Source organism: Peromyscus maniculatus, chromosome 4, assembly GCF_049852395.1.
Source record: "Peromyscus maniculatus bairdii isolate BWxNUB_F1_BW_parent chromosome 4, HU_Pman_BW_mat_3.1, whole genome shotgun sequence".
NCBI classification, from domain to species: domain Eukaryota; kingdom Metazoa; phylum Chordata; class Mammalia; order Rodentia; family Cricetidae; genus Peromyscus; species Peromyscus maniculatus.
The window spans coordinates 49,685,296-50,262,011 of record NC_134855.1 but is presented as its reverse complement, the minus strand read 5'-3'; the positions used below and the strand labels follow the sequence as shown (position 1 = coordinate 50,262,011).

The window sequence follows — 576,716 nt, the reverse complement described above, 5'->3', positions numbered from 1 at the left end:
TTTCAGGAAAGATAAACATTGTGAATTCTGCCCATTTAAGGAAGCAGTCTTCCTGGAATCTTAAGGGAAGGTTCCTGCCTTGGGGGAAAAAAAAAAATGTAGACTTCAATTGCACCACTTTTTAAAAAAATCAGCCGTGCCAAAAAAAAAGCCCTGTTGTATTGGACTTGGGGCCTCTGAGTATGGCTGTACAGTTTATGTCCTGAAAATATCTTGGGGAAATTCTCAAATAGACTTCAGTGCGCGGTGTGGCCTACAGTGTGGGGGCATGTCGCTTGATGAGGCCAAGGCCAATGAAGGTGCATTGTGGAACATTGGTATCCTGAATCTACGCCCACTTGCACGTGGTAACTCAGGGAACACAGCAGTGTCCGGCTTGCACGTGGCTGTCCTTTGTGTGTGCTGTGCCCCAAAGCTCCTCTATCACTAAAGAAGGACGTGAGGGACTTTGCATGGCCACGTAGCGAGAAGCTTTCCATTGTACCCCTCCATAATAACAAGTTTCCGTGTCTTAAATTTCTACTATGAATCAGGGTCTGACACACAGTATTATTTAGTCTCTCACTCCCTAAGGTAAACTGACCTACAGACAAGCTCGGGTCTGCCTGAGCCCAGGAACCGCCACTCCTAGCCAGGCTCTCTGATTTTCATTCCGTTCCCAGGGACTCTGATCTTTGGCTGTTTTTTTTCTATCTTAACTGTTCAATATGCATGTGACTCATGCCTGACCTCTGTGTGTGCATGATTGTGTGTGTGTGTGTGTGTGTGTGTGTGTGTGTGTGTGTGTGTGTACAATATTTCAGGTGTCATTCCTCAGACACTTTTTTTTATTGGTTTTGGTTTTTTTGAGACAGGGTTTCTCTGTGTAGCCCTGGCTGCCCTGGAACTTAGGTCCTCATATTTACAAGACAAGCATTTTGAACGATTGAACTGTCTCCCCAACCTGGCAGCTCCTCCTTTGAGTTCTCCAACTAGGCTAGACACCCCACCCCCATTCTGTTCCCCTTCTTGCTATGGCCCTGGGCCTTGTGTCATGCATGTCCTAGTTCAACATCCCCCTGAAGCACCGTGAGCCTTACAGAGGCAGAGCTGTGCCGGTCCCATGGATCACTGGTTACCTATCGCCTAGCAAATAGTTGAGCTTCTCAGTGTCCGATTGAATGAAGGACCAAGTGAAGGAGTGACTGGTGAGGGCCTCCGTAAGGTGACTGCAGTTTCATTGTACTGCCTTGAAATGGCTTCTTGCCTAACCCTTGGGACTCTAACTGTAAAGCAAACTCGCAATCAGCATTTGAGCCCTCCTCAGGATGATTTTCTATGTGCCTGTTAGGGTTCGAATACCTCGGTCAGCACGCCAAGGCGCCTCCAGCCTCCTTCCCGAACTGCTCGCCCTGGGACTGCCCTCAGTAAGCCGCCTCCTCGTCTACTGCCAAGAGAGCTCCTTGACCTTTTCTGAGTGGTGGGAGTCAGGCCTCTCATCCCACAGGGTACACATCTTCCCAAGCTACTCTGGGTAAAATGGAGGGCTGCTCACTGCTTTTCAAGTTCCTGTGACTCAGTCCCACCACTAAGTACAATATTACTCATTAGTTTCATGTACAATGATCATATTATAGTGATATAATACACTGTGACAATCTTGATACTTTCGTCTGACAAGCCAACAAACCTGACAATCTCATTTTAAGGCATCTGCAATTTAAAGGAAAAAAAATGTACACTCTAATGTCATTGTGCCCTCCCCAAAAGAGGAGGGGTTGGACCCACTCGGAGTACGACATGCTGAAATGCTGTCAGAATTCTTAAAATTAAACAAAAACCCTCTCGGTGTTACAAGTGAGCAGACAATAGCAGCCAGTACCTGAATAGATAGCTGTCATTCTAGAAGACAGCCTGCCGGCAATTCAGAGACATTGCTTCTGAGAGGCTGGCTGCTGAAGCGGGCGTTAAAGAAGGTGTTTTCCTGGGTACCACATTCTGGGTGGGAGATCTTCACCTGGCATGGGGGAGGCAGGCCGTCACCATCTCAGGCCACCTTTCTGTGCCCAGAAAACAAAAACTGCCCAGGATGAACTGACAAGAGGCAGGTCATATGGTAAGAGCACATTAATCCAGAAAACAGCACACCAAAGCTGTGTATATTCACCCCTCCCTAAGATTTTACAATTCCACTGTAAAACATGCCTGCCCTGATTTCGGTCTAGTTTTTTGTTTGTTTTGTTTTTTTGTTTTTTTCCTGTTTGTTTGTTTTGTTTTTTTACCCCCTATCCCGTTTCTTAACATGTAGATTCTCAATCAAAATCAATTACTTACATTCTTAAGGAACTTAGCTCATGCTATAAATGAAAGAGAAGAATTCTAGCCAGTACTGATCCTCCAGAAGAGGAAGAGTTCCAAGGAGCTTAATGGGGGGGAGAAAAAGAAAGAAAATAGAAACCCCTCCACTGGCTTGCATTTGTGCCTGCGCCATGCTCCACAGCTGGCTTTGAAAGAGCAGGGCAGAACTCACACCTCAGCGGTCAGAGTCAAGGCCTTACACTCGCGGGACTGCGTGTGTCTGGAATCACGTCCCGGGCTTAATCAGAAGCTCTGTCCTTCTCAGGCGGCAGATGTGTGCCCCTCTGTGACCCCAGCACGCGGCAACGCGGCGCTGCTCCGAGGATGCTCACCTTCGGGAAAAAGGAGGCTCTAATCTTGATCCTGTTCCTACCGCTGCAAGAATGGCCCTGGTTGTGTGGCCGCACTCTTTTTTCTTGCCTGGCTACTCTGATCCTTTCTTGCCCTGGGTGGAAGAGAAAATGGCGCGGCCGCGGGGCTCCCTCCCTCCATCCTCATCTGGGTAGCAGGCTTTTTCAACCCCCAGTCCTTCCTCACAGGTAGGAAGCACATCACAACTCATTAGTAATTTACTGCTACAGTAATTTTTATAATTACTGCCAGGAGGCCTCATTAAATTTGATCTAATGAATAAATATTGTATTTTTCAACGTGATTACCAGAACAGCTTAAGCTGAGTGCCATAAACAATTATTTTCCTCAGTACTCAGGATGTTGGTGACTATTGATTTTTATTTCATAAAGAATTTACTGTAGTAATATACCAATATAAATGATTTCAGAAATAGGCACCATCCCTGTGTCAATGCACAAGCAACTCTGAGCCCTAGAAACAGTGGTTTGAAAGGACTACAAGGTAGATGAATAGGAAAATATGGCAGAAGAGAGAAAACCCAGTGTCTGTGGGTCCGGTCGCTGTGTATGGACAGCCAGGTGCCACCAATTTCAGTCCCTGGAGGGCTGGTGAGCACTTGGGCTGAACACAGAGCTGGAAGCTAATTCCTTTTATTTAAAAAAAAAATAGAATCAATAAATTTGCCTCATTTGAAAATTTCCAAAGTAAAAAATTAACACCAGAGCATAATGGTGTTAATCACACCAAACGCTCATTATTTATATTTATATGCTTCTTTCTCCCAGAGACTATTTTGTGCTTTCTATTTGTTTTGTTTTGTTTTATTTTGTTTTTCAAGACAGGGTTTTCCGTGTAGCCCTGGCTGTCCTGGAACTTGCTTTGTAGATCAGGCTGGCCTCGAACTCAGAGATCCGCCTCCTCTCTTTCCTTGGTGCTGGGATTAAAGGCGTGCACAACCACACCCAGCTATTTTGTGCTTTCTGCTCTGTTTCTTCCTTAGTTCCTTTCTTTTTCTTTTCTAATGTTATGGAATTTCACATTTTATCTCCTGGAATCTGTATTTTCCTACCTCTTTTAATGTCTATCCCACTTAACACCATTCTTTAAATATAACCACTGTCAGGTGTGCTGGGATTCTCCGGGTTTCTATTTCTCATCCTCTAAGCACAGCAGAGATTTTCTACTGCAGATGGCCATTGCTCTCCTGCCCTTTAAAGACATAATTAAGGGAAAATGAAGTCTTATGGGTAGACTCCAATTGACAGGACTGATGTTTTTTTTTTGTTGTTGTTTTGTTTTGTTTTTTTGTTTTTGTTTTTGTTTTTTTTTTTGTAGTTTTTCGAGACAGGGTTTCTCTGTGTAGCTTTGCGCCTTTCCTGGAACTCACTTGGTAGCCCAGGCTGGCCTTGAACTCACAGAGATCCGCCTGCCTCTGCCTCCCGAGTGCTGGGATTAAAGGCGTGTGCCACCACCGCCTGGCTAAACTTCGTATATTTTAACTGACACATAATTGTACATTGATATATGTGTGTTTTAAGCAGTGATAAAAATTAGGGTCATCACAGATGCCCCAGGAAACTAGTCCAACAGTCTTCACAGACTGGACAGAAGAGCCCAGGGGCTAAGAGCAGAGTCTGGAAGAAGACAACCCGGGGTCTGTATAATCATCAGATTCTCTCAGAACACAGGGGCATAAAGCAAGTTTTCTCACATCTGTGAGTGCTGTAGGGCAGGCACTGAGACAGGGATTGGACCATCGTCTCTATTCTACAGTGTCTTAGACCTCATCTAGAAGCAGAAAGGCCGAGGGGAGTCCAGCAGCTAAGGTCCAGAATCATCAGAAGGCTTGTCCTCTCCCGTTTTTTTTACGTGTGGCCAGCCGTGGGCTGGAATAAATTAGTGGCTATTAATACAAAGTCTCTTCGTGGAGTACGGGTTCCCTAACTACATGGTGGCTGGGTTCTGAGAGCAAGGAGAGAATGAGACACCACTCAACCTTTTTGAACCCAACCTTGCAAATCAAATGCTGACATTTCCTCAATGCTCTATTGATCAACACTGTGCCCACTTTGCTGGTTAGTTTTAATAGTCAACTGGACACAACCCAGGCTCATCGAGGAAGAGAGTGTCAGTGAGGAATGGTCTGGATCAGATCAGCCTGTGGACATACCTGGGGAGATTATTTATTTATTTATTTATTTATTTATTTATTTATTTATTTTAACTTTTTTGAGACAGGGTCTCATTTTGTGGCTCGATCTGTCCTGGAACTCACTCTGTAGACCAGGCTGGCCTTGAACTCACAGAGATCTTCCTGCCTTGGCCTCCCTAAGTGCTGGGATTAAAGAGGTGCGCCACCACACCTGGTTGTTTCCTTGTTCTTGAAGCGGGGATAGTGCAGACTCACCTGCATGGTTGCGTGGACCTCGTGATGACCACTGCCAGTTGACAAACTTCCAGCATCCCGGCATTGCAGATCACAGCTCTCCATCACCTTTACTTTCCTGGTTAAGGATTCTCTCCCGTGTTATGGGAATTCCCTTATGCCTCTTCCCTTGGGAAATTTGTGTGGGCTTTGGTGAAGGATGAAAATGTATACAACGGCAGTCTCTTTAAACAAAGTAATTCATTGGGAAAAAAAAATCCCCGCCACTATGGAACCACATAACTCTGCCTATTCCCTGTACAGGACTCCCATTGTGCCCCCCCCCCAACCCCTGCCTGATCACACCAATAACAGAGAAGTGAGAGATTTACTAACGGGGCACGCCTGGTCCCAGGGATGAAAAACACCCAATCGGGGGAACAATGGGCCCAGATTTAAAGCCTGAGAGCATTTAGGGCAAGAGTTCAGTTAATGAGTATAAAAGACTGCCCAGGGTTGGTGGCTTACTGGATGAAGGGTAAGATCTGGTCTGCCCCACGGGGAGCAGATTCTGTTAAGAGGTTAGACTGGCTTGCTCCCCCTCTGCCATATACAGGAGCATACACTGAAGGAACCAGAGCGGTATGGTATAATGGGAAAAGATGTCAGGACCTTCCCTTTGGGAGCTTACAAGGAGAACAAATCCTAAGACTGAGGCACATAGAGATGCAATTAGGAAAGGGCTCAATGCTTGTGCTACACGGTACAAACACTATGTCATGCCCCCTTGAGGAATGAAAATTACTCTTAGGGGCTTGTTTCTCAGGACTCAGTGTCTGAGACCTCCTGACCACAAGGGCTGAGACCATGCAGGAGGAAGTGTAAGAAGGTGCCTAGTGGTGGTGGGGGTGGGGGTGCTGAACCTTGGAGGACAACAGGCATTTAGATTATTGCTAAACTTGCTGCTTTTTGCTGCAAGAAAAACCCTGTAATGCCATTGATGACTGCTTTCACCCCAGAATCATTAAGTCTGCTTTCACTATTGCTTGTGGTTAAACTATGATGCAATTACAGAGTATGTAAGGTGTAGCCTATGTTCAATAAATGGGCAGCCACCCTGCTCCACCCTCAGATCATGTCGATCTTCTTCCCTGGCTGATGCTATACCCTCTCTTTGGGACCTGAACCCCCCTGGAGCTGGACTCTGGCATTTGGGAAAATGTTGTTGAAAGGGTTAAAGTAACAGTTCCAGAGCATGGTACCCAGCAGGGGCTTAGGAAACCCAGTTACTCTTATTATTTGGGACCAAGTTCTTTATTCTAGACAAGCCTAGAGGGATGATCACAAGCCTGAGGCTGGTCCCACCTACCCAGAATCATAACATCCCCTTTATCTCTTCCCTTCTCCTGGCACATCCAGTTCCTCCATGTTCAAAACCCTGCCTTCTCCATCTCTCAGAACCCAAGTGTCTCCACAAGAGTCATCCAGAAATGGGAATGGGGGACTCAGTCACCATTAATTAACTCAGTTCTCTCGCCTGAGCCCTCTCAAGGGTATTTGCTTGTGCAAAAGAGAAAATTGATGATGTTTGGGCAAAAACCTAATTTGAAAAAGTGCATTGCCAAGCAGTATCTCCATTATTTTGTTAAGCGAATGAATGAATGAATGAATGAATGAATGAATGAAATGCACATATATACCCAAATTCAGAAATTTTTAAATGTTGAATCTTAAGAATGTTTATCTCTGCTAGACGGTGGTGGTGGTGGTGGTGGTGGTGGTGGTGGTGGTGGTGGTGGTGGTGGTGGTGGTGGTGGTGCACTCCTTTAATCCCAGCACTCAGGAGCCAGAGGCAGGTGGATCTCTATGAGTTCGAAGCCAGGCTGTTCAGAGCTAGTTCCAGAACAGCCAGGGTTGTTACACAGAGAAACTCTGTTTCGAGGGGGGAAAAAAGAATGTTTATCTCAGGGTGAGGAGAACCTAGTTCTCAGGTGTGCTTTAGCGTTCCCACAGTGCTTACACTAAATACAGATTACCTTTGTAGTCATCACCACCTCCACCACCATCTCGTCGACCACCACCTCCACCTCCACCACCACCTCCACCACTACCTCCACCACCTCCACCTCCACCACCTCCACCACCACCTCCACCACAACAACAACAACAGTGATGCTTTATTCTTTTTTTAAAAAATTTATTTATTTTATTTATTTATTTATTATCTATGCAGTGTTCTGTCTGCACACATCCCTGCAGGCCAGAAGAAGGCACCAGATCTCATTATTGATGGTCACGAGCCACCATGTGGTTGCTGGGAAGTGAACTCAGGACCTCTGGAAGAACAGTCAGTGCTCTTAACCTCTGAGCCATCTCTCCAGCCCTGATGCTTTATTCTTAAAGGATGATCACTTCTAAACAGCAATGGCTGACGCTGTGGTGCAGGGAGACCTCTCAAGGTCTCTGCTTCTCCTCTGCAAGGGACTTAAGATCCCCGACTTATCATGTTACCTCCTCAGTGTTTGAAGACAAAATCTTGAAAAAGTTCTCACTCTTTTACACAGTTGAACACTTGGTATACACTTCTCACGCTGGAGCATGGTGTGTTCTGTGCATGTATTTGCTTCCACACCACTAGCAGGGCATCCTCCAGGATGGTCCAGTTTGAAGTAGATCAGGGAAAGGGATTTAGTATGTGATTTGCTGGGACCCAGAAAGACAGGGCAAAGCCCTTGGGAGGTAGGAGCATGTCTCCAAACTGTGTGTGACACATAAGGCAGCCTGGAAGTCTCCCACAGACAGACTGGAGGCTTGTTTGGTTACCCCTGAGAAGTAGAAATGAACTGCCCATGGAGAAGTAAATGAATTAACGTGTGTACTGGGCCCTCCTGGGAAAGCCCACCTCAAGCTAGGATATGGAGGTTGAGTCTCTTAGAGACAGACTCAGTGCCCAGCCTTTAGCCTGAAGTCATGCCCTCCCCATAGAAGACCTGGCTCAGGTAGCCGGGGTCAGCCTCCTGGGTCAGCCTTCCGATGGCCCCGTTTCTAAAGACATGTGACCGACTCTGAGAAACCCGCAGATGCTGAGAGAAACCTGCAGTTGGGAACAGGATAAAAATGAACTGAACTGAAGGAGCCAAAATAAAAGAGTGTTCTTCAAGAAATTTGAAATAAATTCTATGCCCAAAAAATGATGATATGAAAAATGAATAATCACAGTACAGGAATGGATTCTTGGAAGCTAAAAATATGGCTAAAAACAAAACTGTTATTTGAACTGTACAAAATTGCTGATATTTGACCATGTTGTTGTACATATAGCAATTCTACATGACTGGACCCAGGTTAAGTAAGTATTTGCAGCCTTACTAGGTGTGGACAGACACAGACTCCAGGAACAAAAAAAAAGATGAAAACACAGAGGATCCGCTCAGAGGATCGGGCACAAAACAAAGAAGAATTCCAGAAAATCCACACACACAAGAGTAACAACAAAATTGAGGGAAGTAAATTATATTTAATATGAAAACAGTTTCCCCTAGCAGAATAGGATCATTTTAATTAAGAGTGTCAGTCAGAACAAATGAGGCGGTAGGGGAGAATCAAAGCCAAAGTCACCAAGATGCATCGTCGTGAAATTTCAGTACCCAGAAAAATCAAACCTCTAAAGCTTCCAGAGAGAAGAATACAAGCTCCCACTAGAAACTCCCTTCATTGGTACAATAGATGCTGGGCAGCAAAGGAGCCAAGAGGGCAAACTGAGAGAGACAATTTGACGTCAAATCCTCTTCCCATCCAAGCTACACAACAGGTCTGCAAACAAAATCATTTTCAATGCATGCAAGGATGTCCCGCCTACTCCTTCCGGGGAAATCGCCAGAGGATGTGCTCAGTAAACTGAGGGAAAACTAACAGAGGGGGGAAATGCAAGTTAGGCAATGACAGACTCACCTGGTATGTTTAGTTACTTTTCCTGTTGCTATGATTAAAAAAAAAAAAAAAAAAGACCCTAGGAAAAGCAGCTTGAGGAAACTCACAGCTCCAGCTCCAGGGTACAGTCCATTGTGTCAAGGACTCATGGCCAGAAACCTGAGGCACCTGATTATATCGGTCAGTGTTCAATTTTTTTTCTCCTTTTCTTTCTTTTCTTTTCCTTTCCTCTCCTCTCCCCTCCACTCCTCTCTCTCTCTCTCTCTCTTCTCTCTCTCTCTCTCTCTCTCTCTCTCTCTCTCTCTCTCTCTCTCTCTCTCTCTCTCTCTCTGTTTCTTTCTTTCTTGTTTTTGTTTTTCAAGACATGGTTTCTCTGTGTAACAGTCCTGGCTGTCCTGGAACTGCCTCCCGAGTGCTGGGATTAAAGGCTTGTGCCACCACTGCCCGGCTTCTTTCTCCTTTTCATTCAGTCCAAAAGTGGTGTCATCCCCTGAGGACCTAATCTAGATAATCCCTCACAGGCATGGCCAGAGTCTTGTCCTTATCTCCTAGGTGATCCTAGATCCCATCAGGTTAACAATGAATATTAACCATCACATCACCCTGGGCGCTCAGCACCAAAGAGGGAGGACTGAGTGAATTCTAATGGAGAGGATTTCATGCAAGGTAAAATGAGAAAGAAGAGATGAACAGATGAGAGAGCAGGATGGAAGGACAAGGGGGGAATAGCAAAAAAAAGGTGATTTTTTTAAACCCAGGAGAAATGTTGACGTTTCTAAGATGGGAGAAGAAAATTTAAATTCTCAAGTTGCGGGTGTAGTTCAGTGGGAAAACACTTGCCTCGCTTCTGTCAGACACTAGGCTTGGTCCCTACTACTACACACACATAAAATGATACAAACTTTACAACTTTGAATGATCACTGCAGTGTACAAGTAGAAGAGTCAGTGAGATGCCTCTGTGGGGAAAGACACTTGCCACAAAGCTGGGGACCCATGTGGAGAAGGAGAGAACCAAGTCCCACAGGACGTCCTCTGGCCCTCCCTACCCATGCTGTACATGTACACACATGTATGTAGACACACATACAGTAAAGGATACTCTAAAAACATAGAATAGAGCTGGAGATATGGCTGGGGGGGGCTGTTAAGAGCACTTGCTGCTCTTCCAGGGACCTGGGGTTCAGTTCCCAGCACCCACAAGGTGGCTCCAGCCATCTGTAACTCCAGTTCTGGGGGCTCCTATGCCCTCTTCTCATTTCTGAGAGCACTGTATGGACATGGTACACTTACATACAGGAAAACCACTCAAACACAACAGAATATAAACATTTTTTTTTTTAATAGAGAATTCAATAGACGGTGACACTCTCCTTTGAGGCCAAAGGCTGTGATGGCTGACTGAAGGAGGGCCAATGTAATCATGTCACTTAGGACAGCAGTAAACATCATCCTATTACTGTGTGTCATTTGGTCCCGGTCTTTATAACTACCCTAGCAATGGCGCCCCAAAGGCTACTTTTATAGATCCAAATTGCATCACCACTGATTACAGAAAAACTAAAGATGAGGTGCCAGAAGTTGGTCACAGAATTGAGAGGTCAAGAGGTCAACATATAGTATCTCAAGGTAATAAACCAAAGCATATTTGGGAAGAAATATGATTTGAAATACAGGGATTATTGCTCAAAAGTCATAGAAAACTAAAGTTTGAAAAACTGGGCATGATGGTGCACGCCTTTAATCCCAGCATTCTGGAGGCAGAGGCAGGCAGGTCTCTGAGTTTGAGCATAGACTGGAATACATGAGTGTCTGTCAAAAAAAATTAATTAATTAAACAAACAATAAAACACCTAAAGTTGAAAGTGGATTCCAGATCCTGAGTTTCATCTCTGGCAAAGAAAAAAAAGTATTCACTCTTTGAAGAACAGGGTTGGGGGTTCAGAAATATTTGATTATTTTAACCAAGTGCATACCTTTCTTTAGTTACAAAAAGAAAAGGAAAGAAAAGAAAAGAAAAGAAAAGGAATAATCCAGGAAAATACAAATAAATTACAGTTGCCTCTTATGTGATAGCATATCTCAAACGATGTTTCCTAACAATGTGTGTGAGTGTTGCTGGAAACTGAACTTAGGACCTGGGGCGTGAGAGGTAAGTGCTCCACACAGAGCTTCAGCATCGGCCCTTTTAAAATCTAAAGGATTCAGGGTCAGTCTCTGGAGTAGTGGGGTACTACAGGGTTATGGTCTCACCCAGGAGTGAATCTTTACTACATACTTTAGTTATTTTTAAATTTAAAAAAAAAATAGGAAAAAGTAAAATTATGTACACATCTTCAGCCCCAGAAACCGAACTCTAACTGTAGCAACTTTTAAGTGGTGGGATTATGGGTAATTTCAGTTATGGACTTCCAATTTTCTACAATAAGGAATTAAAAGACATTTATAGCCTTCAAAATATATGGAACCAAAAATTGAAAGTATAAAACATAACTTACATATGAGGATAGGCTTATGCCCTAATTAGGTTTTATGAACATTGTACATACATGTAGGCAAACACTCATACATAAAATTAAAAAATCTCAGAAAAATATTTTTTTAAAAATGAAGTAGACGTCATTAAAATTAAGATTTCCAGCTGGAGACATTGCTCAGTGATCAAGTGCCTGCCAACCACATGTAAAAGCCTGAGTTGTAGCCACAGCAACACACATAAACACACACATACAAAGGAACACTACAAGCCTGTGAAAAAGACAATTTAGTGCCATGGTCCTCAACCTTCCTAAAGCTGCGACTCTTTAATACAGTTCCTCACGTTGTGCTGACCCCCATCATAAAATTATTTTTGTTGCTACTTCATAACTGTAACTTTGCTACTGTTATGAGTCATAATGTAAAGAGCTGTGCTTTCTGATGGTCTTAGGTGACCCCTGTGAAAGGGGTCGAGCCCGGGGGTCACGACCCACAGGTTGAGAACCAGTGACATAGTGACTCCTCAAATGATTTTAAAGAGTCACCAAATGACCTGGCAACCCTACTTTTATATCCCAAGAGAAGTGACATCAGGTGTTTAAGCAAACGCTCCAGCAGTCCTATCCATACCAGCCCCAAAGTGAAAACAACCAAAATATCCACCAACTGAAGTGTGTATGAATTGTGATGTCTCCATATAACAGAATATCATTTTTTTTTTTTTTTAAATGAGACAAGGTCTCACTATGTAGCTCTGGCTGCCCTGGAACTCACTATCTAGACCAGATTGGCATCGCACTCAGAAATCTGCCTGCCTCTGCCTCCCGGAGTGCTGGGATAAAAGGCGTGCGCCACCACACCCAGCTGAGAACGTCATTTAAGCAGAAGTAGGAAATGTGTACTGATACACACTACAAGCCTGGCAAGCCTGAGAAACGTGACGCCAGGCGAAAGAGGCAAACACGACCCACCTTGTGCTGGTTCGGGTCAACTTGACATAAGGCAGAGGCATCTGGGAATTCCACCTGAGGAATTGCTCCCACCAGATTGGCTTGTGAGCAGGTCTGCAGGGCATTTTCTGATTAATGATTGATGTGGGAGGGCCCCGCCCGGGAGGGGGAGGGCCCCGCCCCTCGCCCCGCCCCGCCCCGGCCCACCGGAGGCAGTGCCACCCGAGCAGGTATTCCTGGGGTTTGTAAGAAAGCCGAGTCAGCCACTGGAGGCAAGCCAGCAAGCATCGCTTCCTTCGCCACGGTTCCTGCCTCTATTTCCCTCAATAAACCCTTCCTGCCCCAAGGCGCCCCGTGTTTATCCCAGCAACAGAAACAGAAGTGGAACACTACATCCTGTGCATTCCAAACGTCCCAAGTAGGCAATTCTAGAGAAAGGGGGAAAAAGTGGGGCGGGGGCGGGGGGGGGGGGGGGAGTGTTGTCTTTAGATCAGTAGTTCTCAACCTGTGGGTCGTGACCCCACAGCTCTCTGATATCTACGATTCATGACAGTAGCAAAATTGCAGTAATGAAGTAGCAATGAAGCAATCTTACCGTTTGGGGTGGTCACCGCATGAGGACCGGTATTAAAGGGTTTTAAGCATCAGGAAGGTTGGGAACCGCTGCCTTAGAATAAGAGACTTGTAGGAGGGACATGAGACTGTTCTGCAGTTAGAGCTCTGTGAATGTGCTGGAAGTCAATAAATTCTACATTTTGAAATGGTAAATTTTATTTCAATTTTTTTTCAAGTTAAGGAAAAAAGAGTAACAAAATGCTAAACACCAACCAGAGACCCAGTAAGCTTGATGCTAGATTTCTTCCGAAGCCTGCCTGGCCCTATGGTAAAACCAACTAAATTGCTTCCACAGAAGCTCTGCCTTTCGGGGCTAGCTCTCCAATGGCTTAGTCCCCTCATTGTGCCTGCTGAAATCAATTAATAGACGTCGTGGTGTCTGCCTTAATCATCATGCAGGCAGAGAAAATTTAGTTAATATCTTTTTCTCCCTCCCCAACACTGAAAAATAAGATAAATAGACTCTATCTCCATAATTTCACTTAGTCATTTAGTTCAGTAGCATCTGTTTATCATGATTTACAAGAATTGGGCTGGCAATGAGACTCGCTGGAATCATTTGCATAAAGGAATTTTATTTACATATTTCCCTCCTTAAGCACCAGAGTGCTCAAAATGGTCATGTCCTGGGAGCCCAGGCGAACTCCGGCAGTGGCTTCTGCTTTCTGAAAGCCGTACCGATGGCCATTAGGAGGCAAGAGAAGAGTTCCAGCTACTCAGCTGGGAAGAAAAACTCGAGGACCACTCTATTAAAATATGGACAACCAAACATGTCGGAGCCAGTTTTCCGGTTCCTCGTGGCTTTACCCAGCAGGTCTGCATAGAGGATGATTAGGACCACGGGCCTGAGTGCAGGTGTCTGAGATGGCCTGCACTTGGCTGTGCTGGGGGAGGAGGTCTTTTGCTCCACCCCTTGGCGTCTCTATAAAAACCCTGGACCAGAGACAGTCGGGGCCCGTTGGAATAGGTTCCAGGCCTTCTCGAGGTTATCCTTTATTTTCTGTTTATCTCCGCCACATAAATCCTTCTAATATTTCCTGCTGCTCACACTCAAAACTCTGGGGAGCAGTGGGGTTGGTGGGTAAACGCCCCACACAAACAAAAACAAGAGAAAGCAGAAATATGGATTCCTGTCATTGTAAGTGGTCTCGGAAGCGAGCGAGGAAAGGGAACTTGGTTTGTTTATCATGAACTCACACAACAGCCTTGGACGTGGCCAAGGAAAGCATTTTCCAGATTCTATTTCTCTGGAACTATCTACTTAACTCCATGTTCATACACTACTTGAGTATTACTTCAGGATTCTTTTTTTTTTTTTTTTTTTTTGGTTTTTCGAGACAGGGTTTCTCTGCGTAGCTTTGCGCCTTTCCTGGGGCTCACTTGGTAGCCCAGGCTGGCCTCGAATTCACAGAGATCCACCTGGCTCTGCCTCCCGAGTGTTGGGATTAAAGGCGTGTGCCACCACCGCCCGGCAGGATTCTTTCTTTAGTATTTTTTTTTTAAATTAATTTGTGTGTGTGTGTGGTGTGTGAATGTTTGCTACAGCACATGTATGGGGGTTCAGAGGACAACTTGGAGTCTGTCTTTCCACTATATGGGTTCTGGGGCTCAAACTGAGGTTGTCAGCTTTGTTGGCAAGCAGCTTTGCCTGCTAAGCCATCTTTTCAGCTCCCTATCATAGTCTTTGAATACTAGAAATTCCACTCATCTCACCCACACATAGTGTTAAACTATGATAGGAAGGCACGGTGAGGGACATGGTGAGTACATACTGCCATGTATCTGGCAGGCAAGAGGTTACAGAAACACATGTAGATCTAGGCAGGCACAGTACTGAACATATGTAATCCTAGGACGGAGAAGGAGGATCAGGCATTCAAGACCAACCTGGTTTAACAGCAAAGCAAAACAAAACAAACCAACCACACACAGTAGTTGACTTACTACTTCTAGGAACCAAAACACAATTACATTGTTTTGCCACATATTCATTGTTTAGTAATCATTATTCTGAAAGGATATGAAGCAATATCAGTTATTAATATATCTAAGTACTAGCATAGAAATATATTCATGACTATTTACATGCACATGTTATCTACATTTCATTATTTGCTGTGATAAAAATATTCTGGCGAAGGCAACTTAGAGGAGAAAAGGTTTCTCCTTTTCTATTTCACAGTCCCGGGGTACAGTCCACTGTTGGGGGGAAGGTCCTCTAGAAGAGCAGCAAGTGCTCTTAGCTGCTGAGCCATTTCTCCAGACTCCCCCCCCCCAAAAAAAAATTTATTTTTCGAGACAGGATTTCTCTGTGTAGCCCTAGCCGTCCCGGAAACTCACTCTGTAGACCAGGCTGATCTCACAGAGATCCGCCTGCTTCTGCCTCCCAAGCATTGGGATTAAAGGCGTGCATCTTCACTGCCCAGCAAAATTAAGACTCCTTAATGTGTGTCCTTGAGAACAGCTAGACAATAAACCATTTCCAGCAATGTGACTATTGTTTACCCCAAAGTATAAGAATGCCTGCAGTGGGACTGGGAAGCTGGACCCTGGAAACTCATCCGTGGATAGAAAGCTCAATAGGGAATCCCAGCTGCCTGTCTCAACTTCCCCAGTCGGTGTCTGCTGGATGTCTGTAAACCCTCAATTGTCACCCCAGTATTGCAAAATCCAAAACTTCTGAGGAGACTGAGTAAAAGTCAAGGATGAGTGGCTTTTTGTTTATGCTCCTTGCTCTTTCCCCACAATGTCTTAACGGATAAAATGATACTACATGGATAAAAGTCTATCCCTGAAGCCCGTCAATTTCTCTGCACATCCTGCCCATTCCCACATCCCTACTGTCTCTAAAGCACACAATCCTTTGACTCACAGGCAGTAACTGTGCCTTCGGCTTCCTCTTTCCTGAGTCTTCTACTTACAGGGTTTTCATCCATGCAGCTAAAGCTTCTGGTTTCTGACACTGATGCAAATAACCCATCACTCTGGGTCTCCATCACTCCACGCCCTCATTCCCCCAAGCCTTTACCTCCCAGAAGCCCCTGGTCCTAAGGAGCCTCCACCTCCACCCAGCATTTTCTCAGCTGGGTTTGACTGGGGACCCAGCCTTCCTCTCCAGACTGAACCTAACCATCTTCCTAAGCTTTCTCTTTCCCGTTACAGCAAGCTCAGCTTAAATAAAATGTCAAGTCCTTTCCTGGAGTTTAGGGCCAGCCTGGGCAACATACCAAGTTCCTACCTCAAAAAACGGAAGGGAAGCATCTATGGTTGAAATTGCCTGGTAAGGAGAAAACACTACTGCTTCATTATCACAAGAGACATTATGTGTAGGTTTTTTTCAGTAGTTCCTCTGGTAGACTGCATAGTTCCTTGGATAAGGTGTCACAATGAACAGTCGTAGTTAATTATTTTAAAGGAAAACAGTATCACTTGCACTAATGAGGTGGTATTGTGTTCCCTGAAATATTGTGCACCCTAATAAACTTATCTGGGGTCAGAGACAGAACAGCCACAATATTAAACATAGGATAGTGGTAGCACACGCCTTTAATCCTAGCATTCCAGAGGCAGAAATCCATGTGTTCAAGGATACAGCCAAGCATGGTGACTCACACTTTTAATCCCAGGGAGTGAGGCAGAAAGCAGAAAGATATATAAGGCGTGAGGACCAGAAACTAGAAGCTTTTGGCTGATTAAGCTTTCAGGCTTTCAAGCAGCAGTTCAGCTGAGAGCCATTGGGATGAGGACACAGAAGCTTCCAGTCTGAGGAAACAGGATCAGCTGAGGAACTGGTGAGGTGAGATAGCTGTAGCTTGTTTTGCTTCTCTGATCTTCCAGCATTCACCCCAATAACTGGCCTCAGGTTTGATTTTATTAATAAGACTCTCCAAGAGTGACTTCTTTTGGATCCATGTACCATACCAGGTGAACAACTTTCAGCCTGGTCCTCCCTAAGTGTGTATGAGGTAATCATGGCTTCCCACTGAAGGTATATCTAGGACATGGCTTTTTTTTTCCCCTATGAAGTGCCAGGCTTGACAGGTGAAGAGGGCATTGTATCCCCGGAACTGGGGTTGTGGATGGTTGTGAACTGCCATGTGGGAGTGGATGGTTGTGAATTGCCATGTGGGTGTGGATTGTTGTGAATTGCCATGTGGGAGTGGATGGTTGTGAATTGCCATGTGGGTGTGCATGGTTGTGAACTACCATGTGGGTATGGATGGTTGTTAATTGCCATGTGGGTGTGGATGGTTGTGAACTACCTTGTGGGTGCTGGGTCCTCCCAAGAGCAACAAGTACTCTCTAATCACCGAGCCATCAAAAACAAAAACCTCCTTTACAAATGTAAAAAGGCGCATGCAGTTAGATGCGAAATGCAGACTGTAATGTGCTAATCCTGGTCAGCAACTTAGTTACATTATGAGCTTTGTATAGGAGTCTGGACGGCTCAGCAATTAGGAGTACTTGCTCATCTCTATGGACTCAGTTCAGTCCCCAGCACCCAGATCTGGTGGGTCGCAACTGTCCGTAACTCAAGCTCCATGGGTCAACACCCTCTTCTGGCCTCCCGAGGGTACCTGCACACACATGCAGAAGAAATCCATGCAAATATATAAATTAAAATCTTTAAAGTAAATAATAAAGTGATTTTTTGAGGCTTGCCTCAATTTGCAATCCTCCCGCTTCAGTGTCTTATGACTCCACATACCACCATGCCTGGCTCTAAAGTCTTCATCTTCTGTATGTTCTAGTTCTAGAAACCTCAAGGCACAGAACACATTTAGTAAGTATTTGAAAAGTTGATAAAAGTGGCCAAGTACTGAAAATGATAAAGGAAAGCAACAAAAAAATTTCCCAAGCACATGTTGCGTGCGTGCATCCTGTCTGTCAATGAGGCTATCGTAGTCCACTTTCTGACCCTGTTCAAAAGAGCTGGCTGTGGGCCTCGGAAATTTAATCCAAAAGAGAAAGTTTTAGAAGAGGCAGAAATGCCCTTTCAAAATACAAAGAGAAAAAGGGATTAAGTATAGTAATATAAATTTTTTAAAACAAAAATAAACACACAAGTTAGAACAAAATGTTTTATTATCAAAATAAAAAACCTTTGTATAAAAGCATTACAGAGCAAAAGCTGTATTTACACTGAATGATTCAAGGTCCGGTTGCATCACAGACAGAGTGGGGCACATGTTACACGTGCAATGGAATCAGTCACTTGGAGTCCACCGCGACTCAAGGACCGGACTAAAGGAAAAGGGGAGGGAGATGACTCACGCCATCTGCCACACACTCCAGAGGTAACTCGTTAACAAGTGGTTCAAAGCCACCCCTCTCTAAAAGGTCACTGTTAGAAAACTCGTTGTTACAAAACTGTTAGAACCTAAACCCTGGACACAACACCACCCCGAGGGTATCCTCTTCAGGAAACTGTGAAGTCCTGGAAGTTAAGTTTCTCAAGCGGAACAGCAAGATTTCAAACCAGCCCATTGTGGTCTCGTCATCTTAATTTCCCGGAAGGCCTTTTCTACAGCAATTTAAGTAATTATGGCACCATGTTGCCACAAACCCTTGGGTGACTGTGTAAGCCAGAGGAACCGGTCTAACTTAAGAACGATCTCAGCAGCAACGGAGTCTCAACTGTGACAAGGTGCACCCCGAGCCCAACACAGAGGAGCTGTGTTCTCCAGAAAGTCACTCAATGTGCCACACCACTTCCAACAATTACCTCATTTCTCCACACCATGTTCAGACCTTTGTTTGTGCCTTGGCGTTACCCATTTCAAATGTCAGCCAACAGAACACTAAATGCTAAACGGCGTGCGCTGATTCCACGTGAACAACTTCAAGAGCTGTTCCCTGCAATTCACCAGAACCGCTGGGCCCCAATACTGCTGCACCCCTAAGCGCTCGGGTTCATGGGTATGTCCTGAGACTATTTCAACACCAACAAGACAAATAATGCTTTCTAAAACTGCCGCCTAAGAACTCAGAAACTTAAAAAGTGGTGGCAGAGGACCATGGGAGTAGGGAGGCTACAAGGTAGAGCCAGGGCAAGCTTTGGGAAACTACACATAGCTGAAGTGTACCTAGCAGTATGTATGCCTTCCACGATGCTTCAGAAACAAGGGCGAATCTAACGAGGTTAACCAGACTGAGTTCTAACACAGATTGGTCGCCAAGATTCTTACTCAGGTTTCCATCAACACCGGTATCCAGAACAGGAGAGCCTTGAGAAGCCCAAGGCAGGCAGTGAATCTTCAGGCTTGCATTTCAAACTCCTGCTTCAGACTGTGGGAAAAAAAAGGGGAAGACATCAAGACTGTTGGAATTATTTCCAACCAATTATTCTCTTTGGAAAGTCAAATTCCTTTCTTTAAAAGAAAAACAAGTCTTTGTGGAGCCCTAACATACATAGTATCAACACATGTGTCTTAGACACCCACCCTGAATGTTATATCCGTGACCCGCTCACAGGAAGATGCATTTCCACTAACGTTCCCCTGACCCAAGAGAGCGACACTTCAGACTTCTATCATCTTATTAAGGCATGAATGTAAGGCTCACGTGAAAGAGAAAACCACAACGGCCATTACCTTTTCAGGTAAGCATGCACGTTCCCAAAGCCATGATACTTGGCTAAATACACGAGGACTCCCGTGGCGCACCGTCCATCACGCTGGCGGCAGAAGCTGCAGTTGCAAATTCCTCGACAGGGCGGGCAGTGCCAGTTCTGAAGAATTGAGGGAAAGCACCAAGGCTAAGCATCACTTCCCCTCCATCCATCGGTTCCGTTTCTTTAGCAGTTAAAGTACTTAGTATCAACTCCCTTACCCTGTGATTTTTTTTTTTAATAACTAAACCATAAAACAGGGGTCCAAATTTGTTTCAGTTTGAGAACATTTGCCTAGCGCATGTGGTTCCAGCCCTGGCACACACACCACACACACACACACACACACACACACACACACACACACACACACACACACACACACACACAATCATAAGATATAATGCAAGAAAGTTACACACCCACCACCAGGGATGAAAAATTGGCTTTGGGCAGCAGCCCCGAGCTCTCTGGACAGTTACATCCCTGCAGCACCACACCGTGTACTCCTGACACCAAGAGTTCCAGCCCCTCCCCGACCTTTTAAGGCACCTACCGGGTCCAAGAGGGCATCCTTGACCTCTTCACCGTAGCGGTTCCGAAGGCAGGGACCACAGAACTGGCCCCGGATGCCCCAGCAGTCTGGGTTTCTGCAGTTTGTTTTGGTATCAATGGTTTTCTGGCGACACTGGTGGCATGTAGAGCCCTGGAAGGAAGACCCGGTGAGAGAAGACGCAAACGCCGCATTTTGTAGAGAAAAACAAAAACAGAAACATGGCACCGAGAACACCCACACGGGTAAGAAAGGACCCGACGCTTCTTCTTAAAGTTCACGTAGCACCCGCATACACAAGCATGAAAGCATCCTGAGCAAGGCTTCGCACTCTATCCGTGGTACAATGTCATATCGTCAAAACTGTTTGGAGGGCTCAAGGCCAGAGTACATCCCTAACCCACTCGAGGTCCTGGGTTTGATCCCCAGCATGGGAAAAAGAAAATTCCACCCAAATCCATGTTTATCCTCTTTTCTAAATCCATTTTTTTTAAAATCTTTGGCTCACCACTGCATTCCCAGTGGCTGGAGACAGATACACCCTAACGATACACTGTAAATCCCAGCTGAATGAATCTACTTCTAAATTAGGAAGATATAACCCTACTTCAGACTTCCTAGGCAGATTCATTCAAAGGCATACTATAAAACTCTTCTTCCCTTGTATGAAAAAAAAAAAAATGCGCAAGCATTAATGTCCAGACCATATGCCATGTGCAGCTTCGGTTTCAAGACATAACCCCAGGGCACTCACCAGCGATCGGTTGTAGATCTTCTCGCGAGAGTTGCCGCAAATGTTCTTGATCTCTTCCTCTGTAACTTCCTCTACCGGGCGAATTATATGTGGAAGGGTCATGGACCCAGGGCGACGACCTCTGGGCATGTCATCGTCCTGAATAAGAAGCATGAGATTGAGTTCCTCTCTGTAGCCCTAAATCTCAGGATGCTTTGTTTGAAACTTTTCACAGAAAATTCAACCTGGAAAATTTTTCTTGCTTATGGAGAAAGGGAGCAGCCCATAAACGTACTGTGAGGATAACTGGCCAAAAGCACAGAAATAATTCCTACAATATTGAGAAGTTGAAAATCTGACTCCTGGCCGCTAACAAAATTAAGTACGCTTATGTAGCATTCATGACTTGGGATGGTCTGAGGCTGGGTGCTCAATGCCAAGCTTCCTGAAGATGGGAAACACTAAGAGGAGAGATCAGCAAGGACTCACATTCATGTAGCCGTCCACAGACTTCCTCCTTCTCACTAGCATGTACTTATCCTCTTCCTCCTCTTCCTCCTCCTCCTCTGTGGGAAGAGCACCCGAAGACCCCAGGATCCGAGACCTTGACCTGGTAAGAGGCCGGGCTCTCCGTTCAGGGTTCCTTCTGGAAGCCACACCAGGGAATGTGCGTCTTCTAGGTGGCTTTGACTGGTGAATGAAACACACAATATAGCTCCACTTGCTCTATTACAGAGATCCTCACTTGGGGAAACTGCAACTTTCCCTTAAGGAGAGTTAGGTCAAAGAAGAGCTCCATTTTCACATTTCCTTGGCCCTTTCCATAATGCGTAAACACCACCCCAAAGCCATACACACAGCCAGTGCAACTTTGACTTCTTATTCTGCCATTTACTCTTCTACTTCAGTTACTGGACATGTGAAACCTGAGCTCCTGACCCCAAAGCCTTTCCCATGACGTCTCTGACTCCCAAAACACACATGCTATCTCCATATTACACAAAGAATGCGTGGGTTGCTTCCCGCCACGCCTTGCTGGCTTCCGGCCTGACTCCCCATGGGGAAGTAGGGAAATACAGACTTGTCTTTTGTGCCATAGCCAACACAACAACCCCCCCCCACCCCCCATTCACACCAGCTTAGTCCCTTGGGATGCCATCAGATACCATTATCAGGATATGACTTGACAAAAGAAATTGTGTGTACTTTTCCCCCTCAATCGGCTTTTAAAAACAAACCTATTTTCTATCTCGCATGTAGGAAGAAAATGTGCTGCTTGGGGACAGAGCAACAAGTCGTCAATCTTCCTTGCTGCTAGTACGAAGAGGAGCAATTACCAAAGGAGTGTGGCCACAGGGTGGGAGAGCCAAGATGTCCAGGATGCGAAGATCATCCAGAGCCCCAGGAAGACTGGTTTCTAGCGACCCCACCCCCAGCATAAAAACAAGACCCTAAAATCTCAGGGATCTGCCCTGGGCTTGTCCAAAACAACAGTTTAGAAAGAAGGACTTACACCTTTGGATCTGTGGCCGGGGAGGGAATGTCTTCCAGAGAATATGCCAGGGAAGCTTTCTAATTCTGACATGAGTTTTGCAAGCTAAAGAGGGGAAGAAAGTGAACAAATTGTAACAGGTGACAACAGGCCATTTGTGGAAATAATGCTAGCCTTAACTTTCTCCTTAACTTATCCCTTAACTTACTAGTTAACAGGTTGACACAGTCAAGTTTCTGACTTCCCCACTAGTCATCCAAAGCAGCCGCAGGGGCTGGACAGAAGGCTCAGCGGTCAAAAGCACTGGCTGCTCTTGCAGAGGACCTGGGTTCAGCTCCCAGCACCCACATGGTAGCTCACAATCATGCCTAACTAACTCCAGTTCCAGGGGACACAAAATGCCCTCCTCTAGCCTCCAAGGGCACCGCACGCATAGCACAGCCCCCCTCCCCCACACAAATAAAAACAAATATAAATATTGAAAACACACCATGAAGTCTTCACAACTACGTGGAAACAGTTCTTAGGAGAGAGGTAGAAGACATGAGCTTGCTCAGGGAAAAGCTGGGGAGGGTGCTGATGCACCCTAACACCTACCATGGCTCTGTTTTGCTCAGGGAAAAGCTGGGGAGGGTGCTAATGCATCCCAACACCTACCATGGCTTTGTTCTGCTTGATATTTAGAGCCCTTTTCTCCAGGAAGTTCATGCCGTCCTCCTCCTCTTCAGAGTCAGACTGGGAATCGTTGGCGGAGTTCTCAGAGGGTTTTGAGGGGACTGCCTTTTTGGTGGCCGACCTCCGGGTATTCCTTGCTGGGAACTTCATGGCTACCCTGAGGGGTCCGGGGTGGCGGCACTGACTCCGGGTCCTGCAGCCTTCCCTGTCTAACTGAAGTCTCTGGTTAAGAGAGCAAAGGGGGGTGTTAAGGACCTGTGACTGGCAGACAAGCGGCCCCAATGACTGCTACAGATCCTTTCGGAATAAAGGATGAGAGCAAATCAGCCCAAGTGGCCAGCAAGGATCACGGGCAACAAAATCAAGACTTGAAAATGCACACAACGGGAGAAGAGCTTCATAGGGTTGCTCTTCTGAGACGCTGCCCCAGCCACCATCACGGTCCCAAGACCTGTGCTAACTATACGCCTACCCCCTTCCCATTTCCCAAAAACTAATCCCGGGTCATTCTCATAAAGTCCTCTAGGGACATCTGTGTTCCACCCATAAACGTGGTTTCAATGCCTATGATAGTATTAAGTAATATCCTAGACTGCCAATTTCCATTTCCTTTTTAATTGTGATTAAAATACACCTCATTGCTGTGGGGCCTTCACTTGAACCAAGATTTTATCTCGCTGAACTGAAACTTCAGGTCCATTCAACAGTAAGCTCTGTGGGGTGTGTTGGCCCATGCCAGTTAAGCCCTACAAGTAGGGACCCTGGGCTACACAGCCAGTTCTAGGCCAGCCTGAGCTACACTGCCAGACCCTGCCTCAAAAACAAACAAACAAGCAAAAAATACCAATTCCTCCCAACACCAGTCCCTGGCTACCACCATCTTTCTAGTCTTTGACTCTGACTAGTCTAGCTACCACTCAAATTAACCGAGTTTGTAAGTCAAGATCTAGATATCACTTCATACCAACTAGTAAAGCTAAATCTGCCAGCTTGCTCAAAAGTTAAACAGTCTCCATATATTCCAGCCATCCACTCCTAGGTAGAGACCCAATACATAGACACATGAAAGCTTAGAACATGAATGTTCAGGACAGCATAATTCTCATTTTTGCATGTGTGCCCATGCATGAGTGTGCATGTGCAGGCCTGAGCTTACTATCAGGAATCATCTTTGACCTTACTGAGTGAGACAGGATCTCTCAATCAAATCCAGAGCTCAATGATGTGCTATCTTGTTAGCCAACTTGCTCTAAGGATCCTATCTCTGCTTTCTGAGAAGCTGGAACTACAGAGAAGCCACCATACCCACTAAGCATGTACGTAAGTTTCTGGAGACTGAACTGCAGTCCTTATACTTGGCAAGGCAAGCTGAGCCATCTCCTCAGCCCCTCAAAACACTGAATGGGCTGAGGATGCAGTTCAGTGGTAGAGTCTATGTTTAGCATATCCAAGACCCTGGGTTTGATCCCCAGTACCAACAAATAAGGATCCCCATGGGCAGGTAGTGTTCATGGATGGAGATCACAAAACAAAACTTTCATGAACTCTTAGCACTTTCAACCAACTATCGTTCTAGTCATCACAAGTTAATACCCCCAAAGAGCTAAGAGACTGCCTAGACTAGTCAAGCCGCAGACAATGGGTCACATCCAGTTCTGCACTGTCCCCAGCTAACAAATGCCAATCAACACCCGTTGGGACCAAAGTCTTTTATATTAGGGAAGCATGCACTGGCACAGCAGTTGCTGAAGAAATAGTTCTAGGGCAAGTGCTGTCCCTCAGAACGGTGTCATTCAAGCGGTGGCCTGTGGGAATGTTGTCAGGCAAGGTGAAGGGGAGAACATGCAGGTGACTGTAATGCACACCCCACTTCCTTAGGGGACAGTTTAAGCATACCATGCTCAGGGACTAGAGCACAGGCATGGCAGCCACCCGGGGAGGTGACAGCCGAGAGGGGAGAGAAGCACAGGCGGACAGGCAAAGCAGACCAGCGAGCAAGAAAACACTGAAGCAGGAAAGGCCCTACTTGTCATCATCGATGTGGTCCTGAGAGGCTCCCAAGATGCAGGCACAACTGGAACTATTGGAACCCAGCCTTGTCAGCTCCGCGCCAGCCCTGGACTGGGCATCTGCACCTAAGTGCCAATGTAGCTAATCCTTAGGACATACGTGCCTCCTGGCATCAGGCCAGATCTGCAGCTAACGGCAATCTGCAGGATAGCCAACTTTATTTAACAAATCTCCAAGACTTTTAGAACCTAAAAAAAAATTGTGTTAAAGGCCTACACGCAGGACATGGGTAAAAATGGCTTGAAGACACGAAGAAAACATGATCAGGTCATCAAAGTCTCCTAGCTGGACTGAAAGGAGAGCTATAGGTATGGGGAGGAGGAGGAGGTCGAAGGGCAAATCTCCCCAGCCTCTAAATGTACCTCACTTCTTGATACTGGTGAACTTCTCAGACTCACCATTCCATCTTGTATCTCACTCTCTGAAAAACCGCAAAATGATTCATCATCAGAGTCGGCATGAAAAATGCTGGCCAATTCGTTAGTGACATCTGGCCCTGGTTTCTGTAAAAATCCACAATGGCTTAATACAACTTGCACCTCACCCTTTGAAAAGCCGCAGAAAGATTCATTATCAGAGTCCTCATAAAAAACATTAGCCAGTTCTTCACTGATATCTGACCTGAATTTAGGTTGCTGTAAAATAAATAAATGTGGTTGTGGATTTTTTTTTTCTCTTTTTCAAGAACCAATTTTCCATAAAGCGTGCAGAGAGCAAATCACATTTACAAGTGCACTACAAGAGAATGGCTTTTGTTACAAAGAAAAATGGTTCAGAGGTTTACAAATGATTTCTGAGTTGTTATAGCAAGTCATCAGTCGTGTTAGGCTAGGCGACACTTCAAAGGGACACAATGAGCAGCTAATCCACCTCCAACAATTACTACCTAGAACCCCAGCAAAGAGTGAAATGAAATTACAGTGCATGCCGCATTTCCCTCACGGCCGCATAGAAACGCAGGCGAAAAGCAAGCAGTTTTAATCATGCACAAAGCATTTCGGGGCATTTGGAGCATTGCAGACTCAATTCTGTTTATTCTTGGGCAGCACTTACTGTGTTTGCAAAATTATCAGAAGCAAAGCTGTCACAACTGTCATCAGAGGACGACGACGTTTCCATGGAAATCAGCTTCATATATCTGACATTCTTTAAGTTCTTTACTTTGAGAGCCTTTTGCTGCAAAGAGAAACGGCAACACCGTTAAGTGGAATGCTTCCTTGCAGTACAGAACCACTACAGAGGTCGTTTCTCAGTTTGGTAGGCTTAAACAGCAGAGGAGATGAACACATCTTTTTTTTCAGGCCCTACAGAGAAAAAAAATGAGATTGGCAATTGCTACCAAAAAAAAAAAAAAAAATCAACCCAGGTCAAATTCTAAGAAAGGATCTCGTCTGGAGAACATTTTAATGATATTTATCAATTTATCCAAACATCTGCAGTTACTTCTCTTCCCAGCCTATAATCCTAAGCATTTAACATTATATTGAACTCACAGAGACTGATGCCAACTCCTAAAATCCAACCTCATTTTTTCTAATTGAACTGTACTTCTAAAAGGAGATTTCAAAAGTGCAAGATGGCAGAGCAATTTTTCTCCCTCAGCCAAAAATCAAGCTAATGAGGTCTTTTTATGTAAGCTTTGGGCTCTGCACTGTGATGCTAATTTTCCAAACTACAAAAATTGGGCAGGTCCTGTGCTTTAAGATGGCAGCCATCCAAACAGGCCCCGCTCCAATGAGGAGGGGTACCCAGGTCCTGCACAAGTCCTTACAAATCAAGTATTGTCAGCCTGTAACCACATGGTACAAGGAGCCAAGTTAGAGGACAGCTTGGCTCAAAGGCCAGGTGGGACACCTGGTTCCACCTGAGCCCCCCATGACCATGGTCTCCAGGCAGCTCTTTCCCATGGCCCCTTAAGACCTGAAATTTTAAAGACTTGGGGTAGTGCTCAGTGGTAAGTATTTGCCTAGCAAGCAAAGTCCTGCCTGGGGTCAATCCCCAGCCCACGGGGGAAGAGTTCTTTCTAAAAAGCCTATCATAAGGTCAGATTACTTGGAGAGATGAAAATGCTCCATTCATCTCATTTATAGCCCTGTACCGTTCACCAGAAAATGTAACTTAACCAGGACAGCCATTTTTGCCATTTCTTGGGACATGATGATATTTCTGAAGGAGTGCATTAGTTCTTACAGTCTTAAACAGTCAAGGAATAGCAGTATGTTTTTGCACTGGAAACCTTCAAGGACAAGCTCTTCCTAGCAGCTCCACAAGAGTGCCCAGATGTGTTAGGGGGACAGAGAATGTCTAGGTGTAGGGAGATGGACTTCCTCCCACACCAAACGCTCTGCACTTTAGTCTCTCAGATTCAATAAAATTATTTCCCAGATGATGGCAGCCCAGTCTCCCCTCGTTAGATGTGGTGATAGGGAGAGCCACACAATATAAAGGTTGTATTTACAGTAAATGTTCAAGCCGGTGTGCCGTCAAGAGTTAAAAAGCATCTCCAAAGTCTCTGCCCCGTTTTCCAGACGAGGAAGCCCAAGGCAACAGGGTGAAAGACAATGCAAAACCCGAAGAGATCCCCTAGAACAGCACAGCTCCTTAAATGACTCCGATTCTCCCCACTTTGCTAATCAATCTACCTCCATGGCAGCCTCCAGGGAGGCATTCTATCGAAAGCCGCCCGGGAAACAGGCTACGCTTTAACAAGCCAGGACAGGCCAAGAGTCATTCACCAGCCGAATACATCCCTGATGGAAAAAACACAGAAAAGCAGAGCAAATGGCCATGCCTGGGAAGAACTTTCTTGGCAGATATAACTAATTCCATTTATGGGCAGTGTTTCTTGGCGGCAGACTTTGCTAGCGATGTTTGCTTAATTCTTTGCAGCAAAAAGTGACATCGTTACTATCACTTAAGTGAGGAAAACGGATGTGAAACCGATTCCTCCAGTCAGGTGCCCAAATGTGCACCTAGTCCAATTCCCCACGGGCTGAGATCCGCTACCGAACCACGACCCCGCCTACCCACCCAGACCAGCCAACAAGGGTCCCGAACCTACGATATTTATTTGAAGCACGTCACTGTCTTCCTTTCCGCCCATCCCCCCCACTCTTCAACCCTCTTCAGGGCAGGACGTAAGTTCTGGCTTCCGTTGGAGCAAAAAAGTAACGTTCCACTCGGGGCAGCTCGCAGCTTCAAGTGAGGTAGAGACGGGGTGGTGAGGAGGGGACGCAGGGAAGCACACTGAAACCGCCGTGGTGCACGGATTGCACCGCTGGACCCCTAAACTGCGCTTAATTACAGCCTGGGACTAAAACAATACCTTCCCCCACGTGCACAACCCAAGTTCTCAAGAGATGTTCACAAGGCCTTCAAACCTAAATCCAGAGATCCAGAGTGGTTGAAGGGGCCTCAGAGGAGAGGAAGCAGGTCCCAGGGCCACCAGTGCACGCGTGGGTACGCACCCGCCGTGAGCGAGTAGTGCTGGGCACAGTCCCAGGGGATGGAAGGGCTGGGACTCGACCGCCGAACACCACCGCCAGCAGCCAGCCCCCGGCCTCCGGCGCGCACGTGCACCACGAACGCACGTCCCGCAGGCTCCCCCAGCGCTGCCAACCCCGTGCGCGCCGGCGGGCGCATCACCTTGGTCTAGAGTTATCCTAGGTGCAAAGATTATAAGAAAAGCAAAAGCAACCTGTGACTTCCCCTAATCTGGCGACGATCAGGAGCGCCGTGGGACAAGGGAGCGGCGCTCACCCGCGGAGTTGTAGGGAAGTGGCCCCGGCCCGCCGGCGTCCAGCACCCCCCAAGCCCGCCCCGGTGCACCCGGCCGAGCCTCACCCGCGTGCGGCGAGCCTCCATGCTGGCAGCGGGTACCCAAGCACTCGGAGCGGGGACAGACCAGAGGAACCCACAAGCACTTGGAGCCTGAGCAGCAGGAGATCCGGGGCAGAGGCGGGGCGCGCACTCCGCCGCCGGAGGGGCGGGGCCGCTGGCTTTCCCGCGCCGGGACACAGGTCCTGCCAGCTAAGATGACTTCTCTCGCCGCATCCGAAGCTCTCAAGCCCCAAGGGAAAAAAATCGAAGTGGTTCCGATCGTCATAATCCTGAGTATCCTCGGAAACTGCTGAATGCGCGTTGGAACAGTGGCATTTGGGGGACTTAGTGCTGCCGGTTCTTTATGGAGCTGCGCGGTCCTGGGAAAGTGGCGCGAAAGTGACTGCCGTGGTCCCGGGACTGACCGGCTGATTTGCATGCAACACGCGAGCTGGGAGGACTTGCACAGACTGCGTGCAGAGCCAACCCCAGCGTTCTCATTTCTGCTGTGGTTTAATCTTTTAAAAATGGATAAATGTCAAAGAACCCAGCAGCGACACCACCCACAACTAGCTGATTTACCCCGGGCGTAGCACTTCTTATCTGGCAAACCACACCATTATCTATCTGAAGTCATTAGCTGTGTTAAGTTCCAGTGCTTCAGATTCGGAAGTCGACTGTTTTACCCTTGACCCGTGGGTTTTAAAGTAGCAAACATTTCCTGCAGGTCAAAAAAGACTTACCTGGAGGGTCAAGTCTTTAGAGGCTTATCTTTCTGATATACAAACTGCAGACGATTACAATGTGGATTGTCCGGTTTTTCTCCAGGCAAAATTGGGAACTACCGGAGTTAATTTGAAAGACCTGTTTTTCATTGCCCTTTTCATCCAACTGGGCACACCCGTGAAATAAGGGAGGCTTCTTCCCTCTTTTTGAAGAGCAAAGCGCACTTGCTTACAGAAGAAAGAAACAACCGAAAAAACTGGGGTGCTTTAAGACTTTAACCATAATCATAGCTTTAAAACAGCGCTTGAAATGAAGGCATTTCCCCCCATTTCAAAACTTTCCTTGGTATTGATGTCGCCAGTCCTTGGCAGTGAATAGAGCATGCGCGTGCGCACAGAGACACACACACACACACACACACACACACACACACACACACACACACACACACTTTTCCCTGCATATTGACCATAAAGACTTATAAATAAAAAACGTGGGAAGACAATGGGTTGTAAGGAGCTGCCCAAGGATCACTCTCCTGTGCAAGAGACAGAGATCTCTAGAAGATCGGGAGAAGCGGCTCTTGGTTTGTTTGGCAAAATTCCTGGCAAATCAACATTTGTTGGGTGAAGAAACAACTAAGTGAATGATGAGCTAAAATCGCCCTTATGCACTGTTCTTATGAACAGAGTTTTGTGCAAGTAAAAAGGAACAGGTGAGATCACAGAACGGAGGGAACATCCAAGTCACTTTGCCTGGGTAAAGTTCTGAGAAAGCATTCTTTTTTTTTTTTTTTTTTTTTCTGAGACAGGGTTTCTCTGTTGTAGCTTTGCACCTTTCCTGGGACTCACTTGGTAGTCCAGGCTGGCCTCGAACTCACAGAGATCCGCCTGGCTCTGCCTCCCGAGTGCTGGGATTAAAGGCGTGCACCACCACCGCCTGGCCTGAGAAAGCATTCTTAGTCTTCTTGAGACATTAGAAAACAATCTGGGAGCAGGGGTGGGGGTGGCGCACGCCTTTAATCCCAGCACTCGGGAGGCAGAGCCAGGTGGACCTCTATGAGTTCGAGGCCAGTCTAGTCTACAGAGCAAGCTCTAGTACAGCCAGGACTACACAGAGAAACCCTGTCTCAAAAAATCAACAATTTTGGTTTACATGTTTCTTTTGTTGTTGTTGTTGTTGTTGTTTTGTTTGTTTGTTTGTTTGGTTGGTTGGTTTGGTTTGGTTTTTGGAGACAGGATTTCTCTGTGTAGTGTTAGCTGTCCTGGAACTAGATCTGTAGATGAGGCTGGCCTCAAACTCACAGAGATCTGCTGGCCTTTGCCTCCCAAGTGCTGGGATTAAAGGCGTGCGCCACCATTTTGCCAGGTTTACATGTCTTTTTTTTTTTTTTTTTTTTTTTAAGGTTAAGATGGCTGGCTTTTTTTTTTAAAGACTGCTAATCTTTTTAGTGATCAGAAAAATGCACATTAGATACAAATATGATTTTACTACAAGAGGCAAAAACTTGAAAAGCCTTCTGAGAACAAGTATTAAGTGATAAGAATAGATCAGTTCTTACAAAAAAAACATTAGTAGTGTAGATTTCATGCATTAAAGAGCAACCCAAGAACAAAACCACTTCAAAATGGGTGCCCTGGAGGAACGGTTTCCACTGCAGGTTCAGTCCTCTGGACAGATTATGAAGTCAATTCGTTGGGCTTCAACTAGCATATTTTCTTCTATTTTGGAGTGTGTGAGCTTGTGGGTACATTAACTTAGTAATTACATTGTGATTGGCAAGATTAATACAAGCTCTACTAAGAATTTGAAAGTATACCCTGTGGTGGTGTTGACTGAAAATACAGTGAACATCAACTTGTCCGGACCTATTCAACTTGTTTCACCGGATGTTCACAGGGATCAGTGACTCCCCATGGACTCCTCCCTCCAGGCCCCTGTAACAGTGCCACTCTGACTCCCGTGGACACGACCATATCAACTGCTTTAGAGGAAGAATCATGCAATGCGTGTTTTTCTGTGTTCCTGCATTTCTTCTTCAGTGAAAGAGAACATGAGCACAGGAAGTGTGAATATTGTTTCCTTAAAGAAACAATACTTAAGTGCTTGTGTGTGTACTGTAGAAAGCGTGTCTCCCGATGGGCTTCACCATCAGGGGCTTTCAAGGTCCTGCCTCTAACAGTGTGCAAGGAGTGTTGGAGGGTCACTAAAGCAGGTGCTGTTCTGAGTACGGAGGATGCAAGGGCCAGAGAGTTTACCTTCTGGTGGAGGAGCGGAGGTATACCAGGCAGTTCCGGGTGTGATAATTTGTAAGAAAGATAAAAGCAAAGGGAAAAGCAGAAGACAGGGACTAAAGGATGCTTCCCACTCCGAAAGTTATACAAGCAGGTGATACAACCAGGGACCTGAGTGGCCAGGGAGGAAGCTATAGGGAGAGAGGAAGAACTGGTTTCAGGCAGATGGCATCTGGTTCCAAGGCAGACCACAGGCAGCAGATCCCATCTCTACTACTGAGAACTAGGAAAAGAGAAAGAGAAACTAGACGTTCGGGGCTTCCTAGCTCTCTGCATTTATTCCAGGCACGATGGGAGGACACTGAAGGATTTCCAGCTTGGGGCCCCAGTCTGACCCCATGGATGGTGTAGACGGAGGAGCAGCCAGGAGGCGGTGAGAGCTGGGGATGCTTGAGATACCGATGGTTGTGGCAGAGCATGGAGAAGTGTTCAGATTTAAGAGACTTTATTTTGAAGTTGGAGCCAACTGGGCCAGAGGAGTAGCTGCCTTGGTCCTATTAGCATAGTATATCAGGGCAAAATATTGCAAACAAGCTAAGTGGCATTTGTGTTTGTGTCCCATCACCGGAACAAGAGTCTCTGACATAAACATGGAGGTAAGGGAGATGAACTCGGAGAGACTTATTTGGCTCAGGCTTTCAGAAGGTCCCCACCAGAGGATGTGGGGAAGGCCACAGTGACACAGGAAGAGCGTGCCCATGTTAGCTGTACCTCCTTTCTCCTGTCTGTGCCCCAGCATGTGGAGTGATGCTCAGGACAAGTTCCTCCTTAGTTAATCATATCTGGAGACACCAAAGACACACTCAGGGGTGCACTTTCATAATCCCCTAGGCACTTCTTAGTGCCACCAAGTTGACTGAGATTAACCACCACCACCCCTCAAAAGGGATAACCGCCACCACCCTGCAAAAGGGATAACCACCACCACCCTGCAAAAGGGATAACCACCACCACCCCGCAGAAGGGGTAACCACCACCACCCCGCAGAAGGGATACGATGCAGGTAAGGGAACAGTGGTACAGGCACGGGATAGAACTTAAACAACAGTTCACAGAAATGGAGCACCGTTCTTGCGTCGGTGTGGCTAGCTCCTAACACAATGTTGACTGAAAAAGTGAACTGCAAACACATGGGGGAAGGCTACCCCTTAACGAAATGTTAAAAGCACAGGACAGATGAACTGTGAAAGAGCAAAAATGGGAACAAGTGGAATAAGATGGGCATTAACGCTAAAGAGATAAAGAAAGGAAGGGGTGGAGGAGGGGGTTGGGACTTTTGGGCCATGAGTGCTGTGAAGAGTGGGGGGGGGAGGGGGAGGAGGAGAAGGCATGCATCGCTATCAGGCACAGTGGTGCATGCCTGTTATGGTGCTGGATCTACAGTTCAAGGTCAGCCTAGGTCATAAACATAAACAACTTGAAGCAAATATGGCAGATTAGTGAATGAGATGAGTAAGAAAGAGTACATGAGTAGCTTTCATACTTGTAGTCTCTGCTTTTTTACAATATGAAGCATTTCATAAAAAAATGTATGTATCATATGTCGATAAAGACATGGATAGACTTAAATATGCATTTCCTTTACAGGGTCTGATGAGTGGGAATCGCACGGTGAGTCACTGTGCCAACCACACACTGGTGTGTTTTCATTTTGGAAGGAAGACTCAAAATGAACAAGTGTGGAACTGCAGCATGCCGGGAAAGATGAGGACTCAGGCTTCCACAGCAGCAGACAGGAGTGTCGTTTCCCAAGCCTGGTGCGCACAGACGTCCTCAGAGGGCTGGAAAACGGCAGGCCTTCAGTAAACACTTCTTATTCACTAAAATGATTAGAGGTGGACTTTTAAACCTGTGAAGCCTTCTGAGTGACCCGCCTCCAGCACAGGGCTTTCATTCCCATCGGTTAGTAGGAACTTTTAAGGATGGCTGAGTGTCGTCCTGTGGCTTTTCTTCACCTTGCACCAAGAATTCCATTGCCTCTTGTTTGAAACTTGATAGTGAGGCCCTAAGCCTTGAGCTCCTTTTATAATGAGGTGAACCAAAGTCAGACTTTGACTTAGAATGGTTGGATTTTGAACAAAGAATACAACAAGGAGCAAAATATATCATTTTCAGATGGGATTTCAAAACAGTGCTGATGTCTGAATGGATGCTGGGTCTACCTACCCAGTCCTTGGGTGGTAACATGAACCCAGGCAGCGTTGGCGAGCAGAGCTTGGAGTAGACCCATCACACCTGGAGACAAGGGGCCCGACAGTTGTTATTGTGTTGGTGGGTGCGTCAGGTCACAAATCTCTATTTTCAATAACCCTCTAATTATAGATTTCCCTCCCCTGTGCTCCACTTTCAGAATGCATAAAGGGAAAAACTCCTAATAGACCTCCTGGCTATGGAAGGATAAGTCAGTGGGAGGGCCCGGGCCCTTGCCACCCAGCGGCTGTTAGTTCACAAATATTTCACTCCCATTGTATTGGAATGCTTGCTAGTCATTCCGTGTCAACATTGTCTTAGTAGGTCAGTTTGCTGACATTGGAGACCTAATTACAGAATACTGAAGAAATGAATGAAAAGATGTGTGTGTGTGTGTGTGTGTGTGTGTGTGTGTGTGTGTGTCCATTTTTATCAAGAAGGAAATATATCTTCTTAGATGAACATTTTCCATTGTGAACTTCAGGTGTTTATTGTGTGTGTGTCTTTAAGTACTTTGAATAAAGTTTAGCTCTGATCAGTTCCACCACGTCAGCGTCAACATTATGGAACCTCAATTACAACTCAAACCTAATTCTGACTCTCAGAGAAATAGAATTTTTTTTTTTAAAAAAAAATCTGTTTTGTTTTGTCTTTTGAGACAGGATTTCACATGTAGCCCCAGCTAGCCTCAATCTCACTAGGTAGACCAGGCTGGCCTCAAACTCACAGAGGTCCTCGGCCTCCCAAGTTCTGGGATCAAGGGTGTGTACTTCACCACACTCTAGCTCTCCCCTATTACTTTTTTTTTTTTTTTTTTTTTTGCACTTGGCAAAATTTTTGTTTTTACTTCATGGACCTACGGTTTAATGTTAGCAATGGCCAGCAACAACTGCACTTCAACCCACAAGCCTTAGTGGAATGCCTCCCCAAACCAGCCTCATAGGGAACAGTGACCTGCATGCTCCTGAACTGCCACCATGGGCCACCTTGCTCCCGCCAGGACGAACCTGGAGCAAACCTGTTATCGTGTAAGGCTTTCTTCCTCCTTCGTAGACCACGTGAGCGTCCTTCTGCATTCCTCCCCTAGTTTCTCAGGCTTGGCATCCTTCCAATCCCACACAGTAAATCAATTCATACACAAAGGTTTAGAAATCGTCTTTCTTCTTCCAGCTTTGTGGGGGAGAAGAGTCTGGCACTGGCACCAGTGTGGCCGCTGGCGGTGACCTCTAGCCTCTGCTCTAGAGGCTGCTTCTTTCCAGGGAAAAAGGCACATTCAGATGACCCTCTCCATCCATCAATCAGCACCACCGGCAATCTAATGACAGCCTTGTTTTAAAAGAGGAACTCGTTTGCAGATGAGACTTCCTTGTGAAAATGTAACATCTTGAACCATATTATTCCAAAGAAATAAAGACTATGTATTGACCATGGTTTATCATTATTCGCAATCAAGTAAACAATGTGGTTGTTTGTAAACAAAATGTTAGGATGACATTCAGATATCGTGAAACTTTTTTTCTGTCTTCTGTTGAACTAGTAACCCCAATAATGGAAAAAAAAAAATGAGCCTACCAGTAAGGAATGACCCAGTGTTTAAAAAAAAAAAAAGCATGCAGGTCAATGATTTGCATTACCAAATTTTGTTTATTCATTTATTTCAGCAGGTCCTAAGTTGCCAACATTTCTAACCATGATTTCATTTCCATGAACTTTCTTGGCATAAACCCTTCAGTACATATATGTCATCTTCCTGTAAAGGAATAGCTCACAGGAGGAAGCTGTGTATGCCCATTTAAGCCTTGATGAGTGTGATGGTGAGTTTCTGTCAACCTGACACAAACTAGCGTCATCTAGTGGGCTAATTAGGGTTGTCATTGCTGTGATGAAGCACCATGACCAAAAGCAAATTGGGGAGGAAAGAGTTTATTTGGCTTACACTTCCACATTGTAGTCCAGGCAAGAACTCAAACAGGGCAGGAACTTGGAGGTAGGAGCTGATGCAGAGGCCTTGGAGAGGTGCTGCTTTCTGGCTTGTTCTTCATGGCTTGCTCAGCCTGTTTTCTTATAGAAGCCAGGACCACCAGCCCAGGGATGGCACCACTCAAAATGGGCTGGACCCTCCTCCATCCATCACTAATTAAGAAAATGCTCTACAGGCTTGCTTACTGTATTAGTTGGGATTCACTAGAGTAACAGAACTATATATATTAAGGGGATTTATTAGAATGACTTACAGGCTGTGATCCAGCTAATCCAACAATATCGGCCTATTATGGAAGATCCAAGAATCCAGTAATTGTTCAGTCAATAAGACCGAATGTCTCACTGGTCTTTAGTATACACCAGAATTCTGAAGAAGTAGGCTCTAATGCCAGTGAAGGAATGGACTTGCTAGTGAGGTGAGGACAAGCAAAGAGCAAAAACTTCCTTCTTTCATATCCTTATATAAACTTCCAGAAGAAGGCATGGCCTAGATTAGAGGTGGGAACCCACCTTAAAAGATCTGGATTAGCTGCAGTACTCAGGAGGCAGAGGCAAATGGATCTCTATGAGTTCAAGGCCAGCCTGGTCTACAGAGTGAGTTCTAGGACAGCCAGGGCTACACAGAGAAACCTTGTCTCGGAAAAAAACAAAAAACAAAACAAAACAAAACAAAAATCCCCAAAACATTAACAACAAAAGATCTGGATTAAAGGTTCCTGCCTTAAAGATCTAGATTAGAAGTGGATTTTCCTGCTTCAAATTAAGCAAAAATCCTTAGCAGGTATACCCCTCCAATTTTGGGTTTTAGTTAATTCCAGATGTGGTCAAAGTTGACAACCAAGAATAGTCATCACAAATTTAGCCTGATCTTATGGAGATATTTTCTCAATGGGAGTTCTCTCTTCTCTGATGACTCTAGCTTGTGTCAAGTTGACATACAACCAGCCTGGGGATAAGGAACCTCAGCTAAGAAAAATGCTTCCTTCAGATTGGCCTGTAGGGACATCTGTTGGGCATTTCTTGATTAATGATTGAGGTATGAGGGCCCTGCCCACTATAGGTGGTCTGTTCCTTGGTAGGTGGTCCTGAACTTAGGGCATTTTCTTTTTTTTTTTTTTTTTTGGTTTTTTGAGACAGGGTTTCTCTATGTAGCTTTGCGCCTTTCCTGGAACTCACTTGGTAGCCCAGGCTGGCCTCGAACTCACAGAGATCTGCCTGCCTCTGCCTCCCGAGTGCTGGGATTAAAGGCGTGTGCCGCCACCGCCCGGCCTTAAGGCATTTTCTTAATGAGGGATTGATGAGGGCCCAGCACATTGTGGGTGGTGCCACCCTTTGGCTGGTGGTCCTGGGTTCTGTAAGAGAGTAGGAGGGTATTGCACTCAAGTCCAGCCTTAGCTACATAAATAAAACTATCTCAGATAATCAAACTCCAAAGTTAGGGTCTGTAATTCTGCGATAATAGATGATGGGAACAGAGGAGAGACTACGGGTTGCCAAGGGCTAAGGTGTTGGTTGCTTCAGGCAGAAGGATGGCAGAGCCAAGGACAACAAGGAAACTGGAGGGACACTGTCAGTGTCAATCACGCTGTGACACTTTTCCAGACTTTGGAAAATATTAAGATGGTGGGAAACAAGTAGAGAGTACTGGGGTCTCTATAGTTTCTTCTGACTGCATGAAGAGGCTACAATTATCTCAAGATAAAGAAATTTAATGGTGTGAAATGAGCAAGTTGGGATATAGCTCAGTGGTAGAGTATCTGCCTGCCACTTCCATTCTCCAGCAATATATTATGTATTTTATCATTATATTATAAAATTATCATAAAATACAATTATGTATAATATATTTTTATTTTAAGTTATGCATATGTGTACATGTCTATGTGTGCATGTCTATGTGTGTGTGTGTATGTATTTGTGAGTGAAGGTGTCTGCAGAGACCAGAAGTGGGTGTCAGGTCCCCTGGAGTTACAGGCTGTTGTGGCCCGTCAACATGGGTTCTAAGAACTGAACTTGGGTCCCCTACAAGAGCAGTTTGTGCCTGGACCCACTGAGTCCCTTCTCCAGCCCCATTACCACTTTTGAATGAAGCTAATGTACAACTCCAGCCTCAAGGAAAAGCCGGCCCATTGCTTGCCCAGATCTCTAGCTGACTCTAAACTACAACTGATCAGAACAAGCAGAGGCTCCAGCTGTTAGCATGGGCAGGGGTGTTTGAGTCTGAGCCAGGCCTAGCTAACTTCCTGTTAAAACAAACAGCTGAGACTCTTTAGGAGAATGGAACGCAATCCAGAGTCTCTACAGTGTCTTGAATGAACCCCCCAAATTCCTAGATACAGAAAAAAGAAAAAGAAAATCCAAGTTAAAACAGTCAATGCAGACTGACTTGAAGTTTCCTTAGATGTTGAAAGTAAAAACGAAGGATATTAAAACAGCCATTAAAGCCATGCTTAAAAGAAGAAAGGAAAATACCTTATAATAAATAAGCAGATAGGGGACATCAGCACAGAGAGCAAAAGTTTAAAAAAAAAAAAGAATCTAGTGGAAATTCTGTAACTAAAACATAAAATAACTAAAACAGAATGGTGGACTCATCAGATGGCAAAGAGGATATGGAAGTAAGGAATCCTGAAAGCAGATTGTTAGGAGTTATCCACCCCGGAGACAGAGACAGTGTTTAGGGTTGGAGGAAAGAGAAGAGGATGTCACAGTAGTTTCGTGTTCTCTGTGACCATCCGAGGAATTAAAGCCCCGAGAAGAAAGGAGAGTGAATGGAGCAAGGGAGATACCTGAGGAGACGGTAACTAAAAATTTCCCAAACTTACAGACAGAGGAAACTTAGGGAAACCCAAGCAGGATGAATATGAAGAAGCCAAATCAGCAGTTTCAGGAAAATTTATGAAAAGCAACTTTAATAAATGAATACATACATACCCAGAGTCACAACACAAATAGCTACTAACTTCTCCAATGTCCTTGTCACTTAAGTCTTCTCAAGTCCATGTTCTGGATGTCACCCAACTTCAGCACGCCACCAGCCAGAAAAGGCAGTTGTGCATGTATGCATGATGGCAGGCCCTTAGCAGAATTTTTTTTTCCTGCCATCCCATCCTCCGAAATAGATCAAAGAGCTAGTTGCTCCATGGAGACTAACAAAAACCTAGTTGCTTAAGAAAATAAAGGTGTGCCTTTGTTGAATAAATATTAGCAGTAGGTTGTCATATCAACCTCTGAAAAGCCAGGGTAGGGAAGACAGGTAGCGGAGAGATCAGAAAAAAAAAAAAAGATACAGCTGATTAAATTGGATTATCATCCTGAGAGCCCCTTCTTCTAATCTCCGGTCAATGGCGTCTCTCTAGGGGTTTATTTTCTTTATATTCTTTGGCTAACAGAAGTGTTCATTTTTTTCAGGTGATATTGACCTGATCCAGGACTAGAGTCAAATGGCTTAAAAGAAAATTTTACAACTCTTTCAGGCTCAAGATCAATGTAGCAAAAAAAAGAAAGATAACAATGGATACTTCTAAAATTGAAGAAGTTTTCATCAGAGACATTCATACAAATGAACTTAGAGAGGTATTTGAAAGTTATCCTCACAATGGTCAGAAATACAAAGCAAGAATCAAATAAAAAAAAAAACATAAATCAGAAGTGGAATTGAGCATTTTATACTGATTCTTACAAAAAAATGTAACAACCTGTAAGGATAAAAACATCTCAGGGGACCGAAGATAGGCCCTCTTAGAATGGCTGGCTACATTCTCAAGAACCTTTACATTAAAGCTAGAAGACCCGACTCTAACAATGGCCCCGGACGGAAGGTCTCAAGCCTTTGAATTCTCAAGTCTACATTTCTTGTCCTGACTTCTCTTCCAACTCTAGCTTGCCTTCACCGCGGTTTGCGGGTTGGGGGAAGAACGTTATTGAACAATGTTTTCCTAGCTTTACCCATTCACTCCAGTCTTGCTGTAACCATGGAACCCTTAGACTAGTATACCATTTAGTTTTAGTTGACATATTTTTGCATATATAAATTTTTGAAGTCATGGCTAAAAGTTAAAAATGTACAGAAGTTTCCAGTAATAAAATGGTGGAGAAATGCCTAAATCGTGATTAAGGGTTAATTACAGATTGCTGTCTTCTAAGGTCTGACACTTGTTCTGTCTTTGATAAACAAGAAGGATCCAGTGATAAATAGCATTAACATCAGATTGAGACTTCTGTAATATACTTAGAAAGACTTCTGTAGGATTAGAAGAAAAATTATGTTGCATTTTTTTTTTTTTTTTTGTCAGCTTGACAGTAAACTAAGGCCATTTGATGGCTAGGAACCTAAACTGAGAAAATGCTTCTGTAAGACTGGGCCGTGGGCAAGCCTGTAAGGCATCTTTTTTTTTTTTTAAAGATTTATTTATTCATTATGTATACAGTGTTCTGCCTGCATATATGGCTGCAGTCCAGAAGAGGGCACCGGATCTCATTACAGATGGTTGTGAGCCACCATGTGGTTGCTGGGTATTGAACTCAGAACCTTTGGAAGAGCAGTCAGTACTCTTAACCGCTGAGCCATCTCTCCAGCCCATAAGGCATCTTCTTAATTGGTGATTGATGGGGGAGGGCCCAGCCCATTGTAGCAGCCACCCCTAGGCTGATGGTCCTGGGTTATATAACAAAGTCTGTGAGCCCAGCACGAGGGAGGCTGAGGCAGGAGGGTCGCTTTAGGTCTGAGGAGGTCAGCCTAAGTTACAATGTGAGACCCTGTCCAAAAACCAAAAGGGCGATAACGACAATAAAAATCCAAAAGTTCCTTTATGCAGGTCTTTTGTCTTTCAACAGAGATGTAACATACAGTAAGGCTTCAGAAACAAAAGAAGAAGAAAGGCCAGGGGATCGGGGAGCAGGAAAAACACACAGTCCTGTTGGTGGAGGAGACCAGAGAGTTCCGGTGCTGATAATATGAGTGTAGTGAGAACCACAATCATTCTCCCATAGGAAACAATGATCAGTTCCAGACAAAATCTTCCCGGCTCTTCAAAGAACCCGGAGAGGGAACAAGGGGCAGAAGCTGCCAAGACTCTCAGGCCTCAGAAGCAGGAACCACACTGGCCAGGCGAGTGCCACATGGACACAGACCCTTCTTGTGTGTACAATATGGCAGGCAGAAGCCACTGAAAGTCCCGTTGTGAAGCTGATAGAGGTTTAGACCTCAGAGCTGCAAGGGTGATTAGAAACCTAGGGTGAAACCCCAGCAAAGAAGCAGCCACCGAGTAGGGAGTCCCCACATCTGCATCTAAACTGACAGATGCTTTGTCTGCCTCTGAACTCCGCTTATTCCGATGACCCCCAAATGCCCAGTGGAAAGTGCAAGCTGGAAGCTTGGAAGAACTGAGCCCCCACATCAACTGCTGTCTGCTGCCCAGGAGTTTGACATTTGCCAAGTTAAAGAGGTGGCATGAACACCATGGGTTTTAAATAGTCCCACTTTGTGGGGAAAAAACATCAATCAAGACTTTATAAACTTAAGGAGATCTGCCAGCAATGTGTTTATAGAACAGAAATCTCCTGAGAAACATAGTGAAAGCCAGAGTCCTCACACAGAATCACTTACAATGTTCAGTATAAATAGGGAGTAGCTAGCATGTGGAAACATAAGAGAATTCACCCTTACAATCATAAGAAGAAAAAAAAAAGGAAATACGATGTAGAAGCACACCTGGAGAGGGCACATGTGAGAAGTAGCCATCAAAGAATGGAGAGAAGCTGCCATCTGGAACCCTGTGAAGAGAGTCACAAGGAGCAAACAGTGGGGGGATCTCAGCCGAGAAACGAACCTCTAAGAAAGAATACCCTGAGAATTCTATACCTGAAGGCAGAGTTGTCAGAATGGACAGTTTTCAGGAGGAGTGCAGGACTAGAGTTTGGCTGGCTAAACTGTCAGGAAACTTGAAGACAGAGCCATATAAACACGTCTACCTTTATGAGCAAGGCATAGTATATGCAAATACCACAGTGGACCCAATGAGTTTGTACAAGAGGTTATAGCAACCGTAATTTAAAAACTAAAACTACTCATCATCCTGAATCATACATGCTATATCAATCAAACCAACATAACCTGTATTTTTTATAATTTTATGTTATCTCCTTTCCCAAACCTGCCACTCCTTCTCTCTCTTCCCCACTCCCCTCTGGGAATTTATACCCTCTCAGGATAACACACAAGGAGAGCACATGATTTTTGTATTTAAAGATGTTCATTACAGCATTACTTATAACTTGGAAAAATTAGAAACAATCTCCATGTTCAGGGCAGGGAATTCATTAAGAAAGGACAATAGCCTATAACTAACAGTGAAAATGCCTGTCCAGTTTTCAGTCACACAAGGAGATGAGTATAATATATTAAAATTTTCAAGGCCTGGTACTGCGGTGCACACCTTTAATCCCAGTATTTTAGGAGGCAGAGGCAGGAGGAGTTCTGTAGTTTGAAGCCAGCCTGGTCTACACGGTGAGTTCCAGGCTAGCTAAGGCTACACAGTGAGACCCAAGCTAGGAAAGAAAAATTCTACTGAAGAAGAAATAAATTGTATAGAAAGACTTCCTAGCTTCTTGCTTGCCTGTCTTCATCTCCGTGGGGTGTGTCTGTTCCTCCTGCTGCTTCCCTGATATCCTCTGCTGACATTAGACAGCAGCTTCTTCAGCCTTCCGATGTGAATGAAGCTCATCACCTCTCCAGGCTTTCACACTAAACTGGGAATGCTGAGACATCCAGCTTCTCAGACTGAACGGCATCCAGGTTCCCAGTCTCTCCAGTTCTTGTTGGACTACCTACCCCGTGTTGGATAAGCCCATCTAGTGAATCCCCGTTTATTCCAAATGGAGCTACACACATTCTATCTATTCTGTTCCTCTGGGGAACCTGTCTAATGCAGTCATACATTCTGTACTAAAATCAAGTAATGATGATGTAAAGTCCAGACCATAAGTAGCCTAGAATTTCTCTAGGAATGAAAACCAAACCCTCTGTGATCCCAAATGCATAAGGAATGTTGCCTGGTGATATGCCCTTACTAATAACTCCTCACAGGAGATGTAGGTGGACACATGGCTGCCCCCAAAGACTCACTAAATGCTCTGGTACTTTCCAGCTAGGCTTAACATTGCCTTTCTTCTACATTTTCACACAAGATGTTTACACATGGTTAAACATAATCTCCTTGGGCTATGATTAATTTTAGATCTATGAAACTCCCCTTACACAACCACTGGCCTGTAAGGGGCAAGGATGTGATTCTGAAATTTTAAACAGAATAGAAAATTGAAGGACAATGCTTCATGACCACATGCAGTCGGTGACAAAGTGTCAAATTGTCTTGGGAAACTCGACCATTTGTTAATAGGACGGGTCAGGAGGTTCTTCTGGCTCGAGTTCTTTTCCTCTCAGTGACCAAATGGGGCAGCTTTGTCTTTGGTGTCTCCATATACCGGCAATGAGTCTCAAGACATTTCACTAGAGAAGTAAAATTTAGATGTGGTCTTTGAAGCATGTCCTAAGTGGGAGTTGGGCTTGTGGAAAACCTGAGCTTTAGGAGACATAGGTTTGGTCTTCCGCCACGTCTCTTGGGCCGGCATATATGCCGGCACCTGCAAACATCTTTGCTCCAGGACGATGGCACACAGGAAGAAAACGAGCCAGAGCAGAAAAGCTTGTGCAAGTCCCTAGGTAAGCGTTAGACAGTGACTCTGACCTGCCTCTTTGGTGGAGCAGGTTTCAACAAGTGGAGTTGTTGTTGTTGTTTTAACGACTTCTATATATGTGGGGACATTGACCGGAAGGGGCTGGAACGAAGGCTGTGTAACCCTGGGCTGGAAAATAATAAGGGAGACTGCATTCCAGCACCCAACTGGACCTTCTGACCTCAGAACTTAGGGGCTAGCACTCAAGTTTACTGGAAACCCAATCAAGTTTTGTAGCCCCCCCCCCTTTTGGGTAGCTGTTGCCTTGCTTGCTGACCTTGACCTTGATGTCCTCCCTATGCTAATCAATGTTGTGCCCAGATCGTGACCCCCAGAGAGACCACCAAAGACGAGCATGCCGGAATGTAAAAGCAAGGTTTAATTCTGGATATCCAAAAGCAATACAAGCCTAGGCAGGGACTTCGTCCAATACATCCAACGCAGTGGAGGCTGGAGGAAGCGCCCACCTGTCTGCAAGCTCAGTTTTTAAAGGGAAAAGTCACAAGGTTACATCATTTAGGGGTGCTAGTACAGGTACAATTCTGATTGGCTCGCTTCTAGGGACTTCTAGAAATTACTTCTAAGGGAGTGGAAGCCCGCCACCATTTCTCATTGGCTGCCCTCAGGTGGGGTCATTTCTGTGGTCAGTTACCCTGGAAACCAGGGAGAGGACATTCCATAGTCTGGCAGGCATTACCTCGTGACTATCTTGTGGCTCTGTACTTTTACACTTCCTGGTTTCTGGAATCTGAACTGACTGGTCTCAGTAACTTCTGGCCTGTTCCAGTAACTTATGGCCTGTAGCTAAAAGGAGCAGTCTTAGGCCTTTAGTTTTGGGGTGAGAGCATTTTGGTCTTATTTTGGTTCCACATTTCCCCCTTCTCATGTGCCTAATGGAACCCAATCATGGGTTTTGGACAGTTAGCTCCCTCTCTAATAATGGCCATGTATAGTTAGCCATCTTGTCTCTATGCCAGGGAGTTTTCTTTTTGATTCAGCATTTCAGCCTTTTCTGAACAGGGAATATGGGTGATGTATTCTCTTCTGGAACTGCTTCGCGCTGGCATTGGGGCGCCGATGTCAGGGGGCCCCAAAAGGCTGAAAAGCTAGTCAAAGACTGGGCAAGGGGGCATTTGTCAGAAGCATGTAGCTGCCTGACCCCATAGGGACAGGGAAGAACCATGTTAGCTGGGCTGGTCCACGTCAGCTTTTAGCAAGTCTGGAGCTCACAGTCGTCTGGAGCAGTGGAGTCAGCGACTGAAACCTGGAGGTGACTGCCAGCTGAGTAGAAATCTGTTGAGACAAATTTAAACTAGGAACAGAAGTTAAAATTTATGAACTTATTTGGAACCCTTAGGTCCATACCCTTAGTAATGGGAAAATCAGTAGTCCCAAGACCAGGAGAGAGGAAAAATACCATCTTTAGGAATACTTATCTGGGGTCCTTTTGACCTCTGCAAAGTGGGTCTAGGTTTTTATGACTCTTTTGATTCTTTGAGGCCTACTTACAAAATGACATGAAAGTTTTAGATACATTAGTATTACCAATCTATACTGAAATCCATATTGTCTGTAAAACAGCAGAAGTAGACTCATGCCTTTGAGTCCCAACAACAACTACAGATTTGGGTTAAAAGCTTGTGCATTTTCCTTCTGTCCAGAAAGCCAGGTATAAATTGGACAGAGATTTTTGGCCTGGTGAGAGGCACTTTTAGGTTTACATTTATACATATTTAGATAACATCTAAAACAAATCCAAAATATTGAGCTTGTGACTGAACAGTAAGTAGTCATTGCTCTACCAGCTCATCAGGACTCCTAAATGTTAAGCTCTGAACCATAGAACAGGAGAGTAATCTGAAACTTATCTCATTTTGGACTCATATCTGAACCTTTATGACTTACTTAAAGTTTTATATCTTAGAACATTTTCCTAAAAGTGAGCTAACAAGAAAGCTATAGCCTTGCATGAGGATCTGGTTGATGCTGCCATGCTGACAAAGTTAGAGCTAGCCTGGCCATCAGTACTGTCAGAGATCTGAGAAGGATAAACTATATCTGAGTGAAGACCAAGAAGCTTCCAATCCTATAAATTACAGGGACCAAACCCTACCCAGGTCTCCATAGCGTTGGAGGCACCAGTCAGAACAGCATAAATCTTCTTCCACCATCAGATCCATAAGGCAGAGTATTTTTCCTGTGGAATCGGGACATGGAAGACTGACCTTGATCACGCAAAAGGGTGCAATCAATTCCAGTGTCCTACTGCTTGTCCACAGTCCAGGCTGGGTCCTGGCAGCAGGCATTGCATTGGGGCATCTTGCCCTGTGGTCAGCGTTGTCATATTTCAGGCAGAGACGTTGTGGTGCCTCATTCGTAATCTTCTTTGGAGACCTTGGGTCACTGATAGGATCTGGAAGCCTGTCTGATATAGTAAGCTTTTAGATCAACATTTAAATGCCATATTCTGCAGATCTCTGAAGTATGAGGGCTGTCCAGGTATATCTGAATAGACAAACTTTGTTTCTAATTACTTGTTTCAAGCTCAATCCTAAAAACATATGCAAGAGACTGAGTAAATGAGTAAACTTACATCAGTACTTACTTACCCTGACCACAATTAAAAAACTTGATTACTTTTGACTGACTATTTATGTTCTCTAACAGTCTACAAAAGTAGCCTAAAAACAATGCTTTTAAGTTGAAGCTCTTCTAGCATCAAATACAGGTTCAGTAAAGAAACCAAAACAAAATATCATTATACAACATTCTTAAGCCTGAACGTACCTTGGGTAAGAAGAAACATTTTTTTAAGCCATTGGTTTTTAACTATAAAGACTGTTCTTAAAAGACTGAGATCTCTCAAATGTCTTCCACCACTGCAACTAGACTCTTTTTGGAACTCTAGTCCTGCCATACATTTGCAAACCTCAGCTGTTTCCTATGATTCCTTTATGTTGCAAAGTTTTGCTGTCAGAGCAAGGTATATTCCTGTGAATAAAAGCATTGATGTACAGCTTTAATATTAATCAAATAAACATATGTTGCCATCTATTTAAATTCTCTAGAAACTTGCTGTTGAACACTTGGTAAAGACATAAGTATTAGGTGTTAACCCGAGTAGATCTTTATAACCTTAGTAAAAGATGACTGCCAGCCACATGGCTGTCTATGACGTCACCAGCCAAGATGGAGGGAGCCACGTGGTTGCTGTTTAAAACTCATTTTTCTAAACAATAATTACTTTCACACATACACACAGTTGGATCCAAGTTACACACATACATACATACAGTTAAAGCTTGCTTACATTTTCAAGTCACATGCCTGTATACATACACACATAAGCAGTTTGCAGAATCATTAGCCATTTTTAAGATGAAAACCAATAAGAATTAACTTTCAAATTCAGTATTTGCAGGTATAAGAAACCATAACAAACAGTTTACATCACATCCCCTCTGACCTTCTACAACCTTCCATGTACCCTCAGTCCGTTCCTTTGATCCCTCAGACATTTACTCCAGACAAATTCCGCTTTTTCTTTTCTTTTAAAACAGAAACTCTTACCAAAGTCTTTCTTGTGATTTCCCTCAGTACTCTAGAATATATTGTAAAGTTACAATATTTTAAACAAGAACAGAAATACATGCATATACCATAACAAGAATAACTCTCAATTTGCATCAGCACTGTACCGCAGACAAACTGTTGGTGACATTCCATTCTTGGAGCCAGACCTTGATCAGGTTTTAGCCCCAGGGCAGGTCTTGGGAGCCCCACCCAACAGCTTGGAAGAGGAGGACGGGGAAAGCAGGGAAAGCATGCACCATGGAGACAAAAGATTGCTGTTAACCTCAGATTTTCAAGAACACGAGAATGACAGACTGAAAGTGACTCCACGCCCTGGCTGGGCCCACAGACCTGTAGGCCACTCCTCAGCTGTGACCCTGGAGGGGCAGTTAGTTCTCCACCAGCCCCCACACTAAGCTCCTTGAGGCTCCTGCTGGCTCCCGCCAGCTCTGCCCCATGTCCACACAGGAGCCCAGCCAGAACCTGCCGGCCATATCTGGGCCCCACAGTGCTCACAGCCCGCTCTAGCACAAAGCCATGCCTAGTTCCCATGCAGCCAAGCCTCTACTCCACAGCTTTTTGAGCGAGCTGGGGCCCGAACCCGCTGCATCTAGGCCCCGTGATGCTCACGGGCCGCCTAGCCCTCTCAGCGGCGCCCTGGGTCCCCGAAGTAGCAGCTGTGCAGCCGTAAGCTTTTTGCTGCCTGCTGCCTGTGCTCTGGTCAGAGAGAGCAAGGAAGCAATGTTAGGTTAGTCTGTGCGTGCCAGTTCAACCACCGAATGGGTCTCCATCCCTTCGGCTGGCAATCGGCCCACAAGTCCCAATGCACACACAACCTCAGGCATAAAACACTCACACATGTGGCCACAGTTCTCACACATTTAACAAATCACACTGACGAACAAGATAGGCAGACAAAAAGGAAGAACAAGGGCCCTACAGATGGTCCAGGCAGACAAGAGTCCGGAGAAGGAGCCTCGATAATGCCAAAGACCTACAGATGGGACAGGGACAATTCTCCCGATCCCCAGATGGATCCAAACAGACGGACCCCTCATGGGCATCTCCCGATCCCCAGACGGATCCAAACAGACGGACCCCTCACGGGCATCCTAACAGACGGACCCCTCTCGGGCGTCCTATGACGGGGGGGACCTGTGAGGACCCCCGCGTCCTGATGAGGGGTTGGAACGTCTTCCAACTCCTCCAGGTCACCTTACAGGCGCGTCCGCCAAGGTGAGCCTGTCAGATTCAACCGCCGGCTTCGGATAAGAGAATGAAAGTAACAGGAAAACAAAGACAAGAAAATGGAGCGCTCTTACCGATCGGTTCAGATGGACCTCCGGAGCTCTTAGGTGTCCCGGCGGGGGGTCTCTGGGGATCCCGGAGAGCCCCCAAATGTTGTGCCCAGATCGTGACCCCCAGAGAGACCACCAAAGACGAGCATGCCGGAATGTAAAAGCAAGGTTTAATTCTGGATATCCAAAAGCAATACAAGCCTAGGCAGGGACTTCGTCCAATACATCCAACGCAGTGGAGGCTGGAGGAAGCGCCCACCTGTCTGCAAGCTCAGTTTTTAAAGGGAAAAGTCACAAGGTTACATCATTTAGGGGTGCTAGTACAGGTACAATTCTGATTGGCTCGCTTCTAGGGACTTCTAGAAATTACTTCTAAGGGAGTGGAAGCCCGCCACCATTTCTCATTGGCTGCCCTCAGGTGGGGTCATTTCTGTGGTCAGTTACCCTGGAAACCAGGGAGAGGACATTCCATAGTCTGGCAGGCATTACCTCGTGACTATCTTGTGGCTCTGTACTTTTACACTTCCTGGTTTCTGGAATCTGAACTGACTGGTCTCAGTAACTTCTGGCCTGTTCCAGTAACTTATGGCCTGTAGCTAAAAGGAGCAGTCTTAGGCCTTTAGTTTTGGGGTGAGAGCATTTTGGTCTTATTTTGGTTCCACAATCCTCTGCCTGTTTCCTCCTTCCTGAATGCTTATGGGAGGTTCCTTGTTTGTGTATCCTGCATATTGGGCATTAACAGCTAGGATGCAAGATTTGTAAAACATCAGTAGTGAACTTCTGCCCTCCCGGGTTCTCCCACTGTGCTGTAAGCCTGTATGTATGTATGTATGTATGTATGTATGTATGTATGTATGTATGTATGTATGTATTGTATGTATGTATGTATTTATTTTGGTTTTTCGAGACAGGGTTTCTCTGTGTAGCTTTGTGCCTTTCCTAGATCTCGGTCTGTAGACCAGGCTGGCCTCAAACTCACAAAGATCCGCCTGCCTCTGCCTCCCGAGTGCTGGCATTAAAGGCGTGTGCCACCACCACCTGGCGCCTGTATGTATTTAAGGCCTCCTCCCTCCTTCAATAAATGGCATTCAGCATCCTGCTGAGGCAAATGACCCGCAGTCTCTTGTCTCTGTTTTTTGATCCATAGCTCCTCGCTCGGACATGGTGAACGGGTGGTCGTAGTACAGGCGTTACGGCTACAAAGTTTGTCCCCTGGGAAGCTAACTTCCTGTCAGTTGACTTCCAGTAACACCTGTCGGGCAGAAATTGCATTGGAGACTGTGTGAGGCCAATTCTCCTCACTATGACAATTGTATGTGCATTTTACTGATTTTCTTCTTCTTTTTTTTTTTTAAAGATCTATTTATTTATTATGTACAGTGTTCTGCCTGCACCCATCCCTGCAAGCCAGAAGAGGGCACCAGATCTCATTACAGATGGTTGTGAGCCACCATGTGGTTGCTGGGAATTGAACTCAGGACCTTCGGAAGAACAAGCAGTGCTCTTAACCTCTGAGCCATCTCTCCAGCCCCCCATTTTACTGATTTTCTGACAGTGGTTTTTATGAAACAGGGTCATGCATGTAGGCAGTGTGCTATTCTGATGGACTGATAGGCATTGGAGTGTATCTCACTTTTATAATATTGATCATATATCGTAATAGCTACTTGTATGCAGGGCTCTCACTGTTCTGAGCAATTTAGCTTATGACATGAGGTGGGTACTATTATTATCTTATTATGCTCTTGAGGAAACTGAAACACAGTTGGGGTAAGCAATTGATCACAGTTTGAGAGTGTGATTTGGAACTGGAGCTCAGATCATCTGGTTTGCCCTCAAACCTGTGCCGCCTGACTTTCATCTTGAGTTTTTTTCTTCTCGATGACGGGGATCAAACTCAGAGCCTTGTGCATACACAGCACATGTTCCACCATTGAGCCACACTGCCAGCCCAGGAGTTTTATGTTTTATCTGTGTGTGTGTGTGTGTGTGTGTGTGTGTGTATGTGTGTGTGTGTGTGTGTGTGTGTGTGTGTGTGTGTGTGTGTATGTGTGTGTGTGTGTGTGTGTGTGTGTGTGTGTGTGTGTGTGCGCGCGTGCGCGCGCGCATATGCTCTTGCCCTTCCATGGACAAGCCTGCTTGGTCCGCAATGAGGTGTTGAGGTCAGAGGATGACCCACGGGAGCTGAGGCTCCACTACCATGTTGAGAAAAGATCTTTTCTTGTTGTCTCTGCTGCCCAGAGTTCTCCAGGTTTGCATCTGGCTTTTTGCATGGGTTTTGGGGATCAAATTCATGTTACCAGGCTTGCATGGCTGGCACTTTTACCCACTGAGACAATTCCCTAAACCCAATCTAAAAATTATTATTTTTGACTTGACTTTTCCAGGTACTGTTATCAGATTGGAATCATGTAGATCCATTAAAAATTATAGAACTTCCATTTACCAAGTCACCATGGCATTTAGCATTTGGGGACATATAGACCTGGACAACCAAATCCAACATGTACAACATGTGGTATCAATCCACAGCTAACACAGTACCCTTTAAAACAAAGCCAAGAGTGTACTGGAGACATGGTCCAGTTGTAAGGATTATGTCCTTAATCACCAGCCTGCGATGGCATCCCAGCCTAAAAAGTGGGTGTGCTCTCTCCATATTGTCTCTCCTTCCATATTCTCCCTCCTCTCTCTCTCTCTCTCTCTCTCTCTCTCTCTCTCTCTCTCTCTCTCTCTCTCTCTCTCTCTCTCTCTCTCTCCTCCCCCCCCCCAATAAAGCTCTAGAAAGGTAGCCATGGCTTGTGATTCTTCCCCGACCGCGGCATTCAGTGTTCTCTTCCAGTGGTTAAGAACACTGGCTGCTGTTACAGAGAACCAGGTTCAGTTCTCGGCACCCACACAGCTGCTCACAGCCTCCTGTAACTCCAGTTCCAGGGAATCTGATGCCTTCTTCTAGCCTCTGAGGACATCAGGCATACATGTGGTGCACAGCCATCCTTGCAGGCAAAACTCGCATATACATAAAATATAAATAAATCTTAACAACAACAGCAACAAAACAAGGCCAAGCAAAATGAGAGAATGTTTAGCAAATGAAAACACTGAAGTTGGCACTTTTGTATTTAGCTGGTGGCACTGTTTTTCCACCTCAGCCTTGGCTATTTTCATTTGAATTTTAAGACAGAATAATAACAAGCATGGTGCTTACAACTGTGTTTTATTGAGTCCATGTGGAGGCCAAGTATGAATTGAGCACTTCACATGTATACCTTTGATCTCTTTTTTTAATTGGTTCTGGGGGTCTAACTCAGAGCCCGCATGTGTTAGGCAAGAGCTGTGCCACTGTGCTAAACCATTAGCCCAGATGTTTCCTTTTGAAGATGCTTATCTCTGTCCATTTGGGAGCACATCTTAGTGGAACAGGGCTCTGCTTTCCACAGGTCTTTAATTTGTTTGTTTTCGGTCTCTGCAAGCCAGTCTAATGGTCTTTAGAAAAACCGATTGGCTTTCACTGACACTAAGGGTGGCCAGTTCCAACCTCCAGGTCATAGGCCAAGCCCTGAAAGTTCATAAAGTCTTGATCTCTTCTTCCCTTCCCCTGGCCACTTAGAGGTGGTGTTTTGCCTTTCAAATGCTGCAGTCAGGAAAGCGTGAACATGATTGCAGCTAAGAAATCTCTGAGACAAAAGGATTTTTATTGAGAAGTGACAGATGCCAGACGAAAAGGAAACAGGGATAGGTTCTGGGATTAGCTCCCCGAGACTCCGGAGCAACGGGGACATGTCCGCCTGATTAAGAAGCCAGGGTGTTTTATAAGGAAACGCTGGGGAGAAAGTATGAATTGCTTACATTGAACCTCCTGAGAAGATGGCTAGGATAATGCAGCCTGGGTCAAGGGGACAGTCCCTAGGAAGAAGCATTTGCTCTCTTCTGGCTGGCTGAGTCTGCAAGCAGGATGCACTGCCCCTCATGGCTGATCTCTAGTGTTTAGGAAAGGAACTAGGGTACAGTTTCCCTTTTCTCTTGGTTCCTTTAGACCAAAGCAGTGGTTCTCAACCTTTGAGTCGAGACCCCCTTTGGTGGTTGTCTGACCCTTTCATAGGGGTCACATATTTACATTACGATTCATAACAGTAGCAAAATGACAGTTATGAAGTAGCAACGAAAATCATGTTATGGTTGGGGGTCAGCACAACATGAGGAACTGGATTAAAAGGTCACACAGCATTAGGAAGGTTGAGGACCACAGGTCCAAAGTCAGTAGTAATTAAATAAACGAATTTTATCTTCTACTTTCTTTCATCTTCTGGCTAAACTAACTTCATTTTGGAAGGACATCTCAGCATTCTTATTAAAACTTTTAGAATGAGAGAGCATGTGTAGAAGTGACTGCTTTTTATTTTTTCTGGTGTTTTATTCTTCTTAATTATCTGTTGGCTTTGTAGCGCTGGGAATCAAATCTCGGCCTGGTGCATGTTAGGCAGGCTCTGTACCACTTTGCCCCAGCCCAGCTCTCCCTTGGGGAAGCCCTGAGCCTCCTCTTCATAGCACCAGGGGGGAGCACAGTCTGGGGAAGCTTCTGCAGGTTGTGTTTCCAAAACTACTGCTGGACTCAGCCCTGCCCTGCAGTGACCGTGTGGTGAATGAGAACACAGTGATTGGACAAAAGACCAAAGTTCGGTTCCTCTGTGTTCTAATTTGGATGGCTTTCTGGGTTTCTAATGCCTGCTAGAAATTCTTTTCACATCTGTAAAGCATAGATAAGGGGTTATAACACAGGCAGCCCCTGCCAGCCCCACAGCTGTGGTTTGCTTGTGTGGAAGGCCAGGCACCATTCCCTCGGATAGTTTTCCTGTTTATCTGAGAAACCCGTCTGTGTAAAAATGATGGATGAGGGGACAAGGGGCAGGATGTTTTCTCTTAGAGAACCTGGCTGAGGAAAACACAGCTCACAGCAGAACACTGTAAAATACAATGGTCTCCTGAGTATGCAAACTGGCTTTTATTGAGAACCAAATCACCATAGTCATACACTAAAGAAAATGAACTGTCTCTCTTTAAGCACAACAACAAGCTCTCAAGATAATGACCACACAAGTATCATTAATTCCTGATTCCTGTAATAGGCACAATGGTCTGATATGGGGCCACCCTGCAGGAGCACTCAACAGCTATTCATCATGAAAAGCTTGCCCCGCTAGAGAGACTTCAGGCAGACAAAGACATGGAAAAACAAAATGGTCAACAAAACAGACCTGGAAACAATGCAGGATTTGTAAGGTCCGAAGACACAGTCAGGAAGCACTTGACACACAGGGACTGGTCCTGAGGCTGGGAGAGAATAAAGGGAGAGATGTGGGAAAGCGGCTCCAGCCAGGTGATGGGGAGGCAAAGAGAAATAGCTCCTGATGCCAGTCTCCACAACAGTAGAGGTCTAAACCACCCAGCCCTCGTCTGTCACCGGCTTCCTGTGCTGTTGAGTTCTACCATAGTTCACCGAGACCCAAATCCCCAGCAGGTAGATAAACACAACAGTTGGGGTCTTAAGTAGCTCATAGCTTCTTTTACACCCCAGGGTCCTAGCCACCATCTGAAAATTAATAAGAATGAGCTAAATCACTATTGTCTAAAGTCAAACAACTAATTATATTCTCTCCCCCGAACCGACCCCAGACAGGATTTCTTTGTATAGCCTTGGCTGTCCTGGAACTCACTCTGTAGACCAGGCTGGCCTCGAACTCATAGAGATCCTCCTTCCTCTGCCTCCTGAGTGCTGGGATTAAAGGGGTGCGCCACCACTGCTGGGCAACTTACCGTATTCTTATAAAAGGAAGAGCCTGAGCTGGCAAGGTGGCTCAGCAGGTAAAGGTGTTTGCAGCCAGAGCCAATGACATGAGTTCAATCCCTGGGACTCACTTGTTGGAAGGAGAGAATTGCCATGACATGTACAACCTGCCCCCACCGTCACATAAACAAATTAATAAATGTAATAAAGAATTTAAAAGAGTATTTAGAAGGAAGAGATTATTACAGTCTCCAAGTATTATTACTCTGATTATGATGTTATTTAAACTCTACCACTGAAAAAAATATAAGTGTCTTAATTTACAGTTGTCTTTCAATGTTTTACCACCCTGATGCATTTATAAACTAAATGTAAACAAAATCAATCCCATTTCATCATGTTTTGAGACAAGGTCTTACTCTGTAGTGTACTCCAGGCTGACTTTGAACTTAAGATGCTCCTGCCTCAGTCTCGCACTAGATTGCAGGCATGTACCACTACACTTGGTAGCTTGTGTGACCTTTAATATGTGTTGCAGGATATTTGATCACACTGTGTGAAAATGTGTTGCTGTTTTACCTCACCTGCCTAAGACACGTTCTGATTGGTCTAATAAAGAGCTGAATGGCCAATAGCTAGATGGGAGAGGATAGGCGGGACTTCCAAGCAGAGACAGGAACTCTGGGAAGAATCTGAGAGGCGGGGAAGGGGAAAGGGATTCGCCAGCAAGCATGGAGGAAGTAGGACACATGGTATTGAGGAGACATAATGAGCCACATGGAAGAATGTAGATTAATATAAGCGGGTTAATTAAAGTCTCAAGAGCTAGTTGGGAACAAGCCTGAGCTAAGGCCAAGCTTTCCTAACTAATAAGTCTCCGTGTCATTATTTGGGAGCTGGTGGTCCAAAGACAGACCTGTTGCAAGTATGTGTCTGACCCTGATGGGACAACGATGCTCACTGACCCCAGTTCCTTCCGGCAGTATCTTTAGAAAGGGAGTCCTTCCCAGGACCTTATAGAAAGCAGTGTTAAATTTAACATTATTTTAAATTGTTTATGCCCTAGTTTATGAAATTTTGCAATCCATTGATTTTTAAGAATCTTAAAAGATTTTTTAAGTTTTGGGGTTTTGTTTTTATTTATTTATCTTTCTTTTTGCTTTTGAGAATAATTCTCACTATATAGCCGTGGCTAGCTTGGAGCTTGTTATGTACACCAGGGTGACCTCAAACTCAACAATGATCCACCTGCCTTACTTCCTGAGTCCTGGGATTAAAAGTGTGAACCCACCACTGACAGCTTTTTTTTTTTTTTTTTTTTTTTTTTTTTTTTTTTTTTTAAGATTTAAGTAAAAATCATTTTGCAATGAACTCACAAATAAAGACATCAGACAAATTTTTATCTACATTGCTTTCCTGGCATAATTCTTCTATATTCTATAGAAAAATAAAGTTATAGTGCCGGGCGGTGGTGGCGCACGCCTTTAATCCCAGCACTCGGGAGGCAGAGCCAGGTGGATCTCTGTGAGTTCGAGGCCAGCCTGGGCTACCAAGTGAGTCCCAGGAAAGGCGCAAAGCTACACAGAGAAACCCTGTCTAAAAAAACCAAAAAAAAAAAAAAGTTATTAAACCATAATTTGTTTAAATTTGCCCTTGTAACAAACTAAACATCAGAGAATAACAATATTCTAAAAAGAATAATGAATGAATGAATGAATGAATGAATGAAGTCTATACCCTATTCTAGGGAAGTCATTGTCCCTGCAGGTTCTCTTAGCCTAAAGAACCTAAAGAACCGTTCTTCAGATCTCTCACAACCTGTTGCCCTTTCCCTGCTGGCCACAACTGACACCTCCATTAATGGAGGAACACCGAGGAGAAGGCCTAGCATCCCAGCCCTCTCCAATTCCGAGGCATTCTCTAGCACCCATCAGTCTTTGCGGGTCCTACCCTCTTATGGTTCCTTTTTTTAAATTATTATTATTATTATTACTTTGGGCAAACAGCTAACTTCCTTGAGTGTGAGATGGAGACAATCATAGCATCTACTTCATTGGGTTGGGTGGTTAAACAAAGAAGGGGGGTGGAACCAGGCTTGGCACACACACAATGAGTAAACGCTAACTGTAACCAGAAGCACTCTTCCCATGAGTTTGAACAGGTTAGAATGGCACTGCGAAGGATGAAGCCCAGGGTCTGGCACACGCCAGGCAAATACTTTACCACTGAGTCATACCTCAGTCCAACGTCAAAGGAGTTCTTAGGGTCCAAAACTTTGGACTTAGGAGCTCCGACAAGCCGGGCTTGGACATCTGTTCTGACATACCAGTTAAAGAGGGAAACAACGGTGAGAAGCAGAAAAAGGAGATTTATTCAGTGTGGCTACATTCGGAAGAGCAGCAAATAAAGAGGTTCCCCCCAAAGTCCAGTTTTGGGGTCCAAACTTGAAGTTGGGGTTTAAGTAGAGACCAAGGGCTGGCGAAATGTCTCAGGGGCTGAATGGGCTTGCTGATGACCTGGGTTTGATGCCCAGAGTCCACATGGTGGGAGGGAGAACCTGCTCCCCACAGGTGTCCTCTGACCTCCACGCGCACACTGTGGGGCACATGCGCACACACAGAAAACAAACAAACAAACAAACAAACAAACAAACAAACAAACAAAGTAAGCGTAAAAGCAAACAAACAGAGGGCAAGAAGCGTGTATAACAAAGCAGTCCTGGTCAAGGTATGGTCCTGCTCATCATCATCATCTGGCTCTGGTCTGTTCTTCAAGGTGGTCTGACGAGTTACCACGATTGTGTAAGGTGCTCTTCCTGAGAGACAAATTCCTTCTCTAGCCAGCATAAGAGAGTCAGCAGTTCTCTTTCCGGAGTGCGAGATTCCTGGGGAGAGTGTATTCTCTGTGGCCTATTGTTTCAATAGTCGAGTAACTGAAGGGCAAGGCTCATGAGCCTCCTGTGGGTATTCCTCTGGTATTTGCCTGCTTCTTCACTGAAGACTGAGGCAAACCACTTGGCTGGTTGGCTGGCTGGTTGGCTGGCTGGCTGGGTGGGTGGGTGGGTGGGTGGGTAGGTGGTGGTGGTGTTTCCTTTTGAGCTCCATCTGTGTTGGTGAAGGATTTCTGCACTGTCTCAGGCAGGACATGCTACTCTAACAAGTTGTCATAGATTAGGTTGCTAAAAAGGAACATTTGGTTTGTTAATATAAAGATTGGGAGAGAAAGACCGGACCCAAATCATCATGACCAAATTAACTACAGCGAGCATTTGTATACGTGTACATGGGCTGTTCCCCATAAGGTGGGGTTTGAGAAGTCAGCATTGGATATGAGGAAGACAAGGCTTCTTATGGCTCAGGGGTAGGGCCTTTCCAAATGGGGAATTTGGCAGGCAAAATAGGTGGGGATCCAGGAGCAGAACATAAGCATAACAAGTTAATCATAATGACCTCCTGAAACAAAGACACGATTGCAAGGTGGTCATAAGAACAGGTAGTCAGAACAAGGTAGCCACAGCAACCCTTTTGAAACATGGTTTTTTGTTTTTGTTTTTGTTTTTTTTGTTGTTGTTTTTAATTTTTTTATTAACTTTTTGAAACAAAGACATGATTGCCATTCCTGGAACAGGCAGTACAGATCATTTGTAGTTAAGGTTGCAAGTGGGGCATAGCCTAATCCTTGAGAAACAGATTTAATCATAAACATGAATGAACTTAGTTTGTCTTTACTATAAGATGGCTTTTAAGCCTAAGATGGAGGCAGGCTGGCTCTTCAGTTTCTCACAGTTCTGAAGGCTGAGAAGTCCAAGTCTAGGGTGCTAGCTCTTCCTGCTCAGTGTTCAAATGAACTATGCTCATATTCAAATTATAGATTGTGGGAAAATGTAAAACAAGCAAAAGAGGCAAAACCAAGATTCTAAATTACGAAGGGGAGTTATAGACACTGTGGGTGCTCATGGTAGCCAGCTTACAAAATGGCCCTCCAAGGAATTTCACTGCCTGGTGTTTTCTTCCTTTCAAACTGAACAAGGTTAACTCGTGCAAGCAGTGATATTCCAGATAGGACTGGGCAAGAGTTCTGAAGCAATGCAAAACAGATAGTGTGGCTCTCCTTTTCTTCTTGGATAGCTCTCTCTGAAGAATCCAGCCAATATATCACAAGGGTTTTAGAATGTGTGGAAAGATACACATAGAGATGGAGATTGAGGCATTTTGCCAACAACCAGTACCATTAGACAGACCATCTTGAAAGCAGGTTCTCCTGCCTCCTTCATATGAATACAGCTCACTCAATCCTCTATTGACACTTCTTTAAAAACTCAGACCAGCCTAGCACGATGAAACACAAGTGCAATGTCAGCACTCCAGAGGCTGCATGTAGCAGGATCACAAGTTCAAGGCAACCCTGGACTAAACTGAGTTCCAGGAGTGTGTTGGGGAATATTATCTTAAGGTGTGTTACTTTTGCTTATGTTGCTTTTGTTTAACTCTGTGAAGCTGTGTTACTGTGCCTGTCTAAAATACCTGATGGTCTAATAAAGAGCTGAACGGCCAATAGCGAGGCAGGAGAAAGGATGGGCAGGGCTGACAGGCAGAGAGAATTAAATAGAAATCTGGGAGAAGTAGCCAGAGAAGGAGGAGGACTCCAGGGGCCAGACACCCAGCTACACAGCAAGCCAAGAGTAAGATTTACAGAAGTAAGAGAACGGGAAAAGCCCTGAGGCCAAAGATAGATGGGATAAGTTAAAGTTAAGAAAAACTGGCTAGCAACAAGCCAAGCTAAGGCTGAGCATTGACAATTAAGAATAAGCCTCCATGTGTGATTTATTTGGGAGCTGGGGGGTGGGCCCCCAAAGAGACAAGGAGTAAGGAAACAACCAACAACCAGACTGTAAGAAACAGCAAGACTGTGGTGGTTTGAAAGAAAATGGCCCCCAAAGGGAGTGGCATTATTAGGAGGTGTGGCCTTGTTGGAGGAAGTGTGTCACTATGGGGACAGGCTTTGTGGTATCTTTTGCTCAAGGTTCCCTCAGTGTGACTGTCAGTCAACTTCCTGTTGCCAGCAAGATGAAGGACTCTCAGCTATTCCTCCAGTACCACATCTGCCTGCCCACTGCCATGCTCCCCGCCATGACGATAATGGACTGGACCTCTGAAACTGTAAGCGAACCCCCTCAATTAAATGTTTTCCTTATAAGAGTTGCCATGGTCATGGTGTCTTTTCATAGCAAAACAAAACAAAAAACCCTAAGACAAAGATCCTGTCTAAAAAACAGAGCCGGCCATTTTATGGCCACTCCTGAATTCTTGACCCATAGAAACCATATGGGATCATAAAGATTTAGGTGACTCTTTAATTCTTGGGGGAAATTTGTTACACAGCATTCCGTAGTTATTACAGGGTCTGTAATCAAAACGCAATTGCTCCCGAGCGACATTTATATAACACAGGGGATTCTTACCTTTCTTCTTTAATGTGCTCACTCACCAGAACACATCAAGAAGACTTTGTGTGCTAGCTGGAAGAAATGCAGGACGTTCAGAAGCGAATGGAGTGGGCTATGTTCGAGAAGATCAGAATCTGGGGACCTGGGGTGGGGTGGGCGGGGGTGGTGGTGGTGGCAGGCTTGAAGTGCCTGTTGCAGATGTCACTCACACCCCCGCTTTCTTGTCACATTTTCCATCTGTGTTGATGCTCTGAGAACATCCACTTTGGCTGGGGCTGCGGTGGCTGGAGAGCTTGCTCACTCGCTTGGCTGTACAGTTGCGTGGTTTTAATAAGAGTGATCAATACCATCAGTTCTCCCTTTAAATGCTAATGATGGCTTTAACACAGCAGATGCAGACAGACAGTGTACAACAGATTAAAATTAGGCTCAGAATTAAATTGCTTACACATAGCAAAGGAGCCAGTTTGGACATCTTGATAATCAGCCACAACCAGCTGACAAATCTTGAATTGTCCTGATCAACACAAAACCTCACCAGCCGCAGCCAGAATGGATGTTCTGAGGTCCTTAGAGATTGGGCTTAGGACCCGGGACAGGAAGGACAACTTGTGGGGGGCCAGGTTTTATGCATCACTCTGTGTACTGATACACACCGTATTGCTATTCTTTGTCACCCCCCTGCATTTCAGAGGGCTATTCTAAGTGTACGAATTCAAAACAGAAAATGAGCCCAATTTCCTACAAGGCAAGGAGAAGCATCTTGGGGAAACCAAGCTGACACACACCCAGAAGTGACTCCTGGTAAATATGGCCCAGAATGTAACTGGTGTCTCCTCTTGGAGTTGGGCTCAGGGGTAGAACTCATGGGAGAGCTCACAAGAGATGGATATACATGATATCAGAAAGGCAACTATTTTAACACCAGATCTATTTTTTGGTTTGGAGACTATTAATGACACTTAATGAGTGTGTAATTAGAACAAGAATTTGAAGGTTTGGTAGCCTGATCAATTATCATTTCATTCACTTAATAAATAGATTGAGTACTGTTTAAAAGCTGTACCGATAACCAAGATATAATAATTAATATAATATATCATATCATATATCGTATGACCAGGTATAATCCCTGCTCCATGTAGCTAACAGCCTAGCCATGCAAGCAAATGCAGACAAACTTGGGAATAATTCCAATAGAGAGGAAGACATATTTGAGTGAGCAGCCAAGTGGTTCTGTGGGAATGCACAGGGCAGGACAGAGCGGCAGCTGGAGATGATGGAACATTCCCTCCAGAGAGCAGCATTTCGGCTGCAGGCTGAGGGCTGACTGTGGAAGCAGGTTGGGGTGTACAGAGTTTCGAAGTTAACGGACGAAAGGACTACTAATTTCCGTGGCTGAATGCATCCCCGAGTGATTCCCTGAGGGCCTGAGGAAGTGCAACACAGAAGAGGATCATGAGCTTGGTCACATGACCCTCACCTGGACCACAGCTGTGTACTTTGCAGACCAAGTGGATTCCTATGTCACTTTGGGAGGGAGGGTCTTGCTGGTGAATACTGTTCTGCTTATGTGAGCTTTGATAGAGGGTGGCCGGTGTGAAGGTTTTGCTCAAATCTTTTCTCTCAGCCAGACTCGGAGGGCTGAGAGAAACCCAGCTGTTGGTAGGAACTTCTCTGGTTGAGTTGAGTAAGAGAAACACCAGTTATCACTGCTGAATTGTAGCTGTGAATGAACTCTAAGGTCAGGGAAGTCTCCGGTTTTTAACTGTGTTCGCTTGGCCAGGCATGGCCACTGGTTAGGCAGGCAGGGGAGAAAGAAATCATTGGCAGGAGCAACTGTTTGGAAACTCTCCGCCACTCCAGTCACCTCATAAGGCAGTTCAGAAACAGCAAGTGGGCCAGAGAAGCCAGGCCTAGACCTGTGCTCTCATCTGCCCCGGGCTGCCGGGATTCCAGGTGGTTCTCAAATTCAACAGTGGCAGGAGATTGTCTAAGGCTCCTAAGGTGCAGTCTCTGTCATCTCAAAATTAATTAATGCTGCCTCCTGGACAAGTTCATACAACCAAACCACGGCAGCTCGTGACAGCAGAGTTCTGGAGCATACCACATCTGTACTGACTTGTCAAGGTGGAAGACTGTTATAGAGATGGGCCCTGGAAAGCTTCTAAATTCTTCTGGGACCTCTGTGTTGGAAGAGCCACAGTGAAATCAGAGTGCCTTGAGGTGCGTCTAGGATGTTTCAGCCTTGTCATGTTGAACTACTGGATATTCTGAGCACTCTGTTCTGACCCCAGGATATTTTGATTCTGTATTTGTAGATGATTAGATCAGCTATATAAATATTGAGAACTATTTTTGTCAGTACAGAGAAAGTAGTTTTATCTAATTAATTTTCTATGTACATTTACTATTTTTATATATTTGTGTGTGTGTGTGTGTATGGTATGTATGTTGTGTGTCTGTGTATGTATGAGTGAGGGCAGGTACATGACACAGCATATGTGGAGGTCAGAGGATAACATTCAAGAGTCAGTCCTCACCTTCCACCTCATTTTGGAGGTCTCTCTTGTCTCTTTGCTTCCCTAGGCTGGCCAGCCCTCGAGCTTCTGGACCGTTCTCTGCCTCCCACCTCACTGTAAGAACACCCAGTCCACGGTGCTGTCACATCTGGATTTGATATGGGCTCCAGGGATCGGAATTCTGGTTGTCAGGCTTGAGCGCTTCATCCACGGAGCCATTTCCTTGGCTCTCTTATATTGATTTTTCCCTCCTAGTTGTTTTCCCCATGGGTTTAATATATAAAGTTTACATAGAATATTTTATGTGTGAGAAAATTTCTTTTCATTCATATTTCAGCTTGTGTTTTGCCCATCGACAACTTATCACTGTGAGCTAGCTTTTGCAGGAAGTTCCTTAACCTAACTTCCCTCACAGGCGGTCCACGTCTGCGCCAACCTGCTCAGGTAATATATATTGCAGAGAAGGGTCTTAGGAAGGGTCTTGTACCGCTGCACAGGAAAAGGCATAGTGAAGCTAGAGCTCCCGGGTAGATTCTCCTGACCTAAATTTCACTGTCAATCATTTTAAGTACATTGCTCTGAAAAAAGTTTACTTTTCCTCTGTAAGCTGCATCTAATGTAAATCAGATGGACACAGTTAGTCTGCTCACTTGTGAGAACATCTATGCATGTGTCCTGTGGCATGCTATACAGCCTTAAGTTCTAACCTAAAAATTTTCCTGTCTGTCCTAACCTCGGCCTCTTCCAGCTAATAAACTTCCTGACTGTTGGAAAATGATTTTCTGGTTTACTGGTATTGAGACCTGAACCCAAGGCCATATGAATGCTAAGATATAGATATCTTAGGCTGTTATTTTTTAAATTTCTGTTTGGGCAGTTATTTTGATGATGCATGCCCTCTTAATTCTTGTTCTGCTCTCGTTACATTCTCCTAACCTGATAAATGATGCTTGATGACTAAGCATCATTGAGAGAGAGAGAGAGGGAGGGAGAGAGAGAGAGAGAGAGAGAGAGAGAGAGAGAGAGAGAACAAGCCAGAAAAGCACATCTAACTCTTATTACTTCTTTACAACTCAAAACCAGACTGCAGCTGTTCTTGTTTTGATTTTGATGGGAAGCATCAATGCTGACAAGTATTTTTCCATGAGACATTACAAAGTGGTCAGTGTGGTGGGCTATTGCAGGAACTTTTTTTGTGATCAACCACTGTAAAGAAGACCGAGAACATGCAGTCACTTTAATGCCAGTTTGGAGTTTCTAACTCAGGATCCACAAAAGCAGGATGGTGGCAAGGGGCAGGACACAGAGGGTCATCTGGGCAGCAAGTGTCCCTCTTTCCCCTCACTGTGCATTTGTTGTACTAATTCACACCCACTTTGCATTCCTTTCAGAGCGACTGATGCAAGACTGCATCCAGCTATGTATCCAAAAACTCACGAAGAATGTGCCCCCATTTGGAAAGAGCATATAAGGTAGCACTTTGCACACACCCTTTTTGTCTCTGTCATTTAAACACAAAGGAAGGCCAAAGGGAAAAAGAACTGGAAACAGGCTTGGCTTGATATGAAGGATCGCAGTGAGAAGATGAAGACTAGGAGACTTTACGAGTTGGTCAGCCATGATGAAAATAAGTACCTCATACCCACCAAACCGATCTTCATTTACACGCCCGTTGCTTTGCTTGTTAGTAAGTGCAGATGGCCAATATAATTAAGTTGGTGAATCAACAGTTAGGCCATTTAGACAGTTTTCTTTGTAAATGAAAGTCATTTCCTACCCTCTTGACTTTAATGCTATAAAACCCTCAATGATCCCAGCAGATCCCAAGTACTGCACCAGAGCATGTATACATATGGGGAAGCCTGCTTTCTATAGTATAAGGAGAGAATTCAACCCTATGGAACACCCAGGAATCATCTGGATTCCTAGAGGGCGTCAAGAATCCTGGGCAGACCAAAAGGCACTTAGTGTTTAGTACTAGTGAGAGCTGAACAGAATCTTAGCATGCTGACAGTAACGTTTCTCTATTTGATGCATAATAGGCTTGTTGCCAACCTGACTTTCGGACTTGTAAAATAGGGAGCACCTCACAGTGCTTCATATCCCATCCTCACACCCTCGGGTGTCACTAGCTTCCTGCTCTAGACTCCACGCAGCTTCCTCTTAACTCCCAGCTACTACACACGGACTCACTGCAAGGCAGGTATTTACTGGCTTGTTCTAACAGGGCTAACGGGAGTTTAATTATTTAATTTCTCTGGCTTTTAGTTTGAGATGGTATTATCCTGCTCCATTTGTATTTTAGAGTTCTGACACCCCAAGGATGCTGTATGGATTGCCCCTCCCCCCCTTTGCTCCTTCTATGGTGAAGGTGGGAACTAACACTCAACTTGAGTCCTGGGAGATCAGGAAAGGAACCAGGCACAAATCTCCAGGCCATTTAGACCTTTTGTCTGATGAACCTTAATGAACGAGATAAATACCACACAGTCAACATTAACTTCCAAAATCTTTTTTTATTACCTAAAAATGACAGGCCAAATCATTTCAATTCTGACCGTGACAGAAACACAAATATCTCACTAAAATAAATACTAACAGGGATGAGATGAGTGAGGAGGCACTTGCCTTGGGCACAAAATTTAGGGAGGCATTTTTTAAAAAAAATCCCTCAGCAATCAAGATAAATGATATTTTATCGCAGTAGTTTAAAAAAAATCAATGCAAAAAATTCATGATGAACAAAATACCCAACTTTTAAATAAAGGATCAGCCACAGTGCCTTGCTGAGCCAGCCACCTTGGAACCTCAGGTGAAAGAAAAAATAAGACAAATCTGTTTTCATCTAGAAATTTGATTTTTCTGTGGCCCCCACTAGCTTCACCCTAGTTCCAGGTCTGCTAAGGAGAATGTGCCCAGCATGGACTAAATGGCACAGCCCTTCCCGCTTCAATATTAATTCGGGGGATGAAATATGGGCAGTGACTGTCGTCAAGTCTCATTGCCACCGCTAGCCAACCGACGGCCATTAACTGCGATCCTGCTTTGGTTGTCCTTTGAATTAAAAGGTGTTTGCTAACCCCCACCCTAGTCTCTTTGGTTCCTGGCATCTGAAGATGTCTTGTTACCCAGAGTCCATGGCACAAACCACCGCAGAACCCGCTTGGAAAAGCCCATCTGATTCAAGCCATCAGAAGTTCCTCCGCCCGCGGTAGTTGCCCCGGGTTCTCTCCTTGCCAGTCTTGGCTGGAAGTTGCCTGTGAGTCTTCTTCCGGTACTCCACCTTAGTCCAGCCCCCTTCGCTCGCCTTGCTCTCCTCTTCGCCTGCTCTGGGGGCGGCCTCGGGGTGCAGAGGCATGCCTGGGATGGTCCTGGGCACTTGACGGTCATTCGGGCTCCTCTTGAAGTCAGGGGACTGGTGAGTATTCAGCGCTGCCTGGGGCAACCTGTAGAACCTTCCGGAATACCTTTCTCGCGAAGGTGCGGAGTGCTGGCTTTTCCCACCGAATCTTCCCCGGGGGGAGGAGTTAAGGGACACACTCCCGCGGTTCTTGTTTCTGCTTCGGTCCGAGTAGCGGCCCCTCTCGGAGGAGCTGTCTGTGTTGAGGCTGGAGAAGCCGCTGTCCCTGGAGTTGAGGTGCAGGGAGGAGAAGTTTTTGGAGAGCCCGTACTGCGTCGTCGTCGGGGAGGAGCTCCTGGACGGGTTGATGGGAGTGATCTGCTGGTACTTCACGGGCGTCTGGGTCCGCCTCACCGCCGCCGCATAGGAATCCTGGTTGCCGAAGTATGAGAAGTAAGGGGACCCCAGGATGGGGTTGCTCTGGGAACGCTGTAGAGAAGTGTGGGATGCAATCTGCCGCAAGCGCAGAGTGTCTAACCACTGGCAGTCCGCACCTGCAGGGAAAAAGGAAATGAGCATCTTCTACGCCACAAAGCTGAATGCCTAATTCATAAGCCTGGCTCAGGAAATCAGTCTCAAGGCTGCTTGGGGGCGTGCCGAGCATCACCATTCATGGAAGTTCCAGGACAGGTACATAGACCTTTCTCTTTACTACCACGGGCCCTTGGGCGGAAAGGTAAATTGTCAATTAGAATATATAATGGGGTTGCCATTTTTCTTTTTCCTTTTTTTTTTCTTCTTTTTTCTTTTTGGTTTTTCAAGACAGGGTTTCTCTGTGTAGCTTTGGAGACTGTCCTGGAACTCACTCTGTAGACCAGGCTGGCCTCGAACTCACAGAGATTCGCCTGGCTCTGCCTCCCAAGTGCTGGGATTAAAGGCGTGCGCCACCACCGCTGGCAAGGGCTGGCATTTTTCTGTTTCTGCTGCCCTGATTCTAACTGTATCAGGGACTTCATCTACAAGGAGCGATAGATACAGTATGGCAGCACAGTCTTCTTAAACTGCTGCCTCTCTACAGTTGTAGCTTCCAAGAGGCCTGAGTTTGAGCTCCTGTCTGCAGCCATGTGTATCAAGGGAAGCTGGGTCTCTTTTGCTCATGACAGACACGCAGATGCCAGCAAAGGAAATATTGCTGTCCTGCCCAAAAGCAGAATTGGTGTGGGGTAGTCTGTTGGGTTTGTGGGAAGGCTGTTTCACTAACTATGAGAACAGGTCAGGGCTGACACCTGGTGCTTTCAGGGCATCCCTATGTTTATAGGAAAGCCAGACACAGCAGTGAGGCTGTGGGCAAAGCCACTACAGTGAGTATGGCAGACAGGAAAGGAAGAGGCCACTCCTTAAGATTCCACCATCAAACTTATTTGTCCGACTGCATCCAGAGCCTACATCACCTCTGGACTTTTAGTGATGGAAGACAATGCATTTTATTCACTTCAATCGGTGTTTGGGGGACTTGAGAGGTTTCCTTAAAATGTGGGCTGCTGGTTCTAGACCTGGAATATCTGATGTGGTATGTCTGGAGATGGGGCAGGGAGTATGCGTCTCTGATAGGTTCACAGAGGACCCCACAGGACCAAACTTGGAGACCCACTGAGTTAAGCCAGGTGAAACTGGGTTTTCTGCTCCTGGCAGATGAAAAAGGGTATGGTTGGTCTAGTGGGTGATCTCGAGTCTTCACATCACACTGGAAAAGTGAGTAAAAAAGGGTAGAGGAAGACAGAAGGGAGGTACACAAGCTGAGAACTGGAGGAAGCCAGACAAAGCTCTCCCGAGGGAAACAGTCTGGAGCAACTCCAGCAGGAAGTGGAGGGTGCTGATTTTTCCAGCGTACACTCTTAAAGAGTGATTTACTGTTTCCTAAAGATTATGCTTAGAAGATGTAAAGGACACCTATTTGGGGTCTAGGAAGTGTCCTATTTTGGGAAGGGAACACCATGGTCACAATGTGGATGTCCTCATGACCGACCCCCCCCCCCCCCCAAGCCCCAGCCTGTGCTCTGCCATCCGTCACCGTCACTTCCTGGTGATACAGTTCATTGCCTATGGGAGCATGCCTGGAGGAAGCAGCCCCAGAAGTGTTACCATAGGGATCTGGAATCTGATGTTTTAAAAATGTTTGTGTGAGTTCGAGGCCAGCCTGGGCTACCAAGTGAGTTCCAGGAAAGGCGCAAAGCTACACAGAGAAACCCTGTCTTGAAAAACAAAACAAAACAAAACAAACAAACAAATGTTTGTTTGTTGACTCTCAATATGGTAGCATTTGAACCATGTAAAACTTAGAAGTCACTGGCAGCCGTTTTGTGTAATATGAGTTTGGAAATGGGAAAACTAGCCTCACAGAAGAGAAAATCTAGCAGAATCATAGAGAGAAGTGTCCCAGGCTTCACAGGGCAGGTATAGGGATCAAACAGGGTCGTAGCTGTAGAAGCCCTATAGAAGTAAAACATGCCCTGCAAACATTAGTTGAGAAAGAAGTCCTCTTTTAGTCTCACTTGGAGAACTCACTGTATAGCCTGTGATGACCTTGAACTTGCACTGGTCTTGCTTTAGCTCCGTGGGAGCTGTGACTCCAGAGGTAAGCTACCGTACCTGCTAAAAGAAGTCCTTAAAGATTACAGCAGACACATCAGGCAAGGTACACAGACTTGACAAGCATAAAGGGGTTTGGAAGTAGCTGCATGGGGTGGGGGGAGCTTGCGTAGATCCAGACCTACTATGTAGAATAACCTCGGCAGAAGAGCATGCCCTAAAAAGTGCCTGACAGTGCTTGTAGCTAAAGAGTCTTGACAAAACCCCAAGCCTAACCTGATGGTAACAATGTTCCCTGATGGTTGTCTGCAAAACAGTAGAAGCACATCAACTCTGTCGACAAAGGTGATCAGGCCTGGCATGATGTCAAATCATTTGTTGATGGCTTCTGAATGTTCTTCAGGATTCTGTTCTCCCTGGCTGGTGGCCATTTAAGAATATTTATTCTGGCCGGGTAGCAGTGGCACACACCTTTAATCCCAGCACTTGGGAGACAGAGCCAGGTGGATCTCTGTGAGTTCGAGGATAGCCTGGGCTACAGAGTGAGATCCAGGACAGGCACCAAAATGACACAGAGAAACCTTGTCTCCAAAAACTAAAACAAAGAAAGAGAGAAAGAAAGAAAGAAAGAAAGAAAGAAAGAAAGAAATTAAGAAAGAAAGAAAGAAAGAAAGAAAGAAAGAAAGAAAGAAAGAAAGAAAGAAAGAAAGAAAGAAAGAAAGAATATTTGTTCTGCTTGGCAAGTCAGGCTTTACAGCGGTCGACAGAGGGGCCAGGCTGCCAACACTTGCCATTGGGGATAGTAAGTTAGAGTCCCCGCTTTGTCTCCGTGCCTGACAAGGAGCCTTCTGGTATGCCGTCACAAAAAATACTCTTCTCTCGGGGAACAAGAAGTGCTGGTTAGAAAGCATGCATTTCTGGTGTGCTTCGTAGGGGTATGTCTCATGGTCAAGAGGGACTGTGTGTGGCTTTGTATGCATGTACCTTCAACATACTTGTGAGCTTGTCTCAGTCCTACAGTTATTAGAGTTTCTGAGCCTACAAGTAGGGAATCAGAACCTTTGCTCGAGTTCACCAAATACTGACCAATTGCATGGCCAGTCAGTTGACCTTCTATGCTTTTCTCAGTGTTTTTTTTTAAAGATTTATTTGTTTATTATGTATACAGCATGTATGACTGCAGGCCAGAAGAGGGCACCAGATCTCATTACAGAGGGTTGTGAGCCACCATGTGGTTGCTGGGAATTGAACTCAGGACCTCTGGAAGAACAGTCAATGCTCTTAACCGCTGAGCCATCTCTCCAGCCCGCTTTTCTCAGTTTTTAAAATTACTATCACCATTATTTATCATGTGCATTAAAGTTTTTCTCTTTACTGTCTCTTAAACTTTTAAAAACATTATTTATTTATTTGTGTGTGTGTGTGTGTGTGTGTGTGTGTGTGTGTGTGTGAGACAGCACATGCCATGTTTGTGTGGAGATTAGAGGACAACATACAAGAATCAGTCAGGCTTGTAGGCAGCTGCCTTTACATGCTGAACCATCATGCTGAACCTTTTCATCACCTCCTTTCCATTGACTCTTGCCTGTTCCTCCTCCCCCACCCCCTTCCCCACCCCCTCCCCGACTCCCTCCCTCCATTGTTGCCATGCTTTGTCACTGTTCTAGACTCAAGAAGTAGCTAGGGATGCATCTCAGTTGATAGAGTGCTTGTCTAGCATACAAAGCCCTGATTCCATCCCTAGCACCCCATTAAACTGGGTGTGGTGGCCCATGCCTGTAATTCTAGCACTTGAGAGGCAGAGCCTGGAGAATCAGAAGTTCAAGGTCATTCTCAGCTATCTGAAAACTGTTCCAGGCCAGCCAGGGGTGCACAAAACTCTGCCAAAATGAAAAAGACAAGACAAGAAGTACTGTTGACTGCAGTGGCTTTGTAGGAATGTGAGCTAGAAGATGCTCATCTTTATTTACAGATACACTTTTAGAAACTAAACAAGCAGATGTTTTTGTCACTGCAGTGTAATGTAACTACTTTTCATCATTATAGTTATCCAGATATTAAAATTTGTACAATGTGTTCACATTTATGTCTATAAATTTGACTCTATAATCTATTATAAAACCAATAGTACACGGTCAGTATGATCCAAGTACATTGCACATATGTATGACATTCTCGAAGACTTAGGAAAAACTTTGAAAAAAAAACCCAATATTATAAAACTGTAAGAGGGAAGTACTGTGTCAGGCATGCGTGCTGCCCACCGCCTGGCCCTCACCTCTGTCACGGGAACGTCACAGCGCACATTTGGACTCAGGCACGCATGCAATACTGGGACACTAACTTACTTGAGTCAGACCTGCTGCCAGGGTTGCCATCGGAGTTGGAGAACAGAGTCTGGATGGCGAGCTGGACCGCTCTCACCTCATCCTGAGGCTTCGTTCTACTCCACTGAATTGAGTGGACATGCTTAGTGAGTTTCGGAGTTCTTACATCACTCTGTTAGAAAAAAAAATCAAGAAACCCACAATCATGCATATGTTTATAAAACGGGAAAGAAAAATGCATGTTGTCATGCCGTTGCCTAAATTAGTGAATTTGAATAACAGGAACATTTTTAACCACTTTTCCCATAATGGACTCTATACTTCCCCTCCCCTTCTTCCTTCCTCTTTCCCCATCCTACACCCCTTTCTACTTAGTATATTTTAGTACTTAAAACTAAGGTTGTCTTCCCCCAGAATTTATAGCAGTTGACAGAGCTCAATGTACCTCTTTGCTAAGAAATGTTTTTTATAGTTGAAAAAAGATACTATGTTAGAGAAATGAACACTGACCACTGTTTTGCTTCAGTGTACCTTGGCCTAAGGACACTGGGACACACATTGGGAAGAGAATGAAGGAGGCTGCCACAGGGTGAGTAAAGGCAGTAGATGCACCCTGAGATGGGTTCCAGAGTGAGGAAACCCAGTATCAGGAGCGGATACCAGACCAAGATGGCAGTTCTCATCCTGAAGAAGTCCTCCTCACCAGAGACATGTGTAGATTACAGTCTTTCCAGGGCTGTGGGTATAGCTCAGGGCCACACTGGCTTGGCATGTACATGGCCTTGGGTCCCCACAAAAAGGAGTCTCTAGGATTCAATACAGTTATGCAAAGATGTCTTTAGTAGGGTGTGGTGGTGCACACCTTTAATCCCAGCATTCAGGAGGCAGAGATAGGTGGATCTCTGTGAGTTCAAGGCCAGCCTGGTCTACACAGCAAGTTGGAGACCAGCCAGGGCTACATAGAAAGATCTTGTCTCAGAAAAGAGGAGGAAGAAGAGAGGAATAAAGAAAAAATGTCTTTAAAAACTGGAAAGTGAGAAATCTAGAGGTGGCTTATTATCATGGAGTCCAAGGAGGAGGAAGGGGAGAAGAAAATAAGAGGGAGGAAGGGGGAGAAAAAGGGAGGGGGAGGGGAGAGAGGAAGGTCAGTAAGAAGGAAAAACAGCAAGAAGCATGGTGTGGCATGTCTGTGGAGTTGTCTGCAGTAGACAAAGCTGGAATCCAGCTGCTCTAATTGTCCGGTTAAAGGGGGCTTTTCCTGGGAGGTGAGGACCAGTTAGCAGGTATCAGTGTTGCTATCACACTTCTGCCTTGCGGGCTGTGGAGTGAGGTGGACGAAGTTTGGGGCTCTGATTCTGAAAAGCTAGACTGTGATAACTCAGGAAATCATCTCAATACGGCAGCATGCAAAACCCAGCCTGAGGGAGACTTCCCGCATCGTATTGTAGCAGCAGCTGTGAGGTTCACAGGCCGGGGACCAGGGAAGAGACACTGTTTGCAGAGGGCAGACATGGGTGTGAGCCCGCTCACTCTGTCGCTGAGTACCCCAGAGCCCCGACTTCCTTTCTTCTCTCCCAGCCTGGCTTCCTATCTGCCAAACGGAGAAAGCCATCCCCCATCTTTCAGTATCTACCTGAGGTCTGTGAGACAGGGCAGGCAGACCCGACTCTCACAGTTCCTGGTTTATGGTGAATCCTTAACAGAACTGCCTTAAAGGAATGAAAGGTCTGCAGGCCCTGCCTACCAAAGGTGCATACTAGTACCTTCACGTGCCCCCAGACTGTGGACCCCTCCAGCCTGTGCCACAAGACGTTCCTCCCTTTTCTAGGGTCAACGTCTTACCTACCCTTGAAGACCTTGTTGACTTTTACAAAGTTATTGGCGTTAAATCCACTTTTAAATACGGAGTTGAAATATATTTGCAGAGAGAGATTATTTTATAATACTAAAAATGAAGTTTTTAAATGATAAAAAGACATGAGACTTTAATCTCTCTTTTTAAAGAAAGTGTAAGGTATTGGTAACTGTTATGTATTGTACAGAAGATCTTGATTTTCACAACACAGTCAGGCATCTAAGGCTTAAAATGCCTCCACTGATGTTATCTCATCCTTACTGGGGTCCCCAGATCTGACCTGGCCCACCTGTCTGGCTTTATCACTGTTCTCTGTGTCCTAGGGACTTGCACTTGGTTTGTATGGCTGTTCTCTGACCACACAACCAACCATCCCAAGCTATTGTTCATTTCCACCAGTCGGTTTCTGACATGATTTGTGACTGGGTTATTCTCTACACCTGCCGGCAGGTAGTGCCAGATGTGTACATTTCAATAGCATGGTTTAGTTTTAAAAAAGATTTATTTATGTATGAGTGCTCTATCTGCACATACAACTTTATGCCAGAAGAGGGCATCAGATCCCACTATAGATGGTTGTGAGCCACCATGTGGTTGCTGGGAATTGAACTCAGGACCTCTGGAAGAGCAGCCAGTGCTGTTAACCACTGAGCCATCTCTCCATCCCCCATGTTTTCTTTCCTTAATGTAAGTTTTTCTTTTCATATAAAATTTATGGGATCTGTTAATTTGGCGATAACAATAAACTCCCCAGGTGGTCACAGGGGTATATGCTGGTCTTCTGAACAATCAATGATCTCCTCTTCTGAACTCTTATTTCCAAGTGAGTTACACTCACTTGTTACATTATTTGGTGGGATGTACAAAGTGTTCAATGGATATCTAAGGTGTTTCCCCAATTTCTATCATTTTATCTTTCCTTCCTGACACTTCATTAGAGAAATTGCAGTTACCTTTGTATATGCATGCCAGTATGTAATTTCCTTTCCAATAAGTCCACATACTAACCTGCAAGTACCAGAGAGACTAGACAAATGCCTGCTCACTAACAGAGGGTGGAACTTGTAGACTCTGTCTTTAGGAGCTTACCTCATATGTGACTGTGCACTCCACAGTCTGATCGTCCACTATTCCTATAATCCACTTCTCCATTACAAATGGTGGCTGAAACACAGAAATTAGGTTGGCATCGTATCAGAAGATAGTCTGTCCTGCCATATTTCATTGAGGCCAATTGTGCCATACACAATTTACAGAATATTAAATTATCATAAAATCATGCTGGCTTACAACACACTTGTATTTTGGGCTTTGCTGTTTTATGACTGAATGAGTTGTGTGTATGTCCTACTGATGGGAGATGGTAGTCCCGATCTATGGTTTTCTGTGGGTTTTGTTTTTTGCTTTTTGTTGTTTTTGATTTCAAAATAGGGTTTGGCTGTGTAGTCTTGGCTTAGAGTTTTAGATGATGATCCAACTGCCTCAGCCTCCCAAGTATTGGGATCATAGTTGTACCCTTACATAGGTCCTCATTCCTCTCTGGGGTGATAAAACATGATGTATTATTCAATCCTTTCAGTAGGTTGTTAATTCATGCTAATGTTTGAAACAATAGCTAAATGCTTTTTCGACATTAAGATAAAGCCATACAACATGAGAGGTCCCAGAATTGTCTTTCTTGAGGGTAAGCAGTAGCTAGTATACTGTCCTTGTCAATCACTCAGCTTTCTGTCTGCCAGGCTATTGTGCCAAGAGGCTTGTACCAATGAAGACATTGTGGTGTTACTTTCCTACTGTATCAAGACAAAAGACTAGTGAAGCCTATATTTTGGATCTTATGCTAATTCTGATAAAAATTAATTTTTCATTTTCTTCTCATTCCCTTATCCTTCCAGGTTGGGGCTGCAAAACAATGACTGTGTAGAAGTTGGGTGTAGAATATAAGAGAGCTTTAACTGGGCTGATTTTGTATAAATTAAGACTGTTATTGCTTCTATTGTTTTTATAAGGCTCTGTAAATTTTAAATGGCCTTTCCAATCCTATTTTTCTTGTAAGCTCCATTAATGTGTATGGTTTTGCCCTGGTGCATGATGGCAGAAACATTCAGCTCTACAATTGCATTGTATTATTTTTTGCATGGAGCAACTTCCTTCTTACAGTAAGCAATGGCTACATCTTCTTAAGGACAGGGAAGCAAGGGGACAACTGTGTCAACTGGGGAGGACAAAACTGGGACCCAGGGGAGAGGACCTATTCTTTCTAGACGTCAAAATACAGTATGTCTCCACAACATAAGGAAACATTAAACCAAATCAGAGCCTTATGTTAAGGTAAGCAAGGCCACAGAAGTGAATCCCAATTGTATAGAGGGACCCAACAATGAATACCGAACTAGCCTCTTGATGAATCTAACTTGTAAGTTACAAGGACTTGGTCATTCGGCCATCTATGTCTGTACAGAGAACACGCAAGTCAAATGTCATGGCTTTATAGACTCATTTTGTTTCCAACTTGTGTCTGTACTCTGGTTCTTTGTGAAAAGCTCCATTTTCTTCACTAAAGCTCAGTGCACAGTTAGGTTAGCCATGGGCCAGCACTGATGGTTACTGGAGGTCAGGATGGCCATCTTACAGACATACGCTTTGTCTGCAGTGGTAGACCTACCACTGAAATCTTACACTTTTTTTTCCTAGTATGGTTGGGAAAAAATGAGTTCTTTCCATTCTGAGGAGCAAGTTAAAGAATTCTGTTGGATTTCTTCAGGGTTTGCAGTGACTCTGGACTCTGGACCTGCTCTCCACCACTCTAGGAACTTGTGGTGTGAACTTACAGAAGCTACAAAGCAGCGCCATGTGTTCCCAAACAGCCTTATCCCAGTCCTTCTAGAAACTGACTAGAGCAGGCTGGGATGGAGCTTAGGGGTAGAGCAACTGTCCAGCACGCATTCCACCAGCAGTGAGGGGAAAAACGGAAGTCTTCATCATTGTAGTTTTTCTTTCAAAGTTTAACTCAATCCGGTTTCAAGTAAATATTTTCATTGATAACATTTTCTTTAATAAATGGTAAGGTAAGAAGAAATGTAGGATTAAAAAAAAACTTTAAATGATACTTTTTGGTTTGCAGTGCTCTTTAGTTCACACAGCACAAGTGGAATTTTAACAAAAAAATTATTCTCTCCATCTGCTAAATAAAATGTGCCTTTCAAGAGGCAGCTTGAGGCTGAGCTGATGTGAGCATCCAAGAGCACAAAAGCCCACTGCTGGGGTATTTTAATGTCTTTGTTTGATATCTGTGAATTCAAAAAAGCTTTTAAGCTGTAAATAGAACCTTACCTTTGTCATCTTTAAAATCTCTGCATCAGGGAGGCTTGTGTTGAAAGTCACATCTTTTATGTAGGTTATTGCAATTTCATCCCCATCCATCTCCATATACATTTTCCATTTACAATCCTGGAATTAAAAGCAAAATTACAGAATTGAGAGAGCGAAACAATTTTTTTCATTTTAGTGTTTTATAACACACAAAGTATTCTAAATGAAGTAGTGTGGGAGTGTTTCATTTTTTCCTTTCCAAAAGAGGACGTGAAATTAGATCCTTTTGTATATCTAATAACCCCCAGTTAGTGCAGCCTTGAGATATAATTTATCAGTTGAAGTGTTTTGTTATAGGAATCACAAACTCAAGATTCTAAAGGGGCCAGGCACAAAATAAGTATGAGCAAACCCAGGCAGTTACATTATGGAACCTTGAGGTGTAACCTTTCACAACAGAGCCATATAATGTACATATTAAACATTACAAGGATATTTTATCATTGGTATAAAAAAGTCACAGTCCTCCTTTTTCTTTCCTTTTATCGTATAGCCCTCTTGATCTTCCTACCTCCCTTCCCCAGAGCTGATAATGGTGTGGGGTAAAGACACAGCTCACTGTCCTCTTAGGGAGGACAGCACTGCAGATGTGATGATGTGGTGATCACAGCTGAGCAGTTACGGGAGGCACAGGAATCCTGCAGCTCTGGGCAGTCACCCTAAAAGCACAGTCGCTGCCCAGCTTCTTCTATTGATTGTTCCCATGTAGGAGTATGAGTTCAGTTTTGCTAGGGCCTTCGATGTTTCATGAAAGCTAGAAATTTGTATTCTTATGTGAAACTACCTAATTTTTTTTTTTTTTTTGGTTTTTCGAGACAGGGTTTCTCTGTGTAGCTTTGCGCCTTTCCTGGAGCTCACTTGGTAGCCCAGGCTGGCCTCGAACTCACAGAGATCCGCCTGGCTCTGCCTCCCGAGTGCTGGGATTAAAGGCGTGCGCCACCAACGCCCGGCTGAAACTACCTAATTTTTAATGATGGTATATCAAATGTACAGCAATACTACTATATAGTTCTATATATCATTGGTCACGGGGGGAATGTTAACTTAAACCACAGGGAGTTATTATTACACAGTAGCAAAGTGCCCAAGGCCGATACCATCAAATGTTGGTTAGAATTGAAGCTACTGGAACTCCCATGCTCTGTTGCAGAAATATAAATGATATAATTACTTCAGAAAATCTTTTGGCAATTTATTACAGAAGTAAACATACACCCATGACTAAGAAATTCTACTTGTAGTTATTTACACAGAAGAAATGGAAAAAGATTTGTCTGGGTATGTTCTTAGAAGTTTTATCTTAATAGCTAATACAATGATTAATGTTAATAAAAAGGGAATAAAATTACTGTATATTCATAGAATGGACAGTACAAAAATTACTGGTACATTCAGGAACATGTGTGCATCTGAAGAACACAGTGAATGAGAGCAGTGCTACACAGAAGAAAACATACGAACGTGCAATGCCTGGCCTCCGTCTGCCTCCCTCTGGTCTCACACCCTCTGGACAGGGTGCTCCTGTGACACCTGGTGCTCCATGCTGGTTAATACAAGCCTCTGGGCAGGCCTGTGAGGATTATTTAGGCACGTGGCTGGAGATGGGAAACCCACTTTAACTATGGGCATCACCATTGCCGGGGCTGGGGGCCTGGACTGAATAAAAAACAGGGAGGGAGCTGAACCAGAGCATTCCTATCTTTCTGCTTCCTGACTGCAGAGGCGATGTGACCCGCTGCCTCAAGGTCCTGCTGTGGTGTCTTCCCTACCATGGTGGACTGTATTCTTGAACCACGAGCCCTCCTTTAAGTTTTGGGATTTATTATTTATTTATTTGTTTGTTTATTTTTTTGGTGAGGTATTTTTGTTACAGCAACAAAACAGGTAACTAACATATGCTCCAAACTCCATCTCCTCACACCAGCGGAGGGAGCCATTTATTGTCCTCCCTCTGTGCTGGGCATATTGCTGGCTGCTTAGACTCTGCTGTTCTATTTGATAGTCACAGTAATCCCGCAAACCAGGTTTATTTCCCCTTTAAACCCACGAGGAAATGAGGCTCAGGCAGACTCAAGAGTTTTGCTGGTGTCTCCTGACGGGTGGTGGTAGAGATGGAGATGGGACTCCACCTGGGAAAGGTGCCTGCGGGGACACCAATGGGGGGGGCAGTAGAGGGGACCAGGCTCACTGGTGTTCTGCTCAACTCCACCAATCAGATGAGCCGGTGACAGCAGATAGGAGGAGAAAGCCCGGAGATGGCCCTGCTCCAACCCGAGGCTGGCGCTCCTCCCGCAGCTGCTGCCCTCTGTAGTTGACCTTGCAGGAGCCCTGATCCAAATCACAGGGCTACACCTGACTCTGTCAGTCTTAGTTGTCTTGTAGGGCCCTTCACTGAATCCTAAAGGGAGACGGCTTCAGAAGCAACCCGGTGCTCCTCAGGGCAGCTCTGGGGAAGGAGGACGCCAGCCATCTCACAGAAGATGACCCTGCTTGCTGGGCGAGAGAGAACAGTGGGGTCAACTAACTTGCCAGTCCACTGACACAACTCCAGGGGCTTTTCAGCGTCCCCGATGTCACTGTCACTTAGTTCAGGAAAGTAACTCACAAATAAAGCAAAATAAGTCCTGCTCTTTTTCAAACTGACCTAACATGTCCTCGAGGATCGCCCACAACTTCCAGGCTGTCACCAGCGGCCACTGAGGCCCACACGATACAAATACAGATATTAAGAAGGCATGTAACAAGGGGCTCACCAGTGGACTATTGGGGTGTTCTTAAAGAAGAGTTAAGTCACACAGGCCAGTGTGGTAGTGCACACCTGTAATCCTCACACTTGGGCTCAAGGCCAGACCAAGCTACGTGAGACCCCATCTTAAAGAGAAGGGCATCAGTTCCGCATATTCCTAAGCCCCCCGCATCAGTGTTACCTGTGCCAGTGTTGCCTATTCACATCTTGGTCCTGATTTTAAAACCATTCACTTCACCTGGGTGACTGACTGGCCTGAGGTAATACAAACCTGCATATTGACACTGAATAAGAAATTCTCAAGAGTGACTGTGGCACCCTGAACAACTCTCAGTCTTGACAGCCCTAGATCCATCAAATGGTGGTGGCTACGGGGTCAGTCCTGCGGTGGGACTCCTCCAAAGACTCCTTTTCCAAAACCATCTCACCCCGGCTATGTAAATACACCTGCTGATGCTGTGGGAACAGATGGGGGAAAGGTTGTATATTCTGTTGCTATGGAGAAATGGAGGCAGGGGTGAAGCAGAAGACTCGTAAGTTTAAAGCCTTACCTCCTGACACTGACGTCATCTTTCTGAAGCTTAGTGTTCTTTTTATCTGGTTCTGGTTTTAGAAAGATCTCACGAGATAGCCCTAGTTGGCATAGCACGTCTTATGTAGAACAGGTTGGCCTTGAACTTGTGGCAAGTCTTGCCCCTGCATCCTGAGTGCTGGTATTATAGGTGTATACCATCATGTTTAGCACAACAAACCGATTTTTTTTTTTCCCCAAGAAAAGGATTCGTGTATCCCAGGCTGGCCTGAAACCTGGTGCTGGAAGTATCACCGTGACCGGTGTTAGTAAATAGAAGGAATACATTTTTATCTTCTTTCATAAAACATGGAACATAGAAAGCTAATTTGGTCCTCCCCTGCTTCAACATGTCTCAATACAGCCTTGCTAATAAGAACCAGATGTCTGGAAGTACAGTGGCTATTAAATGTACTAAATGTATTAAATGACAGCCAGAGAGCCTCATTTTTGGTCAAGGTAACCGATGCACAAAAAGATGAGCTAATTTGGCTGAGATCACAGAGGTAGCAAATGGCGAGTTAAGTTTAGACTCGAACTAGTATAGTCTCTTTAGGTACTGTGAAGAGCAGGCCTCCTGTGTTCATTTCCCATTGCTATAATAAATATCTGACATAATTAACTTATAAAGAGAAAAGGTTTATTTTGGCTCACAGAATTGGAGGGTTCATGTTCATAATCATTTGGGCATTGCCTTGGGGCTAATAGTAGGGCAGGGCGTCCTAGTGGGAGCTAGGGCAGAGCAGAACCTCTTATGTCATGGCCAAGGAGTACAAGAGAGATTGGGAGCCAAGGGTCCACTTTGAGGGTGTGCCTCTAATGACTTGAAAGCCCCCTCAACTAGGCTCAGCTCTTTAAAGGTTCCACCACCTCCCGATAGCTAAGACTAATCCCTTAAGACATGGCATGGCTTCATTCCAGATTTAAGCCATAGCATTTCCTCTCTGAGTTCTGAACTTTTCCTTGTTATTGGTTAACAAAAGGCAAACAACAGTACCAGTATGTCCCATTTTATAGAGTGAAAGTTGGGGGTAAAAACTGCAGACAGTCCAGATTCTCCTACTGAATCCATCTGTAAGGATCCAAGACAGAGAATAAAACTCTTGTTTCCATGAGGTTCAACATAGCCAATCTTTCTCCCATGACTACAGCAGGTCATTGCTGGAAGTACAAATTGACCACTGGAACCACTGAGCTCCAGCCCAGCTGGCACTGGACCATCCAAAACAGAAACAACCAGCTTGTCTTGTTGCAGATGCAAAATCAGTGCAGGTCCCGATTATCTTGGATTGTAATTTCAAGCCTAGATTCCCACCCAGGATGCACAAGGCTGGAAGAATCATCCTGATGTACCTACCTTTCCAGAGAGAATCACCTACTGACCCACAGGGAATTAAGCCCCCAGCTTAGCAGAAGGCAGAAAGGCTGAGCACAGAAACTGTTTATGCTGGGGCTTGGGGCAGCAACACACAGTCCTTGAAAATGTTCATTAACTAGCAGATGCGATGCTCTGCAGGTCTGCAGGAGACACACGACATTTTGTGGGGGAGAGGGCAAGTTTTGCATTTGGAATGTGGAAAAGAGGAGAATTCTACTACCTTCTCAGGATATGGACACTTCTCTGATCACCTGCTGAGATACCCGGACAATTCCAGGAGCCAGTGTGAGCCTGATGGACGATAAGAAAGCATCCCAACCAACTGCTGTATGATTGCCAATTATGTGGAAACATTTTATGAATTAAGGTTATGGGCCAACTAAAACAAGGATTCTTGCCCCGTGGAGATAAAGTCCTAAACAACACTCTGTTAGTGCTAAATTAAGAATCTCTTTGTGAGAGCTCACTATTACACGCGTTGTGACCTGCTTACAATTCCTTGGAGTCCCAAACTAGTTGAAATGACACCAAACATAGACATCCCTTCTCTCTACAGAAAAAGAGGGAGGGAAGAAGGAATGAAAGAGAAGAGTCCAGATAGTGGTAGATTTTCCAAATAGGAGGAAAAATGCCCAAATACTAAAATAGCACAAAATATATCAAACTTTAAAGTTCTGGGAATTCAGAGACAATACCTTTTTTTTTTTTTTTTTTAAATATACAGTTTTTCCCTACCAAATTAATTGGGGCCATCAACACCATAGATCAATCTTCAAAAATAAAAATCCAAGTCCAGGATCCTTCTGGATCCTCCAGAAGGAAAATGGCCCCCAAACCAGCCTTTCTAGATTAGCTTTTCCTGAAGAATATAGACATTTAAAAACAATGTGCTTTCGCACTGAGGTACAATCTGCATGTAATGAGAACACAGATTTTAACTTCACAGGTACAGAGTTTGACTTGTGTCTGCCTATACCTGTGTACCCAACAAAGCAAGTAAGACCTCTCCAGCCCTCTAGAAAGTCCCCCTCTCCAGGCAAGCCCTCTTTCCGGCAATCCGGAGGCTGCTACACGGATTAAACTTCACACTGTCACTCGCATACAGCCAGCATCATGGGGTTGAGCTCTATTTATGTTATCTAACCCTTATGGTCTTACTCTGTTCTCGAGAACACAGTTCCCATTTTATGGATGAAGAAATCGAGGCTCAGATACTGGAGAAATAAAGTCAGCCTCATGGAACTGGAATTTGTGTCCTAGATACATCGAGCTTAATCTTAGAGGCATTGGCTTCCAAAACCCCCACCTGCTCCTCTCTTCCCATAAATGGAGAAGGCTAAAAGCCACCCACTGAGGAAGTGCTTTAAAATATAAACTAGAGGGGTCAGGATAAACTTTCAGAGAAACTAGAGCCGGGAGAGAAAGAGGCAGTCTTAGCAACTGCCTTCTGCGAAGCCTAAGAAGCAATCCCAGATGAAAACAAAACCCGCAAAAATGATACTGGTCCTGGCTGTATAACGAGGAGGGGGAGGCTGCGGATGGAGGCCTTCAAGGCGCCTCTACATGTGTTGCCATTATCCAGCTCAGCTGCCGGAACCCGCTGTGTTAAAGGCAGGAGAGTGGCATGTCCTGGGAAAGCACCTGGGTTATTTATCATTAAGTATAACCCCGCTACACTATATTTTATTATGCTGTCTTTGGAAGGAAGATAATACAAGTATGGTTAATTTGCTTCTCTTCTTTATCTATACAGTGTCATGACCCATCGTGGCTTTGTCCCATGAAATTGGTTTTTCCAACCCCAAAGAAACCCACAAGAAAGTCTCCCTAAAAATTCCATTAATAACCTCTTTCAGCGCGTATAGGTTGCAGGGTCTGGAACTAAGAATGTTTTAATCTCTCCAGCAAAACAATGTCTCATAATGATGTACAGGACTATTGCCGCACTGATGAAGAATCATACATAATTCAGCACCTTTCACTTTGGCACCACTGTGATATCCTCATTAGCCGTGGCTCACAGTGTCTGTCAGATGGTGTCCATGCGAACGCAGGCATTATATTGTCTTTGAGATGTGCAGCTGCTTCCATGACACTGGCAGTCTATAAAAACATGACGCCAGTTTGTTTTATTTAGTTCTAAACCTTCCAGTTTGTAAAAACAAGGCCGACACGGAGCCTGACATGAGGCAGGGGAAATAATTAGCTCTCATTTTCTCAGCCTCCTATTTCCTTCTCCCTGCTGGGTTCCCTCTCCGCCAAACCACCACATGTCAGTCGAAATGGGAGGCAATTAGTGGGCTCATTTCAGTCCCCACAACTGTGCTGAAAAGAAAGTATTTATGATGGCACAATGAACAGCTGAAAGATTAAATAACATTTGCCTTTTGAAAAGAAAATGACTTCTAGCTAAATGGGCAATTTTTGATTATTCTCAAACAAGCTTAGAGTAGTTGGTTTTTAAAATACAAGAAAGGAAAATGAGTCATTTTTAGGTGAAAGAATCAAATAAAACTTGACACAGTAATGCAAATAACTGATGTTTTATTGCAAAATATGTAAATGTGTTATACCCTTCACAATGGCTCGTGTCGAAGGTCAGGGCAGACCGGTGCCAAGTACACACCAGTGGAGGTGAGGTTGGTGTATCGCCTTTTGGGGGTTGTTACGGGAGTTGAGTGTGAAAAGGGACCTTAGGGATATAAAGCGAAACAAATCCAGTGAGACCCACTTTCAGAGGGCACTTACGCTCGAGTATCTAAGGTGGTTCGGATGTTAGTTAACAGGCTTAGAAAGGGCTTTAAAAACTGTATTTAAAATTGGAAGGCAGTTGTTTCATATATATATATATATATATATATATATATATATATATATATATGAATAGTTTTGCTATTGATTTGCTATATTTAATTAGGAATATTCTGTGTTGGGTTGGGTTTCTTAATGAAGAGAGACAGTGACCTAACTTAGCTAAGTGTTCATCCAATTCTTTCAATGCTGAGATATTTGTTGCCTTTCGACTTTTACTCAGGACCCTCAGAATATAAAGATGGCTACCTGTTAAGTTGTTCTCCTATCCCATGATTCTAGGGGTGGTGGGAAACGGTAGATTTCTGAAAGATCCCCGACCTGGGTTTAAGCACTGCCCATCAGTGGAGCCATTTTCAGTCCAAACTCCAATGTCCGGGCTTGGTAGAGTGTCTTGTCTTTGCATTCTAGTGCCTTGCATTTTATTGTAACTAATCAGTCTGGGTTTTTTTGTTTTTAGTTCATTATTCTCAAGACCTGTAAGTCTCAACACAAAACTGACCAGCAGTACACAGGGGCTTCTAAAAGCAAAGACCATACCCACAACTCTACCTACCATCTAGGAATCACCGACTATGCTGACCCCAGGGGGTTTCAATAGACAGGCACAAATTTAGATTTCCCCCTCTGTCTCTATGAGTCCGTTTTTACTTTTCACAAATCTAAATCCTGCCTTTTGATTCACACAATATGGTCAATGTGAGACAATGTGAGTCAGTGTTGATTCAGGAGACAGGCGACCATGGCTTCATTAAAAGACTTAGAGCTGTCCCCGAGCTAACAGAATCCTGATAAACAGCACGGACATGTCTGTCCTTTATTTAAGCCTGTGTTTGCTCCCATGTGCCACATCGCCGTCTGCTATTCTTAAAGGTGTTCATAATCCCGAGGAAGATTAAGAAGGATCCCAGAGTGTGCTAGAGGCACCTCCCCTCAGCTGATTCTCACCTCTCTTCCCAGCCAAGTTCAGGGATGTCAGGTCGGTAACCTGACATCAGTCATGGTAGACATATTTACACCACCCAGATCTGGAAGTGCTACCTAGCAGTCCTGGCATGTACAAGTGGCTGTCAAGCCATCAGCAAGCACGTGCTGAGTACTGCACCCTGATCAGCTCTAGCTCTACAGGCGGCTATCCAACCCATTGGACAGAGCACACTGCCACACTCTGTAATTAGAAATCAGCGGTGACTTATAAAACTGTAACTGCATTTGCTTCTGTGCCGTCAATTAAAACTCATTTTTCTTTCTCTTTTTAAAGGACTACTTTAGGGCACTTTGATTGGCATGTTAAAGCTGGACGTATTTAATGTGACTAGCTGGACCAAACTGGAGACCACTACTGCAGCCTGCGGCTCCCTGGCCATCGCCTCTCAAGTTTCCTCCAGCTTTCCCTTTCTTTCTTCTTGTTAATTCTGTGATACAAACACTTAAGATTCCCCTTCCTAGCCAGGCAGTGGTGGTGCACGCCTTTAATCCCAGCACTCGGGAGGCAGAGCCAGGCGGATCTTTGTGAGTTCAAGGCCAGCCTGGTCTACAGAGCGAGATCCAGGACAGTCAGGGCTACACAGTGAAACTCTATCTTCAGAAACCAAAAGAAAAAGAAAAAAAAAAATTCCCCTTTCTTGTGAAATTTTAAGTTCCCCATTCAGTAGTGTTAACTACGACACTGTGCCATGCTGTGGCTCTTTAGGACTTACTCCCTTTGCAAATCCTTCCCTGTTTCTTCCTCCCTAAAACCTGTATGTCTTCTGGAATTCTGCCACTGCAAGCTTTAATACTTAGGTACATGTACAAAGACATGTCTGTGTGCATAGCCCCTCCTCCATAGCTGATCATGGGGAATGAACTTCCTTCTACTGAATTTATAATACCTCCAATAACCATCAGAGTAGAGAAAAGCTCTGCTCTCAGCTGTTCTGGAATCGACAGAAGGCATTGGCTTTATGCATGCTTACAGAATCCTTTTCTTGAGGCCCTGTTATTTTAGCTATTTTTATCTATCCATTTACAAAAATTACATAATAGTAAAAAAAAAAAACCCTCTTTGACAGTTTCCGATATTTATAGTATTCTGAGAAAGGGTCTGGTGATTCAATTCAGTTTATTAAATGCAACATTTTGTAAGTATTCTAATAAAGGCCTCAGCACAATACAAGTGAGAGGCAGAGGTATGTGCATTTTTGGTCAATAAGGACCGGAGCGGTTGGATACTGCACTGCCTCTGTGGTGCCAGAGAAGCAGCCAGGTTCGCACAGGACAAGACTTGGGGAGGAAGAGGAAGAAAGTCAGGGAGAGTCCTCCAGGGACAGCCAACCTCCTGAGGAACATTGCCAATCTGCCTCAAAATCCTCCTTATTTTCTCCTCCTGGGCCTCTCACGAGAGGGCTTCTGTCTCCTCAGAAAACTCCTCCAAAGTAAATCCGAAGTGATGGCCATGTGGAGAGGGTTCCTTGGCCTGGACCCAGTTCCCTGTTGGGAAATGCTGGGAGACAGGAGGTGATGTTTCTGCTAGGGCAAGTGGTGAGTGCAGGCCTGCGGGCACACAGCCCCGCCACGCTTCTTCTGTCTTACCGGGGGCAGGGACGGATAAGGACTCCGGGTAGAGCCTGACAGTTTGGCACTCACAGGCAACGGATGCCGTCCCGCTGCGCCTGCTTTTGCATTTTCATGACACAAAGTCCCAGAAGAGCTTGGTGAGAAAAGTACTGGGTGATTTGATAGTTTATCCCTCGGCAAATTGAGCATCAGTACTCCTGACTGGTGAGCTGATAAGAGACATAATCATAAACTCTATGCAGCTGAATATTTCAATAAAAAGGGTGGTTGCTGCCCTGGGGAGTGCACGGAGCTGCCTGAGTTTCTAGAAGCTGCCTTCCTTTGTACCAAGCCAAAGGCGTTTCAGCACAAAACACAAAGCCTTTTTCACACAAAACAGAAATTGCCAGAGTATAGTATTAACTGATCAAAATCCAACTGATCACCAATGCATGTACTCGGAGGGGATGATGGCACTTTCCAGAAGGAGGCGGTGGCTGGAGCTGCCCCTTATTAGGTAGAGGCTCTGGACAAGGCACTTCAGCTCTCTCCATGGTTTCCTCCTGGAAAGGCTCATACAGGCTGCGGTTCCCTATCATGCTGAGTTGAAAAGATGGCATTAAATATGTTTGCAAAGTGCCTGTCAGAAGTACGATGTGGTAATAGGTATCAGAGGAATTAGAGCTATCTCCTGCCTCTCATGTGGGAGACACTCAGGCTTAGGAAGACCCAATTTCTCCCAGTTTGATTGTCATAATTTCCATAGATGTGTGTGTGTGTGTGTGTGTGTGTGCGCGCGCGCGCGCGCGCGCGCGCGCGCTATTTAAATAAATAATTAACTTTGCTCTTTAGAAAGGGTCAAATAGTGCGGCAACTCTCAACCAATGGGTCGAGACCTCCACAAGGATCACACACCAGATATTTACATTACAATTCATAACAGTAGCAAAGTTACAGTTACGTAGTAGCAACGAAATGATTTTTATGGTTGGGGTTCACCAGAACCTGAGGAACTGTATTAAAAGATAGCGCGTCAGGAAGGCTGAGAAAGCACTGAAACAGAGTAAAGCCATTCTCATTTGAGTATCGCCGTTGGCACAAGCATGCTTTTCCCCTCCCTGCTAGGTTGTTTTAGGACAGGAAATGAAAAAGGACATTTTGCTTGTGGGAGGAAGCCTGGGTCGTGCATGGTGCCGAAGCCTGGAAGATCCTGGATCTCCAGAAGGGGGCAGCAGTCAAGACAAAGATCATGGGCTGGGTGTCAGGCAGCCATCTTGGCTCCTGGTGAAGGCGCACACATTCAGACATGGACGGGTTCCTAAGGTTCTTTGACTCAGCCTCACGCCATAAACCATTTGGTGGAAAACAGCAGCTAACAAAAGTAATTTCATCCAGATTCTTAGGACACAGGTTGACCTCTTACAATGCAAGGGTTTTCCCTCTGCAGCTATTTGTACATAAAGTCACATTTTAATTTTTGTTCTTTCTTTTTTTTTGCCCGAGACAGGGTTTCTCTGTGTAGCTTTGCGCCTTTCCTGGAACTCACTTTGGAGACCAGGCTGGTCTCGAACTCACAGAGATCCGCCTGCCTCTGCCTCCCAAGTGCTTGGATTAAAGGTGTGCGCCACCACCGCCCGGCTTAATCTTTGTTCTTGGTGGGCCTCAAGTTATTGAGATGGCATAACACTTGAAATGACCTCAGCAGGCTCATGTCTGGGACACTTTTTCCTTAGTTGGTGGTTCTCTCTTTCTCTTTCTTTTAAAAGACTTGTTTGTTTGTTTAATGTCTGAGTGCTCTGTCTGTATGTACACCTTTATGCCAGAAGAGGGCATCAGGCTCTACCACAGATGGTTGTGAGCCACTGTGTGGTTGCTGGGACTTGAACTCAGGACCTCAGAAAGAGCAGGCAGTGCTCTTAACCTCTGAGTCATCGCTCTAGTCTCAGTGCTTCTCTTTTGGAAAGCCGCGGAATGTTTAGGAGGTGGGGTCTCATTGGTGGAAGAAGGTCGCTAGGGGCGGGCCTTCGAAGGCTCTATCTGGCCTCTTGTTCCCATCATGCTCTTTGCTTCCTTGTCTACCGTGATGTCAGCATCCTCTACCACAAGCTCCCCGCTAAGAACTGAACTGCTGCACATGCCTTCCCCGCCACAGTGGTCTGAAATCCTCTGAAACCGTGCTCCAAAATGCAGCTGTCTTCCCTGAAGTCGTCTCTGTGGGCACTTTGCTACAGCAATGCAAAGGTGAGTAACACCACTTCTGGGGTATAGTTACTCAATACTCCCTCTCAGAGGCAAAGCGAAGAAGTCGTCATTATTTTCATGAGAGGAATCGCTGTCACACATTATTCCCAGTGGCTCCTGTTGGAACATACTTCTCATTTTACTTGTGGAAGAAAAGGTGACATGAAGCAGAGGGTTCGGGGAGGATTTCAGAATCCCAGTGCTTCTTGGGAGTTTTTGTTTGTTTGTTTGTTTGTTTCTAGTCATGGAGGTGGTTGCAAAGGTAGGTTTATGAGAACCCGGTTAACTGGGATTTTGAGGAAGTCTTTTTTTAAATGGGTTCTACTCTACCTTTAATGGGTCAAGGTAATAAGACTTTTATAAGACTTCTCATACGAACTATAATTTCCATTCAGAGCATGCTTATAAAGAAGTATTTTGTAATTTAGGGTGTTAGTGTGCCGTAATAGAGTACTGAAGAACTAGACAGTAATCTGTTCTGTGACTGTTTTATTTGAGTTTAGAGATGGCTTAAATGAGTTAGCACATAGACAATAAAAACGAAAACTAAGCCATAATTTTTGGACCTATCTGTTGTCACCCCATCCCAGGCTAGTCACACACTTTGTCTTGTTCCTTAATCAATGGTGATAATATTGTGTCCCGTGCATTTGACATAAATGCCAGGGGACTGATGAGATGGCGTTCAGAAAATATCATAAAATACTTAAGCTTTTCAGAAAGTCTCTAGACAGCTTTTATTCATTATATTCAGGTAACTATTTTGTAGTGGCCCAATCAACCTCTCCACGCTCCAGTTCCAAATGGAGGCCTTCCCCAAAGCATTTCCTGATTGACCCCATGCCAGTTACTTCCTTATGCGTTTGGGACCCTGGCACGGCACCCACACAATAGGGCTTCCTTTTGATCTGTCACTCCATAACACCATCCGTCCAGCTGCTGGGCTAGAAACCTTTGTCCCAGACCTGGCTCCTCTCTCCTCCTTTTCACCCCGTCTCCCTGAGGGTTAAGTCTCATCAGTTCTCAGTGTGTTCCAGTTTGTCCTCATCACTGGATTTTTGTTTTTGGGTGTTTTTTGTTTGTTTGTTTGTTTTTCCAGACAGAGTTTCTCTGTGTAACAGCCCTGGCTATCCCAGAACTTGCTTTGTAGATCAGACTGCCCTAGAACTCACAGATAGCCTCTGCCTCCCGAGGGCTGGGAATTAAAGGTGTGCGCCGCCACTGTCCAGTTATACTCATCCCTTTTAACTTGCTTCTCCTCTTGACTCACAGTTCTTCCCCTGACCCTTCCTGGAATCCCCTCCCCCTGCTACTGAGCAATGTCTTAAAAACACAAACCAGCTCTTCCCTGCTCTGTGAAACCCTTCGGTTCCTTAGCTTGGCACAATACATGGGTCCTTTGTGCTCAGCAGCCCCTCTTGGCCTTAACTCTAACCACAGCACTTCCCTGCTCTGTGTTGAGTCTTCCCAAGGGGAAAAGACTTGAGTCAGGTCCATGGAAAGGAGCCCAAGGGGAGCTTCCTGTGTTTGCCTCGCTTCACATATACTGGTCCCTCTGCCTTCCACACCCTCTTCCTACCAAACAAATCCCAGGGGTTCTAAACTTTGGATTTTAGCATCATTTTACCAGGGAGACACTAAGACCATCCCTCACTTCCTTCTCATCCGCAAGTGGATCTGTATCCAGTGTGTGTGCACGGACCGATGTGTGTGGTGTTGGAAAGTTTCATCCTTCGGTAGCACAGCCACTCACTGATCTGGTCTGTTCCCCTCGAGATGCTATGGGTTCCTTGTAAGCCAAGACTGCGCCTCCTGCCTTTGTAGTCTGAGCATTTAGCATAAATCTAGGCATACAGTCACCCTCCGTAAGGGACAGCTGAACGAATGGGTAGAATGACAATTCTGGGTAGGTGACCAGGGACAGCAGACTATAGAAAGTTGTATTTGTACATAGCCCAGAACTTAAAAGGTCCATATTATTATGGTAAAAAAAAAATAGGTCACTGTATTTATTCTCAAATATCTTCATAGCTTCTGAGTTTTACTAAAAAATATTTTTCAGATATCCACATTAACAAGTACATATCTTTACTAATTGAAAACATTTTCTTGTTTGAAAACCTTCCTTGACAATGTCTCTCAAGGAAACTTTCCTTCCCTACAAGTCATAAAAAGGGCTACAGTAAAGAAAGCTTATAGATCATCATGGATCTGGGGATGTTAAGGAAGGTGGATAGTAACACACACCTTGTTTGCCATCAGGCAGACTGAGTGTGCGGCGGCTGGAAGGCCCTTCAGTGCTCCCGGAGAGGGAGGAATTGACCTTGCCCTCATTCTTTCTGCTTCTAACAAGAGCAAACAGACAGGAAGAACAGCGCTCCCTTATTTACGTGATGGGCAGAGGAGAGGACACACAGAGTCCCTTTCCCCAAGCTTTAGTGCATCGATATGCTTCACTGGTGTAGACAGAACCGACCCCGACAGTGTCCAGAAAGAGGAGCTTTAGAAGTTCCCGGTGAAACTCAACCCTCACAACTTCCAGTCATTCCCAGTTCCCGAGGTCTGGGTCCTGGGACTGGCTTGAAAAGGGCAAGGTCTGGTTAAGCAATGGCCTGGAGACCAGCCAGGGCTGTGCAACCCTTTGCCAGCCACAAGCTACAGGTGGGAGAAGTTAATAGAAGTCCCTTGACTCCTCAAAGCGAAAGTACAAGTTACACAGTGGCTAAAAACGGGCTGGGGCTGGAGAGATGGCTCAGCGGTTAGGAGCATTTGCTCTTTTTCCAGAGGACCTGAATTCGATTCCCAGCATCCACATCAGGTGGTTCACAAACTTCTGTAACTTCAGCTCCAGGGAACACCCTCTTCTAGACTCTAAGGGTACCGGCATTCGCGCGCGCGCGCACACACACACACACACACACACACACACACACACACACACACAAATCAAATCAAATCAAACAAATTCTTAATTCAGCTACTTTCTGGCTATGTAGCCCTAGGATGACAAGGCATTTAACCCCTCAGTCTCGGTGTCCACATCTGCAAATTAGGGAAGAGCCACATTTATATGCTAGGACTGTGATGGCTCATCTTCCTTGTCAACTTGACTAGATTCAGAAATCATCTAGGAGGCATCCTCTGGGTCTCTGGGTATGTCTATGAAGGCATTTCCAGAGAGATTTAACGGAGGAGGGAAAACCCACCCTGAGTGTGGGGGGCTCCCAGACAGAGTGACAAGTGCAAGCATTAGCATCCTGTTTCTCTGATTCCTGAGTGTGGCCGCGATGTGGCTAGCCATGTCACGCGGTCATGATAAGCCTTCTCTCTTAAGTGGCTTCTATCAGGATTCCCTCACAGCAATGAGAAAAGGTAATTCAAACAAACACTCTTTGCATGACGCATAATAATTAATAGAAGCTATTAGCTGTTTACAGTAATCTGAAGTCACGCAAGCCCACATGCTACCTAGGCAGGTTTTCCCCCACAGGCCGAAAATGATGTGACGTAAAAGCCTCACTGAATGAGTGCAGGTCAAATGCCCTGCTGTCTGTCCTACTCCAGCTGAAATTCCAGATCTCCACTTTGTCTCCGGTCCGTTCTCTGTGTGGTTTCATACTTCCTTTCCTCAAGAGCCAGGAGCCAGAGAGCAGAGTGAGCAATCACCGAAACTCATGCTGCCTGTGTTTTGCTCTCTGCACCCTTGAGCGTTTGGGTGGTCTCCCCTAGTATTCTTTACTGACGGAAATTACACATTTCTCAGATTGGATTCCAGAGGAAGCTGGCAACCTGTCAGCTAGGTTCTCTTTTACGAAGTCTTCAGTCTACACTTTTATTCTGAATCCTGTTACCCGGTAGTTGGGACTGGTGTATAAAACCGCTGAGTTACAGTTTGAAACTACCCAAGGGATTTGAACCGTTCGTTACCTGTGGGCCAGTTCCTGGCTTCAAGTGAAAACCAAAAACAAGTTCAAGGTTCACAATCTTTTCCTCGTTTTCTTCAGGCTCCCCTCCTGAATCCTAAAATAGAAAAGCAGATATTGTTATCAGAGACGGGGTTCTCGCCTTGACTTCACGTGGAAATCAGGTACTTCTCTTTACCCCTGCCACGGGGCAGAGCCCACCAGTCCCCTGCTGCTCGACCCACACTTGCTGGTTAGTCCTGCTCCTGGTTCTGACCGTTAAGGGGTCCCTAAGCCTGAAACCCCTGCCTACACCTCTGCAGTTCTCATAGCTCCTGGTGCTAACCGGTTTTTCCATTCTAATTTCGAATTGAACTTTCATTACTAGATTATGATACAAGTTGTATCTAATGGCTGAAAACAAGAGACGACAGAACTTTGAGAACTCTGCCGAGTGATTTCTCTTGTGCTGTTCCGCTCAGTGTCACTGGCGTGGTTTTCTGGATGCATCTGGCACTGTGCATTTCATTCTAGAAGCACATTTTGCGCTGGATGCAGGCTGAGAGCTTCCAAGTACTCAAGGGATTTACACCCTCTTTCCAGAGAAGGAATCCGCGGCTTCTCCAGTCTATGTAGACTGAGAGACCCAAGGCTGAGAGATGGGAAGCCATGGCTGTTGGTGAACTAGTACAGCTCTGGGTATTACCTACCAGTATTTGCTAATTTTATAATGAAGCGTGTCATGTACCCTTAGGCCATATTCGTAACAGTATGTTAAGTACAGTAATCCCTCTTGATTCAGGGTTTTCTTTCCCATGGTTTCAGTAACTTGCAGTCAACTCTGGTCCAAAAAATGTTAAATAAAAGTTATAGAAAATTGGGGTTGGGGATTTAGCTCAGTGGTAGAGCACTTGCCTAAGCGCAAGGCCCTGGGTTCGGTCCTCAGCTTCAGGAAAAAAAAAAAAAAGTTATAGAAATAAGCAATTCACAAGTTTTTAAAATAACTTTTTAATGAGTAAACTATTATACTTATTTTATTACTGGTTATTGTTAATCTCTCACTGGGCCCAGTTTATATATTAAACTCTATCACCGGCCTGTTTGCACAGGAAAAAGCAGTACATACAGGGATTGGTGCTAATCTCGATTCCAGGCATCTGCAGGGGCTGCTGGGGTGTATTCCCATGGATAAGGAGGGGGACTGGTGTTGAATGTTCTGTTTAAATAACACCCCTCCACCCCTCCACCCCTCCACCCCTCCACTCCTCCACCCCAGGGTACGAGGCAACCCAAAGCTCTGTGTGTGTGGCTTCCTTTAGCAACTTAAAGGGTAGAAAAAGGCCTCTAGAACCAGGCATGAGGCCAGAGGCCTTCCCCTACGTTAGTGATGGGTACTATTCTTATCAGGAATGTGTTGTTAATATTTCAAAGTGTGCGGAACAAACGTGTGTAATCTGTACAGATCACAGTCCTCAAAGAGTCTTCTGTTGGATGGATGTAATTAAATTTCACTTCAAACAACAGCTCCAGACTTTAGCAAACTCGGGTGTGGATGTGGCAGGTGCCTAGGCCAATAAAAGCAGCGAGCCTTCAGTGAGGGAACCTCACTTACCTTAGTTAGTGGTGGGAAGTGGAACAGGTTCAGGTAATCGTGGGTTAGCTTCTCAATAGCTGACTGTAAGGACAAGATCACGTGACTTTATTAACGACTTGAAGATACCAAAGGGGATTACAATTACTGAGCACACAAAAAGGGACTCTTTATGTAGTTTATAGACTATCTTGGGGATGTTAACATCTACCATTGGTTGAGCCTATGTCTGATTGTCAAAGCAGAGGTGGTAGTTTGCCATCATTGAAAGGACAGGAAACTACTTTAGAGATGGTAAACCATGGCCCATCCAGCTCCTGTCCCCACAGGTAAGGCCTGCTAGGACCCGAATGCTTGGGCCATACTTCTAGTCAGCTTAGCTCCTTCGTCCTGAAGTCCCTGCCCACACTTCTCCTGGTGCCGGCTGGTAGGCAGTCTCCAGCCCACCAGACCTAAGCCTGTACTGCTACTTAACCAACTGATCCCAGATGCACAAATCTGTGCAAAAAAATAAGAGAGAGAGAGAGAGAGAGAGAGAGAGAGAGAGAGAGAGAGAAAGGAAGGAAGGAAGGAAGGAAGGAAGGAAGGAAGGAAGAAAGAAAGAAAGAAAGAAAGAAAGAAAGAAAGAAAGAAAGAAAGAAAGAAAGAAAGAAAGAAAGAAAGAAAGAAAGAAAATCCAGGACAACACATCTCCTCCAAAAATTACTGATCACAAAATAAAGGACCTGTGGTGGTTTGAAAGAAAATAGTCCCCAAAGGGAGTGTCACTATTAGGAGGTGTGACTTCGTTGGAGGAAGTGTGTCACTGTGGGAGTGGGTTTTGAGGTCTCTTTTGCTCAAGCTTCCCTTGATGTGACAGCCAGTCGACTTCCTGTTGCCTGTAAAATGTAGCTCTCTCAGCTCCAGCACCTGCACGCCACCATGCTCTCCATCATGGTGCTAATGGACTGAACCTCTGAAACTGTAAGCGAGCCACCCCAACTAAATGCTTTCTTTATAACAGTTGCCATAGTCATGGTATCTCTTCACAGCAATGAAGACCCTAAGACAGGACCCCAGAGGGAATGACCTCAAAGAACTTGCAAAAAGTTCAAGAGAATGATTAAAACTATGTTCAGACAACTCAAGGCAAAATCCAAGAGATGAATGAAATAGGGAGTCAATATAAGATATAAAATATAATTCAATTAAAAGAATGAGTGAAGAAAGGCCAAATTGAAATGATAGTGGAAATGAAACACCCAATAAGCCAGACAGGGATGTTAAACCTCAGAGTAAGCAATACATAGAGCTGTCCTTCAAACCTGAGCTGGGTAGGGTAAGTTAGTGCTCCAGTGTTTAGCATATGACTGTCTTGGGGGAATTGGGAACGTAACTGGGCACAGGAGTGGACCATCAAAGCCATTAGGAAGGCTGTAGCCTCTGTCTGAACCAGCAAGGAACATTAAGAATCGTAGAGAAGACAGTTTAGATCAGTGGTTCTCAACCTGTGGGTCAAGACCCCTTGGGAGGGGGCGGGTCAAATGACCCTTTTGCAAGGACCACACATCGGATATCCTGCATATCAGGTATTTACATTAAAATTCATAACAGTAGCAAAATTACAGTTATGAAGTAGCGATGAAATAATTTTGTGGTTGGGGTCACCACATCATGGGGAGCCGTATTAAAGGGCCGCAGCATCAGGAGGGGTGAGGAGCGCTGCTCTAGATGACGAGGCTTGGCGTATTCGTCAACCATCACTCAGCTTTTCTGGGAACCGATCAGGTACAGACTAAGAATCCCAAACTAGGAAAACTAGATGCATTTCTTTTTTCTTTTCTAAAACAAAATGAAACCGCCAACAATGTAAGGAACACTTATGGGACACTCAGTTCTGTTCCCGACATCGGCTCCTTCCCAGGAGGCTTATGGAGAAGGCAGCTGACAGGCTCCGAGGGAGGGACCCCAGAGAGAGAAAAACGACGGTGGCTATCCTGCGCCATCTTGTAGTTTTATCGCCTCCTCTTAGGTTGAGAGACTCGGAATACACAATGACTGTGCCTTCTTCAGTGACAGAACAGGGAAGGGGGACAGCTTCCCTCTGGCACTGTGTGCACACGTGCAGCAGACACCTGGCAGGGACCAGGGGAGCACCTCTGGTGCGGAATGTCCATGGCGCTCGCATTCCAAAGGCTCAGGTCGGAGCCCATTCCTGCCAATGGCCCCACGAGTATACTCAGAACCAGTTAGGAGAAGTTCCCACCACCTCTTCCTTCATCTCTTCCTCTCGTGGACATCTGTTTTCTTGAGGCAGGGTGTCTCCCTGCCTGGGGCTCAGCCAGTAGGCTAGGCTGGTTGGCTCTGGGGCTTCAGGCACCTGCCTGTCTCTGCTTCCCAGCACTGGGTTACACATGCACCATGCCTGGAATTTTGCAGCTTTTTACTCAGGCTCTGGGGATTGAACTCACGTCCTCATGCCTGTATGGCAAGTACTTTACCTTCTGAGTTATTTCCTCTGTCCTGCATTACTTTTGAATGGGGTAAAATTCACATACCGTAAAAGTGGCTATTGTTTCCTTCAGCGGCATCTACTTCCTTCACAGGGTTATGCAGCCCTTTCTTCTCCAGGGTGTTCTAAACTTTCCATCACCCCAAGGGACTATGACACTCATTAAACCATCACTACCCCTTCCCCTCCCTGTCAAACCCACTGGCAACAACCACATTTATTCTGTTGGAATCATCTTTTTGTATGCTGTGATGTGTCTCTGTCCTTCCTCACCTGCCTAAGGCTCCTTCTGATTGGCTGAATAAAGAGCTGAATGGCCAATAGCTAGGCAGGAGAGGATAGATGGGACTTCCCGGGAGAGATAGGAACTCTGGGAAAGAATAGGGCATGCCAGCCAGACATGTGCCAGGCAGTCAGATGTGCAGTACTGAGGAGAGGTAATGAGCCACGTGGCAAAATGTAGATTAATATAAATGGGTTAGTTTTAAGTTTGAAGAGCTGGTTGTGAACAAGCCTAGCTAAGGCCAGGCTTTCATAATAAAAAGTCTCCAAGTGTCATTATTTGAGAGCTGGTCCAAAGAAAGACCCGTTACAATATTCTGTCTCTGTGGTATGCTATTCTGGATATGCTATATACACAGAATACCAGTGTGGCTCTTCTGTGTCTGGCTTTTCCCATAAGCATCCTTTCCAGGCTGCAGCACGTCTGCATCCCACGATGTGCTCCTTCATCAACAGCTCAGCTGGCCTCCTCTGTTCTCCATTCCCATTTCTGCTAAGGAGTCAGGCAGGCCTTATTTCTTGCTGTTTCAACTTCCTATCTGGAGCTTCAAACCCAGCCTCTCCAGAAGTCAAGTTTCAACACGTCAGTTCTCAATGCTCTCCAGCTCTGGTCATGTCCAGATACCCAGCCTGAAGCTGGAAGCAGTCCAGGGGCTGGGCCTCCCCGCACTGCGCTTGAGCTATCCCAGGTCTGCTCCAGCCTTCCGCTTCCACCAGACCAGCGAACCATCCACTGCTCCTCTGAACAGAGGCAACCGCTCCTTCCATTCTCTTTGGTCTGTCATTCCCATCCCAATGGACTTCTCCTGTTCTATCCTCCCCCCAGATCCAGTTCAAATCCCCCTTCATCCTCTATCACTGTCTCTCTGCCTCTCTCCACTGGTCAAGGTAATGGACTGTCCTTTTCTTCCAGCTGCTTGTAAGAAGTTGTGCACGTGTGTTCTATCTCTTCTCTGGGATGGAAATTCCTTTAGGGCAGGGTGATTCTTTGAATTTCCACAGGCCCAGTCTTGCAAGCAGACATGACTGAATTTGATGAGCCATAAGTAGGAAGCTGGGACATGTCTAATGACACCCACCAGCACAGATGGGACACTTCTGTTGTCCTAGCTGGGTCTAGGAATATCTAAACCACTTCTGATTTGGGAAAGTACCACAGCTCGCAACTCCCTTCCTCTCTGGCTGACCCTTGAGGAAAGTTGGTAAAGACAGAAGAGGGGAAGGGTGGGTGGGAGCATCTTACTTGGCATCTGCTGCTCAGGACAAGATTTACACAATGTCTCTTTGGGAGCTCAGGCACCTCTGTACTGAGGAAAGTCATTTTTCCTGCAGTGGCACACCCCAGCCAGGAGACAGTAAGTTCTCTGCCAGTTTTTGCAGTGGGTGTTCATGCGTGTGTCTTCTTGTCCACCTTGTAGGGGGAAAACATCACAATCCTGCTTTGTCTTGCTCTCTGGTGGATGAGTGCCCAGCCACTCTCCCAAGGTCGCTGAGACACTGTAGACATGGTTCTTACAAGGGTCAGGGCTCTCTGGAACAACATGAAGGCTGGTTCTCTTTGGACTTTAGTGGGACAGCCATAGAGGAGCTAGAATGAGGTGCTCGGAGTAAAGTGTGTGTGTGTGTGTGGGGAGGGCTGTTGGCAGAACCTCTGTGGAGGTGTGGATTTGGGTGAGAAGCTCTCATCATTATTTATTCCCTCCTCCTTTTCTAATCTGTATAAATCCATCCATCCATCCTATTTTGTGGGAGACCAGCTCCCACATTTATTTACCCCAGGGACTCTTGAGGAATGAGGGATAAGAGATTTAGATAGAAATAAAGAGGGGAGAGAAACAGATAGAAAATACAGGATGGCTTTGGGTGGGCCTGGATCCTTATCTACTGGCCCAGAACTTTATTCCAAAGAGCTTCTTATAACAATGCCAAGGGGCGGGGCAAAAGACCTCCCCCTTGTTAGATACAGCCAAGTGCAGATCCTTACAAACACCTAGTATTCAGGCCCGTGGTCCAATCAACCTTTCATGCATTCCTGCTGTGTACAGCCACCAGGAAACATAGGTGGGCTCCAACACTCTTTGGTTTTGCAGGAGTGATAGGTAACAGTATTAGGATATAGCTCAGGCTGGTCTTGAACTTGCGGTTCTCCTGCCAGGACTGCGGGCAGACCATGATCCTACCCTCTGTAAGGTCTCTTGATTCCGATCTCCAAGAACATCATCCCTCAGATGTCTGCACCTGTTACTACATTTGAGTAGCTATCTGAGAAGCCAAACAAAGAGCTCCAGTTCCTGGGTAGCTGTTCAATTAATTAATTAAGTTTATTCAGTGCTTGGTGCAGAACTTGTGTATACTACCTCAGTGATGTACAACCAGCCCTGGCTGTGAACTGGGTTAAATTGTAGAAAGAATGGCAACAAACAGGAAAACAGGGTTTGTCTGAAACTTTTCAAGACTAAAGTTTGGGGGCATGTTAGGATTTCTGGAGCTACTTCAGGCTTCAGACGAGCACATAGCGTCTGTTGCCGGACAATGACTGCCCACGTCACACATCCTCCTGTGACTTAGATGGTGGCAGTGGCTTTGCGTTCACTTGGGCTGTGCACAAGCTCCCGGCTCCTTAAGGACTTCTCATGGATGTCTGGCCTCTCCAGCTTTAAGTGGGCTAACTGGCCTCCTGCTAGTCCCGGGTCTGGTAGCTGTTCTCTGGGCATCACCCTACCTTAGTTCAGTCCTCTGGCCTGCTAAGCTTCCTCGGGCCTTTCCTCTGGCCCTGTTTCTTCTCCCTTACATACCTCCAGGGCTGTTCCTTCCCCTGGCTAGTGTTCCTTGTCCCAAGCCTTCACGACTTCCTTCCAGAAGTCTGCCCTCAGCCCGGCCCCTCTCCTCAGCAGCATCTCTCCCAGGTGTTATTGCGCAGAACCGGATACACCATTTCCTCCCTGGACTAGAGGCTTCCTGGAGTTACAGGGGTGTTACACCATTGTGCCCAGCTAACTGCTGTGGGGTTTTGAGGTGGGAACAGGGGCGGCACGGGTGTGGCAGCTAGTTAGGGACAAGCCCGGAGACATTTCAGCACCTAATGTCCTACACTGGGATGCTTTCATGTCTGTTTGCTAACACGTGACCCACTGTCAACAGCACATGCTCAGTTGATTTATCAATGCTCTCCCACCAGGTACCTTAAAGTGAATGATGTGGCCCCTGGAGACGATGCCCATGTCTTTCAGATCTTCCTCATCCAGAAGCAGCAACCGCTTGCCTGTGATGTTGTTCTCCTTAAACAGGCTTGCGTAGCTACTCATCTCTACCGAGGCGTCACCTGGGGGAGAGGGGCGGAAGGCAGGAGATGAGGCTAAATCAGAGCCCAACCAAGTCAACTCCAGAAATAAGAAGGTAATTTATTCCACTTGCCTTTTCTGACGAGCTGCTGGACCCAAAAATACTGCGAAGAGAAGACACACATGGGTCGGGAGGGTCACATATGGGCAGTAGTCATTCTCAACAAGAAAAGCGTGTCCAACAGATTCAGATGTCTCTAACTTAGCCACAGGGGAGGATGAGAGAGTCCTCTTTGTAGTTTTAAAGCCTCAAGCTTTCAGATTGGAGATATTCCTCCCGTGGGGGGCATTGGGAGGTTGAGAGAGTTCCTTGGAAGAGAGAATCTCCTACAGGCGATCCTATAATGACTTTCCCATTTACATGTGCAGGTAGTGACTGCCACGGGACTTGTTTCAGGAACTGTATGAGTAAACAAGGACCACACAGCAGTGGACAGAGAGATGGACAGAATGAGGACCCCCACTAGGTCATGTTTGGCCATGGCAGCCATTTGGAGGGCATGCAAAAGATGGTACTCTCTGTGTCGAGTGAAGAGGTTACACCAGGGGTCCCCTTGTCCTTGTACATCATTTGACACCTGTTTCCTGGTGGCCTAACATTACCTCGGTGAAGACACAGAGAAGAGACCAGTCTCCGTCACTCTGGTTCCCTGGGTTCCTTGACAATGGACTTTAAGCTGAATGGCATGGGAGCCACTTAACCTTGCCGCAAAGACTAAAAATAGCTCCTAGAAGTCAGTTCTTTCAAATCAATTTCCTTTCAAAGGAGATGGACCACCCTTGTAGCTGGGGAGAAAGCAATTATGTACAGGGCCAGGGCTGGCAGGAGGCTCGGCTTCTAGGGTTCAAGGAGTGGAGAGAAACAGGAAGCTGAGACCCAGCTTCTTTACTTGGTGGGGCCCAGGCCGCTGCCTAATGCTGAAGGAATCTTACTTCAGACAAACAAAGGGGCAGAGGGAGCATGCCCAGCCCCACACCAGGCTGAGGTCCAGAACAGGTCTCCTGGAATTCCTATTCATGACTCTTTTCCTTGAGATGCCTTGGGGTGTCTGTCTCCCTAGGGTGGAGCCCATCCTTGCTAGGGCTAGCTGGCATTTCATCTTTATTTTCTCCTTTATTTAATGATGCCCTTGAGCTTGTGAAATGGACCAGGACCGGCATGGGGCCCTAAAGTCTCTCAATCAGCAGTCCTCAGAATGGTTTTGCCGTTCAGGAAGCGGATAGGGAGACAGAACTGGCTACCTGGGATTGCTCCTCAGGGAGTCTATGCGGAACTGCGTGTAGCCTTCCTGTGGACTTAAGTATCCTGCCCCCTGGGATGTAAGATTATGGGGCGCACTCTGTCCATTCCTCCTGGGGAAGCCAGGGTAAGGAAGGCAGTTAGGCATCTTGTCATTTAATGAGCAGGACTGAGGCGAGAGAGGAACACATACAGGGAGCTCCTGCCAGTCACTGTCTCTCTCCGCCATGCTCAAGTCTGCCGCTGGCGTTGCAGGAGAGTTTAAGAATTGAATATTTTTTCAAGTATGTGTATTTGGCATCCTGAATCATAGCTTTTATCTTGCTATTGGTATTACTATATTCTGAAGTATTTATATATATGCTCCATATACATATTTATAGGTATGTATATGGAGTATATGTATATGTATTATATAATTATATAATACAGTATAGCTTTTATCTTGCTATTGGTACTACTATATTCTGGAGTATTATATATATATACTCCATATATATGTATATATATTATATAATATAGTATAGCTTTTATCTTGCTATTGGTATTACTATATTCTGGAGTATTTATATATATACTCCATATAAATATATATTATATATATAGTATAGCTTTTATCTTGCTATTGGTATTACTATATTCTGGAGTATTTAATATATACACTCCATATATATGTATATGTATTCATATTATATAATGTAGCATAGCTTTTATCTTGCTACCAGTGCTACTATATTCTGGAATATTTTCACAGCCAGTTAGGAAGATGGAACCCTGATAAGATTTGAAGAGCTGGTTGCTTTTGCTGGAGTCCTTATTTTCAATCACTATTATAGTATTTATTTCTGTGAAGAGGGGAGTTTGTTAACTTCCCCTAGTCAGACCCAGCTCTCTCTAAGTGCACTTGCAAACTTGTGGACACAGCTGGCGGCTTCCTGTCCAGCTCCCACGAGGCACTAACAGAAGCAGCTTACCACATCGTCTTCAGTCCATGCACCGATCTCAAAGGAAGGCAGCAGCTGCGTGGGAGATACGAAGGAAATGAAAAAGGGAAGCAACATTATCCTGGCCTTTTTGGCTTGTCGGCTCGTCTGTCTCAGCTCTCCTGCAGCTGTGGCTTCCTCTGGCGGGGTCAGGTTGAGAGGAAGACAGTCCCCTCAACCTTCAGAGGAGGTTCTCAGTGTCCAAGGATACTGAGCCCCACAGCCAATTTGCAAATCAGTTCCTGGCAACAATCCATTCTACCTCACAAGCTGTCTTAAGGGTGACTTGGTACAACTTAGTGTAGTCTTCTTTGGCACGGGGCTTGGCAGGAACGGCTGTACATGGCACAGCAGGGCCTTGGAATCAAGGCCGACATTCACCAGCTATCAGAGCGGCCTTAGAATTCTCGGCCAGCAGTAGGATAACAGATAATTTACCATTGGAAATTCCAAAACAACTATAAGTAACCAGGTGGCTTATTTTGCCTGTTCTCACAGGGGTTCCTGGGCTTAAACATGCCCGTTGTGTGGGACCAGGCAGGCCATGTCCTAAGGCATCTGGGTTCAGAGTTACTCTAACACTGCCTGAAACACTTCCCTGTCAGGGACACGTGTGCAATGGGACTTGGAGAGCACTTCGGCCGGCGCCGCCCACTAAGGGCTAACTAGCAAATACTTCCATAACTTGAAAAGGCCTGCTGTGTCCCATTGGTACAGGCAATAGCTCCAACCAGCTGACTTATCAGGATAAACGTTTATTCATGATTCATGAAAGAATATGCCGCAGTATCACCCGACCTCTGTTACCGTCTTTTTCTGTGAGCAAATTGGGAAAAAGAATTTGATGGGAGTAGGTATGATCTAAACACTTTTTATATATGTATGAAATTTTCAAAGAATAATAAAAAAAGAAGGAAAAAAGTTGAATTTAGTTGCTTTTGCTGCTAGTGTGACAATCTGATGGCGGCTAAGTTAAACTTTCCAATTTAGAAATATTTATTGTATAACCACAAACTCAAACGGCTAGGAAATCCTATAAAGAATTTCATTAGAACTGAGCAAAACACCTGTGGATTATATTTGGGAGAGGCCACTTTCATCATTTTTTTTTTTTTTTTTGCTGTTGTTGTTACTAATGCTCAGTACTTGGCACATTTGCACATACATGTGTGTGGGTACATGCAAGTATGTATATGAGGGCCAAGGGAGAACCTTGGGTGTCATTTCCTCAGGTACTGCTGACTGGCCTGGAGCTCAACGAGCAGTCTGGGCTGGCTGACCAGTGAGTGCCAGAGACCTATCTGCCTGTCTGCCCCCGGTACTGGGATCAAAGTCCATGCCACAACAGCCGGCTTCTTTATGCACCTTCTGGGACTTGAACTCAGGTCCCCATGTACACAAAGCAAGCATTCTACCAACCAAGCTCTCTCTCTAGCCCCACCGGTGTACTTTTTATCACACTGTCTGATAGAATGGTACAATTATAGAATGAAGGATGCGTGTGTTCAGTTGCCAAATTATTTGGCAGTCTGCTCAGTGTTGGTAGGCAGACAGAGAGCCATGTTTCCTAGCAGATGACAGGGGAACGGGAGGCAAGTGGCTTGAGCTGAGGATTGCAGACCCTGGGGAGAAAGAGAAGGTGAAGCAGAACAGCTAGGTAAGATACTGGCCATGGGGATGAAGTGGGTGTGGCCTGCTCACTTAACTGGAGCACAGGAGGCAGTGAAATTGTGTTGGAGGAAAAAGAAAAGAAGCCGATTCTGGGTGTGGCCGAGCAGGTTTTATTATTTTAAACCCTACTGTTTAAAATAAACATGGATGTGCAGACTCTGAGTACCACGTCTAGGTTACAAGGACATAAAGCAAATGCTCGAGTCAGTCATATTCTCCACATACGCTGCCACCCATGCGCTTCCTTCCCCTGAAACACACGTGCTACGAGGGAGTCACCGGCACACTCCTCCGCTTTAATAATGTGGACGTGTGACTCAAGGAGGCTCAATAAAGTGGATGGCAATCAAAGAAAGGACATGACAAGCTTCACTTCTTCATAGGGCAGCTGCATACAGCTGCGGAAACATGCCATCCCTTTTGTATCCCACCACAGATACAAATGTGAATTAAGAGACTTCGAGATGCCATACAGAAGCACTGCTCTGCAGTAAGGCTGGTCTCTACAGGATGTCAGTGCATGTGGGAGTGGGATGTGTGTGTGTATGTGTGTGTGTGTGTGTGTGTGTGTGTGTGTGTGAATGTGATGTGGGGTGTGTGTGTGAATGTGATGTGGGGTGTGTGTGTGAATGTGATGTGGGGTGTGTGTGTGTGAGTGTGATGTGGGGTGTGTGTGTGAATGTGATGTGGGGTGTATGTGTGTGAGTGTGATGTGTGTGTGTGTGTGTGTGAATGTAATGTGGGGTGTGTGTGTGTGAATGTGAGGTGGTGTGTGTGTGTGTGTGAGTGTGATGTGTGTGTGTGTGTGTGTGAATGAGAGGTGGGGTGTATGTGTATGTGAATGAGAGGTGGGGTGTGTGTGTGTGTGTGAATGTGAGGTGGGGTGTGTGTGTGTGTGTGAGTGAATGTAATGTGGGGTGTGTGTGTGTGTGTGTGTGTCGTTTTGACTTTTACATCATTTCCATATGTGCTAACAAAACTGAGGAATAAGTATTTCTTGAATAAAGATTGTAAATGAAATAACACCTTCAGTTTTAATGTGCAAAGGACGGCAGAGTTCTTGCCGCTCGCTCTGTGGCTGGCTCATCAACATGATGCCACAGGGAAGACCTGAGCTCTGCCTGCCGCTCCCTCCAGCAGGAGCCTGCAGATGTTTGCAGAGATCAGTGGGAGGAGGGCTGGGACCAGGCGCGCTGCTGCAAGACGGTTTGAATTTGGCAAGACAGGGGCTAAGAGTTAATGATCTCCGGCCACACAGAGGCTCGCTGTCTCCTTCATGTTTCCTGTACCTTGTTAACATATCAGTGCATCTGCTGTCGATGAGTTCTAAGCCTTTCTGTTTTCTTTGGGGATAAAAAAAAAGATCCCTCATGACTGCCCCATCACTTTAGTAATTCATTATTTATACTCCAGCAGACTTCAGGGGAGCAAAGCTAACACTCGTGTGCATGCGCGTGACATGGATTTCTTCAAAGGATGCAGGGATCCAGTCTAACAAAGATCTTATGTACACAGCGACACATAACAAAGGCCTTTACTCTCAAAACGTTTATTGCAAAATGGAGTCTTAGAACAAAGGAAAGCAGAGAGAAGTTCACATCAGAATGAAATGTATGACACCCACTTGGATTTCTGAATACATCGTGGACTCAGTGCTGGAATATCAAATTCCAACTGCGAAGTCGGCAACTCAACAGTCTTACCACACAGGAGCGCAGTTTAATCTTCCATACAAACATGATACATGGCATTTGGCATAAGACTTGCTCAGAATAACATTGCAATAGAGTGAAGGGGAGAAGATCGTTATGAAACGCAGCAATGATGCCACCTATTAAAAGCTCAAACTCAGGGACAGCAATGTTTTCTAACAGCAGTTTTTTTTTTTATAGTGCAAAAGCAGTGTGTCGCGTCGGAATTAAGAGTATTCTGCACACGCTATAAAAACAGTTGTGTCAGTGCCTGAACTCTACTTTGAAATCACTTACCCCATGCCCCAAAGTTTTTCACACAAGCAACAGAGTGCCCACAAAGTTGGGGTCTGAGAAAATATGGCCTGTCCCCGATTTCCTGATAGACACAGATTTTTTTTTTTTTTTTTTTTTAAATCACAGAATGCTGTACCTAGAGCGGGCAGCGCTCTGTCCAGCAGGGTGGAGCCTCCAGCAATGCTTATAGTCTACACAGGAAAAAGGTCTTTCTCGAAAGCAGCGGTCGGTGCCTGACTATAGAAAGAATTATGCCTACTGTGTGTTTGTGGACTCGACTAGTTTCACAAGGCTGCCTACGTCTAGTGTGACAAAAGTCGTTTTTAAAGTATCACTAGGTTTTAAAACCATCTTTCATAAAATTCTTAGCACTCTAATGAAAACTGAAGTTATATACATACATAGTAACTTGAAGGGAAATGGGTCTGGGTCTCTCCTTCCTCTAGTCCTTTTGGTTTAAATGGAGATCAAGTGTGAATACCTCAGCTGGTAAAGTCTAACAAATTCACTGCATTTTTTTTTTAAAGTTGCTGGTTAAAAAACAAAAACAAACCAAAAACTGTCCTCAGTATTTTCAGAGCATCAAAAGCAGTGTGTGTGCGTGTGTGTGTATGTACCTTCAACCTTATCCCATTGGCGATTTGTGAAACAATAAAAATGTGATTTTGCTTTAAAAAAATAAAAATAATTCCCTTTAAAATGACTCTGCAGAATGACAGTCTCCACCAGGGCTGTACCTTGGTGGAGTCACCTTAGCATCCTTCCCCCAGGTGGATGCAGTTATTTCATAGGGTTCCTACCAGCAACCATGAGGGGGAGATGAAACCTTTTCCACAAACAGGGTTCTGAGAAAAAGCTACAACTTCCTAAAATGCAGGAGGTGTCATTATGGCTCTGAAAAGGCTTGGGTAATCTTGTTTGGGGGAACCTAGAGCTGGAGTCGCAGATGTGTAAGGCTTAACAAACTTCACAGTGGGGATGGACGATGCTGTGGGGATTGGGGTGGAAATCTTTGCAAGGTGGCACTGTCCCTGGCAAGCAGGATGCCACCAGGCTAGGCAGGAAACTGGCCGGTCAAGGTGACATTACCTCTCAGCTGAGAACCACCATAGGTGTCCTCAAATTCTCCATGCTCAGCTTTAAAGAAAGGGAAAATGTGATGTATTCAGTCATCTGGCTGACAATCGTTACCACAATCTAGAGTTCTAATTTTTGTTCTGAACCTTTATAATTTTCAGGATTCCTTTAACTTCTGAATTGTGCTCCTTTGTAAGGTCACTGGAATAAAATCTAACACTGACAGCTTGTCATTTCAAAAACTGATCTAAAAAGTGAGTTAGAGCTATATTAGCATCATTAGAAATTCTGCGTGTGACCAATAGACATTTCTTTATAAAATTAATCTAAAGCTTTCAGATGGTATAAGAACTCTATAGGGAGGGTTGGGGATTTAGCTCAGTGGTAGAGCACTTGCCTAGCAAGCACAAGGCCCTGGGTTCGGTCCTCAGCTCTGGAAAAAAAAAAAAAAAAAAAAAAAAAAAAAGAACTCTATAGGATCCTGTTTATATGAATCAGATTTCAGGTATGTTTGAGTGCCTCCCACTCCATCCCTACCCCGACAGAGTTTCTCTGTGTAACAGCCCTGGCTGTCCTGGAACTCACTCTGTAGATCAGGCTGGCCTTGAACTCCCAGGGAAAAGACAGCAGTTAAGAGCTGGAAGAAATATGCCTGGTCATGGTAAACCTAGATCTGATATAGAATCCAGTAACTTTTCCCTAGTATCACCATCAGGCTGATTTTTAATGCACTAAAATTTTTATACAGAATATGGATTTGGTATTGATTTAGGAAAAAACAATATTTCCATGTCATTCCTATGTTCTAAACCAACTCCTGATTTGTGGGTGGTGAGGTGAGTGTTCTTCCGTCTAAGGCAGAACTCGCTACTCATGGAGATCCCTTCACCTGCCTTGGCTTTGTGGAAATGGTACCCATCACCAGGCCTTTTCTGACCGCACTTTGAAGACCTCTCCCGCCAGCCTCCCCTTCCTTCCTTGTGTCAATCTCCAGCCTGCACTTAAAATCACAACATTCTGTGATGTACGCTTTACTAACTGCTCGCTCTTGCTCACTAGCATGCACGCTCCACGAATACAAATGCTATTTTCTAGAACTTGGTAGACACCAGGGTCCCAGTGAATACTTGTTGAACAAAAGACTTTATTTTTTTTTTCCTGAGCAGATGAGCAAGAGGCTTTAAGACCCTGTACTGGCCACTGTCTCCTTCAGGTACTCATGGCATGCTGGGAAATCAGGAGTTGCTGGGCATCCTTTCTGTTCCCCTCCAAGATGTCCTGTTTGAGTGGCCTGGCTACAGCTCTAGAATACATATGTGTAATTACAGCAGCACAGGTATGAGGGGACCCATCTTCTCGGGCACACTGTATCTGTCTGTAAACACCCAGCACAGGTGGACCCAGCACATAAGTTCCAAGAGCAACGGAATTAAATCTGTTTGCATGTTTTACATCCTAAGAATTGCTCTCTTTACTTTTCCTGAAAGCTATCTACTTTTAACTTCATACTTCTGAGCAAGTATCACTTGCAATAGATAACTTTAGTGTCCCAGAAGGCTACTGAACCCACCTATTTCTCAGTGTCTCTTTTACCTGGCAACTAACTGTAGTTGGTATTAAGCGGCACCTGCCATGGCCTGGTGCTATGCTACATGGTTACACACTTTCTTCCGATCCTTTTTCTTTGAAGTAGGTTAGCATTCCTGTCATGATAATGGAGGGCAAATAGGCTCCGAGATTAGTCCCCAAGACTGCACAGCAGACAGACACCCAGGACACTGCACTAGCTATTTTTCTCCAAAGGAAGTTGCAGTGTCTGCTTTTCATTTTTTGGTGGTACTTCCAGTTCTCACTGAGGATTAGAAGCACATTGCATCTCAGCTTCCCAAGGACTTCATAACCAAACATACTTAGTAGATGATTTCTAATCCTTTCTTGGGACAGAGTCCTGCTATATAGCTCAAGCAGGCTGCTACTAAAAGCACTGTCCCTCCGCCTCAGCCTGTAAGTGTTACAATTATGACATGAGCCACCACACCCACCTGATGCTAGAACCTCTAAAAAAAAAGGCCCGCCAAAACTACTTCATTTTCATTGTCAAATGAGTGATGCTATTTTTGAGTTAGATTGATAAAGAGCTTTGTTTTGTTTTGCCTTTATCTGATTGTAATTTTTATAGGAGTTTATAGCTTAAATAGGTTTTGATAGATAAGCCAGTCTTCTGAGAGTGTCTCTGGGTAGTCTGACCCTCATAGTAAGTAGCACCTGAATCTAATTCTCAAACCAGCATCACAGAGCAGTGAAAAGGAAGGGGGGGGGGCAACGCTGTACAGCTACATTTAACAGAAAGACCCCTTCAGAATGCACTTGTGTCTATGAAGGATAATCTGTCTTTCCTATTTATAGTGTTTATTTTTCCTAAATGTAGATTAAAATCTATTATTATTATTATTACTATTATTATTATTATTATGCACCTCTGGAAAAACAAAGAAACAGAGTGCCTTTGTTGGATGTTCAGAGCAGGTGTGTGCTTAGCCTGCTCATGCCTAGACACATCCCTTTGGGACCATGTGTTTCTGTGTGAAGGACAAGCTAAGCCTAGGGTGACTGTGTGTTCATGTTAGCGGGCTTCCAGCCAGCACGGGGGTATGCAAGCTTGCTACGTCTGCTGCTCACTTCAAACCAGGGTATTTTTCCCTCAAATGTCACTAGAGAACACCAGCCAGGTTTTACTTTGAGGAGCTGTGAGCTATTTGGTTTGAAAATTCTTGGTGTTTAGGTATGTCTGAGGAAGTATTGTTTTTTTTAATAATCTTCTTTCATCTCAGCCTTTTTTTTTTTTTTTTAAATGTGGCTGGATTTTATAGTCACCAGTCACCTCCACCATTACAATGTATTGTACAGGAAGAAACCTGGGTGTGCTGGGGAAGAATCGACGTCAGAGTGAAGTCAGGGGTGGAGCGCTTGCTCACAATGGGTGGACATTTCCCAACCAACTAGTGAAGGGGACAGAATACAGTCCAATACAAACTACAGACTATGCACATGTTTCTATAATCAGGCACCGCACTCACTGACAAATATGCCTTTAGCTTAATCCCCCTGCCTCGCTTTTCTGAATGCAAAAGTAAAGTCACGCTGATGAGGGGGCTGCCCCGGGAGCCTGGCCTCAGGTGCAGCGCTCGGGGCTCGTCTACTACGCTGCTTTTGCACAGACTGAGATAATACATTTCTTCTGTTTTTCTTTAAAAAAAAAAAAAACATTTTCAATTTTATTACTTTCTGCCATCATTCACTGTTATTCTCCACGTCATTCTCTTCCTCCTCACCATCATCATCATCATCATCACCTTCTGACAAGTCAAACTCACTGAACCCCAGGGCCATGTTGACTTTCTTGCCCCTCCTCTTAGATGTGGTTTTGGAGGAATTCTGCTTGGCTTGCATGTTTATCTGCATCCCAGAATGCAGCACAGCTCCTGCTTTGTTCATTGAGAAGACATCCCCAAAGCCCATGAGCATCATGGCCTGCAGACTTGGGTTCATGCCATGGCCCTCCCCGTTACTTGTTGCTGTGATCTGACATGACATCTGTGCACTGTTTGACTCCTCTGTTTTAGATTCAAAGTAAGACTCCTCAGACATTCTTGCAGCAAGAGGCAAGAGAAGCTATCGAAGGGAAAGAAAGGACAGAAGTGAAAAGAGAAATTAGTGCCAGTTTAAATCAGGGGACAGATACCACAACATTAGTTGGTACTACGCAGGAGGTGAATGATGAGAACTTACTTAATGGGAGATTTGGTGCCGGTGTATGGCCAAAATTTATAAATGACAGGGTGAATCATAACTGAAAGCCTGCAAATCACCACAGTGAGCCAAATTTCAAATGGACAGGTAGGGACCAGTTTTAAGTCCTCGCTTTGCTTAAAACAAAGTAGTTTTTAGCATGTCTCTTAATTTTTTTCCCAATTTCACTTCCATACAGAAACATTTGATTAACCACTATATTAATTAAAAAAAGAAGAGATGAAGCAGAGATTAAATCTCAAGTCAAAACAATTCAGAAACCCCATCCCAAGGAAGAGCTCAGAGGAAGGGCAGAAGTTAGGCTGCATGTCCGGCTGGGGGACCGGGGGACTCCACCTCTCTTTACTAGTCCATTGATTCCTTGACTCCAGCTAGATCTGGCACTGTTTAATTTATTCAAGTTCTTTTTTTTTTTTTTTTTTTTTGGTTTTTCGAGACGGTTTCTCTGTGTAGCTTTGCGCCTTTCCTGGAGCTCACTTGGTAGCCCAGGCTGGCCTCAAACTCACAGAGATCCGCCTGGCTCTGCCTCCCGAGTGCTGGGATTAAAGGCGTGCGCCACCACCGCCCGGCATTATTCAAGTTCTTATACAACTCACCCGGGAGTAAACTCCAGGTCCTGTCTCTAACCTTCAAGTCAATTAGAGTGAACACGGGGACCTGGGGGAATGCTGCTTAGGACTCACTTAGATTGTCTCCCTGGGGTAGCCGCTAATCCCCGAGTCTCCTTTCAGTGGGCCATGTGTCCATGAGTTCTTTCTCACATTGTCACAGTGGTGACAAATGTTTATTTTCTGCCTTACGTAATTACCTTTAACAGCAAACCTAATCCATAATGTCTGCTTCTATTTCTTTTATGGTAAAACTGTCAGGATATAAAAACGATGTTTTTATATCTTTAGAGAACTAAGCAAATAAAGGTTCATAGTTTGCACATGGCTTGAGAGGCGTGAACTTAAGATAATGTACAAATAATGAAACTCTTAGACGAACGTTACATTCTTAGGGTGAAGGTACCAAGTACTTAGTACCTTTGTTTTTTTAATTTTAAGAACTTAAACAACTTATCTACAATTGTTGCAGGTACAGGAAGGTCACAGGTGGATGGGGTCAGAGGACAACTTTCGGGAGTCAGTTCTCTCCTACCCTGTGGGTTCCAGAGACTCAACTTGGGTTATCAGGCTTGCAAGTACATTTAGCCACAGAACCATCTCGACGGCCCAGTTACCTAATTTCAGTTACTGTTGGAGCTCAGTTTTCAAAAAGCAGCTTGTTCTATTAGGAGAGGATTTTGGTGCTGTGGGCTCTGGATCATGGTCATGTGGTCCAGGCAGCCTTGGGTCCTTACTCATGGGCAGGGCCTCACTCCCTATGGCCGCCCTTCTCGAATTCTCAAATTGGTTGTCAACTGATAGCAACTCTAAGGAACACTTTGCTGCTCACTGATTTGATAATTGCCGAGGTCTCTTCTCACATTATGCTAGCCCCTAAAGAGCTCCATAAATATTTCTCAAAAAAAGACTTGATCTCTAAAATTTTTACAGCAAGCTGCAACAATAATTACAAATAAGCACCATCCCTACTTATACATGGAGCACTCATCTTTCCAAGCATCTTTAATGTTTCCGTTCTAGGAAGGGAAATAGTATCCCTGAAGTCAATTTGATGGTGTTTTTATGCAGGTGTGCAAATGTGAGACTGTTATATTTAAGATGAAGCTACCTATTAAAAAAAAAAAGGCCCAGTTTTGCCACTTTTAAAAAGCTCCCTCTTGTTCTCAGCAGTCAAGTTTAAAGCCAACTAGAAACCGAAGCGAGGATAAAAGAAAACAGCTGCTCATCAGACACCTGAGCATAAACTCCTTTCCCTTAGAAATGCCAGCTCTAGGCAGAGGAGATGTTGAAAGCAAGTATTATAAACAAAGAAAACTTGGGCCTCATAAGTAAAAAGGGAGGGAGCCGTGCGGAGAGCGTGCGCCATGCTGTCCATTGTTAGCCGGTGGCCTGCAAGGCACTGTCTTTAAACTAAGTTTTCTGGAGTTAAAACGCAAGATACAACCTACTAAGCACCTGGCGCGTTTTATTCTTTAATCCACAACTGTGTTAACCAGCAGCAATAAGACGTGCAAGGCAGCCCATAATTTCTTAGCAAAACTCATGCCAATGAGCCAAGGCAAGGTTCTAAAGCACGCTCTAATAGGCGATTGAAAGTTTTCCTGACAATACTGCATTTAGAGGGAGTCAAGCCATGCAGTGCTTTACAGCTAAGGTTTCAACGCACTTAAAAGCAAAACAAAACAGCCCGCAGCCTTCCGCGGATGGGCTGTAGAGACAAGGATGCATTCCGGCTCCTGCTCCCACCTGCTTGCAAGAAGCTGGGCTCTTTCCCCAGCCCGGGGTGCTGCATCCCACTGGTACCAACTCAGTCTGGACAGGAAACTCACCCCTTGAGAGTCTGGTTAAACTCACAGGATTCACTAACAAAAGTGAGGGACCCTTTTAATAGCTCCTGGCAGTCTTATGTATAGCAATTCAGTTCTTACCTTGGCATTCCTGGGATTACCAAAGGCATTTTTGAAAAGGGTAAATCTGTAACATTTAGATGCATTTTCCTTTTTGGGGGGTGAGGGGGTATCAGATGGCTTCTCCATAGGGATTGGAAATAGAGACAGAGTCTCTCATTCTTTAGACACAGGGAAACATTTTGCAAGCTGTCACAGGCTACTCAATGGAGGTTGCTCAATGGAGCTTAAGACTTGCCTAGATAGGAAAGGTCTTTGAGGAACACAAAGTGAAGGAAGGGTATTTAACTTTATTCTTGTTATCTTTGTCAGTAACTTTATTTTTCATCTCTCATTGCTTGTGATTTTAAGTGGATAAATATTGCCCACTGAAAAATCCTAGAAAAACCAACCCTAAGATTTTCTTGCTTCCTGAAAGTGACTGGTATTTAAAATCTAGAAGAATGCTGAAACACGACCTAAAATTGAACATACAGCTTAAGCTCAAGGTGAGAAGATAAAGAGCCAGGGCTCCTCTGGACTCGGAAAAGAGCAAGGGTCTTCCTGGAGGTACAGCAAGCCGGCTTCCTGTCCCAGGAGAAGCCTTTCCCCCATTTTATGCTGCCCGTAATCATCGCACTAAATTAATAAGGAATATTAATGCTCGTCATCACTGTCAGCAGCCCAGCTCAATCTCAGAAAGAAAATGTGGTTAAGTTCTGACACACCCAAGACATTCCTGGCGGCCTGGCAATTACAGTTATTAATTACTGATGGCCTCTAAGTGCAGTGCTGAACAGCAGCATTCCAACAGTGTTCTGAGGCCCTAACAGACGGTCCAAAAATACATTAGAGTTTACTCTAGTAACTTGAACATACAGATGCGCAGAGAGAATAGCAGTTCTTAAGGAAAGATCCAGAAGGAGGGGTTTTTCTTTTAAATAGTTCTTTTTTCCTTTAAACGTGTGGCATTTTGGTGTTTTATACTCCTTACGACCAGCGCAGGCCTTTAATTCTCAGGAGCAGAGCAGGGGGAAGCTGGAGGGTGGGGAGGAGATTAGCCATGCTGCCATGCTCAGCCAGGCTGCTGAGTGCTGCAGGGAGCCACTAGGTGGCGTACTCACCGGGGTGTTGGACTGCTCGGTCAGCTTCTGCTCCCACATCTTCAAGCGTCTCTCTCGTTCTTTGAGCTCCTGCTCTTTAAAGCTGAGATCTCGCTCTAGTTTCTTCAGCCTCTCAAGGGTGGCCTCGATTTCGCACCTGCAGAGAGAGAACTCAGTGGTGAGTCTCCACTACCGGTGGCCCTGTGGACACTCACTCGGTGGGTCCATTGGAGCGCTAACCAGATGAAACGCTAAGGCGTGGGCTTTGAGACTGGCCCGGAACCAGCCAAAGAAGCGGGACTCTTTATCCTTTGAAATCAACGGGCGGTTTCTAGTTAGTGAAAACAAACTCTGAACATTTCAACAAAGCATTGAAGAGTGACCAGCAACTACGTAGCACAAGTTGGGAGCTGGCATTGTGGACTAGCCATTTAGTACCTGCTTGCAGGTTTCTTATCCTCCTTCCACAACAGCCCCCCGAAATGGGTACCGATCTATCGATCGGATGGGTGGATGGAAAATGGCACTACACGTTGTGTAATACACAGAGCAGAGCTACCTGGCTAGCATTCTTGCCCATGGAGTGGCTCAGCGAGGCTGATTAACCTGGTAATTTCTTTGGCTGTAGGGGCAGTGGTTCTAAGACACTGGGGTTCTACAATGCGCTTCACCCTGAGACTCCCTGGGTCTGCTTGTGCCTACGTCTCCACCTTAGAGCAAACACATGAATTGCTGCTGGGCAATGCTGGCTGTTTCCTCTATTTAACAAGCACAGGTAATTTTTTTTTCTCTATTTTTCTTTAATTGAAAATAGACATTTCTCAAGCTGGGCAGTGGTGGCACACACCTTTAATCCCAGCACTCGGGAGGCAGAGCCAGGCCGATCTCTATGAGTTCAAGGTCAGCCTGGTCTACAGAGTGAGTTCCACGACAGTCTCCAAAGCTACACAGAGAAAACCTGGTCTACAGAGTGAGTTCCAGGACAGCCAGGGCAACACAGAGAAACCCTGTCTCACAAAACAAAACAAAAAGACATTTTCTTCATACAATATTCTCTGATTATGGTTTCCCTTCCCCTAACCACTCTGAGATTCCTCCTACCCATCCAAATTCAAACCCCGTCTCTCCTTAGAAAAAAAAGAGGCATCTAAAGAATAACTATAAAATAAAATAAGATAAAACAAAACCAAACTAGAACAGTACAAACAGAAGAGAAAAAGCCAAAGAAAACGCACAAGGAACACATACAGACACAGAGACATACACCGTTGTACACACAGGATCCCATATGAATATGCTTTATAATCTAGCAAGCATGCGATACTTCAGTCCAGAAAATTCCGAGTTTCTTTTAGACTTTATAATTTTACGGGAAGTTCTTTCCCTCATGTCTCAGGACACTGCACCCAGTGAGAGAAACTGTTCTTTACATGAACTGAAACTGGCAGAATGGCTGGGCCCGAACGTTTCCTCCTTCAGGGCTGTCACAGTGTTAACGTCTAAATTTATGCTCTGAGAACTGGAAGTTCTCTTCCTTGGGTTTCTGAAGCGCTTGCACACAAGCCATGAGCCACGTAATGAGAGATGAAAGGGCCTGGGGGGAGGCTGGGGGGGGCAGAGAAGCATGCAAAGAAGGCCGGAGGGCTAAAGACAACACGTCTGTGTCCCGAGAGGACTTCCCGGTCAGCTGCTGAGACAAGCCTGCACCGCACAGTGCATGGTGGCAGTGAGACCTTGAGTGTGGCCCCCAGAGCTCAGTTCATGAAGAGACCTAAGCAAAACGTGCCCTGTGCTTCCAGGGAAAGTCAGAGGAAGTGGACATCTTATCCCACTCCTTAGGGAGGACAACTGAGTTGCCCAGCTCAAGGGGAGGCCTGGAGGTGGGTCTGCATTTGAACCACACTTCCCTTCCCTGCCTGTATGAACAGTCCCCCAGCACGTAAAAACTACAGTGCAGCTTCTCTCTTTCCCTGGGGCCGTGGGACAAAGCATGAAGGTCCGGCAAAGTCACGGAGCAGTTCCAAGAAAAGGCACAAAAGCAGAATCTTCGAGAATTACGGCTTCACCATAAAATCCAAGTTTACTCCTTAATATTTCTGACAAAAGTATTATGCCAATTCACAAACAAGTTTATTTTAACTTTTCAAATGGAAGACTGAAGGGAAAAAGTCATGGTGGAAAACCTTATAGTAAACTTCCATGACAAAAAAGAATGAGCCACTTGGAGTCATCCTGAGGGTCATAGGGTGGCAAGGAGGTGGCAGCGCTCGGCATACTTCGTGGTGGGATGACCTGGGCTGCCTGTGTGTGTGACACTTGGTAAGCCTGTCCTAACTCTCCCGCCAGTGAGACTGATCCCACTGAAGCTCGGTCCTTTCCGTCAGGGTAACACAGTCTGTTTCACTTGTAATTAAATCCAAGGCCTCATCTCAAATTCCGGCCACTGTGATTTTGAGCCCTTGTAGAAAACAGATTAACAGTTAAGTAAGCCGAAAGCTGTGACAGGAACACATACCAGCTGGGAAGAGAACCTTCCTGAGTCCGTCCTTCAGGCCCAGCTTCTCGGCACGGCTCCCTCTCAAATACCATGAGAGAGTGACCCAAACCCACAGACGTGAAAAGACAGCACCCCCTTGTTGTTGGTTTTGAATGGGGTAGGGGGGGCGTTACTTCCTGTCACATGTGTTTGTTGATGCGTTTATATATATAAAACCTTCCATCTCTAAAACTCCAGTCGGTGAAAACACAAACCAAATCCAGCCGAGGTTGATTTTAACTAGTATCCATTTTCCTCTCCAGGCAATGAACTGCAACCATTCTTCTGTCATTAGACAGATTCACTGAGAAATCACAGGTCAGTCTGAAAAAATATCCATATGGCTCATACATTACATGGGAAGAAGTGTATTAAAGTTGCGGTATGAACACGTGATGGGTCCTAATACTCAAATTGCAGACATTACATTTTTGACTTCTGTTTTTGGTTCTTAAAAGGCATGCTATAGCGACAGTTCTTTGGCCACCATGGGAAAACAACCAACAAAGCGTTTGCCTACAGGTAACACCTGGACGCTCCATTTCAACCCTTAGCTCATTCACTATTCCGCCACAGGTTTGTAGAGAGTCACATGAGGTCACAATTGAAAGCTGGAGCCTCGGGACACAGGTCCCGCTCCGACCGCTCCTGTGTCAAGGGGAGGGGCAGCCAAGGTTTTCATGAATTGAACCTGATGACTTAAACCTGATTTCCTTATCCTGTTTAAGTGGTTTTTAGTAAGCTAGTTTTACAGAGGATTTTCAGAATCTTTAATTTTCTAAATTAGGTGTTTCATGCGCCCGCGTGGAGAGAAAGATGGAGCAGGAGGCCACCACTTGCAAGCATCCCCGCATGCCGGGACTCACACTGCACTGGGATTCCTATTTGCTGACACAGTCTTTGGACCCTGACAAAAGTTGGGGCACAAATGCCCCGTCCCGTGACTACCAGGTGATCTGAAAACCCACAGCATTCTTTTTGACTTGATTGATAACCTAAGATGGCCACCCCCTGCAACTGCTTCTGAGCTAAAAAGAAACCGGGTACAGAGAATGCTGGTGGGCAGCCGCCGTGACTGACGGCCGCAGTCTGATGCCACGGCACCCAGGCCTCATTCCGGCTCCACCGCCGTACAGGACAAGCTCAGGCAAGTTACCCCAGCTGGCGAGGCCTCGGGGATATGTTAGCTCCTGGGATCTGACTGGGGCTGCCGTGGAGATTAAGAAAGAGAATCCAAAGGAAGCATGGGCGTCTGGAGGGACCTAACAAACAATAACTGCTCGTTAGTACCATAAACCATCATCCCCCGGGGCTTCAACCAACCGTCAAGTTCAGTCACCACAGCTCTGTTGTCCCCAGCTAGTTTCGATGGCTCAGGTGAGGCCCACGCGGTCCTTCAGTTCCCGAGAGGCCCGAGGAAGGCCCTGAGAAATGGCGCCCTCCTCCTGAGCAGGGTGCCCTCCCTCCTCCTCTACCATCTGTTCCCTTAACTTCCCACCCTGAAGGTGTGGGAGTTGTTTGTCCATGCCTGTTGCTGAGATGGAGTTCTGCTACGCTGCCCAGGCTGGGCTGGAACCTGTGACCCTTCTGCCTCAGCCTCTTGAGCAGCAAGGTCTCCAGGCATGCACTGCTCTACCCAGCTTTCACCTTGATCATTCAGTTAATCCAGATTTAATGTAGAAGTTTAAAGAAAAAAAAAAAGACAGGTGGAAAAATGCCATTGCCCGGTGACCCAGTGACGCTCCGATGCATTTCTTATGTGCATGTAATACAGGGTAATATGCACTGGTTTTATTTTTAAAAGTCTGACATTTTGAATAAACGAGACTGTAGCCACCATTTTAAACCCATTCCTCAGGTCCACTCCTGGGTGGGGCTGCATCATTCTGGGTGTGGAGGCACTGCTTTTGGAAGCCATTCTTCATTCATTACATGAGTGCTGTTTCTAGCTTTGGCACTCTAAACGGGGCTGTCTGAACAAGCACCCATGCATTCTGTCAGAGCTGTCCCATTGGTTTGCTCTGCAATAAATGCATAGTGGTAGGACTTCCTGGGCAAAAGCATTTGTACATTTTGAGGGCATCTAACTATACTGCAAAAAAAACAAAAAGAAAAGAAAAGAAAAAGAATGTATTAGCCACTTGACTTCTTTTTAAGTTAGTCTGTTAGGTGAGCATGTAAAAGAATGAGTTTTATCCTGGTATTTTCCTACATGAATCACTGTGCTTTGTTCTTACCTGTCCACACTGCCCTACTCCATGCTCTAGACTCCCAGCCAATCACCGCTCTGCTCTCTCATCACACGGATTCTATGGCCTTTTCTATTTCCCACCTCACTCAAAATCCTTCCTCCCGGCCATGAATCTTTTTTTAGTTCTGCAACCTACACACCTACATGTATAAAAAATACACGTACAATTTTACTTTGCGTATATGTGTGTGTATGTGTATGTGTGTGGTGTTGTGGTTTACCATCTGTTTTTGTGAGAATAAATGCACAAGTGTGTGTATGTGTGTGCACACGTGTGTAAGCAGGAGGTTGATTTTAGGTATTTTCCTCAATCTCTCTCCACTTTATGGTTTTGAGATAGGGTCTCTCCTTGAACTTGAAATTTGCTGACGCTGGCTGGCCAGTGTGCACCAAGGATCTTCCTGTCTCTGGCTCCCCAGAAGGGGGATTATAGACACATCCTACTGAGCCAACTCACACACACACACCAATACCTGCATGCATGTGTATATGTGTATTTTAAACTCAGGTTCTGCCTATAAGAGAAAACATGTGGTGTCTGTCATATTTCACTTAACACAGTGATGTCCAGTTCTATTCATTTTCCTGAAAATGCCACGACTTCATTTTTCTACTCGATTGCATGCAGTTCCACGGTACCACATTGCCTTTATCGGTCCACTGGTGGACACCAGGCAGGGAACATGGACTGGCTAGTGTGTACAGTGCAGGATGTGCAAGTGTCTTAGGGATGTGCTGCTCTGTCCTTTGGGTGTCGTGGTTTGAGTAAGAACAGTGTCCATAGCCGGGCGGTGGTGGCGCTCGCCTTTAATCCCAGCACTCGGGAGGCAGGGGCAGGCAGATCTCTGAGTACCAGGTCAGCCTGGTCTACAGAACAAGTTCCAGAACAGCAAGGGCTACACGGAGAAACCTTGTCACAATACAAAACAAAACCAAAAGTCAAAAATCAAAAACCAAAAAAAAAAAAAAAAAAAAAAAATTCCCCCATAGGCTCATATATTTGAATGCTTAGTCACCAGGGAGTGGCACTATTTGAAAAGGATTAGGAGGTATGGCCTCGTGGAGGAAGTGTGTCACTGGGGATTGGTTTTGAGGGCTCAAAAGCCCAAGTCAGGCCTAGTGGCTGTGTCTTCCTGTTGCCCACTGATCCAGACATAGAACCCTCAGCTCCTTCTCCAGCACCACGTCTGCCTGCACGCTGCCATGCTCCCTGCCATGATGAACCTCTGAAACTGTAAGCGAGCCCCAATTAAATGCTTCCTTTTATGTGAGTCGCTGTGGTCATGGTGTCTCCTCACAGCAGTAGAACACCGACTAGGACAGGTGCATACCTGAGTAGTGTGTCTGGGTCTTGTGGAAGTTCTCATTTTGTCTTGTTGAGGAATTCTATCCTGACTTCCACAGCGGCCACACGAGTTCACTATCCACTAGCAGTGAATAAGGACTCCTCTTTCCCACACCCTCAGCAGCAGCAGCATTTTACTTGATGGTAGCACTAGTCAACTTCTTCTCGTGAAGTGCCCTTTCATGTCCTTTAGCATGCTGTTTTAATTAAAGTGCTGTTTCAAAGGGAGTAACTGGCCGGGTGGTGGTGGCGCACACCTTTAATTCCAGCACTCGGGAGGCAGAGGCAGGCAAATCTCTTGAGTTCAAGGCCAGCCTGGTCTTCAGAGTGAGTTTTCAAAGACAGCCAGAACTGTTTCACAGAGAAACCCTGTCTCTAAAAACCAAAAAAAAAAAAAAAAACAAAACAAAACAAAAAAAACCCAACCAACCAAACAACAACAAAAGGCAGCCACTGTACCATGTTTGGGGGTTCAGGGGAGCACTTCAGAGGGTTCTTAAAGCCTAACTGGTTTTCAAGATGGCACCGTGACAGAATTGGCCATTTCTACTCTCATAAGAACATGGACTTTTCTAGACGTTTTATGGCATGTGGGCATGGGCTGAAGGCAGAACAGAATTTATTACTGTTTTAAGAAGATTTTTGTTTGTATGTATGTGTGTACCTGTCTGCACATGTATGTATATATGCAAGTGTGTGGATGCCCGAAGAGGGTATCGGGTCACCTGGAGCTGGAGTCACAGTCTGATTTGAGTCTCTTGATTTGGGTGCTGGGAACTAAGTACAGTCATCTGAAAGAGCATCAGATGTTCTTAGCCACTGAGCCATCTTTCCAGCAGCACAAATTGACTATTTTTTTTAAAATGAACTGATAATATATTATGATTTTTCAGTTTTATTTTTAATGTAAAAAATATTAACTCATTTATTTACTCAAAAGGTTTTGGAGTCCCCAGTAATTTTTAAGAGTGAACCAGAGCTGCTGGAAGATGGCTCTTTGGGTGGGGGCATTTGCTGTATAAGCATGAGGGCCTGCGTTGGGGTCCTGCACACATACGGAGCCGGATGTGGTAGTGTCTACAGCCCCAGTGCCGTCTGTACCGGGCAGACATGGGAGGGTCGCTGGGGCTTGCTGCCCACAGCCGGGCTCCTGGTTCAAGGAACACGGAAAGAGTGTGATAGAGAGGGTCACTCAACATCCTCCTTCTGTTCCTGGACACGTGTGTGCGCCTGTACTTACACATGCACATGATGCGCGCGCGCGCACACACACACACACACACACACACATACACACACACACACACACACACACAGTGAACTGGAGTCCTAGGCACCAAATAGCTGAGAAGCTCTGTCTACCATATGAGGGAAGAAAGTTATCACTGTATGCCATCTCTCTTGTAAACTTATTTAGGATGGTTATTGTTTTTGGATATAGAAAATTCCAATTTTTAAAAAAAAATTTACTAACTTTGCTTTGTTTTCTTTGTTGGCACCCTTAAAGAACCCTATCTCAAACACACCAACACTCCCAGTTGAAAAATCCCTCTAATCCTCTGGCTCACAGATCAGATAGCATTTCCTCAGGGAGCCCCTGCATACACACTCAGATCGGAGGACCGGACTTCATTGTTTATGCTCTATTAGCCATTGCCTCTCCGTCATGCGGCTCGCCCGCACAGAACGCGATGGTTACCTGTGTTATCACGTTTAGCGTTCTAACATGGGCGTTTCTGAGGCTGCTGCTGGAGAGAGTGCCACACGTCCGGGGACATTGTACTCACCATGGCAGCCCTGCGCTAGAGACCATCAGCCTCTCCAGAACCAGGAGAGGTTTAAGGGCTCTGCCTAAGCGAATGCACTGGGTACAAGAGCAGCGTTGTTTACATCATCACTACCATCATGCTCCCTGCCTGCCCTCCCTGCCTTCTTTCCTTGCTTCCTTCCTTCCCGGTATGTTTATCGAGCAACTGCTGTTGGACGAGATGGAGACAGAGATACATAAAACAGTTTGCTTTTCCAGTACTCCGGCGCTGAGACACGTCAACACGGCGATCTCAGAGCTCGGTGGCACTGATCTGGCCAGGGAGTGGGGATTGCTCCCTTGCAGATGAGCTAGGTCAACAGTCACTGAGATGGCTAATGGGAGCTGGGGGAACTGGGGGGGCAGGAGGAGTGTGCAGCTGGAGAGGCTGCACTACAGAGGTTCTGGTGAGAGAGAGAGAGACGTGCCTCCGTGGAGCCTGGAGCTCCGGGCAGGCTCAAGATAGTTGGTCTTCTGAATGGCAAGCGTTTCCGTCTTTGTCTGAAAAGCAGTGGAACCCACACAGGGAGTTCGAGGGGGAGTGATATGATTACTGACCTGTGACTACAGGAAACAATGTCACACCAGGGTTTTGTTATTTTAGACCAGAAAAAAAAAAAAGCCCTCAGCTCTACACTGAAGCTCACTGCATTAATTTTGTATTGCCAAGAAAAATTCACGAAAGTGACTGGTGTTAGGTAGTTATTTCAAAGGAATGGAAATAAGCAAGGCCATTGTAAGGTGTCAATCAAACGGAAAGCCCATGGTAAAGTGTACTGACAGACAGCAGTCAAGACCCCGTGGCGCTCAAGTGCACGCAGTACTGACTTAGCACCAGCAGATGGCGTAGGTAGGGCATTGCGTGACTGCCAGGGACATCAGGAGCAGGGATGAGGTTACTTCAAATCTCTGCTGAGTCAGGGGAGGAACAGCGTCCAGCTCCCAAACAGGCTATTTATACTCCCTGCGTCATTCGACCTGGTCCAACTGTTTCATCTTGGATTTACTTTTTCCACTTACACAATACAATTCTCTCTTTACTGATTTGTTTTGCCAGGATTTATAACATCTAACCTGTTTTCATAGGTTCCCACTCCCGGGGACAGCACTTTGCACTCGGCAAGGCTAACAGGATACATAGCTATTTTTGTTTTAAAGATTCTTTTTTTTTTTTTTTTCTGGACAGAGGCTAACGCTTCCTCACACAGAATGTGTACAGAGAAGCTTCAGAATACATGATTCAATACTCTTCCCAAATACTTAGATGCATGCTAAGACAACCAATACGGAGAAACTCTCGCTTCCATATGAATGCAAGGATATAAATCTTAGCCTCCACCCGGTCCCAGGTTGTGCTGGGAAACCAGGACTGTCCGTCTGGCTCACATCACTGGAGCTGTGGGCTGGGACTCCGGCCGGCGCTACCCACCTCCATTCCGCCTTGTTGTGCAAAAATGAGTTACACTGGTCAGGAAGGTTCGTGTCCTTGGACATGGACTCCAGGATCGCAATGATCTGCTTGAACGATGGCCGTTTCTGAAGAAGAGAAAAAGGAACACCATGAGACTTCAGAAGAAATGACAGAAGGAAGTGTAGCCATATCCGACAGAACGTGACAGGGTTCTGACTGAGTGTTTGCAGTCATCAGATCATACGGGCGGAGGGAGCCGAATTCTTCATCTGCAATTAGTTACCCGTAAGGATAGCTAGGGTGATTGTTTTTCAATCACAGGGAGTCAGGTTAGGATAATGAGTAGTCTTTTGTTGGTAAGGAGAGAGGTACCAAATCTGACTTTGAGATACGACCAAGAATGCCTTAAGAAAATCTTAAGTCATTAAAGACCTACCCGTGTGGTAGAGATACTAAAAACTTACTAGATTATGCACTTTGAACATTCTGCTATCTACTACACAAATGTTTCCATTTCCCCCCATTTTTTTTTTTTTAAATAAAATGTGTGTGGGTGGGCAATATCTGCTTAACAACCTATTGGACTAATCAAACTTCCCAAATCAATTGGTGTGGAAAAAAAACAATGAAAGCCACGGTAACATCGCTGTTCTCAAGGTTTATCCCAGATTGAAGGCAGCTTTGGCCCAGGACACCGTACCATGCTGTAGGCAGCAACTGAAAGCGCGCGCTCAGTCTGTCTCTAACAGGCACTGTCTGCGCTCACCTCTTTCCACTTCAGCCAAGGCTGAGACAAAAGGTTAAAACAAAAATGGAGAAAGATAATAAAAGGATGATGCACATTCTCTCCTCATCATGCCTCATAATTACACCATTTCAGAACTAATTACAGCTACAGCAATTAAAACACGCATTTGAATTTAGGAGCACAAAAACAGGAAGGAAGTGTTGAGGGGGCTTGCTCTCAGGACCCGGGTGCTTCTGACATTCTTAAGAAAAGCTCTTTCCCATAGCTCAGAAATACAAAACGAGGATGTTTATTGACTTCAGTCTTCATTTGTTTAAGGGCACACGCACATGTGTGTGCATACACAAATGGTGTGTGTGTGTGTGTGTGTGTGTGTGTGTGTGTGTGTGTGTGAAGAAAGCATGCATGGCGAAATGTTACTGATGAACACAGGAAAAGGCTTTAACTAGGACACATGAAAACGAGCCTGTGTTTTTAAACTTCCTTCCTATCTTCATGCCTTCCACCGTGTGTCAGGTTTTAAATAAAATAAAAAAAAAAAAAAAAGAGAGAGAGAGAGAGAAGTATGACTTTGCACTAGAACTGATTACAAAATAAACACAGGAAATACAGGATTTTTGTTTTGCAAGGAAAAGTAGCAACAGGAGCTAATGATTCCTTTTTTAAACAAACAAAGAAAACAACAATAACAACAACAACAACAACAACAACAACAAAAAATCCTAGTCTCACAGACCCCGGGCTAGCCTCAACTCTGTGTAGCTGAGGATGATTCCCAACTCCTGATCTTCCTTCTACTTCCCACATACTGGGCTGTATAACACACCTAGTTTATACAGCGCAGGGGACTGAACCCAGGGCCTTGTGCATACTAGGCAAGCATTCCACCAAACGCGCTACATTCCCAGCCCACCTAATCAACTCTCAAAAACTTCTTTCCCCTTACATTTAACTGTTCTTGAAACAAAATTATATTCCTTTATATTCAGATGACAAGCATCCCTTAAAAAAAAAACAAAAAAAAAAAAAACTCTTATCATCACAGTTAGACTTTACTCTCCTACATTATCAGGAGGAGCGTTTAAGATGCAGCTGCAGCTGGCTGCACAGCTGGCTGCAGTGGTACATTTCGGTAGTCCCAGCTATTTGGGAGGCTGAGGCAGGAGGATGACTGGAGCCAGGAGTTCAACAATGTAGAATTCTGCAGTGATGGTCTTAGGTGTGCTGGCTGCAGAACACAGGACTTTGCTAGGACCCATGGCTGCTCCTCTGAAGGGCTCAGGTGCCTCTGGAGTGTCGTGTACAGACTGCCTATCTTAAAAGAAGTCACAACGAGGACCACCTATAAAGTATCTTCACGCCTTACATCTCTATTTGCTATTTCCATCTCATACATAGAACAACTAGCTCAGAAAGGCATGCATTGTCCAGCCTTACACAGGAAGCTGGTCACAGAACCTGGGCTATGCTTTAAACTTCAATTATTATTATTATTTTTTATCTCGTAGAGTATGCTACCAACTCCTCCCTAATCATCAGCTTCAGGGACGCCATTTAAGACAAGCCAATACTCACCTTTCTGTTCTTACTTTCATTCACATACCTACATCCACATAATTTAATTTTTTGAGATAGGTTTTGAATATCCCAGGCTGGTCTTGGGCTTACTATGGAGAATTCTCATCTTCTGCTTCTGCTTCCCCAGTGCTGGGATGATAGGCATGACCAGCCACACTTGGTTTACACAGGGCTGGCAGTCAAACTCAGGGCTTTGTAAATATTAGATAAGTACTCTATCAACTAAGTTACATTTCCAACTCCACTAAAGTATTTTGCGAGTAGGATTTAGGCCACCAGTATGCTCTGTCACTCACACAACGCCACGTTTTTCCTGTATGTCTCTCTTTTTCACTGCAAAAGAACACCAGCCCTACAGGGAAGCTATATAATGCAATCTAAGTGTTAATGCTCTAAAGTCTAAGGGCTGAAAAAGGAAATGAAATACTTTAACCAATTACTATATATACCATAGACCATAGGACGGCACCAACTTTAAGCCATAGAATGAAAATATACCTCTCAGAAAATTTACTGTGATCCAGCTTCTGCATCTACTTTCTATTGCTGCCAAGTGCTATAGAAACACACACACACACACACACACACACACACACACACACACACACACTCCCTCACAGAGCCTGCAATCCACTTAGCGAGAAAGGATATCACTATACAAGCTAGGGCAGTAACCCAGACTGATTCTGGGTCTGGACAAGGGTTAGTTGGGTGTCAGGGAAGACTCAGTGGCATATTACTGGAGAAAGAGTGTGCTCAGGGAAGGAGGCATGTGAGTGTGCCTGCAGATTAGCATATGAGGATGCCAGGCGGTGGTGGCACACGCCTTTAATCCTAGCACTCGGGAGGCAGAGGCAGGCGGATCTCTGTGAGGTCAAGGCCAGCCTGGACTACAGAGTGAGTTCCAGGAAAGGCGCCAAAACTACATAGGGAAACCCTGTCTTGAAAGACCAAAAAAAAAAAAAAAAAAAAAAACCCAAAAAACCAAAAAAAAAAAAAACAAAAAAAGCATATGGGGAAATGTGAGTTGCAGCCGCTGTCCAATCAAATCAAATACAGTGGCCTGGAGTACTTTTATCAGAATAAAATGTCATGAATTTAGGGGGAAAAACCAGTTTCAAGCTTTCTTTATACTTCATGTGGCTGGAACACAAGATTCTTTTGGTCCTAAATTAGGTTATACTTCCTACATGTTAAAGACATGCCAGTTTTATAGGTATTGCTCTGGGCTTAAATTCCATGTGCATGGGGTGATTATATTATAATTTAAGTGTACACTCTTAGGGTTTTACTAGTATAGTACCATGTTTTCAACTGAGAAACTAAATCATGCTGAAATGTGATCACAGTTCTAGAGATCTGGTTGCACTAATCTAATTCAGTGCACATAAATTCAGGTGAAGTTTCCAATGAAGCAGGAGAGGAAGAAAACACTACTGAACACGCTGTATATGTTTTAACAGACACAGGAGTAGAGGGGATGTGATCACATTTAAACAGGACACGTTTGAAAACAAACTTGCAAAATCTGCTTATAGTTTAACCTAATTAGTTGCAATACGTACATTTCCTTTAATGCTTAATGCTTAAATAATGCTTAAAACCCCACATTTTGAAGAAAACACACACACACACACACACACACACACACACACACACACACACACACACACTGGAAATAAGAGGGTCTAAACAGGGGTAGGGTGGAACACTCAACTTGTCACAGCATTGACAGTGTACTAATAAAAATAGTAACTACCCAAATGCCACATTCTTTAAGAAAAATAACACTAAGCTATGTAGGACTCCACTTGGACAGAGGCTGCCGGAAGTCTCAAGAGCTGGAGTGGTCGGAGGATGCAGGATGCCAGGGTCATGGCAGGATGCACACGGCCGCAGGCCAGCAACCGAATCTTCCCAGAATGGAAGCACATGGGTCGGAGGCTTCCCAACTGGGCTCCTGTGGGAGTGTCACTGTGTTTTGCTCTCAGTGTGGGACAATGTGCCGGAAACATTCTGCATCAATCAACACGACTTCTGTCCACACGCCCAGTTTGTCTCTAAGCCATTTCCACCAGAGGAGCACATTGCCCATTCACTCCTGGGCTCTGACTGGAAATGGGTATAAATTAAGGAAGAATTCCATATTTTTTAGGTTTCTTTGTTATTTTTTGAGGCCTCTATTTTCGAATTAGTTGTAATGCCTCTAGTAAACTAGACGAATTTGAATCATGAAATTTGTTTCTTTCTAGAATTTGATCACTCAATTGTTTTAATATTAAATCTGTGAGACTCATTTTTAAATTATGATATTTATATGAAAATCTAAACATACACAAAACAATATGTCTATATTCTATGATTGAGCTTCAAAACTTATCACTTCCAATCATATTTAATTTGTATTGCTATCCATTGACCTTCACTGTATTTTGAAGCAAATTCATGACCAGCATCATTTTGTCCATAACTATTTCTGTATGTATCCAAGGGTATTTTTTTAAAGCTGATCTTTGTAGGGAAAGGATATTGGCTATCCATGCTTACAGGTGATAAATGCAGGAAAGCCTAGGATTGGAATTTCTTATTGTGACAGCTCAAAAACATGCCCTGGAACTGCTGGGGAGGGGCACACTAGAATTCTAGTGAAGCCTAGCTTCTGCCTGCTCCTCAGTTAGAAAGGCAATGGAATAGTCGCTAAGAGCCATGGCAGACTGTCTGGGATCACATCCAGCCCCGCCACTACAAGCCTTGTGCCCCTGACTTATCATTTAACCTGGGTGGACCTTGGCTCTCCATCTGTGAGCCAAGGGTGAGATCAGCTCCAGTATCCAAGAGTTAGTTAATAGAAAGTGCTCGAAACACAGCCTCACGTATAGTGAGTACCGCGTTAGCTGTTTTTATAAGGCACCGTGGTCACGATTAAAAGCACAAGAACGAAATTGTGTTTTGAGTCAAGAAGGCCAAAGAGTGTTGTTGAACGAAGGAAGAGTTGATAATGGTCACTTGATCCAGAGGTCAAGACGTGGAGCTGTCAACACGGGGCTGCAGCAGCCATCGGGGTTCGCAGTCGTGGCAGTCACTTTCGACATGTAATGCCTTTCCCTACGCCAAGAGTTAAAAACTCAAAAACGAACAGGTAACATTTCAGAAGTTCGAACAATAACAAAAGTACCTTGGCATCAGCTTCCCAACACTGATGTAACAGTTCTGCAAAGCTTCTGGGACAGCTGCTTGGAATGGTTAATCTCTACAAAGGGGAGGCAAACAGAAGAAGACACAAGGCTTTTACTCTTTGAGACAAGGCAATGTCCTTTGAAGGATCATCAAAGAGCTAATTTAAAAGCATAAACAAGACACAGAACTTAAAGCTTCCATGGATTAATATATGACGGGTGAATTCACGCACAGATCTGTCCTGGCAAACCTCCAAAGAATCCCGCTTTCCCACATGGAAATCACGGTAGTTGGAAAGGTCAGGTTCATCCTGACGAATGCAACAAAGCGATCTCATCTCAAAGAAACTGCAGCAGGAGAGGGGCAAGCTGGGACACAACGCTAACATCACCAACTTATTACTCTGTTTTTACAGGCAGCTTGCGATTCCTGCACACCAGCCAGGTAACTAGGAAACAAGTTGAGTTTGGCAATGGGTGTGAAGCTCTGAAAACATCTTTGGCACAGAAGACCACTCTGCATTTTCGCACTGGTAATTCTGAATGTGCCATTCAGCGGGCATGATTCATTATGGCTTTACCTTCGCTCACACCCGTGTACAGAAATGGACTTGATACAAAACAGATTAGCTTGTGAGGATCAACCCTACTCTCCCACCCTGCAGTTCTAGGCTCTCTCATAGACCATGACATGCCCCTATCCCCAGGAGGAATTTTTGTTTTAAAAGGCTTAAGGGGCCAGCCAATAACTCGGTAACAGCAACAAAATGGCCTGGCATGTAGGGGGCATTGAGTTTGATCCTCCCCCCATAAAAACAAATGATGACTAGACAGCCTTCAATATATATAAAGCACCATATAATCAAGAACTCTCTTGCAAACCACCAAATCACAAATGTTCCATGTGGCTTTATGTTAGCCTAGTAAACAAAATGAAGTTTACAGTTTTCTGGACTTGGCATCTAACTGAGCTACAAATAAACAGAAAATATTTTTGAACCATTTCCAAATACACCAGACTTCCCAAGAGTGTAACGCCCACAGATAAGAAATCAAAGGAGCATGATTTTTTTTTTTTGCATTATTCATAACCTAACTACAATTTTAAGGACTGTCACTAGCAACAGTGCAGGTCTTGGAACTAAGTCATTGACACAGCTCACCCCCATCAGGCTGCGGCTGCAGCCCTTAGGGCCATTTCACCACATGGCTAAGCACCTTAAATGGCCTCATCATCTTGTCTAGCAAGGTCTTGCCTGAGCATGTGTGTACGGTAGTATTTCCACTTATTCTTCATATTACAGGGTTATACTGACTTGAAGCGTGATGCACATGGATGAGCTGAGGTTTTCTGGCTTTCTTCAGTAAAGCAAGGGCCGTCAATGTCATCGTTAGAAAGAGAGCACTGGGGTTGGGGACCCATCAGTGGTAGAGCAATGGGCGCTCAGGAAGCCCGGGACTGCATGCCCAGTGCAGAGGGTGTGTGTGTGTGTGTGTGTGTGTGTGTGTGTGTGTCTGTGTATGTGTGTGTGTGTGTGTGTGTACAGGGGGTGCTGGATGTGGTGGAGTATGGAACTGTGCAGCTATAAAGCACTATGGTTTAACTCCCTGGAACTGTCTGCCAAATAAATTTTACAAAGAGAAAATTTAAAACTGAATTTGGGTGAAGCTATGCATAAAACTAGGAAGGTGAGCATCTGGGCAAGAAAACTGAGAGTCTACATTTAGAATCACACACAATCTTGACATCAAAATAAAGTTAACAGAATAAAGAGATCCTCACCGAATGAAAGCCATGCCAAGCCTCTCAACCCTCCTGTCTGTTGACCTCACAGAACGGAACAGTATGTTTCAACTGTTACTTTACTATGCTGTGAACTGCACATTTTTTACAGAGATCTGAAGGAAAATCAGCTGTTTGCTTAAAAAACCGAAGAGGGCTGGGAGGTGGGAATGAAGGAGGACACACTACAGATGCACGCATGCACCTGTGTGTACTCTACAAATAAACAGAGTAGGTTTTGGACGAACGTGCCTCAGCACATGGTTACCAGTGGAGCCAATGCCAACAGGCTGAAGATGGGGGCCTTTTGTCCTCTCTTCTTACTGGGAAGCCTTTTTAGACACATTTCGAACATCACACAAAGAAAAGGTAATTTTTAATATCTAATACTGTCAAGTGTTAGCTAATCACAGACTCAGACACTTTTATGTAAGGGATCTCTTTGGTGTATTAAAAAGTACTTTAAAATAGCATCTGAAGTATTTATGTCCTGATTACACAATTTTAATGCATTCTTAATGATTCCAAACATCCCGAAATGGCCAGATCTTTGTACTGTGCGGTAGCATTACTTACAGCTTAGACATTTTAGAATAAAGGTTTCACATTTAAAAGTAGAGTGTCTCCTAATAACTAAAGTAGGTAGGGTATTAAAAAAATTTTTTTGCACCATTTTATACATAAGATACGAAAATATTTAAGTTTTTATCTTTCTGAAGTTAGAGTAGTAGATTGAATTTTAAGTTTAAAAAATTTTGTACATAAAATATATTTTTAATTCATTTAATTAATTCATTTATTAAGTGTGTGTGTGTGTGTGTGTGTGTGTGTGTGTGTGTGTGTATAAAAGTGCACCTGTGCTGTGGTGTGCATGTTGAGGTGAGAAGACAATTTGAGGATGTAGGTTCTCTCCTACCATGTGGGTACCGGGAATTGAACTCAGGTTGTCGGGCTTGGTAGCAAGTGCCTCTACCTGCTGAGCTATCCCACTGGTCTCAATTAAATTTAAAGTTTTATGAAGATATTTTTTACATTAATTAATTTGCTATTTACAACAAAACACATTTTTATACAAGAATCCAAGTATTTATAAAAGTAGAAATTATTCTCTAAAACATTCTGAAGGCCTACTGATTTTCATGGAAATAAGAAAGCAAATATATATATCTCCTAGGAATATTAAAAACAGTTCTTAGTAGTACCCTCTTAAGCTCCTGCCTTCTGTAAGGTTCCCTGCTCATTTGGTAAGGTGTAACAAGGGTTTATGAATCTATTTTTAATAGAGGCTAACATCAGAAAAAAATGATTAGTCAAAAGCCTTATTCCATAAGAGGAAGAAGCAAAGATCCTCAGAGGTAATGTTAGAAAGCATGATTTTCCTGTAGCTCAGTGTGAACGCTCTATGTGGAGGGAGAGGTTACAGAGGGATTCCCGCCTAGTTAAGGGCACAGTCCCACCCTAACTGCCCAGCTCGGATGCCACTGCAGCTATATAAGGTATCCGCAGTGGGGAAACTGGGTACACAGGATTCTCTGTAATATTTTTACAGACTCTTAGGAGTCCATAATTATTTCAATATAAAAAGTTTTTTAAAAAAGCAACCCTACCAATTGGATATAGATGTTACAGAATGACTAGATGGATCACATTAACAATCTCTCTTTGGCAGTCTAAACACATCGTTCTTATTTAAATGAAGATGTGAAAATATGGAAACCTTTCTCCAGCCCAATAACTGAAAGTATTCAACAGTAAAGATAAATAAAATATTGGGAGCTGAAGAGGTTTTATGAGTTGCGTTTCTTGAAGTCTCGGTTTTGTTATTAAGTGAACTCAGTCTCTGGAATTGCTGTAACACTTTGTGAGCAGATTTTGTTTGGAAAGCCAATGCCTCTGATGTGACGGAATGAAGAGACCTTGAAAGGAACCCTGGAAATCCCATCTAGGCTTAATAGCCACTTTTTTTTTTTTGACAAGTAAGTACTGTGTAGAATGGGAGCAGCAGATAATTATCCTTAATTCAACAAGTTTTACTTCAATTCATTGGTAAGCTGAGAGAACTTAAGGTAGCATGTGGGTTCTCTCAACTTCCTAGTTCTTTAATGAACAACCGTTCAGGAAGCCTTTGAGCCGTCTCCATCAGCTATGGGCCACTCAGTGCAGACACCACAATATGTCCAGTGGGATCTGCAGGGGACAGGGGATGTGGCTTCCTTGTGTGTGATGCTACGGAGTTTTGACGGGGCGTTGGTGGGAGCCTCCCAGCCCTCGGGCAAGATGGAAGCTGCCATTCTCTTCAGCTTTAAATAGCCAATGCTTTGGAAATACATTGGATTGCACCTATTCTGCTTTTCTCTAGATTAAAAAAATAATTGCAAAATATGAATTATTCTGTCCACTTTGGAGGATCTGGGTGGCTTTCTAAACCCCTTTCCTAAAGTATCCTGTGTGGTGTAGAGAGTGCTTCTGGGTCAGCTGACGGTCAATGCTCTCTTCACTTGGACTCGTCAAACCTGAAGTAAACACTCAACCATCTCTCTGGCAAAAGATACAGAACGGAAGCAGTAGGTCCTCGTGTCCCAAGCTATTAGTTATCCCATGAGAGGCCTCACTATACAGTGCATGGGAAATGACTATCATCTAATTAAAACCTAACAGCTCTTGCGAAGGAAGCAATGAGTGGGGCCTGGTCTTGCAAGGAAGTCCTTTTCATCTCTTATGCTGGCAGCCCTCTCCCATCGAATTCAGCCACCGCAATGTACCACTCATTCCCGATGAGTCCGGAGGACAAATTAGTCAGATGGTTCTGGGTTAATGGGATCTGGGAGACAGAATCTTGGTTTCTCCTGGCCAACAGTGGCTTTCTGATTAACCTAGCTTGCTCTGTGCTCACACGGGCTCCATCCAGTTCTGTTAAAGCGCCAGAAGGGGCTATCTTTAGATATCCTTCTGGAGATGATTTTACTTTAAGGACTCACTCAGCCTTTGTACACAGATATGGAAATGAAGAAGTTCCTGGAAATAAGTTGTTTTGCCTCGCAAGCACAAGCGTGCCCATCCAGGAAGCCATCTAAGTTCTCCTAATGCCGTGACATTGGAAGCTTCGTCCTTAGGCTGAGAGATTTCCATGGCTGTGCGTTTCAGTGACAATTTGAAACCTTTCAAAATGTAGTTGCTCTCTTTGATATGGATGTGCCATGTTCTCTGATGTAGGCTCATAGGTCCAACCAGCTGAAAGCCTCAATTTGTGGGCAGAAGAAAGGCGAGGCTGGGGACCCAGCACAAACGCTGTTTACGCCACTGAAGTCCCTTTGAAATGGAGCGACTCTGCATGAGGAAGGCAGCACTCGTGCCACTGCCTCGCCAATTCCAGTGAGGAGCTCATCTTCAATGTAGTGCTCAACGTAGGTGGCAAAACTGTAATTTCTCCCCCTTTTGAAACTATTTTTTCTTCTTTTATTTTTGAAATTCTCATCTAAGCGACAGTTTCTTGTACTATAGTGACTCCTGCTGGGAGAGGTAAGTTGAAGTAGCTGAAGGTCTCTTACAGATATATCAACTCCCGGCCAGTAAAAAAGATGTCCTAAACGCAGGAGATGCAGTTAAACTGTTCCCCTACCTTGGACGCAACGGCTTCTTTCATCACCAAGAACAAACCCCCAGGTTTTACAATTGAGACCGAGAAACTAGTACAGTACTTGTACAATTTTTGATCTACAGCATCACGACGTGAAGCTGCAACAATTAGATGTAAAGGGTCCATTCATGAGGAATAACATCACTTTGACCCTTTGTGTTAGCTCCTACTGCTAATCTTTCCATAAGCGTGAACTTACTTTCAATTTGAAGAAGATGAAAAAGTCTTTTGCAAAACCCCAATACTGTTTTCTGATCTATGCACCTGAATGGAGAAACGGAGTCTTACCTCGTTTTTTTCCACTACAAGCCAAGCTACTTGTAATCCTTCCAAACCTTTAAAGGGGACCTCCCTTGTTAGCATCTCCCAGAGAACCTGTAACAAAAAGAAAATGGAATTTTTATTCTGGTACTTTATATTGGTATATTACTGAAAACGTAGCTAGCATTTAATTGTATCCAATTACTAGAGGTAGCCAACCATCTGTAGAAACTTAGACAATGTATGTATGTATATATTCACACATAGGACTTCTACCATATGTTATATACTTTCATGTTCTTTGTATATAAAGAAAAAACTTGTTTTAGGAATTGGAGTGTCTACATTTAAGATTTTAAATTAGTGATTAAACTTGATCTTTTTACTCACTGGGATTTTCACATATTCCCCCAAACTAGGTTTTGTATTTTGTTAGAGAGCAGTCTTTTTTTGCCTTGAATCTCAGATACATTTTTTAATTAGATAGTAACCAGGAATTCAATACGGTTTTTAAAGGTTCAATAATGGCCACATTAACAAAAAAAAGTCTCCAGTTCAAATCACTAGCAAACTCATCTGCCCCTTACTGGCAGATATCTGTCAAATTATAACATTTAGATTTTGTGGTTTAGACAAATTTCCCTCAGAATGAGTCAGTCTAAGGGATCCATTTCTACATACACATATTATGCCATATTGTAAAGTATAGCACACATTTAATACATATATAAGCTGACTGTGTGCATGAGTGAATATGTGCACCCAACTGTGGGTAAAACTCAAGTGTGGCAATGACCATCAACAGAAATGCTAAGGAAAGCAAGCTGGTGCTATGATGGAGATTTGGGCTTCTCTTTAAACTCTGGCTGATGGGGATTTGAACACCCAGTTGCTGTCTCTTTTTATTCAAATAGGCATCCGAAAATTTTTTTTTGAGACAGAGTCTGGCTATGTAGCTCAGGCTAGCCTTGAACTCAGGATTCTCCCGCCTCAGCCTCCCAAGTGCTTGAATTACAGGCATGTGTCACCATGCCAGCCTGACACCACCAAGTTTGGTCTACTAGTACTCTGCAAAGCACAAAGGCAATTCTAATTTTGCTAATTATCATAATATGACAGCCACTATAATTTATTGAGGGCCTAATATGCTCCAAATCCCCCTTACATGTGTCCCCTTGAACATTGTCAAGCCTCAGGATTATCCTCAATTTACAGGTGAGGAAATGGGTGTCTGGGAAAGTCAGATAAACTTGCCTACAGACACTCAGCTACCGAGTGAGACCAGCTACAGCAGGCATACAAGCTGCTTCCTTACTCGGAGGCTGTGCTCGCGTCCCATGTAATTCTCGGGATGGCAAACTCCAGGGCTCGCAGGGACACAGCAGGGTCTGCTGTAGGTGTGGAGCCAAGGAAGACTCAGGGGATGACTCTGCATAGTGGCGTTGGCCCTCCCTGGCTGCAAACTCAAAAGTCTGTTTCTACCTAGGGGCCAGCTGGAGGGCAAGGCTCCGTGGGAGTAAGTCCTGTAGGCCTTTGACTGTATACCCATCATAGCCTCAGCCAGCCTGCTGTCTTGTTCAAGCTATAACATGTTAAATGAGTGCTGGCTAATACGAAGATAATTAGCAAGAAAATCAGGGAAATTGGCAGATGCTCCTCAAGCATGAGGGGAAAAAAAATCCTGAAGCCTCTTCGGGCTTTTAATCAAGTGTGTAAGGTACTTCTTCAGAAGAGCTACTGAATAATTCTGTGTGAGTCACAGGAGTGATTAGGAAGAGGTAAGGGGCATCCCAGAGGGGGCGATTCTCATGCTGGCTGGGAGGGCAGGAGGCGGCACAGGTATGGAGTCACCCGGCCACCCTGCCTGTGCAGGGGAAGGGGCAGAGCTGGGCTGAGCAGGAAATGAAGTCCCTCAACTGGCTGTGATGACCACACTCTGTTGGTACTGGAGACAGAGGAGGAAAGGAAGTGAAGAGCGGGGAATGGATCCATTCGGCATTGCTGAGGAAAATGGCAATAAGGAGGCAGCGGCAAAGATGTCAGATGCTCCAGGCCCGCAAACACCTGGTGAACAACTCATGCCTCCCCCTTTCATAGTCTGGGGGGTTGTGGGGTGGGCAAGCACAACACACACACACACACACACACACGTGTGTGTGTCCACATGCAGAATCTGCCTGGATTCTACAGAGTAAAATGCAGCCCCGAGAGTCTGAGGAAATAGCATCACAAGGTACCTCTTCTTCATTTTTTTAGACCAAAATGCTTGCCGGGAGAATACCAAAAGTCTAATAAACTAAGAGTTATAACCCAGAAACAACTGGCCAGCAACCCCCATCTGTGTCTCTGAATAGCTACAACAGCCAAGGGAGGTACTTGAGGGACTCAAAACCGTGCAGATCGAGGAGCTCACCGCCAGAAGCCTCAAGTTCTGGAACCCACACAGGTCTTCTGCTTGGTTCCAGTCTCCACGCCTCCCATGATCTCCCTTTATTAATTCCCCAGATTTGGGAATGTACCCAAATGAAAGCAGAACCAGCTAGGGTGGCTTTTTTTCTACATTCAAAAAAATGACATTTGGCACAAAAAAAAGTAAGTTTGTTGAGGAAGTCACTCGGAGGTCTAAAAATACATTAAGCCGATGCCTTAAAATACCAGTTCCGAGGACGCAGGCCAAACACTGCTGTGATCTTTCACCTTAAAAATATTTTCCAGCTCATTGTATATCGAGATGTCCTCCCAGCCAAACTGCACTCGCAAGGAAAATTTCTATTTTCAGTGTACAGAGCAGAAACTTGGATGAGACTGCGTGTTTCTGCCTCTTCTCTCACAAACAATAGGAAGCCATTACCTGAGCCTGGCTGGTTCTGGAACAGGGCTCCTGACAGGCTGCAGAGGCTGCCTCTGAAGCTAGCGCAGGCCAAGCGGGCTTTGGCTGGAAGCTCCTAGGAAGGTAACCCTTGGCACCAGGGAGGGCGACAGAGTTCTCTGTGAGGCCTGCCAGCCTTCTCAGCCAAACTTCACCCAAAGAGAAACTAACACCAGAAGATGATTTTTATCTTTACTTATTTTATGCATGTGGAGGTCAGATGACGATTTGTGAGGATCTGTTCTCTCCTACCATGTGGGTTATCTTAGGGATGAAATTCAGTTCCTCGGGCTTGCCAGCAAACACCATTAGCCACACTGAGCCATTTCTCGGGCCCAGATGCTGGCTTTGCTGTTGTTTTGAGATGTATATTTCTATTTCTTTTATGTTATGTTATGTTTGCTTGAAGGTATGTCTGTGCATGACATGTGTGCAGTGCCTGCAGAGGCCAGAAGAGGGCACCCGATCCCCTGGGACTGGAGTTACAGACAGTTGTCAACCCCATGTGGGTGCTGGGAACTGAACTGAGGTCCTCGGGAGGAGCAGCCATCTCTTCAGCCTCCTAGAAGCTGTTTTTGAAGAGACAGGGAAACATTTTTATTTCTGCAACTCGGGCAGGAAGGCTCTTGATGAATTTGGAATACAGACTTAAACAGTCAGGGGATGGGACAGTCGGGGTTCTAAGCTGCAGCTGCTGTGGGGTGTAGTGTAATCCTGGCAGTGTGGATGTGTTTTAGGAAATGGTTTCTTAAGTTTCTGTTAAGTCTCTTCCCTAGCTGGCAGGATGACCCATGTCTTTAATACCAGAGGTTAGGTAACAGGCAGATCTCTGTGAGTTCTAGGCCAGCCTAGCCTTCATAGGAAATTCCAGGTCAGCCAGGGCTACATAGTGAGCCCTTGACTTACAAACAAAACAGAACAAAGCCATCCTTCCCCCCAAGGAAGCCAAACCAAGGCACGCACAGGCAGGGTGGTACACAGGTAGACGGAAGACCTCCTGTGTGAATGCAGAGATCCGTCTCTCAAAAGCGGTGGCCGGTCTCTGGAGTGAAAGGTTTTTCTGAACAAATGGAAAACCTACAGCTCTGGAAAGATGGCTTCAGACTATGCTTAAGGAAGTCATCAGTGAGAACTGCCATAGGGATTTAAAGTCACAGGAGAGATCTTAGCTCGGTGTCAGAAGTCATGGCTCAGCAGCTATGGTTTCCAGGGGAAAGGGCATTAATTCTTGGCTACAGGTACCAAAAGGGTACAGTTTTAAGGAAAGGTAGACCAGTGCATTTCACATCAAGTCCAGGCATCTGGAAGCTTTTGAAAGAAAGTGATACAGACTTTATTTTCATAAATGCAATAATACTGAAACTAAAAGGTTATTCTATACATAACTCGTAGCTGTGACTTTTGGTCAAAAATTTCAATAGGGAGATTCCAAGGCTTGGGGAGGATTGTCAAGGGAAATATAATAATGGACTGTTGGAGTAGAAAATAGACCTCAAACCATCTGACTAACAAAGCTGTGCAAGCTAATTTAAAACCACTGCTGCCTAAGTGTGTTTCTCTATTTTCATATACACCTGCACATGCAAGGAGAGTTGGCCTCCTGCCCAGTCACATGGTCAGCTGGACTATGGTCAAACGACCCGTGTGTTGTGGCCACTCTGACGTCTTCCCGAACCCCCTTGCTCCACAGAAGGGTCTGCTGAGGATGGCCTGCTGCAGAGCACACAGCGGTTCTGTCAGGTTCTGTCAGGAGCTGTGGAGCTGCCAGACTGGGAGCACCCTCAAAGCTGAAGCCATGGCTGCCTGGTCCCTTTACAGCAAAAGCACACTGGCTTCTGTTCAACAGCATGAAGTGAGGTCCTGGCACTGCCAGGCACGCTACGAGGAATGTCAATCCACCCGCGCTGCTGTCCAGCCCAGAGACTAACTCAATAAGTCGCCATTTTCCCGAATAACGGAATGTAACTTGGTAAGAGAAAACAATTTCATAAAAGACTTCATTTTTCTCCTTCTGTAGTAGTGGGGATTGAACCCAGGGCCCAGAATATGCCGGGCAAGTGTTCCACCTCCCAGCTAAGCCCTAGTACAAAAAGTCATCAGCTGTAACAAAGCTCCCCTTTTCAGAATTACCAAATGCGTGCAAGACAATGACACTGTAATGACCCCTGACACAGAATGCCGCTTCAGAAGCCGGTGTCCTCTGGAACTATGGCTTTGCTTCTCCCCTTCTATCAATGAGAACTATTTCTTCACTTTCAGCAGTAATGTGGTTTCCATTCTTAGAAACATTCAGAATGAAGGGGAATTAGACATTTAAAGTGGATACCAGTGTCATCCTTTAAAACCCCAGACTTGCTGAGCATGGTGGCATACGCCTTTAATCCCAGCACTCGGGAGGCAGAGGTGTAAGGATGGGTCTCTGTGAGTTTGAGGCTAGCCTGGTCTACAGAACGAGTTCCAGGACAACTAGGGCTACACAGAGAAACCCTGTCTCAGAAAACAAAACAAAACCAAACAAAAAAATACCCTAGACTTTAGCTAAAAATATACCTATTCTTGAAATTATTTTCAATAGCCAACAAAATTCACCTGAGCATAAGAAGTTCATGATTTCGGAAGCATGAGACAACTGGGAAGTCCCCACACATAAGGAAGCCAGCAGGTTGACAGGGGGGAGGGGCGTGCCCGACATGTGGTCCTTCTCTGGCCATTGCCTCCCACCTCAGGAAGAAGGGTATGCCAAGGGGGCGTGAGCTAGTTCTTACAATGAAAGTGTCCCTCTTGCAAGGTGAGACAAATGGGGACATGGTATACGTGGCCTAGATGGCAACGAGATCTGGAGATAAAGCATGTACAACATTTTAGGGAAGAAAACATCTTCCAAAAAGGGGCCAGAAAGAATTCCTTCCTACAGCTGGAGCTACCCTACCAACCAGAAGTTTCTTCCTTGCAAAGGATCCTTCCTTACCTGGTTCCTCCCCACATTCTATCCACCCTTGTTCCCATCAGCTGTCATTCTCCAGGAACAACTTCAACACATGTCTTTGTAGGACTTGCAGCAGACCTGGGGTAAGGTTACCTGTTCTGACTACATGTTCTTTTATAGTTCGGGAGATGCACAAGCCTGGCTCCCTTGGTCTGACTACATGTTCTTTTATAGATCTGGAGATGCACAAGCCTGGCTCCCTTGATCTGACTACATGTTTTTTTTTATAGTTCTGAAGATGCACAAGCCTGGCTCCCTTGGTCTGACTACATGTTCTTTTATAGTTCTGAAGATGCACAAGCCTGGATCCCTTGGTAGTTATTGATGACCACACGCCATCTATTACAATCCAGTGTATTCCATGAGACCCGCAGGATCAGTGAATTACTCAGCTCTTCTACAGTCTATTTCCACCCCACACAGTGCATTCAGGGGGTGAAGGAGGGGGACACGGGAGTGGGGGAGTATTGATCAGGTTCTGCATTATTCACTTCTTGGAAGCAGTAATGGTTCTTCTCAACGCAGGGTAGATAACTGGAGTCACAAGTGATCAAAGCAACACTGTGACAACTAGAAAGCTCTGTCCCTCTGCCGCCACCGTAGGTGATCCTCTCGTCTCAGACACAAGCTTCTCTAGGCTGTTTGCCCCTCGTGTGTCCCTTGGTGAACAAGAAACAAGAAACACACTCACCACACCGTAGGAGTACGTGTCACAGGTTTCAGACACAGGGAGACTCTGGATAACTTCTGGAGCCATCCATGGGAAAGTTCCAACCAAGGACATGTGTGTTGTGTGGTTATGGAACCGAGAGGCACCGAAGTCACAAATCTGAGGACACAGGAACCAACATCAGCTTTTTACCCAGCTCTGATGAGAGATTATCAGTCACGAGACCTCTGTCAGAAATGAACAACTTTCTCCAGATGAAAGGAAATAGCCCTACCTTTAGTACTCCGTCAGCAGCAATAACAACTGAAAGAGAACACAGAGAAATTACGATAACCATTTTGTCTGAATTGTCTTACACTGAAGAAAAGCAGAGTTTCCTCTTTCTAATTTTGACATCACTATATTTCTAACATTACAGGATAAGCTGGGCATGGTGGTATGTGCCCGGAATCCCAGGCTGAGGCAGGAGGACTACGATGAGTTTGTGGCCAGCCTGGGCTATATAGCAAGAACCAAACCTGTCAGGGATGTATAACAAGATCCTGTTCCAAACACGCACGAGCACACACGCGCACATATACACACACACACAGAGACAAAAAGACAGAGAGACTGAGACACACACAGAGAGACAGAGAGTGAGAAACAGGGAGAGATAGACCGAGACAGAGAATTTTATATTATAAAAGGTAAAATAAAACTATTTGCTAAATTTGAGAGTTTGTATAAGGGAGACAACATTTTAAAATACTTAAGGCACTAACTAGTGTTGCACTCTCGGAGAAAGGGATGGAGGAGCAGCTTGCTAAGGCAGGAGGGGGACATGGGAAGGGCAGTTTGGACATAATACATTTTTTTATTTTTTATTTTATACTTTTTTTGGTTTTTTGAGACAGGGTTTCTCTATGTAGCTTTGTGCCTGTCCTGGATCTCGCTCTGTAGACCAGGCTGGCCTTGAACTCACAGAGATCCACCTGCCTCTGTCTCCCGAGTGCTGAGATTAAAGGTGTGTGCCACTGCCGCCCGGCTCTCAGGTATTTCTAATAAACAGTTTCAAAGCTGACATCAGCTTGGGAGCGTTGGCACAGAAGTTGGGCTGTTATGGGAGTGGGAAGACAAGAGAGAAGCTTACGGATTGGAGCCTCAAGAGGGCTTCTGGGATTTGTTTAGTAAGCCACCCAGTGTTTGAGTGATGATGGTAGATCATCAATACGGCAGCTGTTCCCAGTGATTTTGATAACTGAAGAAAATATTCTGTGTGATCTAATACATAAAAATAGCCTCAAAGAAAATGTATGGTTGGGAGGAATGAGCTATATACTTTTGCAAATAAAAATGTAAGTAAATATTGTTATTATAGTCTATTCTTAAAATATCTCCCTATTCCTCTTTCTTAGTGTAAGATTAGCAAGTGCTCATTTAAAAAATAACATTAGAGAAATACTGACTATGGGGGCTGGGGAGATGGTCAGTGGGATAAACACACCTGTCGTGCAGCCTGGCGACCTGAGCTGGACCCCAGAGACCCATGTATAAAGGTGGAGAGAGAGAACTGACTCTGCAAAGTTGCCCCTGCCTGTCAGAAGCACACCACAGCATGTGCATGTCCACTAATACACACCAGACGTACATATGCACTAATAATGTGTTTTGATTTTTATTACATTTATTTACTTGTTTTGTGTATGCGTGTGGGTGCAGACAGGCCATGGGAAGCACATGGAGGTCAGAGAAGAACATGTGGGAGTCAATGCTCTCCTTCTAACGTGTGGTTTCTGGGCACCGAACTCAGGTTGTCAGGCTTGGGGCGAGTGCTTTGACCACTGAGCCACCTGGCCAGCCCCCAACTTAAATTTTCAAAAATACTCGGGAAAATGAAGTCTCCCGCCTCCCAGTAAAAATAAATTGCCAAAGTTAGGCTGATCTGATCATCTTTTCATGTTAATGTTCCCCATTAACAACATCACTTGCAGTTTTTTAAAAATGAGGAACTGGCCATTGTTGTACAGCCTTCATGCTAAGTACATGGATTTGAAAAATAAAATAACTTGTTTATATTGAGCTTAATAGCATGAACTGAAATTTTAGTCATAAAAGCCTGCTACTTCCTACCCGATTAGAGATTATTTTCTAATGACTTCCTGTTAGCCAGCTCTGTATCACAAGTCTGTCCCAGAAGAACCAAGAGCAGGCGAGGATGGAAAGGGTGTGACACTAAGTTGAGCCAGCCAACCAGCTGAGGAGGGGCCGGCCTGGATTCCTGATGGTGGCAGCTGCCTACAGCTTCCCCCCCTTCCTGTTCACCACCTGTCAGACCTAGGCCTGGAGGTCCCGAGTGGGAGCAGAGCACCTGAGGCCCTGCCCAGGCTCTCTGGTCACCTGCCGCCATCCCCCATTCTAAGGACCACACTGTTGGTAAATTTCCGTTTTAGCTGTAGTGATATTAAATTTCTAAGAATAAATGTTTTCTCTCCCTACTGAGTTCACTGGACAGTTGGAGAAATAACCGAGAGCAAGGGCTGCTTTCTTTCTTCTCTTAAGCAGCAAACTCGGATGCCTACTTAGCTCTGCTAAAGCTAAACAATCCCTACTGCCTTTCTGATAACTCTGAAGTGACGTAATGGAAGAAGGTAGCGCCTAATCCGGGGAGCTATTTTAAGACGCTCACTTTCCAAACGATAAATATAGGCTCATAAAGTATAGAAAGCACAGACTAGAGAAAGAAAAAAGGAATGCCTTTACATTCTGAACTCTCAGGCCTGCTGGTCATTTTGGGGCACTACTCCAGGTAATGTGGGCATGAGTGACCAAAAGATGTATACCATATAATTCAGAAATAAAACTCAAAACTGCTGGCAGCGGGAAGCATCTAAAAATAGGAGACTCACAATACATGACTACACACTGGGACCTGGCAATGCCGATTTTAGAAAAAGATCCTAAGGAAATAATCAGAGATGTGTTAAAAAAAAAATAAACAAAAACAAAAACAAAAACCGTAAGCAATCCAGTTGTCTCTGTCCCGTGTTAGACTCACACGGTACGACACTGGGCACCTTCCTCAAATAACATACAGATTTTGCTATTTATTGACAGTGAGAATGTTCTCTTTTTTTTTTTTTTCCATCACAGGCAATTTATTTTGTTCTATTCATTCATAGTTAATACAGAAAATACTTGGAAACATTTCCATATAATGTTTGACACAGAAATCATCAAATAGAAGTATACAATGTTGACAGGAGGCAGTACATTTATAATTTATAACCCCAAATGTATTTATAAATTAGAAATGGAAAGATCTACAAATGAAATTATGAAGGTTCATCAAAGTCATTTAATCTGTCAGTTTCTCATTCATTTTTATGTCTTAATAATATTCTATTGTATGAATAAGCCACATTTTATTTCTCTCCAGTATTTGATAGCTATTTGAGTTGTTTTAACTTTTTTACTATTAGCAACACACTGCTGTAAACTTTCATGTACATGTTTCATAGGTGCACATTTTCAGTAGTTTGAGGATATATTCCTAAGGGTAGAATTGTTAAGTAACAGAGTAACAATGTTTTGCATTTTGACCAACCACCAAACTGTTTTGCCAAAGTGGCACACCATTTTACAATCTCACCAAATCCTTGTTTTTAAGGCTCTGATTTTTGTACAAAAGCATTCAATCATTCTGTCAGACCAAACCAGGAAAAGTAAGCTATAGTTCAGAGTTGTTCTATTCCATTTACTATGCAAAGCCATTCTTGGCATTTGCAACTCTCAGCCCTTTTGAGTATTCTTGCGGTGTTCACCTTTTCCTCCACCACTTTTTTTTTTCTTCTTTTTTTTCTGGTTTATTTCTATCTATTACAAATGTATAAAAAATCCTCCATCAACGCTGCTGTTAGCAGCAGAACCTTGAGAAATATACCTTTGGTTTGCCTCAGAAAAGGAACACATATTGCACTGTAAAGTTTATAAAATTGGCGCAAAACATTGTGATAATGTTACAATACCAGTTTTAAGAGTTCAGTGACTAATGGGGAGCTGATGGGATACATGCAGAACTGTGAAAGCGATCTCACTTAGCCAGCTGTACACGTAGACTGTAAATCTACATTCAGATCATTTCTGAACTAAGACTATCATCTCAGTTTATCTGTTGAGGTCAATCAGGAAACCCGACAGTGAGAATGTTCTTATGGTAGAGTGTAGCCCAACAATGAGGTACAAAAACCACGTAAAGCGTCATGCTGATTTTATTTGCAGGTGCGTGTGAACTGTAGTAAAACAGTAAGATCAAGAGGTGTGGCCACTCACCGTTTCTTGACTTGAGGTCTCTGTGGATGACCTTGACTGGAGCCTCCATGTGTAAGTAGTGCATCCCTTTCGTACAAGAGAGAAAGAGAATTAATGGTTTGCAATATTGCATCAGCATGAACATTCACAACTTTGCAGTAATAGCTGAAAATAAGCCCACGTGTTCTGCTCCTCCATGTGCCATAAAAGAAAAAAAAAATCACATATGTCCACATTAGTAACATTCTCTCCAGCGAAGCCACTTTATGGTGGATATTCTCATTTCTTAGAGTACCCTAGGAAGACCATAGTTTTCTCAGATCTGCATGAAAACAGTATAGCGAAATGACCAAAATGACCCCTGAGCATCCCTCCACCAAGTGCATGCTATGTCTGTTCAAGCCAAGGCTCCTCCTCTCTCACCCAGACTTCTGCAGCCACACTGTGTTGCAGCGACATTACTTTTCTCCAAGACAGAATGGGGTGGGCAGCAGGCCGCCGATGGGCAAGGCTGTTGTGGTCTTCTAACAGAAGTACAAGGCTTACAAAATATTTTCTTCTCACAAGACTAAATCTCCAAATTCACTCCCATCTATTTATAATATGAATTAAGGTACTCTATATACCGGATGAATCAAATGTCATTATTTTTATTATTTTTTGTGAGAAATTATACTTTAAGATATATTTCATAGTTATCCCTTTAAAAGTATTTGGTTGTTTTTGTTTTTGGCAAAAACAGAAACTATAGGGAAAAACACATTTTCTACACAGGACTTCCTCTCATTTCTCAGGTTCTCTTTTCCAAATAATAGAAGAAATAGTTCTTCCCCATACCAAATCAAACAGGACCACTCTTTTTTATGAGATGCTCATGAAAGTAATTTAATAAGTACACTTGGTTTTTTTTTTTGAAATACACAGTGTGTTACAATTTTATAAAGGTGAATTTATTAATAGCTAGTCTTCTACTACTCTGGTTATTATATATTGAGGCATCAAAAGAACAAAGAAAATAAGAAAAAAGTTTTAACTCTTGTTACATAATGATATCACTGAAAAGAATCACGTTAACAGAAGTATTAGTAACTCAAATGATCTTAACGGATGTAACTGGGATAAAGGGTCTCATTTAATAGCAAGTTCTACATATTCAAGCTGCAAAGTTCAATAGCTGCTACTTGCGTGGCACTTAATAGCCTATATGACTGAATTTCATAGTTATGTCTTCCTTGCTTTAAAATAAAATTTCCACATAATTTTCAGGTATGGTCTATTTGACTATGATTAGAAGCAAGAATAGATGATTTTTGTACTTACTAACAAGGATTTCAAAAGGGAAGACTTGACTATAAAATCTTCAAACATAGGCATTTTTCTACTCTGTGTCAGATAATCAGAAGAAAAAGTCCCGATAGGTGCACAGTGCATTGTACCCAGCTTTGAAAACTTAGTGTACTTCTATGTATTATTATCAGAAAATTCAATTTAATTTTTTTGAGTGACTTGCTTTGTTTTTATTGCAAACCATTGAAATGGGCTGAAAAATACTTTCATCTGGTTTAACTATTTGTGAATTCTCTCTGTTTTGGAGAAGGAGTTTGAGACAGAGTTTCTTTGTGAACAGCTCTGGCTGTCCTGGAACTCACTCTGTAGACCAGGCTGGCCTCGAACTCACAGAGATCCACCTGCCTCTGCCTCCCAGGTGCTGGGATTAGAGGTGTGCGCCACTACTGGGCATATTTGTGAATTTTTTTTTTTTTTTTTTTTTTGGTTTTTTTGAGACAGGGTTTCTCTGTGTAGCTTTGCTCCTTTCCTGGAATTCCCTTGGTAGCCCAGGCTGGCCTCGAACTCACAGAGATCCGCCTGGCTCGGCCTCCCAAGTGCTGGGATTAAAGGCATGTGCCACCGCTCAGCTTTTGTAGAATCTTAATAAGATCTGACAGGTACCAGGGAGGAGGCTGGAGGAACTTTGGATGGAGGCTGCATTCACGCCAGCCTGCTCTAATTGCCCCTCGTATACAACTTGGATGTGTGTGCTCGCCCACGCCCACTCCTCTTCCTCCTGGAAAGGAAGAGCATCCTTGCAGCTCTGAGTGCTGCTCTCCCCAGCAAAGACATTGAGCAATGCCTGTTTCCAAATGCATGAGTCAACTCTCAGAATGAATTATTCCTTCTCTGATGTCTCAACACATCATTGCTTCAGGGGCTTCAATCATGGTCAAACCAAAAGACACACAGGCTGAATTTGAAATGGAATCAACCAGAGTCAAGCTTTGCTAGTTCAAGTTTATGCTTAGCTGTAGGGGAGAGGTTGAAGTCAATCTTAAAGTATGCATTCCTTTTTCCTTTTACAGGCCGTCTGAAATAATTCCTACATTTTACATATCACTTAGGATTATGAGTAAATGGGCCCAATTTCTGAGGCCAAACACACGAGAATTTGTCTCTTAGATGAATTCTCTAATCAGGCAAGAGGGATCTTATTAGCTGCGACTTAGACTCTTGCCACCTTCCTTGTCCTGCATCTCTGTTTCCATTTTGCTACTTAATTCGGTTCACTCTCTTCCCTATTCTTCTAAAGTGGAGAAGCAGCTCTGTGGTGGTAATCTAATTGTACTGAAATGTGATTTTGATTGTATGTTAATAAATAAAGTTGTCCAGGGGTCAGAGCTATTAGAGCCATAGCAAGAGTGTGGCGGTGGTGGCACACGCCTTTAATCCCATAGATCTCTGTGTGTTCAGGGATACAGCCAGCATTGGAGACATATACCTTTAAGACCTAGGGGGCTGTACATTCAGACAGTGACGAGGCAGTCATGTATTTGGGTTTACAACCAATGAGAAGGCAGAACAACATACTATAAAAAAAACGAACAGACAGGAAGTGGGTCTCTTTCGGGAAGCTGGGACACCGCAGGCAGAAGGGTGAGATTTTAGCTCTGAGCTCTGACCTCTCGGTTTTCTCCTTTACATTGTTTCTGTGTTTCTTATTTAATAAGACGGTTAGTTACATCTACAAACGGTGCCCAACGTGTTGGCAAGAGTTTCTACCTAAAACCTGAGAAAAGATTCTAAAATGGAGCTAAAGACAGTTTCCTAATTGTCTCTCTCAAATGAGCGGCAGCCTGCCGGTTTGAGCTACTGGCGGGTTCCTGGCGTGTGTGCTTGACCTGCAGTATGGCGGGAATGAGGCCTCTGCAAGTGGCACATTAAGCTGCATGGTGGATTTAGCCTTTGCTAGTACAAAAAAAAAAAAAAAAAGAGGTTTCTGGGCTACATGCTGCTTGGATAAAAGCATAGACCCACGATGGCTCCCAGAGCTGGCGGAAAACGTACCACCGCCATGTTGGGATGCTGAAGTGGGTGGAGCCAGCAGCCACAGCGCCGTTTCAGGCTTAGAAGGCTGCAGTTTAAAGCAATAGGCTCAAGGTAATATAAAACATAAGCCACATAAAGATGGCTACCACACAGAGAATCTGGATTATGTTCTCTTTGATATTCGTAACTGAAGAGAAATATTTGATTGCAAAAGCTGTTGAGTTATGCCAAAATGTGTATTTTAAAAGTACCTTGACTTCAAAATTTGGATATAAGGATATGTTGCTTTGGAAAAGAGGCTCTGATTTTGTTTCTACAGAAAGCCAGAGGCTATGGATTTGTTCTAGATTAAGATACATCAGGTTTGACCAGCCAAGACCCCCTGAAAGGTCTCCGATGACACCATGGTCCAGATGATCCAACATCCAGAATTGTTTCAAGGCAACTGGCTCAGATAATACAGCCTCACGGACTACTCCATGATCCTTAAATTTTCTTTGTGTCCCCATAAGTTACAGCGCCCCCCTCCAGCAGGAAGTAGTAAGAGAAGCTACGCCCAAATTCCCAAATATACCAAGCTGGCTTTGGAGATGTGTAAAAGTTAAAACCTTCCTTTTAAAAAAAAGAAAGGGGAAGTGCTGTGGGACGGTCTATATGTCAAATTGCTCTGATTGGTCAATAAATAAAACACTGGTTGGCCAGTGGCCAGGCAGAAAGTAGGTGGGACAAGGAGAGAGGAGAATTGTGGGAAGCAGAAGGCTGAGGTGGAGAGACACTGCAGCCGCCGCCATGACCAGCAGCATGTGAAGACACCGGTAAGCCACCAGCCACGTGGCAAGGTATAGATTTATGGAAATGGTTAATTTAAGATAAAAGAACAGTTAGCAAGAAGCCTGCCACAGCCATACAGTTTGTAAGCAATATAAGTCTCTGTGTTTACTTGGTTGGGTCTGAGTGGCTGTGGGACTGGCGGGTGACAAAGATTTGTCCTGACTGTGGGCAAAGCAGGAAAACTCTAGCTACACAGCTCTCTTGATAAACTCGAGAGAATGACAAGGCTATTCTGGAGCCAAGAGATCTGGCCCTCAGACAGGACCGCGTGACAGAGGGCAGAGTGGGTGCTGCAGCTAGGCACGGGGGACTCGAAGGTAGAGCGAGCACAGCTGGAAGCTGTCACTTGATTTGTTTGCTGTCTATCCATCCTAAGTACCATTAGTAATAACAGCAGTGTAATTAGCTGAGCACCCAAAACATAACGTCAGTAAAGTGCAATAAGGACTGTGTGTCTCCATTCATGTAGGCACATTTCCACAATGCTGCAGGCAACTTCCAGTATCGGCATGACCTTGCCTACTCACAGGTGCTCCATGTGTACTATGAACACTCACAGGTGCTCCATGTGTACTATGGACACTCACGGGTGCTCCATGTGTACTATGGACACTCACGGGTGCTCCATGTGTACTATGGACACTCACGGGTGCTCCATGTGTACTATGGACACTCACGGGTGCTCCATGTGTACTATGGACACTCACGGGTGCTCCATGTGTACTATGGACACTCAGGGGTGCTCCATGTGTACTATGGACACTCACGGGTGCTCCATGTGTACTATGGACACTCACGGGTGCTCCATGTGTACTATGGACACTCACGGGTGCTCCATGTGTACTATGGGCACTCACGGGTGCTCCATGTGTACTATGGGCACTCACGGGTGCTCCATGTGTACTATGGACACTCACGGGTGCTCCATGTGTACTATGGGCACTCACGGGTGCTCCATGTGTACTATGGAAACTCACGGGTGCATCTTCAAGAACATGGAAGATAAGCATGAATACATTGGTAAGTTTATCACCACAGTCCAAACACAGGGCTGCTTACATCTAACTCACAGGTAGCGAGTGGCAGCATTAGCATAAAGGTTAATTTGCTTTCTTTTGCTTTTCCTGTTTGAGGAATTTGGCAGGTGCTGGGAAAACTTAAAGCATTCGAGATAACTCCCCCACAGAACAGCTCCTGCTGAAGCTGCCACGTGGCTTTATCTTCGCCATGAAAACAAAATATAAGCTGCTTCCCTTAGAACACTAGGCAACACTGTATACTTGCTTTCTAAAGAGAAGTCTGTAGGAAGAGCGTTAGGATGCACAGGGGCTAACGACCCTGGGAAAATGCCAACCACTTGCTAGAGGATCCCAGAATACAAATGTGATGAGCACAGCCATTACTTAGATAAAGTCGAATCCAAGGCAATTCTGACACATGATTAAAAACTCCAAACAGCTCAGGTAAGAAGGTGCAGAAAAAGAAGAAAAATTAATAGAACTTGTATTGCTTTACATTGTACTGTAAAAATTAATAGAACTTCAGAAAGCATTAATCTACGCAGAAATTTCTAGGGAGGGAGGAGAATCAGGAAGCTGGCTGGGGATTTTGCATACTTAGAATATTTAATTTTCAAGGGTGACATCCACTCTACATAAAATAAACTCTGAGCTACTTTCATGCAGGACAGTGGTTACTATTTTAGTACATAATTATGTATTCAAAGCGAATAGGACCAGTCCTACCATAAGTCACATTCTTAGAGGCCCATGGAGAGACTCTGAGGACAACAGAACTATGATTTTCCCATTTAATACAGCAAGTGGGTTTGTCAACTACAATGTCACAAAACAGCACAAATCTCTGCCCTGAAGCTTACTGACTTGGTAAAACTTGATTTTAGGGAAATAAAGAAAGAAAACAGGAAAAGACAAAGGGTATGCAGTAATGGAAAGGCAATGACCTAAAATACTATCTGTACCGTGAGTTGAATTTTATATTTTACTATATCTGATCTAAAAAAGAATACCTGAAGACATAGAATAGAAAACTTGCTGACACACTCTCCCAGGTCAGAGGGGGAAGACACCACCCACCTCGGTAGGTGCCTAGCAAGCGGCGTTACCTTTGGCTACGTCGGTGGCCCAGGTCATGATGTGATCCATGTCCATCTCTTCACTCCTGTTGCTGTTAATGTAATCGTACAGGGATCCCAGGGAAGCATACTCTGTTTCGAAAGAAGTCAGTAGAGTATTAAAGTTGTGCTTTGGAAACGAGACTATCTTTTCATTGAGAAAACATATGAAAGAGCTCAACAAAGGTTCTATTAAGACTACTAAGAGTTGCCTTGGTCATGGTGTCTCTTCACAGCCACAGAAGAGTGACTGGACAGTTTTACTCTTTTTTCCCAACTTGATGCTTTTTATCTCTTTCTCTTGCCTGAGTGACTGTGTGGAGCCTTCAGTACAATGCTGGATAAATGTGGTAAGAACAGAATTCATCTTGTGCCCAGCCTTGGGGAAACAGCTTTTCAGTCATTGAGTATGATGTTAGCTGTGGATTTTTGTGATGCTATTTATCGAGAAAATTCCTTTTACTCCTACTCTGAGGGGATTTATCATTATCGATGGATGTCAGAGTCTCTTGAGTGCTTTCTCTAAGGACTGGGGATATAGCTCAGTGATAGGGCACTCTCCTAGCATGCCTGAGGTCCTAGGTTCAATCCCTACCACTATCAAAAAGAACCAAACAACAATCAAATGCTTATTTCGAATCTTGGAAATGTCCAAATTTTAAGTTTTTGTTTGTTATTCTATTACCTGTTATTGTGCCTTATATGAACTGATTTCAGATGGTAAGCCAACACCTTGCACTCCACTGGTCATGGAGTACAATCTTTTATTAGTGCTATTTTTCTTAATTTAACTAAGATAAAATTACATCATTGCTTCCTCTCTCACCTCCCTTCTACCCTCTCACGTCTGGCCTTTCTCCCAAATTCACAGTTCCCTTTTCTGTAACCATTGCTATTATAGATACATATATATACATATTAATGACATATGTGCACAACCGGCTGAGTCCTTTGAGTGCGGCCCATGTTTCTAGAGCTGACCATTCTGTACTAGCTAACCCTCCGGGGCTCATCCCTGGGGAAGACTAATTCTCCCTCCCTCAACAGTTGTTAATTGATTGTAGCTCTTCATCTAGGCGTGTGGCCAGTGAGATTTCCTCCATCTACAATGGGATGTCTACTGTTGTTGGAATCGCTCAGGCCTTGCTGATGCAGCCTGTGATGGAGTCTAATCTTTTAATATGTACATGGATTCTTTTTGTTTGTTTGTTTTTTTCAAGACAGGGTTTCTCTGTGTAGCTTTGCGCCTTTCCTGGAACTCACTCTGTAGCCCAGTCTGGCCTCGAACTCACAGAGATCCGCCTGGCTCTGCCTCCTGAGTGATGGGATTAAAGGTGTGCACCACCACCGCCCGGCACCTATTTTTAATATAATTTAACTGTGGTTGGTACAGCATCTATTTCTGATAAACTGAATATTATTTAATGACCTCACTTACACTGTCCTCTGAAGAACGCCCCTTGTCGGATGGTGTGCTATGCAGATGTGAGTTAGGGAAAGTTGGCTGAGAATGTTCTTCAACTTCTTTATACCTCAGCCAATTCTGTTTAGTTATTCTATCAATTATTGAAAGGTAGATTGAAACTAATTATTGTTCAATTGCTACAATTATTACAGATCTCTAGTATATTCACCCCTTATCATTATAAAATGGCCTTACTTATTCTTAGTATTACATGTAGTCTATTTTGTATGAAGTTAGGATAGATACCCCGGTTTCTAATGGGTATTATTGGCATAGAACATCCTTCTCTTTTTTATTTTTGACCTGTCTTTGACTCTGGTATGTGTTTTGTAGATAGTATATACTTCAATCTTCTTTTGTTATCCTATCTAAAAAGTCTCTGCCTTTTGAGTGGAATATTAAGACCACTCATATTTAATGTAATTAATGACATAATTGGGTTGGCATCTGCCATCTTGTTTTCTTTATGTCTCCTGTCCTCAGTCAGATGTTCCTTATTTATTGCACCCTAATGTGTCATTTTAATTCCTTGATTATTTTACAGATTTATTTTCAAAAGTGTGTGTGTGTATGTGTGTGTGTGTGTGTGTGTGTGTGTGTGTGTGTGTGTGTGTGTGTTCATGAAGAGGCCAAAGGTGTTAGATACCAGAGGTGTTAGAAATAACCCTGGAACTGGACTCACAGGCAGTTATGAGCCACCCAACATGGCTGCTGGGAACTGAACTCAAATCCTCTGTAAGAGTAGTATGCATGTTAAAACAGGCTCTTATTATGTCTCTGTGGCTGGCCTCAAGACCACTACATAGACCAGGCTGGCCTCAAATTCACAGAGATCTGCCTGCCTATTCTCCCGAGTGCTGGGATTAAAGGCGTGCGCCACCAACCAGGCTCTTAACTGCTGAGCCATCTTTTCACCCCTTTGAATTTTTTAATAGGGTCTTCCTGTACAGCTCAATCTGGTCTCAGATTCACAGTCCTGTGCCTCGGCTTCCTGTGCACTAGGATTATAGACTCCTGCCACCTCCTGATCAATGTGTTTTTAATTTCTTGAGTGACTTTTTTGTGGTGACTCAAGGAATGATAAAACACATTTTATAGCACAATAATTTCAGATTAATACTAATCTAAAATATGAAATATTTTATGCTCTTTTCTCCACTATGACTATCTCTCCTTGATCTTTTATACTATTATTGTAATACGTTAAATTTATATGTTTTAATCAAGAAAACATTTCTTGCTCTATAAAATTTTGTTTTTAAACATGTTATGAAAGAGAAATGAAAATGTATTTAAAGTGTCTTTTATATCAAGTCACATTTTCACCATTTCTCTTACCATGAATTCTTTTTATTATCTAGTGTCTTCTTTCAGCCCAGAGGACTTCCTTTAATATTCCTTTCATTTGTTATTTCAATACTAAGGCTCACACTGAAGGCCTTCTCCCTGACTACATGTTCTAAATCATATCCTAACCTATAAAGCACATCTACCTGCTATAAAATCACTCACTCTGTCCAAGAATATCTTTATAGGTATTTCCCTATTAAACTACATTTTCTTCTGCTTGATGCAATCCTTTCTTTCTCTAGGCACATATCACGTTGTTGGCACCTGGCCTCAATGACTGAACATGAAAAGTCACCATTGATCATACTGTCTTTCACATGTGAGCTGTTTACCCTTACTACATCCAAAATGTTCACTTTGGCTTATCAATGGGTTGGCATGGTTTGGATGTGAGCTCTTTTATAGTTCACATTAGATTGCTTTAAATATGTGGCAAGCAAAACTAACATCTTACTACTGAACCAAGGGAGTGAACTTGTCTACCTTTTTGGGGTGTCTCATTGGAAACTGAAGACTCACCATAAATTCATATGGTTCTATGCCTGTCAAATCACTTTATGTCTCCCTAGCAGAGAGCTTATTGAGCTTCAGTGTATTTGTTTTGATTCGTCCTTCCTTCCTTCTTTTTTTAAATTAAGAAAAAATTTTATTTATTTTACATACAAATAAAAGACCCTCCTCTTTCCTCCTCCTGCCCTTCCAGCCTCCCCCCTCCCAATCCACCCCTCATTCCCTCCTACAAGAAGGTAAGGCCTCCCATGGGGAGGTACATTTATCAGAGGTAGGTCCTAGCCCCTCCCCCTGCCTCAAGGCTGTGCTCCAAAAAGCCAGCTCATGCACCAGGGATGGATTCTGATCCTACTGCCAGGGGGCCCCTTAAGCAGACCAAGCTACACAACTGTCTCGCTATGCAGAGGGCCTAGTCCAGTCCCAGGCAGGCTCCACAGGTGTTGGTCTAAATTTCATGAGGTCCCACTAGTTTGGTTTGGTTGTCTCTGTAGGTTTCCCCATCATGGTCTTGATGCCCTTGCTCACAGAATCCCTCCTCCTTCTCTTAGACTGGACTCCTGGAGCTTGGCCTGGTGTTTGGCTGTGGATCTCTGCATCTGCTTCCATCACTTGCTCCTTTATTTCTTTCTTAGCAAAGCTCATGATTGTATTGTCTTCATAGCAAAGTAGACTTAGAACTGGATCACTTGGCCCTTTCTCTTCTTATTGCCTCCCAGTTCAAAATGCTCACATTTCTTATCAGCAAGCATCCTCTCAGATCTGATGCAAGTGGGCTCAGCACACCCAATTCCCAGTGCATTCTTCTTTGCAGTTTCAACTGTTTTTGAGGAAAGTGGGCTTAGTCGGCCACCGTAGCCACTCTGCTTCCTGTCATAGCCACGTCCCCCGGGCACACCAAGAACCCTTGCTCTTCTCATGCTCTGTAACCTCGTGGCTCATGCTTGCCACATTCTCTTGCACAATGTCGGGGGTCTTAGGAATGTTCACCACGTTCAAGAGAGCAATATTGGCACAGAAAGCATTTTTCAGTTCCTTTTTTTTAAAAAAAGTAGCTGATTCAGGCTGGAGAGATGACTCAGCAGTTAAGAGCATTGGCTGCTCTTCCAGAGGATCTGAGTTCAATTCCAAGCACCCACATGGCAGCTCACACCTGTCTGTAACTCCAGTTCCAGGGTACCTGACACCTTCATGTAGGCAAAACACATGCACATGCACATTTTTTAAAAAAGTTTTTAAAAAGCTATTAATACATTAAACAAATGTGTCCTTTGATTTCCAAGGTTTCTTTTCTTTTGAGTTTTATGGTAATGATAGTTGGCTCTGAAATGCAAATATACACAGTCATACCTTAGACTCCTCAGGGGAGTGAGTCCCCCCATCCAGGTACCACAATGTATGTCTAGGCGCTTAGGTTTCTTCTATAAAATAACGGTATTTGCATATGTATGTAACACACATGCATACCATGTAAACAAATGTGGTTTTGTTTGTGTTTTGTTTTGTTTGTTTGGTTTTTGGTTTTTCAAGACAGGGTTTCTCTGTGTAGTCCTGGCTGTCTCTGTAGACCAGGCTGGCCTCAACCTCACAGAGATCTGCCTGCCTCTGCCTCTTGAATACTGGGATTACAGGTGTGCATCACCACTGCCCAGCACAAATGCCGTTTTTTACACAGAAATATTTGATATTTCGGTATAAAAATGACACACATTCTGTGGCCAACACACTCTGAATTACTACCTCTTCTTGCTGGTCATGTCCAATACGGCAGTTTCTTATCATCTTGCCAAACTTAACAACAGCAGCCGCGGGCCACGGCCGCCAGTCAGTCCCAAGGGTCACAAAGGGAACCTCTCACGTTCTACAGTATACTGTGTTGCTGAGTTACGATGTTTAACAGGCTAGATGCACTAAATGCACATTCGCCTCAGATACCTACAATTTATGGTGGGCTTACTGAGACTTAAGCCACTGGAGGTGGAGGAACATCTGTACTTAGAATCAGCCCTAATTAATGTGTTCTGTGGTTGAACTGAATGAGGACTTGGTTGGGCCTGTTGACAAGCCATGCAGAACTAGTATATTCTCTTGATGCAATGGGATGAAGTAATACCGACATGTAATAAACTGAGCCCAAAGATGCAATTATCTACACTTCGGGGATTCTAAATCATTTTTCCTCTGGAACACTGGGACCAAATCTGATAACCTTCAATGGGACATTCCTCTGATATGGCTTGCTACGAAAGAGCCACATGGTCTAGTATCTAATCACCTTATTTTCCTGCCGCAGGGGTTTACACATGTTAGAGTCTTAAGAGGTTTCCAAGGACCAAGAAAACCATTATTGTCTCTTTTCTTTTGACCGTGGAGACTGAGCTTCTGCTCCATTGCCGTACAGATCTGGGGGGAGATATCCATTTCTTCTCCAGTAGAAAGAAACGGACAGCTATCCCTTAGGTAATTTCCTACACCCCCCACAAGCAGTTCTGTAAGTCTATGATGAAAACTTCCCACAAATATACATGCAGACGTGTACACGTATACAGTATACACGTATACAGTCTCCCAGAGAGTATCTCTTCCAGTCCCTTCATTCCACACAGGTAATGGAGACGGAGGGATTATCAGTGAGTTAGCTATGAAACTTTGGCAGAGTTGGGACAAGACTTCACATCTTCCAACTTGCATTCCAAAACTTGTCTACTCTATTTCTCTGATAAGTCATTCCTTCAGATATGAGTGACAACAATTACCTGCTCTAACAACCTTTCCAATTAACAAAAATGTCAAGCTTAATGAACGCAAGTCATTCAAAGTTCTTCCCTCAGAGTCTCCAATATCTGGAACAGATGATGAGGTTCATCAAATTGACGATTTAGCCCCCAACATGCCTTGGTTGGTATACACACTCCTACCTATACTCTGAGTAGGTTTCATCCTACTACTGTGGAAGGTTGGTTGTCTAGGCATAACAATAACCATATTAAAGTGATATGCATTCAAACAACAAAACTGGATAGTCTCTTTCATAATCAACCTCACATGTTCAGTAAGAAAGCTAGAAATACAAGATTTGCTATTATACCGTAAATTCTCTGAAACTTATTTTAGAGTGTTTAATATCAACAGTTACATCCTTCAGACATAAACACATAAGGAAACAATGTGTTTGAAAGACTTAACCAAAGAATTTGGGTAGATAGGAAGAGCATGTGTTGAAGGGAAACACAAAATAAAGCCTGGCTAATCAGATAAGCATGCAAATGAAATCAAACCCCTCAGGACTGATTTGGATTCTTTCTATTGGAATCAATGGCTCAGGCTGGTGGGCTGGCTAAACATACTTCCCATTTTCCTTGGCACTGATGCTAAAGTCTTGGGAAGAGATTCACATCTCTTCATCCTCACCTCAGGAAACTGGAAAACTCTCTGGATAGCCCTTGCTTGTTAGTTCGATTTATTTTGTTTTTGTTTTTGTATTGTTTTTGTTTGTTTGTTTGTTTGTTTGTTTGTTTTTGTCCCAACCTAGAGTTATTTGGGAAGAGGAATCTCAATTGAGAAAATGCCCCAATTAGATCATAGGTAGGCAAGTCTGTAGGGCATTTTCTTAATGATTGATGTGGGGCAGGCTCAGCCCACAGCATGGACAGTGGCGCCTCCTCTGGGCAGGTGGTCATGGGTTCTGTAAGAAAGCAAACTGAACAAGCCATGAGGAACAAGCTAGTAAACAGCAGCGCTCCATGACCTCTGCTCCATTTCCTGCCTCCAGGTTCCTACCTTGAGGTCCTGCCCTGACTTCTCTAGATGATGGACTAATATTAATATTCAAGATAAAATAAACCCTTTTCTCCCCAAGTTGCTTTTGGTCATGGTGTTTAATCACAGTAATAGAAGTCTTAACTAAGACAAACCCATTGATTTAGTTCATCAGAAATCTCCTCCAAGCATTAAACTTCACGGGAATAAGAGAAACAGCTGTTTCTAATCTCATTGATGGGCAGGAATAATATATGCTACATAATAAGAGATACAAATGAGGATCAGAAAACTGGATTCATATCTATAGTGAACATAACTAGTCAAAAGGAAATATGATGCACTTGGAAGAGGGGGCTGTACGGTAACTGAGTCACAGAGGAAAACTTAAATTTGAACCAGAAAACTGACACCAGAGGTGATGTATGGTTTACCCTTAACAGCAGAGCCTATTCTAGGGTTTACACATTACAGGTTCAAGATAAACATTGCCAAGCACTCATTTCAGTACAGACGACAGAGTGCACACTGGGGATACAAATCTCTCCACCTCCCAAGGACGTAGAAGATGCTACTCAGGAGCAGAGCACATCAAACTATCAGAGATGGACATGACAGCAAGCTGGCCCTGTGAGGAACCAGTGAGCCTTCCAAAGCCTGGCACGTAGGCAGGAGGAGCTCCTGGAGGAGAGCCACGCGAGGGATCGGTGCCACTCTGGGTCTGTTGCAAGCTGTGGCTGGCAAAGGTACTTAACTTGGAATTTCAATTTCCTATAAAAGAGAATTATTTTGTTCACTTTGCAGGGATGTTATAAGAAATTTGTAAGAAAGCACCTAGCACAGTTCTTTCTGAGTGTTTTGTTTTTCTCTAAAGACAGCCCAAGTCCTTGCCATTATAATGCAAGAAAATAGGGTGAATCTCTTAAGGTTTTCTTACTTGGTTTTTATTTGAATCAAAGAGGTGCCATGACAGAGGACCTGGTCAAAATTATTTACTGTAAAATCCGACCTTACAGTTACAGTGGGCCAAACACTGCTCACTAGGATGGACAAATGTAAGTATAAAATGTTTAGAAGCACGTCTTTTGTAGTTTCTTGTGGCAAAATTTTCCATATGCTCATTTTCAGAAAGGGTATTTCCATCAGCTAAAAATTCCTGCTCACGTGATGATTGAGCTCAAGGTCGTTATTAGTGCCAATGACCAAACCTGAAAAATATGGCCCTCGCATCAGAGACCTGAATAAAGAGCTCTAATGGGATTAGAGTGCATTGCAAGAATTACAACATGAACAGCTCAAGAAATCTTAATTTATAAAAGGTCACAGAGTTACAAAAAACATCTCTTCACTTCAACTAATTAAATGAAATTTTAGTTAAACGGCACCTTACATATTGGCACGGCAGCTGCAGGTGCATCTGAACAGCATCTACACAGGTGCAATTAGCACAATTAAACGTGGGTAGAGGTGGGAACACCATTCTTAATTATATTGATATAATCAGTTTTATTAATGCTTTATGGCAACAAAAGTGACATCTGACAGTAGCGCGTGCGATTCGCAACGGAACCTAATGGGAAACGTTTTCGCATCTGAAGGAATCGAGCGCCAGGCAGCTGGGAAGGCAGACAGAGCAACAGAGAGTTCCTACCTGTGACGATGCCATAGTTGGGAGGTTCCAGAATCACCCCATAAAACTGGATGATGTTCCTGTGGCTGAGGACGCTCAGTATTTCAGCCTGTACGAAAACCAAATGCAAGACTGTGTCAAATGTCACGTGTGTGAGTCTTAGTCTTAGTCGGCTTCACGGTCACTTTTCTTTCCCCTCCGTTTACACAGACATCCGCACGCGCTCGACAGGATGTGATGTTGACAAAACCGGCTTCAGAAGCACGCTCAGCCGTCTAACCCTCCCTAAAAAGGCGGAAATGGCAACAAGAGTCACAACTAGGAGTCGGCCCACGTGGCAACGGTGCGCTGAAGAGGTAGACAGCACATTCACTTTCAGTAAAAGCCTTTTCCTAGCAGCCAACTAACTACATGTTTTCTGTATACTCTCTCTCCTGGGGGGGCAAGCCTGGGCTTTCATCAATTGAGTGAATCAAAATTAAGTTAGAGGTGTTCCAGCACTAAGGCAGTGGCTCTCAACCTTCCTAATGCTGTGACCCTTTAACACAGTTCCTCCAGTTGTCGCGACCCTCAATCATAAAATTATTCCATTGCTGGTTCGTAACTGTCATTTTGCTACTGTTATGAATTGTAATGTAAATATCTGATAGGATATCTGATCTGTAACTCCCCAGCGGGGTCATGACCCCCAGGTTGAGAACCGCTTCACTAATGGCATAGCTTCACTTAACTCTGTTATTTATATTATGCCCATTTGGAGTGATTTTCCAATAAGTAACGAGAGAGACATTATCGCCATCTTTCCCTGTCAACACAGAAAGGCTGATCCCTGAGGTTTGCCGGAGAGCTAATAGGAGGCCATGTTGGTGCGGTTTCTTAGAACGAGGGAACTTTCCAAGAATGACACGGCAAAATAACTTACATTCATTAAACTTAACTTTTAAGTTTAAAAAAATGTCATAGTGCACATTGGCTAATATCTAAATGAGGATATTGTATGTGCCGAACAGTTTCATGTCAACTTGACACAGGCTAGAGTTACTGGAAAGGAGGGAACCTAAACTGAGACAATACCTCCATGAGAGCCAGTTGTGGGGCATTTCTTAATTAGTGGTTGATGGGGGAGGGCCCAGCCCATTGTGGGTGGGGCCACTCCTGGGCTGGTGGTCCTGGGTTCTATAAGAAAGCAGGCTGAGCAAGCCACAGGGGAAAGCCAATAAGCAGCACTCCTCCATGACCTCGACTTCAGCTCCTGCCTCCAGGATCCTGTCCTGCTTGAGTTCCTGCCTTGAGTGGACTGCTAACTGGAAGTTTAAGATGAAATAAACCCTTCCCTCCCCAAGTTGCTTTGGTCATGGCATTTTATCACAGCAATAGTAACCCTAACTAGGACAGACATTGATACCAGGATTGTGGGGTATTGCCGTGGCAGACATGACCATGTTGTTGGTGAGGGGCGATTGTGGGGACTTTGGAGGGACTTTGCAACTTTGGGTAAGAGAAGCCAGTAAGTGTTCAATGCTTTTCGAGCTGTTCTGTGGGAGTTTGGAAGAGGTGAGTGTTGGGGGCAGTGAGGACGATGAGGGCCTGGCTTTTGAAGCTCCAGAGAGAAGTTTGAAGACCCTATTGGCACCATCTGTTATTTTGAGTTTAGATTCTGTGGTTCTGGTAGCTGGGGCTGAGGAGTTGGCTGTGGCGAACAAGATGCCAGAACTCATTAGGACAGTGTGTACATAAATGACATACATTAAAGTCTTATTACTTTATGGAGATAAACTATGGCTAATCAAGAAATTTAAAATGTAAGGACGCATAAGTTAAATATAGAAGAGGTTTAACATTTAAAGTATACAGCATATTATTGGCAACCAGAAAACGGATTTTTAATTCTCCAGCCCAGAAAGGGGATACCAAGAAGAAAGTCAGAAAGGGCTCCCCAAGGGAATCTGCAAACTATGAATTAGTGAGGGGGGTTGCTACACATTTATTCCCATAAAGTAAGAGTTGCGACTTCATTAAAAACACACTCTGTGACTAGTAACAAGGTAGAAAATAGGTTTGGGAATTGGCCTGGAGCTAATACTGGCAAGAATAAAATATTGGACGGTTCGTGTTTGCTTCAGTAACCAATCTCCTCTTTGACCTGAGCTAGCAGGAAGGGTACCTTGGGCTGGATTTCAAAAGAACGACCGCCTAACCATGAAAGGTCGGGTTGGAAGCTTGCGTTCTACAGCTCACTGTTGACTTCAACTTTGGGAGACGGGATTTGATGGCGGTCCTTCAGTTCTGTCGCTGTCCAAGACAAACAAGCACTTTGCTACAAGTCCTCGCTTGCTTTTGATTCTTTGAGCATGCCCTGTGTCTGCAGCGAACCTTTCAGGTGTTGCACTGGAAACCTGACTCGTCAGTGCCTGTGACGTCACGGTCATGGGAGGAGAGTCTTCAAACACCAACTTACTGCACCAACAATCCCTAACAACAACCTACAAACATCTGTCCGTATACCCACAGATGAGTGTGGTCTGCGCCACTCACTAGGGAGACCTCTCTTTGCAACAGACGGAAACCACAACCAATCAAAATGCAGAGTTGGGAAACACAGTCCCAATGGAAAAATCTTCAAAACACTCCCAAACCTAAGGCTCAGGGAATATTGCATAAGAAGAAACAGAAAGATTGTAGGACCAGAAGTTCAGGGAGTTTGCTGGCAGATAACATCAGGAGCTACACTCACCAAGGCTCACCAACATGACTGCCTGAACTTGAGCTGAACAGGAATAACCAAACACATGCCAAAGTGGATGGGGAAATGACCCCAAGGCTCGATTCTACACAAAGAACCACAGGCAACTAAGGAAACCCAGGAACTGGAGAGACAGCCTTCCTCAGGGCAAACTAATTGGTTGTCCAGTGCCAAATGGTCAGCTCCTAAAACATACATATAACATTACATGGATTGAATGGGTTATATTTAGGTGTGTGTGTGTGTGTGTGTGTGTGTGTGTGTGTGTGTGTGTGTGTGTGTGTATAATGTATATTATATACAACACACATATTATATCATGCATAACAACTAGTGAAAAAATAGGCCATGAATTTGAAAGAGAGCTGAGAGATGTATATGGGAAGGTTTGGAGGGAGAAAGGGAAGGGAGAAATGTAATTATATTACTATGTCAAAAATTAAAAAAAGAAGGCAGAAGCTCACTTAGCCTTAAACCTTCTCTCCTGTCATCTACTTCCAGAAACAGTTCTGCAGGTGAGCCCCATGCTCTATTTCTTTATGTTGCTGCAGCCAGAGCTCCTCTGCAATGCACTGAGCTGGAACCCCTACCCTCGGCAGTGGGGCCCCTTCATGCAGCCTGCTCTTCCTACACCTGGCCGGCAGCACGCATGCACACAGCAGATGCTCCAGCCCTTCGTCAGAGGGAAGCTTGTAAAGGAGGAAGACCCTGGTGGCTCAGTACAGCGCACTACTCATCTTCATGACCACAGAGCCCTCAACTGTTGTCCTTAGCAGGAGAGTGGAGCCGCAGACCTTCAAGCTCATCCGGCAGTTCTTAGAGAGCTGTGAGGTCGGACCGCCTACTTCCTTCAGGCCAGGGGTGGACCTTCCCTTCTTCTCTGCTAATTGATTCACACTCTGATCACCCAGACAAACGAAGGACAGTCCTTACTCTCAGGTATAAGGTTTGCATGCATCAAGTTTCCAAGGGCTCATATGGACCCAAACCAGAAACATGCTGTCTGATTCACTGCGTTCATGGCTTGAGACATTTTCCTAAAATAAAACCCTTTCTTAAAAAGTGATTCATGCCGGGCGTGGTGGCGCACGCCTTTAATCCCAGCACTTGGGAGGCAGAGGCAGGCGGATCTCTGTGAGTTCGAGGCCAGCCTGGGCTACCAAGTGAGCTCCAGGAAAGGCGCAAAGCTACACAGAGAAACCCTGTCTCGAAAAAGCCAAAAAAAAAAAAAAAAAAAAAAAGTGATTCATACATGATGGTAAAATGGAAAACTAGCCCCTTGATTTTGGAAATGCTGTTACAAGAACAACTTACAAAGCAGGATGGGGGGTTTAATCACCAGAGTGTCAGGCACAGGTCACGCTTTTTGAGTCACATCAGGTTTAATGAGACCCATTCACAAGCAGTCACATGACAAGCAGCGAGCTCTACAGCTGTGTAGATTCTCTTTCCAGTGAGGCTCTCCAGGTACTCAGGGAATAAGAATGGCTAAATGAACGGAATCCAGGCTCCATAATAGAAGCCTATATCCCTAAAGAGATTTGACGTCATAACGACATTTTTTTTTCTTTTAGGAAACTGGTGACAGATGCTCAGAAAAGCTAATCATTCTCACGTTTCTTGAAAGCTGACACGAAGTCACACGAGGCTTTCATCAGCCACATCAGCAGGACTGGGAAGTCTCTGGTTGCTCAATGGTTTTCCTGGGTGGGATGCTGCAGCTGACTCAGCATCTGGAGATGGGCCTTGGCCCTCCAGGTTAGTACATGCCTAACTAAGTTAACTCAGGTTAGACTAGCCTGACTGGACAGGAGGGTGGCGAGAACTTAATGAAACAGAGTTCTGGCCCAAGACTCAAAGAATGTATCAAGCCACACGCTGGCTAAGAGCGTTACATTCCTTGTGCCTGCAACTGGGTGTAGTTGTGGTTAACATGAAAAAATAAAATATTAAAACAACCTGAGTTCAAATTTGGGTGACCAAACTACATGCACAAATCTGGCTTTTGATCACAACCTTGTCGAAGAGTTAGCCACATTGTGCTAAACTATTTAAAAAAAAAATTTCCCCCCAAAGAAAGCCTTGGGCCGCTTTCTTCCTAGAAAATGACTTGAATGGCCACATCCCCTGATTCCTTTAGTTTTAATGTCTACTAATTTCTAATGATAACTAGTGTGTTACTAGTATCATTTTTCATGGAGAAGGTATCAATAACTACCCAATGAACTGGACATGGTTTATGAGGACATCCTCCTCCCACTGGCTTCAGTGGGAATCTGGCTCTGCTACTTAATGGGGGTCTGACAGTTGTATCTTTAATGGCCCAAGGCTCTGTGTGGTAAGTAAAGGCTTAGTCTCTTATGTGGTACTCCTGGGAGATAGAGAGACCTTCAAGAGGCAGGGCCTGGAGGGAAGCCTTCCCCCTGCAAAAAAAGATGGGGACCTAGCCTCCTGTTCTTTCATTTCCTTTGCACCCAGCCATAAAGTAAACCCACTTCCTCTACTGAACACTCTTGCCATATGTGTGGTGCCCCAGGCAATAGTCAGTCAGTCAGTCAGTCAGTCAGTCAGTCAGTCAGTCAGTCACAGACTGAACGCTCACAAACTGTGAGCCAAGCTAACCTTTCCCCCAGTTCGAGAGAGTTTGTCTCAGGTGTGTGTTACAGTAGTAGGAAGCTAACACCACATAAGGACTTTGGAGACATTTAGACTCTGAGATCCATTCTTCTCACTTCCAACACAGGGGTACAGGAAGTCCGACCCCAGTTCCCGCAAGTGCCAGGTGCTCAACCAATGTCAGCCTCTTCTCTGGCCTCTTTCCTGCTCCTTTATAACCCATTCATCATTAGTCAAGCCACACTTCCAGGCCAATTAATTCATCTCTTCTAACAGTGGACTCCACTGACATGAGCTGCTTGATTTAGTTTCATATACTTATATTTGTTTTTCCATGTTTACTTATGATTTTACATAAACACAGCACAACATTTCCAAAGCATTTATCTTCTCTCACCAGGAAGATATTTTATTGTATTTAAATGTTGGGGAAATTGGGTCTTTGATGAGTTAATGAGCTCTCTTGCTAGGGGCCTACTAAATGTCAGTAATAAAGTCTTATCTCCCATTTCTGCCTCTTTTATGTATATTTCTGGTCCTTGCTCTCTTTAAAGAATGTCCAATAAAGTTGTATATCTTGGCTTGGTGTTGTACATCTGTAATCCCAGCACTTGAGAGGTAGAGGTAGGGGGATCAGAAGTTCAAAGTCATTATGAGCTATATTGGCAGTGCAAGGTCAGCCTGGACTACATGCAGCCCTGTCTCAAAAACAAATAAACAAACAAACACCCACAAAACCTAAATGAATAAAAATATTTATTTAACTTAATTTAAATATTTATTAAGATATAAGTATTTATTAAGAACTGCCTTGCTCAAATGGATGTGAATTTGCAGGATTCCCACATCAAAGGCTACCACTTATTGAGTGCCTACTCAGTATGAACTAGCCTAAGCTTTCCTTTTCTTACAACCAACCATGGACTTGTGTCTCGTATCACACTTTCTACAGGGGAAGAAATCCAGGCAACGAGACAAGCCCAAGGTACAGTGAATGGCAAAGCCAAATTTTTAACACAAGTTGTGTGGTCCCAGAGCCCTGCTTATCAGCAAGCCATACTGCTTTACCTACAAACCCCATCTGAGAACAGAAAGGAGCATGAGTTTACAGAATGCCCAGACATTACTAGAGGGCTGGAAAATTCCAGAGCCCTCCTAGTTACCCACGTTTACGGAAAGCTCTCAGTGCCTCCCTCTCAGAGGCTGGGCCACTACCCCTGCTGCAGCATGCCCACACCTTCTTGGCATGGGACTGTGCAAGATCAGGTCAAAAAGCAAGATCGAATTCTCCCCAAGCACTGGGGCATAAGGCCAGCCAGCAACAACGAATTTATAGCTAATAAAACCCGTTAATTGCACAGCATGAGGCAGGCTCTCTCTATGCAAAAATTACATGGTAGGAATTTTGAGCAACTTCACAATCTGATTAGTTAAGTGCTTTATAATATTACTCTACAGTGCAACAGAGTTTGATTATTTACATCCCATAAGAGAAATGTTTGCCACATTTATTATGGAAATCTACAAAATCACTTAGAGTTTAGGCAAATTTAATTTTAAAATAGTCTGAGAAGTCCCTTAACATCTTTTGCACTCCAATTAGGCAGTATCTTGAATACCTGGATACTTCAGCTAAATTAATAATGAGTTTACTCTTTTGGTGTTCTGATAACATCCTCAATAACTAAAGGGGAAAACATGTTTGATACCTGCCTTTATTGATTGAAAAACAACAGCACCAAAGCCTGCACATATAATTTGGAATAACAGGATGTAAGAGCAATATAAAACAGCATGGTACCAACAGACCAACAGATGTGCACACCAGTAGGGGACCCAGAAACACCCACATCCCACTACACTCACCTGTTTCCTTACAAGCTGCCCCCAAACAAGCATTGGAGAAAAGGCAACTCTTCAACAAATAATGCTAGGAAAACTGGGTTTCCACAAGTAGAGAATGAACATAGATCCCTGTCTCTCACCCTGTACAAAAATCAACTTAAAAATGGACAAAGACCTTAATGAAAGACCCAAAACTTTGAAACTTGTATAAGAAAACACTTCAAGACACAGGCATGGGCACAGGTTTTCAGAAAAGGACTTCAATAGCTCAGGAAGTAATTGCAGGAACTGGCAGACTGGGGCCGGTGAGATTAAAAGGCTTCCGCACAGCAGAGAGAACAATTAGCATGGTGAAGAGGAGAAAACTTCTGCCGACTAGCTGCCAGGGGACTAATATCTAGAATATATAAAGAACTCAAAAAATTAAACATATAAAAATCCACCAATTAATTGAGCCAACCAATCAATCAATGGGCAAACGAACTGAACAATTCTCAAAAGAAGACATTCGGGAGCTGGGGGATGGTTCCTGGTAAAGTGCTTTCTACACAAAGCTGAGGACTTGAGTTTGGATCCTCACGACCCAGAAAGAAGACCAGGCATGGAGGAGCGTGCCTGCAATCCTTGGGCTGGGAAGACAGAGACAGGAGAATCTCTGGGTCTTGCTCGCAGTCCAGATGAAACAGTGAGCTCCAGGTTCAGTCAAGTAGTGACTGAAGAAGGCACTCAGGGTCAACCTCTGACCTCCACATCTACATGCATACACACACATACAAAACGAATACAAATGACAAATAAATAATGAGAAAATATTCAAGAGCCTTAGTCACCAGGGAAATTAATATCAAAAGTATATTGAGAGTCCATTTCACCGCAGGAAGAACAACCATCATTAAGAAAATTGATCACAATAAATGCTTGGGAGGTGGAGGGAGAAGAAACCCTTACATACTGCTGGTGGGATGTGAACTAGTACAGCTACTATGCAAAGCAGTTTGGAGGAGTCTTCAGAAGAACTAAAACCAGGACAATCACATCATCCAGCTGTATACAGTATGTATGGCTCCAGGGTATTACCCAATACCCTGGCAATCTAAGCCAGCACACCAGAGATACTTGTGAACCCTTGTTTATTGTGGCACTACTCGAAGTGGCCAAGATACGTAATGTAGATGCCTTTCAAGAGGAGAACAGGGGTGGGGTGAAGAGATGGCTCAGTGGTTAAGAGCATTTGTAGAGGACATGGGTTCTATTCCCATAAACCCACATGGTGACTCACAACCACCTGTAACTCTAGTTCCTGCGGATCTGAAAGCCTTCTCTGGCCTCTGTGGGCACCAGGCTTGTAGTGCACATACATGCCGCAGGCAAACACATATGCACACAGACTAAAAGCAAATCTTTTTTAAAAAGAGGTGAGTGAATGCGGGATGGAAAGATAGCTTACTCAAGTGCTTATAGCATCAGAACTTGAGTTTGATCTCTGGAACTCAGGAGAAGAGTGTGTGTGTGTGTGTGTGGGGGGGGGGGTGTTGGTGATAGCTGCACTCGGGAGGCAGACAGACAGATTCCTGGGGCTGGCTGGCTGGCCAGTCCAGCCTCATTGGAGACCACACAGTTTCCTGTGAGAAAGCCTGTCTCAAAACAAACAAAATACAAAAACCAACAATGTGGATGGCCCCCGAGGAACAACCCTGCACCACACATGTTCATGCGCACTGTACACGTGTGTGCACACACAGACATACACACAGAGACAGAGAAGAGTGGATAAAGAAACCGTGGCATATACATACACGATGAAGTTTTAACCCAACCAAATAAAAATACAATTTGACATTTGCTATCTTTAACATCACAACTTTTTCCTTCTTTTCTTTGCTCTAGACTAGATGGAATTGTGGTGGATCATGTTAAATAACGTAAAACCTGACTCAGAAGGACAAATAACCACATTTTTATATGCGGAATCTAGATTCTTAAGAGCATATGATGTGAAACAGAAAAGCAAATGCTTGGGGGAAGGAAGATATGGAGAATGAAAGGGAGGAACGAGAGGGCAATGGGAAGGAAAGACATGTGTTGTGTTCTCATCCGCAGAGAATAGACATGCATGCAGAGAGAACATATGTATACATCTATGGAAGCAGAAGGGTGAGTATTTGGGGGATAGAGAGAGGATAAAGGCGGGCAGCTATGAGCAAGAACAATGAGAGACATGTATGAAGGTGTCATAATGAAACCCGTTATTTTGTTTGCTAACTTTAGACAAAGAAAAAAAATAGCATCTTGAGGATGAAGGAGATTACATAGCTTTCAGTCTTTTCTTCCTAATGATCACCCACAACCTCCTTAGGTCAACTCGATTATTAACAGGGAACCCTAATGAATACAGTGGGCATTCTTTAACTCAGTCATATGTACAGTTATAACGTTGGTATGATGATCTCAGTAAAAAGAGTATTTGTGATTGTCCTGAATAATTGGTTTGTTTTCATCCCTTTGCTTTGGTGACTATTTTAACAAACTACCATACTACACTCTTTAAGTTGGCTATGAGGAAGGTTAAATCGAAGTTTGTTGCCAACATCTGGAAAGTATACCAAGCCTCGTGGGTCTGTTTTGTATCATGTATCCATGGCTCAGATCTTCTGTCTTACTGCTTATTGACTGCACCTGGCTCTCAAGATGCAGGGCCTGCTGTGGGAATGTACCAGAGAATAACTGATGTAACATGCCAACCTCCCTTCACATACATTCAGGCAACCTGAGACATTTAGAAAATATATAGAAGGAGGTGGCTGGACTGAACTGGGATGTAAAGGTTCAACAGCGAGCCCAGGAAAGATGCTGGACAGGAGAATACAGATTCTGCTAAGAGCGCACAGAAAGATAGACAGCATTCAACACACATGAACCCAACTACACAGTTTCATTACTATAATCCTTTTGCAATCCATGAATGTAGTAACTACACGTTTCAGAACTTGTAAGCTGAGTTCATTCTTATTCATACATTACAGTAGGTATCGTGTATGAAGCTTTCCCTATGTATCAACATGATCATATCATTCTGCATGCATTAACTTGTTTGATTAATGACGCATCATTATTATCTAGAGTTTATCTTGAAGACACTAAGGAACAAAGAGATAACCTGCACATGATTAGACAGTTACAACACAGGGAGACCAAGTTCAAACCAGACAACCTGGCCTCAAAGCCATGAAATGTGAGCACAGACTCTGAGAACCTCATAGATACTAGGCACTTACATTTCTATAACAAAGTGAGTAAACAAACTCCCCTGCAATCCCACACATACCAAGGACTTGGACCAGAATAAATTTCTAGCTTATTTATTGGATCTGGGATGAAAAGACCTGCTTAGTCAGAATCAAGAGGCCTACTTTCTCATGGTGGCTGTGGTGCTTACTTAGGTGAGAAGGACAGACTGAATGACCTAAAGGCTCTTCACACTGATGCTCTGATTTCTGGTTTATCTGGTAAAGGGCTGGCTGTCTCAGAAGCTCTCTGGGTGAATCTGGCATGCAGCCAGGATTACAGCCACCGAACTGCAGCCTAGTTGCTTTGGAGCTGGAAAGCTCCTTAGCTGAACTTCCACTCAACCAATGACACACCGTCTTGCTGTCTTTAACATCACAACTTTGCTCTTCCTCTGGGAAATAAGAAAGCCACTATCAGCTTAAAACAACTGCACCAGACTCCCACGTGAACCTCATGTAGGCACATATCAATATCAGCCGTTAGCAACAGTGAGCCGAGAAAACCTTCCAAAAGTGCGTAGAAGTGAACTCAAACGTATACTACAATCTGCTGAAAAGACAGAGCCACAGAACCATGAGGCAGGATTAGAGTCCCTGAAGAGGGGCCAGAAAGCCAGTAGTGAAGGGAAAGTCTGGAGGTGCCAAGACTTGGCGAGGGGGGGGGGGGAGTGACCACCAAGGACAGTGGCGGATATAGAGTGAAGCTGTCCTATGGACCTAGGAGACAAGCCATGGGTGCTGCAGATGACTGAGCCACAGTGATGGAGCTATCCAAGCCCTCTGGAGCCCAGAGGGTTGTGAGTCCCAGATACAGGACACTGGGCTACAGGATTTGATTTACTATTGATTGCTAGTGGTTTTGGTTTTGCCTTGATCTGATTGTAACTGTGCCCTGGTTCTTCCTTTTTGAAACAAGAAGCATGTGCCTGTTCTTGATTTTACAGGAGCCTAGTTAAGAGACTTCAGATTTTCAGAGAGATTTTTGGCTATTTTAAAGAAACCGAACTGTTAAAGTATTTAAAATTCTAAAGACTGATACTTTTAAAGTTACATTATGTTTTATATTGTGCTATTAATTTTATATCATAGAGACAAACGAGAAAGGAAAGGTTCTGGTGAAACAGTTCTATACTTGTGTGTCGAGTTGGCAAAAGGTCAGCTGTGTTGGCTGGTATTTTGTCAACTTGACCCAAGCTAGAGTCGTTTGGGAAGAGGGAACCTCAGTTGAGAATGTGCCTCCATCACACTGGCCTGTACACAAGCCCGCAGTAGGACATCTTCTTGATTGATTATTGCTGTGGAAGGGTCCAGGCCACTGTGGGTGGTGTCACCCTGGGCAGGTGGTCCTGGCGTGTATACGAAAGCAAACCGAGCAAGCCAGGAGGGGCAGGCCAGTAGTCAGCGTTCCCCCGTGGTCTCTGCATCAGAGCCTGCCTCTGTGTTCCTGTCTCCACGTTCCAGCCTGACTTCCCTCGATGGAGGACTGTGAGCTGTGTTACGAAATAAACCTTTTCTTTCCCAAACTGTTTTTGGTCATGGTGTTTTATCACAGCAATGGACACCTAATGAAGGCACACAGAATTTTCTCTACATGCTCCTAAGTGAGGTTTCTGTTGCACTGGTGTAATCAAATGGGCCCCTAAAATAAGTACTATGTTATGCATTCAAATGTGCAAGGACTTATGATTCCAAGTCAACAAGAAATATGTCTTGGAGTTATTTTTCCAATTGTGAACATGAATCATCATGAGCTCTTATCTGTCATGAAATGATATATGTTTAAGGAGATGGAAACACTAATCACCATGGTTTGCTCATTATACATGTATGAAATGATCACACTGTGCCCCACAAACAACAATTAAAGCATAAAATAGGCCTGGAACAGTGTGGCATACCTAAGAGGTAGAGGCAGAAGCCCTTGAGAGGTGGAGGCAGAAGGATCAAGAGTTCAAGGTCAGCCTCAGCTACATAGTGAGTGTGTTCAAGGCCAGCCTCGGCTATATGAGACCTGGTCTCAAACTAAATGATCTCTTTGTGTCCCTGTGTGTGTGTGCAGATGCACTTGTGGAGTGAAAGTGAGATGGTGATAACCTTGGCTATTATTCCCTAGGCAACATCTACCTCTTTTGAGACAGGGTCTCTCTTGGGTCTGGAGCTCACCAAGTAGGCCAGGTTAGGTTGGCTGGCAGCAAGGCCCTGAGATCCACCTGTCTGTGTTCCTCTATTGTTGGGATTACAAGTGCCACCACACCAGGCTGTTTTTGTTTTTGTTTTGTTTTTGTGGTGAGGCCTGAGAATTAAATTCATGTTCTCACAAGCATTTTACCAACTGAGCCTTTTTCCCAGCTCAGAGAAAGTATTATCTCTTAACCCTCAGAGGCTACAGGGACATGCAATGAAACTGTCCACAGAATTCAATGTATAAGGCAGAATTAACGGGCATGGAAGAGTCTTGTCGCCTCTGGGATAGGCCAGATGCTGACCAAGTTATTCAGCCTTCCTAAACACTAGAAATCCACATTTTCGTTAGATTACATTTTCAAAATAATCTTTTTATTTTGTAGAAATTTTAGTCCTCATATCCCTAGCACCTGCACTGTTACATCTTCTGCCAATACAGAACATTACTATAAATCAAAGTTCAGGCTTTATTTAGGCTTTCTGGCAGTGCTGGGAATCAAATTCAGGACCTTGCCAGGCATGCATGCTAGGCAAGGGCTCTATTACAGAGCCACCTCTCCAGCCCTTTTATTGAGATTTTTCACAATGTCTCCTATGTCCTCTCTATGTTCCAGGGTCCACATAGTTGTCATGTCTTCCTTATGTTCTCTAGCCTCAAAATTGGAAGTTTATTAGGTCTTAGACGGAGTCGGTGTGAAAATACTTTGTAAAACACCACAGTAACACAACCTCCGATTGGTAAACATTATATGAGTTCATGTGTTCAAAGTACCAGAAAACTCTTGACACATGCTGATCACATTCAACCCCATAAATAAGATTAAACATACATATTTATTCCTACATTGTGGCAATTCATACATGTCTTTAACATGTTTTGGAGATCAGAATTTCATCTGTGACTACAGATTCTGTTTCCTATGAAGTCAGTCTTGATAGTTTCAGCCCTTACCAGACCTTCATAAGCACCTTGCTCAATCTAGAAGAACAGGAAACACGGGGTATAGGCAGAGGCACTGCCCGACCTCAGAGGCCACCTACATTTCACTTCATCAAATCTCAGCCTATGTCCCAGTGATACCCAGTCAAAGACACTAAGTGCTCAGGCAAGCTCGACAATGCATGAAATAAAGGCGGGGATGACCCACAGAGACCAGCAAAGTAACCGATGCTTTCTTACCTTGCTGTCTGAACACAGCATCCAAGTACCATGAGGAGGGCAGAAAAGATGTCTGGGGGTGAGGGAGAGGGACGCATTAACTTCTCTTCATGCCTCAGCATGGACCATAAAGGGGATACTCGCACTGTACACCTGAACATCGGAGCATAGTGAGGCCAACTCTCCGTCCCTTTGGAAGAGGAAAATTCAGAAAGGGCCCTGCACCCGAGCCTGGACCGAGGCCTCTCGGCACCCTGCCTCTTCGAGTGTAATATTTTAACAGAAAGTTCTCAGGAGACTTTATGACCCAAAAGGTAGGGAGGAGACGAAATCATTTCTGAGGAGAGAGGCCAACATGTCCACTTAAGGGTAAGTTTGTCCAGCCCATTAAACACTGTCCAGCGTTAGCAGATGGACAACAACTACAGCGGGATTGGACGCCAAGGGCAAGCAGTTGGATGGAGCATATGAAACAATGAAATAAACTCTTAAATTACAATAAATGTCATTCTCTTTTTGTTTTCAGCATTATCTTCGGGGGAAAAAAGATATATTAAATAAAAATAACAAGAAACTATTTCCTTACTATTTCCTGTCTGAGAGCCAAGCCTAAGCCTTGAATGTGCCAAGAAAGTGCTCTACCAATGAATTACAGCCTCAGACTCAAAGGAAAATACTTTAAAAAAGTCTGTTTTTGTGAGGCTACTTATGAATACTACTTCTTCAAGAAATATTTTGCTGTATTTATTTATTGTGGGGGGGGCACGTGTGTGGAGGCAGGAGGACAACTTGCAGGAGTTGGTTCTCCCCCTCCCGGGGCCCTGGAGAGGAAACTCAGAGCATCTGGCTCGGCAGCGAACACCTTCGTCTGCAGAGTCATCCACCAGCCCCAGATACTTCTCAATCAAGCTCCTATCTTCAGAGGTTAGGGTAAAAATCATGTTAACTACAGATTCTTTTAGTCCTTTTTGAACTAATGATAGAAGAGCCTTTGGGTCAGATTTCTATTTCAGAAAGGTTAAGGCAACCCATGCCGACTAGAGGCACGTCACCCTGAGTTAAATCTCAAAACTGTACATACTGTGCTACTCATTCTGTTCTGTTTGGGGTAGAAATATCCCCAAATAAAAATTTCATATCCCAGGCTGGAGAGAAGGCTCAGTGGTTTAGAGCAGAGTACTGTTCTTGCAGAGGATATGGGTTTAATTCCCAGCACCCACCTGGTGGCTCACAACTGTCTGTAACTCTGGTTCCAGGGATTCCAATGCCCTCTTCTGGCCTCCGTGGGCACTGCATACACAAGGTGCACAGATATACATGCAAGCAAATGTCCATACACATAAATAAAAATAAATAACTTTTTTTTTAAAAAAAGTCTACATCCCAAACCTGTTTTAAAGCTGCTTTCTACATACAAAAAGGGAAGGCTGGGCCCTTTCTTTAAATAAACAAAAAAATTAACTTACATGGACCACAAACCAATGTATGAGCTAAAATAGTAAAACTTTCTGAAGGAAATTTAAGGCTAAAGTTTGATGACCCTGAGTTAGACAAGGGCTTCTTAGATATCACACAAAGTATACGCAGAAAGGAAAAAGATAAATTGGATTTGCCCCAACTTCAAAGTGCTGTGCTTGAGCAGATACCATCAAGAAAGAAAAAGGGCGAACCCACAGAACAGTTTACAGACTTAAAATTCTCTACACAAGCACGGTAAGTTAGTCTGCAAATCAAATTTTATTTTGGCCTCTAGTCTCTATGCCTTTGATTTCTTTTCTCTCAGTGCACTAAGACCTCCTACACTTCCTGAACAGAAATGTGAGGGGTCTTTCTTGATCTTAAAGAGAAAAACATGCAGCGTTTCACCCTCAGGAGAAAACGTTGACTACAGGTTTTGTAGCAGATGCTAAGCATAAGACTGGAATGTATTGAAAGTCATTAGACCACCATCATATGTCTACCTGGAGAATAGTCTATGTGCACCTCAGAAGAATGTATATTTTATAGGTGTTGAGGATAATGTTCCAAGTTGTTTAAAGGGAGACATTTAAATCTACAAATATAAGCCGGGCATGGTGTCACATGAGTCCAGGAGCTAGAGACTAATCTGGGTAATACAGCAAGGCCCTACCCAAATTAACAAAAATAAGTAAAGAAAGAAACATGAAGGTCACAGATACACCTGCGGGCTTGTCTGTTGCTCGCTTAGCTCCATTACATTTGTTTCACTTAATTTTGAAGCTCTGCTAATAGGCATTAGTGACTGTGATATTTCATAAGTAACTCACACCTTCTATGAGGAGCTCTTGGCGTTCAGCGCGCACTCTGAGATTCCAGGCGTGGCCCTTCACTGTGCTTTCCCTCTGTGCACTTCGTACTCTCTAGCAATCTGTGTCTTCTACTTGACTTTTCCTATGGACAGCACACAGTGGATCCAGACCCCCGGTATCTGCTCTGCATTCAACGTTGTTTAGCACTGTTCTGTGTGTTGTCGGGCTTAAGTCGATGGTCTTGTCTTTCCATTTGATTTACCTGGGTTTCTTGTTGTGCCCTAGTCCACCTACTGGTTTTGGTTGTTGTTCTCACTTCATTTTTCAATGCATTTTACTGGTTCTGTACTTCTGTCTCAGTGGCTGCTCTAAGACTCCAACATCATCTTTACAACAATCTACCTGATGTTGTAAATGCAAAACCTCTCCATACTTTGTGGCTTCCTGTTACATATTCTGATGGGTGTGCATTATAAAACCCATACTATAACACTACAAATATTCTTTTGACCAGCCAGTGCTCTTTTGAAGCAATTAATGAAATAAAAAAGATATTTATATTTACCCTCAAATAAACCACACTGCGTCATTTCTTGTAGCGAAGACCCTGCAGGCTGTAAGTTATCTTAGATTTTATCTACAATTGCCACTGCCCCACATCTCACCCCCATTCTCCAGGATGTCCTATCTAGATATAGAACTCTGATTGGCAGCTCCTTTTCTTTCTTTTAGCACGTACATGGTCCTCCACTGCCCCTGGCTGCCATCAGTTCTGATGAGCAGTCACCAGCGATCACTCTTGTTTTCCTTGATGCAATGTGTCATTTTCCCCCTTGGCAGGTTTTATAATTTTCTCTTTAAATTTCATTTTCTCTTTAAATGTATTTTTTTTAATATAAATTTAACTTGGCCATAACTGGGGATGGCATAACTCAGTGGTAACTGGGCATGGCATTTTTAATTTTTGCTTTATTTAAGCTTACCTCGCTGGAAGTTTGCTGAGCTTGTCTGAGTGAGCTGTGTAATTTTGATGTGAAGCCGTCATTTATTTGTACTGCCCATCTTCTCTTCTTGCCACTATAGCTCCAATCTACTAACTATGGAACTAAATGTTCTATTCCTTGTTGTTGCTGTTTTATTTTGTTGAGATGGGTTTCACCTTGTAGCTTAAGACTGGCCTCCAACCCATGATCCTCCTGCCTCAGCATTTATGGGCTTATAGGAGTGTGCCAAAACTGGGTGTTTGATTTTTTTCTCCAATCTTTTCCCTTGCATTCCTCAGATCTGACCATTTCTATTATTATCTTCATATGTACTTATCTTTCCTTTGGCTGTCCCCAATCCGTTGCTAAGCCCCAGTCAGTGAAAGTCACAGTTTTGATACTGTAGCTGCATAGTTCTAGAATTTTCATTTGCAGACTCTGTTGAATTTCACACTATTCTCTCAATTTAATTATATTTCCCCTTAAGTTCTTGAACATTGATAGAAGCCACTTTAGAGACTATGATAAATGCAATTTCACATGTCTATCATTTATTGTGTAATGAATAAGAATGTAATTTTGTAAAACCAAGGCAAGCAGATACTATGTAAATAAAACTTTGAAGGTTATTTGAAAACGGAATGAAGTGGTTCTACATAGAGTTACATGAAAAGATGCTGTAGGGCAGTAAGCCTGGAGCCCATGCTGTAGCGTCTGTGCATGTGAAATACCATGATCTCGTTTTTCTGTTGTAAGGTGATTGTAGATTACTGTGGTCAGGAATAACACAAGGAAGTCGCATGTTTTCAGCTGGTTCGTCAAACCTACCGCCTTCAGCAGAGTTCGTCGGCTCCCATGCGCCTGTGTGTGACCTACACCCTTTGTCATGTGTGTACATTTGGTTGGCCACCACAGTCCAGATACAGAGCGGAACCACACAGCTCCTGTAACCGCTCTTTTCAAGGTCTCCGATCTCACAGGCAATGGCAGAGTTGAAGATACAATGGTGGGTGGGGACAATTCTGGGATGTGCCAAGCTGGTGGTGTGAGGTGTGGGTTTGCACAGAAGGAGGTGTGACTCTTCGCCACAATGACCATGTCACCTTTCCACCTAAGAACCGGGAAGATGGACATGACATGGACACATGGTCGTAACCAGTACAGAGTCGCCATGAACAAGCCATCAAAGCGGAAATTTCAAAACGACGCTGTTCTGCTGATGTCCAACGTGAACTACGTTATTTAGGAACCCACTTTCCTCTACTGATGTCCAACGTGAACTACGTTATTTAGGAACCCACTTCCCTCTCACGGCCACACACACATTACCTTCCTTCGCTAAGTGAGGAGCTGTCACTTTCAGTTTCTGAGAGTGATTCTAAAACATAACAAAAAGACCAAAACTTTTGCAGAAAAGCTAAAAGGTACAGTAAATGTAGTTCTTTTACTTACAAATAAGAATTAAGGGCAAGTGGGCACACAGCATGTGTCTTTTCATAAGCGTTTCCATGGAGTCTAATTTTAATGTTGGTTTAAAAAAAAAAAACCACATTAGAGTATTACAATAATTCGTTTCTCTTTGACCCAAAGAGAGCTATTAGGCAGCATGTACAGGAGCTCAGAATTGCAGAGAACCATGCAACAGTAGAGTTTTCCAAAGATGAAATGGACGTCCCAGGAGGCTAGTGAGTTCCCATCATTACCAACCAGAATTCCAACAGAAGTGAAATGCCCATTTGTGGCAGGAATGCTTGAGAGGACACTCAGGCGTGAGAAATACAGTTAAGTTAGGGCTTCTCCAAAGCTGTGAGCCTACCAAGGGCAAAGAGCACTGGGGCCTTGGCCAGAGAATTTAGATCAGTTCTGGTTTTTCCAGCATGATTTTGGACACGGCAGAGCTTATCCCATCATCTGGAGAGGGAAGACTGTAGCCACAGAACTTAATAAATGATAAGACACTGTCTGAATAATGCCCTTCAGCACTGGGAATGTGCAAGGAATACCAGGTGAAAGTCTTAGCAGAAGTTACATAAGCCAGCCCCTAAGGAGAACTTCTGGATGGTAAGGATTTAGGGAACTCTTTTTGTAGAAGCCTGTGGAATTTCAGCAACGAATATATAATTCTCAGTATCTAGGGTGATTTAAATAGAATCTTGATCTAGAACAAAAAGCTGAATTGTGATTTATGTGGCACCAGGTTTCTAATGGCTGGAAGTACCAGAAGGAAGCCAGGCACTTTGGGGCTGCTAATGCTGAAGTATTATTAAATGCCTATCATTCAATAATATCGACTTTCTCTCGTGTAACAAGCATGGATTGAGAGCTGCAGGAATTCTCTTGCCTTGGCCTCCTGTCTACTGGATTAAGGTGGAGTCTATCATGTTCAACTTTCTATGTCTTTAAAATAAGCTACCTAACTGGCATCAATAAAGATTATAAAAGCCGACGGAAACCGCCAGATAACATTTGTGTAGGTTTGTGGCTGAAGAACATTCTTAATTCCTCTTAAATTACATCTTGCTGCCTGAGAGCCAAGAGTGCTAGGAAATGCTACACAGGCTGGTGTTCCAGCCAGTGCTTTCAATACTGAGCAAATGAAGTAGAGGTATAAAATACATTAACAGCCACATACTGGTTGACTGACAGAAAACACTAACTTCTCACTATTAAATACGATTACCAGACAATCTCCTTATCACAGAAAATTGCTTATACAAAAAAAGAAAAAAAAAAAAGTCAGCCTGACTTGAATTCAAACAGCTGCTTCTTTTTGTCTTGGGCCAGGATACCGATGCCCACCATTCCAAGCAGAGAAATTGGGGTGTTTACAGTTCTCTCCTCACATCTGCATTACATGCTGTACCTGAGCATCAAGGACACTCTCACAATGCAAAAAGTTCACACAGCCATCATCTCTATTATCATTTGAGTTATGGATTCTGGCAGAGTCCTAGTCTAGATTCTGAAAGGAAATGAGGAGTTCTGCATATAAATTGCATGGCAAGTTATTCTTACATTTAAAATGTATGAAAAATAGAATAAAGAGCATCGTAGAGCCTAATATCTTGACATTGTCCAGTAGTGAACACAAGAAATGGCATATTCTCATGCAAACTTCACCCATGGAACTACTAACCCTTTTGAGGTTGGGAGATAAACTGGCAAGACCACAATCTTCTGGATGTTTTCATAGCTACTATCCCTAAAAACTAGTGCCTCCCGAAAGAAAAAGACAGAACAAAGATCCTAATGTTGCAGGTCTGAAAGCCAGCCACATCAAAACCAGGTAGAGTGGTCCCAACCTCAGCAGCTGGCGAGCTGCAGGAGAGATGTGGGCACTCCTCTGCCTAATAAAATCTGAATCAAACACTTTGCATCTGATTCTCCATGTGAGCTTTTATGCAAACTTCTAAAGTGCAAGGAATCCTGGGGTGGAAGAGCTATTCTGAGAGATTTCACATAGTTCATGTAATTAGGGAAAGCACTTCCTTTGATTGTAAGTGTTCAAAACAGCCGAATCCCTCCTATCAAAGGCACTCTGTGATTTGGGTCACCTCCTCCCCTTCCTCTTTCATGTTTCTCAGGATGAGAGGTGAAGCTGGAGAGCACATTATTTAGGGGGAAAAAAAGACCTGGCTTTTTGTTTTAGGGATTGAACTGGCACTATTCAAAAGACCGTCATTAGAATCCCCCTCCATCTCACCCTCTGCCTCTTTCCTCCTCTACGAGGCTCTTCAGGTGCAGAGCACACCATCCCAAGATGCCAATTTAAGGCTGCCGGAGATTGTCAGATTGTGTGTGTAAAAGGCTTCTAATGTTCGTGTTTGGTTTCAAAACACAGTTAGAAAAACAGTTATCTGCAGGATATTGATCTCCATATTATGAATTTTTATCATTATAACACTGAGCGAGGAGAGAGAGAGAGAGAGAGAGAGAGAGAGAGAGAGAGAGAGAGAGAGAGAGAGAACCAGCAGCAAACAGAGTCAAAAAGTACCACTTTGTTCTGTTCTCCTAGGGTGTCCTTTCTCCTTAAACATGGAACACAGGCTCACTCAACACTGCTCTTGTTATGGCTAATTTTGCACTGATGCTGTCAGTGTTTCCAGTACAACTTTCTAAAATACCTTGGTCAGCTTAGCACAATTACCTCTGTTGGTGAGTGTGCAAAAGAATTCACTATCGACCATCTGCGGCGCTAGTGGCAACATTGCCACAGAATGCTATCTGCTGTAGTCCTTGAGATTTTAATTAATTCAAATTTCAGTCAATTGAAATTCCAGGTGCATTGAAAACCGGTGAGTCAATGTGATGAGGTTGGCTAGAGCGACAACCCTGCCACCGTGCTTACTGCACTTCCCCTCACAACTCAAGGGCTCTGCTGGGCCAGGATTAGACCCAATACAGGAGTTCCGGACAGCTGGGCAGAGCTGCCAAACATCCCAGCTCACACGTGCAAAGGGAAAGTGGATATAGATCTGGAACAGAGATAAAGGGGCACAGTTGTCATGGCTCTGGGTTCCAAATGTCTGCCATGATTGGAAAATCACAGTAACTCCTCTGGGAAGCATCTTAGGTTATAACATATTAAAAACCAACGGTAAATGTCCTATAAAGCCACATCTTCCTCGTATTCTACCTATAGTCACTTTTCCAGAATTTACACGAGGGTGGTGTTGTTGTTGTTTTCTATTTCCACCTACTGGGCTCCTGCTCTGATCTGCTGACATCTTTCCGGGCTCATATTGAATCTGTTACTATGGCCACTGGTCTCTTCCTACCGTCACAGCAGCAGAGCCAAGCAGACACCAACTAACCTGTCAGCAGAGGTACTCAACAGGACGCTGAGCAAAAAATTACTGAATTATACAAGGAAGACGTGTTCTTTATACATTAGGAAATTTACCTACAAATCATCTGATTTGTTTATGAAAACTTTATTTCAGTATTTGAATTTCAGGACCAGACCAATTTTGCCTTTCAATAGTAATCCAGCTCTTTGCTCCCATCATGGTCAAACACTTCAGTATTTTTTAAAAAATAGGTATTGAATACTTACTACGAACCAAGCATTGTATATTGAGACGAGAATAGTAGCTTCAAAATGAGAAACCCAAGTCAAAGCTGTTCAAGAGCTTGCCTATAGACTTACCGAGTCAGGGAGATGATCCAGGAATATCAAAACAGGTCTGTTAAGTCTAGAGCTCACATTTTAGAACCTTGCCTAAGTTTTGAAAACACTTATGAGTTTATCTTTCCCAGCTCAACTGTATGGTCCTTATGGGTCTCCCATCCTTCAGCACTGGTCTAGAATGTAGTCAACATTTAGTAATTGCCGCCTGAATTAAGTTGGAGTTAGTACAGTAAGAATGCAGAGGTCTCTGCAGCCTGAATAAAAAAATAAAATAAAAGGGGGCGTCATGGTTGACTCCGAAGATAGTATTTAATGGCTGCTAGATGGTGGAAGTAGCAGATCTGCTGCTAAATTATGTAGTTCGAGAGACAGAATAGAACCAATAGACAGAATTAAGTTGGAGCAAAGTCTACAGCTAAAACCAACTAAGACCATTAAGAGAGAACAATTCAAAACAAGAAAGGATGTCTTGGAAAAAAGAATTCCCACAACCAGGAGTGATTCAAGTGCCCAGATAACTAGACGATCAAGCAGTCACTGTCAGATAGGAAGTCTCTCGCCATGGCTCTCCAATGCCTGTCCACTCACCCTGAACATCAAGCATGAATGAACACACACACACACACACACACACACACACACACACACACACTCTACTCTGGACTGAGTTAATCAGAATCCTTGTAGAATATTTTCATAAGCCCACCAGGTCTCTTTGATAGATCATTAATTAGGAAGACTGATCTTCTGAGGTCCTTTTAGACTTTAAGATCCTATAGCCTATGAAGTTTGTTCTCAGCTGTCTCTTAATCTTATGATTATATTTCCAGTTTGCAAGCCCTAGCGATGATCTGGTTCCTGGAGGACTCGCCTTCTGCGTTAAACTCTGGCCTCTTCTCTCTTTTCACTACAGCCTTTTTCTTGCACTTAGCAGGACAGAACATCTCCCAAAAGGGTCAGATGGGAAATGGTGGCCCCCAGATTGCTCATCACCTCTCTCTAGATCACTTTATCAGCTTTCAGGCACACACGTTTATCACCATGGATAAAACACTGGATATCAGCTTCCAGCAGTAAAAGAGCCTAAAAGTTAACAGTGCTTTGCTACTGCACTGTCTCATAAATTTATAGAATACAATTAAAAATATGTATTATTCATCTTAAAATATAGGGGGGCTAGATAAAGCATTAAAAAAGATTGCCCCCTAAAGTGGTTATTGTGGCACAAGACCATAAATCCAATACTTAAGAAGCAGAGGCAGAAGAATTAAGGGTTGAAAGGCACTCTGGGCTGTAGAGAAAGACAGTCTTTTTTTTTTAAAGCCCTAAATTTTATTTGTCTCCATGACCAACTTATCAGAGAAACACTTATTCAGGATTGTATGTAAAGAGAGAAATCACATTTCTAAGTCAATGAATACTTTTATTACCGTCTGTAAAGTACAGTACTGAAGGGAGTCTGGAAGTTAAAAGAAAAAGGGAAGAGTGCTGGGGAATGATCCAGGTTAGCCTAGCACACACAGATCCTGAGACTCTCAGCTGCGGGGGGGCATGGATACATTTCTGACACGTGTTTACTATTCCGATGTGCTCAGCGCTGAATTAAATTCCTCGCGGGCGCTAGCTTAGCTCCCTCAACAAGCCTATATGATCGTACCAGCATGTCCACTTTGTAAATGAAGAACGTGAGATTTAATGGCTAAGAAACTGGCCTTGGGTCACAAAGCTGATGATGTGGTATAGGTGAGGCAGATTCAAGCCAAGGGCAACCACTTTGGAGCCTGGTCTTGTTAACACTACACTGCACATCTAACTAGGGAGGGGAGGGGGGCCAGAGGCTTACAAAAGCACCCCAAGGCGAGGGCTCTGTGGAGGAAAACACACAGGGAAAATGTTCCTCTGCAGAGAAGAGAGAGGGCAAGGCAGGTGTTGTTTCAGCTTGCTTCTTATTGCTCTTCTGAACACTACGACCAAAAGCGACGAAGCGGGGCAGAAAGGGTTTTTTTGGATTACAGTCCCTCAGAGGGGAAGCCAAACCCTCCCCTCCTCCGTCCCATGTCAATTATTAATCAAGAACATGCCCTACAGATTTGCTTACAAACCAATCTTGGAGGGATTTCCTCAGCTGGGGTTTCCTCTTTTCAGATGACCCTCTAGGAAGAAGCGTTGTTGTAAAGACAGCTTCTGACAGCCCAGGAGCAGGGAGACCTCACACCGCCCACCCGGAGAATGCCCTGCCCATCCCTGAGGCTCATCCGCACCCTGATGAGGGGAAGGAGCAGAGAAGGAAAAATTTGGCTGGGGGTTGATGTTCTAAAGGGCATAAATGCCTGATGTAGGGCTGAGGACTTTTTGTCCGGACGTGGGGAGTCATCAAAGGTCTGGTCCAGAACTGGCATGGCCTGATCCGGTTTTCTTCTATCTTAAATGTGATGTCCATGGAGCAGATGGATTGGAAAAGAACAGGAACAAACTGTTGGACGGCGACGGTAGCTTGAGTTAAGGGGGGGGGGGGATGGCAGAGAGGGGAGTGGGAGAGCACTAATTTTTAAAATTGTTTCCATTACTGACAGAGCTTACATGGTTGGAATACAGCTGGTGAACAGCCATCCCTTCAGGAGTCATCCTAAAATAGTCCCTCTAGTCCCTAGAGACTTTCTTTGGGAGCTTGGAGGTTCTACCAGGGGGGTGAAGCTGCACATGTACCCCTGACCAAGGGACAGTTCTCTTCCACTGGGAAAGACCACCCTCTTCAGCCAAGCACACAGCTTCAGGAGGGACAGGTGGAGGAATGGGGGAAGAGGATACTGCCTAGCCAATGTCACCGAAGGGGAGACAGCCAGCCAAGCAGAGCACTTTCCCAGCCCGGGGTCTCTGTTAATAGAATCTACTGGATTTGCCAGAAGATTTCTACTGGGGTGGTTTGGGGGTGAGATCAGGCCTAGTTCCAGAAATCAAAGCACTAGACATCTAATACTGGTTGAAAACTGCCCATAGAAATAGGGAAATATAAACTCAAACCAGTTAGCTGACATCTGTGCATGCCTATGTGTGTGTGTGCTTGCCTGTGTGGGTACTGGAGGTCACTGGTGGCTATTCCTCCATCTTTCCTCATCTTATTAAGACAGGGTCTCTCCCTGAGCCCAAAACTCACCAATTCAGCTCAGCTGGCTGACCAGCAAGCCATATGGACCCTCCTTGTCTCCACCTCCCAGTTCAGGATCACAGTTAAACGGTGCTGTGCTCGCTCGTGCCCAGCTCCTTTACGTGGGTGCTGGGAATCTGAGCTCAGGTCCTCAGCACTTGGCCGGCTGTTGTCTCCCTAGCCTAGCGGCCATCTTGTGCCCTGCTTCTGTATCGTTACACTTTAAACCAGCTCCTGCCCAGCCTTTGCTTTGTCACGGATTCAGAGGCTACTGAGTGTTCCTAAGGGACCCTTGCTGCCTGGTGGACTGCTGTCCTTCCACAGTTGTACGTTATTTGCTGGATTTTCCCCATCTTTGACTAAAGTATTTCCTTTCAAATGTATCTAATATGTCAGAGAGCTAAATGAAGACTGCCCAGTCCTTTGGCTCCTAAAACAATAAACAATATTAAGCAGCTGCTATGAATTAATATCCTTTTTGAAACCTGTTTCCCTTTCAACTATTTTGGAAACTGCACACATATAGGAACGGTTTAATGGCTCCTACCTCTGGATAGTTTATTTTTCGCATCACCTCAAAAGGAAATTGGTGAATTCCTAAGCAACCCTTTCCCCATCTCCATCACACTGGGTATCCATGGCAACAAGTCCTGAAGAACTGGTATACTGTGGCATTTCATTGTTTAATGGAGCACCTAATGTCAATTACTATACATATAACTTTATGTGTGTGTGTGTTACTTAATCTCCTTTATATTCTCTAAGGCACACAGGCAGTCCCCGACTCCCTGGAGACAAAGCATTATCCCCTCTAGTGGAGAAAAGCCAGAGCAGAAAAACAAAATGAGAGCATGCACCGAGATGATTTAAGATCTTGGGCTGCTGCTGTGTCTGCTGTTTTCACCAAGTCAGAAGACAGAGGCAAGGGTTTTACCTGCACAGAACCACAAATGCTACTGCTCCACAGAATAATTATATTCTCTATCAAGCTGCGTGCACATCATTTCCAAGGTGCCCATAAACACATCAAAATCTGTTTTTAGGAGCATTGTATTTGTGTAGTTAAAACTATTTCTTTGAGTAGACTTTTGGTACATTTGAAAGCCTTGACACATTCTGAATCCTGCTGTTACTAAAGTCCTGGCTTTATGCTGATACGATGGTGGTACTCTGTATGTGTGATAGGCTGGTGGCAATAACCACCAACAGCCAGGACAAAACAGCAGAGCACGGGACCACAATCTGTCCTCCACACAGCACTTTCCTAGGGAGGTCTCAGTGCTTGTCCTAGCCTGATCACCCCTGCATTCCAGTACCTGCTGCAGTCCACTGGCAAGCCCAGGATGGGCATTCCCCTGTCACGTGCAGCTCTGCACATCTTAAAATCTGCATTTCTACTTTGAACCAGAAAGATTCATACTTTTAATCATACTTGTCTCATTTTACAGATGGACAAACCATTTCAGAGTCTAGGATAAAAATGTATATGTTCCTGTCCCCTGACAGCTTAAAAATCACCGCCATGCTCGTCATCCTTCCTGAGAACTGAATCGGGTTTCATCTCAAAGCTGCCCTTCACTAAAGTAATGTATATTGTCTGCCAGCTATTTTATAAAAGATGTAACGGGCATGATTCCACGCTAGTAGATATCGGTCTAAACCACTGTTTTCCATACCCGGTTCGTTGACAGAGGATACCAGAATTTATTTACTCAATCCTGAGCAGACATTGAGGTTGTGTTGAATATTTCTCACAAAAACAGTGACATGAACATTGTTCCTCTTTGCCCAGGTGTACTTGTTTGCCCATGACGAGGATCCATGATTAGCAGTAAAATGCTTAGGTCAACGAGGTATGAACATTCCAATAGACAATGCATGTGCTCCAGACATGGCCATTTGCGATTGCCAACAATGAAGACAGTGTCTGTTTCCCAGGCTTTGTTGACTCTAGCTGTATTGGCTCTCTCTTTATTAACAGCGAATTGCCTATTCTTCGGTGAAATGTTCCTTCACATCCTTCCCCCATTTTTATAACAGTGCATTTATCCCTGTGTTCTTGACTCCACTTTAGTTAAGTGGGTCTCGATTATAACTTCGAATCTGAGAAAAGGCAATTTCAATGTGCTTTTAATATTTCAAATACAAAGAATCTACCTAATGAAGTTTCATTTTTAAATATCTCCACATCACTTTTACTAAAGGAATTTTGTCTCTGAAAGCACAATTGTAACTGTACTGAACCTCAGGTCTGTAGCCAGGGAACCAGGCTTGGAGCCCAGCTCTGCTGCCCAGGAACTTCGGGGATTACTGAGCTCTTCAGTCCTGGGTTCTTCTGAGGAAAAATCACCTTAGTGCCACTGTCTTGCAGATTCTATGATGCATATTTTTTTTCTGGTGTCACTGACATTGTTCTGTATGATAACTAGGGGTCATACAGTTTTTCCTGGCCGTGTTTTAGTTTCTTAGCGGTGCACACAATAATGGTCATTTCAAACCAAAGCCATCTTACAGTCAACAGAATGGGGTAGTGCCCACCTCACAGGACTGGCTAGAAGGATAAACTTAGTCCATAAAACACCCTCCACACATTCTTGTAGCCTTATAAAACTCTACAGTTTGGTTTCGGTGTTTATGGTTTGCAACACATAGTTCCTGGGTTTTATCTAACAAGTTTGGAATTTCTTCATTTCCAAATGACTGCAGATACAACAAGATCTTATTTTAAAGCAATCTAAAGGGAATTCTGCTTGAGCAGGAAGTGATCTATTATTCTGCACTTCCAGGAAAGAATCCTCTCCACAGCATCCCACCGCCAGGATCTGAAGCATAGCCTCCCAGCAGTTGTGGGAGAAATAATACAAAGAACAGCATGGGAACTTTTGATTAAGGTCGACTTGACCGCAATGTGTTCCATGTGCTGCTCTGTTACACGATCTTCTGCAGCTGCATAACTCAGCATCATTTCTTGGGAGACAAAACAGAAATCTACCACTGAAAATAATAGCAATAGCACCTAGGAGGAACAGAAGTGGAAAGTAACATGAGGGGAAAAAAATAAATTTATTCCATAATCTTCATAATGCTTTTGTCTTAACATGGAGTCATTATATTTATCTCGTCAGTCATAAAGAAATATGTAACAGGGTCTGGGAGGCTTCAGCTGGCATGGGATATGAGCAAATGCTAGGCATGTTTCAATTGAGAGAGAAAGTGAAAAGTACGCGTGCGCAAGAGACCGAGCAAGCACCACTGGAGCTGGCGATGGACCGTGTACTGACCACAGGACTTCAGGCTCACACACTCACTGCCCCCCACTTTGTCATCTGTGCCTTGGCAATAACACCCCAATTCATAGAGGGTGCCCCCTGTGCACAGACAAGATCAGCAAAGCGCTGATGGGACCGTCGGATTAACACCCGCTGGTGTGTGCACACTGCAGAGCTACTGATTTTATCGGTTACTCTTTCCGCTCTGATTTAGAATAAATCTTACCAACATGTTTCCAACCAACACACAAATTCTGGAATTAGCATTTTCCTTTGCAGCTCCACTCCCATATCATTTAGGAATTAGGCGATTTGAGTATTAAAAAAAAAAAAAATCCCCCAAACCTGGTGCGCTGCTTTTCCTCATCTCACACACCAGCTGCTTCTCATCGTCTTCCTTCCCCGCCAAAAACTCTTCAAAACGAAACCAGATCTGTTTTTAGCTGAGGCCCTGAATTTGAAATATCATCGTTACCAGAATCCTCAGAAAAGCGAAATCCCTGTTTCTGAAGCCTCAGAGAAATGACATGGAAGTCCTTCCCCTCCTGTCTTTTCCGTGTTAGGAACAGCATGGCAACTCTTAGAAGGCCCGAGAAAGCAGCAAATGGTTAATGAAATATTTAAATCAATAGTTAAATAGATTTCTTAAGTAAAGTAGGAAATGGAGGAGGTGAGTGGCTCTCTAGCTTCTGGAAGTTTCACGGCCAATACCTATCCATCTGTGTCAGCTTTTCCACACATCCTGAGGTAATCGGGGGGCAGATGGCCGCTGGGCGGTCCTCTCCAGTGAAAAGTTGCTTTCTTATGACTGTTGTATTCATGTTGTCATCATAATCCTTACGTTTATGGAGTGGTCACAACGCTAATCCTGACTTCCTGCTGTGTGTTGGAAGAAAACCACAAAACCAAACCAAACAGGACTGTGGTTTGGTAAGGAAGTAAGTGTCCATTCTAAAACCACATGGCCATCACAGTGAGACCCGCCCTTGAGCTCTGCTCCGCCGCCTGAGGTCCAGAGAACTTGAATGGCCTGACACGAGGCTGAGGTCAGCATTGGCCTGAGCTGGGTGGGCGCTGGGTGGCTATCCTGCTCTTCTAAGCCTGCCCAGAGAGCCTGTAAGAACATTCTACATCCCAAACACCTCTTTGCTTGAAACTGACCATAAACATAGGACGAGTATTCTCATAAAGCCCCATTCTTGGTGAGCTTGGACACCACCTGTGTTGTGGCTGGAGACCACGGCATGTTCTTACCTTACGCTTATCATTCTTCCCCTGACCCGGCCATCTAGCATGAAACTCTCAAACTCCTACAGCCACTCTGATTTTTATAAATCCTACCGAATGCTGCTGGCAAAATCATCACACTAAGTGCTTTTCAAATATATATATTTTGAAACAATGCCTCTTTCTTTGCATTAAGAATAAAGAAATGTAATTATATTGCTTCAAAGCATGTGTTCTTAATCACTCTAGTGGGTATAATTTCCTGCTCTCATAATGGACAGAGTGCTGAAAAACAGTATTGGGAAATACACGCCCTTCAATTTAATAAATGAAAAGGAGACAAAGACAGGACTTTCTGGGAAACCTCTCTGGAATGGAATGCATCTCCCTTCCACTCCTCAGCGTCCTGACATGTTTGAGTGCTTGACAGGAAACGCTGGTGTATTCCATAGCATAAGGTTCCGTTTCCAAAGAGCAGGCGTGACATTTAACTAGAGGCCTAAGCAGCAGATGCCAGCACGTGAGGCTGCTGGAGGGACTGGGCTCCTTGCCTTGCTGGGGTGACAAGGGGGACACACTCCCCACAGTAGAAGCTCTAGGACAGCAGAGTGTTTCAGGCTCCGACCCCAGATTTATAGCCATATGAATGGAGACTGAAATGCCAGACAAGAATGTCTTCCCCGGTGAAGTGTTTTCCCTTAGAGAGTAATACATGTCACAATCCAGAAGGGGTCTTTCTCAGAGTGGATTAAACATATTTATCTTCCACAGAATGTGTAAATCATGACTACACAGGGATTTTTCAATATATTCATTTCTTCTACTTTATCAAATGTGCCAGCAATGAAATATCTGCCCTTTGGTTCCGAATCTATACCGTGTTCTCCTGTGTGGTACCTAAGCCAGACCCTGTGAACATTACTTCCTGTCTGCGGGTGCAGTTCCGGGTTTTGTTACCACAGGCACGGGAGGTCATCACAGAGATGCTCTGGTCCCTGCTGCCCTTTCTCCCCCTTTAGCATCGCTGACAGCACTGTGAAGGGGGTCTTACGCAGCACACCTTCCAGCACGTTCCTCTGACTCCCTAGCTGCTGCGTTCTTGTATACCAGCTACAACGTGCCGCAGCTCTGGACCACTGCACCCAAGTTAGGTGGCTTTGTGTGCAACTCCAACGGGGGCCCTATGCCAAACGTCACCAGCACTCTAGCGGGTAGCTTGTGAACCACCCCCAGCCAATGGGCCGCTAACAAACTCCTCTATCCTCCATTCACAGCTACAGCCTCTTTAAGTCTCAGTCGCAGCCTGGGCCCTGGGCCCTCGCCCACATCTGCTCATCTGTGATATGCTTCATCAATGCTAGAGTTTACAGCTGTTCTCTACATCTGTTATCCCCGTATTTCTAAGTTTATGTTATCCCCTTTGGTAGTTAGTTACCTTTACTAGTTGATAATTCTCTGTACTAATTGTCCTGACTGAACCTGAGCAACGCAGGATTAGTCTTCAGATACTCCCAGAGATATTCTCAAAAGGAGAACCTGGGGATTAGTTTGGGGCTGAGCTGTGACTAGAATGCAGTACCAGTTGCCTGCCAATGGGAAATGGGATGCTTCAAAGTAGACTCAAGTTCATCAGGTTATCACCCGTGATGAACTACGATGAAGTACTGGAGTCACAAAAGCTTCTGTCCTTGCCTGTTAGGCCAGGGAACATGGGTTTGTAAGAATCCTTTTGAACTGTGGGGCTGGGGAGATGGCCCAGTGGTTAGAGCCTGTGTCACTTCTGCAGAGGACCCGGGTCTGATTCCCAGTGCTCATGTTGGACTGCTGCTCACAACTGCCTCTAACTCCAGTTCCAAGGGATCCGATGCTCTTCTGACCTCCACAGGCACTAGACACACATGTGGTGTATGTATATACAGGCAGGAAAAACCACTTACACAAATAAATCTTTAAAAAGTGTTCTTTTAAAAAGAAAACAACCATTAACCCCCATGCCAAGTGATGATCCAAAACCTGACAGACAGCTTCTGCATCGGCTTTTATTTCTTAATGGTTTTAGGGCTAAAGTTTCCAGAAACCAAAAATAAAGTGCGTTCTGTATTGCTAGATTACAAATCTGTTGAGTTCTTAATCTCAGCAAGCATCTCCTGTGCAAGTTAGTGCACTGACTGGGAAAGAATGGGAAAGGAAGCTAGAAGAGGGTGTCTGGTTGGTTTCATGATGGAATGAGAAAGTCCAACCCCCGAAGAAACTCTGAGGGTACCTAGACCATGAGAGTCACTTACTCAAGTGTCTCTCAAAAAATTAGTCATTTAGCTGGACGGTGGTAGCACACACCCTTAATCCCAGCACTTGGGAGGCAGAGCTAGGCAGATCTCTGTGAGTTCAAGGTCAGCCTGGTCTATAGAGTGAGTTCCAGGACAGCCAAGACTGTTACCCAGAGAAATCCTGTCTCGAAACAAACAAAAACAAATTAGCCATCTTTTGTTGGGAAATTTTTGTTATATAGCCTCACCTGGAGTAGATACCACTTAGGGAGATGCCCCTTCTCCTCAGGGTTTGTCGTAACAGTCACTGTTCTCAATCTCAACATGCTTCAGGGGGTACACAGTATCAACCCAGATGGAAGTAACATACGCAAAAAAAAAAAAAAAAAAAAAAAAAAAGCCAAATCTTTGGAAATTTGTTTAGGAAATATCAGTGGAGTTGAAAAGAGATCAATAGGAAATATACAGTAGAGGAAGCTGCTTTCCTGACTCAAAATGCATTCATTTATCAGATCCCAGAGTTAATGTAAAATGTGTTAGCACTGGAAGCTGGGAGTGTCTCTAACAGTTTACTTGGCCAGTTGACTGAAACCTGAACTCGATGTAGTCAACATGTCATGAGATTGAGATGCCAGACCTCCCTTGGTATGACACTGAGGAGAAAATCCAAAGGCTTAGGGATACGGGACTGCTGAAGTGTATGTATGAACTATATGTGTACCTAGCTGTGATGGTTAGTTTCCACTGTTAACACGACACAGTCTAGAATCCTATGGGAAGAGAGTCTCGGCGAGGGACTGTCTGCATCAGGTTGGCCTGCGGGAATGTCTCTGGGGGACGGTCTGGATCAGAGCAATTGAGGTAGGAAGATGCACCCACTGTGGGTGTCACCATTCCCTAAGCAGAAGACCGTGAACTGTGTGAGAGTGGAGGAAGTGAGCTGAGCGCAAGCACGCATGCATTCATTGCTTTCCACACCTCATTATGGGCGTGATAGGACCAACTCCCTCCAACTCCTGATGCTGTGACTTTTCTGTTACGATGGATCACAGCCTAGAACTGCGAACTAAAAGTTTCCCCTAAGTTGATTTGGTCAGGGTATATCATGACAGCAGCAGGAAATGAAGCCAAATTAGACCTCAACTACTACCTCAAAACTACATTCCTGAGAAGGACAAGAGATACTCTCTACATGAAGACCCTGAAAAACACATTCATCAGAGGGTCACTGCATCTCTCAAAAGTTCATGTTATTCTATTTTGTAGACCGGATGTGACCAAAGGATATGCCACCATACACTCCAGTGACTTCATGATTTCTTTAGGCATAATTGACCATATCAGAGCAGCAGGGACTAGGTACCAAAGGCATGGTTGGTACACTTACTGTCAAAGGCAGTAAGGATATACTAACCAAATGCCCACAGGACTATCCACCGGGAACTAATTTATCCTGATTTCCCAGGAATAAATCAGTATGGAATATTTTGGAAGGTTGTATTATCTACATATCAGAAAACAAACAAAGGGGATGGAGAGATGGCTCAGTGGTTAAAAGCACTGGCTGCTCTTACAGAGGACCCAGGTTCAAGTTCCAACATCCACACAGCAGCTCACCACTGTCTGTGACTCCAGCTCCAGTGGAATCTGACACCTTCACATAGACATATGTGCAGGCAAAACACCAATGCACATAAAATAAAAATAAATACATCATTAAAAAATAAAACAAGCCAGGCGGTGGTGGCGCACGCCTTTAATCCCAGCACTCGGGAGGCAGAGGCAGGCGAATCTCTGTGAGTTCGAGGCCAGCCTGGACTACCAAGTGAGTTCCAGGAAAGGCGCAAAGCTACACAGAGAAACCCTGTCTCGAAAAACCAAAAAACAACAACAACAACAAAAAAAAACTGTTATATCTGGTGGCCATTAAGTCTCCACGGTGGACAGTCACAGCATAATGCCCAGTTTCTAGGCTCTATGAAAGACCTAGAACCCTCTGATGGAAAGGAATGCCAGATTTTCTTGCGGAGGAGCCCATGAGGTCATCCAGGGGTACACCATAAATCCTCCAGGCCATCACCATTTGTCAGACAGAGAGTACATGAAGGCAGACTGCGTGGAATGTTAAGGATTCCTAGCCAATCGCCTTGAATCACCTCTAAGTTCCCTACATCTCCACAATAGTCAGCAGAAGAAAGCATGAGCTCACATTATAAGTGGCTCTGTGCAATATGTTAGTACTAACTGGATGACAATGTGTATCTCAAGTGTTCTATCCCAGTTAGGGACAACCCCAAAGAATGGCACTTGAGAAAAATCCTCCCAGAGAGCAGAACTTTGACAATTTATTAGGTGATTCATTAGGTCTGGAATGTGAAATAACCCAAACTGAATTTCTACTAAGTCACGGCTGAGTGCTTACAGTCTGGCTGGCCGATAAGGCACTCTAGTAGGTCAGGCTTTGAACCCAGGGAAGATGTGTGTAGATAGACCTTCCACACCCCGGAGACCATGTCCTATGTGAAAGCTCCATAACAGCATCCATTGCAGGAGAGGGTTCAGGCAGCCAGCGAGCAAAATGATATGCTCTGCAGATGCCACTCGGCCTCCTTCCCAGCTCTCCCAAGGCATGCCCAATGGGCCTGAGAACAAAGTGTCCGGGACAGCAAGGCTGGGGGCCACACACAGGGTTAATAAATGCAACCGGACTGTGGGCTGGTCCTGGTGAATATATATCACATCTGCTAATAGACCTGAGCCCGACTGTCACCATTCCCAAGAGGACAGACAGAGGGCTCTGGACACAGGGGAGGAATCTATCTTCACCGGCATAACCACAACTCCTTGGTAAGATTGAGCCTTCCCGTCTGCAATGCGGACATTCCTCATCCCTTGCCTCACAGAACGAATGCCTTATTCACCATGTCAGTGTTCCACTGTCAGCTGCTGCCGAAGGAAACCACTCACAACACAGGAAGTGAGGCAATCATCTCGTAGCGGCGGGATTAACTGAGGTAAGCTCACCACACAGCTCTCCCCTCAGCGACAACGGACCAGCAGAAAAGTGGAGTGAGTCCCTGGGGACTCGGTCCCAGGACAGCTGAGCAGCAACAGCTGCGAGCATCGCTGGTCCGTTTACAAGATGAACTACATACGCGTCGCCCCAACCACCGTCTCCTCTACACGCGTGGATTTGGACTAAAGGTGAGGGTGGTGGCTCCTGTCACTGTGATGCTTAATGACCCACCTCACAGATTTTGCTCCCTATCCCGATAACAATGACCTCTGCTAGTTTGGAGACCTTAGTCACCAAGGACAGGATGTAAAAATGACCCTACTAGGGGACATAGTGATCCTACTGAATTAGCATATGAGAATGCCACTTGGTATTTTAAAGTTCTTGTCTACTATTAAACTCACAGGTAGAGCCGGGCGGTGGTGGCACATGCCTTTAATCCCAGCACTCGGGAGGCAGAGCCAGGCGGATCTCTGTGAGTTCAAGGCCAGCCTGGTCTACAGAGCGAGTTCCAGGAAAGGAGCAAAGCTACACGGAGATACCCTGTATCAAAAAACAAAACAAAAACAAACAAACAAAAAAAAACCTCACAGGTAGGAAAAAAAAGTTTTCTCTACTGCCTGGAGAGACTGATCCCAATTACTGAGGGAGACCGGATTGTTCCAAGGAAGTTGTATCTTTGTCTCTGAGACAGAATCCCTGAGAGAATCCACCTAGAAGAAAGGTTTGTTTGGACTCTTGGTTTTACAGCTTCAACGCATGGCAGGTTGGCTCTGGTGTTTTGGGAACTGTGGCAGACGGGAACACCACGGCAGAAGCACGTGATGGCACAAAGCGCCTCACCTCCTAAGGGCCAGGAAACCAAAAGGGAAAGAAAGGAAGGGGCAGAGTCCCAATCACCCTCAAAGGCATGCCCCCCCCCCACCTGCCTCACCTCCTCCTGCTGGGTTCACTCTCAATGTTTCCACCCACTCCAGCCAGCAGTACAAGGTGGTGGCCCAGCCTCTAGCTTGTGGCCTTTCGGGGAACAATGAAGACACAAACCAGAATAGAAGTCCATGTCTGAAGCCCAGGGAATTCTGCAGGCATGTTCTAGGGCCTCCATACCCAATAACACATGTGAGTAAAACATACAAGAATCAATGGCAAACAGGAGGAATAAGGGCTGAGACCCTTCAGGAATAAAGTTCAGGTCTCCTCACCGGTAAAGTCCTCCAAGGCAGCTGAGGTTTAGGCTGAGGGAAGACAGAAATAAACGACTACTGAAAGAGTCACTCGAAAGGGGTCAATGAGAGAAACGAGGACCGCAGAGCTTCTGGCATTTTCCTTTGCCTGTTCTTTGCATGTGCATGGGCATAAGTGTATATCATACGCCTTCTCCTTTCTCCTTCTTCCCCTTATGACTCCATATGAAGCCGTTAGGGGTGGGCTTTATGACTTAGGCATTAGGTAATAATATCCAGTGTACTGAAATGGACTCGGAGGAGAAGTTAGCAAAGCCGGAGATGGATGAAATGACTCAAGACTGTGCAGCTCATGTTGGGGAAGTGACGAGAACTTCACTGTGCAAAGGATAGCTCATGTCCACAGGTGAAGGCGTAGAGTCGTTTCATCGGTGTGTGGAAGCGCAAATGCCTGTGTCGGGTCTGTGCAGAAGCGAAAGACACAGCACTGCATTCGTCACCTGCTTCTTAATATCTTTATAGATCATTTTTCTCTGCCAGATGGCACCATGTTAGCTTGTGTCCATAAATGGTGCTGAAGATGCCGCGAGGCACAACCAAAGGAAAAAATATTTCTTGTGTGGCAGCTTTCCCTCCAGTGGCCAGCAACATGGGCAAGATCCACTGTTACACACCCTTCAGTGAGTTTTATCAGCACCTCAAGGAAAGACTCTTGTAGGCCAGCTCCAGCTCCATCCCTCCAAGCAGGTAGCATCCCACATGGCAACGACGGCCTAGTGATACCACAGCAAAGGCTCCTGTCACCCAATGTGCTGTGCCACATCCTCCCGGATAAGACCCAGCTTTCAGGATTGGGGGCGGGGCGCCCTCCACTGCTCTGGTAGCAGCTGCCTCTGGTTTTGCTAGGTGATGATGCTGTCTTTCACTACACAGTCTTTTTTTTTTTTTTTAATTAAGATTTGTTTTTTTATGTATATGAGTGCCCTATCTGCATGTATGCCTGAATGCCAGAAGAGGGCATCAGACCTAATTATAGATGGCTGTGAGCCACCTTGTGGTTGCTGGGATTTGAACTCAGGACCTCTAGAAGAGCAGTCTCAGTGCTCTTAACCTCTGAGCCATCTCTCCAGCCCCACTACATAGTCTTAGCAGTTACCCGTCTTACTGTCTCCTGACTGGACCCAGATTGATAAAATCTACTATTTCTGTACTGAAGGGTCTATTGTGCCATAGTACTATTCCTTTGACAGAATATACAATTGAGACAGTATACGCCCCAAATTTAATTACAGCTACTTCTAGGACTATTAGTCTTACAGTATTTTATGGAAAGAACAGGAGAGGATATAATTCCTTGAATGAAAGATGAGCGAAACCAATGTACTATGATGATGTAAACACAAAACTGACAGTGAACTATCATAATCATCATTAACCTCTAGGCTGAGCCTGGCCATTAAGAGATCTGTCACCATCTAGGAATGCTTGTCAATTACCTAACACTGTAAAGTCATTGTATTCAGAACCTGCCCCTCTATGCTCCCTGGGGTTCAAGTCTTCTGTAGCCAACACATAAAATATTTCCATTTTTTTCACCTGTTGATTTTTTTCTAAGTTGATCCTCCATGACAAAGTTGGAACAGAAAGACAGAGACCAGGAAAGCATCTCAAAATATGAACTTGGCCTGTGAGAGCCTATGACTAGTTCTTGTTCCCATGGCTAAGATTCACTGATGTTACTAAATTCAGATCTTATTCTAAAGCACAGAATTTTTATTTCCTTTAAAACAACAGCAGAGGGGGGTTGGGGATTTAGCTCAGCGGCAGAGTGCTTGCCTAGCAAGTACAAGGCCCTGGGTTCGGTCCTCAGCTCCAGTTAAAAAAAAAAAAAAAAAAAAAACAAACAGCAGAGGATGAGGAGTTCAAAGTCATCTGCAGCTTACATCATGAATTGACCAAACCATGAGACCTGGTCTCAAATTGTGATGAAACCTAATTAATCTTAAGACCTACTAAATATTGGAGTTCTCTGTCTGTGGAAGGTCAGAAGCAGCAGCTGGCTGCAGATAACATGAGTTTGGGCTCAGAATTTCCCGATTCTCACGATATAAAGACCAGAAAACCTCTTGCGGGAGGTCTTCCGCCACAACAAAGATTTTTACCACACGCGCGGGCATCCACCACCCCCTGCTCTCCCGCCACAGCGTGGAGAAGGAAGGCGCATCACCCCGAGACAGGGGAGGTCTTTATACAACTTAGATGTCTTCACATAACCTAAGAGGAAGGGGCATCGCTGCTAGGAAGTGCCAGAAGTGAGTCACAAACATGTCTTGCTCGAACACTCTCTGGCGGAGTCCTCTGCTGGAGCATCCCAACACCGTGTTGTGGAAACTCGGAGATTATTAGCCAGTTCGCGTCATGCAATTGAGAGTAAACTTCATCATACTTTATTAAGAAGAAATAAAGGAGGACTTTGAAAGTTTATTAGAAAGGATGTAACTTGTTTGGTTGTTGTTTTGGTTTTTGTTTTGTTGCCGATGTGTTGGCTGTTCTATAAAGGAACCACAGGGCCTTGCATGTGCTATCTTTTGGCATTAAAAAAAAAACAGTTTATTTTATTTCAATACTTTTTTTTTTTTTTTTTTTTTGCAACAGGGTTTCTCTGTGTATCACTGACTATCCTGGAACTCACTCTGTAGACCATGTTGGCCTCAGACTCAGAGATCCACCTGCGTCTGCCTCCTGAGTGCTGGGTTTAAAGGCATGCACCACCGCTGGCCAGCTTAAGTTTATTTTTCTTTGAATTACATTCATCTATTTGTGCGGGACTGGATGAATGGATGTGCACTGTGTGGGTGTGCATGGGCCTCAGCACACACGTGGAGGTCAAAGAACAGCTTTGGGGAACTGGTCCTCTCCTTTCAGCGTGGGGTCCTAGGGACTGAACTGAGGTCGTCAGGCTGGGTGGCAAGCACCTTTACCCGGTGAGCCCCTCCCAGCTTCAGTCTTAAGAAATTCAACTGAAACACTCCTCAATCTTTTAGATGTATTTCGTGGATAAGTTTTAAAGGAACTAAGTCTTTTTTTGATCTCACTGTCTACATTGTTAAGTACTAATGAAAATATTAATTAAATGACCTACAATCCCAGACTAGAGATGCTCTTTCTGAAACCTTTTAGACGCACTACCTCCAGACAAGCCTTGTTGCCATCAATGACATCTCAGTAGAACCCCAAGGGTCTCAAGGGATGGGACCCACCCTGCTTTCATTTCAAGCAGGCCAGGGACCTGGAATTTCTTTTGCAAAATCATCTAGTTTTTGAAGATCCATGATGCATTTTCAGAGAGGTCCACACGCGGAGTGGAGTATAGAAGTGCCCAACGCAGCACTGGTTTTCACCCCACTTAACGATGGGCCTGCACGCGGCAGCTGGGCACGGAAGTGGTGCCCTCTGCACTTTCCCACAATTCCTATCACTTCCCATAGTGCAGTGCTTGGCTGACTTTACTCTTTTACACTGCTGTGTGGAGACGCTGGAGTTTATAGCTCTGATTAAGATTGAAATTGCAATTCCTGGACTTCTCAAAATGTTGTAACTGCACAGGTGGTTCTGCAGGACAGAGCGAGGAACTGCACGGGTGGACTCTGCAGGACGGGAGGACGGCACAGGGGACTCTGCAGGACGGGAGGACGGCACAGGAGGACTCTGCAGGACGGGAGGACAGCACAGGGGACTCTGCAGGACGGGAGGACGGCACAGGAGGACTCTGCAGGATGGGAGGACGGCACAGGAGGACTCTGCAGGACAGGAGGACGGCACAGGAGGACTCTGCAGGACGGGAGGACGGCACAGGAGGACTCTGCAGGACGGGAGGACAGCACAGGGGACTCTGCAGGACAGAAGGACGGCACAGGAGGACTCTGCAGGACGGGAGGACGGCACAGGAGGACTCTGCAGGACGGGAGGACTGCACAGGAGGACTCTGCAGGACAGGAGGACGGCACAGGAGGACTCTGCAGGACGGGAGGACGGCACAGGAGGACTCTGCAGGATGGGAGGACTGCACAGGAGGACTCTGCAGGACGGGAGGACGGCACAGGAGGACTCTGCAGGATGGGAGGACTGCACAGGAGGACTCTGCAGGACAGAAGGACAGCACAGGAGGACTCTGCAGGATGGGAGGACAGCACAGGAGGACTCTGCAGGATGGGAGGACTGCACAGGAGGACTCTGCAGGACAGAAGGACGGCACAGGAGGACTCTGCAGGATGGGAGGACGACACAGGAGGACTCTGCAGGACAAAGGACTGGGGAAGGAAGGCTTGCTTCTAGATACAACCCTCAGGCTCCCTACACTCTTTTGTTTTTTTGTTTTGTTTTTTTGTTTTGTTTTTTTGTTTTTTGGGGGTGGTGTATGTGTGTGTGTGTGGGGGGGGGTTGGGACAGGGTTTCTCTGTGTAGTCCTGATTGTCCCAGAATTTGCTTTGTAGATCAGGTTGGCCTCAAACTCACACCTGCCTCTACCTCCCGAGTGCTGATATTAAAGGCGTGCACCGCCACTGCCCAGCTCCTCCATGCACTCTTACCCAGAGGAATCAAGTCCCAGGCTTCTCCTTCCTTTCTAAACTCTGAACAAGGCATTGATGGAGACTCTCCCCCTCTGTAGTCGATGCTTAAACAAACAGGTGTGCACGCTTTTCTCTCTGTGCTGAATTCTTCAAAAGGACAATTTCTTCCTACTTACCCTGACAAGTGGCTGTGGGTAAACATTCCGAGCTTTTTATAGGTTTGCTAAAATAAACATGGTGTGTGGGGGGGTGGGGGGGGTGGGGGGCGCCATAATAAAGGGAAAAGGACTGACTGAAGTACTATCCAAGTACTGGTTACACATTCTTTCAGTTTCTTCTACAGAGCAAATACAGATCCAGCCGGAGCAATCTATAAACAAAGGCAAAACTCTAAAGCCTTCCTTGCTAGTGAAAGCACTGGCTGTCCTCGCTGTACTCCTAAAGGAGATTAAAAGAAGACATGCACCTAGCGCCCCAACAAAACGCTAAAGACACGACTTCAAATCCCCAGGATTTCCTCGGCAATCGACGAAGACCTACGAAAACTTATGTGGAATTCAGGTTAACTTTCAACTACACACGTGCAGGCCTTCGTGACGGCAAAGACACTGGAGGGGGTGGCGGAAGGAGACCAGAACTCTGGGCCATCACTGACACTCCAGGAGAGCTGAAGGAGAAAACACCCAAAGCGCAGAAGTCCGCTTTCAGGGATTCTGTATGATTTAAAACTAAACAGGGATGAACTTCCCATCTGCACAGAACAGAAGAATTATATAATTTCCTTTTGTGCTTTGTACCCCACCAGATGGCACGCATTGGTGTCTCCCCCCCAACCCCCGTTTTTAATGACTATAAAAGAACATGAGGGACTAGGGGGATGGCTCAGTGGTAAAGCATGAGGTCCTGAGATTGGATCCACGACACACAGATGCAAAGCCAAGAGTGAGCCAAGATGCAAAGCTAATCCCAGGGGGCAGGCAAAGAATCCAGGAGCTTGCTGATCGCACAGTTTAGCCAGTCAGCGAGCTCCAGGTCCAGTGAGAAACCCTGCCTTAAAAAATTCAAGTGGAGAGTGACTGAGAAAGACACCCAGCATTTGCCTCCCGCCCACACCCCCACCCCACATACTTGCAGGCAAAGAACACATGCACACAAAAAGGATATCCATACTGTTTCCAATCTGCATCAATCAACAACTATTACTATGCATGTACATGTACTTTTCTCTTTCCCTCCAACAACAAATTCCTGCAGGGGAAGGTGAAAGGTCAAAGGGCATTTCTTTTTGACTTGTCAGTCACTCAAACTACCTTCCAGAAGGTCCCGCCATTTCAGATTCAGCATGCATGTGAGTGGTCATCCTCACCAGCCCGAAGTGTCATCATTCCTGTACGTGTCCACTCAGCTCCCACGTTCCATTACACAGAACGTCCCACATGACTGATTCTCACGTAGAAGGGGACTCCATTTCCAGTGGACATGGGACATGTATAGTTAAGGTGCTTAAAAATAACCCAGCTTATAATACAAAATGCAGTAAGTAAATGACAAAAATACTGTTTGCTGGTTAAAAACAATAGGATTTAAAAAAAAAAAATCATTGGGACTATGGAGTTTTAGACTTTGGGAATACCACACTACAGAATGATGTAAAGAGCTAGTTATTTACAAGCACTGAAAAGGAAAGATCCATTCACAGTAATGTGTGCTAACAAGCCACACAGTGGAACACTGGGTGTGTTCAGACGTCAGGCTGCTGAAACCACAGCACTAACAGTTGTCCCATACATGAGAGCTGAGTAGGTGCCAGGTCCTACGTGCATGTGCCCACATGGACGACTTCAACAGGTCCCCGCAGCATCTTTAGGAAGCCAACCCCATTATTATCTGCATTTTATAGCAGAAAAAACTAAGGCTTGCCTAACTTGTCTGTACTCCAAACAAGCCGGGGAACTGGGATTTGGATCTTCACGGACTGAATGAAGCCAGGGCCTGAGCTCTTAAACATCATGTTACGTGGCGTCCTAGGAATCCAATGCCTGTTTTCAACAAAAGACGGAAGATACTACCTACAATATATATTTCATTTTAAAATGCGCAAGTGGAAATCAGTCTGTAGTTTTCATAAATATGTGTCTGCTACCTTTGTCAACAGGGTAACTCCTCATTGTGAACATGTAGACAAGGTTTTGTTGGGTTTACATTTCCTAGTTTCTCAATAGTTACCCTGTTCTTAGTTATTGCTGAGTCGCTAAAAACCCAGATTCCACACATCCCAGCAGCTGGAGTTAGGGAAATCTTGTCTTTGGAGAGATTTATCAGTGCATACATTTGGGGCAGGTTTCTCACGTCCAGTTCCTGAGGCCATAGAGCCCTACCTCTACCCTGCCCTAAGCTGACCCCACACCAGCCACTCCGACTGCCCCAAGACCAACCTCACTGTGCCTGTTTCTCCATGCTTGCACAATCACCACAAAAGTGACTACGCAACCCTGGCCCTCTGCCCATCAATCTTTCTGTGGCCCCACATTTCCCAGCTGGTCCCAACCTCCCATCTTTCCATTTTCCTTTCACTGCAAGCTCATGCTCGATCCCCAGCCTCGTGCCCCCAGCCTGAACCCTCTCTTCTCACGTTTCCTCCTCTCCTCAGATAGAAGTTGGTCCTCAAAGTAGGCCCCTCACTGCCTGCTTCTCTGGCTCTTCGCACGTGTTCCCCTGGGCCAGGCTCAGCCATACCACTTCAAATGTGCGCCTCCCCTCTCCCTAAAAGCTGCACTTTCTGCTATCAGGACTGCATCAGCCACTAGCCTTCATCCTACACCAGTTCTTGATGGTTTTAGCCCCTCACTCACAACCACGATCTCTCGTTACTATTCCTGGTGGCATGCTGGCACAAGCCTGTAATCCCAGCATTCAGGAGGCTGAGACAGGAGGATGGTGAGTTCAAGGTCAATCTGAAATGCAGAGGCTGTGCCTTAAAAAGCAAAAAGACCAACAGGTGGTGGTGCACACCTTTAATCCCAGCACTCAGAGGCAGGTGGATCTCTGTGAGTTTGAGGCCAGCCTGGTCTACAGAGCAAGTTTCAGGACAGCCAGGGATACACAGGGAAATCCTGTCTCAAAAATAATAATAATAAAAATTTCCCAGCAGCAGGTGTTAATAAAATGTTATATTTAAAAATGCACAACCAACGATTAAAATGAGTATGTGTTTCTTAAAGGAAACTCTACATTCCAATAACAGAAGCAATTTAGTTCCCACCAAAGGACGTACTGCTCTGCACGCTTTAAAAACTGGACAGAGTTACAGCCAGCGAGATGACTCAGTGGATAAGGCAGTTGCGGCCAAGCCTGACCACCTGAGTCCAGTTCCCAGAACCTGGCGGGAGAAGGAAAGAATCAAACCCCAAACGTTTTCCCCTGACCTCTCACATGTACACACACATATACAAACTGAATAACTGCAAACGAAATGTTAGTGTAGTGAGTTAAACAGATTCTGTGCATTCATTGCGGAATACAGGCCTTCTAGGGCATGGTAGCTTTGCAGCCTCCTTCTTCTTTGAGAGACTGTGCACATGCTCACTGAGCATTTCTACTCTTTTCAGGGTGGCTATCTAAAGCAGCTAATTTTATCAAGCACCGTTTTCCTGAAGGACCACACCAAGGGAAGAAATCGTATTTTCAAGCCATTGAAATCCTGTCTGGCCATGTCACTGGGACACTATCATGGTCCGCAGGTCATGAGTCAATGAACATCTGATGTTAATGGGCTAAGATCTTTCAGATCTTCCATGTTGGAGTCTTTTTGCAAATACAGCCAAACCCCAAACAGATAAAGTGCCGTGGCCACGAAAACCATTCCTCCTGGCAATAGAACAGCTTTTCATTCAAAGATAAAGTAATTTATTAAGAGCTAAAAATAAATAAATAAATAAATAAATAAATAAATAAATAAATGAATGAATGAATAAATAAATAAATAAAAATCAACCAGACTGGGAAGGGCAAGGCCATGAGGGGAGACAGAGGAGTAGCAAGCCGGATCCTTTGCTATAGATTTAGGACTAGCACAACATTCCTATAAATCACACCAGACAAGGCTGAGCTGAGACTCCTGCATGCATGACTTCACTCAGTCATTACGGTGGGCAAGGCACTCCGTGTAGTCCAGAAGACGATGATGCTGAAGACACAGCCTCCGCCCTCAGGAAACCGACATCTGAAGGAGGTCTATGTGGCCCCAAAGGCATGGGCCAGCGCCAATCCTGGAAGTTCCATTGTTAAGAACTTTCTGGGAATTAAAATACTCTAAAAGCCTGCAGCTTCCAGCGCATACAACATCAACGGCCCCATTCGAAAAGCAACTGGCTATCCTGCTGAGGAGAGGGAGTCAGGGATCGGCGGAAAACACTGGGTGACGTGGCCTCCATGCTTGGGTGACACAAGGGGAGTGACTTCTTGTCACCCCACAGGCAAGGAGAAGTTACAGGCACCTTTAACATCCAAGTGAGAGGAGTCTACTTTTGAAGACTAAAAAACAATCATATCTATTTTTAAATTACATTCATTTGTTGAGAGAGACAGAGACAGAGACAGAGAGACAGAGAGAGACAGCAAGCACTTGTGCCATGATGTACATGTGGAGGTCAGAGGACAGCCTGGGCACATCTGTTCTCTCCTTCCACATGTGGGTCTGGCACAGGTCGGGTTTGGTAGCAGGTGTCTGTCAACCCTCTGAGCCATTTTGCTGGCTGATCACCCCGATTGTGACATGCTCAGACAAGTTTCTGAAACTTCTGCAGATGTTCACAGGCATTTTTTTTTTTTAATCTCCTAGAATTTTTCAATTGTCTAATTGTTCTTTCTTCAGCTTTGGCTTTCTCAGACACTGGAATCATGGCATACGCCATTTTTCTTCTGTGGCAAGAGCCTGACTTTATGTGAAATCAGTTAGTCTGGACATAACATTTTTACTGGACTCCATTAATTGGTTTGATTTCACCGCAATGTTTAGAGCATGGCTGAAGAATAAACATTAACTAACTGAAATGTTTATTGCTCAATATACCAAGATCAATAATTCCTTAATGAGAAACTGATATGACAGTTGTAATCATGTTCCTTCTATGACAAATCAAAGTAGTCTCCACATACAGTAAATATGAAATCTTAACAAAATGATGGACGGATTTTTAAGCTTTTAAAAGATAAGTAGCCAAACAAAGAAAGGGCTTTTGCTAGCAAATAAAACATTTCCATGGCGCTCTCAATGACGTCAAAAGTAGCGTTTGTCTTCATGCATTCACTGAGTGTGGTGGGGACTTTGTAAGTCTTCTTGGCCCTGGGGAAGGCTTTCTGGTGGCCTTTCCTTACTGACTGCTCCCCTAAGTTTCACGTTATCTTCAGACATAATTGACAATGCCTGGTCACTCATTTAACTCATGTATTTGTTCAACGTGTGGCCAATTTTCTCTATCTCTTATTGCAGTTCACCTCGGAGTGGCTTTGATTGTAAGCTCCTGGCAACAGAATTGCCTCACAGAAGCAAGCTGAGTGAGGGATGCTGTTCGGTGTGTGCTTCTGGAAGATGCCCGTATCAATTATCAATAAAAGGATTCATTACTTTAACCTGCTTAATTTTTAATTCAAAGCAATGATTTTTACATGTAGAATGCAGCTAAAGGATAACACTATGAAGTGTGTGAAAGTCCTTAGAAAATGGCATGTCAGTCTAAAAGGCATAAAAATCGAGAGCCTTTATAAATTCAAACATCAGGCCCCCCAAAGCAAAGTCATAAGCAAGAGTCCAACAACTATGGATGCAAACCTGTTGCTGTATTTACAGAGATCCGGTAAAGACAGGTGTGCTCTACTGTAGTCACAGCTGAAAGCAGAACAATGAAGAACAGGCAGGCACATCTGTATAAGACACCTCTTTAAGACGAACATCAGTGAGAGGCAGGTCCTCGGCAACAGAGCACCAAACACCAGGACAAATATTTCAGAGTTCGCCGTGAGCAACGCACAGGGCCCAGCACTATGAAGCTTAGCGAAGCAAACCCTCGTGAAGAATGCCACGTGTGCTGGCTAGGGGGCGTGGCCAGCTTGCTGAGCCTGTGAGTCTTACATCGGATGTGTCAAATAGAGAGTATAATCCTGTAAAGTGACTATGAGGGAACGGAGAGCAGTAATTGTGGCAACGCACCTGGCCCCTGGGGATGGCCAAGATGGCGACAGCCTCGGCTAAAGGGACAGCCTCAGCCTCAGCCTTCCAAGAGCGCAGAACTAGGATGCCGAGCATGCTGTCTGTCTTATTTCTTATTGGCAAGCAACTCAAGGGAGAAAGGACCTATGTAGTTCACAGTTCCAGGATACAGGCCACCTTGGCAGAGAGGTCGCAGCGGCAGGAGCTGGAAGCAGTCTGTCCACAGTCAGGGGAGAACTATAAATGTGTAATTCTACCTCCACAGTCCAAGAGGCCCTCCTAGGAAATGGTGCCATCCACAGTGGGAAGGGCTTCCCACCCCACTGATGTGACCAAGATCACCCCCACGGATATGTCCCTCTTAGGTGATTCTAACTTCTGTCACGTTGACAGTTAACACTAACCATCCCAGCACCCATGTGCTTGCCCACACACAATTAACTAGGCCTCACCAAGGCTCTCTTTCCTGTTGGTTGTAAATGGAGAGGCTGCTTCCTGCCCAACATAAGATCCTAGGTATGAATGTTAACATCTTCCTAAAAGGTGACTCTCCCGGCTGGGCTCCCTTTGAAGATAAATGGATGGCAGACAGTTACCCGAGTCTTCCCTTGTGTCCAGTGTTCCTCGTTGACACGTATCATCTCATTTAATCCTTTCAAACAGCCCGGTGACGTGGGTACTATAATTAGCCCCACTCTTCAGCTGAGAAGCCACAGCATGACATATTGGGAGTTAAGTGACCACTCCTTAGAGGAACAGTCCCATCACAGGACAGTTCTAAGCCTATGTCAAATTAGAGGTTCGGATGTTAAATGGTATAAATTCAGGAGAAAAAGAGAACTATTATGGGACTGAGAACATTCATGAAAAAAGATTAAACCCGAAAAATCAGTAGGGCCTGCCCAGGTAGAGAAGACAATGGTATATTACAGGTCAAGCAAAGAACGTGGCCAGGGTGACGGAAGTGAAAGCCGCACAGGTCAGCAGGTGACAAGCAGGCCGAGGAGTCAGGGGAGCACCCGGGGTGAGGAGCGGCCAGGGGGGCGGCCCTGAGGGCTTTGTTTCCTTTGTGTTCCACGGCCCTTAGTCCTCTATGCCCCACAAGATCGCCCAGCAGGACCTGGGCAGGGAGGACATATGGGTAGAGCAAAGGCAAAGGCCTAATCATACTAAGTGACAAGTTCTCAACACAAGATCGCCACAGAAACCAGGCCAGGACTCAGAGGCACTGTCAGGGACTGGAGCTTTAGTCCCGTGGGACTATCAACATATTTAAATACGGAAAGGACTTACAAAGAACGGGAGTAATTCTCTGTCATGTTCAGGGACAGAGAAAATAATAAAACAGCAACCCTACAGTTAAAAACAGAGAACTCACTAATAAAAATCTACAGGACTGCACAGACAGGAATCAAGTCCCCGCTTGGGTTAATAAATCGATAATATTTAACTAGTTTTTCCCAAGCGTAAACATCATCACACCGCCACTCTAGGCATAACGAAGCTTTTATTTTTATCTTTCTGAGTGCTATGTCAGTTCCAATATTCCACTTTCTAACTCATACAGATAACTTCTCTCTACATACAAATTACTAATAGCCCCCGTTATTATGACCAGTTGACTCTCAGATGTCCTCTACTTACAAATATGTACAATATGGATCAGTTTTTAAATCCAAACTCATTGGCTTTCAACATTTCTAAAACTTGGTAGGATTATTTTCTTCTTTAAAGGGAGGGAGCGGAATAAACCAAGGCCAAAGAAGCAAAGGCCTTCTCTTTTCCTTGCTGAGGAGTCTGCCTTCTCTCAGTTTGCGGGAAATGTTTCCTTCACTCCTAATATTTATCTGTGATGTGTCAACATCGTAAGTATCAACAGGTTTCAATGTAACATAAAAGCAGTACTGGCTAGTGCCATCCTGATTGGCCTGAAGCCTGCTCTGGGAATTAGTAAAGAGCAAAGCTGTGAGAAAAGAAAGAAAAGAGAAGGAAAGAAAAGAGGGGGCGCTTCATTTCCAGAGGTTAACTCGGGAGGAAGCACCACCCGAATGTGGGCAGTACCATCCTACGAGCTGGGCTAAAATGGGGAAGAGGACAGCCAGCTAACAGGCCTACTCTCAATCAACTCCTCCCTCTCCTTCCCTCCACTCTCCTCAGTCCCCTCGCTCCGTCATTGTGAGCTGCCCTGTCCTACCAGGCCTTCCCTGCCAGGGGAACACAGTCCTCCTCACAGACACCAGCACAATCCTCCCCACAGCCACCAGCACAGTCCTCCCCAGTCACCAGCACAGTCCTCCCCAGAGTCACCAGCACAGTCCTCCCCACAGTCACCAGCACAGTCCTCCCCACAGCTGCCGTCCTTAAGCTGTGAGCCCAGGTTATTGGGAGAGCAGCCTACAGCTAAGGGCTGTAAGTAAGACACTGTGATCTCGATGGCTTTCTCCGGAACTTCCACTCCTTTCTGAACTTCTGCCTGAGCACTTCGGCTTCACCCAAGTGAACCAGCAGGTACCAGGAAGACACGCTAATGGCCTCTTTCCTTACTTCCGGTACATATTCTTAAAGTGTCCTGTTCCCCCCCCCCAGTCGTAAACATTTTTCAAGCAGAAAGAAATGGCGGCGCACTGTAAGTACATCCGTAAACAATGTAAACAGCTGAGTCCTGAGCTCCGGGGGCGTTGCTGTGGGACAGCAACGTGAAAGGAAATGCCCCACATGTCAGAGACGAACACCGAGCCTGGAAAATTAGTGCTGTATGATCCACTAACAGTTTACGAAACTCAGTTCAGCTGACATTCCCGAGATATTGCTGCAGATTGTCAAAACTGCACTTTTTAAATTGTATTTTTCTGATTAGAAATGTAAATATACGTCACAGTCAATCCACATTTCTAAAACCTTGGTGACATGTATGTCTACTACAGAAGAAAACCAAACTGTAACTACAACTGAGCTGGATCAGTAAGTAGTACACCAACGGCTTACTGGAAGGAAGGGCACTGATGCTGGCTGCTGCCGTGAAATGCAGCTCACGGGTGAGTAAGAGGGTAGAGGGCAGAGAGCTGGCCGTACATGTGATGAAGTTGTTTTTTTTTTTTTAAGTTTTTCGAGACAGGGTTTCTCTGAGTAGCTTTGGCACCTTTCCTGGAACCCACTCTGTAGCCCAGGCTGGCCTTGAACTCATAGAGATCCACCTGCTTCTGCCTCCCCTGTGCTGGGATTAAAGGCGTGTACCACCATTGGTGTGATGAAGTATTTTTGTTAACTATATATTCCATATGTCATGTATACGGATGTTCACAATGAAATTCACTTTATGTTTGAAATTTTTCATAATAAAATGTTGAAGGAAAACATGAAATCATAGAGAACCACAGACATTCAGGAAAAATAAAGGCAGCACACAGACACCAAGCATATACATGTTTTAGAAACTGCCTTGCCCACTTCACTCCAATAAACCCAGCATTTTCCGAAGGGCATGTGATGGTACTGCCCAGGTTGTCCCCAAGTCTTCGCCATCACCCACCTGACACAGACCCCTACACAGCACTGACTGACTCAGAAAAAGTCCTGGAAGTACAACTTCTGACTCGGGAAGGAACCATTTTGAGACCTGCTTCCATGTGCTCCCTTTTTCTAAACCTGCCTCCGGAAGGAGCCCATCCCAGAACCTGTCCACCCAGAGGCCTGAGTCTAAACTCTAAACAATCTCATAAATAAAACGTGTCACTTTCATTGCTACTAAGAAACAAAGGTTCCTTTTCAAACAGTCTCAAGTAGGCGCCCCTAGCAGTGCCCCACTTTGGTCCCTAAATGCTGAATCCAAGTCAGGGGTGCTGCCCCAGACTTCCTGCAGGAATGACTGCCCCAGCAAGGGGACAGGAGCAGGAGACAGGAGTGACTTTTTGCGTCAGGAAGTAAGGAAGTCAAAACTCAACAGCACTTGTCAAAAGACACAGAAGGCAGCCTGAAGGGTCCCTTACTAGCCAAGCTGTACGTAACTTAAACACAGAGACGCGTAGGTGTAATGGAGTGTGTCACTGCGAAGTGTAAAACTGTCTATAAACAAACAAGCCATTGGCCAGTATATAAGGGGAGGCCAGAAGGAGGAACAGGGGGGAAGCTCCGAAGGAGGGAACTTGCTCTTACCACAGTGGACTAGCCTGGTAACGTTCTACCTAAGACAGAATCATCAAGGGATGCAAAGCTGTGGAAAGATATTTATATAGCTGCAAAGTCGCTCCCAACAGCCAATTACAAAAGACAAATAGGTATGTTCTCTGCAGAGGAACTGAGTGAGCGCATACCCAGGGGTCCAAAAGAAACTTCACCAAAACCATGACAAGCGACTCCCACGACGCTGCACCGAGGACCACCAAGGACACACAACCCCCACGACATTCCCACCACAACCACATAAGCCAAACGAGGGGGCAATCGGTAAGTCCAAAACGAGGGCATTCTGCAAAACGAGTGTTCTCTGCTTTTCCAAACTGTCCAAGTCTTAAAAGGCAAAAAAGGCAGGGAAACTGTCCCCGGCTAAAACAGACTAAACAGACACATCAGCTGGATGCCATCTGTCATCCTGGAGTGCATCCTGGGGTGGAAAAACTTCCCATAAAAGTCTTGGGACAAATGGCAAGATCTGAAGGTGGACTATCCAATAAAAGTGATAGGACCACTCAACTTCCTGACCTTGTTAACTGGATTCTTAGGAGATGCTGAAATACTCTGAATAAATACATATAGCATCTATAATGTCTTCTCACAACCAGCCAAAATAAAGTAATTATAACTGCATATAAATCAATAGCATAAATGAAGACAAAAGGCAGATGTTGCAAAGTGTCAGTAAGTGGTAGGCTTAAGTGGTATTAGAGAGGTCACAGCAGTCTTGTAACTTTTCTTGGTGTTTGCTTGAAATCGTTTTTAAAAACATTTTAAGTTAGTGCATTTTCAGTAGAAAGGCAACACGCACTTTCTGAAAGAGAGGGAAGTGCCATGTCCTCACTACACTGGAGGTCACAAATGAGGTGCCAATGGTCACATAAGCCACGTTTAAGAATCTGGCATGGGCTGGAGAGATGGCCCAGTGGTTCGGAGCACTGGCTGCTTTTCCAGAGGACCTGAGTTCAATTCCCCATAAAATAAATCAACAATTTCCAGGGTGGTAGTGGCACATGCATTTAAAACCCCAGCATTTGGGAGTCGTGGGAGGCAGGTGGAGCTGGAGGTCAGCCTGATCTACAAAGTGAGTTCCAGGACAGTCAGAGCTGTTACACAGAGAAACTCTGTCTAGAAAAACCAAAAGAAAAAAAAAATGTCATGTACATTCTCCACATTTGACCAAGTTCACAAAACATACATTTAGTCAAATGTCAGGTAATTCTCAAAGAATCCTGTGAAGTGAGAAAAACAATGCCCAAGAAGCTTAGGATTGAGTGTATAAATGGGGTGGAGAGTGGGGGGTGGGAGGGTGGAGTTGGGGGGATGGGGAGGGGGTGGTTAGCGTTTATCACCTTTATCTTATCACTTAAAAAGAGCCTAGCCGGTAGCCAACGCACATTTTATAAAATACAGGTCCACAAGGGATTCACACTTCCCCTCCAATAACCACCAGGGCTCCAGCAGACTTTCACATTGGACTCCTGTTTATTTGGCAGCGTGGGGTGCCTGGCAAGGAGATGAATAATGACCATCTCTGACGACAACAGGCCCCTAAGCGGAAGCGGAGTTTCTGCTTTTTCCTGCTCACAAGTTTACAAGTTCCACTCTTGCAATAGAAAAGCAGGACCTGGCAGCTTCCAACGCTCGCTTTCACCCAGGGCTTTCCTGTGTCGTTCTCTTGGCCTCTCAAACTGTAGAAATGGGGCCATGTCTGCTCATGTGAGGGAGAATAGAAAGTGAATGGGCCGCAACTCATGCCCCCTTTCAAACCAGCTTCCTGTCTCATCCACTAACCCTATCAGAAGCTCCTCTGTCAAAGTCCCACACCTACCACTTAACATTCTTATGTAAGCGGACGGAACTGGCCTGCTTTCTATTCTCACCTGGTCAACTAGAGGTCTCAGAGTAAAACCCTGAAGAACAGGAAGCCTGGCCTCCTGAATCCCACCTGCTCCTCCTCCTGGAGTGGCTAATACATTTCTCCATGCTCTGCTTCCAATCTATAAAACTGGGACAATAACACAAGCTTACTAGATCAAAGAATCCAGTATCAGAAATGATTCTAATGCAAGAACTGGTCTTTACTTAGTACCCTTCTGCTTTGTGTAAAACCTACAGACAGCCCGCAGCAGAGACACCTCAGCGCCACCGTCCTGGTTCCAACAATGGGAGAGCGGACTGAAGATCTCTAACAGCATACTGGAGCGGGGGGGGGGGGGGGGGGGGGGGGGGGGGGGACCTGCGATGCTAACACTGGATTCACATCTCTAACCAGTCATGAGGGGTCACTGGTGCAGTCAACGATAACAATAAGATCACTTGGGGGGGGAAGAACACATATTTATGGAAAAGTTCACTTGAAAGGAACAATACCTAGTGAAAACTGGACATAAAAAAAAAAATAATGGCCAAAATAAGCAAAGGGTAAGTCTTTAAAGCTACCAGCAGGACAACCACAGATAATGGCGATACACTGTATTTTTCAAAAAGCCAAAGGAGAGACATCTGAATGTTTACACCATAAAAGAAATGTTAAACAAGGCAATGGATATAATGACTCAAACATGAAATGCACACACGTATTGAAACATTCACACGGCTGACTCACAGACGTTCATTTTTGTGTGTGTGTTCTTATGATCAGTTAAAAGGACCTTTAAATTTTTAAAAAGTACTTTAAAGAGAAAGTTACCAAGCTCCACTCCTTTGGGTCAGCTATACAAATTATTTAATTCTTGAGCTTTCAAACTGAATGCAGTGGCAGTGGGGTGTGTGTGTGTCATATTCCTAAGAAAGATAAAGATTCTAAGAGTTCAGGGCTCATCTACATCCAAGACAAGTTCCAGACTCTAAAAGACAAGACCTTATTCTGATTTTACAAGGAAAGGCAGTTCTGTCAGTGCCTAATTCTTTATTACACGAAACGCACCACTGTGAGGCGAAACCTAATACGCCAGTATTGCTTAATTCAGTAGAAAAATAATACTCTTTGCTTTTTTTTTTTTTTAACAACTAGGGACCACCCCCAACACAAGGCGTGCAGATGGTAAGCAACGAAAATGCTACCTGTTTCTCTGTACTGCCCCCTCTTGGCTGCCCTGGAAAGTGAAATGCTCCAACCCACCTGTGTCTGTCTGTAGGACAGCCCAGCACAGAGGATACTGGCTTTTTTATACCATGGAAAGAAATCCTCTAGCTTCAGATGACCCCCCGGAGAACTCAACCCTAAAGCACACACTGCAATATTTTCTATTTATGGGGTTCCCAGAATGGAAATTGGGAACGAGCCTCATGGACCAGCCCCAAAGGACCTGCCAGATCCCTTCCAGCTCTGTGGCCCTCTAACTCTAGGCTGAAAGGCTTACATAAGGGCTCCTGTGGGCGCCTCCGGTAGCAGAGGATCTTACCTCTTTCTCTATTTTGAGTAACTTCTTGACAGCCACCTCCTTGTCCTGTGATATCCATTTGGCTCGATAAACGCTCCCAAAACTTCCTCCACCGCAGTTTTCAAAAAACTGCAAGTCGTCGAATTTAATTTGCACAAAGGAGGCACCGAGAGACGACATCTCATAATGACAAAGTAGTAAACGTCCACAAAATCTGGAGAGAGAAAGAAGAGAAATGACGAACCGCAAACAGATTAGAGTCCTGCTGTAGATATTTATAACAAGTCCCGTGAAACTTCCAGAAAGACCACGCCGACGTCAGGAAGAAAAGCGAGACAGACACATCGAAACGAAAACGCTCACCCTGGCAGCCAGCGCAAAATTCAAGAGCAGCTTGTCCAGGCTTGGGAATGGCTCAGCTTTCCCCCCAACAGAACCTGTCACAGCACTTCCTACACATCCCGAGGAGCTCTGCCTAAAGGCCACTGTGTCATCAGGTCTCCTACCAGGAAGCCCTGACACACAGAAACCATGCTTTCAACAGGAGGCTTGCACAGCTCTGCTGGCATGCGCGGCATGCCGTCTCTCCATGTTGCCCTGGCTTCACAGGAAGCAGACACAGCCTAAGCCTCCCAGCATCCTAGCGCCGGCACAGCCAAAACATACAAAGTAAACACGCGTTTGGTGTTTAGACTCCAAACAAGATTGCACTTAGCAGTCAAAAGAAAGCTGGCCAAGGGCCTCCAAACGTGTCTCACTAGGCTGCACACCACAGCAGAACCGATGTTCTAAGAGACGTTGTCCCTGATTACAATATATTAAGTCACCCAAAGAATACTGCCAAAGTTGTTTAAAAAAAAATATTATGCTTGTTTCCAGAGGAACCGATGACCCCTCCCAGAGATTACCGCGCAAGAGTCTCTGTGATTGAAGGGTTCTTACTCTTCCCCAGGTATGTGTCCATTCTTAATTCTCTATGCCAAACCATAAATTATCACGAAAAACAAAACCCAACATATACAAATGATGGAGTAAGCTTTTGAGCAAGCATAAAAAGCTACAGGAGGTGGATAAAAGAATCTGGATATGCATCCCTTCTGTAACTGTAAACCACAATATTACAAGCCTGGAGCAAAAAGGTGAACCTATATTTGAGGACATTCTAAAAAAAAAAAAAAAAAAAAAAAAAATTTGGCTTATGCTCCTAATGGTCACCATCATGAAAGACTTAACAAGTAAAAAGAAAAACATCTATATAAGAACTTAATCCAGCGATGGTGGTGCACGCCTTTAATCCCAGCACTTGGGAGGCAGAGGCAGGCAGATCTCTGTGAGTCCAAGGCCAGCCTGGGCTACAGATTAAGTTCCAGGAAAGGCTCTAAAGTTACACAGAGAAATCCTGCCTTGAAAAAACAAAAAAGAAAAAGAACTTAAAGACATCTATGATGAAATGCGATGTGTGGTCACTCTGAATTTATCCCCTATAAGCATTTAGACATACTGAAATGTGATGCCTGCCACTTACTTTAAGATGATTATGACACCACCCCCAAAACACACGAGGGAAGGGGAACACAAGTGTGTAAGAGGGAGAAAGAAATGTGGCAAAATTAAGAGTTACAAATCAGAAAGATGAATGGGCATTTTACTACCCCGGCCATTTTCTATGAAGTCTGAATTTTTTTCTTTCGAAATAAAAGGTAGAAGGAAACAGTCTGTATACAGTCTGTAACAGACTACAAATTCACAGTTTCTCCATTTACCACGCAGGGCTTTGCCGAGAGATGCACACAGGCAGCTCAGAGATCTCAGTGCACAGCTGGCTTAGCTACCCCATTTTAGGAACATCAGCTCACTGAAGAATGTTGATTTCTTATGCGAAGTCCAAGTCTGCTCCACTTTGGGGAGAAGGCAAGAAAGAAAAAACGAAGCGATTTGTTTACCCTCTAATGTTTAGAGGGCTGAGTCAACACAAAAACAGAGGGAGGGGGAGGCTGTGAGGAACACAGACACAGTCTATTGCTACATTTAATTCAGCAATTTCCCATACAGACTCACTACAATTCAGAGCTAGCTGCAGAAGAGGTTTATAGAAAATGTAGGTGGGTGTGCCAGCAGTTAGAGTGTGCAAAGCAAAAGCTTTTACAATAAATGTCAAACCCTGTATGCTAGATCTCCAGAGGACAGCCAAGGACAGGTCTATGTCTTGACAGTTAATTTTATCCAGTATAAGAATTTAAACTGGACTGCAAAGCTTATAAGACAATGCCCATCCACAGTCTCCCTGTTCCCACTCAGCTCTCACTGCTGAGAAAGGGACTCATATCAGGTCCTTTGAGCATTTTCTCTATTCATCACATTTCTAAGCCATGTGCTTAAATATTATAGCTTCTTAACTCTTTCCATTTTAGATCTTGTTACTAACAACTCCTTGTGAAGGGATTCAGTTCTTACACACCATCCTCAACCTCCGTACGCTCAGGTTCTATAGTGCTCTAACCCTCTGCTTACAGCCTCAACATTTGGCTAAGTCAATGTTCGCAGTTGATAGTAGTCTTGCAAAGTTAATATTATTCCCAGCACTGCCATGCAGCAATTATATTTTCCTTGGATAACTTTTTGTTTCTCCTGGAGTTATTAGTTGCTTTGTTTTTGTGTTCTATTGTTTGTTTAGCTTTTCATACAACTGATAAACTTATCCAACTCATCAAATTCTCCCAGGAACTGCAAAACTCCCAACAAAGCTAACAAAACAAAACAAAACAAAAAAAACAAACAACAAAACAACACCAGGATCTCCTTCCTTCATTCTCTGTTATCCTGGAGGAAGGACGATGCTGGTTTTCATTGAAACATTCTTTCTAAACACTTTATCTTGATTCAGTTTGCTGTGGGATGTTCTGTATGCTGTGAATGTGTTGCTCTGATTGGTTGATTAAATAAAATGCTGACTGGCCAGTAGCCAGGCAGGAAGTATAGGCGGGATAAACAGACAAGGAGAATTCTGGGAAGTGGAAGGCTGAGTGAGTAGATGCCAGCCTGCCATCCAGGGAGCAGCATGTAAAAGTAAAGCCACGGAACATGTGGCAACATATAGATTAACAGAAGTGGACTGAGTTTAAATATAAGAGCTAGTCAGTGGAAATCCTGAGCTAATGGCCGAACAGTTTTAATTAATATAAGCCTCTGTGTGTTTACTTAGGTCTGAGCAGCTGCGGACCGGGCGGGACACAGAAAAACTTCAGTTACAGCAGTCTGACTGGAATGGCTGCTTCCCAGACCAGACTGTCACTGAGATTTCATCCCCTGTGCCATTCAAAGAACCTCCTCCTTCACCCTCTGGGGGAAAACGCTGCCCCTGGATCTTCAGTTCCTCTTCCTTGGCTGACGTCTGCACCTTGACAACACACATCTTCTACTGGCTCTCTGAGTAGAGGGCAGAGAATGGGGGTCTTTGAGTCTCCACTAGGAACCTGTCTGCTGTTCTAGGAAGGGTAGTAACCTTTATGTAATTGTGAAAGTATTATTTCATTTTCTTCTAATGAACGTACCCGTTCATTTTGTGAGTGTGAATGTTCTCCCTGCACGTGTGTCTGGGGCTCACAGAAGCTGAAGAGGTCATCAGATCTCCCAGAAATGGAGTCACAGGTGGTTGCGAGCCACCATGTGGGTGCCGGGAACCGAACCCAGGTCCTCTGCAAGAGCAGCAAGTACTCTTAACCTCTGAGCCATCTCTCCTATCTAATTTTTTTTCTCGAGGATTTTTTTTTTTTTTATTGTATGTGTGTGAGTGTTTTGCTTGCATGTATGTATGTGCACCATTTGCCTGCCTGGTGCCTGCAATGTTCAGAAGAAAGCAATAGATCCTCTGGAATTAGTTATAGACAGATGCCAGCTTCCCTGGGGCTGCTGGGAATGGAACCCACGTCCCTTGAAAGAACAACAAATATTCTTAACTGCTGAGCCATCTCTTCAGCCCTTCTTTTCATTTTATATTCAGCTACGGAGCAGGCTGATGCCATTCTGATTTCTAAACCTTTTTACATTTTTTTCTAAAAAGATTTTAGAATCATTTCTTTATCTGTAGAATTCTGCCTTGTCTTAGGCTGTCTGGAGATGATTTTTTTTTTTTTTCACACACTGGTAGGACACTCAGTTCCGATCTTTAACTCATGCCTTTGAATCTCAATTGTCTCGTGTTCCTTTACCACTCGAGCCACTTTTATTCCGTGTCTTATTTCTCACGCATGTGTGAAGTGCTGCTTGCAGGCTCCCCTTACGTGCTGACCTCTGTCACATCCCCACGCTGGGCGCAGGCAACATGTCCGCTTCAAACACCTATCTCTACCTAGCAAACCTGTCCCTAACCATGTCTTTGAAGCCCATATGAAAAACTGCATTCTTTTTATCTACTCATCTTTCCCATCAAATTCCCACCAGAACATAAACTCCCTAAACCCAAAAGTCATTTCTCTCTGTACCTGGGTATTCAGTACCCCACTTAAAGCCAAACAGGCAGTGTGTACATTTTCTACTCCAAACTATCTGTTGAATGACTGGATTTTAGTTAATTTTCCCATTATAATGCCTGCAGCTGCAAAGATTTCAATCAAACTAAGGAAAGGGAGACCTGCCATTTTCATGGTGCCCTCAGAGGACTCTAAACCTAATCCTGTTTGAGAAGCTGCCACAGGCTTCTTGGGAAACCTGGGACCTCCAGGACTGTGTGCCTCTTAGTCTGGACTGAGTTAGAGGAGGGAGAGAGAAACCCTTTCCAAACCAAAGAAAAATGAGATCGCTAAGAACTACCTTGACCCCGCTGGCCAGAGCCCTCGGCTATGATCGCCACCCCGACAGAGGCAACAAGGCACGGTCTCCCACATCGATTGCTCACACGGTCACACACCCTGCTGCTTGGGGATTGGCTCTAGATGAATGAACTACGAACTATTGGATGTATTATTGAGATTGTAAAAAAAACTAAGTTCCTTCTTGATTTCTGAAGAGATTAACAATTTTAGAGTGTCTAGTTCAGATTTTACTCCAACGAGCTCAGCAAGGCATCACACCCTTCCGTGGAAAAGTTTGGTTTAGCTTTCCACCCCCGTATACATACATATGTGTGTGTATACATATTATATATGTGTGTATATACACGTATATGTGTGCGTCTGTGTACACGTGCGTGCGCATGCATGCATACACGTGTATGTATGTATGTATGCACATATGCCAGGCTACGTATGTATATCACTTCCCCTTTCATTTTAAGTTGCTGTTCAAAGAAGATCAGCTTATGAGGAGAAGAATGAAAGATGAGTTGCTGCTAACTAAACCCAGAGCATCTTGGGGAAGATGCTGATCAAATTATAGCATCAAGACCTGACCAAGTGACGCTCTAGTTTTTCAGAAATAAATCTACTAGTCTAGACCAGTGGAGCCTTCTATTAAGCAGGGAGCCATCTGTACCCATTTACTTACAAAGGGTCCCAGGCCATATACAATGCTTTCAACCCGCTGTGTCCGAAGACCGGCTTTTACATAATCCAGCCGATCACACAGCATTGCACGTGGACTCAGAATAGGACTATCACTAAAATCAAAACATAATAAGGGGTCACAGTTTTGAAAACAGTAGCAAGTTGGTGAAGTCCAGCCATCTGCTTACTTGAGCAGTAGCCAAAACGCTGTAATTTTAAAAATGTCCCTAAATTAAAAATACAAAAATAAATTCAACTGTTAACTAAACTGATAAAAAGCATATATATAGTACCATCTAGTTAATTACAAAAGCAGAACCATATAAAGGTAGAAAAACCTTAAACACAGAATTATTTTACTTTTTAGTTACCCATCTTCTCAAAAAAGGGGCTGGGGTCAGGACTTAATTAACCCAGAGGGCTTTTGCTTCTTGATTTTTTGAAGTGGCATCAGTCTCAAGTCAGTCATCTGTCGACATGCCCCACTTTATTTTTGTCAAAAATTAAAAACATAAATAAAAAAAAAAGACTACTTGAAGGTCTCACATTTGAAGTGCAAAGTTTTAAAATTAGATGGGACTAAGTTGAATTCTGCCTCCACCTCCCTGGAAACAATCCCTTTTCCTCCAACGATGGCATTTCTAAACCTCATGAACAAGGATTTGAGACGCTTCCATTTGATAACCCTGATGGCACCGGGAAACGTTATTTCTAAGCACAGATGAGCAGCACAGCAGAGACCCAGTTAGCCAGAGCTAGCCGCAGATCCCAAGGACCAGCTACCAGAGCTCAGCTCCGGTGAAGGACTGTGCTTCTGTAAAGCTCTTCGCTCTTGGTCGGGAGGCAGGGGCGGTGTGGAAGGGCCTCGCGCATGCCCAGCAAGGAATCCACACACAGCAGGTGGCAAGAGTGGCTTTCTAAGTGTTGTCACAAGCTTTGATGCCATCCATCCTTTCAGCCCTCCTATCTGGCGTGTTTCCCCTCCCCCCCTTTCAGAACTGCGTTCTATTTTATTTCAATCACTTATGCCTGCACAAGTATTAACAAATGCCCCTGGATGTCTACGTCCTTTTCTTCTGCGTTTATGAATCTTAATTTCTTCTCACCCTTTTGTCTGCTCTCCCTTTGGAGGTTGAGTCCTTGTGCAAAACCTATCTTACTAGCAAGGATTATTTATTTACTTCGCAGACAAGGTCTCACTATGTTGTCCAGGCCGGCCTTGAACTTGAACTTGAACCTTGATCCCCCTGCCTCAGCTTCCCAAGTGCCAAAGTTAAAGATGTACACCAACATGCCTAGCTATAATTATATATTTTTTTTCCTTTCAAACTGTTTTTCATAGAGATGAATCCTATTTAAGTTACCAGAAGATTTTTTTTCCTTTGCCCTTTTAGGTACTAGTATTTGTAGGGCATATTTATTCAATTACAGTACTCACTTTCTGACCTTAGCTACTCAAACCACATGGGTGCCTGATTCAACAAAACTATAACCTGCTTTATCAAATACCTCCACGTTGTAATGAAGAAATTAAATTAACTCTACAAATAGAGTCTGGAATTTCTCTGGATTTTTCTCTTTGGATATATGGACCCATTATTTTTAATACACATACTTCCTCTTTTTCCATCCATAATTTATACTTCCCTTTTGTCATTCTTCACAAAAGTAGTTATAAGTTTATTTCTGGCACAACATAAGAAGAAAAACTAATTTGCGTCATCGTGATCAAGATAAACTTTTAAAGAGATTTCTTGAGCTGAAGAGATGGCTCAGTGGATAAGATCACTTGCTGTGCAAGCAAAAGGATCTGGGTTCAAATCCCTGGCACCTATATAAAAGTCACGCATGGCAATGCATGCCTTTAATCCCAGTGCTGGGGTTGGGGGCAGAGACAAGTGGATTCTGGGAGCTCACTAGCCAGCCAGTCTAGCCAAAATGTCAAGCTTCAGATTCAGTGAGAAACCTTGTCTCAAAAAATAAGGCAAAGAGAGATAGAAGACACCCAACATCTTCCTTTGGCTCTGCATGCACTTGCCCATGCGCAAGCACACACACACATATGAATACACCACACATATGCACGGAAGGGAGGGGAGGGGAGGGAGAGGAGAAGAAAGGATTCTTGCATCAGCAAGACGGCTCAGCAGGTAGGAGCACTTGCAAGCAAGCCTGAGTTTGATCCCAGGAGCCCACGTGGCAGAAGAGGAGAACTGACTCCCACACTTGTCCTCTGACCTCCAAGCATTGACATGTCCAAACATACACATACACACACAATAAAAAATAAAAAAACCTTAAAGATGACGTCTCAAAAGCAGCCCTCAGCCTGGCTCTGAAGGGTGTTTCTTCATACAGTTCAGTAAGTACATGAATCAAAACCGCTTATTGCCACGTGCTTTACAACGCTGTTTGGAATTACTGTCCTGTGTTCTTCTAAGGGCGAATCTTTTTTAAAGAACGGGGAAATCTTTGGTTTGATGTATTTCTTCATAATGTCAGGGTCAGAGATTTTAAAGAAGCAATTCCTGAACAGACTGCTCTGTGTCTTTCTTTAAAAAAAAAAAATCATTAACGATAAAAGCTGCAAAAGTAGGTCTATGAATAAAACTAACTAGAAGTGTGTCTACTTTGCTATTTTCTTCTAAAGTGCTTCCAGAAAAGCAGCGCTCACATAAAATAGGCTGAGCCCAGGAAACAGGACTTCTTCCGGCGTGGTAGCTGAGGAGACGATTCCCGTCTCTATCTGTGCTTTACCATATAAGTAATATAATTCTTCAGTCGGAGCAAAGGTTAAAATAAAAACAAGCTAGTTAAACGAAACATTCTTATTCATCCATTAATATCCCAATAAATAGAAATCAACTCCCATGGCATGCTTCCTTGCCAGAAATGCTGTTAGCAGAAATAAAATAAATAAGAAGCAGGGAAGTGGTTGGTGGAGAGACGCTGTGAGAAATGAGTCTGTGTCAGAAAAAGCCCAACTAGGAAACAAAAGGTAAGCACATCCACGTCCCAGGCCACTGGAGGGGCTCTCGTGGAAAGAGAGGAGATGGGACTGTCCCTGAGTAAAGATGGGGAACACCGAGAGGGCATATTTCTGGGGCTGTCTAGAAGCACGCACAGGTGCCTGGGGGTGGTGCTCGTCTGCGTAAGAGGCCCACTTCCTAATCCAGCCTCCCACTCATCGTGGGGATTTGCTGTATAGTTCTCTACTCCAGCACTGTCCCTGTCAAATGGGAAATACCCAAGCAGCCTGGCTTCCGACAAACAAGGTGCAACCTCAGACTGGTTACCTAGAAGGAATGCTTCCTAACGTGGGTCCATATGCGGGTCAGAACCGGGTCATCTGAAGGAAGATGAAGGCTAAGACAGACCCGGGGCTATTCAAATCAGTCCAGAGCAAGACCTGCATTATCCTTTGCTGACTGAGAGGTAAAAATGATCTGTGGGTACAAATGCCACAATCGCTGGTGACTCGAGCCACAAGAAACTCTTCCGCCCTCTGGGCAGTGAGTGACACATCTCTGAGTGTTCAACAGGAGGAGGGGGAGGCATGGAGTGGAGATCCTGTATCAGCGAGCTAAGAATGGATGTGTCTCTAAGGTCTCCTTCAGCCTCACTGGCACAGTGACGAACCAGGCTTGCACAATAGACCACCTCCCTCTACTAGGAGACGCACCTGACGGTAAACATGGAGGGGCGGTGTTCAGGAATCCGTATCTTCGATGGAAATAATGGAAGTTCTTGGGCCACACTCTTGAAATTCATCTTGCATAGCTGGAGAGGTCTGCATTCTAATGTCCATCTTGAACTCTTCTCTCCCATCCCCAAAGCAAAGGGCTCTTTCCTTCGTGGGACCATCAGGATAAGCACAGGCCATACAGATTCTTGGGATGATGAACTAATTCAATTCTGTCCCTAGCAAAATGGAGTCACATTCCCTCCTCCATCAGGCTGGGCTACAAACCTTAACAGGGCCAACGCCATCTTCCCATGTGTCTATTCCCACATAGGCAGAGAAGGTGGGTGAGTCCCACAGCACTCATCCGACTTTCAGATGTGGAGGAATGAATGTGTCTGTTTAGATTGGTTTGCTCAGTTGAGGAAGACAAGTGTGGAAAGTCCATGTGGATTTTTAAGGTTAAATGCAAGACTTTAAAGCAAACGTTTGCCCACATTGGAGGTGCTTATGGGTGTATCTGCAGATCCTCAAAGGGACACACTCTCCTTCACAGTAGGGTATTTTGATAGCAAATATTTACTCCATGGCCTAGAGATAAATGTGTTCCTTCTCCTTTAGTGCTTCCTGTGTGGAGTCCTGAGCTGGGACCCTGAAGACAGGAGCTACTTAAAACGAGCCCTATGAATGGTTCCAAGTGATCTTAGCTCTGGCTTCTCAGTCATAGCCTTCCCATGTTCCCCTAACTTCCAAGCTCTTCCTATACATACTTAAGTGTATTAATCTTCAAATTCATTCCCAACAGACAATATTACAGAGTCACTTGGGAAACCGTTGTATACAAAGAGGATCGGGTAGGAAAATTCCATCCACTCTCAGCATATACATTTAGTACGAAAGGATCAGGGCAAAACACTGTGGGCAAGCCTTGCCTGGGAGGGAGAGCAGAGTTATGCACAGCTTGAGAAATGTGGGAAAGCCCTCTCTGCACTCAGTCCCGGTCGCTGGAGCCTCGGGGACTTCAGGGACGAGCCCAAGCATTTCCACATGCTGTCTCATAGACCTCTCCCCAGGAAGCAGCTATCACTGTCTCCCAAGGGTGTGATGGGCTGGCCAAGCCTCATTTTCATATGACACCACTGGGATTCCACGTGGGTCCCCTCCTTTTCTTCCACCTCAGCATTTCCTGCCTCCTAATGGTCCTTTTTTTTTTTTTTTTTTTTCTATAAACTGACTCATTTCTTATTAGGGTAATGACTAGATTGCTTCCTATCCACATATTTGAGGCTTTGGTTTTCTATTAGCAATGGTGTCAATGGGTTAAGTATCCGATTTGTGGCTCCTGGTTCTCACAGTGTTTTAGTGGGTGGGGATTTTTTTTTTTTTTTTTTACCTCCTGGTGTACCCAATGCTTCAGCTGTCTCTAGGAGGGTCTGACACAAAAGCCCCTGTAGTACCAGCCAAACCATCAGGCTCTGGCATGGATGGCTGTCTTCCCTGCATAGGTAACAACTTTGGATACAGCTGGAACGATGCTTATTTATGCGTAGTGGGCCAAAGTTAACAGCCACAAAGGAAGTAGCCTAAATCTTCCCCACAGTCCGATGGAAGGTGTCTCTTGTTGCTATTATATTTAGATGGACCAGGCCCCGCCCCTTGTCGATCTGTCCTGGGCAGAATAAAATGGAAAACAAATGATCCCAACTTTGACTCCCAACATCTGAGGGTACAGAGGCTCTCTCAGTCCAGCTATACTGTATCACCACAAACTCCTTTTCCCAGCTTAACAGAAGAACTCACTGACGCTTCTCCGAGTGTGTCAAGCTCTAAACTCCACTGGCCGTTCCGCTGGGCACACTGCGAGCTTCGTCTGACCTCTTTTCTCCAGTGTCTCCTCGGATGATCCAGCTGTTCACCCCACACCCTTCGTAACGCCTGTGCATAGCTCCGCGCCCCTATCAGACTCAGTGGCACTGCTTAGCCCAGATAGGCACTGAGCCAAAGTATTGCCAATCGCGCTCACTCTGCACCGACTTAAAATACACACTGCAGCTTGCCAAGTTTCCTTATTTGGCAAGAAGGTCCCTCAGTTCCCAAGATCTTTGACCATCCATTTTTAGATCTAAATCTGTGTGCTTAATATTTGGTTATTACTTCCCTTAATGTGTTCTTATGTATCACGACCCCCCCCCAAAAAAAAAACTTTTAAACGATCAATCATCCGCTTATTTCCTAGACAACAAAATGTTTCCCACTTAAACTTTTGACTTGCACATTCTTCAGTTAAAAAAAAAAAACTTCAAAATAATCCCCAAAAGCACTTGCAGAAATTATATTGTAAAAGATGAAAATAAACACGACACAGTGCTCCAAAAAGACCGCTTTTCCTCTGTCTTAATTCTCTTTCCAAACAAGCTAAATTCATGTTCATTTACAATCTCCCAAATCTCTCACTATTGTAGCAGAAATCTAAAACAAAGACTCTACAAATGACCAAAGCCATAATTAAAATGTAGCCGTCACTTTTTTTTTTCTTTTGATTAAAAGAAAAAAAAATGAAATGGCACTGTAGAGACAGGCCTACACAAAGAAGTCTGGTCTTGAATCATTTGTTTATTTTTATCGTTAAATATTTTGGTAGGTTTGGATCCACTAAATCCTGGCAGTTGGTTGACACTTGAACAACAGTCTGAACTCAGATATCCTCAACCCATTCTGGAAAGACCGTTCTCATACGCATTATTAATGAAGGCTGCTTATTATGAAATCGCTGGAGCGGGCCACCAAATGGTGTGCTTTCACTATTAACGAAACTAACAAAAATAGTAATTATGCTCTCCATAAACAGTGCTTATGCAGGATCTCCGGGCGCATGAGAAACATACATTTTGAGCAACCCAACAATGACGTGCCATTGTTTTTCAGGCAGTCCCATGTCATCTGGGCAGTTTAGAATTAAGTTTTTCTGAGGGCTGTCACGCGCGGGGCGAGGCGGGGCTGCGGCCGGGGGGCACTCACCGCCGAGCCGGGTGTGGGTCCCCGTGCCCACCGCACCCGCGCGTACTCCCCTGGAAGGAAAAGGTGCTCGGGAAGGGCAGCCGCCGCAGGCTCCCCGAGATCGCCGGGGGCTGTGCCAGGCCCGGCTCTTCCGGGCACCGAGTGCCCCACGGGACTGCCCCGGACTTGCCCAAGCCGCACTCGGCTCAGCGGCAGGGGGCAGCGGGGCTCCAGGGCACCGGGCACGGGCCGAGGCCAGCCGCCCGCCGAGCCCCGGGCCTCGCGCACCCGCGCTGCCGGGTCCCCGCAGGCCCGGGCCCCGTCGATCCTCCAGGGTGGTGCTCCCTCCCGCTTCCCAGGTCCCCCGCGGCCCCTACCTTGCTCCCGGGCCGGGTGCGAGCGGCGGCGGGGGTCGGGGACGGCGGCCCGCGCTGCTCCCACGCTTCCGCCGGAGTCAGGAGTTGAACATTCCGCCTCTCCGCGCGGCGCCAATGAGGAAGACGTCGCGGCAACAGCACCACCTACCTCCAGGCGCGGAACCGCCGCCCGGCGCCCAGCCTCCCGGCACGCCCGGCCCGGCGCCCAGCGGGAAGGCCCGGGCGCGGGGTCACGGAGACCCCAGGGGCTGCATGCCCCGCGCGGGACCTGATGCGCTGGCTGGGAAGGGGACCCAAGAGGGGAGTCGACGTCTATGGAGACAGGGTTGCAGGTGCCTCAGTTGGCACCATCAACAGGTACTTTGGGGATTTTGAGGAGGAGTCACGGCCCTGCTGCTCTGGTTGGTGACTTTAAGATAAAGTGCCTGCGATTTCACACTGAGGTGACAGAGTCCATGGCAAGTGTGGGAGAAGAAAAACAAAACAGTGTCACAGGGCTTTAGGAAGAAAAGAAATTGACTGGAGAGGACGGAACTGGAGAGGAAAGAGAGAAGAGGCCGCAAACGTGGGGGAGACGTTTTTCTGAATTAGAATTGAGTCATGCACACACCTGGAGGACGGGGAAAGTTGAAATGGAGTAAAATGGGTGTTTGTGTTTTAGGGCATTGCTTTATAATGGAGCACGTGGCTTACAAGCCTTAAGACTGTAAGCCACATTCTTCCCCCGACCCCGTCCCCCATTCATTTTCGTGGTGATTTGGAGAGTTCCCTACAAATGGAAACAGGATAAATGGTAGGTATTGTCACTTCCTGCTTACAGATAGGACTGTGAGGACCTGAGTTAGAAGGTACAGCATGGAATTTTTTTTTTTTTAAAGGAAATTGGAAATGAGAGGCATGTTTCAGAAAGAGGCCACAGAAATTGGTGACCCATTCGATTGGCAAAGAAGAAAGCGGTGATGCCAGGATTTGAGACCTGGGTGACTGGAAGAATGATGGTGTCATTGACAGAAATAGAAATCTGTGGAGAGGAAACTGGCTTCCTGATGAGTTTTGAAGTCATGAGAGGAAAAACAGGTAGAGATGAAACGGGAAACGGAAATCAGAAGAGAGAGGCCAAAGGAGAAATAGAAAATTTGAAAACCGTTCATTTATGTTTAGCATATGAATGTGGAAGCGTGGGTATACATAAATTAACAATTTTAAAGAGCCCTCCTGGTCTGTCATTACAAGGACTAAGGATTTGAGATTAATAACTTACGTCTTGGTAACTGAGAAGACGGAGGGAAACTGTCATGCTAAAAAAAAATCTGTTGTAGGTGATCAAACAATTATAGAAGCCGCCTGTCTACTCAAAAACTGGGTGCTGGGCTCCTCGGTACACTGTGAGCACACTGTACTTTAGCATTATTCAAGTGCTTGATTGTGTTGTGACTCTGGCCTGGCAATCAGAGAGCCTGGCCTTGCCGTTGGTCCTCGGGGTCATCAGGTGGGACCCTCAGCTGGACAGACCTCAGTTTCTTCCTCACCAACATAATAAGGTGTTCGGCTCCAGCTTGCCTGCCAGCCAGCCGTCCACACATTACTGGGAGCGGGTAGTTGAAAAGCCTCTGTGTTTTAATCTAATTATCTCTCCTCCTCATCCTCTTTTTCTTCCTTCTATTTTCCTTCCGTAATTAGGCTCAGAGAGTAACCAACAGGAACAATAAACTCTACACAATAGTTTCGAAACCATACTTGAAGGAACATCTCAGACATCCCCCTGTCTTCCTGTTTATGTTGCAAGTTCCTCGAGGCCACACCTTATATCCTATTGAGCTGACCGTGACTGCAATAAAAGCACAATGATTCTGTGATAAATTGCTCGCCTCAACCTCTCTTTAAGATTTGCTTTTGTTTTGTGTGTACGAGTCTCGCCTGCATGGATGTATGTGCACCATATGTGCACCCGGTGTCTATAGAGGTCAGAAGAGGGGGTCCGGTTCATTGGAACTAGAGTTACAGATGGGTGGGAGCCACCCTGTGGGTGCTGGGAATTGAACCAGGGCCCACTGCAAGAGCAGCCAGTGCTCTACCCACGGAGCCATCTCTCCAGCCCCACGGCTTCAACCTTTGGTTTTTCTTTGACCTAATTGCCTGTTTCCTCGTGGGCTCTATCGATTAGCTTTAGACCCCAGAGCTAATATAGTCTGCCCCTGTGCTTACTCTTACCACTTATTCGGCTTTTTCAAACTTAAAAAAAAAATCTTCTTGCAAGTTTATTTTTTGATTAATCCTCATTGGGCAGAATATAGATTTACAAATGCAAACGACAATAGCAAAAGAGTCCTGGCCAAAACCCTATCAAACCTTGCTATTCCTTCACTTCAAAGGCTTCCACACTAAAAATAGATGTCCTCTCGGCAGTGGGAGGGTTTGGAAGTCCTTAGCACCCTCTTATAACCAAGAACACCCTCAAAAACAAGCATGCATTCTAAGTGTGGTGTGTGTATGTGTGTGTGTGTGTGTGTGTGTGTGTGTGTGTGTGTGTGTGTGTTAAATACACCTTAACAAAAATGTTACCGAACCCCTTATTCAATGGGTTGTTTCCCCTAACCTCTCCTTAAATAGGAATCCTGGAAGTGCGCTATCAGAGGAAGAGCAAGCAGGTGACTTAGAAGGAAGGAAGCCATTCTTATCCCCTCGGCCCCTCGAAGTGGTAACAGCTACAGCACAGGCTAGTCTGGGGCATTTTCTCTAGCCATCTTAGTCCTTCATCTCAGATTGAGAAACTTAGAGGTCTGAATCACAGCATCACACCTAAGAATTACCCAACTGGTCTCCAAAGGCCAGTGCTTCACCTGCTGTACAATTGTGAGTTCCTAGGAAATTAAGGCATACAACCAAACACCCCAGGAGGTAAGTGTAGTCATTACCTTCAAACTGGAAAGGACGCCTACGTCACTGTCTGCAGAAGACGACACTCTGGAGATGCTTCTCCCTTCCACCATGGGTTGGGAGCAAACACCTTTATCTGCTGCGCCATCTTTCAGCCCTGTATAATGGATTTTGATGAAAAGCAGCCAGATGCAGCGGCTCACAACAGGAACCCCAGTATCTGGGAGGCTAGGGCAAGACGACGCTTGTGAGGTTCAGCCAGCCTAGGCTATAGAATAAGACCTCATCTCAAAAACCAAAACAAAATGAAAAGTAACCATTGTCCAAACATCTTCAAAAATCAGAAGAGCATCTCCCTACTCCCTCCCTCCCGCCCCCTCTTCTGTTTTGGAAAATCTCCTTAATGCCTGGCTTAAGTAGAAGACATGGATTCTCACTCTGCCTCTGCATTTAATACATTGCACCACACACATGTACCCTCTAGGAACTCTGCACCGTCAAAATAGTCTTAGCCGAACCCCTGTAAGGGCTGCGGTTGATGCTGTAGAGTCTAAGGATGCTCTCTAAGTGGGAAGGAGTTAGTTGCTCAACCTCTGTCTCAGGACAATGTCCTAGCTCCCTGGAGTAGGGGAAGAAAGTACTTTGCTAGACATTAGAACTTGTGGAATGCAATGCCATACTTATTTAATCCCATACTTTGCTACCTCGTGGTCGTGTGGGATGATAGAGCCCCACTTACTGGACTCTTCAGTCTTACTCAGGATCACTCTTTGCTGATGTGTGCCATGCCAGCCCTTCAAATCCAAGATCTAAAGCCGAGTTTGTCGCAGCCTTCCAGCATCAAGCCTTGCCATCTTCAGGTCCCCCTCGCCTTACCTTATGGTAAGAAACTGATCATCTCCTCCTAAAAGGTATGACTTGCTATGGTTTCCTGCTGGAATCCTAGGGTCATTACTAAATGCTATACCGTGTGTGTGAACACCAGTGCACACTCATTGAAACCAGGAAGTGCCTAGTTTTTCTTTACTGGCACCAGGAAGGGTGGTGCAGCTCGATTTCAGTAGGACCTTTGACAGAGTTCCTGACATGATTTTATAAATTAGACAGACGTTTTAGCTATTGACAACACAATATAATGAGTTGCTCTAAGAGTGGGAAGTTAAGCCCCAGCACTGAGACACCATTCTGATGGAAGCGTTTCCCTGGGTGGACTGCTGGATTCCTCTCTCGCATCTGCCCATTCAGCCTCCTTAGCAGCTCAAATGAAGACCTAGGTGACATGCACATTTAGTGACAGAGGAACATGAGTCTAGAAGGAACAGCCAACATGTTTGATAGAAGAATCACTTCAGGAGCTAGGGAGATGGCTCAGTGGTTAAATACATGTACTTCTCTTCCAGAAGAAGTACATTTCAGTTCCCAACACCCCATCAGGCAGCTCACAGCCATCTGTAACTCCAGCTCCAGGGGCATCTGAGAACCCTATGCTCTGTGGGTATCTGCACTCATGTGCACAGACACATACATATAACTTACGATAATAAAAATAATTTTTAAAAATAATCATTTCAAGACCCCATGATTTCAAAACCCACCATGCTGGGCGTGGTGGCACAGGCTAATCCCAGGACTCGGGAGTTACGGGTTTGACACCAGCTTGGGGTACATGTAAGACCTTGTCTCAAAACCGAACAAACACTTCAAAAACCTTTGAGTACCTGTATGGATGTCTCACTACATCAGGTGCAAGTTCCTCATGGCACTTTCAAAACCTTCAGTCACCTAACCCAAAGTTCCCTGCCCCAAAATTATCTGTCTTTTCATGAGCTTCATCCCTGCATCAGGCTGAACCACGCGCTTCTGATCTCTAAACTGTGCCGTTTCCCTTCTCTGGACCCCTGTCTTTAAGGACCAGCTAAAGCCTTTGCTTCCTCAAGGCCTTTCCCACTCTTCTGTGGATTCGTGATATTCCCCTTCCCGGTGGGTTCTCATAATATTTTATACTGGGGTTTTACTCCATAATCTAATCATTTAATAATTTACAGGCCCGTCATTACCCGCTCTTCATGAACCTTAAAAGCAAGATCCGTGGATATCACTATAGTGTCTGGGCCCTGTACCCACCCCAACTGATGAGAGGCAGTATTTGAAAGCACTCAGATATTTAATGAGGAAAAGAAAATGAATTACAATTGGGTTTATGATTCAATTATTTCCATCTTTAGCGATTAGAGATAGAGACGGATGGAAGTGAACAATGCATGATCATTAATTCTGTTAGGCAAATTACTAGAAGTTTTGCAAATACATGGATTGTTAATTGTATTTAATCCCTAAACTGGGAGCTGAAAGCTCAAGTGATGCTACACAATTTGCTCAACATCACACAGCTCATAAGTCAAGCTGAGTTCCGAAGGACACATCATCGGTCTGATCTTGTGTTTCCTTTCTATTCCCATTCCTTTCACGTCCTTTCTATTGCACTGTACATTAGAGGAAATGTACTTTTAGAAATGTCTGATAAAGTGATGAGTTTCGAACAGTGGTTCTCAACCTGTGGGCTGGGACCCCTTTGGGGGTCCAATGACCCTTTCACAGAGGTCACCTAAGACCATCAGAACAGACACAGATATTTTCATTACGATTCATAGCAGTAGCAAAATGACAGTTAGGAGGTAGCAAAGAAAATAATGTTATGGTTGGGGGGGGGTCACCATGACATGAGGAACTGTATTAAAGGGCCACAGCGTCAGGACAACGGAGAATCACTGGTTCAGTGGCATTTGTCACTGACACAACTCTTTCCCAAAGGGTGCTGCCATTGCGAAAAATAAAGTGGTTTATTGTGTGTATACCTGAAGGATTTTGTGTATAAGCAGTGGGAAAAATCCATATATTCCCTGCCTTCAACTTTTTCCTGCAAGACTTTAAGTTTTCTTGGTGTTATTTACTAAAATTAAGTTCCCCAACTAAGTGGCCTAACTGTAAAGGACTGAACGTCCATTCGGGAAGGATGTTTCACAATGTGAATACAACAGTTTCTCATTATAATGGTTCAGGAACAGACTCCCAGACTTCTGCTGAGAGTATCTTCCAGCGAGGTGGTGGTGGTGCACTTCTCTAATCCCAGCACTCAGGGAGCAGAGGCAGTTGGATCTCTGTGAGTGTGAGGCTAGCCTGGTCTACATACAGAGTGAGTTCCAGGGCGGCCAGGGCTACACAGAGAAACCCCGTCTCAAACAAAACAAAACAAGACTATCTTCCTACATGTGAACCTGCGACATTATTGAGTTAGTCAAGAAAGTGAAACAATCCACACACCCCCGGGGCAGGGGTGGGGGGTGGGTGGGGGTGGGGGGTGGGTGGAGGTGGGGGGGGTAGTACATATCTACTCATGCCCTTCTCAGGTCTACTCATCACCTTCAACTCCTCTACCACTGTCCCCCACCCCCATCATTTTCACCGACTTGGCATCTTTCCATATCAATTCTCACCTTCATCAGTGCACCAGGCAACCAAACATGCTCTGCTTCCATCACGGGTGTGGTGCTAGAAAACTCTGTTTACAAAGAATGCTATTGAAATCTAGAGGGCAGAACGCAGAATAGAATGATCTAAACCCAAAGTGCAGTGAAAACAGTCAAGTTTCTGCAATGGAGACTTCTGTGCCAAGAGGTGCAATAGACATGAAGAGCTGAGAGGTTCCATCCCCAGATGCCTGCATCTTAGCCTCGGATGAGCTGCTAAGACACTGTATTTTAGCTGTAGGCAAGCTGCTAAGACCCACTATTATTTTTCCACACCTTCTGTATCTTTCAGGAAAAAAAAATCCCTTGTTATCGTGGATAAAAAAGATTCTTACCGGGCAGTGGTGGCGCACGCCTTTAATCCCAGCACTCAGGAGGCAGAGCCAGGTGGATCTCTGTGAGTTTGAGGCCAGTATGGGCTACCAAGGGAGCTCCAGGAAAGGCGCAAAGCTACGCAGAGAAACCCTGTCTCGAAAAACCAAAAAAAAAAAAAAAAAAAGATTCTCAGATTCAAATTTCTAGGTATTGTAAGAAGTCAAATGATATAATCTCATATAACATTAAGTCTTATTACCAGTTTCTTGGATTTGGAGTCATGTTTTCCATTGGGTGGGGAGAAACATCTGTTCCAAAAAAATCAGTAATTCTATTCCATAAGGAAATAGTTAATCCCATTTACTAATTATGCATAAATCAAGTGATATCAATAACCTTATATTAAGTTTTCAGGTGTCTATACATTGTTGATGCATTTCTTTCTTTTTGAGAAAGAGTCTTGTTTGTTAGGTCAAGTTGGCCTGAAACTCACTAGGTAGCCCAGGCTGACCTGACCACAGTACTAATGGGTGCTGAGATTATAGATCTGAGCCAACCACACCCAACCTCATGGCCTTTTTTGATTATATACATCATTAAATGATACTGTTAATCTCAAAGGTGCAAGGAGAAAGACCACCAACCCAAATCATCATGGCCAAATTAATTGAAACAAGCAATTAACTAAATCAAGCTTTTTTATTCTTATACACAGGCTGCCTTCCCCTAAGATGGGGTTCAAGAGATCAGCATTGGACGTGAGGAACACAAGGTTTTTATAACTCAGGGGTAGGGAGTTTCCAAATGGGAGACTCGGCAGGCAAAATAGGCACGTTATAGGAGCAGAACATAAACATAACAAGTTACAGAGACCGGATTTCGAGGTGGTCATAACAAGGTAGTCATAACAACCTTTTGAAACAAAGGTAGGTTTGCAAGGTGGTTATATTTTTTGAAACAAAGACATGATTGCCATTTTCTGGAACAGGTAGTACAGAATCATTTGTAGTTAAGGTTACAGGTAGGGTGTAGCCCAATCCTTGAGAAACAGATTTAATCATAAACAGAAATGAACCTAGTTTGTCTTTACTAGAAGATATTTTTTAAGCCTAAAATGGAGACAAGCTGGTTCATCATTACCTATCACCAAAACCAATTCATTTCTCTTTTATCTGCATTTATGTTTCACCGATAAGCCTGATCTCTGTGTTTTTGTTTTGTTTTGTTTCATTCACTCCCCCAAAAAAAGAACACAAGTAATCAGCATAGGTCCTCTGATCTGCTTCCATGCAGGACGTAAGGAATGATTGCTCCCGTCACAACCTGGACCAGATTGCTGCCAATTTACATATACCATACCGGCTTTCAAGGTCAAAACATTCCAGTCAAATGTTAAATTCATTTTCTCTATACTTTTTACATATTATTCTTCCTCATGTTGAAATTTACCCAACTAATATTTTCGTGAAGTTGCAATTGCCCTTTTCCGGCCATCATTGGCCCTTCTCTAACTTGATAAGGAGCACGTGCATTAAGACGCTGTCCACACTGTTGTTTTAACACCTTCTAATTTAGTAACATCTGCAAATTTCATTAACAATGCTATTTACTCCCTCTTCCAGATCATTAAAAAAAAATGCAATGTCTTATGTATTAAATTTTGCGGTCGAATAGATTTAATTTGCTGTTGTAATTTCAATGCATGTTTTCTAAAGACACAATGCAGTTAAGAATGGCCTTCACATAGGCTTAAATCCATACCCGGTTTATAGTTATTTTACTATTATGCAACCCATTTGTGTTCTATAATCAGCACTGTCGTGAGCTCCATTGAAGCTATAATCCATTGATTTTTCTCGTCCCCATTTTTCAATACAGTCATCATCTTGGCTTTCAAAACACAGCAATAGCAGAGTTAGCCATTGTTGGACTCTAATCCACAGCTATTTATAAAAGGAAATTGTCTTTTTTTTCTCGGTTCATGTTCTTCCATTGATTTAAGAAATGTTCTACATTAAGATCTTTAATCCGTAGTCATAATATTTGTTTTTTCTATGCATAGTATCAATATTCTAACATGAAGTAGATTGTAGATATATTTTTGTAAGCAAGGAAATAATATATAAGGTATAAATGCATTATATACTTTGTAAAATTCACTTAATGTTCTGTATATTAATATAAATAAAGGTGGGCATGCTACGTACTCATGTATTTTTGAAGTATGCCCACTGACCCCTGAGAGCCTGAGGTGACTTCGTTTTGATAATGGACTCCAGCAAGCCCCCTTCAGATCAGTGTGAGAGATTTATTAGGCCTTTCCTTCTCTTTTTGTCACACATCACCCTCGTTATTAGTCTTCTACAGGGACAGTTTGCATTTCCAGAGAGACGAGTCTTCCCACCTGCCACTTCTGGTCACATGTGGTGGTTTGAAATCATTAGACATCCAATTAGTCTTTGCGTTCTCTGATGCTTCCAGGAAACATCTCTGTTTTCTCTCTCAATCTCTATATTTCTCCCCTTTTTTTCTGTGGTGTCTTCACAATAGGATCCCAGAGTGACCTTCTGGTTTACACTTTGGTTGGTTTTTTTGTTTTGTTTTGTTTTAACTCCTAGAATGTAGTTTCCTAACGTGAGATGTTCTCCCAATAGCTGGGCTAGCCATCTCAGGGCACCACCATGAAGTTTACATGCAACTTTAAGACTTATTTGTATTTCTTTATATGCTTGGGCGTCTGCCCCTGAGTGCAGGTGCCTGTTGAGGCCAGATGAGGAGGTTGGGTCTCCTGGAGCTGGATAACAGGCAATTGTGAGCCAGCCAAAGCGCTGGTGAGAACTGAACTCCGGCCTTCTGCAAGAGCAGCGTGTTCTCTTAACTACTGAGCCATTTCTCAGGAAAAGAAGTTTAAACGTTTTATAAAAAGCAAATAAAGCCGGGCGGTGTGGCGCACGCCTTTAATCCCAGCACTTGGGAGGCAGAGGCAGGCGGATCTCTGTGAGTTCGAGGCCAGCCTGGACTACCAAGTGAGTTCCAGGAAAGGCGCAAAGCTACACAGAGAAACCCTATCTCGAAAAACCAAAAAAAAAAAAAAAAAAAAAAAGCAAATAAAATATATTCGTTTCCTGTAGTATAGTAAAGACAAATACATACACTGCTTTTACGGAGAGTTTAAAGGCTGGATTTGTTTCCATAATATTTGTTGTTGTTGTTGTTTTTTTCAGAACAAGTGCCTATTTTCTCAGTAAATGTCAAAATCATTTCACAGCTGGTTTGGGATACAATCAAATATTAAAGCTACAATTTGGGGAGAAGTTTTTTAGTATTTTAGAATTTCCCTGTCTTAACATAATTTTATTCAACAGATTTAAAAAGTAATTCCACAGTACACATAGAGATTAAAGAGATAAAAGATACTAAACCAGTTAAAAGCCTGGTGTGGTGGCTCAGGACTTTAATCTCAGCACTTGGAAGGAGGATCAGACTTACATAGTAAGACTGTCCAAAAAACAAAATAAAATAAAATTTGTTTCCCCATGGAAACTTGTTTCTTTTCTTTCTCCTTCAATTCTTCCTTTTTTCTTTTTCCAGATTTTTGAGACAGGGTTTTTCTGTGTAACTTTGGAGCCTGTCCTGGATCTCTCTCTGTAGACCAGGCTGGCCTGGAACTCACAGAGATCCACCTGGTTCTGTCTCCCCAGTGTTGGGATTAAAGGCACCACACCCACCTGGCTTGTTGTCGTTGTTGTTAATTTTTTAAGGTTTCAAATGTTTTCTTGGAGATGTTGATTGGGCCGTTTATTAGCTTCCTTTCTGTTTAGGATAACGTGTCTTATATTACTATTTGTGTGTTTGTTTTTGACAGTTTCACCCACAACTTTAACCTCCCAATGGGGTCTAGACTGGCCTGAAATTTGTGATCCTCCGCCTCAGCCTCCTGAATTCGGGAATTAAAAGAGTGGGCGCCCACCTAGGATGAGAGTGGGTTCTTGAGGACACTTGACTGGCCCCTGCTCTGAGTAGCCACCTTCCGGACATGCTCCATTGTCTTCCAGACTCTTCACTGTCCGTCAAAGTTTATGATGATTCTTCATAGACTTATCTGCATTTCCAGCCTTTTCTTTGAAACTGTCTTAGATAGTCATAAAGTTGCTATTTCCTGGTGGCGGAAGAAAGATCAAACACATACGTGACATGCTAGGAAGTAGCTCCTTTTGTCCCAGGAGCCTGGGCTGACACAAAGCACTTAGGTCGAGGGATTATGCTTTTAGAGTGAAGCGGAGAGTCCGGCTAACTAATGAGCCTCATGTTCCCACGAGTGCAGGCACTTCCTCCCCAACAGACTCGTGTATGCAAATACGTTTTTGCCTCCGTTTCTTAAACATCTCACTCAAGATTCTCTTGTGGCCAGATGTCAGGAAAAATGTAAACGAGTTGAAATAACTGGATAATTGTGTTAGTTTTTCATATCATTAATGTGGAGCAAGTCATATTTAATCTTTGTGGTAGACATTTCAAAGTAATTGTAAGTCGTGTTTGCAAAATTCCACTGAATTATTTCAGTTGAGTAATTGCACCTTGGCCTCACTTAGCCGGTCTGTAGCTGTCTAGACAACCAGTTTGTCTAGGTCATTTTGCCATGAAAATTAGCTACGCAAACCTTCCTTCCCCCAAGTTTCAGTGTTAAATTACATGCTTGACAACATAGCCAACATTCTCATATCTGAAGGAAGTTGCCTTAGACACATCTCTTGACGGTAGAGATCGTCTGTTCCTGATGGATCTGGATATGGTCCGTTTTGCTGTTGACATACTATTACAGAACGAAGTTCCCAGACATCTTCACTTCCTGGGCCTGATTTCAGCCTCATAATACAATTACCCTAAACAGACGTAGAGTTGGGAATCCAGTTCAAGCTTTCCCAGACTAGGTAAGTTCGGGTGGATCTTGGATAATCTTCTACATGAGAACTTGAGACTTTGGGGGGATCCCTAAGGATAAATGTTAATGTGGACACAGAAGAGCCCTAAACTCAGTGAGAATCTGGGGGCTGGGAGATGGCACATTTGCTAAAGTACTTGTGAACAAGCTTTAGGACTTGAGTTTTATCTCCAGACCCCATATGGAAAAGCCAAGCATGGATTGAGACTCGTGGACCTCTGGGTCTTGGGGCCTAGACAAATAAATCATCAAGGTCCAGGCCACTGGAAGACAAAACTGAGACCAAGATGGGCAGAACTTGAGGAAGAACATAGCATCTGACATCGACCTTTGGCCTTCACACGCACACCCCACAAACAAATACACACACACACACACACACACACAATCACACACAGACACACACACACCCCACATAAACATATACACACACCACACACACACACACCACATACACATATACACACACACCACATGCACATACACACACACACCATACACAAACACACATACACACACAACGCACACACACATACAAACACATACAATGTGTATACACATATACACATACCAAAAATTAAGCCATTGTGGAATAGGAGCTTAAAAGAGGCTCTGGTTCTAGATAAACCTGCAGTAAGAACTGGACCATCTTCTTTTGAGCTCCAGGACTTTGGATAGTTTACTTAGCCTCTCTGGGGCTCATTTCTTCACCTACAATTTGAGGGCAATAATTAGGTTTTTGTTTTGGTTAATAAGTCAAACACACACACACACACACACACACACACACACACACACACACATACACACACACACACACAGAGAGAGACAGGACGTTGCCCAGAGTCCGTCCGTGCTCAGCAACACTGGTTATTGTTATGATTGGTTGTAGTTCACATGTTAAGCATTTGCTATTCTTGTTGCTTCTCGATTCCCTGAATTACTTGCTTTCCCTGGAGCCGAGTTTTCTTTTAATTTAGACTTTACAGTACTATGTTCTCAGGTATCTCTAATGGTGCTAGTTATGGTTTATAAATAAAAGGGAGTTGGTATTCTGGCTGTTTTCTGGAGCTGGCATGGGTTTTCTTCTGCTGTTGGCATGTAGATTTCCCCCATATTTCCATGAAGATGTCTAGTGTGTGGGAGGATACGCTGACTGACCCGCTTACTTTAGGAAAACCGCTGTGCCTTGGCCCTGAAGCTCCCAACAGCCCATGTGTTGGAGGTTGAAGCCTTGAGATTGAGCTCAGGGGAAGGGTTTTAGTTTAATAACTAGGGCTATCTCCTTGAAGGAGCCAGTGGGGCCACACCTCTCTTTCTCGCACGTTCCTATCCTGGCCGTCAGGTGAGGGATTTTGCTCTGCCCTGGGCTCCTGCTACCTCACCACAGGCCCAAGCAATGGTCCAACCGACCATGCACTGACCGACACCTTCAAAACTGAGCCAAGCCAGGTGGGTAGCCCCACCAGTAATCCCACAGCTCAGGAAACCCGAGTTCAAGATCAGAGCTATAGGAAATCAGGAAAGGAAAGGGGCCACAGCAGAAAACATTGTGACCTTTTCTCTTCATACGGTGATTACTTCAGTATTTTCTTACAATAAGAGAAAGCTGGCTAATTCAGTAGCATAAATGCATTTTTCCCCCTGTGGTTGGCTTGGTCTGTATAGTTGAGTCAATGTTGCTGTGCCTTGTACTGTTCTAGGTCATTTTGTGAAGTTATACTCTACACAGCCAATGGAAACATGCAAGATGGTGTGGAGATGAACAGAAAACAGTGTCAGGAAGACGTCTCACTGTACATGTAAATTAAGATTTCTCTGGGAGTTGAGAAGCCTCTATTAAAATGACTAGGTTTTTTAAAATTATTTATTTATGTACACGTGTACATGCCTGTGTATCTCTCTCTCTCTCTCTCTCTCTCTCTCTCTCTCTCTCTCTCTCTCTCTGTGTGTGTGTGTGTGTGTGTGTGTGTGTGTGTGTGTGTGTGTGTGTTTATATAAGGAGGTCAGAGAGGTAGATAGCTGTCAGATGCCCTGGAGCTGGAGTTACAGACAGTTGTGAGCAGCCTCGTGTGAATGCTGGAACTCACACTTGGATTCTCCGCAGGAACAATATGTGCTGTTAACCACTGAGCCATCTCTCCAGCCTCAAAGACTATTTATTAAGAAGGTAAAGATCAGGGGAGATTAGGAGTTGATACAATTATTTTGACCCGATGAAGGACACAAAAATATCACTCTTGCCTCTGAGCAGTTACCAAAAATAGCGGGGGTGAGGGGGTGGGGGGGGCAACCTACCCCTTAATGAGTTTATTATGACTTGGTGGCTTTAATGAGAAGCGAAGAGTGACATCAGTGTGTATTCTGGGAGTTTGTCTCCAAGCAGAAAGGCATTGACTTGGTGAGGCTCTTATTTCTGTGAGCATGTCCCCATGCTGAGAAGCGCTTGGGCACAGCCTGGCTCAGGGAGGTTTGGACTCTTCACCTTCTCTTCCCCCTCAATCTCTGAGTGCAGCTAAACAGGAGAGGGATTTACTGCTCCTGATAGGAATGTCACACACACACACACACACACACACACACACACACACACACACACACACACACACACACACACACGAGGAGGCAGGAAGAGCTGGGGACAGTGGGTTTTAAGCAAGTGTGTTTTCCTGCTTCTGTATCAGACCAGAACTGCTTTGTTTGTTTTGAGCTGGGGGCGTGTTACCCAGGCTGATCTCATCCCCTAGGCTCAAGCTACCTCTCTGTTGTCTTGTTTTTTCCCTTGTTTGGAACTCACTGTGTAGACCAGGCTTGCCTCGAACATACAGCAATCCTCGTGTCTCAGCTTTCTGCCTCCTAAGTATCCTGATTACAGGTGTGTGCTACTGCTCCTGGCAAAGCCCCAGCCCTTCCTGTGATCACTGACTGAGCTTTCCAGATGCCTGAGACTACAACCAAAAGCCACCGTGACCAGCACAGGCTACTTGTTTATTTATTTATGGTCACCGGTAACACCTGTCTCTAGCAAATGGAGCCTCTTAACAGGCAGGTCATGAACAACAACAGTCTTTTAGCAAGGCAGAAAGTTTCAAATTAACACGACTCAAGGTTCCCAACAAGGACCTGCCAGCCTTGAAATGGGGTGGAGAGGACGAGGAGAAAGAAGAAACCAGATGACCGGCAGCCAAGATTGCCAAACAAGATTATGTCCAACGAGGACATCCAGCACTCTGGGAGTCTGTAATGAAAACCCCTTCTCCATATCCTCAACAAAAGTCAGTGTACATACACGGTTCAGTTAGGCGTTGACTTCAGTGGAGTCAGTTTTAGGAAATAAAGCATAGAGAACAGCAGGAATCCCAAGTGGACTGACGGATCTCGCTAGAGAAAGCACTGCAACTACCACGGAGCCCTGCCCGTCATGGGCACATCTTTCTGTAGCTGACTCAGGACACACGGAGGATCTGTGGAAATTTTATAAAAGGACTGTACAGACACACACACACACACACACACACACACACACCCATTCTGTCTTAAAGACAAAACTCACAGATCACTAGACTAAAACCTCACTGACCATTTGGTATTGGATAACCAATAGCTGTTCTCTTTCCAACTGGTCATCCCTGAAAACACATACAAGTAGCTTTAGACAGTTGGGGCAGGTTGTATTTAGGTATATATATATATATATATATATATATATATATATATATATATATATATGTGTGTGTGTGTGTGTGCGTGTGTGTGCATGTGTATGTGTATATGTATATATGTATGTATATGTATATATGTATATTATATGTATATAACAACAATAAATGAAAAAATAGGCCCTGAATTTGAAAGAGAGCAAGGAGGGGTACATGGGAGGTTTGGGAGGGAGGAAAAGAAAGGGAGAAATGATGTAATTATATTATAATCACAAAAAAGAAAAAAAGTAATAAAAAAATGTTCAGCTAGAAGATAAATTACTTAAACAAGTTAATTTTTCAGAAAAACAAACGAAAATCACAAAATACCTCACTGAGCTAGCTTGCATGTGGTCCCAGCTCAAGAGGGTGAGTCAGGAAGAACACTCCTGAAGCTGCACAGTCTGAGGCCAGACGGGCAGCATAGCCAGACCACATGTGGAAATAAATAGATGCATCCATACATCTACACACACACACACACACACACACACACACACAATCTCAGGTACGACTATGTTTTGCAAAAATGAATAGCATGCCTGAGCTTCCAAATATATTCCACTGATTTTACTTTGTGGCATCGAAAGTATCTAGAATCGGTCCCCTGGGGCAGGGACCTAGGCACACTGGGTAACCTCGGTGTGAATGAGGACACTGGAATCAGATCTATTGGCTGGCAATCCCAGCTCTGTCCTGATCCAAGCATGCAAACTTGGCCAAGATATTTCATTTCTATGTTTTCCCTCAGCAGCAGATAGTGACGTTATTCATCTCCTGGGCATTTAGAATAAAATGCCAGGCATATGTACCTGGCACAGAGTGGGTGTTCAATAAATTGTAGGACTGAGAGGCAAGAAGCACTGATAACTGAGTCACCATAGCCAAGTCCATTCCCTTCCAAAGTCAACATTCAGAAAGCTTCATATTTAAAGCACTGAATTCCTTAGTGGCCTTTCTTGTCCTCTGACTAGGGGAAAAAAATAAAAATTTCCTTTACCCCCTCTGGCAGGCATCTCTTGGTATGCCAAAGAGCTCCAAGTCAGTGCCCTAGACTTCCCAGTCGCTCTGAAGATGCACTTTGAAATGCTTAGGTGAACTCTGCACCATGAACCCGGAATACAACTACATATCTCAATCATTCCCCCCAATCCCCTACTTACAACTGCTTCAGTGTTGACTTAATGTTATTCGTTTGCTTGAATTGTTATTGAGAAGGGATTCTTAATTAAAATGGCCTGGCATCACCCAGCTCACATGGAGTGCCACAAGCGATAATCCCTAATTCATTGTATACTTTGATTCATACTTACAGTTTAATTTCTGAAGCCAGAAATACAAATGGATTTTATAATGGCATGTGTGTATCAGATGAGAGGAGATTGGGATTGTTGATGGAGAGCTAGGTTTTTAGGGGATATCTCCTAACCATGCAGAATTGTTTCTAGATTGTATGGACTGAACTTCTCAGTGAACACCCAGGCCACATGAAAATTGAATTTGTGGTATGATTTATGTGTGTAGGAGTTGGGCTTTAATTTAAATTCTCTCCTATTTGGTTCTTTCATTTTTTGGTTATTTGATGTGTACGTAGGAAGTGTGAGTCTTGGGGGTGGAGAGATGGCTCAGAGGATAAGAGCTCTTACTGATCTTGCGCAGGACCAGGGCTCAGTTCCCAGCACCCACATCAGGTGGCTCACAACTACCTGTATCTCCATTCCAGGGACTCCAACACCTTCTGGCATCTTTAGGCACCTTTATGCACATAGTACACATAAACTCATGCAGGCATACATATACACATATCATTTTTTAAAATCACTTTTTATGAAGAAGTATGAGTTTTTTTTCAACCCTGTTTCCACTTCTCCTCCCTTTCATTCAGTGATTTTTTTTTTTAAATGCTGTTAACAGCAAAGAATTTTTAAGCCATACCTACACAAGGGTGTCCATAGGTACAGAGGTATCCTGGTGCAGCAACATCTGTCTTAAACTGTTGGAACACAAAGTTGGGCTACAAAGGGCAAGCATTTGACATAATTCCCAAACTGTCCCTCATTCCCAATGACTTTGCAATGACTCGGAGCTCTTGTGGACTCAGAGCTCCATTTCCATCCTTTTGGAATCTATGAGCCCAAGTTCACAGCCCAGGTCTGTCCTCCACAGCCTATGATACAGACTGCAGCATACACAGGAAAGTCTGTTGAGGGGTACTCCAGTGAGGTGGCAGTAGCTAGAAAGAAGCCCCCCCACAAGCCGTGCATATGAAGTGCTGATGTGTGGGTGGGTGGGAGGGTGGTGATCCCTAAGTCAAACCCAGATCTGGCAAGGCTCAAGCTTGATTTCTTTCTTTTGTCCTGTGCCACCTCTCCCAGGACTGTTAAAGTCACCCAGATGAAGACCTGAAGCAGGTGCCAGTGTCAGGTCTCTCCTACCCTCTGGGGCGGGGAACAGAGAAAACCATTTTCCACCTTCTGCCCCTTTGACTAGCTGGCTGCTGTCTAGTGTTAGCCAGTCATTCTGAGCTGGGCCCTTCAGGGCCCTTGGTTATCTCTTTGCTTCCTGTAAGACTTGCTCAGCTGACAAGTGGCTAAGACCAGCCCAGAAGGCCCACTGGAGTAGAAGAGATTGCATGGGCAGAGATGAAGTTTGGCAGAGCTGCCCAGGTGACCCATTATCCGTGGTTGTTTTTAAAAGGCATTGTTTGAAGTGGTTTTCATTTCATGTGCCTCCTGAAAGGGTGTTTTGGGGATCCGGTTGATCTTTAAATTGGGGAACTTTGGGTAAAGCAGACTGTCTTTAGAAGGACAGAGGCACTCTGGGGTAGCTGGGTCTCATCTAATCAGTGGAAGGCATCCATGTAACAGGCTTTCTTTTGGGCCACCAACCAGCTCCCAAATCATGACACAGAGACTTATTAGTTATGAATGCTCAGCCTTATCTTATGCTGGTTTCTGGCTAGCTTTTTTTGTTTTAACTTCAATTAACCTGTTTCTTTTTATGTTTTGCCTCAGGGCTTTTTACCTTTCTTTCATCCTATATGTCCTGCTCCATGTCTGTCTGGTTGGTGGCTGCGTGGCTGGTCCTGGGCGTCTTTCTTTCTCATCTCTTTCTCCCTTTTTCTCTGCTCTCTCCCGAGCCTAGACTCCTCTTCCTCCTTATTCTCTCTGCCAGCAGGCACCACCTGTCCCCCACTGCCAAGCTATTGGCCATTCAGTTTATTATTAGACCAATCAGGTGCCTTAGGCAGGCAAAGCAATGCATCTTTACATCATTGAACAAATGCAGCAGGAACAAATGTAACACATCTTCACATAGTAATGCTCCACAACACACCAAGATAGAAGATGACCAGCTTCCTCCAAGAGGAATGTAATTTTCCACACTGCCTGGACTTCATTGGTGCCACCAGGTCTCCTTATAATAGGCCATTACAAGTGGCATTTGCTCGCAGAGCATCAATTTCTCACTTGGAGCCACACATACCTAAATGCATGAGGAAAACCCAAGATCTCTGTGTCCTGCTTTGCTTTCTATAGGTGTGTGTGTGTGTGTGTGTGTGTGTGTGTGTGTGAGAGAGAGAGAGAGAGAGAATCACCATGGCCAAAAACAACTTGGGGAAAGAAGGGTTTATTCAGTTTACAAATCCAGGTTGCAAACCATCATGGAGGGGAGTCAGGCCAGGAAGCTGGACGCAGGAACTGGAGCGGAGTCTGTGGAGAAAGGCTGCTTCCTGGTTAGTTCTTGGGGCTACTCAGCTTGACTTCTCAAACAACTCAGGACTGCCTTCCCAGGGTGGCACTGCCCAGATTGGGTGAGGATCTCCCACATCAATCAAGAACATGTCTCGCAGACTTGCCTACAGGCAATTCGATAAAGCCGATCCCTCAGTTAAGGTTCCCTCTTCTCAGATGATGCTAGCTTGCATCAAGCTTGGAAAAAAGAAAAAGTAGCCGGCATGCTCTGCCGTCTAGCTCTTGCTTTGGGTTAGCCTCTGCACCGACTTACCAATCCTGCAAGGAGCGTCTTCCAGTTACCCCAAGCTTGTCACCCTTGGCAGCGGAAGGGACAGAGATAAGTCAGTGCCCTGAACTCTGCAAGTCACCTTGGATTCCAGAAAAAACAAAACCTCCCAGGACAGGGCCCCTCCCACCACCCAGATTCGGGCAAGGCGGGTACTCCCCACCTGCACACACCTGTTCTCTCAGTGTGAGTAACATTAACCATCCCTCTCACTCCCCTCTCCTGGTGTCAGATTAATACATCGACCAACAGGACAACATGGGTGGATCAAGGTCCTGGGGCCACAGTCACCCTCTAGGCAGCCATGTCTCCAAGCTTGGATTCCCACTGTATTAATCCACTCTCTGTTAGTATTTGAGAGGATAAGTGAGGCTGGGCGATATGTGAAGAAAGGAGGTTCATTTGGCTTACGGGTTTAGAGGCTGAAAGTCGAAGAGAAGATCACCATTCACTCAGCCTTTAGTGAGGGCCTCACGGTGAATGGCATGGCAAGAGCAAGTGTGAGGAGGAGGAGAGCACAGGGTGAGATAGGAAGCCAAAGGGAAAAGGGGTCCAGGCTCTCTCTCAGGCCACAGGAACTAAGCAGAGTCCCACAAGAACTGTGTGCTCCCATGACCCAGTTACCTTACAACCAGTTCTACCATTTGCCAACATTGCCACACTGTGGACCAAGCTTCCAACATATGAACCCTCAGGGGACACACTCAAGCTGTTCCCAAACTACTACACCCAGAGATCGAGTCCTAGGTCCCCCAGGCACTGCTTCCTCAATAACCATGGCATACATTGGCAGCTGCATTCTAAAGATGACACAGGTAGTTGTGGCCATGTCAACTATGGTCCGAAAGATGATACTGCCACTGTGGGAGAAAGTGTGGCAGCCCTTCAAAACTTGGCGAGCTGGGATCACCAGAGCTGAATGTAGTCACACACATGTACAGTCCTGGTGCTTCTCTGGCAAGATGGGAGAGGAGACACAAGATCCTTGAAAGCTTGTGGGCCATCCAGTAAGACAAGAGACCCTGTCTCTGAGAGATGAGGGCTGACGCTTGGTGTCTTCCTCTGACCTCCACACACAAGCTGTGGCATGCACACACAAACCCTCACACGCATACGTGTGCTTACCCCTACACATGCAAATTAAATAAATATAAACAGGGTAGCAGTATATGCAGAGACTCATTTGGTCCAAGTGCCGTGTAGTAGCAGCTCTGGAGTGCTCAGCCCTGGATGAATCATCTGTGTTAACCTACTCCATTCTAGGCCCTGGGAACAGGGCAGAAGAGTGGGCAGAAAGAATGTAAGAGCTGATAGATGAGGAGGAGGGCTGGGGAATGCAGACTTCTGGACACGACACAGTTACTGCACGCTGCTCTTCCGGAGGACACAGGTTCAATTCTCAGCACCCACATGGAAGCTCACAACTGTCTGTAACTCCAGTTCCAGGGGATCTGACACCCATGGCAAAACACCAATGCAAATAAAGTAAATAATAATAATAATAATAATAATAATAATAATAATAATAAATTAAGAAAAAAGAATGGAGGAAGAGCCCCTGAGACCTCACCCTCGGTGGAGAAGTAGGTGGTTGCTGACGGAGGAAGAGTCGCCCTACTTTGGGGATGTGGGAGCTGGCAGGTTGTCCGTTCGCCAGTGGATGGCCCACTCCCATGTGCATATGGACAACATTAATTGGATTCAGGAGTTGTCAATAATAACAACAAAAGGAGGGCATGAAATTGGGAGGGGGACAGGGTGGGGAGTAATAAGTGGAGTTGGAAGGAGGTAACAGTGGGTGGGTATGATCAAAATACACTATGCAGGGTGCCTTGGGAGAACAGTGTTGGGTATAGCTGCCTTCCATAATACACTGCATAAATATATAAAATTTTCCAAGAGTACATAAGAATATTGTTTGACAGTTAAATATGGAAACACTCTCTGATTCAGTAACCTCACTTCTAAAGTTTAAAAAAATGGAGCGTGAGCAGGCATTTGAATGCCTATACTCATAAATTAGCATTATTCACAAGAGCTAAAAGGTAGAAATAAGCCAAATGTCTATCAATATATGAATAAATTAACAAAATTTAATACTCACATAAATAAACAGACTGTTAATAATTTAGCCTTAGACTGAGCATGTAGCTCAGTTGACAGAGTGATTACCTAGCAGGGCCTGGGTTCAGCTCTGAGCGCTACATAAACTGGGCACGGTAGCACATAACTATAATCCCCGTACTGGAGAGGTGGAGGCAGGTGGGCCAAAAGTACAAGGTCATCGTCAGCTACATAGTGAGTTCAAGGCTGGCTTGAACTACATGAGACCCTGTCTCACAAGGGGGAAAAAAATCAGCCTTTAAAGGGAAGAAAATTTCATTCTGACCCATGACACAACACGGAGGAGCCTCAAATACTCCAAACTACACAGAACAACTCAGACCCAGATGGACAGAAGGACAAGTGGACAAGTGCTGAGTGACTGTGCTTACATGCAGCTCATGAACGGGCACATCTGGAGAGTGAGGGGGAACGGTTGTTACGACAGCTGCAGGAAGAATGAGGGCTGACTGCAGGAAGGGCAGACCGCCGCGTCCGTCCGTCCGTCTGTCTGTCTAGGCGCTGAAGGGTGTTGGGTAGAGTGTGGTAACCGCTGTCCAACAATATAAATGCATTTGATCTAGAATAACCTGGCTTCCGTGTGTGAGAATCAGCTCTAAGACGCGATGGAACCAAAGAAAAAGGAGGGAAGATCTAGGGTCACACGGTACGCAATTCATTGGGAGGATTTACTGAGAAAAGTTGGTCCGAGGGAGCAGCAAGGGGGGACAGAGCCCTTTAGCCTGGGTCAAGCAAAGGCAGATCATGTGCATTGACCAGAATGACTTAGCCCTAGCGGGCACGGATACTACCTGGTTTAGCTTAAGCTCGTACCAGAGTCAGGCACATTCCTGGCTCCAGGGTCCGGTTGTAAAGTCCCACACACCACTAGTTGTTTTGGCTACTTATGGTCTGCTGGGAAACCAAGCAGAGCACGGACTAGGGTCACTCCAGTGCAGCCGTGGCAGTTGCAGCTCGAGATGGCTAGAGTCCCATCAGGACGAATCCATAGAGCACAGTGCCATTGAACTGCTGCTCACTTGTAAAAGGGTTTGAAACGGTAAGTTTTAGTTTCTTGTATTTTATCACAATGAGGTTGAAACATGTCCTACAAAAGATTCAGGTGACCGCAGGAAGAGCAGGTGACCGCAGGACCCTAGATCCACCACTGACTCTTCATGCCTGCTGTTTTTTGTAGTGCTCTCTGCCCTTCCTTTCAGGCTTCACAATCAAGTAACTAAGGCCTGGTGGATGGCGCTCTCCATAAATCAGCATACCGTGACAGATCAGAGCAATGGATCTACCGTCCAGGGGCTCACCACCAGAAGTTCAACTCTGTTCTTCCATGTCTGCACACTACTTGGGTAAAAGACCAAGGTGTGAGGGTGCAGCATGCTGTTGGGTCTTTCTTAGCTCACCAGCACATCCTGGAGCATTCTCATCCATGATCCTTATAGGCTCGTGAGCATTCTGGCCCTCGAGGCCAGTATCCTTTCCTTTTTTTTTTTTTTTTTTTTTTAGGCTTATTTTTCCCTTTTCTTTATTCTTCTTTCATATAATACATCCTGACTGCAGCCTCCCCTCCTTCCCCTCCTTCCAGCCCTCCCTGCCATCCTCCACCCTCCCCCAATCCCTCACCACATACACGACATCAGATTCATTGCTTCTCTGTTTCCCTTCAGAAAAGAACAGGTCTCCCAGTGATCAGTGATATCAACTGATTCCCAGGGATATCAACCAAGCACAGTATAACAAGTTACAATAAGACTAGGCACAAACGCTCATATCAAGGCTGGACTAGGCAACCCAGTAGGAGGAAAGGGGTCCCAAGTGTAGGCAAAAGAGTCAGAGATACCCCGACTCCCACTGTAGGCATCCCACAAAACCCCAAACTAAACAACCACAGCATGTATGCAGAGGACCTAGCGCAGACCCATACAGGCTCCATGGTTCACTTCAGTCCCTGTGAGCCCCCATGATCCCTGCTTAGTTGATTCTGTGGGCTGTGTTCTCATGGAAGCCTGGACTCCTCTGCCTCCTACAATCCTTCCTCCCCATGTGCTGTGGGGTTCTCCTTTTTAAAAAAAGATTTTATTTATTTATTTTATGTATTTGCGTACTCTATCTGCATGTGCACCTTTATGGTGGAAGAGGGTATCAGATCCCACTATAGATGGTTGTGAGCCACCATGTAGTTGCTGGGAATTGAACTCAGGACCTCTGGAAGAGCAGCCAGTGCTCTTAACCGCTGAGCCGTCTCTCCAGCCCAGGGTTCTCCTTCTAAAGTTTGGCTGTAGGTCTGTGCATCTGCTCCCATCAGCTGCTGGGTGAAGCCTCTCTAATGACGATTGGACTAGGCACCTGTCTATTGAGTATAGCAGAATATCATTAGGAATCATTTCATTGACTTCGTTTTGTTCTTTTGGTCAGTCATGTTTGGTTCTACCCTAGGTCTCGGAGCCATCCAGTTTCCCATTCCTGGCCACCCAGGCAGTGTTGAGCATGGGCTTCCTCCCTGTGGCTCAGGTCTGAGGTTAGACCAGTCATTGGCTGGCCACTCCCACAAGCTCTGAGCCACCATTGCCCCAGGGCATCTTGCAGGCAGGACAGGTTGGAGTGGAAGGTTTTGTGGCTGGGTTGGTGTCCCAGTCCCCCCACAGGGAGCCTGGCCTGGTTACAGAGGATGGCTGGTTCAGGCTCCATATCCCCATTACTAGGAGTCCTCACTAGGGTCACCCTCACAGGTCCCAGGAAGTTTCCATGGCACTAGGATCCCACTTGCCCCCTAAATGCCCGTCTAGTCCAGTCGTCTCTCCCTGTACTGCCTTCCTCTGTCCCTCCCTTCCCCACCTGATCCCTCCTGTTCCCATCCCCACCCACCCCCAGGCCACCCATAGCAAAGGATAATCACACTACAGTCCACAGACCCAGAGAGACTAAGTAACAAGGAAGGCTTTGGGGGTGGTGGCGGTGGGGGGTGGGGGGGAACATGGCTCTCTCTGGGAAGGGGAAATAGAATCGTTTCCCTCTTAGAACACATTCTCTTCCTCTCTCCTTCAGAGCTCAGCCTGACTGTTACTTCCACTGACCACATTGCTTCACCTCAGGTTAAATCCTCATTTGACACGCTAACACCACAGCCTCCCTTGAAGGAGCTTTTCTGGTCCTCTGTCTGATTAGGCAAGTGGTCCCTTCTGTTTCCCACGTGGTATGAGAAGCTCTATGAGAAGGGGAACTGGCTGGTCACAGCATTAAATCCTCAGTCTGTAGAGGCTCATGGTCAGCAGGTCCAGTCCATAGTCCCTTGGCCACACTGCCCTAGAGGAAGCTGCTTGCATTAGGATTGCCCAGAAGCAAAGAGAAAAAAGGAGAAACTGGAATCCCAGCAACCCTTGCACCCAGTGACCTCACTTCCTTCCATAGGCCCCATCCCATAAAGGTTCCACTATCTCCCAATGCCACCATGGGCTGGGGGACAAGCCTTCAACATAGAAGTACTTCAGGGACACTCAAGATCCAAACGATAGCACATCCTAATCACTATCTGCTAACAAATCAATGGGCCAGGAGCAAATCGAAAAAATGACCGGCGAGAGCTGAGTTAAAGGTTTTTCCTCTAATTTATAAGTAAAGGCTGCTGTGGCCGGCTCGTACAACGCTCCACTCTGCTATGTAGGACAGATTCAAATTACTCAGAAGCAAGACATGGAATGCATTTTAAATGGACAACTAAAGGCCAGGTATTCAAGGCAGGGGCTCATTTTACCCCACCGCTTCCTGTATGCTGAATTTTTATTATTATCAGAAGCACAATTTGAAAGCAGAATGACACTTCTTTTAATTTTCTCACACTGGCAGTCATTGATCAGCATTCCTAGCTTGAGAGGAAATGCCATTAAATTCAGGAGGGGAGTATATTGAACCTGCATGGCATTCAACCGCTGCTGGGAAAGCTTAGCTGCCGGACACGATGCTGGTGATCTTGCTGAGCAGCTATGTTAAACGCTTAAATCTGTAATTTTCTACTGGAGCTTTTGGGAAAAACATTCTCTTTATCCCGCCCCCTCCCCCGCCCCCACATCTTTCAGCAAACCTTATTATCCTTCTTATGACCTCGTAGGCATCTCATTTTCTGTTGGCTTGTTTGCAAGTTTTAAAATATTAACTGCACCCCCTGATTCAGGAAGGGTTGCCTGGCTACTACTCTATGTTTTTCAAAATATAAATTTTCTGACCTCATCATTTCTACCTTGAATAAAGGAATTCAATGTATTTATATAAAAGCCAGTCATAATTAAAACCTCTTATCTTTATTTTATATAGTAATTGTTATTCTCATTTGGGAGACCAAGGGTAATACACATGGGAGAATATGTATTAATTTTTAATAATGTTGCAAGTAAATTAAAATGAGGTTTAATGTGTCCGTCACTGTGGAATTGTGGAAGGGTGCTGGTGAGCTCAGGATACCAGCTTTTAAGAAATGTAGGAAGGAAGAAGAGTAAGATCAGAACAAGGAAGAATGGATTGTTAGCCTTATTAATGATCTTTATAAATTATCTAGAAATCCATAACAGTGAAAACTTTGTAGCTGACTGAGGCCTATGATATAGTGAAATACTGAACAGTCATGACTATAAGAAAATTTATTCTATGACTTGAAAAATCATTAGTGTGCAGTAAATCCAAGGCATTGTATGTGTGTACTTCTGGGCAGAAGTCAATACTGCATGAAATAAGACCTCTATTCTTCAGGGCACTTAAATATTAAATAAAGAAACACAGAGGGCCATTTATGTGTTTTAGTATTTGGTAAGGTGAGTTTTAATTGTGAGATGTTACACTAAGTTTAATAGGACTTCTCAGAGCCGTTAATATATTAATGAGAACAAGGACTTAATCGTAAGAATTGGATATACTATGCAGTGGTCTCAAAACTTATTTGAAGATTAGCTTCATTTTCTTGTCTTCATGGTTGTATTTCTGTCTATGGAGAAATAATGTAAACTTGTGAGACTAGCCTGGAACACAACATGGAAAAAAATGGACTTTCTAAAAAAAAAAAAAAAAAAAAAAAAAAAAAGGCAGATCCATAACAGAAAGAATTTTAGAAATCTCCTTCTTAAATGTTTACTAAAAGTTTCACACTGAGAAGTAGCATGATACCCCATCCATGCAGCTCCAACATCCAGAGCCTCTTCACATCAATAGCATTTCCGATGGCCAAAGGGTGATGATAGGGTGAATGAAACATGGACTATCCATGTAACCCATATTGATCAGCTATATTAAGGAATGAACTACTGATCTAAGATGTAATGTGGGGAAATCACAAAGACATCATGTTAAGCGAAGGGAGCCAGACACCAAGGCTTGTATGATTCCAATTATAGGAGGTGCAGAGCAAGCTCCTATCAACAGAAAATAGAACGGGGTTGCCTAGGGTTGGAAGGAGAATGAAAAATGAATGCTAATGACTGTCCCTCCACAAGATGACAGTCTGATGACAGACAGTGATCATGGTTTTACGACATCATGGATATACTAAAATTCACTAGATTACTTTAAGAGGGTGAGTTTTAGTATTGGTATATGAATTTGTTTCAAGTAAAAACACCCACCACCACCACCACCACCACCAACAACAACAACAAAAACAAATTTAGGCTGGGTTGTAGTCCCAGGTTGAGTGTGTACTTAGCATGCACTAGGCCCTGCGTTCAGTCCCCAGCACACACACAAAATATAAATGAAAAAACAAATCCAGCACGCACAATCCTGGAAGGTAAGACTTCCTGTATCAAAGAAATTGACAACCACACCTTTTTCTTGTCAAGTATATTTAATGAAGATACTGGCTATTATTTACAGAAGAGATATGTACATACAATTCCTACACATTAAATGTAGTCTAATTGTGAAAACAGAAAAAAATGTACTCCAAAATTTTCATACTGAATAAAATAAATAAAAAGGAATTATTTGGCACAATGTCTATTATGTAGCAAATAAATAACTCTATACCATTGATCACATGACCTATTTACAATCTATCTGAAAGTGCAAAACAATTGCTGAAAATTGAGATTTTTGTAATAACATTTAAGTCCAGAAAATATGCTTTTTTTATTATTTCATCAGTAACAATAAATTTGTAGAGGAAAGGTTTTTTTTAATGCCCAGGAAAATATTTCAATTTTGAAAAATGTTTTGTGCATATTGTGCTCTTCTGAAATGTTATTTTTCTATCTTAACGCTGGCAATATTAAGAACCTTAGTGTTTCTTAGCGGAATTCTTACATATGTAATCCTGATTTGTCAATTTTTAAAAGTTACAGTGTAAACATATTATTTTATAGATCATTCAGAAATCACAGACCAAATAGCCATAATATTTCATAGTATTGTGGTGAGGTTCTATTCCTTCAGAGGTAAGACTCTGAAGACGAAAGAATACGACCTATAATTTGGACGTCTATGGTTTCCTCAATGCCCTCCCCAGACCCCCATGCCCCAAGTCAAGGTGCTAAGTAAAAAAAAAAAAAAATCATTCAATTATATCATCACCAATGTATCTAAGTCAAACCCACCCATGGGGCAGTCTCATACTGCAAACAGCCGGGAAAGGGATGTCAGGGGCTTGATGTAGCCCTCGCCAATGTTATTTCTTCATGTGAGCCTGACGATGGCATGGCTGGGAATGAACGAGGATGACTATAACTGAGGATTCCTAAGCTACGGCATGTCAGCGTTACACAAGTCAAATCACTTCTTCTCTCGAGGTGTGGTTGGAAAGCCGGATGTGACCCTGAGGGGGGAGTCTCAGGGTGTGTCTCTGCTCCTTCTGGAGAATTCTCAAGTGGCGAGACAGTCAGCAGTAGCATCCAGGGCATTTTTGAAAGACTGTGGACTGGAGACCAAACATCGCTCTGGGCGCTTCCCACGTCTACGGCCTGCGAGGCTCTAATCTATGCGACATCTGCGATAAAGTCCTCTGGTTGTCAATCACATTTAATTGCCGTACGTAACTCCGGACATCCTGATGGTTTTTATTAGCTTGAGCGGCATCAGGGTCTGGTAAAAGAATGGCAGGCAGAGTTGGCATTGCATAATATCTGCACAGAAGATTCAGCTTCATCTTCCCCACTGGCTATGACATTTGTCACAGATTCCCCGGGCTCCACCAAGACCTTTCCACACACTACATTCACTGAAATATTTCTACTTGGTTGGTCCATCTGCTCCCTTCTACCCTCCAATTTTCTTTTCTTGCCTGGAATCATCTCTTTTGATCATTTTCCTTTGCATTGCACACTGGAAAAAAAAAGGCACCAAATAAAAAGGGAAGGCATCTGTCTGACGGCCTTGGTGACAGATGAAAATTGTTTTCCCTTCCCAGCCCACCTCTGTTCTCACACTCTGTCTCCACCTCCTTTGATCCCGATGAGGACTAATGTCAAAGACAGAGTTTCATTAGCAACTCACAAAAGCACTTAACACCTGGACTGAACTGAAGCAAGCCAGTGGGCATCAGGCCTGTAGGTCCCTTTGCTTACACACATGTATGGTCCCACTTCAACTGTGTGCCCCCAGGCATAGTCTGGACCGGGGAAAGGCCACCTTCTGGATAATTGATGACTTCTAGTAAACTTTGCCTCTCTGACATGACTTGCTCTGAATGTCCGCTAATCGTTCTATTTTGATTTATTTATCAATGCAAGCACCTGGGCTATCAAAAAGGTAAATGGATTTTATTCAAACCAGGACTCCAAGGAAATCTAATGCTCATAGTTCCTACATACAGAACGAGGAAGGACAGATTCAATAGCAGAGTGGAAAACTGGAGACAGTACCTTGGCAAGTGGCTACCTAGCTCCTGAATGTCATCACCATGTAGGAATCTGTGTCCAGAGTAGCCAGGTCTTTCCTTTGTTTCTCTCTCCTTTCCTTCCTTCCTCTCTCCCTTCCTTCCTCTCTCCCTTCCTTCCTTCCTTCCTTCCTTCCTTCCTTCCTTCCTTCCTTCCTTCCTTCCTTCCTTCCTTCCTTCCTCCTTCCCTCCCTCCTTCCTTCCTACCTTTTTCCTTCCTTTCTTTTTGAAACAAGGCACCTGAATTTCTCCCCTGTAAATCTCCCTGAACTGTAGATGGAGACTCTCCATATAAAGAAGGACAGGTTATTTATACACAACCCAACCCTCTGCTGCCATCCGAGGCTCACAGGCTGTCCTGGGTATCACTCTTTTCTCTAGCAGCACACAGGAGCGGCCAAGCTGGAATCTGGACTCTGGACAGAGCTCTCCCCTCCCACCCCAAGGCTGCGCTCTGAAGTTCAGTTGCTCCGGTTAGATCCACCCACCACTCCCCAAGACAATTAGGACGCCATCTGCATGAGGGGCTGGAGGGCGGGAAGCAGGTCAGAGCCCAGAAAGCAGAGACAAGCTCCGGCCCCTGCTCGCTGTAAGAAGAAACTCATCAGTATAATTATCACATAGAAATAATAGCACAGTGAACCACAGAACACATTGTGCTTAATTCCCTCTGCTTCCCACTGGCAGTGCGCTCCGCGTGTACAATATACTGTAATTACGTTGTATATATCCCCACAATGCTTGGGAATCTGTTCCTATAGCTTTATCTATAGATTGTTGACTTCAGAGCCGAGCAGCTGCTGTTTACCAGCAGTTGCTCATAAGTTCAACAAATGCACTGGAAATTAAAAAAAAAAAAAAAAAACAACCCTCACTTCTCTCAAAGATGGGGAAGCATGTAGAATTTACGGCCAAAGAGGCTGGTGTAACAAAGCTGGTCCTCCCGTGGCTCCTGTGTGGTTCTGGAACCTCTCCCGTGACCCTTCCCCAAAGCTCTGAGCCCTCTCCAGCACGCAGGACTTTGCAGGTAATTTCGAGCATGTCCTCTGAAGGGACATGGATTCTGGATTATAAAGCCTGTTGTAACCGGTACTGTCTCTCCTCATTTTTGGCCGATGTGTGGCCATGTCATTTACACACATAGCAAGTTACTCTAGAAAAGGATGGGAGACACTGGAATTCTGGCAGAATCCATGTAGGAAGGGTTGGTAACATGCAAGACTGTTGTCGATTTTAGAAACAAGAGGGCACAGTTGTTTGAATTAACTTTTTCAAAGCTCTCCTCACTCACTCTCTAAGCCAAGATTACCTTCTCTAATTTTTTTTTTCTCCTGAACATTAAAAAAAAAAAAAGAAGAACAGTGAGTAGTTCTGGCATTCTGTGTTAGCAAGCTCTGGCTTTGGGCCAGATCTACACTACAAAGAGCACACCACTGTGATTATTAAAACAAGAAGCTGTCAGTCTCTGAAGACAGGCTCCACTGGAGAGGACGGTGAGGTAGGCGCTGTCATGTCTGTGTCACCCTGTCGTGTGAGTTAATATGCCAGTTCTCTCAAATGACTCACACAATGACTTTAGCACAAAACTTCCAAGGCTTCCCCTGCTCTCTCCCAAACCAGACTGAAGGAGCAAAGCTCTAGTCCTTATCCTGAGTCCTAGGCCAGAAAGACAGCAGCCCCGACCCAGCGTGGCCAGCTGGTATGATGAGGAAACTTAACTCCCAACAGCTTAAAATGGTCATTTGTTGATAGTAACATGTCATACCTATGAAGACACTGGTGTTTATAACATATGCCCAACATTTAAAAGAATAGCTGGGGAATACCAGAAATGTTATGTAGAATCCTGCCATGGGACTTTTTGCAAATGTGTTATAAACATTAATACATTTTCGAGAGACAATAAATATTCTTTTTCTCAGTTTATAAATGATAGCTCTGACTCACCAAGGGCTGCTAAGTTTCTTGGCATTGAGCAGTGAGTCACATCAAGAGAGGCACGGAGGTGGACTTTCGTGGGCCTTTGCAACCTACCTGTTCTAGCTACACTGGGAAGAACAAATGAATTTCCTACAAATGCACTCATTCAAATAACATTCTGACATGTATTTTCTTGTGTTACAGCAAAGTAAATATACCTTAGTCTTATAACAGCAAAACAAAGTTCTTAAACCCAAGGCACATGTGTGTTTCATGGTCCAAACTGCATTTGACACAGTCAAATGCTATCCAGACTCCCAGAGCATTTTGAAAGTCTCATTAAAAAGGACTTAATCCCCACCATGTCCACGACAGCATGCAGTAACTCAGAACTTACTGAAGGGTTGGCTCCTGTAATAGCGCACTGTTCTGGCAGTATTTGCAATCATGCGCTGTAAAGAATAAGAAAAGAAAAGTCAGTTTAGTGTGTAATCCCCAAGGGGGGAAAACATGATTTATTCCAGCAACACTTGGTATCACTGGAAACAGCATGTTCTGGCATGTTGACGATCTGAAGGCAGCTGGTTGATGTGTAACTTGCACAATGACGTTAGCGAGGCATCCTAGTACAAAGCATTTGCAGGTAACGAATATTCATGACTTCGTGACACAGCTCTTTGTCTCAGTGTGTGCCTGCTCCTCACACTGTAAAAATGCATCTGACACTGTACTTTGATGCTGAGAAACCGTTTCCACCCTCCTTTGAAACTGTCTTGGATCTCAAAGAAGGTTAGCTTTCAAGTTTCTCCCAGTTAACAGCAGTGAGGTGGTAGATTACATTGTCTGAACAGGAAGTCCGAATATTCTCCTCATGATTGTTCTGCTCACTGTGCTTTCCTGACCTTTTTTAGTCTCAGCAAAAGTATCTGTTTCCATCCAAATTCTGTTTTCCTTTCTTCTTTGTTTTTACCTCCTCATTTGTAACACCGCGGTAATAACATTGCATTCAAAAGGAAACTCAAAATGATAGAAACAAAGTAAAAACCATGTAGATGGTAAACTCAAGCGGTAAACTCCTTGCTATTTTCATGCACTGCCTTCTGATTTTATAAATATATATGTATATATCAGGCATATACCTGATAACAATAAATAATGATATAATAAAAATGTTTTTGGTTTTTTGAGACAGGGTTTCTCTATGAAACAGCTGTCTGTCCTGGAACTCTCTCTGTAGACCAGGTTAGCCTCAAACTCAGACTTCTTCCTTCCTCTTCCTTCTGAGTGCTAGGATTAAAGGTGTACACCACCACTGGCTGGCTAGCCTTCTGATATTTTAAAAATGAACACGCAAATGCATTTAAAAAGTTAAGTCATACTCTGTATGTATATTTTAATTTTGGTTTTTACTTTGACATTGCATTGTGATTATTTTCCATGCCATTTACACTTCAAAGATTCTCTAAACAGACCATAGCTCAGTTGGCCTTTGTTAATTTGGTCAGTAAGCGATCTTAATTTCCTTGATGTTTTGGGTTGCAATAAAAATGTAGAAGGGCATTTGTGTGTGTGCTGAATACAAACACAAAAGAAGTGGAAGGGGCTGGCAGTGTAGCTGAGTGGGAAAGCGTTTACTGAGCAGACCGCGAGAGACCCTAGACTCAAGCTCCAGAACCGAAAGTCGAACTAAAGGACAGGCACCACCACCATGAAGGCTAGGAACCGAGACCTCAGACTCTCCAGGAGAAACACAGGGGAGACCTTCGCAGTATTCATTAGCCAGGATGTCCAGCTTTTGTCTAGGGTACTTTAACGGTAGCTTGGCTTTGAAGTTCCTGCTTATGTTTCTGGACTTCACTTAGATTCTGAGGGGAACTCTGCCGAGATAGTAGATGAACAGTCCTATCGGCAGAAAATTGAAAATAAGGCTCCGTCCAGGGAGAGCGACTCCCCGACTTCTAAGCAGCTATGTAAATCCAGCCCCCACTTTTCTCTCTTCGTAGGCCCTGGGCTTACCAAGAAAATGTATAAGTTTAAGAAAATGACTTTGAGGAAATGACAGGAGGGTCAAGGCCTTCAAACGTGTACAACCAAGCATCACAACGTGTGCTTCCGGTTTGCTTCCCTTTGCGGGGTTGCGGCAAGCGGAGGCCGCACGTGTCTGCGCGGGACGCGTTCTCACACACAAAGACGCCATCAGAAAAGTCGCTCGAACTTTACTTTCATAAAGGATCCTAAAAGCCAGCAGGACTGTTGATCGGCATGAGAAATAAACTACAAATACCTCCAAGGAAACGTGGCATACAATGTATAATTAGCCTCTGATATATGGAGCCCCAGAATAAACAGTAACTATGATAATTTCCCTGCTAATTTACTTTAAGCTGTTTTTTCACTCCTCAAAAGGCTTTGCATCGGAAGGGCACAAGTATATTCCATGTAGAATTATTGTAATTCTTCGGATATTGAATGGAGTGTAATTACCGAAAACCCCGTGAAATGCTGCCAGTGTGCCCCTCTGAAGAATAATAAAACAATTAGCAGGGGTCAGAAACCTCTTCCTATACCATTTCGTGGGGAGTAATTGTTCTGCTTTTTAGTTTGGAAAGATAAAACATCTCATTCTGACTTTAGTTTTAGACTACTCTTTATAGCTATCCTCCGAGGCTTCATAATTTTTAGCTCATTATGTAGTTTAAAATGTGAGAACAATTGTTCAAATCCGTAATTTCTAGCCCCGAAGTTCATTTTACCTTTCCAAATCTTTGATTAATTTTAACAATGGTTTTAATTTTGACGTATCCTTTTAATTGTATTGCCAAGATAACTTCAGCTTAACTTCAGAATCCAAATTGGGCTTTATAAGGAGGTCCATTCTTTCTCTAGGTGAGGTCCACACAATAATGTTGAATGGTGTGAACTCAGTGACGAGAAGGGAAGGCACTGGCCAATGTGTACTTATAGAATGTTTTTCAGGAGGCCAAAAAAGGGGGGATTAACATGATATTTCAGCTCCAACCTCTTCTGCACCCATTGACACATGCAATATTTAATATGCTACTGAGACTCCAGGAATCACCCCCGAACCATCTCCAGGATGCACGACGCTTTCTGCAGCCTGCCTGTAAGTCACAGCTTCACAGCGCTTGAGTGCACCCGGCAGTGGGAATGCTTCACCTCCAAAGTCAACCTTCTCATTTATAAACAGGCTTGACCTGGAATTTCATTGCTGGTTGGAGTCAGAAGTGTTTTTCCCTTTCACCCATTGAGCTCTGGAACCTTAGCAAATAGGTTAGGTTAGTTCCTCAAACACACGGAAAACTCCCTCCTTAGGACTTCCTTAGTCAACCTAAACACCCGGATCTATTCAGCAGTTTCTTTCTTTCTTTCTTTCTTTCTTTCTTTCTTTCTTTCTTTCTTTCTTTCTTTCTTTCTTTCTTTCTTTCTTTCTTTCTTTCTTTCTTCTCTCTCTCTCTCTCTCTCTCTCTCTCTCTCTCTCTCTCTCTCTCTCTCTCTGTCTCCCTCCCTCCCTCCCTCCCTCCCTCCCTCCCTCCCTCCCTCCCTCCCTCCCTCCCTTCCTTCCTTCCTTCTTCCTTTCTTTTTCTTTTTCTTTTTTCTGAGACAGGGTGCTCCTCTGTGTACCAACCCTGGTTATTCTGGAACTCGCTCTGTAGACTAGGCTGGCCTCTAACTCACAGAGACTCACCTACCTCTGCCTCCCAAAGGCGGGTGCCACTATGCCCTGCTATTCGAATTTCTTAGGGGACAATTTTGCTTCTCCTAGCCAGTTTCTACTGTGGCATCTTAGAGCACAGAAAAAAATCCTTTCCTTGATCTGGCTGAGTTATACATCTAAGTTACAATTTGAATAACATGCTGTAGCTGACATCTGTTGCACTTCAGAGAATTAAACCTCACCGCCCGGCTCACTGGGCTGCAGCCCAGATTCAGCTCTCTGCTCTGCCAATATGCAGGTGATTTTGAGGACCAAGGTGGAGGATTTTTACATTCATCTCTACTAAAACATATCTAGTTAGTCTTTCTGTCTTTTATGTTCCAAAGACCTCGCTCGCCCCGTGTGCCATCTTTGGTGGCAGACAAGATTATCCGTGGCTGCGCTCAGCTGAGGCTGGCCAAAACGGAAGTTAAAGAGACCCGGGTTTCATTATCCAACTGCCATAATGGGGAGGGAGCAAACAATTACATCCTAGGCCTGGAGGTCTTGCCAAAGCAGGTTAGCCTGGCTGGAGCCAGCCAGGCAACTCTCCGTAATGCCAGGCAGGGAGAGAAACGCTTGACTGCTCCAGAGCAGAATGTCAAACCTTTTCCACCCCGGAAAAGCTGAGGAGTAGGACTTCTCTGTACAACTGGCTTATTACCAAAGCGATTGGTAATTAGGGGTGAAATGTGAGAACACCTCCCTCAAGAGGTTCCAAGTTGGCGGGGTGGACAGGCTGGAACCCCTCATCAGAATCCCTGAAATGATTCTCCCATTCTAAGTGTGGGCCTCCGGGGCTTGTTTGCATACTTAGTGTGTTGTTTGTACAGTGCCCAACCTGCAGGGCTGAGAGACAGACCCAGCTGAGGGATTCTCCCCGGCATGAGCATTTGCAGAGGGCTCACAAAAGAAAACAGTGGCAGTGTGTGGAAGACTCTGGAACCGCACCCACGTATTCATTTCTCTTTATAACTGAAGACAGAGGCTCAGAAACGGATGTCCTTCCTGGGGCCCAAGAGGATAATGTGGAGACCAACTGCGCCTGTATTTCACCTCTGGGGTGATAACCCAGACACAAATGTCCCTTAAACTCTGAGGTAGATATTTATCCTTGGCTCCAGTGAGGTTTGAGGTGCCTTGTTCATGGCCTCAGCCTCACCCATCTGCCACCCTGTGGGAGCCTTTTGGGAGCAGGCTCGCCCCACCAGGTCTTCCCACTCACATTTCCATGCACATGTGGACCTGAAGCTACTTGCCAGGCCTCTGTGCTTTCCAGTCTTCCTGGTTTGTTACTACTGACTCTTGGCCCTGCCCAAGCTCCCTATGCCTTGTGGTGCTGAGGAGGTGCAGGCTTATGTGTCTAGTGTTCAAGTTCAGACTAGCAGGCCTCCAGGCAAGGTCACCTGACTCCTTACAGGCTCAGACACCACTGATACAGTCTCTCTGGCCTTAGGCCATTTGGCTTCTCAGCTAGGAGCACCCTGGGGAGCGGCTCCTGGGAACCATGCCCCTTCCAGCAAGTGTCTGTTGGATCAGTTTTTGCCTCTCCTTCCACTGATCGTGAAGATCTTGATCCTTCTTATTCTTTTTATTTTGGTTTTCAAGTATGATCTTGCTGTAGTCCAGGCTGGCCTTGAACTCCAGTGCCAGGATTACAGACATGTACCACACCCAGGACCACTGCTGCCCCTGTTTGCCAAGCTCTCTTTTCTTCTGACATTTCTATTCTGACTGCGTCGAATCTCTGTCTCTATGCTTAGACAGTATAGGCCCTCTATCAATCCTTCCATGTTTAGCATGTATAAATAATATAATTTATACCTAATAGTTTTATTCAGACTGCTACATCTTCCGGGCACAGTTTTCCTCCCATAAGGAGGTATAGAAATATATAGTCTCTCTTCTACAAAGATTATGCCCACAGTAGAACCACTGGTTGTATACAGTAAGACCCGACTTCCTGCAACTCAACGGGATGCATCCCTGAAGAAGCCTAAGCTTTGTCCCCAGCAGTGAATCTTTATCACCCAAAGGATTTGTGACAAACAGACACACATGTCTAACATACATAACATTCACAGTCTATTGTACATAGGAAGGTCACGGGAGATCACAGCTCAGGCATACATGTGTGCATCTCTGCACACTGAAGGACACTGAAGGACAGACAGAGTACCATGGGGTGGGGAAGGGGAAGAATAATGTCCATTCAGGAACAGAAAGCTAAGGGAAAGACATCCTGAGTCAAATCTCCATTTTGTAAAACGCAAAAAAAAAAAAAAAAAAAAAAGACACCCTTATAAATTCAATTTCTAACAAATAGAAAACACTTTTGGATATCATTTTTGTCATAGAATCCTTTTCAAATGTCCTTCCTTATCAAGTCCAGCACTGGAATATCACTGGATCTTTCTTCTATTTAACAAATATTTTTTGCATACTTAGAATATACCAGACACATTTATGGATGTTCATGAAACATCAGTGGCCAAAACAGACAAGATCCCTTGGTCCACGGCCCTCGACTTCCAGCGTGGAGGACAGAACAGACGCAGGAAAGCAAAGATGACCATCTCGGATGGTAAGAGCTGCTCTCCAGGCTGGGCCATCAGTCAGAGTGCTTGATGTGAGGGAGCAATGTAAATGGGAAGTCAAGGGCACCCATTCAGAGAAGAAGCATGGGGTCAAGCCTCAACCATGGAAAGGAGCCAGATACCTGAAAACTGGGGAGAGAAAACTCTCAGGCAAAGGTGACAGCTAGAACAAAGAACCCGAGGCTGGAAGAGAAAAAAAGAAGAACAGTTCTGCCAACTTGGGCTATGTACAGAGCTGAAGTCTGAGATGACGCTTGACGGGAACCTAGGGTAGCAAGGCTGGATCCTATTATGCGATTGTATGTCATGTGATTGTATCTGCTGCTGACAGGGCGGCAGGAACTTCTCACCCAGTAGCTTCTTTGGTGCATGTCTTTTACGATTCCAACGACCCCTGTTTTAACACCAGTTGCTATCTTTTGTCAATTTTTAATATTCCATGTGTTTTTATCTTATCTTTACAACAGCATATATTCTAAAGGGCAAGGACTACTTGGTAGGTGTTTTTTCTTTTCCTTTTTTTTTTTTTTTTTTGGTTTTTCAAGACAGAGTTTCTCTGTGTAGCTTTGTGCCTTTCCTGGAACTCACTTGGTAGCCCAGGCTGGCCTCAAACTCACAGAGATCCGCCTGGCTCTGCCTCCCAAGTGCTGGGATTAAAGGCGTGAGCCACCACCGCCCGGCTTTTTTTCTTTTTTTAAAATTTTATTTCCTAGTGAAGTCCTTTGCCTTGGCGTTCTCATATGTTCTGTTACTTTGAAGCATGCTCTTTGGAAAATCTGCATTTGTCTTGGTCTGTGAAGTCTCTATAAAGTGTAAGTCCCCAAAGTATTTCTATAGCTTTCCTTTGAATTGAAAAGGTCTTGGGGACCAGGCAGATTTTCACCTAAAGATTTTTTTTTCCCCCATTACTACAGGTAACAAAACCAGTGCTCCACAACTGTATTTTAGAACATGACTGGTGTTAGAAGTCACACTGTTGCTAATTATACAACGGCATGCCTAGAAATGCCAAACTGGAAGGCTTCAAAACATTTCTCTTCCTTAAGAAGCTTCTGTTCATGTTTCCAGAAGTCTAGAAGTTTCCCCCGTGCTTCTCATTCCAGAAAAAAAAAATGACTACTTCAAAATCTTATTCATAAATAAATATACCTAAATATGGCTGTGTCTGAAATAGAACCAGCCTTCTAGTACAGCAGCAACTGTACCTATCGGCACGTTTTCTGCAGCCTGGGAGAGAGGCAGCAGGCCAGCATCCTACCCTCTAATCCATAGCTGGTCTGTCTACCTTCTGAGTGGTATAAATATTCATACATGCCACTGAAAGCTATAAAGGACTTTATTCAAACATTTTTGAATACCCCTTTATGTTTTCCCCAAAAGAAAGGATGCTTGAGAATATTATTATTTTTTTTCACAAGGATCAGAGTGAGTTCTCTCTTTTGTTCATACTCACAGGCCCTGAAAACCAATTGTAACAAATTCTCTAATCCTCATTTCATACCTCAAGGGTGAAGATGCTCAAAAAAAAAAATCCCAAACAAACAAACAAACAACTTAGCATTGGCATCCTGGCTTGTACCCTTGTGAGGCAAACACCCCAGAAAGGCACTGGTGTCCCTGGCTGCCCTGGTGACTTCTGCCCCTGTCAGGGGTTCCCACGGAGGACAGAGCCCAGCAGGTTCACACAGACTCCCAACTCTGCTCACACCTGGTCCTTGCTGATGGATGACTGATAATAATCCAGAAAAGAAGATGCAACCTTCTCCAAGGGGAACCATGGATAATAGTGATGTGGCTGGGCCAAGAGGAAGGGTGGGCTGATTGATGGGAGAAAATGTTGGAAAGCTAGCCAACATTGATCAATGTTGATTGATAATGCCACATTGATCAGTCAGTTTTGGAAAGCCAATCAAATATTTTTGAAATTCTACTTCATTTTCTAGAAACTTCTAACTTGTGGAAGAACATTTCTAAAATCAACTATCTGGTAATATGATTTATCAACTAAAATAAAACTTAGAGAATTTCCAAAATCTCCCCCTCTCTCTCTTTCACAGCAACAGAACCCTTGATTTTTTAATGAGGCACACTGAACCCCCAAATGAGGCCTATGTTTTCTAGTCTTCCTTTCATGTGATGAATTTTTTTTAGCCACTAAAATATAAGTGGTGAGTACAGCTTCTTCCCTGGCCTTCGTAGGAAGAAGCATGTCTTCCTTCTTCACAGCTGGGAGGAGGATGTGATGGCGTCCCATCATCATGGACTACATTAAATGAGAAGAGAGCTGAAGCCAGAAACCTCGACTGTTCCTCAGAGCGGAGCCGCCGTGCTTATTGAAGATTTTGAAGTGAAAAGACATAAACTTCCTGTGCTTCTAAATGATCACAATGACCTTCAGCCCGTCGTTAATTTAGGCGTGTGCATGGTAGCTACAGTGCAAGATTAACGGACCAGTGGCTCTTAAACCAACATGGCCATCCAGAGAACAGAACAGTTAGGACCTCCTTGCTTACTGCCTAGCAGGGAGGAGGTAGCTGCTGTGGACCTGAGGTACAGACACGAGGAGCCTACTTCTGGGCCATCTTGACTTTCCCTTGGCAGGCTACGGAGGGGCCACAGCTCTAGAAACTCAGAGACAACTTTCAGCATCCCCAATAGATGGCCAGCTCAGCGCCCGCGGCCACGCTGGCTTGCTCTGGACCACGCCCTCCATGTTAGGTATCAAGAGTACTGAAGCCCGTGGACTCTTCAGGGAATGCTGGGTGTCACATCTTTGTGCCCGAGTGTATTTTATAGCTCAGCGGTTGGCTTAGCTGTTTCTTGGTCTTAGAATGTTCCGGATAAGTGATCTAAAGAGGCACTTTTCTTATTTGCTCAATCGTCCACTTTGGGAAAACAAGTATTTGTCTTTCTTTCTCAAAAAACGCTGGGGAATGTTAGCTCTCTATGCTAACAGGTCAGCAAGGAATCACTATTGGCCCATGGGTGCGGTGTCCTTGCTTATAGTCTTAAACCTCAGAGGTTTAAGACAGTGACTTAAACCATACTTCCTAATCATCAGCCTATACGACTAGGGCTGAGCCTTAGCCCCCATGCAGCGGGATGTTTCAAGTTCCCCCGAAGACATACACACTAGCTTGATTTCAAGAAACAATCAGAGTTACAGGTTTCTGCTAAGAACGCTGCAGTGCTTACAGAAAGACTCATGCACCACGGACCATCCATCAGCATGGCGAAAGCAGGCATGGGCCCCATTTTCTGTTGGGGAAACAGACTCACACAGAGGGTGAGGAACACAAGGACCGAGCTGAGTGTGGATCCGAGTGTCCCCCGAGTTCCAAATCCAGGGCCACATTCACACTGCAAAACAGCCTTGGGCAGATGCTAACCCCTGGGGGTGGGGGGTGGGGGACGAAGCCCTATCACTCTGTTCTCTCCCGGGAACACACAGCCCCGGGATTCGGAGACAGTGTGGCATTCCCTTGACACGGACCGCGCAGCTAAAGAGAGGCTCTGGCAAGGCCTGCCTTATTGCTTCTCGGAAGATAGGAACATAAACTACAAAGCACCTTTGCTATGTTCCCGCCTCTCCCGGTGGGGGCGGGGTGGAGGCGGAAGGGCTGGAAAAGACTGACTAGGAAGGCGCCAGTTTCACATTGGTGACTGACATTTCATTGTTGTTGTTGTTGTCGTGGTCGTCGTGGAGATCTCTGAGTCTCCAAGTCCCCTCTCTGAACTTGAGTGAACTTCATGAGACTAAGCAATTCACACACGTAGATTAATACCCTGCAATAAAGATGGGCCGCAGCATGGCCTTTTACCTACAGGCACTCACGGCAGCCTCGGCAGAGGAGCGGTGTTTCAAAGGCATCCTGGGGCAGTCTAGCTGCACAAATCTTACTGAACAACAAGGAACCCAGAACTCACTCTTGAACATTCGTGCATTTGAACAACAGGCAGCGGAGGGAGAGAAGCACCCGGGCATAAAAGCCAGCGGCTGCTGTGAGCCAAGGCACAAATACCATTCAGCTCCACAAAAGAGAGCTGACAGCAAAAGAGGGAGCCAATCTGAACCAAATGTTTCAAAACTCCATTCTGTATAACTACCTTTGTAACATGGCAGCGCACACAGACGCTATTTGCCTGATTAGTACAAATGCAAATGTTATTTAAAAAAAAAAACACATTGTGGTTAAGGTTATAATACCGCACGTACCATTTTTTCAAAGTTTACTAGATTGTCAATGAACGTCTTGTTCCCCTCATGAGTAAATGTCATATCTGTAAAGAAATAAAAGCCACATTCTAGTCACTAACCGAAATATGTCATACTACGAAAGCACAATAGCGCCATTAGCATATGCGGGGGGGATTTGCATAACACTGCCATTGAAAACGCTGATAATAGTTTCTTTTATGTTAGGTGTTTAACTTTCCAAACCTCTTTACCTGAGGTTGGTAAAATCTCTAACACAAACCCTTTTCACTCACAGGGCTTCAAAAATCACAGGCTTTTCATACCACCCCCCTTCCCACCTTCCAACCCCCTTTCAGGACACGTAGGCCCAAGAGCGGGAATCACAGGAGGTAGAAAGGGGGTCTTTTTTGTCATGCAGCCCTCTCAGAGGGTGCCGGCCATCTTCACCCCTCAAGCGCTCCCTCCTGCCTGGCCTGGGTGTGTCTTCAGCTTTACCTTTAATAAGCAAGGGCATGAAAGGGATGAGGGGAGGATCCAGTTTAGCCGCCGTCAGTCTGTAGGCCCTGTGGTTTCTGGAAGGATCCTTGGGAGAAACAAAGTGTTGCTTGTCAGTGATGAGGGAGATGTACCACACCCCCTTTTTAACCTCTTAGCATGTGTAGCCTCGTCATCCCACAATCAGGTGTTTGGGGTGAGATGTAACTATGGAAGCAAGGCAGATTTAAACAGGTTTGATTGGTTTTAAAACAGCTTCACATAGGGGTGAGACAGTATCGTGTGTGAAGGAGCCTACAGGAGCCAAGGGGAAGCATCGCTCTCTATGCAAAAGATGAACTGTGTAGAACAAAACCTCCACAGATTCCCCACTCTCTGGAGCCGCACCTCCCTCCCATCCCCTACCTCGCATAGCCAGCCCTAACTCGCCCTCTGAACCATCCCCTGCCTCCCAGCAAGACCCATTCATCCCTTTCCTGACTGGTAACACCTCCCAGACAACGGGGAGACATAATTTTGGCAAGCCAAGAGATGTAGCTTCCAACCCATCACCAACCTGAGCCGTGTTAGGTAGGACCCTATTACACTGCTTTTCTAAGTTACACAAATTGACCTTATGTGGGACATAAGTCCTCTTTAAGTTAGTTCCTCAGGGTGTCATTCATTAGTCAGACATGCTTGTTTTAGCAGCACTAAAAGGGGCCATAAACTTCTTAAAGTCATACAAGGACAGATAAAATTTCTGCAGTGAGAACTTGAGCTAATCAGAAATTGGATTAATGCGGACAGTGAACAGAATAAAGAAGCCACTGTCACTTACCATTAAGCTCTCAAACTCTGCATAGAACTTCTTAAACTTGCTTGGCAGTTTCTGTTAATAAAACGAAAATGACACACACATCTGTCAGATCCTATATCTAGATATGGATTGCATGTGCTACCGTTTCTAAGGGAACTGCATTTCTTCTGGCCCCTAGTCAAACATCTCTGGGCCAGGATGAACTACCGTGTGCCCTCTCACGTGAGGATAATTCCTGGAGTATAGAGAACTTGCCTTTGAAAAGTTGTAATGTAGTTGAACTCCGAGAAGCCATGGATGTTTTGGCCTGACTGCTTTTATAATATATTCTGGACTGGATGATTCATAATCAGGATTGCTGCATTCCTGAGACTCCAAGTGGCCTGGACCCTCCAAACCCTTGTTTCTATTAACTCTTTGATTCCCCCAATTAGACATTTAGACTGGAGCATGTTAGGATAAAAGAGTCTTAGGAATGATGCAGCCTTCCTCCTTAGTCACAAAGCAAGCCTGTGAGAAAAGGCCTTCATAGAGTTTTTCGTTTTTAAACTGGTATTTCCTCCATGCCCAACAGTGCTGAGGTACAGGGCTGCTCAGTTCCCTTTGAGTAGTTGAAACCTGTATTTTCCAGAGGGAGGGAGTGAGTCTCACAGCCTGCGTGTCCCTAAGCCACGGTTGGCCACCCGTGGTTCCTTGGTTCAGAGTCTCTGCTTGCTTTTCTGCCGCCTCCCTTCCATGCTCCGAGCTGCCCCTCCACACAGGCCCTTCTGCATGCTTTCCCTGCCTGGCTCTAATGGAGACCGCGAGAGTCCTCCAAGGACACTGGCTTCTCCGTGTCTACGGGTTTGGTACTTGGCAGCACCCACTCAGTACACCTGCCGAGAGAGGCCAGGAGATCAGCACCAGATCCCCTTTCAATCCATGGCTTCCCATTTTGCTGAGAGTCGCTTTTGTAAAGCTGAACTTGCCACTGACAAACCCAGATGGAGCAGAGTTTCCCCATTGTGAGAGTGGGAAAGCGTCAGCAGTACCGAGACCTGGAGATTCCCAGCAGCCCTGAGCTGCTCGGCAAGGTCTACCTTCTACGACTACTCCACCAACCAGCCCTCTGCAGTCCTCAGAAAACTCCTACCTGTTCTCAGGTGTGTGGCTCAGACCGTCATATTCCCATTTAAACACCTCTAAAACTCCTATTTTGTTTCTGGAAGCCAGTGCCTTGAACCTCCTCCACATCCCCCAGTACCCATTTTCAAGGATGTGGGAAACGTTCTATTCTCTCTCAGATGACAAATTCAAGGCTAAAAGCTGTGATGGGCATTAGGGGTCTGAGGATGTCACATGGAGCATCACCACACTGGATAGCAAATATAGTCCATTATAAAAAAAAAAATAGACCTTTTTGGAGCTGGTCATGGCAACCCACAACTTTAATCCAATACTCTGGAAGCAGAGACAGGAGGATCTCTGTGAGTTCCAGGCCAGCCTGGTCTCTATAGTGTGTTCAAGGCTAACCAGGGCTACTTATCCAGGACTAGATATTGAACAAACCTATGTGGGTTAGAACCTTTGTGACAACATTCATTGATATGGTCTGCTTCTGATCACACCTGTCACCCTAGGTCTCTTAACTTAGCCAGATTCTCAGACAAAGGAAATACACAACGTGGTAATAAGTCTTTTTGTCTGCTCTCCATTTACACACTGTTTCAAAAGAAGAGTCTTAGCAGGGGCCGTTAGCCCATCCAGGGGACGGCAAGGAAAGTCAGCAGGCATTTCGCTGTCATGATGCGGGGTGGGGGTGGGGCAACAGGAAGTGCTCCTGAAATATAGTGGGTGTGGCCAGAGAAGGCGGCTCAGGCCCCTACCAGGGACTGGCCCTCCCAATGTGTCACTAGGCCAAGGCCAGCTCTCCCAGTGGCGTCCCCTCAGATGGGGGTTTCCGCCCCGCTTCCAGCCCTTCTTACCATAGGCTTTTTGATTTTAGCCTTGCTCACTGACTGCTCTACAGTCCCCCGAGGTCATTCACCTTTTCTTTGGCGACTCTGCTGCTCACGGGGGCCGTGTGAGAAGCCCTTGGGAGTTTTTCATCAAACACAGAGAAATAATCCAAATCACAGACGCTCATGAGCCCAAGTTCTCCTTACAGAACGACATACGCACTTCAGCTCACAAAAGAAATGGTTTCTACCTCCGAAGAGGCTGATCTTTTCTCTCAGACACACACAAGGACAGGAAGGGAAGGAAGTTCATCGACTCATGGCACTCTCACACTGGTAAAAGTGAAGGACTGGCCAATTAGCTGTCTCCTTTTGCTGACAATAAACTGGCCAATTAGCTGGTTGGAGCCTCCCCAGGGGCCTCTGAGGCAGCCGGAAGGGCCCAGAGAGTCCTCTGCTTGCTGTCACATGGGACCTACAGCTGGCTGGCCTCCATGGGTCCTCAAAAAACTAGAACTTTCCTTTCTTCTAACCAACTCATTTGGACTCTGTGTGTGTGGGGGGATCAGAAGCCAGAGGCAGACCACCTGGGGGGAATCTTAGGTTTCTAGAGGTTGCAGGTAGCTTGGGCAGGGAGAAGGGCATGGCACAGTGGTTTCATTGCTTGCTGGTTATTGGCACACCAACTCTGATCTTCCACCGGCTGGAAAACGATACAGCGGCGTGGCTCGCAGGCCTCACCAATTCCCTCATGCCTATATTCAGGGGATGAGCTGTTTGATGCTGCATGCTGTCTGGAATTTTAAGGGAAACTCAAGACAGAAGGACGGACTTGTGAGGACCTGCCTTATAAACAATGGAAATATTTAGGAGAGTCAGGGGAGAAAATAGTTTCAGGAGGGAAATGGGTAGAAAATAACTTCAAGGGGAATGTGGACGCCAACAGTTGCTACTAAGCACCGCGGTAAAGTGGGGCTCGCAGAATTCCTCGCCCGCTTTCTGAGGTGCCTCTTACACATGCTTGTGTGTATTTATCAAGAGTCTATTTTTGTGAGTATGCTCTATTAGAGTTCAGTATTTCTTCAACTGTGTCACATGAAAGGGGATCAGCACACTCTGAGTACTCAGCTAATGACAGAGGAAGGGGGTTTTGAACTATCCGCGAATCACTCATCCTATCTGTTACAGAAATTCGTAACACACCTGCATGACTTTGGCCAACTGTTGCTCCTCTCTGAAGGGAGGAGTCACCAGGTGGTTAGGAGCCACGTGGTGCTCTGCTGCTCCCAACAGTTGGCCTCTGGGCTGTTTTTCCCAGAAGCACAATGACTACTTGGATAAAATGGATCTTCTGCCCTCTTTCAACCACAGGGAAGGCTGAGAGCAAAAGCAATAAGCAGCCAGTTGGGAGACAATTGAACCTGTGTGCAAAGTGACTTCTGCAGTCATCTGAGCAACGCTGTTCCTTCATGTTCTATGTCGGACCAGGGTTTATGATTATTTACATTGTAGAGATGGAAACGCGAAGGTTCCCCGCCCCTCCCCCTACTGCCCCCACCTGGACAGCATCTTTTTAAACTCTCACTCGGAGGTAACTAGAAAAAGGAGCCGGGTCATCTCCCTCCAAGGGTCCCACCTTTCCCATTGTTACACCAGTGAGAGCGCTGTTTCTATAGAAGAGCTCACTGGTGAGCCTCTGTTTTTTATTCCGAAAGCAAAAGTCACAGCTGGATCCCAGCAGCAGCTTACCTCCCACGTTAGTGCCAGGCGGCTCACGGCAACGTTACTAAGTCCCATGACGATGGCAAAAAAGGAATTCAGATTCTTGTACTCCTTGCAGCTGAAACACAAGAGGCACGTGTTTAAGTAGAATGCCACTCCTGAGCAAGATTTAAAAAAAAAATAGAGTTCTATTTTCTGATCGTCATTAATATTCATCAGGACTCGTTTATATGAACTGGCAGTGATAGATTTAACGCACTGTAGGAGTTCTGCTTGGGCAGCCACGGTCGGCTGTCTGACTCCCCACTATAGTTTTAGAAAGTTGATGGTTTTGGCCACCGAGGTTTGGGTTGTGAGCAGTCATTTAAATTCACCTCCCCAGAGGGGTGTTATTATAATCCTAAACTTACTAAAAGCTGTGGTGAATCTGGAAGGGGGAAGAGGAAGACATACATTGGGATTGGAAAAGGGAAGGCAAAATGTTGGAGAAATTGAGACCTGGAGGTGGATGCTCTGACCTGGCAGGTAGGAAGATGTTAAGGATGTCCCAATGCTGTGGCCACCCTGGCTCCTGCATGCTATATTAATGACACTAGATTGTTGAAAAGTATCAGCTTCCAACTTGTGGTCCTGGGGGGTTGGGCGCTTGCTCTCCAGGAGTTTGAAGTTGGGAGATAATTTATCATATCAATAACAAAATAACCTTATTTTCTGTTTAGCTGACATGAGGTTGACAATCTGTTTATGCCATTATGAGTATTTATGAATCTATATTTGGGAATGAAGCACAATGACCAAGCCTATAAATTCTTATTAAAATGGTGACATTATCCCAGGTACTTGGTGTACCTGATGGCAAACAACAACACCCACACCCCAAGTTCTTCATATCAGTCCCCTCAAAAGGGAAAGCACTCATTTCACAATAAACACAAATCCCTATGGCTATCTAAGTTGACCGGCACCATAACTACGTGTTAGAATAAACTTTTTTGCAGAAGGCTCATTGAATGATTGCTTTGGCTGTTCATACTGAACTCAAAGACTAGCGATGAGCACTTCTCCACATGCCTGTGGAGATGGGAAAAAGCACTTTGGAGGAGCTACACTGGGCCAGATCACAGGTGAGAAAACCAGCAAAGACATTATGATGCCCGTTAGTGGCTCCCAGGTCAGGAGCTAATGTCACCGCGGACATACGCTTGCCTTGTCTTGTGTAAGTGACTGTGGGAGAATGACCCGGAGCTCAGACCTGCTCTGTTACCAACTTTGCTGACCATTCAAGGCAAGTCAGGAGATGATTGCACGCCTCGATTTCTTCTCATGTGAACAGAGAATAAAAAACACCTGTGTCCGTCCTCTTCATCCACCTTGCTAAGCTCTGAACAGGGCCAAGAGCTTAAAGAAAATGCTGCAGCCCCCTAAAGACAGCAGGCCAAACAGACGCCAGTGACTACAGCTAGAAAATGCTGCAGCCCCCTAAAGACAGCAGGCCAAACAGACGCCAGTGACTACAGCTAGAAAATGCTGCAGCCCCCTAAAGACAGCAGGCCAAACAGACGCTAGTGTCTACAGCTTTCTGTTTCATTCTCGTAGACTCTGGGTTACAGATAGTCAGCCGTCTTTAACAGCCGGGCTGAGTAAACAGGTTCCTTACGGGACAGGAGCCTCAGAACACGGTTGAATAATCAGCTGACATATAGGGAAGGCTACGGTCCACCTAAATCATCAACAGGAGTCAGAAGGAAGAAGGAAAAATCACAAAAGCGGAAACATTAAAAAAAAATTCCTGGTTGTTTAGAGAGGCTCATCTGTGTCGCCTCCACAGAGTAACGGGCAGCCTCCCTCTCCCCTCCCCGCGGCACTTGGCACTCGCCGGCTACGGTGAAGAGAAAACATGCTCCCCGTGATGGGAAAGCACACCCTGTCATAGTTTCCATAAGCCGCTCATTCCAAACACATGAAGGCATTTGCTCGCTGCACAGAGGCCGTCCGCGCTGCTGGGGAAAGTGGCCACACTCGACTAAACCTTTCTTCAAATAGCCAGCTTTCCCAAAGAAAGAGCAAGCCGCATGCGAATTGAAAGGATCTGGTAGTCTATTGTACCCTCCGCATTTTTGGCAAAACAGCTCACGGCATTTGGCAAGCTGGCACCTATAAAACACCAAGTAGCTTTTCCTTCTTTGTTTAGCTCTGGAAATCAGACTCTGTGTGGGATCTGAACTGTTTGGCTCAAGAAATGTGCCTGGCCAGGGCCACTTGTTCTCCCAACCTTCCTGAGCTCGGGCTCTGCCTTTAGAAAGGGAAGGAGTCTCACAGCCACAAGCCACATTTAGCTTTTTTATTTTTAGTACTGTGGTGATACCAAAAACATGGAAGTAAACAGGAGGTCGTCAGGCGTATCTAAATAGCAAGGGAAGATTAAATTCATGTCAGGGAGAAACCTCGCTGGCCCCTGCAGCAAATAAATTGTTTCCCAAGAAGTGATTTAAAATAGAATATTTATAAGATGTGTGCTTTCTCTGATGTGTATGGAGATGATTTCCTAGTACCAGGTTAGCTGGCCTTTATGCCTTTTACTGATTTTATTCTGGCTGGGTTGGATTAGCTGTTGTTCCAGCATGTTCTACTGCCCTCTACTGGTGAGAACGTGTCATGTGGGACACCGGCTCCAAGCCTTACAACAGAAGTTTCTGCAAATGAACATTTGCTTACTTAAAGCACTCTTCAGACACAAGAAGCGGGGAGGGCAATTTGAGGAGTTTGGAGGAAAACTGAGCCCCACTTTGACCCAGCACCCGTATTCCAAGATGTTAATTTACATATTGATGTTAACTATTAGAAGGCCAGAAGACGTTCTTCTCTTACGAGAACTCAGCGGCTGGCAGTTCTTCCACCCTGCGTTCCATTTTAAGATGGATCCCACGAGAGCGCGGCTCAGAGACTCATTTTTTTCCCCCTCCAAAGTTAAAGACACTTACTGAGCTGCTATCTTGATAAACTTTTTCAAAAGCTGAACCCGCTTGCTGAGCTGGGAACAAAGGCAGATCTCGGTAACAACCCAAAACTGAATTTCATTAAATCTCCTCAGGAACAAATCCAAGTTTGCTGTGGTCTTTTTAAAATTATGCCTTCCAAATGTGTGGTAGATTAGCTCCAGCTAGAACAGAAAGGAAAACAATTTCACTTATTTGTTGGCTTTTAAATCAAAACGCCAGCCTGGCTCCTCTATTCGTCAAGAAAGCGTTCAATCGAGCAGCAGATGTGAATTCAATCACTAACCCGGATGTGACTTGTCATATAGATTTGAAGGGCCTTCATGAGGCGTGTGGAATATATAAATATAAACTAGGTGTTATTGGCTTAATAGACTCTGGAAGACATAGCATAGCATCACAGGGATTTTTTTCTTTAATATTTGAGGATTTTATAAGCTCAGCATGCACAAACCCATCATGTGGCTTCCATATGTCAGCACCCAGAAATGCCAGTGGAGTGAAGCAAGCAGGCCCTGTCCAGAACCTTACAGAACCGAGCCATGGGCGCTCCTGGCTGGCCACCTTACCTCATGCACACAGTTAAAGAGTTCCCAATCATACGTTGTCATCTGGTATGCCAAGTCTTTCGAGCTCATCAGTTCAAAAGTTCCCACTGTCCCGGTGGTTGGGCCTTCTTGTTCTGGCAAGGGAGTCTGGGAAGAGTTGTGGAAAACTGGATCAGAACCGCAAAAGGAATAAGTGCTGAGCTTCAAATGCTTTGGGGACTTTTTGATGGGAAAGGGTTTGGGGAACACTTTGAGGCATATTTTGAAGTGTTGTTTTGGGGGTTAAAAATGCCTTTGCTGTTTGCTGTACTTGCTTCAAGGCCATCTTTGCCATCACCATCATCACACCACCACCATCATCACCACCATCACCACCATCATCTTCATCATCATTATTACCACCACTATCATAATCAACTACAAGCCATGGCAAGTAAGATTCGGCAAAGGATGGCCTGGGAAGGGTCTCCATTGTGTGATATTTTGATCGCATTCTGACAATAAAGTTTGCTTTGAATCAGAGGGTGGAGCTAGCTACTAGCTGACCAAAATTAGCAATAGAGGTTTCGGAGGACTGAGGACAGACAGAGAGACAGAAAGGAGTAGGGTGGGGCTCAGAGAGGGTCTCCATCTTTTGGATGGAGGAACAAAAGAGATAAGAGGTCACTGGTTGCTTCTCCACCACTTCTCTGATCATTCAGGTTCTTACCCTGACATCTGACTCCTGAGTTTTTATTGATAAAGAACAATTAGATAAACACCTCAGTCCTCCTTTGCTGGGGGCTTGGAGGTACCTGGAAACTCTCCCTTTTCCATGGTAAAGATGGAGGATGCTCTTGAAGACATTCCCCTCATGTTCCCATGGAAACTGTTCTAAAGCCAAGTACTAGCATGGGAGTTTGAATTTCCACCCACAGTAAGTACCACTTAACTACTGGGGGTGATTGAGGTCAAGTTGCCACAGCCATGTCTTCAAACACCACCTTAAAATGGTGAGGTGGTGGAGAGTGCTGTGAACTGAGTCCACACAGGATTTCCAAGTCCTTAGCCCCTGAGAGCTATTAGACTGACAAGGTTATTTCCATATTTGGGGCAAGCCCAAACTCTGCTATTATGGCCAAGACTCTTGGTCAAAAGTTTTCATTTGGTTCACTTATCTCCTTTTGTATTTGGAGAAATGCTCTATAAAGTGTTTTTACTTTGTAAGGTGAGTGACGAGGGAGTGTATAATACCTTAATACTTACCTGTAAAGACTGAGAACATACAGCGAGGAAAAGACTATTTGCCAATATGATGCTAACTATTCAGATATTCAATATTCATGTCACAGGGCTAGGGATATAACTCTGGTTGAGCACTTTCTTTGCATGTTCAAGGCTGTGGGCTCCAGCCCCAGCATTAGTAAGAAAAAGGGCTCATGTTAGAAACTAATATTATACAGGCTTCATTAGCATCACCATTACCACTGTATTCAATAAATGCCCCCTGTGTTCTAGACACGGAAGAAATGACATGTTCAGGGTGTGGGCAGTTCCCGCATTGGAAAGTTCAGTCTGGGAGATGAGCAGTCAAGGTTACAGTATAATAGAGTCCCCCTCCACTAACAGGGGCTGTGCTTCTTGTGGATGCAGTCACTCGCTGGACTTCGTTAGAACATCTGGAGACAGAGCATCAACAGGCTAGACTACCGGGTACATAGACAGGCAGGTGGAGGCACTGGAATGGACCTTTTGGAAGATGCGGCAGACTTGGAATCAGTGTGTGATGGAGGATTAAAAGAACCCGTGAGCAGGTGAGCAAGGAAAACTTTGCTCAGGATGGCCCACGCCAGGCTGATGGCCAGGGTAGCTTGGAGGCGGGGAAGCTGCCAGGAGACCTGATTTGCAGGAAAAGATTGCACAGAGGCACCAAATAACAGCTTTGAAAGAGTCTCTGAGACTCTTTAGGAGACGAGGTTTAGTCACAGGCAAGATAATGGACCGTGTTAGCGCCGGCCTTGGAAAACAGCAGAAAACATAAACCCCACTCTAGCAACACATGCTTGACATGATCCCTTAATCTTTTACTGTCTGCCTCCAGCTCCAGGAAATCAGGGCTATACTATCTAAGTTGGCAACTTAGGGTATTAATACCAAGGTTTGTTAAGAGGATTAAATGGGAGCAGTTTAAGTGCGGCATGTAAACCCAGTCCTTGGCCCAGGGAGGTCCCCTCTCTCAAATTAGGTCACTTTCTGGAGGGGTTACAGTGCTCCAAATGCCCAGGAAAGTGTGGCTAGTGCAACCGTCAGGCTCAGAGCTGGATGTGAACCCACTCTGCAGAGCGTAGAGAACAGACAGGAAGCAACCACTCCAAGCAGACCCGACGCTGATGGGCGGGCCGCTTGGGGAATCAGGTGAGAACAGTTCCAGCCCAGGGCAGGTCTTCGGTGGAACAGGAGATGAAGCTTTTAAATTCCAGGACCACGGCTCAGGTCAGGCTGGCTCTCTGTGGTCTCCCTCCCCACCAGAGCTGCCGCTGTGAGCACAGGGCCTCTGCTCCACTCTACCGCTGCTCACGGCTCAGTCCACTGAGTCAGCTCCTTCCTTGAGGCTGGAGTGACTCCATCTACCCGCAACTCTAGCACTTTCCTTCAGGTTTTATGGCGTCTGAGAGGTAGGACTGATTAACCCGACAAGTCCTGTGGAGTTGTCAACACTAAGCAAGATGGGAAGCTCTTTTGGTAATGGATGTTGGGCTGTCATCCCTTTATCGCTCCAGGATGTAAAAGAAAGTCCTGTAGAGTCTCCATCTTCCTTGGGTGGGAATGCCAGGCCCGCCTCATGTTGCTTCCATGAGCAGCAAGAGTGCCTCTCTCTGAAGAGGGGGGGATTTACATGCTGAGCCTGGACCCCACAGGAAACACTTCCTTGTGCCATCTTCCTGTGGAAATGTCCTGCTGGTGAGCACTGGTAGCACTGCAGAGCTTATGTAGGATCTGCCCGGCTCAAGTGTCTGAGAGCTGACAAGCCCCCATCCCTGGACCCCTAGAGTCCCCCCCCCCCAACCTCATTGAGAGATGACAAGCCCCCATCCCTGGACCCCTAGAGTCCCCCCCAACCTCATTGAGAGATGACAAGCCCCCATCCCTGGGCCCCTAGAGTCCCCCCCCCCCAACCTCATTGAGAGATGACGTTTTACTAATGCTGGGGAAAGGTGATTGGAAGAATAGCATCCATCACCATGGCCCTGTGTCCAGAGAGTTAACACAAAAAAGGGGCTGCTAACTCTCAGTGAGAAGCTAAGGGCTAAGCAACCTACACCCAGCATCCCTCTCTCTGCTTGCACTACACCCCCCCCCCCACCTTCCCATAGTGGAACTTGTCATAGTGGGTTCTCTCTGATGACACACTGGTCATCATCACAAGCTCCTTGAGGAACATGGACTAGGAAGGGTTTGTCTCTGAGACACAGTCCGAAACAGCCACAGCACATGGAAGGAAGGGGCAGAGACATAATAAAAGTCTAAGGAACCAGCGAGTGACTAGAAGGGGAGCCAAATTCCAGCACACTGCAGCTTGGCTGTGACTGGCTTGGTACTCACATTAACACTCAAACACAACTTCAAGAGAGTAACGCTCCCGAATCCAAGCCCTTCCCCAGTGGGATCAACGCTGGCACTCTACCAGTTGCAGACAGCACGATTTAATACTAAAATCATTTTCTTCTGGACCACTTGGGCTACTCTCATCCTGATTCGACGGTCATTGTCCTAAGGACAGATGCGCCAGGGCCCTTGTCATATTGGCCACAGGAGCTAGCACAGCACCGAGCGCTTAACAGACACTTGGTAAGTGTGAGCTGAGAGATCTGATGGATCCGTCGACATGCTGCCCCGCGGTCATCCTCTGGATGACTCTAGAAGGGTGGTCCTCACAGCCACACTTTAGCAAGTCTGAGAAGGGGCTTCTTCAGGCAAGGCCCAACCTCTGTGAGCACAGAGAGACATGGTACCCCCAGCTGAGAGGTTCATGTCCAGGGTCCTTGCTGCCAAGCAAATTCCTTCCAACCACTCAGGCCTTCAAACGGAAGATAAGCAAGAGCCCAGAACTTGGAAGGCCGAAGGACTGTGTGCAATAAACAGAAGCTTAAAACGTTAGTGTCTGCCCCCAGGGAGCTGGCGACAGTCCACATGCCTACGTATCCACCCCCTGGTTCAACACAGCGGCGGCCAAGAAACAGCGGGCAAGAGAGGCCCCCCGCACGCTGTGTGGCAAACACATCACCCAGCACCTTCCATGGAACCATCGGCCACACTGGCTGCTTAAGGTGTTAGTTTCCAGGAGAGGGTAGCTGGACACACGGCAGTTTTTCAAAATTTCTATGTGCGTGCCTGATGTATGGGGGGAGAGGAAGGGCAAATGTTTCAGGGCACCCGGGGAGGTCAGAGGACAACTTTGTGGACCCAACTTTGCTCCTTCTGTCTTTGTGTGGTTTCCTGGTTATTCATTTATTTATTTTTTTAATTGCTCAATGCGGAGAGATGTTTGTCCAGAGAGGAATGAAGGCAGGTGATTAAAGAGCCAAAGAACACACAGAAGGGGCAGTGACTCCATGCTGCTCTCCCTGTGCTGGTCGCTAGGATGAGGGCCCGAGTAGGGGGTCAGAGACACCGTGGAGCATCTGTTCTTGCTTAAGTGAAACAAGATGGTGTCCGGTGAGCTGTCCCTCTGCCTCTGGTGGCACACACCCATCATCCCGGAACTCGGGAGACTAAGGAATGAGGATTAAAACCTAGAAGTGGCGCACGCCTTTTATCCCAGCACTTTCGAGGCAGAGGCAGGTAGATCTCTGAGTTTGGGACCAGCCTAGTCTATAGAGTGAGTTTCAGGACAGCCAGGGCTACACAGAGAAACCCTGTCTCGGAAAAAAACAAACAAAAAAACCACCCTCAACAACAAAAACAAACAAACAAAATCCTTAGGGGTCAGCATGGGCTACATAGTAAGACCATATCTGAAAAAAATGAATGACCAAAACCCCCATGGCTTTCCCTGAAGCAGAAACCAGGGTCCTGATCAGGGAAAATGAGCTCTGTCAAGATCTGGAGGTACGTCTTGTGCGGTGCTGGGACGAAACCCAGGGCCTCACATTCTACCAAGGATTCTGACTACACGCTCTAAACTGACTCCGTCTGAAGTTCTAGCAAGATCCGTCTACTAAGGAAATGGAACGCTCTCCAAATTTTGAGCTTACCTCTCACCCACATACTGTTTTTTTTTTTTTTTTCTTTTTTAACAAGGGAAGCCCGTGGGTCCAGACACAGAGGAAACCAGCTTTGTGAAACTGAGCCTAGTCCTGTGGCTTCTAAGATCTCTTGATAGCTAGTCAATTCCACACTTAATTTTTATAGGATAAACAGATATGAACGTGTCTTTTCTTCGCAGGAGTTCTGGGTGGCTGGGGACAAATGTCCTGACCTCTGGTATCCCTCTGAGGGTCCTGAGAGTATGTTGAGGGAAGAGCCCTTCTGGATCTGATGGCCGCCCTGCCGCCTGTCCTCCCCCAGGAGTCCTCAGACTGGTGCTTCCTTTTTAATCATTGCCCTCCTGATCTGAGCATTCCGATTTCGAACATTAATACTGAATTTAAAGACGTTTCAATAAAATGAATCACAACCAAGGTTCTGAGCACTAAACCATGTCCCCACGGTGGTGTGGCTTGGCTACTTTCCACAGAAGAGCATCTGAAGCTTGGAGCATCTCCAGTGAGTACCTGAGGCTTTCCCGACAGACCACAGTGTTGAACAAGACACATGGCAGTCGAGAATGTTCAGCCACCAGCCTCAGTGTGGCTGTGAAATTAAGCTGCAGACAAGGTTTTCTGATTGCACACACTGTTCCGAGGAGGCCATTCACACCTACCAGTGAGTCGAATTGCTCTCGCGGGCAGGCAAACAGGCGTCCATTAATGGTGAGCGTCGTAAATACTGAAACATCATTAGGTTTGAGCACCACCTTTTCTGTGAACATAAAAAGCATGAGATTGCCTATTAAATCCATCTGAGATTTGCCGCACTGCCCTAATCACACCAACAAATTGCCAGCTTGGTGAATTACCGGAACACGAAATGCGCCTGCATAAAACGCAGGGGTGAAGGGATCCACTGAATAAAAAAGGCAGGGCCTTCGTAGGGCTGCACAGTGCTCGGGATGCCATCAGAAATGACCACACAACAGGAGCAGAAACACCCAGATCTACTCCGCAACCGTAATTATTTATAAAAGCCACACCGCCATTTGTATGGCAAGTTAGGTTTCTTGATAGTAACAAAGCCTGGTCCTTCAGAGGTAGAAAGATCACTGTTAGAAACCTTGGGAGAATGCGTCAGAGGTCTCACATAATTTTAGTTGCCAAAATATATCTTTTTGTTTTTACTTGCTCCCAATTCGGGAGGTCACAGCATTAACAACTTTAAGCCCTTGTCTATATTTTATGAATTAGTTTATTGAATATATATTTAGTACTTACTACATTCCAGACACTAGGGACATATAAAGAAATGACAGAGATAAAATATAATTATAGAGAGAAATAAAACATAAAAATCCCAGTCAACACAGAGGGATAATGAATGAGTGTGTGTGTGTGTGTGTGTGTGTGTGTGTGTGTGTGTGTGTGTGTTAGTGAGATGGGATGAGGGCCACAAAGTAGAGCAGGGAAGGGGTTAGAAAGTATGTGTCAGGGGCAGTTAAGATTTTAGATGGGACATCAAGGGGCAGGCTTCAACAACACACTATCATTTAAGTGAATACCCACTATACTGGGACACCTATGGGAAGAATGTAATGAATGAACCATAGCGGTCATCCTGGGTCTGGACCCACTGGGACAAAAACAGAAGGAGAGGACTTACTTGAGAATCCATCATCCACTTTAAAATCCTGCATCATTGCAATCATCTACCTTCATACGAGCCAGAACTGCTTCCCTCCATTCCTAAAGGACCCTTCAAATGGCTGTGAAGCCTTCCCTGGGGACTTGATCTCCTGGCTCCTTCCAACACCCTCCCAGTGCATTGTGGGTGACCATTTCCCAACTCTGCCAGCACGGGGTGCCAATGTTCATTTACTTCCTAACCCCTCCCGGCCTGGGAGTGACTCACGACACAGAGGGTGTCTAATTCATCTCTGTTATTGCTACATGAAAGTGGTCAGGACATACAAGATGACATTTCAGGTATGATATCATCAGGGACAAGGAAAGGAGTCTGAGTCCCAGGTTGGGGAGTGGAGTGCTCATGTTATTAGACCAGCTGGGCTCCACGGCTCTGCTGGGTAAGGAGGAAATTGTCATCAAGGGAAAAGAATGAGTCCTACAGCGCCCCAGCTTCAGTTCTGCGGACACCCGGTGCCTTAGCTCGTCAGACTCCATGCACCTTTCTGGGGGGGGGGAGGGGGGGAGTCTTAGGCCCAGAGAGTTTTTTATGGTTCCTACGGAAAGAGCCACAGGCTGACAGATGCCTGAGATTGTGGGCACAGCTGCCTCCCATAAATCACTTCTCCTCTTCTCCTTTCTGTGGGAACCTGAGATGGGGGATGTTAGCCATCGGAGAAGCCCACCTCTTCTCGCAATATTTCTGTTATTCCTGGGAGCTCACACAGTCTCTGCCATCCTTCTGGATCGGCCACAAACGGCCTCGTCAGCTCCTTGCATGGTTTTTTATTGGACGGGATGGCTTATTTCACAAAAGCCCCCAATACTAATCCAGGCTGTTACCTCCTCCAGAGTTCATCTTGACTATGAGCAGGCCTTCCCCAGAGCTGAGCTTGTCGGCCACCGCACTGATGACCTCCTTCACGGAGGCAGCCACAGGCACCCGGATGGTGGTGTAGGTATGGTCCACGCAGTAGACCTTAAACAAAACTTCAGAGACAGTTGGCACTGTGAGAAAATGGCCTTGGGCATTCAGAGAAAAGCACAAGCTCTGTACAGTAGTTAGATATTTGTGGTCAGGGCCCGAGCACACTCCCTGCTCGGAAGCCCAGCTTTGAGGTGGGCAGGGGAAGGAGCGCTCTGTACCTGGCTCCGGGAATCCATAAGGTTCCCACAGCCTTCCCAGCGGTTCTTCATACAAGTGATAATCTTGACAACCAAGCCCTGAGAGAGCACACATTCTTCTAAGAGATAGGGACAACTGAGGCAGTGTCAGTGCGGTATGGGCAAGCATCTCAGCTCTGTCCGGGTACCAGACTCCAAGAACATGACTTGTCAGGAGTCCGAGGGCCACACCCGAGAGCAGGTGGTTTTTTTTTTTTTTTTTTTTTTTTTTTTTTTTTTTTTGTTGTTGTTGTTGTTGTGGTTTTGCAGGTGATGATTTCCAGGGGCCGATTTTATCCTGACTATAAATACTTCACATGAGAGATTACTCACCCTCATCAGAACCACGAATAGGCTGGCGCTTCTGGGCCCTCTCGTCCCCGGTATTGAACTGCTGCAAAAGCACCTTGTGCTGGAAAAGTAATAACCACAGTGACGTAAGAGAGAGCAAGTGACTAGCGTACCCTAACAACTCAGAGAAGAGAAGAAGCATCTAGAAGCAGTTAGAGCCCCGGAATGAAGCGAATAGATATTTTGTGTATACAAAGGCGACATCACACCAATATACTGTAATCCAGGGGTTCCGAATAATCATAATGCTACAGGGTTCAGACAGACCGTGTTGGGCTCTGAAGACCCCTTACCTTCTTCTGTGGGGCTTTCGCATCTTCTGAGCTACAAGAAGTAGAGAAAGCACACCGTTGAATGCCGTCGCTACCATTCTTTCAAGCTGCTTTATTTGTACATTACTGCAATCTTGGGTTAGGCAGTGAAATCACACAATCTCTCAGGGTGGCAATGGGAGGACCCTCCCCCCTCCCCCCATCCAGAGGTCAAAGTGCAGGGAGGCAGCAAAGCCACCAGCCCTTGTCACAGGCAGATTCTGAGCAGACCTGAGGCTAAACGTCCTGGCTCCTGCCTTTCAAAGTCAGCCTCATCACTTACGCCCTCTCCAGTACTGAACCTAACAGTTCATTCATAGCATGGAAAGCCCCAAATTCACCGCTGCAAGGACAGGTGTATTTCCAACGAACAGCTTTAGCAGCAGAGAGTGGATTTCCCATCTGGGCAACTGTCTTCAAATGTCCCCAAATGCCAACGGACTATTTTACTGCTGGGTAGTGTAAGGACTCATGTGTCTAGACCTGGACTTGTCAAAGGACAGGTTCCCTCTCCATAGCCTGCCAGCAAAGAGGGCATCCAGCCTTCTGCTCGCCCAGCCTCACTGCCACCTGTGCCTGGGGCCTGTGACACAAATCAGAACATGTTGTGACTAATGATAGACCAAGTGCTAGCCATTTTTGCAGGCAAAGACTTTTTTTGGAGGATGTTCTAATCACGAGGCAGGCACTCAGTTGGGGGAAAGGACACCCCAGACCAAAGCCCCTCCTTACATTTGTTTGACAATCTTTTCCAGCTCCGGCAGCTGCTCCTTGAAGGCAGCCATCATCCGGGCGTCATCTGATACAGACACATAGAATTCCTGTAATCGGCAAAGGTGACAGGATCTTAACGGGGGCTGAATGGAGCATGGTTCTCTAGAGGGCAGAAGAGCCTCGCTCCTAGACCATGCATGTTGCTAGCACCCCCAGCCTATAGTCTCATGGAGAGGAGAGGGTGGGAGGGGGAGGAGGAAGGGAGAGAAGGAGGGGGAAGCAAACATTTACATTGAAAATTGCTAATGAGAAAAGGTCCCGGAAATAGATAATGGTGATGAAATGACCATCAGTGAACTGTATATTTTAAAATCGCTAAAATAATGTTAGGTTGTTTATATTTTACCACAACAAAAATTAAAACAATAAACTGCAAGTGAACTTACATGGCACCTGTGAGGAAGAATACAAAGGACTGTGTTTTGGAATAGACCACATGACAATCTTCACTTCAAACACATTTTTTTTTTCTGCTTTTATCCCCAAGAAATTTTAATAATTTTTTTTTCTTTTTGGGCTTTTGAGACAGGGTTTCTCTGTGTAGCTCTGGCCATCCTGAACTCATGGAGATCTGCTTGCCTCTGCCTCCCTGAGTGCTGGGATTAAAGGCGTGCGCCGCCGCTGTCACCACCACCACCACCACCCAGCTTAATATTTATTTGTGTTATTACTTTAGTATTTGCTGTTTATTTAATATACCAGCAGTGTGGTTGTTGATGGTACCAACGCAGACCCGGTCCTCAACACTGTGGGCTTGTACCACCACCCTATCTGATGCCCTCAGAGCTGTGCCCATCTCCCGGCAGTGAGAGCAGCACCTATTCCCCGTGTCTCTCAGGAGCAGTGGCCTCCATGGCAGACCATGGCAACCATGGTAGTTAAGGGAGGGGCCCCAAATCAGCACATGGTCTCAAGCCACCGTATTTCTTATTTTCAAAATCCCAACTCCTTAAATGACTTTCCCCTCCCACCATAGTCTACTTTCTCTGAGGCCTCATCAAAGATGATGCAAGGAAGAAGGAGACTTAATTCTTTTGGAAAATGAATTTGAGAGCAAGCAGACTGGAAATTTTGAAACGGAACCACACCGTCTTCTCCCTGTACAGGAGTGTTTGTGTGGAGTTCTGGAGGACTAGAGTGAGTCGACTTGTCCCCCTTATCTTGGGAGAGTCATGTCCTCCATGTCAGCTACCTGTCACCAACTACAGTCTGGGATACTACATGGAGAACCCCAGAAATAAGTAATTCATAGAATTTAAACATTTATTACAGCACATGTAATGTTTTCGTATCGGTTGCTGTAGGTTACCCCCTAGTGTGCTGAATTAGCAAACTTCTTTCTGGATAGCTATGTGCAGGAAAAAAAAACATTAATATACAGAACTTGGTTCCATTAGCAGTACAGGTCTCTACCAATGGATATGGGCTACTACCTAACCTAGTGTTAAAGGCCAATGCTCGGCTGCAGTGAGCCACAGGAAAGAAAGACAGCTGAGCCAGAAGTAGTATTGGCCAAGGAAGCGACGTCCATTCAGAACTGCCTCCTGGCTACTCTGGCAATTCCTCATCGAATCAGTCTTGGCTTCTTAGGAGCCAAGCCCACCGACCATTTGTCCCTAGCAATCTTCCTCCTCAGAGAGTAAGTAACTAAAGACAGATCTACACGCACACAAATGTTTGTTGTACAATTATTCCAGGAAGGAGAAAATGGTACAATACAGGCAGAGAGGAGTGGCCTTTGTGGATAGCTACTGATGAATCATCGGAACTTTTTGTTACAAAGATCATACTGACATGGAAAAAATCTTCATGGAGCTAAGTAAGAAAAGCAGCCTGCAAAATGCTGGGTACTAACGTGATTGCAGGTCTTCAGAAGAGAGCAGACGGTAACCCACTGCAATGCTACCACTTGGTGAGTTAGGGTGGTGGGATAATGGATTTTCTTTTCTTTATCACACTACCTCTCTGACAGAGAAGATGCTAACAGAGTCTAGAACTGGCAATTACATCTCTATAGAATTTGCTGCACACCCCTGTGCTATGGGACAAAAGGATAGTCTTGGAGTGGATGACCCCCACATACCTCCAGGAAAGCCATGGCCACATCATCTTCTTGGAGGAGGTCCCCATACATGGCGGCCCACTGCAGAACCAAGCGGATGACCCGCCTCTTGTTGTTGAGGGCATAGTCCAGTCTTTCCTGTTCCGTACCTTGAGAAGGCTGTGCGTGGTAAGTGCCGAGGAGTCAAGGAAACCACAGAGCTGCTTCCCACCCACTTCAATGAGCTACTTGGAATGCAGAGAATGACAGACCCCAGCTTCAGACTGACGCGATCTCCCACACTGGTCCTCCAAGAGACTCCCCACCATAGGGTCTGAAGCACACACATACACACTCTTGGGGACTCCTGCTCACTTTTACCTGATAGCTGGCGGAGGGGTCAGACAATAGACTACACAGACTAATGTGTTGACAAAGATCTCTGTAGGGTCTAGCTTCAGCTGTATTTCACCTCTCAGGATAGTCATGCGATTTCCCATTGCTTATCTCTGGGTACTTTGCTTTATCTTGTTGGGTCCCATAATTCTACCCACATCTTTGAGACCTCCTCCTCCTTCTTTGGTTTGGTTTTTGAGACAGGGTTTCTCTGTGTTGTTTTGGTGCTTGTCCTGGATCTCGCTATCTAGACCAGGCTGGTCTTGAACTCACAGAGATCCACCTGCCTCTGCCTCCCAAGTGCTGGGATTAAAGGCATGCGCCCCCACCACCCAGCTTTAGAATCCCCTTTTAAACATGAATTTCAACTTAACTCTTCTGGGTGTGCACCCTGTCCTGACAGGACCATGTTTATATGAACAAGCAAGGTGGGAGTAAATAAACTCACTATGCATTAGGGAGAGAACATCCTTACATATCAGCCCCTCGTGAGGGTTCCAGACCCTCCTTAGACCACACCCCCTTCTCTTACCTAGAGCCACATCCTGCCTCATTGTCAACTTGTGCACAAATGGCTAGCCATCTTAAGTGCAAGCCCTAGGAGGCTTGGGCTGATGTTGTCCGTCCTGCGTTCTATACCATGCCTTGACTTTCATCTCAAAATTGTATTTACTCACTAGGTGGTGGTGGTGCATGCCTTTAATCCTAGCACTCGGGAGGCAGAGGCAGGTGGATCTCTGTGAGTTTGAGGCCAGCCTGGGCTACAAAGTGAGTTCCAGGACAGGCTCCAAAGCTACACAGAGAAACCCTGTCTTGAAATGCCACCCCCAAATTTTTTATTTACTCATCAAGAGAATTCAACACTTAGTTGAGTGCCTACCACATGCCAAAAGTAAAGGGCCATGCTGCCATTGGCCCCCCTGTAGGGACAGCACAAGTATTTTAGATTCGACACACTTTTCCTTTTTTAGTGATTTATAGTAGCTCATATCATAATCGCCTAGTTCATAAAACAACTTAGCTTTTACAGTTTATGCTATAAAATATACAAAAAGGACCTCAGTGAAGCTCTACCTCACCACCTGGTGAAAACATTGTTGTTTCCTTTGTAAAAGTGAGCAAAGCAACAACCACAAATGGCACATGAAAGGCTGTGATTACCCAGGGAGGGGTACAGCTGGTTAGGAGTCCAAGACTCCCGATCCAGAGAGCTCTGTTCCCACAGGACCACATTCTAAGCAATGAGACCGCCCACATCCTAGCTGATGGCCACGGCTTAGAAGGCACCAGAGAAACCTGCCTTGTGGTAGCGCTGTACGCCAGAGCTAAACCAGAAAGGGCCTTTCGGAGAGAACTATAAATAATCATGATCAAGGCAAACGACAGAACCTTAAAGCAAAGGTTTACTGCATGTAAATGGGTTGCAAAATGGCTTTCATAAATTGAGCACAAGATTCATAAAAAAGAAAATTGCTCAAGCTGTATTGCTACAATTCTCTCTGAGCTTACAATAAAAAGAGGGAAGACAGATCACTTTATGTGAAAATTATTTCTTTTCTGATTAACCCTTTGGTCTCTTGCTCATATATATGCATTATATATATGTATGTATGTATGTATATATGTATGTATAACTCGGTTTTTCTTTCTTAAGAATGGCAACACTGGTTATAAAGTTTCGTGACCATCGCGTACCACAGGCATCAGCACTGTTGGGGGCTGGCTGGCTCAGCAGAGGCCTGGAGAATCTGGGCCTGAGTCCTCTGGTTCCCATTGTCTATTGCTTTGATTTGGAGTGAGTCACTGGGAACTACAGACTTCTGTTTGCTCACTTGTGAAATGAGGTGAACTGCGAAACTTTCCGGCTTCTCTTCAGATATATCTAATAACAGCAATATGGGGCTGATCCAAAGAGAATTAGGGACCACACACTAACATAACAAAAATAAGCAGCCTTCTCATGGTCTCTTTTGCTTAATTTTATTAGTTCTCAGGTATAGATTGGTTCTTTCTAGAGCGGATCACTGTACGGCATGTGGGCTCCTTTCTCAGCTCTCTTTTTACATGCTCAGTTGCCCTTCTGCCTGGATCAGGATGATGCCTTCGTCAGACACTGAGCAGATGTGGCCACCTTGACCTTGCAGCCTCCCGAACTGTGACCTAACCCTCCTCTTTTCTTTGTAACTGACCGGGTGTCTGGTGTTCTAGCACAAGGACAAAGTGAATGACGACATATGGAGGAGACTTGGCTGAGATCAGGCTTCAGAAAGTACGATTTTAAAACTTCACTTCTGGAGTGAGTAGGATAAAGAAAGAATGGCTAAGATGGAGGCGAGGCTGTGGGGTTTGGACAACCTTGGTAAGTATGAGGTAGTAAAATTATGAAATCTGAATAGAACGTGTTTTAAAGGCCCTACCGTGCCAGGCTTCCTCTGAGCTCACGTTCTACACCAGCTACCTTGACTTCAAGTCGTACCCACAGTTATATACTTCATCCTCCCCCTCAACCTAGGCTTCTCTCTATCCACTTTGCTAGAACTAAGTGATAATGTCTAGGAAAAACATCTTTCTGATGGCCCTGGACTGTGAACATGTGCATATATTCCTGAACATGTCATATCAACTTTAAAGGAATATCTCACTGTTCCTGACTATACGGACTAGAGTCTTTAAAAAGATTTCATTACACAGGAGATATGATTTTGAGTCACTTGAAGATGGTGACATCATCAAAGGGAATGGAGGTTTCTACTGAGCTGGTGGACAGAGTGGGAGCCCTTGCCCTAGAGTTAGGAAAATCACCTCAATATGGAACAAGGAAAGTGATGATTTGCTTTTTAAAATGATTTATCTGTTTTTTATTTCATGTGTATAGGTGCTTTTCTTGCATGTAAGTGCACCATATGCATGCAGTGCACACAGAGACCAGAAGAGGGCATTGGATTCCCTGGAACTCAAGTTACAAATGATTGTGCACCATCATATGGGTGCTGTGGAACAAAGCCAGTTCTCTAAGAACAACAGACATCCACCTCTCCAGCTCTTCAATTTGGTTTCTAAGAGGCAAATGTATTTTAAAATAAAACAGTGAACTATGAAAGAAAACTCCAAATCTTTTATGAATATGTGGGCCAAGAAACCACTCAAACTGATTTATCATCAATAAAGGTCCTCTGTAGAGGAAGCCACAGTGCTCAGTGGTAGGGGTATGACGGACCGAGGTCCTGTCTCTTAGAATACTGCACTGGGAGATAGGCTGAAATGAAGGGAGAGGAGACTTTCCTACGTGCCTGACAATGAAACAGCCTGAAAGCATAAGTTGGTACCAAAGGTATTTAATCATAATTATCCAGGTTATCTTCACTAAGACTGAGGAAGCAGGGCAAATGCCCATGTACTGGCTGGGCAGTACCAGCAGGACACCTGTGGCTAACCGTCAGGGTCTGTATTGTCCCTGCATACCAGCACACAGGTTGTTCCTGACCTCTCTGCTGATGTTGAAATCTAGTTGTTTTTTTTTTTTTGGGGGGGGGGGTCCTATAATAAATGACAGAATACATAGTTGGGCAAATTAATATGATGATGTTTCAAGTGTATGTAGAAGTTTACATTTATAAAACATCTTTAGTATGCTCACATGAGCATGCACATACAATGTTCCCTATAAACCTAGGAGGAAATATTTAAAGATGAAAAAAATCCTAAGGTTCTGGGGGAGAGATCTGTTGGCCAAATGCCTCAGAAGTGAATAGCAAGGCTAACAAACCCAGACAGTTCTTCTCATGCCCACTGTCCCAAACAGTGACCACAGGGCCTCTACATTAGTGTTTGTTTTATGTTAGCAAAAATAATTTCATTTGGGAAGCGAAATTCTTTTTTTTTTTTTTAATTCTTTGACTTCATGGTTTGTTTTTTGCTTGACTTATTTTGTTTTTATGCATTGATGCTTTGCCTGCATGTGTGCATTGTGAGGGCATAGGGTCCCTTGGAACTGGAGTTGAAGTGCCACGTGGGTGCTGGGAATTGAACCCAGGCCAGGCCCTCTCTGGAAGAGGAGCCAGTGCTTTTAATCACTGAGCTGTCTCCCTAGCTCTAAGGGAAGCAAAATTGTTTGTTTTTTTTTTTCCAAGACAAGGTTTCTCTATGTAGCTTTGCGCCTTTCCTGGAACTTGCTTTGTAGCCCAGGCTGGCCTCGAACTCACAGAGATCCGCCTGCCTCCTGAGTGCTGGAATTAAGGGCGTGAATGACCACCACCCGGTGGGAAGCAAAATTCTTAATGTGAGAGTCCTCTTTCTCATCATTATCCTCCTCCTCCTCTCCCTTCCTTTCTCCTCTCACCTCTGGATTCTAATTTCCTAGAGTCATCTCTAGCCCGAACCACCCAACAGAGAGAAACCAAAGCTAGGAAGAAAATGGGGGGGAGGGTGTTCCTCCTTTTCTCATGAAAGCTAAGGATGTTCCCCCCATAGGAACATAACTGACTTATTTCACACAGTCTGGTGTTCCCCCTCACAGATGTTTATATTCACAAAACTCAGTTGAGTTAATATGATTTTTATAACTAAGTCTCTCTCTTTCTTCCTGTGCTCAAAGCTTCTGCCCCTTCATAGGCAACATCCTGAATGTCTGTGCATTCATATCTCTCTCTCTCTCTCTCTCTCTCTCTCTCTCTCTCTCTCTCTCTCTCTCTCTCTGTGTGTGTGTGTGTGTGTGTGTGTGTGTGTGTGTGTGTGTGTGTGCATGAGAGAGAAGTTAGTGGGAGACGTCTTCCTTGGTCACCCACCATCTTGTTTATTTATTTCCCTTGAGACAGTCTGTTACCGAACATGACGCTCACCAAATGGCAGACTGGCCAGCGAGCACCAGCGATCTGCCTATTTCCCATCCTACCTCTATTGCTAGGTTACAAATCATACCTGGCTCTTACATGGGTTCTGGGGATCTGAACCTGCAGTAGAATATTATTTTCAGGTGTGTTACTTTTGTTTATGTTGCATTTATTTAACTCTGTGAAGCTGTGTTACTGGGCCTATCTAAAACACCTGATGGTCTAATAAAGAACTGGCCAATAGAAGGCAGGAGAAATGATAGGTGAGGCAGGCAGGCAGAGAGTATATATAGAAGGAGAAATCTGGGAATAGAGATTGGAGATCTAAGAGCTAGCAGCCAGAGAAGGAGGAGGACTCCAGGGCCTAGCCACCCAGCTACACAGCAAGCCACGGAGTAAGAGTAAGATGTACAGAAGTAAGAGAACGGGAAAAGCCCACATGCACAAGGTAGTTGGGATAAGTTAAGGAAAGCTGGCTAGAAACTAAACCAAGCTAAGGCCGGGCATTCATAAGTAATAATAAGCCTCTGCATGTGATTTATTTGGGAGCTGGGTGGCGGGCCCCCCAGAAAAAAATCAAAGACCAACCAACAACATGAACGTAGCCCTCTCGTGCACACAGTAGGCACTTTGTTGGTTGAGTCATCTCCCCAGGCCCTGGAATCAGTTTCTTAAGGGACATAGAGAAGACTTCACAGGTAATTAACTCTGTGAGATGGCTCCAGGGAGTGAGTTCTGTTCACTCCCACAAAAAAAGAAATCTACCCCAAATTTCAGAAGGGTCGAAGGTCTGTACGAAAATACATAGTTTAAATGGCTAGACTCATCACTTACACACAGCTGATTTCAGATGGAGCAGGAATCATAGTTTTCATAGCCTTTTGATAGCATTTCCTTCAACTCGATCAAAAAATCTGAGACAGAACAAGATTAAATGATTTCCCAAAAATCCAACAATGAAACTCTTAGGACTGGAATTCAAGTTCTTGTATCCCTCCAATAGTCTTTCCCCAGTGGGTGCTATATTCTAGTTCATACAATATTCATTTCCTTATTAAACATATGCTATGTAGTAGATTTAGAAGTCTGTTAGGTATAAGGAAAATTCATTGGAGATGGAGAAAAATGTACCCAAATTCTCACAGCACACACAGAATATGCAAACAATAAAAGTCAAGTGCTGCTGCTTGAGTAAACTGAGTCAGTGAGGCCAGAACTGCTAATGTATGAACTAGACCATCTGCACTGCGTTCATTGCTGACAATGTTGCTGTGACTAACCCAACATGGTCACATCTACCAACTATTCCAGTTCCGGCCTCAGCCTCCTCTCTAAAGGGGACGGCTCTGCATGCAGGAGCATGAGCATGAAGTCAGAACCCTTAAGGGCTGGGTCTAGGGTTTAAAGACACAGTGGACCTCTACACTTACTATTTGGGGACTGAGCACAAAAAAAGTCCCCAGACACTGGTTGGTTGACTGTCTTAAATCATTACACAATTGGGAAATGCTAACACAGAATGTACTTTTCCAGAAAATACTTCAAAAATATCACAGCTCCTCCAGACTTTTATCCAAACGACCTCAAATTTTTCTCCACGAAGATGTCAAACACAGGTCATAAATCTGTTTCTGAGTCAGTTCATAATGATTTCAATGCCACCAGGTACAGGAAGTCCACACAGACGTCCAAACATCTGGCACGCCTCTTAAACAGGATCTCTCACTACTGGATGCTGAATCTACATGGTGACAAGCAAGCTTCCAGAGTGACTGTCTCCACGGAAGAGGACCAGCTGGTTCAGCGTCATGTCCTTGGGCTGAGGGGAGACTGGATGTGTGTTCGGGGTTGAAAGGAGAAGAGGCGAAGGCCACAGGCAGGCTGCACTCTCTCTGCTCTCCCTACAGCAGGCTTGATATTCCATTGAGTCATTTTCCTCATGCCGGCTCTGCCGTTCAAACACTGTAATTATTTCATATATTTTTACCTAGTTATTATCTTACTCACCACAGGCACCTGTAATTTTTCTGTATTTTTTTTAACTGCTCATTTACTTATTCTTAATTCAGCTAATAATGGTGCCATGTATTAAAATTATCACAGAGAAAGTAAGTGAAAACCTCCTAGGATGTGGAGACAGCAGATTCATTACAGCCTACAACAGGGAATAAAATATTATGTATACTTTTTGCAGTAAGTACATGCTAATTATGCAGCTATTTATAAAACACTTATCAACATTCAAACTGATACTCTTCAATGTTGTTGTTTTTGAAAGCCCTGCTTTGCATACAAGATCTCTCTGCTTGCAACTGAAAACAAACTTTGGGGGTCATCTGCCCACCGAGGAGGCAAAGCGTTTGTGGTCTTCACCTGATGCCCAGCTCCTCTCACGATGGCCCAATAATCGTGGTGGTTTTCAGGGCATGCCAAGGTTTACAATGTACTTTCACACACACAGCCTCATTTGATCTTTATAACAACCTAGGGAGTGGGCAGGGCAAGGATAATTACCCCTATTATACAGAGGGTCTCGTCGAGGTTGAGCATAATTGCCCATGTGCTTTGCAAGCTGGAGATCTTAAACATGACCTTCTGGCTTCAGAGCACTGTCTGGCTCTTTCCTCTCTGAACTGGGGCCTTTTTGCTTCCTGTGTGCCTTTGGGGAACAGTTTAACACTCTGGCCACCGTCCTTCCCTTGAATGAGTTCCGGTCTAGAATGGGATGGCCTCGGCTCACATGTAAGTAGTCTGTGTAGAGCCTTGAGATGCTCTTAGTCAGCTTCCAAGGAGAGGATGGAATGAGTTACCGTGGATAAGGGAGATCGGGGCTACTTCCACAACAGATGAAGTGCTTAGCAGACCTTAGCTATGGTGCTTCTTACTGCCCTGCCTCTGGAAACCACTCTAACCAGTGGCACTGCTCAGACCAACACACGTTGCTCCTGTGTTTATGTGCAACTGCTAACTTCAGGCTTCCAGAAGCATCTATGGTGCCATCAGTGTCATTAAGTGTCTCTCATTTTCTTGCTTAGAATATTTCTCATTGATTTTCAGAATTTTCTGCTTTTAGAAGTCCCTGCCTCTTAGGAGCCTCCTTTCAAGTTTCAAAGGAGGGGTCTGCAGTTACTTAGAGCCAAGCAGTTAGGACAGGGTCCCAGGAAACACATCGTCAGGGTTCATAGTTTCTGCTAACACTGGTGGTGTAATTTGGAGCACATTAGGAAACTGCTTACTCTCGATTCTCCTATTGTGAGAAGCGGGTTTGAGAGTCCACCCCTCTACAGTACTGCTATGAGGCTGAGAAAATGTCTTTGAGGAACTTCGCAGCTTATCTGCCAAGATGGTTGGTTTTTTTCAAAGCAGGACATCATGTACACACATCAATGAATCAAAATTTCCTTCCTGGGAAGAAATTCTCAACCTACACAACTGCAGGGGGAATTGTTCTGATGGTGACATACAGACAAACACTTTCCAGAATAAAACAGGGACTGTAATTGTGAGATTTGGCTCCAAGGAAATTTAAGTTGACAATTTTACCTTTTAGAAATCTAAAGAGGGGCTGAGGAGATGGATGAGTGGTTAAGAACATTTAACTGCTCTTCCAGAGAACTCAAGTTCAGTTCCTAGCACCCACACTGGGCAGCTCACAACAGCCTCGGGAGAAACCAATGCCTTTGAGCTCCATGGGTACTCACACTCATATGCACATATCACATGCAGACATACAAATACACGTAATTAAAAATAATAAAAATAAGTCTTAAAAGTAAACTAAAGAATGTTCCTAAAAGTTCACTCCATCTAAAGACTATGAACCCAATACTGCTTAATTAATCTTCCATCTACAACAAAAACAAGTTTTGATATGCATTCCCGCTGAGAACCCCAGCCAATTCATAAAGACATTTCCAGGTCAGGTTCCCAGAGCTGTAATTGATGAGGACACTGTCTTCTCAGAATGAAACCCTGTTATGTTTGTTTCTGTATAGGAACAAAATACATAAAAGACGGTTTTAGCCTGAACTTAGTAGCACATCTATATTCCATTTCTTCTTTTCAATTTGGGAAACTAAATAAATTACTTCCATGTCAAAAGCATAAAATTTGTCCTGACATGCAGCCAAAGAAAATTAGTATGCTAATAGAAAATATTCAACTAAAATTACTGCTGTATTTAATTTTCTATATGTTTAAATATAACCCATTTATCACTTAGGATCCTTTTAGCTTCAGTCAGAATCCATCCTACATAACAGAGACCAGTATTCACTGACATGAAAAACTCTATTGGCAGAGTAAGTTCCAGACTGGTCCAAATGCTGATGACACATTACAGACCCCACGTTTGTGACTGCTGGTTCATTTCTGGTTTATTCTAGAGTTCTTCATTCCCCTTATAGTCCCCAGATGGTTGGTTCTAGAAACTGGGGTTATAGGCTTCTTGTTTTCTGTCTTAAACATTTCAAATGTTTTTGCCCAGAAACCCAGGAAGCCTCTTTCTGAATTTTCACTGGCCCAGTCTTCATAGGGGCCCCAAGATTGTTTGCAAGGGCAGCTAAGCACTAAGCATGCTGGCCCTGACCTCTTCCGATGGCTTGCATGCCGGTGAGTCAATTGAGACATGGACTACAAACAATTACGTCCCATAACACACTCACCTGTCAGTATATTTAGACTCTTCCGTGTTTACTTGGTCCTCTAGGCCTAAATTTCTCTTAGATGTCAAATGAAATAAGTAATATACTATTTCTTTTGGCCTCATGTTTGGGGAATGGGTATTGGAAAGTAAGCAAAATGAAAACACTAGTCATCAAGGAACCAGTCATCAAATTCCAAACAGCGTTAACTCAGTGATCATTCACTGAATTGAGGGTTATGGGAAAATTTAATTCCAAAGCAGAAAATGAAGACACCAGGAGAGCAATTTGGTTAAAAAAAAAAACAAAAAAAAAAAACCCAAACACTGAAAACCAAACATTCTATAATCCCCCTCCCCTCGCCAAATACTGGCATGTTTTTCATAAAACGATGAATAATAGTAAAATGTCAGGTGGATTTTTTAGAGATTCAAAAAATCCTGTTAGTGGGAAAGTATGTGAAATGATAACATGGTCCCATTCTTGCATTTACAACTATCTATCAGGCTGGGGAGATGGCTGAGCTGATGTATAAGCACAAGAAGGTAGAGTTGGTACCTAACATCCATCTAAAAAAGCCAGACTTGGTGATGTGTGCTTGTAAGCTCAGTGCTGGGAAGGTGTAGGCGGGTGGATTCCTGGGGCTCACAGGCCAGCCAGCCCAGCCTAATGACCTAGCCCAGTGAGAGACCCTGCTTCAAAACCCAAGGTGGATGGGTCCTGAGCAACAGCACTCAGGTTAACTTTTAGCCTCCACATATATACATGCTCGCGCGCGCGCGCGCGCGCGCATGCACACACACACACACACACACACACACACACACACACACACACACACCACGTGCAGAAGGAGTGGGAGAGGGAATGAGAATTTTTAAAAAGTGTATGTCTACATGTATTAAAAAGGATGACAAGAATACACACCAAAATGTTAGTCATAGTTATATCTGGGAGATGATAAGGTTTTATGTACAGGCAGCTTTAATTTTCTTTTTAAACTAAAGGAAAATGGAACTGAATTTTAAATACAGATTTTAAAAAGATTTAAAAAGTTGGAGATGAAAAGTATGGGACATGAACAAATATGATTTTAAGACTCATTATAAAGCACTTGTATTCATCAGGTCAAATCATGTCCAAAGTGTAGTTAATGAATAGAGTCGCTCTCATTAGCACATAAAAGGGCTCAGATATTAATGTTAAACCGAGTTCTACCACCTCTTTTCCATGCTAAAAGCAAAACTGGGAGAGACACACAATGTGGATTAAGGACAGAAATAGGTGTCAGTGGCTCTGGGCTCAAATCTTTTCTGTGCTGGTAATTACCTTTCTCTGAGCAAATCATAATTTTTCATTATCCTAGTTTATTGATTTGGAAAAAGAACAGTGAAAAAAAAGTACTGACTACTTCTTTTTAGGGCTGCTCTGAAAAGTGGGAGATGTCAAGCACTTTGAAAACACTCTGTGCGTTCCCCAAACCCACCAAGTCACACAATGGGCTTAAGTAATTCACTGTCTCTGTGCCCGTGCTAAGAACAAAGGAATCAACTGACTTACCTGACTGTGTATTCAGCATCTCCACTTCTTCTAGGGTGCAGTAAACATGCATATTTATACACACATATACATACACATTGCATGCATGCATACAGATATACACGTTGCTGTTCTGCCTGATCATCATCATTTCCCCATTCACTCTGCCTTGTCAGGCTGCCTCTATAAACCTATCCAGGAAAGTCTCACTTCCACTTGCCCAGGATGCCTATGGATCACAATGTCAAGGAGACCCTCATTCCCAAGGATGTGGGAATGAGGCAAGGGTGCAGGTTTGGTGTGGATCTGTCCCATCAGTAAGGCCTTAAACTCCTGCCTGCCCAGGCCCCTTGTCTGGGATCCCTGGAATCCCCAGTTTGCCAAGTTGTCCCATTGTCTTCTGATAGGTTCCTCCATTCCTTCAGTCCGTCACAGTTGATTTATGTTATTTGTAACCAGAAAAGTAGCTCACCCCAGGTCCTACCCATACCATCTCCTTGAGAGGAAAGTGGGGGGGGCTGAAAACTGTAATACACATGCCCCTGCACATACGTAACCTTGATGATAGAGCCCCACCCATTTTCTTCCTCATGGCAGGAAGAGCCTTGGCTTCCTGAGACATTTTCTCTAGCCATCACAGAACAGTCCTCATTAGAATCTCCTGCTCCTAGAACTTAAGGACTAAGCTTTTGCAGCAGAATGTGGTGGCCACTAGCCTCATGCAGCAATATAAACTCACAACAAGGACAATTAAATCAAACCAAATTCAGTGCATTGCAATTCCAATTTTAACTTAGTGGCCATGGAACTTACGTAGATTGAACAGTGGTGACTAGACTATTTCATGGCCCAGAGCCTCTCAATCCTCCCCACCTACAAGCCACACCCTTTACTAGTTTGTTGGAACATCCCTAGGTTCCCTAGGTAAATATATAAATTAGATGCCCTAAAGGCCTTATATGTTCTAGAAACTATTAGAACTGAAAAGGTCTCTTCCTCTTCTTCTTCTTCCTCCTCCTCCTTTTAAAGAATGCATTAAGAAAATCCCTGAGAATGTTTAATATAGGAAGAAGTTCTATGAGACGTTTTTATTTGGTTTTAACAAAGCCCTTTGGTTTTACCCAGTTGAAGCAAAGATAAACCTATATAAAATATAAGGCATTGTCAAGAAACATTCTTTTTTTGAGACAAGGTTTCTTTGTGTAACAGCCCTAGCTGTCTAGGAACCAGTTCTGTAGACCAGGATGACCTCGAACTCACAGAGATCTGCCTGCCTCTGCCTCCCAAGTGCACCACCACTGCCTGGCAAGAAACGTTCTTAAACTGTAATTAAAGGTTACAGAATCATTAAAATTTTAAATAAGCTTTTAAATAAATTAATTATAACAAAAACAAATGATAAATTCCAGATGAGCCTGCCCCTGCCTTGGAGATACTACTCCATGTTTGGGGCGGGGGTGGGGGGGGTGGGGGTAGGGGCTTGAAGGTCCACATTCGCAAAGCAATGCTCACACTCACTCAACAGAATCTTGTATAGATAAGGTGATGGTATATAGTTCAAAGCTCTTAGAAGAGTGTCTAAAACTCAGAGCTGATCCAGAATGGTGAAGAGCCTCTAAGTCCCCACAGAGTCCGGCGGGAAGGAGGGAGTCTGGAGGGAGCAGGTAGTGTCAATCACATCCAGCTGCCCTAACTTTCCTTAGTCTCCCGCGAAGGGAATCGGCACCGGATCCCAGAGCCCTATGATTGCTTGTGCTGTTGACTTTCTTCTTTTCGCCAACAGCCCCGCTCCTCTCTGCCTGGGCATGGCACGGGCCTTCCCTCCGGAGCTGTTCTTCTCAAAACAAGCCAGCACTGTGAAGGCTCTGAGTCCCTCTGCAGAGGGCGAAGCTCATAACTAAGGAGACGGGCACAGGCTTCGCTTCGGAGCTTTGAGTTAGAAGGCCGAGTTCAGGCCCACCTGAACTCTCCCGTTCCTTTGCTTTCTCTGGCTCTAGGCTTCCTGGCAGGCTAACCACTGAGAAAAAGAAGTTGAGTTCAGTCGTGGTTTTTATTTTCCTTCCAGCAAATCTCAAAGGTCTCATAATGATCAGCATGTATAGAGTGAAGAGAGCATGAAGAGCCCCTGAATATGGTAATTTTACTTTACAAAACTGAAGATGAGCCAGAAAGAATACATAATATAGGTAAGACTCATTAAGCTGTCATTACTTGGAAATATAGTTTCCAGGCAAATAGACACCCAAATCTCGCTCTTGCAGCTTCCTCTGAGTAATGCATTCAACTCAAATCTCCCATCCTCACACATTCTGTTGACTTCAAAGAGAATTACGGGTGAGCAAGAAAACGAGAATGAGGTAGGACAATTATAATTTTGAAAAAGGAAAACATGGCAACATTGATTGGGTTGCTCAAAAAAGAAATAAAGAGACAATCTCTTTGAATATGCTTAATTGCTCAAGAAGGGCAAAGTGTTTTGGGGTCGAAGTTTTTGTGGCTTTAGAAATAAAGCAGAATTGGAAAATATGCTTTCATGTCTCTTCCAAAATCGAGGTAAAATTCATTCACAAAATTCACTTGTTTTATTCAATTTAACATTTTGAATGCTTACGATACCAATGCTTACCAAATGGTTGGTCCACAACATTATTGAAAAGTTGTCATAAACCAAACGCAGTCTTTGAGTTGTCTATTGGACTATCCTTAGAATCCCAAGACTTCCATCCTCCAGAACCATGAGCTACGTCAATTTCCTTTCTTTATAAACAACCCAGTGCTGGGGATTCTGCTATCGCAATGGAAAAGTGGACTGAGATCCTGGGGTAAACTGGCTTGTATTGCATACAGTTAGTAAAACCCACGGACAAGAAAAGGCAGATGTCTGTCTACACCAGGGAACATGCTGGCGTCTCTGAGTCTGCTAGGAGTAAGAAGTACAGCACTGATTGAGCTACAACTTACCTGCAGGAGATGGAATGAGGTAATGGCCAGGTACATGTGGGCTGTTTCTGAGAACAGACACTTACCACAGCAAAGGATATTGGGCCACCAGGGCAGGGCAAAGCTGGGTGTTTGGCATAAAAACACAGTGCATCATAACAAAGTCATTTAAAAGCGAATCTGGAGGGTGAAAGAAGAAGAGATTAATTCTTGTGGTCATCTCTATGGCAGCAAGGAGATCTATTGGTTTCTTCTTAAGGTTAGTTTAGGTGTGCTCTTCTGTGTGGGGGTGCCTTCATCTGCAATGAGTGATGCAGACAAAGCTTGAGATCAAAATTCAATTTCTTAGGACAATGAATAGAAATATTTTTAGAAAAAATACAGTCTTGTATGAACAGCATTAGTCACTTAAGCTACAAATAATTTTTTTTCTGTGCTGGGAGATTACAAACACTAGGCAATTCTATCATGAGCTATCGCATCAGTCTTTGTATCTATCTATCTATCTATCTATCTATCTATCTATCTATCTATCTATCTATCTATCCTATATATGTTATTTGTATGTTAAACGTATTTGCATATTAAAGAATTATCCCGGGCAAATGCACAATGCTGAGTTAACACACAGCCATTGGTCTACTTTATAGCACCTTTGTTGCCAGGTCTCTTTTCTTTTATCTTTGTTTCCATCTCCTTCCAGAAAGAGGAATGCAGGTGAGAGGAGGCCAGAACTATGGGGAAATGGAGACAGTAACAGCACAGAATTGGAGGGCAGAGGGGATATGATATGATACGGCCTGTGAGCTGCGCTGGAAGTGACCAAAGCCAGCCAGCGGATGAGAGCAGTGACCTGCTCTGTGATGGGTAGGCAGGGGACGGTGAGGGAGGCGAGGCTGGTCTCAGGACAAGCTCTGGTTGCTTCATCAGTGAGATGCATGGCGCTTCTTTATGGCAAGGATGACACTATCCAAGCATTCTTGATGGAAAAGCATGTGTAGACGAACCTAAAAGCCCCGGAAGGATCTTTACTGAAACTCAGAACCCAGGATGATTTTTCAATTAAAAGAGAAAAAGGAGTGGAGTGGGTGGGGGTAGGGGACCTTTACCAGTCAAGACTTGTCAAACTTTCTGAATAGAAAATCGTGGGAATGTGAAATTTGAAACTAGATTTCCAGTGCCAATGCCTTTAGTGGTAGTATATTGCAGAGTCTGAGTCTATGGCTGAAGGTTTAATCTCTGTATGTTTAATCATTTTAGTATATTGTAAAGTCAAGGTGCCATTCTCAGTGTCCCTGGCCATCCTCCACTGGCTCCTCACACTCAGCCAGAGAAGGTGCCAGAAAGAAGCTGTTTGGAGCTTTTTTTTAGTTTGGAGCTTATTTTTAAATAATGGTAGGCACGCTGTTGGTCTGACTTTAGGTAATGCTTGCTTTTTATGCCACCCTGAAGGCCTATGCTGTATAGTCATTTAAATTCTCTTCACTTGTTTATTTATTTTGTGGTGCCTGGGATCACACATGCACATGCTAGGCAAGTACTCTAGCACTGAGCTACATTCCCAACCCTGCGGGACTTTCTGATTGGCTAAGGCAGAGATTGGCTGTGGGTTCCTGAAGGCCGAGGAGCTGGTCACAGCATGACCAGTCACCTAGCACTCTTCCCCCGCCTCCGCCCCCATGTTTTGTTTTTGTTTGTTTTTTTTGAAGATTTATTTATTTATTATGTATACAGTGTTCTGTTTGCATGTATCCCTGCAGGCCAGAAAAGGGAGCCAGCTCTCCTTACAGATGGTTGTGAGCCACCATGTGGGTGCTGGGAATTGAACTCAGGACCGCTGGAAGAGCAGCCAGTGTTCTTAACCTTTGAGCCATCTCTCCAGCCCAGCTTTCTCCTTTTCGTTCAGATATTTTCAGCTCTTTCCTGCTACTTTCTTTTAAGACCCTGGAAAATCTGTTCCCGACAGTCTTAGGCCTTACCTTCCCTGGGCCGTGTATGCACACAGAGTACACAGCAGAGCCCAGACTTTCGCCCCTCCTTCTTCGCTCTATGCCACCACTGACTTTGTCTCTTTGGATAGGAGGCTTTGTCAATAACTCTAGATATTGGTCCCCAGCTTTCCTTCAGGGCCACTTCTAAGTCTAAATTCTCCGTGACATTTTCCCGAGTCGTCTTGGTCAGAGCCCCCAAAGCACTGAGCCACACCCTGCCTTAAATTCAAGTTATCTGTATATTTCTTCATGTCTTCCAGCACATTCTAAGCTTCGTGAGGGAGCGAGAGTGATCTCCTATGTATATCACTTAGCACAAGGCATCCATCTTAGTACCTGCCTGGACCAACCCAACAAACCCTGCCCTGAGAAGAACAGGCCTGGAGCCTGGGACTCTGGCTTTATGTCAGTTCCCCCCCTCCTCCCCCCCCCCTCCCCCCCCTCCCAGTTCATTTGCTGTTTCGCAAAAATCTCAGATAATCAATTCATAGAATAAGGCACTGGGAGGAGATGAAGAAGTCACTGGCAAAATATTTATAAGAACTATACAATAATGGTGTCTTCATCTCGAGCATATTGCCAAGATCAGTGGCTACGTGGATTTTGAGCTCCCACTAAGTTTCCAAGATAAATCTGTGAGTTTCTTATGGTGAGAAATGTTCTCCTGTGGAGGTCACTGCTTAAGACATTAACACATGACATCATTCAGAGAGACAGGCAAGTAGCCGAGGACTTTTCTAAGCCTGAACTGGCAGTGTGGCTCTGTGGTACAGCACTTGCCTAGCATACGCGAGGCCCTAGGTTCGATCCCCAGCATCATAAGAAAGTAAAAATAAAAAGTTGTTGTGAGCTCTTCTTTCTACTTCATCCACAATGTGGATAGAGCCCTGGGCTCAACTCACTCATGAGATTTATCTTGTTTATGCTCAATGCAGTGTCTTAACAGCACAAGGCTTCTTCGCTATAAGGAAGCTTATGTGGTAGAACTTTATCATCCACAAAAGATATGTTGTAGGGCTGACCCCCAGTACCTCCAAATGTGACCCTATACGGAAACAGAGTCTTTGAAGACACGACCAAGTTAAAGTGAGTAAGTAGTGTAGGTTCTGATCAATGACTGCTGTGCTTTAAACACGAGACACTAATCATGGAGACAGATAGGCACAGAGGGAAGGCCATATGAAGACATTGCCAATGTGACAGTGCCTGGGTGGTCCATCCACCAAAGATTGCCAATGGACACCAGAAGCTTGGAGAAAGGCATGGAACAGACTCTCTCCACAACCCTCATAAGGAAATCAACCTACTATCACCGTCATTTTGGACCTCTAACCTCCAGAACTGTAGGATAATCAGATGCCACTGTCTGAGCATTGGTTGTTAGAGCAGCGGGCAGTAAACCTATACAGGTGGTGTTTAGTTACACTCTGAAATAACACTCCGCCACCACAGAGAGAACCGTTTATCCTCGAGGTCAGCAGCTTCAAACGTTCTATGGGACTAGGCTGGGCTTAAATGTTCAACTAATAGACACTTTTGGGGGTGTGGGTGAGACTGGATGGCATTTTAACAGATGTCTATGAATGACTACTCCTAACGTACTTGAATGAAACCACACCACTGCTGAGGATAGGTCAGCTCCGCCCCCCTCCCCCCCAGGGACACTCTTTAAAAAATGAGTGCACTTGACATCCCCGAGAACTGCCTTGGCAGCATTCACTGACAGTGACCCAGGGTTTTTTCTCTCACAGTTCTACACATGGACGTAGTGGGCACACAAAACTCTTCCGGATGCATACCTGTTGCTTCATTCAAAGATGGCTCGAGGCGGATTGTTTCTAAAAAATGCTCTAAAATTTTTTCAGGTGTTCCTGACATCACAGTATACCTGGGCGAGAAATAAAAAGGGCAATCATTAGTCTTGCATGCGTGAGCATTCACTGGGAGATACAAATTGCTGATGTATAGTTTTGAAAACCGAGATTCCCGGAAATCATCTGGACTGCTTGTGACTAGTATGTTCTCTGTGGTGGGGGAGACCATGCACGCTGCCCAAGCACACAAGAAGGCACTAGAAAAACAGTCAATAGAAGCAGTTACTGAAAATGTTCTTTCCCCCGCTACGTGGAACTAAAGGAGTGTCTAGGGAACAACTCCCACAACTGAAGCTGAGGAACGCAGGCCTTATTCCAAGGGAGAATGAAAGTCATATATAATCCCTGGGGTAGGGCAGGACAGGACAGGGCAGGACAGGGCAGGACAGGGGGGAGCTGCTGAGCAAAAGGATGGTGGACTGGGTTATCCAGACCTGGGTCACTCATAGGAAATGTCACTATCACACACTATCCTTGCCGATTTCTGGAATGTTCTGTCTTTTCCAACTGCACGCTGCTATGTGCTTTGGAAATCAGCTAATTAAAATAAAATAAAACAAAACCCCTAAGTGCCAGCCAGCAAACAAACCCTGAGAGCATCATGAATGGGAAGTAAATCAGAAATAGAAAACTATAGGTAACTTATGCAATGCCAAATTTGAATTATTTTAGGGGGCTGCATTAATCATTACTTCCAGGGATTCAGGGTGCTCTCCAACCCACAAGAGAAGGTACACTTTTGCAATTCAATGTTAGTTAAAGTTAGAGTCAAGGCAGTGGCGAACAGCCAATGAGAGCTGTAGGTGGGCAGAGTGCATGAAGATGATGTGGCTGCCCCTCAGCCAGAACTCAGACCCGGCCTTCCTGCTTGGCAAAATGACAGGAAAGGAAGCCAACAATGCCAAGAACATTCTCTCGTGTTCGGAAAGCAGCGACAGAATGGAGCTCAGAGGGCGCCCAGCTTCCGTCACCTCCTCACCAGTGTGCTTTTCTTGCCTGAGACTGTGGAGGAGGTGTGAGAGATGGCAAGAGCATCTGCAACATGAGGAGGGTCTGACCACCCGCCTGAGGGACGGAAGAGAGGCAGCAGCATAGGACCGCGTGCAGACGTAAACAGAGAGAGGGAAACAGCCCTGGAAACCGAACTCGGGGCCTTGTGGGCGCCAGGCGAGCGCTTTGCTACTGAGCTGGAGTATATGAATATCTGATTCACTGGATGAGCTCCCAGAGGAGGAGCATGTGGCCACATTAGCCAGGAAATGGGCCGGGGTGGTGGTGGTGGTGGTGGTGGTGGTGGTGGTGGTGGTGGTGGTGGTGGTGGGAGCTTTCTACACCTGCCTGGAGTTCACTAGGTCCCAACAACTAGGTGGGGGCTGAAATAGGTAACCTAGTTGACTCCTGTTAGTTAACACTGCCTCTGCCTCTGCAGGTAGGGAAACTGTTTGGTAAGCCTCAGAGAATGCGATTGTGCGTGCCTGTTTGTTTGTTTGTTTGTTTGTTTTGTTTGCCTATACAGAAAGATGCTCGGGGTAGAGAGAGGCCAGGCCCGGCTGCCAGGAGCTCATTCTGAGCAGGAAATTCTCCATGTCATCAAGAATCTTCCTCTTGAAGGGGGCTTTTCTGTTCTGTTTGGAAAGCAATTTGTATTTAAACAAGAGTATCAACGCAATCTTTAACTGAGCAGTGAGTGTCTAGGGAGCGAGATCCCAGACAATGTGGCCCTTTGTCCGAACTTCAATTCCGAAGCGGCTTGTGTTTACATTACGGTTTTCCTTGTTTGGACTTCCCTTAGGCAGAGTGTTCTGCCTGCTCACATAGACTAATGACCCGCTAGCAAGCCACACAGGCTGTCACCTCAATAGAGAGCAAGTGTCTTCTTTAGGCTCTGCCTGCCTGGCCAGTCACACCCCTCAGGATCTTTCTTTGGTACCTGACTCCCTCTAGTGGTAATAGCTTTGTGGATTCCTTACCTAGCCTCTGGCTCCACAGAACCCAGGAGTTTGGGCAGGAGACTGAAGAAAAAAAGAGGGCATGGAAACTTCTAGATGGCCCCAGTTTTGCCTAAAACATCAGGTTCTGGCGTTCCTTCACACCAGAAATAGGCAGGTGCCTAGTGCTTGAGTCCTCATCACGTGCGGTCATTAGTGCTTGAGACCACCACATGGCGCCACACTCGTCAGTTTCCGGCAAGGAAAAGCTACCCCTGTTCTAGTTAAAGCACACCCCGGTTGGCTACCATGTATCAGCCAGCGGGTTGTCCTAAACTTGTGAGAGAAAAATCTTTTCCTAACACCAAGTCTGCATTTAGAACAACCAAAGCAAGGACCAGGGGAGGAGGAAGGGAAAAGCCGATCTTCCTGTGACCAAGTTGGGAGTCTTGCAGTGGGCAACCAGTCTAGGGGAAAAGGCAGGGCCTCTCCCGGAACAGGAATGTCGTTTTCGAGTTCCTGTCTTACTAAAGTCTCACAACCCAGTGCCCAAGACATCTCCACAGGGGAGGTCACAGTGAACCCGTCCTCACAGCTACCAGCTTGATATTAGCATTGGTGCCACACCTGGTGTTCAGTGGCTTGGGCCGAGTTAGGCAGTTTTGAAAGCTTACTGTGTATACATCAACTAAGCTGGATTTCTCACGGGGAAAAAGTAAATCAGAAAAATAGCATTGTGGCCACCAACCTGACGATGTTCTCTGAGTTCAAAAGGAACAATTTCTGCAGACAGATACCCTCGATCATATATCTATCTGCAGACGCAGTTGTTGGCGTGTTCTCAAAGTTGATGAGAACATCAGCCATAAATTTTACTTACAGGGACTGTCTTTTTAGCTCTGGTCAGTCTTGGAATGTGACCCCTTGAGAGACCAGCTTTCTATTCTTTAGGAAACTGGCTGTGTGGTGCATTGTTTTGTACTCAGTGAGTTACACTTCATAAATAGCTTCCTACAAACATGCATGGGTGCATTATCTTTGAATTATATAAGAAATTTGGACTGGATGACAGGACACAGAAAATTGATATGATACTAAAATAAATGTAAGACACATGGTGTCTTTTTCTATATCACCTTTTGTTCAACTTTTCATTCCACTGAATTTATAAATTGGAAGGCACCCTGAATAGAAGACTTGTAATAAACAGGGGCTTTTGATTTCTCCCTCATGTACAGAAGAGGTAAATGGAGGTCTCAGGTCTCATCTCCTGACCAAAAGTTCCAAAGTTAAGGAGAATTTTCCAGATAGAAAAATTTTCCTGAGACATAAGACAGTATTAAAGAATGCAGTCATCTGCAAAATCATCTGGTTATAAATAAAAATTTCGGAAGTAGCAGAAACCCTCACATACACACACGCACACAAATTGTTATTGTCATCCTCAGTAGGCTGCAAAGAAAACTGTCAAAAAAATGGGAAGTAGCAGAGATAATAGAGCTGGGGCCACAGCTCAGTGGAGGGTACTAATCTGGCACTTTTGAGGCCCTGGGTTCAATCCCTGGTAGAAAAAGAACAGATAAAAGCAAAGATAATTAATAAATAATAAAGAGATCTGGAAGGTAAGTTTGGAGTTTTGTAAGTGAAGGAACAGATTTTTACACAATTCTTTGTAATGCCACGCCCTTTAACTGGTTTGCAGCCTTTCCCATGGAGTGTTGAAGATCCAGGGTTTATCTACCGTCATCACTCCCTATCTGCAGAGTTTGGTACCAGCATGCACATTGATACCAAAACACGCAGCTGTTCAAGCGCCTCATACAAAACAGCACAGGATACATCTACCCACTTACTTTGATTTGCTCTCGGTTACTGAGAGTACCACACGTTTACTCAAAGTCGATGTGATATAAATAGCTGCTACTCTGTATTGTATAAGGAATAACCATAGGGGAAAACATGTGGACACCTTCAGATGTATCCCCCACTCTCTGAGTATTTTGGGACCCACGGAAAGGGGCCCTACTGCTCTGTTTTGCTACTGTAAGCTAGAAAGTGAGAGGAGCGGAAAGCTGGTCAAGTTGAACTTCCCTTTAAGGGAGCAGATCTTAACCTGTGGGTCATGATCCCTTTTCACGGGGGTCACATATCAGACATGCGACACACCAGATATTTACATTATGATTCACAACAGTAGCACAATTACAGTTACAAAGTGGCAGTGAAAACAATGTTATGGTTGGGTCGCCACAACATGAGGAACTGTATTCAAGGGTCACAGCATTAGGAAGGTTGAGACTCACTGCTTTAAGGAGTCCCATGGGAGTTCTGAGTCCTTGAGTGAACCACTTGCCCATGAGAGCTGAAATGCCTCCATCCCTTAAAATGGGGTTGTTGTAAGGATTAGATCAAATTTGCAAAACATCCTGTGCTTATCTAATAATATGTTTCTCCCTGTCTTCTTCTCAAATGTGTTGACTTATCCAGATGAAAACATCTGAGTCATAGGCTTTTAGTCGAAACAATAGGAACTCATCAGTTTGGGTGAGCGCTCTGATAAAGGAAACCCCACTTGCTTCGGCAACAAAGGGAAGTACTCCTTCAACATATTATTTGGTGATGTTTCTTTAGCAAACAAACACTCATTCGCCTTTCTTTTACACAGATTGAAAATTAATCCTCACTTAAAAATCCAGAAGCCCTGATTTCCTAGAGCCTCGCTTCGAAGTCTCATGTCTTCAGATGTTGCGTGAAATGTACCAACATCACTCAAATGTTGGTACATTTCACACAACAGTCTTAGGTAGGAAGTCACAGCAAAAGCCAGAACTGAACCCAGCTGCCCTGGAAATGACTTAAATGAGTTAAACAAGTAACCTAAGGAACGGGAATCGAAGTTCCCACTTAATGCTGGCAAGAATAAGTACCCAGGAAGCCAATGGGGTAGCACACGCTTTCTATTCAGAATCAGAGTTTTGGCCATGTTGCTTAGTCACTCTAATACCAAGGTGAAAATGCCGTATGAGAAACCTCCCTAGGACATTCAAATACCATAGCTTCTCATCGCTGGGGCCTGTGCCCTGAGCTGCCTGGCACGCGTCCTTGCGTTGTTCACTCAGGGTCTTCTTTTGGAAGCTATTATGGCTGCACTGTGTGGAGGGAGGGGCTTCGGAGAAGGACAATATTCTCTCTGGCACCACTCTACACAGCACCAAGCGCAACGCAGTGCCAGAAATGGATACATTATATGCCACAAGATGTGTGATTAGTCAATAGAGAGAAAAAAAAGTCATGCACACTGCCATCTTCCACAAAAAAAAAAAAAAAGAGAGAGAGAGAGAGAACATGCTATTGTAGAAATGATACCATGTGAAAAGGTTAATCATAGTCTGGCGATTACAGTGTCGGATGCAAACATACTTTTGTTGAGGCTGTGAGTTTCCTTGATTGGAAGCTCTGCTCCCCGCTGGGACCTTCTCCAGCACCAAGACATCTTGGTCATGTTCTTTAAGTCTGACTGTATTCGCCTCAACGTCCTGCAAACACAAATTATACCGCATACAGATGCCGCCGTTCACTCAGACAATGACAGAAATTTCCAGTACTTCAGAAACTCATTTGGTGCTTGTGATGTTAATTGTCGCGTCTACAAATTAAGCCATTTTCAAAGTCAAGGGCTGGAATGGTCAGAGGGAGGACCAGATGAGGTTTGAAGCATATGAATTGAAAATTCTGCTTTTACCGTAGTCTGAGAAAAGCTCTGGAGGAGCCTGGTGTGGTGGTGGTGCTCTGAGGACTCTCTGGGGGAGGGCATGGGGCAGGCAAAGAATGAACCAGAGGTGTTTGTCCTTCCCGAGAATATGCGGTAAACAGCATGGAGCTTCCGCGATGTCTTTGTCTGTGACCCTTAGGAGAGGCAGCTCTGTCTAACTCAACAACTGTTTTGTTTTGATTTTGACACATGCGGGATGCATGTGCATCCATGTTTCTTTGTGTGCCCTCTACTTGTACAAGTGCGCATGCGGAAGCCAGAGGGCTACCCCTCAGCCGCGCCCCACCTCGTTTTTGAGACAGAGTCTCTCACGGAACCTGGAGCTCTCTGATCCAACTAGGCTGGCTGGCCAGCGGGTCCCAGGGGTCCACCTGTCCCCTTCCCAGCACGGGGTGACGGATGGCACACCGCTGTGCTTGGCGTTTCAGGTGAGCTCTGGGGATCTGACCGCAAGCTCTCCTGTCTGCACGGCAAGCACTTTCCTGACTGAGTCATCTCCCCAAGCCCATGCAACAGTTCTTTAAAAACCAAACCGGAATGGGATCCAAGCCCTCTACAGTTGTTCTGAGCGGCTTTATAAATGACGTCAGTGGTAAAAACTGTCCAAATATGACTCAAATGATTTTTTTCTTTTTTCTTTTTGTGGAATGTAACCCCATGAGTGTAAGCTTCAGAATGAGTCAAGTTCACCTAAACCTTAATATACTTTAAAATATCTACTCTGGAAATTCCACTACTTTTTCTTAATATTTTGTCTCCATTTTAAATGAGACTAGATAACAATAAAAATCAAATTCCTATGATACCTTCCCCTATATTATTCAGTGGTATAAATTTTATTATTGCTCTTTTCATTATCATCGTTATTATTATTGACAGGGTCTCATATATCCCAGGCCAGCCTCAAACTCTCTATGTAGCTGAGGCTGGCCTTGACCTTGTGATCCTACAGGCAGGCTTCCACCTCTAAGGGCTGAGCTGACAGCTGTGTACTACCATGCCTGGCTCATACAGTACTGGGTACTGAACCCAGTGCTTCAGACCTGCTAGGGGGGTACTCTACCTGCTGAGCCACACTTCTAACCCTCTCAATGGTATGAACTTTAACTTTCTTTGCTCTGTGACCAAGTGTGTCACCAGTGCCGTGAGCAGGGAGGGCTCAGGTGTGTGGAAGGATAGGGACAGAGGGAGCTTGTCTGGGGCCAGGAACCATTCTTTTTAGCATCCCACACTCTTACAGATACCTTAGAGAGCTGTATGGGGCTCTTCATCAGAACTCAACTAGGTGTAATTCCGCTGCTCCAGCTCTATCAACCAAATCATTCACCTGTTGGCCAATATCTGCAACAGCTTTAGTTTAAAACAATTTGAGATAAAGCCCTTGTTTGTTTGTTTTGTTTTTCGAGACAGGGCTTCTCTGTGTCACCCTGGCAGTCCTGGAACTTGTTCTGTAGACCAGGCTGGCCTCGAACTCCCAGAGATCCGCCTGCCTCTGCCTCCCGAGTGCTGGGGTTCAAGGTGTGCGCCACCACTGGCTGGCAAATGAGTATACTTTGTTGGATTACTATACTAGGCATTGATTTCCATTGACAAGCACTCAGTAAATCAAGAGTCTGACGGTAGGAGAATGGTTCAGACTTGGGAAGAGACAGAACGTGGACCATAGAAAAGACACAGGGCAGAGGGAAGCCACCACTCTGCTGGACAGCAGGGTAGATGAGGGCATCAAAAAAGGATGTACACGGGACCAGCAAGAAACTTCTTAGACTTTGGTATTTTGCTAAGGTGACTGCTATCATTGTCCATTCATATGGTCCACTATAGGCATGTACAGAAGTATTTGGTCCAGCAAAATATTTGGTGTCTGCAGCTGGTCTCCAGAATGTACACCAGCACACGGAACATGCCTGTTTCACAACAAAGGCCCTTTGTTCAAGCATCTCTTTGCCACAGTCCTGTGGGATGAACAATCCTCCCAAATCCTTTCTTATTCAAGAAGGGGAAAAATAGGATATCCTTCCACCAAAGTTTGTTCTCTCAACTTACCCTCAAAATCCGGTTGAAATCTTCCTTGTCGACTCTTAAGAAGTGACAGTTATCTTCTCGAAGAACAATGGAGGCAGCTCGTGGGGCATCATTCACGAGAGCTAACTTGCCAAAGTCATCTCCCTCATGCAGGGTGCAGACCACACCCTGGGGAGAACAGGACATTCAGATAAAGTGGATCAAACACCCTCCTTCCTCTCCCCTGCCTCCCCAAAACACTGTGTATATAAATGGGCTGCATCTAGTATTATCTAATTAAATTAAAATGGCTCAAGTTTTCTTTCACAGAGTAAATGCAGTCAATGAATGACTGAGCGCAATAACTGAGAAAATTGATGATCAAAGATGAAATTATGTCTTTTCTACGTATGGTCACGATGCCAGGGTAAGTTAAATTGCAGCAGCATTTGTTACTACTTCGAGGCACACTAGCAAACGCAGTACAATCAAGTTTCAAAAAGAAGAAGATATATATAGATATATACCTTGCCGTAAATGACTACATTCACTGATCCTTTTAGAATAATGTACCAGGAGGTACCTTCTTCCCCCTGGTTAAACACTAGACAAAAAAGACAGAGAGAGACTTATGACAGGAACAGAAGCACATCAATACAAATTACAGCTTATCAAATCATCACTTCTAAGTCCCCAGAATTAGGCATACAGAAAATTAAAAAAAAAAAATTACTGACAAATCCTAACTAATTCAGGTGGAATATTATTGTCTTTCTATGGAACATAAAAGGACAAGAGACTGTACTATTTGCTCTGCCCTGAAAGACAGGTTTTCACTGGATATCAATTTACCCAGCAATCCATTTCTTGATGGAATGCATGTTTTCCCCACAATTTATAAAGCATTGTGCTATAGAAAATGGGTTTTAAAAGTGGCCTGACCAGTAACGTGAAGTTTGCAAACATGTAAATCGGTGCTGTAGCACGTTGATAAATATATACCTATGCATGTGTTGTTAATTGGTTAGAATGATAACCAATATATCCAGGGTAGGAATCACCCTTGGGAGGATGAGAGAAGAAGAGCAGGCTGAAGGGAGGGACATGAGGCAGGCAGCTGGAGTGCACAGTTTCATTGTTTGGAAAATATTTAAACTGGAGTAGAAACAGGAGTGTTTGATTAAAAAAATAAAATAAAATATTTTAGTAGTCTATTTTTCATCCAAAACATTTAAATACTTCATAATACAGTGAAAACAGCTAGTGAGTTTGAATGAAAAGAAATAAAAGACAAGCAAAAATAAGTTAAATAGAAAAAGAATTAAAGAGACAAAAATTAAAAAGCGGGAAGGTGCCTCTGAAAAGGCAAAGGAAACGAGACTCTTGCTGGAGGAGGGCGAAACGAGACTCTTGCTGGAGGAGGACACAGGGCTGGAAAGAGTGCCCTAATGACCGAAAATAAGACATTTTGAGATACAATTGTTAAAACTCAAACAATTTGGATTCTGGAATTCATATTTCCCATTTGTTTTTAACTATTGTGACGTAGCTAACAAAGAGCAACGTTTTCCTGGAAGTTTGTCTAATTGATGTCGATTGACCAAGTGTTCTGTGTGTCACCAGGCTTAGGAAGCGTCCATGTACAGCTAGCCATCATTTTCTCTTTGGCCTGGAACCCCTGAGAATCTTTGACATGTGATTCATCTTCTGATTCTGCCACAGATTAGACAAGGGGGCATTTCCTGGCCTTAACCCCAACTGCTGAAGCAATTTTATATGACTAGTGGGAAATGCCAGCTTTGGTAATACTGCTTGCATCTATTAATATCAGAATTTCTTGCTTCCAGGTATGATCACAGATCAGAAGGACAGTTTGAATTCTAGAGAGATGCACCATGTGATTAATACTGTGTCAGTATCAGAGGCAAAGAAATCCTCCTGGGCTTGGAGCCCATGGTGCAAAGTGAAGAAGAACATGAAACACAAAACTTTTAACTCTCACTGTAACAGGAAATTTCATAAGCCAAATTAGCTCTTTTTTTTTTTTTTTTTAAGTGAATTTAAACTTGTGACTGGGTCTTAAGTAGTATCCAGGCTGGCTTCAAACTTGCTATACAGCCAGGGATGACCTTGAACTTCAAACCCTGCTACTTCCATCTCCCAAGTGCTGGGATTACAGGCATGAGCCACCCTCCCAATTCCATCTCCTCATCCCCTGGGATTATGCAGTGCTGGGGATAGAAACCTAGGGACTATTTCACACATGCTAGGCAAGAGCTCTGCTAACTGAGCTGTCCCCCAGCCCCAAATTAGTTCTTCCAAATCCAAGTCACCTGAGAAGCCCTGTCAAAAGAGCAAAGACTTCATCCCACCCATTTTAGACACCATGTTGGACCAGTGGGGTAGAGAGCCTGCAGGACTCAGATGGGCAAGTGCTAACATGAGGAGATGGAAAACCACCAGACTTCAGATTAACCGACACACGCTGAAACAGTCACAGATCCAGGAAAGCGCAAGTGTCAGGTGACATCCTTCCAGGTTGAGGCCACCAGGGAGAGTATGGCATTGACCTTGAACAGCAGAAGGTGTGGCCAGGCCCAGGGCTTCGTTAGTGTTCTCACTTACACACAGTTCCTCCTTTGGCATGAGACTCAAAAATGAGAACACCCGCTAACTCCCGTTTCACCTAGAAGGAAAAGAAAGAACGTGGGCAGGTGAGGGAAGGAGAAGAGACTTGTGTTTTGCGTGGGTTCCCCGTTAGCTGTGGTCCCCAGGCTCACCCCAAAGCTGTCTCTCTCACCTTGTTTATGCAAATTCCTGTCATCCAGAACTACTTTCACTAGACTTGCTGCTGGGATCTCAACGTCTATACTAAAACAACAGAGAAGCTCAGAGCACATTCCCACCAGGCAGCCCCTTGGTGACATTTATTTATTTTGTGGAGTGACGGCATGCCATGGTGAACATGTGGAGGTCAGGGAACAACTCATGAGAATTTGTTCTCTCCTTCCACCACGTGGGTTACTGGGATAGAGTTCAGGTCCTCAGGCTTGTACCAACGCCCACGCTGAGTCGTATCTTAGGTTTGGATACCACTTTTTGTTGTTGTTCTGTGATTTTTTTTAAAGTTTATTTTTCTTTGTGTGGACAGCGTTTGCTTGAATGTATGCCCATGTACCACAGCTTGAATAAGAGACACTTACTGTGGTAGAAAGATGGGATAAGGCTTTGATATGTAGGAGTTCATCATAGATAATTTCTAGGTCATCCACAGTCCTCTGGCCAGGTCTATAAAGAAAGACAATAATGAAATGTGTTGTTATGTAAGCTTCAGATAAGGAAATGGAGCCAGGGGTCAGTAACACGTTCAGTGGTTTATTCTACATGGAAAGATATTGACTGAGGGAAGACCTTGTGTCAGAATAATCCCTAAAGGGACTAGCAATGAATGTGGTCACTAGTGGGAAGGATATGGGAGGAGTCGAGTGGACACAAGCTCCCATCCCTTCCAATCTGAGTGGGAAGAGCACCTCTACACGGTCATTAACTCACCCGGCACTTTGTAGATAATTGTAAAACATTGCCTCTTAGTACATCCTTAGTCAGTAATGATAAAACTTGCCTCTTTAACACGAGGGGCACTTGGTTGATCAACTTGACAATGGATTCACAATTCCTGAACTGCGCTGTGGTATCTTAGCCTAACAAAAGGGTAACACTGCTGATCTCACTGTTCTAAGACTATATGTGATGCTGCTCCCAGAAGGCTCAAATATGGAATGATTTTTTACCCAACCCTAAGGAGGTGTGTCCATGGGGTGAGAACAAGCAAACCATGGTGTCTGGGATTTCTAAGAGAGGGAAAGGGAAGTACTTCCACATATCTGAAACTCTGCTCCATGGACTACCACTGTCTGTAAAAGGTTAGTGATTTGTGTTACTGTTTTTGTTTTGTTTTGTTTTAATTCCAATGCTTAGTGCTATATAAGTTAGTAATATACCTTTAATATCTGGAGTAAGGAGGAGTCATTTTTAACATAAGAAGACTGAATGAATTCCTTTTGTGTCTAAAATTACTTTGGAGCCACTAATGGCATTCAATAACGTTAATGATAAGATAAGCTCAGTCAGTAATTTGGGGTTTTTATTGTTCGCTGCAGTATACAGAAGTCTGACTAACATGTTCTTGAAAGTTATAGCTGCGTTGTTAATCCTGAGAAGGCTAGGGAGTTAGGAGAGAAATGGTGTGCACTGACACTCACCATCTGTGGGGTTGAATGAGAACGGCCCCCACAGGCTCATATATCTGAATGCCTGGTCTCCAGCTGGTGGAACTGTTTGGGAAGGATTAGGAGGTGTGGTCTTGTTGAGAGAGGTGTGTCACTGGGGGTGGGGGGTGGGTTTGAGGTTTTAAAAGCCCATGCCATTCCCAGTTAGCTTTCTCTGCTTTGTGGACTTGTCTCAAGATGTGAGTTCTCAGCTACTGCTCCAGGGTCATGCCTGCCTGTCTGCAGCCATGCTTCCCACCATGGTGGTCATGTCATCTGTCTCTCTAAAACCGTAGGCCCCGATAAACTCTTTCTTTTATCAATTGTATTGGTATGGTGTTTTATCACAGCAATAGAAAAGTAACTAAGACACCATCCCTTTGACATCCCACTGGAAAACCAGAGATAATTCCTTCTTGAGAGAGACACGAGATTCACGCAGCATCAGTGGATGCTGAGGTGCTTACATAGTTATTTGTGTATGTGGAAAACAAAACCCAGCAACAGGGTACCCAAAACTCAAACCAAAGTGAAACAAACTTAGAGTATGGTGTTTAATCCAGTAACTGACATCTGGAACTTCAGTCAGTTGTGGAGTGTTCAGAACCACGTTGTAAATATGCCGAAACAGGCAGCTGCATTAAATAATTTTGCAAACACACTACCACACAAGGTGAGTGGCGGGCCTCCTTGGAGATAGCTGGGGGAAGAAAACATCATAACTTACACATGACCTTCATAAGGACAGCTTTGTCACGAACAAAAGAATACTATGTCCTTATTTCAAAGAACCAAAGGAAGGCCTGTTTATTAATCCTGACTGCACAAATACAGAATCCAGGACTTGGGAGATGCCAACCACATTAATTTCCTGCTAAGGATCACCGCTGAAGGACACAATGGCACACCGGACGAGCGTTTAGTGGTGTCACCTAAAGAGTGCAGACCCTCGAAAGACACTGAAGAGAAGCTGGGGCCACAGGGGTGCCAAAGGAGTCAGGCCCTCTTAGCAAGTGCCCAATCTACCACTTGACTTACATGTGGGGATTTTGAAACGGGTACCCTTGGGGATTTAAAAGTCAATCCTGTCACCTCCATGCATCTGCGGCCATAGAGCATCCATGGGGGAAAAGAAAGCCCAGGTAGGCATAATAGGATTACTGCTCTTCAGCTTGAGGAGCAGCCCTGCTGTTCCTGCTTCTTGACTTCGGCTGCATACAGCACAGTGGCTCCCAGATGCTTGTCTAAAGCGAAAGGAGCGACTGGGCCACCTCACCTCCTCAGTGGGGGCTGAGCTGCAGGTGGGGGGGCACAACCTCAAAGGGAGCGATTTACAAGTATCAAGTCAGCTCTAAAATCTGACTGGTTCAATATTGGAGTTAGGGGAGCAGATCTCGGGGGTGTTTAGGGATATTTACATAGTGGCAATATGAGATCTTTATTGCTTCATTCAGATGTCTTTTTAAAAATTCGCGATTTTAAAATTTATTTAAATTACTCAATTTTAATACATTAAATTATTTAGATTTAAGTACTGACTGTAGAATTTATAGATCTCATTACAGTAAAAATAAATACATTTCATCTAGAATTTCAAACATGGTGAACTGTCAGATCTTCAAGGAAATGTACTCAAACCCTGCCAGTGTTGAGCCGTTCCAATCAGTCTTAGGGCCTGTGTGGGAAGAGGTAAGGATGGTGACATCCAGGCTGTCTTTGAAACACGCTCTATAACATGCCATTTACCTATGCTCTATACTTCTCTGGATTTTAGTATGTGTTTCTTGCTTGATATTGTTTGCATTGGTTGTAGTTCCATCTTATCTAGGTCATTATCCCTCATTATTCCTGGACAATATTTGATAACCATTCCTTTGTATATAGTCTTGTACTAGTTTAGAACCTTCTTAGTTAGACAAAAAGGGGGAGATGTAGTGGGTAGCTATTCCAGCTTGGATCTGGAAGTTCCAACCCCCATTGAAACTCTGGCAACTGTCACGCCTATGAGGCGGGGCCAAGGGAGACATCTGGAGACCCGAGACCTGGATGGGGAAGCACTCTCTCTGTTCCTGGACCCTGGACGGTGGAGGTTGACTGAACAGAGCTCCAGAGAACACCACTGGACTGTGATAACTCCCAGACCCCCCCGCAACCTATCTATTCCTTCATTTGTAAGTCACCCACTAAATAAATCTTCCTTTTAACTACATGGAGTGGCCTTTATAATTTCTCCAATAGCACAGCCTGCTGGGAAGAAGCCTAGAAGAAAGATCCATCTTACTCTTTCAGGCTCTCTGGGGTACCACTGGAATACAGACACCCATGTGGCAGCCTGCTCCGGCCTTGGTCATCTATCTTAGCAACCAACTCATGGAAATAACATCTTCTGCAGGGACTGACCAGCTACTGTGGTGAAACATGTGGGGGCCCTTGAAACCAAATGGAACAATGTCTACACACAGGCTAGCTTTCAAATGAATGGAAAAAAAGAAAATCATTACAGCAACAACAACAACCAAAAAAACTCTGTGGTCTGAAGTGTTCAATGAAATGACCCGGCAGGTCGCTGCCATTTGGCACAGACCTAGCCTCCCAGGAGCTCTTTGGTCCTGTTTACAGCAGGTGCTGTAATGAGGTAAGAGAAGTCAGCACTGCAGGGCGTGAAGAGACTTACCTTTTCAAAAAGGAGTCTTCACAATTCACCAAGTGATAAAAACATTCAGACGAGATTTGCCCAGAGCCAAGACCCTGTCCCTCTGGGGCCTCAACATGTCATTAGGATTGACAGTTGAGGTAAATACTAGGGAGAAGGCCAGATGGAGCTAAAATCAGTCTAGTCAATCTGTGCCCGGCTAAGCAAATCAAAATGCGAGTCCCTCTCCTAGCCTGAGTGTGCCTCAGTGTTGGCCATAGGAATAAGAACAACGTACGGGGCTGCTCTCAAGGCCACCAGCTCAGGGCTGCTGTGCCATCTAGTGCCTTTGGGAAGGTCCGTCTCTCCACTCTTGCTGTCAGATGGAGGTCCTCCCCTTGATCTGCCCCAAGCCCTCAAAGAGTGCCCGAGAACATCTAAAACTGAACCTTCCCTACCACAACCACTGAACAAAGTCATCTTTTTAAAAGCGGGTCTCTCGTAGCGACCAGTGGCATTAGGCACCTTTCATGCTTTGGTCTTTATGGGGGTGATGGGGGAAAAATGGAGAAGCGATCCTACAAATCAGCCCCCAGCCTGTTCAAACGGTAATGAAAGGGTCCCAAGGACTGAAGGCAATTTGGCTTTCAAGAGGAAAAGGAAACGGGGGTGAGAGGGGGGAGGAGATAACTCCCATGGACCTTCAGAAGAGGAACCTACAAGGCTGGGGAAGTGAATTGACTCTCTGGATGCTCTGAGTGGCAGCTGGTGAATGTACCTGGTCTTTACTTGTCCTTCTCCAGATGTCACAGGGAGAGATGTTAGGCATCCCTGCTTCTTTACAAACCTGCGTGGTGCCACATTGATGTGGATTTGCTGGATCCCGCTGTGGAAAGGCCTAGTTTCTGCAAGGGCTGCATTCTGGCAGCAATGTCTAGTTACAGACAAGATAATAAACGGGGATGGAGGGAGAAGCAGTTTATACATTAAAGGATGGGAGGGCTCAGGTGATATTGGACGCTGCTGGTAAATACCGTTTTATCAAGGAATTTATCAAGGTCAGAGACAGAGTTCCTTAGCTATTGGGATGTGGATAAAATGAGGGATTCACCCATCTACCAAGTGGTGTGTAGGCCTGACTGGAAGTAAAATATGCAGTCGAGAAAGTGAACAGATTCCAGTAGACCTGCCATCTGGTAGACCCTGATTTGTGTGGACACCACCAAGAGAAGTCAACATTATAAATACAAGCACAAGTCATGTTTAAGCTTCTAAAACTGCAATAAAGTGCTTTGTTTACCTCTGGAGGAATGTTCATTCCTGATGGAGGACTTCAGCACGTGATCCAGCTGACGCTCTACTTTTAAGTCGTGTTTTAACTCCCATCACTTTTGGGTGCTCTTGAGACTGTGTATAAATCTTACTCCCCTTAAGAGGAGGTGTGGCAGGTGTCTGTGCCCTTGTCTAAAGAAAGTTTGTTGCTGTTGTTTGTTTGCTTGCTTGCTCTTCCCACCCTACCCCCCAGTCCCCTTCTTCATACATGTCAGAGGCATTCCCTGTGACTAGCAGTGAAGTGGCCTGCCCAGCTGCCACCCTCTCCCCTTCACCACAGAGCTGTTTGCTAGATGTGCATAGCTACTTTCCATTCTAACTGTAAAGCTATGCAGAGGGGCTTCGTGCTCCTCTGGGAGGTGAGAAATAAATACAAGCGACCAGTCAACAGCAAAAGCTTTCTGTTTGTAAGAAAGGGCGCCATCCCATAAGACCTGGGGCCCCAGTCCCATAGGTCAGAGACTCTACACCCCGAGTGCTTTTAGGACAAGGGGTTTGATTGAGCTCAGGAACAGAATACACCTAATCTTCTTCCAGCAAACATGTCTTAGAAAGACACTCTACTGTTTAAAAAAGAAAGCATTATTTATTTTTAAGTGTGTATGTGCACCATGTGCATGTCCGGTGCCCAGTGCCCAAGAAACCCAGAAGAGGGGGTCAGACCCTCTGGAACTGGAGTTCCAGGCCACTGTGAGTTGCCAGGAAGGGGTGAGAACTAAACCCCAGTCCTCCATCAGAGCAGTAAGTCCCCTGAACCACCGAGGCACCTCTCCACCCTAACATTACACTTTGTAGGAAGTACAACTTCTGGTATTTTCCTGTGAAATACCCAAGTAGTAAGCGGAGGAGGACAAACCAATTAGGATGGAGCCAGACGGCAAAGCTCACCCTCTGCTCTTGGGTGCAATAGAAAACACAAACTTTCAGAGATGCTGTAGGGATAACTGTCAGTTCTTGTCAGGGACAGTTGAATTATCCCATTTTTTCTTTATCCTCTTCCTCCTCCTCCTCCTCCTCCTCTTCCTCCTCCTCCTCCTCTGCCATTTCATCATAATTCATTAACTCTACTAGAAAGGAGAAACCTGAAGCAATGTTGTAGGAAGGAAAGAATAAAACAAGAAAAGCACTTGACATCCATTCAGCTCAATTTCTTCTTATGAACACAGAAAGTTATAATTAGCCATGTAGAGTTTATAGAAGTATTCAATGCTTCAAAGAGGCGAAGGATGGGAGGTCACCATGTAAACTACGTAGTGCTATTCAAATACGAGTCACTAAGCCTTGTGTGTGGTTCTGGAAGAGTAAGGTGGCTCCTCACAGCTGTGGTTTCTCTTCTCACCTAAGTTTTCTAGCACCTCTTCTAGACAGCTGTGAAGACAAGTCAATTAATAATCCCAAGCCAGGGACCAGTTTTGGCAAATAAAATGATGCATGGGAGCCAGGCATCGTTGTTGTGTATCCTTTTAGTCCCAGCACTCCAGAGACAGAGGCAGGCAGGTAGCTATAAGTTTGAAGCCACCCTGGCTTACAAAATGAAATTCTGCCTCAAAAAAGATGCATGAAACATATACAGTTGTAAGAAATCATTGTTTATCTGAAATCTAAATTTAGTTGGGCCCCCTATATTTAATCGTGCAACACCGATCATAAAGCATTTCATTTCTGTAGAATCAGTTTTGATAATGTTACACCCACATAACCATGTGGACTCTGCCATTGGCAGCATAGAGTGGAGCTCAGTGCGTGAGATGCACACAAGAGAATTATAGGCTCCAGAAGCATATAAGGAAAGAATAATCTCCATTATTATAATAACTCTCTATGACTCTCTCAAAGTAGACCACTCTATCTATAGTAGACGGTACACTTCTGTTCTATTCTACATGTTCTATTCTACTTATTGAATGTGTTATGCTCCTATTTCAGATTCATAGAGGAATGATTTAATGAAATGAGGTAATCTTATGATAACTACCTTAAAATCTGATTTCCATGACATATTTCTTCACCAATGCTCAAAACATAACTTACAAAGCCATTCTGAGTCCTTTTAGGACCATGGCGGGTGGAACACAGCTCCAGTTAGACATCTGGATCAAATTCATAGCCCACCATGATCTGGATAACCAACAGGCAACTTTGGCTATGGTCCTGTTTCCTAATCTATAAGGTGGGAAGTATGTTAACTACCTCAGAGTTGCTTGAGAGAACTGAATTAAAGAACTGTTTAGCCCAGCACCTAGCACACATGTACTTAATTAATGCTGCCTATCATTAAATACAATTGCATCTGTGCTTCCATTTACAAGCCCTTGGAAAGCAGGGAGAGGGTTAGCAGGCATTATTAGATTCTTTGAGATTTGTACCCAAAAGATGTTGGATGCATTAATGGCAAATGTGTGAGAATAGAATCCTGGCTCTCACGCTCCATATTACTGACAAGTTATTTAGCAGGCTCTTGGATTGCATGCATGTATTTCAAATGGTATCATTAAATTCTCCAAAAACCATTAATTTTATTCTCATACAAACATCTAGCTGTTCTCAGTCTTGGCCTCTCTAGTCCATTCTCTATAGTCATCAGCGAATTTAACTTCAGAAAAGTCAATATACCGCATAACCGACCACTCACACCTTCCTCTCATGCTCTTCCACGGTGCCCCGAGATGGCTGTAAATTCCTTCTAATGTCGAAAGCTGGCACAGCTGGCCTCCCTTTATCGGACTGGCTCAACTCTGCTCCTGGCTTGGACACTCCTGAAGTGTCAGGCAGCTCTTTATTTTCCCAGCCTATTTCTGGCCTATCGCTCTGCTTTTCCCCCTATGTGGCTGGAAGCTCCTCCTCTGTTCTGAGAGGAAGAGCACCGAGGCATTAACAGCCTTTCTTGCTCCTAAGAAGCATAGAATCAACCCATGTGCAAAAATCACAAAATGATGCATGCAGTGGTATTCAGAGGTCAGAGAGCCCATTCCACACTTAAAAAACCCAGCCCTAAAGACCCTCATACCATTAACTGTAGAAAAGAAGGAGGAGGAGGAGTGTTGCTATGATTGATTGATAAATGAAACGCTGATTGGCCAGTAGCCAGGCAGGAAGGATAGTGTAGGCGGGACAAGGAGGAGGAAAGTTCTGGGAGGTGGAAGGCTGAGGCAGAGAGACTCTGACAGCCGCTGCCATGAGGAGCAGGATGTAAAGTACTGGTAAGCTACGAGCCATGTGGCAAGGTATAGATTTATAGAAATGGGTTAATTTAAGACATAAGAACTAGTTAGCAAGAAGCCTGAGCCACACAGGCATACAATTTTTTAAGTAATATAAGCATCTGTGTGTTTATTTGGGTCTGAGCAGCTGTGGGATTGGTGGGTGAGAGATTTGTTCTGACTGTGGGCCAGGAAGGACCAGGAGATAATCCCAGCTACAGAGGAGAAGGGGAGGGGGAGGGGGAGGGGGAGGGGGAGGGGGAGAAGAAGAAGAAGAAGAAGAAGAAGAAGAAGAAGAAGAAGAAGAAGAAGAAGAAGAAGAAGAAGAAGAAGAAGAAGAAGAAGAAGAAGCTGCTGCTTGAAAATCACCAGAGAGCTAACTCCCAAAAAATGTCAATAGTAATTTCATATCTGGGAGATAGGACTGCAGGCACTATGCATTCTTTTGAAACTTCTAGTAGTTTCTAAATTTCTACAACAAATAGATGGGCTTGAACAACAGGAAGTGATTAAAAACTTGAGCTCATCTTCCTAGGAACCCTAAAGCATAAGCATATAGCTACAGCACTGCTGCCCTGGACCCCAGTTCAGTTCCCGGTACCACATCAGGCAACCCACAGAGATCCAATACCCTCTTCTGGCCTCTGCGGGCACCTGAACACACACACACTCTCTCTCTCTCTCTCTCTCTCTCTCTCTCTCTCTCTCTCTCTCTCTCTCTCTCTCTCTCTCTCTCTCTTCAGTGGGCTTTTTTGGGTATGCAGACGTGAACAGAACATGGCACACTGCTTTTATAGGGGGGGATGTAATTCTAAACTCCAGAAATGACCCACTTAGTGGAATCCCTTGTGCAGGGAAATCTCTAAGCTTTCAATGAGGACAGCAACCTTCGCAGTAAGAGCAGAGGCCATGTGCCAAGCACTGAAGGGCACACTGTGGCAGGGCCCACAGTGCAGTCCTGTTTCATAGCTTCGATTCCTCTACCCATGCTTCCTCCTTCCTCTGAGCATCCTGTGAAGATGGACTGACAGACAGTGAACGTTCTCCTGGAGAGTACCTCCTCCCCAGAAGTGAGAACCACTAATGACTTTTGGCTAGAGAATTTGCCATCTACAGAGTAAAGGTACCTTCCTAAAATATCAGGATTTCAAACTTCACATCCTTAAAAACAGTCTGAACAAATGAAGATCCAGTTCAGACAAATGGGGACGGAGAGATGGCTCAGTGGTTAAGAGGGCTTCCTGCTGTTCAAGAAGACCTCAGTTCAGTTTCCAGTACCCACCCATCAGACAAACCACAGGGAATCCAATACCCTCTTCTGGCCTCTGCAGGCACCTGAACACACATACACATGCATAATAATAATAATAATAATAATAATAATAATAATAATAATAATAATAGTAGTAGTAGTAGTATTTTAAAAGACACATTTTCTAATTAAGAAAAAAGATACGCAGGCCCTTGAGTTCCCTCTAACAAATGTATAGAGCATTCAGTTTGTAGAGCTGTCGGGCATTAGAGCCATCAACGGGCAGGGATGGACAGCCTATGCCTCTTCCTAGTGCTCATTTCCTTTCTAGACTCAGATGCCTAAAACCTTTCACTGATCACATAAAATAAGTGAATTTAAGTTTATGAGTTTCAGGCCCATTTGGAAGACTCCAGAACTTGCTAACAACTTTTGGTACGATGATCTAATTTTCCTGTGCTGTGTCACCCCCTCTTTCCAGGCTCATGGACTTTTCTTTCTCAACCACTCATGCTTCTAGGATTTAGGAAGTTTCAGAATTGCAGATCTAGAGTGAGATTTGAGAAATACAATCTTCCTTTCCCTCCTGCTCTAGGCAGGCCTCCGAGAGACCCCTGTAAAGAGTGGGGCATGATGCCTCACTCTTCGTGGAGGGAGCTGGAAGGCTTGATGACAGGAGACTCCTGTGTCTGGGAAGCCTCTTTGTTTCCAGGTGGCTTTACTTTTTACCATATTGTACTTACCTGGGCACCTCTGTATCTTTGGGTCCATGGCTTCCTATCCCAAGTGCCTGCTTAAGTGTACCCCAGTGCCCACGTCTGCGTATGAGCATCCCTGCTCTATCCATGTGTGCAGAGTAACCTCCTGCATTCAGACTCATAAACAAAGCAAAGTCAAAACAACAAGCTCAGAGAGTTCATTTGTATTTGATGGCCCTGTCTCAACGCTACAACAACAGCACCATCAACCCGTCACCAGTCGGCAGCATTTGCCCCCAAATGCCATCCAGGTCCACACCTGCGCAACCGCGATGGGCATTGTGAGTCACTCTGTCTGCCACCACATAAAAAGCTAATTTCACATTCAGAATGTATGTTTTTTTTTTCTTTCAATACCAATAGCAACAAGAGTGTGCCAAAAAATTCCCCCTGAAGCTCTATTCTGTTTTTTAAACTGCAGAACATTCTTTCATAGTTTGACAGTTAAAATGCTGCAGTTAATGTAATAAACAGAGAATTTTTCTAAGTAGCCTGTCAAAACAAGTGACACTTTTTTTTTAAGCTAGCGAGTCTCAGCCTCGGAACAATGGGAAGTACCTTTCAAAGCAACATCTTCATTATACAATCAAATTCTCGGAGTAATCTTCTCATCAAAGAATATTGTGTTATTTCTTTCCCAGTAATTATCAGAGTTCTGCAACCTCTCTGGCAGTGGGGACTATTATAAATGCAGCTGTGCTGAGTTCAAACACTGGGGGTCTGGGCCCCGCTGACATAGAGCCATGGCTCTGCATTTCTTAATGACTCGGCAGTTTGGGTCCTAAGGAGCCAACCTCCCCAGGACCCATGGACGTGGCCTCAGTCTCCAAGAGTAAAGTGCTTTGTCAGTCCCTTCAAGGACAGACATGGTGCTGGGCGGTGCCAGCAACTCTTGACCAAATCGCTTTCTCTTCTGCCCTCTTAAATAGAATCAAGCGGTACCTCCAAAGATTGCTAGAAGATTAAAAAAAAAATAACTAACTAAAAAACAGGGGAGTTGGGGGGAGTGTGTGCGTGTACGTGCGTGTGTGTGTGTGTGTGTGTGTGTGTGTGTGTGTGTGTGTGTGTGTATGTGTGTGTGTGTGTGTGTGTGTGTAGAACTTGAGTGTCTATCTCACAAAATTCTTTATTTTTCACTTTCCCATCCCTTAGAGCTGTCATTCAAATAGGAAGAAAAAACATAAGCCAAAAGGAGCATTGCCAGTCCAATTCTAATGTTTGCCAAATCAAAAAAACAAAACAAAATTGGGAAGAAAATCCCCAAATGATACATCTTGGAATATGAGTGGATTGGTGTCTTCTTGTTTTTTGTTTTTGTTTTTTTGTTTATTTTTTGAGACAGGCTCTCCATATGTAATCCAAACTGGTCTGAAAGTTGCTCTGTTGCCCAAGATAGTCTCAAGCTCCAAATCTTCCTGCCTCAGCCTCTCGAGTGCTCAGATGCCAGGCTTGAGCTACACCACCAAGTGAAAATCTGCCCTTCAATAGCCAGAGGTCAGCTGCAGCCAAGCTTGGGAAATGAATTTTCTCGGAAGACTTGGGTTCCTAGGGTTCTTGCAATCCACTGCTATGTGGAAGAAAATGGAAGCAGCACCGTCTCTCTTTGGGGGTGCTGGGAGGGGAACCCATAGCTTCAGTCACACATGGTAGATAAGTTCTTAGCCCCCAACCCAGAGGATCCTATTTCTAGGGATAACTCATGAAACCCAGCCATAAAATCTGGAGCACACAGCACATACTCCATAAATGTCTGTCCCATTTGAATGTAATTTGGGAGCTCTTCTCTCATTGAATTACAAACTCCTCAGATGAACAACTTACTCGTCTTACATTTTAATCCACTTGGTAAGGGTTGAAAATATTAGTGGATTCAGTGGAAGGAAGAGCTGAGGAAGGATTGGCAGGGGCTCTGAAATTACTCCTCCCTCCCTCCCTCCCTCCCTCCCTCCCTCCCTCCCTCCCTCCCTCTCTCGAAAATGTTTATTGATGGCTTCTTTGCTGGGGGCTGTGGTGGTTTTGAAAGAAAATGGCCCCCATAGGGAGTGACCTATCAGGGGTATGGCTTTGTTGGAGTAGGTGTGGCCTTGTTAGAGGAAGTGTGTCACTGTGGGGGTGGGCTTTGAGGTCTCCTATGCTCAAGCTACACCCAGTGACACAGTGCACTGCCTGTTGCCTGTGGATCAGCTCCTTCTCCAGAACCATGTCTGCCTGCATGTTGCCATGTCCCACCATGATGATAATGGACTAGACCTCTGAAACTGTAAGCCACCCCAATTGAATGTTTTCCTTTATCAGAACTGCTGTGGTCATTCTGTCTCTTCACAGCAATAGAAACAACAGAAGACAGGGACATAGGCTGACCATTTCACTCTAGGAAGCCCCCCTCTCCACAGCACAGAATGCTAACACACACAACCTTGTCCACTATAGGATGTAGTACAGCCCTGACTGAATCAACGCCCATGGCTCTTAAGAGTTGTCTTCTGCTCACACAGAGCTCCAGAAAGAAGGACCACCCTCATGTTCCTGCTTCTCAGCTCCACAGCGTTCAGAACAAGAGGGTGGTCAATAAGTGTCGGCGCATAATAAGGGGTTAGTGAAGAAAACTGGTGTGGTGTGATTGCCTTTCAGAGACTCCCAGTGGTTAGCTGCTTCTCAGCCGCTGTGAGCTGTTCACAGGGCAGGCATGGCAGGGTTCTTTGGCATGGATGCCTTCAGTACACCCTGGTCTTCACCTCTGCGCACTGGATGCCAACAGCCTGGGTGTCCACCCCTATCCTGACAACTGGAACATCCCCACACATGTCCAGATGCCTTAGGGTCTGTCTCCGCCTGACTCAGAACCACAGAATGATGGTAGCTTGAATGAACATGACAGCAAGGAGAACAGCGGAAAGGGGACGGATCCAGGAAATGATGAAGAAGGACAGATGATGGACGAGTGGGTCAAGAGGAAGGGAGACAGTCTGACGGGAGAGAAAAACGTGGTTTCTGATGGCCTCATTCATTTGACTTTTCCACAGCCCTGGGGAATCCTTGTGCCCTCAGCCACCCTCCCCATGATCCTTCAGGGCAGACAGAGCATAAATTGGCTGGGCAGGTTCCTTGGACCTTGCTCCTGCTTAGGTCAGCGAAACTCTGGCTTTTCTATTTGATATTTTGGATTCTTCTATTAAATTTCTGTTTGAAGAGAAAGTATTGAGGCTGAAAGAGCTGAAAACCATGGTTCTAGAGTTAAGGATGGCAGTACCAGCTGGGATGAGGGAAAGGCCTTTGAAATGCTCTGCGTGGGAGATTCAGCCCCAAGAGAGAGTTTGGACAAAGGGGACACGGTGTGACAAAAATGGCCTGTGTTGAAAAGCCCATGCTGCCTGGGGTACGGGCCAGTGAAAGGGAAGGCGCCCTGAGGGAGGTGATAAAGCTGCACTCAGGGGCCGTTGTGAACTGGTCCAAGGGGCAGATGCTGGGGAAGTCGGTCCGAGGGACAACTCTCTCTTGGAAAGTGCCCAGTGGACAGAGCAGACGTAAAACTGAATGTTCTCGCAGAGACCTGGTAACAAAGGGAGGTTGGCCGAGCCAGTGGCTCAGGGCTGCCATCCATAGCTGCCTGGCACTGGTTGGTACAATGGAAGGAGGTTTCACTTCCAGCATGAAAATATAAGCTTGGGGGGGGGCTTCCAAATCCGGTGCCAAGTCATCTCAACTGCAAAGGTCCCCCTGAGGACTGAGAAAGGCCGGGAGCGGCCCGGTCAGTAGAATGCCTGGAATCTAACAGGAGCATGACACTTTTTATTTTCTTCTCCTTTGCCCTAATTAAATCTCTCAAGGTTGTGATTGTCAGCTTGTGGTCAGCCGTGGCCGACAAGGGGGTTTCCAGCTGCCTCACTGACTGAATGGAGGCCTTGAAGGGGTTACCAAAAGAATGAATGAATGAACGAACAAATGAATGTGACACAGGCACAGGAGCTTTGCTTCTGGGGACATTTGCCCTCTAGCACTATGAAGAAAGGGGCTGCTTTAGCCTGGCATAAAAACAGAACAGTTTCTGCTTGCCCTTGGACAAAGGTCATTGATATGGGCACCCCAGTTTGATATCCTGAGCTACCTGCTGAATATCTATAGTTTAAACTCAAATGAGTGGAAAGTGGAGTTTTGGGGGTCAACGTTTAAAATAGGACAGAGACAAACACCCCTGCAGTATCACCCCTTTGTCATCCCTCCTCTGACTAGAGGGAAGGGGAGGACGTTTGCCACCAGCCTCGCGCCCCTCTCCAGATGTGGCTGCAGCAGCCTGGGACAGCTGGATGAGCCGCTAGTTCTCACTCACGGTTTGCGCAGGATCATCCTCATGTGGGCATCAGGGCCCATCTGGGACAGCAGCAGCATGGTGTCCTGGAGTTCCTCATCACACTCCTTCTTCTCTTCCTCAGTAGGCAAAGGGCCATCCTCGTGCTCGTCATCCAGAAATCGATAAAATAAATATTTGTCTTGGAAATGGCGTTCCTGGTCCACTGCGGGAAACATAGAGGCAAGGGTCAGCGGGCCTTGAAGTTCTGCCCCACAGCTCTCTGCCAGAAGCACGGGGCCGGAGTCCTGCAAGACAGCCATGCATTCGCACGGCACAGAGCCTAAGCCCTTCCAACTCCACCTCACTCAGGCGGGGCGGCTAGAAGCCACACCATCCCATCTGCAGTCATTCGAGCCTCAGCCTCCTGGACCCACCCAATTTTGCCTCCCCAGGCCTCCTCTGAACACCTGCCAGCTTTTATGGAGGAAGCACACAACGCCTTGGTGGCATTTTCTACGGTGTGGGGCCCGTGTCCCAAACTGCCAGAGAAGGCTTGCAGAGTGGTTCCGGGGAGAATGGTCTTCCAAGAAGCATTCCTTTGGGAGGTCAGGCCGTGGCTAGCTATCTGCACCCGTTAGACACACTTGTCTCCCCACTTGGAGAAGAAAAAGGTCGCAAGAGCACAAAGGTATGAACAGAGCAACCCGATCAAGCTTCTGGGCCATAGACTCCACGAAGGGATCTGTGGTCATCTGCTTCCAGTTTCGGTTTTCAGAAAGCTACTTCCTCCCTTTCTTTTGGCAAAGCCGGGGACTCAGATCCAGGAGCTCACACATGCTAACCACGAGATCAACAAGATTTAGGTCCCTGTTAGAAAGAGGGTGAACTGGGCTAGAAGCCCTCATCTAAATGTCTGGAAGTCATTTAGTCCCTTCATAGCATGGATTGTCAAGATGTTCCAAAGACGAAGAACAGTGGTGGACCCTTGCAGATCCCCAAAACAGGGACCACGGTGGTGACGGCAGCAACATCCGGGCACTTACTGCCAAACAAGATGCTCAGAATCCATCCCAGACCTGCAAAGTTGGGATTTGCTTTCAACAAAAGCCCCCAGTGATTGGCATGCACATTTCAAGTCTGAGAAACTCCAGCAAAATTATTTTTTCCCACGTTCCCAGGTGCTGGCAAATGAAAGGGGTGATTTGAATATTTTCGTGTTTAGAAAAGTCGTCTGAAACAAGTGGTGTGAGCAGTTCAGCCTCAGTCACACACCAGCCCTGAATAGCTCTTCTGTTCAGCGAGAGCTGCTGCAGTTACTAGAAACTGCAATTGCAGAGCACTGCTCTGATTTTAAATATGGTCATCCCGCGGGTATACAAATTGGCTCTCCCAGACAGTGGCGCGGTTAAAAGGCAGCTTCTGCATTCATTACTTACCTCCATGTCATCAGCCCGGCTACACATCTCACTGCTCTTTCATTCTGTCCCTGCATCAGGACCGCCATGCCACGCTTGGAGGATAATCACACTATCAATGAACCATGAATGCAAACTAATAAACATAATTGGAGCTGATGCACTCTGGTTGCAATTTCATTTCCCTTCCCTTCGTTCTCGGAAGTTAGGAAGGTACAGTGGTGGAACATGGCAATCAATAGCACCCGCTCGCTGCATCTGTATTGCTAAATGAAGATGCTAGCTTGGTCGTTCCTTAAGGAGGTCATAATTCTTTCTCGTCCATTTGGGTATTCAGCAATAGCTTACACAGGGAAATGCACTCTGCATGTCTTGAGAGTTTTCCAGAGTCTGTGGATCATCTTACCGTGGTTGAGGACACCGTCTTCCAGCAAGACTTGCCACATGCCAACAGCTTGAGTCCGGGAGTGAACACAGGACGTTTGCTGTATCATCCAGTCTACCAGCTCGGTCCCAACACAGCATTGTCTAAAGGAGATGAGGAGATACAGAGGACGGAAAGGTCACCCCTTTGCAGAGAGAGAGTGGGAGGCAGTCTTTGAGGGGAGAACCTTCCGAAAAGCGTGGCCCCATGAGAGGTGTCAAGGCAAAAAAGTGCTATCGGGTATATAGCCCGAGGTTCTTATACCAGCTAAGCAGGGTCGTGTAAATAAAAGAACACTAGAACCCAGAGCACCAAGCTGTTCGAAGGGCTGGAGAGGGAAAGCATTACCCTTCCTTCTAAGTCTATCACTGTGAGCTGGTCCGGGAAGACCTCAGTGTGAGGAGTGTTGGGAGAAATAAGCAATTAGCACTGTAAATCTCTCCGAAAAGGTTCAGTGTAATGAGCATTAGCACGTCTACAGAACCTGTCATCTAACACCAACAGATGCTCACTGTATATTCACATGTTAGTCCCAAAGCTGTCCCCTGCAGCGAGCCGGTCTGGGTAAACAAACTATGGTTAGGAAATACACAATTATACACTTACATATTAGGAAACTCTGAGTGAGGTGAGAAAATTGGGCAGGTGTTCCTTGTGTGCATGTACAAGGGAGAAACTGGAGTCTTGCAGTCCTAGGGACAGATCTCCAGGGACAGTGGAATAGGGCAGGGAGGCCCAGAGCAGATGGCTGTGTGCAGCTGGGCCTGACTCATTGGTTGCCTCCCTTTGCATGCCTCTGGGGATGAGCAGAGACTGGGCCAAACCTGAAGAACTCTAGCATAAACTGAAGTCGATTCCTTGTCCTGGGCCACTTTGGGAAAAACCTTGAAGTGAGAGAAGTTATGGGGTAAAACAGCAGATTTGCTACTCATCAGCTCTGTGACTGGCCATCTCTCTGGTTCTGTTGCTTTCTCTGGGAAATAAAGAACGCACAAGTGCTGGCCTTGGAGACCGTCTCCAGTTCCAATATTCTAGAATCTCTGAAATCTTATCAGAGTTCCTGGGATGTGCCGACCCTGACCCAGAGAGGACCGTTGTGAAGGCCAGCTTCGCTCATCATCACAGCTTCAAAGGGTGAAGAGACATCTGCATCTTCACTCTGAATTAACCAAACAGCTCTGAGCTAACTATACAAAATAAATGAGCATTTCTCGTATAATTTGGTAGTTTATGAGTGGAAAAGTTCTTATAAGAGTATAGAAATCAATTTTAATTTGGCTTTTTATTCAATGACTGCTCTTAAAGTTAAAAAAAAAATAAAAGCACAAAGAAGAAAAATGACTCAGAACATCGAGTTTCTAGGAAAGACACAGGGACCTCGGAGCCAGAATACATAAGAGAGGCACACAGCGGAGTCCCTGGGCATCCCTGCCACTGAACGACGCCTGCACTCCAGAACTGACCGTCAACCACCCTAGCATAGTATTGGGGTGATACTGAACCTGGAGGGGCCTCCACACTCTGACACTGAGGCAATTGCATAATGGGAGGAAGAGCAGGAGGGAGGGGGCGGAGCCTGCTAGTGCAGATCTGGGGCAAGAACTCAAAGGGCCGCAGAAGAAGAAACCACGTCTGTGACTTCCAGGGGAGTCCACTGGTCATCACCAACAGATCATTAACTTGTGTCATAGGGTGTGGAGCAGACATAACACCTCCATGTCAGGGGTTTAAGTCTCAGCAGGATGGCACAAGGAAGAGATCAGTTTCTGACGTCCAGTTTCCAGTACTTGTCACGGAACATGACATAGTTAATGGAATTTTCCCAACACGAGTCAATAGTTGGGGGAGCATACTCACATCTTAAGGGAAAAAAATAATTGAAACATTCAAAGAAAAAGATCTTTTCAGCCACGTGAGATTTTAAGGTTTATTTAAAGCTAAAGAGTCAAAGGCTAAAAGGATTGAACTCTGGGGTGTGTAATACACTCGTTTTAGTTTTGTTTGGCTTTGTTTTAAATCTTGACTTTCCTTAGAACTATAAGGGTGTGCATGAGCCATAGATTCCAGACAGATTAACTTCCAGAGCTGCAGAACAAGACTTACAGATGTCATCGATTTACAGACTCTGAAAATAGTCAGCTAGTGAAAACATGGCCCTGGGGAGCTGGCTCAGAGAGTAAAGGACGTCCTGCCGCACGAGTGTGAGGACCTGAGTGTGAATTCCCAGTGAAAAGAGTTAGGTTTGGCCAGGCACATGCCTGTCACTCCAGTGCTGGGACAGGAAAGGACAGGAGAATCCTGGGGGCTTGCTGGCTGCCAGCCTAGCTCCAGGTTCAGTGAGAGACCCTGCCTCAAAGGAATAAGATGGACAGTGACAGAGCAGGCCACCCAATGTCCTCCTCCAGCTTCAGCAAGTGCAGTCTCCCCCCATACCCCGGGTTAAGTATCTTACTAAAATAAAACTTTACTAGAAAACAAACCCCATAAAAGACTTTGAATATTATGCTCACTTCTGAATCCTCAGAGCTTATAAAACTATGACTTAAAAAAAAAAGTCACTGAATTTGGAGATCAACCATCCTCTGTTTAAATCTTGTGACTCACTAGACCTGACTTAGTGAAGGGAAGCTGTTTGACCTCTTTGCCCTGGGTCAATTTTGTCAACTGAGACATGAACACATACCTAGATAGCCCTTTCTAGCAGGGAAATGGTAGAGAGAAGCTGAGATGACATGTGGGAAGTGGCCTGGAGCGGAAGTTAGCACTGTGTAAATGCTCGCTGAACTTAGCTGATCCACTGAAAGATGCTGGCTACCGGAAACACGGGAAGTCTCTCCTCTCTGTGAATGCCTGCACACATTAGCCTGGAATGCTGAGGCTAAATCAAGTTTAGGAGGGAACCCGGGGTGGGGGGCTGCAAACGGAGGCTATTTGTCCCACTTTCATAAACCATGAATCAGAAGGGCCAAGCCGTTAGAACGAGCAAACATACCTGTACGTCTTCAGGTGGTATTTTCTGTCTCTTATCATGTGGGGAGCTCGAGAGAGAATGGCAATTCGTAAAATCTTTCCAGCTCTGAGGATCTTCTCTGAAGGGACCTGGGTTTTAATCAGATGGGAGGAGGAGAGGGAAGAGGAGAATTTAGGGAAGGGAAATAGACCCAATGAATTCTTAGACCACATTCTAATCAGAGTCCGGAGAGAAAAACACAACTCACTCATACATATTTACATTGCTCACTCCTGCAACATGTCACTGTTTTATGTCGAGGACTGAGACATGCTGCATATTTATTGACTCTAGGAAGTGGCTGTGAGGGGCCTTGACATGAAGCTCTGACACAGGAACCACCTCCAGTGGTACTTAAGAAGCGAGCGTGGATGGCTCATCAACCCACCTACATCCCATTACCTTGGTAATGGTGTTAGCAGGACGGAGAGGAGCGAGAGGTTCAATGAGAGGTGTCTGAAAAATAAAATGTTAAGGCAAAAGAAAATTAAACAAAAAATTCAGTAACGAAAATTATGGGTTGGGGATAATAAGAAACACCAATTTTTATGAAACTCAAAATAGAATTTAAAAAAAAGAGAGAGAGAGTGATAAAAGCTGCCTAAGGAACTTGAATGCACGGGCATTCAAAGGGCAAAATTGGACCATTCAGTTTGCCAACATTTAAATATAAATTGTTTTTAAAAAAATGAAAAAAAGGGGAAAAAAAAAGAACCAAACAGGAATGATTCAATGTCTGTAGCTTAATGGGAAGGGAAAAGGCAGCTGGTCGAAGCCTAGTGATCCTCAGAGTGGGGATGGAAGCGGAGAAGGTAAACAATCGGAGGTCACAGCGACCTGCCCCGGGCAGGCAGTGGATAAAGTATTGATTTGGGAATGAGCTGTTCCCTGTTCTCCCGAGTCGGGAAGACGCTTCCTCAGCAGTGCGTTTTTGTTTGTTTGTCGTTATTTTTCACAGGTAGCTTCCTGCACTCCAGCTCCTAAAACCCAAGGGAGGCAGCGGGTGCGCTTCTCTTTTCTGAGAAAACTGTGCAGTCGTCAAGAGTCTGTACCAGTCAGGAGAGCTCCGGGACCTAGATGGTGTTCTTCATACAAAACCCCCTAACCTCATTATCTCACATATCTGGCAATGACCTTTCCAAATGCGTCCAGTCAAAGGTGGTGGAAAAGCCGTGGATGCAATGCTGTGTGCGACACTTTCGAAAAGCATGATTTTATTTTTTTATTTCTCTTCTTTGGAGCTTTACTAGGCTGGGGCTCCTTACCAAAGATTCCCCCAAAGATGCACACATCTTTATCCCCGCAGCCTGTACGTGCTGCGTTGCATGGCAAAAGAATAATATGGGTGTGGTTAAGGTTAAGGACAACATGTGGGGACCAGCCAGCCTCATGTTCTTGGGGGTTGTGGTATAAGATGTAAGAATAGAAGGCAGAATGTCAGCAAGCAAAAAAAAAAAAAAAGGCCCCCTTGAGCCTCCAAAAGCAGCAGGATGCTGCTGAGGCTCCCTCCATCTCATCCCAGAGGCTTACACTGGAGGTCTGGACTACAGCACACAGGGCTCAGTGATGTGATTATCTGGTCTACCCAGTGAGTGGCGATTTGTAATGGCAGTCCCCAAACCCTGGCACAGAGATTATAACACTTTATATCAACACCCCCCTGCCTTTTGCAAATAGGAGTTAATTACAGTGAAAATACATTGGTGAGTTCGTCTCTTCTCCTTTAAAATCCATAACAATGGAGGGAGATGAACGTCAGCATTAGTTTTAAGAAACACTTTAAACATCAATGCAAATATGCACACTTAAACATTATATTTGCCCGTTATCAATGACAAATTTCAGGGGGGTTGGTGCTTTTAATATTATAATAGAGTTAAAGGGGGAGATGAGTGCTAAACTTTAAAAACCAGCAGAGGCGAGACAGATTTGTTTAGAATGGCTGTGACTCCTTGAACTCACCCATTTCAACATTTTCTTCATGTGACTGGCATCCAGCAGACCCCACCCACTGAAACGGACAGTGTGTGGGCAGCACACCGCTTAGAACAAGCATAGACCAGAGGATGTCAATGTGGTCCCATTCAAAATGGCATGCCCTGAGAGCTCCTACGTTCTTTACGTAGACCTGCTGATGGGCGAGGGGCTGTGAGACCATGGAACTCCTGTACTTAAGCCAGAGCATTGGCCAGCCAGGGAAACGGGGCTGTTGTACATCAGGTCCCTGGAAACACACAGCTAAAGCTGGCTGTGAACTTTCCACTTCTGGACTCCACTTTCAACTCCAGTGATCCTGTCCCTTCTATACACAGGTGGCTTCATACATCTCTGAGGCTTCCTGGTTACAAATCTAACTGTAAAAGTTTCTGGTTACTCTAGAAAATGATGCTAGAAACCCGTACCTTCTCCCTGTTCTGGAGAAGCATGCTCCATCTAGAGCAGATGGAGGTGGGGTTTGTTTTCTGGACTGCCCCCCTACGAAAAGCTGGTGTTTCTTTTCAGTTTGTCCTTGAGAAGCTGGCTAAGCTGGAGCTCAAGAGGAGGCCCAGACTGAGGATGGCTGATAAAAGCTTTTTCTTCTTGTTCTTGATGAGCTGAACGAAACTATTCCAAGACTATATGTATTTTTAGTTGCATCTACTATATTATAACAAAATACTAACAAGCGGTATCTAGCTTAGCTGATTTCATTCAATGACTTTTTTTTTTAATTCCTTGGAACCTTGAAAAGGAAGTATTACCAAAGCAAGGTGATGCATCAAGCTTCAGCCAACACTTTCTCTTTGATGTGTGACTTCTGAAGGCATAGATGTCTACAAGGTCTTTCAGCTAGACAATCCCAGCACCAGCTCCAGGGCCAGGAATCTGTTTCATCTGCTGAAAAGCAATGTTCTCAAACCTTTTCACCTCAGAGATGTTAGGTTTGGGTCAACACCATGAATGTGTGCTCTAAGGAGGGGCTGCACCTTTCTTTAAAGCCCACAAGGGACCTATGCAGGGAAAGTGTTCTCCTCAGAGAACAGGACTTTGACTTTGAAGGGAGTACTACACTCACTCAGGAGGACTGAGAAAGGGCCAGTGCCTGGCGGTGAATGTTGATAGAGACAGACGAGACAGGCAGGCAGGGTCCCTGGGAAACCATCTCTGGCCAAGACCTGGTCAGGGACCCCATGTGACCAGTGTGACTGCATTGCTTTTGGGTCTCTCTGCTGATTTCCAGTTTGTTTTCCCTCATCCTTCAAGTAAGTTTCCCCTTGGCTGTGTTATAGAGAAATAAGGCAGATAATTGTATTTTGTGAATAGTTAGGAAGGACAGACATATGGTTATTCTCATGAAGCATTCAAGTAAGAAAATCTGACCTAGAGGCGGGTTTGATGTGTCTACCCCACTCCTTTATCCGCACTAGCTCCTGGTTTCACCGTTATTTTCTTTTTCACTGAGAAAACTAAGGCCAGAGACGTGTAAGGACTTGCCTGAGCTCGTCCTGCTACTATCTGGAAGTGCTGAGATTTCAGTCTACTTCTAGATTACTCTAGTGTCTGCATCATAGGTCCGGTTACCACCACCACATCCCCCATGACCACCACATCCCCCACGACCACCACAGCTACCACAGCCTCCACCAAAGAACCATTCCCTCAGGGGTAAGATAAATGTGCTGGAGAAAGGGAGTCACAGAAGTCCACCCAGGAGACTAGAAACGGCTTGGAAACCTCATCAGAGATGGATTTCTCTGCTGGGAAATAGTTTTACAGGTGGAGGACTATGGGGAAGGTGCCAGATCCACTCAGCCAGTCCCCACGTTGGCAGAAGAACGCCTTGGGAAGAGTGCCAAGGAAGAAGGAAACATCACCAGAACTTGATCCAGGGGTCCTGGAAGATCCTGGAACTTGGAGGACCTCAAGAACCCCTTGAGGCACAGCCACTGCTACTGATGCCACCAGGCTATCCTCAGCCCAGAGGAAGGCAAGATCCACTGGTGCCCATTCTCCCTCTGGCCGGGAACTAGAGAAATGAGGGAAACATTTCCTTACATCAACGGTTAGGTTCCCCGGGAGAGGGGGAGAGAGCAACAGAGAGATGTCAGTGAGAACCAAAGCAAGACCAGTTGAGGGACAGGCAGCCAGGAACCCAAGCCTCTGTCAGAGTGAGGCAAGGACAAAGAAGAGACCTCAAGGGCCAGCCCTACAAGGTGGTCACAGCAGCCAGACTTGGGCAGAGCCTCAGCAAGCAGTACCCCAGCTCTCCCACCCGCTTGCTGGCCTATATCCTCCAGGCACATTTCCCGTTGGGTACAGAAGAGGAAAGCAGACGGGAAGCCAGTATGGCGCAGGGAATCCATTAATGATGGCTTGGTTTGGGGCCAAGCGCTGGCCTCCGCTTTGACCTGTAGCTAGAATGCACACGTCGCAAGGAGCCGGCTGGACAAGGGATGGGCCCTCTCTGATTAGACTGCGCACATTTCAACACATTCTCATGTGTTGATGGAAATTCCTGTGGGCACGAAAGAGTCCAAGCCAGGCTGTGAGCATGTGATCCTCAAAGGCAGGCAGGAAGGACAGATAAGGGCAGAAGCCTCCAGCATTTTCTTGGCTGTCTCCCCTGAAGGCTTCCCTCAGGATTAACTATAATTGGTTTTTGTTTGTTTTAGGGAAGGGCCTTCTCTTTCAGCTGCTTTTTTATTATGTTTCTATTACCAGTGAAAGGGGAAAACAGAGAGGAAAAAAATATTCCTTTTGGCATCTGAGCCAATTCAGAAATACTAATCAGGTGATGAAAAATAGGAATTTAGCTTCCATTACAAGGTGCACAATAACCCCCGAGTAGATATAATGAGGTCGATGAGGCCTTGTAATAGGCCTCACGAAAAATCATATTCAGACGCCTTTGAAAACAGGGTGATTCTTTTAGTCAAGTATTTGCTCACAGAAGGCTTTTGCAAGGCACAACATCTTAAGCCAAGAGACAAGAATAACAAGCTAGAATGAGGGCGCGGAGCTCAGAGCCGACGCTGGCAATCCAGGGCAGTAAAAAGTCACGGCAGTCACATCCAACAGGACCCAGAGATTTAATGAAGGCCTATGGTGTGCAGAGCAGTGTGAAAGGCTAAACTGGGGATTCGGAGGGAGAACAGTGCCCGATTTAAATGAGCTCTTGAGCTTTCTACTGGTTCACCAGTCAGCAAGTCCATCTGAGTCCACAAATAAATGCTACAGCCAGCGCCATGGCTTTCAAATCCCATCACTTTTCCTATTTCTGGTGAGCAAGAGCAAAGAACATTCAATCGCTTGGAGAAATGCTTTCTTAGTGAAAATGCTATAAAATGTTAATGCCTCCTGTTTTGATGTTTTGAAATAATGCAGCTCAGCCTGTGAAGTGTTTGCCTCATTCTCATCATTAAAACAATGTCACCATTCTGGTGCTGGACAGATGAAATCCAATTCAGGACTGAGACGCATAGGCAGATTCCATGGCTCTGAAATAACGAAGCTTTCCCATTGGTGAACTCATGGGAACACCATCTCTAGGCTCCTCTGGCTTCTGTCTGAGGCCCTTCTTCCTCTGAGACTTTCCTAGTTCAAAACTGGCCTACAGAGAAACGCTTCCAAGGAGCTTGGAAGGCTGAGTAAAACAAATATAACTTCTTTTGGGCACACCAGAGAACTGAGGCTGCGATCTACACTACCAGCCTGGGACCTGCAGGTATAGACAGGCATTCCCACCTGGGCTGAGGTCAGCTGACCTGTAGCAGACGCAGCACAGGGATAGGAGACCTTAAACCTGGCTCCTGCTGAACTGCTGGAGGCCAAATGTGGACCAGCTTTCATAGGGACCTCTGGTGGTGGGTAGAAGTCTTTGGTGGGTCCTGAGGCTTTGTGTTTTGCTTATTTTAACCCTTGCAGGCTCTCGTGGTTGTGGCTCAGGAAAGGAGGGATTGAGTATGTTGTGAAATACACTGAGAGCATTCTCCAAAGCAAAGGCCCGCTCCCCGGGAAGACTCTGTGGAGCCTGACCCCACCTGGAGGTGCAGACTTAGCATCCACCATGCTGCATCAACTGAGTGGGAGAGCAGGAGCTGAGGGACAGTTGTGGGGGTTCATGAAGTCTCCCCCCTAGTTGAGAAGCTATTGGCAACTGATTGGAGGGAGAACAAGCTCTCTTCAGGAACATAGCTCCAGAGAGGCTGCCCATACCCCTCCAGTAGATAGTCCTGCCCCTGCACATCCTGATGGTTCTAAATGGACTTGGTGGGGAGAGAAACGGGGAGGGGAGTTGGGAAAGAAAAGTAGTAGGGGGTGGAGGGGAGGTTGGGAGTGAGCAGGGGTAGATTTGATCAAAACACAATATATACGTGTATAAAATTCTCAATAAAGATAATTTTTAAAAGGAGGGTTCCAGACTCTAGAATCTGGAGGTTTAAGAAAAGTATATAAAACAAAAGCATCATCAACAAAAAAACAGTTGTGCAAGTCACAGGCTAGGGACACAGGCCACCTACCTACAGGGCTCTCACCATCCCGCTCACACCTCCCCAGAACCAACATAAAGACAGCAGAGCTGGTGGAAAGATTCTCGTTCTTTCTTTTATTTATTTACTTTTTTATGTGTATAAATGCCCACCTGTACATATGTCTATGTGTCATGTGTGTGCCTGGTGCCCCCAGAAGCCAGAAGAGGGCATTAGATTCCCCTGGAACTGGAATGACAGAGGCGGGTGAGCTGCCGTGCTTTGGTTTTGGGAAGCGAGCCCGGGTGCTCTGCAACAGCAGCCAGTGCTCTTAACCCTGTGATATCTCTCCAGCCCCTGATTCTAACTCCTCTTAAGGAGACTTTTGATCTCTAATACGATAGCAAACATCAAGAACCACCCATCTCCTAGACAGACAAGCAGAAAACTTCAGGCTAAAGACCTATGAGATGGTATGAATGAGAATGCCCCCATAGATTCACATGTTTAAATGCTTGGTCCCCCGTTAGTAGAACTGTTTGGGAAGGATTAGTAGGTGTGGCCTTCTTGGAGGAGGTGTGGCCTAGTTACGGTTTTTATTGATGCGGTGAAACACCACGACCAAAAAGCAAGTTGGAGAGGAAAGGGATTGTTTGGCTTACATGTCCACATTCCACATTGTTGTTTAATCACCAAAGGATGTCAGGACAGAATCAATCAATCAATCAATCTCTCTCTCTCTCTCTCTCTCTCTCTCTCTCTCTCTCTCTCTCTCTCCTGCCTATGGATCAGGATGCAAAGCTTTCAGCTACTGCTCTAGCACCATGCCCACCTGCTTCCCACCATGATGATCTTGGACTAACCTCTGAAACTGTAAGCAAGCCCCCCATTAAATGCTTTCTTTCATAAGAGTTGCTTGGCCATGGTGTCTCTTCACAGCAATAGAACAGTAGCTAAGATTGCCTATTTACCTCCATTCTTATTACAGATCCCATCATACCTGGCTTTCAATAATAAAAATCACAAGGCATGATAAACAAGAGAAACTTCAGTCTGAAGCACAAACCAAGAGCTGGAATAAAATGTAGATGTAACACAGATTTTTGAATGGCCAAACTGGACATTTAAAATAGTAATGTAAGTTAACTATGGAATATTAGTCTATTGATAGCACTAATCAAATTATATGCCAAATACAAAAAATGCATTGGGTAACATAAACCAGAGACATAGAAATGCTAAGAAAAAAAATCAAGCAAAACTCTACATATCAAACTCTAACAGGAAGAAGGACATTGACATTCTCAACAGTAGAATGTACACAAGCTCCAGAGAAAGGCTCAGTGATCCTGCACCCAGGTCATCAGACACCTTGCCAACCAAAATGCAAAGAGAAAAGGATACTGTCCCTGTGTCCAAACCCAGAATATCTAAGAATGCTAAGACAATTTCAAAGGTAAAACACACATGTGATTAAAAACGCACATGTACTTGCAATACTGCAAGAAAAAAGTAAAGAGAATAAATACTTTAGTGGTTCAGATTCTCTCAAAAATGAATGTCAGACACCAACCTATAGATCCGGGAAGCCCACAGAACACCAAGCTGAATAAATAAAAACAAACAAGAGGCAACAAAACAATCCTGGCCAGGTGCACATCAGATGCACACTCTAGGAAATCTAATACAGAGCAGGTGAGATGGCCCAGTGGAAAGTACTTGCTATGCGAGCTTGATGACCTGAGTTTGGTCCTCAGAACCCACGTAAAGGTGAAGGTGCCCTCTGACCTCCACACATACACCATGACATGTGTTCACCTCTAAGTACCCCCCCCTCACACACACACACACACACACACACCCACACACCCACACACACCTATACACACAATAACACACAGAGAGAGAAGGAAGGAAAATATCAGCTTTCTAAAACAAATAAATCCCAAAGGAATTAACTGGTTGTGGCCCTGCTCTGCAAGAAAGAAAATGTTTAGTTTGAGAATTACCAGTCAAACAGTTCCTTTGGGCCCAACAGTGTGTGTGTGTGTGTGTGTGTGTGTGTGTGTGTGTGTGTGTGTGTGTGTGTGCCATTTGTTTTGTCTTCTCTTTTCCTAAAAATCAGCTCAGATTTTTTTTTTTATAAAAGGTATCTCAATGTATTCCTATTAGATCTGCACTTCGAGTAAGATGAGATGAGATGTATGTCAATCAACCAACCACAATATTCCATAAATACCACTGTCCTGCCTTCTCTACCCCCACAATTGTAATTTTCATGGAAATCTAAGTTCTGTGAAAGATTACTAAAACCTCTTCCCTTCCATCTTACAAATCCAAGCCTTGGCCTCCACCACCCTGACTTCCATTCTGAGAAATCCTAACAACGAAGTTCAAATCTGGGAATAGTGTGCTCTGTACTCTCGGGAAACAGAGACCATGATTGAGATTCATATCAGTGTTCAGTGTGTTCATGGATGGATACTTATTAGTGGTAAGTCTAGGGACATTATTTGCCCCATTAAAGTCTCTAATTGAAATCTGGGTGTGGTAAGATATGGAAAGTTTTAGCATTTATTTGGCATTTTAAAATACACCAGGCACATAAAGTGAATATGGAAAAGACATGATTGAAGCTCTACCCACTCTGAATCCAGGCTCCAGGCTCCTGCTCAGTGTTTCCAAGGCTGCAAGTGATTTGCATAACATGTTTTAGAAAATCTAATTGTGCTGAAATGCTAATTATCACACACAAACTAATATGGAAATATATATGATCTCCCCTATTCTCCTACACAAATGATGTACACATTGGCCTCAATCTTGTGTTTATCACTTATGAAGAATCTTCAAGAATTTCCATATCAGAACATACAGAGTCATCTCATCTAGCTTTGCACTTCCATGCATTTTTTTTTCATAGCTGTGTGGCAGCCATTGCCCGGACATGGCATGATTTGCTGAACGATCTTCTATTGACGGACATTTAGCATTGCTCCCCTGAGTTCGGCGCACATATAATAAAAGATAAAGCCAATGAGAAATTATGGGATATTCTGTAATCTCTGTGCTCCTGAAAACCCAGCATTCTACAGTGAGGAAAAATGTAGTTTAAAAAAATGACACAGCAATAGTGATGACTGTATTACATGACTTTTTACAAGGAGAACAATACAGCTGTAGCAAACAGACTTGCAGCAAATCCTTCAGACATTTTACACAGACTTTGTTATAACAATTTTCCAAAATTCTACTTCACTGCACACTTTGAATGCAAAGAAAAGCAGAGACAAGACACTGGGAATGAGAGCACATGTTATTTTCCTGGTATTTTAGTGCATTTTTTTTCACAGCCCATGGAACATCTGCTAAAATATAGTGGATGGCCTTCGTGACTGAAATGTTCTCAAGATACTAGCTGTCGGGGCAGTCATGTAGAAGACTAGAAAAGGCCAGAATAAATTTGGCCCAAAATATAAGTATTTTAGGGTTGATTGGGAAATGGTCTTTTTAATTCATGAGTTATTACTAAGTACTACCTGTCAGTAGCACAAGACTACACAAGGAAACAAAACCATGGTGAGATTTTACCTATGAACTCAAGAATTACACAGTTCAATGCATTAGCCACCGGCCTTATGTAGGCATTTACGTTTATACTTATTAAAATGTAAAAATTCAGTCCCTAAACTGAAGTTCATGAGCTACATGCCAAGTGCCAGTATCAATGCCATAGATTTCTCTTGTTTAGAAACTGTGATGATGGCCTTAGAAGTCTGCATGTACCATCTTTCCATATTCCCCATCGTTCTCAAGTCTATAGCTAGAATACCCTACAAAAAACCATGGATCAGGTGATGTTACTCTGAGAAACCCAATGCTCCGAGCTCCTCTTCCTACTCATAGTGCGAGCTGAGCTCTCTAGTAGGAGTCGTCTAGCTCCTGGCCGCTCTCGGGTCTCCTGTGGTCTCTAGTCTCTCCTGTCCTGCCACTTCCCACTCTTCCTTCTATCTAGACGCTGTTCCAAGATGGCCACTGGCTCACACCCCATTCAAGCCTTTGTTTAAACACACCTTGCCGGAGAGGATACTCTGCCCATCCTGGAGGATATAGTGTGCCCATCCCTGCGGAAATCAGCATTCTGTTCCTCTTGCTATACAGCACCTTACACTTTTGACACAAGGCTTATCATGTCCTGTCTGGGCTCTCCACTGAAACACTTGCTTTGTAAACATCATCCTGCTTACCCTTTTGTCCCCCAACTCTTGGCATACAGAACTACTCGATAAGTCATTATTGATGAATGGACAGTCTTCTTCATTAATGAATTAAAGTAGACTTCATTCATTCCTGACCAAAAACTGGTCACAAAAAGAGTGACCAAAAAGGCAATTTACATGTTCCGGTATGTGAAGGAATGTTGGGAGGAAAATTGCAGCTGTTTCCACTGAGCTGATTGGTCAGAATCTTATGGGGGGTGGGGGGTGGGGGGACTTAAGTTAATGCTTTGCAAAGCACACAGGAATCTCATTATAGTGCAGATTTTGGCTTTGCTGATCTGGGGTATGATCTGAAATTCTCTACTTCTGCCTAAAGGGATTGAAACCACTGGTATGTGGATATCAGTGTGAGCACTGGAGAATTCAGTGAGCACCAATTGCAATCTGCACACCTGTAACACACTTCTTCACTAGGATGCATGTGTCCTGAAGGTTGGGCCAAGGTAACATAATCACGAGGTTATCACACTAGCCATATTTAAACTACCTAAATAAACTTAGATGGCTCCTTCAAAGGAATCATTTCCCAACCATTTTTTTTTTGGTTGTTTGTTTTGGGTACTCAAATACTTTATATGAAAACCAAATACTTGGCCGGGCGTTGGTGGCGCACGCCTTTAATCCCAGCACTCGGGAGGCAGAGCCAGGCGGATCTCTGTGAGTTCGAGGCCAGCCTGGGCTACCAAGTGAGCTCCAGGAAAGGCGCAAAGCTACACAGAGAAACCCTGTCTCGAAAAACCCAAAAAAAAAAAAAAAAAAAGAAAGAAAACCAAATACTAGTAATTTAGTAAAGAAAATATATGCTTATTTTGGGTATTAATATTCACAAATAAAGGGCTTTATAATTTCTAAATTACAAATAACTAATTTCAACTCAAATCATTGTGTAAACATAAGGATTCCAAGAATAGTTAAAACACAACCTAATCTTTACCTTACCATCTGTGCTGGCTAGTTTACGTTAACCTGACACAAGCTATAGTCTTCTGAGGGGAGAGAGCTTCAATTGAACAAAAATGCCTCTATAAGACTGAGCTGTAGGCAAGTCTGTAAATCATTTCGTTAACTAGTGATGGATAGGAGAGGGCCCAGCCCATGGTGAGCGGTACCGCCCTGGGCAGGTGGTCCTGAGTTCTATAGGAAAGCAGGCTGAGCAAGCCATGAGGAGGAACCCAGTAATCAGTACTCCTCCATGGCCTCTGCATCAGCTCTGGCCTCAAGGTTCCAATCCAGTTTCAGTTCCAAATAAACCCTTTCCACTCCAAGTTGCTCTACTTCATGGTGTTTCACCACAATAATAGTAACTCTAACTACAACAACATCCTAAAGGAAGACAGAAAAAAAATCACACCCCGTATTCATAAAACCAGTATTTGAAAATGGAGGGAAACATTTACAAAGTGAATCTAAATTTTCATATTATATAGTACTCCCAAAATTTGGGGGTAGACAGGTTATAGTCATAGTCTAGCTAGTTAAGGTAGGGTGGAGATGTATTCATAGATAACAAAAAATATCAGGATCTCTAAAAGGGCCACAGAGAGACAGACTGAGGGATGATAGAGCCAAAGGCAAGGCCTAACTACAGCCCTTGACTGAGTCTGTCCCAGAGCAGACAGTGGACTCTGAAAAGCTGCTACACTCCTGCTGAAGAAAATGGATTGTGCCAAGGATGACAAGAGCCTGGGCCGCACCCTGGAGCCTGAATTGTTATCAGCGAGGCTGAAATTCTCAAGTTAGCATTCCCTCCCCAGCAGCAGAGCAGGAGGAGTGATTACCAACCTGTAGGTTCAAAAACTCAGTAGAGTGAACAGAGTTACCAATACCACAAACAGGGACATGTGTACAATATGTAACCAAGATGGCAGCCATCTTAGATCCCCTCAAAGAAAGTTAAAATTCACAGCTTACGAAATTTTGGAAATATCTTCATAAACCCCCTGGGCATAGACTAGTCCTTAAAATCATGCAAGATAATGATACACAATAACACCCTATATATAACAACATATGATGATATCATAGTCTGTCATTTTAATTTGACTCCAAATGTGAAAATGTCAACTTCATGCATATTTTAGAACATCAGCAGAGCTGTGCTAAGCTTAACTCAGAAGAATTCAAAGAGGACTATTCTGGTAAATGATGCTAAGCTTGGGTTATAATCCTAGGTTTGGGTAACAAAATTCTTAAAAATATAAAATTGGTCCGACTGGGACACGCAATGAAATGACATGAGAAGCTACAGAAATTAAACTAGCTATAGGTGATTTTTCTCATCCTTGGTGCCTCGAAGTTTTATAATCAATGAACTAGATGAGAGAGTTGAGAGAACCATTGGAGAAAAGGGCATGCATTCCTGTTCTTTTGTTTGTTTGTTCATTCTGTGGGCTCTCTGCTTCCCCCCACCCCCACTAGCTAAGTCTGCCCTGAGGACCCCTTTGTATCTCCCCAAGTTCTGCTCCTGCGCACACTTCGTTGCTTGCACCATAGTTATTTATGTGTTTATTTTGTTAAATACTAAATGAATTCCTTAAAATCAAAACCCATGTCTTTGTTATCTTGGAGTCCCCATGGCTCTGTATGTGGATTATTCATTAAATATTTACTGGAATAACATGGAGAAATCTCTGAGGAGCTTTTGAACCTGACAGAGGAATGAAAAGAAAGGAAGAATTTTCCTCCTTTCACGCCTGACATTCCAGTGCCACTTTTCATAGTCGGATAAGGAGAGCCCAAGTCTACTGGATGATGGTGACTGACCCTGACTGACTTTGTTCCTGCTTCTTTCCTAGACAAAATTCTCTCCAGTCAAATCTGCAGCAAAGTATTATACACTGGGAATAAGAAACATTGTTTCAAGGTAAAACCTTTGTATTCCCTTTAGATGGAAGAAAAGTCTAGAAAATAGATAGTCCTCGAGCCTAGAAGCTACCCTTTTTCGTCATCTTTTGCTTATGTTTTCCTTGGATAAAAACAAGATCTGTTTTGAGTTTTCACTGTTTTGCTGAAGTTTTTTGAGGGGAAAGTTTCAAGACCATCATAAAAATGACACTTTAAGATGCAACATCCGAAATTCTGCTTATAATTTCATGGATTAACAGACTTCTGGAAGTCCATACACAGACCCTAAACCTGAACAAACATATTTTTAACTCTCCAGAAACCGACTGTTAAATAAAGACCCAACAGAAATGGACAGATACATTCACTAAAAGCCATAAACCAAGATGTTCAGGCAATGCTCTTCACAGCAGCCCACTGCCCGCAGAAGATGTGACATGTCCCCACACTGGAATGCTAAAACAGTTTACAGCTGCACACCCATGCAGCCTAAATCCCACACACAATGCTCAGTGGAAGAGTGGATATGAGGCAAGTGACAGATGGTTTTCATTGATACAAATCACTGGTCTCTCAGAAGACAGGGCAGCAGGGAGATGCTGGGAGGAAACGGGATGGGCTGGGCTTCAGCAGTTACAACTCTGTTCTGCTTCCCGTTCTGGACAGTGTTAACATGAAAAAAAAATTTTTTTGAAATGGTATTGACCTAACTGATGTGCGTGCTCTCTTTCTATGAATATGTTATGTTTCAATAAGGAGTTTAGAAGAAAAAGTCTGCCTTACAACAAGAAATCAACTTCATCTCCGCATAAAAACAAGTTCGGAAAGTATGTACTTAGCACCCGTAATACAGGTAAGAGACACTCTAAAGGAGACGTTAGGGTTTTAGATTTCATACACAGCAGTCCCTGTGACCCTGAGGGTAACAGCTCGTCTACAGAGTGGCCAGCAGTAGTCTGGGACTCAATTTTCCTTTGAAGAGTAGCTTGAAGGAGAAGAGAGTGCATCCATGCTTCCATCCATGAAAAGCATCCTTCTCTATGATACCACCAGCAAGCTCCAGGGAAGGTGGTACAGGACACTAGACTAGAGACTGAGCCTAGCAGAACACACAGCATTTTCAGAAATATTTTTTCACGTGTTGCTTCTGGAGGCAGTTAAAAGTGCTCATTGCAGATGTCAAGTACCTCTTGCTGAAGACACAAATACTACTCTCAAGGACATGAAAAATGAAGCAAAGGGTCAAAAGTCAGCCCGCAACTGAATGTTCTACAACTTTATGGTTTCACTGGCTATATCTGGCTAAACATACATTTTCTAGTGGACCACAGTGTTATTTTATTCATTCATGTATTTCTTTGCAAATAGCATCTGACCGCATTCTTCCCAGATTCACATTTAAGAAACCCAGTGATTTGACTCTTGAAAGAGAGACAAATTTTTGTCCTCAGGCTTCTGAAGACAAAAGTGGAATCTGCCATAAGTCTTCAGATAACATACTATATTTGAAATAAATGGGCCACATTTAATGTTATGTACTGTGGAAACTCTGCGGTGTGTTCTCTAGTAAGTTATGAGCAGGATGAAAATGCACTCACAGTTATAGTGATCATTCTGTACCTGTCACCACTTAGTGGCACTGATAAAATACACATGGGGCTTCCCAAGGTCAGAGGGCTGTGCAAAATATGATTATTCTTTTAGGATATGGATAGAGATCCTTTCAACTAGGCATGGGATTTGCTCTATTTTCTAGCAAGGTGTAATTATACTGTACATTAAAACACAGAATTCTTTCTTATATAACACTAAATCATAAGCAATATCACGTAGTATTGTTGATTCTTTTTAATGAGAAATTTTATTAATTGCATATGGGATAATTTAATAATTCTCTTGCCAGTGTACCTTAAACTTACATCTAGCTGAGCTCTATTTCATACACACAAGTCTCTAAAAGAGACAGGTTTGTGCTGGGGACGTGGAAAGGGAGGGTGACAGCTGGCCTGGCACTTAAGGAAGCCTTCCTGAAGTGGGTGGGGCTCCAGCCACCTTTGTTGTGAACAGGTTTTGATGGGCCCAAAGGAAGCAGAATGGAGTTATGGCTTGAAACCAAAGTCACACAGGTAGGAGCTGAGGACATCAGGAGTTCCCAGGTGGGGCTGATGCAGCGATGGGGTGGGACGAGGGGGGAGAAAGCTCTCGAAGACAGGATACACGAAGACACAGTAGATGTCAGTGCTGATGAGGGACACTAGAAGGTTGGGTTGTGAATTACAGTAGAAGCTTACGCTTAAGTTTTAGATTTTTCTATTATAAAATGATGCATGTTCATTGGAAAGTATAAAATATCTTAATCATACAAAGCAAAATATGATTATTACTTTAGGATCTGAATATTAATCTTTCTATCTATATATGATACAGTTTGCTGTATTTTTAAATGAGGCATAACCACTCTAAATAAAATTTTATATTTCTCCTTTTTTTTTTGGTTTGTTTTTCGAGACAGGGTTTCTCTGTGTAGCTTTGCGCCTTTCCTGGAACTCACTCTGTAGCCCAGGCTGGCCTCGAACTCACAGAGATCCGCCTGCCTCTGCCTCCAGAGTGCTGGGATTAAAGGCGTGCACCACCACCACCACCTGGCTATTTCTCCCTTTTTACATAGCAATAAGTCATAAAAATTTCATCTATTTCTCTAAATTCTTTTTAATGAGAAATTTTATTAAATATATATGGAATAATTGAATGGTTTTCGTGTCATTGTACTTTTAAGTTGCTTTTTAACAATTTGATACTATAAACATGCTATAAGTTTAGGCCGAAAGTTCCCATCACCCACTCTCGGGGGGCTACCCCTCAGAATCGGTGTTTAGACGTCCACGAACGCCATGGGTTCAGGTTCTGAGACACTGGCAAATTGGGATGCTTTCACAGACGCCAACTTCAGATGGGCTGTTTCTTGTGGATGGACTCTTAGATAAGTGGTCTAGCTTTGGCTTCTTAAATCGAGTCCTTCATTAATATTCATTAATATTCATAGGAACAAATTAGTCAATTAAGACAGAGATTTCCAGCAGGTAAACACAAATACATTCCCTAGCATGTCAATGCACCCTATCTGAAATGCCGTCAGCTATTATTTTAATAGCCTTATAACTCCCAACTGGGAAAGGTAAAACAATTACTAAAAAAGAAATGAGACTCTTTGCCCTATACTTTGAGTTGAAAATAATGCACTCCATTGACTTTTGTACAGTCCTCTTCGTGGACCTGTATTTATCTGTATTGATTGTAAATTCTCAAAGAGGTTTTTTTTTGTTTTTGTTTTTTTTTTCCCCCTGCCTAGAACAATCCAGCGAGCCAAAGGTACAATAAACACAACCTGGGGACAAACAGGAGAACACACAAACAACTGTGATAACCTGGGGACAAAGACAGGGCACACAAACAGATGACTGATAACCTTTAAGAGTCTGGAAGCTGAGAGCGGCGTACATTTGATCCATGTTATACAAAATTCCAGGAATAGTAAAGGCCTATTACTGTTTTCAAGAAACCTTTTAAACCTTTACAAAGCTCATCAAAACAGAAATGATCAAAGCCCTAAAAGCATACCATATAAAATATGAAAGCAGGCTGGGACAGCAGCGCACTGTGTAAAACACCAACTCCATTTCCAAACTGACTCATAAACCAGGTCGGTGCCCTGCACACGGCCTCCGGTGCTTTTCTTCTTAGCCATCAGGCTGCACCAGACAGACAATGGTTTCGATCACATACGCCATCTGAGTACTTCCAAGGCCAAAGAAATAAGGACTCAGATGCATTGGACTCTTAAAATTATTATTCTCCATATATTTTTCTTCCTTCCTCCTTCCATATTTTTCTAGTTTCTTGTAGTGTGCATTAAAGAGAAAAAAAATCTCCCAAATTTAAAGCCCTGTTATTACTGGAGAAATAATAAGCTAAGAGAGGCCTAAGCATACTTCAGAAACAAAGCTGTTTCGACCTCACTGTTGCAGGGTGTTTTTTTTAATCCAAAGTCATTTGAAAGACTTCAGAAACACTTGAAACATTTGCCAGTACAATGAGAAGGAATCAAATGTTATTATGTTCTTTTATTGACTAGAAACTTGAACTCTGTGGACATGATAGTCACAGATTTTCACAGCCTCTCGAGTGGGATGTGTTAATTGCCACAGGCCTTGATTAAAGCCTTCGGGTGGACTGGGGTTAAGCACTGTCGGAGTTGGTGAGGGACGGGCTCTTTTACCAGACCACATTCCCTCCCTTACCCAAAGCCTCGGGTGCTGCGCGGAGTTTTATAGCCGTGAAACCAGAATGGGAAGGCAGTCACGATCTGCTGGGTGACACCCGGCTCTCTGGGCACTGCTGCCCCAGGGTTCTGAGCCTTGCCATCTTGTCTCGTTTCTCACTCCGTCTAACTCTGGGAACACTACAAACCTACGTTTTGTGCAGCTTAAAATTTTTTAAATGGTAGGCTTCATTTTAAAGCAAATCTCTGCCAAATAAAGACTCCACTATTCATACACCATTGTCTTACCACTTACACCTAAAATGATTGCCAGGAACCGAATGAGTTTCATTCTTTTCCATGGTGTGGTTCCCTCCAGAAGGCAAGGTGGCCGCAGGAGAATACTTCACCAGCACAGGAAGGAAGGGGAGGGGAGCGGGCTCAGATGTTCACACATTTCCTCTAGCAGGGAGGGAACCCTCTCTGTGTGATTTCATCTTTTATGAAATGTTCTTACTTCAAAACTTTGCAAGTCAAATGCCTCCGGCGATTTATGGTGCCTGAAAACACCATAAATAACTGTTTTTGGTTTTCTCATTATTTGGCAATATCATTTCTGTTTTCACTCAAGCAGCCATTTTGAGAGGCATTTCTCTCCGGTTACCGTTAGGACTGTGAACCTGTGATGCCACCACATTGTTGAAGGAGTGTGTGGGCATCTTGCCGAGGATACCTAGCAGAGGAAACGCCAAGACACGCAGTTCCCAGAAGAACTGTTTCCAGGCACGGGCCAGCACGTGGGGTCTTTTCCCAACCACACACACAACTATTCTCAGGTTATAAAAGCAGACGTGCGCACAAAGACTGGGGTGAAACCCAAGCTCTTCCGTCTTCCTGTCTGATGCAGGGTGGCTGGAGAAGGGAAACCATTCCATTCTTTACAGCTCACCAGAAAGAACCCTTACAAGCAAAGCAAAATAATGGAAGTAAGGGATGGAGAAGGAGAAGGCATAAAGTCTGTGGATTTACCCAGAAGATGCTACTCAGGATTCCGGAGAGTGCAAGAACAATTATTTATTAATTTCTAGATGCTAGTACTTCAAGCCAATAACTGAACACCAATCGCAATACTTGGATGAAGGGACTCTCATTAGTCCCATTTCACAGATGAAGAAACCAAGGCAAAGGAAGGCCAAGTCCCCTTCAATCACCCTTCTGGTGTTTGGGTTACTTACGCCGCCTTCCTGTATCAGCTTAGAGTTCTCAATAGCAGCAACACATCCAGAACCCAGACACTTGTTTCTTTCTTTCCTTTCCTTTCTCTTCCTTCCTTCCTTCCTTCCTTCCTTCCTTCCTTCCTTCCTTCCTTCCTTCCTTCTTTCTTTCTTTCCTTTCCTTTTTCTTCCTTTCTTCCTTCCTTCCTCTCTTTCTTTTTCTTTCTTTCTTTCTTTCTTTCTTTCTTTCTTTCTTTCTTTCTTTCTTTCTTTCTTTCTTTCTTTCTTTCTTTCGGTTTTTCTCGAGACAGGGATTCTCTGTGTAGTTTTGGAGCCTGTCCTGGATCTCGCTCTGTAAACCAGGCTGGCCTCGAACTCAGAGAGAGAGATCCACCTGCCTCTGCCTCCTGAGTGCTGAGTGCTGGGATTAAAGGTGTGTGCCACCGCCACCTGGCTCCAGACACTCATTTCTAATAGCATCTTTGAGTGAAAGGAAAAAATCCAAGAGTACATAGTGAGATATAAAGACACTGAATTAATAAGTCATCATGGAAAAGAGACAAATCTCCCATGAGAAGGAATTCTAAATACTCATGCTGCTATTGTGCCATCAAGGCCTGAGGACACAGCTCATGTTTTGTTTTTTTTAAAAGCACACCATGGGTTGTGCACAGTGATACCTTTCTGCAATTGTATGGGGGGGGGCAGGTAGGGACAGTGACCTCATAGAAGAGAAACTTGGCAATTATACCTTAACCTGGTAAGCAAGGTCAACAGCAATAGTGGTTGGTCATCCTGACAGGACATATTTTTATATGATTGGATAAAAATGGTCCACCTCTGTGTTTCCTTCCTGGAGCCCAGAACATGAGTCTACTTTGAGAAAAAGACCAGATGAATCCCAATTGGGGGGAATATGCTATAAAATGGCTGACAGCACCCTATGAAACAGTCAAAAGTCATCAAAACAAGTCTAAGGAACAGCAAAGGTTGCCCAAAGAGGTGACAGCTAAGTGCAGCATGCTATCTTAGATGGGCTCCTGGAAAAGAGACGGACATTCAGTAAACATGAAGGGAAGCTGGGTAGACCGTGGGCTGGAGGACCACAGTCCACGCTAGCATTCTCAAATGATCTGAAGGAAGAACGTTCCGTCCCAGGAAACCCCCCTTAGGGATGAGGAGGAAGTAAAGGCACTCTCGGGGAAGGACAGCATGGGAGACCCTGCCGACAGCACACCTTCCAAAAGTTCTAGATGAAGTTCTCAGACAGACAGAGTGACACCAGAAACTAAAGCCATCAGGGACAAAGAAAGAACCGCAGTAAAGTCACCAAAAGTCACTCTAGAAATGGGGAGGCGATAGTGTAAAAACTAACTTTGACGATACATAGATAAAATGTAAAAGTGTTAAAAAAAAATGTTAACCACAGAGGAAATTCTTCCTGCTGTATGGTTCAGTCAATATAAACTACTTTAAAGGTCTTTCTAAAAGCTTAATTGAAAAAGATGGGTAAGAAACTATATATAGCGTGAAATATATATCTGTGCGTGCATAGATGTGTGGCATGTGTGTGTGTGGCACATATGTGGTATGTGTGCAAGTGTGTGAGGCTATGCACACCCATGTGGTGGCCAGGGAGAGCTGGTGTTCTGCTCCATCCCTGTGATCCCTTGACCCAGGATATCTCACTTAACCTGGAGCTGGGCTGGCAGCCAGGAAGTTTCAACCATCCTCCAGTCTCCACCTTCTACAGCACTGAGGTTACATGTGTGTATGGTCCCACTCAGCTGCTGCTGCTGCTGCTTTTTTGTTTTGTTTTTTTCAAGACAGGGTTTCTCTGTGTAGCTTTGGAGCCTGTCCTGGAACTCACCCTGTAGACCAGGCTGGCCTCAAACTCACAGAGATCTGCCTGTCTCTGCCTCCCGAGTGCTGGGATTAAAGGCGTGCGCCACCACCATCACCCTGCGGTCACACTCAGCTTCTTATGTGAGTCCTGGAGATTTGAACTCAAGTCCTCATGCTTGTGTGCAAAGTGCTGAGCCATCGCCCCAGCGCTCTCTCTCTCTCTCTCTCTCTCTCTCTCTCTCTCTCTCTCTCTCTCTCTCTCTCTCTCTCTCTCTTTCTGTGTGTGTGTGTGTGTGTGTGTGTGTGTGTGTGTGTGTGTGTGTGTGTGTGTGTGTGTGGTGTACTAGGTGGTGGCATTCATAGGCGTTTGTAAAAATAGTTTTGGGTTTCCCAATAAGCAACAGAAACTGTCACATTGATGGTCAGGAAAACATTATATTGCAAAACCCTCGTCTTGCTACACTTCACTTTAGGCTCTTGGCAGAAACATTTCCTTTAGGCACAGACTCCAGACTCCAGTGGCTTCCTCTGAATGGAAATTTGGCTCCCAGACTTCAACGACTTAAAATCAAATAGATAAAAAAGAATTCCTCGAATATTCTACAAAAAGTGGGACAGCTTATGCACTACACTGTTTCAGCATCCAGCTTGCTCAAAAGACTTAACAAGATCAGCCCTCTTCAGCTCTGCATCCCACATGTTCAGCAGACAGCAGGGAAGACATGGTGATTCTGATTGTGTGGAACGCATGGGATTTCTAAGCACAAAGCTTTCTGCAATCAAGGCCATTACAAAATGTCATGACAACATTATTCTCCCTAGTGCTTCTGTCCCATTTCTCCATAAGCAAGGAAAGAAGACTGCCCACAAATGAGATATTGATTGCATTATGATGTTCTGAGTACCTCAGACCGAGAGGACCGGAATCGTAGCTGGCAGCTGCGTGCGCATTGTCGGGAATAAGAGACGGGCAACGATTATTTCTCCGCTTTTCCCCTTTCCTATCTCCAGAGCAGAAACCACAGTAGAACTGTACTCACATTAGTTGGCTCAGAGTTTTGGCAGAGAGGGTCACATGACCCACCCTAACTCAATCAAGGTGCTTGCATAAGATTTCCTCATAGTAGATGCTAGTGAATAACCAGGAACTCATGGGGACGCTATGTCCAAGACTTCCAAAGCAGCAGGAAGCAGAGCGCTGAGCTCCTGCTAGCCCAAGGCCAGCTCCTATGCTTGCAGACCCGGCAGACAGCGTCAGCTTCTACTCTTGATCGCAAAAGGTGGCTTTGTGTGGACTTCTGTCGCCCGTCCCTGCAAAGTCTGAGCTATAGAGTGTAGAAGTTTTGTAGCTGCAGGCTGGTGTCATGTGTTGAGAGGTGATTAACCAAACGTTCTTCAGAGGTCCTCAGTTTGCAGGGGGGGGGGCATGTGGTGGACATCTGGCTCTTTGGCATGTTTCTACTCTATTGTCCCTGGATATAATTGTGTGTTCACCTGTCTCTCTTTCCCTCATCTGTAAAGTCAGGAGTTTAGTTTACTGCACTTTGAGGCCCCAGACCAAAGCACAGAGCCTGTACAGCATACAGTAGGTGCTTATTAAATGCTAGTTGATTTCAAAATAAACTATGGTCATTTTTCTTACGATTCCAGCATTACCTCACTCCTTGAAACTTTATTAATTGGAAATGTGTAAGCAGGCTAGAAAATTAATTTATTCAAGAAAAAAATGGTTCTTAACTCATGTAGTAGAGTAAGAGACTGTAAAGAGAATGAGGAAACTAATTAAGAAAATAAATTGTTTCAAGCAGGCCATAACCATTTAGTATCACCAATTCGTATAGAAATAATTTGTGGGCTCTGTTTCAAATAATAGTCCTCTACCTATTCATTAAATAAGGTCCCTGAGGATGTTTATTAAGTAACACTTTGTTAGGCTGGTTCATTTATTATTTGCACTTGAAATATTCCATAAGTCAGCCCTTTATTAATGGGAAAGGTAACACCGGCAGTTATACATGGTTTAACTCACAAATATAAATTCTCTTAAAATCTACAAAAATATAATAACAAGTGAAACAAACCTAATAAACTTCTGGCTGTTTTGTGTCTTATCCATTATTTAACTTCTTTAAGATACATTTCATTCCATTCATTTGCTGAGCAAATGCTTTGGGGTATAAATGCCTAGCATCTAACTTACCATGATCAAACATTTACTGCCGTTAACTAGTGATTGGACCTAGGTAGGGCACTAAAGTCTAAATCACCCCGCATTCCTGATACTGCCCTGAACCGTGACCTTGAACCTGGGTCCTGAAACCCATTTTCACCTCAGCCTTCCCTTCTTCAGTCAATGACAACTGCAGCCTTCCACCCATTCAAGCCAAAAGCCTGCGAGGCATTCCTACAGCTCCTTCCCTGACCTCAAGTTTCATTCACCAAATAATCCTCCAGAATCAGTCTCTAAATCCACCCGGATGCAATGCCGTGCCAGCCACCTCTGCTGCAGCTGCAGACTCCTCACCTCTGGCTCCCTATAAGCACCGCTCTGATTTCCCAGGAGTCAAAGAACTTAGTCATGCTATTTAAATCATTCCCATCCCACCTGCTTAGTTATGTAATGGCGTTTCCTCAGTTCTTACAAGGATAAAAACCAAAAATCGAGCCAACAACAACAACAAAAACAAACAAACAAAAAACTGATACCAAGCACAGTTTCATACAAATATCTGAACTCTTTCATTTTGAGACAGTGCCTCATGTGGTCCAGGGCAGCCTTGAACTTGCTGTTTAACAGAAGGTGACTGAACTCCTGATCTTCCTGCCTCCACCACTTCAGTACTAGGATTACAGGTGTACGCCACCATGCTGGGATCCTAATTCATTTCTTAGTAAATACCTCCAAGTCCCTCAGGAATGAATTTCCAATAACAATGTATCTTAATGTTTAATAATAATAATAATAATGTATAAAATATTTACTCTGTGTCTATAGCTGTGCGGAGCTACTGATGACCATTAATCCAGTCAAGAAGAAAAATTGCAATAAAAACATTTGGCCATCAGAAAATTTAAAACACCAAGACTTAAGTTTCCGTGCCTGCTTGGAGATGCTGTGTGCAAGAGGGTCGTCCAGGAGACTTCCAGCTATAACACACAGCACAACCTGGAGCTTCTAGGTTTCCCCAGGACAACTAACACCTGGACAGTTCAGAGGCATGAAAAACAAACTTCTGGTTTAGAGCCGACGCTGTTACCACTGTGTTCAACCACTCAGCCTACGTGTTAACACGGGTACAAATATACCATCATCCAGCCTCGGATACAACCACATTACAGTAAGGTCACGTTCTCAGAATGTGACTTAAGAAGAAAAAGAAACAACATTGTCATCGTAAAGAATTCTCCCAGTATTTTTTAAACGGTAGCAGGTCACATCTCATAATGCTTAGCTCAGGTAGAACACAGTTAATTAAGTATTCTATAAAGACCCACTGATCAACAGACTTGATTCTCGGGAGGCAGTGCATGTCTGACTTACGGGATTGGAGCTCCATGTCTTTCTATGGACTCTCAGCCTAGGCTGCATTCAGCAAAGTCAAACATCACTAACATGATAGAATAGAACTGTATCCATTCACATATGGACTGATGGATGGACAGATATTTAGTCAGTTTGCATTAATTTGAATGTTCTAGGAATCTTAGAAAAAAACATTTACTATTAATATTTTCACTCAAACATCTTGTTCTGTATGACTCAAACTTCAAGGTTAGGCATGCTGGAAACACTGGGACGACCACCAGAGGGAGCCCGTGTGTTTTTCTAAGTATATAAAATACCAAAAAAAGAGAAAAAGCTTACAAAACATAAAGCTGGACAGGGGAGGGGAGAGGGGCTGTAGTCGTTTGAAAGAATGTCTTATTGTCTGGCAGGTGCGTCTTGCATTTATGCTACAAATCCCCTCACTCAGCAGCGGTCTATCTCAACGCTTTGACACAAAAAACAGAGAGTAGCCAATCATAATCTATTTTAAAAATCCACATACCCTAAAACTAGAAGGTCCAAGGGGAAGTGCTGTGATGGCATCCACAGTTCTCCGCCGCACCTCGGGCAAGCCTCCGGCAGTTTTTCTTAACATTCCTGCTTTCCTTCGCTATTCTGGTTCATCTTTGCGGTTAACTTTGGGGGAAGGTTTGGGTGTGGCTTCCTCACTTTGTTTGGGATCGGGCTATCAGATTACAGCACTTGGTGTGACTTGGGATTTTTTTTTCCCTTCTCCTGTCCTGAGCCAAATGATGAGGGCATTAAAAAGAATGATTTTCCACTGGTCATCTTGAAGTCTTCCTAGAATGGAAAACTGGACCCAGTTCTAAACAGGATAACAGAGGACCTCCACCAGGAAGTCTAGAACTGAACTCTTGCAAGCCAGATCCACGGGCCCAGCTCAGCCACCCCCAAGCTGGAGAAATGTCCTAGGTCTTTCTAACATCATAATACCTTACATTTGACAGCATTATCAAGCTCGTCTTGTTAGACTTTTTCTTGGAGTATATTGAGAACCGTGATCGTTCATCTACAAGGAAAATGAAACTCACAGGGTTTCCGGTTCATTACTGATAGCAATTAAGGGTCAAGGACACAAAGTCTGATGAAGACTCATGTCTGGCGACATGAACTCTGACATGTGACTGTCAAAGTCCTTCATAGCCATATCCTCTGGGAGAGAATTTTTCTGTCTTCCTTTCCCTCCAACTACACTTGGAAGTCCGTCGGGAGTGAACTGAATGCCCTAGCCTCGTTTTCCAAGTTTCTTTTTCATGTCTAGATAGGGTAATTTTATAATGTATGCAAATAAATTAGCACAAACAAATTGAATTCTGCAGGGTTAGGTCCTCGGCTGGCTGCTGTTGGGCTCAACGTGCTTATTAATGCTTCAGATACAGACTCAAAGACATTATTATCAAATTTAGCAACAACGCCCAATTGGGTGGGGTGACTGACAGTTAGGAAAACTGGATTGAAATTTAAAACGACCTTGATGAACAGAAAAGGAAAAAGAGGGCAAAACTTAATAGAAATCTTTGCAAAATTATTCACTCGAAAGATATGGGGAAGCAAGGAACAAGAGACGTGAGGAAACAACTGCGTGATTACAACAGAAAAGGAGCCGGAGGTCAGAGCGAACGACAGGCTTCAGAGACAGCGGCAACCTAGCTCTGTCGCTTTGAAAAAGAAGGCGTGACTTTAGGAGAGACAAGTGGAGGCCACTGTTAAGCTAATTCCTCTTCTAGATACAAATGAGATCCTTCTAGGAGAAAGGATGTTGCTTGGACCCCAACACCTGTACCTTGGGAGGTAGGTTTGGAAGGCAAAGTTTTTAAGTCTGTGACTGATGACACTAACCTCATTAGTCTACATTCTCAAGCCCCGTTCTTTGTTCATGTCACGCTCACAGCCTAGAACTTCCTCTCTCCTTCGACTTGGACATCACTTCTTTCTCCGTGAGGATGCTCCGAGTTCCTCCCCCCCCCCCCCTCAAGGCACCTTGCCCAGCCACACCATATGTGCTTCCACAAACTGGATACCAAGCAGCACTGGGCAACAGTGCTCCCCTACCCCCCAACCTGGCATGAACTGTCATGGCCTCACTCTCTAGATAAGAAAACAAACCAAGGAGGATGAGGAGCTGTCAGCGGTGCTGTGCTGAGAAGCTGTCAGGGCTGGGACTCTCACTAAGGGCTGAGGAGCTCTTAAGGCCACATCCCACTGCCCCGTGGGCGTCCACAGCATCTTACTGTACTCATTTGCTTGGTGTCTGCCTCCATCTGGGGCTCCTGTACCTGACGGGAAGCACCAAGTTTTATTTATTTTTCATGGACCCATTCAGAGCCTGGGATTGGTCACCAATGTGTGTTAATTTCAAAGTTTTCGACCAAGTAGGTAATATGTTCTGTGGGTATTTCTGAGTCATTTTTTGACTGAAAGAAAATAGAAAATAAATTATGTTGTAGTGAAGAGAATTCAAATAGTTCTGAAAAGTGGCACAAATCTGAAACAGTACAGACAGTGATTGGACAGGTTTATAAAATGTAAAAGAATGGAAATAGTTACATATCTTTGTACACATGTAAAATCATGTGCATGCATCTACATATAGTATGTGCACATCTATGAACATTTATCAAGTTATCATCTATTGTGAAGATGATTTTCCCTAAAGGTAAAGAAAATGATTTAAAAAAAAAAAAGTTCTATTATCTGTGGACTCAGGAAAGCTTTCTTGACATGGAATTCAAATTCTAAATGATGGGGGTTGGGGAGATGGCTCAGCAGTTAAAAGCACCAGCTGCTCTTCCAAAGGACCTGAGTTTGATTCCCAGGACCCACATGGCAACTCACAACCACCTGTGACTCTAGTCCCAGGGAATCTAATGCTCTCTTCACTACAACATGATTTATTTTCTATTTTCTTTCAGTCAATGCTGTCTTCTGGCCTCTGCAGGTGCCAGACACACACGTGGCACACAGACATACATGTAGGCAAAACACCTATATGCATATAAATAAATAAATGAACAAATAAATTTTTTTTGTAAACTATAAATGACAGTCAACCATAGATTGGTTCATCTCATCTGAGAAAACTGTTTACTGTCCTTACCTTAAGGCATACCAGTAATTTGGTCACAAGTTCTCAAGACAGAAATGATTAAAAAAAAATCATTGACATCAAACCTAAGAGATGCCAGATCCGAATTGGTTGAGACTACTCTGGCCACCCACAGTGATGATAAAGATAACTGCCAAGATAAAAAGTTTCTAAAGACAGCGAGGTACTATCCTCAGCTGCGGAGCCAGAGCCGTGTGGTAGTGCTTTACCATAGATGGGCCACAGTGCTTGTCCCACGACAGGCCATGTATCAAAGAGAAAGCAGGAAGAGGCTACTGGCTGGGGAGGGCTGGGGGAGGGGATCTCAGGCCTTTGTCACTAGCAAGCACCATTATTATTTGAACATCGAACCCTACATTGCCTTGTTTCTCTGTGATCTCCCGCCCACACCAAATTCTACTCACTGAAAACATTGCAGGAACATTTTCAAAGCCCAGCTCAGTGACAGAAGCTGAACAAACTATCTGCAGTGGATAAGCTCTATGTCAAGATATTTGAAAGAGGGTGAAGTAACATAAAAAACAAACACCAGAGAGATCCATAATATTATAAAAAAAAAAAAAACTATTCTAAAATATATAGTGATGCACCACCCAGGCTACCCTGAAGCATGTCCCTTCACCATGCAAACTCACAGTCAGCAGGTACCAGGCTCAATTCGGAAAACATTCAGATGCCACCGACACCTGATCTAACTGAAGACGCATCCTACATCTCCTGCTTGCTTCCCTATCCAGACAAACAGCAACTGCAAACCATCTTAAAACTTGAACCACCAGACCACTGCAGAAACTAGAGAGGCACAGGACGGTCCACTTTTATAGCAGCAGAGGAAGGGAGGGAAAAAAAGGCATAGAGAAACCCGGCAAGGACATTCCTCCCATAAAACACATAACTCACAAATACAAAAACAAACATCTCTTCGGAGGCCAGAGAGCTGAGGTCGTCCTTGGCCCCTGGGCCATGAAGTCACTGGTGTTTTCTGGGAGGTGGAGCAGAGTACAGTCTTGGCTGGCTGCTCCACCCTTCCTAATAGGCCAGCTTTAAAAAAAAAAAAAAAAACCCTCAGTATTTACACATCACACAAGTTGCAGGACCCAGGAACAGCTCAGCTATATCTAATCTACTCTGGCGATAAGTGATTTGCCCTTCAAATTCAGAAAAGGCAGGCTCAGGACTTCCTAAGGCTTTAGAATTTTGTTGTTCTGTTCTGTGAGAGCTCTCTCTACGCCCTCTGTCAGTGACACGTGCATTCTGATCTGTGTGGGCGCCAGCTAAGGTGCAGGTTAAAGCACAAGGACCCCAAGGCAGAGGGAAACAGCGATTAAAGGCCAAGTCTTGAACCGAAGGCAGGATGTCTTCATAGGCTCAGGACCTGTTGCAGGCATTTGACATTTGACGGGCAGGGATTTTAAACTGTGCTCCAGAGGAAACTTCGTGAACTCGGTGGCTGGAGTTGAAAGGGTTTGCCTTGTTTTAAGGGACTATCTCACATTTTTATGATATAAGTTTGTATGAAGACACACGCTTTCCTTTCTCTGCATCGAGCCCTGAATTGCACGATAGCAGTGAAATACGAGCTGGAACACATTCCGTCTGCTTCCTCTAACCTTGACAAATGACAGCAGTGACGGGAAAGAAATGCCACTAAACACTGCTGACGTCCCGAACATCCTGATGAACAGTTGCCTGCTCTGTCCTGCTGCCCACTCCTTAACAAGGTGGTTCACAAACTGAACTGATTCCTTACCAAGTCACAATGTAAAACCTTAAATCTACCAAGTGATGTCCCTAAATGATTCTTCGTCTACACGTCTAATGATTTTAAAACATTTGAGAAACTCTCGCTTAAACCAATCTTACACGAGGCCTGTCAGCCATATGGAAAAGAACCAAGTTTGATCAGATCTAGGTGTGTCTAAATCTGCCTGGAATCACCTTGAGATCTGATGGGATCCTACTGTCTGTGGGCAGAGCACTCAATGCTCATTACACCATGGACTCCGTAACTGCCTAGGAATAAGCACTTCAAGGGAAACAAGATGTTGGTCATTCAGGAAATGGAATTTTATTTTTCAGCAGCCCCCTGATCGGATAGTCTATTTTGCTGCTTTGTCCACATACAAAGAAGGAACTTTCTAGAATAACAAACCTCTTGGCAAATTGCCTGTCTGAAGATTCGGCACAACAAACAACAAAATCTCCCCAGGGACAAAAATCTCAGAGAAAGGCTCCTTCCCTTAAAGGCTAGCTGTCACATTAGCTGGAGAGCTGGTACCTGAGGATGTAACTTCAGTGTTAAACATGGTCAGCCAGTATGGTGTGTAAAGAAGAGAAAACTACAGTTCAAACAGATCAAAAAGAGGGATTTCTTTAGAAAACCAGCAGCTAAGAGCAATCACAGCTTTGTGAAAACACTCCACCTGCATGATTGGCTCCACAGTCATCTTTCTAATATTTCTCTCCATCATTGCTTAGGTTCGTGTCCTGGGTCCATCCTACATTGACTGATGACCCTAACCCTTAGAGTAGGTAGTAGACAAAATCATCCAGCGAGTGGCTATGTGGAACTAATGAAACAGAATGTTCTTTTTATGCACAGTAAGACCTGTTCTGGAAAAAAAAACAGAGCTGGCAAGGTAGTTCAAAATGCTACATATTGATGATGTCCTCATGTTTGATTAAAAGTTAAACACGGTGATTAACAGAACCAGGAGTGGAAGCCAGGGAGGAGAATAGATTCTTTCTACAAAGAGTCTGCTCAGACACCGGAGCCTCATCTAAGCACTTTTATTCCATCCTACGGGCATATTATCGTTATTTGGGAACACGTGGGAATACAGTGTCTCTCAGCGTGTACTTAAAGATGAGAAAGGATAAAAGAAAACATCATATCCCAACTTGTTCCTTGAAAGGGAAAATTTTCAATTAGCCCCACTTTAAGGCTCTTAGGCCTCTTTTTATCTCTCTGGAACTTCCACTCTCCTCATGAATGCCTTTCATCTCCTCTGCCTTATTTGACTGTGCACTGGAGATCTTCCCAAATTGCATGCGGGATCAGTGCATCTATTCTATTTGCTAATACAGAGTCCATGCCCTTTAGGGTTCGCTGGGGAACGATCAAGAATAATCCATGTGTCTGCTGGTGCTAATACTGGGGCGTCAGCTTGCCCAGTCCCCCAAATCTTTCAGGGCAATGTGTTCCTCACAGTTCTCCGAGGTTCTGCAAACTTCAAATTCTTATTTTGTCTGGACATGAGGACCTAACAGCTGTGAGGTTCTCTGCTCATTGTCCTGTGCCTGCGGGTCCCACTGCAGGGGGAGGGCAAACCTAAAGGTCACCCAGAGATGAAAAGTGATGGAATTTCCTTTTGAAGCTTAGAACATATTAGCCCCCCCACCCCCACCCAAGACTCAGGAATTCTTTGTATTCTTCTCCAAATCACCAGCTGTCCTTGATGAGAAAGTTCGAGGCTATTTTACCGTCTTGATTTACCTCATGATCTGCAGGCTAGCTGTTACAGTGTGGATGCTTTGGGGCTCCTGCATGCAAAGTGGTGGCAGGATCAGCTTGCTCCTTCCTGGAAAGCCTGTTGCTTGTGAATCTGGTGAGACTAATTCTCTAGCTTTTTTTTTTTTTTTTTTAAGACATCCAGACTTGGGTTTTTGGTATTGTTGCTTGTTTGCTGTTATTTGTTTCTGTTTTTAACCGTGGAAAACAGACAGCAAGGTTCATTGAAGAAAAGTGTTTTAAGGAGGGCCACAAAAGGCACCTGGACAGTTCCTTTAGAAGGGGTGAGGACACTTTTCAGGGATGAAAAGATAGCTAGAAAATGATGCAGTGCTTGAGAAAATACTAATTACAATAACAGTCCTAACACTTCTCAGCTCTATTGTTCTCACTCAATGCTTTCCATAAACGATCTCATTCAATATTCATAATAGAATTTTGAGGTGGTCATGACTACCAGCCACATTTTTAAAATGAGACTAAGATGTTTAGGTAAACAAAGCAGCTTGTACACAGCCCGTAGCTGCATTCTGAAAGGCTTTGCTGAACTAAATAAAGTCAAAACTTGGAGTGACATTTCGAGCGGCATTGCTAAGGCTGGATGTCCCGTGTGACATGGTAGGGCGGTGGGGTAGGACCCAGCCAGCTCTTCAAAAACCAGCCGTATGAAAAGCAGATCCCTTACAGAGTCAGCTCTCTGAGAAGAGATACGCAGATAACTCGAATTTAAACAAGACTCTATCTGCCCACAGTTGCAGGTCTGAGAGCAAAGAGAAGCGTAACAGTTCAGTAACCTTGTCACTTAGGTACAGCAATTGAGAACAGGATTACAAGGTGGTGCATCTGAGTTCTAACCAAATATCATTATGATCATTCCTAGGCATGTTCACCATGAAGCCTTCCATGTTGTGGTATAAGCCTAGAGTGCATTTAATAGAGTTAACACCATGGTTACCTGCATGAGAGGCACACCCACTGAGATACTCTTTTCCTTAGCATATACAGTGGACACCGTTGGTGGAAACTGTACCTTTTTTGTTTGTTTGTTTGTTTGTTTGTTTGTTTTTGTTTTTGTTTTTTTTGAGACAGGGTTTCACTGGATAGCCCTGGCTATCTTGGAACTCACTCTGTAGATCAGGCTAGCCTCAAACTCAGAGATCTGCCTGCCTCTGCCTCCTGAGTGCTGGGATTAAGGGAGTGAAACACTACACCCAGCCCTGGAAGCTGCGTTCAGAAACCAGTTACATCAATTAGTCATCCTCAGTTTCCAAAGAGAAATGCTGGCCTTAGTGCACTTGGATATAATTAGGCAAATGCATCAACAGACCCTGGTTTTCATCATTTACATTCCCATTGAGGAGAAGCAACTGGTCTTCTTCACAGTGTTATAATAATTTGTTCTATTGACGTATATGCATCATGGGAAAAAGAACACTTAGCACTTAGATGCTTTTCCCCTAGAATAACCTTTCTCTGGACTAAATACCAGAAACATGTGACAATCACGTTGGAGCAGTCACCCTGCTCTCCTGGGTATTTTAAATGACTCACCCAAGATGCCACAATAAGATTAGAAGAATAGTTACTGCTCTGTTGACTGTGGATGGAGAGCTTCCTTTGCTTGGAAGGTCACCATGGTTATGTTTTACCTTATGACAGTTTATAGAAGCTAGGCAGGGGAAGCAGCTACTCACATTCTCCTTGTCGGGAATCCCTAGAGGGAGGAAAGAGAGAAAAGAGAGGCCATAAATTATATGATCAACCAATACAATGGAACCAAAATCCTTTGCTGGAGGAAGGTCAGTAACACTTCCGCGTTTTCCATGTGTGCACCCATAAAAGCTTACACAGAGAAACAGACAGATGCACCCACACGTAACTCTAAATCAATGTGTCTCTGCGAATGGAGCTATGTGCCCGGGCAACAAAGCCCAGGATCATGTTGTATCCACCATACGCTTTCCCCTCCCAGTGGTAAAAATCTCTCCGTGACTCACTTACACCCCGCACGTCTCCACACTACAAACCACCTCACTCTGCGCCAGGGAGCTGAACTCAGGAGCAAGCAGCACAGGAAACCCACCAGAACCCAAGTTCTGTCTTGAGCAAAGCTCCTTCCTGCTGTGTTCAGGCCAGGCCTGAGCCTGGCAGCAGCCGTTTCCAGGCCAGGGTGAGCTCAGTTCCCTTAGCTAAGAAAACGCCCCGTTCTTCCAGGTACTCCTCTGTTCCGTCCCTTACGAACATTACAGGAGCACCTACCCGAGGCAGCCCCCTGCTCCTTTCCTCTGGGTGGACACGGTAAGGTGGCTGCTGTGGGAAGCCACATCTTCAGCAGAGCTCACTAAGTTCAGGGCAGCGGGCACAAGTGCTATCCCAAGGAGGAAAAAGCAGCACAGATCGGGCTCCTGTGTGGCTTCTATCTGCCTTCCAACCAGGGGCTCAGCGTAAGGTGGTTTGCACCACGAAACCACAGCGTGTCCAGATCCTAAGTATACGGGGCACTGTTCCCAGATATGGCCACACAATTGCCATGTCAACCTTAACAGAACGGAGTGGCCATCCCAACGGCAGCAGGGTGGTAGGCAAGCAGCCTTAGACTGGAAGAGATCATCTGAAAGTTCCCTTAATCTGGAGAGTCTCAAGACACAAATACTCAGGCAGGACGCAGGGGTGATAGGCATGTCTGCCATAGCATCCCAGGTGTGTGTGTGTGTGTGTGTGTGTGTGTGTGTGTGTGTGTGTGTGTGTGTGTAAGGAGCCAGGTGGTCTTGTGCCATAACTTTGAAATTCATCCTGCACTCACCCATTGAGGCAACTATCCAACTGGCAACTAACTACCTTGTAGGCCCGGAGTGGGCCAACTGAAGAGAGCCGGGGTGCAGTCAACTGCCAGTTTGGGAAATCTGAATATTGACTTGATAGAGGATTACTTTTAAGGGAAATAATGGCAGCTCTTTCATGTGGTGGAAGTGCAGACTGCACATGGAAAAGCCTTTGTTTTCAAAAGGGCCTCTTAGCTGGGAGCAGAGCTGTGTGCCTGTAACCCTAGACACCAAGGAGGCTGAGGCAGGAAGACTGCAAGTTAGGCTAGTCTCAGGTATGTGGTACCACACAGTGGAGACAGAGACAGAGACAGAGAACCAAGTTCGAGCTCCTAAGGTTTTAGGAGAAAGTGGAAAGACTGTGAAAAAGTCAAAAACTGCAAGCCTTGGGAGTCAGGCAGGAACACAAGGATCATGCAACAGAGCCCCGAGAGCCGAGGGAGAACAGGACTGGAAAGCTGTTAAATTAATAAGAACAATGGGAGCCGCTGTGTCTGTTGGTGATGGTTAACTGTGGAGTGAGTCATTTAAAAGTATGGGGCGGGGCTGGGCATCGGTAGGGCACGCTTTTAATCCCTGCATGCGGGAGGCAGAGCCAGGAGGATCTCTGTGAGTTCGAGGCCAGCCTGGTCTACAGAGCGAGATCCAGGACAGGTACCAAAACTACACAGAGAAACCCTGTTTCAAAAAAAAAAAAAAAAAAAAAAAAAAAAGTGTGGGGCAGAAGCCAGACTTCCTGGGGCTAGTGAGTGGCTAGGGGTGAGGACATAATAGCTAATACTTTATGCATAATTATTATGGGCCTGGCACTCTTTTAAACACATGGTACATTTTGATTCGTTTAATACAACAACCTTAGCGGGGAAACTGAGGCACAAAGCATCTGAGTGTCTTGCCTGAGGTCACATAGCTAGGAGAGAGCACAGTTGATTTTTTTTTTAACTCAGGCAGTCCTAGTGCACGGGTTCTTCCTAGCTCAGCCAAGAGGGGGAGGCAAAAAGGAGGAAGAGAGAGAGGGAGAGAGAGAGAGAGAGAGAGAGAGAGAGAGAGAGAGAGAGAGACGATGTCTTCTTTCCTGCCCCCTTTTCAAGGAGGCAGATGTGGGAGAGGGTGGGGGCCATAGAGAAAGAGCGACAGCAACATGTGGGACAAAAGGCGGGAACCCTGGAGATCCTGCCAAGCAAGAAGGTGGCCCCTGCGGACACTAACACACTGGAGGGTGAGAGTGGCATTCAAGGACCAAGGGACAGGGTGGAAAAGCTGTCTGCCATGTCTGAATCTGGCCATCAAGGTACCATAACTTCAACTACTCCATGCTTGGCATTTTGTTACACACACACACACACACACACACACACACACACACACACACACACACGTAGCAGGGATAGGGAATAGAGAGATGGCTCAGCAGTTAAGATCATGTACCGCTCTTCCAGAGGACTGATGCAGTTCCTAGCACTCAGGTCAGATAGCTCACAATGGCTTCAGGAAATCTGATGCCCTCTTCTGGCCTCTGAGGGCACCTGCACTCTTGTGCACAGACACATACATAAAAATAAAACCAGTCTTGAGAACAGCATCACACAACTCACCCTACCCCTATCTTTAAACCTCAGCCAAGGGTGGCTCTCTCACAGGAGTCTGTTTTTTTTTTTTTTGCTTTTTTGTTTTTGTTTTTTTGCTGATGTACATTGAACATATATACCACGCCATTTTACACACGTGTGTGAAGTAAATACCAAAGTTAAGCTACCCATCACCTTCCTATGTGGTAGAGCACCTAGCACCCAGAACCTATCAAAAGCCTGGGATTGAGGGGGCCATTTTAAAAGAACTAATGACTTCTGTTTCTCTCTTTGGTCAATGGAGCTTAAGTGAACAGAAGATGGGGTTCCCGCATACCCCCATGTGGCTGAGACAAACACAGCTCAGGAATCCCATTTTGAAAAGGGCACAGAACTATTCCAAGCATGCGGATATCCAGTATGGAAGTCCCAGCCTGCACCAGAGCCAGGCACTCTCCACAAGTGAAGACCCCACGGGACAGAGCACAGACCACCTATGCATGATCTCCAGTGGGAGCTGCCAGTCTGTTTCTCACACCAGAGTCGGGGTGCTTCCCCTATCATGCTGGTGTTCAACACACTTTTTTTTTTGTCACATGAAAACACATACCACACAACCAATTTTCAGATACAAAATGTTCACACTTCACTTACGGTCATTGTTAGAGCCTGTTTCCATAACACCATAAGGAGGAGCCAGAAGTCCAGCCATATACTGTCGGTATTTCTGCAAGACAAGGTTGTAAAGTCAGCACACAGGTATTTACTCGCTTGGGGCGTACGTTTATTTACATGTTAAAGAGCAGAAACCCTGGGTGTCTCTTATTTATAGAGTCAGGAAGTTGCTCTCTAGGGCTCTGGGTTTAAACTAAAGATGCGGTCTTCGGCACAAGGCTTCCTGGGTGAGACTGAACTTGTCCTCTGCCCAGGGCAGGGCTCCGCCCAGCTGCTTCATTTATATGTTATGCATTCGTGGGGAGAGAATGATGGGGTTCTTACCTCTCCCCACCCTGTATCCACAGGCACCTGAGAACCAGTGAGTGTTTACAGGCGCAGACACAGTAACCGAGCTGCCTATCTCCGAGGTGAATGCCTCCGAATCAGCTGCTTTCAAAGCCAAAAGAAACGCAGCAGCTCTTGGAACACGTCTCTTTGAAAGGAGGCTGACTCGCTCCCATTTACCTCCCTCCTTTTACACGGTACACCTGTCTGCTACGTGACCTCCAAAGCACTTTTGTTACGTTGTCAAATAAAAGCATTTGGCTTTATTTAGATGCTCCCGAATTGTTTTCCCCTGGCTTTTGGTCCAGGCATGCTCGGAAACTTGGGGCTCCACAATATATGTGATTATCCCCAGGAGTCTGTGGTGCGTGGGAGGCATGAGCTTTGGTGAGCATCGGAGTAGAAAGGAGGGGCATTTACAAAGAATGGAAGGTGAACGCTCTCAGGCAATAAACGTAGCTTCCTCCCTTGCACAATGAAAGCTGGGTGACTTTCCTGATGTGTGGTATCATGTATATTTATGGTCTATAATTACAGTAACACTCATGAATGTTAAACAAGCATCACAAGGACCAGCACCCCCACAATACGTGCTATACAGACATCAGCGGAAACACTTCATCTGTAGCAATGGGCAGCTGCTGACACGTGGTACCCCAGCAACCACCTGGCCCATTTGGAAGATCTGAACAAAGCTCGGTTTAAACTAAAGATGCGGGGTTCGGCACATGGTGCTTTCTCTAAAGAGCCTTCTAGTCAAGATGTGACGAGATCCTCCCACCCCATTTTTTCTTCCCCAACAGGTAGCAACTGCTCCAGTGCGCCACCATGAAGATGGCGGTTTTTCCCTGTCGCTGAGCTGATGACGCAAACATACCTACAGGACCAACGTGTCACCCAAGACTGTTGTCACCCCCTCACCATCTCCCCAGTTCTGACTCTCTTCTTTCTTATACCATCATCTACCCTTCTTCTTGGGGCGCCATTCTGGGCACCCAGCTGACTTGTGCTCTACATGGAACAGTTCCCGAGAGGGTGTAAGAGATCTGTTACATTCCAAGAAGTCTCATGACCCTCCTTCAACCTTTGGAGTCCTTCCTCTTGTGCTTTACGATTCTCTTACAAGCTTCTAAAAGAAATAATTCCTGTTCAATTTCAGGGGCCAGTTTGTTTTGCTTAGAAATGTTCTCTTGGGACTGATGGTGCTATTTGTCTCTGCACGTCCACGCCAATTCCCATGGACTCAGGAAGCACCATTGACCTTCCTCCAAGCCCAGAGCACCTGGTCTGTGGCTCGGCTCCCTCTCAGTGCGAATCCCTGGGGCTGCTGCTTTGAGGACAGAAACCAGGGCAGCCTCCAGGGAAGACCATGTAGGCTAAATTGAGAGATGTGTGTTTGGAGTTTCCACCATGTGAGTGTGGTGTCCCAGGCACTGGGCACATCATAAGAACAGGAGACAAGGACCCTTGCTCTTGTGAAGCATCTAATTACTGAAACATAGAGCAAAAGGACTTGTGCTTACTGTATTAACTCCCCATTATCCACGGGGCTCCCACCCTAAGGCCAACGATGGACACCTTCAACCACAGACAGCGCTGCCCTCTAGTTATACTGTTTTTACCTATTCACACGTACAGACAGTAAAGTTTAATTTAAAAACTGGGCACAGGAAGAGATTTATGGCAACTGATAACACAATAGGACAATTCTACCAACACACAGCAATAAATGTTAGATGAACATGGTCTCTTCGCATTCACTCCCTCAAAATATGTCACTGTACTCAAATAAGTTGGACTATAGTGAATGACAGGTAACTGAAACCATGGGAAGCGACATCCCAGATAGGGGGCAACTACTTTACAAATTTAATACTTACCTGTTGATTTCAAACACAGATTTAACTAGACAGAATACCACGTGCTCATATATACCTTCAGTCATTATCAATTGGTGGCTGGTGTTATTTCACTATGCATATATCTGCTTATTCCTCTCAGAATTCTTTTGGGTCAAGTTCTAGGCATCAAATAAATTAATCAGTGAATATTTCAGTAGGGATTTCTAAAAGATAAAGGCTCTTCTTAAACAAAATCACAGCACTGTCAGAACTGTTTAAAAGTCCATAACCCTCAGGTGATGTAAGAATTCTAGTTGTTTCATATCTGTCAACCAGGAACCATTTATTAATTAATTTTAAAATTAGTTTATTTAATAAGACAACAATGGTGTCAATACAACAGCTTTTGGTACAAAAGTGAAGATCAGAGGCAGGGTTAACAATCTGTAATTAAAGTAAATGTTTCTTTAAATTAAAGAAGTGTGTGTGTGTGTGTGTGTGTGTGTGTGTGTGTGTGTGTGTGTGTAGAATAGAAAGACATCCTGACTTTAACCCCTGACCTCCACTTGTGACTGCATGGGTAGGCACACTTGCATGTACATGTGCACATAGGCTTTATAGTGTTACACATACAAGCACAGGACAGTCTACAGCAGTGGTTCCCAACCTTGCTCATGCTGCGACCTTTTAATACAGTTCTTCACATGGTGATGAGCTCCAAACATAAAATCATTGTGTTGCTACTTCATATGCGTAATTTTGCTACTGTTATGAATTGTAATGTAAATATCTGTTATGCAGGATGTCTGACGTGTGGCTCAAGAGGGGTCATGCCCCACAAGTTGAGAACTGCTGGTCTCTAATGTGATCTACACAGTGTGATACTGTTTTGTGGTAATACAAGAACAGATGCTTGTACATAAATACAAGGATCTGCGACCATGAAGAGCATCTTAGACACAAGAGAAGAGCAACAAGAGAGCTTCTGGAGGGAGGCATATGAGGCTGAGGGCAAGGAGAGAGAGACAGTTTTCACTGTATACACTTTGGAACTTTTGACTTCGTACCATGTGCTGCTCAATTCCCTTGGGCTGCCAGAATGGCTCACAGTCTTTGCTATTTTATTTGCTATTATATATTCATTTGAAGAAAGTTTTTCATTATGAGAGCAATGAGCACCTGAAAAGAAATGAAACATCATACAACCAGAAGAAAAAAACTTGAAGAATTGAGGAGTTATGAAAAATAAAAAGCCATGTTTACGTGCAGGGTCTCTCTCTCTCTCTCAGCCTGTCCCACCCTTTGTACCACTGCCAGGACAGGAGCGAAGAATCTTCCGGATCAACTGCCCATATTATCTCCAGCAATTCAGGTCATGTTAGCTGTTAAGTATTCTGAAGTTCAGATGTCACGGAGAGAGACAAGTTGTTCCCACTGTTTCCTGACCCAATTCCTGCCCCTGCCCCACTGAATCTGAGGACATGAGAAAACGACTTTTGGTAGATGCCACTAGAGTTGGCACAGATTGTTATACAGCAAGAGAAACCTAACTGGGAACTTGGTGTCTGATCCTGAAGTTGGGTTGTACCAAAGCATAAAACATGCGGCTTTGACTTGAGAACGAAACAGTGAGAGGAAGCACAGTGGGACTTGGAGGGCATGGACCGTGGCCTAAAGAGGAGGACGGTGGAGAGGAGGGAGAATCACCCTTCATGATTCTCCACAGCCAACAGAATGTGGCAGAAGTGATGCGGTGTGACTTCCTGGGCTAGATCACAAGCACATGGTCTCTGGGGACCTGTGCGCTCCAAACGCTACCTCTTAGAAGCCACTGACCACGCTCTAAAACACCCAAGTTAAGTTGAGAGGTCACCTGGTGGTTGACGGTTCAACTGAGCTCAGCCTCTGAGGCATCCAAATTATTCCAGCTACCCTGACCTTCCAAGCTGAAATCAAGACTGGGTTTAACAGACAAGGACCCCCCCCCCCCCCGGCCTTGTAGAACTCTTGACTCAGAGAATCCACATGTAATAAAGTGGTAATTGTTTTTTGTAGTAGACTTGGTGGTGGCAACAACCCAAACACAAATTCTCTCTCTCTCTCTCTCTCTCTCTCTCTCTCTCTCTCTCTCTCTCTCTCTCTCTCTCTCTCACACACACACACACACACACACACACACATACACACACACACACAGAGGCACACATGCACACAAGCACACACGCAAGTACACTGTATCCTATGAGAAATTAAATGCTTGCAATGTTCAGTTCTGGCTTCCATGATGAGTAGGCAGGGCTGGGGGGATTTGCTGAGCCGCTTTTCATGAGGTCTCTGTAGTTAGTGGCTTTCCAAGCAGCACACCCATGCTTCTAGAGTCTGTAAAGCCTGCGGTTATTGCCGAGAAGTTACTGGATAGGAGGGGCCATGAGATGGCTATTCGAAGTTTGCACAGGGACAGATGCTAAGCAAACGAGCAAGTGCTCTGTCTGTGTGGCCAGGAATAGATGAGAACCAAGAGACCCGTGCAGACTCAAGCCTGGAGCATTTCTGGTGGAGAGAACACAGGCCATCCCTCCGCTAGTGGGATCGGCTCCCAGGAGCGTTTAGTGGCAGAGTACATGGGGCACTGGGTGTCATAATAACACAGCCGTGGAACGACAGAGTGAGACACAGAGGAGGGACTAATCCCCTCAACTATGAAGTCCTCCCGAGGCTGTAAGAACGGAGAGATTGGATACTGGGATCTTTCTAATAGTGCCCACATGTATCCCAGGAATAAGAGCAAAGTGACTGTGTTGATAAACCTATATCGTACAACAGTTCATATTTTTTCACAGACGTTTAAAAACAACTCCCATTTTCTGAAAAATAAAACAAATCAAAGGTGGTGTAAAGGCCATGCTTAAGAAGTTCACACGTATAAGTCAGTGCTGGTCAGTATGAACCTGAGGACATCAGTCTTCACAGGGTGATCCGGTAGGTTTTTATGGCTGTCACTCACCATACCCCTCACACCCCAAACCTCAACAGTTGAGGTGTGTGGTAGCTTGGCTGAGGTATGTGGAGCCCTTTGTCCACATCTTCTTTGGAATCCTGGTTAACCTTTCCCCACAAACCCTTTTCTGGATCCCAACCCACTACAACACTGCAGTAGCCTTTGTAGACTCCTTCAGGCACTTGCCAAGTGCCCCCAGGTGCTTAGAAAGGAACTGTGCCACTACCCCAAGTTTTGAAATGACCAGATCTCAGCAGAGCCAAAGCAGCAGTGAGCTGAGGCAAGATCGGAATCAGCTCTGAGGTGGAGGAGAAAGTGCTGAGCTCTGGTGGTACCCCAAACTCCTGCACAGTGGCCCTCAGAATATGGCCTTGTATGTGACTTGTAACAGCTTAGGCTTTCTATCCCATGAGCAATGCTCCCATCCACACTATCCTCCAGAAGCTCCGCCTGGGGTGGAGGTAAGGGCACAGCAAACCAACAGAGTCTCTGTTGGCTGTCTCAAGACTGTCTCAAGACCCGGCGTGCCAGCGTGTCTTTTTCCATGAGGCCACCCTGCCGATGGCGCTGATGGGACTAGGGGGCGGCCCTCCCAGCCTCTCAGAGAAGTTGCCAAAGCAGCTTTTCAGATGAGAGTAAACCCAGAAGGGCCGTTAAGGGTTCTAGAACCTGGCGTCCTCTGAGATCAGAAACTGGAAGGTAGTTCACCAACAGAGTCCCTGCAGACAAGTCCTCCAGCCTGAGTCTCATTAGTAAAGTGCATGCTGAGTCGGATCTGGGGTGTCTCTGCTTTGTTCTGCATAACTGGGGGTGCCCACAGAACCCTGAAGAAAGACGCATCACAGAAACCCAACTTTCAGGGCCTGTGGGAAAGCGGGTGTCTTCACTCTCACTGATTTCACAAATTACAGCCTTGAGCGTAATTTCATTTTTAAAAACGCCTTTGGTTCCTAAAAAATTGAAGGTTTGCAAACCATGACTAAAGAATCTCCAGACTTTCCACTAGATTGCTATCACTCAAACTCCTCCACACAGTATCAACAAAGCCTGGTGTAGGATTGACGAGGCAATGCTCCTGGAGCCTCTGCTCTTCGCAATGAAGACATCCATGGCTGTGTATCGATGGTGTGTTCTGTCACTGAAAAGCTTTTCCAACAACAAAAGGTAGTAATGGGCTGAGACAGAAGGATCATGAAATTGAAGCCAGTCCGGGTGACACTGAGTTCCTGTCTCAATAAATCAAAGGGAAGGGACAGAGGGCAGTGGTGGAGCCCTTGGCTGGCATGCCCGAGGCTCTGGAGCTGATGCCTAGCCCGCCCGGCAGGTGGTGGAAGTCAGTACTAAGGCTGTTCAGGTTATGCAGCCCCATGGAGCAGCATTGACCTTCTCCAGCTCAGGAGCGAAGCTCCCCAGAGTGGCACCCAGCAAGGCAGGAGGGATGAGAGAAAGATAAACAGCAGCTCTTCCTGGACTTTCAGTTTTATTCCATGTCAAGCAGTTGAAAGGATTACTTTTATACTTTTATATTATAGAGTAGAAAGATAAATTTGCATAAATTTTGAAGATTAAAGCATACAGCTTCAAAGAAATTCTGAACTGGCTGCTGGCTACTTCTAGCTACAAAGGGTCTAGACCCCAGGCATTATGTATTGATTTCCTCTGCATTCAGGAACTTCAGTGGAAAAAAACCAAGGACCTCTGATGTTGTGGAAAGCATGCAGACATTGGCATCATGTAAGCCTGCAGCCTTAATTCTGACTCTGCCAAACGCTACCTGTGTGGGCTTGAAGACACTTAACTCAATCTCCCGGATAAGGAACTTGGGTAGTTATACCCAACTTTCAGACCCTTGTGAGGGAAAGAAATAAAATCTATAAAAGTTCCCAGCACATATTAGGCCCTTAGTAAGTGGTTATTGATAATGACAACAATAATACTGAAAATAACAATAAACCAAGGTTGAATCAAGATAACTGTAGTATACTTGATATTTTGTAACCAAATCATCACAGCTTTGGGAACGGTCATTTTCCACATCATGCCTTCACATTACTGAGGATGTGACAGGCACATTGTATAAAGACCATAGCATAGCTTTGAATCTGTGCGCTAAATGGGGCTATGGATACATAAGAACCTAAATCATAGACTTAAAAAAAATCAGAGATATATAATCTAACATATGTCTGATTTTTAATTATCTTAAGCTCATAACTTAAATCACAGAGCTTTAAAAATAATTCCATGGGTAATGGTGCATGTCTGTAATGCCAGCACTTGGAAAATAGAGGCAGAAGGATCGTGAGTTCTAAGCCAGCCTTTACTATATATCGAGTTCAAAACTTATCTGGGCCAAGTGAGGCCCTACCTCAAAGGAAAACACCAAAAACAATCTATAACACACTACCTATTTTGTATCCACATAGCAAAGTGGTCTCAGGAAGAGACAGCAGGCTCCAGGGTGATAGGAAAAGGAAGAACACAGAGATACAAGTACCAGTACATCTGTCTCAAGGTAGCTCTGATGGAAGAAGGCCTCCAAGCTGGGTCTCTTAAGCTAAAAGCTACACATGAGTATATGAGGTCATTGTTAAACCAACCCACTTGAGATACCAATGATGCCCAAGATGCTGACCAGTATGGGCGGGTTCCATAAGTGCTATCAACTGAAAGAAGAATGACCACTTCTGAGCACTCACTGACCAAGTCTCACTCCCCAGAACATGGTCACAGTAACATGGAAGGAAGAGGTAATTAAGCACACTTTCCTTCAGACAGACAGCACTGACTGACTGATGCCTGCTCAACCATGACAAGGGAGGCCCAGTGGGGTCCTTGATGAACTGTTGAGGTCTCACCAGGGCAGCCACTAACGCATGATCACACGAACAGCGACAGTCATGCTAGAACATAATAGGGAAGGCTGAAGCCATAGACATTGGGAAAGTGACATTGGATCAGAGATGAGGGTCAATGGGCCCGAAGAGGTGGGCTGAGAACGAACCAAGGACAGCAGGGTAGAGGGCAAGGATACAGAGATGGGGAAGATGGTGGTGGGGAGGCCTCAGCGTGCAGGGTCTCTCACAGGTTAGGATGTGGGCCAGTCACAGTGTAATGGGAAGCATTCAGACGGAGAAGTAAGAAGAGCACGTGAGTGTTTTTAGAGCATCCTTACAGTCGTGAAAATTGTTTTGATGAGAAGATAAGGAAGGCCTTGTGTACCTGAGAGCTGGCCTGGGCATAGCACAACAAAGGAACCACGAGAATTGTCAGGAATGAGGAAAGAGAGGGGGGTGTGGTGTAGGAGCAGATGGAGATGAGGACATGCGTTCTTAAAAGCAGGGGTGAGGCAGCCTCCATCTGCTCTCTGTGGACAATTCCCTGCTGAAATGCAACATCTCTGTGTCTTTAAGCTGAAACGTTGGGGGTGCTTCAGAGGGCTGCCTGGGGACAAGTAATGTAAGTTAGTGCTCGCTATCTTCTAGTCATTAATTAACCGAGGGCTCGGTTAGCAGAACTCAAGACGGGAGCAAGGCGCACACAGTAGGTCAATACTACTTAGTTGAAAGTCATCTACTGCTTACTCTGGCACTGTGACTGCGTGGTAAACTGTATGGTCACCGTAGGGCTGATCCCACTGCAGCCCAGCCAACATCCAAGTACAGCTGTGATTGAGGAAACAATTAGGGATTGCTGCCTTGGTTGTGGGGAACAGTTGACATTTTATTATTTAACCATGTAAACCTTCAAAGGGTGGTAGATCTTAAATGTGGCTATTCCAAATAAAAAAAAACTAATGTATAAAACCCCATCCACATACTAAAATGATGTGCACTTTTTAAAAAATTGTATGTGTGTGGCTGTTTAGGCTGCATGAACGTAAGTGTACTGCATGGTTGCTTGGTGCTCAAGGAGGCCAGAAGTGGGTGTCAGATCCCCTGGAACTGGAGTCACAGATGGTTGTGAGATGTCACACAGGAGTCCTCTGCAAAAGCAGCCAGTGCTCTTAACCACTGAGCCATCTCTCCAGCCCCTAATTCTTATAAAATTAACAGTAATATCAGCAATATAAACCATGGAAATGGAAATTCCAAAAGAAATGTGTTTCGGTATTGATGATACAGACTCTGGACCCACAGACCATCCAAGGATCATTTTCCCAAAAGTAATGGCCCAGGACTGCCGGCCCTGCAGAGGAAACTCCTCACAGAGGGTTTGCTTTCTTGCTGTACAATGGAAGGGAGCTGAGCAGAGGAGATTGGGTTCAGGGTCAAGGAGACCTCCCTGGCTCCGAGACATGTGAACTCCCTCTCAAGTTCCAGCTCAGTCCCTCAAAATCTCTTACCACTGGGGGACAGGCACTGTCTGCTCCTCCATTTGTTTTATCTGGAAACACCCCCTACATACCTCATCCTTCCTTCCTCCTTACCTCCCATCCTGCCTTGTAAGTCCCAGTGGGCACATGGCATCCACCCAGAACGACTGCTTACATACTCCTACGCACTCTACACTAAACACGGACACTGACTGATGTTAGGTCCCCTCAGCCACCCGGAGCACATCATTTCGCCCCATAGTTCTTCACTTTGAAAGCACCTGCCGCTTCAGGCAGCTCGCTCTGCCCAGCCTTCCTCCCACTGTGGGTTAGGCTGACTTGATTCACTTGCCTACACTGGTTCTGTTCTGCGTTACAAGTTCCAGTGAGCAAATGAGACAGCTTTGCCACGATAAAGCAACAGATGTTTACTGTACGTTTCTATGGGAACAGGGCTGGAGGCCCATGTGTTGTGGGCTATGAAAATGCTTGAATTCTTTGAACAGATCTTGGCTTCTGTCCTTTCTCCACTTCTGGTCACCTACACTGTCCTGCATGGTGTGTTCTTATTGGCTGCCCCCAGTCCGGACTGTCTAACGCTCCTCTAAACCTTAGTAACAGATTAGGTCCTCCTCCACCCAGCATGAACACTCAGAGGGCCAATAATGAAAGTGATGCGTTAGCCAGCTGGAACCAGTGTGGAAGAGGACACTAAGGTGTCCTGTGTTCAGAGATGGAGTGTGAGAGCGAGCAAGGCGGGGCGAGTTGTGAGAGCACAGCTTGAAGATGCAGGTGACTGGACCCTCCAGTCCCACCTACGCGCATCTCTGTTGGTGCTGACAAGACTTGGGAACCCTGTGCCCCCCAGTCCTGCCTGCCTGTGCCTCCACCGACAGCTCCCCCAGCCCTCTCCTGTTCACTTCTTTCCAAGCACATTGGCTTCTTTAGAATCCAACGCAAGCTGGATTCCCCTGCTGGAATGTACTCCTTCACACCCAGCCTCGCCAGTCTCATCGGAGCTGTCTTCCTTGGAGTGGCTGTCCCCAAGTCCCTTAGTCTCCACGAGACTCTGCTGTCTTCCTTAGCACCGTGCCTCCAGGGCTAGGGTGAGCATCATTTACTGTATCTGAACACGTGCTGCTTCCACTCCCTTTCCTGCTCTATTAGAAGCAAGCGGAGGGCAGGGACCCTGCCATATTCACCCTCACTACGTACCTAAGTCTAGCAAATGCTATTATTATGGCACCCCTCATGGGGATGGAGGGACGGAGTGAGTGTCCTTGTGGCTCTGACACACAATAAATATGAGTTCCTATTTCCTCTACATCATTTTTTTTCCTGAACCAATTCTGTCAAAGGCTTCATTTTCATTTAAAACAACTAATGCTTGAAATAAAAAGCAGCCCAAGGCATGAAGATCTGTTGTAGAAATAAATTTTTTGTATACACTATGAAGATGTGTCTCTCTGATTGGTTTAATAAAAAGCTAAATGACCAATAGTTGGGCAGGATTTTTGAGGCACAGTGGATGCTGGGAAGAAGAGCAGAGATGCTGAGAGATGGGGAACAAGCAAGACATGCAGGAGAAGAGTAACGGCCACGAGCCACGTGGCAGCACATAGATGAATAAACACAGGTTAATTTAAGTTAGAAGAGCCAGTTAGAAACAAGCCTAAGCTATCGACTGAGCTTTCGCAATTAATAATAAGTCTCCATGTCATGATTTGGGAGCTGCCTGGCAGGACAGAGAAAGACTCCCTTACAGAGATCTACAACCCCAAGGCTAGTGATCTGGATTGAGATCCTGAGATGGCACAGTTGAATATCTCTGTGGTGTTTCTTCTTTACGAATGAGCTTCCGGCTTTCAGGCAGGGACAGGGGAAGCCTGACGACTGGTAGATGCAGATGAAAACAAAACCTAAACTTAATTTATCCACAAATGGTGGTGGTAAGAGGACCCAGCCGGAAAGGCACTTGCCAGGCAAGCCTGAGTTGGAGCCGTAGAACTGATGTAAAGGTTTGTAGGTGAGAAGTGATTTCCAGTATTGTCCTCTGACCTCTACACATGTGCTGGGTCTCTCACACACACACCCCATAATATTTTTTAAAATTTAATACTCATTGATGAATATTACATTGTGACTGAAAAGGGAGGACAGAGGGGAAAAGAGAGCAGAGCCAAAGTATATTCATGAAATTTTAGAGAACCCGTGTATAAAATTTCCATTTTAGTCTCCAAAACAAGATGGTGGTGTACAATTTTAATTCCCACACAAACTGATGTGCATGCATATCACACCCAAACTCCCTTTCTCAGACAGCTTCATCTCCTTCCCAGCAGTGAGCTATAACTGCACAGACTATCAGCAGAGTTCTCGTAAACTCAGAGAAAGGCTTTCGTACAATGTTTTTTTGTTTTTGTTTTTGTTTGTTTGTTTGTTTGAGACAGGGTTTCTCTGTGTAGCCCTGGCTGTCTTGGATCTCACTCTGTAGCCCAGGCTGGCCTCGATCTCACAGAGATCTGCCTGGCTCTGCCTCCCGAGTGCTGGGATTAAAGGCATGTGCTATCCCCCCCCCCCCACTGGCTTTCATATCATGTATGTGAAGAGAAAAGTTACCATCAAAAGGAAAAGGGAACTTTATTTAACTTCGGTTTAAAGGAAAACTTCAATCTTTTGGCAGTTTGCAAATGATAAGACAAATGACAGAGCATGCCTGGGGATGTTTGACTATTTGTATTTAAAGGAACCCGGTTTGTTGAAATCGGCTAGGAGTTTGTGGGTGCTTATGTAATTTCACTGAACCGACTTGTGGTTCGGGTTTATTTCCCTGCCCATTTTTAACGTTTTGTTTTGGATGAGCTGCCCATGCTCACCTTGAACTTACTTCATAACCCAAGATAGACTTAATTAGCAAGCCTCTTGCCTCAGCCTCCCAAGTGATTTTTGTCCGTCTCCATTAACCGCAACTTCACGTCTCACCTGGCATTCATTCCAAGGCCACCCTTGGCCATCTGGCCTCTCGATGAAGTCTGAGTTGGCTGACCTCCTTTGGCACTGTCATTTTGATCACTGGCCACTTCTTTCAGGGGTCAGTTCTACCTCTCTAGCCCAGTTTTCTGGGAAGCACATTTTGGCTTCCTTGGATTCTCCATACTGGGGAATACATACAAGGTCCAAGGGTCTCATGCATCCAGTGCCCTGTGAACTGAAGAGTCTATTTTGCACAGATAATCAGATTGCTGATGCAATTTAGAGACTTCACTTCAAATGTTAATTCTCCAGTCAGACACCAGGCCTCCATATAAATGAATTCCACAGCACTAGAAGAAGAGACACGACCTTTCTACCAGCCAACACAAACGAGGCAGTGTCACCCGGGAGTATCATGCTTATGTATGGTGCTCAACACTGGTAGCATATGGGTATTCTTGATTTTATAGCAACTTTAAATAAAAGTCCTACTGATTTAAAAAATATTAAAATTTGTCCAAATTAATAGATATATTACTTTATAATAATATCTATTGAATGAAGTGATATGTAAATCTTGTAGGAAAACTGTGGACAATCTGTAGGGGACAAACCTTTAGGCAGTAGAGAATGACTGTATTAAAACTCTCTCAGAGCTGGGCAATGGTGGAACACACCTTTAATCCCAGCACTTGAGAGGCAAAGGCAGATGGATCTCTGTGAGTTTGAGGCCAGCCTGGTCTACAGAGAGAGTTCTAGGACAGCCAGGACTACACAGAGAAAATCAAAACAAGAACAATTGTTTTCTTAGAAGGTTTACCAGGAAAGTAATCACCTGCCTCTCACCTTCCCACCCATACACACAGCACACAGCTAACCTGGACAAAGAGACCACTTTATCAGCGAACACGGCAGGAGCTGACAATCCCAGATGTCGGGACAGCCCATGACATGGGAGCCTGGTGAAGGAGGCTGATCCTAGATGCCAGGGCCTGGGAGAATCTAGCCTAGGCTTTCTCTGCCCGTGCACACTCCCCTAAATGATAGCATTCTAGCTTGTCCTCTCTCCTAATCAAAGCCAGCTGGTCTAGCCTGTCTGCACACGAGAAACTGGGATGGCTGCCCGAAGGCCTTTCCCACTTAGAGCTGGGAATGAGTGTGAGGCACTGGCCAGAGGCAGGGGTTTGTAGGTGAGGGAGAATGCTGACCGGCAGAGCCTGTCCAAATGGGCCCACAGGGTGAGGAGAGAGGTGGGCTTGAGCAATGAGGAGGGTGGGATATTACTGAATGTGAGGTGACGGCTGTAGCGGTCAATGAGATTCCTTCACAGGGTGCGGGGTTCAGCAGCCACACCAAATTCTTCCCGGTCCTCCTGGCCCTGCTCCACCCTCGCTGCCTCGGGTTTGCCTTCATTCCTATCTGAATATTTGCCAGGCTCTCCTTCCTTTCGGACTTTGGCTCCTACATTGAGAACCTTCCATCCTGATATTTGGGGTCCCCAATCTACCCAGTACCTCCATCGGTCTTCTTAGCTCAACCCCACCTCTAGCGGTTGGGTCTCCTGCTGTCCCTAATGCAGGAAAGAGTCCACTTGGCTCTGTGCAGGTAGAGCCATGATGAGAACCCTTGCTGTGGGATGGTCTGTATGTCAAATTGCTCTGATTGGCCAATAAATAAAACACTGATTGGCCAGTAGCCAGGCAGGAAGTATAGGCAGGACTAACAGAGAGGAGAACTGAGAGAACAGGAAGGCGGAGGGAGACACCACCAGCCGCTGCCATGACAAGCAGCATGTGAAGATGCTGGTAAGCCACGAGCCACATGACAAAGTATAATTTATAGAAATGGATTAATTTAAGATATAAGAACAGTTAGCAAGAAGCTTGCCACGGCCATACAGTTTGTAAATAACATAAGCGTCTGTGTGTTTATTTTATAAGTGGGCTGTCAGACTGCTGGGGCTTGGTGGGACCTGGAGAGAAAAACTCTAGCTACAGAGCATGGTTCCAGACTGGCCCTTTCCCCCCTGGCAGTCACTTGGGAATCTCTCACCCTAAACCTGGTTATGTTGTTGATCAGGTTTCCCATCTGGAGACTGTGAGGAAGTTCTTGGCAGACTATAAAATGCTATACATGGAGAGAGGGATGAACCGAGTTGCTGTACCAAGAAGCTAAGGCATAGGATAAGTGGGCAGTTCCAGAGACCAGAACTCACTCTTGGAGGCATCCCAAATAACCAGTACCTTTATTTCACTGACTGAATTCACCCTAAATCTGGATCCCTGGAGAACACGAGCTCAGGTTCAAGGTGTCATTTTGTGCTAAACCTTGCAGGGGTTGACAGTTGTACGACATACTGTAGCTTCTAAACTCTAGACCTGTACACTCTAAGTAGGTAGACCATATAGTATATGAATCATGCCTCAGTAAAAGCAGGGGAGACCCTGAGTGGATTTCAGGACATGAACCAGTGTAGCCTCACTTCTGTCAGAGGGAGGGATAGAAAAAGACATGGAAACACCACGTTCCGGAAACTCTTGAGTGGGCCTTGATAAAGCGTATGTGCTGAGTTTACCTGTGTGGAGACCGCCCTGAGCTGCCTGTGGGAGGGATGTCACGTGGCATGGGGACTGAAGTGTGTAGGTTCCTCCGTGCCTGTATCATACAGAGCTGTGCCAGCTATTTTCAGCATTTGATTCTTCCGAACAAAAGGAGAGAACAAGCACATAAAACCCCACGGTGAACTGACAAGCAACTTTGCATATATATAGAATTTCCAGGCAATAAAGCATGTGCACTAACAAGCTTGCTTTTGTGTAGGGGGACATTATGCTTTGCGTTCCCACAATGCCCTCTTCCAAGCCCAGTGTGCCCTCCTAATTTAAATTAGTCTTTCAACTGGAGGAGCATTCCAAAAGAAACTAAATTTTCACAACATCCATTCATGGAACTTAACTAAAACTTGAGGGTTTTGTTTTTTGTTTTGTTTTGTTTTGCCTTTGATGGGGGATGGGCAGTACATCCCACAACACAGTAAGGTTTTCTTTTTTGCACAATCCTAAGAATAATTATTCCTGAATATCTATAAATATTATTTTGATTATATGAATGGCTTTAAATAGCTGTTTATGAAAACCAACAATACTGTAAGTATGCAAAGAAGCCCGTGTAATATAAAATGAGTGATAGAATTAAACACAAATTGCACAATTATATTTTAATTTCTAGATTATAATTCAATGTGTCATAATGATGTATCTTGAAAATTATGTTATCAAAAAAGGATAAAAAAAACGATTAAGATAACTTTTCTTTTAAATCTTAAAGTAGTTCCTTCATCTGCTGGGTAATCTCATTCTGCCTATCATAATAAGAACAATTCAGATGAAGATTTCAAGGGAAGGTTAACAATCTCTCATCTCCAGGAGGTTTTGCCTTCTTCTTGTAAGTGAAATTCCTCGTCTGTGTGGACAGCAATCCAAATAATCTAGCAGAAAAGTGAGTTGTTTTTAATGTTCAAGGCTCGCCTTTGTGGGCTGGAGAGCACTGGTTGCTCTGCCAGAGGACAGATACCAGCTCAGTTCTCTCACATTCCCCTGGGACTCCAGCTCCAAGGGATCTTCTGGCCCGCGGGGGCACCCACATCCACACACTCACTCAGACCCATGTGCACAAACATGTGAATAAAAATAAAGATTTTGATTCTGAGAGAACATGTCTAAGGTCTCCATCACCGACGTAGAATCCCGCTGGGGGGTGATGGCAGGCAAGCCTCCATTTTCGCTCTGCTTTTCTGAACTAAAGCTGTGATGTGTGGATGGCAAGACAATGGGAAGAGGAACCTGATTTCAAAGTAAATGTGTGAGACTGTGATAACGGAGCTCAGGCTAAAAAATCACGATCGGAACAAGGGAACCGTTTGAAAATGGTTCTAGAGAAAATTCTAGCAACAGGTGTTGTTTGATTTTCATTTTTAATCCTTATCTCCCCAAATTCCTTCCTTCTCATATATGATATAGAAATGTAAGATAAATACTTTGCATTGCTGTAGATTTTAGTTTATTGATACAAATTTAAAGTTAATTTTGTTATACTGTATGTATATTCCTACTCTTGTTTAAAGTATTTTGTTTGTGCAACTCATTTGAAATTATAGTGTATAGTTGAGAAATACAGATTCGTATTAATTAATCATCTATGATAGTCAAACTTATAGTCATATTAGTTAAGTTTTCTAGGTATATATAGATATATTTCAATTAGGTAGGTAATCTTCAAACACTTCACAGACCTACAGAATATGGCATTTAAAATGTTTTAAAACTTAGATTTTCTGGACAGTGAGACATGTCTGCTCCTGGCAGCACCGATTTATTTCAGAGAGAAAGATGGGCATCGAAGACACTCCATATATGGAGTTCATCTTCTTCTTGGTAAAAATAGCCATTTGGGCAAGAAATTGTTCTTGCCTGCCTTGGACTGCTTGATCGACTGGACATGCAGGACCCATAGGAAGGTGACCACTGAACTTTGCAAGGCGAGATGGTCCTTCAGGTTTCTGCTTTGCAGGGGAGACCCCAGCAAGCCGCCAAAGAGCAACATGTAATGGGATGCAGGTAAAGTCATGGAACATGTGGCGATACATAGATTAATAGTTATGGGCTAATTTAAGATATAAGAGCCAGCTAGCAAAAGACTTGAGCCATGGCTATGCAGTTATAATTAATATAAGCCTCTGTGTGTTCACTTGGGGGACACAAGTGGGACAGATTTGTCCCGACTGCTGGCGGGCCGGGACACAGGATATCTTCCAACTACACATATACAAAACTTAGGTGTGTATTTCTGAATGCCTGTAAATGCACTGAATGTGTCCTTAAAAATCCTATGTGGAAAACACCTTCCCTGGGTCATCCATGCAGAGGACTAAGACCTACAGAGGTGACACATGAGTAGATTTGTGTCACTGTAGCCAGAGTGGGCTTGTTCTCAAAGCAAACTCTGCTCTCTCCCTCCATCTCACCCACATGATTCCTTTGGCCCTATTACAGTGCAGCAAGAGGACCCTCACCAGAGACAGCCACTCCATCTCGGATGGCTCAGCCTCCCAAGCTGTGAGCCAAGTTAATTTCTATTCTTTATAAATTATCCCACTGGTAATATTCCAATTCAGTAGCACCACAATGACTAAGATGATACACTTGGTGATCAGAACATTATTTGTAGATAAAGCACAGAAGCACAAAATTCCATGTTTGATCATCTCAGAAAACTGAGTCAGATGTAGAGTGGCTTTACTAAATAAGTGATGAATAAATAAATAAAACTAAATGGTGTTGGCCAATAGGAATCTGAGATATTTGAGATATACCCGGTGGCATGTTTGTATGGCATATTCATCTTATCTCAGTTAGTACAAAGCATTTAATCCTCAGATAAGAAGGCTGAATGGGTAGAGAAAGAATCCTGGCTCCCAGGAAATGTGTGCTGGTCCTACTTTTGAGAAATAATTACCAATAAGTTCCCCAAAGTCAAAGTTTTAGCTAAATATTACAGTTCAGATGCTCTTAAAAAAAAATACCACCCACCAGAATGGCTCACATCAGGACAGGGAATTAAGAGTCTTGAAAGCGGAATCCAGCTGTTGTCTAGGGAAGATTGAAAACAAAGAAGAACAGAAAACATAAAAGAGGACCAGTTACAGGATGCTTCCTAGGGAGCATTTAAAACAGGCGGAAGGCCACAGCAACCTCCACTCCCCACTCTGGTCCCTCACATACCAGAAGCCATGAAGAGCCCTCCAAAGAAAACGCAAACACAGTTCTTCTGTTTGGTGCTCTTTGAAGAGACTCGGTGTATCGATGAGCATGAAGAGTTCAAGACAGTTCAACCCCGGAGTGACAACAACATTCCACAACATGCATTACCCACTCTAAAGGCCAAAGCAGTGTGCGCAGGCGCTGGTGCTAATAGGACTGTGTCAGAAGGCTGGTGTGATCTGGAATGGGAAACAAATGGCAAAACAGAGAGACCCTCCTTATGAGCTTGAAGTACCCCAGGAGCAAAGGCACATTTGAGCACACGCCTCACAGTCACGGATCGGTTTTCTTTTCTCATTACTTCCTCACTCGGCAGGCTAAATTCCTATTCACAGAGCACAAATGGAACAATCTCTTCTTACCTCTACAGAGTCGCTCACACTCGCTTCCAAAATACATGTTAAAAACAAAACAAAACAACAACAAACTTTGCTCCTCTCTCCCACCAAGTCCTTTTCCCTAGAGTAAAAAGAAAAGGAAAGAAAGAAAGGACCTGGAATTACAACTATTAGAGAGACCAACTCTGGCTTTCTACTGTACACCTTGTAATAAACAGGAATTTAGACTTTCAAAGTCCCCACAGGAAACCAAACTTGCTTCAGTGCCAAGAGCTCAGAGTCTTGGGCCAGTGAAGGACGATTGTGAAGCGACTCTTTTCACAAGCGAGCATCCATGAGGCAGTGAAGGTGGCATAGGAAAACCCTACGAACAGCAGAGCTGTCCTTGTGGAAAAATTCTCTGTGGGCCACACCACACCAAACAGGGATTGAGCGGGAAAGAAGGGGAAACATGAGTGGTCTAGGGCGACACATCATCCTAAAACTGCAGAACCGGTGATACTGCACGTTGCACTCCCGTTACTGCCCAGCCCCCACCTCCAGGCAGCATGCTCAACTATTCTAAAAGTAAAGCCTGATGACTGGCAGCTCTTACCCATGACGCACACACTGCACGGACCGAGTGGACTGCTCTGATTCTGTATGTTTTTCGGCCCAGTGGAGAGGAGGTTTTCATGTAGTGTGATGGATTTGAAAAGGGTTTTTCTAGCAGCACCTTTACAAAGGGAAGAATTGTGTTCTGGCTTGCACCAGAAGGCTCACACTGTGACAATGTAAACACCAATGTGCCACTGCGTGGGGCCAGTTTTAGAACGAATTAGCTTTCGTTTGCAGCACAAGGCCCTGGGCAGCCTAGACAAACACTCTACCGTCAAGTTATCCTCACCCCAGCCCCTGGAGGTAAATCTGAAAATGAGAGCAAGCTGCTCATCGATGCCAAGAGCAGGGTGGGAGATGACCTGCCATGGTCAGGACCATCCTCAGTATCAATGAGTCAGACTTCCATAAGGGGCTCTATACTGACATTACTTTTGGGCGTTCCTGGAGCCCTGTCTTCTGAAGAAGATAAAGAAAGTTCATATTTCTCTGAATAAAATCATTGACAATATGACCATTGGCTGATCCTTTATGCTCTCAAGGCCCTGACTAAATCAAAACACTAATTTTTTAAAATATAAGGTTAAAAATGTAAGGTTATTGCTGTGGGATGGTCTGTATATCAAATAAAACACTGATTGGCCAGTGGCTAGGCAGGAAGTAGGTGGGACAAGGAGAGAGGAGAATTCTGGGAAGTGGAAGGCTGAGGCAGAGAGACACTGCCAGCTGCTGCCATGACCAGCAGCATGTGAAGTCGCCGGTAAGCCACCAGCCACATGGCAAGGTACAGATTTATAGAAATGGGTTAAGTTAAGATATAAGAACAGTTAGCAAGAAGCCTGCCACGGCCATACAGTTTATAAGTGATATAAGCGTCTGAGTGATTATTTTATAAGTGGATTGTGGGACTGCGGGGCTTGGGGAACCTGGAGAGAAGCCCTCTAGCTACAAATGGCGCCCAACGTGTTGGCAAGAGTTTCTACCTAAAACCTGAGAAAAAAGATTCTAAAACGGAGCTAAAAACAGTTCCTAATTGTCTCTCTCAAATGAGCAGCAGCTGCCGGTTTGAGTTACTGGCGGGTTCCTGGCGTGTGCGCTTGATCTGCAGTATGGCGGGAATGAGGCCTCTGCAAGTGGCACATTAAGCTGCATGGTGGATTTAGCCTTTGCTAGTACAAAAAAAAAAAAGAGGTTTCTGGGCTACACACTGCTTGGATAAAAGCATAGACCCACGATGGCTCCCAGAGCTGGCGGAAAACGTACCACCACCATGTTGGGAAGCTGAAGTGGGTGGAGCCAGCAGCCACAGCACTGTTTCAGGCTTAAAAGGCTGCAGTTTAAAACAATAGGCTCAAGGTAATATAAAAAATAAGCCACATAAAGATGGCTACCACAGAGAGAATCTGGATTATGTTCTCTTTGGTATTCGTAACTGAAGAGAAACATTTGATTGCAAAAGCTGTTGAGTTATGCCAAAATGTGTGTTTTAAAGGTACCTTAACTTCAAAATTTGGATGTAAGGATATGTTGCTTTGGAAAGGAGGCTCTGCTTTTGTTTCCACAGAAAGCCAGAGGCTATGGATTTGTTCCAGATTAAGATACATCAGGTTTGACCAGCCAAGACCACCTGAAAGGTCTCTGATGACACCATGGCCCAGATGATCCAACATCCAGAATTGTTTCAAGGCAACTGGCTCAGACGATACACGGACTACTCCATGATCCTAAAATTTTCTTTGTGTCCCCATAAGATACAGCGCCCCCCTCCAGCAGGAAGTAGTAAGAGAAGCTATGCCCAAATTCCCAAATATACCAAGCTGGCTTTGGAGATGTATAAAAGTTAAAACCTTCCTTTTTAAAAAAAAGAAAAGGGGAAGTGCTGTGGGATGGTCTGTATATCAAATAAAACACTGATTGGCCAGTGGCTAGGCAGGAAGTAGGTGGGACAAGGAGAGAGGAGAATTCTGGGAAGTGGAAGGCTGAGGCAGAGAGACACTGCCAGCTGCTGCCATGACCAGCAGCATGTGAAGTCGCTGGTAAGCCACCAGCCACGTGGCAAGGTACAGATTTATAGAAATGGGTTAATTTAAGATATAAGAACAGTTAGCAAGAAGCCTGCCATGGCCATACAGTTTATAAGTGATATAAGCGTCTGAGTGATTATTTTATAAGTGGATTGTGGGACTGCGGGGCTTGGGGAACCTGGAGAGAAGCCCTCTAGCTACAGGTTATAATATTTTACGAAGAAGAAAAGAGCCAAGAATCCTGAGTCTTAGCCTTGTGCTCAACACCCGTGGTGGAGGGCAGCAGCCTTCGAACCCGCAGAGGTTAGCAGTTACTGAGCTCATGACATTTCTGTGCTCCATCCCCCTTCACTGCCTGTCACACAGGACATGGAGTGCTGAGCTGAGGCCGTGAAATCTCTTGTGGTTTAGGAAAAAGCCCCACAGCAGACACACATAGGCTGCAAATCACTGAGACAGGATGCTAATGTGCTCGGGAACTGTCCATCACACCCGCAGCTAAGATGGCGGGCCACATCACCTGCTGATACTGATAAGGAAAGAACAGTAGAAGTAATTAAAGGACTTACGTCATATTTATGCAGCCAAATAAAAAGTTGATTCCCAATCACAACCCAATAACCCAAGAATGAAAGTGCTTCCCAAGGATGGAGTGACAGGGGGAAGGGAAGGGTTATCAATTGATGTCCAGTAACTCCCAACGCTTATCTCCCCCTCACTGAGCTCTGATTCCCACCAGCATCCACCTCCACTATTCAAACACAAAAAGGACTAAGCATGCCCACAGACCTTTCTCACTCATTATAAATTCTTGCCACCATCCAGGGCCTTTTATACATGTGGGTGCAGGACGCAGTGCAAAGAGGGGGAGCCTCTTCCCGTCTCTTGGGCTTTGGTGATGGATCTGAGAAAGTTCCCACCGAGTATGTGGGAGGTGTGCTGGCTAGTTTCATGTCGACTTGACATAAACTAGAGTCATCTGAGAAAAGGAACCTCATTTGAAAAAAATCCCTCTGAAGGCTGGGCTGCGGGGAAGCCCGTAGAGCATTTTCTTAATTAGTGATTGATTTGGGAGGGCCCAGTCTATTGTGAGTGCAGCCATCCCTGGGCTGGTGGTCCTGGGTTCAATAAGAAAGCTGGCTGAGCCATGGCGAGCAAGCCAGTCAGCAGCACCCCTCCATGGTTTCTGCATCAGCTCCTGTCTCCAGGATCCTGCCCTGTTGGAGTTCCTACCCCGACTTCCTTCAATGATGGACTGTGATGTGGAAGTGTAAGCCAATCAACCCTTTCCTCCTCAGCTTGCTTTGGTCATGCTGTTTTATCACAGCAATCACGACTCTAACTAGGACAGAAAGTGATTGTGAGGTATTGCTGTGACAGGCATGACCATGTGTTTTGGGGAGGATTTTGGAAGGAATTTGGAACTCTGGGCTAGAAAAGCCATTGATTCTTCAAAGCTTGGTGAGTTTGCTTTCTCTCTCTCTCTCTCTCTCTCTCTCTCTCTCTCTCTCTCTCTCTCTCTCTCTCTCTTTCTTTCTTTCTTTCTTTCTTTCAATTCATTTCATGTGCATTGTGTGAAGGTGTCAAGTCCCTGGAACTGGAGTTACAGACAGTTGTGATCTACCATGTGGGTGCTGGGAATTGAACCTCGGTCCTCTGAAATAGCAGTCAGTGCTCTTAACCACTGAGTCATCTCTCCAGCCCACATGGTGAGCTTTCTAGAAGAGCCTGGAAGAAAATGCTGGAAGCATTACAAATGATGGAGGCCTGGCTCGGGAAGTTCGGAGGGACGTTTAAAGACTCTCTCGGGGTTGTTTGCCATTTTGAATTAAGAATCTGTGGTTCTGGGCAGTTAGGATTGAAGAAGAGTCAGCTGTGGTTAACAAGAGCCCAGCACCACTGAAGGGAACGAAACCTTTGCTTTACTGGGACAATCGATGCTGGCCAGTGGGTCTGAGAAATTACCAGTGATTAAGAGGAGATAGACATTCCTGGGGTGAAATCTTCTGGGAAGTGTTTCCTCAGCGTCAGCACACAAGCTGTGTGCCAGCGGGAACCAAGTTAGCACCTCATGCTGGCAGCTGAACTTAGGAGTAGAAGAGTCACCCCAGTGGTAAGGTTTTTGAAGGCGTGAAGGGCATGGAGGGCAGCTGAGGCTTGGCATTGTGTTGTAGGGCTGGAGTCCCTAAAGAGAGCCCAGGAGAGGTTATTGGTGAAAATGAAGCTCAGTTGCTTACAAGAGACCCCAGAATTTTGGAGATGCCAGTATCTTGATGGTCTTGGGATGAGTGATCACCAAGGACACCACCAGAGTGTGATTTGGCTTTGATTTGATCATGACTATACCCCGGTTCTTCCCTCCTGAAATAAGAAAGTATTTAGCTAACATTGTATTGTGTGGGAGCCTACAGTTGTGGGACTTTGGATTTTAAAAAAGACTGAGTTTTTAAAGCGTTTGGATTTGTAAGATTTGTGGGACTTCTTTAAGTATGAAAACGTTTTTATACTGTGTGATCTTGGGGATGAATAAGAAAGGGAAGGTTGCGGCTTAGTAGTGACATGTTTGTACGTCAAGCTGACAAGGGGTCATTTGTGCTGGACTGATTTATGTCAATATGCCATAAGCTATTGTCATCTGAGAGCAGGGGACCTCCATAGAGAAAATGCCTCAGTAAGATGGGGCTGTAGGTAAGGCTGTAGGGCATTTTCTTAATTAGTGATCGATGAGGGAGGGCCCAGTCCGCTGTGGGTGGGGACCCTCCTGGGCTGGTGATTCTGGCTTCTGTAAGAAAGCAGGCTGAGTATGCCATGAAGAGCAGGCCAGAAAGCGTACCCCTCCATGGCCTCTGCATCAGCTCCTGCCTCTGGGTTCCTGCCCTGTTTGAGTTCCTGTCCTGACTTCCTTCACAGTGACGACTATGATGTGGAAGTGTAAGCAAATACACCCTTACGTCCCCGACTTGCTTTCGGTCACGGCGTTTTATCACACCAGTGGTAACCCTAACCAAGACCAGAGGAATCCACTACCACCGAAGTAAACCTGCTACTCAGCTTTCTCCAAGTCGGTTTGGTTAAGCTCCAGGTATTCTTTGTTACCGGAGATTCCTATGCCAGTTGGAAAGAGGGAAGAGGGCCTCTCTTCCTGTTGTTTTTCTAGCTGAAGCCGTGTCCTCGCTGCTCACTTGGTAAAGGAGTCAGTCACTGGCTTGTTTCCCCGCAGCACGCGCACCCCGCATCCACGCTCTCGTCCGCCTCCAGTCCCTCCACGCAGAACATGAATTCGGCTCTCTGTTTTCTGTAATCAGCCTTACTTTCCCATTGAGCATCTTTTAGCTTAGTACTGGCCCAGAATTTTGAGAGAAACAGATGTCGTGGCGGTGAGGTGAGAAAAGGGGCCATAAAATAGCAGGAACTGGTCTGGAAAATGACTTTTAGAAGCTTAGCAAGCTCAAGGCCCCGGGTCGGTCCTCAGCTCTGGGGAAATAAATAAATAAATAAATAAATAAATAAATAAATAAATAAATAAATAAATAAATAAAATAAGTAAGAAGACGCACCAAGGACAGGGCTCAGTGGGGGAAAGCCCTTGCTGCGTGAGTTTGGATCTCTGGAACCCTCAGGAAAGGCGGGGTGTAGTTCCGCACTGGTAGGTGGAGCCAGGAGGATCCTGGGAGCGCCTTAGCCAGCCAGTCTAGACACATGGGGAACTCAGGTTCAGTGAGACACCCAGTCTCAAAGAAATACAGCAGAAGATGACAGAGAGGACACCTGGCATGGATCTCCGGTCCCCACGTGCATACACACGCGCACGCCTGAAAACACACGTGCACACCTAAGTATATCACATACAAACAAAAAGAAAAAAGAGGTGGAAGAAAAGAAAAAAAGGAAACAAACTGCACATTCAGGGACTGGGAGAATCCAGAAGACATTGAGACACTTCCTAATTTAGTATCTGACAGATGTTACAGTAATACTTGTTAAGGATTGGGTCAGCTCCAGTCTTGGGATTCATCAAAGGAAGATGGCTTCTGGGGTGTAGGACCTGCAATTTGTGCAGTGGCCATCAGAGGGCGCTGGTCCTGGCTTACTGCTGCGTTGCGGCTGTCCTGGGATTCTTAATAATTTCTCAACAAAGTTGCACGTTTTCACTTCCATTTCTGATCCCAAAAGGACAGAAGTCATGGGATAGGACATTTCCCTGTCATTCCGTGTCTTGGCGTGAAGGGAGTGACTTGAAGGGGTATTCTCCACATGCCCCCTCCCTGCTTCTCACGGACTCTTTGCCAGCTGCCTCCCTTGGTCTAAAGATGCTCCACACGTTGGGTGGAGGAAGGAACCAGTCACCTGGTGACCAGTGCCAACAGCAGGAAGCCACAGTGAAACAAAGTTCTGAGTGGATGAGATTCCCAACTCCTTCTGCCGCTTCCCCATTCGGAGAAGCAGGAAATGCCTTTTCAAAATACAACCAAGGAAAACTCTTCAAAATAAGGCTCCCTTAGATAAACCCTAACTTCCTTGCAAAGAAAATTCTTCGAGTCCCCTTAGAAGGGGGAGGGGAGCAGGAGAGGGCACAAAAGGTCGCCCTGGAGTCCCCAGGGACAATTGTGGAAATGGCTGTCGCCAGTCCCTCAAGTTCTGACTGAGCCATGGCTCTTATCAGTCATCAAACCCTCCCAAACTTCCTGTCCTTAAATAGAGCCACTACAAATGTCACCAGCAGCTTTCCTTGGCGAAAGCCGGTTCTGGCGTCAGAGCCTCAGCTGCCTAGACTGAAAACCCTGTCCATGGTTCTCAGGGCACACACCCGATGTCCTGGTTACATGCTTTCCGGCTCCATGCTCCCCATTCACTGTCCAGCAGCTGAGCATCTGTTCGACTCTTGCTTTCCAGTCCCGGGGCTGCTGGGCGTAGTGGCACGTGACCTCGGCAGCGCTGACAAAGTGAGGCTCGAGGCCTCCCTCGGTCTGTGCCTGCGTATCTGTGTCTCCTGCACCACAGTACAATCCCAGAGCCTGAGAGACAGAGCCCAGGGACACAGAGACCTTTAAACACACCTGTGCGCAAGAGTGCACCTTTTCCTTTGCAAAACTGATGGACAGCATTTATTTTCTAGAAGTTTACTTCCTGGTGTTGACCTGACTCTTATAAAATTCCTATCCATATTTAAAGTTCTTCCCTTGCTGGTTGGTATTAAGAAGTAATGAGCCAAGCACAATCAGACATGTACACATGGCCCGGATAGATGTATATACATATATTTGATTAAAACTCATCCACGTGTCTAGACTAGCCCTCCGCTAAGACCTTTTCCTGTCAGTGGGAAGCGCAATCTGTAATGGCCTCCATGGGAGAAGAAGTATTTGTTATTTGGACACCATCCTAATTACAAAGTCACTCAATGAACAGAGACCAAATACTGTCCATATTTCTAGCAACAGGACACGATCCAGCCTCTAAACCACTGAATTCTATTTGTAAGCAAACAAGACCTCTTTACTGACATTATTACCATGCTTCAGTGTGACTGCCAAAACGTGAGCCATGAGAAGCCAGCAGAAATGGATTTCTTTATAAAACATGCCCCAAAGATGTCAAAAGCCCATTAATTTAAAAGGATTCAGTGTCATGTGATCTCTCTCACAGCTCTTAACAAGGAAAAAAAAATGAGTGTCTCGACTCTTAGATTGTAACTTCATTAAGTATTAGCAGAGAAGGGCCGGCTCGAAGTTCTCCTTCCAATCTGCTCTCTGAGATGATGAATATGGCTTTCCTGGTATTTAAAATGAGATCCAAACCACCTCTCAATCTCAGGAATTGCTCGTCAGCACTCACACACTCCTTTCCTCGTCGGCAGGCGCTCCCCCAGTGGAGAGGTGTCTAGGAAGTCGATTAAAGCGCACGCTCATAACCCTGTAAGTGGTTGTCAGCCCCAGGAAGATGGACAATTGGGCTCCTCGCCAGATCAAATGCTTCCCATTAGGCAGTCAGAAAATGTGAAGCTTCCAGCAGCTCGCTTGTTCTAGCAACATGAAATCACCACCACTCAGATAAATATGAGAAACTGTTGAAAAACACCACTTTCCATTTTCCGATCCCATCTTCCATGAAAAAGGAGAATATTAAGTTGCCTGTAACGTCCAGGTCACCAAACTGCGGCTACAAAGATCATCATGGATTCAAGGCAACTTTAAAGGTGTTTAGACTTAACTGATGAGGCAGAGACAATACCAGGGATGGTGAAGGGTTCTTCCGTTCCACGGGAAAAAGCTAAAGGAGATGTAGAAGTCAGAGCACCTTTAAATGAAAGATGGAGGCTAAGACTGCTATAATCCTTCATCTCCTGCTGTAGGAGGTCGGTCTACCGATAAATACCCAGCTTCCTCCGGGGGAATAAAGAGTTAACAATTCTCCAAACACCTCTGCAGCCAATCCACTGTGTCTAGTCACACCCCATCCCTACTCCATGTCACCAAAGGGTCTCCCCACTGCACAGCTGAGTCAGAAGAGCCAGGAGCATATCTACCAGGAATCCTGGCCAAATCCCCTCTTCAATTGCACCTCATGGTTCCCATCTGTAAAATGGTTGGATATGGGGAAAGTAGGACACCAATGACCCAAGTCCTTTACGGTAGGGAGTCCTCACCTGCAGTGTGTTTTCTGTGACCTCTGCTATCCTGTATGCTGGTAAAGAGCGTCCAATGGGGATTAAGACAGCTCCATGGATAAAAGATCTGGACACACAAGCTTGGTGACCTGACTTGGATCCCCAGAACCCATGTAAAAATGGAGAGATTGACCCAACTCCACAAACTTGTCCTCTGACCTCCTTACGCCACACGCACGTGCTGTGGTACGCACATGTGTCCACGTGTCATACCAGATAATAATAAACAAAACATTTTAAAAAGAATATTCAATGCTCCAACGTGGATGTGTTATTTTATCATCTACCTGGTTGCAGGCCCTTGAGTGAGCCCATACTATTAGTAGCAGGAGAAAGACACAAATCCAGGTGCTGTGAGATGATAAGCCATTTTAAGGCATATCTCTAAGTGTCATGGCAATCCAGAAGAGGAAAAAAATACATCTGTGGGGATTCAGAAGTTTCACAAGGAAGATGAAAACTCAGATGACAGAGATGACAGCTGGTAGGAGGTGTTTTCTAAGCAGGAAAGGACAGGGTGGCTTTGTAGCCAGAGACAGTGGTAGGTAGAGCATCGTACGTACCTAGCGCATGTAGTACTCTAGCAAGAAAGGCAAATGCAGGGTACTGATGGGTACGGTTAAGTACAGAGAGCTTTGTCTTATTCCATTTCCTGTTTTCCCATGTCAATACACCCAAGCCTGCATATTTTTTACAAAGAAAGTTTCATTTGGCTCATGATTCAGGGGACTAGAAAGGTCCATACAACACATACCAGCATCCTGGGAAGGACCCCATTGGGAATATCTCAACATGACTGTGAAGCAGAAAGGGAAGCAAACGTATGTGCAGACAGGGCACATATATGAGTGAGGAGTGGAGGGGCAGCAGACACAGCCTGTTTAGTAACTATTAATCCTGTCCCACCGCACAGACAGAAAACGAAATCATTCATAAAGGTGGAGCCACATGACCTACCGTCAGCTAGGTCCTGCCTCTTGGAGTTTCTGTCACACCCCTACTCCAGGGACCAAGTGTTCAGCACATGAACCTTTGAGACACAAACCATATCCAAACCACAGCAGCCTTCCTAGAGCAGATCAGTACATGCACTCTGCAAAGGGCGGGACATGTCAGGTCACACACTAATTATTGCCCGTCTAAATGGAAAAGTGGGCATAGACAATGCATAACTCGATGAGCATGGCTGTATGCCAATAAACTTGAGTTTACAAAAGCAGTGGCGGTCTGGATGTAGACAGAGCTGTAGCTTCTCAGCCCTGTCCTAGAGCGTACCAGGAGACACAGCTGTAAAGACAGCTGACGACCAGATCAGAGACGCCCAGACAGGCATTGCTGAGTGAGAAGCGTGGGAAACGTCAATGGTTTTTAAGTACAAGAGAAATGATGCAAATCTGTATGCTAAGAGAAATAACAGCAACATCCGGCATGGACATTTTCATACTTTGTATGGTCAAAATCAAAGCTATATCCTTTCTGTTCTTCACTATCCTCTGATTTCCTCAAATTGAACCCAGCATGGTCATATTTCCCCACGTAAACATAAAAGCAGGGACATGTTCTTTTTGATCTGGAAAGCACACAGTGCATCATATCCCGCCCTGCTCTGAAACACCTGAACAAAAGTTTAAGATTAAAAAAGGAAGTCTCTCTAGTAAAAAGGACCGCCCGTGAGGCCAGTAAACAGACCCACAGTCTCACAGAGGCAAATCCCACGTTGTCGGACAAGGGTCCAAAGGAGCTCAGGCTGTCTGAAAAGGGTCCCTTGTTATTGGTAGCGCTGTCATGGGGACACCCACAATCCACAGGATGGGGACCAGTAACGGCAAGGAGGAGAGAGGGGCCGTATTCCTAGAACTGCTTTCAATGCAGACAGGAAATAACGTTTACATGTGGTCTACTTTGGATCACCAGTAGGTGCCCTGCACTCGCTCACACCTGCAAACAAGGCATTCGGCTCCCAAAGAGCTCACAGTCTAGGGGGAGGGTCCCTAAACTCTTTCTTGTCTAAGTTTATAAAGCGAATCTTCTAGATGTTGTCAGCCACACGGTGTCTTTCACAGCTCACCCTGCAGCTGTGTCAGAAGAGAACAGGTAAGGTGGAGACCAGTGGATGTAGGGGTAATAAAACTGTATTTTCTTCAGATTCTGGGTCAGACACAGCTGAAAGGAAGTCGGGTGTACACAAATGAAAAGCAGTGAGGTGGTAAGGCGCAAGGCTCCACGGGAACTTGAGTTTGAGGTGCTGGGCCAAGCCTGAGAGGTCCAGGAAAGAGTTGGAAAATAAGATAGTGGGAACAAACACCCCAGAAGAGGAAAGGGGGTACAGAGAGACTCAAGCTACTAGGCTGAGGCACACAGAGAGCCCTGAACACTCAGTCACTGAAAGACAGGAACAGCCAGGTCCCTGTAGGGCAAGAGGACGCATTAGGAATCTTGGCTTCTATTCAAGGTAAGAGAAAAGCATTGAAGAGCTGCAAGAATTGATTGGTTTGCTCTAAGAGATTTGGAGGTGGCAAATGGCCAGGGAAATAGGCCCGAGGAACCTAATCAGAAGCATAGAAAACAATTCTATCTCAGTTCTGGCTCCACCAACAGCCCACCAGAGTCCAGATCTTGGTTTGCAGGGAATTTTGTATTTGGAATCTCAGAAAGTATATGGAAGGGGAAAGTGAGGTAGGGGAGAGAGAAAAGCCAATGCTGCTATGGATAATTGGAAATCAATTATTGTGGGGACCCACTGAGGAGGTATGGGGCAGGCACTTCCACACCCATCCACGTGTGGATGAAGAGGCTCTCGCATACAGTCCTCATGGCTTGAATGAACATGGAAGAATCCGTGCTGCTTCTCCCTATGAAGACCCTTTGCACTTCAGTTTCATTCCTGTTGTTTTAATAAGGAACCCTAACAACAAAAAGCAACCCAGAGAAGGGAAGGGTTTATTTGGCTTACAGCTCCAAGTTATGGTGCATCACCTCAGGAACGTCAAGGCCACTGGTCATTTCACATCCTTGCTTGCCTCCTAGAACTCAGCAAACTTCTGCTACATTTACACAGTCCAAGGTTCAGTCCATAAAACGGTACTGCCCACATGCAGGGTGGAGCTTCCCACCTCAAGTAACAATCAAGACAATCCCCCCACAGACATGTCCATGGGCCAACTTAGTCTAGTCAGTGGTTCTCAACCTGTGGGTTGCAAACTGTTTGGGGATCGAATGACCCTTTCACAGGGGTCGCCTAAGACTGTTGGAAAACACAGATATTTACATTACATTTCATAACAGTAGCAAAATTACAGTTATGAAGTAGCAATGAAATAATTTTATGGTCGGGGGTCACCACAGCACGAGGAACTGTATTAAAAGGCCACAGCATCAGGAAGGTTGAGAACCATGGCTCTAGATAATTACTCATGAGACTCTCTTCCCAGGTGACCCTGGGTTGTATCAAGTTAACAGTTAACCTAACCAGCACACCTTGCTAGTGAAGAAAGCCATCAGACAGAAGTAGGAGGTCACAGATGATTGAAGTGGGAAGCAGAGGACCAGTCCACTGAGCTGCTAGACATTGGAGGCATGGTCCTGCATAGATGACACACCAATAGCATGTATGGAAACTAACCTCTCCATTTCATCTGAAGTAAAACAAGAAAACTAGAATCTATTTTCAAATGCCATCAAATCTTTCTAAATATTTTTTTTTGGCCAATGTCAAAAAAAAGAAGAGGAAAATGTCTACAGAGATGATGCATGTAATCAGCCATAGGGAGCATGCTTAAACCATTCCACAGCTGAAGCATCACAGGCAAAGACAATTCAAAGTAGACTTCAAACGCTCTCTGGGTGTGATGCAGCACACCTCTAATCCCAGCCCTCGGAGGCAGAGGCAGGCGGATCTGGATGAGTTAAGCCAACCTGGTTTTCCTTAGAGTTCTAGGCCAGTCAGGGATACACAGTGACCCTCTTTGTCTCACAACAGAAAAACAGACAAAACCTCTTTAGGGTGAACTGGACGCATAGCGGCCCAGGGCAGCAAGGGCTGAACAAGCACAGAGGAAGTCCAGCAAGGAATTCCCACGGCAGCAGGGATGCTCTGGACCTCAGCTGGGACAGGTGTGAGAAAGCCCAGCCTGGCACATGGCGTGAAGAAGACAGAGACAAATCTCACATGAGTTCCTTCAAGCAACTTGGCCTTTTACACCTACAGTTTGGCACTTGCAGATTTGACCAATGATTGAAAGTAATTTTTTTAAACTGTATCTGCACTAAACATGCACATGTTTTTTTTTTGTTTTGTTTTGTTTCTCTTCATTGTTCCCTAAAGACCACAGGATAACAATATTTATATCGTGTAAGGTATTATAAGTAAGCTAGAGACCAATAGAGAACATAGGAGGATGGGCTCAGGGCCCCTCAGACAGTACACCATTTTAGATAAGGGACTTGCCTGCAAGATCCAATACCTATGGAGAATGGGGAGTAAGGACTTTGCAAACACTCATCCAAGACAGGTACGCAGGAACCCACCCATGAACTCTACTGACTGCAGACACCTGTTTTCTAACCAATCTACCTCCCTGCTGTAAATGGGCCATAAAAGTGCAGGTTACCCAAATTACAGTCCAAGGTCAACATGGTATTAAGGTTTTGTATCTGAAGGTAAAGCATTTCCAACCATTTTCCTGGTTTCACACTTGGAGTTCCTGCTGCAGGACGGGCCTCCCAGTGAGGCGCCGCTTCATGCATTTTAACGGCTCCCTGTTGGTGCCCTGGGCCTGGGGTGGAGGGACATGGCTCTAGTGGAATTTAAACACTGTGATCACAGGTCACTGTTGTAGCAAAATTGCTGTGGTGACAGTTTAGTTACTAGAAGAAGCCTAATCGATGAGGACAAAAATTGGTCTGATTCGCAGCTGCTGCCCCAACTCCATGAGTCCTATTATCTCACTGACCACATATATCATCTCTCTCCTTCCTTACTCAGAAATGACTCTGACATGGGGTTTGCTGTTTCCACTCGCCTAAATACTGGGTAAGAGGAGACTCGACGCTCTCGCCTCCTTCCAAACCATATTTTGCATCTCATTTCTATACTGCATGGTGTTTGCGCTGGGACAGCTCAGGGGTAGACTCTTAACTCCACTCTGACTCCGCTGTCCCAAACAAGCTTCCCGCACAGCCCACCCATTGCGAAATCATCTAAAAGGACAGCAACATTTGGAGAAAGCTCCACCAGGCGGTTCAGTTCGCCAGCTCAACTTTTCTTAATGTCAGTCAGGCCTGTGAACTTCCTCTCTTGTGATTGTTCAGTGACTTCTCTCTTTGAAGAGTCATTATCCACCTCCAACAGGTTCTCGCCAGGGCTGGGTTAGTCTCTCTCTCTCTCTCTCTCTCTCTCTCTCTCTCTCTCTCTCTCTCTCTCTCTCTCTCTCTCTCTGTGTGTGTGTGTGTGTGTGTGTGTGTGTATGTGTGTGTGTGTGTTTAAATATATGAAACATCTTGCTTTAAAGCTAACCTATTTCTGTCTCCTAACTGCGTTCCTGGCCATCTGATCCCCCAGCCAGCTGACACCCCTGTCTTGACTTCATTCTTGGAAATCAGTGGATGACAGACCATTGATAAAATTAAAGCTGAATGATAGAACACGAGTTAGAGCGGTGATTGAACTTGAAGCAAACAAGAGCAAGGAAACAGCCCTATGCCATAACTAGCCAAAACGGCAAAGTTGGCGGACCCACCACTCATCGTCCTAACAATCCCTATGGCCATGATGGTGACTAGTGGTATCTTACAATATGGAAGGCACTTCCATGAGCTATCACAGCTCAGCTCCACCCAACTTTATAATACACACCAGACACTGTATCCTCACTTTTGCCAGTAAAACAAAACAAAACTGAGTTTCAGAGACGGAATGTCTCACCCCAGTGAATCACAGTTAAAAGTCTGATGGAGCCAGCAAGATGACTCTGACTCCGAGGGAGGGCAAAGGGCTTGTCCCATAAGCCTGGTGGCCTGCACTCCATCCCTAGAATTCACGCCAAGGTAGAAAGACAGAACTGTGCACACACCCATGTACCCACACATGCATGCAGACCATACACAATGATGTCTTTTAAAGAATTGAAAGGTCAGGATATAAACGTAGCCCTTGAGATGTGGAATTCCACCTGCTTCCTTCACAGCCTACATCCAGCCCCTCCTTCCACTCCATGGCTGCTCATGCCCCATTTTCAGCCTCATGGTCTCTCACACTTCAGACTGAGGTGTCTTTAAAGTTTCTGCATTTCATTAAACAGGGGAGTTAAACAGACACTGAGTGGGCTCCATTAACTATATAATGAAGGCGCAGCAAGATCTTTACTCCAGGCCTCCAGGATCAGGCAGCCCCTGAGGACCCAAAGCTGCGATGGGAAATTCCTCCCAACTAGATCCCCAAGATGTCCAAAGAAATCCGAAAGAGTAGGTGAGGGGTGCAGGGCAGCTATCTGCCAGAGCAAATTTCAAGTTGATTTTTAAAAAAAAAATTGCTGAAGAATCACAAGCCTTCTCATACTGTGTGCTCCAAGACAGGTGGTTCCTGCAGAAATACATCATCTAATCTGATAAATTTAATATAAATTTAGAAGACAAATACTGGATCTACTTAATTATCAACAGTTCTTGTATTCAAGCCCATAAACATAACATGCATTTATTTTAATGCTTTCCCATCTGTATGTATAAATGAACTCTTTGGCAAAATCTAGTAGAAACACAAGCGTTCCCTCTTGTCTCAGCTCACTACATCCCACACGGTGGCACTTTTCATTACCTCTCCCCCCGCAACCTTGCTTCATCTCCCAGACAGCAGCTTCACAACGGCTCTGTAGAGTGCCACCCCCCTTCAAAAGAACAGAGGTTCACGGAAAGGCTGCCGAGACATTTCTTCCATAAAAACACAGATTCTCAGAAGAACCCTAAAAACAAAAGTGCAGCCATGTGCTGGAGTGGCCTAACACTAACACTCTTTTTTAGCACTTTAAAATTAACCGATTAGTTTCAATGACATCGATAAAAAACCAGTCATAGTCCTGGTTAGAGGAGAAAAACTGAACTCAACCTAAGCAGCAGGTTCAGAGCTTGAATCCAGTGTCACCCCCCAAGTAGCACAAAGTGCTTCTCCCTGAGTACAGGAAGTGTGGAGAGGTCTAGACCACCCCCATGGCACTGTGCTGAATTCAAGCTAAAACTGGAGAGTAGAAAACAGAGAGTCAGACTTGGGGCCACACGCCTCTAATCCCAGCCTGGGTTACAAGGGAGCCACTGAGGGGGGCGGTGTGAGAGAATGGTTTTGTGCACGGCAAGACTTCGTCTATCTTAACCAGACGGAATAACGATGTCAACGAGGAAGAAAAAACCTCAGCCTACATAACAGTGGCAAAGATGGCTCATCCGATTCATCAGAGAGCTCCGAAGGACCGTCATCAAGTCACAGCTATTTATGTACAACGATAGCATCCTTGGCTGCCTGATTCCCAAGAGGACAGCCTATTAGAAGAGAAGATTATCATGATGGAAGGATGTACTAGACACAGGCCACCGAGAGTACTAAGAATTGACAACTGGCCATTAAGGGAGGGAAGACAAAGAACTTAAACATCAGAGTAGCCATAAAGCATGGCAGTGGCCCACACCTCTGAGGGCTCAGGCAGTATTTCTGTGTCTTACGCAGGGCAGTAATTGCTGCTTATGATAATGTTCCTGAGCTAAAAGGTACGATACTCGCTAGACTGTTTCAGGAAATGACTCCATTTTTAGAAGATGGATCTCCAAAGTTAGTTAAACAATAATCACTTGGTATTTAAAGGGCTGTTTAGAAAACCTGACCGGGAGAGCAACTCATGTCATATACGTTCTGGAAAAGAGCCAGCAGGAACAGTGAACGCCCCCATCCACAGGCTGTGGCCACCGGGAAAACTCTTCATCCTTATCTCACTGGGACCCAGGAAGCATCCTGGGATGCGGATGAGCAGTGTGTCCATTCTACAGAGGAAGAGGTAAGGCATGGGGGTTAAGGAAGTTGCAAAGTTGAAGGTCACTGCCTGTCGACTCTGAAGTGTGAACACCAAGGCACGGTGGCCTCAGCACTGGGCTTTAACTGGACCAGCTTTCAGCTACTGCGTTTCCAGCCCTTCTCTCTCATACCCAACCACAGCAAACTCTAGTTTCGTTGATTTAAGAGTGAGTTGTAGGCTGCAGGGATGGCTCAGTGGGTAAACCACTTGCCCTGCAAGCACGAGGACCTGAGTTTGATCCCCCAAGCCCTCATAAGTCCAGTGCTGGGGAGGTGGAGGTGGGATGTCTGGAGTTCGCTGATCAGCTAGTCTAGCCTAAATGATGAGCTCCAAGCTACTGAGGGATCTTGTCTCAAAGGGTGACATCTGAAATTGCTCTCTGGTCTACACACACATACATACACACCACACACACATACACACACACACATACACACACACACACACACACCACACATACACCCACCCACACACACACACACATACACACACACACCACACACCACACACACACACACCACACATACACACACACAACACACACACACACACCACACATACACACACATACCACACATACACACACACACACACACACATACACACACACACACACACACACACACACACACACACACACACACACCTACATATACATTTTGGGGCTGGAGAGACGATTCAGCAGTTAAGAACACTGGATGCTCTTCTAGAGGACTCAGGTTTAATTTCCAGCACCCACATGGTAACTAATAACTGTCTGTAGTTCCAGTTCCAGGAGATCTGGTCCCCTCATTTGGCCTCTGCAGACACCAGGCAGGCATGTGGTACAGACATACACACAAGCAAAACATCCGTACATATAAAACAACATTTTTTTAAAAAAGTTACTTGAAAGTCAGACTTATCATTTATCCAACAATCATTTGTTGAGCATCTTGTGGGATCAGGCACTGGACTGGGTACTGTGGAGAATACAGAGATGCACAAAATACAGCTCTTGCCCAGAAGCAGGAGACAGAGCAGAGCGGGAGATTGACACCCCAGCCATCAATCACTATTCAGTGTGTACGGAAGAATAGAAGTGCTGTCTAGGGAACGGCCTAGACATCAGGCCTGACCGCTGGTGACCTGGAGAAGGGCGTGTTAGAAGACTGAGCTCCGCTGCAGCTCGTGAGAACCTGAAGGCTCAGCTCCACTGTCTGAGCGCTGGGCCCCAAGGCCAGGAAAGGAGCACACGCACTCACGCGGGAACAGACCAGCATCTTAGGCGTAATCGTCTCTAATGAGGACCACGCCACTCCAGTCAGCGAGTGGGAACAGTATTGCCCACCCACTGGAACCTGGAGATAAGTCGTGGGACCAGTTACAGGTCCACCTCGTCTGCAGGCAGCACAGGTACGTCTTCTGGGAAGTCTCGGAGGGAAAAACAACCTCTCTCATACCTAATTATATAAATAGACTAACCACTACCAAAAGGAAAAGAAAAACTTCCATTACACCCACCTGTGGTTTCCTGAATGGCGTCTTTGGGAAGCAATTCTGAATGCTTTTCCCAGAAAACTAAGCTGCAAGTTTCCTATTTTTATATAAACTTTAATGAATTATATAAACAATCCATGAACTCATTCTTATTATTTAAAAAATGCCATAGGTCAGAAGTATGCATAATAAAAAATGTAAGGTCCTACTTCACTCTGTAGCTCTTCCCTCCCATTCCCAGGGCAAACGGCTTAATTTACAATCTTTCATAACTCCATCAACACATGGATGTGTTTACCTACACATCTACCTACATTCATGCAGATCTACGGCTTTGAGCTCATTTTACAGTAAATAGAATCATGCCTATAGGCACTGTCTTTTAATTTCCTGGCTATGAATTAACAATATGTCTTAAAGATCTGTATGTATCTATATATGTCTCTCAAGGAGTTAAATAGCTTTATAGTCTTTCAGTTTGGGCATGAATTATGATTTATACAAGTATGTTAACTGGTAGGTATTTATGATTGTTCCAGTTGTTTGCCATTATAAATAACAATGCAAAGAACATTCTCTTTTAGCTGGGTGGTGGTAGCACATGCCTTTAATCCCAGCACTCAAGAGGCAGAGGCAGGCAGATCTCTGAGTTTGAGACCAGCCGGTCTACAGAGTTAGTTCCAGGACAGTCAAGGCTACGAAGAGAAACCCTGTCTGGAGGGGGAGGGGGATACATTCTCTTTCATTTTATGTATACAGGGGTTTTGCCTGCACATCTGTCTGTGAATCAGATGCATGCAGTACCCATGGAGGCAGAAGAGGGTGTTGGATCCTGTAGAACTGGAGTTAGAAAGATGGTTGTGAGTGGCCGTGTGGGTGCTAAGAACTGAATCTAGCTTCTCTGGTAGCTCAGTACTCTTAACCTCTTAACTGCCACACTCTCTCTCCAACCCTGCAAGAGACTCTTAAATGCACATCTTTGTGACTTTGTGCAAGACTTAGAGATGTTTATGCAAATAGTGTATGCAAACAAGCTATAAAATCTGATTAACATTAGCACCCACTCCAATAAACTCCAGGAATCCCTGCTTCCCTATTGCTGGATATTTGTCAGTGACTTTTGCTGCATCAATTTGAGGGGGGGAAGCATATCTAGTTATTTCTGTTTATGTTTTAGTGATGACCAGTAAGTGATATTTATTGGTTGCTGTGGGATGTCCTGTATGCTGTGAATACATGTTGCTATGACTGATTGGTAAATAAAACGCTGATTGGCCAGTAGCCAGGCAGGAAGTATAGGCGGGACAAAGAGAGAGGAGAATTCTGGGAAGTGGAAGGCTGAGACAGAGAGACTCTGCCAGCCGCCAAGATGAAAAGCAGATGTTAAGATACTGGGAAGCCACGAGCCACGTGGCAACTTATAGATGAACAGAAATGGGTTAATTTAAGCTATAAGAACAGTTAGCAAGAAGCCTGCCATGGCCATACAGTTTGTAAGTAATATAAGTCTCTGTGTATTTACTTGGTTGGGTCTGAGCACCTGAGGGACGGGTGGGTGAGAGAGATTTGTCCTGACCGTGGGCCAGGCAGGACTAGGAAAACTCTAGCTGCAATTGGTCATTTCTATTTCCTTTTGAATTGTCGTATATATTGTTTGCCTACTTTTCTTGCTAGTGGCCTTTCCTTTTTGGTTGACAAGATTTGGGAACATATTTAAGATTTCTCATCCAGACAGTGTTTCTAAATCAGTCTAGCCACCTGGATGTGTCCGTTATTCTCTTGCAGGCAAGTGTGGCAATAACATTCTGATGGCCTTGATGCGACTCTTTCCCAAGTCTTCTGCCCACAACTGCTAACCACCCCAGATGTCAGCCACAGGAATAATCCCTCTGCCATCTGGAAAGATGCCAATAAGCTCAGCAGCAAGTTTTGTTTGTTCTAGAAATAAGCAGACTGGACATAGATCTCTTTCGACAATGCACATGGGCTCCTCAGGAAACCTGGAGTGGATGCTAGAGTGTCTTGAGCTAAGGAGATGCAAACGCAAGTGGACTGTTGGGCAACCGTTTATCACCACTTTAGGAGCAGGTGGGGAACACGGGGTGGGGGTGGGGGCCGGGGATGCCTGGAAGAAGAAACAGCTTTGACAGAAAAGGAGGTTTGAAGACCTAAGTGAAAACGGTGAAGAATTAACCACAGCAAATCACTTTACACGTCTCTGATGGGGAATTAACCACAGCACATCACTTTACCCATCTCTGATGGGGAATTAACCACGGCATCACTTAACCTGCCTCTAGTCCTGCTTGACCACCTTTAACCTCGCGCTTATTTCTTGCACCAGGTAGATGCTGTTAAGTCATCTGAAGCACTGATTCTAAAGCAGAGAGTACTAACTTGAGTCATTTGTGCCAACAAACTAAAAGCTGACTCCTACGGCAAATTAGCAGTGCCGGCTGAGTCAGGAAAGGGTCACAGATTAAGTTTCATAGCAACTATTTCCCTCTATTCTTAGCAATCATCTTAGAGCGAGAGAACAAAACAGATTGAGGATCTATTCATACAGCAGACTGTTAGCAGGGTCAGAATCACACAGCATCGTCTTTCTCATCATTAGGGTGACTGTGCAGTCCCACCACCAACATGGAGAAGAGAGAAGGTCCCTCATGCTTACTGCTTTCCAAGGGCCTAGGGCCAGCAATGGAGAAAGGACTTCAACTCAGCACATGGCTGTATGTTTTTCAGGTGCAGGCAGCCACTGAGAATGGGAAAGTCTTGGACCTAAAAGGTTGGCCCAAGGTTCTGGAGGGGTTCCGGTTCCAGCAGATGCCACTGTTTAATGAAGCGAGAAGAGCAAGGCTTGGATCCAGCATGGATGGGTCAGCTTAGCAGCAAGGTCTTGGACTGAACTCCAGACTTGTTTCCTGAAGTACAGTAGCAACAAGGCAGTTGTGATCTGAACCACCGCATGGGCACAGAGCATCAGTTTGCTCCGAATGATTGTGTGTCGTTGTTCAATGGGGAGGGGGGGCAGGAAAGAGCCAAAGGGAAATGAATTGGTGTCGCTCTTGTATTACCTATAAAAGGCAGCGTCTCGAGAACATGCCAAGGCGGGGCCAATGGATGGCATGTGAGATGTCCTGGATCTGAAAATGAATCATCTTACATTTTAACTGTGGTCTTAGGCACAGGTGGTACATACACCGTAGCCATAAATCCTGTACTGAAGTTTTGATAGGAAACATGGAAACATTTCCAGACATGTTGGAAACAGGATGATGGTTCAGATACAAATTTTCTTGTTGCTGCAGTTGCTCCAAGGATGCTTATCAATCAGTAGTTTTTGAGGACTCATCATAGCTTTTTGGGGAGTGAGTTTTGGAGGTTTTGTTTTGGCCATTGTTTGGTGCTGGGGGTGAAACCCAGGGCTTCACCCATAATAAGCACTTACTCCACCACTTGGTAATACCCCCGACTCCTTCCTTTGCTCCCACATGTACTTGCCTTTGTTGGTCATGTGCTTTTTGAACAATGCTGTCATCTCAAAACGCTACTGTCACACACACACACACACACACACACACACACACACACACACACACACACCCGTCTTTGAATTGCCTGTGGTGCAGAACATATTAACTGCTTTCTTTTGTCAAAATGTAGAGATGCCTTTGGCAAGGTCTAAGGAATGGACGTCTCAATTTCCCTCTGCAAAGACAGCAGTGACCTAGGGAAGGGGATAAAGTGGGTCGGAGGTCAGGACAACTGGTCCGGACTTGTCATCCACTGCTCTCTTCCTAACCCTGAACTCAGCGGCTACTCTCAGAGTCCTCAAAATGAAATTTCCTATGATCGCCACATTTCTCTTCAGTCAGCGCCCTCGCTAGCAGACAGCACGACTCGGGGCCAAGAGCCGCTGCACCCCAGAAATCAGCACAAGTGTAAGACAAGCTGTTTGACAAGTTTTCCTTTGAACAGTACTCTGAGTCCGTTCTGATTCATCTGAATAGGAAAAGCTTCCTGCCTCTAGTTCCTGCCGGGTGAGCAGGTTCCAGACAGGGCTGGCAGCTCTGATAAGGACAGAGCCTCAAGGGAAGAAGAAATGTCTCCCCTTCCCTCTAGGAAACATCTCTGCATTTGAAGCAGTCGGGCACTTGGAAACACCACACGGAACTAGGTTGTCTGAGTAACCTATGGTGTCAGACTCTTTTCTCAGTTCTAGAAGTAATATAGGCACTTGACACCAAATTGTGGAACCGAGTTCAAGGTGCAGAACTCTTTTCAACATATTTCAAAAGTTTTGATCAAAGCCAGTGTCTCCCAAGGTGTTCGGCCCACAAAGCACCACTCGCAGTCTGTCATCAGCCAGCTGGCTCTGCAGAGGCTTGCTTCTGAACTGAAATCTCAAGCCATAGACAGGAAAGGTTGTAAAGCTGCTGGAGGGATAGGAAACCGGCACGAAGATGAGAAACCTCAACAACCGTATCCGCTCAACAGAGCATAATCTACCGCAGCTCAAAGAAGCCGTGACCACCGTCAATTAATTAGGAGGACGTCCGTGTGTTGTGACTCAAGCCTCAGCCCCACCCTGGGGCTCATCTGCAAGGCTGTGGCTTCTCCACACCAGGCAGGGAGAAACAAATTCTGTTCTAAACCAAAGAAGGCTGCTGTTGCTTAAGAGGGATACTGAAAATTGAGGTGGGATTTTTTTTCTTCCTTCTGTCAGGGAGCATAAAAATCCCTACAAAATTTAACCGGGTCCTCATTCACCAAAGGGCAGGTAGACACACACACACACACACCCACACCCACACACACACACACACACACACACACACACAAATGGGGGTGTTTTGACCATGTATCACAGCATGTGGGTGAGGGCAGAGGGCAACCACAGGAGCTGGTCTTCTCCTTTCACCATGCGGGTCCCCGACCGAACCCAGACTGCCAGACTTAGAGCCAGTGCCTTTCCCCTCTGAGCCATGTATCCAGCCCAGGGTGTGTTTCTTATGCTTCAGAACTGGCTAAATGAAGTGACAAAATTAAAAATCTTAGTTATAGGTCATGATCTGTGGTTGTTAGGGCTAGCAGACCACACATTCGGTCTTAGCTAGCCCTAGGAGCGTCTCTCCATTGTATGGATGTAGTGGCTAGCCGGTCCAGCTTTGACCTGGAAGTACCACCCCCTTTGAGACTTCGGTAACTGAGAGAGGACCCCTGAAGACCTGAGATCCAGATGAGCCAGCTCTCTTGGTTCCTGGATCCTGGACGGTGGAGGTAGACCAAGCAGAGTTCTCCAGGGAACACCACTGGACTGCGCTACACCTTTCCCAGACCCTGTAACTTATCCCTTCACTTGTAAGTTACCCCACAAAAATAAACCTCCCTTTTAACTACGGGGAGTTTCCTTAATATTTAAACCAATATATGGGTTTACCGACCTAGGTAGGAGGCCATCTACCATCCAGTTCCTCAAAAAACATCAGAAATTTTTGCCGAGGATCACCTGTGGTTGGAAAGCCCAGACGACAAAAGGCACCAATGACAACATTTGCAGACTCTGGAAGAGCTACTGCCCCCACCCAGGAGGTGCTGAGTACCACAGGGCTCGTTCTGCAGTTCTGCTCAATTTTTTGCAGGCAACAGTAAGTGGTGGAGACAAGGTGTCTCTCTATATAGCTCAGTCCGTCAGTCTGCTACACTAGGGCAGAGCTGCTGACGGACTGACCTCAGCACAGGTAATTCAGTCTGTCAGTCTGCTGCAGAACAGGCTGAGCTGCTGACGGACTGGCCTGGGCACAGGTAATTCAGAAGGACGAGAGCATCAGGTCCGTCCATCCACGGGCTCCAAAGGGGACTGTATAAGAACTTACACCTGTCCCACCACTCGAAGGTGGAATGGGACTGTTAAGAGTTCCCTGCATCCTCCTTTCAGAGGTGGAGAACCTGAAGAACATCAGTTAATAAGGGCGAAGACAGAAGCACAGTTCTGTCCTCTGAACTAACAGGTAGCGGTAGATTCACACAGACAGCCGTCTGTCTCCACTGTCTGGGTCTCTGTAAGAGACACACCTTTAAAGAGGGCACAGACACACTTAATAAGAGAGAATACATGTGGCTTTCTAACACCCTCCACTCCCAAAGTCCTTCCCTCTGCCTCCCACCATGTTTCTGCTTATTAGAACTTAGAATGGTTCTGGGTGGGAGGTAGTTCACTGGCTGAGTGCATGTTCAGCGTGGGTTTAATCCCTAGTGCCCCTCTGTCCAGAAAAAAAGAAAGAAAGGAAAAAAACAGAAAGAAAAGCTAGAGACGATCTGAGCATACTATTTTGCAGCCAGCTATAATTTCATAAAATGAAATACAGGACTCATACATTTCAGAAGGACTGGGGTGTCAACCTAATTTAGAGTTCTCTGTGGATCACAAATGAACCTTGAAGCAAAGGTCTCTCTTTCAGTTAAGGATTACTGTTAAGGATATGAGCTGTGTGAATAATATTGATCAAAACCCATTTAGTTCATGTTTTTATTATTGCAGAGATTGATTACTGGGATTCGTGTTTTGTTAGGTATTCCAATAGTCGGTTCCTTCTAGTGTAACCCATGCAAAATGCAATTGCATGCCTGGGTGGTCGGCGCCTAACAACTGAAGCATACAGCACGTTCCTAGTTTATCTGCTCTTGCTTAACAGTTCAAATCTGAATTCATTTAGGTAAGACATGGTTTGAATTTATGAACTGATCCACTTTAACTCTTGAAAGTTCAAGTATTTTCTACATTCACCAATAAAAATGGCCTTAAAAGAACCTTAATAACCAACATTCAACTTTCCTTGTCTGGCATGGCAGATCTACTTCCTCCACGTCACATGGAATGTGCATCAACAGTTAGCCAAGGGTCAAAGGTCCAAATCAGTGGGTCCGTCTGTCATCCTCCTCCCCGACCCCATCTATACAGGTTAGTCTGTACAGGTTCAAACTGGTTAAAGCCAATAAGCTTGGCTCTCTTCCCCACAACTTATCACAAAGACTCAACAAACAGACATACTCTGTTATCAATCCATTTACTCATGAAATGTTGAACAATTACGGTCTTCCAATTCATTATTTCCAATTTCAAAGTGACTGTGGCACACTCAGATGACAAGGGAGCTGTCTAGATGAGGAAAGGGTGTCTCCTCAGCCCTCGAGTCCAGGGCCAACAGTCTCTTCTCTTGGGTGAGTTTTCTGACCACGAGTAAAACTACCTCTTTTCCCTGCTAGTGTAGTTTAAAGAATTTTAAAGTATGTGTCTCCCTGCTCCTGTGAGATCCCTCCAGTTACCTCAAGACACTCAAAGACCTGAAGCAAACAAAGCTGTCTTTTCAGGCAGTCCATCAGACTCTTAAAAAAAAAAACCCAAAGCACAGAAAGTCTACTCAACTTTTTATTTTTAAGGCAGAAGAGATTTTAGTATTCTAAAACCTTTGTTTGGGGGACAGATGATCTGAAGCTTTATTTAAAAAGGGAGAGAGCAAGACTGGAGCTCAGGTCTTAACTGCACTGCTGTAGGTTGGAGGGGATGTCAGAGAAGAGGAGACCTGGCCTTCACTTCCTAAGTAAGGCCAGGGTCACCCAGTATGGGAATCAGCATCACATGATCAGTAACAGAAATCACACCAATGGCCAGGCAGTGGTGGCACACGCCTTTAATCTCAGCACTCGGGAGGCAGAGGCAGGCGGATCTCTGTGAGTTCGAGGCCAGCCTGGTCTCAAAAGCGAGTTCCAGGAAAGGTGCAAAGCTACACAGAGAGACCCTGTCTCGAAAAACAAAAAAAAAAAAAAAAAAGAAAAAAAAAAAAGAAATCACACCAATGGATGGGTCCCTCCCCACCCCTGAGCAGAATCGGAAAAGAACAGTACCCCTAAGCAGCCATGCTTCTTGTTTGTTTGTTTTGTTTTCTAGAGACCCCGTTTCTCCATGTAACCCTGGCTGTCCTAGAACTCACTCTGTAGACCAGGCTGGCCTTGAACTCACAGAGATCTGCCTGTCTCTGCCTCCTGAGTGCTGGGATTAAAGGCATGTGCCACTACTGCCTGGCCTTGTCCATGTTATTTTTATTATTACTTTTTGTTTATTTTATTTATGGTGTGTGTGTGTGTGTGTGTGTGTGTGTGTGTGTGTGTGTGTGTAATACATGGATGTGTTTGGGAGAGGGGTACATGCACCTATACCCATGTGGATGCCAGAGGAGAATGTCACTTTTCCTCTTCTTTCTCTATCCTATTCCTTTGAGGCAAGATCTCTCTCTGAGTCTCCCAGTTCGGTTGGAAGTCAGTAATATCTCCTGGCTCCACACCCTTCAGTGCTGGGGTTACAGATCATACACGGTTTGTTAAACAGGTGCTGAAATCCAAACTCGGGCTCTCATGCTTGTATAACAAGCACTTTCAATTGAGAAGCCATCTGTCTATCCCCATGTTCTAACAATATATAAAGAAAGGCCAGGAGAGCACAAGAACGCTATGAGAAACCAGCATTTCAAGAAATGACCGACGATGTCAGATGCTGTAGGAAGATTAAGAACTGAGCTTGTCCTCTATATTCAGGACAAAGAGGCAGCAGATGCTTCAGCTAGTGGGGTGTCCACAGTGTCTGGGGTAGAAGTTAAAACCTCGGTGGGCTGAAGTGTGTCTGGGAAGGGACAGAATGGACACAATAAGAACTGTCAATTCCTTCACCAAGTTCGACTGTACCAAGGAGGCAGGGTCAAAGGACACTAACGAGCATGCTGGGAAGATGAAGATTTGTTTGGTTTTGGTTTTGAAGATTAGAGTGGCTGCCCCTCCCCCCATGTAGACTAAAGATGAAAAGGCAAAAGTTGTGGGAAATGGAAGCAAATGAGTGGAAATCAAGCACTATAAAAAGATGAAGGTGTACGGGGGCCAGAACACAGGTGAGAGAATCTGAATGAAAAAAAATATATATATAAAAATAAGCCGGGCGGTGGTGGCGCACGCCTTTAATCCCAGCACTCGGGAGGCAGAGGCAGGCGGATCTCTGTGAGTTCGAGGCCAGCCTGGGCTACCAAGTGAGTTCCAGGAAAGGCGCAAAGCTACACAGAGAAACCCTGTCTCGAAAAACCAAAAAATAAATAAATAAATAAATAAATAAATAAATAAATAAATAAATAAATAAATAAATAAATAAATAAATAAATAAATAAATAAATAAATAAATAAATAAATGGAGGAGGACAAGACTACTTCCAAAGAATGGAGATACAAGGGAGAAAGCAGGCAGAGGGAAAAGTCCAGGCTGAACATGACCGGCAGACTAAACCCAACCACGAGAGGACAGCGCGCTCACATAGAGAATTATTGGGGGAAGAGAAGAAGGGACAGAGTGCGCCTCTGGAGATAAGAGAGGGAGAAAGAAGAAAAGAAGAGACGGGAAAAGGAGGAAGAGGAGAGGGTGCAGATGTGACCTCATGGGAAGGGAGGGAGACATGGGGTGGGGCTTTTTTTTTTAAAGGGGGCTTAGCGCAAGTTTATGGAGACTAAGCACCCACGTAGTGACGTAAGGCCTCAGGACCCTGTGCTGTCTAGGCATCTGCCTGGATAGTGGCAACGCATGCATGGCCATAGGACCCTGGGTTGACTAGTACAGATGCCTGAATGCTAACAGATATGGGAGAAGACACCCCCCCACACACTCCCCGCCCAGACCAAGAGAGATGGCCAGGGCCAAGAGGCCAAGAGACCAAGTAGCCAAAATGACTGAGCTATATAGAGATCAGGCTCGGGGAAGGAAAGTGGAAGCCCAGAGCATGGGAGGGAGGGTTTAGGGTAGGGAACGGCAGGGTCAGCAGTGCTGGGAGGAGTCACAGGTGCTGAGGGATGCTGGGAGAGTTGGCCAGAGTCTGGTTTGAGATGTTAATAGGCACCTCAGTTAGCCATTTGCCCTGGCGGTTTGGAGGTCTGAGACCTAACAGAGTCTAAGGTGAAACAAAGGCTCTTCCATTTTAATCTGAAACAAAAGGTATGGAGGAGCACACGTGGACACATTAATATGCATATATATGTATATTTGCTGATATTTGTAAGCCCTTCATCCGCTGACCCAGAAGGAAACTCTGCTGAGTCACCCTAGCCTTGTGTGATGGAGGCCGAGGAGGAGGAAGTAGCAATAGTCACAGACCAGCTTGCTCGTCCAAGAATGGAAGACAGTAAGATCATGAGCTGGATGAGCGCGGCAGCCAGGGAAGGCCTCCACAGAGAAGGGACTGATGGTTGCCGGAAGAACTAGAGTAGACGGGAGGAAACCGTGAAAGGATGGTTTTTAGAGACCTTGGTCTTGGTTGACTCATGTAGAAACTTTCAGTAAAGAGTCCCCTTGCTTCCCAAGGCTTTCTGGCATCAACTTTGAGTTCCCTGGGATTAACTGTCCTCAAGGCAGCTGGTTTTCTTCGGCTTATACAGGTCATACATAGACTTGGTAGCAGGAAGGAAAGCTTGCAGGGTAAAAGCTGAGGCTGTGTGCTGAACATGGGGCAGCGTGTGGTTTGTCCAGGATTTGAGGCCTCGTACAAAGGTCTGCCTCACAGGTGTTGGGAACAATGGGAGGCACACGTAGGGTAAAAAGTCTGAGCTCAGGTCTGGGTTTCAAAACCCACCAGTCAGCCAGGCAGTGGTGGTGCATGCCTTTAATCCCAGCACTCAGGAGGCAGAGGCAGGCGGATCTCTGTGAGTTCGAGGCCAGCCTGGGCTACCAAGTGAGTTTCAGGAAAGGCACAAAGCTACACAGAGAAACCCTGTCTCAAAAAACCAAAAAAAAAAAAAACAAAAAAAAAAAACACACCAGTCCCTGAGCTTGTCCCAAGCTCTGGGAGGAGCCACGGGTACTACTGTCTTTTCCAACAAATCTCTTGTGTGAAGTTTGTGCTGTGTGACTCTGCGATATTCCTTGGCTCCCAACTGCCAGAATACCTTCCCCTCAGAGCTGCAACCAGCACTGACTAATGATAGCTGAGTTATATCCAGGGGTCCACTGAGGCTGAAGGCCACAAGTTTGCAAGAGCATCAGTCTGAATAGCAGTGGGTTTTTCCCAGCAATGATTAGTGGCCTGGTTGGAGGACATAGAAAGCACTCAACTGGGTCTCTTCAGCGTTTGTATTTAACCTGGAAGTTGCCCCAAACAGGACAACTTCCCATCCAACGTGTCCAACATATAGGAACCACTCTATAAGTCTTTCCGAATGAATGAATGAATGAATGAATGAATGAATGAATGAATGAATCAACAAGACTGCTTATAATCTGGCTAAAGAGTGGTTGAGATGACAAGCTATAGTGTCCAAACTGAACAGGGAAGGAAGTGAAGACAAAGGAACCCGAGAGAGGGACCAACACAACGGGTCCTGAGGGATTCCCCAGTGTACTTAGCAGTGTCACACTCAAGGGACAACTTTGAGTTGTCTTGAGTCTTAGGCACCCCCTGGTGGCTGGTCTGGGAGCTAGTAGGTCCCAGTCCTCTTTCCACACACACTCTGTGTTCCTCCATTCACTGTCCAGCACTCCCTTCATTCTCTTTAATCTATCTCCTCATTCAGTCTTTTAACTTGATCTCTCTCCTCTCTTCTCTCTCTCCCTCTCCCTCTCTCTTTCAGTTTTTCGAGACAGGGTTTCTCTGTGTAGCTTTGCACCTTTCCTGGATCTCACTCTGTAGACCAGGCTGGCCTCGAACTCACAGAGATCCACCTGCCTCTGCCTCCCGAGTGCTGGGATTAAAGGTGTGCACCACCACTGCCTGACTCTCTTCTCTCTTTTCATTGCCCAGCTACCCCAGGTATCTCTCTTTTAGCTTCATCCGTTTCCTTTTTTAGTTCATGAAAACAATCCCCGTCGTGGTAAGTATGGATAATCATAGAACACACAGTACGTAAGAAGGAAGGGCAAAGAAACCTTCACATTGCAGAGTTAAAGAAAGCATAGTTCCTCGGAGTCCCAGGAAAGAGGCATGGATTTTAAAGGACTTACAAACTATATCATATTGTATCTAATTACCCGGTCCTTAACTGAGCACAAGCGTGCAGAACATCTTCTATTATGACATTTCTCATTGGTATTTTAATGATTAACATTAGAAGTATTTTGCTGTTAATTTTATATTGCAATGTATATCATTTCTGCTGCCGCCTAGGTTGGGTAGCTGTTTGAAAAGTAGACTTAAGATGTTTATGATACTGTTGTCCAAATGGACGTTTTTACTACAACCTATTTGCTAGTTAAAGGTATAGTATAATCCCAATTCTTTATTTGGATTTCCTTGAAGATCCTAGCAAGCTCCTGAGTGCTAACTCTTGATGAAGGTTACGAGAAATCATAATGAATGGTGAGTGTCTCAGAGGGTCGTCCAGCCATCTTTTGGCTTCCACTTCCTCTTGTATGCCAAGCTATTTTAAGATTTTTCCACTCCCTGTGTTCTTTTTCTTCCCAACCCTGACACTATTTGTGTCTCTTTGGTGGCATTTTTTTAACGCAGGAAAACTTAAATAAGTTCCAAGACTGCAGAACAGCCTTATTATTTGATGATTGTGACTCTTGTCTGGGAAAACCTCCAAACCCAGATTTGCCATTTTAAGCCCTTCCTTTGAATCCCCTATTGTCAGCAATACCCTATATTATTGGCTTCTTATTGATTTTCCCCCTTCCCCTCTACATAAGTTAACTAGAACATTCTAATTTCCTCTCCTCTCATTACGTGTTCTTAGTCCCTCCACATTGCTGGAACACAGAATTGTTTTAGCTTTTTGATTTTCAGAGAAAACACTTAGCTCCATAAATCACACTTGGCCATTAGGAAAGCCATCGTCTTGTTACTCCTCACTGTCACTCTTCACACTCTTCCTTCTTCACCTTCCTCTCAGTCCTGCCATGTTCACACCCCATCTCCTTTGGAAGATGAATGTTCCACATTCATCCTTTGTCCCTCACTCCCACCGGCCTTCTCTTGTCCCCGCCCACTTTCTCTTCCGAGGCCCTGCTCCAGCTCAGGGCCGCTTTCCTATCACTCCTACTCATTCTCGTGCCAACCAAGCTCCATCGTCCACTCCCTCTGCATGGTGAATCCTGCGCTCTTGGCCTGAGAGGGCAGGACACACCTCCCAGGTGTGATGGTACCCAGGAACTGCTTCCTGGACTCTCCCGACACTGAAAGAAGAGCCTTCCTTAATCTCCTCAGTTCACAAGTGAAGAGACTGGATGTCCTGGAGGTTCAGGCTTCTGGCCCTGGAATCCAAGGAGAGGAAACGACCTGTGCTGTATTGGGTCAATGAAGCGCTCATATGACAAAGATCCCATGCTCACTCTGTTTAGCATCAAGGAACAACCTCAAGCCCAGTGGTTTTGAAGAAATGGGATTTGTAAGGAGGAAGCGTGAATTCAAGCATCTTCCTTCAAAGAGTTGTTAATCTAGTTACAGTAGTATAGGAGCATAGTAGATACACTATGTAAGTAAGTGCTAATTAATCCTTGATGTATCTGAGACCGGGGATAGGAAAGCAAGCCTCGCTGCTCTCCCAGCTTGGCTGGTTTCAGATTGTGCTGCTTGGTCATACATAGGATGCTTCTTAATATAAGACATCCTCTTGTCTGACACTTCCTTCTGGCCCAGCCGCCCTCCCCCCAATCAGAACAATACACTGTTAGGGGAAAAGGCGGTGCAGTTCCCGGGCTCCTTTCCAGCTCAACAGCACTATTTACTTTTCCTAACGACAGGATAATTATTGCTGGATATTACTCTGGGATTTTTCCATATGCCCGTTAGTTTGGAGTGAGATGACCCAACGCTGCCTTTTTCTGCTTTCTGACCTCCTGCCCGTTGACCTCACTCTACAACTTTGCCTTTGGTTTCGACTTTTATGATGACCCAAACTTCAAGTGCCCAATCAATACCCCATTTGGCCACTGCCGCTCTCGAGTCTTCGACAAAGACTCCTTGGAAAAGGCCTTTGTCACATGCAGCCGGCTCATTGAAAGCAAGTTCTTGCTATGTTCATCACTTTGGCAAACAAGGACAAGTTCAAGGAAATTAGAGGCCGAACTTGACGGAGCGCGGGGTGCAGCTGCCGGCCCAGCTGTGCAGTGATTCTCGACGGGTCCATTACCTCGCGAACACAACGACTCAGCACGGCTTCCCAAGTCCAGCACTCCTGTCGGCCTAATATATTTGGTAACAGCCATTATTTCAGAAATGAATGCATGCATGTATTTATAGCAGATCACATGCCGGCTCTATCAACAATTAAAGAGATTAGGATTCAGCAGCCATATTTCTCTAATTAGGACAAGATGGAAGATGTCGTCCATAGAGTGCTGCAGTGGAGACAAGGTTTATTCTTTCCTAACAAGACTGCCATGCTGCGTTTCAACAGTCGGACATCTGCCCTCCCTAGAGCCACCCCCTCCCTGCACAGTACTCACATCTCTGTCTGTCCCATGGAATTTTCAGGCAGGGGACTCCGCTTCCAATTGGCCCTTCAAATTTCCCCTTCCAGCCAGCCACGCGATGGGCTCACTGTGCTGTTTTAAGGCTTGTTTTGAAATAGCATGTGGACAGCATCATGGGGCCGCTAATTTCATTCAGTGACATTAGTTCCCTGGAGCCTCGGTGTATGTTACATGCTCACACTTAAAAGGCCTCCCCTCTGAACAAAAGCCTGATCTCAGGGTCTGGGCCATAAATTGCATCTTGCCTCTCTCCTGCTCCTGCATTATTTACACGGTCTTCTCAGGGAGCTGGCTTGAGACTTTCCCTCACAACAACAATCGGCAGGCAGGCAGGCGCTGGAAGCTCTGCTCTAACGGGAATGTGGGCTCCGGGAGAGATCCACCCATTCACAGTCTCGATAATAAAATATGATAATCTAATTTGGTAAAAATAAACTGTGAAATCAGAGATTCGAGGCAAAAAACTTTAAAGATGCAATTCAGACTAGCAATCAGTGTTCATTCAGCCCTGTACCATTTCAGCTTTCTCCCTGTGCAGACGCTTCAGCGATGCTAAATTAAATAATTGACAAATTTTTAAAACTGCTGGAAATTACCATCTGTACTTAATTTTGGAATATAAAAAGGTCCACAGAAAACACCCTTTATGATTATTTTGTCTAATAACAGATATGAAACAATACAAACATCCCAGTCACAAAATATAATAAAATATAATGTGTTTCAAGCACTCTGGTTTACATATTCAAACACAGTTTTCAAAACAAAAACCCACAGGAGACATGAAATACTGAGTTATAAATACATTTCTTTTTTTAAAAAATGTCTAGCAAAATAACCAAGTTATTAGATTAAAATGGACCTCCCTCTCACCTCCCACTCCCCTGTAAAAAATTTTTTAAAAATCAAAACAATAAACAAACAAAATAAATCTCACCCCCAGGCTTCCTATAGACAGTAACGATGAACATTGCTTTCCCAGATTCGGCTCCTGGATACACACTGAGCTAAACGGTCCTCTCCCCAGAACTTTATTAGGTGGTGATTGCATTTATGCGGAATTAAGTCTACTCCTGCAAATAAACATGCTGGAGCTTCCAGGAAAACACAGAGAAGAGAAACAAGCTCCCTGGACGTGAACATACTGGAAAATACGATAAAACAAGCTGACACTTACACCAGACTGCGCTCCCGGCTCCTGCACAGCGGTAGCCCTAACGGTCCATCCTAGTTTTTTTAATCCATGGTCTCCTCTGCTCACTGATGGGACCACTCAGGCACATGGTCAAGTTGCAATCAGCTTCCCCCTTAGTGATGTATGAGAGCTGGACCGATTTATCTTGTCTTTCTCCAGCACATTAGCACTAATGTCTGCGTATGCATCCTACCTTTCTTTAGCCGTTGCCCCGGCTTTATCATTGGTAATCTAAATTAAAGAGCCAGTGAACAGAGCAGGGTTGTTGTCCCACACCCCTCCCTGTTTTCCATGAAACAATTGCCAGGCAGTCACTCCCGGACAAGGATCCCACTGTCTATTCTACCGATCCTCTCCTTCTGTACCCCATTGAGACCGGACGTCTGAGTGGCAAGGGACAGGCCAGTGAGGCTCTGATGGTTCAAAGGTAAATTTACGATTTATGCTCTACAACAGCAGATGGCCCCGGGAAATCCTAGAGAGAGCTGTCATCTCTGAGTGTTTCAGCTCAGAATTGAAAACCAACACTATCCACTAAATTAGCAATTGGATACCCCCCCCCCCCGAGTGCCCTGGGTGCAGGTCTGTCTTCACATTCTCACAGAAATCTCTTTCTTTTTCCACCAGTATCTGGCTTACATGTGCATCCCTGAGTGTGTGTTTTAGTAAGACGCTGAGTGCAAGGTACACACAAGAGGCTGAATCTCCTATTTAAACATTTAGGGAAATTCGTCAAACAAACGATTAACCTTGCTGCGACCTGCTATCAACGAACAGCCGATGGGGGAGCCGAAGACAGTGCTTAGATCTGAGGCTGCCCAGTCCTCTCCTTGAGACACGCGTACGATTTCCTTGGTCTCCAGAAATGTTTGGGAAGCAGAAACATATCAGAGTATATTTTTCACACGAAAGTTTTTGATCTCTTCAAAATGTTGCTACTTTAGCAGCATCTTGAGGCCGTTAAAATTAGATTTACAGTGAGTCTCGAAAGAGCAGTAGATTTGTATTCTTCTTTTAGGCACTGAAACTACAGAACGTCTGCGAGCCGGAGAATTTAGTGGCGACTAACCACAGAAGCTACATCTCTGCTTTGGAGAACACATGATTGTTTTTATCGCTTGAAACATGTTTTTGCATTCTTGATTTTGAGTTTTAAAATTAAGAAATTATGGGGCTGGAGAGTCGGCTCGGCAGTTAAGATCACTGGCTGCTCTTTCAGAGGGCCCAGGTTCAATTCCCAGCACCTACATGGCAGCTCACAACCATCTGTAACTCCTGTTCCAGAGGATCCCAGACCCTCCTCTGGTCTCTGTGGGCACCAGGCAGGCATGTGGTGCAGAAACATACAGTCAGGCAAAACATTCATATACATAAAACAAAAACCAATTTTTTAAAATTAACAAATTGTAACATACCCATTTCTCTGAAAGCATGAAACACAGGCTTGCTGTTTCTTCTAAGATTTATTTTATTTTTAATTATGTTGGGGGAGGGGTGTACAGTGTTGTGTATGTGAGTACTGTGCTGATATGGCCAGAGCCACCAATTCCTTGGAACTGGACTTACAGGCTGTTGGGTGATTGGCACTGGGAAGCTGATGTGGGTGCTGGGAACTGAACTTGGGTCCTTTAGAAGAGCAGTGTGTGATCTTCACCACTGAGCCATCTTCCTAGCCCCCAAACTTGTCCTGCTAAACAGCTTTATATCATCCTCCAGTTCTCTAATCCTTGGCACTTACATAACTGTGAATTTCCCCGTCTTTTGGGAGGACAGTAGCAAGAACTGAACCCAGAGCCAAGTGTATGTTGTAATTTTTATTATAAAAAATGTCTTATTCACATCTCAACAAAAAAAAAAATTTTAAAAAAAAGGTCAGTTTCACACACAAATAAATATCACTTTTTAAAAAATCAAGCTCAAACTTTCTGCTTCTCAACTTTCTTGACAAATTTCAGTTAGTTGAAATAAGACTTTGGAGGGCTTCTTAAAGACTCTCCAGGCCTGAGTTAAGCTTTGAAAGTGTGTATTAACTTCTACATTCTAGAACCGAGTTAACCTGCACTGTGCCACAACCAACCAGAGAATTACCTTAAGAATTTCGATCCAGGCTTGTTTCTCAGCAGCTTGGATCTGAATAGCTTCCCATTGCTCTTAGAATAGAAGCCAAAATCCTTATCACAGCTCCAAGCACTCAATCCTGTTCTCTGGGAAGATAAGCTCACCTTCCTAGAACTGCCTCAGTGGGACTTGGAGGCACCGGTCAGTACTGAGCTCCTGCTCCTAAGTGGCCAGTCCTGTGTGCAAAGTAACTCAGCACTAGCTGGGGATGCTGAGAGATATCCAGAAGGTCTTCTCCCCTACCCAAATCAGCTGTGGTAAAACCTCTGCAAGGTAAGATGAAATGAGTGGGGGTGGGGATGGTCTGCAGGGAAATGACTCCTTTGATGAGCCTTGGGCAGAGGAGGACAGGTGAGCCACCGGCCAGAGCGGAAACAAGTATTGCCCAGGCTGGTCTCAAGACTGCTTTCAAGATCTATGCCTTAGGACCACGAACAGGTGTTATCCCACGGCCACTCTTTGGAGTTTTGACAATAACTCAAACATTCCCATGATATTCCTGTCAAAATGTCTTTCTTCTAACAGCTATTTTTATCTAAGTCATTCAGCCACACGGCCAACTTTACCAGTTTCTAAGAGGTCCCAAAAAGCCCCCCCCCCCATTACAAGACTGTAACACTGAATTTCACAAAACCAAAGGGCCTCCCTCAGAAGGCAGCACCGTGTTTAACTGCAGCTTTATATAAACCTCTATATAAAGTAATATAAATGCTTGAAGACATCCGAAGTGCCTAAAGTGATGAGGCCTTGGCATGAGCTCAAGGTACAAGGAACTGTCACCCAGAAGATCCCACAAGGCCCAGGGTATCTCCTGTATCTTTTCCCCTTGTCCTGAAGAGTCACACCATGGATCCTCAGAAGAAATTCTAAGACTCTGGGACCACAGACCTGTGCATATGCATGGGCATGCTTTAAATGTGCTGTAAGGTGTGGTAATAGAGTTCCTTTTCTGGTCTTGAAAGTAACTTGTATCAGAGCAGCCACCCTGTGGGAACTAGTGATACACTCGAGAGAAAACAGCAGAAGGACAGCAGCCACATGACTGAAAGGCACAGGACAGCAACCAGGGACGGAGGGAGAAACTAAATGACGGTGGCACTTGGGTGAACGGCACTGGAATGATCCATCTCTACGGCCCTTGTCAAATGGAGCTGACTTGGCTAGCGGCTCTGTGACCGTGTCTGAGAGAAACCTGCAGGCTCACAGCTGAGCAACCAAGAGGACGGTCCAGGGACACAGCAGCAGCTGGAGGATGAGTAAGGAAATCCCAGAGAGCAGACAGACACACAGGCAAAGTACCCAAGATCTGAACAAACTTCTGCCTGACCCCAGTACGACGCATGCGTGGAGCAAACTTCTTGCTGCCTGATCCCAGTACGACGCATGCGTGGAGCAAACTTCTTGTTGCCTGATCCCAGTACGACGCATGCGTGGAGCAAACTTCTTGCTGCCTGATTCCAGTACCAGGCATGTGCAAAGCAGACGCCGAGCTACTTAGCTAAGGCAAAAGAAATTTCCCTGTTACTCTGTCACAGAAAAGGCAAAACAAGCAAACAAACAGAAAATGTGTAGTCATTTAAAGCTTGTGATGAAACTCCAAATCTCCATGATGGAACACTCAAAATATCCATGCTACATTTCAAAATCATTAGACAAAAGAACATACAATATAAGCAGCCTCAGACAAAAGAGGTAGCCCCTGGACAACAGCCCTGAGGTAATGCCGCTGTTAAACGGAGCCGCTGCAGCGTGTAAAGCAGCTGTCTCAGAAACAGGAGAAGTGACTTGGAGGTTAAGGGCACGGGCTGCTCATGCAGAGGACCTGCGTTTGGTTTCCAGCACCCCACGGTGGCTCACAAGCCTCTGTATCCCCAGCTCTCGGGAATCTGCTGCCCTCTGCTGGCCTCCTCAGGAACCAAGTGCTTAAGTGGTGTGCAGACACACCTGCAGGCACACCATCCATACACATAAAATAAACTTGAAAAAATTAAAGTGGGATTTGTGGCAGTCTCGGTGGTGTCCTTCCCATCTGTAAGATAACCTCCAGTCCGCTGTAAGGAACACAGTTAGCTAACAACCTCCAGCTGTGGACCCACCGGGGAATGGATGGGAGCTCTGTCCTTCGAAGCTGCCCAGTGGCTGAGCTGACAGGAACAGGCAGGCCTGCCCAGAGGCCATCTCTACACCAGTGCCCTCCACAGCTAGCAGAGGCCCTCAACCCAGCTCTGCTCTGAGGCCTCCTCCGACCCCGTTTTCCTTCCTTCTGCCCTTCATCCACAACGGCAGGCTTCTTTCTGCTCTGTTCGTCACCTGTGGTACCCAACAAACCTCTCAGACACACACACCTCCATCTGCTTCCTGGAGAGCCTCCCTAGTGTGGAATTCCAAAAACACATCAATTAATCCAAAGTAAGGCACAAAGAGAAGATGAATGGTAAGCACACGGGACAGAGAGGGGAGGCACCTCAGTGGGTGTGCCTCCCATCAAGGCTCGGCGTTCTGTGTGAAAGACAGGGAAGGAAAATCCCAAGTGCCAGAGGTGATGGATGAATTCAAGGCAACGGTGTTCTCCAGACACGACATGGACACACTCAGAGAGTGTGTCAGCACACACATGGCCTGCACAGGCTCGTTACAGATGAAATGTCATCGCGGAACAGGGAAGACGAGCGTGAGGTCCCATTCCTAGCAAGGAGCTATTGGTCGATTGCCGCTGGGTGAGGGAAAGTCAGATTTCTTCAGCGGAGTGACGCTTGGTCTACCAACCACTCTCCAGAGTGGGCCCCACACCCGGGAGTTGTCAGCAAACACAAACTGGACGCCCTGGGTTTGTTGTTTTGTTTTGTGAGAGGGGAAGAGGGGACATCCCTGGCGTTGGATAGGGAGGGAAGTGGAGGAGGATCTAGGAGACTGGAACAGAGTGAAGATGATTAAAATATGTTTCATAAAATTCTCAAAGAATAAATAAAACCATTTTAAGATGGAGGGGAGGGTGATGGTGCTTATGATTCCATTGCTAAGAGGCAAACCCAAAAAAGATGAGAGAACTTATAAAAAAAGAAGTTAGGTGGCTCCTCACGCATGCAATGTACCTGAACAGACTCTTACACCTTCCCACCCCAAACAAATAATAAAAGCCAGAAGTTTTCAAAATGGAAGGGACACCATTCCATGATCTCCATACCTGTTAAATACAAAACACTGAAAGTCTAATAATAAAAGCTTGAAAAAATATATACCGTGACAGAGGAATCACCAGAAAGCTGCTGTGCGGCTGAGAAGATGGCCAGCCCAGCGGATAAAAGGACTCATCATATGAGTGTGAAGACCTGAGTTCAAACCCCCAGCACCCAGGTAAAAGCCAGATGCCTAGAGCAGAGATCTGTAATCTTAGTGTTCCTACAAGATGAGGGGTGAACATAGAAGCCCTAGAAGCTGGCAGGCCACCTAGCCTGGTGTGCACCCTGGAAAAACAACCCAGAGACCTTCTCTCAAACAAAATGGAAGCTGTCCTATGACACCCAGATGTGTGTTGTGGCACTTACACACCTGTTTTCACACGGGAATACACACACACACACACACACACACACACACACTTATCTTCACAAGAAAGTGACTGTGGCTATACCAGCATCATATGAACTGCATTTCAAAGCAGAGCATAATCAACATAAAGAGAGTATTTGATCACAACAAAAGAAGCTGTTCATCTGAAAGAACTAAAAATAAAATCCATATGGGCCTAAAATAGAACGCTACAAAGCAAACTGCAACAGAACGTATTATTAAACGGGCAAATTCACAACGTCAGTTGGCGATTTTAACACTCTTTTCTCAATAACTGACAGAATTTGGCAGGAAACACCAGTGGGCCTCTTTCTAGGGGTTACACCCAGGACCACACGAGAAAAAAAAAAATCAGTGGGGACACAAAAGACCTGAACACCACTACCAACTACACTGAGCTGGCTGACATCCTCAGAACACCACACCCAACACCCGAGGGGCACGCTCTCCTCAAGTACACAGGGTGCAATGACCAGGACAGAGCAACATGTGCTACAGACCAGCCTCAATAAACACGGAAAGACTGAAATACTACAAAGTATGTTTTCAGTAATAATTCAATCAAATCAATAGCAATAAGATACTCAGAAAACTCAAAATATTTGGAAATAACCCATTTCTAAAGAACACATAAGGGAAAGAAGAAGCAGAGAAAGGCATCACGGGGTTAATAGAGGCTGCTCTGAATGACAGCGAGAACATGACATGGTGTACTCTGGGGACACCATTAAAGAGGGGCTCAGGGAAGCTTGCGGCTTGAAATGCTTCCGGTAGAAAAGGAGAAGGGTCTGGAGGCCAGGAGGCCAGCTTCCATCTTTATGGTGAAAACAGAACCACTGTCTACAAATCCAGACCAAAGAGAAGGGGCGAATTTTTCCCTAAGAGAAATCAATGTAACAGAAAAATTGAAAAAAAAACTAATGAAACCAAACATTGGGTCTTTGAAAGAAATCAATAAATTTCTAACTACATCCATCAAGAAAAATGTAAAAAGAGGGAAGCATAAATTGCCAAAATAAAAAACAAGAACTCTCTTTAGAAATCCCAACACATAGAAGTAATAACTAAACAGGTAGCTTTATGCCAACAAAATCTAAAACTTATGATAAAATAGGCAAACCACTTGAAAGATATAATTTACCAAAATTGACAGGCTAAGCAATTGAAAATCCTAAATAGCTCCATGCCTGTTAATAAACTGAATATGTTCTCAAAATCCTTCCCATAAGGAAAACTCCAGGACAAAGGGCTTCATGGTGAATTCAATCAAACATTTAAAGGTAAAAATAATATTTAAGTCTTACATGACTTTGTCAGAAAAGGAGCAAAGTGGAATTCCCTTGGCCCATTTTGAGGCCATGGTAAGCCTAACACCAAAATTTGAAAGAGATACTTTATGAAAAGAAAATTGAAGGTCAGTGGCAGTTATCACAAACATAACTATCCTTGGAAAATTGAAGGTCAATGGCAGTTAACAGAGACATAACTATCCTTAGCAAATATTAGTAAGTCTAAGTTGGCATGTATAAAATGACAACCAACCTTTCACATAAGTATTAGTTGACCTCAAAAATGTAAGACTACAACCATGTAATCAATAATAATAAAGTAAAATTACAAAAGTCAAAGAATTTTGTAATTTCAATAACTTCATAAAAAATTTCTCAGAAAATAAAAAAAATAGATTTCCTCAGTCTATACTTGAAATCATACTTAATGGTAAAGTGTGACAATTCCCCTAAAATCAAATCCACCCCCAATAGGGTTGCCTTACCCAGTGTAATGATGCAAGAAAAATAAAAGGCATAAAGGCAGAGAAAGAAATAAATGAGTGTCTCATTATATGCAGATGATAGGACTATTTGAACAGAAAAGTCCTGCTATCTCATGGGATATTATTAATTCCCTATACATCTGTTAAAAGGGACTATATGAAGTTAAATTGAGCTATGTTTCCAAACTATGCATGGCACACAGTAAGCATTAAGTTAAAAATACTCCTAAATAAACAGCCTGAGAAATATACAGATTAGCCTACTGACAATATACATGCATTCCTCAAAGCACACAGCAGAGGCTACCTTAAAAAAATAAAGTTATCGTCAGTCAGTGGTAGTGCACGCCTTTAATCCCAGCACTTGGGAGGCCAGGTGGATCTCTCTGTGAGTTCAAGGCCAGCCTGGTCTACAGAGTGAGTTCCAGGACAGTCAAGGTTACATAGAGAAACCCTATCTGGAAAAACAAACAAAAAAACAAAATTAAAAAATGTTATCTTTGTTCTGGGACCCAGGCTATGCCAAGCAGCTAACACTGAGATGTCTACAGACTCACTAGTGCTCAGAGACAGTCCAAAACCAGAAACGTGAGGTGTGTTAACAAAGTGATACTGTAACAGAGTAACTGCTTTTATACATTCTGTCTGTACTGCTACACAGGCATCCAGGAGCTGTTTTTAATGAGCACACACCTTCCTGCGGTTTACATATAATAGTGAAGGAACAGCCATGAAGGCCACTTAAGAAAAAAGAAGAGAGTAGCCTTAAGACAAATAGATACCCTTTTGTAAAAATTGTATTGGCGGATGTGTAGAAGAGTGTCTGGAGATATACAAACAAAAGTATTAATGGTGGACAGCTCAGGGTCGTGGGAGCGGGGAGAACACTTTTTATAATATAGGTTTGGCATATTGTTTGAACTTTCAATATTTATGAATACTTTTACTTTAACTAAAAATAAAATAAAGAGAAGCCTCTTGGTAATGTAAAATGTTGACAATATTTAGAAGTCACAATGTTTAGTCTTTTTCTCTTCTGGGTCCAGTAAGATTAAAAGAACTCTTTTTCTGCACTCTTTAAGAAAAGGTGAGGTTTTGCTTTAACGTCAAGATCACATTCCAGGCGCTCTTAGCTTTCAGATCCTTCCCAGCATCCCTCCAGCCAACACAGACATGGGGTGAGCACACTAGTCAGACCAGATCACAGGCCCATCCTGCCAACAGTTCTGCTGGCTTATGGTGCTGACAGCACTCGTAGAACTGAGGAGGTAAGAGCTGGACTCCCAAGAAGACCGTCTAGCTAGCCAGAATCTGTGCCTTCCGATTACATAGGACTCCAGCAACTGGTCTTCCCAGCCCCATGAAACCATGCAGATCACAGGCCGTAGAGATCCCTGTGCATCTAGACCACAAAACTGTAGTTAGAATGACTTTCCATACATGGACTCCATCTGCCCACAACGTCTCAGGCAAGCAAATCGAAAGTCAGAGAAGCCAAGCAAAACGTGCCCACAGTATCATGTTTGTGATCAAATAAGGTCTTCTGAACCTTGGGACACATTTTCCACTGGGATTGACAAGGGACCAAAGGACATGCCCTGCTGATGAAACACCAAGGACAGTGCCTTTATGTACCCAGGCTACCTCCGGTAGCTTTAATAAGGGCTGAGGGGACAGTTTCCTGCCATTAGTATAGATGCTCAGGTTGTAGTCAAAAGGCAACCCTGACATTCTTTCACTGTTACTGTGTTCCCTAAGGTGCGTGGACACTTCCCCTATGAATGGTCCTTTAGGCTAAAAGACAGAGCACGCCCTGTGAGAGATCCATCTCTCTGCCACAGCATTCAGAGATGAGTTGGGGTGTACCAAATACAAATGCAGGCTTCTGGGAGTGTCCCCCAGTTTCTCTGTAGGCATTAGAAATGCTGGAGACCAGCTAACCAGGTGCGATGTTTTCTACTGTTATTATTATCACTATTATTATTTATAGCCAGAAGCTACAAACTAGCTCCCAATGTTTAAGGGAAAACCAGGGACAAGCCTCTGGAATGACTTAAAAACTGATAAATCAGAGATTATGTTAGGCTAACCGGCAAACTTGTCTAGAATGTGAGTAAACCCCGCTCTTCTCTCTGCTAAGGAAAGGAGCGTGTCTGAAGAAAACTCAAACTAGCATCCCTGAGAGCATGAGCTAGAATTCATATACAAAAACCTAAAATAATAGACAGGAAATATGATATCAGCCTCATCTGCTTCTCCATAAAAGTTCCTGAAGCCCTCCCTTATGGACGGTTATTGGCTAGGACTGGTTAATAGTTGCCCTGCACTCAGAATAATAAAAATGGCTACCATCTATCAATATCACATTTTTTTCCCACTAATTCAGACAAGCTTTCCAACTACGTGTAAGCTCCCCTGGAGTGTTGGACAGGATTTAAATTCACACAGCCTCCGGTTTGCAGGCTGCCCTCTTGGGCATTGAGGAGCCCATGCAAATCTAAGGAGCTGCAGAGTTCCTGGGGCGTCAGTCCTGGCTGGGCTCACATGCTGTTCCCAGGGACTACATGGCCACCCTTTCCCTAGACACGTCATCACTAATGATTCTCCAACACTGTGGCTTTTACAGACTTTGATCCTCTACAAAAACTCAGAAAGCAGAATGATCGTCTTCCAGCTGAACAAACAGACCAGGGTGGACCCCTCAGCATCTGCCCTGACTCTACCCCAGCATTTCATTAAAAGTGGTGTCGTTCAAAATATGCAAATGACACAGTAATACTTTAACAAACAAATGAATTATGTGAGCTTCTATGGGCAATTTACCCAAAGTAATTAAGAATGCTAAATCAAACAAATTACCATTTTAAATGGCAAGTAAGTTTTAATTAAACTTGATTTCTACACTAAAAATGAAACTACCAACTCAACAAAAGGAACCTTGTTTGGGTAAAAGGTGACGTGTTACAGGGAAGAATATCATGACTTTTGATTCACAAGAGTAAGGCTGAGTCTCACAGCTTCAACAGTGATACCAGCTCAGAGAGTAGGTGCCATGGGAGGCTTCAAATGAGTTGGCTGTATCTGAGCTGCCTCAAGCACAGCTCATTTTAAACCGCAAAGAGACTCTTCAGTCATAGAGTCGACCCAAATGCAGGACGAGTTCTTTCCAATGACCAAGTCAGTCTTTCTCTGCCATTAAGAAAGGAGTCTCAGCCTGGTCAGCCTAATGAGTTCTAGGACAGCCAGAGCTACATGGTGAGACCCTGTCTTGAACAAAAAAAAAAAAAAAAAAAAAAAAAAAAGAAGGAAGGAAGGAAGGGAGGAAGGAAGGAAGGACATGAGAGAGAAAGAAATGAAGGGAGAAAGAGAGAGAGAAAGGAAGGAAGGAAGGAAGGAAGAAGGAAAGAAGATGCTCTAAAAGGTTGCAGCCCCCCCCAGCAATGGAGAGTCCTTTGTAAGGGATGGGGGCTGTGAACCCACAGTGAAATCACCAGGCAGTATGATGGCTGTCATCCACACAATAAATGTGTATGATGGACCCATCCAGTCAATAGCCATGAAAATAAACACACGATGAATCTCTCCAGCCATCCAAAACGGACAAAGCTATCACGTGATCTACTCGAGAAGATCACACATGCGCATTTTACAGAGAATAATATAACCTGAAGCACAGTGATAGCTTACTGTGAAAGCTTCAGATAAACTCTAAGACCAGATGTGTTCACATCAGCGCCCTTCCTAGGATTTTGTCCCAGTGATGTACCAGGAGTCTCACCTGACCCCAGCCAGCAGCCATGCAACCAAGAAGGCTCCCAAGAGCCCTCTGCTTTCTTCTCCACATGAAGCACCTCCTCTGGCTCAGCCTCCCGGGTCCTTCTATTCTACCGTCAGCCCAGGATACACAGGATGGGTGCCGTCCCCTCCACACTTGGCTTTCTGGTCAGGCAAGATGGCCCAGGGCAGGAGTTGAGGAGGCGCTGACGGCATGCAGCAGGGAGGTGGCCGGACTGAGCAGGGAGGGGCCTGAGCCCAGGCTGGGGAAGCCATGCTCTCACCACTCCTGGCAGCTGGGCCTAGTCACCTCTGCTTCCCTAAATAGTCTGGCCTCAGAGTAACCCGAGGGACACAATTAGGAGGCCAATGACGGAGGTAAGGAGGTGTGTGGAGGCTGCGTACTGAGGAGCAGAGCGGAGCTGAAGTCATTGACTCTCCTGTTGTCCTGTCTCACTCTGGAGAAGCCACACAATGCCAACGCTGAGTGAAGGCAAGAGCAAGCCATTTGGGGGACTCAAGAGCCAGGGGGGCATGGTGTGTCTCCACTTCCCTTTGCTCCTGGTTGTTGCTGCCGGAGTGAAATGTATCCAGGCGTTCTCTCATGGAGCCGCCACTGGCTTTTCGTACCTCACGTATGCCAGGCACAACAGAGAGACACCATTCTGCTACATCACCGTCACCACCATCACCACCATCAGTACCCACGCCCCGCACTGCTTATATCCCCAAGAGTAAAACTGGACAAAACAAACAAGCAACTCCAAAACGATGTGCTGGGGTAGAATGGGAGCACATGGGAGGAGCGCGGGGCCTACCTGGAGTGGCCAAGGGAGGGGACACAGGAAGCTGCTTGTGGTCAGACACCAGTCCCATCTGTGTCCCGTGGGTCTGCTCCTTCGACCCAGCAAAAGAATCAGACACTTGTGAAAGGGGATTTTTCTCCCATGTTCCAAGAACATAGCCATCTCCTGCCAGTTCCGCCCTGAGCTGTCCAGGATCAACGACTATTTACCGAATACAAATTTGGATTTGCTCCTGGAACTTACTTTAGACAAGTTCTTTAAAGGTCAGGATCATAAAGACCCTCCAATAATCCATCCCTCTAGAATTCACAGACAGGAATTTTCTTTAAAGATACTTGTAAGTGAATGAGAGATAAGGTGGGGTATAGCCAGTCAGCCAGTCAGTAGAATACTAGTCAGTTACAAAACAAACAAAAAAATACATACACAAGCCACAGCTTGGATGGATGCCAAAGGTACCAAACTCAGAAACCGTGTATTGTTTGATTGGAGGTACATACAATGTTAAAAAAAAAAAAAAAAAAAAAAAAAAAAAAAAAAAAAAACAACAAATTTATGAAGGGAGAAAATGAGTGAAAAGTCACCCGGGGCTAGGGGCGGGTCCGAAATCACTGTTCACAGACCTCCAGGACCTTATCAGATGCATAGAACTGCTGGGAAGCTGGTTGTGGAACCGGCTCCACTTTTCAGTGAAGTCACTGAGCAAAACCAAGTCACTGATGTTACTTGAAATGGGGGGATTTTGTGGTGTTTTAATTGTATCATGCAACAGTTGTTTTTAAAAGTCTTCGAGGGGGGTCGAGGCTGGAGCTGAGGTAGAGTAACTGTCTAGCATGTTGAGGCCCCGGGCTTGATCTTCAGCAGAGGACAGAGAAAAAAGTGGGGGGTGGGGGGGTTTCAAGAGAGGGAGGAGAGGAAAGAGAAGGAGTGAGGTAGAGAGAGAGAGAGAGAGAGAGAGAGAGAGAGAGAGAGAGAGAGAGAGAGAGAGAGATCCTGCTGTTGTAAAAGGAACATTAGTATGTTGTTACAAAGAAGAGCACAGATGTGCAGGAACTCCCGACCTGCTGATTTTGGATTCCGAGTCCTCCCTGTCTCCCTCCAAGCTCCCCGCCATCCTAAGAGCAGTTACTAAGGACTGTAGCGGGGACTAGAACTTAAGGGGTCTGAGGTTTCCCTAGGGGTGGCTGATGAAAAGTTGCAGAGTCAGGCATTGATGAGGGGGGAACCCTGTGAAAGGAGTCCATGCTGCATAGTTTTATGTGTTTATGAAAATCATGGTCGGCTAAGTACCTTACTAATTTTTGATTTACTTGTAAGCAGACAATGTTTCAGAAACATGGCATATCCCCTCCCTGTCTGCCAAATTCATCCCATCGCCCCTGGGGAGGCAGCCGCTGGCCTGCCATGTCGTGGCGGGGTGTCTTAGTCCAAACAGCTCTAAGCAATCTGCATGCCACATGCCATCACCTTCCTGCTGGCTGGCAAACAGCACACATTCATTATCAACCCAACTCACCTGGGCTTGGTTTGCATTCTAATCCTGCCCACTTGAAACCGTCTGACATTATTCAAAACAGCACAGGCAGGGCCGTTCCCTAAGCTACCAACCATCTTATTAAGTGTTTCAGCCGTGGTTCCTTCTGAGTGTAAGAGAGGATGACTTGCCCTGTGATGTATTTACCCACGGATTATTGCAAAATATGCACTGCTCAATTAGAATCCTATAACTCCAAAAGGCGCTCAGCCGTCCTGTTGGCATAGAACTCAAAGCAGCTCCAGCCTGATCGGGACTCACCACTGGGTACCTACTGTACACAGACATCATTTATCACTATCATCAGTGATGATACCCACAATGCCTTCTGCCACAATCACTGGAATTTGTATTTCCATGGAAGTTTGTAAGCTTGTTACAATTTTCTTTCCTTCTTCCCCGTAAGAAGACAAGTTATAAGCCTGAATATACGGCTCAGCTGGTAGAGTCCTTGCCTGACATAATGAAGCCCTGGGTTCAACCCTCAGCATGCCTTCAATCTCAGCACTGCACACATCCGCTGTCACGGTGCAGGTCTACAATCTCAGCACTGCACACATCCGCTGTCATGGTACAGGTCTACAATCTCAGCACTGCACAATCCCCTCTCACAGTGCATGCCTACAATTTCAGCACTTTGGAGGGACAAAGAGACAGGAAGACCAGAAGTTCAAAGGTTTTTCTTGGCTACACAGCATGTCAAAGATGCATAAGACCTTGTCTCAAATAAATATATAAATAAATAAGCAAACAAACAAACAAACAGTGCTTTTCCAACAGCAATGACGGGGAGGAGGGAGGAAGAGGAAGGGAGAGAGGACAGGAAGGGGAGGAAGAGAGAGGGGAGAAAGAGGAAGAAGAAAAGCTGTCTTAGTACTTAGTAAATTCTCAAAGATGCCAATTTATTAAAAGGTAGCGCTCGCGCCAGGGTCTGAACACGCTCAGCCTCCAGGTCTGTTGGACACTGCACACTGAAAGTAAGATGATTAGCAACCAAATATTTTCTACCAAAGAATCATATTAAACATACTTTCATCTTGGGTGGCTTAAATATATTTTATATGCATGCTATTGAAAGGAACTAAAAAATAAACGTAAAAATACCGAAGCCCTCAGGTCTCCATCTACGAAATAAAATGCAGGGGGAAAAGCACTGCCAAACAGCTGAAAGATTCCTCCGAGGGAACACTTTGCTGCCAGCCAAAAGTCACAGGGGCACCGTGGCTGAGTTTTCTAATTGTGGCTTTGTCTTGTTGGTTTGGATTTTGGTTTGGGGAGCTTATATTGTTTGATACGGTTATACAGTTTTCTGCTGGATAATTTTCTGACCACTAGAGATCATCGAAGGCAACTTGGTGATAAAAGTCATTAAATCTCACACTGGGGCGCACACAGCTGATTCATTGTGGATATGAGAAACAGAGGAGATGAAGGAGCAATGTGGGAAGTGTGTCCATAAAAAGCCAAGGTTGCCTTTCCAGAAGAGGCCCAAGATGGAAGCCTGTGTGTCTGTGTTCCTGGAGTGTCTCAGAATATTATTTTAAGGTGTGTTTCTTTTGTTTATGTTGCATTTGTTTAACTCTGTGAAGCTGTGCTACTGTGCCTGTCTCAAAGAACTGAATGACCAATAGCAAGGCAGGAGAAAGGATAGGCGGAGCTGGTAGGCAGAGAGAATATATAGAAGGAGAAATCTGGGAGAAAAAAAAATTTAGCCAGAGAAGGAGGAGGGCTCCAGGGGCCAGCCATCCAGCTACACAGCAAGCCACCAAGTAAGAGTAAGATACACAGAAGTAAGAAAAGGGAAAAGCCCAGAGGCAACAGGTAGATGGGATAATTTAAGTTAAGGAAAGCTGTCAAGAAACAAGCCAAGCTAAGGCCTGGCATTTATAAGTAAGAATAAACTTCTGTGTGAGTGATTTATTTGGGAGCTGGGTGGAGGGCCCCCCAAAAGAACCAACAAACTGGAGTGCTTCATAACCAAGCCCATCCCCCCACAATGGGCACCTGGAGGCCATCTGAGATCTCAGAGCTTAGTCTTGGGCCTGCCCCAAGGTCTCATGGGTTCAGTTTAGGACACTGAGATGAGACTCCTGGGCTGAGGCCATTCTGCCCTCGGGGGATTGTACTGTTCTGAGCCTCCCTGGATGTGGTGCTGACAGCCCCATAGACTTCCCTGGAATTGTATTCTTAGTCAGCCTGCTGCATTTGGCCTACATTGGAGTATGCATCCATCAAATGCACTCAACCTCAAAGATTAAATATATGTAAGGCAAATAACACAAATACTACACTGGTACTGTTACAAACCACATTACAACTTAATGCCCCTGACAGAAGCAGTTATCAGAGATGAAACTAGCCCATGACGTGGGCTGGGGGATAGCTCAGTTGGGAAAATGCTTGCCTTGTAAGCACAGGCGTCTGAGCTGCATATAATCAGCTACCTTTAGAAATGTCTTAATTTAATAAATGCACTTCCATCAAGTCTGTCCCTAATGTGCACAGAGCTCCCTGTGGGACCTCGGGAAACACTAATTATCCAAGTGTGCGTACTGGGACTGGCCCCTGGAAGATTCTGTTGGGAAACTTCCACCAATCTCTTTTAAGAATAAGGCCTCGACATCTGTTCAGCGCCAGCCAGTGTCATCACGGCTCTCGCCGCCCCCTGCTCCTCTGATCCAGTTCTTCTCAGCACCAAGTATTCCCTAGCAATGACTTTCCTCCTGCTACTTCTTCCGCCTGTTTTCTCCCTATCCGTATCTAGACTGCTGTAAGAAACTCCAGCAAGTGGCACTCCTGTATCATCCCCCACCAACCCCTCTGCCCCCTGAGCCAGATCCTACTAGTCAATGAGCGCCCTGTTGACTGAGACCCCTACCCTCTTCAGTCTCCTTCCTTCAGACTCTGCTCTACCCAGCCTGACACCTCAGCACATTAACTTGGCCATCTCTGCGACCTCATTCCCATCATTGCCGCCCCTGTGGCAGGCTATTTCCTAAAAAATGGCATCACTCTCTCCCTCCCCACCTGCTCCTCCTACAATGCATTTTGTTTGTTTGTTTGTTTGTTTTTTTGGAGACAGGGTTTCTCTGTGTAGCCCTGACTGTCCTGGAACTCACTCTGTAGACCAGGCTGGCCTTGAACTCAGCGATCTGCCTGACTCTGCGTCCCAAGTGCTTGGATTTAAAGGCGTGCGCCGCCGCCGCCGCCGCCGCCGCCGCCGCCGCCGCCGCCACCACCACCACCACCACCAGGTTACTTTTTTTTTTTTTTAAGTGTAGCCTTCTCCCTTTTGTGGTGATATATTGTGTACCCTAATAAAATTTGCCTGAAGATCAGAGAACAGAACAAGCCACTAGATTAAACATAGAGGCCAGGCAGTGGTGGCACACGCATTTAATCCCAGCACTCGGGAGGCAGAGATCCATCTGGACCTCTGTGAGTTCAAAGCCACCCTGGACTACATGAGACTGACTCAGTCTAGGAGAGAAAACAGAGCCAGGCAGTGGTGGCACACACCTTTAATCCCAGTAGTGGGAAGCACACTTGCCTTTAATCCCAGGAAGAGATGGCTGGGCGGAGAAAGGTATATAAAGTATGAGGAGACAGAAACTGAGGCTTTTTCAGGCTGAGGAGTTGGTAAGGTAGGAGGTGGTGGCTGTGGCTTGTTCCTTTGTCTCTCTGATCTTTCAGCAAATTTTATTAGGGTATACAATATATCACCACACCCTTCGGATTTGGACTACGACAAAAGTGGCAGATGGTGACTTCCCAGGCAGGTTGGAAAATGTAAAGAGCTTCTGCCTGGTTCTCCTGAGATACTAGCTCTTGTTACGAAGCTTCCGTACTGGGAAGAAGGCATGCAGTCACATGGAAAGGTTCTGGTCAACAGCTCCATCAATTATCAACGTAGACGGACAGACATGCTAGAATCCAGCCTGCAGTGGATTACATCCTTGCCTGCATTGTCCAAGAGGACAGCAGGCAGACCAGAGGTGAGCTGGTCCCCCTCACATTCCACAGTTCTGCTCAAATTTCAGGTTCATGAGCAAAACAAAGAAGTGTTGTTGTTCAAGTAGCTGTGTTTGAGATGGCTTTTTATGTGACAGTGGGTAACTGGAATAGAAAACAAAACAATGAACTCCTTCTTCTGGTCCTTTTCAGCCTTTTAAATTCCAACCTCTTCAAAGCTCCGTATGAATATCACCTCCCTCATGAGGCTAAGCGTGCCTGAAGGTGAGTTCTCTCCCATTGCTTGGAGCTTGAATGGTCCCAATACAGATCCACCACCTGGTGCATATTAACATCATCACATGACTTTATAATTTTTTTGAGAAAAAAGTCAATGTTTGTATTTCTCTAGGAACCTTTTCCCATCATATCTCAGAATATCTACACACACGAACACATATCTATAAGATAACATATTCTAGCCTCCAGAGAAAAATATAGTAGGTACACACTAGGTATCTGTAAATGAAAATATGACCTCTGTGTGTTTGAGGCCAGCCTGATCTACAAAGTGAGTTTTAGGACAGCTAGGGGCTGTTACACAGAGAAACACTGTCTCAAAAAAAGAAAGAGAGAGAGAGAGAGAGAGAAAGAGAGAGAGAGAGAGGAAGGAAGGAAGGAAGGAAGGAAGGAAGGAAGGAAGGAAGAGAGAGAGAGAGAGAGAGAGAGAGAGAGAGAAAGAAAGAAAGAAAGAAAGGAGAGAAAGAAAGAGAGAGAGAAAAAGAGAGAGAGAGAGAGAGAGAGAGAGAGAGAGAGAGAGAGAGAGAGAGAGAGAGAACGTGTTAGTGGAGGATAATGTAGTTGTAGGAAATTGAAACTTTTCAAATCACAAATTACCTTCACACTATACAAAATTCATATCTAGGCAAGCGAGTGTGTGTGTGTGTGTGTGTGTGTGCATTCAGCCAACATGTGGACTGGATGTCTGCTGTGGGAACTGTTTCCTCTTTAATAATTAAATTCTAAGTGGGCATTTAGGGAAATGGCAATAACCATTCTACAATCATGTAATCACTTAAGAGTAATTAGAACATGGCAGGACCCAGCAGTAAACAGAGCCGAGTCTTGTCAAATACCATCTATATCAGGACGTCTTAAAAATGAAGATCATGAGGCTACATCATGGTCATTAGCTTTTGGAATCAATGCTGTCACCAGCTCAGGCCTGGAATTACATCTGCATGCACATTTTTCTGAGGAAGGATCAACTTCTTTTATCAGAATCCCAGGTGAGCTACTAAAAGCTTTATCTTATCACATCTCCGTGAGCCTTCCTTCAAAATTCTGTCAGGATCCAACTTTGGAGCTAGCGATAGAGAAACCATGGCTGGTCATCCTGGGATCTGTGGATCTGGGCTGCCACTGTGGCCATGTTGGTGCCTAAAGACTGTTTCACCACAGGTACCATGCTGATCTGAGCAGCCTGCTCTGCCATCCAGGGCCATGGTGGTGTCTGGGCTGGAGCTGCTGCCGAGAGCCATGTCTAGGTCCATGGCCCTAATGAAGATGGGATATATGTTGATGTTCATGGCTCCTGTTACCACCAAAAGCCATGTCAGTGTCCAGAGTCTGGGCTGACACCTGAGGCCATGTTAGTGTCTGAGGGTCATACTACCACTGGGCTACACAGATCTGAGTAGGCTGTACTGCCACTGGGGCCACACAGATCTGAGTGGCCTGTACTGCCACCCAGGGCCATGATAACATCCATGCCTGAGCTGTAGCCGAGGGCCATGTCTGTGTCTGTGACCCTGCCACAACCAGGGTCTGTGTTGATGTCCATGGCTGTGACACAGGAGAGCTGTTCCTGCCCCTCATAGGAAAGTTGGCCCCCACACTTGGAAAGCTGCCCCACCCCTCGTGATGGGTGTGGGAGAGCTGGCTCTGCCCATCGCCTGAGGGGGGTGGTCCAAGTGGCCCAAACTGACCAACTCGGCTATCACCCAAGCACACATCTAGGACTCTGATTAATCGGCCCACCCCAACATCTACCACCCCAACATCTACCCTATCTATGACCTGCTGGGGATCATGATGGGATTGGCCCTCCAGAACCATGGCTGAAGGATCTCCATGACTCAAGGCAACAGCAGGATATTGGAGAGGAGCTTCGATGAGGGTCCATTTCTCTTCTAGAAATTGATGGTGTACCAGAAAACCAGAGGCCTTGAACCAGACCGATAACTAATTACACAATGAACATTTGCAAGTAAAGCTGCTTGGACAAGAGGGTCTCCTGCATGACACACAGCAGCTCCCAGTGCCACTGAGACCAAGGAAGAGGTGATGGAGAGGCGGGGAAAGATAGAAGAGCAAAGTGGGGTTTTTTATTTGTTTTTGTTTTGCTTTTTATTGTTTGTTTTGTTTTGTGGGGTTTTGGGGGGGAGGGTTGTTTTAATATTTTCATTTTTATTTCTTTTTAGATTTTCTTTTGGAGGGGATGCTACAAGGGTGAAGGGTGGTTATGGAGGGACTGGGACATGAGTAGGATTGGGGTGCGTGATGTGAAATTCCCAAAGAATCAATAAAAAAAATTATGTTTAAAAAAAAAAGAACTTTTAGACACTCATTTGTAAAGGGGATGTGCTAAATGATCCCTAAGACCCAATAAGGCTAAGACTTCTCCAGACAGATATATGTAAGAAATATAAAGAACAAGAGGAAGAGGGCAGTGAGGAGGGGAGGAGGAGAGATGAGAGAGGGAGGAGAGAGGGAGGAGAAAGAGGCGGAGGGGAGGGGAAAAGAGGAAGGGGCAGAAGGAGATGGAGGAGGAGGGGGAGGAAGAGGAAGCTACCACCTCACTTGTGCTTTTCCAGTGGAGATTTTTTTTTCTTTTATAAAAGAATGGTACTATTCATCTGGTTAAATTTATATCAAAGGATTGACAATAACTTACTTCATAAATATTAACTGTGTTCCCCCATGTGATAGTCACTAGTCATGGCCTTTTCACTCAGTCTTGGTTCTAAGATTTGACCTTTACTCTGTATGGTTCAATCCGATGCTGAAGACAGTTCTAGAAGAGAGATGGTCAGAGTGCCCAAAACTGGGAGAAAGGCACAGGGGACCAAAGAACAAATGGTTCATCACTGGGAGTGCAGGAGAGGGGTCAGAAAGCTGCTGACGTAAATGCATCACCTGCTGATAACCAGGTGGGTTGGGCTGGCCTGCCCTGTCAAGTGGGTATCCACTTGTTTCTCTGTCTTCTAGAACTACATGATCAGTTATGAGAACAGCTTTCTGCCCTGGAGAGCAGTCCTCCTTTAAAAGTAGATAAGTACCTGCAAGATTGCTGAGAACCCCAGAGCCAGCTCTCACGGGACCAAATCCATCCACAGACCCAAGGAAGGCAGATACCGACGCTTAATGGAAGGGGAGTCCATAATGAGCAACTTCGACCCAAGGATGAGCTGACCATAATTCTTCTCACATTCAAAAGTTTCCATGGAGGAAGAAATGTTTTATAAAAGGTCTGCGTTAGAGATGGAACACAAGGAAAGAGTTTTATAAAAGGTCTGAGAAAGAGACGGAAAACGGGCTCAGCACTTAAGAGACGGGAAATGAGACCGTGAACATTTCATCATTTCCTGACCCACTAATTTCCCCGCTACTGTTATAGTCAGTCTTTGATATGTATGTGACTTATCAGATAAGTCAGACACTCACTCCGTGGACCCTTTGCCCATATTATATTTCATCTCATTTGTACAATGGTATACATCTACTAAATAGTCAATAAATATTCTATGAATTAATAAATGAAATTTTCTCCCTGAAACTCAGGATGGTGATAAAGCAGTATCTAGCTTTATTAGGAAACTCAGCATGCTCTTCTAATTCACCATACGCAGTATCCACAATCCACTTCTTTCCTTAGAAAGTAAAAGTGTAGAGGAGCCCCTCAGAGCGTCACTAACCATCTGGGACAGGGGGCATGGGGGTCCTGCCCTAGCAGAAGGAGCTGTTCTCTGATCCGTACATGGAGACCTCGGGGAGGACAGAAGGCAATCTTATTTTATCCTCCACATCTGAAAAATGAATCTGTGTTTCTTTAAGAATAAGAGGAGGAAGAAGAAGACATGAATGAACGGATCTTGATTCTCTTCAATTTATGATTCCTGCAATCTCTCCTCTTTCTCTGCTCTGTTTGGTGTACTGTATATATACAGTCATTCTTTAATAAGTTTGCACATGTGTGAACTAAATGCCTAGGGTAGAGAAAGTATTTGTGGAAGATAATACCTTCAAATTATATTTTAAATACATAGAAAGTCTTCTGAAATAATCTCCAGATCAACAGACACTATAATATTATGTATAAAATATGTACATAAAATATGGTAAAAAGAAGAGTTAAACATGGTCCTCCTCGTTACTAACATACTTAGAATGCTGTTGAGTTTTTCTTTCTTCTTTCTTTCTTTCTTCCTTCCTTCCTTCCTTCTTTCTTTCTTTCTTTCTTTCTTTCTTTCTCTCTCTCTCTCTCCCTCCCTCCCTCCCTCCCTCTCTCTCTCTCTTTCTTTCTTTCTTTCTTTCTTTCTTTCTTTCTTTCTTTCTTTCTTTCTTTCTTTCTTTCTTTCTCTCTCTTCCTTCCTTCCTTCCTTCCTTTCTTTCTTTCTTCCTTCCTTTCTTTCTTTCTTTTCTCTCTCTCTTTCTTTTTCTTTCTTTCTGAGACAGGGTTTCTCAGTGTAGTTTTGATGCCTGTCCTGGATCTTGATCTGTAGACCAGGCCGGCCTCGAACTCACAGAGATTCACCTGCCTCTGCCTCCCAAGTGCTGGAATTAAAGGTGTGTACTACCACCACCCAGCTTTGTTAAGTTTATTTTCATCTATGTATTTATTTATTTTCTTATTTATTGTTTCTGTTTTAACAGGAGTTGAAAGTCAGGGCTCACATACACTAGGCAAGAACTCCACCACTGAGCTATCCCATTTCAAATACCATTCAGTTTATTTAAGACATTAACTCTATACCAGCATGACGTTCTCTAGCTCCTTCTTTCTCTTTGGTCCTAAACAGAATAGCTAAGAGCTGACTCATGTTCCATGTCCTTACTTCATTTTCTTTAAGTGAGTCACTTCAGGATAAAAAATTGCAGATAAACAAGGGAAATGCTGAGACACCCTTCACCCCCTTTCCTAGGACATTTTAGATGGCTCCATCATCTTGATGACCTTGATCTTGGAAAGTGTTCAAAGGCAGAAACAGAGAACAGCTTTTGTTTTGTTTTGTTGGAATAGAATCTTGCTTAAAGAACAGGTTAGCCTTGAACTCACTGTATAACCCACACTATCTAGTCTCCTAAATGCTTGAATTATAAATATGCACCACGATGTTCAGTTAAGAAGACACATTCTGGGCATGCCAGGGACTGAACCAGGGTCTTGTGCAAGCTAGGTAAGCTTTCTACCATGGCACAAACTCCTGGGCCTCTTTTTATCTTTTATTTTCTCGGAAAATAAAAGCATTTCATAAAGTTGCCCAGGCAGTCCTTGAACTTGTGATCCTCCTGTCTCAGCCCCTCAGGCTAGGTCTAGCTGTAAAACACTTTGGAGATGTTCTTCCTCATTATGACTGGACAGAGAAATAAAATGATTTCATCTTACAGCAAATCAGAGTGAAGACCTTCAGAAGGACATTTTCTTTCTTTCTTTTTTCTGAGACAGAGTCTCACTATGCAGCCCTGGCTGGCCTGGAACTCGATATGTACACTAGGCTGGACTTGAACTCATAGAGATCCACCTGCCTCTGACCTGTGAGTGATGGGATTAAAGCCATGTGTGCCATCATGCCCAGCCTTGAAGGACATTTCTTGTATGAAATGATATGTCGTAGGAAAGGACTAAAATTAAAAAACAGCAGCTTTCTTGTGCAAATGGATATCCTTTTCTTAAAAATCTTGACTTCTCACCTCAGGATCACCCCAGAATATGATCAGCCCAGGGGACAACTACATGTCTATTGAATTTAACTCAGTGTTAAAACTCCAGTCTTAGCAAAATAGATCAAGTGTTGGCCTTGTAAGTACAAGGATCTTAGTTCGATCACCAGAATTCATGTTAAAAACAAAACTGGCATTGTGGCCTGCACTTGTAATCCCAGAGCTGGAGAGGGGAAGACAGGGGGGTCCTGGGGCTCACTGACCAGCCTGACAAGCCTACTTGGCAAGTTCTAGGCTCTGTCTCACTCTGTAGGATTTCATCTCATTGTTCACACGATTTTTGTATGCTCTTAAAATCATTTATATTGTAAGCAAATGTGTCTACTTCAAAGGCTGGAAATGGAGGGGGTGGGGATCTTTACAAATCAAAAAAAAATGGGGGAGGGGGTAGACCTGGAAGGAGAACTGAGCCTGGATCCTCTTAACCACTAAGCCATCTCTCCAGTCCCACGTCTTCATTTTCTTATTTATAAAATAGGTTTATAACTTCTACTGTCAAGGAGGATTAAATGAGACAGATGTCTGTTTAGCAGAATGACAAGCCCTTAGCAAGCATGATATGTAGAGCTATTTTTGTATTTATTATTACTTCACAAGGTCATTGTTAGGAATCAACAAAACTGTGTGCACATACACACATGCACCCCAAAATGGCACTTGGCACATATAAATGCTAAAGCTGGTGTTCTATAAGGACATGATTTAATACTCAATATGAGCCATCCTCCTTACACAGCCCAGGCAGTTTTCTGGAATGACTGTACTGTTGGCCACATACTCTGATGTGCCATTACATCATCCGTAAGTGTCTCTCAGCATATACAAAATACTCATCAATCTCTCAATCAGAATAAACTCTAAAAGGGCTTTCCAATTGCCCAAACTCACAAGGAACAGAAATCAGCATAGGATATTCAGCTCTGCAAGGAGAGTCCTGGTGAACCTGACGACACTGATGTGTCTCTCTCTGAGCTGTTAAAAGCACGAATTGAGGACGGTACAGGACACCAGCCGTGAGGTGTTTCTAGTCCTGCTTGTATATTCTTGCTTTACCTGCATGGGCAGTGTGCCAAAAGCAAATTTATCGCCAATTCCATCCAAATAATTACAGGCTGACTGGTCCCCTGTGTCACGTCCTCATGTCTTTTCAAGTGACTCATCATTCAGCCGGAAAGCAGGAAGTGCTCCATTTGAAGGAGGAAGTCACAAGGATGCCACGCCTCGGGACAATACTCTTCTTACCCAAGTGGTGTTATTTATTATTCTCAGGGAACACCCAAGCAGAGCACATTTAGTCATGAGAAAGGAAGGTGTCCTCCAAGAAGCTCGCACTGGCCCACCCACTGACCCCTGGGTGGTCTCAGATCACAGACCTTAACCTGACAGCACCTTCTCAGGGCCATTGATGAGTGTAGACAGTGTGGGTGTGTCTTGTATGCATCGATGCAGGCATACATGCCCATACACGAGAAGATTTTTTTGGCACTCAAAAGGAAGCAACTGTGAAGATCTTCATTGCCAAGACTGCCATTTTTAATAAATTAGCATTTTCAAAATAAAGCCTGAATCAAGATATGACATTTTTTATGGCGTGAAAATATATTTGCAATTCAAATGGTGAGGAGTTACCTCATCTACACTTTACGGATCTAGAAGGTTGTTGAAATGGGGGCGGGGGTGCAGAGTTTGGAAAGTCGTGGTCAATCTTACCTGCTCTGTAGCCTCAGACTCACAGTCCAGCTGGGAACCTTTGAGAAACGAAATACTAACTAATCTTTGCTCTCTCATGACCTCCCTCTGGTACTGCTACTGGGAATCTGACTTCCTAACTGGAGTAGGAATCATTAAGAGACTTTTTTAAATTTGAAAACTGTGTGTTTTGGCAGTTAATAATCATATTTTTTTATGTATCAATGAGATATAAGATCTTCTCATTATAAATACTGAGCAGGAATTCTCATGATTTATATTTAGAAAACATTCCAGTTAATATCAGCTTATGGCCAGGTACAGTGACAGAAGTTTGTAATCTAAACACTTGGGAAATGGGGAGGCAGCAAGGTCATGAGTTCAAGGCCAGCCTCACTAGATAACCAAGTTCAAGGCCAGCCTAAGCAACATGAAACCCCATCTCCTGGATAATAACACTATCAAATTTTGTATATCAAAAATTGTTGCCATTCACAAAATTCTTTCACTTACTGAGGATCTATGTGCTAGCTACTCAGACCCTTCACATCCCTACAAGCTATGTTTTCTTTTCTTTTCTTTTTTTTTTTTTTTTTTGGTTTTTCGAGACAGGGTTTCTCTGTGTAGCTTTGCGCCTTTCCTGGAACTCACTTGGTAGCCCAGGCTGGCCTCGAACTCACAGAGATCCACCTGGCTCTGCCTCCCGAGTGCTGGGATTAAAGGCGTGTGCCACCACTGCCACCCGGCCTATGTTTTATTTTCTTATTTTACATTGAAGAAACCAAGCAGCATACTTCGGCCTACTATCACAGAGGCAGGAAGCAGCAGGGTCATATTGTGACCCAAGCCCGTCTACCAGCAAAGCCATCTGGCAGCCTTTTCCTAGAAACTGACCTCTCTATCCATAAAAGACTTCACATATTATAGGACATGGGCGCAGAGCAGTGGACGATTTAGAAATAGTGTCTCCTAAAGATTTACATGCCTTCACCAGCCCACCACTCACCCAGCAACCACTTACGAATATCTACTTGATACAAACATAATTAAGAGCTGCAAAGAAGTCTTGGAGACACCAAGGTAAGAGTGGCGTTTGCCTTGTACATCCCAGCTGGAAGATAGCACTGCTATGACCAGACACAACTCATCTCCTTCGTGTTCTATGCTTTGCTCAGACAACCGGCTAGAAAGCCGAGCCATGGAGCTATCCAGCCTTTAACAGAGAAGCACTCAGGGAGGGACCAGGAGGCAGAGAGGGTGAAAGACGATGCCCAAGAGAAAGAAAGGAAAATTAGAGAAGTCTGTCCCAGGCTGGTGCCATTTCCCATGAGGCGAAATTTAATTTCTAAATATGTCTTCTGAAAATGTTCTAATGTTTAAAGGAAGACTGTTTAATGATAATAACCAGTCTTATAAGGCTGGAGAGATGGATCTGAGAGTTAAGAGCACTTGTTGCTCTTGAAAAGGTTTCAGATTTGGTTCCCAGCACCCACATCATGGCTCACAACCACCCGTAACTCAAGGTCCAGGGGATCTGATACCATCTTCTGGCCCCTGATGACACCAGGCACACATGTGGATGTACATACATCATACATAGGTGTAGACAAAACATTTATACACATAAAATAAAGACAATCTTTTAAAAATAGCAATAATAATAGGTTATAGAGCCCCCAAAGGATTTTTAAGTTGTGTGGGTCTCTCTCTCTCTCTCTCTCTCTCTCTCTCTCTCTCTCTCTCTCTCTCTCTCTCTCTCTCTCTCTTCTATTTCTTCCCTATTCTTTCATTTCAACAATAAGCATACTTACCTACTAGAGCATGATTTTGTGTTGCAGACCTTCCAGAACTTTCCTGGCAGAGTTTCCCAGTTCTGTTCTGCTGTTCACCAGCACCTTGTTCCACCACAGTCACAAACAGACTCCAAACCAAGGTATTAACTACGAGGAGTTTTTATCCTCTATCTTTCTGACAGTCTTCTTTAGCTCCTCTTCAAATCATACCTACACTGAGGTTTTTCTAAAGTCCCACACATGACTATATTCTAACTCTCTAGATGATACATGGAGCGCTCAGCAATGGTCAGATGCAGAGAGGACATGTCTGGTCTGTGTCTGGAACTCTTTAGTTTCAACCCTGTAAGATGGCTCCCAAGATCCTCTCTGATCAGCAGAGAATGAGAGACTATGTCCTGTGCTGTTAAGCCATTGACCTAGCCAAGAAAAACATGGTATAATTTTAAAATGTTTTTTTTTTTCTCTTTGGCTTCTCCCAAATAGATAAGGCTGAATTATTGCTGGGAACTGCATTTTGCAGCCAACAAATTGGGATCCAGCAACCAACTAATTTGGGATCAGCTTCCTGAAGTAGCAAAAGGATAAAAATAACGTTAAATGGACAAATTAATTTCCAGGAGAAGTGACAGACAACAAAATGACTTTTCAAAAGTTTTACAATATGTCCTTTGGGAGGAACATAGCTCACAGGACAGAGATTAGGAGGAGAAATTAGTGAATGAAATGCCTTAAAGGACCCCAAGAAACAAGCCAGTTCCTCCAGCCAGCCGCATAATACACCGTCGACAAAAACTTAGGAGAGATTTTTCGATGTATATGGCAAAAGGGGTCTGTTTCTCAGTTTCTCAGGGTTCCCATGAATTCATAAACTGTGGCTATAATCGGTTAGACTATCTAATGACTTCGTCATTCCCGGGGGAAACTAAATGACAGCCACTGAAGAAATGTTGTTTTTTTTTAAATGTTTAACTTCTTAAACTAATTAGGAGTTCAGTTTAATTAAGGACTTAGCTAAGATTAGAGACTCAGGGAACACAATGCAGTAGAGTAATAAGAAACCCTTTTCCTCCCACAGTTTGAGTTTTGTTTTGTTTTGTCAACATTTTCCAGAGTTTTCAATTACTCATGTTGAAGAGTTCAGAGGTTAACTCACAAATTGTTGGAAGGAGTGTAAATTGGTGAAGACTTTGTAGAAAATATTTATTATTATTATTATTATTATTATAAAATGTATATCAAATTTTAAATTTTATATGATGGCTTCAACAAGTATGAATTATTCAACAAATGATGTACCTTGAGAAATACGCTGGAAAAATGTCCTTTGGAGCAGCAGTTGTAAGAACAAAACCCAACATAACTATCAACAGCCAGTGGTTTTCAACCTTCCTAATGCTGCAACCCTTTAATACAGTTCCTCATGCTGTGGTGACCCCAACCATAACATTATTGTGTTGCTACTTCCTAAGTGTCATTTTGCTACTGTTATGAATCATAATGTGAACATCTGATACACAGGATATCGGATATGCAACACCAAGGGGTCTTGATCCACAGGCTGAGAACCACTGCAATAGAATAGGTGAAATAAATTACAGTTGTCTATTCAGTGGAAATATAACATCATATGGCTAATCTATATGGATTTACAAAAAGGGTTTTTTTCTGGTAAGTACTACATGAAAAAAATCAAGATACAGACAACACGAATAATAGAATCCCACTTATGATAACATGTAATTCAATGTTTTTCAGTGTAGGTACTATGGATCATCATAGCAAGTCACCCCAAATTTAGTGTCTTAAAACAATGGTTAAGTATGTCTGCCTCACAACTCTGTGGACTCCTAGGAAGATGGTCTATTGGTAATACCTTTCTTCGGTGGCTGTCGTGAGCTGGATCATTGGTTGGGGCTTAAGGCACCCACTTCACAGGGGTCTTGACTGTTGTGGGGGGCGACATCTGGTTTGAAGCATACTGTCCTTCATCTAAGTGTGAAGATACACATACAAGAACACAGCATTTCTGGAGACTGACAGTGGAGGCAAAGTCTTTCCTACAAAATTTTTTTTGGTTAAAAATTGGTCCTGCTTCAACTTGATGTGCCATGCTGTGTTGACTCCCATGGAAGGCCTGCCCCTTTCTGAATGGAGACGGAGGAGGAGTGGAGGAGGGGTGTGGGAGGGAGAAGGGAGGTGGGAGGAGGGAATGGGAGAAGAGGAGGGAGGGAGAACTGTGGTCAGTATGTAAAATAAATTAAAAATTTTTAATAAAAAAATATGTTCCAGGACCAGTCTATAGTCAAGAGTTGCAAAATAGACTGCATCCTCTCACTTGGAAAAGCCAGGGGAAAAATGTGGTCGTATTTAACTCTCCACTATGCATCTCTATGTGTTCATATCTCTATCTTCCAAGTGTCTGAAGTGTTTATGTGAAGGCTATTCCAATATTTTCCTCTGGATAGAGGGACTGGGAACATGAATAAGGAAGGAAAAGGCAGAAATCTACTTTTATCTCAAGCATTTCTGCACCTCGGGCTGACTGAGCATATAAAACCCACGTGGCTGCATGGATGCCCACACAAGAGAATCCCAGGCACATGGACAGCTGTTACAATGCCACCATCTTGAAATCCTTCACAATTGTCATTTTGCACTTAGACAAGTAAGTGAAACTCAGTGACACTGTGGACAAGAGAACAAGGAAACACACACAAATGTGTGCCCATGCCTCTCTGCTTTTATCCCTTCCACGCAGAGTTCACAGTGTCCCACGAAACCACAATTCTGGTGAACTCATGAAGCATGGTTCAGAGCAAAGACAAAGTAAGCATAGGATCACTTTGAAGAGCAAATCCAGGATGTGCCAGATGCCCCCCCCCCCCACCAGGCTCCATTTTCTACTCTGACGTGGGCTGGCTTTGAACTCAGAAGGACAACAGCAATGTTGGCAAAGGAACTCTATCGAATTATTCCTTACATTACTTCCACCCACTCGCTAGCAACCATTTACACTTAAGATAATGACATAAAGATAAGGGGAAGATGAGCAACAGAGAATTCTTTTTCTTCTAGTCCTTCCTCACTCATCAGCAAGCTGGAAAAAGTGTTAGCAGAATGCACATGCCTTGAGACATGAAATACAAACAGCTTGGATCGTCTGATGTTCCCACTAGTCTGATAAGAACAAAATACATATGCATGTACAAGCTAAGAAATATAAATGGTAATTTCAGGGGTTCTGCTTACAAGTTGAATGTTCTTCCATTTGCATTTTAAACTGGCATTGCATCACAGAACGAGAGATGCTAAATTTATGCTAATAATTTCATTTTTTTTTTTTACTTTTCTTCACTTAGAATAATATGAAATAGAAGATAAGAACAAAATGATGGGTTGAGGGACAGAATGCAGAGTAAAGGAAAAAGCTTATTTTAGTGCCGTTAATGACGTTTTCTTCACTCTGGGAGAACAAAGAACCCCCACGTACTTATTTTGCACTAGGTACACTATATTATGCAACTGGCCTTGTCTGTATGATCTGAATTTTCTGTGAATACGTTCCACTTTATATATAAAAAACCAGGATTCTTTTAACACCACCTGCCTTACTCTTTTCCATAATGCTCTTTGTGTTATTCCGTAATCCAAATCTGTTTTCGGTCTGTTTCTTAAAAATAAAAACATAATAGTTGTAACAGTAAGATCTAGGGAATTGTAGCCTAAAAAAAAAGGCACCCAATGAAGAATGATTCAATAAACAAAGGCTATCCTTCACACTATTATTCCTGCTCCCTTTTCCTTCTGTGGGCATTTTTTTCTCCCTGATTTACAGCATGGGAACCCTAGTGAGCACAATGAAATTAAGCCAGAAGTGTATGCCAGACTTGAAAACCCTGATTCAATTTTATGAACTCAGCTAATGACAGCTCCCCCTTCACCATAAATATGTATTCTCCAAAGGGCCGTGGCTGCAAGGTCATCTACAATGTAAGGGCTGCCTGCCTTTGACTGGGCCATATATACATCAACCCTGGGAATATAGACAATCTGGACGAGTTATTTACAGGCATAATACCACAGAAAATTAATGCAAAAAGGACTTCTCATGGTGCATTTCTAGTATGATGTCAGTGTGCTAAGCCATGTCTCCAATGACAAATTTTATAAAAAGCAAAAGAAGCCGTTTTAAATTTACTTCTTTTAATATTACTGAACACCAATTCTTGAAAGCTACAAGTTAAAGTTAATTATTCAGCAATGACTCTTGCATACTTGGTTCAGATTTTCTGCTTATAATATAGTCAGTCACATTTTGCAATAACATTCTCAGATTTGATGTTAAGATATGTATATTTTAGTGAAAGCGTTTAGTAAAACAGTAAACCAAACAGAGTGAATAAATTACATCCTTGCAAATATGTTAGGGTCAATTTATATGAAAACTTCAATCTTAAAATGCCACCAAGCATTACTTTTTTTAGGTTAAGTTGCTTTCTTTCCAAGAAGTTGAGAAGAGTCACACTCATTTTGGAAGTCCTGCCCAATGGTCAATTAAAGACTATTCAGCAGAAGCTGAGAACAGGGCTGCTCTGGTGAGGGGAAACAGTGTTACAGTGGGGATGTGGAAAGCCTTGGCAGCCGTGGGGATCGTGGAAAGCCTTGGCTGCCATGGGGATCATGGAAAGCCTTGGCTGTCGTGGGGATCATGGAAAGCATTGGCTTTCTTGCACTCTTCGTTGTACATTTAATTTTTTTCATCAGAGGGACACACTGATTGATCTTAATAAGTTTTTAATATAATAACAAAAATTCTTGGTCTGGGAAGATGACTCAGTGGTAAAGTCCTCGCTGCATGACCATAAAGAGCTGAGTTCAGGTCCCAGTACTCATGGAAAAAACCCAACGCTGCAGTGGACACTGTAATCGGCCCTGGGGACTCAGTGGGCATGGTCTCTGGGCTGGCATGCCAGCCAGTGAACCAAATCTATGAGCTCCAGCTTCAGTGGGAGACCCCGTCTCATGAAATAAGGTGGAGAGTAATTTGAAGAGACACTGTCATAGACCTCTGGCCTATAAATATGCACGTGCACTCGTACACATAGGTACACACATAAATACCACATACACACACACACATACACACACACACACACACACACACACACACACACGTAGAAAAATGGTATATTTAAAAAAAACAATAAAAACACAAGTTCTTGCTTTGAATGATGTGTGGGTTGTGACTAATATCCTTTTTTCTTCTTTTCCTTTGAGCATGTCTGTGTGTCTGTGTGTTTGTGTTATATGTGAGCATGTATGTGCAGGCACATGCACCTATATGCACATGTGTAGAGGCCAAAGACCAATGTTGGGTGTCTTCTACACTCACCCTCTGCCTCATTTTTTGAGAGAGGGTATTTTCCTGAACCTGGAGCTAGACTGGCAGACAAAAACACCAAGAAATCCTCCTGCCTCTGTCTCCCACAGTGCTGCTGCTGTCAGTGCTGTGGCTACACCCATGCTTGCAGCCACACCCAGCCTCTTTCTTGGATGCTGAGGATTCATGCTGTGCATACATGCTCTGTCCCACCGCACATCTTTCTAGCCCCAAGGCTGACATCTTCAAACGCCATTGTCTCCAGTTACCTAGTCAGCCCGATTGGCATCCTTAACTGGGAAGCTTGGTGGAAGGCCAAGGTGTGGGGATACAAAACCTCACGTCCTGAAAACCCTTCTTTTGGTGGGTCCTTCTGGAATTAGGTGGAAAATGCTCCTGTGACTCATCCATTCATTGAGATACATGGTCCATACCTTTAAAAATATTCAAATGTTTTCTAATATGGACATTAGTAGACCATCTTTAAGCTTCCAAGTATTTGTTCTGATCTCTGGAAGTTGGCTTTTTTTTTTTTTTTTTAATATTTTCCTTTCCACTCCAAAAGGCATTTTGAGGATCCAGCATGGAGGTACACATCTGTAATCCATCACTCAGGAGACTGATACAGGAAGGGCTGTGAGTTCCTGGCTAGCCTGAGCTACATAAAATGATCCGGTCTCTCTTTTTTTTTAAAGGTTTTGTTTGTCATTTTTTAAGTTTTGGGATAGCCATGTCAAAAGTTTAAAGCTTGATGATAATTATTTTTCTATTTCCATTCCACTAATCAAATTCTGTGCAAATATGGTAAACTTCTACTGATTTCTGTGTTCTTCCAGGCTCTCTAATCCATTCTATATCCTTTTGATTCTGCAGAAAATGGTTTCTGATCCTTGGAGGGCAGTAATAGATGCTTATCAGATTAGAATAAAGGCTACAGGACTTCTCAGAAAAATGTGTACACATAGAGCAATGTCAAAGGTCAAATATCTGGGCCCTGAACTGATCCCTATCCCACTGGATCACAAATTCCACAATTAAAAGTGCCTGATGCGACCTGTCTGTCAAGGGATAAAGTGAGATTTTTGCATTTCCTGTAGGCTAAAAGTGAACATTTGAATCTAATCTTGAGTATTTCCTAAACCAGCTAGAAGATTTTTCATCCCAGATGTTTATGTATTTCTGAAATCTTCACACTTCAATCCTGTTCTAGAGACCAAGTTGATAATAACTTACTTTTAAAGAGTTGATACATCTAAACAATTAAGAATGCTTCCAGTGGTCAGCTGGTAGTGGGTCAAATCCATCTGTCACTGTTCATTCTTTGTTACTCACAGAGACCCACCGTGTAAATGTAAGATCCAAATGACCACAGTCATTTGGCCTGAGGCTGGGCATCCTTCAGTGAATTTCTCTCCAGGCCTCATCTTTCTTCTACATAAACCAGAGAAGGTGTCTCCAAGTCTGGGGAGAAATCAGGGTGGAAAGTGATGTGGAGAGTTTGGGCCTTCTGTGACCTCTGACCCAGAGCTGGCAGACAACTCCTGCCCAGCCAGGATCAGCAGAACCCCACAGCAAGCAGAAGGCAGTGCTTGGTAAAGACCTGCCACTGTCAGCCTTGTGGTCCCAGCTGCTTGGGAGACAGAAATAGGGGGCTCACAAGTTCAAGGCCTGCCTGGGCTGCAGAGTGAGCTCAAGGCCACCATAGGCAGCTTAAAAAAGGCTTTTAAAAATTAAACCACGAAAGTCAAAGGCTATTACCCAGCAGGAGAGTGCCTGTGTAACACATGCAATTCCTGGGTTCCACAGCAGGTAGGCTCCAGAGTGTCTGGACACGGTAGAGAGCCCCCTGGGTCAGTTTGTAGCTACAGTTGACCTCTGGCTCCAGGATTTCTGCGTGTTTCTTGCTGGTTTTGAGGGACCTTCATTTTCCTTGAATTTGAGCAATGGCAGTATTGGCTTCCCGATCCTCATCCCCTGAGCACACCTTGGCTTCCATAGAAACCTGTCTTATTTAGGATTCTTTTTGATCACATAGCTCAAATTCTCCACAGGAGAAAGCTTCATTCCCATCTTGTATTTCATTTTAAAATTAAACCTCGAGCAAGAGGCAGTCCATGCGTAAGGCGCTATTATTCCTTCCTACGCCATCCATCTTGCCCGCCGGCCCTGAGGGGAGTGTCAGGGAAGACGGAGCTGGGACTGCTTCTGGGAATAGAAGACAAGAGAGTGGAGGAGGCGCAAGAGGAGCAGGGGGTGGGGGCTGCCTGAGGTCTGCCCTTCAGTACTTTGAGAGTCAGGGGTGCACTGCCCTTGGAGAACCAGCAGAATGTGACCTCGGAAAGACTGCGGGATGGACCACTGGAGATGGGAGGGTTTCAAACACCACCTGTCAGGGGCTGGAGGCATGGCTCAGTGGTTAAGAGCACGTGTTGCTCTTGCAGAGGACCTGGGTTCAGTTCCCAGCACCCACATGGTGTCTCACAGCTCCAGTTTCCAGAGCATCTGACACCCTCTTCTTACCTCTTTGGACATAGGCACACATGTATGTGGGGCATATACATGGAGGCAAAACTTCACACAAAAAATAAATCTTTTTTAAAAAATATTTTGTTGATTCTTTGTAGATTCTACATCATGCATCCCATGCCATTCATCTCACTGTCCCTTCGTATCCACCCTCTGCCCTTGCAACCTCTCCACCCAAAATAAAAATAACATTTAAAAGAAACCAAAAATCTCACCATGGAAGCTGTAGTGTGTCACAGTGAGTCACACAGTACACCCTTTAGTTCACACATCTTTACTTGCAAGTGTTCATTGCAATGAGTCATTGGTCTGGTTGGAGTCCTCTGGCTTCTGCTGCACTGTTGATGCTGGACCCTCACTGGGACTCCTCTTGTTATCCTGTTGTTGCCCTGTGTCATAGAGATTCTGCAGTTTTGGTTCTGCAGGACCGGCCCCTTCACGTGCTCCAGCAGATCACAGATGAGATGGATGTTAGGGTGGGCCAACTCATAGGCCTGGATGTGGACCTGGGTGGTAGTTGGGTTGGTCAGCCCACCAGCTCTCCCTTGTCCTCACCACCGGGGCAAGCTCCCCAGCACTGCCCTGGCTAGCTCACTCAATGCCAATGTCATAGGCAGCAAAGGGCAGGGCCGGTTCTCCTGTTCTCACACTCTTGGGGCCTGCTCACCTGCACCCACACCGCCAGGGCCAGCTCTCCTGTGCTGTCCAGGGGAGGTGCTGGGCCCAGTCTCCCAAGTGCTACAGCTGGTGAGGGGTAGGACCAGCTCCCCCGCTCACCTGCCTGCCACAGGTGATGAGGAGTAAGGAGTGGGGGGCATCTTTCCCTCAACCATCCCACAGAATGGCAAATGAGGGGCAGAATTAGCTCTCCCTAGTGCTACAGCCAGTGAGGGGCAGGGCCAACTCTGTGTAGTCCTTGCATAGTGACATGATCCCAGGAGGCAGTCCAGACCAAGGACGTCCACATGACCTTTGGTGGGAACATGGGCCATGGACATTGACACAGACTCCTGCTGCTTCGTGGCCAGAGACCCAAACATGGCCCACAGCAGCAGCACAGGCTGGGACGTCACCATGGCCTCAGGTGGCTTCTCAGGCTACTCACATCAGGCTGTTCCTCTCTAGCCTCTTGTCTTCAGACCTGCTTCTCTTCACAGTGCTCAAGCTGTTCCTCTTCTCTTTCTTCCCCACCTCCCACCCCATACTTGCACATCATAGTGGCTTGGGCTACAGGGGCCACACACCGGGTGGGGTCTCTGGGGGTCTTCTTCCTGCCTGCCCACTCTGTGTGGCCGCAGGTAGGGTCTCTGGCTGCCTTCTTCCTGCCTGCCCACTCTGTGTGCCTGCAGGTGGGGGTCTCTGGGTGTCTTCTTCCTGCTCTGTCCACTCTGTATGGCCGCAGGTGGGGGTCTCTGGGGGTCTTCTTCCTGCCTGCCCACTCTGTGTGGCTGCAGGGGGGGGTGTCTCTGGCTGTCTTCAAGTGTTTGTCCAACCCAAAGCTCCCAATGGAAATAAATCTCTGGCCAACGTTAGATGCAGCACGGTAAAACTGCAGTTCAACATAGCATTGTCAAGTCTCCGGATTGAACTAGAGATCAGCAGTCAGGCCACGGATGAGAAGTAAACAGCAGGACACTGGTCCAGTCAGTCGTCCCCATTCCACAGACACTGCTCTTCTTCCTGGCCTAGGATGGGACTCTGGGAGTCACCACGACTCACTCAGTGGTGGGTTTTTCTCAAAGGAAGAAGGCACAGGGCCGCTAGCTCTTGCGTTTGTTACTGGCTCTCTTGATGGGCAGTGTGAGCCACCTTTACCAAGGAGCAGGAACAGCAACTGCCTTCTCGTCTCCAGTTCCGCCTCACTTCATAGGGCGCTAACCACCTGTCCCCACCACCTCTTTGCTCGATTCTTTCTTTCCCATCACTCCACCACCCACTTTCACACTTCCCACAGTGCCCATCCCAGTGTGGGGGCAGGTGTTAATCTTTGAGCTTCCCAGCATGACAAAATATTTTTAAATGAATATTTTATTAGATATACATATATATATACTTTTTCCTGTTTTGTTTTGTTTTTGTTTTTGTTTTGATGTTGTTGTTTTAGTTTCTCGAGACAGGGTTTCTCTATGTACCTACCGTGGCTGTCCTGGATCTCGCCCCTGTAGACCAGGCTGGCCTCAAACTCATGGAGACACCTGCCTCTGCCTCCCAAGTGTTGGGATTATAAGCATATGCCACCACTACCCGGCTAAAATCTTTAAAAAGAAAATTGCCAGCCGTGGTTGCCCGTACCTTTAATCCCAGCACAGAAGCAGGTGGATCTCTGTGAGTTCAAGGCCAGTCTGGTCTACAGAGTGAGTTCCAGGACCGCCAGGGCTGTTACACAGAGAAACCCTGTCTCGAAACAAAACCAAACGAACCAATGAAATTTAATGAAAACAACAACAAACCATTCCCGTCTTCAAAAAGGGCTGTCTCTGAGGTACCTCTCTCCAGGAAGAGACTGGAAACAACAGCAGCTGGCCCTTGTCGTCCAGGGCCACTCAGCCTCTCAGCACAGGAAGATGTGTCCCCAGGAGTACTCTGTCACTGCCTGTGCACAGCAGCAGCAGCCTGCCCGTCACCTCTGCAGTGGCCACGCCCACTGCACATCCTCAGAGGATGCTCTTCCCCCTCCCTCCGGCCTCCATCCTGTAGCCATGATCTATTATATCTGAACAGTTATTTCCACAAAGAGTCTTTAATAGACAGCGAGCACCTTGAGGACCACGAGCTGCTCACGACTGCGTCCTGGTGCCCACTCAGTCCCTGGCCTTCAGCTCATGCGCAGACAACACTTGCTGACAGGCATTAGACTGATAAAATCTGCACACAGCCAACAGAGGCAGGACAGTTGGGAAGGGAGGTAGGGCAAAGTTTAGGAGCTTGCAGTCTCGGGGTCAGTAGCATCAACCTTGCCTCCCAGCAGCCGTGAGAGAAGCTGGACCGGAGTTGGCCCCTTGGGTTTAGGAAACCATTGCGGTCTGTGTGTCCATCCCCACCACACCAGGGCTGGCTGCTTCCTCTGGGCTAAGGGGTTGATGACATTAGGCACGTTCTTCCTCCTATAATCCAGCTAGTTATAAGTGTGTTTGACACAGGGGAACGGGGTTCAGACAGACACTCTAATGGCCCCGAGGTCACAGTGATTGAGCAGCAAGGTCAGGAATGTCACGAGGACCAGATGGATCCCAGCCCATGGTCTTTGCACTGGCACTTGAGGAGGGGGAGGGAGGTGACAGGCGGCTTGCAAAAGGAAGCAGCAAATGTACAAGCAATCGATCCCAGAGGGACTAGTCAGGAGGAGAGGCAGGGGAAAGCCAACCTGAAATAGGAAGGGCAAACCATCAGGAAGGCTGCAGCAAGCTTTCCAGGGGTCAGGTCACAGATACCCTTGCTGCCTGTGAAGGGCTGGCGCTAAGACCCCTCTCGACCACTAGAGCTCACAGGCGCTCAAGTCTCTCGGAGAAAATGCAGTATTTACAGATCCTATGCACAGCCCCCCAAACACTCGGGTTTGTATTTTGTTTTCATTTTTTTTAAGACAGGGTCTTGCTGTACAGGCCAAGCTAACTTTAAACTCTAAATTACCAAATTACTAAATACACCTCCAAATTCTGGGATTACAGGCCTGATCCCCCATGCCAATCAAGTCTCCATTACCTGTAATAGCTAGCACAATGTAAATTATTCCAAACTAGTTACTACACTGTACTGTTTACAAAATAATGACAGGAAAGTCTGTACATGTTCAGACACATTTTATTTAAATATTTCAACCTACTGAGAGCCGAGGAGCTAGACAGACTCCCTGGTAGGCAGACCACGCTGAATAATAAGTTGGCCAACTTCTTCTCAACCTTCTGAGTTAGACAAAAGTGTGTTTGTCCCACCAGCAGGCCCTCTGCTGATGGGCTGCCTCAGCAAGTTCAAGGCCAGATCAGGATGTGTCACACAGACCAATCAGCCATCCTGTCTGTCTTCAAACTGACCAACCAGAAAGTGGGAGAGGGAAATTCTTCAGAGGCTTTAAACCCCATCCCACCCCACTCTCCACCCCCCACATTCCCCGAGGAAGAGGCTGGATGCTTGGCTCCCTGGGTCCCCCACCCCACCCCCGCCCTGCTTTGCAGAGGGTCTTTTTCTCCCTGTATCTACTGTGTGCTTGTTTTCTTCACCTCAATAAACGCCTTCCTTCCCCTGCTGACCCTGCCTGTGGTGATGAGGGTTTCCCTGCTCCTACTGACTTCAGAGTTTTTCCTGCTTTTTAATTCTTTAGCTGGCAGAGAAAATGAGCTCCATCCAGATCTCTAGGCTGTATCATTTCAGGACTCCTAGACTGGATTATTATGATTGGTCAAATCCACAGATGCAGGACCAGAGGAACCCAGGACTAACTGTATGTGGGCTGATCTCATCCCCCCCCCCTTTTCTGAACATTTGATTAAAAAATTGAAGGGGTAAAGACAAGTCTGATGTCTCAGAAAAAGTCTGGAGGAGGGATTCAGATGAAGGAGAAGAAAGTCTAAAGCAACAAACAAAGGAGAATTTAAGAAGAGCAATCCCTAGCTATGCCAAAATGTTCTCTTCAAATGTGTTAGCAGAACAAGGCATCACCGACTGAGACCACTGTGCACTGAGTGGCAGCGATTATCATCAGGCCTTTGCCCAAGGATTTTAGCTGATTACTTATCATTGACTAATCACCATCTTGTTAAGAAGGCTACCCATCATGTATGTGAAACCCTTTACTAGTAAAATGTTTGAGAAAGAGACTATGACCCGGGGACAAGTCAGAACCCAGCCCTCCAGCCTTCCACTGTCAACCCCTGATGTCGTCGTAGAGAAACCAAGCTTTAGAGGAGCGGAAGGGATGACCAGAGACCATCATCACACCAGAAAAGAGATCTTAAGAAAATGTTGGTGTGGATCCCAACAGAGGGTCCAGACAGAGGTTATAAGAAACAACTGGAAGGCTGAGAGTGTGGTTCAGTGGAACAGCACCTGCCTGGCATGCCAGCATCCCTGGTGTACCAAAAGGGGGTGGGGGGTGGGGAGGGTGAGGGGGTGGAGAGGGGGCAGAGGGGAGGAGCAGGAGCAGCAAGGAGGGGAAAACAATTTTTTCTTCTGTTTTCTGAAGATAGTATACAGGTTAAAATTTTTTTGAAATTTAAAATTTAAAACCCAAAGATGCACTTGGGTGGGTGGCAGGGGTCGGGGCTGTGTGGGGTGTGACACTGGATCTCTCTGCCCCTCTTCCCAATGTGGTCACATTGACCAAATATCCTTTTTCTACTTTTTGCTATTAACCTGTCTCTTTTAATTGGCTTGTTAAGGCGCAGGCTGTGACCCCTCAATCCAGCAACAATATGGTGACCATGGCAGGACTACAAGATACATTTTGAGGTGTCTTCTGCCTACAGTAAGTTGGCCCCAGATGAAAAGGCAAAGTGGAAGTTTCCAGAAGCCGCTGGAGTTCTTTTACTCCTGTGGCATTACTCTCTTTCTGCTTCAGGTGGGACCAGCTGCTTTTTACCTCAACTTGGCGATGCAGAAAAACGAGTTGGATTTTGTTTTGGATTCTTGAGAAAATATGCTCCTTGGAGTACCCCATTGTGGAAACCATACTAAGGATGTGATTGAAACTTTGAGGCACCTAGAAAACTGGACTAACTAGGTCACTCCCATCCCTACCCTGCCCCATGTGTTATAGAATAATATTTTAAGATGTGCTACTTTTTTTTAAGCTGCATTTGTTTAACTCTGTGAAGCTGTGTTACTTTGCCTGTCTATAACACCTGATTGGTCTAATAAAGAACTGAATGGCCAATAGCAAGGCAGGAGAAAGAGATAGGCGGGGCTGGCAGGCAGAGAGGATAAATAGAAGGAGAACTCTGGGAAGAGAAGAAGGAGATCTAGAAGCCAGCTACCCAGTTACCCAGCAAGCCACAGAGTGAGATTGATGCTGGGCAGTGGTGACACACACCTTTAATCCCAGCACTTGGGAGGCAGAACCAGGCGGATCTCTGTGAGTTCGACGCCAGCCTGGTTTACAGAGCGAGATCCAGGATAGGCACCAAAACTACACAGAGAAATCCTGTCTCAAACAAAAACAAACAAACAAACAAAAAAGAATAAGATTTACAGAAGTGTGGGGCGTTTACCCACCACCCACACAGTTCCCCAGAGTTTTCTTGAGTGTGATCAGCAGGAAATATTAGATAGAAGGATTTATTGCAGAGAATATCGCGGAGATAAACAGATAGAAGATAAAGGATAGCCTCGAGAGGGCCTGGAACCTATTCCAACGGCCCCCCGACTGTCTCTGGCCCAGGGTTTTTATAGAGATGCCAAGGGGTGGAGCAAAAGACCTCCTCCCCCAGCACAGCCAAGTGCAGACCATCTCAGACACCTGCACTCAGGCCCGTGGTCCTGATCATCCTCTATGCGGACCTGCTGGGTAAAGCCACTAGGAACCCAAGAATGGGCTCCCACACAGAAGTTAGAGAATGGGAAAAGCCCAAAGGCAAAAGGTAGAGGAGAAAATTTAAGTTAAGGAAAGCTGGCAAGAAACTAAGCCAAGGTAAAACTGGGCATTCATAATTAAGAATAAGCCTCCGTGTATGATTTATTTGGGAGCTGGTTGGTGGGCGCTCCAAAAGAAAAAAAACAAACAACAACATTTTGGTGTACCAATGTGGGCCTGGCAAATATCCCTAGGGCCTGAGAAAGCTGGAAAGAAAAAGGAAAAGAACATGCCTCCTTTAAGAAGAGGCTCTGCTGTTCAGCCAAGATTGGCTAAATAAAAACCATAAGGTTAGTAAAAGCTGCTTGTGGCAGTTCAGGTGCTGGTTTCCATAGCTAGGAAGGCTGAATGCAGTTTTTAGTCACAAACCTCCGACTAGGGCCATGAGCTTCATGCTTGGCTTTCCCAACCCGAGAAGCAGGCGGAACCAGTGGAATGCAAAGAATCCAGGTGTAGGTTAGCAGTGTAAAGGTTTGCTCATACGGCCAAAAAAGGCTGAAGATACACAATAAAAGAGGTCCAGACGGAAAAACCTCGAAACAGGTTACAGTGTGGTTAACAACATGCGTAGGCTTAAGAAAAGGAAAAGGGTATAGTCATAGGGAAAAAACGAATAGTTTATAAAATAAAGTCTTTAAAGAGAGAGTAAAAGAAAAAAGCCACACAAGATGGGAAATACACAGGTAGTCTGGATCCTGTATGTTATTGTGTTGATTCTGACTTTTTTGATTGTTGACAAGCAAAGGACAGCTGCAAAGAGGCCTGGAATTGAAAGAGGGACTGTTGAAATAAAAGCCTAGATACTTGAGGAATGTCTTAACTTTTAACAAGTATATATATTTGTCAAATGGAAATCAAAAATGCTTTGGAGTTTTGTTCCCACAGGAGATGAGAGGCTGTGGATTCCTTCAGGATTAATATGGATCAGGTTTGATCAGGGGCACCTCCTGAAACTTGACAGGTGATATCTATCAGCAAAGATTACTGCTGGTCTTCCAAGAACTTGGCCATTATCTCAAAATTTTCTTTCTGGGACCCTAAAGATACTTTGTCCACAGACAGCAGAAAGCAGTTTGGAGAATATGATGTCCACATTCCCAAGAGGGGCGTGGTTTTTGGTTATTTGGTGGGTTATGGATGTTTGTTATCTTTTATGAGAATATATATTTAAAGTTATTTTGTTACAGTGTATATATGTTTCTACTCTTATTTAAAGGATTTTTGTATATTGATAAAAATGTAAGGTTATTTTTGTTACAACATATTGTATATATGTTTCTTCTATTCTTGTTTAAGGTATTGTACCTATATAGTTTATTTAAAAATGTAAGGTAAAATTCTAGTTTTTGAAAGCTGTTATTATAAACTATATAGGGCAATCAAGAAATATAGGTCAATAGTAATTTATAGCAATCAAATTTGTAGATATGTTAGGTATATTTTCTAGGTTAAATAGATACATTTTAGATAGATGGTCTTCAAATACTTAAAAGACCTATAGAATATGGCATTTAAAATATTCTGTTAATTTAAAGTTTTTCATGACAATGAGACACATCTGCTCCTAGAAGCACCAATTTACTTCAGAGAAGATGATAGGCATTGAAGAAACTCCTTATGGAGTTTGCTTTCATTGTGGCAAGGTTAGCCAATGGGTAAAGAAACTATTCTTGCCTTTGACTGCTGACAATGTGCTGTGCAGACTGGACATTCAGGACACACAGGAAACAGACTGTTGAGCTTTGCCAAAACAAGGTAGGGCAGTCCTTCAAAATTCCTGCTTCACAGAAGAGTCTGCCAAATATTCTGCAGGACACAGAGAAAAGTAACTGACTAACTTTGCCAAAACAAGGCAGGACAGTCCAAAATTCCTGCTTCATAGAAAAGTCTGCCAGATACTTAGGCCTGTAAGCTGAAGATGGATGCCCCAGTGTTGCAGAGGAACTTTGGGAAACTGTCCAGGCAGCCAAATGTCTCTGTTGTTAGATAATATTACATCCTTCTGGGTCTTTGATGGAGTTGAAGACTGAATAGTTATAGTTGCAGTCTTCCTGCAGTTATGATAGAAAGCAAATTAGGTGAAAATTTCTGGATTCAGTAAGATAGGATAGATAATGCATTATTTTCTCTGAATATGCTAACTACAAATGGACAGAATATTGTGAATGTAATCCTTACTTGATAATTGTTATTGTATATAGTCTTACTATGTTTAAATTAAAACCCTTTCATTTTTATTTAGAAAAAAAAGGAAACGTTGTGGAATATTATTTTAAGGTGTGTTACTTTTGTTTATATTGCATTTGTTTAACTCTCTGAAGCTGTGTTACTGTGCCTGTCTAAAATACCTGGTGGTCTAATAAAAAACTAAATGGCCAATAGCAAGGCAGGAGAGAGAGATAGGTGGGGCTGGCAGGCAGAGGGAATATATAGGAGGAAAAATCTGAGAGGAAAGGAAAAAGAAGTAGGCAGAGAAGGAGGAGGACTCCAGTGGCCAGCCACCCAGCTACACAGCAAGCCATGGAGTAAGAGTAAGATTTACAGAAATAAGAGAACAGGAAAAGCCCAGAGGCCAGAGGTAGAAGGGATAATTAAAGTTTAGAAAAGCTGGCAAGAAACAAGCCAAGCTAAGTCCGGGCATTTATAATTAAGAACAAGCCCCCATGTGTGCATTTATTTGGGAGCTGGGTGGCAGACCCCACAAAAGAGTAAAAGAGCAAAAACAAACAGCAACACCCATGCCTTCCTCCTGGAGCCTTATTAACTCTAAGACGGCGATCTCTGATGATACTCCACTCCCAGGACCTCAGCCTAAAGGAACTCTCCTATCTCTAACATACTTTCTAAAATTTAGAGGAGAAAAAACTTAGAACATTTGATCGTAAATACAACTGAGAGCTTTGAGACAATGGAAGGTTTTTCAACTTCATTCAAGTACCACTACTAACTCCCCAGACATCACGTGACTCTCCAAATCTCCTATGAACGGAAGGAAGATGGGAAGTTTCAAAACAACATTTTAAAAACCACAGGAGAGCTAGGTTTACAGAGAATTTAATGGATTTTAAATGAATTTCCATAAAATGTTATGAAGAGTGATTTATTTGCCAATAAAAAGTGTGTTAATTATTAGCAAGCATAAACGTCTCGATAAGTAAAGCATCTATATGAATTGCTGAATAAGTTTTACTGTATATATGAATGGCATGAGGGAAAAGAGACAACAGGGCCCCTAAAGAGATAAATAAGAAAGCCTAGCCCCTCTAACAGCCAAAGAAAGATTTTTTCAATAGTAATCCATACACTCTCACACATGCACATACACACACACACACACTCACACATATACACATACATGCATACACACATACACATACATGCATACACACACACACACACACACACTCACATACACACATATGTATTATAGTCATGCCGGCCAAGGTAGATGTAAGAGCTATGCTAAAATGTTTTTGGTGACAGAATGACAGTCATTGAAAATAAACGCAATTAGGCCAGAAGATAGCTCCGCTGAAGAGCACATAATGAAGAAAAGGAACATAATCATATTTATGAAAAATCAGAAGTGTGCACACTTTTCAAATCAGTATTGCTTTTCCAGAAATGTTTCCAAAAGAAGTAATTCTCAAGCTATAGACCAGGGACAGTTGAAGGCTCCCAGTATTCTCAGGAGACACATAAATCCCCAACTCTACAATAACGTCAGACATGGCTTGCCTCCCTTCCTTTCCTCTCTCACAGGGTACTACGGAGTTCCCTGGGGTCTCTGATGTCATCCAGCATAGGCCTCACTGTGCTGACAGGCAAGTGAGTGCAAGCTCATAAGTGGGGTAAACTCAGAGTGATTTTGCACCTTTTTTCACATGTTTGATAACTGTAGTACATGGGCACCTGTCATTCATGAATAGCCCCCAAGTCTCACTCAAGTACTGACCACCACTATTATTTAAGTGTGGCTTAAACCTGGTTTGTGAAATAGGAAGATGTCAATAGGAATCTAACACAGTAATAGAGGACATTTGCAGAGCCTGAGCCCTGGGCAAGGACACCAGCCAGGTGCACTCGGAAATGAGCAGAGAGGCATAATGGACTGGCAAATCCCTCTGTGCAAAGATAAGGCTGCCTGGAGACCCACTGAGGGCACGTTCAGAGGCCACAGGGTTGGGCCCACCTTCTCCAGAGTTTCAGATTTCTTTAGTCTACATCAGGCACAGGCCTGGGATTTTTTTTTTTTTTTTTTAAGCTTCCCTGATGATTCCAATGTGGAACCAGAAAGATACCAAGAATTCTTCATCTCTGCCAAATAATATATTTTGATAGACTCCATCCCATTACCTTACAGTTTATCCTCTTCATCCATATCATCTGTGGTTCTGTCTTCTTTCCTTTGTAAACCAAAGGGGAGGAAACACTCAAATTCTGGACAGATGACACACATAAGTAATAGACTGGCCTCAGCCCTGACCTCCCCGAGTCAGTGCCCAGAGTGGAAGAGGAGAGATGTCTATTTCACAATGCGGGGCCCAGGAGACTGAAGACCCCTGCAGAAACTCAGCCAGCAGTGCTGGGTTAAGTCAAGAGCAGATGAGCATTGCAGGCCAGACCACTAGATCACGTGGACGGCCTTGGAAGGTCTATGGTACATTTACTGGTTTGGGCTGGACTGCTCTAAACATCGAGGTCAGGGAGGTCAAGCTGGGGGAGACTTCCTGAACTCAGAGACCGGTTTCCTGCAGTCTTCCTGGATGTCAGAAGTTCTCTGCCCAGGTATCCCAAGGCTGCTGTGGAATCTGGACCCAGCGAGCAAGATCACCACATGACCCAGGGTTTTCTACACATAATGAGCTTAACAAACCTTCTAGTCCTCACCACAAGTTAATTCTGGAAGGCTCATCCTCTTCACATTGACTAGCAAGGACTGCTTTTGCCTGAGGGACCATTAAACCTCAGAGTAGATTTAGCCAGATGATGGCTGAACTCACACAGAAAACAAAAGCTAGTGTTTGGAAAGACAGCACATGACTCCTCCGCGAGGTCCCTGAGAGGCCTGGTGACTCTGCAGAGAAGGAGAACCCCAAAGCGCAGAGACACAATCTCAGAGGAAGGAACCTGCCCTCTCCCTGGGGACAAGACAGCCTCCAACGCCGCCGCAGTCATTTGGTGAACTGGTCCCAGTGCTTGAGGGAGGCTGAGAAACTGCCTACTTAGCTGCACAAGAATTCCCAGGCCGAGCCTTCTCAGTACGAAATGAGACCCTGGGCAGAAATCACTCTCCTGCGCTCCTCTGTGACCTTCTGCAGACTTTCTCTGAGTACTTTTTCATTTGCCTCATTCAGTTCATCTTGTGTTGATGTCCTTGACTGTCTGTCTGTCTGTCTTTACAATAGGATAAACCTCGGACAGACAGCTGGAATGGATTCTGCAACTCCACGTGGTGGGAACCAAGTATGTTTGTTCAGGTGCTACAGTCCCTTCTTAGAAGGGAGTTGAATAGCTGTTTAGAAGGGCACACTGTCCAGGGGTGAGCTGGGTGAGTGTGGTGGACCACAGGGAGGTCCTCTCTCAGGAGACAGGCTACAAAGGGTATCAACAACATGGGGACAGACTGCAGTGAGGGAGTATTTCAAAACGGTTAGCATAACCCTATAAGACCCTAGTAGAGCCAAACATTGTCAAAATGAACATCTGCATGACCCTAAGCCAGGCTGGGTGACTGCTGGTTGGTTACGGCACCCTGCCAACTGACCTGCAGAGCAGCATCTGGGCATGCCTGGCACCTGCCAGCTAAGCCTTGATCTGTTCAGATCCCCTGAGAAACTTCTGAGAAACAGTGGGGTCACAGCGTGGGAGCTGGTTGGACTTCTCCTCATCAATAATGGAACAGAATTCCTATAAACACTAAGGATTTCAAATAATCTGAGAGCTACCAGCAGAATACCTACCGAGCATCCAGAGAACAAAATACCACCAGCCTCAATCTGTTTCCCTACCCAGGTTTGTTTTTAATATATGCCATTCAAATACATCACAAGATAAACACACACACACACACACACACATATTTAATATTGATGCACTCAATGTAATTCTGCCTACTTATGAACTGTAGCCTCAAGAAGTGTATTAAAAATCACAAGACCATCAGAAAAAAAAAAAGATGAACCACCACTCACCCCATCCCCTAACCCAGACACCAACAAAGACGAAATAAAATTATGGTTGTGCCTTGGTACATGTTTAGATCTGATAGAACATAATCAGAAAAGCTGGAAACATTCTGAAGCATAATTCCTCCAGCCAAATAAAAGCCGTGACATATAATATTTCCCCAATCTCCCACCCTTCACTAAAGAATCAAAGACCCTTCTGACCTTGTAGAGCATGCGTCCGTTGCTGGAAGTTCTCAGACATCCAGTGAGTAGCCAGCCTTTATCTGAACAGCACAGTGTACCTTCATCACCAACAGGTCCCTATTCAAATCCTGTGGAGAGCCTCTGAGTCCTCAGGGAGAGAGCGGTGCTGAATGACGGCGCTCCAGGAAAGCTTGGCCAGTCACAGGTAGCAAAAGACTTCCTTTTTTTTTTTTTTTTAACTCTAGTTCCCTCCTGACCCCTTCACTCCTTTCCTCTCTGGATTTGAGTCACTCCTGTCACTCCTTGGAGACACTTGAGGACTGAGGAGTGAGACCTTTGTGCTGGCATCAGGTCCAAGTCATTGGAGCAGGCTTCCGCTTGGGTTAAAAGAATCAGAGCTGTGAGGAGAGAGACAAGGGAACCAGCCAACAGGATGTGTGTGGCTGGAGTTCCTGGCATGAAGTCTTGGCTTTCATGTTTATTTTTGGATGTATTTTTCTTGGGCCTTTGATGCAAATTTCTGGCCTGGGAAGTAACCCTACAGTAGAAAATCCCAAGTTGCTAAGAGTCAGCACAGGCCTCTGCCCCAGGAGAAGCAGGATCCTCTGCCCCAGAAGAAGCAGGGTCCTCTCCCCCAGGAGAAGCAGGGTCCTCTCCCCCCAGAAGAAGCAGGGTCCTCTCCCTCAGAAGAAGCAGAGTCCTCTGCCCAAGGAGACGCAGGGTCCTCTCCCCCAGGAGAAGCAGGATCCTTTCCCCCAGAAGAAGCAGGGTCCTCTCCCCCAGGAGAAGCAGGGTCCTCTCCCCCAGAAGAAGCAGGGTCCTCTCCCTCAGAAGAAGCAGAGTCCTCTGCCCAAGGAGACGCAGGATTCTCTGCTCGCTGCCTCCAGTGCTACCTAGGATGAAGTTGTGGATCCAGGGACAGGCTACCTCCTAGGCCCTTGACAACCATCTGAAATGCTGGTCCACCAGCTACTCACAAATGCAAAGGTAAAATAATCTGGTGCGAACATGCTGAATGGAATCACAAAACCTACCCGGCTGACTCCTGACATCTGTGTTCTCAGAGACTGTGTTTTTGGTATCTGGCTTTCATTTTTGTGACAGTTGCAGACAGCTAGGGGCATTGAGCTGATTCGGGCAGGAGCACATGCCTCCTGAAGGCACTGTTACCGTACGGCTTCTAACAGGTGTCAGCAAAGACCAGCCTGCTGTCATGTCAACAATTCCTGTTCTCACAGTGGCTCCGAAGATTATTAATGGAAAATCACCTTGTCCACTATGAATGCAAAGGAGTCAGTGAGGAAACGTAGCTAAAAAGTTCTTCACGATTGCCAACATATCTGCTAGAATCTTCTAGACAAAATGCCACTCTGAAAATCGGAATAGAGAGACACAAATACCTTTCTTCAATAGCATTCATGGCTCTGAGAAATATCCCTGTTACAGACTGATTTCCTAAGACAGAAACATGTTCTTCTATTTATTTTTTATACTGCTTTTCTTTTCTTTTTTCTTTTTTTTTTAAGGTTTATTTATTTATTATGTATACAGAAGAGGGTGCCGATCTCATTACAGATGGTTGTGAGCCACTATGTGGTTGCTGGGAATTGAACTCAGGACCTCTGGAAGAGTAGTCAGTGATCTTAACCTCTGAGCCATCTCTCCAGGCCCCTTATTTTTATTTATTTAAATTTTGTTTTGTTTTTTCGAAATAGGGTTTTTCTGTATAGCCCTGGCTGGCCTGGAACTCACTCTGTAGCCCAGGCTGGCCTGGAACTCCACCTGCCTCTGCCTCCTGAGTGCTGGGATTCAAGGCATGCTCCCACACCCGGATCTACTTATCATTTTTACCATTTAAATTATATATCTCATAAGACATGAAATAGTGTTTTGGCTATTCCTGAAGCTGCAGACATATTTGGGGGGCAAGGGGATGAACCCTGCCAATCACCACATCCCAGAAATGATCCTCTGGCTGAAATAAAGTCATGATAGCAAGCAACAATTGTGCAAGTAACAATTGTGCTAAATGGTTACTTTCATTAAGAAGGCTCAATTTATAATTTTAAAAGACCACTTTTATTTTTAAATGCTATAATTTCATTAGCATCTTTAAATTTTCAAAAATGTATTTATAAATCTGTATTATTTGAAAATGCTCAAATATGATTCACAGCAGAAGAAAAAAGTTCCAGAATGATGTTTGTGCAACCAAAAGGCTGCTGACAGTTGTGGACTGCTAGATCCACTGTCCACTGCTGTCCTTCCTGCATCTGCCCAGAAGGCCCCTCTCATCCACTTCTCTGAGCGCACTGTGCTCACTCCCTGTTTGGTAGAGATCTCAAGACAAGCTCCAAAGCATTATCATGGAAATACAATGTTAAATCGAAAGAGAGAGATGAGGTAACAGCTCACCACCAGCGGGCTGCTAAACCAGGGGTTCTCAACCTGTGGGTCGTGACCTCTTTGGGGTCAAACCACCCTTTCACAGGGGTCCTCTCTAAGCCATCAGAAAACCCAGATATCTACAATTTATAACAGTAGCAAAATTACAGTTACAAGTAGCAATGAAATAACCTTCTGGTTGGGGGTCCCCACAACATGAGGAACTGGATTAGGGGGTTGTAGCTTGGAAAGGTTGAGACCCACTGTTCTCATCAGAAACTCTCAGGCTGTCAACACTACGAGATCATAGAACTGGATAATAAATCAGTTTTATATTTATTCCACCATCCATCATAAATACCTATAATCTTGGATCAACTATTAATGATGGGTTTCAATTCCCAGGCCTCCACTTAACTGCTTTGCCATTTAGCTTCCTTACAGAGCCTAAAAATGCCACTGGTGTCAAGGAGTTTAAATTATAAATTATAGTTGTCTCAAGAACTAAAAACGGCTGCCCATGACTTTCAAATTAATTTTCTCCTGGATGAAATTCAGAAATGTCCCTGTCTCCAATCACTCCAATCCCCCACCCCTCTTTGTCTGTCTTTCCCTTCTGAGATATCACTGGAAACTCAGATGTTTTAGACCCTGGCTAACGTGTCAGAGGCATGAGAAGAGGGAGCATTATTGACCCATGCGGAGTAAATTTCCCAAAATTCTCTTCGGCTAAGAAAGCGTGAATGACTTTCCAATGGACCAACCCAGCATCCTCTAAGCAAACCATAAACTGGAAACTAAAACACAGGAAAAAAGGGGAAGAGATCGGTTTTCCTTAGGAAGATATAAGAAGGGACAAGGAGCTTTCAAACTTTTCCTTGGTTAGATACTGGGAAATGTTTCTAGTCACATCATGACAATTTTTAAAATAGCCCAGAGCTGCCTCTTTGATTCAGAGCATACGAGACCACAAGAAGCCAGGAGCCCTTGCAATGGAATTAAGCAGGATTTCAAAGCCTCCCATGAGCCCTGAGAGTGTATATCTGCAGACGCCTGGGGAGCCCACCTTCCACCTGGGCAGGGGAGGGACTTCCCTAACTCTCTGCTCAAATCCCAGGAGTGAGATTCCAGAGTCTTCATGCAGCTGCTCACACAGTGACTCTCAGGCTGCGCCAGCTGCAGATGACTAAGAGCCACAGTTCCTACAACCCCTCTGAGGGGAGTTAACAGCTAATATAAGCACCCCAAGCTAAATATAAGGCTTCCCGCCATAAAATAGACCACCCCTGTGGCATCCCCCCCAAATGACCAGACGGGAGGGATGAACATGCAAATTGAGAGCCAGACTGAGCTGCGCTCACTGTGAAGATCTGGAATGTCTGACCTCACCTCAGCTCTGTGCTCTGGACTTGGTGGATGCCTTCTCTGAGGCTCACAAGTCAACAACACTCCCACCTGCATCCTCCCTCACGTGTTTTCTAGCAAGTCCAACTTGGGTTTCAGCATGATGCTGGGTTTTAATTTTTGCTAACAGAGCCGCTTAGCAGAACAACGGCTGGCTGGCTGGCTGAATTACAAGTAATATTATTTGACATAATCAAGAAAAAAGTGTTTGATTATCAAACATTTTGCTTGCAGTGTGTGCTATATGATATACGCCACGGGTATAGCCCAATATTCAGAGAATAGAAGCAAAATTTAATGACAATGACGTGTCGCATTCTGAAATTACATTGTTGACGTATTTGCCATCTCCTCCAGATAGCGAAGTGGCAGCCCTTGCTCTGAGAACAGATTCCTGCCAGTCTGGTTCACTGGTGCCTGACACACGGGAGCTACTTAGCATTTGTTGAATAAATAAGCCTTACAGTAAGCATCATTTAAGCTTTCCTGAGAAGCTACTCCAGACTTGTACAATTTCCTGGGATTATATGCACCGTGTATGCACATGGGTGCCCTTTAATAAAGCCTTGATGAACAGACTGCTACAAGAGAGGCTTATTGAATTTTCACTTCAAATGGTTTAAGCACTGACTGAACACCTCACTCGCACCCCGAGCTTAGCTACATGAACAGGCAGCTGGAAAGAAGCATCCGACTGTGTCCTCTGGGTACGAGTTTCCAGTCTCCGACCTGTAAATGAAGTCGGGATAAAAACATCCCCTCCTTTCAGTGCTAAAGGGCTTTCTGGATCTCGTCCCCATCACATTTAAGTCACTGACTAGAGAGATCAGAAGTCAGACTCTCAAGCTACAGGTGATGCGTGGTCCACAGAGCTAGAAAACACAAGAAAAGCTTTGGGGCAGCCAGAGGCAGCCATGACAGCCTTCAGGGTGAGTTTCCTCATTTAACAATGGGAATCAGCCTTGAGGTATGTAGATGTAAGCTACCCAAGAGACAGAAGCATCGCCAACAGTATACAGCCATTATGAGCCTCCTGCTGTATTCAGCAGCAGCCACTCCCCACTTTCTGGGACTTGACTGGATTAACTTTTGACCCTAGCATCTATTTACAGAAAACGTGGGGTTGAGGCATCAATGGAGACAGCTTGAGAAACGGTCTGACAAATTTGGGGTGAGAGAAAACTGGCCAGGCCTTTTACAGAAGTTGAGGACAAGAAGAGACGGGAACACAAAGGGGAAGGAAAGAGGGGGGAGGAGGAGAGAGAGACACGGAGAAAGCTATCAGAGCAAGCTCTATAGTGCAATCAAATGGAATACAATTTGGTTTTATTTTCACCTGAGCCTGGTTTAAAAAAAACCATATCTATAAAACATGTTTTTGGCATAACTGTGGAAACATGAAGTATACACTGGTTATTAGATATCAGGATACTACTATACATTCTATATGCACATAATGACATTATGGATTGTAGCAGGACGCTAATTTCCTTGAGTTACATATTGAAACGTCAGGATGGAACATCATGATGTCCCGGGAACATTAAAGAGACTCAGAAGAGAAGCAAGATCAAGCAAATTCAGCTGCATGTTAACTGCTGGGCTACGTAGCCGGTAGCAAAGGTTCATCGCATTATTATTTTGTCTGAAGAACGGTCTTGCAGACTGTTTTAATGTCCGTAGGCAGTGATTTCTCAGGAACTTCCTTCACAGCACTGCAGGCCCCTAACTGAAATAAGTGTTTTTTTGTATTTCCCCAAAGCTCCCCTATCAGGCTGACACATGACTGACCACAAACAGAGTGACTACTGCGGCCCACGCTACCTGTAGGAACGGCTTTCTTTCTTAAGTCACTTCCCCAAATTCCCCATTACAAAAACGACTTGCTTATTTGCCTCGAACCTGGCCCCTTCTGATTGACGATATCTTTGCCCACACACCTCACACAAACTGACTTTCACTTTTCCTTCCTAAAAAAAAAAAAAAAAAACCCGAGCTTTGTCTCTGAACTTTACAGAGCAGTTGGAGCTCTTTAAAATTTTCTAAGAGAAACATTTCAAACAAGCAACCCCACAATTTATTCATGGCCGCCAAGAATAAAAGTACCAGGCTTCACCAGCGAGGCCTTCCAAAGCTTTGCATGACTTTCAAGGCTGGGCATCATGGCTCATTCACCTGCAGGCTAGCTCCATCAATGCATCAGTCATTTGTTTGGCTCTGGAGGAAACTATTTGATTACACAAAATTCTTCTTTAGATCAAGTTTGAAATCTTAGCCAAACCGGGACAAGTGGTGAGGCCTGCCAGCTGGAGGGGCCGACTTCTAGACATACTGAGCCCGGGACAAAGACAAGGAGCCACCCCAGGTTAGAATCCAAAGCCAAAGGAGCTGAAAAGGAATGAGAGCATAAAAGATGCAAGGCTCGGCCAGGCCTTTATGAGTGCTCTCTCCACCATGACTGCCTCGAAGATGATGTATTCCTCACACTTCCCGTAAATGAGCTCTGTGCCCTGAGGGATGCTGGGAAGCATCGGTAAATGCAAAAGCCACCAGGACCAGCGGCATCCATCCACTGCTGTGCCACCTATGCATTTTGAAGTTGGCAAGTCACCAGACATCTTTATGCCCCCCCCTCGTTTTCCATACCTTATTATAGAGCACATCATTTTTAAAAGCATTTAAATGAACCAGATGTTAACCCCATTCATTCCACTTTCTCCGGGAATGTGTCAATAATGATTTTTAAAATGCAAAAGAAAATGTCAAAGTATTTTGTTCCCTGGTTAAGAATACATCCGTGGAATAGGAAAGAGAAAATTCATAAAACACTCTATGGTCATTCAAGAAATAATTATAAGGTATGTCAAACCACAGAAAATCGAGCAAGCACTAAATTAGCAACAAAAAAAAAGATGTCTTATGTCAAAATGCCTTTTTCACTCACTCATTTTAAAAACAAGTTTTGAAAATTAAATTCCATCCACCAGCTCAGAACAGCACACATTAAGGCTTGACTGTTTCGCCATTATCCACACTCTCTCTCTCTCTCTCTCTCTCTCTCTCTCTCTCTCTCTCTCTCTCTCTCTCTCTCTCTCTGGCAACTGCATTCACTGACAGGGCGCCTTGGAGCTCACCTCCCATAGTGCCTTGAAGTCTTCCTGCTCAATGCGGAGGAGCTCACTGCTCTCTCTGGTAACGATGGTCGCATGGCGGGGTGTGTTGTCCAGTATGGACTCTCCAAAGGCTGTCCCAATTCCCAGGGTGCAGATGGTCACCGCATCCTGAAAACGCCCCCACCAAAAAAAAAAAAAAAAAAAGTCATTAGAAAATTAAAGATACAGCGGGTGAGATACTTGCTTCTTCTTTAAATTGATGTATAATTTGTGTAAAATAAATGCCCAGTTTCACTGTGTGGTTCAACATATTTCAGCAAACATAGACACTGATACAAATGATATCCAATCAAGACTTAGAACTTTTCTTTCACTCCTAAAGGTTCTCTGTATCCCTGATCCAGTCAAGACCCTTCCATCGGAGGAAATCACTGCCCTGATTTCCATCCTCAGAAGGATGCTTTGCCTGCTAGGGAACTTTCCATAGAAAGAGACAGGCAGTAGGGTCTAATCTGTGTCTGGCTTCCTTTGCTCGACATAACAGCTTTGAGTAACCCACGTTCTCACACGGGTCAGTGGGTGTTTTTCCTCTTGTAGGTGAGTAGTTTTGCGTTCCATGGCCATGCTACCATTTGCTCATCCATTCTCATCCTGGGACCACTAAGATGTTTCTAGTTTGTGGATACTGTAAATACTGCTAACGACAATAATCTGATCTAACTACTAGTTGCTTTAAGAAAAGAAGAAACGTTTACTGAAAGGGGACTAGGTCCTTTTGGCGAGAAGGAATGACCGCAATGTTTAGGAAGTTGGAACAGGACTGCTACTGTCCCTGGAAAACCGAAGCCCTGATTGGTGAGCTCCCAGAGGCCTCAGTTCAGGAAGCAAAGAGACAGCGCCACGTTCTAAGTCTTTCCGACTAGAGATGCCAGGCTTTTGTGTCATGCTGCCTCCTGCAGCCGGAACAGAGGAAAAACAGCACCAGAGAAAGCACTGTGGAGCTGTTTATAAAACGTCCTGAGTCCGTGCTCAAGAAAGTTCTGAAGAAATTGTAAAAACTAATTCCTCTCTACACGCAACATTGGCAAGAACATTCATATTTAAATCTAACTACTTTCAAACAATGCAAATAGCCGCCTCAAGACCACGTGGAGATGAATTCTGCAGGCGTTATAAGCTATGGAGACACACAAGGGTGATCCTCCAAGTTCGGAGGCTCCCTTCTCCTTCCATGCATCTAGTACACAATAATCATTGGCAAATATTATTAAGATCCAGTTAGTGACTCTGCAATCACATTACCAGGACAAATGCACACAAGAATCCAGCCATGCTAAGTTGCTTCTGCAAAGATATTACCCCCTAAAATTATGTTCAGGAAAATAAAAATCAATAATATTTCAGAAAAGGGAAAAAAGATCTGGGGCAAAATTTAAGAACAGCCACTGATATATTCCCCAGAAGAACATCTGTAAACTAAAACTAACCCATTCAAAAAGCACACCCAGAACTATTGATATTCGGGAAGTTGGTGAGTAACTTTCAGATTCTGGTAGAAACGTGAGATGGCTTGTGACAAATTATAGGCTTCCACAAATCCCCTAAAATAAAGGGATCCCTGGAGGCTCCCACTGGACTATTGTATTCTTCTATTTCTTTACTTCAGGACCAATTTTTTTCCCTAATACATGCTTTCCAGTGTGAGGACTTGTTTGTTTATTTGTTTTATTTTTCAAGACAAGATTTCTCTGTGTAATCCTAGTTGTCCTAGAATTCTGTCTGTAGACCAGGCTGGCCTCGAACTCAGGGATCCACCTGCCTCTGCCTCCCAAGTGCTGGGATTAAAGGCGTGCGCCACCACTGCCCGGCTAGTGGTGATGAGAAAACCCATCATGAGCACTGCAGGAAGAGGGTTGTGGAGACTTCAGTTACATAGGAACTAGCCGGGGCGTACAGATGAGTCAGGCTTCTTTACCTCCCTTCCTGACACAGGTTTGCTGTCACCAAAGCATACACAAATATGGGCTGCGGCACTCAACATGACCTGTCTTCTTGGGAGAGAATGGCTCTTGTAATAAAGATACAAGATGGAATGCTTGCTTTCTCCCGGAGCTTTCGATTTACCCAGGCTTAGTCATATTCCAAAACTCCGTTGTGGTGGTATGTTACCCTCACAGTCTGATTCCAAGGAGCCACACTGTCACCAGAAGTGACTGGTGATCAGCCCTTCCTACATCTCCTTCTTTGTGTTTGATCCAGTCAAATTTAAGGACAGAGTCACAAATGACAACAGCCAGTGGTATAGCACTTGCCTAGGACTCATGAGGACCTGGATTCGATCCAACATGTCAGTCAAACTACACATACATTCTCACCTTGAAATTCAGGCTAGAAAACCTCTCTGCATTGTTTGCAACTTCAAATTTCAATTTCATCAGGTTCAGAATGGTTTTTAGGACAAATTTACTTAGGAATTGGAATGGATATGGGAGGTATTGGTTAGGCACCAGGATATTGAGCACCAGGAGATTGAAGGGTGAGAAACCATTTGTCTGTTCTAAAGGCTAACCGATATCATTGCAATCCTTGGGTGCCTCATCTTGTTGACGTTGGAATCTGGGCTTCCTATCGTCTCAGGAAAAAAAATATCAAATAAAATCACATCCAAACGTACTCCTAAGCATCAGGATTAATATGTTGCTGTGAACACAGGTTGAAAGGTAAGGTAAATATGGGTAATTGTAGAAGATCCTGTGTCCACACTACAATCTCACTATACCCCACAGCTCAGAATTCAAAGCCTTGACCCCTGTAGATACCTCTGCCTGTTGTAAAACATGTCTGTTTCTACATGCAACATGAGATCTCTTTAAAGCTGACACATAGGCTGCAAGACTACTCACATGGACCAAGCTTATCTCTCAGGTACCTTTCAGGAGAGTGTTTATGACTTCTGCTTGTCTGTGGATTGCTCACTGACACAAAAAATGAAGACAATAATCAGCACCAGCCAGAGAGACTGGAAACACTGAATAAATGTCCTGTTCTGCATTAGCTTTGAGGACCTTTCAAATAAGAGGTAAAGATTCAAGAATGTAAACACCTTCCCGAGATGAAGGTGGGTTTAGGCAAGGCTGCTGGAGCCCTACCAGGTTACCCACCTGTTGTGGGCTATTTGTACACTGTGTGAAGATATAGTGCTGTGATTGGTTTAATAAGGAGCTAAATGGCCAATAGCTAGGCAGGACTTCTGAGCAGAGAGAGGAAACTCAAGATGAATCTAGGCACGAAAGGAGATGCCAATGAGACACGGAGGGAATCAGATACACAGAATAAAAGAAAGGTAAAAAGCCATGAGGCAAAACACAGATGAATAGAAATGGGTTAATTTAAGTTATAAGAGCTACTGGGACGAGCCTACGCCAAGGCCGAGCTTCTATAATCAATAGTAAGTCTCATTGTCGTTATTTGGGAGCTGACTGGTGGGACAGAGCAAGACTCATTACACCTGCCCACTTCCCAGACCACTGTAGCTTTCTGCGCAGATCCAGACACACATGTAAGGTTCTACCTGGAGCATCTTCACCAGCTGGAGAACAGTGCTGGACGGGCGCCATGAAGGTACATCCTTCTACAAAGAGGTAGGACAGTGGGAGACACCGGCAGCTTCCTTGCCCTTCTCTTGAGTGAGCCCAGCTTCCCCCAGGGGAAACCTGCTGATCTACTTTAAAAGGGTTTTCTTAATTATCATATTTCATGTATATGGGTCTTTTACCTCCATGTATATTTGTGCACCACCAGTGTGCAGTGTCCTTGGAGGCCAGGAGATGGTGCAGGATCCCCCTGAGGTTAGGGGATCTGCAGACATGTGGGTGGAATGTTGTGCCATGACTGGACACGGTTTTGACTGTGATATCTCTTCCGCCCCTCAAAACTGAGATTATGTTGTTTAAACAATGCATGACTCAAAACAAATGCTTAGTTACCCATGCATGTTCCTATTGACAGGAGAGGTTGAGCGAAATGCTTGGGATTAGATTTCCTGTTTTTTAAGATTTTGGAATATTTGCATTATATATATATTATATAATTATATATGTATGTGTATATATATATGTATATATGAATGAGAGGGGTCCTCAGTCTGAACACAACACCACTTCTGTGCCATTCTTCCTTATGCACAATCTGAAAACAACTTTATGCAATATTCCAAGTAAGTTCGTGCATACACTGAGCTGTGTTTTGTGTGTGCATGTGTGCACACATGTACATGGGGATGCGCAGGAGCACACGTGGAGGCCAGAGGCAGGGTCTTTTGAGACAGGGTCTCTCACTGAGCTCAGCACTTACCGATTGGCTAGGCTGGCTGGCTAGCAAGCTCTAGGGATCCGCCTGTCTCCACCTCTCCCAGCCCCTGTCACAGCAGGGTTACAGAGGCATGTGACCCAGCTGGCTTTGTCACATGAGTACTGGAGATCTGAACACGGGTCCTGGTGCTTCTGTGGCAGGTACTTTATCGAGCGAGCCATCATTCCATCCCCTGAACTGTGTTTGAACTACCGTCATGCGGGATCAGATAGAGAATGTTCCTTCCCTAGCACTCAAAAAGTTTGAGAATTTGAAACATTTAGGATTTTGAGGTTAGGGATACTATAATCCTGCACCATCATGACCATTATCATTGTTTCATAAGCTAGACAAACTCAGACTCAAAGATGTTCAGTAATTTGTCCAAAACAGGCCAATTATAGGAAGAACTGAGACCAGAAACCAGTCAGTCTCTTAGTTATGGACAGCCTCTTTCTACTGATCCTTGGAAAAACATACCGACATGCCACTTGACAACACAGGCAATCCGTAGCCCACAGTTCTCTGGAAGTCACTCTGGGGAGAGTTCCAAGTCAGCCTGTGTGTAGGTCCAGCTCCCAACTGGGCCTGCTTCCTGACTCCCTGTCTTGGGGTTATCAATGCTGTCATGAAACACTATAACCAAGTGCAGCTAGGGAAGGAAAGGGTTGATTTCACTCACAGTTCCATGTAAGAGCTCATCATCTAAAGCAGTGAGGGCAGGATCTCAATCAGGACAGGAACCTGGGGGCAGGAACTGATGCAGAGGCCATGGAGGGGTGCTGCTTACTGTCTTGCTCAGCCTGCTTTCTAATAGAACCCAGGACCATGAGCGCAGGGGTGTCCCTGCCATAGTGGGCTAGGCCCTCCCTCGTCAATCACTAATTAATAAAATGCCTTACAGGCTTGCCTACAGTCCAATCTTATGGAAGAATTTTCTCAATTAGGATTCCTCCTCTCAGGTGACTGCAGCCTGTGTCAAGCTGACATAAAATTATTCACATGTACCTCAGTCTGTGCGTCCCCGTCCCTAAGCCTGCCTGGGCCTTCGCCGCCCAAATCTGCAGCTACCTCAGCTGCTGGCACTAAGCCAAGAGACGTCAGCAAGCCCATGGTGACGGGTACCAAGCACCAGGCAAAGGAGGTCCACACGGAGGCACAAAGCTGGTACAGAGGAGGCCTGAGCCATCGTAGGCCTCGGTGACACAGCCTCCATAGCTTTGGGCAAAATGTCACCCGAGTCCTGGGTGACGTGGTCACGATCCATTTAATAAGATTAATAGCGGAATACATGTTTTTAAGCGTTTATGTATTTGGGGGACAGCCGCCATGACACACATACCATAGCATGCAGGTGGGGCTCAGGGTGACAACGTGTGGGAGCTGGTTCTCTTTCTACCCCGCGGGCTTCAGGACTCGAACTCGGGCAGTCAAGTTTGGCAGCAATCCCCTTTGCCGGCTGAGCCATCTTGGCAGAATTAAGTAGAAACAAACAACACAGAGGAAACTCCAATTCCTAACTCAGTCACATTGCCACACATGTATAGGCTTTCCACCCTTCTAAAAAGCAAATTATATTTTTGCTATTATTTAAACAACAGAGACTCTCTCTAGTCATGTTGTATTAAGCTTCAGCTAATGACGGCTTTCAACACTGAAATTCCAAGTTTCTCTGTCCCCCCCCAGTCTGGATGTCAAGTGGTTTGAATGATCTGCAAAACACTTGAGCTCTCTGGGGGAGCTTGGATTCAAAGGAACCCTTCTGACAATCCCTGCCGTAAATCAAAGAATCCTTTTGTACTGCGTCTAATCACCCCTAATTTATCTGCTTTGTGCATCTGCGTTATGGAAAACTCCCATCTTAAAGCAGGCGTTCCCACTAGAACCATTTCACGTGTGTTTCGTGCGTACAGTATGGAAACAGGGGCGGGACTAGGAAGGCCAAGGTTACACCCCACAGGCAGTTAGGGGCGCCGTCCGAGCTGGGAAACTTTGGGCCCGGCAGACTGTTTATAAGCATCTGTTGAAACCCAGCTTACACAGACGTTCTGGGGGAGTCAGAGTCATTTAATCGATTCAATAGATGTGAGCACTGTCAGTGATAAACACATGAAGGTTTGTTTTTTAATTATTCTGTAATTTTGAAGAGTTATCAGATCTTAGGCCTGGTGTGGTAGCTCCTGCTTCTCAGCCCAGCAGTTAGTTGGGAGGGAGAGGAGGTGGATCTCTGAGAGTCTGAGGCCAGTCTGGTCTTCTAAATATTCAGTTCCAGACTAGCCAGGGCTGTATAGTGAGCCCTGGATGAAAAAACAAACAAAAACAACCGTCATCCCTCCCCCAAAAAAGTTATGGGGTCTTTTAGTTAGTCAGACTTCATTCATTTCCATATTAGTGAGCCAAGAATTAACAATCTCACTTGGGTTGGATTATCTTTAAGTGTGTAGATAGACTAAATTCTTACAAAGCAAATGTTTTACAATGTTCTTTTTCAGCCTATAGGAGATATTTCCCATTCAGTTTCAAAGCTCTTGCATCTAGCTCATGAGCTTGAATTTGCTCCTGGAATTTATTGAGTCCTCTAAGCACCTTTAAGTCATAAAATTGAATGGAACCCAATTTCAGAGTCTGTCAAGGCATCCAACTGTACGCGTGTAAAAGGATTGACTGCCAAGCAGGAAGGTAAAATACTTCTAAGTCCAATGTGTTTTCTGGCAAACAGCAACAGCCAGGCGCGTTCCTTTTAGAGCATGTCCCTGGAATCAGCTTCTCAGACAGCTGAGGGACATCAGACAAGCTGGATCGGGTTGGCTTGCAGAGCATGAACTGTCGTGGGCATTTCTAACCAATGAGGAGGCCATGCACACTGAGCAGAGAGCCTACCCGACCGACCGACCAGTACCGTCACCCAAACAAAGAATACATAGTAACAAAACTGTGTAGGATGAGTTGTGCAGAATGCTAAGGCAATTAAAAAAAATCTGCTCCTAACAATCAAGGCAGCCACAGCCAGAGCAGACAGGAGTCAGCGATGATGAGCAACCACTGCCTGCTTGGCACCGTTCACCTTCCCCGGGCTTCGTGAACCCGTTCAGAAATGTGCCTGACAAATGTCTACCCCAAATGTTGACGTCACTGAAAACAAAAACAAGGTGAAGGGACCAAGAGGATGAATGAAGACCCGGGAGTGGGGGTGGGGTGGGGATGGTGGATAGCTGTACTTCAAATCTGATAAACAAAAATGCGACTCGTAAAAGCATCTTTGCTGTGAAGGCAAAGGCAGGGACGACTACAGGTCCACTAGTCGACCTTAGAGAGAAGAGCAGTAAGGGGCCTTTTTTCTAAAATCAGAGTAAAATTCGCCAGATAATGGCGCAATGACAGATGAGGGGGTGGGATGTAGTGAAGGCCAAGGCCAAGTGCAGCCCTGATCTTCTGCTCTGGTGAAATGGCTAAAAATTAAACACCTGCAGTTTCAAAATACTGAGCTGCATTCCTGCTTTCCGTGTTCTAACACTGCCCTCTTGTGACCAATGTTAGCATTGCAGGCCTGGCAGCCCGCCGCTCTCCCTTCTAGGCAACCGACTTTGTATTAAAAAGTCACCGGAAAGCACCCAACTTTGTACTAAGTGCTTTATATGCATGGGCTCACTATTGTACTAAGTGCTTTATATGCATGGGCTCACTATTGTACTAAGTGCTTTATATACATAGGCTCACTATTGTACTAAGTGCTTTATATACATGGGCTCACTATTGTACTAAGTGCTTTATATACATGGGCTCACTATTGTACTAAGTGCTTTATATACATGGGCTCACTATTGTACTAAGTGCTTTATATACACGGGCTCCCTAAGGCAGGACCTATTGGCTTCAGTTTACAGGTGTCTAACTGCGGATACTCATACCCGACCAAGTGCCGCGAGGAGACCTCAGGGACCTCAGAATTTAGCTGCTGGGTTCGTAGCAAATAAAGACAAGAGTGAGATAAGTGTCCTTTACAGAGAAGCAAGGCTTTAATGACATCCTAAACCACCATTCCCTAGTTTTGAAACTTGAAATTCTGTCAGCAGTCTTCAGGAATTGGTATGATTGGAAATTTGTCATACTTTGGATGTTTCTAGATTAGTTTAAAAGTCACTTAGATTTAGATCTTTGTTATACCATAAAGTCTCTTCACCTATAAATCTGCAGGAAAAAATAAGACCTCTCACCTTCACACTACACACACACACACACACACACACACACACACACACACACACACACACGTTGGGTGCTTTTGTCTGATGTAATGAGGTTTATAAGCCTATTTCAGGTTTATTAATATTTCTTGTTTATAACATGTTATCCTGTTCACTTCCAGGCCCAATCCACTAACGTATTAATGAAAAAGCACACCCCTCTAGTTCACTCAAGCGGGACTATCCAGCCTAGGTAAGCAGCCCCGGAAGTACATGAGGTTCCAGGACTTGGTTTTGGTGGTGGGTTCTGCAGGCCTGTGTGTCCTGGGAAGGATGTTCCTGGAGGCACAGACAGGCATCACCGGGGGGCTGGAGAGACGAGTCCTCCACAAGATCCTCGTCGCCAAGTAGAAATCCTCCTGAACATGTGAGCCGTGTTGGGACTCCGTTAGACACGGATGCTGCCTGTGGGCATGTCCCCTTGCTGTTGGCCAAAGTGTCAGAAGATAGCAGAAGCAATCAAGGCAGGGAGGCTGTCTGAGACGCTAGGAGGCACGCCTCTGACACAGCACACTGCAGTGGGTTTTGTTCGATGCTGTAGGGGAATAAACGCGGTGTACGCAGAGGTAGGCATGAGGGTTTGCAGGTCTCTGCAAGCTCCTCCGCACAGGGCGAACATCAGCTCCGCAGCTCCCAGAATTCTTAGGGCGAACGTGGCTTCAAGGTAGAAATGTGAAAATGGGAGCAAGAGCATCAGCTCCCCGGGGAGCTCTCTGGGTGGTGGCTCATGTCCCTGCCATCCCATCCGGGGCTTTCTCTCTCCACCCAGGTTACCCTGAATGGGCTGGGGGAAGGCCGCTGCCCAGAGGCAAGGCTGCAGAAGCGGGGTGTGGCTCTGGGGTCCCACAGGGAAAGGAAGAATGTAACTGGAGTTGATTGAGTATGGAGCTGTGTGGCTCTCCACAGGGTTTTGTGTCATTTGGAGACAGAGTGAGGTGGTCGCCAGTGGTTCCTACCTCTCCCTCCCCAGCTGCACCCCACCCGCACCCAGGTGGGATGGAGCCTGTGGTCGGAGGTCCAGTGGTCTGTCTTCAATCCTCCCCACATAAGGAAGGGCCTGAAGCTGACAGACCCACTCATTTCCTGAGTGTTTCCACACTTTTCTACAGTGTGGGATCAGTGGAGTTCTTTACCGAGATCTCAAAGAAAGGGCACAGGGATGACAGGAATCCCAGTGGCCTCCAGCTCTTCAGCTTCCCACTCTGTCATCCTAAGGAGACCATGCTTTCTCTGTGGCCACGCACGACACAGCACACGAGTCAACCCATGAGTGGGTGCAACCCAGTGTTGGGGACGGGCCTTGTAAACAATGAGGGTTCCTACCATTTGTGTGGGGGGACACCACCAAGGAAAAGGAGTCCAGCCTTTCTCTCCTTCCCCCTTTGCCTAGGTCCCAGAGGTCAAACTGGCTTCCCCGGCTTGCTTAACAAGCATTTTAACCTGGTGAGTCATCTTGCCACCCAGAAATAAACTTCAAAGAAAGTAAATTACCCTTCCCAAAGTAGGTGGGCCTTATCCCAATCCGTCCTCCTTAAACACAAATCCGATTCCTTGGGGGTTTCCCACAGAAGAAAGAAGTCGGTTTTCAGCCTCCATCAATTCTTACCTCCCCTTTCCCTCAACTTCACCTCACCCCCACCCCGGACAGCTGCCCTAGGAGGTCAGGTTTGCCAAGCCCTGTGAACCTGGGAGCCAGCAGTTCCTTAAAGTCAATCACTCTGTGTCTCTTGTCTCCCTCCCGCCCCACCATCCCCCCCCTCGCGCCTACTAGGCAGGGGACCAGTGCCCACCACACAGCCAGCCCCGGTAGATCGGGCTCCCCCCCACCAACACTTCTTCTTTCCAGGAAGCCTAGGGGAAGGGGGGCCAGCCATCCTGCCCACTCTCTTCTGCCTGGCTCACAGCTGGGACCTTGAGCTGCCTGAGAGCCTGGGCCCCATCTGTCTCTGGCTACATCCGAGAACAGGTAGAATCGGGGACCCTCTCATGTTGCATGTAGAAACAGACATGTTTTGCAACAGGCAGAGGTATCTACAGGGGTCAAGGCTTTGAATTCTGAGCTGTGGGGTATAGTGAGATTGTAGTGTGGACACAGGATCTTCTACAATTACACACAAACACACACACACACACACACACTAAATTAATTAATTAATTAATGCTTTTTAAAGAGAATGATTGGCCACAAGTCCCTACAAAATGTAAATCTCAAATTTAGAATAACAAATATTTTCCTATTTGAAGTGTGCTACCAAAAAGGGCTCAGAAACTGTCTCATAGATTGTGTGTGTGTGTGTGTGTGTGTGTGTACGCACACATATATACTATTATATGGAGGTCAGAGGTGTTCCGTGTTGGCTGTCTTCCTCAACTGGGCTCCACCTTCGAGAGCCAGGGTCTCTCCTTGAGTCTGGAACTCATCAGTTCACCAGCCAATATGCTCCAGCGATTGGCTGGTCCCTGCCTCCCTCTGAGAACCGTGACTACAGGTGTATTTGGCTATGGCAGGCTTCTGAGTGGATGCTGGGCCTCCGAACCCAGGTCTCCATATCTGCACAGCAGACATTCTCCTGACTGAGCCATCACCCTGACTTAGGAAGGAGAGGTCTTTCAGGGCACAAGCTTCAGCTACTTTCCCTGCATCTCTGGAGCTCCTAGGATGCTGCTGAGGGCCAGTGATATGAAGAAAGGTCACCACACAAGGGAGACAGGAAACATTCTTCCTCCTGGGGCTCACCCTCACCTTGTACAGCAATGATGAAACTGTCTATCACACCTCAGCGGAACTGTCTGCACTTCCCAGGAGACAGCCAGCCCGCGCGTTCCTGCACTGGACGTTCCAACGAGCTCACCCACACAAGACTTTCAATGTATGTTTGGGACATGACCAATCAAAGGAATTCAACAAACTCTTAACATGGCGAAGGAGGTTTGAAAATGTGTCTAAAAAACAATGTGGTATACAAGGTCATGAATTTGAAAAGGAGCTGGGGGAGGGACACAAAGAGTTAAAATGAAAAAGGGGAGATTGGAGGTGGTGGAAATACAGTGCTCATGTATGAAATTCTCCAAAATAAATATCTTTTAAAACCCTCAAAACAGCAGTAACAATGCATCTATCATTGTTTTTTAAATGACAGAGTAGATTACCTGGTGACTACTGGTCTCAGAAACTTTCACATCCAAAGACCCGGCTAGCACAGCATACCAATTGGTTCCAATATCACCTTGACGAAATACTGAAAAAGAAACAATGATGTAAACACACCACGTACAGGTTTGTTTGTATAACCTGACAGATCTTCACTGGGTATTACAAGCATGGCTTGTTCTCACCTTTCCCTCATCTATTCCCACAAGAATGCAACATGGCTTCCCTCATGCCATCCATCCACAAAGCTTATCCTACAGATTGAACATCATCGGAAGCAGATTATCTACAGAACACTCCCAGACACTGAGCTACAATAGCTAATGGATCATCCTGACAGTGGTAAGATATCGAGGACTATGGGGGTCCAGCCCCTCGATAGTCCCCTCCCAGGGTCCGCGGAAGGCTCTATCAACCAGCTGAGGATCTATTCTTTAAGGTCGGTAAATCAGTCTACGCACGCAGAGTTCTTTGGTCCATTCGCTTTAATTCTCCTGGCATAACATCCTTTATACACAGCTACAGTTCTGTTCTCATGTCTAGCTCCTTTCTTGCCTGATTTCTCTATATTTATCTACTGTCCCCTCTACGTTCTATCTTAATTCCTTCATCTAGTTCTGTCCCTTCTAGGTTCTCATCTATCTAGTTCTTTCCCCTATCAGCTCCTCTCCTGTCTCCTTCTCTCTCATCTGGCTCTTCCTCATCTTGTTCTTCCCCATCTGGCTCTTCCTCATCTTCCATCTCGTTCCTCTAGTACTCTCCTGTAGCCCTTCAATCTACTTCTTCCCCATCTCAGTTTGTTCCTCTCAAGTTCTTACCCATCTCGTTCTTCCATTCTCTTCTCCCCCTCCTGCTTTACAGTTATATATCTCCCCAAAATGACAATCCTCCCCTCCACCCAGGACACTCAGCCTGAACTTCCTCAGGTAGTGATTGTCCACTATCAGGATCAAATGGAGGGTTGATAAGAATTACAAAGAGGGGCACTAGTTGTTAATTACCATTTGTGACCCAAAGGGGAAGTGACTAATGAATTAACTAAAGGCTAAATATGGGTAATATCTAAGAAGAGGGATCTTACGTGCACAACTATAATCTTAAATGTGTTTGGTAAAGGATGTTAAAAATCTATAAGTTGCTAGGTCAATGGGAGAAAATAAAACTGTCTTCTTTTTTCCTGTGGCTCCTATCTGTCCAAGCTGTCTGCCGTTTTTCTGCAGGGTGGGGGAAAGTATGCTCAGTCTCTAGGCAACCTGTGTACAGCTAGATGCCTCTGGTGATAGTTAAAGGGAGATCTGGAACTAGAGGCAAGGTTTAGGGAAGGAGGAAGTAAGGCTTAATTGGCACATCCGCCAGGCCTTCTCAAACAGGTAGCCTGGATGCTTAAGTCTGTTCTTAGAGAGTACAGAGGTATCTCTGATAAGGTACTTTCCTCCATCCGGTGATGGACCTGGCCGGATACTACCAATAATGATAATTACAGGGAGGCTTGAACTGGGAGTTCTGGCTGAGCATAGCTGTTAGCACAGAAGGTTATCTAAATATTCCTAGAAGTGGCTAGGTAAGTAGTTAGAGGTCTATAAAGTTAGTAAGGCTGTAAGAAAGGAGGGGTCTGAGCTAAATTGTGTAAAGCTATTACTTAGTGTCTACCTGACCTAGTGGTGTCCCCTTGTGGAATTTACCTTAAGTCAGGAGACTTGCATGTGGGCTGTTATCATTGTTAGTCCACCTGGGACTAACAATGGGCGCCTACCTGGGTGGTGTTTCCTGTAGTCCTTGAAAGTGGCTAAGGGAGATATCTGATTCCAGAGAAAGCCTTTCCCTGAGTCTGTTCTCCAAATTACCTGGAATGTGTATGTCCAGAGAGTGCTCAGTCTACACTGTTAGTCCTTCTTGGGGAAAAGTCAATTGGGAAAGCTATGAAGGCACACATGATTTTCATAACAGAAGACAGCTGATATATAACAAGCCAAGTAACACCAAAAACTCCTTGGGATTTGGCTTCCTCTGGAGGAATTCCATGATCCCTCCAGGTAGTGACTTTGCCATAACCAGCTGAGTTCTTATGATATATTCCTGCGGCCCGCAACAGTAAGATCCATTGGCCCAACATAGTGATATAAGCCTTTAATCCTGACACGTGAGAGGCAGAGGCAGGTGGATCTCTGTGAGTTTGAGGCTAGCCTGGTCTACAGAGTGGATACCAGGACAGCCAGGGCTACACAAAACACTGACTGTAATAATTCATTAACATTCTGTGTGATTTACCTTGAATACACTTCACTGCATTGTGATTCTTGGAAAACTATGACTCTACATGGGGGAAGGGTTCTGTGACTTGCCACACTATGACACCCAACTTCACAGATCCGCATTAAAGGCAAAACCACTGTGGTGGCACACCCACAATCCCAGCACTCAGAAGGCTAAGGCAGGAGGACCATGAGTTTGTGGCCTGCCCAAGGGACATAGCAAGACTCTGTCAATAAGATAATAAATATCTTATTATAATAATAATAAATTATAAATAATAAATGAATGCATGTAATGTGTTTTCTAGAGTAACATGTTTCCTTTTAAACTAGCCAATGGATGGCTTACTTTATTTATAAAATTGTAAAGACTGCGTTATTGATTTTTTGTTTATTTTCTGAATCCACTGCACTTAGACATTTAGCTATGATCCTCACCAGAAGTTTCTGAACCAGAATTGTCTCTGAGTTGGCAATCCCTGAGAAAAGCCATTTAGATATTAGGTTGTAGCAGGAATCTTAAAAGTTCTTATTAATAAAAATCAAGACCCAGCCATACCACTCTTGGGCATATACCCAAGGAATGCTGGTTCATACCATAAAGATACATGCTCAACTATGTTCATAGCAGCACTATTTGTAATAGCCAGAACCTGGAAACAACCTAGATGCCTGTCAACTGAAGAATGGATAAAGAAAATGTGGTACATATACACAATGGAGTACTACTCAGCAGAGAAAAACAATGAAAGCATGAAATTTGCAGGCAAATAGATGGAACTAAAAAAATCATCCTGAGTGAGGTAACCCAAACCCAGAAAGACAAACATAGTATGTACTCACTCATAAGTGGATTCTAGATATAAAATAAAGAACAATCAGACTACAACCCACAGAACCATGGAGGTTATATATAATGGAGGTGCCTAGGATGACTGTGGCTTATAATAAATTTTGGTTTTACTCAATTACAAAAAAAAAAAAAAAAACCTAAAGCCAGGTATTGGGGTGAATGCTGGAAGATCAGAGAAGCAGGACAAGCCACAGCTTCCTCACCTCGACAGTTCCTCAGCTGATCCTGTTTCTCAGACTGGAAGCCTCTGTGTCCTCATCCCAATCCATCTCAGCTGAACTGCTGCTCAAAAGCCTAAAAGCTTAACCAGCCAAAAGCTTCTAGTTTCTGGTCTTCATGCCTTATATATCTTTCTGCCTTCTACCATCACTCCCTGGGATTAAAGGCGTGAGTCACCATGCTTGACTGTATCCTTGAACTCACAGAGATCCAGGTAGATCTCTGCCTCTGGAATGCTAGGATTAGAGGCGTGAGTACCACCATTTTCTAGCCTCTGTATCTAGTGGCTGTTCTGTTCTCTGACCCCAGATAAGTTTATTAGGGTGCACAATATTTTGGGGAACACAATATCACCACATTAGGTCCCATATATTATATTAAGAGTGGACCTTGGGAAGTCACCTGTAGGGATGGAAAGATGGTTTAGCAGCTAAGAGCACTTCCTGTTCTTCCAGAGGATCAGGGTTCAGTTCCCAGCACCCTAGTTGGACAACCACCTGAAACTCCAGCTCCACACAATACCCTCCTGAACTCAGTGGGATCTGGCACACATGTAGTGTACACACACACACACACACACACACACACACACACACACACACACACACACACAAAATCTTTTATTTAAAAAAAGAAAAAGTTACTCTGAAATTCTCCCTCCAAAATCTCATGCAAACCAGCTCTCCTCTTAAATATTGCAACTGAGGGACCCCATGGAACAACTTGATCTTTGCCTGTTGTTTGTTTTTCACATTTATGATTAGAGGTCAAGCAAGTGGAGTACTGAAGATCAAAGCCCAGTTCAGGGGCCAGCCAAGGCCTGGCAGGGCTGGTAAGCAGGGCCCCAGGGGCAGCTTCCGGGAGCCAGGTCTGAGTGGGCCATGTTGTGGAGAGGTACAGCCAGGGAGGGCAGCCAGCCAGCACAGGGACAGAATAAAAGGCTGGTGATGAGCTCACACTGGCCTTTCCAGCAACAACTGCTCTCAGCCTCTGTGACTCACTTCGAGTTACAGATGTGATCCAATTCCTGTTGGATCCATACAAGATCTGCTTCACAACGGCTTTAAGAAGCAGAAGCGGCCCCCACCAAAGAACGAAGTTACTGACATCAGTAAGAAAAATACATATGCTGGTTTGAAAATTATATATGTAGAGAATGTTAAGATTTATTTCAGTGTGTGTGTGTGTGTGTGTGTGTGTGTGTGTGTGTGTGTGTGTGTGTGTGTGCTCTGTTCACACATGCCTGCAGCAGTCAAAAGAGAATGTCAGATCCCCAGGAGCTGGAATTGTATGGGTTGTGAGCTGCCCCAAGTGGGTGCCGGGAACCAACCCTTCCAAAGAGCAGCAAGTGTCCATGTGTTCATAACCACTGAGCCATCTCTCCTATCCCTTTGTGGAGAAATTTGTAAAAGCAGAAACATGACCACTTTTGTGTAGACCTGGGAAAACACTTCACAGGACAGATACATACTGAATGTTATCAGTCAGCTCTAGGTCTGGGGATGACAGGTGACTTTTGCTGTTAATTTCCTATGTTTTCTGCTATGATGCTGCCCCTGCTTTCCCACCTAGAACACACACGCATGCGCTCTTCCCCAACTGAGCCAGATTTTATACAAGTTCACACTCTCATCCACAGGCTTCGTCCAAGAGCTCCTGCCCTAGCCCCACTGGCCTGGTGAAGATTGTTCTAATCAAATCCAGGACATCTCATCAGCTTTACCAATGACTGGTCTAGATTTTAGCCATGGGGTACAGCTCCGGCCAATGACACAGCACAGGAAGTTGTAGTGGGTAGCCATTCCAGCTTTGATCTGGAAGTTCCAACCCCCAGTGAGGCTTCGTTAACTGTCATGCCTACAAGGCAGGACCAAGAGAGGACCCTGAAGACTTGAGATCTGGATGCGCCACCTCTCTCTTGGTTCCTGGACCCTGGACGCTGGAGGTAGACCGAGCAGAGTTCTCCAGAGAACACCGCCGGATTGCACTACGTCTTTCCCAGACCCTGTGACCTACCTGTCCCTTCATTTGTAAGTTACGCCACTAAATAAACTTCCCTTTTAACTACGTGGAGTGGCCTTAATATTTTCACCAATAGGAAGTCTGTTGTGGAACTCAGAAGAAACAAACAGTCCTTTAGCAAGGATGTGTGCTGCGGACACAGAATATCTCCACCAGCTGCAGCTGCCTGAGGCACAAGCCAACCCCTGAGGTGCATGGGGAGGCTGGGGGAACCAGAGACTCTTCTCTACCAGCAATGAATCATCTCACCTCAGGGCTTTCATAGGATGAGGAACTTTTTTTTTCTTCTTGAATGAGTCATTGGTTATTCAAGGCAGTTGGATGGAAGTTAGTGCAGCATAAAGCATACCTAGAAATGGGGAGACGCTGCTTTCTTTCTTTCTTTCTTTCTTTCTTTTTTTTTTTTTTTTTGGTTTTTCGAGACAGGGCTTCTCCATGTAGTTTTGGTGCCTGTCCTGGATCTCACTCTGTAGCCCAGGCTGGCCTCGAACTCACAGAGATCTGCCTGGCTCTGCCTCCCGAGTGTTGAGAATAAAGGTGTGCACCACCCTCTCCCAGCTGTCGCTGCTTTTCTTTTTTCTTTCTTTCTTTCTTTCTTTCTCTCTTTCTTTCTTTCTTTTTTGGAGCTGAGGACTGAACTCAGGGCCTTGCTCTTGCTAGGCAAACACTCTACCACTGAGCCAAATCCCCAACCCTGCTGCTTTCTTAATGAAAAGAAAAATACCTTAGAAATGCAGCGTCTACCTTATTGATTAATTCTCTCTGCCCCCAATTCACACCTGGATAAATAACATTTATTACTGAGGTTCATTCAAAACATAGCCAACAGCATTAGATAAGAAAGCTTTGTTTACAGCCCAGAGTAACATCCGTCCTGGATTAAAGAAGATAATTACTTGAACCTTTAAGGATACAGCTAAATGAGTGTGTCAGGCTGTCCTTCCGAACCCATCTAGGAAGTGGGTTGCTGCCCTGGGGGTGGGGGGTAACCGTTTCCAGACTGCACACATATGAGTGAAGAGCAGAAGAAGCCCAGGGGAGAGAAATGCCATCTCACTTGTGCTGTGGATATCATTCTGTATAAATAAAACACTGATTGGCCAGTGGCCAGGCAGGAAGTATAGGTGGGACAAGGAGAGAGGAGAATTCTGGGAAGCAGAAGGCCGAGTGGGGGAGACACTGCCAGCCGCCACCATGAATAAGCAGCATGTAAAGATGCCGGAAAGCCATGAGCCACGTGGCAAGGTATAGATTTATAGAAATGGGTTAGTTTAAGAGTAAGAGCTAGACAATGGTAGGCCTGAGCTAATGGCCAAGCACTTTAAATAATATAAGAGTCTGTGTGTTTATTTTATAAGTGGGCTCCGGGACTGGCGAGACTTGGTGGGACCTGGAGAGAAATTCTCCAACTACACACTTGGAAGCTCAACTATCTGCCATACTGACTCTGTGGATACTCTCTGTCCCACACGGTACCACGGATGAGCACTAGCCACACGTAAGTACATGGCGCAGGCGTCGCAGGGCTTACATGTTATTCCTTTCTCCAGGTTCTCATAATAACCGCATAGACAAATCTGATGAAGGAGGTTTGGGTGAAATTTCTCAAAGGCTTTAACTTCTTTCAGTCGTGTGAAAATTATGTCCACATCTTCACTGGATCGTTCCAGCGGCCTGCGGGGAGAGGGGGAAGACACAGAACCTGTGAGGTCTCAGTGACGATCAGGCCACAAGGCATCACTCACTACAGTTGCTTATTATCTATCATGAGACAGGGTCTCCTGGAGCCTGGTCTGCCTGGAGCTTAGAACGTAGGCAAGGAGGACTTTGAACCACTTATCTCCTCCCTCTACCTCCCACGTGCTGGATGACAGGCCTGTGCCATGAAGTTAGTCGGCTATCCCAAGTGTTCCAAATATTTAACCACTCATCCCCCTCACAGACATATCTCTCTGTGTGTCCACCTTAAGTCCTTACTGTTGCGAATGACCAGGGCATGTCTGCTCAGAGTCAAGACAACTAGATTCAGAGAAAATGTGTGTGGTCCCAGCCAGCCCAGCTAATTTCCTCAAAGAAGGTGTGGATGGAACTTCGTGTGTAGGAAAGGAGACCTAGGATGTGCAGCGCCCGGCTGCTGAGATGACCGTGTACCTGGAAGAGCTGGCAGGGAGCCACAGACCTCACTGGTGCTGTGGTTTGCTCCAAAGCTTCAAGGCAACCAGGCTGAGCCCTCTAAGATGTCATCAGGCCATGAGGGTTGTGCCCTCACGAAAAGATCATACCTCTGCCGCAGGAACGAGTTCCTAATAGAAGGGTGAGTGTGGTGCCCTTGCCTCTCTCTTCTCCAGGCCCTTTCTCCCTGGCTTTTGCATGGATGATACTGTTGTCCTCTTTTTGCCCACCATGGGCTTATGCAGGAAGAAGGCCCTGCAAGTATGATTCCATCCCATCTTCTAATGGATCGCCCAGACTCCAGAACTTTGACAAATATTTTTTTTCTTCATAAATTACCCAGTTTGTGGCATTCTGTTATAGCAGCACAGTATCAGGGCCCCTTTTCATCCACCACCTCGGGAGGACTTCCAAACTCCCTGTCAGAAGCAAGGTCCTCTAGGCTCAGGGTTTGAAATGCAGCTAGAACTTCAAGAGTGAACAAATGCTACCCAAAGAGAGCCCGTGTGAGCTTACACGGAGGTACTTTCGATACTGCAAGGCTAACAGTAGAGTGTCCCTCAGAGGGCATCCAGCCCAATGGGTACATGTCACACTGTGGGCACCTGCCACTGGAGGCCTGGGACTGGACCAAAGCAAGGCCAGCATGGAAATGGCCCCAAGAGGAATTGCAAGGCAGGTGTGTTGTAAACGACACTGATGTGGTGAAATCTCTCCTCAGAGGAAAACCAAAAAGAGATGAGGGTCCCTCTGCCCTCACAAAGGGAAGCAGAAACCCCTGTCTATCCCCCTGAGTACGCCCTTTATTAGGAAGGCAGACCAGGGCAGCGGGAGATTGTTGGCCTAATGCTCCATAGGAGAGATTGAACACTCAGTGCAGCAGGAGAAAAACGTACTTCCATGAAGTTCGACGTAAGCCAGGAAATCAACAAGGTTCAAATCCAGACTGCAAGTCACAAAAGACATCGATGGCTTTGTGCTGTCACCCACTGTTAAACACTCAGGTTCCCCAAACAGTTAAAAGTGACGGTTTTTAAAATCAAAACACTTAGAAAGTGCATTTATTTATTCTATGTCGGTTTCTGTGCCTGTGTGTTTGTGTGCGCATGTTTATGCAGTACTGGAGCTGGACCCAGAGCCTCGTGCACGCTAGTCACTCTAACAACTCTGCTGGTCCCTCTGTTTTCATCTCCAAATGCCCTCTGTCGATGAGTGGACGCATTTCAGAACACTAGACACAGGTTAGCTAAATGCACTTGACTTTGTAGCTCAGTTTGACTTTTCACTTCAACAGGAAGTTAACGTAAAAAAGTTATTTCCCTTCTTTAATGAACAACTCCCAAAGCTAAAATAACTCATGTGAGCTTTAAAAATTACACAAGGCTATAGCAGCTATTACTGTTAATACTACTAGTACCAACACCAACATGATCATCAGCCACTAAGACCTTTAAAAGAAGCATCCAGGGAGGGACTGAGGAAATGATCTGTGGATGAGGTGAGATCCAGATCCAGTGAGAGACCCCGCCTCAAAAATTAGGGTGAAGAAGGATAGAGGAAGATACTGGATGTTCACTTCCAGCCTCCACACAGGCATGCATGTGCACATGGATGTATATATCACACACACACACACACACACTGCACACACATAGTATCTAATGAAAGCAATGAATACAGAGCTTGAGATACACACAAGCATATACATGTGCCTTTGGTAGGATTTTTAGACATGCGTATATTCTTTTCTATTATAACCTTAGGATCTTAAACAATACGTACTTAATAGTCTTCTTCCAACACTTAGCTTTTCAAAGGGTTTTGACACCCATGGAAATTTTTGATCATTGGGGCCTATTAGATAAAGCAAGTATAATGAATCCCATTTCACACTCAAAAACATTTAGACACATAAGTCAGGCAACTATCAGTGTGCGGCAGTCATGTGTATTTATAATGCCAGTGATGACGTAGAGGTGTCAAAGGTCTTTGAAACTCAAGATGTTTGCCACTTATCAGGTTATCATCGTAATTATACAATTATTAACCACTTAGAACACTGTTTACTCCTTCCTAATTGCAAGTTTTTCCAACAGTGTCAATGAAATTCAGAAAGAAGGAGTTGATGATGGTTCGTTCAATCTGCATATATTTACTAAGGAAGTAAGGAAAGCTATCTGGCGACATAAAGGCATGGTCTGTGTGCCCAGTGTGGGGGACATCTGTCTGTGCACGTACAGCACTTCCCAATCAAGGAGGGGGAAGGAATTCAGGAAAGAGAGAGATGTTCCTACGGGTAAAATTCTACCCAGAACTCACAAGTACATTGTTGTAAGAAGCCCTAAAACAGTCCCTTCTCATTTCTCCTTTTGTAACTATAGCACTGTGGGCTAGGAATCCAGTCTGTGAAGTTTGCAGTTATCACTTCAGGGTTATTCTGAGAGAGCCCTTCCCTCCTGACTCCTCCCCTGTCCCTTTCCCATTCATTCACTACACATGTGCAAGCATGCACGCACACCTATGTAGACACACATACACTAGCTGATACACAGATACCTACACATGCGTACATACATACACGGACACACGTCAACTCAGTTGCCACAATTTTCCTTTGTCTGCGATCCCTGATTCTGCCAGTGTACTTGGTCACCCTTCACCGAGGCATGCCAAGGGCTTCCCAGTCCTTCCGCTGTCTGCCTGTCCGCCTCCAGGAAGAGAGCCCGCAGAGTTTGGGGAGTCCCACTTAGTAGCCAACCTACTTGCTTTTACAACGCTATAAATCGATGAAAAGAGCCCTTCTAGATCCAAACTTAAGTAAGAAACATTAAATAGTAATCGTTTCTGTCAACCGCTATAAAACTTGTTTACAGCAAGGAATTGGAATCTTACTATCTCTCCTACTTTGTGAGACTTTTATGCAAATCTTTTCCTCTCACCCCACCTTGCGGAAATCTGTATGCAAATGCCCCCCACACCCCTGGTAACACCTTCGTCTACACAAAGTGTCGCCGCCCCCCCCCACGCCCCCACGCCCGCATTCTTGGAACTTAAGTGACTTACGTGGCCCACTCCTTACCACTTTCCTTAATTTCTTCTGGGCCAATTCTTTTAAAATTAGCCAATCATGGAAGACTGTGAAGTCAGATCCCAGCCAACAGGAATAGCCACAGTCACCACTTACATTAGAATTAAAAACTGAGGCGGGGGTGGGGGGGTGGGGAGGGGAGGGGATGGGATGGGGTAGGGTGGATAGGTGGTGGCGCAAGCCTTTAATCCCAGCACTCCAAGGCAGAGCCAAGCGGATCTCTGTGAGTTTGAGGCCAACATGATCTACAAAGTGAGATCCAGGACAAGCACCAAAACTACACAGAGAAACCCTGTCTCGAAAAACCAAAAAAAAAAAAAAGAATTAAAAACCGAGTCAACTCCTGTCCCTGCAAGCTTGATCTCCTGCTTTCGTGAGTAGCACATCCTGCTGATCAGAAGCAAGGTTTTGCCTTGTTAAGACACTTTAATTGGAGTGGAGGTCTCTTTGTGACCCTGGGTTTATTTTTAACAAAATGAGATCAGGAATTATGAGTGGAGATCCTGAAGACCGCCATCTTGGCCTTGAACAAAGGTAAGGAGTCCTGTATACCTTCACCTCCCGACTTGATACAGCTACTGTGTCCCAGATCCCACGGGGGGACTGAAAGCCACTGCTCTGTGGCCATTGGAAAATCTCACTGTTACCTCGAGGCCAGGACCAGCCTGCTAAGGCTTAAATGATGTAGAGTCTGGCGTTTGTGAGTGAGTAGGGAGGGAGAAGGCCTTTTTGACCACATTCTGTTCTGTCTTTTGTTTCTTTACATTTAAACCACAATACAAAATCAAAGCACAGCCTCATCCGGGGGCTGGAGACGTAGCTCAGTGGAGATGATGTAGCTCAGTGGAGATGATGTAGCTCAGTGGAGATGATGTAGCTCAGTGGAGATGATGTAGCTCAGTGGAGATGATGTAGCTCAGTGGAGATGATGTAGCTCAGTGGAGATGATGTAGCTCAGTGGTAGAACACCTGCCTGACCTGTCAGGTTTGATCCCCATGTAGAAAACGGGCCCATTCCCAAACATCTCGGACTGCGCCTTAGTATCTGAAGTCAGTACGGTATCATCAGGCTGGGCACACACCCTCAGCCACAGGTTCTAACTGAACCAGACCCCCAAATGCACACCAGAACAGAACTGTGGCAATCCACAGGCCCTGCTAGCATTAGGGTAAAACAGTTTCTTTCTGTCCTTTACACTCTAAAAGAGTGTTCAGGATGAGTCAGGTAACAGATGCTTTTTAAAAACTTCAGGCTAAATGAGAAGCAGTGGCTTTTCTTCTAGGTGATTCACAGAGGACTCGGCCAGAGAGTCTCAAGAGGCTGGCCCACTCGGGGCCTTGGGTTGTTGTGAGAGTCGGACGCTCCTGACAATCTTTACTCTTGTTTGCTTGCTTCCCTTTTGTTTGTCTGTCTGTCTGTCTGTCTGTCTGTGTTGGAGTCAAGGTCTCATAGCCTAGGCTGACCTGGAATTTCCTAAGTAACTCAAGCTGGCTTTGAACTCATGATCTTCCTGCTCCCACCTCCCCAGTGCTGGGTTACAGGTATGAGCTACCACACCTGTCTATCAGTTATCCCATTCTTGAGCCATGAGAGGGGAAGCCATGAATTCTATAGAATTCTATAATTCATTCTATATGTTATTCCATGTATTCTAAATCTAAGCCAATGGCGCAGGGCAGCGTCACTCTGAGTAAATCGGTCTTGTCTATACCAAGGCAACAAAATTGACATTCGCTAACCCGGACCATTGGTTTGCCAGCTTGTATCATCTGGGCCCATCTGAAGCATGGGACACACATCAGGAGAGGGAAACATATTTTTAGCAGAGAAAGTTTAAAAAAGACTCTTAAACTGAACAAGTTTTGGGGAATCTCTGTAAGAGAAAGGTGGTTTCCGAGTTAGCTATGTAGCCTTTGGAGCTTTTTAGCCATTTGTTTGGGTCCCTGCGCTTCATGGGACACTCCTGGCTTATTTCTGCCTTCCCATCCAGCACCAAGTACCCCACAGCACCTGCCACTGGTGCCCCTGCTTGTGACAACCTGAAGGACACAGAGGAAAAACGAGCAAGGAGGCCGAACCGGGACTATTTCATCAGATCCTGAATCTCTTGCTAAGCCACACCCATTGGCCAACAGCCAGACGCAGCCCTAGAGGTGTGGCTGGTTGCAGCAGTTAGAATGAGAGTAGTGCCCATAATATTTAAATTCTTGATCCCCAGTTGGTGGAACTGTTTGGGAAGGATTAGGAGGTGTGGCCTTGCTGGAGGAGGTGAATCACTAGGCGCAGGCCTTGGTATTCCAAAGGCCCAACACCATTTCAGTTCTCTCCGTCTCTCTGTCTCTGACTCTCTCTCTCTGTCTCTTTCCGTCTCTCTCTGCCTCCTGCTTGTAGGTGAGGAGGAAGGACATAGATACTGTTTCAGTACCATGCTTGCCTACCTACTGCCTGGCTCCCTGCCGTGATGTCATGAACTTTACCCCCTGAAACTGTAGGCCCCAATAAATTCTTCACAGCAACAGAAAAGCAGTGAAGACACTGGTAACCAATATTCATATTTGATCATCCAGACTGGTCATTTAAGTACCACAGAGGATGGACATTGGTTTTTGTTTTGTTTTGTTTTTTTCCTAATAAAAGGAAGTTTTTATTTATTAAAAAATTCTCACAGGGCATTGTGCCACATGCCTTTAATTCCAGCACTCAGGAGGAAGAGGCGGATGGATATCTATGAGTGTAAAGCCATCCTGGTCTACATATGGAGTTCTAGGCCAGCCAAGGCTGGTGAGACCCTGTCTCAAAAAGAAAATAAAAATCCATGGCTTATGGACTGGAGAGATGGCTCAGAGGTTAAGAGCACTGGCTACTCTTCCAGAGGTCCTGAGTTCAATTCCCAGCAACCACATGGTAGCTCACAACCACCTAGAATGAGATCTGGTGCTCTCTTCTGGCCTGCAGGCATACATGGGGGAAGAATACTGTATACATAATAAATAAATAAATCTTTTTTTAAAAAAATTTAAAAAAATCTATGGCATAATTTGATGGTAAAGTACATGTTATCATACATGGGGCCCCGAGTTTAATACACCCCACACAAACACACACACACATCTCTTGTATCACTATTAAAGGAACAGAATCTTCCATTTCATACTGTGGTGGGATGCTAGTGTGGCACTAATTTTTCCAGAGTAAATAGACATTGAACAAACTACATGAGACACCTGCTTTCATTAGACAACAAGGCAAGACAGGACAGTGGTCCAAAGAAGGAGAAGACACAGACACAGGAGGGATCCACCTAACAGCCTTGTTGTTTGGCTGATACACTTTGTGAGAGACAGGCCAAGAGGAGCATGGCAGACTCACTGTGCTGGTGGTGGCCATTTGCAGTGAAGTGAGTCACAGGATAGGACATGGAAGGACTGAGATGACTGAACTGAGGGCGGGGACTGCTTGAGTCACTAGCTGCACATGCACAGGCTGGTTCATGGAGAGGTCTGGCAGAATGCAGCTCTGGAGAAGAGCTGTTCGGGCTTCTGCAAGTCAGCCATTCTCACAGATCCGGGAGCTCTGAACAGACCAAGAAGACAGGGCTGCCAATGACTCATCTCAGACTCCACAAACAATACCCCAACCCACGCCATAGACTTCCCTGACAAGGCTTAAAAATAAGGCTGGTAGAATCAAGTGGATTGGTCAGTAAGTTAGGTTCCTATCGGAGTATAAGCTGGCCTTTTTGTAAAAAAGAAAGAAAATCCAAGCTCTCAATATCATAGCATCCAAAATGTCTAACATACCATCATAAAATACTATAAATTCAGATAAGTGGGAAAATGGAAAAAGAAGCAGAGATTATAGAGATGTAGAAAATACAAAGAAAGGATGTTAGAACGGCCGTGATAAAGGTGGTTAAGAATTTAAAGGAAGCTGGGCAGTAGTGGCACATGTCTTTAAATCCAGCACTCAGGAGGCAGAGGCGGGTGGATTTCTGAGACCGAGGCCAGCCTGGTCTACAGAGTGAGTTCCAGGACAGCCAGCGCCATATAGAGAAACCCTGTCTTGAAAAGCCAAAACAAGAAAGAACTTAAAGGAAAAGATTGGCATAGTGAGTGAGCAGACAGGAAACAGCAGTAGTGAGAGTATTCAAGTATCTTTTTTAAAGCAAATGGGAATTCTAAGGCTGGAAAAAAATACAAAACGAAAAGGGGAAAACCCACCATATGGAATCAAGAGCAGACTGAGTACAGCAGAGACAACATCCGTGAACAGTGATGTGGGCAAGAAGAGTTATCCAAGACAGAACACAGAGAGCACAAAGAGTAAAAACGCATGAGCAGAGAGCTGGCGGCCTGTGGTACAAAACTGAGAGCGATTCATACACTTGGGGAAAGGGAGAAAAGGGGAAAAATGTTTGAGAAATAGTGGCTGACTTTTTTCTCATTAAAAAAATGTGGTAAATAGTACAAAGTCTAAAATATCAGAGACTAACATTTTTTGCTTTATGAAAGAAGAGAATTAAAGATGACCAGAAGTTTTTTTTTTTTGCCATCTCCATCAAGAAGTAGAATTTTTGAGCAAGAGAGATGGCTCAATGGTTAAGAGCCCTGGCTGTTCTTCCAGAGAAACCTGGGTTCATTTCCCAGCACCCATGTGGTGGCTCATGGAGTCTGTAACCGTAGCATCAGGGCCTCCTAGGGCACCCGGCACATACATGGTGCACAAACATATATACAGAAAAAAACACATCTATACACATGAAATAAAAACAAATGTCCAGCAAAGGGTTTTTGGCTTCTATTTTGTTTGTCTGTTTGTTTGAACAAGTAGACTTCTTTTCCCTCTTTGCGAATGTACACTGGCCTGTGGCCAACTCAAGGAGACAGACGTTCAGCACCGATTCTGACAAGCTCTGCTGCCCCTGGCAAGCAGTTTAAGTTACCTGACTCATGACTTCAGTAGGGCGACATGGGGCTAAACTTGGTCTAGGATCTTAACCAGCTTTTAGGAGAGTCCATGTTTAGAAGTAGTTATGAATTAGGCCTATAAATAAAACTCAGTCGGAAGGATATGTCAATCATCCTGCGGTTAATTGGCACTTCAGAATCAAAATGTCTTAGCCACCTTCACCAAAATGTCCCTGTACCTTCCACATGTAATATTGATTCAAAATGCACATAAAATTTTGATTTTTTTAAATGATATTTTTCATGCTACAGCTGGCTTTTATCTATAAGTCATAAAATATTTAATATAGTGACCTATCAGCTAAAAGATATTGATAACCTAAGAGTCTACAAAGCACAGTAAGATAAAGTAAAATGCTTTCTTTCATGGTGCTTAGGTCATAATAGTGGACAGGCTGTTAAATAACTCTGAAGTGGATAGAAGATGAAACATTTTTTAAATTTTAAAGAAGATTTAACACTTTAAAATAAACTTATTGGTAAAAACAAAATCCTTTAATAATACATATTCTTTCCAGTTTCAATATCACAAATGCAAGAGGAACCGGTGCCTTGAATTTCACTCTCTTCGGAAGGAGCTTCTGGAACCCCCTGCCTGTGTGAAATTACAAGAGCAGTTCTTGGCGACACACACTTGCAGCACGCCTCACTGCACAAAATAAAAGCCCCAGGAAACAGGGCATGTGCCAAGGACAGATGGCAGGGTGATGATCCGTTATGAATGAGGACTCTGCCCCATGGTGTTTTCTCTCACTGTTAGTCATTAGGGGCTTCAGAGAGATCTGGATTCACAGTCCAGAGCAGGTAAGGTAGCATGCAGAAAGCTGATTTAATAAAGAAGACATCAGCCTTAGGTCTAGCATTTTACTTCAGACAAAGTTCAAACTCTTGCATTCAAAAACTGGCACCTGGGCTGGAGAAATGTCTCCGGGATTAAGAGAACTTGTTGCTTCTCCAGAGGTCCTAAGTTTGTTTCCAACAACCATGACAGATGGCTCACAATGCACTGTCACTCCATGGCTCACAACCACTGGAACCCCAATGGCTCCAATTGTAACAACTCCAGCCCCAGGGGGTTCAGTGCCTCTGACCTCTATGGGCACCTGCATGTATCCACAAAAGCACATATGTAAGCACACACACACACACACACACACACACACACAATTTAAAAATAACAATAATAATAATAAATCTTTTTAAAAATGATAACCACCAGCAATTATGTCTACCAAAGCAAGAAGATAGCAAGAAGGTACCTGGAGAGTTCGCATCAGCAAGGGTCCTTGTTAGAGTCGTGTATGGTCAGTCAAGCAAGAAAGCATTGTGACTACCCATCATGCCAAACAGCTCTGGTTTGAGGGACACCAACAGGCTTCATAATTCCAACCCTGAGGGCCAGCAAGACAGAGGCCCACACCTGCCCAGCCCCCAAACTCCAGTTAAGCAAGGCGGAAATACCTTTGTCCCACAACTTTGCTTCATGAAAGCAGAGATAAATGACATCAGAACTTTGGACCTCCATCTCTAGACCCTCATTCAACAAGATTGTCACATGTCCTCTCAAAGCAGAGGACAATAAGTAAATCCTTTGAGACTAATGGGGAATCAGACATCACTAAGTCTGCCCTATGCTGATTTCTGCTCCACGGGGGAATCCAAAGTGTTTCTCTAAATCACGGTCATACAAGGCAAAAAGCAGTCACGTCTCCACGGAAAGGTACACAGAGGTCTGCATAGACTCCTGGGGATTCCGAGGGAAGGCTTCACCCAGAACCCCTTTTCTTCTAATTCCCAACTCTCTCAGCACTAATGCTGCTACCTTAACTAGTTGGGGAGAGCGGGCAGAAATTGTGTAAGTATCAAGACAGGATGAAAGGTTTCTGGCCAGCCCGACAGTGAAGTGTGAAGAAAGACGAGAGGGTGAGAGTTAAAACAGGGTGGCCAGCAGCCACAATGGTCAGAAATTCTACACCCTCCTCAAAGAACCAAACTAAGAAATAAAAGTGGGTCTGATTGGTCAGGACCCCAATGCCAACCGGGTGCAGGGTGCAGACAGTATTCTACCTGCTCTTGGGAGGAAGCCGAGTTTTGTTGTTGTTTTTTAATAATAATAAAAAAATCAGAGCCATCATTTCAGAAAATCTGCCCTCCTGAAGGAAGTGAACTGGGAGGGAAGGGTGAGCAGAGTAATTGGAAGTGAGCTTTCAGGGCTCTATGTGGTATCCTTTTCCCTACCGCCAGCCTGCGCGCCTATACACTTCCAGAGTAGCACAAGCTCTTTTGGGTGTCTTAACACACAAACATCTTCCCTTTCTCTCCAATGCACATTTAGTAGTGTAACAGGAAGTCTGATCTAGAGACAGTCATGGCATAGATCTATAGTCCCTGTGAAATTATTAATGGTGTCCTCATTCACTCTCAAAAGTGTCCTGGTTTAGATGATAAATTATGCATGCACCTTACCGAGAAATAACCCTGCTCCTGTCTCCCTGCGGGTGTCTCCAGCATCAGGGACCTGCTACCTACAGTTTGCCGCCTCTTCCCTCACCACGAGGGTCCCTCAGTTTCTCTGCTCACCACATCTCTAGGTGATCCATGGTGTTTTGACTTTGCGGCTACTATTGCCTCCCCACAAGCTCCAAGTCACTGAGACAGAGCAGGATGCAGATCCTAGCTTCTGAGGCGGAGGGACTGGGAAGTGCAGAGGTCCAGAAAAGATTCTCCAGTAGGGGAGATGGAGGACAAAGGCTCTCCAGGTGTTGATGAGTAAGATTCTGGGTCTTTCTCATCTGCAAGTGTCAGGAGGGTGTGAGCTGATGAAAGGGTACATGGATTCGGGAAAACAAAAACGGTGGCCTTGCCTACATGAAAGTAATACTAATTGCAGTCTTTGATTGAACATCATATGAATCATTTGTTTCTAATTACAGTGCTGCCCAGGAACACACACGTAAATCACACAAGGTGCCAAAGTGTTCCTAGTGTACTGTTATCTAATTATAATTATAAACACTCTATGCATTCATAATTACGGTTTGTTATGCCTGATCATTTGAATCCAACACTAACAGTGATTCCTTCTATTGCTAAGAAGTCATCGCATCCACTCAGAGATCTAATGAGCTTCTGTGAGAAAGAAAATGCCAAAGCAATAGAAACGATCTCTACCGTTATAAGAGTGGAAAAAAAAAATAAAACAAAACAAAACTGTAGCATTACATCCCTGGGCGGGTCCAAGTTCGCTACTGAAAAGGAGACCCATCCAGCAGCTCACGCAGAAGAACCTAATGCATTTTTAATCACAGAAGGAGATCTGAGAATAATCTCCAAAGCTTTCAGGGAGACCCGGGTACTGAACAGACGCGGGGATCACACGCTTGCAATGCACCGCTACCAAGGAGGGTGAGAACAGCCAGTGCAGATACAGAGAACTCGGAGGGTTTGCTGCTGCTGCTGCTATGGTTTGGGTTTTACTTTTATTTGTGTTCTGTTTTGTAGTGCTAGGGATCGAACCCAGGGCCCTCCACCTGCTAGAGCAAGCACTCCATCACTGAGCTCCTCCCTCAGTGCCCCGACATTCAATAGCTCCATCTGAAAATGGCAAGCCAGGCCCAGCACCAGCCACAGCACCTACTGGTGCTGGATTATTATTCATACATTAACTCACTGGCCATATTGAGTATTAATGAACTGTCCATTATTAGCTTTTTTATTTTAAAATAAACTTCTGCTGTCTATAATACTTATTTTTATTCTGAGTTGGGTTTTTCCTTTGATCGGTATTCAGGATTCAGCAGGTATTATTTTCTACTGAGTAGCTAGCTACCTTTTCATTGTCCCTAAGAAGCTGGCGTTTTTAGTTTTGATTTTATATACTAACTTTATCTAGTTTATCCGTCTTTGGAGTTTACTTCCATCCCATAAATTAACTTTTTTTTCCCCAGTACTGGCACATAGGCTAGGCAAGCACTCTGCCACTGAGCGGCAGCCTAAGCCCTAACTGTCCATGTAACACGACACATGTAAACAGGGCTGGAAAGATGGGTCGGTGGGGAAAAGCATGCGATGTGCAAGCCTGACCACCTGAGTTGGGATCCCCAGAGTCTCAGCAAAGCCACACACAGCAGCTCAAGTATCTGCAGTGCCAGCCCTGTCTACTGGAGAGGACAAGCTGAGACAAGAAAACTCACCCCAAGGTTCCTGCCCATCTGGCCTACACAGTGAGGAGGAAGTGGAAAGATGAGGACTGACGTCTGAAGGTTGTCTTGACATCCCCATGTGTGCTGGGGCACACACCCCCACACATAGGAACAGGCACACACACATACTTCACACCCCCACCCATAGGAACAGGCACACACACATACTTCACACACCCACCCATGGGAACAGGCACATACACATATATCACACACACTGTAGGGTAAGCAGCACTTCTGAGGGTTTGTCTTTCTAGTTACATAAATGGACTTGGAGGAAACCACATTAAAAAAAAAAAAAAAAACCACAGTTATAGCCTCTCAAATAACCTCCATATGCTTTGTATCTTTCCAGTCTACATCTAGAAGCTCAGCTGGATAAAACCCAAACTTTCTTTTTTTTTTTTTGTTTGTTTTCCTTCTCTCTCTCTCTCTCTCTCTCTCTCTCTCTCTCTCTCTCTCTCTCTCTCTCTTTCTATACATACATACATACACACACACACACACACACACACACACACACACACACACACACACACACATTGGTTTTTTTGAGACAGGGTTTCTCTGTGTAGCCCTGGGTGTCCTGGAACTCACTCTGTAGACCAGGCTGGCCTCGAACTCACAGAGATCCATCTGTCTCTGCCTCTCGAGTGCTGGCTGAAAACCTTCTTTTTCAAAAGTGGTGCTTTTGGTGGCTGAGGAGATAGTCCATTGGGAAAGGGCTCACTGCACAAACATGAGGATTTCCATTCAGTCATCAACACCCACATGATCCTAGCACTGAGGAGGCAGAAACAGAGGATGCCTGGGGCTTTGGACCAGATGGTCGAGCCAAACCACGAGCTCCAAATTTGGGGAGAGAACTTGTCTCAAAAACTAAGGGAAAGAACAATGGAGGAACACACTTGAAGTCTGCCTTTGGCTTCCACAAGTTCGTGTACACACACACACACACACACACACACACACACACACACACACACACACACACACACGGTACAGCTATTGTCTGAATGTTGGTATTACCCCAAAGTCACATGCTGAAATCCTAACCTAAGGTGATAATATTCAGAGAATTTAGAGATGGGACCTTGGGGTAGTGATCAAGTCATGAAGGCTCTGCCATCATGCATCAAGATATGTCCTTATAAAAAATAGCACACACACACACACACACACACACACACACACACACACACACACACACACACACGGTACAGCTATTGTCTGAATGTTGGTATTACCCCAAAGTCACATGCTGAAATCCTAACCTAAGGTGATAATATTCAGAGAATTTAGAGATGGGACCTTGGGGTAGTGATCAAGTCATGAAGGCTCTGCCATCATGCATCAAGATATGTCCTTATAAAAAAATAGCGAGGGGCTGGAGAGATGGCTCAGAGGTTAAGAGCACTGGCTGTTCTTCTAGAGGTCCTGAGTTCAATTCCCAGCAACCACATGGAGGCTCACAACCATCTGCAATGAGAGCTGGTGCCCTCTTCTGATGTTCAGGTACATGCAAGCAAGCAGAACACTGTGTATAGACAATAAATAAATAAATCTTTAAAGAAATAAAAATTAAAAATAGCAAAAAGAGTTTGCCTGTCCCTTTCAGCATGCAAGGACCCAAGAAGAAGACACCATCTAAGAAACAGAAAGCAAACCTCAGGTTGTTGTTTGGTTTTTATTCTTTTGGGAGCTCACCACCCAGCTCCCAAATAAATCACACAAGGGCTTATTCTTTTTTTTTTCAACAGGTACTATAAAATTGTAATTAAGTAAATATCATCAAGGAAATTACTTGAGTTTAAAGTTTCCAATTTGCTATTTTTTTTGTTTTGTTTTGTTTTGTTTATATATATACATACATACACACACACACACACACACACACACACACACACACACATATATATATATATATATATATATATATATATATATATATATATATTTTACAATACCATTCAGTTCTACATATCAGTCATGGGTTCCCCTATTCTCCCCCCTCCAACCCCCTCTCCTTACCCCCAGCCCACCCTCCATTCCCACCTCCTCCAGGACAAGTCCTCCCCCGAGGACTGCGATCAACCTGGTAGACTCAGTCCAGGGAGGTCCAGTCCCTTCCTCCCAGACTGAGCCAAGTATCCCTGCATAAGTTCCAGGTTTCAAACAGCCAACTCATGCAATGAGCACAGGACTTGGTCCCACTGCCTAGTTGCCTCCCAAACTGATCAAGCCAATCAACTGTCTCACCTATTCAGAGGGCCTGATCCAGCTGGGGGCCCCTCAGCCTTTGGTTCATAGTTCATGTGTTTCCATTCATTTGGCTAATTTTTTTCAATAATTGAGTAAAACTGAAATTTATTATATGCCACAGTCGTCCTAGGGACCTCCATGCTATATATATAGCCTCTATGGTTCTATGGGTTGTGGTCTGATTGTTCTTTATTTTATATCTAGAATCCACCTATGAGTGAGTACATACCATGACTGTCTTTCTGGGTTTGGGTTATCTCACTCAGGATGATTTTTTCTAGTTCCATCCATTTGCCTGCAAATTTCATGCTTTCATTGTTTTTCTCTGCTGAGTAGTACTCCATTGTGTATATGTACCACATTTTTTTCATCCATTCTTCCGTTGATGGGCATCTAGGTTGTTTCCAGGTTCTGGCTATTACAAATAGTGCTGCTATGAACATAGCTGAGCATGTATCTTTATGGTATGAATCAGCATTCCTTGGGTATATGCCCAAGAGTGGGATGGCTGGGTCTTGAGGTAGTTCAATTCCTAATTTTCTGAGAAACCGCCATACTGATTTCCACAGTGGTTGTACAAGTTTACATTCCCACCAACAGTGGAGGAGTGTTAAGGGCTTATTCTTAATTATAAATGTCCAGCCTTAGCTTGGCTTGTTGCTAGCCAGCTTTACTTAAATTATCCTGTCTAGCTTTTGCCTTTGGGCTTTTACCTTTCTCTATTTCTGTATACCTTTCAATATTTCTTACTCCATGACTTGTTGTGTAGCTGGCCCCTGATATCCTCTTCCTTCTCTGGCTCCTTTCTCCTCCCAGATTCCTCCTCCTTTTTATTCTCTGCCTGCCAGTCCCGCCTATCCTTTCTCCTGCCTTGCTATTGGCCATTCAGTTCTTTATTAGACCATCAGGTGTTTTCAACAGGCACAGTAGCACAGCTTCATAGAGTTAAACAAATGCAACATAAACAAAAGTAACACACCTTAAAATAATATTCCACAACACCCTTATTAGACATCAAATGCACTGGCATTTTGTCTTGGATATCTCAACCTTCAAAAATGTGGGCAGTAAATTTCTATTGAGTATAAGTCAATCCAGTATGTCCCAACTTTTCTTAAGTCATGGCTGACTCATAGAAAATTACATTTGAGCCGGGCGGTGGTGGCACACGTCTTTAATCCCAGCACTTGGGAGGCAGAGCCAGGTGGATCTCTGTGAGTTCGAGGCCAGCCTGGGCTACCAAGTGAGTTCCAGGAGAGGCGCAAAGCTACACAGAGAAACCCTGTCTCGAAAAACCAAAAAAAAGAAAATTACATTTGCATGTCGCAATGGAGTAAAGTGATGCATCTTCTCCAGGAGGTACCTGCTGAACTCAGGTGACCCCACAGGCTCCAGAAATTAGACCCTTGGGTACAACTAAGATTGCTGGGAAGTTCTGGCCCAGAGAACTCATTCTATAAGTGTGACTATTCAAGAACCAACAGGGAAATTTATTTCCTAAGATGTCAACATTCATTCAGTTCAACAGCTGAATGAATTACATTGTTAACCATCTGATCCTCACAATAGCCCTGTAAGGTAGGAAGTATCCTCTTTCAGATGGTGCAACTGATCTGAGGTGTTGAAGAATTTCCTGCAAACCCCACATGCGTTGGAAACAGCCTAGATTGGAGCCCCATCCACTTGGTGCCTCTCTCTACCATAATTCTTCTATTCAGGGACGCCCAGACATGTGTGACTGTCCCCAGGCAGATGGATGAATGGGGTCTGCTTCAAATACTGTCTTACTATTGGCTCAGTATTTCTCTAAGCTGGGCAGAAGAGAGGCGCCAGCCAGGACAGCCCACAGGTACTGCTCTGTGTCCCCGGACAGTTCGGCAGTGGTCATTTTGCCTCCCTTGAGCAGCGAATACACACAAGAAGCACACACATGGCCACAGACACAGCAGAATGAACCTGTATTTCATTAGTGACATCTTCATAGAAGGGAGTTAGATCACTGTGGTTAGTCATTATCACCTTATCCCACAACCAAATATCTTAGTAAGATGGACCCTTGGGCCAACGAGATGGCTCAGAGAGTAAAGGCATCAACCCTGAGATCTGAGTTCGATCCCTGGCACCCACACAGTAGAAGGCAAGAACTGATTCCTGCAAACTGTTTCCTGACCTCCACACATGCACTGTACTCACTATACATGTGCACATGAGCGTGTGCATGCATGCACGCACACACAAATAAAAAAATGCAATTTAAAACTTTTAAAGAAGGAGAGATGGCTCAGAATTGAAGGGCACTTCCTGCTCTTGCAGAGGATCCTGGTTTGGCTGCCAGCACCCACACTGGATGGCTCACACTGCCTGTAACTCCAGTTCCAAGGCCCCAGTGTCCTCTCTTGACCTCCAAGAGCCCGTGCACATAACATGGTGCCAAGATATACATACAAGTAAATATGAATACTTTTAATTTAATTTTTTGAGAATTTCAAACACGAGTGCTATATTTACATCTTTACTACAACTTCTTCTCCTGTCTCCAACTTCTGCCATATCCCCCAACTCCCACTCAAAACCATGAGCTCCCTGCTATTTTAGTATTGTTTTACACACACACACACACGCACGCACACACGCACGCACGCACGCACGCACGCACGCACAACTGAGTCCATTTAGTGTTGTTTGCGTGAACATGTGTTTAGGGCTGGCCCCTTAGGATTAGAAAACCTAAAGTAAATATTCTTAAAAACTTAAAAAACAAAAATAAAAACAGACTCTCCAGGGACTGGATGATGGCTCTGCAGATAAAGGCACTTGCCACACAAGCCTTGTGCCCTGAGTTTGATCACCAAAACCCACACAACAATCAGAAGGAAAGAACCAATGCCACAAAATTGACCTCTGACCTCCACACATGTGCCATGACATGTGTTTCCCTCACACTCACAATAATAAAACAATTAAAATTTCCAAAAAGGATTAGCATTCTTTGTATGGAGAGTTTGAGGGTTTGGTTTTGTTTGTTTAAACTAAAAGTCACCAAATCTTTCAAATACAAATACAGCACATACATCCTCCAAAACTTGAATTTCGGGTAAATAATAATTTCAATGTAAGTATATCCTTTCAACTAAAATGAAAGGGATGCATTTATACTTTTAAGTGTCCCATTGTTCTTAAATTCAAATTAACCTGCTGTCTTGCGTTTTATCCAGAACCCTGGACAAGCCTGTTTTCTCCATTTCCACTTCTGGGGCTGTCTAGCACTGCTGGGATGGTGATGGCCCCAGGCAGCTGCCTCAGAGCCTCAGAGCCTGGCCTAGCTCTGCTCCTACCTCTCTGGTACCATCGGTCTGCTGTGTACACAGAGGAGTGACCCAAGGCCCCTGCTCATTATGGCTAGTGCCTTCCAACCACACTGGAACCCTGACGGACCAGCCTGACTCCATCCTAAGGCTAAAAGCCATCTTATTACAAGGTCAAAAGAAGTTCATTCCTGCTTTCTGTAAAACTTGGGTTTGACCAGGGCTTGACACATTTTCTAGGATCTGACATGTTCCACACCTCATACCTTGACCTCCACCCTGATAAGATGTTCCATCAAATAATTTTGAAATGCTCTGCCAAGTTCCTAGGTAACAACAACAAAAATCCTTAAACACCCCCTAGCCTTGCAGTTTGGGGGTAATATAAATATAAACCCCAACTTCTCCTGTGTTTGATGCTGTTTTCTCAAGCCCCACTTTAGGGAGGTAGCCCTGTCTGACAGAAAATAAAGCTTGTTTAATTGACTAAAAGAATTTGGGTAATGGTCTTTGTTTTCATTTGACGGGATTAACAAACTAATTAGCTCATTTTCTGGGTGGAAATTTAAGAGGTGCTAAAGAGCCACGCGACGGACGCAAAGAGCCGCTGCTCCTAGCATCAATTTTACTAAGAGATTTGGCAAGAAAAGCTTGTGTTTTAGAATTTTCACAAGAACCTGCCATGTGAATATGCAGATTGCTGGTTTTCGTCTTGGACAATGCACAGCTTTTTTTCTTTCTTCTTTTTTCACGAAAAGCAAGTGGCCATAATATTTTCACGTGCGGCGAGAGGCTGCACCCTGTGGTACTCAGAAGGGAAGCAGGATCACCAGAACCAGCACTGCAGGCAGAATTCACAGCCAGTCGTGCCTGGGGTGAGACTGGGGGTGCTGAGGGTGCTGAGGAGGCTGACGTCACTAGGCACAGCTGGCTCTCTTCCGCCCAAGCATCCCTGCCAGGAAGTGCTATTTCTTGATGGATCCACAGAAGCTTTGCTTTTTTTTTTTTCTTCCCACTTTTGACTGAAAAAAAAAAAAAAAATCTACTGGCTCCCACAACAGCTAGTGCAACTTCCAACTGAAATTGCTTCAAAATGTGATAAATCAAATATTTCATTTACAAAAACAAGACTATAAATAGCTCCATGTTCTGTTCTAAAGAATATCCCGAGCACATAAAACCAGCCAAAACAAAATTTTTAAATAATATGTATATTTTCCCCCTCTGCGTTTTAAATTGGCAAAACATCTAAACAATACAATATGAACAGCTGTCTGTTGTTGCACACATACGTTCATTGACCTTGATTCCCAAGATTTCACTTGGCAGAGAGCTGGGGCTGTCTGTGTGCAAACAGTACATATATTTTTGTCCCAGTCAATGAAAACCTCACATACCCAAACAACGTAAGTCACTAAATATGGCACCTAATGTCCCTGCCTTAGTCAGAGTTCCTCTTGTAGTGATGAACCACCATGACCAAAAAGCAAGTTGGGGAGGAAAGGGTTTATCTGGCTTACACTTCGGCATTGCTGTTCATCACGGAAGGAAGTCAGGACAGGAACTCAAACAGGGCAGGAACCTGAAGGCAGGAGCTGATGCAGAGGCCATGGAGGGGTGCTGCTTGTTGGCTTGCTTAGCCTGATTTCTTATAGAACCCAGAACCACCAGCCCAGGGATGGCACCACCCACAATGGGCTGGGCCCTCCCCATCAATCACTATTTTAAAAACTGCCTTAGAGCTGGATCTTATGGAGGCATCTTCTCAGTTGATTTCCCTCTTTTCAGATGACTCTAGCTTGTATCAAGTTGACATAAAACTAGCCAGTCCAGTCTCCTTGTGATGTGTGGCATCTTCAGGAACAGAGTCTTACTGTCTAGTTTTCGTGGAAACAAGAGGAAGGGCAAGAACCTTCATTGTTTGGGGAACCTCTGGGGCGTCTAACCAACAACTCCTAAGGAGGTAGTCCAACCCAGGCACTGGGGATTTTGTTTAATAACCCATGGCTCCTGAGTACAGATTTTTCTAACCTTCCAGGGTATTTCCCTCCAAACATTTTTAGAATACATTTTTAAAATTTCAATGCAGTAGGTTTCCATACGGCTTTTGTACTCCCTTCATTTTGGTTAACCTACCTCCAGCTCCACAGTATCCCCTATCTCTCAATCCCCTCCCTGCTTAAACCTTTCCATGCCCAGTGTTTTCCCCTTCTACCTCGCATTACCTATGTCCTATCACCTCTCCCTTGATGAATCCTCATCCCAGAGAAAGAGGACATTTTTTTTGCAGCTATAGCAAGAAGCAAGATAATAATTAAAAAAAATACCCACAGCAGAAATGGCTCACAGATTCCTTGAGAATAAATTCAGAATTATTTAGAAGAAAAATTGGTAAAATATAGTTCAGTGGTTTTGTCCAGATTTATTCCTGGTGGCAGAAAAGCGCAGACACTCTGAGGTGTTGCCCAGGGACAATTCCTTCAAACAAAAATGTGTACGGAAGCTCCTTTCCATCCCCGTCATCCAGAAGGAAGGGGCTTTAGACAGACACTGGAGTCAAAGCAGTCCCCACAAACAGAGCAGGCCATTGCTTTCCAGAGTTCAGCCATGGTGCCCCTACATGTACTGAAGGGTTTAAACTCTCCCACTTTTACAACTGAATTTAGGTTTCAGTTCTCTGAGAGGAGCAAACAGATGTCCCTCCCAACAAAGGGCCATTTATCAACAAATTACATTCAGAGACGAGGGAGAAAACAAAAATAAGGCCTGAGTCAGCCGCACAATGTCTCAAGGACAAATCCTGCAGGCTACTTCTGAGTCACATTTGGACTAGCCCAAGCTTGTGCAAGTATGTCCAAAAATGATAAGACTAAACTCAGCCAATTAAAAATATACTAATGTAACTAGTGCTCACTTAACCAATTATATATGAGATGACCTAATGATCCCTAAATTTCCCCTTAGCTGTGCTTAAAAGGAGTCTGCATGCTCCACTCCTCTTGGGGTCGTCACAGTCTTGTACAGATGAACGACCCCACATGCATGCTGGGATATTAACAAGTGCTCCTTGCTCTTGCACACTGTTTGAGTCTGGCGTCTTCTTTCAGTGTTTCCTCAGATCCCACATTTGGTGCATTGGCCAGAAAGTACCAGGGAGCCCTAACTCATTAGTAGAGCATTTTTAGGAGAGCACGTTCTGTTCTCTGCGATTGGTGTGTCTTGATGTGTCTTTGTTCTGATCTGGTGTCCAGACACTGCAGACCAGCAGAGGCAGGATGGAGGCAGGGGTAAGAGGTAACTCCCTCCCAGTGGTCGAGGGGGCCTGAGGACGCTCAGGGTCCCCTTCGGGTGGAACTGGAAGGTTCCAACCTGTCGGAGTTAGAAAACTCCGATCTGACTCTAGTTGTGATAACCACTGATGGGTCACTCCCATCGTCTGTCGGTGCCCGGGAACAGGACAGGCTGCTGCATCTTTCTAATTCCCTTTTTTGAATGCCGGTGGGTGTGTTCTGTTTGTCCTCTTTTGTGTTCTTGAAAAAAATATCACCATGGGATAGGCAGTGAGCTCTACCCCCCAGACCTAGTCCAGTCTCCATAGACCTCCAAATTGAAGGTTGTTGCCTACAGCTCATGGGTGTGGCCTTCACTGGAGAGACAGGTGAGGTGACACCTCCTGCCACACCCATCTCACCTACTTTCCTCCAACTTAATCTCTGCTGAGAAACCAAACAAAATTCAGATTCCTGGGAAAACGCCAGGAGTCTTGGATGGTGCGTCTGCGGCTTCTATGGCATCTAAAATTGTCCTTGGCATCGGGTTTACAAGAGGAATCATGTATGTTTAGTGATGAACTAGAAAGAATTAGATCCTGAAATGACAGTGGGTTTTTGTTTGTTTATTTGTTTGTTTTGTTGTTTTTTAACAAATTGAGTAATATTTCCTTCCTCAGTGAGATCAGCTGCCCGCAAGGGACATGAGAATGTGTATACATTTAAAATCTTTAATACAAAATAAGTGTAAAAGTACTAGCCACACAAGCCTGACGATGACCCAAATTCGATCCCTGAACCCAGGCAGGAAGCTGGCTGCAGTGGTCCATACCTGTGATACCCACGCTGGTATGGTCAGAGACAAGACAGGGATGGGAGAATCCCCCTGAGGATCACCAGAAGCTCACAGGCCAGCCAGCCTGGATCACACAGTGGCAGCAGAAACAAGAGAAAGCCTGCCTCGGTGAGGTGGGGGGGGGATTAACTCCCCAAAGTTGTCCTCAGACTCCCACATGCATACCCCACAGAAGAGGGCTCCCACATGCATGTGTGCACAGACGTGCTTTTTAAAAGATCAAACTATACAATATTTTAATACCTAGAACTAGAATAGTAAAGCCTACCGCTAAAACAGTGTTAAGATGCTTAAATTCAACTCTCTTGAGATGCCTGCTCCTGTTCTGGGATGTATACCTGCCATTCTTCTCTTGTGTGTCTCTCGTCTCTGACTGCCCGTGCTGAAATATATGTATACTAGAACCTAATAAGCTTCAATTTTGTTGTTTAAAAAACAAAGAGCAGAAACAAACAAAAAAAAAAAAAAAACCTAGGATAGTCAACTTTTAACTATTCCTTCTCAATTCCTTCCCTTCTAGCAACAGAAATTTGCAGATCAGGGGCTGGAAACATGGCTCTGTGGTTAAAAGCACTTGCTGCTCTTGAAGAGGACTCAGAGTCATTTCCCAGAACCCACATGGGGTCTGTCTTAGGATTTCTATTGCTGTGAAGAGACACCATGACCACAGCAGCTCTTATAAAGGAGAACATTTAACTGGAGCTGGCTTGCAGTTTCAGAGGTTGAGTCCATTGTCATCACGGCAGGCAGCATGGCAGCAGGCAGGCAGATGTGGTGCTGGGGAGGAAGCTGAGAGCTCTACATCTGGATCCATAGGCAGCAGGAAGAAACAGTGAGCCACTAGGTGTGACTTAAACCTAGTTTACTTAAAACTACTGAAACCACAAAGCTCACTGATAGGTAGCAGAGGGGAAGCGGAGAGGAAGCAGGAACTGTTACCTAACATCATCCTAGCACTCGGAGTAAAGAGCATTGCTGGGAGCTTCTAACAGGACGGAGTGATTTTCAGGACACTGGAGAAAGACAGACACCTCCAGGTCCCCGCCCACCTCATGCGTCTCTCTTGTGTGCCGGATGCAGCTATTCTGAGTCTCCCTTCTTTTGTGTTCCATAGTTTTCCTCTTTCCATTATCCTTTCTTCCTTCCTGATACCCCAAGGTTCCCTCCTTCTCATTTCCACTTTGTTTCAGGAACTTCTTTCAGTAGTTCCTTTTGGGTGGGACGGCCAGTGACAATCCTGGGTGTCCCCGTCAGAGAGCACCTCGATGCCCCCTCCTTCTTACAGAAGGGTCTCAGTGAACAAAGGGCTGTGTACCGACGATTCTTTCTGCACTTGGAAATCATCCCCTAATTCGTTCTGGACTCCATGGGTTTTGATAAGAAAATCCACTATTGTTTTGTTTCTCCTATAGACAAGATGGCATGTCTCTTCTAAAACAGCATATTCTGGTTTTAAGCGTTGCTCTTTGTTTTTAGTTTTTAAAAGCTTATATGTCTTACAATGGATTCCTGGGGGGGCTGTCCTGTTGGGGACTTTCTCCCCCTCTTGAAATGTATTATCTCATCATCAAGTTCTCCAAGTCTCTTCTGTCAGCTTCGCTCCACTGTTGAATCGTCCATTGACTTTCCAATTTCAATTTCTCTGGTTTTCAGTTCTCATATTTCCATTCTCCTCTTTTTAAAAAAATAATTACTCCCTGGAGCTTTCTATTTCTCTGCTTAGATAATCTGTTTTTTCTTTTATTCCAATTGTTCACAATTGTTCATGGAAGTACTTTTATGATGGCTGCTTTAAAATCTAGGTGGCAGGGCAAGGCTGCTTCATTACAGCCACACAAGGGAAGAAGAAATGAGACTCTGTGCTGGGAGTGTGATAACAGGGTGAAGTAGGCTCTCGATTTATGTAGAGTTTGGCTAAAAGAGAGCTATTATTGTTTAGAAGTTTTGTGGTTCATAGGGGCTGTCCCTTTTCTTGGTCCTATGACCACAGAGAAACAGGTTTTTCTTAGGGTAAGTTTGATAAGGGTGTTTTGTTTTTAATATTTCTAAATCACTGTATATTTCCACACCCACCCTGAGATATATATGTGGCAAAACCAAAACGAGACAAAAAACAAAAACAAAAACTCAGAGGACTCACCATTGTGTCCTTCTCCAGCAAGAAAGGACCCCAAACCCATTCACTATTCCCTCTCCACCTTTCCAAATTGCTTTTCTGTTTGTTTTATACATAATAGCAGAGCTCACAAGTGAACTTCAGGGAAGGAACATGGAGAATTGCAACCACTCCATCTTATCCACAACCAGAAATCCATGGTTGTTTTATGGTAGCCATTTTTCTCAGGTAAACCGGGTAGGTATAATTTCACCTCTGTATGTACCAAAAGCAGGTATTCGGGGAACCGGAAACTCTACAGAGGCCACACCTTCTCTCAAGCAGATTGTTTCCAGCAACGTGGCAACCAATGAACCATAAGTTGCTTATTTGTTCGTGACATGCCCACTCTGGCTTTATTGATAACATCGCTTCTGCGTTTCATGGCAGCCTCCATGCCTCGGCTGTGGTAGATTGGTGTTCAGTATTTGTCTTGGGGATGTTGATTCCCTGTTCTCTTCCCCCTCTGTTACGCAGAAATGACACTCTGAGATCTCATCATTGCAGCCACGTCACCCTGACTCCTGTCCCCTGCGCCTCCTCTCTCCGGTCCTCAGCTCCCTGACTCGACTGCCCCTTTCCAGTGTTGTAACTGATTGGCCTTGGTGCAGCCAAAGCCGTCCATCAGCTGGGCATCTGCACGGTACCTGGGGTGTAAATCCTGTGGTGTTGCTGGTAGCAGGGCCTGTGGTGTTGCTGGTGGCCCTGCCCATGTCCTCATAATCCCCGCCTTGACCTGACACAGAGTTTTCGCTCAGCCAGACGGCAAAGCGGGCTGGGGAGGGGCTGTAAGACAGAGACGCCTCAAAGGAAACCCAGTCGGCGGGCTTCTCGGACCCTCGCTTTTCTTGCATGTTTTGCCAACGTGACAGTGTATCTGGATATCTGGATTTTAAAACATCTTCCCTTGCCTTCCAAAGCCCCTTCTACACTCTTTTCTTCTTTCTCCTGCTCATCGGTTCCTCTCACACAGCTTCTTTCATTAGTTATTCCCCTTCCTCCAGAATGCTCTTTTCTAATACCAAGACTTCTTTGGTAGTCAATAGTTTACGGTTTTATATATTGTCTACACATTAACGATCTCTACCTTTCTAGCTGCCTCCCAGACTCTACAGTCACATGTTCAATCTCCTGCCCAACAGGACCAGTCAAATCTCTACTGCCAACGCAATAGGTCCACATCTGAACTCTTTCCTTCCAAACACGCCTTACCTACAGCCTTCTCCGATAAAACAGGTGGCCCCGTGAGCCTTCTAAAATCCTTAGGGTTGTTCTTGGCCTTGTTCCCGGCATTGTAGGAGTAGATGAAGCACCGAGTGAGTAACGTCCTGAGTGGATGTGTATTGTTGACGTGAGCAAGGTCATGTGGAGGACTCCAATGCTTCGGCCTGGGCCTTGAGAGTGACAAAGCCTTCCCTTGGTGAGGCTCAGAGAGGGTGACAAAGCTCTTCCCGGGAGTCTGAGTCTGAGTGTTTATGGACAATTGGTCAGTGTGCCCAGAGGCCAGTGACGGCAGCTTCCTCCATGATGTTTGTAGCCTGAGCCAGCTCTCCCACAGAGACTAGCCAACCCCTCCCCCATGCTGGGCCTAATAAACTCTGGATGGAGACCTGTAGCAGACTCCACCTAGTCCCAGTTTACTCTGTGTGTCTGTGTGTCTGTCCTTTCTTCAGTCCCTCACTGCCCCTATTCAGGGTTCCAGAACCCAAGCCTCGAAGAACACAGCACTACACAGTCCAGCCTTCCGCTCGTGGGCAGAACCTACCCATGTGTCCCAACAGTTCTCACATCTTTCCTGGTGCCTCCTGGGCCAAGCCGCCTTCTCCTTTCACCTGATGGCCGCCATGGCTTCCTACTAGGTCTTTCTTCCCCTCCACGGGCCTGCTCTCCACAACTCTCTCAGCATTCTAATCATAGTGGTACTTTAAAATGTAAGCCAGAGGGGGCAGAGAAATGACCCGGGGCTTCAGAGTGCTTACTGCTCTATCGGGGGACTACAATTCGGATCCCAGGCCCACATTAGGCAGCTGACACATGCTTGTAATTCCCATGAGTACCCCGCAACACACACACACACACACACACACACACACACACACACACACACACACACACACCTTTTTATAATAATAATAATAATAATAATAATAATAATAATAACAATAATGCAAGTCGTGTCATCCTTCTACTCAAACCCAGAGTGAAAGCTGAGGCTTTGGAAGAGCCGTTCAGTCCTCTCATTACCTGCCCTGTGTCTCAGTGTGACTTCTTCTCCTTCCTCATTCACTTAGCCCCAGCGTCCTAGTGTGAATAGGAATGACCCCCAGAGTCCGAGGCCACCTGGTCCTCAGAGTGAGGTCCAGGACAGCCAGGGCTACACAGAGAAACCCTGTCTCAGAGAGAAAGAGAGAGAGAGAGAGAGAGAGAGAGAGAGAGAGAGAGAGAGAGAGAGAAAACCTATAAAAAATTATATTTATAAAAATTTTAGTAACTTAGGAAATGATCATTCTGTAAGTGTTCTAGAATGCTCATTTTAAAGGTCACGAAATCATTGAGTCTGGGCTAAAAACAAACAAACAAACAAACAAAAAAACCTCATACCAAAACACCGCAGAGAGTACAGGAAAATCTATGACCAGTTCTCCCAGGTTGAGAAGGTTTCGACAATGCTTGTATTTTGCCAGGTGGTGGCGGTGGTGGTGGTGGTGGTGGTGGTGGTGGCGGCGGCGGCGGCGGCGGCGGCGGCTCACACCTTTAATCCGAGCACTCGGGAGGCAGAGGCCGGCGGATCTCTGTGAGTTCGAGGCCAGCCTGGCCAATAGAGCAAGTTCCAGGACAGTCAAGGTTACACAGAGAAACCCTGTCTCAAAAAACTGAAGAAAAAAAAGTTTCAGTTATAGCCTGTTGCTTGTCAACGCTAGTGTCGTTTTCCATCTGGGAAGGAGAAAGATGTTATTACATGTCACTTGATAATAATCTCAGAAAGAAGAGAGAGGTGCTATGCAGTCCCCTACCCCCCAGACCCCCAGCCCAAGGGTGGAGAAGGGGATGGCACCTGGGTCCCAGGTAAGCATCTCCGTGGTACTGCTGTCCCAGCCATGTGTCTTACATCTAAAAATCAAGGACTTCCAATGTTTTCCTCTTCCGTAACTCCCTTTTCACTGACTTTTAATATTTTTAGATCTTTCTCATTCCTTCAAGATTATTGCCTTGAGGTAAACTCACAGCAATGAAGTCTCCCCTGTACAATGTTACAACTAAGAAGAACACAGCACACGGAATCAGTCATACACGCTGCTCATCCCAAGAAAAAGAGAAAGAGATTGAAACCATTTTTCCTACTCCGCTCACAGGATCATTCTCCTGTGGCAGATTAAAAACCAACAGGGAGCGAACAAATAACATAAAATCAAGGTCAACTATAATGAAAAAATAAAGGAAACCTCACTCTTAGGTAATGGTTTCATATTCTAAAAATAATTTCTTGCCTTTTTTTAACTGTCGTTGCTCACTGACTCTTCTCAATTGTACCTATAGGCATTCCCGAAGAATGATGAATAATACGTCCGTCTATTTAACTTACTTTGATTTCATTAACTGAAAACAACGCCGAGTTAAATAGCCCCCACTTCCGCTTTCTGTGCACCCCCCTAAGGCACGGTTGGTTTTCTTGCCCGTTTCTCCCGAGGCTAGAACTCCTGATAAGAGTGACAAACCACATATTAATCCTCTAAACCCAGAGGGGTTTTAAAAATTAAATTGACTTTGATATCCAGAACCTGTTGAATGCTGAATTCTAAAATGAGCCTCCAAAGTTAAGATAAATATCCAACCACACGCTGAAAAGGTAGGAAGCGCAGCCGTAGAGAGAGCATCAGATTCAATTGAGAGGAAGATAAGGGGTATTCACAAGCTTATAACAAGATACAGCCCCTGCAGCAGGAGGTGGGAGGGCACGGGGCACGGGCTCTGTTCACGCTAAGCCAGTGGGGTTCCCAGCCTGGCTGTGCAGAGGGAGCTGCCTCAGGATAAAGCTGCCTTCTACAAGGGCACCCTGTTGTATCAAGAGAGGACTCCCTTGTCTGTGCCTTAATAATCTGGATAATTACACAGGATTCCTGGTGTAAGTTTTTAAAGTATTTTAGGTAAATAAAATATAAAGCCTGGCCAGGAGCCAGATAATCCCAGCCCCAGGACTTAGGTCTTCAAACACCATCAGGGAAGTCGAAGGCAGGCAGTTGCCCTAACATCTTCATAACAGACTCGCTATTCTCAAGTGGGCTTCAAGTTTTGACATAAGAAAATACAGTACACTGCTAAATTGTGCTGAGGAAACCATGATATGACCCCAACACACACACACACACACACACATACACACACACACACACACACACACACACACACACACACACACACGTACGTTCAAGTTAGAAAACAAATCTTTCAAACAGGCAACTGGCAGGATTTCCGGGCCATTTCCTTCTAGGACTTCAGCCTCAGAAGCCTAAGGACCCCACACAAGCACTAAATGCACTCCTGATAAAAGTAAGCCTGGTGAACAGGAAAACCCCAAACCGTCCTTAGAATAGGGGTGACGGCAGCACTCACACCCCTGCCTCTTCTGAGCCGAAGGACGTTCAGCCATTCTCTAAAGGCAGTTTCCTTCTTCCAGAAATAAATAATTATTATATTGAAAAACTAAGCTGGGTGGGAGTGTGCACTCTTATAATCCAAGCATTCCAGAAGCTGAGATGAGGGGCAAGGGCAGACTCCTATAATTCCAGAATTTGGGAGGCTGAGATGGAGTGGGTAAATTCAAGTCCAGGGTGGACTACACTACAGATCCTGTTGAAAGTCATAAAGGGAGAAGCAGGAGAGAGAAAGAGGGAGAGAGGGAAAGAGGGGGAATGGGAAGGGTGAAAACTAAAATGAATTGTATTTTCTTTGTACCTTTAAAAAACGGAGGGTGTTTATTTTATATGTTAGTGTTTTGCCTGCATGTATGCATGTATACCATGTGCATACTTGATGTGTGTGTTGGTCAAAAGAGAGCATCAGATTCCCCTGAAATTGGAGCTCTGGGTGGTTGTGAGCCATGATGCTGGGAACTAAATCCAGGTCCTCTCTCTTAGTTACTGTTCTATTGCTATGAAGAGACACCATGACCAGGACAACTCATATAAGAGAAAGGATTTAATTGGGGGCTTGCTTACTGTTTCAGAGGTTCGTCCATGATCGTCATGGCAGGGAGCAGACAGTCATGGTGCTGCAGCAGTAGCTGAGGGCTTTACATCCTGATCCACAGGCAGCAGACAGACGGGGGTGGGGCCTGGACCTAGCAAGGGCTTTTGAAACCCCAAGGCTCGCCCCCAGTAATACATCTCCCCCAAAAAGGCCGTATTTCTAATCCTTCCCAAAGAGTTCCACTCACTGGAACCCAAGCGTCCAAACACATGAGCCTGTGGAGGCCATTCTCACTGGGACCACCACACCCTCTGCAAGATCAACAAGTATTCTTGGCTGCTGAACCGTCTCGTCTCTCCAAACCCATTGTTTTCCTGGTTTTCCCAGACAGGGTTTCTCTGTGTATTCCTAGCTGTCCTGGAACTTGCTTTGTAGACCAGGCTGGCCTCAAACTCATAGAGATCTGCCTGCCTCTGCCCCCCCCCAAGCCGGATGACCCGAGTTTGATCCCCAGAGCAAGAGAGAACTCATGCTCACAAGTTGTTCTCTGATCTCCACACCTGTACCATGGCACACATGTGGCCCCTCCCCCCCCACACATACATTCATACTCACTCAATAAATAAAAAGTGTAGTTTTTAAAAGATAACCAAGAATTCCAAAAGCCTTCATTTATCCATTTTATAAAATTACCATCATCTATTACAGCAATAAAAGTAGTTAACAAAATATGGGCATTTTTTTCAAAGTCAGCTCTTGTCACAAAACAAAAGGATGTCGCCATATTTATTCAGCCTGTATCCTCACCATGGGCACCCATCCAACTCTGCTCTCTAAAATGTCTCATCTATCCATTTGGTACAGCCTGAATTTAAATCAGATTCAAGTAACTCACAGCTCATTCAAAGTTTTGAACGAAACATTACTTCAGTAGGAAGACCTCTCTGGCCATCCTCTTTCAAATAGCAATGCCTCTAGGTCTCTTCTCCTTCTCTCTGCTTTATCTCCCATCACGGTTCTTGTCTCTGCTGAACATGGCAGTGTAGATGTTTGCACTTGCTGACGTCTGTGTCTCCTCATTCCTGCATACTTTTACCTTTGGCTCCATGGCACTTCTCACAGGTAACTTGTCCCTAACTACTGTATTCTGTGCCAGTTGAATGAGGATCTAGCACATATATAATCAGGTACCTAGTCGTGTCCTGAAGACTGACTGAAGATCTTTTCATCTGGTGTTTCATCAATTCCCAGGGTCAAGGGTTTGTCAGTTTCCTCACTAACGGGCAATCAGCAAGGGTGCCTGGCATATAGAAAGCAAAGTCAAGTCTGAGCAAATCAACAAACATGTGAGCCGTTGGAAGAAAGGTCTCCGTCTGATCTTTGCCTGTACCATGTTTGGTTTAGGGAAGGCGGAAAAGGCATGAGGTGGGGAGAAGAGGTGTCAAGCAGAGAAGTGAGTCAGGAATGGCAAGGGACACTGAAGGCAGAGCTTTCTTATGACACAAATTTGTTTGAAGAGCCGATGAAGACCACGTGCAGGATCTGAGCACCCAAACCTCCTGTGGCAGATTCAATAAATAATCACAGACTAGCAGGAGAAACAGTCTTCCCCAGGAAACAGCACACCAACTAGTTATCCAATACCAAACGGCCAGCCCTGAAAGCACACATACAAGTAACGGTATAAAGACGCAGGAATGGAATGCATACATGGATGCATGTAGGTATAAAGACACAGGAATGGGATGCATACATGGATGCATGTAGGTATAAAGACACAGGAATGGAATGCATACACGGATGCATGAAGGTATAAAGACGCAGGGATGGGATGCATACATGGATGCATGTAGGTATAAAGACGCAGGAATGGAATGCATACATGGATGCATGTAGGTATAAAGACACAGGAATGGAATGCATACACGGATGCATGTAGGTATAAAGACGCAGGGATGGGATGCATACATGGAGGCATGTAGGTATAAAGATGCAGGAATGGAATGCATACATGGAGGCATGTAGCAACAGTTAGTGAGAAAAGAGGCCATGAATTTGAAAGGAGGTAGAGGTAGGGAAGACTCAAACCTAAAATTCCAAGGCAAAAAACAAAAACAAAAACAAAAACAAAAACAAAAACCTTCCCTGTAAGATGAAAACTCAAGGATGCTATCCATCTTCACCCCCTTTCTTCAACCTTGTTCTAGAATTCCTAGCTAGTGGAGTTAGGCAAGAAAAGTAATAAAAAGCAAAAGTACTCAAAACCAGTCAGTAAGACTACCGTTATTTATAGACGAGTGATCTATACAAAACAGTTATACAGTAACCACTAGGATTCATTAGCTTGGCAAAAACTGATCACTAATCAAATCAAGCCAGACATCTGAACCTACATACTATGATCCCCAAACTTGTCACCTGCACCCCACTTTCACGACTTACAGATAACCATCCAGCTGTGCTGGAACTGGCCCACAAATCCCAGCACAGCTGTCACTACAGGCATCGGTGGCTTTATCTGAAGATTGGAGGACAGAAGCGCAGGAAACCTAACAGCCTGGTTCACACAGCTGGTGAACGGGAATGGCAGAATTAGAATCCAGGTCTGGCTGACCCTATGAAAACACTTCTCTATCTAGGAAATGAAGAGGGACCCCGAAGATAAGGCCTGAAAGAAAACAGCAGAACACAGTGGTAAAGGGAAGGACTGGTGACTCTTTAAATGTCCAAAAGGACATGGAGAGCTTCAAGAGTCTGAGCCTCCGGAATCTCGACGTCCTTAATAAAACACAAGGAAAACGTAAGGGAAATCGGGGCTAAGGGAGGCGAAAGCTTCAGACACAGAGAGCTTGTTAGACTGCAGGTGCTTTTGACAGCGAAGGAAAGAAAGGGTAACAAAGTAGTTTCTAGGAACAGGGTCTCGTTTTCTTCACAAGACAGAAAATCTTAAGATACACAGTAGCTGAGCAAAGTCAGAACAGGGCCTCGGTCTTCCTTTCTCCTTTTGAGTGACAAGATGGCTGCCACAGGCCCAGGCCTTCTAGACAGCAAGGGTATCAGCATCTCCATCGGGAAACCAAAGGCCTTCCTAGAGTCTCTGTGTCCTTCCCCTGTGTCACTGTGGCCAGTGACACCTGTGTGACATGGACACCTGGACTGGAGGAAGAGACTGGAAGAAAATCGGCTCTTTTTCTTTTCTCTCCAGTTTCTGGGGCAGTGGAAGGTGAAGGCAGTGTGCCCCCCAAAATGTCAACGGGATTATCACAAGGGAACTGCCCTGTGCAGACACAAACGCACCTGGTCTGTAACATGTGCCTTGGGCACAAAGTTTAGGTCTTCGTCACAGGTGGAGCAGGAGACACGGAGAAAGGGAATTATGAAGAGGACAGACAGAAGCCACTCATGTTTCGCTTTTCCACGTGCTTCACAGAGAGGCAGCTGAGTCAACACGGCCAGCTGGAGACCTGCTGCCACCCAGGCTGTTCTGCCATTTTCCTTGGGATGTACAGATGCTTCTCTATCCATCATCCACCCAGTTATTCCATCTCCTTCCTCTCGGTGCTCAGAGAGGCCGGAGCCTCCCTGCACCTTCCTTCTCTGGGAGAAAAAAGCATAGGATGGCTGCTCTCTTCCATGCTTCTCTTGAGGATGTAGCTTTAAATCTGCCAGAAGCAGAACCAGCCACCCGTGGCTTGGGGAAGTAGTCTGGGAGGTTAATCTGGCACTAAGGAAGGGTTATAAAAGCTTATAAACCCAGGAGAATTCAGACAAAAGGCCAAGGCTAGTCTCACCATTACTGGAGAAGCCAGAAATCTACCTAGGGGAACCCAAGGAAGACAGGATGCTGGGCATCACTTTTCTATGGAAAATTCAGCCTCCCAGGCTCCGGGCAAGGGACGGGCAGCAGGGTCAAGGGTGCTCTGGGCAGGCTGCCCCTCTCACAGGCTCACTGGTCCTTAGGCACATACCATCTCCTATGTCTCCTCTCTGGGGGCATCAGATCTGGCCATGCTTCCCTTTCCTAAAGCCCTTCTGCAAGTAAAATCAGATCATAACACTAACCCTGATTAGACAGCAGACTGCTGTATGTATATATATATATATATATATATATATATATATATATATATATATATATATATATAGTGTCCCCATGGTCTTATGGCCACAGTGAACTGTCCTATAAGAAGCTGCAAATAGAGAGATGTCAGACATGAAACTTAAAAATAATATATTACTGACATCACAGAAAGAGATCAATGGACACCATGTGCCTTTTGATGGAACTCCGTAGTTCTTCTGTTGAAGCTCTCACCAACATACCAAGTCAGAATTTGGTCAAGCTCTAAACCCAAATGCCAATTTCAGGGAATACAGGTGCGAAGGAATGTGTCTCTAAAAACACCACAGGAAAACGACTAAAATTGAGATGGGAAGCAATCCCACAGTTTCAAGAAACAGGGAGAAACAGAGAGAGAGAGATTTAGGTATTAAAACATATCTGAACTAAACAAATAATTTGCATTCTGATACAAAGAAAATTTTATAAAAAGTTTTGAGATAAACAAGGAACTTTGAATGTTTGAATATATTAAGGCAAAATTTGTAATGTATAGTAATGGCATTTTCGGTGGGGGTTGGTTTTTGTTTTTGTTTTTGTTTTTTGTTTTGTTTTGTTTTGTTTTGAGAGATGGGGTTTCTCTGTGTAGCCAGCCCTGACTGTCCTGGAACTCACTATGTAGACCAGGCTGCAACTAGCAGATCTACCTGCCTCTGCCTCCCAAGTTCTGGGATTAAAAAAGCATGTGCCATCACCACCAGGCATTATTTTCTTTATAAAAAAAAAAACCCTTACCTTCTTGAGATATGTACTAGAATGTTTGCAGATTAAATACCACATGTGGGAACTGCTTCAAAATAACCCAGGGGCAGGGGCAGGATGCTGGGGAGAAGCCCAGTGGATAAAATACTGCACACGTGCCTGACAACCTGTGTCCAGAACCCACCCAATAGAGCAGGAGTCAGTAGCATGCATCTGTAATCCCAGCACCCCTGCAGCAAGGTGGGGGGCAGCAACAGAAGAATGGTCCAGGAGGCCTGGGGTCAGCAAGCGCACAGTGTACTGTGGTGGAGGAAAGGATGACCTGCTCAAACAAGCTGGAAGGTAAGAGAGGACACCCAAATGTCCTGAACTCAACACCCACACACTGCAGCATACACACACACACACACACACACACACACACACACACACACACACATCGTACACACACAACTAACTAACTAACTAGATAATCAGCCCTGGGGACAGAGAAGAATGAATGGACATAAAAATAAAACAGGGCTAGCAGTGAGTTATTGATTCATCGTTGGAGGTGGGAAGGGGTGGAATAGGAGAATCTTACTATTCTATGTATTCTGAAATTTTTCCACAATAAAAATAGATTGAATTTTTAAAACAGTTGGTTAAAATCGTTCTGAAATGCCTCCCTACCCCGACTCCAAAGCCAGGATTCACTTCAGCCAGGAACCAGGAGCAGCAGAGGCAGATGCAGACAGCGCTAATCCACCACCTGCACCCTCCACCTTGCCAGAGAGCTGCAGAGGCCACCTGGGACCAGAGAGGATAGTGTATGTGGCCACCTCACCCTGGCCCTGTGAGCACCTTCTACAGTGAGGGCACCAGGCAGGTGCTGGAGATAAAGGGATGAATAAAATAGAGCGGCTGATGCCAAAGGATGTGGACCCAGAAGCAAGCACGGAGTCTGACATCTTATTACAGTGGACAGAGTGTGCCCTGGGAGCTCTTGCAATGCTCATCTAACTAGAAGATAGCACAGCAAAGCTGTCCTCAGGTATCCCCGGAATTACCTTGTGATTAGAATTCAATTCCCAGCTCTGTGGCTCTGGGAAAAGAACACACTCTGCGGGCTGGAGATGTGAGTGAGCATCCTGACCTCCCGGCAGCCTAGCTTCTCTTTGGAAATTCAAGAGACGTGCTTCTGCTAAGAGCTGGATTCCCCACTCAGCTGGCCTCTGGCACTGCTGCATTAGCCAAAGGATGAGCGTGTCCACTTGTCCAGTGGTACAGATTTATCGCCGAGTTAATGACTTGTCTCTAAGGTCTCGGGAGTCTGGTGCCTGTGCAGCCATCCCTGAAACACGTATGAATTCTCAACCTGCTGACAAATCAAGAATCCTGGAGTATGTGCAAGGCCAGCCCTGAGCCCTGGAGAAAGTACCAGAGGAATGCCATCCCTGAGGTCCTGCCTGGTTGACACCAGCCTCCCCCAGAGCCACAGTTCCGCTCTACGTGCCTCTTTGATCGTCTCGCCATCCCTCCAGAGCGAGACCGTATCTGACGCTTCTTTGATTTCTGAGTCATCTTCTCACACCATGTGGCCTACAAAGTATTTTGGTTTTTAGCAAACGTGTTCCTTGATTTCTTTCAGTCTCATTCCATCACACCAAAATAGCTAACACACCACCGATACGGGGGTCAGCCACAGGCAAAGGAAGCATCAGCAGTGTGTGTGTGTGTGTGTGTGTGTGTGTGTGTGTGTGTGTGTGTGTGTGTATGTGTGTGTAGGAAACATGAATACAAAAATTAAAAAAAAAAGAAAAAGAAAAAGAAAAAGCGTAGTTGCCTTTAAAAGATGACAGCCTGTTGGACATGGCCCACCATCCTTGACCTACCTCATCTTCTGCTTCAGCCTGTGAGACAGTGGTCCTCAGGGAGATTCATCGACTGCACCTCCTCAAAGCTTTAGAGAGCTTCAAACAAAAGGAAGGCAAACTCTTTCCAGAGAGAAGATGCTCCTGTTACCTCTAGTAACAGTAGTTCAGTATCATTCTCCGGGGTGAGCCGCTCATCGCGAGCAAAGGATGGCAGTGTTTCCCGTGAAGGTTCACACAGTCCATGTTTAAGCTCTGTGGACCACAAGCCTCCTCGCAGCTACTCAGCTTCGCCGCTGCAGATTGACAGCAGCCACAGACCGTATGTAACCAAGTAAGTGTGGCTGTGTTCCAACAGAACTGTTGATGCACACTGAAATTTGAATTCATATAAACTTTATGGATCGTGAAATATTACTCTTTTTATTTATTCTCCAGCCAATCAGGAATTCTAGAGCCATTCTTGGAGGATTTACAAGCCACGGTTTGCAGATTCCTGCTCTACTATGGTCGAAACAGGCAATGAATGATTCACCAAACACGTGACTCGGTGATGCCCCTTACCCACCATGCAAATCACCACCTAGAAACAGTCCTTAAAGCCGCAGGAAGTGTTTTTTAAAAGTACCATTTCACTATTTTAAATCCCAAATAGTAGGAATTATATAATTTTTGTTTTTAGTTAACCATCACAGATCAAGGAACAATCTAGGTAAGATCCATAAGCAGCCTGTAAACTTGCTCTACATTCATGAGTGCACTGAAACTTCTGTGTCGGTTTATACGTCCCGGTGTCCGGCAGCATTCCAACTTTCAGGTGAGCATTTATAGACAGCCTGTCAGTCTGACCATGGTCCATGACCACAAGCAGCTGACACACAAAACGCTGTCCATTTTCTTTCTTTAGCCTAATCAGCACAGCTACATATTTCTGAGCGTCTTCTCTAAACTCACGTGAAGTTTAGAGAGTATTGTCCCGAACCAGGATTGCTGTGTAGACGTGCCAACCGGACACTTCTCTGACTTTGTTTCCCATGTCGATTTGCTTCACTTCAATTTCCCTTACCTATGTCTTCACTTAAGTAGACTTTCTTTCCTCTTTTTAAAGTTTGGTGTGTGTGTGTGTGTGTGTGTGTGTGTGTGTGTGTGTGTGTGTGTGTGTATGCATGCATATGTGTGAGTGTGTGTGATTGTATGTATGTGTGTGTGTGTGTGTGTGTGTGTGTGTGTGTTAGACATGTGGATACACGTGCATGGAGAAGTCAGAAGTCAAAGCTGGGCGTCCCCCTTGACCGTCCCTCTCAACCTTCTTTTATTAGACGGGGTATCCTGTTGACTGTGAGGCGCGTCATTTGGCCTGGCTGGCTGGCCAGGAGCTCCTGCCTCTGCTCCCCCATTGCTGTGTCTGCAGGTGTTTGCGGCAATGCCGGGCTTTTTAACAAGGTGCTGGGAGTCCACTCAGGTGTCTGTACAGCAGACATTTGACTGACCGGGCCATCTCCATCAACAACACCCCCTCACACACACATACTCTCCTCTATTCCAGCCTCTGGGCTCCTCTTTCTTCCAGATAGCCACACTCCTGGTCACTTGGCGCATGCGCACATTTGAACTACAGTTCTCAGCTGAACTTCCTAGGCTCCCAGCAGCCCGGTCCCAAATTCCACTTCACTGCATCATTCTGTCTTTTCTTATGCATACTTGGAAATGCCCATGATAAAAGGCTTAGAAAACAGAGCCTATCTTCCTGTACTCTAAGGAACTCTAAAAGGAACTTGAGGAGAGAGGGGTCCCTTTCCACATCTGTGTGCCTTTGGCCAAGTTTCTCGTCTGTCTGTTCAGACCTCCCTATTCTCTGTCTCTGGTAGACTAGCCCTCAGCCTCTCACGTCCAGGCCTGACTGCACTTCCAAAGCACTTTACACATCCTTGTTAAAACATTAATCCCCAGACTGCAGTTACACAGTTACCTAGCTACCCCACCACAAAGCCGTCAGCACCCCCAAGCCAGGAAACAACTCTCATTGGTTGCACACCCCCAGTGCCTAGCACAGTACCTGGAACAAGGTATTAATGCTGTACCTCTCAGATGCATTAAAGGCAATGCCCCCAGCAAAGAGGCATTACAGGGAGCTTCCCAGACAACTTTCATCCACACTTTCAGCCTTCATTCTCTCTTTTAAAAAATTAACAGACTATGTTTTAAAATGAAACTTGGAAATATGCCTCCCCTACCCGCTTGCAATAAACCAGCGCCTCCTAAATGGCCCTGCTTAGGAATTCTGGGAACAAGGCCACAGAACAGGCAGCCAGGTCTTCACACCGGGAAATAAAACGCACACAGGGCATCTCCTAGTTCCCCACGCACTTGGCACCTGCCCTTCTTCCTCCCTTCCATCTGTCCACCGTTGCTGGGAGGTGAGCTTGAGATAATCTGTAGCCTCCTTTTTCAAGCTCAGGAAGTAAGAGATAAGTGCGAGATCAGAACTCGAGAGCTCTGTTGATCTGACGATTCACCTGCATTTCAGTCACGCCAGGCTCAGGAGGAACTGGTTTGGTTTGGTTTTTGCCCATTTGAATGGTGACAGGACACTGTGGCACCATGTGCTGGAAGTCCATTCCAAATACTGCCAGGTAGGCAGATGCGCAGGTAAAGACCGCATATCCATCCCACTCACACTGCTCTATGACTCTGCCCTAAGTCCTCACTGAGTAAAGGATTTCCACTGAATTACTGACTGTTCAAAAAGTGTACACTATGCATTTCTGCAAAGAGAAGTATGTTGCTTACTACCCAAAATTATCACTCACGAGGGTGCACTGCTATTTATAGGTTAAGTGCAAGCTCTTGATTATCTCTTGTTTTATAATTCACTTTTCCTAAAGTATTAAATTTAGATTACTGATCACATTAGCAGACTCTCAGCTTAAATATGACTTTAATTCCCCCACAGAAATTTGGATGACTTAACCATCTCTTCAATTGTCTTACTGTTTACTGTATGTAATTTCTCTAATATTAGTATATGCCACTTTAGTCAGAAGTGGGGCAATGCCTGCCAAAAATATTCTTGCTACCGTGTGGTAACTAAAAGTCAAGATCATTTGTCATATTACGTTATTCAAATGAGTTACATTTAGCTCTCCTCAATTAGTTAATATCTTTTCATCAAAGGCCCATAATAGTAGAGCATGCATAGCAGGCCGCATTTAAGATCTTCAAGTTTGATCCGGTTACAAATCTGTTCATTGAAAAAATTTCAATATGGCAGAGCACAGAATATTTCCCACAAATGCAAATACAGATATCATGCAGATAGCTGCAAGATACGAACCACTGGCCTTTGGCACCAAACTCTGAGATTCAGAGGCAGTTCACTCTGCAAGACATTTTGCTTGTTTCTTCCAAAGTTCAGATGCATCACCTTTTTCCTTAGGGTAATAAACTGTAATTGCTAACATACTGTGTGATGTTTACTGTTAAATTTGCAATCTGGACAAACAGAAAATTACACTGTCAGCGCCTGGAAAACAACTGCAATCCGTTGTCCCCCACAGCACCTTCCTCAGAGGCTGGCCAGAGTCAACACTCTCTGAGGTTTACATGTCTCTTCAGGGTCTTTTCTGCAGAGATTAAGAGGAAAGCCACCTCCCCGTGACCTTCTTAACACAGACCTTGAGTGAGCGCCCAAGGAAAGAGAGCTGCGGATTTCACCAGGGGGCTTGACAGCTCCACTGCGTCCCTCACTCTTGGTTTTCAGAAACAAAAAAGGTGACTCTGTACCTGCATGAGCCCCCTACCCCCACCCCGGCCCCTCCGAGAAACTTAAACGACATTCACCCTGAGGGCCTGGACAGTCTGAAGCCGGTATGGATGCACTCCCCCAGGTCTTAATGCCAAGGGAAACCACCCACCCACCCACCCACGAGTGGAGCGTGGAGTCTGCGGGGCGGAAGGGGACCGGGGCAGGCTGGCGCCTTGTCTCCCCCCCCCTCCCCGGCCAGCCCCCCGCGGCGCCGCATTCTGTCCCCGGCACGTGGAAGGCTCTCCCGCAGGTGGCACCCCACGAGCGGCTCCCCGCGATCCAAATCCCGCACCCCGGGCCCGCATACCTTTTATCCAGGCAGGCGATCCACTCGGCCGAGGACGGAGAGTGTGCAGCGTGCGCAGCGACCATGTTGGGCAGCGGCGCGCGGTGGCCCCGGGCCGCGGCCACCTCCCGCGCGCCTCCCGGCGGGCTCCCGCGGCCTGCGGGGCGGGGACCGAGGGGCGGGCCAGGCGCGGGGCCCGCGCTGCACTGCGGCGCCCGCCCGCGGGGGAGCCCCGCCACCCCGCCCGCCGGCCCGCCCGCCCGGAGCCGCGACCCCGAGGCACCTGCGGCAGGTGCCCCGCTCCGCCCGGCCCGCGCCCACCCGCACCTCCTCCGGGCCTCTGCAGCCGGTGGCCACCCCGGTGCTCCTGGACAGGGGATGTCAGACTCGCTATATATTTTTCGTACGGCAAATGCCACTAAAATGGCTGCTGCCTCTCGGTTTCCTTAGAAACCCATTAGTCCTCCTCAGCGTCTGTCAAAACTTGCAGGCTGCTCCTGGCTCACCTTTGCAATGCGCCCCCCCCCCCCCCTGCGCGCTCCCCTTTAAATAGGGATGAGAAAGGGCAGGGCTGTGAAGGCTTGCATGGGGTGGGGGTGGGGGACACCATGGTCTCTTGACGTGGATCCCAGAGGGTAAATGATTCTGAAGGTTGGGGGCGTTGGGAGCTGGCAAGGACAGAGAGAGGCAGTGTGGTCACTGAGGCAGAAGGACCCAGGAGACCAGAGGATAAGGGCGCGGGGGGGGTGCAAACTGAAGTCGCTGGCCTTGAAACTTTGACTTGCTTGGGCTCCACGACCCAAGCACGACAAAAAGAAACAATTAAGAATGGGGTATCCCTGGGTCCCAAGCCGAACTGGGGGTTCCACGTCTGGAAGCCAAGGAGCCAAAGGTCTTGGGCACTCCAGGAACTTGGGTGGTGGTAGCCTCTTCTCTCCCACGGCTTTCCTCTTCCCTGACCCAGTGCTGAGGGTGGCCACAGCTGCCTGTCTCCCGTAGGTGTTCACACCAAATGTTGTGCCTGGAAGTTGTTCAGTTATACTCTGCCAAAAAAACAACAAATTCACAAGGACGGTTGTTCAGGAATCTGGGGACAAGTTAAATCTGTTGGACTCCTACCAAGCGATGTTTTGATATTTGTGTCATACATTTAGGAACAGGCAAGGGTGGAGAGGGACATTGCTGTGCCCTCTTTGTTCATTGCTACTACTCCCCCCCACCCCCACCTCCACCCCCACCTTCAGGGCAGATTCAGGGAACCTGGGGAGAAGGAGGCAGCTCATGCCTTCTGGGATGCTTTTGTTCTCATAAAACAACCTTGACCTTCAATCTTTCCAGAGAAATTTCCATTTCCCCATGTCCAATAGACAGGCTCTGGTTTCAGACCGGGCAGCAGCTGCCTTCAGCAACACCTCCCTGCTCAGGCTAGTCCCTCAGCCGAGCTTCAACTCTGTTCCTTTCTATTATTTACCATAATATCACTTAACATAACATACCACATTAAGATTTCCAAAGACGCCATCTTATATGGATTGAAGGAGAAGGTGCCTTCTAAATAGTTTTGTTTAAAAAAGGTATCAGAGCTGTTGGAGCATTGCAAGGTTACTGAATGCTTGCTCAAAAATGCCTGAGGAATATCGGGAAGTAAGGAGCCAGAGGAGAAAAGGACAACACATCACCTGTCACCACACAGAACTCAAGGTGGCCATGGGAGGTCACAAAGCTAAGAATATTTGCTATTTGTTAAGTCCACTGGGTTTTGGACAGTGGGCGGCATTCTTTATGTATTCTCATCTGAGAGGCAGAGACAGAGGGATGACTGCTGTGGATACCACTCTATATAAATAAAACACTGATGGCCAGTGACCAGGCAGGAAGTATAGGCGGGACAAAGAGAGAGGAGAATTGGGGAAACAGGAAGAAGGGGGAGAGACACTGCAGCCACCGCCATGACCAGCAGCATGTAAAGACGCCAGTAAGCCACCAGCCATGTGGCAAGGTACAGATTTATAGAAATGGGTTAATTTAAGCTATAAGAACAGTTAGCAAGAAGCCTGCCACGCCATACAGTTTGTAAGCAATATAAGTCTCTGTGTTTACTTGGTTGGGTCTGAGCGGCTGTGGGACTGGTGGGTGACAAAGATTTGTCCTGACTATGGGCAAGGCAGGAAATCTCTAGCTACAGATGACATTCCATAAGGGACACTAAAGATCTTTGAAAATGGAATGAGTGGAAAATTAAATTGAGGGAGAAAATGGACTGGTTTAAAGGAAGACACTTGTTATGGGGGTAAGGTCCCCAGGAAGTCTCCCACCCATATGAAGCATGTTAAGATCTGTCTGATAAAATGCAGGGGCTTTGTTTGTTACGTGGGGGGGGGGGCACTGACTTCCCTCTAAGGACAGGCAGAATTATTGAAATATTGGCTAGAAGGAGCACCAACAGCTATTGCCTCGTTCAGAGCATGTGCATGACTCCGTCATCCTGGAGGTAGGTGCCAGGGAGTCACCACGACAGTGAGGGCCACAAAGGACCCATAACCCAGACACAGAACCACCTCTTCCCTTGAACTGGAGTGGGGTGTGTCTAACTTCAGAGTGATGTTCCTGCTGTTTCTGTCGGTGGAATGAGAATATAAGGTCTGCCCAAAATGACTTCCTAAGTAATAAGATCTAAATGGTTATAGACTGTTACTCAAATATAAGAATGGAGAAACATCTCAGGAACTAAGTGTAATAGAAGTAATCCCCCTGAGGCACAGTATTATTGATATACAGATTATTCTCATGGTCTGAAAGGGATTTGATCGTTCAGAACTACAAAAGTAAAGGAGACCGTACTACCCGATTACTGTTATTGTGAAGAGGGAAAAGGCCAGGCAGAGAATACAAGAATATCCTTCTATCTTTCTTTTTTGCTAATTCTTCTTTCTTTGGCTTATTTACTTTATTTTATATGTGTGAGTGTTTTGACTGCATGTATATAAGGGTATCACATGCACACCTGGTCCCCATGAAGATCAGAAGAGGGCATCAGATCCCCTGGAACTGGGGTTATGAATGGTTGTGGGCTCCCATGTAGGTGCTGGAAACCAAACCCAGGTCCTCTGCAAGAGCAGCAAGCACTCTTTACCATCTCTCCAGCCCCTCTTTTAAAGGACATAAAAAAAATAATACCAGACTAAAAAAGACCATACACGAAGTGTTTCCATTTTGGAAAATGTCTAGAGAAGGTAAATTTATAAAGATAGAAAATAGATTGGGAATTGCTTGGAGCTGGGCAGCAGGGGGGCGGGGCGATCATGAACTCAGTAAATGACTTAAAATTGCCTGTAGAGAAAAAAAAAATTGCTTGTAGTGAGGAACACACGTCATAAATTCACATAATCCCTGAATGACGTGTTTACAAGGAGTGAATGTTACGGCATGCAAATGATATCACAATAAAACTCTTTAAAAGAAACAGTAAACTTATCTGCGGTGGTGTGGGGGTGGAGAACATGCATTGATTAGGAAAAACCTTAAAGAAGAAAGTTATAGGAGAAAAAGTAAAGATCATCTACAGTTCTATCACCTACAGATGACCTCCTTAATATTTTAGTGAACTTCATTCTAAACTTTTCTATTTAAAAAAAGACACAGGCAGGGGCTGGAGAGATTACTCAGTGGTTAAGGGCACTGGGTGCTTTTCCAGAGGACCTGGGTTGGATTCCCAGCACCCACATGGTGGCTCACAACCACTTGTAACTCCTGTTTCAGGGGGTCTGATGCCCTCTTTTGGCCTCCACAAGTACTGCACACAAGGTACCCATACACATAAAAAATAAATGTTAAAAAAACAAAAAGAACAAAAAAAAAGAAACAGGTATATCCACTGTAATGATACGGGGCACAGGAGGCTTTGGCAGGTAGACCAAGGTGCCCCTCTGCGGGTGAGGCAGACCCTGGGGTGGGGTGGGAGGCTGGTGCTGCCCAATGGGAGTTGGGAGTTACTCATATCCAGGCACATGTCCACGTGGAAATGAATTTACTTTGATGGAAAGATGAAAAGAAAGGAGGGGAGAAGAGAGGACCAGGCAGGGAAGGGAGAAAGCACAGAAGGGAAGAGATGAAGGGAGGGGATTTTCCTTTAAAAAGGAGGACGTCAAGATGCAGGGCGGGTCCCCAAGGGGTGGGTCAGAGTACTAACATTCACAAACACATATGTAGAACTGGCTGTCAGTATTCAACCATCTATGTTTTAAATGTGTATAAATATATTCAAGCAGGTTTGAAAAATTAATAGATCATAAACTTTTCTACTAGTAATGGAATATGTTTTACATGTTCAAAATATCTTCATTGGGAATTTTTACTGGTTTCTGAATACTCAAATATACAGCTTTAATTTACTTTAGTATTCTCTAGACCTGTTTTGATCATTGGCAGAAAGTTATTTTCTGCCTAGTCCTCTCCTTGTGGTTCAGTGAATTCTCTCCATGACAGCTGACATGGTCAAGGGAGGTCTCTATGACACTCCCACTAGGTGCAAAGTATCATTATATAATGTCTATCTGCTAATGCTGACCGGCCCCTGGCCCTTAAACAAGCCACTTACTGTTCAAGCTGCATTTTGTTTATCTGAGCAGAAGCTGCGTTATCAGCCTGGAGGTAGGCCCCTCAGTTCAAACTGCAGTTCCTTCTTCCACTAAGAATTTGGCCTTAAATAAATTATTTAAGATTCTATTTTGAGTGGGGTGGGGGATGGAGGGTGAATGCTTTTAATCCCAGCACTCAGGAAGCAGGGTTTGAGGTCAGCCTGGTCTACAGAGTGAGTTCTAGGACAACCAGGGCTACACAGAGAAACCCAGTCTCAGAGAGAGAGAGAGAGAGAGAGAGAGAGAGAGAGAGAGAGAGAGAGAGAGAGAGAGAGACTCTGTTTTATTGGTACATGGAAATATTCATGGCACTAGATTCATCGATAAGTGAAGATATTCATGGCACTCTATGTGGGAATCAGGCTTGTAGGACTTGTAATGAAGCGCCAAGTACAAAGTATGCATTTACTAGCTCTTTGGTATTATTCTCTGCACAACACAGATAGATAATATGTACCCTCTGTGTTTCCTGGAAACGTAGTAATAAATTATTGAGGTCCCTTATATTGATGGCCTTCTATTTACATTCTGTAACTTGAAATTTTCCACTGTGAAGGACTCAGGAGATGCTTCTCCCTGAGAAACAATAATGCTTCCTACTCAGGCTATTTTGAGCTTCCTATCACAATCAGCACCATTCACTCCCTGCACAGCTCTGCCATTCTTCACTTGAGAGCTCCACATACGTAACCCTGGATAATTATTGCCATATAGAAATCAAAGGCACAGCAGCAAAAATCAAGAAGAGCCAGCCCTGCATCTTCCCATCCCTGGAAAGTCCACGGCTGGGTCTTCACTGACATCCTGTCGGCTTCCATGAGGATAGAAGCCCGTGATATACTTCCTAGAAGATGGAGACCCAAAACAGCGGGTGGGGTGATCCAAACTGAGTTCAAAGATCTGGGCTCCAGTTATGCTGATAATATAAACCTAGGGCAGAGAACCGAGAAACGTGGACTATGACGCCGGCATTCAACAGTAGGACAGGAAAGGAGAATGCAATTCTCTCCTTCCTCCGCTTCTTGCTCTATGAAGTTTCTTAAGACTGGATGATGGCGGACTCTGGCGGAACACCTGCTTTGCTGCGTCGGTTATCAATCGGCTGCTGGGGTCCTCCTGTCCAACCGAGAGAGAAGTGGTGGGTAGGCAAGGAAAAACTCTTGGACGCTGGTCTCTGGCAGCTTCTGCATCCTTTGGCACTTGGCAGTAGTGATGGCAGCAGGGGGTGGCAGCAGGTGGTACTTTCCAACATCACAGCTTCCCTGCAGGCCTCAAGAGCCAGGATCCTTAGCCCCGGGGTGAAAAAGAGTTTTTATCTTTGGTGTAGGCCAAGGAAGTCCTTAACCATGTCACAGCCCCTGAGCTGTTATGGTTTGAATCCCAAAGGTCTCTGGTGGGTTCACATCTCTAGCCTTTGGCACCACTGGGAGAATTTGAAAACCTGGGGAGGCGGGACCTGGCTGCAGGAGGTGGGGGTGGTCGCTTAGGGCCATGTAGTTATGCTTGCGTACTCACACCTGCCTCCTAATTCCTGGCCCACTGTAACATGGACAGAGATGCTCTGCTCTGCTGTCCCCACGCCTCTGAAACCACAGCCAAAACCCATCTTTCTTCCCTTGGTATTTGGGCATTGTCTTAGCCAGTGTTCTACTGCCGTGAGGAGACACCATGACCAAGGCAGCTCTTATAAAAGAAAGCATTTAATTGGGGCTGGCTTACACTTTCCATTATCCTCATGGCAGGGAACACGGAGGAGGCACGCAGGCAGACAGGGTAGCTGAGGGTTTCACACTGGGACCCACAGGCAGCAGAAAGAGAGAGCCAGTGGGCTGGCCTTGGGCTTTTGAAACCTTAAAGCCAACCCCACTGCCTTCTTTCCTCTAGCGAGGCCACACCCACTCCAACGAGGCCACACCTCCTAATCCTTTCAAATAGTGCCACTCTCTGATGACAAAGCATCCAAATACATGAGCCTAGGAGGGCCATTCTTACTCAGACCACCACAGGCACCTTGATAGGAACAGAACTCATACACAGACAGGTCTAGGTGTGGGGACTCCCTGGCCCTTGGCTGTGGCTGCTGTTCCATCTCCTGGCGCTGGGGAGTCTAAGACCTAACAGCAGATGCTGCTGCTTCCACTGCTGTTACAGCGTCCTGGTCACAGCTCCGTGACACTGTGGTGTCCCCAGTCCAGCTCCCCTCTTGGTTCCTGCTGCCACTGTTGTGACTGTCTCTCTTCTTGGTTCTGCCACAGCTGCTCTGTGAACACTCTGGCAGTTCCTGCCACCATCATCACCAAGTTGTCAGGGCCACCAGCAAGGTCACCACGCTTCCTGTGGCTCCACCTCCTCCGTGGCTCTCTGAGCCATGGCGGCGGCTCTCCAGCTCCCCACTTCTGTGACTCTGTCTGTCAGCTGCTCCGTGTCACTGCCGCCACCTCTCCTTTCCTTGTTTCCAGCTCAGCCCACTCGACTAACATCAGGTATCAAAAGCAGGCAAGAAAGGGCCTCTTGAGAGAAGCCTTGTTATTGAGAGAAGCCAGGTTGACATACCAAAGAGGCTGCGCAGAAGCATGCCTCCTGACCAGCTTACAAAGCTGTCTTCTCATGCAGCCAGACACAGGGCAAGGTGTCGTCATCACAGGAGATCTTCATGCAAATGAAGGACCCTGTTTACACCAATCATGGCTTCGCCTCTTTGGTACCAGTCACAGCTATTCCTCTGTTAGGCCACCTTAGGAGTGCTCCCCTTCTGCCTGGCTGGAAACGGGTGCAGAGAAAGTCAAGCAAAAGCTGTCTGGACCACATGTGGCTGGAGCTGCACCTTTGGATGCAGAGAAAGTCAAGCAAAAGCTGTCTGGACCACATGTGGCTGGAGCTGCACCTTTGGATCCAGGGAAAGTCAAGCAAAAGCTGTCTGGACCACATGTGGCTGGAGCTGCACCTTTGGATCCAGGGAAAGTCAAGCAAAAGCTGTCTGGACCACATGTGGCTGGAGCTGCACCTTTGGATGCAGGGAAAGCAGCAGTACTTGTCATGTAGTTTCCTCACGGTGTCCAAGGAGCATTTAACATGGCCCGTGACGGCCTAAAGGTAGACCAGTTGGCTATTTGACCAAGGTCCTCACAAAACAGCCAAGATATTATGGGAGAGTCTAACAACTGTCACTTAGGCGGTTACATCACCCTTATGTCTTTCCTTATTTGCTAACAGGAAAATCAACCTCAGAAGGTATGCTTACAATAAACTACTTGCTAATGGTGGTTTTAACAAGTCTTCACAGAACTTTGACGATGCTTAACACCTGCCTGGCACCCAGGTAGTGGTGGGTCCCCCTAATCTGCTTTAAACCCAGGGGTTCAAATGCTAATCTCATGGAGAAAAACCCTCAGAGACAAACCCAAAACTGGGCACCTCTTGATGCAGTCAAGTTGACACATGAAACCAAGCTGTAGACTCTACAAGCAAGCTCTCGCTCAATTACCGCCTCCCCGGCACTTCTCTCTTCAAGTCTTTGTACTTGGGTATTTTTATTGAGAACCCGTGTCTCTGCGTCTCCCCGTCTCCCTGTCTCCCCGTGGAATTTCATCTCCCTTCCACTTCAGTGCCTCAGGTTACACTTACAGGGGAACAGCTGGGATTTGGGCTGACGATGACTGTGTGGAGTCAACTTCCTCCTCTACACCTCCATGCACACTCCCACTCAACTAGAACAATTGCCTTTCTAGGTGAGGCAACTCACCTGGGAGTTGTAAGGAATCCCACACTCATTAGGAAAGTACATCTCTGTGGGCCCTTGAGCTTTCTAAGGAACAGTGTGTAATTAAAACCACCTGATCAGGAGAGCTCCAATTTGTGGCTTATATTAAAGAGGTTGTGGTTTTGCAGATATGTCCATATCTAGGAAGGATAACTGGATTACAATTTTAAAAAATAATAGAAGGGATAGGAAATGGCTAAAATTTTGCTTATAATAATACAATGGTCTTAAGTTTCATGGATAAAGCAAAATCACAAATGGTCCATGTTTAGAACCTCAATATTTACAATACTAAATTCGGCATTCTTAGATTTCTTTATAGGCTTTTTGTTGCTGTTATTTCACATTTGATGTGTTTGGTGTGCATGTATGTGTATATATGTGTATGGGTGGGTGTGTGCCATGGCATTCATGTGGAGGTTTGAAGGCAGCTAATGACAGCTGTCCATTTTCTCCTTCTGAATGAGAAGGAGGGCATGACTGCTCCAAGGTATAGTTGAGGAGATGGTGTTTGTTGTATATGAGGGAGAGCACAGCCAGAGGCATCTGGAAGAGTCCAGACTGGGCGTGGCCAACAGAATAGACCGGACTTTGGGGGGCGGGGTGAGAGAGGAAGCAAAGAGGGGGCCAGGAGAGGGAGAAGAACCAAGAGAGCGCATAGCCAAATTGGCTGAGTCAAATAGGAATGGAAAGCTGGGGGAGGGGAAGGAAAGCTCAGGGAATGGACAGGAGTTTGGGGAGGGGGGTGTGGAGTGTTGAGGGCAGCCAGGACTCTGTAACAGGTACTCGTGATACTCAGGGGGCCTGACAGCCATCATGCACTTTGGTATACTAAATAGACACCACCATGGTTAGCCATTTGTCCTGAGTTCTTTGGGACCTAACCCCTAACACGTGGGTGGGTCCCCATGCTCTCATCCAGGAGGTCAAGTTCAGCAACAAGTGTGTTTACCCTCTGAGCTGATCCCTGGCCCTCTTTGTGGGTTTTAGAAACAGGTTTTGTTTGGGTTCGCTTTCTGTATGATCACGGCATATAAAAGTTTATTAAACTGAAGAGGAGTTACCTATGTAGTTTCAACTGCACTTTAAATATAACCCAATGTTAGAAACGAAGATTAGTCTCAGTATCACGCAAAGGAGCAGAGTGAAAAAGTAGCTATGAAAGGATTTTTTTTCCTCCTAAAACATGCACCAGAACCCAACCCAGACTGACTTGTACATACACAGGGCAGGAGGTTCACCTGGCTTTTATTCTAGCACACATAGTAACTGTGTCCTTCCTCCACTGGCTGGAGTTAGACCTCACAGACTTCAGGGATTGGCTAATTTTAAAATAATCGTCACAAAAGAAGGAGGAGGAGGAGGAGGAGAAGGAGGAGGAGGAGGAGGAGGAGGAGGAGGAGGAGGAGGAGGAGAAGAAGAAGAAGAAGAAGAAGAAGAAGAAGAAGAAGAAGAAGAAGAAGAAGAAGAAGAAGAAGAAGAAGAAGAAAGGGAGAAGGGGACCTACTGCCTTTGTGTAAAGAAAACTTTTACTAGGAGGGGAGATTAAAATGTTTGAATAAAAGTTTTATGAGGTGAGGGAGATTTATGGAATTTTTTTGGCCCTTGGCAGGCTAACTACCTTTGATAGAAAAACAAAAACATTTCTCACACAACTTTGGGGCACCAAAATTAAAGCCAATAACCAAATACCATGAGAGCCAGGGAAAATGTAGATTTGGGAATGTATAGAGATTGTCTTCCAACCACCAGGTTTATATAGGGCTAGTGTAAAATTCGGTTGTATATTCTCTAGGAGAGCATAGATACAGCTGTTCCTCCTCTCCTGTTTTATAGGAAGATAAAGTATAGTGTTAGTATGCACAGTTTGTAATTTCCCAAGCTCCAAAAGACAGTGCCTATGTCCAGAAATGAGAGTCTTGGCTTAATTCAACCTGGACTATAGAAGGATTTCCAGAAGGTAGATAAAATCCAGCATTCCTCAGGAACTTGTCAATGAATTTTCTGATCTCAAAAGGAGGCATGTCCCTTGCTGCTGGCAGAAGGGACATCTGACTCTCTATTGACATATACCTGTGGGTATCTATCAGCATATCAAAGCCCATGCTGGCCTCCGGGCTCCCTCAGTCCACAATTATACATTTCAAAGCCCCCACAACAGCACTCTGGTCCCTCTGCCTCCCCTTCTACCCTAAATTCCCAGTCCTATTCCAGCTCAGGGGCCCCACCCACCCACCCAGCTACTCTCAATATTCAATATCTTGCTATTCCTTAGTCCTGGCCATTTCCAGTCTCTTTCTTTTACTCTTTGCTCTGGACTCTTCCAGATGCCTCTGGATATTTTTTCTCCCTTACCCACAATAAAAACCTCCCCTCTAATGGAACAGCCATTTCAGAAGTTTCTTTAGTGAGCTCCCTCACACACATAGTTAAAATAAACTTTCAACTAATAAAAAAAAAAAAAGCAATTCTGTTAAATTTTTTGACTCAGTAATGAAAGAAAATCCTGAAAGACAAATCTTTTACTCCAGGGCACAGATACTTCATACAACCTGTGTGACCATTGAATGGTATCCCTCAAAAATATACACCCAAGTCCTAACACCCTGTATTTGTGTGACTTTACCTGGAAATAAGGTCTTTGCATGTGTAATCAGGATAAGATGAGGTCATGGGTTGGGAATGGGGCTCTAATCCAAATCTTTATCTTTACAAAAAGACACAAAGACACACAGGGAGGATTTTGCTAAATGACAAGGGGAACTGAGATTGAGTGAAGTCTCTAGGCCCAGGAAGAATTTCTGCAAATACCTGCTCCAAGAAACAAGGAAGATTCTCTCCTGTAAGCTGCCTAGAAAACATGGTCTAGCCACACCTGCACTCTCTGAACTTCTAGACTCCAGAACTACCACACAGTACATCTCCATTGTCTTAAGGACTTCAGTCACTCCATTACAGCAGTCCTAGGAAACTAATATACAAGGCAACCAGCTGTGTGGGGTTGTACCACCCACATACAGTGCTCACACTTAATCCTTGCCTGAGGTCTGCTTTCCAGAGAACCATTGCTATGGCAACCAAAGTCCTGGATCAACTGGAAGAAGATTGGTTGGAGGATGTTTGAGTTCCCAGAGTATTGACAGAAAGAAGAGTTGCATGGAGGGCCTGACCTGGCAGCATGCTCTGGGGAGGACTGAGAAGATAAATTCGTTGGAGGAATAAAAGATGTGACCCGGGACCACGGGGAGGACTTGAGTTTGTTGTTTCCCTTCTTGCTATATGTCAAGATAGAATTTACATATTATAATAAAATGACTAAAACCTTTTGTGATTTTCTTTAATTAAAATATAACAACAATCCAGTATATGACTGCTCTGCTGGTTTTCTGTCAACTTGACACAGGCTTGAGTCATCTAAGAGGAAGGAACCTCAATTAAGAAATTGCTTCCATAGATAGGGTTGTAGGCAAGCATGTATGGCATTTTCTTCACTAGTGATTGATGGGGGAGGGCCCAGCCTACTGTGGGTGGTGCCATCCGTGGGCTGGTGGTCTTGGGTTCTATAGGAGAGCAAGCTATTAGGAGCAAGCCAGTCAGCAGCACCCCTCCATGGCCTCTGCATCAGCTCCTGCCTCCAGGTTCCTGCCCTGTTTGAGTTCCCGTCCTGACTTCCTTCAGTGAGGGACTACAATGTAGAAGGGTAAGCCAATAAACTCTCTCCTCCCCAACTTGCTTTTTGGTCATGGAGTTTCAGCTCAGCAATAGAAACCCTGACTAAAACAACTGCCATCCAGGTAAAATTGCCATCACCTCATGGAATTCCTACCTTTGGCCAACATAACTTACCAGCTTACTAACCAAAGATAACTACTAGCTGTTTTTATCATCATGGGTTTGTTTTGCATCTCCAATGGTGTATAACGAACCAGGTGGCAGGCACTACTTGTACTCAAAGTAATGCGCTTGAGACTCTTCCATTGCAGAATGTGTGTTCCCCCTGTTTGCACAGTGGAGGAGCACCACACTGCCTGCATAAACCATGTTTGTTTACACAGTCCCCAGCTGACAAGTGGATTGAGCTATTTGCAGCTGAGGCCTGTAACGAGTGGACCTGCTAAGAGCTAAGAGCATATATGGTCACTTCCTTTCTTTAGCAGATGCAACCATTTCTCTTGTATAAAACCACCCGTGGAACTTTCTAGGTCAACAGCAAAAGGTTCGTGAAAACTTCTTTAGTTTTTCAAAGTGACTGCATGGTTTTGCACAATCCGTGAGAGCCATAGTCATTCCATAACCTCACCAAAAGCTGGAATTGTCAGTCTTTTTAATTTTAGCCTGCCTGGTGGGTGTACAGTGGTATTCATCGTGGTTTTAATATGCATGTTTCCTGATGACTAATGATGATCTCCTTTTGATATGCTCATAATTACTTAGCTTCTTTTATGCAATGCTCATCCACGTGTTATGCTTTTGTTTTGACCACATCCCACATCCAACATCTGTGTTAGTCATCTATTTTCACCTCACGAATCACTCTCAAACCTTCCAGCTGGAAGGGTCAGGAGCCTGGGAACAGTTCAGGAGGTGTTTCAGCTCAGAGTCTCAGGCTGCAGTGGCGATGTTGACTGGGGCTGGCATCATGGGGTCAGAAACACCACTTTTGAGCTCTGTGCTTCATGGGAGAAGTGTTTCATGTTACTCAGTAAAATATGAAGAGCTTACAGAACCCCTGGTACTCACACAGGCCTCTTGGTCTCAGGTTGAAAAACCTCATCTAGAGGGTGGCAAAGAGATGCAAAGCTCACAATTGGCCGAGGGAGGGGCAGTATGAACGTCTTCAGGAGCAGATGGCTGTTTGCAGGGGCCTGCTGTCCCCGAGCCCCACTACTGCAGCCAGCATTTAGTGTTTCCCGTGGTCTACAAACGGCCACTAGACCCCGAACCTACCTGCAGAAAGGCACACCCGAACTAGAATGCGGAGAAAGCGACAAACAAAACCGTTATCAATGCATCATTAATTAAAAATCTAAACTGTGGTGTCATTAAAGAATCAAACTGTGGCGTGAAATTGAAAGTGATAAGTACTGGGCAAGGGGACAAAAGTGAACAAGTCCTGGGCCCTTACCCTGTTACCCAGGAAAAGCATGCTTTTGACGGCTCAGTCATAAAACATGAGGTTAGACCGCAAAGCCAAACAATTTGGAGACAAGGATCCCTCTAAGCCTAGGGCAGTGGTTCTCAACCTTCCTAACGTTGCGACCCTTTAATCCAGTTCCTCATATTGTGGTGACCTCCAACCATAAAATTATTTTCATTGCTACTTCATAACTGTGATTTTGCTACTGTTATAAATCATAAGGTAAATATCTGAATTTCCGATGGTCTTAGGTGACCCCTGTAAAAGGGTTGTTTGACCCCCCAAAGAGTTGAGACCCACAGGCTGAGAACTGCTGGCTGAAACCAATATGAAACCAGTCAAGTTAGAGGTGGCCACATAAACAATAAGCAAAGACACGAGGCACTGTGAAAAATCAGAGACTCAATTATACCTTCCAGCTTCACTTGTACTAGTCAACTTGAAAAGCTCTCCTCCTGGCAGCTACCGTACATTCTTGACATCCCAGAGCTTGCTGAAGATGGGGTGTTCTGGGTGGGGGAGGGTTTGCACGTTCCTTGGACACTTTGCAAAAACCTGAAACCCTAAGGCACTAACCTTTTTAGCTTTTCCTTTGTACTAGGGATGAAACCCAGGGCATTGTGGTTGCTAGGCAAGCACTCAGTTACTGAACTACATCCCCAGACCTTTTTTTATATTGATTTAAAAAGCAAGATCTTGCTAAATTTCCCAGGATAGCCTAGAACTGTTGCCTAGGATGGCCTCAAACTTGCATTTCTCCTACCTCAGCCTCCTAAGCCTAGAAGTAGCATGCTCGGCTAGATCTGACTCTACTACAGATCTACTCTACTATCTGATGGGTGACTAAGATGGATTGGCATCTCTACCTTCATATTAAGTCTGCCTCCTGTGCTGCCTCGACCACTGAGTCAGACTCTACTAAGCCTTAGGCATCCTGGTCGGTTGAAATTTTGTCCATGCCTGTAATACAGCATTAACTTGACCTGTTGCCCCTTGGAGGCACCATGTGTTTCTCCTTCTCCACCCTTGCACTTTCCCTGCAAAATAAGCACCAGCAGTCCATCTGCCCAACCACAAGGCCTCAACCAAACCATGAGGCCAGGATGCTCACATAAGACAATGTATAGCCCAGGAGTTCCTGACAAGGTCCCAGAGGCCAATTAGCCTGCAGAGTTAACGTTAGAATGCTTGTGCACAAGAAAGAAAACATCCTCCAAAATTGTGCCTGTGGCCAACAGACAATCGCCAAACTACAGCCCAGCCCCAGAAAACCAGTAAAAGCTTGCTGCTTCCCTTGTTCATGCCTCTGGCTCGTGCTAGCGGCCTTTGGCTTGAGTTGTCCAACATCACTTACGACAAAGGAGCTTTGCCTGTCTTGTTCATAATATGTGGCTTTGTTTCATTTCTATTATTTCCATTCCATAAGATTCCAGTGTTTAGTATTATGATCATTAAGAAGTAATCATCAAGAGGGCTTGGGAATTAGAATTAGAAATTCTAAGGAATGTCCACTGTTACATAGGAAAAGTAAATGAAAATTGTCATGTGATGTCATATATATATATATACATATATATATATATGTATGTGTGTATACATATATATGTACACATGAGAGAAATAAGAAAAATATAATAATCATGTAAAAATGATAGGATAATGGCACCCTGGTCTTACAATTACATATTGTATTGATTTATTGAAATTTCATACTCAGCCAGGCGATAGTGGCGCATGCCTTTAATCTCAGCACTTGGGAAGCAGAGGCAGGTGGATCTCTGTGAGTTTGAGACCAGCCTGATCTACAGAGTGAATTCCAGAACAGCAGGGCTACACAGTGAAACCCTGTCTCAAAGCAAACAAACAGACAAAAAGCAAAAAGCAAAAGAAATGTCATAGTCTAAACCATAAATAAATGTCTCTATTAAAAATAAAAACATGTTGCCAGGCGGTGGTGGAGCACGCCTTTAATCTCAGCACTCAGGAGGCAGAGCCAGGCGGATCTCTGTGAGTTCGAGGTCAGCCTGGGCTACCAAGTGAGTTCCAGGAAAGGCGCAAAGCTACACAGAGAAACCCTGTCTCGAAAAACCAAAAAATAAATAAATAAATAAATAAATAAATAAATAAATAAATAAATAAATAAATAAATAAAATAAAATAAATAAATAAAAACATGTATGCTAAAAAAGAGAATGAAAGTGAGGTAGCCAAGCATAGGGAACAGCTTAGCCCCTTGGGACTCCACTTTTGGGGGGCTATAGACACACTCCTCTCCCCAAAATGAACCTAGCAACTTGGCACTCCAGCATGCGGCACACACCACCACTCTGAATAATGAAGCATGTTTTCTACCCACCAACTATGAATGACCCATCTCTCACAGACAGTTTCCATTCAAATACTTTCCAACCATATGCCAGTATGGGAATGAGGGTACAGATATGGTCCAGACTGATTTGGGGTGCACGCAAAATAAGACAAACTGTGTCCTCAGAGTGAAGTTTTAGGAAGAATCTGGTATTTGCTATCTAGTGCCCAATGCATATATTTGGGAGTACATATGATTGAAATCATGTGTATCATGGAGCGGGGTTATATAATTTAAACCTATCAATCAAATTAGAGACCCACCTTGCTCTGCACCCTGGTAGCCACCTCCTCCTCCTCCTCCTCCTCCTCCTCCTCCTCCTCCTCCTCCTCCTCCTCCTCCTCCTCCTCCTCTTCCTCCTCCTCCTCCTCCTCTCGAAACAATGACTTGAACCCTTTAATACTCTTTCTCTCAAGTGGTCCACTGCCTCCCTTGGCTATAACTTGTCCTTTCTCTTTGTTCTTAATAAAACTTCCTGCTTTAATGTTTGTGTATCTTTTCCAATTCTTTGGACAGGAACAAAGAACCTGGAAACACACAGAGATCACTAGTAATAACAGAAACATAGGTAAGGTTCCCCACACACACATATGTTTTTCTTTGTAGAGACAGGGTCTTATTTAACCCAGTCTGGCCTCAAACTTGCTACATATATCACCAGAGAAGACCTTGAAATCCTGATCCTCCTGCCTCTACTTCCCAAGTGCTGGAATTACAAGTATATGATCCTATACATGGTGTTACTTAGCACATTTAGCAGTATATTTCATACTTGAGGATCTAAAATTACTGATTATCATCCCTGTCTTAAACACTGAATTTGGCCCAGTGGTGGTGGTGCACACCTTTAATTCCAGCACTTGGGAGGCAGAGGCAGGCAGATCTGTGTGAGTTCGAGGCCAGCCTGGGCTACAGAGTGAGTTCCAGGACAGCCAGGGCTACACAGAGAAACCCTGTCTCAAAAAACCAGAAAGAAACAAAACACTGAATTTGATGCAGTAAAAATAAAGTATAAAATACTGGAAATGGTCTCTCTCTCTCTCTCTCTCTCTCTCTCTCTCTCTCTCTCTCTCTCTCTCTCTCTCTCTCTTTTGAGACAGGGTTTCTCCTCTGTGTAGCTTTTTGCCTTTCCTTTCTCTGTAGACCAGGCTGGCCTTGAACTCACAAAGATCTGCCTGCCTCTGCCTCCCAAGTGCTGGGATTAAAGGCGTGTGCCACCACCACCCAGTGGTCTCTTTTTTTAAATCAAATTTCATTTGAAAATTTCAAAGCTACAGAGAAGTTGCAAGTTTAGAACAACCACAAGGCCTGATAACTGCTCCACCTGTACCTGCTGTTCCCGGGATACTTTTCCTGTCTGGGTACCACACATCACTGGAGGCAAGTCTGAGGTCCCACACACATCTGTGTCTGAGAACAAGTGTCTCCTTAACTCCATGATCTTTTCACCCAAGCAGCAGCCATCTTAGAATCCTCTTATCAAATACAAAGTTTAACTTTCTACATTACACTAAGAAACATTCTTTTGTCTAATGTCTGTGTATTCTAGTTAGTTGGGCCTGTGTTTAATGTCATGTAAGATAATCCCTTCAACCATTTTTTTTTTAGTCTTTTCATGATATTGACCCTTTTTGAGACTCTGTCTAGATTAGATATTTTCTGGGCTATCCTTCAACTTTGGATAGATCAGTTTCTTCATGATTAAAAATTACTTGAATTGGGGCTGGAGAGGTGGCTCAGTGGTTAAGAGCTCTGGCTGCTTTTCCAGAGGACCTGGGTTCAATTCCTAGCACCCACAAGGCAACTCACAACTGTCTGTAACTCCAGTTCCAGGGAATCCGACACCCTAAGACAGACAGACAGACATGCAGGCAAAACAGCAATGCACATAAAATAGGAATAAATAAGTAAATTTAAATGTTTTTTAAAAGAAATTAATTTCTCCACTAACTCATAGATTTCATTTTGCATTGAAATGGTATTAATTCTCTCCTACAGTCTTTGAAACAGGACATCTCTGTCAGATTTGTTAAAGGCTGATGCTGTGGAATAATCCTTTTATACACTGTAAAGATTTGTCACTTGAATTGGTTTAATAAAACGCTGATTGGCCAGTAGCCCGGCAGGCAGTATAGGTGGAGTGACCAAACTAAGGATGATGGGGAGAGGAAAGATGGAGTCAGAGAGCTGCCAGCCAGACACAGAGGAAGCAAGATGAGAATGTCATACTGAGAACAGGTACCAAGTCAAGTGATAAGCATAGATAAGAAGTATGGGTTAATTTAAGTGTAAGAGCTAGTTAATAATAAGCCTGAGCTAGCAGCCAAGCATTTATAATTAATATAAGCCTCTGTGTGGTAATTTGGGAAGCAGCTGCCGAGTATTTGGGAATTGCTGGTTAGACAGAAACTTCCACTTTCAGGCTGAGGTCTTGGTGGATGCTGTATGAGTTAGACTCAGTCATGTGTATCTGAACTCAGCCTTCAGTCCTCTGCATGGTAGTAACTGAGTACCTGTAGTTTAAGAACCAAATTACCAGCTGGGTAGTGGTGGCGGCGGCGGCGGCGGCGGCGGCGGCGGCGGCGGTGGCGCCTGCCTTTAATACCAGCAGTCAGGAGGCAGACGCAGGTGAATCTCTGAGTTCAAGGCCAGCCTTTTCTACACAGTGAGTTCCAGGACAGCCAGGGTTACACAGAGAAATCCTGTCTAGAAAACAAATGAACAAACCAAACTATTGAGAGCAACTGGAAACTCCAGTCACCACAACAGAAGGGAAGGGTCTGACGCTTTTAACTACCCAAGGCTCCTTTATATCGAGAGAGCGTTTCCTACTTTTCCTGCTCCACTGTTTTCTTTCCAGGCCAGTCAATCAACTAGAGAGGGAGTTAATCAGTCATAGATTTAAGAGGCTGTGGTACCAGAGAGTAAGCATCTGCATAGCCACTGTTCAGATGCTACAGCCTGTCAGCCTGCAAAACTGTTTTCATTAAGCAGCTTCTTCTCACCTGAAATTCCAGCACTCTGTAAGCAGAGGCAAGATTGAGAATTGTAGCCTGGCTTAGGCTATATAATGAGAGCCTCTCACAGAGTAACAAATAAATTAAAATAAAAATGGTGGGGCTGGAAAGATGGCTCAGAGGTTAAGAGCACTGGCTGCTCTTCCAAAGGTCTTGAGTTCAATTCCCAGCAACCACATGCTGGCTCACTACCATCTATAATGAGATCTGGTGCCCTCTTCTGGCCTGCAGGGATGCGTGCAGGCAGAACACTGTACACAATAAATCTTTAAAAAAATATATACACAAAAATAAAAATGGCTTTAACTAGAATTTTTGAGTGATTAAAAAAATGCCTGAATCTTGAACTAATCAAGCAAAATTTAGGTGTTGGGGGGGAGCAGGGGTCATCTGAACTTCATTTATTACTTGGCCTAGTCAATCTTCCAATAAGATATCGCAATTTCTACAAATAAGAGCTATGGCAAGGTTGCTGCCTTGGTGGCAAATCTGAGTTGGATTTCTAGGAACAGCCTTCTGCATGCAGCAGGGGCTTGGCTGCAGCCCCAGGGATGATGCAGTTTTTGAGCCTATGCCGTGGTTCTTACCTCCCCTGCCCACGGCAGTTATTGGTAATTAATCAGCGTCCTTTCCTATGAGCCTGGACATCACCAGCACAGCACTACAGGCCTCAGTGAGGATAATCTGGAGTCGATGCATCAGATGAAATTTTTATACCACTTCAAAACACTTTAATAAATGCCATCTACATTTGAGTCTCTCATCTTTACAAGCATGTGAATGGCAAAAGTCTAAAAGAGTGTATCTCATGAGTGACCTCCTGCCAATAATTAGCAAGCCTGGTAAAATTTCATATCAGAGGCTTTCCAGTAGGTGTTTGGGCAAAGGAAGAAAAGGAGAGTGTATTAGGGTTGGTCGTTTGCTATAGCCGTCTGATTTCAATGTATATAGCAACGGAAACATACATTCTCTGCTCCTTAAATAATCTGAATTGGTTCCAGGCTTGGGAGACAAAAGTAGGGGCATTCCGTTCTCTGTCAGGAAAGATCCAGGCTGGTAAAGGCTGTGCCGTGTGTGTGTGTGTGTGTGTGTGTGTGTGTGTGTGTGTGTGTTCACTCCTATATGGAGAAGCCAGGGGTTTACCTTGGGTGTCATTCTTCAAGGGCTACTCCTCTTGTTTTGGGGGGAACTGGAGAAGGCTGGTTCAGCCAGGCCAGATGACCAGCAAGCCCCACGAATCTACCTGTCTCTTCCCAGAACTGCAGTTACAAATGCACCACCTTTATTACATGGGTTCTAGAGGTCAAGCTCTGGTCCTCCTGCTTTCGAGACAAGCACTTTACCAACTGTGCCAGCCCCACCCCTGACTCCAGCACCGTGGGCCTCTCCATGCCCTGGGTTGATGTGGAATATTAGGTGAAGATGTGTTACATTTGTTTATACTGTGGAATATTTGTTTAATGATGCAAAGATGTACTTCATTCTTTTATGTTGCATTTGTTTAACTCTGTGAAGCTGTGTTACTTTGCCTGTCTAAAACACCTGATTGGTCTAATAAAGAGCTGAACAGCCAATAGCTAGGAAGGAGAAAGGATAAGCGGGGCTGGTAGGCAAAGATAATAAATAGGAGGAGAAATCTGGGCAAAGATGATCAAGGATCAAAAAAAGGAGAAGGAGAAGAGGACACCAGGGTCCAGCCACACAGCCAGCTACAAAGTAAGGAAAGAAAGATTATCTATATCTATATCTATATCATCTATATCTATATCTATATCATCTATATCTAGCTATAGCTATAGCTATCATATATAGAATATATGATATATAATACATATGTGCACATACACACACATATATATATATATACATATATATATATATTAGATAAAAGTAAAAGCCCAGAGGCAAAAGGTAGATGGGATAATTTAAGTTAAGAAAAGCTTTGCTAGAAACAAGCCAAGCTAAGGATAGGCATTCATAAGTAAAAATAAGTCTCCGTGTATTTATTTGGAAGCTGAGAGGCAGACCCCTAAAGAGTTTAAAAAATATACACTGGGTGGTAAGGAAATCAACACAAAGAAACTCAAGTGTGAGCTTCAAAGGGGCCTGAGTCAACTGTACCCTCTTTTCTTTACTAAACACCATTCCACCTGTACATGACTGTCCAGGAAGAGGGACTGGGCAACCCCACAGCCTCTTGTACACAGGGGTTGATGAGAGCATTCAAGTGCACCTGGCACTGTGCCAGGCATGACACCCAGGCCTTTGCATATCCCTAGATATAAGGATAAAGTCAGGAATTCTGCAATGGCACTATGAAAACTTAGGACATTTTAGTTCTCTAAGATGTCTTTAAAAATAGAACTGGAAGTCAGGTGTGGTGGCTCACACCTGCAATTCAAGCACGTGGGAGGCTGAGGCAGGAGGATTGCCATTCTGTTGCTGCTGCACAAACCTCATGGAGATGTTTGCAGGAAGGTGGACACAGCTTTCCTAGGTGATGTCATCTCAGAGGACCACTATCATATGGATGGTCCTAATAAGGTAGAAAAGACCAATTATTAGATACTGATCTGGTGATCTAGCTAGAGATTCACTTAAAGCACTGCTTGTACTGCCTATTTGCCAAACACGGCTTCACTTGCTTCCTGAAACAATGATCTGGAGAAATAGCTGAAACGATGGGCCGTTGCCCTTAACAGCCTGCTGACTGCCATGTGCACGTCTGTAAAATCTTGCTTGCTTGCCCACCCTACCTTGTGGCTTTGGAGTACAAAATGAGACTCTAAACTGGGCCTAGGAGCAAAGCTTTCCAGGCACTGGTTTGGGCCCATCGATGACATCACTCTTCCACTCTCCTTGGTGTCAGAGTGCTTATCCCAGACTTTCCTGCAACAGTCTGTCGTTAACTGAAATGCCACTGTGCCGCACACATCAGTACGTATACATCACTTATTAAATGAATTCTGTGGATCTAACTTGAATAGTTACATTATTCGGCAATGTAAACAGAAGGGTGCAGTGTAGGGGTGGGATGAAGAGGAGACCAGAACAGCATCTAGGAACTCAAGTAATCTAGAAACAGTCACATGGGAAGCCTTTATATAGCTATTAAAATTGAATGTTTCTGTAAGAACTGCCCAACAAGGGCAGGCAACTTAAGGAGCTGGGCGGAGGGATCTCAATTAAATTTGGCCTAAGATGAAAAGGATGACCTCTGACTTAACATGCAGTGGAAGTTGGTACCAGTCAGCAGCTGAACTTCATAAATTCGTACAGTTCTTTCTATAAGAAACTTATATGACGCTGCAGTAGGAGCCACCTTCAATTGAGAGCGTTCAGTTACATGACGGGGCTGTTATGGCATCAGGGTCACCTGCAGGACGTGAATGTGATGACTAAACCAGGGGAAAAGGACAGTAGCCTCAAAGGGCAACAGAGGCGCGGGATGGGGACAATACACAGTCAGTATCATCCTACGTGTGTCTTGAGTCTCTGGATAATTTTGCTGATGCCTGCCACTTCCAGCAGAGGGCAGGCAGAGATAGGGAAACGAAGCAGGAGAGCCATGTCTTGATGGGGTTGACAGACAGCCCTGGCCCTGCACACAGCGTGGAGGGTAAAAATAGCTGTGAGCTGGAATCACTCAGCCATCCTCAGGACAGCAGGGAGACAATGAGTTCTGTAACCTTTAGCAACTTCTGTGAAAACATTGAGACTTCAACATTTAACATCTATAACATTTACTGTTATAAATGCAAAAGAAGATGCCGTGAAGCCAGACCTTAGTTTACACAGTTTGTAACTTCAGAAATAGGGTCAATTGAAGTTTTCTTTGTAAATCAAAATTACAAAATAAACTTTGGGCAGCGCCTTGGGTCTTGTCTTTTGTGCCTTATCTACATGTCATAGTCCTTCCTAAATCTGGGTCAGTAAATAACGTCATACTTAGCACTTCCCACGTTGTGAAATATCTCCAAGATCTGCTTTCATGTGCCCTTCTTTGCCAGTATCACGTCTTCTGGGATATCTGCATCTCAGCCACTTTCCCGGATTAAACAAAGTGGGTATCTAGGCTTTCCCAGGGTATCAATGTCAGTGCGTACCGGAGGTCCGTTCTTCCTTCTATCACTCTGTGGATGTTTGAGCCGAATTTCACTTCCAACGTCATCTTTTGTTTCTTTACTGCGATTTCCTCGTTGTCTACCAGCTGCCTTAGCTGTAGTTACCTGGTTTGTTTGTTTGCTTGTTGTTTGGTTTTCAGGATGATACCTGGGTGAATCAGAAAGCACAGATCAATTCGGCTGTCCTTGGCTGGAGTGACACACAGTGATCATCCAGCACAGACTTTGAAATGATGACGAGACAGGTCACTGATAGTTATGCATCTGTTTTTTTACACAGTGATTCGTAAACGGAGCTGGTAGTGAGGTATGTGCTTTATTCAGCTTCTCACGATTAATGTATGATACATCTCAGTTTGCTGTGTATTGCTATAAAAGGATAGCATGAGATTGGGCATTTTATTTTAAAAAAATAGAAATTTATTTCTTATGTTTAGGAAACCAAGATCAAGGAGTTCGAATGTGGTAAGCACTTTCTTGCCTCATCCCATAGCCTAAGGCAGAATGGCAAGAGAGAATGAAGGAGAGCTAGAAAGCTACACTTTTAGTTTACTTTAAAAAAAAAAAAAATAGCCGGGCGGTGGTGGCACACCCCTTTAATCCTAGCACTCGGGAGGCAGAGCCAGGCCGATCGATCACTGTGAGTTCGAGGCCAGCCTGATCTACAAAGCGAGTTCCAGGAAAGGTGCAAAGCTACACAGAGAAACCCTGTCTCGAAAAAAACAAAAAATAAAAAATAAAAACATTTCTGTTCTATGTATGTGCATGTAGTGTATTCAGACACATGCCTGCCAAGACACAATTTGGAAGTCAAGGGCAACTTTCAGGAATCGAGGCCACGTCTCTCTTGTTTGGGACCCTGTATGTTCACTGTGCCTAAGTAGCTGTAGCTGGCTTCCGGGTTTCCTTCTGACTCTCCGGTCTCTGCCCCCATCCCTACATAGGCGTGCTGGGATTACAGATGTGTGCTGCCACATCGGCTGTTTTTACATGGTTCGGGCTCTCAGGCTTGCTCCATCAGCACTTACCGCTGGGTCATCTCCCCAACCCAAAAAATCTTCTCTTGCAATAGTGATGGCTTTAATCCACTCATGAGGACAGGTCTCTCAATAAGGCCCTCCCTCCCAATTCTATTGCTTTGGAGATTGTTTAACATGTTACGTTTGTAGAGGGCGGGGCACATGCAAACCACAGCATCATAGTAACTGAAATTTGAGCTATGCTATTGAAGAAACTGCAGTTGTGCATATGATATGCCTTATAGACTGATTATATTAACTAAATTAACTGATAAGTGAATTAATTCATATAAGAACCTTGCCAAACATATGCGAGGCCACCACTACAAAGAACTTAAACAAGGATTAACTTTGCAGCTTGGGGTGAGAGTTGCATTTCTCTTTCTTTTTATGACTTTCAAACAGTAACCTTCAGCCAAGTCAGACATCACAGGAACACAGTCGTCCCACATCTGCATGTGCCCTTCAAGGTCCACTAGGCAGTTGAGACTCACCACGCCAGGTTGTGCTGACAGGCTTCTTTCCATTACCTCAGTATTCCATTACTACCATTCTCTGGAATCAGAGAAGAGCAGGTGTGGATCAGTATTTCAAACCATGGCAAGCCCTAAGAAAACCGCAGCCACTGTGAAGGGCAGGGGAGACCACTTGGAGTATTTGGACCCAAACCTCATGCCCAGGAAAGCAATGCTCTCCTCCTTCCTGGTAGAGTATTATCAGAGGAAGGCGTCTGGAGAGTCACTTCCACCACTGGTCACAAGACCACCTCCATGGAATCAATGGAAGCCACCCAAGAAACATTAATGAGGCCTTCTCACTGCTCCGAGCCAGGGCGGGAGACTTTGAGGGAGCTGAGACCCATTACCCTAACAAGACAGTAGCTCCTCCTACCTCAAGGGTGTCAGTGCCACTGACTGGGAAACTGGGAACTTTGCCTCAGTAATGAGGTGGCTTCCTCCTCCTTGCCCTGCCAGCAAGGGACCAGTACATTGCCACGGCAGAGTCTTTAGATAAGACCTGGTGTCATAAAACAGAAACCTTGGCTTCCCTTCTGATGGCCAATGCATCCCAAAGTTGCACTGTATGCTAAGAAGGAGACGGAGCTGTCCTTTCCAGGGAACCTGCTCACTCTGGCACACAGCTCCCACACAACATCCAAGGGCCTCGCTGTCCCTACAACTGAGTTGGAACCAGCCCTTTCAGCCATTGTCAACTGCCCTTATTTCTCTGGAAGTCAGACCAAGCAGGCCCCTGGGAATAATACGGGAACCAGCGAACACAGAGATATCATTTCTACTTTGATTCTAGGACCTCTAAATTGGCCTGTTCCTCCAGAGCCATGATAGACACGGCATGATTAGCTGTAGAAGCTGCATCATAATAACGTGTTCCTGATCCCTGTTTTATAGACTCTGTTTGCTCCATGAATTAGGAAGCATAGAGAGTTCTCCAAGTACTACCCCGTGTAAGAGGGATTCCTGGGTTTCTCCACCTCCCCCATAGTTACTCGTTATTTTAGTTCTGTTAGCCAGGGTGCTGGTCTGCTTGTTTAGGTCAGTAGATTGTAAGTTTCTAAAGGGGAAGGACTCAAAGATTTGCACTTTCCAAGCCTTTGTTGTCTACATTGATAAAGTATATAAAATGGATTTGATGATACAATTCGTACATGTATTCCTTTCCTGCAGCTGCTGTAACAAAATGCCACAGTCTTAGTAACTTCAAATAACAGAAATGTGTTCTCTCACAGATCTGGGGGGTGCAGAACTCCATAGTCAGTGAAGAAGACTGAATTCAAGGTATCAGCTAGACTGTCTTCCTTCCAGACCCCTGTGAGACTCTATTCCTTTAGTCTTCTAACTGCTGGCTGACTGCTGACATCCCTTGCCCTCATCACTCCAACTGTTATGTATATCTTGTCTACTAGATGATGTAATATGTATAGTATTATTACGTATTATATATTATATATAGTATCGGCACTAGTCTTCTAAAGGCATTTGAGTGCCATTCAGGACATACCCGCGATAATCCAGAATGTCTGCTTATCTTAGGATCCTAAATTTAATCACACTGGAAAAGACATGTTTCCTTCTAAGGTAACATTGAAATGTTCCAGAGTTAGGATCTGATGTATCATTTTGGTGTTGTGCTTTGAATCCAAAGTCTATGCAGGCTGGGCATCTGTCCTTTCACTTAGCCACACTCCAGTCCCTTCAAACTGGTATTTTAGGACCTGATATTTGTGAGAGATGTAATAGGATGTCATAGGACAGCCTTTCAGGTCAGTATATATGGAAAAGGTATTGTCACGAGACTCTGGGCAGGGTACCAAGAGTGTTGTCTTCAGCATGGTGGTGTGGATAATTCTGACCAACCACTTGACTGACAGCACCTAAAAAAGCCAGATATAACTTTTAAGAAAATCTAAGTATATTCAAAACAGTACAGGATTATAGAGCCAAAATCCAGGAGAAAGACGAAAGCCAGAAAGATTAGCCTAGTATTTTTGGATGTTTTCCCTTGGAAGTAGTCACCACTTACAAAAACAGGCAGTTAAAAGGCAGTGGAGTTGGTGAAGATCTTTTTCATTCTGTAGGCTAATGTTTTGTCCTATTGATGGTGTCCTTTGACCTCCAGAAGCTTTTCAGTTTCATGAGGTCCCATTGATTAATTGTTGATCTTAGTGTCTTGTGCTACTGGTAATCTATTCAGGAAGTTATCTCCTGTGCCAATGTGTTCAAGGCTATTTCCCATTTTCTCTTCTATCAGGTTCAGTGTAACTGGATTTATGTTCAGGTCTTTGATCCACTTGGACTTGAGTTTTTTTGTTTGTTTGTTTGTTTGTTTTTGGTTTGTTTTTTTTTTTAAGATTTACTTATTTATTATGTATACAGCATGTATGACTGCAGGCCAGAAGAGGGCACCAGATCTCATTATAGATGGTTGTGAGCCACCATGTGGTTGCTGGGAATTGAACTCAGGACCTCTGGAAGAGCAGTCAGTGCTCTTAACCTCTGAGCCATCTCTCCAGCCCTGGACTTGAGTTTTGTGCAAGGTGATAGATATGGATCCATTTGCAATCTTCTACATATAGACATCCAGTTATGCCAGCACCATTTGTTGATGGTGCTTTCTTTTTTCCATTGTATGATTGTGTCTTCTTTGTCAAAAATCCAGTGTCCAAAGGTGTGTGGATTTATGTCTCGGTCTTTAATTCAATTCCATTGATCCACCTGTCTGTTTTATGCCAATACCATGCTGTTTTTATTACTATGGCTCTGTAGTAGAGCTTGGGGTCAGGGATGATGATACCTCCAGAAGTTCTTTTATTGTAGAGGATTGTTTAAGCTATCCTGGGTTTTTTGTTTTTCCATATGAAGTTGAGTATTGTTCTTTCAAGGTCTGTGAAGAATTATGTTGGCATTTTGATGAGGATTGCATTGAATCTGTAGATTGCTTTTGGTAGAATGGCCATTTTTACTATGTTAATCCTACCGATCCATGAGCATTGGAGATCTTTCCATCTTCTGACATCTTCTCCAATTTCTTTCTGTAAAGACTTGAAGTTCTTGTCATATAGGTCTTTTGCTTGCTTGGTTAGAGTTACCCCAAGATATTTTATATTGTTTGTGGCCATTATGAAGAGTGTTGTATTCTTGATTTTTTTCTCAGCCCTTTTATCATTTGTATACAAGGGGGCTAGTGATTTTTTTTTTAACTGATCTTGTATTCAGCCACTTCACTAAAGGTGTTTATCAGCTGTAGGAGTTCCCCAGTAGAATTTTGGGGGCCATTTATGTGTACTATCATATCACCTGAAACAGCTATACTTTGACTTCTTCTCTTTCAATTTATACCCCTCCATCTCCTTTTGTTATCTTATTGCTCTAGCTAGAACTTTGAATACTTTATTGAATAGATATGGAGAGAGTGAACAGCCTTATCTTGTTCCTGATTTTAGTGGAATCACTTTGAGTTTCTCTCTGTTTAGTTTGCTGTTGGCTGTTGGCTTGCTGTATATTGCTTTTATATTTAGGTGTGTTCCTTGTATCCCTGATCTCTCCAAGACTTTTATCATGAAGGGGTGTTGAATTTTGTCAAAGGCTTTTTCAGCATCTAATGAAATGATCATGTGTTTTTTTTTCTTTCAGTTTGTTTATATGGTGGATCACATTGACAGATCTTTGTATGTTGAACTATCCCTGCATCTCTGGGATGAAGTCTATTTGATCATGGTGGGTGAGCTTGGAGAATCTTGCTAAAGAGAAGGAAGAAGGATTATAGGAGCCAGAGGGGTCAAGGACATCACAAACAACAACAACAACAAAACTCACAGAAACAACTAACCTAGCTCATAGGAACTCACAGTCTGAACCAACAACCTGGGAGCCCTAACAGAACCGACCTAGGCCCTCTACATATATGTGACAGCTGTGTAGCTTGGTCTATTTGTGGGGCTCCTAACAGTGGGAGCAAAGCTGTCCCTAATGTCTTGGCTGACTCTTGGGAACCTATTCATCATACTGGATTGCCTTGCCCAGCCTTAATTCAAGGGTAGGAGCTTAGTCTTATCAAAAGTCGATATGCTATGCTTTGTTAATACTCATGGAAGGCCTGCCTCTTTCTGAACAGAAACAGAGGAGGAGTGGATTTGCAGGAGGGGGGTGAATGGGAGGAGAAGAGGGAGAAGAAACTGCAGTCAGGATATAAAATGAATAAATTAATTAATTTTTAAAAATAAAAAAAAAGCAGTAGAGCTCCTGGTAACTAGTTGGGTAAGAGAAAAAAACAGGGCTCAGCAATGAGGGAGCCCCAGTAAATCCCCCCATCCTTAGTTAGGAGCACTAAAGCAATACACCGTGGGTGGATTTGAATCAAAACAAGCCAGCTCAGCTCTGAGTCGTTTCAATATTCACCCAGAGTTAATGGGTTTCATTACTGCCCCAGCCTTAACTGTTGCCTAGAATCAAATATAAATCCTTTCTGAAGGAAAATAACATACCCAGCGGAGATTTTCCCCAAATAAGAAGAAACAGCAGCATTAACAAGTGTGTGCTATTGGTCACCATCTGATGCATTCTAAATAAAAGCTGAAGGGAACGACCCCTCAACAAAGCTAAGTGACCTCAGCTAGCACGGGCATGCCTGTGTACATGCTGGGCTGTTTTTAAATAGATATTTCTAGATATAAGAACTCAGCTCAGGCTGGAGAGATGGCTCAGAGGTTAAGAGCACTGGCTAATCTTCCAGAGGTCCTGAGTTCAATTCCCAGCAATGACATGGTGGTTCACAACCATCTGTAATGAGATCTGGTGCCCTCTTCTGGCCTACAAGCATACATGCAGGCAGAACACTATACATAATAAATCTTAAAAAAAAAAAAAAAAAAAAAAAAAAAAAAAAAAAACTCAGAAACAAATTATAGCCCTAAATTCGCATGTGTGTAATAATACACAGATGGTCCTGAGATGAGAGGGTGATATCCTGATAAAACCACTCTAAGCGGAAAGTGTAAGTCACAATTGCCTGTGCACCCAACTAACTTCTAATAACATCAAAAGAGGTATGCTGTAGTGATGGTGCACACCTTTAATCCCAGCACACGGGAGACAGAGCCAGGAAGATCTCTGAGTTTGAGGCCAGCCTGGTCTACAGAGTGAGATCCAGGACAGGCACCAAAACTACACAGAGAAACCCTGTCTCAAACAAACAAACAAACAAAGGTACACTGTAACATGGGTCGTTTCCCTTTGTGATTGGTGCTGGTTTGGAGGTCTGACTTGTGACCACTGCTCACTTCCAAGTCTTATAAGAAAAAGCTTTATGGCTTATCATTAGTCTCAAGAAAAAGATCGCCGGGCGTGGTGGTGCACGCCTTTAATCCCAGCACTTGGGAGGCAGAGGCAGGCAGATCTCTGTGAGTTCGAGGCCAGCCTGGGCTACCAAGTGAGTTCCAGGAAAGGCGCAAAGCTACACAGAGAAACCCTGTCTCGAAAAAAACCAAAAAAAAGAAAAGAAAAAAGAAAAAGATCAAAATTCAAAAAACTGCTTTACATCTATTTACTTATTTGCATGTGTGCGGGAGGTACGCTTGGGTGTGCCGCCTGGTAAAGGGGGGACCAGAGGAAACTTGTGGAAGTCTGTTCTCTCCTTCCACCTTGTGGGTCCTGGGGGGTCATCACAAAGCTTGCTGACGAGTGCTTTCTGCCCACTGAGCCGTCTCATTGATCCCCAAATTCAAATTTTGAGGTGCAGTTTCTACTACTGAGGGCATGTTGTTTTTATGCCATAGTAAAACAACAACAACAACAAAAAAGTAAAGTTGAACCATTGTCAGTCAGGAAATGTCTGTCCCCAAAATAAGTAAACAGAGGTAGAAATAAAACTGGCAATCTTAAAAAAAAAATAATAATAAACCTAAACTGACCAGCAGCTTGTGGGGGTTAAATCTGACTGTTGCTTGGTTGGACTGAGAAACATTTAGGGCTTTCATGAGTGTGTCGGAAGGCATTTCCAGAAAGATTAACGTAGGAGGCAGAGCTGGATGGGGACAACACTATCTCATAGGCTGAGGTCCTGGACTGAACAAAACGGGGAAAAGAGCAATCCAGCTAAACGCTCCAATTCTCCTTTACCTGCTTCCAGACCCAGACATAAGCAAGCAAGCATCCGACTTGCCGCAGAGGACAGTATCCTTTACCTGCCAGCCAACGCCCGCCCGCCCCACCCCCCACCCCCTTTCTCCCTTATGTTACTTTTTGTGAAGTATTTGGTCAGGATAATGGGGAAAGTAACTAATACACAATTCCTCTAAACTTCCGTTCTAGGGGCCTAGAGAGATAGCTCACTGGTGAAGGGCACTTACTGCTCTTGCAGAGAACCCAGATTTTGTTTCCAGAACCTGCAAGGCAACTCACAACAGCCTGAGTCTGTAACTCCAGTTCCAAAGGACCCATTCCATCATCCCGTTCTGACCTACTAAGGCACAAGACATGCATGCAGTGCATATACATACATGCAGGCAAAACTCATAGACATAAAATCACAATAAATTAACCTTGCACTGGGGACTGAACCAGGGCTTTGTTTCATGCTGTGATGGAGAGAGAAAATAGAGAGCACTGTGTGTTTGGTAGCAAGTGGGCAGGTACCCATGCATAGCCACTTGTCGCTGACTCTAAACAGAATGCAGCATTAAAGACGTGTTGATTTACACACACACACACACACACACACACACACACACACACACACACACAAACACACACACACACACACACACACACACACACACACACATGGGTATTTTGCCTGCAGGTATGTCCATGCACCATGTGTGTGCCTGGTTCCCACAGACACCAGGAGAAGGTGTTGTATCCCCTGGAACTGGAGTCACAGGTGGCTGTGAGCTGCCATGTCTGTGTTGGAGCTGAAGGTGGGTGCCCTGGAGGAACAGCTGGTGCTCTTAACTGCTGAGCCATCTCTGCAGCCCCAGAATGCAATATTAAATTGGTTGGTCTTTAAAATACATTCCATAGAGCTCTCTAAGGAGACACTGATGGATTTTTTTTCCCCTCTACAATAAAAACGACACTGTAGGCTGAAAGTCACTCTAGACAGAGATGGGACCATGAATTGTATGCCAAGATTGTACTCCAGAAGAAACAAATGCTGATTTTTTTTTTTTATCGCTTTGTAGTTTCTAGCTCTCCAATGAGGTACTTGTGGTGGTTGCCATGGTGAGTCCTCTGGGCAGTAGCTCTAATTCTCCTCATTAGCAAGTAGCATATGGTGAGGTTATACTGTGCATTTTTTTTGTGCTAGAATAAGAACTATGGAAACATGCAATGTGAGTGATGGATAGGCAACTCTATTTCTGCTGTGTGGAGGCAGAACCTTAGAAGCGTGGGGGCATTTCTTCCATCATACATCCTCATGAATGACACATATTCATTGAAAGAGTAAGGTCATATTAATTGTTTATATATATTCCTCAATTTGGGGGCAAGGCCAATTTAATTGCTGAGGCTAATTAACATCTCTAAATACCTCAGAAGATGGTACCTCAATTAGCACAGACATATTAAGCTCAGCATGGATTACTGAGCATTGTAGCTGGAGTTTTCTCCAGTACCTGCCCGGCCCACAGCCACTTAGACCCAAATAAGCACACAGAGGCTTATATTAATTAAAACTGTATGGCCTAATGGCTCAGGCTTCTTGCTAGTTAGATCTTACATCTTAAATTAACCCATTTCTATAAATCTATACCTTGCCACATGGCTTACCAGTATCTTTACATCTTGCCTCTCGTGGCAGCGGCTGGCAGTGGCTCCTGACTCAGCCTTCCTGTTCCCAGAATTCTCCTCTCTGCTTATTCCACCTATACTATACTTCCTGCCTGGCTACTGGCCAATCAGTATTTTACTTATCAATCAATCAGAGCAATACATTCACAGCATATAGAAAGATATCCCCAGCAGAGCATCACTGCTCAGAAAATTCTAAAGATGAGGAGGACAGTTGCTCCATCCATCATGATTAACATGATGCTATACTTGGGTAATCTACAGCCACATAAAAAAATATTCCAAATGTGGCAGAGGCTGGGGAAGCTGCATGTTTACAGAAGAAAATACCAACAGGGTCTATCTAGATCACTGGTGACACTTAATCCCAAGGATGTAGAACTATAAGAATAATTTCAAATCGAGCTTGGTGGCACACTCTTATCAGCATAGCATTCAAGAGACTAAGAGTAGAGAACCATAAGTTAGAGACTGACTTGGGCTATCCAGTGAGAACTTGTCTTAAAAAAAAATCATATATCTTGAAGATATTGCAGTGTCATGAATAAGTAGTCTCACTAAGAATACTGAGAAACTCTACTGATCCTTTTTTAAAGATTTATTTTTACGTGTGTGTGTGTGTGTGTGTGTGTGTGTGTGTGTGTGTGTGTGTGTGTGTTAGCCTGTGTGTGCTTATAGATACACGTCTGGATGGCCTGCATTGTAATGTAGATGCTGGGCTCCAAACTCCAGGCATCACGATGTCACAGCAGGCTCTCTTGACTACTGACCTGTACTTCCAGCCCTCAACTACTCTTTATAAAAGATGTTCATTGGAAGAATTGTAGCAATACAGAAATATAAAGCAATACAATGTTTCTGGGGAGAGGAATCAGAGGTATATTACAGGTATGTAAAATGTGTTTATGGAAAGTACATTCATGGATGTTATCGGAGGAATGCATATCATGAACATTAAGTACTTTCCTTGGTGATCAGCCCTTTCCAGCAGAATGTGAAAAGAAATGAATCCAAATGTCCCACAGAGGTGTTCCATTAGAGTGCATTTTGCTAACACTTTCTATTCTAGTATACAGATCTGCTCTGAAAATATACAATTAAAAGGTACTAAATATCATTTGGGGATCTAGATAATGAATTGCCTATTGCTGCACAATAAACTACCACAAAGTTACTGGCATAAACCAACACAATTTGTTTAGCCTCCCTGTTTCTTTGGGTCCATTTAGGCACAGCTGAGTTTTCTGTTTTGAGTCTTACAAACCTGTAAGCCAGGTGCCAGGCAGGCTATGTCTCAACAGGAGGCTCAAACGGGGAAGGATCCTCAGGGAAGGATCCTCTGCGAAGCTTGCTCAGATTACTGAGCTGTAGGATTTAGGGTCCTGGCTTCTGGGTGGCTGAGAGCTGGCTGCAGCACTTAGATCTAGCAGTAGGTGCCACTTGGTCTTTTCCAACAGGGCTACCTATGTCCCTGTGCCAATCAAGCTGTCTGGTCAGCAAGATGGAGTCACAGGTGGGGCAGCATCTTCTAACAAAGTTGAGACTGTTTCCAGTTTAGAGACACTACCAAGACTGTTCCCAAAGAGAAGGAAAAACTTGGTTAAGACAGTCTAGGCCATACAGATATCACTATCCAGGCAACACACACCAGCCCCATAAACAAGCCAGACTTCCTGAGCCTGCTGCCTAGTGAAGGAGATGCTACGGGTTCTTACCATAAGACTTATCTCCACTGAGTCACTTCGATATGTATGCAATGTGGTTTAAGCACAGTTCAAGCAAAGTCTAGTCACTGAAAACAAAGATATGCTGCACTAGAGCCTGAAGGCAATCCCAGATGCTTCCTATGTGTAATGGGGCCAGCCCTCAATTCTCCTAAACTGGAAGAATTGCTCACACACTTTGACAATAGCCATCACCTGGTTCCCTCTGACTGGAGAGCTGTGACTGACCACCAAATTCCTTTTGGCTTGTTTTTTTGTTTTGCTTTGAGTCAAGTTGTCAATGGGTTGCAGAGACAGTGGTTCCTATGAAGTGGAAAAAGAATAGTCTAACTCATGAGCAGATATGAATTGGGCGAACACTCTGTTCAAACCCCGGGCACAGGGGATTCGAGGATTCAGTAATAAACAAAATAGGATGTCCTCCTGAGTGAGAGGCACCGGTGAATAAATCGTCATATGTGTGTGCTGTTGTGATGAAGATGGCAGCAGAGAGTGTCTGGGAGGTGTGCGAAGCTGGAACTTGACACATCAGTGTCTGGGAATTGATGGAGGGTCAAAGAAAGTTCCACAACGTGGTGCTAGGGACCCTAACAGCCACCAGACCTCAGCAAAACTGACAGCAAGACTGAAGTACCCTCAGACTTTGGAACCCAGCATGTAGGCAGCCCCGCCTGCCAGATGAGCACAAAGGCCTAATTCATCAAAGACCATAGTTCTGGAAAAGTCCCTAAACATACTAACCTTGCTTTTTAACTGTTTTTTTTTTTTTTTTTTTTTTTTTTTTTTTGCTGAAGTGTGTCAACCCAGGATGTAATTTTTGTGCTTAAAAGCCCACCTTAAGGAAGGCTCAGTACTGGGTGGTGGCACACGCCTTTAATTCCAGCACTTTTTTTTTTAATCCCAGCACTTGGGAGGCAGAGGCAGGTGGATCTTTGAGTTCAAGTCCAGCCCAGTCTTGGGGGGGCGGGGCAGGAAGAAAAGAAAGAACGGCTCAGGACTGCACTTGAGTCCTGAACACTGTGCAGTAGCTGACCTGCTTTCTATTGGCTTGAAGCCATGTCCGAGTGGTCTTCTCTGATGGAAACCTCACAACAGAAGAAAGGGCCTCCTGCAAATGTCTC

At 44.9% G+C, this 576,716-nt stretch overlaps 4 protein-coding genes across 23 annotated transcripts; 1 reads left to right on the top strand and 3 right to left on the bottom strand.

Annotated features, from left to right (window-relative positions):
- Positions 1–18,096: 18,096 nt before the first annotated feature.
- On the bottom strand, positions 18,097–29,233 carry Cdca7 (cell division cycle associated 7). Of its 3 annotated transcripts, none has more exons than XM_042275458.2 (10): positions 29,006–29,233; positions 26,216–26,338; positions 25,561–25,797; positions 23,075–23,314; positions 22,439–22,522; positions 21,415–21,615; positions 20,947–21,084; positions 20,196–20,345; positions 19,623–19,759; positions 18,097–19,317 (listed from the first exon to the last, which is right to left on the bottom strand). In XM_042275458.2, exons 1-10 carry the CDS (start codon positions 29,024–29,026, stop codon positions 19,287–19,289), a joined length of 1,362 nt encoding a protein of 453 aa, XP_042131392.1. In that variant the 5' UTR covers positions 29,027–29,233; the 3' UTR covers positions 18,097–19,286. The 3 variants fall into 3 exon arrangements, with proteins under 3 accessions (XP_042131392.1, XP_015843510.1, XP_006972492.1); XM_015988024.3 differs by having other exon boundaries at positions 25,561–25,665; XM_006972430.4 differs by lacking the exon at positions 25,561–25,797.
- A 35,798-nt stretch (positions 29,234–65,031) lies between these two features.
- Positions 65,032–227,961, bottom strand: Map3k20 (mitogen-activated protein kinase kinase kinase 20). Of its 3 annotated transcripts, none has more exons than XM_015987992.3 (20): positions 227,822–227,961; positions 215,307–215,499; positions 160,646–160,733; positions 151,905–152,006; positions 145,649–145,714; positions 141,612–141,640; positions 141,359–141,496; positions 134,840–134,926; positions 129,131–129,205; positions 123,648–123,754; positions 114,301–114,436; positions 102,125–102,169; positions 99,984–100,014; positions 99,752–99,891; positions 93,818–93,880; positions 92,231–92,323; positions 75,980–76,096; positions 73,736–73,810; positions 70,813–70,963; positions 65,032–66,429 (listed from the first exon to the last, which is right to left on the bottom strand). In XM_015987992.3, the coding sequence occupies exons 2-20, from the start codon at positions 215,463–215,465 to the stop codon at positions 65,726–65,728; spliced, it is 2,406 nt and encodes an 801-aa protein (XP_015843478.1). In that variant the 5' UTR covers positions 215,466–215,499; positions 227,822–227,961; the 3' UTR covers positions 65,032–65,725. The 3 variants fall into 3 exon arrangements, with proteins under 3 accessions (XP_015843478.1, XP_015843485.1, XP_006972490.1); XM_015987999.3 differs by lacking the exon at positions 227,822–227,961 and adding an exon at positions 215,649–215,884; XM_006972428.4 differs by lacking the exons at positions 65,032–66,429; positions 70,813–70,963; positions 73,736–73,810; ... (4 more) ...; positions 99,984–100,014; positions 102,125–102,169 and adding an exon at positions 109,669–110,541.
- Positions 224,460–228,892, top strand: LOC102906978 (uncharacterized). Its single transcript, XM_076568399.1, has 3 exons — positions 224,460–224,553; positions 227,418–228,178; positions 228,700–228,892. The coding sequence occupies exons 1-3, from the start codon at positions 224,460–224,462 to the stop codon at positions 228,748–228,750; spliced, it is 906 nt and encodes a 301-aa protein (XP_076424514.1). The 3' UTR covers positions 228,751–228,892.
- A 26,237-nt stretch (positions 228,893–255,129) lies between these two features.
- Rapgef4 (Rap guanine nucleotide exchange factor 4) lies at positions 255,130–541,652 on the bottom strand. 16 transcript variants are annotated; one of them, XM_006972425.3, is made up of 31 exons: positions 541,522–541,652; positions 500,802–500,944; positions 493,924–494,012; positions 482,201–482,347; positions 374,270–374,342; positions 370,920–370,939; positions 338,553–338,606; positions 338,133–338,239; positions 335,123–335,244; positions 333,341–333,524; positions 318,775–318,859; positions 318,197–318,257; positions 316,099–316,175; positions 315,614–315,760; positions 313,216–313,331; positions 307,793–307,881; positions 304,104–304,182; positions 289,698–289,848; positions 287,573–287,661; positions 286,823–286,853; positions 286,512–286,590; positions 285,858–286,004; positions 284,003–284,100; positions 278,122–278,247; positions 277,538–277,716; positions 274,584–274,674; positions 270,919–270,969; positions 270,099–270,186; positions 269,622–269,686; positions 259,491–259,545; positions 255,130–256,380 (listed from the first exon to the last, which is right to left on the bottom strand). In XM_006972425.3, the coding sequence occupies exons 1-31, from the start codon at positions 541,584–541,586 to the stop codon at positions 256,253–256,255; spliced, it is 3,036 nt and encodes a 1,011-aa protein (XP_006972487.1). In that variant the 5' UTR covers positions 541,587–541,652; the 3' UTR covers positions 255,130–256,252. The 16 variants fall into 16 exon arrangements, with proteins under 16 accessions (XP_006972487.1, XP_006972488.1, XP_076425773.1 ...); XM_006972426.4 differs by lacking the exon at positions 338,553–338,606; XM_076569658.1 differs by lacking the exons at positions 482,201–482,347; positions 493,924–494,012; positions 500,802–500,944; positions 541,522–541,652 and adding an exon at positions 475,296–475,634.
- Positions 541,653–576,716: the final 35,064 nt, after the last annotated feature.

Excerpts from the sequence above, each read along its gene's own strand:
- Cdca7 (XM_042275458.2), bottom strand. The coding sequence starts at position 29,026 with ATGGAGGCTCGCCGCACGCGG. Across the intron at positions 22,523-23,074 it reads TCAAGCAGAACAAAGCCATG|CTTGCAAAACTCATGTCAGA; the intron begins GTAGGTGTTGGG and ends TCCCCTCTTTAG. Across the intron at positions 21,085-21,414 it reads CTGTGGACGGCTACATGAAT|GACGATGACATGCCCAGAGG; the intron begins GTGAGTCCTTGC and ends CTTCTTATTCAG.
- Map3k20 (XM_015987992.3), bottom strand. The coding sequence starts at position 215,465 with ATGTCGTCTCTCGGTGCCTCCTTTGTGCAAATTAAATTCGACGACTTG. Across the intron at positions 100,015-102,124 it reads CATGGACTGAAGACGATGTG|TATTTTTGGGTCCAGCAGCT; the intron begins GTAAGCTGCTTC and ends TTCTCTTCGCAG. Across the intron at positions 66,430-70,812 it reads TGGCAGCAGGTCTGACTCAA|GTGCGGACTGCCAGTGGTTA; the intron begins GTAAGTTAGTGT and ends TTTTCCCTGCAG.
- LOC102906978 (XM_076568399.1), top strand. The coding sequence starts at position 224,460 with ATGGAGGGGCGGTGTTCAGGAATCCGTATCTTCGATGGAAATAATGGA. Across the intron at positions 224,554-227,417 it reads CATCTTGCATAGCTGGAGAG|GGCTGTCACGCGCGGGGCGA; the intron begins GTCTGCATTCTA and ends AGTTTTTCTGAG. Across the intron at positions 228,179-228,699 it reads TCAGTTGGCACCATCAACAG|GAAATTGGAAATGAGAGGCA; the intron begins GTACTTTGGGGA and ends TTTTTTTTAAAG.
- Rapgef4 (XM_006972425.3), bottom strand. The coding sequence starts at position 541,586 with ATGGTCGCTGCGCACGCTGCACACTCTCCGTCCTCGGCCGAGTGGATC. Across the intron at positions 374,343-482,200 it reads ACTTCAAGGCACTATGGGAG|AAATACCGACAGTATATGGC; the intron begins GTGAGCTCCAAG and ends CTTGTCTTGCAG. Across the intron at positions 287,662-289,697 it reads TGGCCATGGCTTTCCTGGAG|GAATTCTATGTGTCTGTATC; the intron begins GTATGTGGGGGT and ends TGCCGATTACAG.